Source organism: Patiria miniata, unplaced genomic scaffold (assembly GCF_015706575.1).
Source record: "Patiria miniata isolate m_02_andy unplaced genomic scaffold, ASM1570657v1 HiC_scaffold_20, whole genome shotgun sequence".
NCBI lineage: Eukaryota > Metazoa > Echinodermata > Asteroidea > Valvatida > Asterinidae > Patiria > Patiria miniata.
Genome location: NW_024037059.1, coordinates 2,302,242 through 2,839,504, shown reverse-complemented (window position 1 = coordinate 2,839,504; position 537,263 = coordinate 2,302,242). Strand labels below are relative to the sequence as shown.

The following is a 537,263-nucleotide window of genomic DNA, read 5'->3' as shown; positions in this document are numbered from 1 at the left end:
CAAACAATGGGGATAGTATCTCCTATAAAAATGATGCAAAAAAGTCTTAGTATGTATATGAATGTTACATCTTTTTATATATGACTTTAAGCTTTGCATGGCGGATGAGATAAAGTAGAAAGATTGCGGGTAACACCATGTGGAAAATAATCTCTTCCTGGAAGAAGTGTGGTTCTGAAAAGAACCGGTTGGTCGAGTGTAGAACTCGGTGTAGAACTCATACATTGGGTGTAGAGTTCTACACTCAACCAACCGGTTCTTTTCAGAACCACACTTCTTCCAAGAAGAGATTACTTTCCACATGGTGTTACCCGCAATCTACTTTATGACATCTTTTTGTTGTTAATTTGTTTTTTCCGCCTCTTTTTTGTTGGGGGGGGGGGCGGGGGCTCATACCTTCCATTCAGCAGTGCAGAGTTTTAACTTGCATAGGTTCTGCTCACAGTTTTCCTGAGCCTCCATTTAAATCAAATTCAGATTATCTTGCCCTTCCTACACCTGCTGAAAGATCAGAAATTCCAAGTCCTAACATAATCATTTAATATCAATCTTTAAAAAAAAGAAAAAAAGAAAAGAAACTAAACAAAAGGTGATTCTTCACTTTTTCCACTTTCCATTATTATAGCACAGTTTATTTTGTGTTGTCTCTGTTAATACAATCTTAACATTATACATTGATGATTCCATTATATTGCATTTAATCAGAGCAAATTACAAATAATTAACATAACGTGATAGGTTACAATTTATCACCGTACTATAAGCCTGTCTCGAGAATAAATAAAACACCAAATGAAATACATAGTTGTTTATTTAATTAGTTTCACTGAAACTTTTAACAATACATCAAGACTGTATATATACACCCGAGATACAAGTTGTCAAAACAAAACAAAACAAAAACAAAATTGAACAGCTACTGTTTTTCGGTTTCATTCTCAAATGCCTGTGTGACACTGACACAAATGTGGAGGTAGTCAATTTTTCTTTTTAGGATGCTGAGCAAGAAAGGAAAAAAGGAAGAAAAAAAAAAAAAGAAAGACAAATTTGAAAGACAGAATTTCATTTATCAGTTGTGAGAGGACTGCTTATTTTTCCATAGAGGTTACCCTGTTAAACAATACACATTTCATATCTTATATTCATTTAGTCTATCCCAGAAGTTAGCGAGGTAGACTCCAGCCTAAAATGGTTCAATTGACTTGGAAAAGCACACGCTATTCCAATTAAACCTGACGTTTCTAATATGCGGATTTATTCTTAACACAATTTGGCGTTCTTAATCTATTGATCAGCTTTGTCAAAACTTCTCCCATGTCTGGTTTGGTTTTCATAAACGATTTCAGGGTAAATGCAAATGGTGATTTTGTGGCAATCTCTTCAAGAAAGAACTGTGTTGCTGAAGACTGTGCACAAACTAAATACCCCCCCCCCCCCCCATCCGTAAGAAATTATGCATTTTAAAAATATTTTTAAGTGGGGCATTACCAATGAATGATTCACTAACTGATTTTTTTTTTCAACTTGAGATCCATGAGTGAATTCTGAAAGTGCTGACATTTAAACTACAGGTAAATCAGCTGCAATCTTAAATGGTTTTGTCTCACGAGTACACACGGGCTGACAATAAATTGACATAAGTTTCACGGAACGAAAATGTCATATAGATGTACTAGCACCTTTGAAGAAGACATGTTCGCTTTTTCATATCCTCGATATCAGTTATAAGAAATGTCCTTGTTTTTTGTAAAATAATTACTCTCAAAAGCCGTGGCTACATACAACCCTAAAAGCTTACTGCTCTGTTTCACAAACAGAGGTAACTTGCAGGTATCATGTTTTGTTAACGCTGTTAAGTTTTTCCTGCTATGAGTTCCTTTTTATTTAAAAATAAAAAAAATAAAGACACTTCTGACAGAAATCATATGTCATTATGTTAACTAAAACTACTGGTCCATTGCCTCCAGTTTACTGTGATGTGTTCATGCAACCAGAAAAAAAGTCACTTGATTGCAATAAAAGACTTTTTTTTTCCGAACCAATATCCCACCCACGTACAAATAATTCACGACTACTGGTAAAACACTCATACTATTTTAAATACAAGGTGAATTAGTGATAAACATGTGTTCCAAAAGTCAGAATGACTCGGAAACATTTATCCAATAAATACTGCACCATGACACCAACACCTCTGCGACGACATCTGACCACATTGTACACTTGTGCATGTCACATACTTAAGCGTGTTGTTTTATGCCAGCAATTTTACAGGCTTATTTTTTGTTTTTAATGAGCACAGTATATATCATCACAAGAAAGTGCAAGCTTACGTTAGATATAGAGATACACACTCTTGTGCATGTAAGTACGTTACAACCAGTGGTATAGCGACATATTTGGAGCAAGGAAAAGGGTGGTGCCGGGTAAAGTTTTGCACCACTAACGGAACAGCAACATCAAGACATCCAGTGCCTACTAATGCATTTCAACCAGATGCTGAATGGGTTTAGAGAATACTTGGGTTTTTTTTGAGGTCCGAAAATAAGACAGTGAAGAATACAAAATGAATATAATTCCAGGGGACAGTCTGAAAACTGTGATGGGTCTAAATGTACACGCGACGCATGTACGTTTTAAAGTGTTCTTCATTCTTCCTTTGAGACTAGGTCACGTGATACCTAGTCATGTGACAAAGTGAGTCACATGATACCTAATCATGTGACAAAGTGAACCATGGCAGTGCTTATATTTTAGGTAGAATTCAAGATATATTCTGGAAGGGGAAAAATGAACTTTTTGGAACAAAAGTTTGAAAATGTAAAGTGCTCAAAGTTGAAGGAAAAAAAGGCTGCATGTATGATTGTATGGCATGTCTTCTGTTAAAAATTGGGTAACGTTCCAGCACAATGCATCAATTTTTGTTGACAAGAAAAAACATCGGAGTCAAAAAGCAACAAAAGAAGAAAACCAAGACACATCTAAATACCAAAGATAGACCCAGAATATGAATACGTCAAAGGTCAGTTCCCCCCCCAAAAAATCACTAAATATGTTTTTTTTTTTTACCAAACTGATGACTAAAACAAATGTTGACAACAATAACTATTCTCAAAAATTATAATCCATGCTGTTATTGTGCAGGAACTGCCATGTAGCACAAATATATTACTCAGAAACCATTTTTTGATAGACAGTTCTATGGATTTCTTCACATTAAGAATCCCATGATAATTGTGCAGTTTTATGTACAAATTGAACCATGGAACACGGGGTACTAGACGGCAAGGATTGGCGGCAATACACTACTAAAATATGTGGAAATGGGAGAGAAAAAGTCTAGCATTAAAGAAAAGGAACTAACTTAAAAGTGAAACATGAGTTCTTATATCATTTGAAAATCATGTTCTTTATGTATCTTTTCAACATGTCAAGTTACCGGTAGATTTGATTTTTCACATCATTCTTGCAAATGTTGGTATGATGTGAAAAAAAAGTACATTCAACAAAATTGGTTTGGTTTCTGTATTGAAATTGCTGATTTAATCTTCCAGGACAATTTTGAATGCCATTGCATGTAGAATTCAAATACATGTATACCCCTCAATAAAAAAAGTCTTCTGTGATGAACATTTCATAATTTTATAATTTGGGATGTTAAAAAAATACGATAAAAACAGATGAATGAGTTGATTACAGAAAGGATTTGTTTTCTTTTAAGAATGACAAAAATATTAAAAAATAGCATTTCTAACCATAAAATGGTGTGTGTTAGTTTCTTCTATCGGGATTATAGGTTCTCTGTTTTTATGTACATAATTTAGACTGTACAATGGTTATATAATATAAATACTATACACATATATTTAGGTTCACTGTGGCGAACAATTATGCATCACAATAAAATATACCTGAGTACATACATCAACATTTTTTCGTTTCTACATAAATACACCTTTGTTTACTTGTTCAGATTGTCACTTCTAATAAATGCACATGAGAAGCGAGAGCACAAGTTGAAAACAATTCATTGAAGTACAATTTATTGAACAAAGTAAATTTTTTTTAAACTTCTTTTCTCCAAAAGAAGCTTCATGATTGATTACACTGCTGTGTGCAGTTGTAAGATATTTGTTTGCCAAAGGCAAATTATTGGTAATTTTTTTAGTTAATTTCGTGCTTTGTTACTTGCACTGATGATCTCTCACTGTTGTTTCGGGAAACACTCATAAACTTAACCAGTTCACGCTGGGATTATTTTGACAAGAACGGAACGAGGCGTGGGATTACTTCTCACTCGACCTCAGGCCAGGCGGGTTGAAGCCATCACCCTCGGGCAGCACACTCATATTTCCGGCCTCGCTCGCTACGAGTGGGTTGCTGACAGATGTTTCTGGCCCCGCTCATTGCGTGTTTATCCATCATCCGTTCCGAATACCGCAAAACCTTTGCGTGTATACAGGCCTCCGGCGTGAACTGGTTAAAACTCAATTTCACAGTTTTTGATTGGAAGTCAATTTTGAGTGTTGCTTGAACATCTAACTAACTGCGTAAAACCACATTTCGATTATTTTTTTACTGGGTGATCAAAGATATTTTGCTCAATAATTTCATTGACTTCGAGCAAACACTTGATTTTGTCTCCTGAGCACAGTGTGGTAACAGATATACATTTAAACACCTCTGTGTGACAAATGTGGAATGAACAAACACGACATATCCACACCATAGACGGGTACTGCACCAAGCAACCAGTAGCACAATAACGTAAGTAGATATGGATTGAAAACATGTTATCGCTTTAAGCGTGTTGTCACTTATAGCCTACGATTTCACTTTATCACTGTGACATCAAGCAAGACCCATAGATCTAAAGGGCCAGTCACATTACAGGAATTTTTGACAGGATTTGTGAATTTGGGCCGGAGTACACTTCAGACTTTAGTCTCGGGCCCCTCTGCCTCGTGGACGTACAGGTCCCGTATCTTGCCCACTAGCCTGGCCATGATGTGGCCGAAGGCCTTGTTGTACCAGTCCACCGTCCGCCCCTTGGTGTCGGCCCGGCAGATGTGCGTCAGGCGGGACTTGCCCGAGCCGCAGGGCTCGATCAGGAAACGGGAGGCCAGGACGGTGCCGCGCACCCCTCCCATGAGCGGGCCGTCCGGATGCTCGATGGAAGTGGAGACCAGGGCGCAGGTTCCCCGGGGAAGGTCATTTCTCCAGGACCTGAAAACGGGAAAGGATGGTTTGACCAATTAGCACCTGTGCTACATTGTATCACATTGTATTACATTGTCTTACATTGTATTAATCCTACAAGCAGTTATCAATTCACAACTGACTACCTGACTTCAACAAGTTTACTGGTCAAGTGGTAAGACCTCTGCACGAGTAAACAGAAGGTCAGGGGTTCGAGTCCCTCCTGAGTAAGCTTGTGAGTTCTTCCTCTCAAGCTCACAAACAACTCACTGGACCAAATGATACATGTATTTTAGGCTTAATGGACAGTTTCTGGTTGAAAATCATTGAAAACCCAAATCCAGCACGCAACGACATTTCAGGCACCAGAAGTGTCTACATGTCAACTTGTACATGTAGAATGTAAACAAAAGAGTTATGGAGCTTGGGAGTATCTGGTCATTTGTTTAACAACTCTGCAAATATTATGTTGGATGTTTGTTTTTAATCTGTTTGTGTTATAAGCTCAACCACTGATTTTCATCGTTCCTGCAGATTATAGAGCGCTAAACATAAATTCCAAGTTTTTGTATGCACCGCAATTTAGGAAGATGCATTTACACCTCGGAAGGGGTCAGTAAAATGTCAAGTCAGGAGTTAACGTGCTGATAGTCTGGTCCAGGTATCAGAACTCCCAGCTGTTGCCAGGTACTGGCCGTTTCCCCTTATCTCTCCTTAATGAGGCTATGGCGCCAGATTAGGCCGGCCACAGACAGTTTGATTGATGAGTTATCTCTCCAAGTTGCAATTCACAGATAGCAAATCTGAGATGATTGAACTTCATTGATGTACATGTGCATCACCGCTATCAAAGAGTTACTAGACTCCACAGATAGGGTGTCTTCAATGAAACTGAATTGAAGTTAAATTTTCAAACAGCAACTTTTTAATACTCTACTGGTTGCTGTTAACTGGGAAGTTCTCATATATATTGGCTGGTTAACGTAAACATCCATACGTTGTTCACAGAATTGTATATCTGGTCTTGTCTTCTTCTTTTTTTTTTACCTCAATCGGAAGATGGGTTACAAAGGTAATCGAACTGTCCAATTTCGGAATGATTTAGGAATTCTATGTTTCTTAGGAAGTATTTTGTCAACATTTTGTCTACAGATGATCTATATTGAGTTTTGCTGGTAACGTACCTCAAGACACAGTAGTCCCTGGATGGATGGGGAGCCATTGAGTTGACTACATACTGAAACACCTCGGTGGTCTTATCCAGGGTGTCAATTGTCCGCCACTTGACCAAATCCTCATCCCAAAGATGTCTAGGGACAAACAAAATGAATACAATGAATAAGTAAAGCAGTAAAGTCTGTCCCGAGCCAATGTGGCTCATCAGGCCGGCGTTTATCTCCTGTTTCAGTAGCATGAAACCTCTGAGAATATTTCTATTCCCCCTGGACGGGATGCTAGTCCATAGCAGGTAACTCCCCAGTTAATGCCGGTACCCATTTATACTCCTGGGTGGAGAGAGGCAAGTGGGGATGAAGTGGCTTGCCAAAGGACACAACATATGACCAGCGGCTGGATTTGAACCCATGACCCTCTGATCATGAGTCACAAACCCTTACCACTAGGCCACACTCCCCAAAATGCAACGATGAATCTACACAAAAATGATGCAACACTGGACATGTTTTGCCAGTAAGTGCAAGTTTACTGGTGCACCGTGTGAACAAATTCCTAGGTTTTTCATGCCCTCGAGATGTACAGGGTACCATTTACCCCTGCAGCTCTTCAAAATGCCACTGGCCACTTCACAGCAGAACAAAATGAGCAACTGGATGCGCTGGTACCCACCTCTCTCTTAGGACTCTCTGTAGGATATCAGCTGGCGGGGCACCAATGTCTACCGTGCATTTCCACAGTCTGAGTGGGTGGCCGTCGCCAACCTTCTTGTAGGCAACGTCCACATTGTCTACCGCTGGGCATGTGACCCAACCCTTGAACTTGTCTCTGGACTCCTGTTAAAGGATGACAACACGAGGATTAGTACAAGTGAAAAAAGAAGAAGATATTTTACTGTTGTTGTAATCATTTTAATCAAAGTCGAGTTTAAGTCAATCACGAGGCTCACATAGCATCGTACACTTGGAATCTGACAGCCGGAGAAATGACCACGATGAGCAATTACTACATCTTACAGTTGCGCAAATTGATTAAATCTGGGTTCAAGTGCAAAAAAAAAACGCCCCAAAAGAAGAAAAAGGGCAAAACATCCGACCATGTGGTTAAGGTAGAAGGGGAAGAAGCTGAGGATATCGAGTGGGGATATGTCTACTTGCACACGCGGATCGTCGAAATCACCCAGGCAACTGATCTTCAAGCATTTGTTGAAAGGCGACAATTGAAATTCTTTGCTCATGTCTGTCAAATGCCGAACTCTGCGACGCCAAAAAATCCTCACTTTCGCTGCACTGAAAAAGTGCAAAGGGAAACTAGGTAGAGACGTTGAAACCCTGCGCACAGTTGTGACAAAAACGCAGTGTAAATACAAATCCGAGCAACAGTTCCTGCGCGAATGTTTCGACCATGGTTACTAATCTTTGAACAATTCATGGAGTAATGACTCGAGTCTATGCCAACTTAAGAACGAAGTTTCCCGGTGGAATTGTTTGTATGTAAATCAATCTGAAGTCAATCGCATATCAGGTCACAAATCACAAGGAGTGAAGTTTCAAGAAAGCAATGCATTTGTCACAGTTCATTTGACCAGCTTGTCACCTCAGACCGGATGGCTCTAGATTGACCACTGATTGGCTCGTGACAAGTTGATTACAAGTCTGGATTTTGATGACAGCTACTGAGTCCAGTGTTTGTGTATCCACATTTGATATCCACCACTGCTTCGATCAAACAACGAGACGACTGCGCGCCACTCCCAGCAGCGACTGCATCCCGCATCACACCAATGCATTGACAGTATTTAGTACAAAGCACAATTTATAACTTGACAGAATAATACATAGAAGACAGTTAGAAAGGGCAAAGACTTTTTTAGAAACCTATTTATTTACACCCCACAGCAATCCAACCCTTGGACTCGCTCACCTTGAGCAGTCCTTGCAGGCAGCTCTCCATGTGACTCATGTAGTCGCCTGGCTCTTCGCAGCTTTTCCGCCCCAGCTCCTCCAACTCCACCGGCTCGCCCAGATCAATGTAGGAGAAGTGGCACTTGGTCATCAGGTCTTCCGGCACCTGTGGAACAACACGGGTAACACACGATGAGTATCAATATTCAGGCAATAAGTCAGTGATGAAAACGTACTGAAGAAATGCCGATTACCTACTGGGTGGTGCCCATGGGGCCGGGCCCCTCCTGACGAGCAACTGCCCCCCATTGTCAAAAACCATAAGCGTAAAAATTATTTATAAGTGTGTTTTTTCTTGTAGTGTGCCCCCTAGTTTATTCTGTGCCCCCCTAATGCCTGGAGCTAGCAACGGTGCTTGAAACTTGCAAAACCTACATAATATTTCCTTAGCCAAAACAGGTGAGAAATTAAACCAAAATTTCTTGAGTTGTGTAACTGCATGTGGCATGGTTTCAAGCTAATTTCTGCAAATCAAGAAAATTGACTAGTTTACATTTTCTGGTGAGTTGCATCACAAATTTGGGACCATGTTTTAACACTTGGTGCACCTATAGCCCTCTTCCAACACAAAACGAATGAGATTTAGTATGAAGACGAATGTATTAAATTAAACAAAATCATGTGTGCGTATGCTGGGGTTGCATGGCTCACTTTAACATGAAAATAATCCTTAGACAAGTTGGTAAACAACAGTTTGTTTACATTTCTGAGGCAATATAGTGTAAACAAATACAGTTTAAACAAATAAAGTATAAACAAATCAATGCTTTGCAAAATTTAAAAGGTACTGAATTGATTATTAACCTACTATTTATAACCCTTTTTTGTAGCCAGTATACTTACTATTTCGGGACAACAATATCATTAAATGTATTTTTGGCGCAAGATCGCAGTCGCAGTTTTAAAAAAAGTAGTTTAAGTGCACTGTGGCAAACACTCAGCATTTCCAATTTCATGGAAGCTAATGCCAAGAAACCCACAGGTTTTCGGTCGCAAAAACCAATTTTGAAGAGAAATGGCATCGAATCTGAAGAGAGATTTAGCCTTCGGTGAAACGAGATCGTGCCAAGTAAACATTACGCACTAAAAATATACTACCCTCGCCTACGTGAACAAGAAATCCTACAAGCCCACACCTGCGTGTACACGAACCTAGGTAAATGTCAGCGAGATCAGTGGCAGGGCAGCTTGCGTACGTGCCTCGCATGTTGACGAAGCCAGAATGCATAAATATAGACTGTGCTTCTAAAAATAACAGTCGCCAAACGTACGAGTGTTCGAAAACGTGACTTATATCCAGTGACCAATTTGGAAAGTACGCAACGGGATGGCAACAATCTTTTTACAGCACCTCTTTCAGACGAATTAATTTTGAAATGAAAAAAAACCAAAAAAAACACATTCCTGCTTTTCAGCAATAACTTAATGAAATGGACACATTGTCTCCTCACCCCCCTTTACTTTTCTGTGAGAATTGTAGAGACTGACCATGAATAGTTTCTTGACTTCTCGGATCATGAGCGCCAGGCACTCGTTGGCCGCCACATTCTCAATCAGCTCCTTCTGGTCGGGCCGGGAGGTGGCCATCTTGCGGGTGCGCCGAGGGCTGCTGATGTTGCGGTTGGGTGGGGTGGGGCTCTTGCCCAGCTGGAACAACGAGGGGGCGAAGCAGACAGCCAGGTTGTAGGCCGTCATCTTGTGGGGAAAAAAGGAAAGAAGACTCAAATGTTAATCACGGCATTTGGAATAGGATTGCCGCATGTAATTACAATTTGAATTGCATTGCCATATTTACCTGGTTCTCGTTTGAGTGATCGGCGATGTCGCTCAGGAACAGCAGCAGGGATTGCAGGACCTCTCGGTTCTCGTCTGGCAGAAGCATGATGGCTGCTTGGACGGCTGATAAACGCAGGTCCTTGGGCATTCCAGCTGATCAATGGATAAGGTACAGGAGGAGAGTTATTAATAGGCCAATGAGGATCAATGGTGCTTTGTGTCCTTCAGCAATATACTTTACACAAATAACTGGGAAAAAGTCTGTTTGTCAAACTCTGTTTTTAATGATACAAGGTTTATTCATAAGAATGAAGTTCTCATTGTTTACTTTAAAAAAAACACCCAAAACCGAGCAGCATGTGATTTGTCCTGATAGTCTGTTAAAAAATGTATCAACACGGCCTAACAATTTTGTACATGTAGGGTGTACAAGAATCTTATTCAAAGATTCACAGGAGGGTAGAGTTGCGTATTTCCTTTGCGCTCAATCCGGAAAATAAACAATGGTGTGGATTGATGTATTAATTTTAGAACTTGGATTTCTCATTCTCTTGTCTACTTAGCAAAATCAGTCCCGTGACTCTTCACTTCGTTTGTGTACTCTGTCAACAGACTGTGTTTCTGCCGCCGCGGGATACCGACTAATATTTGCCTTCCTCTGATTCAGGGCACCAGCAGATAAATCCCAAGTCTTGCATTACCATGGCAACCAGATTGACTTATAGACAGAGAGGATTTGGTAACTGATTGGATGAGCCAGTGTGCCCAAATGTAGACGTCAGGGCTATGCATTGCCCTAGCGTTGCTAGGAGATGCTAATATGCCAGGTATAATTAGGCAAACGGTAACTCTAACGAGTCCTACGAATCCACGAGAGTTTTTTTTTAGGATTTCACAGGATTGAGGAGAGTAGAGCCTGGCTCCTAATTAGTAGCATAGGGTTTGACGCGCCTTGAAAGTTAAACTGCCACTGGTGTCCCACACAGTTGGGGATTTTAGTAAATCAAGGGAAATTTTATCAACATGAACTGACAACCAGAAGTTACAGAAATGGCAACAAGGAATTGTTTTTTTTTTCTGCGAAAGGACTGCTCCTGATGGCTTCACACAAAATGACCTGATGCAAATTCAGTGCATGTAATCCATAGGGAAACTTGTTAAATGCCAACTTGTGATATGTGCACTTTCCGTGGATTCACTTCAGTTGGGCACAATAAAAGTAGATTCACACAGTGAAGCAATTTGTTTTGTCATTTGTAAGCATGCCTAAATTATTTTGTCCTTGTGCCCCGGTTATTGAGGCCAGCATTATGTAATACATGCATCCGGCTGAGTAATAAACAAATACAAGGCAAGTTTGGATTTATGGATACAATGAAATCTCACAAAGCTAAGCAACTGGCCTGGGACAGAAAACGCAAGTGCGCAAGTATAATCATTATCGTCAAAAGACTACTATTTCTCTCTTGCTTGAAGGATATTATTTGTGTTGGGTTAAAAAGGGATGTTTTGCAAATGGTCAGTGATGCAGATATTGTGATATGGAGCATTTAGACTCACAAATAATTTAATGGATGTTATACAACAGTAACCAATAAGTACTTTTCTACAAGGCAAAATTTAATTCGGAGCTTTATTTTTTTTTAATTTATGTTGTGACTTACATGTGAAGATGCTAATGAATGTGTCAGACAGCTTGGTAGTAACAACAGGTTCAGGCAAATCCCGGAAGTACTGTTTCAACATGTCGGCCACGTCATATGATGTTGTGTCTTCATAACTCATGTTATCTGCAAAGTCAAAAAGGAGATCAAATATTACTGGGTACTTTCTTCTGATAGCTCAAAGAGCAATGGGAAGTTATACCAAAAAAAAGGAATTTATTTACAGAATTTATAATCCCATGTGTTTCTTCTGTATATTCAGCAATAGCATTAAAAACACACTCACAACATTTTGGTGAAAACACGTTGTTTAAATTTTGACTTTTTTGTTGAAAAAGCCTACATCCATTTCAGATTGCATTCTTACGTCGCGACAGACAAAATAAGCATTATGAGTGTCTCTAGTTGACAGACATATATTTTGATTTCAGACAGATGAACTGTATTAATTTTCCATTGACTACACCTTGGAGTTCTCCCAAATATTTGGTGCGACTCGGGGAAAGCCAGTCCGAAAACAGATGTACTTATAACAGCTAATGTGAAACCAACAATTTCAAGATGCGACAGAGAAATGGGAGAAGAAGGTTCGGAGAACTTGGGCGGGAAAACGATGATCTGGCCTACTAGCACCGCGTCTTGATTTGATATCCTGGCTCAGTGCCAGTGAGGGACCTGATCCCTTGGCAAAAAAAAAATAAACAGAAAAGACAGTTTGACCGATAATTTGGCAACTCAAACTGACAAGTCAATCCTACTACTGGAAGGCAACCGATCCTTAAACAGTTGCTTGATATGAGTAGGAAAACAACTGTTTTTTTAACGGTGCTTTTAGGAGAATTTTTTTTCTAACGACAAGGGATATAACAAGCTTGACTGGCAATAAGGAAATGAAAAGTGAGCACCTCGGGAAATTAAGCTTGGTGTGACAGGGGTTCCTGGCAGTAAGTCTCCAACAAATTTTTAACCTTTTTACCAGACAGAATTTTAGACGCTAGCTTTTTTTGACATTTGCTGGCGGAGTAACTGTCTGGAAAAGTGCCAAGGGGGAGGATTAGGAAGACACTTTCGATGCATGGGAAAGGAGCGAAATCACTCGTGGGAGGGGAAACTATTGAATTACACCTGTAGTCATGAATTGCTTTGGCAGACAAATTAATCCCGGCCGTGGGATTGACTTTTTGTGATGCATTAATGTCCCTCGATCATGAAAGGATATCACCGTCGGGAAACTGCACCAGGAAATCATTTGCTGTTTAAAAGTGGTGAGTGAACTTCGCAAGTGTTTCTGTCCTATGTTGGATGGACAATCTGCTTTGAGAATTTTTTTCTCACTATTAAAGACTGGTGCACAGTTGTAAAATATTGAATGTTGTTTAGTGTTGTATCTGATCATTCAGGCCCTTGAATATCACAAGTGGTGTTGCAATTAAGAGAAAGTGTAAGTTGGAACATACTTCATGTCCTATCTTTTACACCAACGGTGGAAACTTATGCACAGATTCTTTTGGCTTACGAATTACTCCAAGGAATTTGAAAGATTTGGTTTTTGAAGAGTCAATAGACACGATCGAGTCATATGCTCAAATGAGCTGTAAATACATTAAGGTGTTGATGCTTAGGGTTTGGATGTACAAGGTATCGATGAGCATTTATATACCTGGATTGCTCTCATTCAGTCTCTTCAGCTGCTGGATGCGGGACCGGACCCCAGGCTTGCGGAAGATGCCCACCGCATCGCCGGAGGTCCGGCGGAGGAATCGCATCGCGTACAGGATGCTCTGGGGCAGCGGCAGGCCCGTGGTCTGGAGGATGTGCAGCAGGGGAACGCCGAAGATGTTGCGATCCTTGAAGTCAGGGCTCTTGATTCGCTTCATGAAGCGGGGCATCATCCTAAAAAGAGATGCAAGATTGCAGGTTTCAAGGATCAAATTTCAGGTCGACTGGGAGTATGCTGAAAGGCAGGTACCATAACAAACAAGACTAGTTTGCCGAGTTGAGCTCGACTCAAAAGTTCGACAGCAGTTTAGGACATTATTTACACTCTTTGACTCTTTGTCAAAGGGAAGGTTAAACGTCTGGTGAAATATAACAAAATTCACGTTACATTCCCTTACCAGCTCCATCCACTTCTGTGTGTGACTGAATGCCTCTCCATCAACGACGTTAGCTTGAGGAGCGACAACTTGCGTAGGATCAGCAACTGGCTTACCGAAAGACCCGAGATTTGAAATGGCCTGGAAACAATACACAGAAAAGAGAATAAATGTTATTCTGCTTTGTAAAGGTGGTACAGAAATTGTCCTGATGATGACATGGACCCCATTTAAAAAAACAATCTGGCAATCTTAGACATACTGCAAGGTAGTGATGTTGGATTGTCTACCTTTATTTTCATGACAAACTCTGAATGCGGTTGGTTTATGTACATGCCAAAACCTACATGTATCCATGCGAAAGTAATTTACAGCAGTAAAACGCAACCTTCATTTAATAGACCTTTTTGTGCCAAGGAAACCTTATTTCTTTTTGAGCTCAGTAGACTAGGTGGTCATGGGCACCAAGGCATGGTCGTAAATAATTGAAACTGTTTCTGAGAGAGGTCTGACAACTATGGACCAACATGTAGCTCAGTGTTTGAGCTTGCAAAGAGTCAGCAAACACAGCGCTTAAATGAAATAAAATTCAATTCCAAATAAAAGTTTCACTCAGAACAAGTTGAAAGTCCCAGGGTAGACAATATAAACAAAATGACCCTTGCGATTACTACATGCTGACTGTTTGTAAATTGTTGATGTATTCCTGGTCCCAAGTGCAAATTCCCTTATTCCCCGATCGACAATAAAAAAAAAATAAAAAAAACGCTTGGTGGAGAAAGATTTTTCCCTGCACTGAGTCAGACAGGTTTGAATGAGTCAGTCCATTTGCTTCAATAATTGTTCCCCATTGGGTATAAAATACAATTTTGTCACAAATACAGCGCTCCAAAAGCCGCGAGGTTAAGAGTCCCATGTGAGAATCGCTGCACAGAAACTTTGAGAGCCAGAATATGGAGCTACCCATTTCACTTGCCAGGTTTTTGAGCTGCAATTAAAAGTCTGCAAACTAATGAAAAAGGCCTGCATTATCTGACATGTACTTCTGTATGGCTCTGTGTTTCTTGAGAAAACAAAAAAATATCTACTTGTATACAGACTTGTTAGCAATATTTGATTTCAACCTCCCCCCCCCAATAAACTTCCAATCCAAGGGGTCTGAAGTCAAACATTTCCAACTATACTATAAATATTGGCTCAAAGAACACTAATTCATGTGAAAGAGTACCGGCTGTATCAACCTTTGTACTTTTCTTAAAAACCATGGACCTGCTAGTAGTAAAAGCTCTATGAATATAAAACAGTGTATTTTCATGCCCCGAGACCTTCACTGTCAGTCCAAGCGTATTGCTTTGGATCTATTACAACATAAATTACAGAAGCGAGCAAAAGTGTAACACTTTGAGAAATGGGAGTGTGTGTGTTGGAAAAAGGAGACTTTAGACCTATCTGAAAAAGAAAACTCATATTTGGGAACTAAGCCATCAAATTACGGGGAAGGCAGCTTCGTAATGGTGCACAGCAATCAATGCTGTTTGAGAAGCTTTAAGTGCATCTTCTCACACAATCCTGGATGATGAGAGTCCACGTCTTCTAGTCTGGCTTAGGGACTTACCTCGAGTTCAGACTCGGCCTGTGAGACTTCTGGAAACTGTGCCATCTGATTCTTGGCCTCTTACCACTGTAAAAACAGACGGAAAAATAAGAAAGATATACACGGTAAGCCATCAGAGTCGTTAAAAAAAAATCGATCCAGCGTTGACCTTTCACTAGCCGTAAAAGAAGCGCATCGTTGAAACGGCACAATTGGTATCCATTAGTAAATATCACAAAGGATTTTTCCCGTAATGAAAAGTACCAATTTTAGCTTGATTTATTTTCCTGTTTTCAACCGTTTTATCGGTCCTGATGCCCAAACATGGCACTGTCGTAGGCACGTGCACTTAAGAATCGCCCACGGAACATTTGCACATGTCAGACGTATTAAGATTGATGGCATTCTTTGTCACTGTTCAAAATGCCGCGGATGAGTCACGCTTAATGTGATATTCTCTAAATGTGAACCGAACAGTCGGCTCTGATGATACCGTCTGACAATTTATGTCCCGGCTTGGTAATAACATAAAGTATGTATCTTCACACCAATTCTGACAACAACCTCTAAAATTGCTAAGTTGTACAGCACGTGTCGGATGCTGACAAATTTAGAAGGCAAAGTTGGTGTTAGGACAGTCTGGCCTGGTAAAAAAAATCGAATTAATATTTTTTTTAAAATCCTGGCTTAAAAAACCTCAAATTAAAAGGATATCAGACTGAAGAAAAGAATGCATAATGGCCAAGTCCTGATATTTAAGTTGTCAAACACATGCTTGCTGCCCCCAAAAAATCCATTTAATGCTTGTGTATTGTGGCAGGAAATGGTATTTTTTATATAAATTTATTTTGTTTGTTCATTTCGTCTTTTAATAATAGTATTTTTATTTTTGTATCAAAATTCATTAAAACTATGTAGTGTCTCATTGGAAAGATCATAAATTTATATCACGCACAGAAAATTTGTGTTTAAAACCTGCCGCAGTAAAGAGAAAGTATCAATTGCAAAAATAGGGCATACATTGTACAAAAAAATTGAGTTACTGCAAAAGGCATCACTGATCATGCTTAACATAATGAAGTTGGTGCCTCTTATTCTGGCGCAAGGCACGGTTGGCAATGCCAAATCCGCCTGACTGTAATGACTGTAATGACTCAGGCGACAAAATGACCAAGCACTGACAGAGTGGCTTTTCTCTATCCTAAAGAACAGCAAGGAACGGACTGTATCCACGCAACCCCACTGGCTGAGAATTTATCTTGGTTACTGATTGATGCGTCGGGCTTGCTGACAAGATGAAGGATGTGCACGAATGGCACGTGCTATTATTTATTACACACACTAAAAAGCCCCGCCAATGCATGCCGCGATAATGAATGCATCCATTAAGACATTACAGACTAATGAAGATATAATCTGACACTGCATCACGTAATGGGAGACATCTGATATTTCACAGTACAAGGGAATCTTCAAAACTGCTGTTAGTGCAATTGGTGCGTGGATTTGCAAGTTTTATAAAATATGGACATTTTTTCAGCACACTTCCTTTAGCGCAACACCCAAAACTTTCCCAATCAGTGAGAACATATGTGTAACTAGAAAGTCCGTTGAACTAACCAAATCTCTTGTAAGATCGCAAAGTAATAACACCGACCAAAAGACAAATCTGTACAACCTTGAATCCTGGATCCGGATGAGATCCTGGGAATAGTGACGCATGGTTTGCGCCTGGCAAAATCCCAACTCAAATGGACAAGTCTTGACCTCCCCAAGCACTAGCGTCTCTTCTAACACACACAACAAACTGTTAGCTTATTTGTTTAATTTTTCATGTCCATTATCACTGACTTAACATCTCTCTTCCTTCTGTGTACTTCTGAAGTCAACAACCTCACTCTGTTGTTTTTCCTTCCAGTGATGCAAGGTGTACCCTCGCACAAACCCGGACGTGCCTTCTACAAATCATCCTACTGTGCTCATAAGTGAACCGAAAGTGACTTTATTGTTATTTTTCCCACATCCATTATCGGATTTGAAGTGTTTCTTCCTTCGCCAGTCAATGACCATCTACCACTGCTGTAGGTCCACACTGAACAGACCAGAGGGAATCCGCAATTGAAGACATAAAACCAACACACCGGTGGTTGTTTTTGTTTGTTCTAAACCTCCATTAGTGGATTTTACTAGTGACTGTCCACAGTCAATGACCAGCTCCGATGTTTTGTCCAGGAAAGCAAAGAGGTTATTGACGGTCAGTTAAATTTTTCCCTCAAAAGAAAGGACATTTCTGTACTGAGTCATTCGTGTGGACCTTGGGAATGTCACCTGGCCAGACCACCTTGAATTAATGAGTGGACATCAAAAATGACCACAGATGACTGGAAAGAACATGAAGTGTGATGCAAGCAAGTCATTCTGCAGATATTTGAGGGAACCCCTATCAAAACTGTCAAAACAATGACTAATGGGCTACCAGAGTGGACTGAGAAACATGAATACCCAGTATTAAAGGATTCCCTGATACTGTGATAAGATACAATAGAAGAGTACACACTCAACAGGAAACGCTTGACAGAGTCAAACCTGTCACTTCCTGTGTTTTTGGTACTGACAAGTGACAACAGTTTATGCATCCACTAGGAAAACCTGTTTTGACAGCTCTTCATCCTGAGAAAAAAAACTTCCACTGCCTTTCCACTGATTCAACAAAAGTAGGAACAAACTGAGCATCAATATGTACTTTTGACAAAAAGGACTGATATGTAGGAAGTTTTTAAAAAGTGGCTAGACATTTACTAAAATAGTTTAAGTAATATAGTTTTACAAAAATAGAAGGAAAAAGGAAGAAACAAACAACGTCATCTGACAAAACATCTTTAATCAACCTTATTGTTTTCTTTCTTTCAAAATAAAGCAAGTGGATTTGTTTACACTATCAGTCTCCTTAAAAAGAACCAGAACACACACGATAATACCCACAATCTGGCTGTATTTTGCACAACTTTCTTTTCTTAATTTAGTCTATTGTTTATTATGGTCTCTCGATGAGAAAGTCTCCAAATAGCGCCGTTGTTTGTGCAATTTGCGCCTTAGTTTCATTTTGTTTACAGTCTTTCTTGCCTTGCTCGTTAGAGCAGTGACTGCTGAAAATAAACAGCCTTGGAGATGGCTGGATTTTTTTGGAGTGGAGGGGGGATTTCCTGTGGTTTAGGCCTTGCTGAGAAATGAGCTGGAATTGATGTGCTTGTCATAATATACACAATGAGTGGGCCTGTGTGTGGTTGTTATGCAATTGTGTGGCACATGATGACTCATTGGATTGTAAAAAGTAAACATGTGGGATGTTCCAAGGATATGAACAAAGCAGGGGGGTGTTGGTGGTTATTGACAGAGGAAATCTGTCCCCTCCACTCCTGAATGGTGGATTGCCTCCCTTATGAGATGGTACATTCCATCACTTGTTTCATTCAGGAAAAATGTCAAAATAAATTGCATCTTCACAAAACTGCTCACTTTTTCCTTTTTTTGTTTTGTTTAAATACATCTCTGTTTAATGTCAAGAGATATACATGAAATATTTGGAACTATTTTGTGCATATTTTGTAATAACTATTGATTATTTTGAGTTTCCTTAATATTGCAATTCTTCAATGCTTTACAATGTGTATATTAAGGGCTATTTCTATTTGCATATTGGGATTGAATTGTTAACTGCACTGAAATAACTGAATTGAATTCAAGTTGATGCCTTTATTTACATGAATATTACATTTTTTTTTCAATTAAAAGTACAATTTCTGCAACACGTAAGTGAAGGAGTTTTACAGATAAGTTGACGCAAAAGGAAACGAAAACGTTCATTTATTGTAAACAAGAAAAGAAAAAAATATACACAGAGGAGTAGGTTTCATAACTTTGTTTCTGCTTTTTACATCACAGGTCAGTTCAGGGCACAGACCTCAGTGTGGTCAAGGGAGATTCATTCTACAGACCCGGTGCTCTTGGCAATGATTAATAGCATCATCGGACAGTGAGGTTAGCTTCACTAAAAAACAAAAAGAACTGAGGAGGATACAAATCACAAAAAGCCAAAACCGTGGGGCAGGCCGGCTGCATTTTTCAGGTCATCGACCTTGATGGCTCCTAATAAATTGTGCACTCAGACTCGGAAGATTTCACAAAAAAATACAATTCCCTATTAAGCTTAAGATCTAGTATTCAAGCCAAAATGCAAATATTTGTAATTGCTGGATAAATCCCTTCGATAAATAGCTTCATTGAAAACTCCCCTGGTGACTGGAATACACGTTGGTTTTCACTGTATGAAGAATGGATTAGGATCATGCATGTGTATACTGCAGTATCTATGGGGGATGTACACAAAGTGTTGGAAACATAAATACAATTATTGCCATAAGAAACCAGTTCTGATGAAAGGCTTTTCTAAGAATATTCAGTGATGTATGTGTACAAACATTTAGATGCATTACGTGTACACATCAAGTGTGCGTAACCGATGACCTGCTTTATGCTGCCCTATATTGAATCGTTAAACTCTTTAACTTGAAAGACATTTTTCCTGAGAACCGAAATTCAATAAAATTCACTACCGTGTAGAAAATCAATGGCATGTTATGCAATGTTCCTCAACTTACAGAGAATCAAGAGAGAATCAAGCCTATGATGAGTACTATTGACTGCCATGACTGGCACTACCTTCTTTAATCCTTCAACATCCACCAGAACTCCTTGGTGGATTTGAAGGCAGCCTCCCACTCACAGATCTTTCAAAATCCGCCCGAGGGTTTCGGAGGATATTTAACGATTGAGAAAGGTATAATCCATCCACTTTATATTTAAAACCTTGAAAGTTAACCGTGTACGAAGAATGTGCCATTAGTTTCTTGCAAATTGAAGTATTTTGGAGAGAATTCAGGAAGGCTCCAAGCAAGGGAGTTAGGTTTCATGGTTTTTGGTTTATGACTTGGCGGCTTACCTGCTACTAGGACGAGTGAGCGAGTTGCCCACGCCAGAATCCCTCCTTTCCCTCATGCCGGTAGCCATATTGGTCATATCCAAACTGTCCTCAGTGGATCCCGTCGTGGTATCGCCCTCGCTTGTCGACGTCACGGCAATGCTGGTAGGGGTGGGTGCAGGCTGATCTGGTCTGGTCTCCTGACTGCCGGATAGCGCACCAAACACGAGGTCCTTTTGGGAGCCAGACTGGGTCAGTAGGGGTGAGGGTAGAGGCGAGGGGAGCGGGGAGGTAAAGTTGGACGAGACGGGAGAGTAGACCGGTGACGAGACTTGGGAGTGGGAAGAGGCTGAAGACAGACTGCCCTCATCTGAACACGAAGAAGAAAAAGGACCACATCAATTCAAAAACGAATTTCAAGACACTATTTGGATTAAGAATCTACGTGATTTACCTAATTATACATATCAAGAGGTTTGAAGTTCAACACTTGTCTTGTACTCAAAGGAAACAAACAAAGGTACTGATCAATCACCCTCCTTTGTAGTTCATAAAAAAGCTGGTACATTTATTTTTCCAATGTACGTGATTTGGTCAGCAAGTTAAGAGATATTTTTTACAATTGTGGTGGGAAAACTATTTTCACTTCACTTTTCAAACCACAGGAAAGACCAAAGACAAGTGGGAAAGGCCACTGTAAATTCAATGACCGGTAGTTTAAAAGGCCACAGGATGTGCTATTCAGCAAAGACTGGAAATGTGTAACCACAACTCCCACTATGGATCCTGATCAATACAGCCCTGATGGTTTCTTTGTAACAGCACGGATTAAAATGCTTCAATGAATTGAAAATGGCTGGCATTGAACTCTTCTTCGTCTGGAAAAAAAAGTTTGGCGGGAACCCAGCATTTTCCAAATACGCGGCAAGTGAGGTTGGAGCCAAATATAAATGCGCTGGACATATGAAACTGTGGGTAGAAGGTTAAAGCTTGATGGATTTTCAGTCTGGTTGGCATCTGAACAGCAAGTAATCTGGTCTGAAAATCCAACCCACTGACAAAGTCAGTACACACAGCGCGAATGCTTACATGCAAATGTTACAAACTTTCCCTTGCAGAAGAATTTTGTGGAAGATAAACCACAATATATAAACAAATGCATACCTTTGTAATATTTTTAAAGTGATTTCTAACATCAATTGTTCCGATATTGAAGGGCACCAATCCGCCTCAACAATGCAATTCAAATCCAAGATAATTGCAATTCCTAAGGTAATTTGTGACTCTAGCTTTTAATTAGTACTGGCCAAAAAGTTGCCCTTGTTCTCAACCATTATACAAAGGCCAAATCCGACACCTCGAGAAGTTCCAGTTATCCCTCTTTGTTGAGGAACAGCAGGATGTCAAATATTTTCACAAAAGCAACTATTGTCAAAACAGGTTCCCTGCCTTAGGCATCTAAAAGATTTCATGCATTTTTTTTTTATCACATGGTCAACTAACAGTCCTGGCATACATGTACTGACCTCTATTTCATGGGTCAAGGTGGCGTCCATATATCATGGGCATTTTGGGGCAAGCTTGGTGGGCATAACTATTGAGAAAGTCCATGCATTGACCAGAGCAGTTCAAGATCATGCACAGTATTACTTGTATTGTAATGTGAAGAATTGACATATTTATGTGCAACTTACACTTTTCAGGCAAGTGCCAACTGTGCTTCATCTACTACCACAAAAAATGGATCAAAAGTTTGAAGACCTAATAGACAAAATTAGACTCAAACCCTGACAAACAAACAACTCAGGGGCTACTGCAATTCAACTTTGATGAGAACATTTTCATTTAAGATCAACGATTATATAGCTTCACTCACCCCTTCTTAAGTTTTCTTGCATCTCATGCAAACTCTGGTTGATCCCGTTGAGCAGTTTCTCCAACTCGGTGTTGATGCCGTCAAGTTCCGGGTCGGCACCTTCAAACCTGGTCACATTCTGCACCTGCATGCTGCACGGTCGCGTGTCCGGCAGACTGTTGCTGCGCGTCCTCTTGCGCATGACTGGAACCGTCAGGTGGTCGTCGTCCAGGTTCTTCTCGGCGATGAGCAGCTGCGTGATGTTGGTAAGGATGTCCTGCTTCTCGGTCTCAAAGTGAGTCCTGGAGACGGAGGACTGGCTGCGGTGGTGCGGGCGGGATGTCCCATCGGTGGCAGGGGTCAACATTGAGGCAAACGGTTGCGGTTGGTTTGACGCTACCGCCGATGGCTCCGTTCCAATGTTCTTCAGATTGTAGATCTGCCTTAGGAATTCGCACTCTGCAATTGCGATCTGGGTGCTGGAGCCACTATGCTCTCCACTGGAATGCATTGTCCTGGGGATGTTATCGTAGACGCTATTGGTCCAAGGAGAAGCCGTCTGTGCCTGTTTAGGCAATAGCAGCTCCTCGCTGGAGCTCCAAGGAGCACCTTTGTCCTGGCAAGATTGGCACTGGCAGCTGACCGTTCCGCAACAACTCAACTTCCTCTCAAGTGTTCCTGGCGAGGAGGCGGGCGAAATGTCCAACTCTGAAGACTTATCAGGGCTGAGAACAAACTCCCTGTCCCCCTCGTCGTTGTTATTTCGGACATCCGATAGGGTCAGTTTCTTAGTGATCATGGTCATGTGGGCTTCTTCCAGTTCCCTATAGAAATGCCTGTCAATCTTCCTGCTCAACATGGGAGAGCTGGGTTCGGAGAACACTCGCCCTTTTCTCTTCTCAGAGTTTTTCTTTTCCGCTGTGGTTGCCCTCCTGCGCATCGGGGGTGGCGTGAGAGGCGTGAAGCGCGGTGAGGTTGACTTGGCTCGCCTTGCCTCGTCCAAGTCTACACAGTTGAAGAGCTCTATCTTCCGCTTCATTGCTCCCTGGTCATTCGCGATGGGTTCACTGATTACAAGTGCCTCCTTGGGTTCCTTCCCTCGTTTGCTTCCCCGCAGGCTAGATCCACGCTTCAGCTTCAAGCTGTCTAACCGCTTTAAGAAGTTCTTGGCTCCTTTCATCCGGTCCTTGGAGCCTTGTTCTTCCTCGGGTGTCTTTCTCTTCACCGTTACCGGTGAGGAGATCTCAATGATGGCATTTCGTGGTCCATCCTCCCCCAAGGACAGCATGGCTGGTGGAGACTGGGGTGGAGTCCTTCGAGTCGGGCTCAAGCTTCGGTTGCCCAACGAGGTTGAGCAGGTGATCTCGTTAGGGCTCTGCCGCTTACCCCTGCTGCGGTAGCTCTTGTGGATGACGGCAGGACTGTCAAAGCTGCTGGCGCTGGTGTAACCCTCGTTGTCGGTGGTCACCAGACTGTCCCGGCTGCTACTGTCTAGCCTTGTGGCCGGCGTGTGGGTGAGGGTCGGGGAACCCTCAGCAGAATTTGATCCTACGGTGTCAGGGGAAAGTGGTGGATATTCGTCGTCGGTCATGCGGCGGGACCACCGCCGGCTGCTACGAGTATATTTCCACTTGTTGCTGATTGCACATTGATCCTCTTCATCCGAATCATCACCCTTGAGAGAAAAGAATATAAATGAGGGGAATTTGAATATTAATCTGCATTGATTCCATAAACAAAGTTTGAAATTCATAATACACGGTTCTAGTTCAAGGGAAGTTTGTTCAAGGAAAGTCACTGTTTATGTTTCACATTATGTCCACATCAACATTTTTTACAACCTGCAAACCTAAGTAAATAACAGAATACAAAGTCAGCAAGATCAATCCATCCTTAGATTCAAGAAATGCTTTACATCATGAAATATGAGAAAGCATGAGAACTCATTCCTCTAAAGGTCAAGTCTTAAGATAAACAGAAAAAACACCTCAAGAATTTATTTCAGAAAAACATACTGATATCGATAGCAGGAGGACAACTTGAAATAGCATACGTCACAAAGTACGACTAAACCGCAAAATCTACACAGTCAAGGGTGGGACAAAAGCCATTCCACCCTAGCATACGTGGATCATATCAAGCTAACCTCAGAAAACAAACATGATAAAACCAACATGTAAAGCACTCCACGAACTTGCGAAAAAATATTCCGCCTCTATTGTACAGAGGCCGGGTAACCTCACAATTCAGGAGTGTTTTGAACCGCAAAGTTTACCGAGAGATAATCCGGGAATGTCCAGAGCCTAGACCTGGAAACCGTTTATAACTGCAAAGCGATAAACAAGGGACCTTGGAAGAACTGAAGTGTTGTTATCGATATACCAATGGCCTCAACAATTTATTGGCACAATATAAAATGAACCCTGGTTATCATTTTACTCTCGTGAAATTTTAGCCATGTCCGTTCTTCTCAGAAGACTTCAACTAGCCTTCCACATTTTTCAAGAAAAGAATTAACAGTTGAAGAATGCTGTAGATGATTAAGTGACATGCAACCTTGCGCATTGATGCTGTTTTCCTTTACCTGGTGTAAAAATTTAATAGGCAATAAACAAGCCTCCAACGAGATTCATGTCTTGTTTCTTAGAACGAAACTAGCAATTGACATGTTATTACTGACATGTCCGGAATACGGATGCCCTGCATACATAACCTAGGCCTGACTCACTGTGTGTTGGCTGGACACACATCTATCTGTAGATGGTTAGTAAGTTAATAAAAAAAAATAAGAGATAGCTCACTTACAAAATAAACATCATATTTCTCATTTCTACCTTAGATTTCTAATGCTCGCCCAAAGCATTTAAATATAAATTTGGCCAAGATCTACCACGATATCAATTTTTTAAATGCCAACCAAAAACAGCTGCGAGGAAATCCAGTACTAATATCATCAGGGGGAAATGTTTAGATTAAAGGTTGAAAATTGTTTATCCAACAGCATCCCGTATCTCAGAGTAAAATATGCTCAGAGTAAAATATGTTGAAAAAAAGTATCAAGGGCACGCTGTTGATGAAAGTATTCCAAGCAATAACAAACACTGGTCGGTTATCGCATTCCTCTCAGGCTGCGTATCTTTTTGGTTTTTCTAGCAGGCTTGGAAACCCAAACACAGGGGGCAGATAATCTCTTGTGCTTGGACCTTGCTCCGAGGCAATTAGGAAAAATGAAATGATCGGTTTGCCGACAGCGAAGTGAATGATTTACAGTGGAGGCAGGCACATCCTGCGTTCGGGTTCATTTTCTCATCATTGGATGGTGCTCGAGTTGTTTTTAATTTTTGACAGATTTATATTTGAGGCTAAATATAGAATTTCAACCAAATAACAATATTGATTTGTAATTTCAAAACAACAGAGTAAGCATTCATAAATAATTTGGGATGATGTAATTTTCACCTTGGCATGAAAAACAAAATTCCTTTGATTAATATTTTTAAAAGCTGTGAGCGGTGTTTTTTTTCGCATATTAGAGTAAACCAATTTTTTCCCCTTCAAAATGCATATTCAGGATGCAGAAAGATTTCTATATTAAGGCCTTATAAATTAATATAAAAATAAAAAGTAAAGCTGCATCTTTTCCTGTGGCTTGCAATTTTGTGTTAATCACACAACTTCAACACAACCCCCACCGACAGAGAGAAGCTTTGTGTTTCATCTGTCAATATGCTCTGGTCACAAGTGTTACAAAGTATTTACAATTACGACAGTTACACAAATGTTGTTGGCTTCAATTGCTTTTCTGACAGATGTCCTAAAACTGGCATGAAAACCGAGAATGAAGAGCACACCAGATAGGCCTTATCTTGTCGACTATTTGCTAGAATTGTAAAAAACCCTGGATAATGTGTCAGTGACACTCTACAAACCCTCCATAAAACTTTAGGTGGCAGAACAAGAGTTATTATACCTGAACCAGAAATGAAAATGAGGACAGTAGGGCAAGGGTTAGCTGAGTTTATTATGGATGGGTGGTATATTAGGTTTGGACACCTCAGCAGGGGAAGCAGTAATGACTTCCTGTTATATCAGTCAAGGTTTATATGGTGGTGTTGTGTTTTGTGGTTGATGAAGTCATGCTATCCAGGGGGTAGGAAAAGTTCTGTGAGGTGGTGGGTTGGGGAGATGGGACCCATGACCAATTTCATGGCTCTGCTAACCACAGGACTTCGCATGGAGCTGTAAAACGGTTACCATTCTGAGCCAACAGCTCAAACACAGAAATTCTCTGCAACGCCCGGGGGCATGAACCCTTTGCTACAGGGTTTTATGAGCGCAAGCTTAAATGACTCGCTATTCCTACCTTGATAATTATCAAAGATTCTGTACTTAAGAAGCTTAAGACCATGTACATGTAAACCAGTAGCCAAGACAACCTCTGTACGTATTCAATATGCGGCTTGGTCAAATTAACAGTACAACAAAATGTAACGTGAGATTATTAGTGATTAACTTCCAGATTAACATAAATTTCTGTACATGTCAGTTGTGAGCTGTGAGTTGACCTCACATACAATGTATACATGATGTATCAGTCAACAGCAAGGTTGTAACATGGTTGAACAAGTGGACATATTTCTTCTCCTTGTGTGGTAACTCAATCCATTTTCAATTTTTTTGTCTGCTTGCTCTGTAAGTGGAAGCCTTCACTACAACTCTCCCGACCACCGTCAGCTCCCATGCCTGGTCGCCATAGGTGGCAAGAGGCCCTTTTGGTTCCCGTTGGTTAGATCATAACGGGACACCCTCACACAAATGATTACCAGGGATAATGGGGAGTGTTTGACTCCCGCCGATGGCCCAACCGGGCCACAGCGTGGTGCACAGTTCACCAGGGTCAAAGTCATAATTTTTGCCTCCTCCGGGCTGGCTCGAGCATGGTGAGGACACACTGTATTGCAGAGTGCCGATCGCACCAAATCAGGTTCTTAAGGGGCTTTAAAGTTCATCGGCCGTATAAGCCCAATGAACGGTCCCAATAATGCACAATGACATATTTTTTTGACTGCGAGAACCTTTGTGTTTGGAAGTTGTACAAAAAAAAGCAATACACTGGCTTCAGTGGTTATTCTGGGGGAGTGATTTTGTGGGGTTTTTTTTGGATCTGCATATGAACGAAGTCAGAGAATTCCAAATTAATGTCAAGGGGCACTGCTTGTTTCAAATTCTGATGGCAAATTCCAATTATCTCAAAATTCAATGCTGTTTTTTTTCTGTAATTGGATACTTTTTCAACGTATTTAATAGAAGTCTTGAGAGGCTTCATACGCAATGCCATGAAAGTGCAATCAGCCTAATTGATCTGACGTCTGTAATAATGTGACTTCTGGATGTTAAATTCAACTATTTGTAGTGTACTCCCAAGGTTTAAATGCACAGTACTCATACTTGCAAATCTGCGAGTACGCTGTTCACCTCTGGCACTGACTAAATGACTTCGAGCGGTCTACTGAAAGAGTTGGTTTCACGAACCATGCCGCACAAGAGTCACTTCAATTGAAGCCCAGGATCTCAAGTTCTGCACCCTTTCTCCATTCTAATCGAGGGGACTGTACTCCACACGGCCCCCATTGCCTAACAATTCAGTAAACAGAACACAATGTAATATTGCACTGGCAGCCCGTATTTTATCACTGCTAATGGCGTTGGGAATCTGCGTTGAATTGGAGTAAAGGTGTGCGCTGTGCTAGACATTGTGTCTAGCTTGCCTTTCAGAGTTTCATGAGTTGGGGAGTCAAGAGCCTGATAATGCTATGGCCATTGGCACTGTAATGTCTCCCACTGTTTGCTAGTCCACAGTGTTTGCCCATGCCAAGGGTCCTTGACTATTCCTCAGCAAATGCAGCTGCATACATTGTACATATTAAGCCCAGCCTGTGCTCAAACTACATGTATCCCTTGGCCACTGTATACATATATTACAAACATATAAGGTAGATGACTAAAAACATCAAATACACTGCCGGATGAACGCTGTACCTAAAATATCCTCAAGTTTCAAAAGCACATCTCATCTGTATTACAGAATGCAAAAAAAGTATACCTTCATTTACATTTAAAACATAATTGTCCCAAATGCAAAATCTGTACACAATTTAACTTTGCCCTGATGAAAGTTGAGAGTTTTAAATACATGTATTTCACTGTCCCAATGATTTTTGCAAGAAGTGAAATATCATCTTCAAGTTAAAACTATTACATTTGAAGTTTTCAATTGGAAGCTTTTAATTTTGAAGGACTCAAAAAGGGCATGAATGTCTTAAGAAAGGCAACGACAGCCAATGTAACATACCTGACACTTCATCACCAACATGAACATTCATCAATAGATGCACATTCACAAGAACATTTAATTGGACATAATTACAGACAGCATCCAGCACGCCAATGTATTTAGTTATTTTGGTTCAATCTCACTTAATAATAAGCCAGTAAACCTACGCTCTTCTAATCTGTCAGGAGTCAGAACCACAGATTTGGTCTAATGACTACAGTAGCGATACCAGACTACAGACACTTCACATTTTTTGAATTCTCCCAGAAGGCAGGAAGCCTGTAGTTTCAGTTTCCAAGGAAGTTACGCATTACACAACACTGAATGTACACAGACACAAGGCCAACCTACATCGTGTACATGTACACTCACATCATCACCAGCCAATATTCTCCATGCTGTCTGCTCTATGTTTATACCACATGGAGGATTCAAAAGAAAATTTATACACCCAGTAAACTACTTTTCATCCATCACAACTTTTTTTTTTTTAGAGCATCAAGGCAAAACCCTACAAGTCAAAAGTAATTAAAAGCTCATTTAAAAAGAAAAATCAGTTTTGGAAGGCAAAACCTTTTCAAACTGTGTACAACAATTCTGAACAGACAACTTTGAAAATAGGCTTTCCTTGTGAAGTTGTGGAAGTGTGATAAACGATAGTGTGATAAAAATTGCCATTTCTTGATGTGGAACACACAACTTTAAACTTAAATCTGATGAAGACAACAAACACACATTACTATGATTCAAACTACTTCAAATCTTCTTCTTCAACCGTGTCAACTGAGCAAAAATAATTCAGACAAAATGGTGATCGATTTTGTGCGTGATTTTTTGTTACTTACAGATCTGTGCAGAGGAGCCTCAATCTTCATGCTGGAACATTTGTTGAGAATATGAAGCCTCCTGCAATCACAACCAGCAAAAAAAGTATATCCACAAGTTTAGAAAGCAGATCAGGCAAGATTAACTTAAAAACACTGAGCACTGATCACAAGAAGAATGTGAAGGATTTTTCTTCAGCAGATGAATCTCGTCTTCTTCAACTCTACGATGACTCCCACAGCACCTCTATACCACTACTATGGGCACTGGCACTACTCCGGCAATATCCCTGCTGTGTATTTTCTCCCCATCGTTGGACGTATAATGTGCACGGTGGTTGTGATTATGGTAATGAGCCACGCTAAGCCCCGCCTTCCTGCCGGCATCCTGTTTGCGGATTGGCCGGCTCTGCAAATCACCTACTGAGTTTATTTGCCCCCCAGGATTAAGCTCACAATAAACTGTGTGTAGAAGGTCCTGCCTTTGCAATGGTCACTCTGCATGAGGAATGGAATAGGGGAACCATACAGTGCCCTGGCCTGATGCATGAACTTTTGTTGATGATAAATACATGCACATAGCATGGAGAAATATCCTACAGATACAAGTTGAGGGTGCAGATACATACATGTACAGGTACATGCATGTACTTGTTTTTCCACACATTTATAGTTCTTAACATTGTGCATTGGTTTGCCAGGATTATTCTAATGACTTCCCGTGACTGGCTTGATAATTTTTAATGTCTCATCAACAATGAAGAAACCATCTTGGAAGAGCACTGCTTTTAAATTAAAACTTGCGGGACTTGATGATTTGAAAGAAGTTGTATTTCTAACAGCATCTGAGAAGAGCTTTTAGCTGATCAGGAACAGACAATGAGACACGTTAAATTGTAGATTTCTTTCTCCTGAAAATTGTCCTCTAAGTGAACACATGCATGATTGGGGATAAAGAGCACTCTAAAAATATCCTCAAGTTGTTCAATATTATCAACTGAGAAAGGGCAGAGGTAAACAACAGGGAGATAATGGATGGCAGCAGATAGGGAAGGACTGAGTGGGGTTTAAACATGGAGCTATAAAAAGGATTAAATAACCTTTTAAACCGTCTGTCTCTGCTCCCTGACATTTTAGTTGTCAGCAGAGTGAGTTTTCATCAACAACATTTGAAAGAGAAAACACCATGCTTACATGTACAGCCATTAATCTAATGCTCTTTGAACATCAAGGCCGTTTCAGTTTTAATAAGGGAATAAATGTGTGCTTGGCCAGTTTTAAACACTTTGTTTAAGACCGGTTTGGATTCTGGATGCTAATATTCCGCTCGGGTCATCATCAGTATCCAGACTCCAAACCCGTCTCAAATGTAGTGTTTAATACCAGCCAAGCACATATTTATTCCCATTCATAAATACCTTTTCGGTCAAACAGTCAAAACAAGTCAAAAATGACAAAATTTCCAACGATTTTGTTCAACATGGTTTACTTAATATTTTTTAAACAACCCTTTACTTATGGTATGTGCCTCTTGTGAGTAGTCGCAAACAACTCCTTATATGGAGATTGGTGTGCACATTGCACGTACTGCGCGATGTGGCGCAGAACGCAGCTGTGCGGTGTAGTATGAATTTAGGACTATGAAATACGGACCCGCGTGCCTAACCGAGGATTGTGAATGTGCAACCAATAATAAAGGGGTAAAAGGGAGCAAATTTCATAGGAGTCGAAATTTCATGTGACACTCAAGTGTTTAAGACCAGCCAGCCGGTGTTTTATCAACCATTTAAGACCAATAGGAATGGGTAAACTGTCTTAGGTATTTATGAATGTTCATTTACATACATGTATGTATTAATGGTAAGGGTTCCAACAAAGCGAGAAAATGCGATATCTCAACATGGCTGCGTCACATGACTGGCCGGTATCCAAGCCAGCCAGCAAGCCACAAAAGTGTCTGCCATTTCAAATGCATGGACCCAGACTGAGCCCTGGTAAAACGATTAGGCGTAATCTGATTGATTTCGATGATGAGCCCGCTCTTTGGAAATGATCTTCTTAGCCACGGATGACTAGGCATTGAATGTAGGGCAGGAGCCAGGGGTATATAATGAAAGTCAAAAAACGTACGTCACTGGCTTCTATATTTTTGCTGCTGATGATACCCAAGGCGGTTTGCGGTTTTGTTTTAAAACGCACATGTGTTTTCATACTCATTTTGATGACACATGATATTTTTGCCGGCGGTTTCTTTACACCAAATGAAAGACAAATTTCTGTGGGATATAATTTCCTTACATTTTTTACCTCAAGCCAGTAGTCTCTATTTTCAAATGCCAGCTAAATTTTTGAAATTCATATTAGGTGTCTGTCACAAATTTTATTTTAAGAAAGTGTGATTGTCCCCAAGGTATAGTTATTAAGATATGATGGTGTCGATCCGCAACTGATAAATGCATGGAAAATATCTAGCATCATTTATTAAGAAGATTAAAACTTGTTTTATAATTAATCAGGTTTAAAGAATAAACCCATGTACCAAAAAGGAAATTTACAAACAAACAAAAGTGGTGGATTTTTTGAAGGATTAAGAAGGTCCAACATCACTTAGGCGAGGAAAAGTTCCTGGCAAAACCAAATTTAAAGTTAATGTTTCATATCATATAAAAAAAGGCTTAGAATAGGAACTTCATAGCGTTCCAATAATCTGTCCGCTCTGAACTGATCCTTCCGTGGCTCAATTTTCCAGCAATCTTACCCTGCCGTCCGTAGTCCAGAGAGAATAAGGTGGGTGGGATGATTTAATAGAGATTTTTTTTACTAGAGCAAAAATAACTACATTTGAGGTATTCCTTACACCTTTTTCTGTCAGAAATTTTAATGTAACATTCTGGATTTTTTTTCCAGTTCGTGTGGTGAGAGGCATATCCTCGGGAAACCTCACTGAATCAAAACAATTCATTGGAATTTCAGAATCGTGGAAAATTGCGTCTTTAGGGATGGTACAAACGAGATTATGGCGGATTACTTCAAATGTCAGCCGGAAAACCTCGCTATAAAATACAGTTAGGTGTTGCTTCAAACAAGTTTCCTGTTGAGAAAATGTGCAGCGGAAGTAAGGACGGTAGCAACTTTTCCAACTATTTTATTTCTTGCACAGTGTTATTTGAGATCCTCTTAACTTTTCATTTTCAAAGGAGTGTTCCTGCTTGATCTCTCTGATCAGATTTCATCTTCCTCTGCACGTGTTTCAATATCCTTTAATTAATGCATGTTTTATATGAAAGTATGACTCAGTCTTCTATTTTTGATTTATCGTAAAAACAAAATTGAAGAATGAAAGGAAAACTTTCAAAGTAAATTGATTGATAGCTTTGGCTGAAAAGTTAATGGCCAACACGCATGAGTGGGTGGTAGCTACATGTAGTACACATTTCCTGTGTATCAAAACAGATGATACGACGATAACGATAAAAAAACCAAAAAAAACCCCGTAAAATTATGCAAATTGCGTGGACAGCAGATGGTTATTGTGACACCTAATCAATTAGAGCTTGTAGTTGATGATGAAATCATGAATGAAAACAGGAGAGGTCATATCAACGGGTGTAAAAAATCGACAAATGTGGGCGTAGCCAGCGGCTGGTGTTGACGCCAAGTATGATGACATCACAGGCTCCGTCCGAAAATTGTGAATGAGATTTTGCTCACAATTCAAATTATTTTGCCAATCTGTTGAATATTGGCTACACCTTCCTCTATGGTATTACGTATGCTTCCGGTCTATAATAATCTATTTGGGCACATCCTTCTACGTGTAATTATCCACAGATATTGTCTATAAATACCCTGTAGTTAACAATTTTATATACAACATATGGGGGCAGTTAATATTTGACAAAACCAACAGGAAACAGAGTGAAAATATTAATGCCTAGGATGTAATAAAAATTGGTCTTCAATAAATCACAATAATGTGACAGAACACACGCAGCAAACCACTCGGCATAAAACAAATGGAGAGCATGGCGTGGGCGTTTTAATATCCGGTGCTTTGTGTACAGATGGATCTTCCACGCGATTGGAAGTGATGAGTTTGAAAAAGTGATGTAAAATGTCTTCTTAAATTAGATCTCTTCACGTCACATGACTTTGTGTCGATTCTATTTTGGTTTTTCATCAGCGTTTCACTGGGGGAGGCAGGCGGAGGTTGTGTAGGGAGCCCTATAGGGGCTCAATGCGGCATATTGGGGGGGGGGGGGTTTGGGGGGGAGCAGTGCAGTTTTCATTTTCTTACAGGAAAACGTGAAAATCACTTAGGTTTCACTGGTCTCCAAACATTTTTTGTAAACAAGGAACAATTTAGGATGCTAGATAAATAATCTAACAATCTGCATGTATGAATCAACAAATGTCATCACCTTACTTACATGCATACGCTTACAGTATAAGTATGTTAAATTCGACAAAAATAATGTTAAGTATGAAACTTCATTGCTAGTTTCTGAGGTTTTGGAAAATAAAGACGACAATGAATACAGCCATATTTTTTTTTAAATGTAAGGGCTTTTCATTAAAAAGCTGGTGCTCTTTCATGATCTGAAAACCGATTATACTGATATTTTTCTTTTTTCTAAAATGAGGCAGGGAAAAGAAAATGTTTCCAAAGAAGCCACATGCGGATTTCTATACTTCCGACCCTGGTCTAGTTTCATTATTAAACATGTGAGAAAAATAACAATTGTCAATGCACCACACACAAACATCATTGCTGTCTTTTTTCCAAGTTCAACAATCATGTGCCTTCCCAGCAGGTCCATACAACACACGAGAAAAGAAAAAAAAAACGCTGTATGATTTCAACAAATTCAACACATTGTTAAACTGGGGTTTTGTCTGTTTAGTATGAATGGAGTTTATTTAGCAGACCCAGTTGGGTTCCCACTTCCCACAGAACAAACAGAGTGGAAAAGTGCTGCAAATGTAAACATTATAACATGAACATGTGTGCATGTGCAGACAATAGGGGCAGCACATTCACGTGTACATTTTCCCATATGAGCAATTTTGTGCATACACTTGGAATATAAAATGCGTAATGTGATCGCAATAAAACAGGAATGCAATACATGTTCTAATGTTGAAGTGCACTTCTTGCATGCGGAAACTAAAAAGGTTCTTGTGCGTCACTTTTTCAGGCTGAAGAATAAAATGCGCTAATTGACCTATCACGGTAGATTTGCGTTAGAATCGCATCAACACATCTTGTGAATATTGTCCAATTACACGATATACAAATGGACGCGGAACGCACAACATCTGAGACAAACAAAAACACTGTGGTGTCGGTGACGATATGGTAAAGATTTTTTTTCTAAATTGGAAGATTTTTACCTTGTGACCGCATCTAGCAGATCCTGATCCAGGAAATCGTGATCCCGCTCCACTGAAGAAATGTCTATCGGAAACATACATTCTGAGGAAATAAAAGAAACATTTGTCATAATCTCTTTCAAAATTCACAATTGCAAGAAAAGAGTCTTCATGTCTCAGTACGTTTTAATATAATGAGTAGAAAACTGAAATTGGAATATACCAAAGAAATATGCCATTTAGGAATGCCAAGTTGAATGCAGAAATATCAAAGACAAGTGCGTTGCACTTTTGCCAAACTGATATGCTACAGAAGACAGGAGTGGCAGGAAAATAATTACAGACACAGTCATATTAAGCAGAGTGTTGTAAACACGATACTACAACAGGATACACGTCATGCATGGCTGGTAGACGTTGAAGGCAACTGGATCCAGTTTAGTCGTAAACACCCAACCAAGTACCTTACAATTCCACTTGTTCAAAACAACTTACAGGTACAATAAAATGCCCTTGTATGACTCAAAGCCTGAGAGCAATTAGCATAAATTATAAAAACTAAAATTCAACGTGGACTTTGCGCACAATACCCCCTCAATGGTTGAAAGTGAGAGAGGCAAGCGGAACTCTCAGACGCGCGCACTGCCGCCGCATGCCTGGCGCTCATGTTAATGAGCTATTCCGGTTTGCACATGTTTAGAATGAAAGAAAATAGAAATGCGATATGTAGTATTAGTAATTATGAATCAGAAAAAAAAAACAAGAGTGCCTGTTACTCTCTGTACCGCCCAAAACTGTCCCAGCACTGTGTGGTCTAATGGATTCATCGGGATTATATAAAATGCAATACAATTGTCCTCCCAAATCGTACAGGTTGATGCTTTTAATATCATCAGGTATACCTACAGAATCATTCAAAATATATGAAAAAAAATTTTTTTAAAAGTAATTGTGTTCTACTTGTGAAAATGATAAACACTGCAAAAAAGAAAGTCCACACTCATTGGAGGGGTCATAATTTTGAATCTGATCATCTTATGATAATGTCATTTATATATACCTAGGGAATTTCGATAGCCCGTTTGCTAACCAAGACTGTAAATCGTCCAATATTGACAAGGTTTACGAAATATGATGCAGTTTGAAAAGTTGCAAAATGCAAATTTAAAGAGTTTGCGAGTGCAAATTGCTGTGTGACAATGTCACATTTCCCAAAACGAACGGCAGGGAATACCGATCGCATGCATGGAAGCAGGCGTATTGAATTACCTGCACTTTGTTCGGGCACTGTGAAGTCGATAGGGGTCAATTATGGGCATGCGTGGCTACACTTAGCAATTTTTCCTCACGTAATCTTAACATTTTCAACTTTTCAAACTGCATCATTTTTCATAAACCATTGTCAATCTTGGGACGATTTACAGTCTTTGGTAGCAAACAGTAACCAGTATCAAAATGTAGCTACCAAAATTCCCCAAAGGTCTATATAAATCATGCGACGATCAGATTCAAACTTGTGACCCCTCCAATGAGTAAGAACTTTTTTTTGCGGTATTTATAAACATATTTACTGGTCATTCAAACTAAATTGAGCACCTGACTCATCGACAAACTGGACCTAAAAATGATAATCTCCACAAAGCCACCGACAATCGTTTTTAATTTGTTTCTTCCACACTTGTTTGGCACACTTCACAAACTAATCTCTCTGAATTTTAACCAGGTGTAGTAAGTGAAGGCTCAATTGAGGTTTTATTGTATTGATACAAAATGTAGAAAGTAACTAAAATTGTCTGACCTCGATTTAGGACCGACACAATTGGGTTTCACAGGTAACTTTCCGTATCCACTCAGTTTTTTTGTAATCTCAACTATCGTATAATCCTGGCAGTTGACTTTCCATTGTTGAGGCTAACGCTGCAATCCCCATAACAATCTTTCCATAAATTAAACCACTTGAAAAATTCAATTTGACCCATTTCGGCTTTTTTTGTCGAGGGGCCGCAAAGACCATCACTGATCCAGCGTGTTAACACTGAAATTGGTGTATTATTCCCCAGTAATGAAACTGAGCCCCCTTCTCTCTTTTTTAGCAGAAATTATTTTCAAACAGGTGGATTTTTTTCTCTTTTATGGGGTAATTCAATCAGATCAGATGGGTGCTTAGTGTGTTACTGAATCGCCTAGAGGTAAGGTCAGTAGGGGTTACATTGTTGTCGGCATTTACTTTTGTTGTGCTAAACTTGTCACCTTCACCTGTTGGGGCACAGGTTGGCCGGAGTTCAGAGCTGGACTGCTTCTACAACTCTCTCATGAAACTAATAGACAGCAATATTAGGATCAGCAATATCTAGGCCAAATTACTGGGACCATTAACTACCCACACATAATTATGTGGTTGGATAAAATACACAAAATAAGATTCTTATTCCAACTTAATATAAATGTCAGTTGAAAGGGTTAATAATTATTAAGAAAACACTTGCTTGAGAATGATCCTTCAATTTTTAACAAAACTGAATGATGGGGGTTAAATTTTAAGGAAGCAAGGGAAAAAAAGGATTAAGAACAAAAAGGTCAACGTGGGAAAGCAAAATGTTTAGGAAAAACATGAAATGGACCAAGACATTAAAACCTTGACTCCCTTTCAATATTTCGCTGAGAGGAATGAGGGAAGGATGAAATTAATCATTGTTAAAAAAATGCACAATTCATTTCAGAAGGCCTCTTTTAAATTTACTCGATGATCAGTTATAAACTGTTTTATGGTAAGCAATCATTTCATATAGTTAACCTATGTTCTGAAACATCTGGCTAGCTAATGTTCTTCGAACCACCACTTCAAAATCAAACTGCATTTCACTACTCAAAACTAAGTTTTGAAATACATGTAATATAATATACATACATGTTCTCCATCAATTTGCAAAGTCAACAGAAATGTGTCCACATGGGCTTTGATCAGGAAACCTTGGTCTTGCCTCCTATGGTTACCTTGGGTTACCGGAGGCAATATAAAGCTCTCTGTCAAGGCCCATGCTTTTGTCATTGACCCCCATGCCTGTTTAAATAAATGCGGGACTGTCTGATACAGTATCCAGCAGGGCCAAACGTGAAGAAATGTTACAGTGTTTAATGTCAAACTTTGGTATTTCATCATTATCGGCCATATTCTGAGTTCAGCTTTTGTTCTAAAAATATGCATGCTGTACAGTTCTCTATGCTACACAAAGTAACACAGTGATGAGTGCCTATAACCCCTCAATAATAGCGCCCTCTTGGGTTGGAGAACACATTTACTCGATGTGTATAAAATGTATAACTTGTATTTCAAGCATCTGGATTCATATGTATATTGATACAATCAAGAAGCAAGCTGACTGTCAAAATTGTGAGGAATCACAAATAAAACTTACTATCCAGATCCAGAATACATTTGCCATTTTAAATAAGAAGATGGTACATCATCACCAATGCATTGTCATTTTTATCAAGGATTCTTCACATAATACCTTTTTAGAAGCAATATTTGCAAACTTTACCCAAGTTCTGGCACGCCTGACACGCACGTATAAGTTTTTACTCTTACAATCTGTATGACCTTCAGTTTGGTCAAAGCCACAGTGGCATTGAGTTCTACCTTAAAAAAAATACGTAGGCACACATAGTCCATGCTATTGTAACTCTGACAAACAGGCCTACATCATAATCATAGTACACAATGCCAAGGGTAAATGAATAACAGATTGATTCAGTGCAAGAGAATCAACAGCGGCATTAGGACTAATTAGGTCTTATCAATGACATGATAATATAAATATAAATATTTATGGGGGGCATTATTTAGGGGGTATTTCAAGATAAAAGCATTGGAATGAGTTTACTGTGAATGATTGAAAAAGATCCGACGATCGTTTTAACAGCAGCTGCTGAAGTGTTTACTGGTATTCGTATGCATAATGTGTTTGCTGAACGAGGACCAAAGTATACACAAATATAATTATCATGAGTTCAAGATCACGTGCTGGAAAAATATGTGAAACAGCTAATGTAGGTAAATAAAAGGTGGACATTTAGGCAGCTTGTAATGAGTGGAAAGTAAAAAGAATCAGGTTGTACAATGCCTTGGATTTTAACAGCACTCCAATTGTACCAGAGTTTAAGTCCGCATAACTTGTCACCAGTGATGTGGAAACCAAGTCCTTTCATCCATTTTAAAACTATTTTCTCTTTCCTCTTTTCAAACAAGTAAACATGTATTGTAAAATTTGAAGAAGAAAAAAAAGAATTCGAGCAAGAATGCGGAAAAATTAAGTCTGCGTGACTGGGGATAAACGTGTCAAATGCCTGCAATATTTCACCAGATTTTGGAGTACAAGTACGCAGTATTAGGTGGCACTGATGATTGGTGACTGCTCTATGTTCCGACACTACGCCCGGTTAGGGTTAGGGTTTGGGATAGGAATATGTGCAGTCGGTGTCGGAACATAGGTGTGTAACCTTGATGATTGAGGAGAAACATACTGCTACTCTGAAACATCTTTCAAACTTTCAACAACAAAAAAGTGAATAAAAACACAACCAATAACTGCCAGCAGGTTGATTGGCTTGTGTACAATGTGCCTCACTACCTGCATCTCTGTGACGAACAGGAAATCGTAATTGTAATAATGATCATACAGGATGTAGCTGAATGATAATTACTTATTATGGCCAGCCTTGATGCCTTTTATCCTAAAAGATCTCCCATTTTTTTTTTCTCCACACGTTTCCTGCGTTTCTTTGATCAATTCTGGGTGCCGTCCTTGGGTATTTTTCTGCTTTCAATAAGTGGGTAATGGTACTAATTGGAGTCGAAAAGGTCCCCTTTCAGCGGGTGACAATCTGAGGCTAAATTGACCCCGTGTGAGCCACCTAATTGGGCCTGGCTTTGGTTAGCCAAGGAAAAAATAATGAAAAGAAAATCTCTCTTTTTTTTCTCCTGCTGGACACTGCATTTAATCCAGCCCCAGAAACATTTTGTGAAAGACTATACCAAGGCTTCAAACACAACCCCCAGGTAAAAAAAGGGGGGGGAACAGTGACGTAAAATGTTCAAAGGAATTCAGGGAAAAGAAAAACTTTTTTGAAAAGTAACAAAATGTGACGTATTGATTCAAGAAAAAAGGGGGAAAACTAGGAAATCAACAACCAAAAAATGGGCTTAGTTTAGACACTGACCTATTTAGAACTTTGACAAGCAACCTTTGATGAGGATCAGTCAGATTCAGAAGAAAATAAGTGAGACGAATGGGAATGAAAATGGTAATTAAATCCTTGAAAAAAAGGGTTGGCTGGGACATATTTTGCAAGATTAATGTCTGAAGCTGAATTTAAAATAACAAAATAGCAAAATAACTGTCAAACATACAGGGAGTGGAGAACATTCACTACGCATTCCAACATATGAGAAGTTGGAAAATTGGCCCAACAATATTTTCATCACTAGATAGCTTTATTTACAAACATGGCATTCATAGTTTCCACGCAGTCATAACACTGACAGGAACTCAGAAAGGTAATATTTACACGCATTCTGTGAAGAATTCAGGATTCATGAGATTTGAGGCATTTTAAAGTATTATAAAGTACAACTTGGAAGTTTGCGAATACACCATGTGGGTTTACTAATGCAAGCGCAAAGCGTGAAGCCCTAATGGCGTGGGTTCGGGGTTCCGGGCCCACTTAAGGGTCACGCTCTGTGGTGCGATCTGAGGCAATTTCAGACCATTTTAAACCTTTTACCTTTGTTTTAAGCAAAATATCATCATTTAAACATCAGTTTTATGAGTTTTACAAGGTATTTATTATTTTTTTTAGCGTGAGAAATCATGTATGCGCGCGAGAGCATGAGAACAACCTGAAATGCATGAGTCTCACGCTCAATGCGTGAGAGTCGGCAGGCCTGTGAGCATAACTTGCAACTGAACCACACTCTACCATCAAGCAAAACATTTTTAAAAAGGGCACTTTGCACAACTGCATTAAAATAGAGGCTTAAATGACAAGCTTGGACTGTTACCATCTAATAACCCAGCAATGGTAATGGCACGAAAATAGGTCTAGATTTTGAGGGTGCAGCTAAACTTTTATTCCAGGGTTGCAATTGCGTGCCAACAGCGATACAGTTCAAACCACTTCAAAAGAGGACATTCAAAAGCATTTTCAGATTTTTTTTTTTCTTTTTCGAACCAGAAACTAATAAAAAGCTGGAAAGATATTTATCATTTATCTGTACTGTGATACAATAAGCCTGCCGCAGTGTCTCGGGCCGATGGCGCCTGTATGAGGCACATGACAAGATAATACAGTGCCGAAGACTAGAAATAGACCTAAACAGACATTCCAATACCCTCAATGAACCAATTCTGTTCCAACAAAAAAGTACTTGAGTGGTCGATTTTTCTTTTGTTGACAATGCTGATATGATTTGTGTCAGGTGTCCGGGTAAATATTATCAGTTTGTTTCCCCGAGGGACGAAGTCCACATAGTTCAGTTTCTAGGGATTCGCGCGTGACGTCATCAGTAGGAACAAACCTGGCTGAATCAAAAGTATAAGGTTTTTCAAACCTCTCTTAGAGTTTGAGTAACTATTGTTCAAAGAAATACCAGTTATATTTAGCTGCGGGATAGCAGCTCAACAAATCATGGTGTCTCAGTCCGTTAGTAGTTTGTTAGTAACAAACGTTGACATTGCTTATTGCTCCTACATATTTTGACGATTTCAACCAACTTTGTCAAAAGCATCAGTCACATGTCAGATGACCAAATTGGGGTCAAAGGTCATCATGGGGTCACCGGGGTCAAAATTCTGATTTTTTTTTTAACTCACAACACTACTCCTTCAAGAAATTTCATGGCACAATCACGTGACTGATGCATGAACATAATTCGTTAGCCCACAGCTTCTGAGATCCGATCAAGCTTGTTTTATTACAAATAACAGAGTTATGATTTGCTTACCTTCAAACATCTGTGCGTACTGCGGGAAGCCGGCTGCCCTCAACCACTGACAAGTCTCTGCAGCTTCAATCTCTGTAAAAACAAAACAAAAATAAACCAAATTCTAATTAATTATTCAGTTTCACTCAAATGTAGAAATGAATGGTCAAGAATGGTCATTTATCAATTTTGACTTTTGGTAGTCTGGGGTGGTTTTTTTTTTTGGGGGGGGGGTTGCCTCGGATGGCAGAAATTGCTTGCAACGATGACAATCGCAAGTGTGCAAGCAACCTCTTTCAATAAAGCATCCCATGTTTTGCTCTCATTTTTGCATTTTACCAACAAATGAAGAAGTTTTCATGTCACCAAGGAGTTTTAGTTGCTTAGCAAAAAGAATGAAGCACTTCCATGGAAGTGCTCGTGAACTTGGCGGGAAAAGACTTCCAACTTCATCGGCACCTCTTCTACTATGAATCGGGTTTGATGTCATCCAGTGCGAGCGAAAACGATTTCTTGCGAAACCGATCTGGATTCTAATTCTTATCTTTTATCAAGTCTGTGGAGGAACTGAAAAAAATGCAACATCGAGGGGAGATGCCACTACGCACGTACTGCACATTCCAGGGTGAACTTCGGACGGCGCAGGTCGTAAATTCTACACTTTGGGAGACAAAGCGACATCTTCAGATGAACTGTAAGACGTTTCATCTCAGCAGGAATCTGTCCGTGGAGTCCAGCTGCACTCTCTTGCATCATCAGAAGTGATCAGCTGATGAAGAAATTCACTGCAGTGCCCAAGATCTGGGCTTTATCGTCCAAGTAGAGCGTGGGAAAATATTCCGTCTCTGCCAAGATGCCCACGTGAGCCATCTGCGCGAATGCGTCATGCCGAGGTGATAAAATCAAGACGCTATAGGCCTCTCCTTGTTACTTCACATTGAACCGTGATTTATCTGCTGATTGCACTTCAGTCAATTATTATGGAAGGAATGGGGTAGTTTGCACAGTAACCTGAATCAGTTGTGCCAGGGTTGTATGGTGTTTATACAGCAGGCCAGCGGGCTGGCAGTGATATGACCATAAACTAGTCATCGCTGACCATCTCAAATTTACTATATCATCCGTAATTCTGATTCTCTCCTTTAAAACCAGTCTGCTGGTGGCTACACCAAGTTAAAAGATGATTTGAATTGTTCTCGCGTACTCGTTACAACTTCCCAAAATTAAACGTTCAAGAAGGAACGGGGTCTGGGTGTCCTACAATGTTCTTGAACTTACAATCAACTTACCGCTTACACATTCTGTTTGCAAAAAGTGATTTATGGTTGGCAATGGCAAAAGACTGCCAGTATAGGGTCAATGCCATGGACAGGGCCTTAACAAACGGATTACATTTCTGGGTAAAATGCACACTAGGGAAGGCTAACTCCAAACTTAACAACTAAACAACGAAGGCCATTACAAGTTAAACAGCTGATATTTTACACTGGCTCCTGTCACAATTCTGTAGCTTGCTCTAATCAGGATGAGAACCAGGCTACCAACATTAGGAGTCATAAATCATGTTGTCTTGGGGGATCGGTTTGGTTTCATGTTCAAGGGAAAAGGCCAAAAATTGGGCCCAATAATATACATGTACACCACTCCAGTGTCAAGGTTATGATACAAATTGCAGGAATGTTGAACATTGATACATGATCCATCAAGTCTATGATGTGTTTGCCTCAGAACATATCACATTTCCAAGTTAACTTACAACCTGAAGGGTAAGAGTTCAGTTCATTTCAACTCACTGACATAAGACAGGTCATCGTCCCTGCGTACTCAAACGATCAAGTTAATTATTATAGTTTACCAAATGATAAAAATGGGTGGAATTCAAGAGAATTGTATAAATCCATTAGAAAAGAATAGCTATAAATAGGATACATTAATTACAATGAAACACTTAGTTTGCTCTTTTTGACAAAACTTACCATGACCTCAATGGGCAGGAACGAATTGTGTCATTTTTTTTTTTTGGCGCCCACTAACACGTGGGTGTGTTATTTCCAAATAGCCTTCACATTACTAAGTTCTGCTTGAGCATTTCAGTACATAGCACACTATTTCACAATAGTACGCAATCTTGAATAAAAAGTATTAACTTTGACGATTAATTTCTCGGGAGATTTGAGGGTAGCTGATGTTAAAATGCAACACAAACTGATTCATAAAAGCTTACTCGACAGCCGCAAGGGTTCCATGTTTATCAGCAATTAAAATCCTTGAATCAGTTATACACAATGCATCAATTTATCCATGGAGTATTTAAGACTCAATTACACCAACCTTGCTGAACACCTTAAAGACACTTGATACAATGCCTACTCATTGACTCGATCGTTATTGGTTTCCTTGCAAGCCTTGCAAGCCGCGAGGCAGGGTGTGCATAATTAATGAGGCGGGGTCATTTACCGCATACCGCAGGCATCCATCGATCAGACCTTTCCAAGACTTCACACCAAAAGATGTCATTAAGAAAAGAGGCTTAATGATTTATTTACTTTGTAAAGATTGATTTTCTCTTCTCTGGTTCAATTGAAAAGCAAGTACGTGTATAAAGACCAAGGGATCAACAGACAATGATGGGTTGTCGCCAAATGAAATTTGCCAGGGTTAAGCCAGTAATACAGTACGTAAAACGGAAAAAGAAGTACTTTTTGAATCTTTTTTCCCAGTACACATTTTGAGGAAATTTACTATTTTGAAAGAAGTCACTTGAATGGGCTGCCTTTTACTGAACCCGGGGAATGATTTAATACCAAATCTTACTTTGTCAAAAGAACATGACGAAAAGGATTTGAAAGGTTTCATTCAGGTTACTTCTAACGGAGCGAAAAGAAAAAGAAAAAAATGAAAGTGGCAAAAACAAAAGTTTTCAAGAAGTTACCGCATCGTATGCACTGCAAGAGTAGGCTCTCCCTGCGCTTCCAAGCCTGCTCCCGCATATCTTCACTGCTTTTCGATCGTAACATGCAGAAATAGTCCTCCGATATCACACTCCGAACGCGGACCAACTATGATAATGTTCACTGAAACAGGGTTTGGTGAGAAAGGAACGATGTCCTGATGACAATTAAGCTATTAATGGTTGGCTCCCTGAAGCATAGCTGGCAGAAGTATAAAACGTGTCGTGGCCAAATCCAGAGAGAGTGCAGGTTCATCAATACGGTTTGTTTGATTGTAAATAGCCCTGAACACCTTCCGGAAGTGTGTGTGCGTGAGTTCCCTACGCGCTAACCACAATAATGACAGGTAACTGCCCCACCGAAAAACCACAGAGTGGTCCAAAGGCTATAATACAATAAATCTGTATAGGAGGTGCATTCAAGGCATTGCTCATACTTTATGCAGCTACTGAGAGTGGTTCTACCTGTGCCTGTGTGGGTTTGTATAGTGGCAACGGGAACGCAGAGATACACCTGAAGCACTTATCTGGTTTTTATCATGCAAATGATCCGAGGACAACAAAACCTAGGCAGTAAGGGAAGTAATGTCTAAAGAATGCAAGGGGTGCAGTCCAAAGTGCGTTGGGTTTGGATGAAAGGAACTGGTGTAGCGTGACGGAGGGGGTTCAAGTGCAATGCAACGCAACAAGGCCAATACCCGAGGGTTCCATACACGTTAGGAGATAGCGTGATATTTTTGGAAAATTGTGAACAGGAAATTTTTTTTGCTTGTTCATGGAATTCCAGAAAAACAGCTATCTGTAGGCGGGTTGTACTTTTTTTTGATCTGCATGGTTAACCATTGGGTTGTTTTTCTCGGGGACAAAATGTTACACTGTTGGCGTTGAAATTGATTGATGTACCAGCCCAGTCATCAATCTAAGTTGACAATTCAATGGTTGGTCTCATTTGCTTACAAATGCACAAAGGATGCCATCTTTTATGAGAATCTTTTTTATGTGATTGCTTTCAAAAACCTTTCAGCGAGAAAAAAAACTTTGTTGATCTTTATAATACTGAATTTTGAAAGATTTTGCCAACTTGCTTGCTTACTATTCAGCCGCTTTTAGATGTAAATGAGTATGATTTTGACAGATTTTGGTGGAGGAAAAAGAAACTCTTTTTTGGTTCCGGGGTATTGTTGTAAGTTACAATGACTACAGGGCTTCCAACTTTTAGTAAGAGCTGAGACTGAGAATTTGGCAATGGAGCTTGATCAGTAGTAATCCTGCTAATGCGAGCGCAAAATGCGAGCGCAAAAAGGCCCCGAAAAAATGTGCATTCTAGAAGCTCTGTGGTGTGATCTGAAGCAATGTCTGACCACTTTTACCAACTTTTTTGAGCAAATAATCATTTAAACATCATTTTCAAGTTTTATTATTTATTTTTTTTTAGTGTGAGAAATCCTGAGTGTACATGAGAGCGTGAGAACAACCTGAAATGCGTGAGTCTCACGCTCAATGCGCGAGAGTTGGCAGCCCTGTGACTATCTACAGCAAAAATTGAATTTCCAGTAAGATTTCTGGCAGCATGTTTAACTGTTGAATATTCATTGGCAGCAAAGTTTCGTTTCAAATTTCAAGGAATGCAATTTAAACTTCATTTCAAATTCCTGTTTTTCGTTTCCAGTTTATGGTACAACCTCAGGGTATTTCTGCGAAATTCATTCGATTGTGATATTTCACTATTAAACGGTTCAGCAGCAAAACATCCTGTCCTTCAGGAAAAAAGCAGGGTATTGTACTTTTTTTGGGGGGAGGTTATTTCTGTGAACAAGTCAGTTGCATCATTCATCAAATACAGTTAAGTATCGTATTCACAGTCCAGATGCGTTTCTGAGGATGTGCACTTGACCTATGAATGTTAGCATTGAAAAAATACCACAAAATTCACCAGAATAGGCAACTGAAAAAGATGGCATTGCCGTTTACCATTCTTTGACAAACTGTTCACCATCTGCTATACAGTCAGCATGATATCTGCAACGATAATGTAGTGACGGTAATCATCTACTATCCACAACCAATTTCCTCAAGCAACTAAGTACAATAATTGGCCAAGCGCCGAACAATGTTTACTAAGCAAACATAGGTTACCAGCCAAATTCGTGCAATTTTGCTTCATTGTAACTGGTTCTCAGTCACTTCTCAGCTGATTTTAGCTGAGCACATGCCCTTGCTCAGTACCATTTTCTCTTCACATCTATATGAAATTGTTATCAGAACTCTTTATAAAGACTAATTTACATAGAACCTTTCTGGATCCTCCAGTATCCACCACTGTGCAGAAGCCCAATAGAACCTCCTTTTTTAAAGGGAATAAATATGTACTTGGCCGGTTTTAAACAAGTTATGTTTTAAACTGGACGCTGATAATGGCCCAAACTGAAGGGAAGGGCTACCAAGCCCCAAGCTGGTTTTAAACGTAATTGTTTAGTACCAGCCAAGCACATATTTATTCCCATTCATAAATACCTTTCGGTCAAAAAGTCAAAATAAGTCAAAAAGTATAAACTGCCAACGATTTTGTTCAACAGTTTAACTTCATGTTTTTTTTAAACACCCCTCTATATACAATGTAGCTAAGTTTATGGTATGTGCCTCTTACGTTTAGTAATAAAAAATATCCTTATATAGAGATTGGGACGCGTGGTACATACTGCGTGATGCGGTGCAGAACACGGCAGTATACCGGTGCAGTACCGGTGCAGTGTGAAATTAGGACCCTATGAAATATGGACTCATTGGTTGTATTGTGCATGCCTAAGTGAAGATTGTGAATGTTCCACCAATAAAAGTGTAAAGGGGCCAGATCCGAGTCCAAATTTCATATGACACCGGAAAAGTGTTTAAAACCAGCCAGTCGGTATTTTATCAACCGTTTAAAACCACCCACGTGATACGCTCTCGACCAATAGGAATCGGCAAACTGTCTCAGGTATTTGTGAATGTTCTTTTTCAGGTCCTACTTGAGAAAAAAAGTGGCCTGGCTCTTCAATCACCCCAAAATCTTCCACAACCTTCAGTGATGACCATCAATTTGTTACTTTTACATCAAGCTCAAAGCAAACCAAACTTAGAAAATGGGAAACACTGGATCAACGTCCAATTACCAGGAGTCTAATCTAAATCCAAGAGGCAGTTGAAGATGTCCCCCTTTTCATCCCACTGTTTCCTACCGGTCATCCACACAGGGGTAAAAGGGGATCAGGAGCCTTGACAAACCTGTCAAGGGAGTGGGTAGAAAGGTATTAAGGTCTTTCGCTTTTCCAGCAATCCTATTTAAGTGACGATCACTAGGGTGCTGTCCTACAGCCACCCCTGGCATTTCACTAAATCCTCCAAACCACGCCAAGTCAGGAAAAGTGGGTTTAACCATGCCTATAATGTTGTGGATAGAATTTGTATAGACATTCCAACTTCCAAGTCTAAGGGATTACAACTTCCAAGTCTAATAAGGGGATCAGGTTGGCGTAGCGGTACTTTCCTCGCCTTCCACCACTGTGACCTGGGTTCGATTCCTGTCTGGGCCAATATGTGGATTGGGTTTTCAGTTCCTACCTGATTCTGTAGGTTTTCCCCAGAATATTCTTCTGGGGTTTTCTTCCAACATCTAAAACTGTAACTTCTTCACATTATCTTCTCTTTAGGACCCCACTGGAGACCAGTGTATTTTTGACTGAATGGGCTTTACCCAGTTAAAATAAGATTTATAAACAACTCAAAATGAACCACATCTGGAGCAACTGACTAGGATTCTTTAATGACATTAGGTTTAACAAAGAAGCTGGCATGAGTGGGAATTGAGCCTAGAACTTCCAGAAAGCCCTTCTGGGACTCTTCTAGAGAATGCCAACTTAGGACTCGATCAAGGTAGCTCAGTTGGTACAGTGTTCCAGAGATCTTAATTGTACTCAAGACAAAAACTGACAAAAGTGATAGCCTTGCAACGATCCGCTACAGTCAGTGATACAGAAGCATAAGTCTGCAAGTCTGGTGGGTTTTTTTTCTTCAAAACTATTCCATTTAAGTGCTGAATGATCAAAACAAATCAATAACACTATTAGAAAGACACTGTGGTCTCAACTGGAATTAAGGAGAGTAATGGGAGCTCATGGGTGGCTGTGGGTTTCATTCGAACGCCAAAGGAAGTGACTGGGTAGACCTCAAGTTGAATTACAGAAAGTCGCTGGCCCGAAACCCCAACTGACAAGAAAATCCTGGATCTGCAGAAAGACAAGTTGTGATGCATCGTTGGGTGACCACAATGCAACCCCAACTGCAGGGCTCTCTGGTAAGCTGCCTGATGACGGATGAGGATCTAGGATCTTAATTTCCTCGCTCCATCAAAGTCCCCAAAAGATTGGGGTTCCTTTTTCTTCAACCAAAGAAACAGACAGGGTCACCGACCGACTGGCGCTAGGTTACTGTCTAGGTCACCAAGCACTGATGACATTTGAGGCGTTTTCCCAAAGCCACGTTTTGCCTCAAGTTCTGGCTTTGGGAGATTTTTAGGCACCTGATGACTTTGGGTCTTTTGGGTTAGAATGGGGTCCATGTTCTGCATCAAATCCCATATTTCTAAGGCCAAAATTTGCAGCGTTCTGATTCTATTTTGGCACAATTATGCATCTGTGTGATTCTGGATCCACAGATAAAGCCAACATCAAAGACAAAGCCAGGAATTGGGAAGTGACTCCAGAGGGGCAAAGATCCCAGACAAAAGCAAGTGATGGGGAAAAAATGCCAATCCTTCAACTTCTGGGAGGGGCTCACCCTGTGGGCTCTGAGTCGCTGACAAAAATGGGGCATAAAGTCAGCAGACTTGAAAGTGCATGGCTGAAGAATTAATTAAACTGTTGATACTTGCGGTAAATGTCTATGATAGAGTTAGCTGTGGCACTAAGAGAAAGGAAAAGACAATGCTTGTATGTTTTTATAAGGAGGGGCCTATGGGCCAGCTCAGATTGATTTCTCAATAAGTATAACTCTTTAGTTGATAGTTCTTGTTGTGTTTTTTAGTCATCAACCAATGACAACAGCGGCTGCAAAGTAAAGGAAAAGATTACATTATGAATCATAGTTCTATAATTTCATTGCCACTTTTCATAGCACTACAAGTCTCCCAGTACTGTGGCTACAGCTTGCAACCATGCACCTGTGTGATTGGAAGCTAGTGGCTGAAGTCACTTTCTATCTATGAGGAATGTGTCGGCCGTAGCTATCAAGTAATTTGGGACACAGCCTAACTCTTTTCTGCTTTCTACCTCTTCCAATCATCTCAGCAGTCTTTGGTCATCCCACACATAAACACCAGAGTGTTTTTATCACAAAAGCAATGAATATCTGCTGTTCAGCTCACAGTGCATGGGCCTCATCTAATGAGCACTTTGCCTGACTGTGTCGTGTACTGGGATGCAGGCTTCGTCAACACTAAGATTCCAGATTACCCATTCTCCTGCAGATTTAACCATTTTCGCCCTCATTCTCCTTTTCCCAATGGAATAGCTGGGCTATTATTAGAGACTCTGCAAGACCCTATTACAGCCACAAACACCTTTTGGCCAATTAGTGCATGGGGATCTTATTGGTACCAGCCCGGGCATTTGGCCAGCCGATTCACCTGAACAACAAATGCTGCCATTTCAGTGATTAGAGGAAGAAAAGAGTACCCAAAAAATACTCCGCTGTGTGTTCCATCCAGGTAAATGTGGAAGAAAGAAAGGAGACAAGATAATTGCTGGCAAGTGGAAAGGATGCAAGTTACTCCACTGAGGACTTAAATACTTGCACCATCTTACAGTTTCAATACCAAGCTACGTACACGTACGTCAGTATACGTCATTTCCCTGGGTTAAGCTCATTAGTGAGCCGTGAATTAATGAAATCGGATCAAACTCCATCCTGCGGAAGATCAGCAAATGGACTATAAATTATGCTTGGTTACCTCCGCTCATTCCTTCATTATCATAATTATTCTATTTCTTTGTTCCAGCCTGTTTTGTCCTTGTTCATATGTTTTGTGAGTTCATTTTTTTTTGTCTACATACTTGTACATATAAGATGTTCTTCCACGTACCTATATGCTTATCCAAACAACCCAATGAATACAACTTAAATTATTCCATGAACATTTTTCAACATTACATATACGTTGCTTTGTGCGTTTGTACGTACATCCATGTATTTCATCTACTTGAGGGTATATGAAATAACAATTGCAGTTTAAGTGAATTCAAAACAATAAACCACGTCGTCAGTGCAACAAGGTCGCAACTCGATTCTGCAACAAAGTCGTATCTCGACGTCCATTGACTTTGCGTGTACATCCTGGTTATTTTAAGCGAGATGGGACCTTTTGCGTTTTATGCCATTTTAGGAGTTGCGACCCTGTTACACTGACGCCACGATATATACTCATGTGCACATGTGTAAGGTAATTGGCATATTCTTTTAAAAAACTTGATTTAACCTAGAAGTGTATATTACGCTATGACATTGAAGGAAAATTCCATCACAATTTCTCCTCACGGGTCAAAAGGCCAGGCAAGTTCACAACCCCTCACTACCCTGTGTTTATTTGACTTTGCAATAAATAACGACCAAAAATGACCCACGTTGGGGGGGGGGGGACTGGGTGGGTTGACTTGGACAGAAGCAATCTGCTATTAAGGAGTTGATTTTGTGTTTAACTGGTGGCAAAGTGGGACAACTTACCCTGAGGGTTTTTAACCCAAATAATCCTATGAGGTGGAGAGATCATTAAGGTACATAGAGATGCCAGGTCTTGTTGAACTCTGTACGTATGCCAGGAACCAGGCCATTAAGAATTTGAGGTGGATTTAAAGTGAGGTTAAGAGAGGAGAGAAGGCCCATGGTGCTTGGGTGGGCCCAAAAGAGGCGTCTTACAACTAATGATTATATTCATATTCATATTGACTACCCGAAGTCACAAAGATCTTGAAATGCTCACAAAACAGAACTGACTGAAACACTGATACTTCAGTATTTGTGTCAATCAATTGGGCCCTGGACATGTCTATGGTGTAAGTGGATCTTTAATATAAAAAAATATATAAAATAAAATAATTTATAAATTACAATATACTTAATCTTGCTCCGTGTTTATCTTGGTGAAAGATGACAGGGAGGTTTATCAATTGGGAAAGACGCAAACAGGAAGAGAGTCTTCCGACAAACACTTTGACTTCTGCCAACACAACTCAAAACCTCAATATGTTAAATTGTCACACCTTAAGTCTTGTTGATAAAAATAAATAAGGCTTGGATTGTGAAATTGTCTGACCATCCCACACGAAACGTGGCAGTTGACCAAACCACATGAAACTCTGATGAAAACAACTGTGGTATCACACAGTGATAAATACTGAGTGTCCTGACTGTCAATTTATGGTCAGGTAAAAAAAAAATTAAAAGTGTACCTAAAGAGTTGGGGTAAATGGTTGTTGAGTGATGTCATCATATTATGGACAGACACAGCATCCATTGGTCAGGGTCACTGGAGGTCACACTTCAAAACAATCTGGTCAAACAGTTTTTAACAGTAAGTGTAGAGTATTGTTTACAGAATCCAGATAGTATGAAAGCAAGTTTACATTCCAGCAAAAAGCAAAAAAGAAAAGCAAAAAATAATTTGGGTACCTAGTATATTTTCATGTACTCTAAGCTGAAAACACTTGTCATCTGGCTCATCTGTGAGTACTTTTTGCAGAATGACATGCCTGATTAACCAAAACTTGTTTTCCCAATTAGCTAAAATTGGAATATGCTAATCAGGCTTGAACTCTGATCCAGCTATGTACCTTGGCTCTTAGACTATGGTTGCAATATGCTAGGGTTGAAATTAAAAAAGCACTATGTGAACAGCATCATATCATTTTGACCTACAGAACATGAATTAACAAAGGTTTGATTCAGCAAGAGATAGTCTAATACACATTCTCCAACCCCAAAAAATAGCAAACTCTTTACAGGGGTACCAGTAGTAATTTCCTAAATAGGAACTAAATGTAGTAAAACTGGTGCAGCCAATACTCCACATGCCAAAAAAGCATGTGAACTTCAGGTCAGTTGTTTGAATACTCAAGTCTACATGAAAGATACAGTGATATACATTTTTCTCCATGTTTAATACACTCCCTCACATACGCCCCACGCGGGTTCATGTACATTTAACAAAACATGGGCAATCAGAACAACTGACCAAGGCCTGTTGATGAAACTGACCAACAGAGGGCAGCATTGCACATTCACACTGGTCAAGTTTCTTTTGTCAGGTAGAATACCGACAGTGCATGCACACATCATGAACGTTTATAAGCGTATTTTCTTACATTGTCCAGGACTGGCTTTGAACATCAAATTCCTGTAAAGCATTACAAATAACATTCTTTCCACAATCATACATGTACATGTACCAACATCTTCACTATATCGACTTTACTCAAAAGAGCCTGGTAAATTTTCTCCCCAAATCCCAATTTTAGAGAATAGCCTGCGGACAGGACCACAAGGTCACTGGGTTTGGCACTGATGATGACTCCAGTGAGAGTCCTGGGTGCAGGTGACTGGTGGGCCTGATGGCTAACAGGTGGCCTAGGCTGTAACACAGTCGCTGGCCTGGGACCACAGAGCTAGGGAAAAAAATATGGAGCAAAATCCATGGAGATTTGAAAGGAGCTGCGGTTGAGGAATTGTAAATATTGAAGTCGTCAGAATGTGGGTTGTTGAAATGCAGCTGAACCTTTTTAGCTCCGTCAGTTATAAACCATTCCTTCGTTCTAAAATTGAACATACATTTTGCTGCTGTGCTGAACTTACGAAACACACTGTTTAACTACGAAACTTCTCTTGATTTTCTTTTGTCTGTAACCATCCTCTATCTTCCAGAATCCCCCTCAGAACCTAAAATCCAATACCAATATTTTTATTCTTAATCATTTCAAGGAGCATCCAGCCCCATGTAATGAAATGGCGGCTGGGCCTGCTCTAGTGCTACCTTCCTCAATCTTGTAAAATCCTCAACTCGACCCTAACATTCCTGTAACGTCCAATTATGATTTTTCACAAGCCTAGGGGGTTAGGCAGGCTGACCACTGGGGACTTTATGGTCAAGTATCTGATCTGACTGTTGATTGATAGAACAGTGTTTCACAGTGTTGGGTCTGCTGTGTGTCCTTATCCAGCTAATGCCTCTGACTGCATTAGAAACCAAACCAGCTCTACGAGAGACTCCCTTTAAGGTTAATTAATCAGAGATACAGGCTGTATCATTATGGTCCACATTACATTACATACAAGTTTAATCATTCTTTACAATTCAGCAACAAAATAATATGCAAGCTCAGTGACTTCAAGAAGACATTTTGGATCTCAAAATTCAAGTCATATTTCAAAAGGGTCTGGAGGCTTTTAATGTCTTGTTAGCCTATATCTTTACACTGACTGACCTAGTTCTGTCCAGATTATCGCCGCACAAAAGGTCAAGGGAGCCCATTTTTCAACAACAAGGTTTTCAATTGAACCGCTCACTCTGAAGTAATGGTTTTAACAATTTCCCGACTCTGCAATGTTTTGGTGTGGAACAGTTTGAATTAATCACAATGCACGCTGATTACTACTTTAAAAGCCTTTAAGTAATCAGGTTTGACTGCAAAATTGTTGGGAGAACCTCCAAAGCCACACACGTGCGTAATTTAAAGTGCATTAATGGTCATCAGTCAGCCCTAAGAGCTTTTTTCCCCCCAAAATTTATGCTTCTCAGAAATTACATTACAAGTCACTACTTCGATAGCCAGTTTGCGCCAAGATTATTTTGACATGGACTGGACCCAGGCATGGGATTGTTTTTCACGAACCGCGATGCCAGATGGGTTCAGGCCGTCATCTGCTGGTAGCACACCCTGATATTTCCAGCCTCGCTCGCCGTGAGCGGGTCGCGGACAGATATTTCCAGCCTCGCTCATTGCGTGTTTACCCGTCATCCGTTCCAAATACCGGAAAACATTTGCATGTATATACGTCACTCGACGTGAACTGGTTAAGCCAAAGTCTCATCGTAAACAAATTTGGCATCTCCTTCCTTGAAACGGTTTTGAGTCCTCTATTGATAAACGGGCCAAAAGATAACTACATTCCTTTATGTAAGTCTTGCCACCCCAAATAGAAATCTACACCATGTCTGAAGATGAATTCAGCCACAGTGATCCACCAGCTATGTTTTCTACATAATCTCCAAGGCTTCTTCAATTCTGGGAAGCCTTGCATTTCTACAGTGATAAAAATAAATGTGCCTCATGCACCGAACAAGATTATTAATCTAAGCCTCCGCCAAATATGAAATCCCCTCAGGGGCAGTTAGAATTACTGCACTGATCCTTGAAACATCATAAACCTTCCAGACTGAAGACCTGAGATAATGCTCTGTATTGCTGAGAGTGAGCTGAGAGTAACTCTTTATTAGATGGGAGGCCTACTGATTTTGTATATCTCAGTGACTGACAAGTGAGGAGTATTAGAGCCCAGACCAAATGAATATCACACTGATTCGACTGTAAATAATTCAAGACATGCCAGACCAGAGCCGTGAAAAAAGTGCAGTTGCATTTTCATTTTATTTATTTTTTTTGCTTGGGAGGACTTTCCACAGAGGGTAGACGCACTAAACCAAAAGCCAAGTAATTGGCATGCAGATCCCATTACTTGGAAAAAAGAGATGTACCTCGGAGGGCTAAAACTGGTGACTCACTGGCATACTGTATACATACCCGGTCCATTAGGCCTTGAGGGTCGTTAGCATTACCTGTAATTCCACCCAGATCCCAATACGCCAAATATCTAGCCCCGGCTAATTTCCAACATAATGGGTTGCCATGGGAACAGAGTATGAAATTCCCACAGCCGGTGGCAAATGCACTTCTCATGTTCAAGTTCCGGGTTTCTTTTCTTATTTTGTTCTTTTCTTTTTTCTTCCTTGATCAGTTAAACACACAAAGTTGCAAATCGATTGCTTACGAGAATCATCAATAGGTGTCGGGGTCGCGGTGGGTCAAGTAGCAAAGCCGGTGGACATATGATTTCTTTTCTTTCTCTGACAGAATTTTGTTATTGTGGAAAGAGGCCACAGTAATTGGAACTGGAGATTTGAGGGATAAGCCGAGCATTTTCGGGAACCGATACAAAAAGGTCTTTGATCAAAATATGTTGACTTCTGAGGGGAATGACCATGCCTTGAGGAACTCTCTACTCTCATTTCACAATTTTTTTTAACCTGTCATTTTTATGTGTTATTTGTGACTTTGATACAATTTACTTTCCTCAACTGCTGTGATAGCTGTAGATTTTGCCAGCAACTAATGGGTATGCCAAATCATGTGGAATTTAAGGCCTTTTCAAGGGACCTGTGGCAATGTTATCTTGGTGGTAATTTACAAACACCACTCATGTCAAAATATTGTAAACAAAATTATTCTCAATCTGAAAATTGGATATTAGTCAATGTTGTTTTCTTTCAAAACTATTCAGTACACTGTTTCCATACATGCCACATTTTCTAATGTTTGTCATAAAAAATCCAGCGTCGGTCATCTCGATTTCTAATGGAACACGCTACTGACCCACATGTATTATACCAAAGAAAAAGGTACCGGTAATAGCTAGAACTTGGCCCATTTTTTATGAACACAAAGCAGGCCTTACTTTTCAATGAATCAGTGACCTGGAAATGGTACCCACTATTTCCAGTAAATACAGGCAACAAAAACTGAAAACACCAGCGACATTGATCCCTATCCCCCACAGAAGGGAGCGAAGGTCTCAGGGGCTTTTAGGTTGAAGATAATCAAACTTCCTCGAACTATTAAAACTCCTGTTCGCTCTTCAAAATCACCTGTCAGATTTGGCTCAAAGAACTAGTGGCTTTAGAAATAGTTCATGACAATGGTGGGCATGGGAGTGAAGTTGTGTGTGGATCTGATCCCATGGCCTTCTCCTCCCTGACAACAGAAATTTGGTCTCAGTAATTCCCAGGGCTTTGATTTCAGGTTTCATCTGACTAAATAAAGCATGCCAGTTCCCATCCACACACGTCTCAGTTTCAGAAAAACGAAATACCAACATTGCTTTAAATGTACATGCACCAATTTTTGATTGGGTTTGGGGCCCACTTAAGGGCCCCGAAAAATGTTGGATTATAGACGCTCTGTGGTGCGATCTGAGGCAATTTCTTACCACTTTAACCAATTTTTTTGAGCAAAAGATCATCATCTAAACATCACTTTCAAGTTTTATCTATTTCCTTTAGCGTGAGAAATCCCATGTGGGAATGAAAGCTTGAGAATAACCTGAAATGCGTGGGTCTCATGCTCAATGTGTGAGAGTTGGCAGTCCTGAGTTTCAGAGAAGAATTTGCTGTGGTAATGACTGGATTCTCGTCAGACTGGCGGTATGAGCCAGAGAAACCTTTCCAGTTTTATTTGAACTGGAATGTCCAGACTTTTGCAAGGTGTGTCTGTTGGCGTCTCCACGGGGAGAGGGGTTAGGTATAAGGGTCAACAATTGCTGGGTATTTTGATACATGGTGTGACAGCAACTATACAGTCGTTTGTATTCTGGGAAAAAATTCTACAAAATATTTATTGTTTTGTGAAACTTTACTGGCCTGGAAATTTAGCCTGGATCTGACCTCTTTCGCTGGTGGTGATCCGTGAAAAAATACCTCACCCTGGGCTGAAACCTTTCTGGAACTAAATTACCGTGACACAACAATCTGCAATACAACAGTTTTATCAAGCTTTTTTTCACACGGTCAGGGCTAGCCTGGGCTAAACTCCACCTGGACCATCCCGGTTGACTTTCAACTTTTTAACCCTGACTTCAACGCCGCATTGTTCCACACATTCTGGTGAGAGTCATCAGTGGGCTTGGCTCAGGGCACAAGGCACTCAACATAAAGAATAGCTTTAAGACAACTGATCAAATCCTTACACAGCTGAACTCAATCAACTTCTTGGCCGGACAGACAAAATGATAAATATATTCATCAGAGTCAAAAAATAGGCCTATCTTTGACAATCTATGTAATTCGCCAATGTAGTCCAGTATATTTTCTTAGGCCTGCTAAAAATGTTATGAATTAAATTTTTTGAGCAGATGCCCCCAAACTATATATATATTTTTTTAACTGCTTTAACCAAAATAAAATATTCTTCGACTAATGAAAACATAATGAAGCAAGTCATTGTACAGGCACTTGCTTCCTACAATTAAAATAACTCCGTCCCTAAAATTTACCAGCAAATGTCTTCACTTACCTATCAGAATAATAAGTGTCCATATTCAAAAATTTTCTTCCAGAAAAGGATTGAGATATTAGTCATTCCCCCTCCCCCCCCCCAAAAAAAATACAGATTTGCATGTGTGAAAAATACATTTCCCTTATTTTGTTTTGAACCAGTAGTATTAGTCACGTTGAAAATTTGATCAAACAGCCAATTTTTCCCGGGAGAGCACAAAAGAGTCCCCCCAACTGCTCAAGCAAAACCAACGGGCCCAATGAGCTGCATAAATCAGAAATTAAATTTGAGGGGCCAGTTAGCGGGGCAAGGGTTTAGAAGTGAAGGTCATTTGGGCTTATGACTCATGCTGGGTGACCAAATTAATATTCTCTGATGTAATTGGATCGTAATTGGGAGAACAAAGAGAAACCCGCTGCATTCCGTTTGCATGCTTTGTTGAGAATGAGCTGGTAATACTGAATACATTTACTAGTTATGGTTGATTTATTTACATGTATTCAGTTTTAAACATTTTCTTCTTTTTTTAGCCAAGGACTTTTAATTCATGGAAACGTGGACTGCAAGCATGTAAAATAACAATTTTGGAACATTACTGAACATTACTGAAAGAAAGACAATTTTGCAAGGAAGATTTTATTGTTGTGATACATGTACAGTATGTATTTAGGGGAAAAATTAATGTAATGATCAAGAAGACATGACTGCTGTGATGTGACCAAGTATTTTGCTACATGTACAAGTTCAGTTAATCGGATATCAGGTACGGTGAAGAAATATCTTGAGTATGAGCATGATGAGTACTACATGTATTAAGTAAGAGATTCCAAAAAGCAGGAATGCAAGTTGCAGAACATGCACATGTTATAAAATATTGTGGTAAAACAAAGGAAAGGTGAAACACAGCTGGAATTTCTTGAAAACAAAAGCTCTAAGCAGTTTCCACAATATTGGAAATAGACTAAACCGTACCAAGAGTCACAGATATCCAATTTCTGACAACGACATTGCTATCAGACTTAAATCAAAAATGACTACAATCTTACCTGATTCAGGATCCAAGGACGACATGATTCATTCATCATAAAATTAAAAAATAACACCAGTGCTCTAGGCTCCACGGTGCATCCAACCAGGGACCATTTACACACACAGAAGCATTTTCACAATTCAAAAATGCTGGACCTTGATGTTTATCACTTATCAACATTGTTTCTGGAGAACCACCACAATGGAGAGATGGCTGGCATCCCAACAGCATTATGTAAACACGGTCAGGATAATTAGAAGGTGTTGACTGAGAACAAGGATATTACACTACATGGTATTTATTGCACTTGGGTGTTTCAATAAGCACAGCTGTCGGTGCAAGGACCCCGTTTGATTGATTGGAAAGAAAGTTTCTCTGTACAGACCGACATGCCGGTATTTTCTTTAATTAAAATTTTCTGATGTTGTCAGGTACTTAGAACTTTGATCTTTGCCCATTCATAGCTGTAATATATACATGTATGTAGATGGAAATTACCTGATTTTTTTTCCATAAACTAATATCCACAAATAACGGTACTGATTAAATGCAATGAATTCACATCAGTTTGCCTTAAAAACAAAGTGGCGTGATTTTCAGCCACTTAACTGGTTAAAGGTAGAGCATATCATTTGTCATTTGTGCATTTTTTTTTTCATTTGAAGCAACACAAGTGCTCAAAATCTAAAGACGGGTGCTTAACAACTAACCTGATGAAGTTTTAGCTCAGTGAATGCTGTATATTCCGAGAAAACAAAGCAGATTGCAGCTACGCGATGTCAGGCACTGAACCGATGAATTATAGCAACTGCACGCGCGTGTGTCATGCCAACGTTGGCACGCACCCATTCACGACTTCGCTGAATTAGAAACGAACTACTAACGGAAATTTCCAAAAATGCTTAGCAAAATTTTTGGAAATGACCTTCTTTTATTGTTTTCATAAAAAATGACAGCATGCCAGAAAGTATAATTTCACAGGGAGTTAAGTGCCGTTACTATCTTTAAACCAAGTACGCTTTTCAACAATAATTTTGTCAGTTACTTTTTGGATAGCTGCAACTCTACGTTTAACAAGAATGGTTGCCAAGCAATGCAGTGAGTAATCAAAATCACAACAGGAAGTTAGCGAGGTGAAAAAAGCCAAAATTTTTGGAATATTTTCCTTCAGCTTTCTGAAGATCGTTTTCATGCTATTGTAATGAAGACATTATTTTGAGGAGTGTAGAAACAGGAAATAGCTGAATCAATTCATATGCCAGGAAGAAAAAAAAACATGAAAGGGCTCATTAGTACAAGATGGAGGCTATATATATATGATGAAACTCAAGTAGACGACAAAGCACCTGAAAAGCTGTGACAGGTAATTAAGATAATGCACACATGTAGGTTGGTAATGAATACTTCAGTTTCCTGAGACCACATGAAACATTCTATCTACAATTTGGTTTTGAGGAACAAAAATTGTACCTGCAAGTAAACTGTGTTGTACTTATTGGCAATGTATAAATGTAAATGCGAGGTTCTTAATTCTTCCATTTAAAAAGATGGTCTTTTATTTAAATAGACCTTTACCTGAGCACTCCAGATTCATCATCTAGATATTATTATCCAGCTATCAGGAGCAACTCGACTTCAACATACATGTAAAACCTTCCAATGATGGAATGATTATAAGGTTTCAGATGGGTCTATCAGTGTGGTTTTTCAGGGTGACAATTCCCTTTGTTACAGAATTTGGAAGGTCAATCAGGGAACAATGGTTGGATTAATTCTCAGTTCCTTCCCTCCACCCCCTTCCCACACCCCTCCTAAGTTGCAAAGAGTTTTTGACAGGACCACATAAACTATACACTCTAGCCACTAATGCGTTGTGCAGGGAGGCGCGACCAGCTCAACCACGGAGGTGCTATGTAAGGAAGGGTAGGGAGAAAGACATAACATTATTATCGCTGCACTGAATGGAATCTTTTCATTAGCTTTTTGATTGACATGGCCTTTTGATATTTGTAGCTTGTGCATCATGAGGGGTTTTTTTTGGCACGCTCCAAATCATGCGGTGAAAGTAATCAGTGAATGGTAATGAGATTGCCACCTCCATGTCACAGCCACCAATCACACAAAGTCTGCGTTACTTCGATATTACTAAGCTTGAGAACATATTTTAGGCTATAAAGTCCTGGTAAGAAATGACAGAATTCTACACGATCTCAAAGCTAGAAATCCTAAAATGGAATGAAAGATTTTCTGGAGATACTTGCATGTCAATGTAAAGCATGTCAATTGAAACATCTGGGATTTATCCAAGGACTTGAACACCCCTCCAGGACAGACAACTGAAAAAATTACAAAATTACTGAGATGGGCCCTTACATTTTTTTCACTTTCTGTAAACAAATACACCGTATTGTACTTTCCTGTGGTGTTACATTATATTGTTTATACAGTACTTATTATTTTCCCTGAGAGTGAGAGAATTCACTTGTGATGTACACAGGCTTTGTATTTGTGTACTCAAGTTTAAGCCAAGCGGGATCTTTTCTTTTGCCCCAGAAGCATGAGAATTCAGAATTAAGAAAATGCCACTGGAGAAAGGGGGATATTTTGATTGTCAACAAGACAACTCACCAAGGGATAGGGTTTGCAGTCTCATCTTATGCAGCATCCATCGTCTGGTGTTGCCATTCTCTGAACTGATTTGTATCTCTGGAGGGGTGATCCTCCTCTTCCTCAGAAAAACTCCATCTGGGGAAGTCGGGCTGGGACTGGGACTCGGTGATGAACTCATGGCGAGACCACGCTGCTGCTGATGAGCCCCATAACTGCAGTCCCGCCTTTGGATCTCACTGTATGGTGTGGATGATGCCGCAGCCATCACTGCCACAGATCAGCAAGAAGACACCGCCAGGTTACAGATGGCCATTTGCCGCAGAAATTTTCCTTTTGTCAGGCTGAGTGAAGCATGCGCCCCGGGATTTAAACCGAATGACCTCCTATTGTTGCGGGGGAAATTGTTATTAATGAGGTAGAGTGGATCTCCGTTCAGGCTGAACCTTTAGTCCCATATCCAAAGAGATGCAAGGTCGGTGCAGCTTCTGTGGAGAAGCTGTGAAGTCATACTGCGGAGACTTAATAAGCCAGGCATGCACAGTACGGCAATATATTCAAAACATTAAGGCGATCGTTCCTGCCTTACGCTTGACCGGTGATAGCGAGCTTCGTCTCTTGGTGGATGGCAGTAATGGATGACGTTATTGGACATCATTACCCGTAGCATGAAATTGTTTAAATAGTTGATGCATGGGAGAGGCGAGACCTTTTTGTGCTGCACATCTAATCTTTACAATGTCTTACACCAAGTGGAGAACATGAACCGAAGGTTACATTCAGTTCAGATACCAGTGATAAGCAGCATCTAGAAAACCTGCTCCTTGTCAGACTCATCACAGTCGATTTTCCATTTATAGTTCCCGAGTATGAATGGAATGCTGTTACATAATGATAATAAAGGTGCAATGTGACTGCTGCTGTCTTGAGTTACACATGTTATATCGCCATGCACTCTTTCAAAGAAGTTGAATAGTTTCAAACTCCACCAGCAAGTACTATATATGGTCCAATGCGGCCTCCTTTTTTGTCCTATGGGATATATATGGATCCTTGGTACAATAATGGCCTAATGGGCTGGAAGGAGCAAATGTGATTTATGTCATCATTCAAGACCGCATCACTGAATCCTTACATAGTCCAAGGGAAGCAAATCTAACCAACCCTTACAATTGCAGTGCAACTTCGGGCAGAAATCCATCACATCAGTTTTACTGCTGATGTTATTCCAAGCAGTTTCTTCTCAAAAAAGAAAAAGCCCTACAAGACACCAGGCACTCTCTCAACACAATGGAATGACAAATCTCAGTGGTACTGAGTGGTAAGCAGTTAGTAGCACTTTAGTTTGGAGCACTTAGTAGTCTGGTTCCGTGATGGGAATCAGCTGTGGATAAATACAGTAATGCTGTAAATTATGATTATAATACACATGTATCCTGTCTGGGAGTTGCTCAAGTTTCTCTTTCAGTGGTAATAAGTTGGGAACAAATCACTTCTCCTTGAGGGCATGGAGGTTTCCTTCAGCTTGACAGCATCACGCATACCAAAGTTCCAAATTACGTTTCCATCAGGTTTTCACTGCTCACACTTTTTCAAGTGAGTCTCTGCAAATATAGTCGGCACACCATAGTCGCAATGCAGTAAAGCAAGATTACACATTAAAAACTGAAGGTATCCTCAACTATTTCTGTTACTATTTCCATGTATTAAAGCCACTTCATGTATGCAGGTCTGGCACCGTGTACAAAAGCTGTTGTGGAACATGGAGACACCTTCATCCCTACCTTAATCCGTATTTGATAACAACACGCAGGTCTGAATTTGTAAATAATCACAGTGGCCATGCAGTGGAGCTTCAGCCCCGAAAGCAGTGCACACATACCAAGAGATATATTCCAGCGTACAGGCACTCATCCCACACTTTGACATGCAAATGCTGGCAGAAGCCTGGAGGGGGTTTGAAGTTGCCAAGGGCTTCTGAAGAAGTGAGAGCCAGGGCATTGTGGTGCAGTTCCCCTCCTCCGCTTCATCTGCATCTCACAATGGTCTCAAGAGATTGGCCCATGCCCAAATCCCTGTTGAGGGTATTTTCACACAAGGATGAACAAATTGTAAAGGGACTGGGGCACGCACACATACTGACAGGCCACTGGGGTCTTTCGTTGCAACCAAAGGGGATTTATTCACATGGATTTTTTTTTTAAAGCGGGGGATCAAGAGGGTCTGCATACAATCATTGATGGTGGTGCTTTTTGTTGTACATGTACAGCAGTTGGTTTTTATCAGTCCAGGAAAACTTCTGCTCATAAGATGGAATTCGGAGGGATGGTAGAGTCTAGATGAAACCTAAGTTGTTCTGATATGCACTGAAGGCTGGCTGGGTCATTTGTTATGATGCCGAAAGTGAACATCAATATAAATGCCCACAAATTGTTGAGTGATAGCATATCATGTTTGATGTTCTTCTTTCACTCTAGTTATCTTGACTTGTGCATGGTGTCTACATACCTTGCAGGTCACAAGACATGTTTGGCAAGAAAGATTGATGAAGCTCGGTTTAAATTACATACACATGTTCTTACTTAGAACAAAATCTATGAAACAGAAAAGCAGTGAGGTTTAATGGGTAAATATTACAGGCGGCGGTGGGAACACAGAGGCATTACTCCAATGTCTGCCCTCCTTTTTCAAATATGATGTCTTTTGCCGCTTACTTTTGAATCTCTAGTTTTTGGAGAAAAAAAATATGGAACACAACTTTCAGAAATGTTTCACCATCACTGGTTAAGTCACAGTTATCTGTGGACACATCTTTATTACATGTATTTGTAAACTACCGTATTTTAAGTATTAATTTTGAAGATTCCTTCTTTTTTTTCATTTCTTGTTTTCCCCAGATATGGCAGAATAAATAGGACAGAAAAATACACCTCAAAATCCCAATAAAAACATCTTTCATGGCCCCTTTAAAATGCACTTGCACTCTGAGCAACCCCACAGGGGCAAAAAAAAAAAGCGGAAAGTTGCAAGTGGCAATGTGCCGCGCAATGTCAGCGCTAATCCCCGTACATAATACGCCGCCATTCAACGGGCCCAATGAAGCAATTGACCGCCCATAAAAACCCATTAATAATTGACGACTTATGGATTTGCTGGGTATTAGGGTTTTATATACACCTAAAAGGTTGAATGAACCCATAAAGGATGTGTGTGTGTGGGATGCTGAGCCACGGGAACTATTTAAGAGAGGATATGAATGGATTGATGCAAGTTCTAGGTCAACACCAACTGTGGTCGATAAAGTAGTCAATAATTTACTACAATAAAAAGTCAGCAACAGGCTACAGTGTGGACTATGATGCAAGAATCCTAGTGTAAATCCTGGTATATAATCCTGAACCAACCCATGAGCCTTTACTTAGGTCTCTGGAAAATACAACAACAAAAATTTACACCAGGCAAACACCTTTATTCATTCCACTCAAACCTCGAGTCAACCTGGATTTACAATAAAAAGCAATGAGACAACAGTTTGGAATCCAAACCCAAATCGCTCAAGGATTCTTAAAAATCCAGCAGGTTTTGGTGCAAATTCTTGTAGACCTAGACAATTTTAAGGCGCCAGGCCCTTCAGTTTCAGAAAAATTTAACCTAAAACTCAATCCCTGAGGTAAACAAAAGGACCATATCCTTTCTGTTCTTTTTTTTTGTCTCGTTAAATGAACCTTCCTGTACATGTTGGAAAGAATATGTACATGTTGGGGAAAAATGATCATGTGACAAGGCCACATCTTACAAGATGGATCTAACACACACACGACCGACCCATTACCTTGCCGACAGGCCCACCTTGTATTTTTTTCTCTGAACAATATGAGAGCAATGTGCCATAATCCTCTGCCTGTATTAACAGCTATACAGTAAATGTGACACCGGGGTGCGATGTTGGTACTGCACGTCTGCTGCTAATTAAAATCGAGACTTTGCAAAGACCAAGCATGCCTGTCCATAAATAAGGCATTTTCTTTTAGGGGAAAGTTCAATGGCTGTAGGCACACTGTTAAACTTGTAGGACAGCTGACCAAGTACGTGAAAACTCAGCTTGTAGGCTACAATTTCACCCACAGAGCATAAAGGATCTTGCAGGTGTGGCTTTATACAAATAAATAAAGATGAACCATGCAATATCTTTGAATTCCTTGACAAATTCTGATATACTGCTAGTACAACGGCTTCTCTTACAGATCTTTCATAACTTAGGCCTAATGCTTTGCTGAATTTTTTTTTAAAAGAACATTGAAACCAGAATCTAACTTTGGTTCAGGATTTACATCACACATCAACCCCACCATCCAAGCCATACAATGCAAATATATACATCAAAATATTAACCAACATTCAAATTACCAATTAACTGATATTTTACAGCTATAATGCATTGTAATTAGGCCCCCAAAACCCCAAATTGTTCTACTTCTGGTTAACCTACCTTCCCTATTTTGACAGCCCCTACCCTAATTTTCTTGGGGGGAAAATGAGGGGGAAAAAGCCTGAAAACCATTGATTACTACCCTTTACTATACGCAGACACCTCAATATGATCGTACACAAAAAAAATCGCCAAAAGAAATTCCCTACCTACCCTATTTTCAAATGCCATGTAATTGGAAGCGGAGATCTTTTTTTTTTGGCCCTATAAGGGCCAACTATATGACATATTTAAAATCTTACATTACGTACAGATTCTATATACATGTATCTTAAGACAATTTTTTACTTCTTTCCAATACCTATTCAAGGACTATAGTCCTTGGGAGAGAATTTTCAATAATCCCTACTTACACCCAAAGCAAACTTTCTAAATCTGGCAAAAGGTTTTCTCAGAGACTTCAAACTTCTGAGTACACACAGAGGGATAACTACCAGTCACAATGCACACTCGAGTGGCTTATAATCTGTTTCTAAAAATGAAACCGGTGATGGTATTAAAAGCATCCACTGTTGGGTTGGGGGATTAATAGTGACTAAAGACAGCCGACTGAATAAATATGTTCCTGGCCCTATCTTAGCCTATGCAGACAACTATTGGTCCACCCACTTCACGGCCGTTTTAACAAACAGAGAATGGATCGGGGAGTGATGGACAGCAATGATCCAGCATTGATTAAATAGATTAAGTTTTGGGATTAAGTGAGGAAGAATTGGTTCTCTGGACACCAAAAACCTTGGAATATACATCTGTATTTTTGCTTGTGTACAAAAGGAGGTAGATACTATGGGCAGATATTCTCAAGAAATGTTATATTTGCATTCGTCTCCAATTACCTTTGAGCTACGACAATGTAAGAATACAGAAACATTATATTTGGGATGAAAGTATATACAGAAAAGTTTTGGAATGTTTTTAAGGGAATAAATGTGTGCTTGTGAGGTGTTAAACACTATTATGTTTAAGACTGGTTGAAGTCTGGAATGGTAATAATTACCCGAGGCAAAACTGTGGGTAATTATCTATGCTTAAACATAGTGTTTAAGACCACCAGCCAGCCATGTTTTTATCATCCGTTTAAGACGTGCCATGTGACGGGCTCTTAACCAATGGGAATGGGTAAACTGTCAAGAATATGAAGATGACAATGGATCTCCATAAAAATCTTGCAGTCAAGGTGTGCATGATTAATATGATATTTGCATATATAGTTTAATATCGAAGATTAATCCCAATACTCCCATATACTTCAAAATCAACCATCAAGAAGTTTTTGAAGGTATTTGGAGGGAGCATCCAAACATTACGCCCCTTGGGACTGAGCTGAAGTAAAGAATGTGTGGTCGGGGACCTGTAGCCGTGTAGCGGTGGATTTTGAGAAGGGAATCCTACCAAAACTGCACGGGTAGGTTGATGTGGTTATGGCATTCTACCTGGTCCGGGTCTCTACTTACTTGGCGGAAGTGGTTGATGGGTATCTTGAGGTTGTGGCACTTGTAGAGGTGTTTGGTATCGCCAGTATGGGGAGTACCTCCTGACCGGATAAGTGGCAGCCCTGGCAGGTGGACATCGCTCCTTCTTTAGATGGATGTATTTCTTTATAAGATCCTTCATGCTGACAACTCTTTCATTCCAAAGTTATCGTTGTAAAGTACTTGAAACCACAGTCTGGGTATTCTTTCCAGAGGTACTTGGTATTTCCTGAGAATGATGACACTTTTTCCTTCACAATATACATGTAGTACTTCCTGATCAGTGATGGCTTAGTAGAGCAGCTTCCAAGCCTAACTATGTATCTTGGAACTGTAGATCCTAAAACGGTAGCCAGGAATGACCATGTGTAGATGTAGTTTTGATTATAGTTTTGCTGGACATCCCTCTACCAAGCCCAAACAGCTAGTTATAGTGGTACCTAACACCTAACACATGTCCGTCCACATGTGCCCACAAGTACTAGTTGTAGTTAGTACTAACACCAATTCGGCATTCACAAATTCAGCAAATTCCCCAAATTGCTGGGCCTCCTGTCACAACCCAGCAGGTCCCTTGTGAATGACAATAAAGCTTTCCCCGCTGTGAATTCAGGGCTGATTTGGCCACGCCACTTTGCTAACTCAGTCCCCGTACATTGTTGTGTACAGAAGAGGGGCCCCCTGGTTTTGTAAGTGGAATCTATAATAAGGGGAGGGGTACCTGTATACAGGGAGAGTGTGGCAAATCACTGGCGCTGAACACGCCAAGTTTCTGGACACACGTACACCACCACTGACTCTCTGTACACACTGCTTTGGGATACTTGCATACCAGGCTGCAGGCGCCACTGTATTAAAAAGGAATTTGCTGTGCGGATGAGCGAGGGAATACAAATGCTTGACTGTGCAGCTGAAGATTACATGTATTACTGCCAACGGATCGTACTAGGTTCTTTGACCAGAGGAGAGATTCTCTGAAGTGCAGGGTTGCATAATAATTGCTTCATGACCAGTGTATTTAAGACACATGTACCCTAAATATTTACATTCAAGGTGGTAACAAGAAAATGTATACCGGTGTGCCAATTTAAATCTGAGATCCAAAAACACATCTTCATATGTGAACTTTTACACAAAACTAGTACGGCTTGTCAAATTCAACAGGAACAAGGGAGTTATAAAGTGCTGTATTCCTACTGCATGTTAATACGGGTAAATTTTGTACAAATACAAAAAGGCTAAGAAAAAAACTCACATAAAAAAAACCTCTCTTTGTTGGACTTCAAATCAGATAAAAGTTAAGTTAGCTTTAAAAAGGTGAATTATTTCTGCCAATGTTTGAATTTTGCATATTCTTTATACATGCTCTCTTATTTTCTCTAGTATAACTTGGCTGCTATAAGTGTTGGCACACATACTGCAGGATGCAAAGCTTCATCTGCACATGTACCTGTAGGCAAGCTGTCAACGTTTAAAATGTCTAGACCACCGCACCACTTGCAACTCTGTGGTCTGTTAGCATTAGTGGATGGCGGCAAGGCAAGGTAGTGCCTTTGGGTTGATGTCTGTTGTCTTAGACTAGCAGGGGGCCTTCTTTTCCTTCTCTCAGCAACTGTGCACTCGTTTCTAAAACTTCAGTTGAAACCAGAGTCAACCCCAAAAATGATTTTGTCTTCTTATTTACTGGTCTTTCAAACTTTTGCTATTGTTAAAGCCACTTTGAACTCTTTCTGAAATACTTCAACATGCCCATTACAATTGTATTACACGTATGTACTTGGCTGTAGATGTGACCTAAACTCTAATGGTCTTACAAGTAGATGAAAAGGGATATTGTTTTCAGTGCCATGTTACTGCAATACCTTCTTCATCGGTAAATGAGAAGATAATTTTCAAGTCAGTTTTAGCCAAGAATCACGACTGCAATTACAGACAGGAAATTGCGGCACAGGAGGACAGGTGGATAAGTGTAGCTCTAGACCTGAAGACTACTACTCCCGACTCCGCATCTCCAATCAGAGTGACGAGTGTTCCCAGTGCAAGATCCTACAATGTAAGGTACACTTAAAAGTCAAAGATCTGCGCCAGCACACTTTTATTCATTTCCATTCTCAAGTGTACTCCTTGACAGCTATAAAGCATACCCAAATGCATCATCCACCGGCAAAAAAGTAAAATGATAAATGCAATTAACTCAAAGTGGGGCAGTTGTAAGAAGGTTTGTGGTAAAAAAAAAAGTACACAGACAATCTTTGCACCATGTGAACATCCCTATTCATTATTTGATTTACAGCATCAAGCATTTGACCTCTCATACCAAGTCAAAGTCCGACATAAATTTGGTAAAAGTGTGTAAAGAAGACAAGCCTACGTGCAGCGAGACACATAAGCACCGGGACTCGGGGACTGACACAAAGCTTTGATAAGAAGAAATAAAGAGATTGATGTTAACCACGGGGAAAAACCTTGGATGCAGAATTCTATGTTAATACCTTCAATTTGGAAAAAAAAGGTGCTAAAATGCATCCCTTAATAATAAGGCACACAAGATGTTTGTACTTTTCATGATGGCACACTGTTCAATAATATGAACACCCCTCAGCAAAATAATAGGGCGGTCTGCACTGCTCTAAGAGATGGGGTATTTACTACTGTACCACAAGAGGGCTCACTTCACTTTATTGTAAACTTGGGAAATGTTGTACACTTTAGAAATTAAAAATGCACTGTGTAACGTTTTCCTTTCAAGAGCACACAAGTACACACATTCCAATAAGTCCTGTGTTATTGTGTTTGCAAAACAAACTTATTATCGCAAGCAAGGAAAACAAACTAACTAGTGCACGAAAATACAAAATACATGTAGTACACCCAAAAGTACACTCGAGTTCAAGTTGCTACAAAGACACAAACAACAATGTACAAAGAGAACTGCAATAAAATGAAATGAAGCTTATAGTTCAAAATAATTTCTCTTTGTTCCACACCAGTGACAACCGACAACAGAAAAGCGTGAATTCAAATTCTTGCAATTTTTCCCCCAAATGCAATTACAGTACTTGCCCTGAGGCTGGTTATAAAAAAGAAGAGTTTGTTTATATGCGGTATTGCTGCCAAAGTATGTACATGTATGTACTTTGTGAGAAAGTTCACCTACATGCATTTCCTTTTCTTTTTTTTACAAGAAACTTTCAACTCAAGATTTTTTCACTGTCTCGAATTCTCATAACTCAGTACAAGCTTCAATATTAATCAACATTTTGCTCAGTGATGGATCTCCAACTTCACAATTTCTCATGGGGTGAGTGACCTCACCTCCATATGAACGTATATATACAAACAGTACCGTGAGCAATACCTCTGGCATATAATGGACATGGACTTGGGTTTGACTTTTGCAGGACACATGTGCAGATCAATGTGGCGACCGCAGAATTGTCAGCATTCGCGACTGTCAGGATCTGCGGCACAAGATTCATTGCGCCACCCTTTCGAGGAATTCTCCATGTCTTGGGGAATTGGCCCTGTTTTCCTAACATCTGTGGCCGATGCATCTACATGTGCGCCAAGAAGAAATCCAGGGTCCTAGTGGAATGGATTAATGGAGGGCATTGCATGTCACTGTTGACTCGCACAGCATTGGGTATAATCCTTAATTTATAACAAAGAGAAGTTAGCTGAGAATCAACTTGGGGAAACAAAAACGAACCAAGAGTTAAAGTTGTTCAGGTTCACTTTCATTTTCCTTGAAACACTGGTATGTCACTTGTCTGAAGAAATTCTTTTTAATGGGTTTTCCCTGCTGACGATGTGAACTATAATGCACATGAGGCAACCAATATTATAGATGACATAAAAGAAACACATTTATAAATTCAGTGTACCCTCGACAGTCTACACTCTATTTAGTGTTCTGAAAATATTGCTCCACTTTTTGCTTCATAAAATACATAGACTGTTGGACAATGCCATTGGATCTGAGCATAACTGTATGTAACATCACATTGGGATCAATCATCATGGAATTAATGGCCCACTTGCTCCAAATGACAGCACAGGTTACTTTCCACTTCGTCCAGTTTTGTTTAATAACCCGAGCTGTTGAAAGACCCCTTACCATGAACGGCCTTTCTCTTGAGTTCTCCTACTGAGTTCAATCACATATAAGATTATGAAAAAGAATGACTAGAGCGCACTAAGGTGATACCAAGCTAAAAGCATTTTAAAGTGGTTTATGTTACTCGGAAGACAATGGCTCACTGTTAGCTTGAATTGTTAATGATGTGACCTTATCTGGAAATTAGCAGCAAATTTTTATTTTCAGCCAAGAGAAAAATACAACCAACAGTTTACAGAATCCCCAAGAGAGGTGGACCGTGGAAATATATCCTGGTTGTTCATCCAAGGTTCTCAAAGGGGGGAAAATGACATCCCTGTTCTATTTTCCTTGTAGCTCTACCACTTTAATAAAAGACAATGTGAAACATGTGTTAGCGCTTTATTCTGTTATTTGAGGATAAACGATAAGACCTTGCATAAGGGCAAACTTGAAGATACAAATGAGGCATATTAAGAAGGATATACACAGAACGCACTCCAATGGCTGGAATGTTCATAGTTTCAGGGCAGGTCATATGCAAGGCATATGAGCAAAGAGCCCTGGCCAAGCAAATTAGAGTAAAGAGCACAGAGGTTTGTTTTTGAGGGAAGAGTAAAAAATATCATACCTCGAAAAAAAATCTTGATGAATCATATTTCTGGAGGTATAAGACACAGTTGGCAGTTAACCTAAAAATGTTCAGACATGTTTTGACAATTAAGTGTAGTTATTTACATATGCCGACGATGAAGTAGTCTCAATTTTAATCAATCTCTTGGGGATTTTACCTTCTCATCAATTCTTTCCCATCTCCTTCTTTTTTTCTTCTTTTTTTAAGAGAACTTTTTCAGGGATTCCTTGGAATACAAACCGCAACATGCACCATGGTATCGCATTAGGAAATACACTCATCCCCTACAACCATGATATAGATTGCATCTTGACCTTTATGCTGTTTGCGTACGCGTATCACAAAATCAACAAAACATTGGATCTCATCATGTTATCTTTTCTATTTGTGTTGCTGTTTTATCCCAGGCGTACTTATTGACTTCAAAGGCTCCCATTCATGAAATAACAAGGCAGGGGGCGGGATTTTTGGCATCATTATTCAATTATTTCCCCTGGACGACTGGACGTGGACTCCCGTCAATCTGCTGATCAAGTTCGGACTGCCAGCCTTTGCCAGGACCATTGACTTGTTGACTGATGCATTAGGAACTTGCATGCGCTATATGAAGACTGATCAAATGGAAAAGTTTATGGACTTACATTTACATGTAGCATTTACACTGGAATATATATTTACTATATAACAAGTAGTTTGTTTTCAAAAGTTACAAAGGTTATCGACCAATTTGAGAGCTTGAATGCACGGGAACACAAAAGTGCACATACCATGTCTCTTCAATTTGCTTCAGTTCAACTCATATTCCAGGCATACAACTGTAAAACCACCAAAAACAGGAACTTCCAAGAATTCACAAGACTTTGTATATATGTTTTTGGTTTTTAAGGGCAGACATGGGAATTAAAACAAAAGAGGAACTCCGCTGATCTTAGGAAAAGTTACATGATAATCCTATTCAGACCTACTGTACACATAGGGTGGGAGGGGAATTCGAAATGTCAGGAAGTTAAAAAAAAATATTCTGACCCAATTATCAAAACTTTGTCTTCTGGGAAAAATTATAAATGTGAATCCAAGTATAAAATCCACAGGTTGTTCCATCGTCTTGCAATCTACCATGCATGTTACATTAATCCATAGAGTTGGGATTATAAAACTTTAAAAAATACAAGTTTTTAGATGTCCTACGTCCATGATACAGTATCAGTTGGTTCCAACTTTGTACTATAAATAAAAAAAAACCTGCCAGTTAACTTAAAAGTGGGTGTGTAATCCTTTAATTCCTGCTTACCATTATCAATAATCAAGGTGATTTGGCTGCAGATAATGCCGCTTATTGAGGTGTTTCTACGTCAATATTGTCAATGGTGAAACTCTAATCTGTTTTCTTTGCTACTGGTATCAATAATTATCCCAACATCATAAATTTCAAATGTCAAAGCATGGGCTAACATCGGTTTGTATCTCTTAAATTACAAAATGTAAATTTTGCTCTCATGGAAGCAGGCCATGGAAGCAATTTATCCAAGATAATTTTGCCAATTATATAAAATGTGAATGCGGATTTTCTGTATAAATGATTTTCAAAAGTAAAAGTAAAATATTTCATCCAGGCACTTTGTGATAATATCGGAGTCTTATATAGCGCACGTATCTACCAACAATTAGGTACTCAAGGCGCTGGAAATTATGTCTATTATTAAAGAAAGGTGATGAGATGCATTCAACATAGATAGTTCATGTAGTACAGCTTGAGAGTTTGTTTAAAAAAATCGTGTAGAGAATCTGAGTAATTTTACCAAAAGCATAGATGTATTTTAATAACCAAACTCTGGGGCCATTTTTTTTTTACTGGGGGAAAAAGCTTTAAAAGACAGAAAATGTATAAATTGAACATTTAAGCTGGTAATAACAACTGCACCCAGATTTTTTAATGGCTTTTGGTCCTCCTAAAGCTAAACACACTTGTGTTAGAAAACTTACTTGTCACCTTTGACCTTGTTGGTGGCAGGCTCTGGCCCTATGGTGTCAAAGGTCATGTCAAGCCTGTCATTGACTGGGGGGTAGTAGGGACCTAGCACAGATTTTTATGGCACAGCTGACCTGGTAGGGTCAACATTTCACTTTACAGCTCAGTGCATATAAATTATAGTGATGCAACAGGCTTTAATTCACACAGGGCAGCTTGTGTACATGAACAATTGAACATCATACTTCACAGGCCTATATCTCTAAATTGCTTTAATTTAGTTTAAGATAGCGATTGTATTAAAATATTACCTATATGTTTCTGTCCGGTGGAAACTGGTCAATTTGAAGCGACATTGTTTGATGATATTTGCTTGAAGTTGAACAAGTCTATACTATTCAATTCTTAAAATAAGATTCTTAAAATCTTAACCTCAGCCGTGTTTGTCACCTGTTAAAAAGTGTGTTGAAATAAAAAAATATTCAAAGTGCTTGTTTTGTCCTATATTTTTCCAAGCTAATTCTTGAACACATTATGTACTCATGACCTAGAAATTGTACTGAAAGTGAAACAAATATGTAGCAAAAATGTGTATACTGAGTAAAACTTGAATTCCTAACTGAGCCTGCTGTCATGGTCCCTAGATTAGTCAGTTTTATGACCGTACCTGCCACACTGGTAGCACTAGCATGTACATCTGCTTTTAATTTAACCACTCATAAAAAAAGATTGAATTCTACTTCCCAAATCCAAGGCAAGCCTGTGGCTCATGCGTGTGGGTATCCACAGTAAACTTACTAAGCCTTTCATCTTGGCAACTCGACTACATTGGCACATCCTTTCTTCATGTCATTATCACTGTGTGTATAAAGGCTATCGGCAATAATCCCTAAGCTTCCCCAAACCTCAACGATAAACCTGTTTGAGCAGATTTTGAAATCCTGCATATAACTGAGCAGCACAGCATGAGTTTAATTGGGTTGCATGCAGTGTTCGTCATGGGTTACAAACATTAAAATTTAGAAAACAACCACCACTCAATTACGCAAAAACAACAGCATCAAACCAACATGCAACATTTAGAATCATACGTCTCTCCGTCTTTTTCTCTGAAATAGATGAGAAATTATCTTGTTCTATTAAATGAGCAAAAAATATATAAATTCACTTAAATAGTTTGGAACATGAAATAAAACAAGTCAGTTATGAGGAAGAGGTATAGGAAAAGAATTTTTTCAAAATTTCTCCAAATTCATGCATTTCATTTGTCCAACAAGTTAATAAGTCGCATTTGAAAAGGAAGGGACAACCTATTTTTGCAGCAATGACAGGAAAGAAGGAAAGGAAAGTGAAAATTGTGCCAAGGACTGTGAAAATATCCGATTGCATTTAAGAGTAATTCATTCTTTTCAATAAGGAGGAGGACAGTAAAACCAGCCCCTCAGGGTGCAAAGACCGGACTGTATTGGTGCATAGCACCACCCATTGTCAGGACGAGCCCTCGCCTTGAAAAGCTCCCAAATTCCTCCTTTCTTGTTAGGGGAGAAAGAAAGGGGATTGATTTAGGCCTACTCAGACTCTTGAACAAACCCTCACGGTTTACGGATACTTGAGAGAGTTGTGCTTACGTTGTTGGGAAGGCTGACAGGGGGTTCAAAAGGAGCCAGTGTGTTTGCCACACACAGATTATTACGTTGTGGTCTTGGCGAAAGTTGTGACTCTTTTGTCCGTACCTCTGTGGGGTCAACCTTCTATGAGATTAGACAGACAAGAAATCAGGGCTTAAATCCTTTCAGTTTGATCACAAAAGACAGAAAATCTGTGCTCCTTCCTCTTTTTTTGATCACCAAGATGATGCTTTGCACCTTTAATCAGAAGTTACCACTGGGCTTTTTTTAAAGTCAATTCACAGATTCGCGGTTTTTGTTTATTGATAAAAACAAACAAGTCTGTACATGCCATCAATATGACCAAATTTGGGTCACTGTACTTCAAACTGTCAAGTTCGCCATTCCTAAAATTTTGAAAAGTCAGCCCTTTGCAGTTCACCTTCAGCAACAGAGAAAATCTGACAACAATGTTAGAAACGGACAAGAGAAATGAAACACATCAGTATTTAGGAGGACGCTGCCTACATTACTGCACACCTGCAGGACAACTCACTGTCCCAATGGAACCAACTTCAATCTCCATTACCAGTAAAATATATGTCCTTATTACATACAGAACAAAGTTTTCATTAGGGGAAATTGAAAATGTGTTATCAGTTACTGAGCCTAGCCAAAGGCAAGGTTTGGTACGTGATGTACATGTGTATGTACCCAATGCCACAAACGAAGGTCTGTCCTCAAAACACAATGCTGAAGGAGTTTTAAACTTCCCACACAATTTATCTTGGACTCAAATTTCAGTTTTTCATGCTTTGTTGTGTTTGTTAAAATAACATGTGGTCATTCAGGGTTTTTTTCCCCTCTTCTTCAACTATACAGTTTAGACGGTTCATCTGTGGAATTTGGTCAGGCACCTTCTTGAAAAGGTGCGTAAATGCCGTTGAGGAGGTCATTAAAATGCAAGCACAAAATAAACAGAGGAATGTGACATGGAGTCAAGGATCCCATGGAGGGTCCCAAGTGGGGGTCCGGGGACAAGACCTCAGTATGAGAGCCTTTAAATTCAGATATTTAGTATAATGTAACTTAGCCTATGATTTACGTAGAAAATGCATGAATGAATTTAGAGTCGATGTGTAAGGTCTTCCATGTACTGTCCTCTGACAGTAATATGGGTGTGATCTACATCCATTAGTGGAATGCAGAAAATAAAACAATATGAACATTTCTCCTGATTGGAAATCCTTTCCCTAGCACTAATGTTTTGGTACCATGACTTTAGACTTGAATTGAGACTTGATCCCAAGGATTTGGGACTTCAATTGAGACTTTCATCCAATTGCTAGGTCTTGAGACTCGAACAAGAAACTTGAGACTTGAGACTTGTTTCCAAGACTTGTTATGACTTTGACTTGATACTTGACTCAAATAATGTGATGACAACTCTGGATCAATGTTCAACCAATCAGATTTTAACTATGTATTAAGCAATAGTTGATGTACAGGGTTGCTCATAAATCACTGTATTATGTGCTGGCCTCCACTCAAGTCTCTGGCTGCAATTAATGTTCCTTTAGTGCCTAATGTTTTCACACCTAGACTAGTGGGTGTGTGGTCATCAAACATGTCAGGTGTACAAAGGCCTACCTGCCCCTGGCCCTCTAGAGGTCATCGCTGCTATTGTGGGCTGGGCCTTGCTTCACGTTTACCTTCTCTGCAATCTCTTTGTGGTCTAGGAAACATGGTAATGTGCCGAGAGCAGAGGGGAGGGATATTTTGGCACACTTGCATCACACATTTTTGCCACTGTACAGTCTAACAATTAAGTTGTTAAACAGATAAATTATAGTCGTGCTTACAGAAATGTCACCTTTCACTAAAGGTTCACAATTTTAAGGGCTGACATCATCATAAGTCTGCCTCTACAATTTATATTTTTTTTTACTTTTTCTTTTTGGCCACGGAGTAGATAAAGGAGGTGGGAGAATCACCGAGGTGCAGTGTCTTAAGATTAGAGCGTCTTCTTCTGGCACAACCTAGATACTTTTCAAGACTTCTCAAAGTGCACTTGCAGGAAACTTGACAATAGTTGACAAAACCACGGTGCCTTCAAAACTACAACACGCTTTCAAAGCTGATAGATACATGTGCATCAATGTTTAAGCATAGCTCTATGGTTAAGTAGTAAAGGAAATGCAAGCACGCTTCCCGCCTGCTCAAGTTATACACCATCTCTCGACAACAAAAGGAGACTTGGAAAACCGAAGCCCACACCTATAAAAAGGAAACCAACACAACACTGCCCTGATGGGTAATAGCTTAAAAATGACCCAATCTAATCAAAGGGCAGGACTTGGTAAATACGAAGCCCAGGAAGCCCCATTGGTAGGTGTTTAGATAACTGTCCCAATGGCTTTCTTGTTGTCCCTGTAACACTATGGACTGTAACAAAAACTTGTAAGGCTGAAGAGTCAACGGCCTGTTGATTGTACACTTTATACATCCAAGCTTATCGGCTGCTTGTATGAGGAAACCAGACAAGAATACCACAAATCTGCTTGCCCGCCATTAATTTATGTATGTTTTTACATTAAAAAAAAATTTGAATACAAAAATGATTAAATGTAAAAAAAAAAAAAAGTTTAAACACGCAACGAACTCAACTAATAAAAGAAATTCCCTTATAATCCAGTACTTTGGTCCAAACAAAAATCCTTAGCGAAACAAATTATTTGTCATTCAAGACATAATTTAAGCGGTTTTGAGCCTGCGACCTCCAAAACCAGTGCTCTTTAACTCGAATAATGCATGAGGTCACTGGTCAGATTTTTGAAAAGCCAACACTTTCCACAGAATAACATCTTTGAAAGCAAGTTCACGTCTGATTTTAGGGTTACTACATTAAAATAGTGATTAGATTTTAATGTGTTAAGCAACTGAATTTCTTTCTAACTTGTAGTACATGTAGTTTAATAAATGGGCTTCCAAGTCATAATAAAATTTGGTGCTACCCATGTTTTTTTTTATATGAAATTTATTTCTTTGTTTTTGGGTTCCGCTTTTTTACTTGCCCTGAACGATCAATGTTCAGGTGAGTTCAATTTATGTATTCCCGTGCCTGGCATACAAACGACTTTAGCCCAACCCAGCAATCCAGAGACCAACTTTGCTTAGCCTGTCACTAATGCTTCTGCACTTGCAGCAGCAAAGCAAATAACCTGCAGGAATAAGGTCACAACTCATGCTGAAGGTGGAGCAAGGGATGTCAGAAACATGATTCACCATTATTATGTGTAAGAACGCCTCCACGTTTTATAAAAGCCTCATCAGAGAGCATAACAAATTACGGAGAACTTGCGCTCCTTGTTGCACTCTTATAAAGTCATTGATAGTTTTGGGCTACCATTCGTTGTTCTGTAAATACATTATTTTCTATAATGTCAATTGTTCAATGTATGCATTTTATTAAAAATTGAATCTATATTAATTCACGTGCATGTAGTCTTCTTGATTCTATAATCAGCGTAGCACAACTTCACACTTGGTAGGCCAAACGAAATCAGATATCGACACACTATTGTGTGCAATTCCCGAAGGTATGCCAAAAATGACTTTTTAAACTCTCAGGTTAATCACAACAACTTTTGACAATAAAAAAGTAGCAGTATTAGTATCCCGCGGGGCATAACAGAAAGGAGATACGGTCACGTTAAGCTCTATAGAAAGCACTCATATGGCACTGCAGACAATTGGGCAACAACAAAAGAATTGATATCAGTTTTCAACAGTGTACAATATCACTTGAGGAAGTATTGAGTTTTCATGATTGGATACAAGAGTTGACCTGAGAAGCGTGACACTAGACTAGACTGCAGACTGCCGCACAACGTTGGCCAAAAATAGTTAAAGGTAGAGTACATCATCTGTCATTGGTGCATTTTTACTTTTTTTGAAGCAACAAAAGTGCTCGAAATGTAAAGAAGGGTGCTTAACAACTAACCCGATAAAGTTTCAGCTCAGTGAATGCTGTATATTCGGAGAAAACAATATTCTAGGATCTCAATTTCAAATCAAAAGTTGCCAAGTCAAGTTTTGATTTGCGCCCGAAATCAGCATCCGGGACACGTTCTCATTCAGTCAATTGCAGCTACGCGATATCACACACTGAAATGACGAATAATAGCAACCGCACACGCGTGTGCGTCATGTCAATGCTTGCACGCACTCATTCACTGCTTTGCCGAATTAAAAACGAACTACATGTACTAACCAAAACTTTCCAAAAATGCGTCTTTAGACGCACCATTGGAAAAGGCCTTCTTTTCCTGTTTTCTTCAAAGGCAGCATGCCAGAAAGAATAATTTCACAGCAAATTTAGTGCCATTACTATCTTTAAACAGTATGCTTTTCAACAATAATTTTGTCACTTAATTTTTTGGATAACTGCAAATGATGTACAGTACCTTTAAAAAGGACTTGGCCTGACACAAGTAAAGTAACAAAGCCTTTCAACCTCTAAACTGTATGAGAGTTTTATTGTCACATCATTCATCCCCTGTTATTAAACTCATGCACATAGCCTATCTTAATCTTAATGCCAGATAATTTATTACCTGCCAAAATAAAATATTGTTAGAGCCAACAAAAAAAGTGCACAGGTGGTAACACATAAATACCATCTCCCAAAGGTATGTTACAAAAGGTACAATATCCATGGATCAGCTAAGATTAATCTTCAAGTGTTAGTATTGCAAAACATAGTATGGTTTCAGCTGGTATGGAAAATTATTTCATTTAAAAAAATGAAGAAAAGTGACTTTAAGCTACAAACTACCTTTGTGGAAAGAAAAATGTATAGAAAATCTGCAAATCTTGCATGCACACACGACCCAATTCCAGATCCTTCTAATCAAGGGGGGGGGGTGTGTACATCATATCTTTAGGCATTCGCAACGGCCATAATAATGTCCAAAGTCTAACACTGAAAGCTCATTTTGGGAGACCTGTTGGACATAATTCACTTGACCCACTTTCAATAAAGTAACCCTGGTAGGGCTCAGGTGTGCCTCGTTCATCATCTAATATTGTACACACTAGAGTACCCAAAGAAAGCACCAACCTTGGGCATTTAATACCTAAATCAAGTTGCAAGTGCAGTGCCAATGTGCAAATATACCACACCTCAATATAGTTGATACAGGATTGTACTTTTTTTGGTCAATGTCCATGGCATTGAGATTTACAGGATTCGGTGATGATGTGTTTAGGTTGGACCTGTAACTGATTGCATTCGTTTCCAAAGCACAAAATTCTTCACGTAAAATTGATGTGCAACGCAAGACAGCTCCATAAAACTGGTCCAGGTTGTACACAAACTAATCATTTGCCTCGTTGCATACATTCACTCAGCTCCATATTACCGTAATTACAAACAAATATACTACATAGTATACCTCGCATACGACGTTTTAATAGGAAATCAATTATGTTTGTGAGTGCATTTGTGATGAACCATACTTTCATACTTTCATGTCTGTTTATTCACTGGCCCATCAGGCAACTTACAAAGTTTAGGTTTAACTAGCGTACATTTGTTATTACAAGTGTTCGAAATGCTGGGCTATTAAATGAAATCAAGTCCTGACTATTATTGGCTGTCCAGCCCATGGGCATAAATGCCATGCTTACGTCCAAAGGTTTGTGGATTCTAGACATTGTACAGAGAGCATGCATCAATTCAATTTCAGGTGATATATTTGCCACACATGTAGCTCAAGGGATTACATACATTTGGGTCATTTATTTTTCCTGTCAGCCAATAAATTTTTTTCATGAATTGGAAGCTTTCATTATAATTATCGGCAAATTGGGGTTGGGGAAATCAATTTACACAATAATCTAGTGCAAGAATGAAACATCTTTGATAACATTCAGAAAAAAAAAGACAAGTAAAACATGGGAAAAATACAATACAGTGGAAGTTGAAAAAGACAGTACACGATTGTAAAAACTTCAACCATAGGCTGATAAATATGCACAAATAAATATGATACCGGGAGACAAATTTGACCTGCATTTCATTAATTAACTCCATGGTCATAATTCACTCATATGAAAAAAATAAAGGCGATAGTTTTTAAAGGGAAACTTATCCTGTCACTTCCTACCAAGATATATGTGCTCTTTTTATTCCAATAGCAACTGAAAGCTTAAAACTATGCACTGAATACACGATATTCTGTTTATAAATGTACATGTATGATGTACTGATGTAGTTGTACAGTAAAGAAAAACAAACGGCCTAAGTTCAGTGCAAACAATGCACGTTTGACAAATCATTGAAGTTGACACTTCAACCATGTCAACTTAAGTTTGACAGCGGCAAAATTGGTGTCCCTGTACATCCTCAAAAGCACCTTGATATTATAATCACGACGTCCATGACAACATACTCACCTAGCAGCCTCTTGTTACGGTTCCTATTGACCAGCTTATCCCAGGTGTTCGACTTGAATCGCCCGCCCGGGTCCCGCAAGCTCACCGAACGGGAGAGAATTTTGGACATGGTGCCGGTGATTCGTCGAGCTCCAGTCCGTTCAAAATCACGCTGCAAAGCCCGGCAAGTTCTTCTTTCTATCTCAACCTTTTCTCACTGATACTGAATTCCGTTGAATAGAGATACCCGTACATGATTCCAGAACTTCAAAAAGACGTGGCTTCAGTTATTTATTTGGAAGAGATTCCACGACAACTTACCAACCGGTCCTTCGTACAAATATAAACAACTACCTACGTGCAATACGTACACACACGTACACGTGACGATAAATGCATACAGTGCACGAACGTATTGTGCACTCAGCACCTGTACGCTACTGATACAACGCCTTACATGATTGGCACATCCTTCACGGTTGAACTCCATAACAAAATCCGTGATTGGTTACTAGTTAATTGGACGTCGTTCATTTCTTCGCGGGGGAGTTTTCTTGAAACTTTTGCTTATCTAGTGCTAGTAGAAGACGATTGTTCAAGGATACCAAGTACGTCGACCCTTCAAATACATTTATTGGAAAAGCAATTTGACACGATTTCAAATACACCTGTCAGAGAATTATGCAACGCGAAACATTTAATAAAGCAAATCACGGCACAATGAGGCATCTTGTGAGGACTGAGGAGGCAGTTGTGATATCAACGATGTGCTCAAAAATTAGTTTTGTGAACAAGTACAAAACGCCAGGTAAGTGAGATGGAACTAATATGAACAATCAATGGAAGCAAAACATCGAGATGGCCAGAAGATCATTCTGCAGATCCATCCCTGTTAACAGCAGCCAATCCATTAGAGTAAACCCAGTTTTGACACGCGTTCCAGGGAGGTATGGTGGCAGTTGTAAGACAACAAATCCATGGCTGTCAAATCTTCAATCATCGTGGATTGGAATCCCATTCAAAAATAATCAGAACCGTCTGTGTTTGAGGTAGCGGCTCAACTAACGAATTGTCGGGGGGGGGGCTGCTCATCAAACTTCTTGTCAGTGGCTGGATTTTTTTTTTAGCTTGGGACTAAATTTAAAATTGGGGTGAGGGTTAGGTTGTCGCCGGGAAGGGGAGTGGGAGGGGATTCGCCAAAGCGTCTGATGCCATAACCAGGCACTGTGCAAAAATCCATCTGATTGTGAACCAATGTTTTCGTTTTTGTTTGCCTCAACATAATCGGAAAAGACAGGGGGTCATACCGTCAAGAACATACAGCTTGAAAAATGAACACATTGATGCAAACTGTATACCGGTGTGGATTTATACCTGAACTATACAAATCACAAAATGTAGTAGGCCTGACGTTTCGATCCGACACCATCTTTCTTAGAAATCTTTTGGGTAGACTTTACTTATAGGCCTATGGGATTTAGGTCTAGGTAAAATGGAAAATGATTCAGCTGGATTGATGATGTATCAAATGATCTATATGACATTTTCTATCTCAGTGTCAGCTCAGCAACTTCTTTGAATTGTATTGAACGCAGACCATACCAGGGGAATACGCTGACCCCAATTTTGAAGATCATCATGGCTGTCTTCAGGGGAAAACGCAATACTTCATCACGTCTCCCAGTCATCCTCAGTGAGTCACGCGCGCATCTTTTGAAAGATTCTTTCGCGCCTGAAACTAAAATTCCACACCTGTCGTGAATCTCAAAATGAACTTGGACGGAGTGCGACGAAATGCGGACCGCGTGCATCAATATTCCTGGATAATATTAATAGAGAATGGCACGGGCCCGCCGCGGTGGCACGTTCCGTGATATGATTTGATTAGTTCGTCGGTGATCAAATACCGATTCGGAAAAAAGGCGAAGCAGTGGAAGTGCCCTGCTGCAGGAAAATTGGTCATAATTTGCAAACATGACACCCTTCATTCTGTCTTCAAAGTTTGCGCATTCAGAGCACGATACAAATTTAATTATCTAATTTGAATGTTTTTTTCCCTTAACACTTGCTTATGGGTAAAAAGGAGTCAGCGTTTGAAGGCATAACTTTGGTATCATACTCTTGCGAATATAAACGAAACTTGCAGTTGTCAGCAACCAAAATACAATATTTAAACAAAGAGGGATTTACAGAAGATCAATTTTCCTTCTTTTCCAGAACATCCTCGGATAACATGACAAACATACCAACATACCTGTCGGCATTATAGTTTGGCACAGACTTCATGAAATAATGCCAGAGGGAAAGCTCATTGACATTGCTCAGGAGTCAAAGCTTACGTTTTGAAAATGTTCGTGAAAGCTGTCGTGTAAAACATCTGATGCAGATTAAGACAACTTTGTGGTATGTCAAATTTAAAGAGACAAATAGGGGAAAAGATACAAAACAATTTATTTAAAATATACATTTATGCATTTCTTTCGTAATGACACCACTTCATTATGGTTATGTGCAAGAAATTTCACACGAGGGCATTGATATATATGCGACGGTGACAGTTATAATGTAAAATGTCAGAAAGCTGCTTGGATTTTGGATGGTGAATGCTCCCCCCTCCCCCCCCCCCCAAAAAAAAAACAGTTTTACTATAACTGGAAGATGCAAGACATACTTGTTCGGACATCTGCAATGCATACACTTCTGCAGACTGACATTTTCTTTACCAACACTTATATGAGGTGTTCAAAGAAATGAGCTGAAAAGGCCCACTGTACTATTTTTTTCGGAATAAAAGGAATTGGAAACTTCTATGAATTGGCCACCCTGGACCATTTTATAAACAACCTCTTAGGCCTACTTCAGGCTTCTCCCTCCAAATAATCTATAGATTCAGCTGAATCACTGCCCTCCTGTCAAAGTTATTTTGACAGATTTTACACTTTCATGCATCAAGAAAAAAAAACCCGAAGGACTGTCCTTGTACTCAAATGTCCATGTGGTATAGCTGCTTGTCACAGCGGCAATCATCTTATTACTTGCTCCCTCCACTTCTTGGAAAAAAATCATTGCGGCACAATTCATCTGACAATTCGTTTTGGGAAAAGCTGAGGTAACTGCGTTTGCATCTTGTTGAGTCTAGAAAGCCAGTTTCAATGGCAATGGACTAGCGGTTCAGAATGTGCTTTATTTATGGAGAGATCAATGAACTTAGTCTGTTAATTTACTGGGTTCCTTGTTTGCCTGTTTGTTTGTTGGGGTGTTTGTTTGTTTGTTTCCTCCCTCCATTTCTGTACTGCATGGTACAGACAAAATGTAATCAACACTTTCCGAGAATCAAAATTCCACTTCTTATGATTATCTTAAGTCTCGCAAACCTCTGGCAAATAAGCAAGACCCAGATTCTAATAATTTCAACTACCTTTCCCATAAAACAGCCGAATTATGGAATTCTTTCCAATGCAGCTCTTGTCCAGCCTGCTCTCTTGAGACCAATCAACGCACAGCCGGCCTGGCTCCGGCCTCTCCAACAATCTCCATATCAATTTATGCTTTTATGACAGACGAGTCTCGTTCTCACATGATTAATTGTGTCAGCTTTGCCGGCTGAAATACCTTGGCATCCACGGAGCTGAACAGACCAGATGGTCTTGAATATGACGCAGTAGCCACATCCATAAGGATAGCATTTCTCAAGTTTCATATCACCCTGAGAGAATATTTTTCCAGCCAATTTCTAACATAACATTTTTGTTATGATTTCAGATGCATAGGCCTGAGAATTTTGACACCGGTATCTGTTAAGACTTGTACATGAGAAACTTTGTCCTCCATGCACAGGTTTTTTTTTTCCAACTGAGTCTTGGTTGGCTGTGTAAAATGTCAAATAATTCTCAAATCTTCAACCATTAGTACCTACCTGCCTTCTCTCTTGAACTTTTCAGCCGGCACTGTAGATACTACATAGAAAGGAAAACAGAAAATAATAAATTGTTATCAACTCAATTATTTTACAAAAATCATACATTTCAGAGATACTTAACTGCAGTTGAAATAACTACAAAATACTTCCCCAAAAAAGAGAAAGGATGTCAATCCCCTCCAATATTTAAGCCAGGGATGAATCTGAATTATCATTTGAAAGCCGAATAACTGAAGAACTAAAAAGATGAACTCAACACTGATTCTTTTAGTTTCTTGTTGCTGATGCTTACGAGGTGCTGAGTAAATGCTCCTGCTGTATTTGTGAGGTGTATCTCAGTGTTAAATGAGTGTTATGCATTTTCCATCAATTACTGCAGCTCAACAGAGCTACTTTCAGTAATGCCAGTGTGGTTTTTTTTTCAACCCATGTTTAAACCTTTCTCTTTTGTTATACAGGGTGAGTAAAAAAGAAAGTAACCTGGATTAATGATTTGTTTTGGTTAAAAAGCAATCAAATTTGATACACCAATGAAGTATGTCTTAAAAAGAGCATTTTCTTCTGCTCATCTGGGAAAAAAAAGAATAACTGAAATTGATCTATGCTATCAGAAAATATGCATGTGTTACTAACAGAACCTATAGCTGCCCATGGAATGCCATTGGAAGCTGTTGAGCTGAGTGAGAATTACAGATTACGCACAGGCATTCAAATGAGATCTTAGTAGTTTGAGTCAAGTTTAAAACAATATTTTTACTGTCAGTTTTTGTGTTTTGTATAATTATGAGGAACAAGTCAACACTTCTTTCTGAAATATTAATGACGATTTTTGTCTGTTTTCCTTTTATTTGCAAGTTTTCGTTCATTCATGGAGGTGACCGACATCCATGTTTCACTGTATTTAATAAGTATTCATCAATTCGTAGAACAGTAAATGATCAGTGGTGGACAGCTGAATTTTGTGATATTTTTATTAAAATAGACATAAATTGGGAATAGAGTGCGCAAATTAAGTGAAATGTTCACAGTTACTTCTACTAGTCAATAACATGTACTCTATCCCTATGTAATTTTTTTTTTATGAAATGGAGCAAGGCGCATATTTTTATAATATTTTTGTTTCTAATTCAGTCAGCTTTTTTTACTCGACCTGTAGACCTGATTTTAACAACGGCTTCTCTTTTCTAATTGTTGCCAAAGTAACTCGAGACTGACCCTCTCACTATATTTTGCATTCTGAATTTTTGCCCACTTGAATCTTTGCACACACAATTTTTTTTCAAAGGATACAATTTGGACATGATGTTCAGTTGTACACCTGTACTTCCACTGCTCTATTGCCAGCCATGTTAACTAAAACACAGGTGGATTGCATCTCCCCAATTTCTTGACATGACTCATAACACACCAAACACACTCCAAAGTGGGTCAACCCATCCAGTGCTAATTGGAAATTTCCCTCCTAAACTACAGAAACAATGTCTGGCGCCTTCCTGGAACCCAACCCAGCGTTTTTTATTGGCAGGAATCTTGATTGGATATAGTTGCTGTTGACAATTTTTTTTTTTTTTTACTTTGGTAGCTGAGTTGCTCTTAAATATCTAGAAGTCAGTTACTATCATGACAGCACTGTTATGATTTATCAATCATCAATGTTGTAAAAACGTGATATTTCTCATTCTCATTCTCCACAGACAGACTCCAGCAGACTGTATGAGCACATGAACATGTACTTGCAATAAAATAAAGTGTTGCTGCCCTTCAGGATGTTTGTTGCAGTATTTGCTAAGTTTAAATAAATACAAACTCCCACGTGTGTTTTCAACTGTCACTATTTGTCTATACAAAAATCTGGGTGACTACATTTGGTGATTATAAAATGTGTAGAGTATTGGTACAGCTTATAAGTTAAATGTGTGACAGTGAAAGAAGATGTTAATAATCAAAAGTCTTCGAAATATGTCACAAAAACCAGGGAGAGCTAGAGGGATCAAGCCACGACAGACGTCTAACAGATATTTCAAAAGGGCAATTTGTTTTCTTTAGTACTCCTTTCTGAGTGATGTGGATTACTGTTTCAGAGCATACTTTGATTAAACTTTGAAATGTGATGTTACTCTCAAAATATCAGTAAACAGGTCAATCACAATTCACAAGCCGCATCACAAGTTTGGCCGAATGCAACATGTGGATGAGCAGTGACAAAAGAATGCCCAAATTGTCAAGGTTAACAGATTAGCTTGTCACTTGAGACTGCACTTGGAATGTGATTGACTTGTGAAGATTAAACAACTCAACTCTGCAAAATAGGGCTCAACCCCTCCTTCAGACATTTAAAAATATATATCTTGTTTGTAACAAAAACTAAACTGTTTCATTATTTAAAAAAACAGCACTAATTTATGGCTCAGTTTAAACTCCATATTTCTTCCCTTCTATCACCAGCTTTTTACAAAAGACATAAATAAAATCCCACTTTCTTTGGCTCATTTAAAGCCAGAAATAAACAACCCTGTTGCAAGAAATAGACAACAGAGGGCGCTATGCAAGAACAACCTGGCACAAAATTCTGCCTTGCTTATTGAAACTGGTATTATGGGAAAATGGACATTCATCGCCACCACAATGACTTTCAAACAAGACAGGACAAAATAAATCCATACATGTGACAATGCCTGTCAGATTTATATTGTGTGGTCATTACCCTCATCATCTAAATATCTCCATACCTGTTGGTCAGAATTCAAAAACAAAATCTGAGGAATGTGTTTTCATGGCATTTTTCCCCCTTTCTTCCAAATCAAAGATAAACAACGTTTGAAAAGTGTGAAAAAATGAATGCCAGAAAAAGCAAGAATGGAACAAAAGCTAACCTAGCCACAATCCAGACGGGGGAAATAACACTCCCATATTTTGACCAAATAAGCGACTATAAAAGGCCGTGTTTGGATTAAGCCATGTTTATGCTAACAACTTCTTGGGGGACAAAAACCCAAGACTGGACAAACAAATTTGGCTAAAGCCCCTTTCATCCGATGACAGGCTGGGGCCGGGCTTATTTTGCCCGATGGGTAGATGTCAGGAATGGGGAAGTTTTCGTTTTGGTTAGGTCTGCCCACAGCTCGGTGTTTGGCTAAATAAGCCAAAGATGTGGTCATCCCAATACAGGACTGGGAACTTTAGTTGTCAATCTTTCAGTGGCCGGATTGGGGTCTGTAGCCAAATGGATTTGTGAAAGGAGGAGGGGGTCTATAATGTCCTTAAAATGGGCAAACAAGGACACTTAAAAACAGAAAAAGGAAGATAGAAATTCAAAAAAAAAGAGGGAGGGGAGGCAGGACACTAACTATGGGGGGTCCTGTTCACTGTACATAAATAGTGAACAAAATGGACCAACAAACAAACATATAAACAAACTCAAAACAGACTGCAGCAGAACAAAAAGGATGTCCAACTTGAGTTTCTTTGCTCTTTTTAAGAAACCTCAGATTTGCAAGTCTAAAAAATTACCATCAAAGGAAGAAGAGTGAGTGGCTATCAAACATAGTTTATTTTTTTAATTCAATTATAATATTGGGCATCCTTATTGTGATATCCATTGTCAGACTGGAATTTTTGTTGCTGAGTAACACAATATAATGAGGAGGGACTAATCAGTTGTAAGGCCAGGCTGTCTTTCAAATACCCCCATTAAAAGAATATCCAGTTCTTGGAAACTTACAAGAAAATGTTTTCGCCACCCTTACAATAGCAATTTGGCTCAGGAGCTGTCATTCAATGTCAAATCAATCACAAGTGTGTTTATATAGCAATTTAGCCAGAAAGATGTAAAAAGGGCCATTAGGTGAGGCCTTAGCCAGTCTTGATGGACAAACTATATCTACAGGTTCTAAGAAATCCAAGGTCTTCTGCCTTTAGGCATATGGAGAAAGTACTTGAAAGATTTTGCTTTCTTATTGATTGTTATCAGATATGTTTCAGTATGACATACCTACCCTGCCGTTGGCTGCATTGTGGGAATTCAAAGTAGTAGGAAAATGTGGACAGAGTTGTTAGGACTTTCGGCTGTCCCCATAAAGATTTTGGTCCCGCAAAACTTATCACAACCAATGTGTGGTCCTCACAATTTCTGAACAAGTATGTATTTGCATGTCTGCTGGGCGACTCGTTTGATCTATTTTAAAGTACATGTATTTTACTCCCAAAACACACTTGATGAATGAACCATTTTCTGAGCTGAAAAAAAAACCTAAAATGATTGTGACTAGTGTCAAATTACTCCCCATAAAGTGGAAAAAAACAATTAACAGAATTTTTTTTAACAGTCTCAAGACAGCGGGCAGTTGAGTTAAAATATATTCGTACAAGAGCATCAAAGTTTAAAAATGATGAATATAAACATTAATGACCCACTGAACTCAACCATTGCTATGTCGTAACTGACCTACAGGAAACTTTTATACAAGCATGGGGTCTGCTATTCAACATCATAACAAATCACTGCAAGGCGACAAACAAACAGAATGTTTCCTTGTTTGACATATGTACCTTTTAAGTTTTAACCTGGTACAACAGCTTTTCAGGAGGTCTCTGTGGGTCATCCTTGTGGAATTTTTGGCAGGACATAAATCTGTCCTCTGAGCATTCAAGATTTTTTTCTTTCTAGTTTTTGGTAACCACATTGGTTTGGTATCACTTCAGATTGACACCATACCTGTGGTTGTGGGTCAGTGATGAATTGTTTAAATTTGGAAAGGCAAATTGGGGTCACGACACTCATGTGACCCCCTTGACCCCATTTTCACTTAACAGACCAACATCAATCAGTAAGCAGTATTTGTCGTCCTCCCAGAGATTCAAGCCCAAACTATTGAGAAGAAACCATAAATTAAGATGAAAAAGTAACCCCCCCAAAAAAACATACACAGGAATAAATTGACAGCAAGGATTGAGACTCTGAGTTTTTTTTGGATTGTGGTTAAGAAAAGCCCAACATAATTCATCCACAAAAAAAAAAATTTTGTAGGTTGAAAGAAGATCGAGGGAAAATGCCAGGATTTCATAAAGATTGCTCCTTTTTAAGTTAAGAACAGTCTCAACAGATTTAAAGATCAAGGCAATTTAATGGAAAGCTTCCCGGAGTCAACTGTCAATGTAAAAAATTTAAGAATGGGAATTCCGGAAAAAGAGTCAAGTTATATCACTACAAACTCCTTCAAGACAGTGCAGAGCACCAGGTGCATTTTGTTGCTGAAATGAAACAACAGAGGGCGCTATACACTTTTCACGGTGGGAAGAGATTGGTTATATATAACTGTGGAGCAGAGTGAACACTCACTGCATATGTTTTGCTAAAATATGATCAGAACTTGACAGCGGAAAATTAACACTCACAAGTCACACAGAACAGAAATGGCGAAAACAAACAAAACTCGTTTAAACATTGTGTGAACCCGAAACTGTGTGAATCATAATTGCATGATATTACTGATACATTTAATTAGAAAATTCTAAGAACTTTAGTTTTTGATTTTTACTGCATCAAGCTTAAAACAAAGGAGAAGAATAAACTCTGAATCAAATAATCCAAAGCAGTATCAGATCCAGGGAGTGCTAGTATAATTACTATGGAATGTCAGGGCTGACATGCAGGCATGCAAATTGTATAGAATAAAAAAGGGACACTTAAAAGAAGAAGAGTTTATCAAACTCCCACTGCATCCACAAATGCAATTCATCACCGAATCTATTTATCAAGATTGTTTCCTTACAAATGCATCAGACCCGTTTGTTCAACCTATTTACAACAATCTTGTGTGGCTATAGATCTAATACACTGTCTTGAATGCGGTATAGCTGCAAATTGAGGTGACCCTAAAAGAGGAAGATACAAAAACTGTGGCAACGACAGTGTTGGGGATGGATTACAATTTTGTTTGGACAGTGTCTACTCTGTCAAAACAGAACAATTGATTGCACTCATTTCATCACCTACAGGAAAGCAGCTTTCAACTTCACCAGTTTTTTTTACCACCTCCCTGAATATATGATGGACCAGGTTTGCACAGCGATATATATTTACAACACTGATCTTTTTTTTTAAAACAGAAGAGTTCTTCAGTTATTCTCTTCTTGTTATCTTCTTCACTCAGTGCCTGTTCTCTTTTGAGAAAGCCTTGGTTTCATTACCAGGAAGAATTAAAATGACATGAAAAGTTTGTCCTTTTGTAAAGGTAAGTTTCGGGCATTGCCTCCTGTACTGGCCTAAATCATGCCTTTTATTGTGATCCACTTATTTTCAAGAGGAAACAAATGTTTTCAAAATAAAATTCTATTCTTAAAAATATATATATGTATGAGTCCCAGGTCACATATCCTAAGGCTTACATAGCCAAATTTCAAACTCATCAATGATCCCCCCCCCCCACAAAAAAAACATAAATCAGTAAATAACAGTTTAAAAATAACAAAAAACACTTAACCTGAAAACATGTAATAACAAAAGTAACAAAATTCTGTTAAGCAAAAGAACTTACAAACCCACTCTTTCTTAAAGGGAATATACATCATTTGCTTTTGCTGTAATTTTCAGAAATGGATGGAATTGGGGGGTTGGAAATATATAGCAAATATAGTTACACTGACTTTTTTGAGGTTTTGGGTTCGAAAATGCTATAAAAACCAAGAAAAACAATCATTTTCCTGTAGTCTGATTCCCTGACTCCATTTAAGAAGAAACAGAGCAGTTTACATACATTGGGGAATTGTAAGGTCAGGGAACCAGTCTAGCTGGCTTGTACCCGTCCATAGGTGTGTAATCGATTACAAACAAGTGCGATGGTCAACTGGGGCCAGTATATGGAAAAAAAGCCAGTTTTTTCCAACGCTGATCGGCCGATCAGCGTTGGAAATTGATACAAAAATACCACTTTTCTTGAAAATGACAGTATACCAGGTGCCATGATTTTACAGGATGCTTTACACTGTCATTCACTAACAGACCAGCAAGGTATTTCAAAATGATTTGGTAGTTTTATTTTTTGATGTTTGCAAATGTTGTATTTTCCCTTTAAGCTCACATTCAAAAACAAGTCACACCCAGCCTAATACTGAGATGTCGTCCATTAAGATCTCTTTTGCAAATTTTCATATTTTGTTTATACTAAAAGCAGATGTGCCACTTATCAACTTGAACTTTGACCCCAAGACAGACACAGATCATAAAAATCTCTGCGGAATACAACGCAAAATCGATCACTGCAGACCGTGGTAAACATCCTGGCAAGTGGTTTCACTCCCAAATTCTAATGGTTTATGGGTACATGTATTTTTAGGCTCCCCCCCCCCCCCCAAAGGGCTTGTAAGGTTCAAGGCAAGATCTTGTCAGAGGGTGAGGGGTACAGAGGAGGGGCATATCCAGGGGGACATGAGGGCGTGCGAAGACATTTTAGAAAAAAAAAGAAATGGAGAGAATGTTAAATCAGGGTACGGAGATGGGTATAAATCACAACCAGAAAGTAATACCACAAAACAAAAAACACCAGCAGAGCACATTATTTGTGCTCTGAGTCTGGTTAAAGTATAAGACCTTTAGATCCAATTTTAGTCAATAATGCTTACAATTTTAGATGTTCTGCCCAAATTATACTCATATTCACATATATTGCATATGCATGAAGAAATATATTAAATGAATTCTTTGAATAAAACATATCAAAAGTTTCAAAGAATCCTCCAAATTATAAAATAAATTATTATAAAAACAGTTAAAGCTAAATATGGCCAAAATTATATTGCAAATCACTGATAATACTAAAAAGGATGTGTGCTAACTTACACACAAAAAATATGGTATAGACTACCGAAATAACAAAAAGAAAACAGCCAAAAAAAACCTGTTAAAAATGATCAATGAAAAAAGAGTGTACATCCTGATTAAAAATCTGTTAAAAAATAACATCTCAAAAAATTACTACATGAAAGGGAGCTATTTTTGACATTTGCAAAATGGAGGGCTAATGCATTATAAAATGGCACGACATTTAAAGGATGGTTTATGTGGGCAGACGTACTCAGAGCAAGAACCCACTAAAAGTCCCAATGGCATTGGTGTTTACAGCAGTTCTAGGGAGGGGGAGGGAGGGGGATGACGTTGAAAATTGGATAAATGGCAACCTTTCTCATCGAAATAGGGACTTTTCTCAACAAAAAACTGCATGTTTTTCACTTGTGGGAAAAAAGTACCTATTTTGTGTGATGTGCCATCTGGGATTTCTAGTTGGAGACTGTACACATAAACATAAGAGAGCTTTGATTCAAATATTGTTTTTTTAGTCAACTTAAAATGTTTGCTCAACTTTTTGTAATCCTGGTTTTTTTTAATGAAGTAGGTGAACATAAAATTAATGTTAAGGAAAAGATAGCATTTGCTGTGATACCCAAGTTTTATGTTTAATTTTACAATGCTGAATAAACTTGAAAAAGTCAATCCTGGTTTGTATCTTGAGACTGTAAGCATAAACATTATGAGAACTTTGATTCAAAACAAACGCTTTTTTAAATATTTTTTTTGACAACTTTACAATAGGTTTGCACAACCTTTTGTACTTCTTGATTTCAAAATGGAGTAGGTAAACATAAAATTGACATTTAAGGAATAAATGAAATTTGCTGTGATACCCAAGCTTTATGTTTCTTTTTACAATGCTGAATAATCTTGAAAAGTCATTTTTTTTCTCTAACAAGAACTTGCTTATTTCATGAGAGATGAAAATTGAGTCCAATGGAAGGGCCTTGATGTTCAGAGTGAAATTTAATTTCAATCGAATAGATTGGTTTCCACCTAAACAATCTCTCTGTTTTTTAAACTCTGTCCACTTTGTCTAAATTGTCTTGTCAGAACTTCCATTGTGTGACACGGTGAAATCTGTTGGATGTGAGAGATTTAGCTATCTGCAAAACTGTGAGTTACACGTGAATGCAATGCATAATAAAATGGCATGACATTTGAAGTCGGGATGAACCGATACACCTGAAAGAAATCCTGGATGGACCGACACTCATTGACTTTCTAATGTACCCCCGCAACCTTTTCCAATATCCCTCTCTTGTCAAGCACCCACTTGGTTCCCGCTTTTTTTTTTTCTATTTTTTTTTCCTTTTATGTGATTACTTTTGTATCAATTGTGACATTACTGACAGTTTCAGTTGCTGTTGATGTTACTGCTGCAGGGAAAAACTTTGAAAACCTTCAACGAAAATTCTTTCCGAATGCAAATTAAAAGACGCAGAAATCCTCCAAGATATGTCTCATTAATTTGGCTTCCGCAGTGGCCACACGGGTACGAACTGTTTACAAAATCGCCAGTAATCAGAAACCTCAAAAGAATATGTCCTTGTTAGAATTAATTGCGGATGTACCATATACTGCTCATATTTGTTGATCTCACCCCACACAGAGTCTCTAGATACCATGGCAAAAAGTACAGTTTTGACAGCTTGGATTCTGAACAACAAAGAACTGGAACAATCATACCTGGGGGAAAATAGATGCATCTTTGAATGCGCTGAAACTAAAAAAAAAAAAGAAAAAAAAGAACAGCTTTCCTTCTTAAGATTTGCTTCTTAAGACGTGGCTGGGGGCTAGGTGCGCCCAGGTACTCAAAAAAAGGTGTATTCTTTAGGGGGGATTGTGAGTACTTACTGCAAGATGCCCCAGATTGATGGTGTATTATAGAAGGGTTTGTTCACCCCCTTATACATTTTTGGTCAGCTTTCAAATTTCTAGACAGCTTTCAAGATGACCACTCAAGCAGCGTTGACATTTTTCAATGCCTGGATTTTTTTAAGGGGTTTTCAGTTTCACAAAACGTGGCTGGATTTTATGTCACTTGATACTTTTCTTCACTTGCCCACTCATTTGGATAAATTCAATTTACTTTCAAGTCCTTTAAGAGTCACTTTTTTTTTTACAGAAGCAGGATGTTTTTCAGACGAATGAGACGATGCTGTCTGAAACTTTTTGAGAGCTTCAGAATAGCCAAAGGAAAAGAACAGCATCAGAAATATTTACAATTTATCTTTATGTCCATTGTCAAGCAGTGTTCAAACTTTTTCTAAAAATGCCTTGACAGAAAAAAAGTGACTGTTTGAAAAGAGGGTAGCTGAATATTTTCCGCAAACATTTGTTTAAGGGGTTACTTCATATCAAAGATACTTTCCCATAATTATAAGGAAGGAGAAACACACACTGTTTCAAATTGGCTTACGAGTCGGAAGGTGTTAGCTACAATTTTGATCTGATGGAGTTGGGCCCTCCTGGTTTTCATTTTTTTTTCATGTGTTTTATTACATTTTAGTAATCTGAAAGAAATTACTAACTGAGTCTATGTTTGCATTAAAGGGAGGCTTACCTTGTACTTTTTGGGTTTTGTCCCAATGCTCCATGCTTTACTCCGTTCAGTGTCAGGAGAGCTAAGCGGCGAAGACCGTGGGCTTTTCCCCTCCGTAGGGGAGTTCTCTCCGGACCGCGTTACCTGTATTCTGGGCACGTGGCCAGACCAGGCAGAGGCTGGAGACGAGGCAGCTCTGGGTCTCATGTCTGGGGAGAGGTCACCTGTGCCGTCCATGGATACTCCAAGATGGTGATGGCTACTCCGCGGGGTGACCATCGCAAGCATGCGACGGAAGAGAGGCCGCGGGGAGGGCGAGCTTGGGGAGCTCGGACTCTCGTCAGCAGCGGAGTCTCTGCTCTCCGCCATCTTCAGAGTAGCTTGCCGCCTCTTCCTCCTGGATGAAGGGGAAAACAGACAGATACATTTCTGCTTGATGTAACTCATTCTAGATATCCGAATCAAAAAGTCAATACCAAACAAATGTCATAACTCAGACTGGACTTGGTAATGTTATGCCAGCAAGGTGGATATGCTTGGACAAAGAAAGCCTGTATGAAGCGTGTTGTTAGTATCGACTTGGCTGACTGAAATGATTACATTCGCAGGGCGACTGGGTCCTATTTTTTTTTTTTGCAAGGTGAGGTAAGAGAAGCAGCCATGTGGAAACCTCGTCAGCCGTCTTCATGAGGGAATCATCATCTCTTCATGCTCCGTCGGCGCCTCTGGGTTTGACCCACAACAACACCATCCCTCTACGCACAACTGTTAACCCCTGCTGTTTTCAAATTTCACAATTGATTTTTTTTGGCTTCCTGTGCGCCTCCATAACTCAGACACAGACTGATTGAAATTACAGGTTGCAAATTTTCATAATATATAAAACATTTCTTTGCATAATGCATGGTACTATTCTGTGCAATTAAAAATATTATGTATTATGACTGTACTCTTCTCAGAACAATTGCTTACTGTTTAAGCACCTGATTTGTGACCATTTTCCCATAACTTAGTTATTGCAAAACCATACTTATGGTGGAGTGCCTTGCCAAGAAAAGAGACCTTTGTGGCAATGTTGGGAAAATCATCTAGCAACATAAAGTGATGGGTAAAACAGACATTTTGTTTCGAAGCTGCAAATGATATGTCTTCAAAGGTAACTTGATCTAGGCCAAGAACGTGATGCTCTCGAGTGAAGAGAGCTTAACATGCATGTAAGCACACCGCTGGAAATTCGGGCAAAGCTGTTTAGGTTTTCAAGATTTATCTAAGAGGTTTCTGAGACACAATGCAGCAGTGAACTCCTTGCATTTGCTAAGTGCGACCTTTTCTCTTTGTCCTAAAATCTACCCTTCAATAAGAATAATTATATAAGTTTATAAATATTAGAAGTATTAAGATGAGTCCCTCCGGTTCTTTTCAGAACCACACATACTCACAAAAGAGATTTATTCACATGGTGCTACCACAAACTTATCTTGCCTTAAGAAGTATTAAGTTAATGGGTTCTTAATTAACTAATGTCAATAGTATTGTATGTATTTTATGTAATCAACAAAGAATGAAATTTTGTTTCTAAAACATAAATATTTGAGATCCAAATTTAGCAAACGTTTTATCCAAGAAACAAAAAGGGTACCTTTGTACTCAAACAACAATTATTTTAAAAACTGCAATTTGTTCGTAATGACAACAACCTATACATGCACCGATGTTCAAAATATTTGTACCGCAAACGCAACAACTATTTTTGAAAATGTGACGTACTCTCACAGTTCGTCCTTTGCAAACGGAATAAATTACATATGTACTTTAGGATCCCGCGGGTAATTACGTATTCACCGCTTGTTACGTGGATTGTTATTCAAGTTGAAGGCCTGTAAGACATCAGCACACAGCAACAAGAATCAAGACCCGTGTAAATTCACCTCAAGTGTGACAGTGAAACATCCGTTCTACTTCTAAAAATATCTTCCTTTTTTTTTATCACAATCGAATAGAACTCAGGCAAATTTTTTACCCTTTTTGAAGTAGTAAACATGACCAAAATCAAATTGGAAGCCTGTCAGTTTTTATGAAAGTGGCTCTTTTTTTTCTTGACACTTTGAAAATAACTTGTTATACTATACAGTGCTGTCTTGCTTTTACTATTAGTGGAATTAAACAATTTTGTATGAGATACAGAAATGTTTACCAACAGTTTGTTGGACAATTTCTAAATTTGGTCTAAAAGTTCCCGAAATTTCTCAACTTTTAAGCGATGACTATAGAAATTACCAAAATTTCAAAGATATCTTGGAATACTGTACTGATTAAAAATTATGAAGTTTTACAAAGTAAATTACATCCTCTAAGATGGGCAATACTCGTTTTAACTTATTGTGAAAATCTGCTGCTTTGTTGCTCAAAAACTTAAGCTGGAAAAATCCAATGATGCTCTTAACGTGAAAATTATGTTTCATCATCTTTCTAATTATGTTTCATCTTTCTCACTGCCTCCCACATGATAAACAAAAGATGATTTTGATATTTTATTCACTGTATTTGTAAACAACACTGTATCTTGATGCTCCTAACACGTTTTGGTCATGTGCAGACTCTTAAACCAGACTGATCATTTCTCTATCGACTATGCACTAAGACAAACAAGTCAACCGATCCTCCAGCAAAACATCACCACCCAACTTCACACTGCAACTCCTGTATCAAAACACCTCCTAAGAGCAAAACCCCGTACAGGATATAAATTGTACAGGATATAAATTACACAAATATGCGGTAACTCTAACATTATGGTCGGATCAGATGACCAAACACTAGCCCCTGGGAAAGTGTACTTTAGGCAAACTGGAGTGATTTAAAATAAAAAAGCTGAGGTTTTGCATTTCTTGAGCAGCCCTACGAATTTCCCACTCCTTCCTCCCTGGAGGACTCGCATCAAAAATTGCCTCTCCCACAAAATCTGATTGTGAACTTTGATAAGACAAACCAAACAAGAAGAAAAAAATAAATTGAAAACAAACTCAAACAAATTTGGAAAACCTACGCTGCAAGCAATCAGTTATGAATCAATATTTGATTAGGTAATCTAAAAGTTGTTTTTGTCTGTCGAGGCTCAAATTTTTTGTTTACACATAATTGTTGAAAATCATGTTGTTTTTATGTATTTTTCTCTGCCCACTGGGACTGTTTTGAAGGGACAGTAGGCGATGGTTAGTTCTTTTAGAGATAAATAGGCTCCCTTTTGTTTTGATTATATTTGGTTATAGAAGCAAATTCCGATATCTTTTTTCCCACCTCTCCTGGGAGTTAAAAGTCATATAGTATTCTCCAAACTATTAAATTTGACCAAATTGGCATGCGTATCAAAATCCTCTAAGCTTATGAATACATAGCTGTTTACATGCATTTAAATCATTCAAACCACTTTTCCTCACGTTTGTTTTGAATAGACTATTTCCTTTAATACTCAAAATAACAGTTCACCATGCAGTGACGCATCGTGTGCACAAAGTCCATAGATGATCTGTCACTTCGTGGTGCACCCAATGAGTTAATTACAGTTCAAAAAAAATAGACAAACTGTAGAAAGAGAACATTTCATTTTTTTTAAATGCCAACTGAGTAAGGGACAAGGACAAGGCTCTTGACCTCTTTTAACATCACCAAAACATTAAGGGTGGGGCATTTCCTAGAATTCATAAAAAAATCATTTCAGAGACTCTGAAAATTACCAGCCGCCAGGATTGCAAAATCTATAATATAATATTCCATTAATTAATTAATACATTGTTGTACACAACCACAAGAAAAAGATGATTTTGTTGTTTAATTCACTGTAAACAGCACTGCATCTTGAAATGCTCTTTCAAGGAAATCTATATGCCTGTCTCTCTGGTAACTTCTGGGTTTTTTCTCCATATGCCTATTGGTTGTAAATGAAATCGTCAGGAAATTAAAAACTGATAATTTGATGAGCATGTGTGGTGTGTGCATGTTTGGGTTTTTTTGGAGTGCTGTGGCCTCGTATGGTCTGGAGCATGGAACTCAAGATATTGTGGGTAATTCTGCAAATGGTGGGTTTGAGTCCCGCCTGTGGGAAAGCAGTGCTTGTGTCTTTTGGCAAGACACTTTATCCCTACTTGCTTCTGTCCTGCCCAGGATGGGTTCCCGTGATGAGGGTAGAGGTGGCGGTTCTTTTTGAAGTGGTCTCTGAAAGTGCAGCATCTAGTTGTGTGCTTCACGATAAGGAGCTTGGATTATAAATATTGGACAGTTTACGGGCCTGGTGAACAGTGGTTATAATTATCATTACACATAAGTGCTATGACATAAGTTAATCTGTACTATCATAAATTATACCATTTTGGACACAATTTAGCATTAGAATTTAACTATAACTTTGGGAGACATGTGGATTTAGGGAGGCATTTCAATGTCTCCCTAATGCCTCAGCCCCTATTTAAAAGTAAAAGTTTACTGTCACAAACAGGCTAGATCAATTGCTCGCGGTCCAGTTAAAGGAAAGTCAGAAAAGAATGTTGTGCTTAAGTCTATGGGTATGTCTCCCTGATGGTATATTTTTTGGTTATATTTTTCGGTTATGTTACAAATTATTATTATGAATTGCAATAGGCATATCCGAAAGGGAAAAATGGATTATGGCATTGATAGGTGGTGATGTCCATGTGGCATTAACAAAGAGTGATTTTTAAAATAATCATGTCTTCTTCTGTTTAATAAAGACATGCATTTTGAACATGAGCCTCTCGCACTGCGTTGACCCCCGGTTACTGGTCAAAGCAAAATTTCTCCAGCGAGAGCTCAAGAAATGAGCCGTCTCCGAGAAATGAGCCATCTCCAAGAAATGAGCCGTCACCGGTGTCCTTGAACAGGGCAGCGGGTACCAGTGAACCTGATACAATTGCCCATGGTTGGTCAATACTTACGATGAAGCCAAGGGGCAGGACTTAGTGCATCACTGGCTGATCTTGTTATGAAAAGAAAACATGTCTCCTGGCGGACAGGAAAAAGGTTTCTTCCTTACTTGACAGGTCTTGTCAGGCAGGTGTTTCTAATCTGTTTTGCAAATAACTGGGATGCGATTATATTTCAGAAAAAAAGTTTTAACCAGCTGATGTTAAGATTGTCTTTGCCAACTGTCTTTTTTAAATCATTGTTTGGGGCAAAAATATTATACTGTTAAATTGGTGGCTCGTTTACACTAAAATTCCTAACAATTGCTAACAACTGTCCTATCTTTGGCAACAAGACAAACACTGCTCAAAAAGTTGCTTAAAGTTGGTCTACTGTCTAACAAAGGTAGGTAAGAGATAAAGATGTATTATCTTGACGATCCAGCACAACAAAAAGATCCTCCCCCCCCCCCAAAAAAAAAAGGGAAACAAAGCCCAGCCATGAATTTAATTTCTTTATGTTTTAAATGAAAAGTATGAATAGTATGAGCATAAAAAAATGCATACTCAAACAAGTTTCTAAAAGTAAAACCCCACCTTCTGTTTGCCTCCCCCCCCCCCCCCCCTCCTCAACCAACCAACAAATAAATACTTGTTCTGTAGTTGTTGGGACTACACACGAGTTGTCCCATGGTACTATGGGGACCGAAGACACTGTGGGGACAGCAGAAAGTCCCCATAACTCAGTCCTAATTTGCCTAACAATAAAAAACCTCCCCATGACGCGGTGACAGCCCGCCCACACAAAAATACCTTGGGAGAAACACGACTGCCTTTTTAACATTAGCATGTCATCCATCTACTGAGGAAAAAAAATCTTATTTTCTTAAGGCATCAACTTGGTTTCAAATTTCAGAAACACTATGCTACAGTGGAGAACACTTGAAATGTTTATCTGCACTAAGTCGTAAAACACACATCCGAATCCAATGATGTTGCACCGTGTATCTCATATCTTGCAAACACAAAGAACTTTGCTAAAAAAAAGTCACTAACATCAACAAAGTTTGTATGACTTCACTGTGAAAGTGAAAATCTCAGAGATTCAAATGGACTGTTTGGCATTGCCAGATTGTATATCCTTTTAATATTATCATACCCTTTCCTTAATCAAAGGGACTAAAAAAACAGGGTGAGTTTAACCATGGTCCACCACTCCCGTTACAACCACTGCTTTCAGGAAAATATTCTATTTTTTATTAATAAACAAAACTGTCTTTTAAAACATCTCACTGGCAAAACTAAGCAAACTGAGGTACAAACAATTTAAAAACACAATTCAAATTCATATCTTTTTCCTTGGCTGCTGACTATAATGAGGCTTGCAGATAGAAAACAAGTGATGAAAATTTGAATATCTTTTCTGCTGCTTTATCCGTTTGTTTGTTTGTTTGTTAGTTCCTTTCTGTCTGTTGTTTTCCTTTCTGTCTGTTTGTGTTTTTTGTTTTTGTTTTTGTTTTCTTCATCTAAAGATTGACATATGCAAACCTTACTCTCGCTCATTCACCATGTAAGCTATTTTTTTTAAATCAGACTACAGGTGCTTCTTTGATACTTTAATTTCTCAACCTGCTGAAAAATATCAATAAAAAAATTGAAATTTAATCTTGAACAAGGCCAATGCTTTGTGCCCGTGAGTGCAGAAAAGCCGCAATCACAAAAAGCACAGACGAGGTTCTACCATATATGCATACAAATATTTAATTTGCAGGTGGCGAGGTGGACAGTGATTGCAAAATGAATGAATGTGCATAGGACTAGCCGGCCACGCAGAGACACAACCTCCGGCAAAATAATCATCAATTTCTCCCCGATGCCCCAAGTGTTGCCAAATAAACCTCGTAAATCGGAACAGCTTTTCCCTTTTTTTTCATTTAGCTTAATGGGTATTTCGCGAGACAGCATGTCTGCAAATCCCGTTTGTAGATGGATAGATAGATACATTTTTATTTTTAATTTTTAAATAATAATAATAATAATGACGCTTATATAGCGCTTTACACGAAATATCTCAAAGCGCTTCACAAATCATAAAAGATCTATAAAAGACAGAGGTATTTGACATTTAAGACATGTGTTTTGCCAAAATCAAAATATTTTGAAATTCATAATTGATGTTCACTCAAAGTAAGATACATGATGCACACTTTTACTTTGTATTTAGGTATTTATTTGTTGGGGTCGGTGATTTTCCAATTATTTTTTAAGACAAATAACAATTGGAAATCAGATATTATAACTGACCATAGCAGCTTGATTTTACCAGCAACAAACTAATGACTTCATCAGGTAAGTATTTATTTGTTTATATCATCAAGAGGAGAAGTCATTAAAACAGACCTCTGTTTTTCTACATCAATGCCCAACCATAAGTATCCCCCTTAACAAATTCAGCAAAACATGAGAAATGTAAAAAATTAAGTTTCAATTCCCTTCAGTGATCTAACAAAGATTAGAGCACTGTATCAGTGCTACAGACTGGAAGGACTTGTAAATAATTTCCACCTTTTTTATCAATTACAGAAAGTTTGTTACAACCAATGGTTCAGATTCCATACTGCACAGATGATAGGCATTTACTTTATTATTCTTACAAGTTCCTTCTTTAATATCTGATGGTATAAAAACAATCATGAAGTTCCTTGTTTTTATACAAGTTCCTTGTTTTTATATCTGATGGTATATAAACAATCAAGAAGGCTCATTCCAAATACTGCAATTGAAAGAAAGATTAAGTTTTTGGCTGAAATCCTAACTATTAAAGTGAGCCTGTGAATTTGTGTTTGTAAAAAGAAATTGGCAAATGTTGAAACCAATATTAGAACAGAAAGCAGTATAAATGAGCACACTGCTTAATACAGGTCCAACCGGGGTCAACCCGATGTTTCCCAATACCTATGTTCCTCAATACCGATGTTCCCCAAAATCCTTAGGATAAGGGTTAGGGTTTAGGGTATGGATTTCGGGGAGCATCTGTATTGAGGAACATAGGTATTGGGGAACATAGGTATATGCACCCATCCAACCTCTAGAAAAAAAACAAGTGACCAATGATAGAATGACACACGATGATACAATACATGGTAAATGTCCCAAGTCAAATGGTTTTCATCAGCTTACCTTTGTAGTCTGTATCAACTGTAAACAGCTTGACTCAGAACTGGGCAAAATACAGAAGAGTGCATTAACTTATGCACTGATTCATTGCATCTCTTGCTACATACATCATTGCTGGTTCAATCACTGCTTATCACTAAACGCTGTGCATGATCCCCGGGATGAAATGCTTTTTGAAGCCAACAAAACTGCCGAACATCAAAACAAACTCATTCAGTTACATCCGAAGCTTGGGTGGCTTTCTGCAAGAACCATTAGACCATTCCTCCCGAGTCCTTTGGTGCGGTAGAGCATTTTGACAGTCACTTACACCAGGTAACCTGTTATGACCCTTAGTGCTTTAGGCCACTGATGATGTGTACTGTATGTACTCTGTTCATATAGTGCACCATCTCGCGAGTCTGGCATATTCAGCAGATGTACTGATGATATCCAATCTTGAGAGCTTAAATTTGGATAAAGTCTCGGTGCGTTCTGATGTACACAGGGGAAAACTGGGATACATCCATGCCTGGCCGTGCCATTTCTCCGAATGTGCAGAATACCACTGGGTCAACAACCCACACTGAAGGCTGCTAATGCAAGGAGGAGAAAAGATGCGGTGAAACACTCGGTGATGCGGGAGCTATGGTAACACCATCATTATCATCAGCAGCATCAGCTGTGAGCTTGTACACGTATATTCGTGTGGGGCCAAAACGTGACTACTCAATCCAAACGGTCCGGCGCTAACAAGATTTTACACTTTTTCCTAATCAGCTCAGCTGTGCTCATTACTTCTACGAAGGATTTCAATCTCTGTTTCCCAAGTCGGGAAGGGTATTTTCAAGCGACGGTGATTGCTCGAATGGCATTTCAGCTATGAAGGCCTCTCTGTTTTACCAACTTGTGCAGGAAACAAGACGACGTGTACTCAAGGACGATGAGGATTTGATTTGAAGTCACCACTGGCAAAAAACTCGGCAAGGCTTTACAATATTAGCCAGCTCAAGCAATCAGGAACGAAGATAATGTTACCGTTTCCTCATGTTTCCCAAGCCACTCTAAACACTGTGTGCACACACACAGCCTGTGCGAATACTACACAAGAAATCAATGCAATAAAACGTTGATACTTCAAACAATGGCTTGCATAATCACCCACAGGCTTAATGGTATGTTCCTAACCTTACCTCTGTTTTATGGCTTGCTGCAAACAGAATTACATAATGTAATTTCGTTTGGTTGACCAAAAAAAATGTACAAAACTTTTCATTTACATTGTAGTAAAACTAGAATGCTGAGCTTACAATTTAACAAATTTTAACTTGATATGCAATGTTACAATATGCATTAGAAATTGAAATGTCTTGTTCCAACATGATCACATTGTAGGCCTACATTATTTTTCAGTTTTATTGCAAATTTGATTGACTTTCTTCCCCTTTCTCAGAGTCTTTGAATAAAAAAACACCTGTATTAATGCATAAATTCAGGACAAAGATGTACATATCGGCAGGTTCCATTGACAACTTGGGGGAAGTGGATCAAATCCAAAAACTGTAACCATGGCAACAAGGAAGTGGAGGAAATGAAAGCTTATCTTTGGATCGAAAAAGTGCCAGCTTGGTCTTCCAGGACAAATGAACTGTAGAAAGATTGACCTGAGCAAGGTCAATTGAAATATTTCTTGCATAATAATACCCCCAAATTACCATCCTGTATTAGTGCTTTTTCATCTGTTAGTTGATTATTTCTCTGATTTTTGTAAAGAGTCTTGCCATTTCATGTGTTCTTCCCTCAATGTGCAGTGCTGCCTTTAGCTAAAATTAATAACGAAAAGCATTAATTTCAATCATTGAGGTTTTGAACATCTTTTATTATTATGATAAATAATTATACTTCCTTATTTTTCTTAGGCACCGTGAACAACAGGGAAATGTTGTATCACAAACAACTGTGATAAATCTACCGTTGTAATCTTATAAGCCTCTGTACTAATGACGTCACACTTTGTTTACGTGTGTGCTTTTTTATGGGGCTACGAAACCGCGGTCCCCACCGGGCTCCCATAAGGAAGCACATGTGTCATCACTACAGGCTTATTTAATACACGTGTAATTTCATTCATCGTTCCTTGTGTTATTTTAGCAGTAATGCAAGGCCCTCTCTGAAAAATCTGCATGGAGGAAAAAATCAATCTTTTCACATAAAACTACTGATGGCCACACATTTCCTACTGTAGATTTTGCAGAACACAATAATGGAAATAATTCCAATAACTGACGATTAGGTTGGCAATTCTAATTTGGCAAAGCATAAAAAATTGTTTTGAGGTAATTCTCCATGGTAGTATGCTACTAAAATACTTGTGAAAAAAATTATTGCGTACAATTTAATTACCGGTTCTCTTACAATGCACTGAAAACATTATTATCAGTTAATAATTCTATTTTATTTTTATTTATTTCATTTTGTATTTGTTTATATATTTATCTATTTATTTTGTTTTACCAACAGATGAGTATTATTAAAATAAGTTTTATTAAAGCTTGCCAGAAAAAGAAATAATGCTGTCTAAAATAAGATGTACTATCAAAGGTACTTAAATATTCTGTTTTATTCTTGACACACTTTGTTTCTTGGCCCATCTGTATCTTTAAGATGGAGACAGAAATAATGTTGTTGTCAGGTGACACATTGAAGGTATCACACGTCCATGTGAGTGGGCAGTTGAACGGAGTGCCTACGTGCTGTCCTGCAGGTAGACGTGCCTTCAGTCAGTGCCTCATTAGGTTGTTCCTCATTGAACTTGTTTCAAATTATTACTCAAAATAAGCAACACAAAAAGGTCTGTACTTTGATTGAGCACAATTTTTTTCTGGTATAATGGTCTGTCATTCAAATCTTTTTGTAATGACCATTAGACTTTTGGTTTGTCATGAAGAGCCATCTTACTGTCCGCTGACTGACTGACAGACTGACTCCCCGACTGACCAATTGACTGAGTCACATGAGCATATGCAAGCCAAGTTTGTTCTGGTGCTGACATAATCTGTCACTTCAGTGTCTTCTTCTGCTTTGACTGTTTCCCATTTTTTTCTGGGGAAAAACTCCACATCCAAAAAAATCAAATAATTTCTGTCCCCAAGACTTGGTGATTATAGATTCTCCATCTCTTCACCGCATCTCTGGAAATCCTTGCTAGACAAGTAGAGACACCTCAGGACTTATCACTTTTCAAACGACGTCTTCAGTTTCATCTTTTTAATCTATCTTTCAATCACATACAGTCTCTGTTCATAACAATGACCGGCGCCGTTGAATGGTTTAGTGTAATTAGATTCTCTGTATGTCCTGGTAAGTGCTTTGTGTTATTACTGCTGTCAAATTAATCTTGCCAACATGTACAATTTTACACCTTTGGAGAAGCATGTGCAAATATGAACTCAAGGTCATTCTGCAATATGAGAAAAGAAACTGCTGAGAAAAAAAGTTAACAATCAAAGGCAAATCCTATATTATATAAAATGTCTCACAAAACAAAAGACTTATCTAACAACCACAATAACAGTGATGCAGTGCTTAAATATGAGGTACTTTTCCGAGTTTTAGGTACCCATCACAGGTACCCATATTACACCAGATGACCAAATACGGTTTCAAAATTCAGGGGCGGATCCAGGAAATTTTGAAGGGGGAGGTCAAGCCTATCAGGGTGTTTTTATGTCTGACTGTCGCGGACAGGCGGACATATAGGTAATGCAGCACATTGTTACTGATGCACTTGTTTTAAAAATTGTTTGCTTTTTTGGGTGTCAGAGCAGGGAGGGAGGGGGTGTTTCTAACCCCCCCCCCCCCCTTTTGGATCCACGCCTGCAAAGCAGACCAAGAGGCCATGGCACTCGAACAGATATGCCAAATGTTCGGAATATTTCAGTCCCACATTTGCAAAATCCCATTATCATACAGGCTCAAGATTCCAAGCTTTGATTCAAATTATTTAAAAAAAAAGAACACTGATACCCTTTAGTTCTCTACTAATGAATTCAATAACCTTAAACATTTCAAAAAGCAAGACCATAATTATGAAACCATGTCTACCAATTGTGCATCATATGCCTTCCTTTCCCCCACAAACATTTGCATGTGTGGGCGTAGGATTCGAAAAAATTCTATAATTGGAGCGGCGGAAGGGAAAAAAATTGATCGACTGGGGTCATGATCGAAGCATCACGTTGCACATTATTAACTGCAGGTTGGATGGATGAGCTTGTGTAACATGTACATGTACATGTAGTGCAAGGCACAAGTACAGAATTTTGTAAGGAATATAATGAGATGACTATAACATTTTCTTTTTCAAAAGAGCAAAAAAGCACTTATAAAGCGCACTAGAATCTGAAAATAAATATTACTCAAAGAGCCGCACTGCTCAACGTTGAAGATCAGTAGAATTGTCTTGCTGTGTTGCGAGTCCTCTCCAAATTTGTTGGATTTGAGGAGTGTTTCTCCTGTATCTGTAGTGTCTTAGATGATTGATCCGGTCGGCTGCATATGGCTGCACAGTGCCAATAAAGCACATCTTTCCCTGCGCTGCAGCCCCGGGGAAAGACTGAATGACATTTGACAAATATCATCTGATCGTGACTCCCATCGCTTGATGCATTAGCACCCGCGCTACATACACACATAAAGCAGACGTTGTGAAACGGTGAGTTGGCTTGTCATCAAAATTCGTGACGATCATTGAGACGATGCTGATCTTTTTGTTACCTGTCGAGATCCTCATGAGACCATGGCATGATATACAAATACATGTAGGCACCTTGGGACAATCTGATAACATGGATGAGAAGAGAGTCCATGGAGATGTGTAGACGAAGATTACTCACTTATAAAATACCGAGTTCAAACACCCCATTAGTCAAAAACTTTCAATTTTGGAAAGGATAACATCTACATGTCGGTCGCAAGCCACTTTAATTGACCTATCGCGGCAGAATCGCGTTAGAATCGCGTCAACGCAGCTTGTGAAATATTGTCCAATTTATGATATACAAATGGACACGGAACGTGCAAAATCTGAGACAAACAAAACTTAAGTGTACAAAAACTCCATAGGGTTGTCTAAGGGGCGTGGCTAACTCGCAAATGGCGGTAGGTCAATTCCAAGAAGACAAACAGTTTTTTGTGTTTTTTTTTGGTTGCCTTTACATTGTGCAAGGTACTTTGAACCTATTAGAGATAGTGCATTTGAATTTATAGCAGGTTAAGAAGCAAAACTGAGACCAAACTTAAAAAAAAATAATAATAAACTGCATGCAATATTCAAAGCCAACTGAGCTGATTAAATCTACAACACACGTTATTTTAGAATAAGCCATCACTTGAAGTGGATCATTTTTTTTACACTTTAGGTTGTACATATTTAACAAGCACATCTGCTCATTATACTTACAACAGCAATTTTTCATTGAACAGAGAAAAACATTAAATAAGATTAAAAACTACATCATTTTGGCTATGAGCTGTATGTAAATTCCACTGTAAACATTGCATGTGAATAATTATTCTTAAAACATTGTATAACTAGAGGCAAAACATGAAAAAAGAAGCACAAACCATTTTGTATTGCCAACTTTATGCAGGCATTATATTCAACAAGTGCTTCATTTCTTCAACTCCAATGCACTGCATTTGCATTTTTCTCATTAAACTACGTTGTTTTTCAAATGCAAAGGGTTTCCACATGGATTCATTAAAGCTTTATAGGGCCTACACAGGCCAGCGCACTATAATATGCACAACAACAAAAAGCTTTCGATTTATATGCTAGGAGAGAAACGGGAGGAGCGAAGAGCAAGCCGAGCAAGCCGTACAAGCTGTGGCATCAGTCTGCTCGCAAGCCGGCCAGCCTACACAAACAAGACGTCCAAGACAGACAAACTTAATTTCCCAAGAGAGTAACTAAACTACACGCGGTAGCATTTGTCTCAGTTGAAGCGTCCGCTGCAGGAACATGGATGGAAATGGGTCAAATTATCCCAACAACCTGAGAGATGTTTAATTTAATTTTGGAAAGGAGGTTGTTGTATGTTTCACTCGAGGCAATTTTTTTTTTACATTTTGTTTCCCACAGGGAATGGGAAAATTGGCACTTTGTCCCGCTACAGTTTGTTGATTTACTACTTGTATATAAACTACATGAAACAGTCAGCAATTATCCGGGGTCTGTGGTATGTGTTTACAAGCAGACTGCATGAGAAACAACATTTTCTCCGACTCGGTAAGCTGGCAGAGGCACATGATTAAATAACTGGAACTTTTATTTGTTGAAAAAAAGATAAAATTCAAGCATGAGCAGGTATCTACGCTTCTGTAAATAAGGGTGACTGCTCTATGTTCCGACACCCCTATGTTCCGACAACCTAGATTGTGTTACTCCCGGTTAGGGTTAGGGTGAGGGTTAGGAATAGGAATATGTGTAGTCGGAACATAGGGGTGTCGGAACATAGAGGTGTAACCTAAATAAGATGATGCACAATATTAAAGTTGAAATCATAACTGTATTATTTTTATATGCACAAATACAACTTTCGAAACAGCATTTGCCAGGTACTTAAATACAAACCCTTTAAAATGACCGAAACAGGTCTTTCCTCAGATTTGTTTGTTTCATTTCAATGAAGGGTTGATAACAAAAACAATGTAATCCTTTGTTGAAACGCCCTAAATTTACTGTAGCTGTTGCGCTCATAAATATAGAAAAATTGTTTTAGCATAAGATCTTTTAACTGCTGAAAGCTTGAGTTAGGATACTCTACTGCAATAGCCTATCTCCACTCGGGAGTTTTTTTAAATGGGTACCGGTGAGGGTAGAGAAAAGTCGCTCTAATTTTGAACTAGTGCTTAATACTGATCACATCATGCCTGATGAAGAGCGGTTAGAATTTTGAACTGTTTCCGAGGGACATCATCACATTATCATTACAAGCACAGGGAGTTCGGTTACAGTAACTACAGGTTCCAAAGTAGCAGTCTTTATGTAAAAATATCAGTTGTCCCTTCAATGTGTTACTCTTTTATTTCTTCTTCTTTTTCTCTTTTATGCTATACGTCAAAAGAACCCACACGTACTGATGGATCGACGACACACGATAATAGACACAGTTCTATACTCATAAATTCGATACCCGTGTTAACAACGCAGATGCTTTTTACGGAAGCACATTTCTTAAGTATCACACCACTAAAGGACAAACAATAGTCAGCGCGACGTTAAGTGCCGCGCAGAGACAAAATTCACACGACAGTCCGGGAAGAATTGAATTTGACATGTTTTCCTTTGGAATGCTAATGATTTTTGCGGAGCGGGCAGGATATACTGAGTATACATGCACACAGGTTGTGTAAGTATGAGAACTGTCAGTTTGACTGAGTACTGGTAATAAAGACATTGGGGGATCCGGCACGGGATTGTGTGCTCATTTCTCACGTGCATGGAGTTTTGACGAGAGTACAACTTTGCAGCGAGGCAAAACTGTGAGGAAAAGAAAGCTATGACAGGATTGCAAATGGCATCAACCTTTCATAATACTTCAATCCCAACCCTCACTGAATCTAGCAGGTGTTTTTTTGGAGATGAGACAGGATTTTGGAAGGTCGACCCTAGCCACCTTGAGGGAAAGAATCTGCGATAGAAAAAGCAGACATTTGCAAGGCATCATCCTTGTTAATACTTAAACCTTAACCCTCACACAGATCATTCAAAATCTACCATGCAGGAGGTTTTCAAGGATTTGGCAGGATTGAGGATTGTAAAACCAAGCCACCCTGAGAGTTAAAATGAACTACAATCGTGTCTTTTCGTGTGGTGCACCCCCCCCCCCCCCCCAGCCGGCACTTTGGCCCCCCTAATACCCAGAGCTGGCGATGGTGCTGGTTAGAAATTGAATCTTTCAAAATCCACCTTGCTAGTGATCAAGGAAAGGAGAACCCACTGTTACATGTACTTTACATGGCTTGATGCCCAATGACAGTTGAAGTACAGAGATAAGGAATGGGTTTTCTGCATAATAGCCTTCTAAACCTCAGTGACACAATTCTACAAACACTATACACCGTGACAGCCCACTTTTACAGCAAAATATTTGTACATTTTGAAGTCCACTGGTTTTGGATTTTGCATGAGCACTAACCCAGGACTGTAGCTGGTCCTGGGTTAGGGTTTACATCCCCAGAAAGAATTGCTGGGACAGATGTGAGAAGCCCATTGTAATCTTGATAGAATGAGACCTCTAACTGCATGGTGGCAAGCATTAAGATCTATGAATTGTCTGATTTTGGAAATATTGCGACGATGAAACCCGACAACATTGCAAGAGAGTGAGATGAGATGTCATGGACATTGTAAGATCGAAAAATACACAGAAGATGATCAAGATATATAGGCCTATATCCTTTTCAACATTAACAAATTTATTGCAGTACTTGTGGTCATCAATTAATTCATTTTCATTACTTGTTGATTATTTTGTAAGTGCTGTGATTTAGTTTCCTGAGTGGAGCGTCTTTAAATACTGATTAATCTTATTATTATAATTACTATTGTTAGGATCTCTGAATACAAATGAAAACAAACATGAAATTGTAACATAGTACAATTAGGCTTTAATGCCACATCCTTCAAAATTGAATGCCATTCAAATGCCAACCAAGAGATCTTGCTCTCAAACTAGTCCAACCACACAATAAACAATTTAAAAGTTTGGCTATAGAGACAGTAGGGTGTGAAAACCCTTGTGGCGATAGTCCATCCAAAAAAATGACAGGAGATCATCAAAATTCAACACAATCCAATAAAGGGTGACAAAAAAACTGTACATGCACTTCCATGCCAATTTGTACAACGATGTCTTCTCCTTCGGAAATGCCCAGCAAGAATAAATGTGGGCAAAAGCAGGCCGCGCCGCAGCCAAGAGAGACTTGACAAGAAATCGATGTTGCTGCTAACATGACAGCTCATTCATTTGCCCTGCACGGGGGTCCATGAAAAATTGGCGCTATTTTATTACCTCTCCGAGGATGGCTCGAAATACACGTTGGCAGACAGGTAAATCAACCCGAGACTGGAGACTGCCTACGCTAATGAAATCCCAACTTGCATGGCTTCAAGTTATCTTTTGAATATAGAAATCGAGATCTGAGAATTTTCTTGGAATATACATCACTCACTAAGCTAAAACTTCATCAGGTTAGTTAAGCACCCATCTCAGACAGCGAGCTAGCGCATCTAGAATCCAAAATGTTCCCATCCTTTTTTGGCAAAGCGCTTCACACTCATATTAGTTCTGATCAAGGTTCGTCCCCTCTCCCCACCCCTCCCAACTTTTGGGAAGTGACTGATGCTCTTGGTACTTCTTAGAAGCTCCTAAAATTGGCCCTGATACATACTTAACAAAACAATTGTTCAGGGTACTGCCCCCATGAACGATTAATTTTACTATTCATATAAAGCACAATTCAACAGTAGAAAACAGGAAAAAAAATTGAACAAAAAAATAAAAGAAGAAGCAAAAAAGAAGGCAAACAGACATGAACAGGTTCAGCATATAAGGTCTGGCTTTTAAAACATCATTCCACTGATGAATCACTGATAAATATTTGTAAATTTTAACTCTCAATCAGTTTAATGGACCGTGCTTCCATCTATTACGCTGCACACTTATTTTCATCTGTCGCAGGGAGCACATCAAACAAATCAATGCGCAATTTTTTTTCTTCCAATCTTGAAGTGCTCTAAGATCAACTGGCACCGTGCCTGGAATCACAAATTAGGGAGAAAGGAAGTGTGCGACATTCAAAACAAACCCAAGCTGTTGACACAAGCAGGAAGTACGCTCTTCACCGACGAGTCTTCAAAAAATTCTTACGGCTGATGTGTGGGCAACATGAGTTATCAACTTCCACAAAGCCAAAAATATGTACAAGCAGGACACGTACTAATGGCGACTAGCTAGAGAGGTGTTAAAAATATCCCCTATTTCGCTACTTTCTGGGAAAATAGAGTGTGAATGGAAAGCTTAATAAGTTGAGGGGGTGTGTCATCATCGAGAATAACTGTTAAAGTGCTTTCTCAGGACTGGTAAAACAAATTACAGGCCGTTAAAAATACGGTTGTGTCAGTCATCAAGATGTTAATTGTACTCACTGCTTGAGGTCACTGGTATATATTACTCAAGGACTAAAATACAGCAACGAACATGATTCTCGGCCAACAATATGCTCTTAATTCTGTAACCAATGACTATTTTGACTTGTCAATTTTCTTTTTAAAAAGGACCACTCACTTTTTCAGACTTCTTTAGGAGGATTTTAAATGTACTGATTCTAGCACACTTCACATGTACATACTATATGTATCATTTAAAATAAAACTTCCAAAGGTTGTGACCTAACAGAGGACATATGCACAGCACACAAACCTTCGGACCTACGTAGGTGTAAGTCTGATCAATTTCATGTCTGGACTACTGTACTTTCAGCACACCGAAAACAAATGTGAATTCACAAGTCAAGTAGTATGAAAGGTTTTCATGCATAGAAAAATAACCCACGCAAAAGACTTGGAGATAGACAAACACTTGGAGACACACATTTAGGGTTTTATGAAGCATCAAATTGCAATGTTCTTCAGCTAGAGTGCAGATTCTTCATTGGTTTACCACCATCACCACAATCTGCTGCAACCATTCATTTCGGGAGTAAACAGGTTCGCTAACGAGTCTACCAAATGCTTGCCCACTAGTCCATTTTCAATCCATTTTCAAACAAGCAAGGTACAGTTGGGAATCTCTCTTTGTCCCTCTCTGGTAGTTGAGGGGGACAGGGGTCAAGTGAGATTTTGGGGTTTCAGACCAAGCGTTGACAACCACCTGTAGATTGCAATCCATGACTTTCCCATCATTTCAACCATGACTTGTACTGGGCTACAAGCCCCAATTTCAGGAATGATTAGAATAGCAGATGAGTCAGAGCATTTCAGTACAGCATCTCTGATCAAGCAATCAAATTACTCTTTACAAAAGTAAATGTCTTGACATTTAACACATTAACAACAACCAATTTTGTCCTACAAAATATTACATGTGTCAACATTCTTCCACAAATTTATAGACAAAGGTTGCAACAATCACTTCTTTGTGCAAAAGGAGGAAAAAGAATATTCAAAATATATATACAAACAACCTGCAAATGAAACCATTAGGCATATTCACATGTAAATAACACCATTCAGTGAATAGAGCAGTTCTCAAATGCAAGTGAAATTTGATCAAAATTGAAGTGAAATTTGATCAAAATTGCATGTTCTGTAATATGCGCACAGGCAATCTCGCTCATTACAAAGCAACGACAAGTTCACACAAAAAAACACACTCGTTTAGCATCAATTTGACTTACCTCAACACGAAGCCCACCGTATCAACTTCCCTGCTGGGTGAAACCAAAGCAGCTGCTCCGTAGGTAAGCTTAGAGCGAACTGAAGAAACGACTCGGAAGATCCAGTCATTGCAGTAGGCAGATACTAGCTGGGGAAGAGGAGCGTTGGGAATGCCTCACCTACCTCCTCCCGCACTCAAGTTCCAGGAACACTTGCATTTTTATTATCCACCCCCTTTTTCTTTTTGTCTGCTTGTTTTTCTTTATGTCTTCAGGAGAACAGTGTTTCGTCTGTTTAGCTTGGAAACCTACACTCCCCGGAGAACTCGAATCTCGGCCACTTCAGCTAAATCTCTAGACATATTGTGGGTTGTTTTTTTTTACGTTTGTTGAGAATATAAGCAGACAGAAAGCAGGTTTATGCAAATATGCTCACACCCTCGCACGTCAGTGTTGTAATACCTGTATAGCCTCAAGGTTCCTTCAAAGGTAAAAATCAAGCTTTTTTTAACCCAAACTGCATTTGTAATTCCGCCTACTGGCTCAAGTCACCGCAGAATTTACAAAAACAGAAAACAGATTTCTTCCCTTCTTCTATCTCTTTTTCTTTCTCTCTCCTTTTTTTTTTAGATGATGGGTTAGGGTACTCTAGCAAAGAACACATTATCTTTCTACCGTTTTCAGTGACAGCCCAACTGTGTATCAGGCCCTGGTGTTTTTGTAGCGCTTGTCAATTATTAAATTAGGAAAATTTCATTAGTGTGAGGGAACAAGGTCAGAATCCGTCCAGACAATACAAAACAAATCTTACATCTCCCATGGGTGTTTGTACAGTGTCCCTTATCTTGCTCACAGCACTAGATTTTACTTCTTTATTAATTTACTAATTCAATCGCTTCTTGGAACATGTATCAATGACCCTTAAATGAACAACAGCTGACTTAATTACATTAGTATAAATGAATATAAACATGCAAGCTGTACTTGTGTTAGAACGAGCATTTAAATAAAACCCAATTTACAGTACCAAAAATACTTTTTGATGGAAATTTATTAAAATTAATTATGCATACAGTACAAACATTACAGGTATACATTATGAGTGGAAAACATGCAATGAAAAACACAACAAATTAACTTAAAATTAAGTAGTACAGCCTACAAAATAAATCAAAATAACAATCATAAAAACTACAACCCAAATAACTGGCAATAAAATATAAGATCAAACATGTGTTACTTATATATTTTACCTTTACTTAAGTATTCTTTCAAGTATTTGATGCAAAAGTGTTTTTCACTTTCTGCAATTCAACACTATGAAGTAAAACCACAGGCACGGGTAAACAAAATGGAGGTCATGCAAGTCCCTAGTAACAGTGCCTGGGCAGCACTGTCCCCAATCCATAATAAATGCCCTGCGAGAAGCGAGTGCCGGATTTAGGAAGATTTAAGGCATTTAAGGGTAAATGCCGAGCAGAATTAAGTTGCAAGTAAAATGCAAAAAGCTTCCACCTTGGGTTCTCATGAAAATTTCCGTTGCCACGGCATGGGCTCTTTCGTCCCAATCAGAATAATGGATGAAATGCCCAGTTCAGAATGGATGAGAAGGGGCCCATTTGTTTCCGTAACGTGCCAATTTTGCCGTCCAATTTTTCCCCTTGATCAACGTTGGGACAACGAATGACTTTTTTCTTTTTGGTCAACGGTATTGACTACGCAATTCTGTATCTCCATGGTAACTCCTACTTAATCTCAACTCTGCTGCTCTCTAGACAGTCGACAATTCACAGTTCTCCAATTTCTTAACAGCTAACTCGTGAGATATACTTGCACACATTTTATGGTTGTCAATGTGATGACCAATTTGTATTCATTTAAAATCAAAAAAAAAATTGGGGGATATAAATACTTGCACTCCAACCTATTGAGGTACATATACCAAGTTAACTAGTAAGTGCTGGTTTAGTGCGTTCTATGACAAAACTATACTGTAGACCAGTGGTAGTTATAAAAAAAAAATTAAAAAAGGTTGACACAAACTGACATTTGTCTGGATAGCAATTTTTCTTCCCCTTTTCCAAGTTGAAATAACGAGAGAGAATGTTCCTTTTGACTGAATGTTTGAAAAAAAGACACGTTTTTTTTTTTGTCCTTCCTCATTTTGTCATCCACTTTGGTTTGGTATCTATTTAAGCCACCTATTCAACTAATGTAGACTTTCAGACTTTCCCTACAGTTATATCAAAAGTTGTGTGCCCTAACGCATTGCCCACACTTTAATACTGAAAAAAGACACACAAAAACATATTACGAAAGTTGCCCCTTAACCACTAATTTGAAACTTCTCTTATAATTTTACAAATGGCCATGTTTCCATGGGGTTTGTGCTGACCATCTGCTTTTGTTGCCACAAAGAAAAGCTTGCCCACGAGAGGCTCTTTCCGTCTGACAATTCACACAAAGTGCTCCAATAAGAAACCATCTTCCGAACAATGAGTGGACAATGTTTTTCTCCACGGCTGTTAATGTTCACAGCTCTACCTGTACTCTGTCCAACTGAAGAAAATGCTTGCAAACACAACGGTTCACGGTACTTGCCGTTTTCCCAACGGGGGAACCTTCCAATGTGACATCGTTTCACCACAATCTGATAAACTTTCTACAGAAGAAAGCCTCTGGGAAAAAGTCGCAAAACTGTCTTTCACGGTTCTAATAATGAAGTGCAAGTCTTTTGACAATAGAAGAAAAAAATTATTTGCCCATCGACTGTCTATTTTTGACGCAGATGTCCTTCAGTTCACGGATACTTCACATGACTCGCTCGACTGAATACTCTTGCAAAAATATTTTCACAGTTTTAAAAATAGCTGGATATACATGTATAGGAATAAGACAAAATACAGAATTTACAATAAAACATTTACTGATGTATTATTGTGCAGCAGAAGAGAATTGCATCTACAATTTGCATCTAAAATAAATTCTAGCTTGCAACATCAAAACAATAACTTTATGAAAATCTCATCATAGAAATAATTAAAGGTAGAGTCCATCATTTGCAGCCATCCGAAAAGTAACTGGCGTACTTATTGTTGAAAAACTAACTTGGTTGAAAGATAGTAAGGAGACTAAACTCCCTGTGAAATTATTCTTTCTGGGAAGCTGTCATTTTGAAGTAATCAATGAAAGAAGGCATTTCCAACGGTGATTCTTAAGAAGCACCGTAGGAAAATTTAAATTAGTAGTTCGTTTTGTCATTCAGCGAAGCGCGCACAAGTATTCGAACGACGCACACGCGCGCGCGGTTGTTATAATTCGTCGGATCAGTGCGCGACGTCGCGTATAGTTGCAATTCAAAACAATTCAAAACATGATTCAGCAACTTTTGATTTGAAATTGAGATCTTAGAATGCTGTTTTTCTCGGAATGTACAGCTGAAGCTTAGCTGAAACTTCATCAGGTTAGTTGCTCAGTATCCTTCCTTAGATTTTGAACTCTTTTGTTGCTTCAAACGAACAAAATGCACAAATTACAAATGATGGACTCTACCTTTAAATACAACAAATCTTAAAGTATCAGAATATTTAGAATTAATTGATAAAGATATGTATTTCATGCTGTATTAACAGTGTGTACACAATGTGTACACACCATGTTTATAAAATCTAATGATAAAATATGATTCTGAATCTAAAATATGTGAAATTTCAGTCAACATATATACATGTACATCTCAAAATATGTACACAAAAATGATCACATACCTGAATTTGTCGATCAATTTCAGGAGGGAAAAAACATGCTTAACCACGTTTCAATTTATCTGAAATTGGACCATGATGGTTGAACTAGTTCAAACAAAGTAATTTCAATGAAATGTTTTGCCATATAAGTATTGTACATTACTGAGCTATACTACTTCTAAACCATTGCTGTCTTGTGAAAAAAATTGCATCTTAGTAAAATCATGCATACGATTTATCTGCAGTTGCATATAAGTCGGAGTATAGGTCATGATGAATACCGTTTACAAAATCTCTAGTCCAGATAATATGGATTGAAGTTTTTGAAAGTGCTCCATTATTGCAACATGTCATACTCTGGCCACGGAAACTAATATTTTCGAGTCAATCATTTACCGCGTTATAATGAAGTAAAACTGAAAATGGGGGTATAGTTGGATTGTCTCAGAATCTGAGGTATCTATTTCCGGTATTTGAAAGAGTTCATCAAAGCTGAAATATTGAGCAGTGTCTGTCACTGAATCATACAGGATACAAATAGACCCAAAATAAATTGACAAATCGGGAAAAGTGGGCCAACTTTCAAGACTAGTGTCAATGCAAACTGCAATAGGCTTGACTATCTTATAATTTATCCCTAAAAGTTTTCACAGCCCAACTTTAGCTCCTCCAAAATCGATATACCGTAGGCCATCAATTGAATTCTCAGATAAACATTTGACAAAACACGAGCCGGTTTAATCAAGAACTATGGTTAACCCTTTCCTTACTTTGTACAAGGGTGACCCCCCGATCGAACTATACGACCGTTATCCAACATGCATATTGAATAGTGTACTTTTTTCCAACAAGGACTGCTAAAGTAATTTGCTGCCCTCTGTTGGTGACTATTACAGTGAAACAATGTATCTGTATATAGGTACTTTGCAGAAACCTATCCAGGCATTAACGCAACCGTTGTTCATTACTTTTGTTCTATCAATGAGAGGATCTATGCCAACAACCTTGGAGAAATACGTGAAGACAGTAGTTCAGATAATACTCAGCGTTACAAGTACATGAATACTAAGGAGGATATGAACAGAAATGACTTAATTTCGGAAAGAAGAAAAGTTGCTTCTTTTGCCAAGCAGAGATTCAAGATGTCCAGGGATTTTTCCTTCACCCTATATGCTCTACCAAATATCAGTCAATTTAATGCAGCATAACAGATTCACAAAGAGATACACAAAGAGATAGCTGCAGGCAAATTGGCAGTACCTTTGTAAAATTTCTGCAAGAGGCTATCAAACACAAACTTTGCAGCATCCGTGTCATTCAACTGCAACAAAGCCCTTGCAGAAAAGCACGTCTTGCTTGATCTGTCATGTCACAACCTCATTCAAGATGGCTGGACAAGATGAAAACTCTACGTTAAGTGATCTATAGGTTGCATATTTTAACATGAACCTTCGTACAATTACTCTAGTGAACTAGATTACTTGATTCATCTGATGAAGTAGTTGTTGCCACCACTTTTTGTTTCACATATTAAGAATACATGTCCAACTTTTCCACAGTAGAGGTAGCAAAGTTGCATCTTTCCAGGATTTTTTTCCTATCCTCAAATCTTTGTCTACAGCGTGAGCCAGTCACAACACTTCGTTGTTGGTTCCTTCTTCCTTCCCAATTCTATACACAGTACCACAGCGTTGTCGTCGAGTCAATCACAACTCCTCATAAGGCCTAACCATTCTATTACAAGTCCATCACGAGTCCTTCACAAGCCAATCATAAGTGCAAGTAATCATCTATTCAGTGACAAAGGCATTCCCTAAATTTGTCAATTTCTATCCCTTGTTACTTGTGACCTGGACTTGTGAATGGACTTGTGATTTACTTGTGACCTGGGCCCAATTTCAGGGCGCTGCTTAACAGTTAGCAGAAAAGTTGTGCTTAGCATAGCAGAAACATTTGCTAACCTTGACGTGCGTGGACGTGCTAACGGTCGCGTGTGCATGGAGATTTCTATTGTTACGTCACTAAGTTAAGCACATTTTTCCTCCGAAGTAAGCATGCCTTTTGCTGTGCTTATGCTTACGGTCTCCATGAAATAGACAGAGGCTCTGTTAGCAGAAAATCATGTGCTTAACAGCGCTGTGAAATTGGGCTCAGATTGTTGATGGATTCCACTACGACACGGCATATCAACCGACATCAGTTACGTAATCTTGTGTCGGTATTCTGTTAAAACTGTGATCTTACTTAGATTACATTGTGCTACATAACCCTACCTCCACCATTCTCTGCACATCCACAGTTGCTCATCATGGTCTGGTCCGGACTAGATGCTAGAAGGTGCTGCTCTGTTTAGAACGCCAGGTGCGAGCTTTCTCAAAGCCGTTGACGCCGTTGCGGTAGTCTGAGATGGCCTGTTGAATCTCCTCTTGTGTGTTCATGACAAAAGGACCTGCAGTGGATAAAGGGATATATGCCAATGAAGCCATCAAACAAAACACCAGGGGCTTGATAAGACGCCTCCTTGGATTTGTCTTAACTTGTGACTCGTCCTAGGATCCATTTCACCAAACTTAAGATGCGAAATTTGCTTCAGTAAGAGCGAAGAATATGTGAAAAAAATTGAGAAATAAACAGTGTCTTGAAATTTATTTCTTGCGGATCAAGTCAGTGTGATGTAAATAATAATAACATTGGATGAATTTTTTTCGGGGGATAGAATATATTGCACTCGCCATGACAATATTGCACGAGTCGATATTTGCAGCTCGTGCTGCAAGGAGTCAGATGCAAAATGTTGAGCTAAATGTACCAAAAACTAGTTTGCACCGACTCCTTGCATTGCGCTAACTGTACGGGATAGCCACACCAGGCGTTTGTACAGAAGCTTACAGATGCAGATATATTCCTGTACCCCCCTCAAAGCCATCCAATATATAAACTTATATAAATAAGTATGCTTAGCAACATTTTTTTTCTGTACTTGGCAAATTTTTGTGCTCAGTTAATCTATGAAATTGGCCCAAAGGTTCACATTTCATGGCTCTGCAAACCATGGAGATCTGCATTTATGACCATCGTGGAAAGCATGCATTCTGTAAGTTCAGTGATTCCTACTGTGATAATAATCAGGTTTTTTTCCCCTTCTGGTAAAAATAAGAAAATTGAAATCATCAAGGAAGGAGACAACTCACCATGTTGAACAATGGGTTCTCCTATTGGCTTGCCAGATATAAGCACAAAGTGACAGGCTTCTGTCTCCTAAAAGCGAATAAAAAAAAAACGACTCATGCAGGAACCATAGAGAGCATTGTATTACCAACAAACAAGAACTATTCATTAGACAGTGGGTTTTGCCCTTTAAAAGACTAAGGCTGAAACGATACATCGATGCATCGCGATACATTCGTTCACGATCGGTACGAATGCTTGATATCGATATTATTAATAATTGAAACCGCTGCGGTCGGTGCGGCTTATACACTGGTGCGGCTTATACACTGGTGCGGCTTATACGCCGACTTCAAATCTTAATTTGCAGATTTTTGCGTGCTGCGGCTTATACGCCGCGCGGCTTATATTCCGAAAATTACGGTAGTACCTTACTGTATTTGTGTATTATCAGAAACGAGTAGAGACAGATTAAAGAGGACTTAGACCCTGATTAAGTTCATCTGTTATGATTTTATTTATTTTTTTATACCAAGATATATCGCGATATATATCGTATCGTTTGATATGTATCGTGATACGAATCGTATCGTGACACAGGCGTATCGTTTCAGCCTTACAAAAGACGTTGGTGAAGGACAAAACCCAATATTGAAAAAACAAGAACTAGGGATAATTAGGTTGCAAGTTCTGGTTTACGCTGCAGTCTCAATGCAAGTATCTAAGCAAGCAAGAAACTTAGTTTGAGAGTATCAACAGAGCAGAAATGGCACTAAGGTGTAGTTTAACAATAGTATAAATGTACAGTTATTGCTGTGGTAGATAACCACATAACCCAAAACAGAATCTGGCTTCCTCAATAAATGGTTTCTTCAGAGACTCTCTCAGGCTAACATGGAGCAAACTAATCAACAAGTACCTTGTTTTCAACATGAATGTGGTCACCGTCACTTAGCACCAGTGTGTGATGTGGTTCGCCTTGCTTCTGCTGGTCACCAGTTCCTTTACATAAAACAACAACATCTAAAGAATTAGTGCCTCGACTTTACAAAATTTCTGTTCTGATTAGATTTTTGGCAACATATATAATAATCATCTATAATCATGATACATTTGGGTTATGTCATTTTCAAAAAGAAACAAAATATTTTTAGATGTCAATTTTCAGATGCAACATTTGGAAAAGAGTTTGCAAAATGCTACAAATGCACTTGTCATGTTGTAGCAACACATAACAGCCCTACAACATGTCACAAGTTAAGACGTGTTTTGTGAAATCAGGTGTATGACTTACCAAATAAAGCCTTGCCAGCCAGCACATAGACAAAGGCTGTCCAGCCTTGAGGGATTGGTTGATCCAAGACAGCTCCCTTACGTAAGGTGAAATCCAGGTAGGATGTTGGGGTCCTAGTCCGAACCTTGGACTAAAAGGAGCAAGTATAAACTGAGTGTCTGCTTGACATTAATAAATGAACTTCCCAATGTGACAATTTTCTCTAGCATCTAGGCTGAGCAAAATGTTTACCCCCAGTTATACAAGACATGATGTTCTGGCAATTTCTAAATATTCCTGTTAATAAATCTAATCTTTACCAACATATTGCACTTTGAAGTGCATTTTTAAAATGCCCACACAAAAAAAGAAAAACTTACAGTTAGATGTGTGAGTGGAGATAACAATAACACTTAATCATGCATGTAACTTTTCAACTTGAAAAAAAAATTCTTTCAATTCAATTCAATACTACATTTATTTATATCCAACCATAAACAACATACAATTCATATAGCATGTACATTAAAGGCTCACTTTAGAATTTCTGGGATTTGTCCAAGTCAAAAATGTCGACAACCCCTCCACCCAATGTTTTTCCAATTTCTGATCATCACATTTTTTGACTTTCAGACCAAGTTGTATTAAGGTTCTAGCACAATCATTTAACTGAATGAATTGGAGCTCAGCAAAAAGAGAGGGTTTCTTGACAATACTGGAAAGTCAAGGGAAAAGTTGAAGAGTGCCATCTTAGAAGACTCCACTATGCCGTCTTTACCTTCTTGCCCAGTGCCTCACCAGCGATGACCCGCACTTTGACCCCATCTTTCTCCGCCTCAGGGATGTTTTTGCTCTTTAGCTCCTGGTACTCCGGCTCCACCATCTTGAACTCCCTAGCAAGGTTGACCCAGAGTTGCAGGCCGTGGCACATGTCCTCGGTAGCCGGCATCTCCGAGTGGACGATACCCCGTCCTGCTGTCATCCACTAGGGTTGAAGATAAGATGATATTTAACCCTTACTCTTTTGAAACTGAACCACAGGGGGGACCTGACTAGATTTAATACAATTGACTTGTAATAAAAAAAAAGCTGTATCCTCTCTGAGTGATATCTGTTTGCTATTTCCTAGGTCTGCATCGTGTCTTTGGGTGTGATCCCTGGCTGCATGGCTTATATGGGTTAATGGCTTCTGACTAGCGCCCTTTGAAAAAAGATATTGACAGATTGGGGAACCGCCAACATAGGGCTGGATGGCTGAGTTAGTAGAGCACCAGAATGGTAATCCGGAGATCGCAGGTTCAAGCCCAGCTCCAGTCAATTTCTTTGTTCAACTTTTTAAAACAGTTTGTAAATTAGACACGAATTGATACAGGTTTACTTTCTGACTTTAATGATTTATTTCTTCCTGTCCTTTCATCTTTGCCATAGCCCTTAACTCAATATTTTTTGACTCGCCAGCCGGACTACGTAAGGAATAGTTTGACTAGCCCGTCGCTGTTTTGACTAGCGTTTGGCTAGCGGGCAACCGCTGAAGTCAAACCCTGGTTAGATATAACACTACTGACCTGAAGATCACCTGGCCCGATGATTCCTGAATGGCCAGTGAAGTCTTCATGGGCAGATTTCCCAGACAGTATGTATGACACCTGTCAAAGCAATCAATCAGAAGCAAGTCTGTATTTATTTTTTGCACAGATATGGGATTTGCATTCCACATACAAATCTAAAAAATATACGATTCAGTCCAATGTTGCTTTTTAGAAGAATAATTCTCATGTTGGTCTTCAACTCTAAACAATCAACAAATTCATCATATATGAAGTATGTAGAGTGACATGTATGGCACAAAAGGTTTAAGCTGTGAAAAAAAACCATGAAATTACACAAACAGTGACTGCTTATCTGCCATAAATGGGGTTAGAAAGTCGACAAAACACAGAAATAAGTTGCTGTGAGGTAAGAAATTGTTGGGGGGGGGGGGCAATGGCCCCCTGGATCCGCCAATGATACAAGTACACATATGCCTCTCAAATAATTCAAGTGTGTGATATTGTAAACATCATTTTCTCCAAGTTGTTGAAGTTGATCTTTCCAAGAAACCAATACATTCACTTACAGTTTCAAATCCTCTATGCGGGTGATCTGGAAAACCACCGGGTTTCTTTCCTTTGAACTCATCTAACATTAGAAAGGGATCCAGGTTTTTGAGCTGAGGGAGAGAAAAGAAAGTTTTGATAAGAGTGGGTGAGTTCAGTTGCCAAAATCTTCTATTTCATGTTTTTTTCCGATCTCAGTGGCATTTATACAAACAAGGGGAAGGAGAGGTCAATTTGTGTTGAACCTCAATGTTTTATTTTTTCATTCAGCCAGTCGGCAAACTGTCATATTAACCTCTTTGGGATGGGGGCGATGGGAGTTACACAAATTACTGACAAATGAATAGTACCACCTCAGATGTGGACTAATGTCACATAATTGAAGATTGCCCCTGTGAGTCACATGATGTCTAGCCTCAGCCCCCCCCCCCCCCCTCCATCTTCTATGCGAAGTTGCAAATAGGTCTCGTTCAAGTGACGTCTTTTCCTACCGATGGCCGCGTGCATCGGCATTTTGAGCGTCAACTTGCATAACGCGCATCGTCTGCGTCGTATTTCGAACACATTTCGAGCAACAAGCGCGCGTGTTTGGAACATTTTCAACACTGCGCATTGCGTGCTTGATTGCGTAAAATACGTAGTTGCAGTTTTCCTACAGAGATGGCCGTCATTGAACGAGCCCTATTGGCTCAGATAACTCCCAAACAAAATATCTCTGCTACGCCTCTGGTCAAGATCTAATTTTGCTCCTTCTTCCATCCACTAGTACATTAACCACACCCCTGCCTTCTGTCACATATGATATTAAAGCAACATAGTGCATTTATTTTTTTCATTTGAAGGAACAAAATTGCTCTAATTGTCAGAATGGTCCATGAAAATGATGCTCAGTGCATACTATACATTTTGAGAAAACAGAGAAAAGTATGCACAATTTTTGGGGTCTCATAACTGGATTCCATTGATAACGCATGTAATAAAAAACTCAAGCCGCCTTTAATGATTGTTTTCTTCCAAATGATACCAATTCAGGCGGAACATTTCAAAGGGTATTTGGTACCAGACATATCTTCACTTTGCACAAGGATTTTCTCGTAATATTGATAGGCACGTTTCCGGATAATTGCAAACGTTTGTTTGTGCCTTTCATTTATGCCCAGACTCGTACCTCAGGTCTACCCACGCTGCGTCTTACGCGTGCTCCTACTCCCTCCGCTTGCTCCTTGCTCAAGACGGACTGTGTGATGTGCCTTGACATGGTGAAATTGGCCAGCCTGATGCGCACACTGTTGGGACTTTCCGACGCGATGACGTTCACTACGGGCTGAGTGTCGGCAGATGATGAAATTGTTGACAGGCTGGCTATCACCAGGAGGGTTGTGACGATGTTGAATAGGCCTCGGGTCAACATAGGATACAATCACTGTGAAAGAATGAAAACAAAGCCTTATATATACAGGGAGCTTATGTTGCTGTCAACCAAATTTAGAACACAACTAACCAAAACAGATTATCACTGTTAGAAAAGTGCTGACTCAGCATGACAAATCCATTTAAGCCCTTTGGCAACGTTTGGGTTAAACAAGGAGCTTATGTTGCAGTAAAGTTTATTTTACATTTATGAGTTCAACCAAATTTAGAACACAACTAATCAAAACAGATTATAGCCGTTAAAAAAGTGCTGACTCAGCATGACAAATCCATTTTAGCCCTTTGGCAACGTTTGTGTTAAAGTTTTACCCATGTTTAAAAGGTCTTCCAGTTAAGTTTCAGATGAATTTTGCCTTAGAAGCTGGCCCTAGGGTTAGACGTATTTCAAGTTTGTACTTTTGACATTACTCATCATTTAATATTTTTTAAAGCATTAAAACTCTAACAACATGAAGTATGACTGACATGTTTGCAACTATTTTCTATTCCATTTGAAGTAGCTTTTGTGTGATACTGTATGACATATGTTATCGTAAAATAACATTTTTAAAATAGGCCTATGCTATAACAGTAAATGACTTAATTTTCCACTTTTTTAGACGTGGTTGACTAGTTCAATATTCACTTTTAATATAGGCCTAATCCCTATCAGTAAAAAAAAAAATCACCTGTCAAATTCAATAAATCTTCATTCTCATGCCTGATGGCCTAACAATGGGTCTATACATTTGATTTAGTGTCTACTACCTTACTAAACACTGCGAAATCCTAAGAAATTCAAAACTTTAAGTATTAATTCTGAACACTCGCTAGTTTTTACCCGAAAAAAAAAGGTTTCTTCTCGCGTCTTTTCGAGGAGTACATCCCACCATCAACAAAAACACAAGATTATTCAAAGAGCGCCCTCATTTGTTGATAGTGATGTTTGCAAACTTTCGGCTCAACCATAGAGCTGTAAGCTCTCGGGGGGATAAACTTACAAGAATAAACATTTATCTCGTTATCTTGAAGGAAAATGTCGTGAGGAACTGAATTAGTCACAACTGTTAGTTTCACACAAAATGGCACAAAATATATTTTGTTTCGCTGGTTTATAGACCATGCAAAAATTAAGAAACCTTGTTCCTTAATTCGGCTATCATGTGAAAGTTACGCTTACGCTGTGAGAAGGCGCTTTGGCCAGAAGAGTGAAAGATTAAAAATCTTTAGTTATGAAACTCATACCCGTTGATTTATAGTCATTTTAAAACTTACCTCAGGACTCAGAAATGGCACTGCCCAGAAATCAGGGTCATTGGTTCACCTGTCGATCCTCCTCCCTGGCTTCCGGTTCCTAAGTTTCATCAGCTGCGATGATGGTCTAATAAGCCTAAGGTGGCAACGCAACGAAACAGCCTCCTCAAGTCCCCCCCCCCCCCCATTTTCCCAGGGCAACAAAAGTGCCCCTCTCGCGGTTATAAACGTGCCCCCTCGAGATGAAAACAAAACTCAAACGCACACGTATATGGAAGCATTATAGATCGCGCTACAAACTTTGAATAAAATTGTCCCCTCCTTAATGCAAAACTGCCCCTCACAAAAAAAGTACCCCTCTCGCATTAACAAGATTGTGCACCTTCTCGAGATGGACAACTACCCCTCGAAAGCACGATTTAAAGCCTAGCTGTAACCACGCCTACTATACTTTGTTATCATGTGCCAACATAATATCATCGCACGTGGAAGATTTGCAGAATTCTAACTAATGATCTATTTTGGGGATAAACAAAGCCTGTAACCACGCCTTCTATTGTATTCACACATGCCAAACAACACAATGTCCTCGCACGTGTAAAACTTGTTCAATGAAACTAATATTATCTTCAGAATTCATAAAAAAAAACTGAGCCACATCTACTATGTACTTACAGAATTCTATCTAATGCTCTATCTTTGGGATTAAAGGGAAAATACAACATTTGCAAACATCAAAAAATAAAACTACCAAATCATTTTGAAATACCTTGCTGGACTGTTAGTGAATGACAGTGTAAAGCATCCTGTAAAATCATGGCACCTGGTATACTGTCATTTTCAAGAAAAGTGGTATTTTTGTATCAATTTCCAACGCTGATCGGCCGATCAGCGTTGGAAAAAAACTGGCTTTTTTTTCAAATACTGGCCCCAGTTGACCATCGCACTTGTTTGCAATCGATTACACACCTATGAACGGGTACAAGCCAGCTAGACTGGTTCCCTGACCTTACAATTCCCCAATATATGTAAACTGCTCTGTTTCTTCTTAAATGGAGTCAGGGAACCAGACTACATGAAAATGATTGTTTTTCTTGGTTTTGATAGCATTTTCGAACCAAATCCTCAAAAAAGTCAGTTTAACTATATTTGCTATATATTTCCAACCCCCCAATTCCATCCATTTCTGAAAATTACAGCAAAAGCAAATGATGTATATTCCCTTTAACTATAAGCCTATTTATAGTTGTAACCACGCCTACTATTTCATTCCACGTGCCAACACAATGTCATCGCACGTGAGAGATTTATCATAATGAAAATGATTTGCAGCTTTCAAACTAATGATCTATCTTTAGGATAAGCTAAGCCTAGTTGTAACCACGCCCACTATTTAATTCGACGTGCCAACACAATGTCATCGCACGTGAAGATTTATTATAATGAAAATTATTTGCAGAATTCAAACTACTGATTCTCTATCTTTGGGATTAACCATGGAGGAAGGAACATCCTCCATGGATTAACTAAGCCTATAGTTGTAACCACGCCTACTATTTTATTTACACGTGCCAACACAATGTCATCATGCCTTTTGTGGCAGAATTCAAACTAATGATATATCTTTGGGAATAACTACGTCTAGTTGTAACCACGCCCACTATTTTACTCGTCTTGCCAACACTATGTCACCGCAAGTGGAAGATTTATCATATTTATTAACATTATTTGAAACTAATAATGATCTATCTTTGGGATAAACTAAGCCTAGTTGTAACCACGCCCACTATTTCATTCGACGTGACAACACAATTCATCACACGTGGAAGATTTATTATAATGAAAATAATTTACAGATATCAAACTAATGATCTATCTTTGGGATAAGCCTATTTGTAACCACGCCCACTATTTCATTCGACGTGCCAACACAATCGCACATGCAAGATTTATTACAATGATTTTTTTGTTGTTGCAGAATTCAAACTAATGATAGGCCCTATATCTTTGGGATTAACTAAGTCTAGTTGTAACCACGCCTACTATGTCATTCCACGTGCCAACACAATGTCATCGCACGTGAAAGATTTTTCATAATGAAAATAATTTACAGATATCAAACTAATGATCTATCTTTGGGATAAGCCTATTTGTAACCACGCCCACTATTTCATTCGACGTGCCAACACAATCGCACATGCAAGATTTATTACAATGATTTTTTTGTTGTTGCAGAATTCAAACTAATGATAGGCCCTATATCTTTGGGATTAACTAAGTCTAGTTGTAACCACGCCTACTATGTCATTCCACGTGCCAACACAATGTCATCGCACGTGAAAGATTTTTCATAATGAAAATCATTTACAGATATCAAACTAATGATCTATCTTTGGGATAAGCCTATTTGTAACCACGCCCACTATTTTATTCGACGTGCCAACACACTGTCATCGCACATGCAAGATTTATTACAATGATTTTTTGTTCAAACTAACTAATTCAAACTAATGATATCTTTTTGGGATTAACTAAGTCTAGTTGTAACCACGCCTACTTTTTCATTTGCACGTGCCAACACAATATATGTCATCGCACGTGGAGGATTTTTTTTTTTCAGAATTGAAACTAATGATATATCTTTGGGATTAATTACCGGTACGTCTTGTTGTAACCACGCCTACTATTTCACGGGCCAATACAATATCGCACTTGAAATACTTATTATAGACCTAATTAAATTTATTTGCAGAATTCAAACTAAGATATATCGTATAAGCCTAGTTGTATCCAGGCCTACTATTTTATTCGCACGTGCCAAGGTTATGTCATTGCACGTCGTGGAAGAATCATTATTTGCAGAATTCAAACTAAAGTTCTAATTTTTTTTTTCGGGATTAATTAGGCCTGGAACCACGCTTCCTGTTTTATTCGACAAGCCAACATCATCGTTCATGATTGTAAGACCCATGAACATCATTTTACAGAACTCAAAGTATGTAGTCTGGCTTTCGGATAAACTACGCCTGAACCACGCCTACTATTTTGTTCGACACGCTCACATATAAATGTCATCGCACTTGTAAGACTCAGAGTAATATGACCATTTAGGCCTGCATAATTCAAACTAATTCTCTATCTTTTTGATAACACTAAGCCTGGAACCACGTCTACTATTTTGCTGGACGTGCCAAATGTCATTGCACGTAATGAAACTATTTAAAGAATTAAAACTAAATCTTTGTGATTAACTGAGCCTGAAACGTTGACCATGCCTACTAATTTAATTTCCACCAAATGAAAAATGTAAAGTTTACTAGGCCAGCCTATTAACAGCACCTGGCCAGTGGCCGTGTTCCAAGGTCTTTTAACAATTTCATAAACTTTCTGGGATAACGTGCCTGTAGCGACGCCTAAACTATTATATTCGCACGTGCCAACACAATGTCATCGCACGTTGACGATTTTTTTTTATAATGATTTTTTTTTTGCAGAATTCAAACTAATGATCTATCTTTGGGAGTAACTAAGCCTAGTTGTAATCACGCCTACTATTCCATTCGACGTGTAAACACAATGTCATCGCACGTGGAAGACTTATTATAAGGAAACTAATTTGCAGAATTCAAAGTAATGATCTGTCTTTTAAGATTAACTAAGCCTAGTTTTAACCACGCCTACTAGTTTATTCGCACGTGCCAACACAATGTCATCGCACGTGGAAGAATTATTATGATGAAAATGATTTGCAGAACTCAAACTAATGCTCTATCTATGGGATTAACTAAGCCTATAGTTGTAACCACGCCTACTATTTCATTCGACGTGCCAACACAATGTCATCGCACATGGAAGATTTATTACAGTGAAAATTATATGCAGAAATTGCAGAATTCAAACTAATTCTCTGCCTTTGGGATTAACTAAGCCTATAGTTGTAACCACGCCTACTCTATTATTTGCACGTGCCAACAAAATGCCACCGCACGTGGAAGACTGATTGTAATGCAAATTATTTGCAGAATTCAAACTAATGTTCTATTGAGATTAAATAAGCCTAGTTGTAACCAGCCTACTATTTCATTCGACATGCCAACACAATGTCATCGCACGTGGAAGATTTATTATAATGAAAATAATTTGCAGAATTCAAAATAATGATCTATCTTTGGGATTCACTAAGCCTATATAGTTTTAACCACGCCTACTCTTTTATTTGCAGTGCCAACACAATGTCATCATGCCTATTTTCCACCCAAGGAAAACCATGTTTACTACTCAGCCTAATATAAACAGCCAGTGGCCGTGTTCTAAAGTCTTTTATCAACTTCATAAACTTTCTGGGATAACGTGCATGTAGCCACGCCTACTATTATATTCACACGCGCCATGCGCCAACACAATGTCATCGCACGCGCCAGACTGATTCAAATGCAAATTAACTTGAAGACTGCTCCAGAGCTGGCTTTTGTTACTCTACACAATGGCCTCAACTTTTCAGTTCAATAGAGTGTGGAATTTGATTTGTGTAATGCTATTAAAGTAGGTCTGTACGACAACTTAAAAAGAATGAAGGTTTATGGGAACAGTCTGGGACACAACACAAAATAAGGGGCATTTGTTTTGATAAGTTGAAGGTACTTGTATTCACACTGAACCAAATTTTATACAGTATAAATGAAATTGTTGCCTAAGTTCAAGTTGTATTTCGCAAACAACGACAACAACAAACCGAGGTTTCACTCACCTTATGTCTGTATGTGTGTTTCACAGACTTACCCATGGCGGCCTCTCCGGTTATCGTTAGTTGGATTTTGTTGGATGAAACTTATCATCCTCAAATGGTGGCAGGACGAGTTCACAAAGTTCCACAGTAATGCCTACATTACCAAGTTTTTGACGGTTCAGTGAGTTTATAAGTTCAAGTTCAGTAGGCCAAGATTGTTTCAAGTTCCATTCAAGTTCATTTCAAGTTCAGGTTTGCGAAATTTCTGACAATTGGTCAACCTGGTGGATGGTCACTCCGGACACCGAGTTGAAGTTTTCAAACATGCCGACGCGACCCTGTAAACGACTCACCAGGCCCAAGCATGCAGGAGTCTTCGCTGGCCGGGGAGAAATTAGTGTTGATGCGGTGGCTTGCAAGTTGGTCACGGTCTTTCAGGGAAATGATGGTTTGAAATTGGTGAGTTGAAATTGGCGGAGAAAAGCAGTCCAACCCCTCCAATGGAGGAGGCCAGGGAGAAGTTACTGACCAACAATTTTTGCACCATTTACAGATGATGCAAAAAGTCGCGCGAGATACGAGGAGCAAACTTTCGGAGCTCCTCTTTCGTTGAAATTCATCTGCGGAGTGAGATAGCAGTGAAAAAGCGGGCAGCTTTATTTTGCACCCGCACGTCGTAGCTTGCGCTTCTCGCTTGATGACCAAGGGTGTATTTATCCGCTTATGCTATCATTTAGTTTCACATTATTTATTTATTTGGTCTTTTAAGTGTACATTTTAGAGGAATAAAAAACATAAATAAATACAGTCATGAATACGTTCACAAAATAAAGAGGAGAAAAGTGGAATTTCTGGCTAAAAATAGTTATTTGATCAAACTAGAGGGCCTACTTTTTTGCGAATGAGAATCAGACGATAGGAATCCGGTGACGTCATGCGAACGGGCAATTGCAATTGGTCAGAAGTGTGAAGAGCGACCACGGCTTGTTAATCTGATGAATCTGATTGGATTAAGAACAATTGCTCAAAAATGCAGCAGACGAAAACTGGTGAAAAGTTCACAGATTTCAATTTGGCGGGCAGAAAAATTTGACTCGGAACCGGTTCCAGCCGGTTCCAACCGGTTCCATAGACTTGAAAAGTCGCAGTATTATAAAAACAAAATACAAAGGACGGTTGTGGAATGATACGTAATGGGAATGGAATGATTTTTTCGATGTCAAAAATTAATTACAGTGTTCTGCAGAAAAAAAAGAAGCCGAGACTAGATACATACACTTTAATTCAGTGGCATAATTAGGATCCAATTTTCAACCTAGGGGAGTCAAATTATGCATCAATTTTGGGATATCATTGCGAGACCTTATAAAAACGCACTGTAAACTCACTGAAAATATTGTGGCTGCTGACTATAGGAGGGAGGGACTTTTTCACTGAGAAGCACATTTAAACCTGAAATTAAAAAGAGTAAAATTAAGACGATATCTGTTGAATAGTTGTGTAATTTATTGGTTTTTCATGATTTTTCATGTAGCACAACAAAATATTCTGTCCACCCTTTTCATACAGGTTTTATGCAGAAATAAACAATGTTACATTATTCTTTGATTTAATTATTATACCTAAGTTAGTGGGAACACTGTGATTAATTAAATGGGAGGGAATCAAATACTGGGCCAAACACAGACGATGGATATGCATCCATGCTTTACCTTTCTATATATATGAGACTTTTCCGAAACCTCGGATTCATTTCTGGGCTTCATGATATTTTAGCACCGACTTGGGTGACGTACTCTCAGTATGGCTAAGTCTATGTTCTCCTGCAGAAAGAAAACAGAATTAAGTCGTATTACATGAGACCAAAGATAAAAGATATTTTGTTCGGACATGCCTCCAAATAACTCTGGAGCTTAGGAATAAAGTCAAAGCCGGAAATTCAGTCGAGGTTTCGAAAACCTCACAGTACCATTTTTGTTGGTAGAGGGCGCTGTGTTCAGTTTGTTATTGTTTGAGGTGAACCATCGTAAAACCAAAACTAGGTCCAGAAAAGCGTACGTTTTCGCTAAATACCATCATAGTCATCAGGATCATACGGTTTGTGAATAACAATTGTTATTAAAACATGTCAAACATTTCTAAATGGTTTATGATTACTTAAGACCCAGATTTAGATCGTGGAGGAAGGATCCATGTTTAGAGTTAGATTGAGATGAGGCAAAAAGACGGAGGGGGGGGGGGGGGCTGGGGGGGGGGGCTGGGGGGCTGGGGGGCTGAGGGAAGGGGAGGGGTTACCAAGGTTTGTTTACAGCATGGAGCTATAAAAAGTATTGGTTGTTTTATTTTGTGACCATGTGGAGTTTCATGTGCGCTTAGAATTAATAAATTTATCAGTCAGTTTCATTAATGTTTGGTGCAATCGGTCGATTCATTTAACATTTATTGATTTAACGATTAAGCTAGGCCTCACTGCAAAAGAAATGAATGAAGCTCCATCACTAGAGGCCCAGTCCAACACTATTCCAATTTTTTTTGTCTTTTCAGTCCGTCCAGTGTGATGTCCGAACTACAGAGAAAAGCTCAGAAGAGAGGGATTTCTAGTATGCTCCCTCCTATGCCACCCAAGGGGACTTCCTCGGGCTCCAGGTCAGGAATATAATAATAAATGTTGACTGCTTCAAATAAATCTGACTTCATGTTTTGAGTGGTTTAATTAAACCTAGCCTTCCAAGGTGGTCAGTGGCATTACCTTTTTTGTGAGGGTTTTAAAATTATATCTGACACATCTTAGGTCACTTTTTTCCAAAAAGTTATCTTTGTATATGTTTAGCAGGTATTTGTGCATTTTTTTTGGTCGTTGTATATAACTGACAAATATCAGACTTCCGTCTTGTTTATTTCCAGAGGTTTATCGCTGGGACAGCCGAGGAAACGGGACTTCTCACAACTCCCATGGAGCGACTACTTCCACACAAGTCAAGACGTGGAAGTTGACAAAGACAATATATCCTTTTCCAAACCCTGGCAGTGAACACAGTCAGTGCAATTAGGGTGAAGTAGCTTGCTTCGGGACACAAGGGATGAGGTGTGGAATCAGAGCTTGAAATCACAACAACCCCTCCTAATTTCACTATCCCTTCCCCAAACCAGGCAGGAAAAGCCAGTGTAGTGGGTCACTTTTGGAATCTTTTGTAATTCGTTCTGTAAAGGAGTTCCAAGATTGGTAAACTGTGTGCCCATTATAACAATGGTTATTCTTCTTAATAAATGACTATCTACGTCTTCCGAGTGTATAAGCGAGGCACAGAGGGTCCTGTGGTATTGTTCCTGCATGGTGGAGGACTGTCATCTCTCTCCTGGGCCGTGCTCTCAGTAAGTACCCAAAGTCCCATGTTCAGGGCTGGATTAGTTCAGCTTAGCATAGCTTAGCATCCACGTGAAATGCGAGGCTCCAACGCTTACCAGGCTGTGACATTGGTGTCGGTGCCTAGGGCAGAGGAGGGCCTACAGAACACTTAATCTGGCCCTGCCCTGCCCATGTTGATAAGGTTATCGGTATAGTTTCACTCTTTGCTTTCATAGACCTATCGCCGTTTGAGAGTTAGCCACGCCCCTTAGACAACCCTATGGAACTTTTTTACGTTGAGTTTTGTTTGTCTCAGATTTTGCACGTTCCGCATCCATTTGTATATCATGTAATTGGACAATATTTCACAAGCTGCGTTGATGGGATTCTACCGCGATAGGTCAATTCCAAAATATACTTCCAGTTTTTCAATTTTTGACATTCTTTGGTTTTGTATTTTTGTCGCCAGTCTCTGGTCACAAAGTCTGTCAGGTGCCAGTGTCTTGCGATGGACTTCAGGGGACACGGTGACACGATGACAGCCAATGAAGAAGACCTTTCTGTAGACACATTAGCAAGGTAAGTAGATACTGTAGTTGGTCTGAACCACAAAATCTCTCACGGTAGATTTTGAGTCTGAGACCGGTCACGAATTGTTGGGTCATTGACCTATGACATTCGGGTCAAATTCATTTAAATATGCACATCCTTCGGAATAGGGCACCTAACAGAGTTATGCTCTTTTTGTTTATTAAAGTGTCTGTACAGCCTGCCTAAGGCTTAATTAAGAAAGGTACAATGAAATTCCAAACTTTAAACTCTGGAATTTGCAGGGATATTGGTAACGTCATTACAGCCCTGTACGGTGACGAGACCATTCCACCAATCATCATGGTCGGTCACAGTATGGGCGGGGCTATAGCCATCCACGCAGCAATCAAGTATCTGGTGCCGTCTTTAGCAGGGCTCATCGTCATCGATGTCGTCGAAGGTACGTGTCAAAAAGTGTGCAAAATGTTTGTGCAAAGCAGTGACCTTAGAAAAACTCATAGCTTATTTAGTACTAACAACAGCAGTATGGATTTTTCACCGAGGGATAAACACCGCATGCAAGGTTTAAATTCTTCATATATCTCTCTCATAAAACAGGTACTGCAATGGAAGCTCTTCAGGGCATGCAGGGTTTTCTACGGGGAAGGCCGAAACAGTTCAAATCCTTAGAATATGCCATCGAATGGGCGTAAGTAGACAATGATCTCATATTGAATGTGTTTTTACTATGAACACTGGCATGCAATGATGCAGGGAAACTTTAAGGTAGAATAACAAAGTATTTACAAAGTTGACATGTTTGGAAAGCTTTGTATCTGAACTGTATGATTCAATGTCAGAAAACGTTTATATGTTAAAGGCACAGAGAGTTGAAACAACTGGCCATCTTTTCCCAACTAGGCTTTTGTTTTCTAAAGGGTTAATATTTGTTCAGATCATCTCATTGGAGTGTTTAATAGTTCATCAATGATACAACTTGGATCATTTAAAATCTGTGAACAGTGCACTGAATGTGTTGGCAAACAAATGGCGTCCGCTAGATATAACAAGCCGGTGTAATTAATTAAGGCAATGAATTCTGTACTAAAACAGTTTAAAAAAATACTGAAATGTCAAAATCGGGTGTTTTTTTTTGCAGAGTCAAAAGCGGCCAAATAAAGAATCTAGAGTCAGCCAGAGTCTCAATGGTTGGACAACTGAAAAGGTACGGAATATTGTAAAGCTTAATTAATAGTTTGAATTCACTCATTTAAGCAAACCAGTTGAACCTTTTTCCAGCCACACAATTTACAATTATTGGCACATTATGAAATGTAGAACACTTTTGCATACCGTTGTAATGACAAAAAAAACCCTTATAATCTTAATTATTAGAAATCATATCAGTGACTTTCAAACTGGCCAAATTCTCACGCAGATGCAGCGCAGAACACCAGGAAGCATCTGACCAGGTGCCCTGCTTCTCATCAAGTGAAGCAATTGCAGAAGAAGACGAGGAACAAGACAAGCCTAAAGAGGACAGCTCAGCCCAACAGGTAGCTATACTAGCTGTTTGCCTTGATGAACTCTAATGTAGGGTAAACTAAACAGGTATAGGTGGAACTGTGTGCCCATCTTTACCACAATTAAGGTAAAGGTCATTTGAATGTTACTGCGGCGTTGCACCAATGTTCATGTTCATTCCAAGGAGAGATCATGGGTTGTGCACATAGGTTGTTCTTCTTTTTATGACCTAGTAACAATGAATGCACAACCAGGTTGTCTCGTGCATGTGCCATTTTTTCACACACCAGCTCTTGTGTAAGCCACATTTTGCCATCCACTGTTCCAGCAGCGTAGTCATAACGGTCATTTAATGGCATTGAATGTGTCATTTTTCCCCTCTATTTTCAGAGTGCGTCAGTCTCCAGTTCAGTACCCTACACATGGAGGGTGGATCTATCCAAATCTGAAGCTTACTGGAAAGGTACCACTGGGGTGTAGACAAGTCCAACACAATAATAATAATAATAATAATAATAATAATAATAATAATTACTCTTTTGGCTGCAATAGGGTGACTTTCCCATAGACTTGTGCACAAACCTAAACTGTCACCTAACCCAAGTTTACCTTATGTTTTTTCCACAAAATTTAGTATTTATACTAATTGGACCATGAGGAATCGATCTAGATGGTTTTCGACGGCAAAATTCCTTGTCCTTAGGGTCGTTTTCATAAAAGGGCGACAGTTATTTTGTCGCCTCAATAAGGTGTATCGCCCTATTGTGGACAGAGTTCGCAAAACCTGTCGCCCTATTACAGTAATAGTAGTAATACAGGTTCTTATATAGCACTTTTAACAAGATCAAAGCGCTTTACAATGAAAACAACTTAGATCAGACACCTGGAAATGTACACAAGCCCCTGCAAGTCCATCACAAGTCCTCCAGTCGCAAGTTACGGACTTACGAACTATGAAACTTTTGTGAAATTTTATTATCTCAAATGTTGCGCAACGTGAAAAAGTTGCAAAAGTTACGTAATAAATTGTGGCACAAGTGGACATATGCCATTGGGTAAAGTTTCGTGAAATTTGAGTAATGATAATCTATGGTTTGCTTTTACCGGTACATTTTTGCAGGGTGGTTTGAAGGCATGTCCAACCTATTCCTGTCATGCACTGTCCCTAAGATGCTGATCATAGCGGGTAAGTAACAATCCAACTGTTTTAACTATCGGAATTCCATATCTGTACCTATATCTGTATCTTTATAGTCGGTAAAGCATTCCATGGGAAACATTACACCAACTTAGAGAGAAGACAATGAGAAGAAATTACAGTTTTAGAGGTGGGAGGAAAAGCCCAGAAGATATTCTGGGGAAACCCAAGGAATCAGGTAGGGACTGAAAACCAAATCCACATGTTGGGATTCGAACCCGGGTCACAGCGGTGGAAGGTGAGGAAAGTACCGCTACGCCAACCTGACGCCCCATATAATGCCAGAAGTTGATTTTCCCTTTTATTTGTGAACTTTTGTCCTTTTCGCGAAGGTGTGAACAGACTAGATCGGGAGTTAACCGTGGGTCAAATGCAGGGCAAATTCTGGATGCATGTACTACCACAATGCGGTCACTGCGTACATGAAGACCAACCACAAAAGGTGAGTACTGGGCCCAATTTCATGGCAGAAATGTATACAGAATTGCCTTAAATTGAGAATCCTTTTATACATTCACTGTATACATGTATTTTATAATTATGAACTAACAGTACCACATATTCCACAATTGCTGCTAAATTTGTATTTTTTTTCCCAGGTAGCGGATGCTTTAGCATCTTTTTTGGTGAGGCACAAACTTTCTGAGTCGCTGGACGACTTTGATCGGTGAGTTCTTGAAAACAACCTGATCGTCCTCATTTTAATCTTAAAAATCTACAGAAATCTTGAGTCATTTTTAAGTGACCATAACTCATTGTTTCTACTTCAGGCCTTCTCCTGCGTGCTGATGAAACGACTTGGAACAACCAGACAGTAGCAGAGGTGTTTGAACTCTGATGGACACTTGATTGACCACCGGACAGCAGTGGAGGAGTTTCAACTCTATGGATATTTTGAACAATTGCCTGAGTTATTGATTGCCAAGTGTGGAGACCTGTAAAAGATGAAGTTTTTGTGCACTTGTAGAAACCATCCATGTGGTGATGTCTCGCAATGGACCCTTCCTGCCTGTCAATCAGTGCACATTGACCAATTAGATTGCAACATTTGGTCAGGTGACCACGATACCTTTGTCTAACTTGGTCACAAGCACTGTGAGAAATGTGCATGAACCAAAGATGGGGGGGGGGGCTTATGGTCGAATCCAGAACAGTGGGGCAGGGCTTATGGTCGAAACCGGAACAGTAGGGCGTAGCTTATGGTCGAAACCGGAACAGTAGGGCGTGGCTTATGGTCGAATCCAGAACAGTGGGGCAGGGCTTATGGTCGAAACCGGAACAGTAGGGCAGGGCTTATGGTTGAAACCGGAACAGTAGGGCGTGGCTTATGGTCGAATCCAGAACAGTGGGGCGGGGCTTATGGCTGAAACCGGAACAGTAGGGCGTGGCTAATGGTTGAATCCGGAACGGTCTATCGTAAAGGCTTTTACATAGTGTGGTATAGTACATTAACAAGTCAAGGTGTCTGAAGACTTAAGTCTAAGAGATTGTCTACTGAAGGATTGGGGCGGTGTTACCAGGTACACTGGTACATGTTCTGAGACTCCCAAGAAGTAATTATACTGCCGTGTGTTTTAAAAGATTCCTCTTGTTCTTTATTCTTTTACATTTCTCAAAATTGAAATTTTACTTCAGAGGCAAATTGGCAAAACTGAAACTCATTTTTTTCTTCCGCACCTGACTCTTGTTCACTTGAGACAACATCCTTGGCGGGAAATTGTCGCTTTACTCTCTTGCTGGGCAATATATCTATCTCAATAAAGGAATATAATCTATAAATCTGTTATGTTTGAAACATGGCTGGAAATTTTGTTTTCAACTAACTACTTTAAATGATACTTTAGCTCGAAATTCAAAATTTTCATTTGGAATTAATATCTGGATGTTTTACTACGTTTGTGAATTAAATAATAAAATATATCTCTGAATTTTATAATTGTCAAGGTCAATTACCTTTACCCAACACATTTCAGTGCTTAAGTGATCACAATTATAAAAATCACACCATGAAAGCAAGAAGACAACGAGGTTCTGCAAAAAATCCTGAATTAATTTTTATGTCGTTCAATTTTTTCTTCAATGAGTGGTTTGAAGGTTAAGTAAATTGTTTTTACTTAGGTTTTTGGAATTTTATTAGAATATATTATACACGGCTACTTAGCTAAAGAAAAGCAAATTATTTAAGTTTCTTTTATTGTTGATTTTTATGTTTTGATCACTACAAAATTCTCAACAACAAAAAAGAAAAGGATTTTTTTTGGGGGGGGGGTGGGGATATGAAAATGACATCAAATAAAGATAGCTCAATTTGTTTTAAATATAACACAGTGTGCTCGCTCTACTGACAAACGCCAACCGTAACCAAAATAAACAAAATGTAGAAATGTGTTTGAAATAAATTTCTCAGTGATTGATTTTATAAATTAATTTATGAGAGTTTGACAAAATTAAAACTTTTGTACTTGATTTAAATCTGTTTCCTCTGCTTCAATGTTGTAATTTTTGAACAATGTAACTTGCACCTTATGTGCAAACTTATTGTTTTACTTGTCATATTAAGTATGAAAAGTGACAAGTTGATTGTTCAACTTAAAAATATTTCTATTAATTTTCCTCACTTCTTTATCAAGAAGTTGTAATGTGTGAAATGCCAATCCATATTTTTTTTTTGCCGAGATCTCATTCCAGATATTGCAACAAAATGACAAGGACATTTTGAGAGTGAATTTGTCATTGAATTTCATGAGCAAAACCGAAGCTTATCAGGATTCTTATCCACACATTTATCCTGAATTTGGTATAAAAATCTGATTTTTTTTCATAAATTTCGAATTTGAATATCTTTCCTATGCTGGAGTCTTTGTTCACTCGGGCACTTCATGAATGTTGAATAGTTTCGCTAAGTCGCTCAGGTCGCTGTATTCTTTCCCCTCCTTGATTACCTGCAGGAAAAATAAAACAAAGAAAAAGTGAACACGGACTACTGGCTTAATTTCACGAAGCCCTCAAAAGTGGGGAAAAAAAACCCTCTTTTGTTGGCACACGGAGCCCATAACAGAGCCCTCACGAATGCCAACAAAGGCAGGGTTTCCAACATTTCATTAAAAAACAAACAAAATTCCCAGAGTTTTCCCCTGATATTTCCCCGAGAAATTTCTGAAATTCCATGAGAAATACTTTGATGAGGTTGCTGGGAATTCAAGAGCAAATGTTTCGTCAAAAGTAAAAGTCTGAATCGTTTGGTCAGGGAACTAGACTATGGTCTCCCCCACATCTCCCCATCTTGCCGGTGAGGGGGTACTTGTGAACGGAGAAATCTTGAAATTGCATTTCAAGCAACCATAACCAGTCCATCAATGGACACAGCTTGGACACATATGGCACACGACGCACATGCACCAAACTAGCAAAAGCCTTCCCCTTCTGGGCCACTGTCAGCTTCCTTCACTTGTCCCCGATTTTCAGTGTTTCTCCAAATTCCCCGAGTTTTCCCTGACTTTAAAAATGGAAACTCATTTTCCATTTCCCCCCCCCCCCCTGATTTCCAGCGTGGCTGGGAACCCTGAAAGAGCCATCCACTGTACATGCAGGGAGTCCTTCAGCCACCGATCTTACCTTTCTAGCAATGGACATCTTGTTGAAAACGTTCCAGAGCACCACCCCCACCACCATATTGTTCTTGAGGTAGAAGACGACGCCCTTCCCATAATCCTCGGCTGCCACGGGAGCAACCGGTGCTTTGGTGGTTGCCGCGGGCGGAGTCGCGGTTGCCACCTGCAACACAAAAATCACAATCAATTAAAGTTTTGACTCGGAACATTCCCCCCTAATTCAGCGGGCACCTTTACTGGGAACTTTTTTCCATGAAAGATTGGAAGAGTTGATTTTCCTACTAAATACGCTTACACTCTCTGATTCCGATCTGATGCTCTCCCCCGTTGCCTCGACCACAGCCTTGGGCGTGTCCTTGGGCGTGGCCTTAGCAAACACGCCCACTGTGGGTAGACTGGCGTCGACGATCCCTATCGCTTCATAGCCAACCTCGGGACCAAGGTCACTCCTACATTTTGAACAGAAATTCAAGGATATTGACATACTCAAGTGAAAAAGTAACGACTAGATTTGTTGGAAGGAATGTACAGAAAAATTCTCTTTGAACTTGTTAACGTCTCTATCATCAAATTATTGACATATTTAGCCATTTTTTACCTCAGCTAAGATCAAGTCACACTAAATATAACATTCATAACACTTTGTGCTGGCTGGTAACCCATTTTTGCTAAGCATATATTTTCTGTGCTTAAGTAATGTGCATTGTAATGTATGTAATTGAATGAAGTTTCAAAAAATATTGCCAGAATATACACAAAATACCTTGAGAAATATTAATAAATGTGTGAGCAAGAACTGACCAGAACATAGACTGGTGCCAGTAGGGTTTCTTGGCCCCCGTCATGTTCTCCCCTGCTAGTCTACCACTGACAACAGCGTGGTCGTGATGCTCTACCCTCCGCCTGCCAAGCTTGATGTCGTAGAAACAGGCAGCGTCCCCAGCCTATGAGAAATATCACGACACGCTTTGTGATATATGATAACTCTATCCTTTCACTGCTACAAAAAAACTTGTTCTGGGCTTGGGTGACACAGGTACTTTAGGAATGGAGTAGAATTCATGTCAGTCAAGAGTCAATCACAAGTCAATCACAAGTCAGTCACAAGTCAGTTACGAGTCAATCACAAGCCAATCACAAGTCAATCGCAAGTCAATCACAAGTCAGTCACAAGTCCATCACAAGCCAACAATCACAAGTCAAGTCTCAAAACAAGACGAAGTGAAATTATCAGTTTGAAATTCGGCAAGGCGGCGATTCCAAATACCATGTATCTATGAGTAAAACAATCCTAAAATGAATTGGCCAATACTTGAAGGAGACACAACTCACCACAAAGACACTGCTCCTTGCCTCCAGCTCAGCGTTGACCCTGTAGCCCCCCAGATCATCGTCAATCTCGAGGCCCGATGTCTTGGCTAACTCTACGTTAGGTTTGAGTCCCACAGCTACTACCACGTGGTCTGCCAGCAACTGCAAAGTAAAAGGCGTAAACCTAAGTGACCACAAAATGAGCCTAGAATCATACAATTGTGGGTTTTTAAAAAATTTTGTTTTAGGTGTACCTCAACCTAGTCTGGTGCCTGATTGCCATACAAACACATGTGATCTGCACATTATTTTTGATATCAACTTTCCAACCTTGTTACCTTTTAAGTCAAGGAACCAGACCTATCACAAGTAATTTACGACTGGCATATTATAAACAAGGCTTTCAAACATTCTTCAATAATTCTAAGAATGTACAATGATGTTACACACAAGACAAACAAAAAACAAAACAATACAAAATAAATAATTCAACCAGAAAATGGTCTAGTTACCTGTCTCCCGTCATTCAGTCTGACCACAACTTTCTCCTCTGACTTGTCATAGCCAGCCGACTTCAGGAAAACATTAGATATGACATCAACACCCTCTGAAAATAAATAAAAGAAAATAAAGTAATGGTTCACCACTTAATTAATATTCACAAAAGGTTACGCTGCATTATTTTCAAAAATGCATGTGATAAATTAAACTATATTAGACACAATAATTGTTATTTTAATTATTTGTAATTATCAGTATTTAGGCTTCTTACCGTGCTTTACTTTTTTCATTGTCCACTTGCTGAGATATTCAGGAAGCACTCTTGCCATGTTGCCTATGTCAAGAAGAATCAACAATAATGAAGAAAGCAGTATGAACAACTGATTAAAAAAAAACAATTTTAAAAATGTACATAATATATAAAACAAGAGTCCCTAGAGAAAACTGTTCTATAATAGCCAATGCAGCTGGCCTGGTTAAACAGAAATGATAAAGAAAAATAAAAAAAAATAAAAAAATCTATTTCATCCTTCAGATCTATATTATCAGATGAAAAATTAGATAATAGATGAAAAATAAAATAAAAAACACTTAATTGTTTAAAAAATTGTTTCTTCAAATGAAGAAATTAAATTAAACAGACAAGAAAAACGTACCTTTTTCTGGGAAGACTTGAGTAACCTTCATTCCAGTTTCTTTGCCTTGTGTGACAAAAACAAATAGACGGTTATTTGACAAGAAGAGTGCATAAATTGGAATAAATCTCTAACTGTGCTTTGAGAATCTGACTTTAATTGCACATGTGCCATCATGCATCTTATCCCTGTCAAAGCTGAAAATGCGGATGGCAAATATGGAACACCATACTTTTGGTCAATTTTCGGGAACAGCGAGACAGACAGACAGGCCGACCGACAGACAGACCATCCGACCGATTGACTATCAAGTGACAAGTAGAAGCTAAGAATACCTCGAGGCAGAGGCATGATGGGTAACTCACCCCTTCTTCCCAGGGCACAAGCCAACTCGCTCCCAAGGAATCCACCCCCAATGATGACGATGCTCTTTGCCGTCTGAGTGATGTCATCTAGCGCCAGGAAATCTTTAATCTACAAACCAAACAGAACTACTTTGACAAAAACCATAGTAAAAGGAATCCAGTAAGTTTGCTTCACGTAAACGGTGTTTCTACCACGATTAAAACTTGCCGCTGAACGAACGTTCCAAAACAAATGTTCCACACAACAAAAACTTCTTGCTCCACAGAAGAATCAGGATACAAATGTAGTTAAACCAAAGAGCAATGTCAGGGGTTTTAATTTAAAAAAAATTAAGTGGAAAATTAAGACAGCTTTCAAGCCATCACTGCATTGACAGTGGCAAACTAGATTACAATATCATTACAGTGGAACGCCGCTATAGCGAACACTGCAGGATCCACAGAAATTGTTTGTAATAGCGATCGTTCAGTACAGCAATTTTAAGTTGCCGGTGCTCTGGTACTCACTTTTCAATAAATAGCGCCCTTCACAACTTTACCCTGCACGCCCTGGTAGTTACTGAAAGATGACTTTGAACACGTGCCGACTATTGAATAATGTAATTACACAGTTTTTGAGCTTACTACCTACAGCAGTGGGTCGCTTTCTCCTTCTATTCCTTGGGGAAATAATAGTCACTTGTCGCTCTTCTGTTGACATTTTCCAACAACAATATTTGGTATGTTTTGTACACAAAATCAGGAGCCAATGACAATGTTCAGAATAGCCAAATGTTCAGTATAGTCAAATGTTCGGTCTAGCGGTGTTCTGTATAGCGACGTTCCACTCTACCAGGACTTACATTTCTGAAGAGCGTGATTCTCTTCTTAACCTCTTCTCCAGCTTTTCTAAAAGCAGGCAGATTCCGCGGGGTCCCACCTACAAAGAAATAATTTAAACACCCCAAGTAAATTTCAGAAACTGCGTACAACCATAAAGTCATTCAAAATATGGATCATTTGGGTGTGATACTTTTAAGTTTATGTTCAACTTTTTTTCTCCACCAATCAAAGACCAGATGCTATTTTAAACAGCGGTCTTCAACCAATCACGTTGTAGTTTACTTACCTGTGGCTAGAAGGCACTTGTCATATTTCACCTCTTTCCCGTCGTCTAGGGTGACAGTCTTACTATGCACGTCTAACGAAACCACCTGTTTAAATTTAAAAAAGATAAATCTTCTAGTAACGGCTGCCTCATGAGATGGAGCTAGTGGCTTTTAATTGCTTCCAGTCCGCGCTAACAAAATGATAACCTTGGCAAACTTTGGCAAATAATCGGAATAATCACTAACCTTGTGTCCCTTCATGATGGCCACTCCACCATTTTCTCTCTCAGATAGTTCTGTCGGGTCACAGTAGAAGGAATCAGGCTCAAACAGGATGCTGTCAGAGAGAGAGAGAGGGATGGAGAGAAACCGATCAGGATAAAGTGGCTTGCCCAAGGACACTCCAATGGAGCATTAACACACAGAGTTTTCTTTTTTAATACCAACATATATATAATAACTTTTTTTGGGGCTAATCATCCTTAATCGCAGCTGAGAAGCTGAAATGCAAAGGACATGGCTACAACGTGGTAGAGCCGAAGGCATGAACAGGCACCTCAAGCTGCTGCACACGACCCATGTCTGCCCATGGAGCACAGCCAGAGATCAAAAGTGTTGATTTTTTTGCGGAGGAAAGACGAAAAGCGGAGAGCCCGGAGAAAAACCCTCGTGGCACAGGACAGAATCACAGACAACTCCACTCACACATGGTCTGAGCCGGGAATCGAACCCGGGCCACAATGGTGAGAGGCAAGCATGTTACGCACAAGCCATGCATGCCACCCTATATGCATTTGGGTTGAAGCGAGTGTGTTTACCTTCTCTCCTTGCCATTCCATTGGGTGAATCTCAGGTTGGCTATGGCCTCCTTCTCCTTGCTGAACCAGAACTCCTTGGATAGCGGCGGTCTCATGTAAGGATTGTACTCCTCCTGTCCTATCACTAACACCTAGAATCAAACACGGTCAAAACACCTTGATCATTTTCAATTCTTTTTTTTATTAACAAACTAGAGTTTTTTGGGTTTTTTTTTGCAAAACAAACATATTTACAGGTGACATGTATCGCAGCTCCTCGACTGCAAAGCATTGTAGTTTAAAGCAGTTTTATGTTTTACCTTTGCTTTGGGATCGTTGGATCGTATCGCCCTGAATGCCGCGAACGCAGCGGTGCCTGCACCGACTATGACATAGGGAACATGCTCTGGAAAGACAGCAGTTACTGCAGCTGCACCTGAGGAAACAACATGCACATGAAATCAAGAAATCAAATGAATACCAATAAGCAACAGGGATTTTGTCATTTATTTTTTTTAAATGGACTTTTTTTGACTTGGCCATAAGCCCTGCCGACCGTTTGGTTTGTGTATATTTCTCACAAATATTTCTGCCCAAGCGAAATGTGGCCACCTTTTTAGACAAAACCTTGATTATCACGTATGAAATTTAAATGAATCATAAGGAGGGTCAGGTGGGAGTTGCAGTACTTTCCTTGCCTTCCATTAAAGTGACCCGGGTTCTAATTCCGACTGAGATCGACAAGTGGATTGATTTCTCAGTCCATGCCTTATCCTGTGGGTTTCCCCTAGGATGCCATTCGAGGGCTTTCCTCCCACCTCTAAAGCAAGTAATTTCCTTCCTTATCTTTTATCAACAAACCCCACTGGAAATAAGTCAAAAGCCTTCGTTGGCTATCCCGGCTGAAAGCCATGTAATAATTGAACTTTTTGCAGACAAATAGTCCTGAATCTTCCAAACAGACCATTATCATGTTGCAGCCATCTTGATTTTTTCCCATTCAAATTAACGTAACCGAAGCGAGGCTGGAAGGAAAAATAGTCTGTTTCCTTTTTGCACAAAAAGCATTAACATTCAGTTCTGATAATGGATACAGGGAACATGACTGAAATTGTGGCAGCATGATCAAGGTCTATTGGTGGACTGACTGAAGAACTACCTGAATCTGTCTGATCCGCTGCCTGTGTGGTGGCTGAAGCAGCCTCTTTCTGCTCCGCTGTAGCAGCTGCAGTGGTTTTAGCCTCTGCATCTTCTGCCGTGCTTGGTGTGTCGTTGGTTAAGGGCTTTGCTACAGAGTTTTTATCAGGTGAAAGGCCAAGTGTGATCAAATCGTTCTTGTATAGCTGCGGGGAAAAAAGGATACCCGAAAACGAGTGGCAAGAAGTAGTTATGAGATGCAAGGATGGTGTTTGCAAAATCACAAGTCATATGACTTGTCAGGTGACAAGTAACAGGGGATGAACATAACAAATGGATGCCCCGTCACACAGTTCACACATCGTCAATGTTTACACGAACTGACAAGTATGCGCTGTGTGCTTTCAGTTCCTGAAAACCGTGTAATCAATCATTTTGGTTTTCACAAACTGACACGCAGGTGTGCACGTGTACTTTATACACCTACGCGTAATAGAATAATTTTAGTTTCACAAGATGAAGCGCAAGCATATTGCGGAAATACAATTATGAGAAAAAAACTTTGGAAAGCTTTTGACACGACTTAACTCCATCCGCATTTCGTATACTTGTGGGGTTACAAAAACATTTGATTAAACACATTTTAACTGGTGAAATTTAGACAGGTTTCAGTTCGTGATAACAAAATGAACGGAGTGCGCGCATGTTGTACTTGGGTGTCAGTTCATGAAAACCAAAAGTAAGTGGTTCTGTAAAGTACACTTGTGCAACTCACACAATACCAGAATGCTTTGTTGATTAGATAAATTTAGACAGGTTTCAGTTCGTGATAACAAAATGAACGGAGTGCGCGCATGTTGTACTTGGGTGTCAGTTCATGAAAACCAAAAGTAAGTGGCTCTGTAAAGTACACTTGTGCAACTCACACAATACCAGAATGCTTTGTTGATTAGATAAATTCACTGGTACAAATTTGTGTAAATGATTAACTTACATAAGCTGAGATTCCCACAAATCCTAGGATGCCACCAATCACCAGCACGTTGCCGTATTTCCCAATTCCTCCCACATACTCAGTGGCCATCAACCTCCTCGGTGTGAGTCTGGAAGGTTTTCTGGGCACCACAAGCAAGACTAAAATCGAGAAAGGAAAAAAAGAAAAAAAAGTTACAAACGACTGACATTGAAAGGCACCAATGTTCGAGATGTCTGAAAACTGACAGTGATGAATTAAAAGCTAAGATTTTTGAGTGCATTTCGATGATACTGAGTCGGGAACTAGCTTGAACTGGTTTCTGCTGATAGCTGCCCTAGTTCCTGACTCTGTATCATAGTTCGAAAGTTTGTGTGTACAAACGAGATCCAGTCTACTCATTATCATAATCGGTGCACAGCGTTTGGTAATGGAATCGCGCTGGGACCATCACTGAATGCTGGGCACGTACATCCACATCGCGTTGTTCAAACACAAGTCGGGCATTTAACGTGTTCACGATTAACCCTTACCCTACTTGACCCTCCAACGCATGCCAATATGTGCCTCAAGAAAATCTCCTATGTTTTTTGCATGGCCCTCCAATATCTGCCATGTCATTTCAAGGGTAACTGGACAGGCACTCCAATACATGCCACAGAGAACAATGAGAGTCCTCTGATAACAAAGTGAGTGCCCCCAGCTGGTCACTATCAGGCACCCTCCAGGGCCTCCAACTCCTGCCAATTGGAGCCTTCACTGTTTAATCTAACTATCTGCCAATAAACTTCAGCTGGAGGGCATTGGCATAACCAACTGACATGCAGTAAACTACCCTCAGAGAGTAAGGGTTAATCACGAGGGGAGCTCTCGGAATTGAACGGGAAATTTCACTTTTCATCCGACTCGTAAGCAAACTTTAGTACAGGTCTCCATTTTAATCATCGATCTCTCCTTGTACCTCAGGAGGCGTATCTAGTAATTTGGAGGCCGTTTTGAGGTAAATCTGATGTTTTTGTTGGCCAATGTTTTTTTGGTCAACGGCAGTCAGCAGAATAGTGTTGCACGACGTTTCCTCATGGTTTCTGGAGAATCACCACCAAAATCATCGAAATATTTCATATTTTAGTCTTCGTTGTTCTGTTTGAAGTCGATTATTAGCTTCATGAATGTCTGCTGCATTGTATGTATGAATTATGGAATCTGGGTTGGGATAATATAGGGAAAATGGACCGTTTTTGCAATGCACTGGGGATGTACAGTCCGGGATTTCGGGATTCTTACGACCCGGTGATTGTAACGTAGACTAGTTGTGACTCCAGTTACCAATCAGAAGACAATGGAATATGGAAAGCGGATGTCGTTTGGGAAAAAAAGATTCGCACTCGCAGCCAAGTGCATGATGGGTATGATCTTGCTGCGCTATGTTGTTTCCCATCATGCCTTGCACGATCGTAACCCCTGGAATTGTCTTATTTTATGCGAGTGGCACATTTAGGATGCTCAACACAGTCGGACCATCGGACATTGTCCGGAAAATGGACAAGGGAATTTTTATGTTTTCCATAAACTTACCATTACTAAACTCCGTTTTCTTCGCCACTGTCACAAAATTTCTTCTCAGTGGCACACATCCCTGAAGAAGTGACTTGTACTTGTACATAATTTTCGCACAAATAGTACGATAAACTTCAAAAACAGTTTACTTCTATAAAAGTTCTAATTCTCGTCACCGGTCCGCCGCCGACAAATCCCGAAAATGTCCGGTAGCCTGGTTACCGGTAGTCTGCAACTCTTAATCTTCGTAAGTACGCGCACTTGAGGGTAATGGAAACTAGACGGACATGTTGCGCACGTGATTTAGCGCCCTCTGTGGATCAAACTTGGTAATGAATTAGGCGCCTTTTTTAACTTGAAACAGGGAGTGGGCGACCGAGTGATAAAAAAGGACTCCAAAAAACAACTTCAAACTGTATTTACTAGTTGTTCCATTATTACTGCAGAGATTAGACCAAAGTAAACAGATCAACTTTGGAGTTTGAAAACTTCAGGGAAATTTCATGTTCTACATCCTGCCAACCAAAAGGTCCGAATAATTTCAAGAAACTGGTACCGGTACTCAAAACACCCGTCCCACTTGCAAGGACCCCCCCCCCCCCGAAAAAAAATCCAACCCAAGAAACAGACAACCCAACAAACAAAAAATGTACAATCATCACAATTATATTATATTTACAGCGATAGGGAAAAGTTTTATTGCTTCACAAACCATTGTTATGGTCACCAATCAACATTAAATTGGAAAATGAGCACTTCTGAGTCTGCTGATCAAACTGTAATTAATAGATAAGATGGCCTGCTTGAAAACCTTTGGCACAGCTGAATGAGCCAAAAACATTTGATTTTTGTTAAAAAAACCTTATTATAAGCACTCTCATAGCAGAATAACCTGCAGATTAATCACTCAAATACGTTTTTGGTAGTATCGCTAAAATACCATCAATAGATTTGTTCGTTGATTCACTACACTTCAATTGATTTTTGTGTGGGTTGATTTACAATTTTTTTTGTTTTTTTTAAATTGTCTTAGATCAATAAAGTACTTTGTTTTGAGCATATCAAAAAAAGAGGTGTTTTTTGGGGGGTCCTTACTTATTCAAACATTTCGCGTTTCCATCCTCCTGAAACAGTGTGAAATTATTTATTTTTTTTGCTCTCCCAACTATACATATGTATTTTCTTTGAAGTGATCTGGTGAACTATTTTTCCAGGTTACACATACAACAGGTGTTTTATTTTGAAAAAAAATATATAAGAAGGGTTCAGATACAAAAAGAAGTTATATATATCAGCTTGGGTAATTTTTAACAGCTTTAATATTTTTATCTGCCGGTATCTAATATATACATATCAACCTCGTTATCATTTACATTTTCATTTCATAAAATAAATTACTTTTTTGACCTGGCATGGTCATTGATTCTAATATATACATATCAACCTCGTTATCATTTACATTTACATTTTCATTTCATAAAATAAATTTCTTTTTTGACCTGGCATGGTCATTGATTCTAATATATACATATCAACCTCGTTATCATTTACATTTACATTTTCATTTCATAAACTAAATTACTTTTGTGACCTGGCATGGTCATTGATTTTGTACACACACAGAATGGCAGTTTTGAACAATGCTCATGAATCCATTTGAAGCACTTACCAAATCGGCAGAAAGGTAATGTAATGAATCCACATGCCAAATTAATGGAGTAGAACGATTATTAAAAATGCCCTGTGCATAATTGCACATAGGAGCACATCCAACAATAAACTGTTTTAAAGCAAATACTTAATTGCAATTTTCTACGTACTTCTAACTACAGCTCATGGCATTAACATGGGAATCATACCAAGTATTGTGCTTTGAAAATACCCGTGTAAATAGCCATAAAGAGAGTTTCAAGCAATGCACCTCACCAACTAAAATGATACCACATCCGGTGTATATACAATATTAACACTATACACCCAAACAATATCAACACTAAACAACTTGGAGAGATGTTTCAATTAAAATGAGTATGTTAATAATTTTTTTTCTACAAGACCTAAGCTGGAATTCAGTTGCCTAAGCCCCACTCCCTAGATACATGTAAGGATAGTTGTGATGTAAGACGTAAGCACCAGTAATGGGCACAACAAACTGAGCAGACATATCTTGTACAGATACATCACTATCAAGCAAAATTTGGCCCTTCGGAGTTTTAGGAATGTACCCTAGAAAATATTACAGACAAATACTGGAATGATGGAACATTCCCAGTGTATTACAAGCAATACAAAAATACAAAAGTGTCACATTTCTGGAAAGCATATTTCAAAAATGTGGGGGGGGGGGGGAAATGCATATAACTTGGTTTAAACATCGAGAATCTCTATGATTTTAATCTTGTTTTAAAAAAACAATCAGAAGGGAAATTAAGTAATTTGCCATGAGTTGATTTTTTTTATCAACTCGACCCAGTCACAACTCACAAACAGGTTCAAATTTAACCTGAAAAACAAGGCTGTCCTAACTGGAAAAAAAAGGATTAATATCTAGACAGGTATCACACTGAAACTCAATATAGTTGTAGCATATCTCAAAATGGACGGGAAATATCTTAAGTAGTCTTTTTAAAGTCCAGTATTACCCCAGTTTTTCAACTCAATGAAATAAACTAGTTATCCAAGTGACGCTAGGTATAGGCAAGGAACAAAAGGCAATGCAAAGGTACCTCAGAATAGAAAGCAAGTTCTGTAACCAGATAGTTACAGAGATTTCAGCAACTTGATAACATTCACATCCTTTTTATATGTACTATCTTACAACTTTAAATTTGAGTATTTCATTAATAAACAAATTTTTTATCTCCAGTTGTTAACTTGTTTACAAATCATTTTCATAAAGCTGAACAAAAATCCAAACTTTGCCAGCCTCTCTTTTCTTTTATTTTGGCTAGGCAACTTTTTTTCCCCCTTGACTGGTATCTTTTTCTAAAATAAAGGCAAATAAGTAACTAAAATCCACTGCAGCTTTGTAGAACTTTTTTGGCAAGGACATACAGGCCAATGCTGTAATTTCAGTGTTTGCAATAGACCATTATCGTGCTTCCACCATTTCAGTCATGTTCCCTGTCTCCAATAACAGTACTGAATGATAATGTTTTTGTGTAAAAAGGAACCAGACTATCTTTCCTTCGTACCTCGCTTTGGTTAATACATTGATTTGAATGGGAAAAATCCAAATGCCCGCAACATGATAATGGTCTTTTGTATTGCTATTAAAAATTGGAAGAGGGTCATTTTTCAACATTCATAAAATATCATTAGAAACAAATTTTCTACAAGATATATGTAGTTAACTAAAAATTTGAACAAGAAAATTTCATATTTAAAAATTAATTGAGAATACACGTACATGAAAGCATTCCAAGTTTCAATTGCTTCATAAATCGATCATATAATCCCTTATGTAAATCAAATTCAACTAGATGACTTTTTTTAATGGTCATCCTCTCTTTTTCCCAATGAAATTTTCTTAATTTTCATTACTTTGCTGAAAACTTGCATCAAAATCAGCCAAGCAATTAAGACAGGTCATTTCAACATTCTTTCTCTCCAAAAATTAAATAAAAAACATAATCCACACAAAAAAATTCCTATACCCTAACCCTCATAGATCTTTTAAACAAACATGGAAAGTTTGAGGGATTTTGTAGGAATAAAAAGGGTATAGATCCTTCCCACTACCACTTCTTTTAACCCTAACCCTGCAGGGTATGTTTGCTAGAACCCTGCCAAACGTAGCAACATGCAACACTTGACTAAGTGACAAGCCTGCCCAGTGTAGCAAGATCCATCAGGGGAAAAGTCTCAAGGCCACACTGCCTCAGAGTCTGTGGTCACCACACGCAGCAGGATACAACTGTGCCATTGTTTAATGGGACTTAGCTCTCTTTGTTTCAGAATTGGCCATTCATGCACTTGTGTTGGCAGCTGAACGCATCAAAGTGCACCAGTTCTTTTCCACCTGATGCACTGTGCTGCGTCTGGCAGGGTTAGGGTTTTAAGGCCTGATCCCCCTTATAAGTTTCAACCAAAGAAATGTGCCGCAGGATTTAGGAGGATGCAGGATCTAACCTAACAAACATATCCTGGAGTTTAAGTTCCAGCAGCAGATTAAGGTTTTTGCGACAGAATGTCGTCTACAATTTTCCTCACTACATCAAACCTTTTGATCTGTTTCAATTTCTGGAGGACCACTTCCATCGTGGGAGGCACTGGCCTTGTGGCAAGTATTTCAAACACATCGTCAGCATCCTTGCATGACTTCACTTCGGTATAACGGTCAAGCCCCAATTCTTCACCCAGATCTTTGTAGCAAGTTGTCACTTTTGAGGCTTTGTCAGCAACTAACATTTGATTGACCTTTGTCCTGACTGGGTTGCTAAGGTCGTCCCACGACATGTCTAATTCAAGTAAAACACAAAACAAATTGGTTTAATAGAAAAAGCCTTGCAGGTTGTTCCTCAGGTACATGGCAAGGTGGACAATGTGTATTTCTAGGCACCACACACTGAGGCTTCAACAGTGTCATAAGTTTGCTTGCAATGTTGAATTTTCTTAAAGTTTAGTGTGACAAAAACTAGACAACATAAGTAATGTAAGGAACAGGTTTCAATTCATGGAACAATAGTTAATGCATAGACAGGATTTCAGTGCTTTTCGTCTCTAAACAAGATACTTACATTATGGATTTTGTCTCAATTTTTCAAGGACACTAAAAACACATATCACACCATGGAAATTCAGTAGAATAATGACATCTTGTTCATTTATTTTTGTACAGTGCTGTGTTTTAGTCAAGTCCATTACAAGTCCTTTCATAAGTCCAGTCACGAGTATCGGGATGAAAAATGAATGCTTTTGTTACAGTTCCCTTGGATACCTTCTGACTTGAATTGAAACTACAGGACTTGTGATACAGTGGGATTTGTGGAGAAGTGGGATTTGTGAAAAATATAAAAGTTTGTCAGCTTCGCTTGAATTCTTGTAACAGCTTCAGGGTTGACTGTTTAAAACATTCATAAATCAACTTGCAATTGGATCTTACCTCTTCCCAAACTGCAAGCTTTGTCAAACTTCTCAGCAAATGCCTTCTCCTTCTTCTTTGCATCATTCTTCAAACAAAATGAACAAAATAAACAAAACAATCGTTTGAATATTCTTGTCTGCACAAATATTGCTTTAACAATCAGCTGATCCTGTATGTTTCCACCTTTTCCAGGCAAATTTGAACTGTCCAATGAAGCCACTGCTGTCGAGACGTTGGCTGTAAAACTAGTTTACATCACAGGAGACAGGTTGCTGCAGCCTATGATCTCTTCAGTCAATAAATGACGTGTCTATTACAGAACTTTGCATATCTGGTTTATTAATGTGACATCAGTGTATTTTAAACCATGCCCACTGGCCATTAAGTACCATTGGAATGTTGGAACCGGAAGCTAATGCAACTTTGAGCATTTATCCAATGGGCGCTAGTAATCAGGCTTTAAAACGCGCGTGTATGACGTTTTTACTAACGCACCGGATATATTCAAAAGAGTAAACTCTAAAACCCACAAACAGGTCCATCACAGTCCATAATTAAGCTACAGTTCACGATTGATCGCGAGGGGAGCTCTCGGAATTGAACGGGAAATTTCACTTTTCATCCGACTGGTAAGCAAACTTTAGTACAGGTCTCCATTTTAATCATCGATCTCTCCTTGTACCTCAGGAGGCGTATCTAGTAATTTGGAGGCCGTTTTGAGGTAAATCTGATGTTTTTGTTGGCCAAAGTTGTTGTTTTTTGGTCAACGGCAGTCAGCAGAATAGTGTCGTGTGACGTTTTCTCATGGTTTCTGGAGAATCGCCACCAAAATAATCGAAAAATTATAGTCTTTGTTGTTCGATTATTAGCTTCATGAATGTCTGCTGCATTGTATGAGGTATGAATTATGGAATCTGGGTCGGGATTAGCTAGGATGATCCTTAGCATTATGTTTATGCATAACGCTAGGAAACTCACAATAACAAAACTGGCAATTTTTTCAGATACGAAAAGGTTTATAATATATTCAATATTGAAGTATTATACTAATACAGTATGAAGTACAGACCTATAATGCACCAAATGATGAAAAGATGAATAGTAAAATACTGACAACTCACGTTTTTCCAGATAATTTTAGGTCTGTTTTTGTCAACTCACACTGAAGCATACTCAAAATGACAGTTTCGAGTGTAAACACATGTCACAGGTCAATGCAAGGTACTTTGCATTAAGTAGCACGCATTGTTTACCAGCGCTAAGCAATGATTGGGTGCGCGTCCACCACCATTATTTTCAATGTTGAATATGTATACCAGACGACTGTTACACGATTATGAGTAGAGATAAGTATCACAACACATGGCAGGGGACCACATTAAATATATCAAAATATGACATGAAACAGTCAAATACAATCTGGATGCATTGCGGGGTTGGGAACACGATCCAAATATCTTGAAGTGACTGCATGGTGGCGATGTTTAAGCCAGGAAGAAAATGTGTATGCATGAGGCAATGAAAAGACAGTCGTATTTGTTGACATGGTAACAAAGGTGTGCTCAGTTTCTGCCAAAATATACGTAAGTAAGGAACATCTCTGGTTTTATTTATCATTTAAGTTAAAGTACTGGAAAAAGTTCAGCAACTATTATTATCCAGGTCTTTTAAGACAGTTCTCGCCGTTATGAGGAATATATTGCAAATGACATGGTTCTGAAAGAGATGTGCAATAGCTAGGTTGGGATAATATAGGGAAAATGGACCGTTTTTGTAATGCACTGGGGATGTACAGTCCGGGATTTCGAGATTCTTACGACCAAGTGATTGTAACATAGTTGTGACTCAGTGGTGGACAAATAAGAAGATGGAAAGCGGATGTCGTTTGGGAAAAAAAGATTCGCAGCCAAGTGCATGATGGGTATGATCTTGCTGCGCTATGTTGTTTCACATTCATGCCTTGCACGATCTTAACCCCTGGAATTGTCTTATTTAAATGTGTCAAATAGTGCGAGTGGCACATTTAAATTAGGACTGCAGTCGACGCTCAACACAGTCGGACATTGTCTGGAAAATGGACAAGGGAATTTTTATGTTTTCCATAAACTTACCGGAGTAACTGTAGAATAACCCGCCACGCGAAAATTACCCCCTAAAAATAAATGGCTACGCAGTGCAGAAATGTCCAAAGTACATCATGTACATCGGGAAGTGGATACGCAGATACAATATACAGTGCTGGAGGCTTTAAAGAGGGTGCTATTTCCCTGTAATAAGAAATGAGGCCAGCAGGTACTCCTAGAACTTAGCCCTGGTGGATTGCAATGAAGACTTCGTCCAACCTGGGCTATCCTAGAACTATGAGTATGAGGCTCCACGTAGTGGAGCCTCAAAGATTTAGAACCCCGCAAAATTGTTTTCAGCACAAAACACTAATTAAGTACAAAAACGTCCACCAAAATGCAGCAATTTCCCACAGAACCGCTGCACAGTTTGCCCCCAAACTCCGTACTACACCTCATGACATACTCACAAAATATGCGCAGAACAAACATCGCTGGATTTTGTCTTTTTTTTGCTAAAAATGATGAAAAATATGCCCTTTCCGCACTGAGCCAACCCGACACTTGAAACGTGCACGCATATGATCGAGCGATGATTTTTGGTTCGCTCGGCGCGCGCCGCGGGGGGGGGTACGGTACAAGCGAAATGATAGTATGCGCATGCGTACAAGTGCAAGTAGGCCCGGCCCGGTCCTCGCGGCCGGGCGAGCCGGGGCGCACCGGCCCGACGCGCCGGCCACCGGATCGGAGCGCCCTCTGTACATCGAGTATGCCCGCGCCGCGCCTGTGATCGGTCTTACCACAGATTTGTGAAACTTTTCCTGATCCACATGTATTCATTTCCATTAAGTCGAGCAGTCTCAACGGTCGAGTTGTCCCGAGACGAGTTGTCTCAACGGTCGACCTGTCTCAACGGTCGAGTTGTCTCAACGGTCGACTTGTCCCGAGTCGAGTTGTCTCAACGGTCGACTTGTCTGACATTCCGGGCAACGACCTGATGACGGGGTGGAGGAAGGAACACAAACAGGCGTGCGTGCACGCGTGTGGTTTGGTTGAGCACCAAGGGTGACTCCGTACTGCCGTATCCGCGTATCCGGATACGAGGTGGGATAGGTGAGTGGTGGGGTATTCTGCAATTGTGTCAACTTACCATTACTAAACTCCGTTTTCGCACAAATAGTACGATAAACTTCAAATTCAATTAACTTCTAATTCTCGTCACCGGTCCGCCGCCGACAAACCCGAAAATGTCCGGTAGCCTGGTTACCGGTAGTCTGCAACTCTTAATCTTCATTATAGTACGCGCACTTGAGGGTAATGGAAACTAGACGACATGCTGCCCACGTGATTTAGCGCCCTCTAGCTCTCTGTGGATCAAAATTGGCGGTGAAACTTGAAACGGAATGGGCGACTGAGTGATAAAAAAGGACCAAAAAACTTCAAACTGTATTTACTAATTGTTCCATTATTACTGCAGAGATTGGACCAAAGTAAACAGATCAACTTTGGAGTTTTGAAAACTTCAGGGAAATTTCATTTTCTACATCCTGCCAACCAAAAGGTCCGAATAATTTCAAGAAACTGGTACCGGTACTCAAAACACCCGTCCCACTTGCAAGGACCCCCCCCCCCCCGAAAAAAATCCAACCAAACAAACAGACAACCCAACAAACAAACAATGTGCAATCATCACAAGGATATAATATTTACAGCGATATGGAATATTTTATTGCTTCACAAACCATTGCTTATGGTCACCAATCAACATTAAATTGAAAAATGAGCATGGCATTCTCGAGGACCTCGGTCTGTTGATCAAACTGTAATTAATTAAAGATAAGATGGCCTGCTTGAAAACCTTTGGCTTGCTCAGCTGAATGAGCCGAAAATATTTGATTTTTGTTAAAAACCTTATAAGCACTCTCAAAGCAGAATAACCTGCAGATTAATCACTCAAAATCAAATACATTTTTGGTAGTATCGCTAAAATACCATCAATAGATTTGTTCGTTGATTCACTACACTTCAATTGATTTTTATGTGGGTTGATTTACAATTTTTTTTTTTTTTTTAATTGTCTTAGATCAATAAAGTACTTTGTTTTGAGCATATCAAAAAAAGAGGTTTTTGTTTTTTTGGTCCTTACTTATTCAACCATTTCGCGTTTCAATCCTCCTGAAACAGTGTGAAGTTATTATTTTTTTTGCTCTCCCATCTATACATATGTATTTTCTTTGAAGTGATCTGATGAACTATTTTTCCAGGTTACACATACAACAGGTGTTTTATTTTGAAAAAAAAAATATAAGAAGGGTTCAAATACAAAAGAAGTTATATATATATCAGCTTGGGTAATTTGTATTCATTTTTAACACACACAGAGTATTAGGCCCCCCCAAAAATAGTTCTGCTTCTGGTTTCCCTACCACCCTATTCTGACAGCCCCTACCCTAATTTTTCTATTGGAAAAATGAGGAAAAGAACACCCGAAACCATCAATTTATACCTTTTACCCTTGACTACACGCAGACGCTTCCATATGGTTGTACACAAAAGAAATTGCCCCCCCCCCAAAAAAATTCCCTACCTACCTGCCCCTATTTTCGAATGCCACGTAATCGGAAGCAGAACTATTTTTTTTTTGGCCTTAGGTTTATTTACACCATGAATAAAAATAGAATTCAACGACTCCAAAAAATAGACCTATAAAAGCCAAGACTTATTGCATAACACTTTTGCATCTGAACCCTGTACATTGTATGTACAATATTTCAAGCTTATTTATGTCAATACTGCAGATCAAAGGAGTGTCATCTACCTTGTTCAGTTTGAGGTCAAGCGAAACGATTGGGCCTTGACCTGCACCGTTACAAGGCATCTCTCCATATTGCTGTCCATGTATTAACAATAACAGCTTTAATATTTTTATCTGCCAGTATCCAATATATACATATCAACCTCGTTATCATTTACATTTTCATTTCATAAACTAAATTACTTTTGTGACCTGGCATGGTCATTGATTTTGTACACACACAGAATGGCAGTTTTGAACAATGCTCATGAATCCATTTGAAGCACTTACCAAATCGGCAGAAAGGTAATGTAATGAATCCACATGCCAAATTAATGGAGTAGAACGATTATTAAAAATGCCCTGTGCATAATTGCACATAGGAGCACATCCAACAATAAACTGTTTTAAAGCAAATACTTAATTGCAATTTTCTACGTACTTCTAACTACAGCTCATGGCATTAACATGGGAATCATACCAAGTATTGTGCTTTGAAAATACCCGTGTAAATAGCCATAAAGAGAGTTTCAAGCAATGCACCTCACCAACTATAATGATACCACATCCGGTGTATATACAATATTAACACTATACAACCTAACAATATCAACACTAAACAACTTGGAGAGATGTTTCAATTGAAATGAGTATGTTAATACATTTTTTTCTACAAGACCTAAGCTGGAATCCAGTTGCCTAAGCCCCACTCCCTAGATACATGTAAGGATAGTTGTGATGCAAGACGTAAGCACCAGTAATGGGCACAACAAACTGAGCAGACATATCTTGTACAGATACCTCACTGTCAAGCAAAATTTGGCCCTTCGAAGTTTTAGGAATGTACCCTAGAAAATATTACAGACAAATACTGGAATGATGGAACATTCCCAGTGTATTACAAGCAATACAAAAATACAAAAGTGTCACATTTCTGGAAAGCATATTTCAAAGACGTGGGGGGAAAAATGCATATAACTTGGTTTAAACATCGAGAATCTCTATGGTTTTAATCTTGTTTAAAAAAACGATCAGAAGGGAAATTAAGTAATTTGCCATGAGTTGATTTTTTTTTATCAACTCGACCCAGTCACAACTCACAAACAGGTTCAAATTTAATCTGAAAAACAAGGCTGTCCTAACTGGAAAAAAAATGATTAATATCTAGCCAGGTATCACACTGAAACTCAATATAGTTGTAGCACATCTCAAAATGGACGGGAAATATCTTAAGTAGTCTTTTTAAAGTCAAGTATTACCCCAGTTTTTCAACTAAATGAAATAAACTATCTAAGTGATACTAAGTATAGGCAAAGAACAAAAGGCAATGCAAAGGCACCTCACTGAGAATTCAGAAAGCAAGTTCTGTAACCAGATAGTTACAGAGATTTCAGCAACTTGATAACATTCACATCCTTTTTATACGTACTATCTTACAACTTTAAATTTGAGTATTTCAGTAATGACACATTTTTTATCTCCAGCTGTTAACTTATTTACAAATCATTTTCATAAAGCTGCACAAAAATCCAAACTTTGCCAGCCTCTCTTTTCTTTTATTTTGGCTAGGCAACTTTTTTCCCCCTTGACTGGTATCTTTTTCTAAAATAAAGGCAAATAAGTAACTAAAATCCACTGCAGCTTTGTAGAACTTTTTTTGGCAAGGACATACAGGCCAATGCTGTAATTTCAGTGTTTGCAATAGACCATTATCGTGCTTCAACCATTTCAGTCATGTTCCCTGTCTCCAATAACAGTACTGAATGATACTGTTTTTGTGTAAAAAGGAACCAGACTATTTTTCCTTCATATCTCGCTTTGGTTACATTGATTTGAATGGGAAAAATCCAAATGCCCGCAACATGATAATGGTCTATTGTATTGCTATTAAAAATTGGAAGCGGGTCATTTTTCAACATTCATACAATGTCATTAGAAACAAATTTTCTACAAGATACATGTAGTTAACTAAAAATTTGAACAAGAACAATTTAATATTTAAAACTGATTACTATTTTAGTGAAGAAACTCTCAATCATTAACTGAGAATACATGTAGGCAATGGCAGCATGTACATGAAAGCATTCCAAGTTTCAATTGCTTCATAAATCGATCATATAATCCCTTATGTAAATCAAACTCAACTAGATGACTTTTTTTTATGGTCATCCTCTCTTTTTCCCAATGAAATTTTCTTAATTTTCATTACTTTGCTGAAAACTTGCATCAAAATCAGCCAAGCAATTAAGACAAGTCATTTCAACATTCTTTCTCTCCAAATATTACATAAAAAAACATAATCCACAAAAAAATTGTCCTTTACCCTAACCCTCAATGATCTTTTAAACAAACATGGAAAGTTTGAGGGATTTTGTAGGAATAAAAAGGGTATAGATCCTTCCCACTACCACTTCCTTTTAAGGCCTGATTCCCCTTTGCGACAGAATGTCGTCTATAATTTTCCTTGCTACATCAAACCTTTTGATCTCTTTCAATTTCTGGAGCACCTCTTCCATCGTAGGAGGCACTTCCTTTGTGGCCAGTGCTTCAAACACATCCTCAGCATCCTTGCATGACTTCAGTTCGTCATTACGATTAAGCCCCAATTCTTCACCCAGATCTTTGTAGCAAGTTGTCACTTTTGAGGCTTTGTCAGCAACTAACAACATCCGATTGACCTTTGTCCTGACCGGGTTGCTAAGGTCGTCCCATGACATGTCTAATTCAAGTAAAACACAAAACAAATTGGTTAAATAGAAAAAGCCTTGCAAGTTGTCCCTCAGGTACATGGCAAGGTGGACAATGTGTGAAGTTTCAATTCATGGAACAATAGTAAATGCATAGACAGGATTTCAGTGCTTTTCGTCTCTAAACACGATACGTACATTATGGATTTTGTCTCAATTTTTCAAGGACACTAATAAACATATCACACCATGGAAATTCAGTAGAATAATGACATCTTGTTCATTTATTTTTTTACAGTGCTGTGTTTTAGTCAAGTCCATTACAAGTCCTTTCATAAGTCCAGTCACGAGTATCGGGATGAAAAATGAATGCTTTTGTTACAGTTCCCTTGGATACCTTCTGACTTGAATTGAGACTACAGGACTTGTGATACAGTGGGATTTGTGGAGAAGTGGGATTTGTGAAAAATGTAAAAGTTTGTCAGCTTCATTTGAATTTTTGTAACCGCTTCGGGTTGACTGTTTAAAACCTTCAAAAATCAACTTGCAATTGGATCTTACCTCTTCCCAAACTGCAAGCTTTGTCAAATTTCTCAGCAAATGCCTTCTCCTTCTTCTTTGCATCATTCTTCAAACAAAATGAACAAAATAAACAAAACAATCGTTTGAATATTCTTGTCTGCACAATATTGCTTTAATAATCTACTGATCCTGTATGTTTCCACCTTTTCCAGGCAAATTTGAACTGTCCAATGAAGCCACTGCTCTCGAGACGTTGGCTGTAAAACTTGTTTACATCACAGGAGACAGGTTGCTGCAGCCTGTGATCTCTTCAGTCAATAAATGACGTGTCTATTACAGAACTTTGCATATCTGGTTTATTAATGTGACATCAGTTTATTTTAAACCATGCCCACTGGCCATTAAGTACCATTGGAATGTTGGAACCGGAAGCTAATGCAACTTTGAGCATTTATCCAATGGGCGCTAGTTATCAGGCTTTAAGGCGCGCGTGTATGACGTTTTTACTAACGAACCGGATATATACAAATGAGTAAACTCTAAAACCCACAAACAGGTCCATCACAGTCCATAATTAAAGCTATAGTCCATCATTTGCAGCCATCCGAAAAGTAACTGACGTAATTATTGTTTTGAAAGATAGCAAGGGAACTAAACTCCCTGTGAAATTATTCCTTCTGGGAAGCTGTCATTTTGAAGTTATCAATGAAAGAAGGCATTTCCAACGGTGATTCTTAAGAAGCACCGTAGGAAAATTTAAATTAGTAGTTCGTTTTGTTATTCAGCGCAGCGCAGCGCGCACAAGTATTGGAAGGACGCACACGCGCGTGCGGTTGTTATAATTCGTCGGATCAGTGCGCTACGTTGCGTATGGCTGCAATTCAAAACAATTCAAAACATAATTCAGTAACTTTTGATTTGAAATTGAGATCTTAGAATGCTGTTTTTCTCGATATGTACAGCTGAAGCTTAGCTGAACTGCATCAGGTTAGCCTGTTCAGTATCCTTCATTAGATTTTGAACCCTTTTGTTGCTTCAAACGAACAAAATGCACAAATTACAAATGATGGACTATAGCTTTAAGCTTCAGTTTATTCTAATTTATAATTAAGCTTTTATTGATTCTACACACCTTAAAAGACTGCACATACATAAGACGACAGTGAAAGATTGTAAACTTGAATATCAACAGACAATCCAACCAAATACCTCATATTGTCTAAACTGAAAGATGGTATCTGTCGCATCCGAATACAATATAATTTAATTTTAGTTGCTGGATAGGATTGCTTATCCTAAGATAGCAGGCAGTGGGTACATTAAAGGGGAGTAGGGTTGGGGTTACAGTGTTTGCTTGAAATATTGGGGGGATATTTAAAGAAATTCCACAATCAAACAAACTGTATCAAGAAACGAGAGAAAACAACACTGTAAAATATTCGATCAATTTCTTATGTAAAAAAAAAGGTGAAATATAGTCAGACATAACAGAAACACACATGTACGTGTAATACGGAAAAGATATGTGTACACCCACCTTAATGCATTTATCCCGTACTTTGGAAGGCAGTGCCAGTATTACAGGCCTACCGGTATTTCTCTGTTTTTCAATTATTTTTTGGCTTTCCTTCTCATCTGCTGGTTGAGAAATACTGCGTCGAAATGACGGGCCAGTTTTCACCGTTGATGAAATCTTGTCCATTCTCTGCTGTAACTTTTTACTGTCTTGTCTGGCGAAGGGGGGTCTGTTTGGCACACTGGGTTAAATACAAAACAGATCCAAAGAACGATGAGTAACACTGCCGAAAAAAAAAAAACCATTTTGGGATATAGAGTATTTATCACGTACTGGTTTAAATATCTGGAAATGCAACACCCACCCCTGGTGGTATGTAAATATAAAGTTACCAGGACAATAAAATATTTTTGGGTAACCAATGCACCGTCCTAGTTAATTTTCAATGATAACTTGCTCAGATGTATTGGACATTTTAACTTTGAATTCTCTAGACCAACGACAGTGTTGCTGTATCACAGTATTGTGGGTAGGCCCTTAGTGATACCCAGCACCAATTATTCACAGCGGGTCAATGTTATTATTTATGGTTATTTTTGAGTTGGAGTATGCATTCAGTAAGAGGGATTTGATTTGTAAATGCCAAACTGTCAGTCGCGTGCTTGTTTTTGGTAAACGATTTTGAACATTTCCTATTTCTTTGCTTACAATTCTAATGCTTTGCCCTAACGCAGTTCAGTCCAGTGGGCACGTGTGGTCTAGCAGCAGAACACAGGCCTCATGATCTTGAGATTGTGGGTTTGAGCCCCACCGTGGCCATGCGTGTTGTGCCCTTGAGTAAGGCGCTTCACCTCTATTAGTCTGATCAACCCAGGTGTTAAATGGGTACCGGCATTGTAAAAAGCGGATGGGTACAAAGTCTATGGAGAGTCAAGAAAATTTTCTAATTATTTCCTAACAATATTGGAAATGTTTACCAGTCCCAGATTCATGTCTTAGTTATCATCATTTTTGCAATGACTGACCTTCATTGAGACAATAATGCTGGGAAGGTAACAGACTCGCTGTGGAGGAGGTGTGGTGATCCCCCCACAGCAGCATTTCATGGACTCAAGTCTGGCCCAATCGCTTCAAAAGGTTCGTCCCCCTTTACTCTGGATATTTTCTTAATTAAAAAATCTTCTCAACTTACGCACCTCAGGCTTTCCTCTTCTATGGTAGTCATGATGCGAGGAGAGACATTTCCATCCGTAGAATCACTCTCAATGACTGTACCCTGCACGGCATCTCCATTCTCACCAGCGTCCTGTGCATTATCGGTGCTCTCCCTGTGTACCACTGCAGAAGTCATTGCATTCTCCTCAGGACCTGGTGGTGTAACCCCGTTGGCAAGGTTCTTCACGAGGGGACTTGGATCATCACCGCCAGCCAGTGCTCGTTGTTTTGGAGCAGAATACTGCACAACCCCATTGGCAATGTCAAGTACTTCTGGAGTGGGTGCCTCATTTGCCAGACGGGGTTCACCATTGCCTGTGGTATCTGCAGCGATGTCTCCTCCACCATGTGCTAGTGTTTGTTTCTCCTCCGGAGTTCCAGTCTCAGTTATGTTGGATACTCCTAGATTGCCAAAAGGAAACTCCAGGTGACAAGTGACAGATTACAGCCACTGTTGAAGTCTACACAAGCCTATATGCCACTATATAATATGTTGTCTAACTGTAGTTTAACTGGTATGTTTATCACTCATGAGTGCAAATGAAAAAAAAAAAGTCTCTTACAGCAAACTGGGGGAGTGTGGTTCAAGTCCTTGGGCATGCCACTTTATCCCACTTACCTCTCTCCACCCAGGAGTATAAATGGGTACCAGCATTAGCTGGGGAGTAACCTGCGATGGACTAGCATCCTGCCCAGGGGGAATAGAAATATTCTCAGTCGTTTCATGCCACTGAAACCGGAGACAATAGCTGGCCTGATGAGCCTCTGCAGGCCTTCTCAAATTCTAAACAATTCTCTGAGTGAACATCAAGACTTCAAAATGGACAACTCTTACCTGGTGGCTTTTGGCGCTGTTCACATTTTTTTCTATACAAGAATACTGCCAGCGATATCACACACAAGAGCAAGGCACAGGCAACTACTATTGCCGCAATCCCTCCAGCCGATAAAGATAAAATTCCTGTAAAAAAGAGAAAAATCACAACATGATATAAACCGTGTTCCAAAAGGAATTCAGCAAATTTTAATAGAACTTAACGACAAGTGCCTTTCACTACATTCCAAAGGCAGTCAGTGGATTGCAGGATTACTGTTTTACATGGCATGCAAAAACATATCTGTATTTTCACTGGCAGGTTGGGAAATAAAATGTCTCTTTTAAAAAAAAAAAACTCAGATGCTGGTTGAGTTTTCAATTTCTAAGATTTGAACTGTACTTTGGGAGACTTTTGGTGGCAGCAAACACACCGGTCCTTTTCTATTGTTGACGTCATTTGAAACATTCGCACATAAAACATGATGTAAACAACTGAAAAGGACTGATGTGTTTGCTGCTACCATGTGGCGCCTCAAATGTCTCCTATTGTTTACACTTTGATTACCTTGTGATTTTTGTGGCTGAAGACTTGCTAGACCCTAACACTAATCCCCTAAGCCCCTTTTTGCTAGGAACCATCCTTTATCCTCCAAAATCCTCCCAAATGTTTGCACTTATGTTCAAATGAAGGATACCCACTGCCTCGTAGCTAGTCCTTCAAAATCATGTACTGCCCTGACTCTTCTTCAAACACTTTCAGCCTCAATCTTTCAAAATCAATCGATACCGAATGTCCACGTGCCCTCAAACCGCCACAATCTTCCAAATTTGTAAGTTGCATTCATCCTCAATTCTCCAATATCCTCCAAAACCACCTGGAGGACTATGGAGGATTGAGGATAGGAAGAACACAGGACTTACCAGGTTCAACAGTGGTACTGTTTAGTGATGTAGTCCCGGAATCCGCAATAGTAGTGTCTACATGTACGTCTGTCACCAGGTCTGTTACATGTGGTGTACTATTTCCATCTTCACTAAATGTGGAGGAAGGCTGTGTCGGTGTGGGTGGGGAGGTTTCTGTGATGGGTTGTGGGGTGGTAGGACATTCCGCGGGCTTTTCGGCATCGCTCAGGTCTTCACATCGACTGCACAGCTGTTTGGAACCAGGATGGCGGCCATACCTGTATATCATTAAGAATGGAAGACAGAAACAGCAAATAAATTTACCGTCAAGCTTCTTTTCTGGATGCTATTGGATTGGGGCTGCAGATTCCCATATTATGTGCTTTTTGTTTGTTGCCGTCTCTAAAATATTTTCTGTCGTTGCATCATTAGCGTTTTTCAAGGAAACGGACATTTTTGTTCCCCTGATGAACTTGAAAAAGGTTTATGACTTTTCCTGGTTTGGCTTTGCCATGCCATGCCATTGCCACACAGGTTAGGCACCAACAGTGAGATCATATCTCAAGAAAGCACTGTGCCTATAAATTCAGTCAACAGACGAAAGCAGACGAGTTGTAGGCACAGCTGGCTTAACAATCACCTACAGTGAATGCATAGCTGTATCAAGTTACATAAACAGTCTCAGCCAGTCAATCCTGCTTTATGTAGGCTGGGAGCTCTTAACTGTTGAAAACAGTCACTTGATTGATTTTGACTGCAAGGACAACTTGGCACATAATGTATGTTTGCATAGGAGGGATAAGCTCCGCACGTCCCCGACTGGAGACAATGAATTGAAGTCTGCTTGAATCAATTATTTAGTGACCTGATGACGATGTTTGTGCTTGAAACAGATAGTTCTGTGTTGGTGCCAGCAAATGTATACGTCTTAGGAGCTGTGTTAAGCAAAGATGTTCTAAAAAGCAAACAAAATCTAAATACAATTTGTCCCTGGACTGCTGAGATTAGGCGAACCATACCCAGATTTGCAGGCACCACAAATAGCGTTGTGGGTCTTGTTGCAGTTGGCAATCACTACGGCGTTGTCATCACACAGTTGGCAGGGCTTGCATGGGCCTGTGGCTGATTCTTCATCCTGGAAGGTTATACCTTCCAGGCAGATCACACATGCTGCCCTCTCTCCCAGTCCGTACCCACATTGCCCCTGTAACAAACAAAGGAACAAGTAGGTAACCCTAAAATGGCCAGGACTGTCTTTGTCAATTTTGTTTCTGTTTGAAAAAGTGTTAGTATTGCATGTATAGGAAAAAGCAATCATTCATGGTCAAAAGTGTGGAACATTAATCATCATAACTGCACAACTCCTAGTCTGATTGAGCTAATACTTTCCAAATTTACTTAGCATGATAGTCTCTACTAGCACAACAGATTTCATAGAAATCGGTCCTTGCATTTTCGATAATCAAATGGGGGTCCGCATATTGCAACAGTTGATTGTGTAATCACAGCTGTGATTGGTCAAAACATCCTGGGGAGGAGCTTAGTTGGCTAGTCAATAGAAACGAGAAGTCCATTGGCGTGATACTCACGTGATCTGACCCATACCCTAGAGGGCACTTGATGCACGTGTTGCACCTTTCTCCATCCCAGTATGCGTCAGGTTCTTGGCAATCCGGTGGATAGGAATTACTTGCTTGCCCTGCCAGCTGGGTCGGCCGCCCATCAACCACAGCCTGGGCGACAAAAAAAAAGAGGAAAAAAAGGAAGAACTCGGGTCTTTGTGGAATTAAAAAAGGTTTGACATTTGTGTGTGTGATGAATTACGAGCAAAGAGGCACAATCCTTTTCCGAACGTTTCTCATTATTGGATAGGTTTTGTTCAAATTACATCAGCGAAGGAGAAAAATCTCTCCTAATATAAAACACTTCCTAACATAAAATTTCATCATATACTTTTAAAATTTACATCTCCTGTACTGAGACAAAATTCCATTACAGATGAAAATATCGGTATGTCGTATACAATACACTGTAAGGCAAAGTCTCCATCCTTACCAGCAGGCCTACTGCTACTATTACACATCTCTCGGCCACAGAGCTCATCTTCAAGGCAACAATCTTTCCTGTGGGTCAACAGCGTGAACAGACAAAAGAAGAAATAGTTGTTTTTAAAAGTCAGTATGGATTTATGACCTTCACTTTTTGTTCTCACTCTCTGTGTGTACATTTCATTAATTAATTAAGGCGATGCCCTTTATTTAAAAAAAAATACAAAATACAACTCTTTTTTTTTCGTGCTCCATTTTTACACATGTACACAGAACCAAACACTCCCATGGAAATAAAGTAAAATTTACAAAAACTCTTTTACTCTTTTTTTGTTGTGATTTTTTGACTGATTGTTCGACTGATTTTTTGTGATTTTGAGGCATTTTAAAGAAGTGACTTGAGTCGAGTCATTAGGTCAAAAAGGTCCAGTCGAGCCAGGTCACAGTGTGTAGTCGATGCGAGTCGAGTGCATCAAATATTTGGCTTGAGTGGAGACAAATATTTAGTTTGAGTCAATTGGAGTCAGGAATATTTGAACTCTATATCACAAATAAAGACAAGAGAAACAGTCATAACAGTTTACAAGAGGAGAAACTTCAGTCTTATCTGGTAGGGCTTCGGGTCTAGCATTTTTTTGCTGATCGCTGACAACATCAAAACCAAATTGTATTCTATACAAAACTGTTTCTGATCAATTATTGAAAAGTGGGTATGTATCTATTTAATTTTTAATTTTTAATTTTTAATTAAATGGAGGGCATAAATTTAGCCTGCATTTAAATCCACGAGCTTAATTAGAATTCTGCCCCTCCCCCCAAGATCTCGGCCATAGAGTGACCAAAAATGTGGAAACTCGATACATGCATAGAGTAACTCATCATGAACATACCCAAGAAATTTCATGACTATAGGTCAAAGGGTTTGGGAATTATGGCTAATTAATTATTCCTATGTACGAATGGCAATTCTGCTCTGTGTACACGACGTATATGAAAAAAATTCAGTTTTCACAGTGCAAAGCGCTGGGAAATTTGTATGTTTTTGATATCAAAAGATGCACAAGGCTCGAGGCTAAAAAGTCATAACAGCTTTGATCGCGAAAAAGATTTTTTTTAAAGGCTATTGCGGAAAAATTTGAGGGGGGGGGGGGCGGATTCCATCCCCCAGAGAGAAGCCTTCTAATTCTAGAACTAGCTAGAGCCTAGTCCTAGAGGGAGGAAAGGGAGTCCACCTGGGCTAGCTAGACCCTAAACTAGAAGTTAGAACTTCTTTTTTGACATTTTGGATTTGGTCTGTCGCATAGTAGTAGTACGACAGACCAATAAAACAGATAAATATGGATGAGCTGGTCAAAAAGCTCATTACAAAATCTAATCACCACCGCCACACTGAACTATGCGTTTAAAACCATCACACAAGAAGGGACACTGCACACATAGACTAGTCATGACTAGTATAAATGACACACGTGGTGTTGTTTTTTATTCCCGCATACATTTATGAACTAGGCCTAGGCCTTCTCGTGGTTTGTTTGGGAATAAAAACATGACATCAAATACACAACCCACACATATATTGTGTAACAATTCAAAGTTATAAAAAAGGAAAAATGACTCACTTTCGCACCTTCCTTCAGCAGCGGCGCACACAGAGAAAAAAGAAGCTTCTAGATTTTATTTCTGTCATGTCATTATACATGTTGTCATACTTATTGCGCAATACTACTACTTACTACTTCCAACGTTCGCGAACTTCCAACGTGGAAGCATAGATATAGAATAAAAAGACGTGGAAGTGCAATTTTGTAGCCTTGACCAAGGCTATCAGTTTGCCTATACGAGCTCGTTCCCGCTACCGCACACCGCGCGCGCCGCGCCGCGACACATCACAAGTTGTACTATACCGTTAGCCCCAACGACCCTTGCGTGTGCTTTGTGTGCATGCACTTACGCCCCCCACACACTTCCGCGAACAGCCGTACAGTAAGTCGAGGCGAACCACTGATGCCAACCTCGTGCCCCGTGGGTACGATCTTGCAGCGCCATGTTGTTTCCCATCATGCGTTGCGCGATCGTAACCCCTGGAATTGTGTAATTTAAATATACCAAAATACGGTATATTATAATTAGGGCTGCAGTTTATCCGTTTTACGTGCCGACGCCATCTTTAAAATGTTAAAAGTTGTGATTTTGAAGAATCAATCCTTTCAAACACAACATTTGGACGTTGTGTTAATTAGCAAAGATTTGTATTAAATGTACGTACCCCTTTCGTGCCTTTACAACCACAGATACAGGGGTTTTTTTTAGCGAAAAACGCGGCTGACATAATCCATATCGTACAGGCATCGCGACTTTTGTATCATAATTTTTTTTTCGTACGTGACGTTACGTGCAAAACTAAGCACGCGAGCGCGAGCGCATTATGTACGGAAGCTTGAATTGCCTTCCGAGATACCGCGTTACCGCGATAATTTATCACAGAAATCAGGAAATCAAAGATAATTCCTTCCGCGATACCGCGTTACCGCGATAATTTATCACAAAAATCCAGAAATCAAAGATAAATCATTCAACGATGCCGCGTTACTGCGATAATTTATCACAGAAATCCAGAAATCAAAGATACCTATTCCGCGATACCGCGTTACCGCGATAATTTATCACAGAAATCCTGAATTCAGAGATAATTCCTTCCGCGATACCGCGTTACTGTGATAATTTATCACAGAAATCCAGAAATCAGAGATAATTCCTTCCGCGATACCGCGTTACTGTGATAATTTATCACAGAAATCCGGAATTCAAAGATAATTCCTTCCTTGATACCGCGTTACCGCGATAATCATCACAGAAATCCGGAATTCAAAGACAAATCGGTAACGAGGAAGGAATTATCTTTGAATTCCGGATTTCTGTGCTAAATTATCGCAGTAACGCGGTATCGCGGACGGAATTATCTCTGATTTCTGGATTTCTGTGATAAATTATCACAGTAACGCGGTATCGCGGACGGAATTATCTCTGATTTCTGGATTGCTGTGATAAATTATCGCAGTAACGCGGTATCGTTGAATGATTTATCTTTGATTTCTGGATTTCTGTGCTAAATTATCACAGTAACGCGGTATCGAGGAAAAGGTATCTCTGATTTCTGGATTTCTGTGATAAATTATCACAGTAACGCGGTATCGCGGAAGAAATTATCTCTGATTTCTGGATTTCTGTGATAAATTATCACAGTAACGCGGTATCGTTGAATGATTTATCTTTGATTTCACGATTTCTGTGATAAATTATCGCAGTAACGCGGTATCGCGGAAGGAATTATCTCTGATTTCCTGATTTCTGCGATAAATTATCGCGGTAAAGCCCGGTTCATACTTCACGCGAAAGCGAAAGCGAAGCGAAAATCGAGACGTCAACAATACATTCGAAGCGCGTCCACCATTGTTGACGACAAGAATTTCGCTTCGCACAAGCTTTCGCGTGAAGTATGAACCGGGCTTTATAACGCGGTATCTCGGAAGGCAATTCAAGCTTCCGTAATTATGGGCGCGCCCGGCGTGCAATCTTCGAAATGCCCGCGCATCATCATCTCTCATCTAGGCGCTTGCGTCAAGTTGATCTGACATCGCGCACTCTGTAAGTGTTCTCCACTGTTCTCTGTCTGATGCCACGTGCCACGTGCATCGATCCTTGATGTTGACCCCCGTGGTTGTCAGGTCCTTGTTTACTCTCTTCAGCCACGTGGTTCGTTGTCCCCCTATTGGTAGCTTGTTCTTGCGGATTGCGTCTAGAAGTGCTTGCTTGGCAGGAGCTTCCTCGGGTAGTCTCAGGAGATGGCCTGTCCACCTAAGACGTCTTCGGGTGATGGCAGTACTCCAAGGGATCTCGTTGGTTCTCCTGTACAGTTCTTTATTGGTGATCTTCTTGGGCCATTTTATATTAAGGATTGAACGCAAGAGTCTTCTGTGAAATGCATCAAATGTTCTCTTCTAGTGACTTAGTAAATGTCCATAGTTCGCTGTTGTATAGGAATACAGATGCTATGAAGGCGCGGAATGTTTTGAGTTTCGTGTTGTTTGAGATTGCATCACTGTTGAAGACATTCCTGAAAAGTATTTTCCTCCTGGTAATATCTTGCTCAGTGTCGAGAAAAGAACCCAAGTATTTGCATTTCTTCCAACTGGTGTTGCTTCCGTTTCTACTGATGTGGTGTTTCTCTGTCTTAGACGTGTTTACTGTGAGGTTTCCCCCCTTTAGTACCTCAGGTGCCTTCCTCAGTTGCTATCGGGTGGATATTGTTACTTGCCCAAGTGATGTCATCAGCATACTGTAATCCCATCTCAAAGTATGCTGGCGGGCAAATGGCGTAGCTGTGGTTCTCGAGTTCCACAGGAAGGGATTGGGACTGTGTCTGCTTGCAGTATAATTGTGATCCTGAAGAGTGAATGGTGTCTCGGGTGTTTCCGGGTCAAGTTGTCTCAGTGCTTTTGCCAGGTATAGAGTGAAGAGAATGGGACTGAGGCAGTCTCCTTGAGGCACGCCGATGTTGGTTTTGTAGGGCTTACCCAAGATAGTTCCCACCAGGCGCGGTTCTACGGGGGGGCTGGGGGGGGGGGGCTGTAGCCCCCCAAAAATTTTGTCTAGCCCCCCAAAATAAATTCCTTAAAAAAAAAAAATTGCATTAGCAAAAAGAAGGATTGTGATGTACATGCGAACGGTCTCCCCCTGAAGAAGAAATAGCCGTGACAAGGGTGCATTAGTTAATATAGTGTGAATGATTTTAGGATCTTATTGGCGCTCCCCATTGAAAATATGGCAGGAGCCCCCCCCCCCCCCCCCCCCCCCCCCAACCTATTGATTTTCGGAGGCCTAAGTGTCTGGAAAAAATAACCGGTCAACATTTCAGCACGCCTCCCTGAAAAAAATGCTGGATCCACCGTGCTAGCCCCCCCAAAATATTGGTTCTAGAACCGCGCCTGGTTCCCACTCTGACTTGCAATCGAACGTCTCTAAGCAAGATTGCCAGTAAGTGGAGTTCGTCTTGCTCTAGTATCTCTTTAAGATCCTCAAAGAGAACCACTCTCCTCACCGAGTCAAAAGCCTTTGACATGTCGAGCAGCAGTAGGTGAAGTTCATAGCTATCGTCATTTACGTCATCATCACAGCCAGGGGTTAGTGTAAGGAACGAGCACGCGCCCCTGGAGTCGAGGCTGCACTGATGCGAACGCCTCGACTTACTCTGTACGGCTGTTCGCGGAAGTGTGTGTGGGGCGTAAGTACATGCACACAAAGCACACGCAAGGGTCGTTGGGGCTAACGGTATAGTACAACTTGCGGTTGCGTCGCGGCGCGCGGTAGCGGGAACAAGCTCGTATGGGAACAAGTGATAGCCTTGGTCAAGGCTAACTTGGAAGGTATCATTTTTACTTTAGGTATATCAGGACCAAACCAAGATATATTAACCACTCAAAATCCCAAGATGTTGAGGGGTTTGTTAAATCCAATCATTTTAAAAAATATTTTGATCGACTTAAGCCGGATGAGTTTGGATATGTTTTCTTTTTGCGTGATAATTTTAATAATTTTGTTGAACACCCTTTTTCCAAAATGGACGTAACTTAAGTAAAAGATACAGAAAATGGCGATACTGCCATGCGCGCGCTGGGCCGAATCAGCTGGGGTTTTTTTGACAGACGGACCTGCGCTTATAGTGTACGTATAGCTCCATGGTACAATGTACATTGTATATTGTACAACTTTGTAGCACATCATGCATGTACCAAAAATATTTAAATGAATTAGTGCAAAACTAAAGGAGTTGAAATAGTCCATTCCCATGCAGTTTGTCCACAGATTAGCACACGGTCACCTCATGATACTCTATCGAGAAACCTAAGACACCTAATAAATTGATAAATACATATGTTAACGTATAGAATAAATTATCCGAAAATATCCCTTGCCTCAAATGGGGGATTGAAATATGGAAATTTGATCAGTTTTCCTCTCCCTCCTTTTTCCACGGGCGGAGCAAGGTGCATTTGTATGGGGCAGGGTAAATATTTATTGAAAGGGCACTAGCATATCCGTGCTGACTTGGCCTCTATGAAATCAAATGGGGGGGGGGGGGGGGGGTGTACCATCTGTCAATGAGGACGCTGTATGTTCAAAGTGGACGATCATACACACTATCGGACAATATATGAGTTTTTCAGGGAGGTACACGGGCGAAATTCCTCCAAAAGGCACTTGTTACAGCCGCTAGCTAAACAAGGGCACTTGTGTAAAGAAAAAAGGCACTCTTTCAAAATATGGGGGGGGGGGGGGGGGGGGGGTTAACACTTTCGAAAAAAGACACTTGAAAGGAAAAGGGCAGTCTTTACACAATATTGGGGGGGGGGGGAGTAAAAACCTGACCCCACCCCGCTGGCTACGCTACCGTTTTCGTGTCTTTTTTGTCCCCTCCCCCTCAGTTTACTTCCAGGCAACAGTAAATTAGTTTGACTTTTGTTGTCCCTGACTCGCCTAGTATTGATTTTTTTAAAAACCATTTTAAACATGAGGGTTTTTTGTGTCCTCCTGCTGATTGAATTCTCATACTTGCATGCTCCCCTCAATTACTCATACACTCATTATTCAGGCATGTTTTTTACCAAATCGTAATTCGGCCTTGTCTATAGTTGCCCTGCTGTCATATCGTCTTTATTGTATAATAGCTTTTTTTCTTTATTTTGTCTGGTTATTTTTGTATTTGTAGTTTTTGGAGTTGTCTTGTACCTGTAATTTATAGTGTTCTTGTTTTTGTTTTGTGCTGTTGAGGTCCAAAAAATAATAATACTGATAATAATAATAAAACTTCCGGTCTACTATACGCCCCCCCCCCCCCATCAGAATATTATCGGAAGACTAAAGCAGGATGGACACACATCAACCTTTATATGAAAAGCCAAGCTGTTGAACATGGGGTTCTTTTTTCGGAACAAATTTCACTGTAACTACTTTACTGCAAAACAAAAAGGATAGAAGATACTATTTTTTCCACAGAAAAATCTCAGAACTCTTAAAGCGATGCATGACAGGTCAAGTTGTATGGGCGGAGTCGAATATATGCATATTAATATGCGCATACTATTTGCGCACTGACGTGAATCAGACAAGGCGGTGAAAATGGAAAGGATTTCCCGGCATCTTTTTGTGTTTGTGTGCGGTACGTCCTCGTACAGCGGGCCGGTGTGATTAGGTTTGTCGTTTAATTAGACATTTTCTGCATATGTGATGCCGTAATTGAAGAGAGTAAACATGTAATGCCAAGGTGAGCGGATCAATTTCAAGTTTTAACGATCTTTTGGTCGTAATCAGGAAATCGGATCATGTTTACGCGCGACGACATGACGAGCTAGCATGACAAGTTGTGCATGACGTGAAAAAAAACCCCACGTAAACACGTGTGTGACTTTGCCCGTGTTGGAGGAATAATTATGCCACGGGCCAAGGCCTAAAACAATACTGCTCTTTAGTTCTTAAACTATCCGTACTACTAGTTGGGTATTCTACGACCAGACTAACTGATTTGATCTAAGTAAAAAAGCACAATTTGTGGATAAAACAATAGCGAATGAAGCAATGACAGAATTAGCCCGACTGCGTCTGGCCGTACAGTACTATCGCAAGCTCTGTAGTACGGCCAGACGCCCGATGCTTCCACAGAGACTGAATTTTGTTGGCCGCCGATGTAGCGATTTTGCTACATCTTTCGATCGCGATTATCTTTTCATCCAGGACACAAATTTCCAAAGTTAAGGTTTTTAGTCGTAGAGCATCTCATACCTTTTCGAAAAAAACGTTATTTGGTCTCAATATTTTCATCCATCTGGCCACAAGACGAATTTCAGTCATCAGATTCCACAAATATCGTCCCCCATGCGATCCCCCATGCGATTTCAAAATGGCGGCCGCGCTGTAATGTATGCAATATGCAGGCGCGCCCGCGCAAACTCATGAATATGCATAAACAGTCTGTGACGTATGACCTCGTGTTTTTGGACGTGCGTGCGGCGGGGCCGTACTTCCAAAAACACGAGGTCATACGTCACAGACTGTTTATGCATATTCATGAGTTTGCGCGGGCGCGCCTGCATATTGCATACATTACAGCGCGGCCGCCATTTTGAAATCGCATGGGGGATCGCATGGGGGACGATATTTGTGAAATCTGATGACTGAAATTCGTCTTGTGGCCAGATGGATGAAAATATTGAGACCAAACAATGTTTTTTCGAAAAGGTATGAGTTGCTCTACGACTACGAACCTTAACTTTGGAAATTTGTGTCCTGGATGAAAAGATAATCGCGATCGAAAGATGTAGCAAAATCGCTACATCGGCGGCCAACAAAATTCAGTCTCTGTGGAAGCATCGGGCGTCTGGCCGTACTACAGAGCTTGCGATAGTACTGTACGGCCAGACGCAGTCGGGCTATGACAGAATCTGAAAGCGAAACATAGGCCTGCAAACTGTTCAAATGTCAAAACCTACTCCCCCTGGAAACTCATCATCATGTACATTTTCAATCTGGCTTTCATACACCATTTTTCATGGTCATTCATGTACATTACACTAGTAAACAGCCTGTTTGAATCAATCAGGTCAGGCTATTTATTTTTATTTAAATGAAAGTCTGACATCAATTTGGGAGAAATTTGCTAAATGAATGCCATTACAAATCGAAAAATACTGTACAAAGTCTTGTGTACGTGCTTTGGAGTTTCCTCGTTTTTTCCTTCTATATTCCCAGTTGCATGCCTGTACATTTGGTATGGGGAAGCAAGTTGGTTGGGGTGGGACCTTTCAATTGCCCCGCCTCCTTCCCTGTGGAAGATTTCCCCCTAAACAATGTAAAGCATGTGTTGTGCAAGTCCAAACATTTGGGACTATGATTAGTGAATGACACTATCTTACAGCATGGAGGAAAAAATAGATCTTTTTTTCTAAAAAAATAAAAATCCTCCAAGTTACAGCACAGATAGAAATATTAATGATGTAGGCCCATAACCTCTTGCCTTAAAACCCCAACGTCCTAGTACTAAAAGTTCCCCAGGACTACCTTGCTAAATCCAACAGAGTATGACGGTTACTCATATGAGTTTCCTGCTCAATCCAACACAGTCCCACACAATCTAACTTGCTAAATTATTGGGTACTTGAACATATAAAATGACTGGCCTGCTCAATCCAACAGAATCCAACTGTACCTTATTTTTCCGTTTCCTGCCAGATCCAACAGAGTAACTTGCTGTTGTTTGCCAGCACCCAACAGAATCTGACTCTGAATGTTTTCAGTTGCCTGCTGAATCCAACAGATTTCAACAGGATTATATACAAATTACAAGGGATTTACTGCTCAATCCAACAGTACCCAGGGGGTATATCTTTATCTGGATCCTGTTGGATTGAGCAGGGTTTGGGTTAAATTATCTTCTGATACCTGAAAACACCTAAACCATGAACCGTTTCACAGATAACGCCATCTTTGTGGTCATGTGGTGAAGCCAGGATATATCATCGAATAAGATGGTGGTATCTGTTAAACCTTGCTCTATGGTGAAACTGTGTATTGAGGGTGCAAGGTCAGCAGTTCAAATTGGATAACGCATAGAGCTAAGAATACAAGTAACATCATAAACGACACAAATTAATGACATTGTGCAAATGCATCGTGAAGCAAATTCAAGGCTTTATTCCCCCATAATGACACCCTTATTATGGCCCTCAACGTTAGATCTTAGATTTTACAGACATTTGGTGCACACAGCATATTGCCCCAAACTGTGTGGTACACGCTAGTATGCCATGTGCATTGTGCACACTTTGCTTCAGTGCACAGAAACAGGTGGCTAACACATCTAGGGCCTTGTAAAATTATGTCAATGTTTTCTCTGTTGCGGTTTAGTGGTTTGTCTCAAAGTGAGTCTGAATTGAGTGTTATGAAAACAAACAAAAAAGCTTATTCACATTCAGCCTAATTACTTAAGTTTGTTCATGAGCTAATTATAAGGGAATCATGTGACAAAAATTGAAGAGGGAGTAACACCAGCAAATGTAATAGCAACCTTTGATTGTAAACATGAAGATACTGGTACAGGACTTAAATAATATCTTGGTTTTTGTCAAAACATTCTTCCCATTGATTCCATTTTTATGTTTTGACTTGATTTGGGGTTATTAAAAATCTCCAGAGGTAAAGAAAACTGCAAGCAGCCATTTTGTGCAATGCATTGTGGGTGTCTGCGGAATATGCAAATTGCTCATGAATATTAATTTTTGTCTCATAAATATTCATAATATTAATCACATGTATATGAATAATTAATAAGCTAATAAATATGCACTTAATTGTTACAAACTTAAAGTTTGCCTTCTGTCACAATTAATTAATGTGGATGATAAGTATGATTATGAAGTATATATAAAATGTTCACTGGTATAATTCCCAAAAATTCCCTTTAAAAATCTTCGAATCTGTTTTGCCCTCAAAATTTGAGGAAATACACCAGAAAGAACTTCAGTGTGTAGCGTCGACATATTTTCCTGTTGTATGCTTAAACATTAGGGGATGCTGGTCGTTAGCTGTTTGTCAAGTTCAACAGTATACAGTGTACATGCACGTAGAGTGTATGCTGTGTGTGTGCATGATTCAGTATTAAGTAAACCAAGGTTTAAACGCCGCCTTTCGAGTTACTTCGAGTGTATAGCAAGGTCCTGTTTCTTCCCACAATGTTGACTTGAACAAACAAAAATATCAACTCACTGGTCATAAATGCAGTTACATTCCCATAATTAAGACACTTTTTCTTCCATTGTGACATGTACAGTACATGTACATGGCTCATTAAGGGTTAGAAAACAAAAGAACAATAGACCCACAAGGAAGTCTTTAGAAATCTATCTTCCTCGTTAGGGAAATGCTGTGGAGTTTGAGATTTCAATAAGAACAAAGGAAAACAAAACAAGGAAAACAGAGGTCTTCCCCACAAGTATCATGTAAAGCTGGGGGACTGTACGTGTGTACAGTGCATTCCAACATTTTACCAATCCACATTTCAAGTGATGAGTTTACGTTGTTTTGAACTGGTACAGCTGTTGACATTGCATAATTTTGGTCCGCAGAAGTTAAATCATTGCTGAATGTATCATTTGATTGACATTTGTATCTTCAGATTCAGTGAGCTTGGATAATCACCTTGGATCCTGCATCACTCGCCTGGCGGCAGGTTTCCATCTTGTCCTGTCAAGTAGATCATGAGCGCAGTGGCTGGTAGCCAATCCGCAAGAAAGGTATGTTAGGCCCCGCCTCTGTTGAATAATTCAGCGACCCCAATTAGAAGCACCACAAAGTTGAAACCATGCTCTCGCATGCAGGTCGTATGCACAAGCTCAATGCTCCAATAGTAGGTAAAGTTAAGTCTGTCATGAGCCAATATAGCCCATCAGGCCGGTGTTAATCTCCAGTTTCCTTGGCATGAAACAACTGAGGATGGATGAGGTTGCTGTCAATGTAGGTGAATTTTTAGTCTTTATTTTGGACGAGATGTTACTCATTTACCCGTTGCTCTTGTGCTGAGAGAAGAAATTCATGACAAACTATCTTGCTCAGGGACATAGAAACTGAGTCCGTGCACCAGACTAGAGGCCGGCCGAGACAATCGTATTGAATGTCTGGCTACATTTCCTGTCTTTCTTTACTGCATTGAACACAAGCGTTTGCTTTATGTTTGTTTCTTACAACGAAAGTCAGATTTAACAGTAAAGTTATTTCTCTTTTTGGCAGATGCCGACAGGTTCATCAAGAAGGTGAGTTAATTATGATCTTGACATCAAAACTTATTTTTGGATGAATGAACTAAACTGATTCCCTGGAAGAGATTACATCTTGATGAAGATCTTAAAATTGACTTCTGATGTAATTTTGGCGTTGGGGCAGTGTAAATGCTAACATCCGGGTGTAATGGTAGAGTAGATCATTTGCAGCTATCCAAAAGGTAAATGACCATATTATTGTTAAAAAGCTTAGGTGGTTTAAAGATAGTAATGGCACTAAAGTCCCTGGGAAATTCTTCCTTCTGGCATGCTGTCATTTTGAAGAAAACATTAAACAAAAGGTCATTTCCAATTTCTTAACCCCCCTCCCCCTGTACTGTATTTACAGGAAGGCTAGGGTGCCTCTGCACATCACCAGGCAAGCCATCATTGAAGATGGCCCAGCCATGGACAATGAAGACGAAGAGGATACGGGATTCCTGGATCCAGATATCCCAAGTACGAGCAGCAAGGCCATGTGCAACGGAATGGGCGTCGGTGAAGATAGTCCCAAGGTGGAGACCACCAAAGAGGAACCGGAACTTCCTGAGGGTAAGACCAAAACAATTTATTGATGAAATAGGGTGCCTCTGCACCATTGTTGACTTGCTGAAAAGCCTACTAATGACTTTTGTATGCACTCCAGAAATCTGCCAGATTCTACCATGTGGGCTCCGTGCACATGTACCCCCTCAATGATAAGGAAGGGAGAGGGGGAGACCACTTCGAGTGACTTTTGAAGGCAAACCCGACGACGCCTGACACTCACGCGAAAACGCTATGGCTTTGTGCACATTCGGATTTCAGAATATCATTAGTCCAGAGATGCCAACCATTACTCTTTTGGAGTAATTATTAGGATTTTGAGGCATGTTACTACTCTTGAAATTTCCAGCTGTCCTATACGCCAACATTGTGGTTACTCTGAAAAGTACTGTGGTTACTCTTAAACTTGACTGTTGTCCTATGTATTTACATTAGAATTACTCTTTGCAGGAAGAATCATTACTATTTTGTAGTCTGTAAAGTTCTCTGTTAATCCTGCGTGCTTTGCATCTGTAGTGTGCGCACGCGGTGTTATCTGGCCAAGGGGCTCTCGAATTGCACAAAAGAGCCCTCTCTTGTTCGCGCATGGAGCCCATGTGTCATGCTCGTTTGACTAAAACATGGACTTGACAACAACACTTGATGCCGTCATTTCATTAGTGTGGTTGGTTAACATTTTGTTATGGTATTACCCTGGCAGGTACGATTGTCGTCCAGCCTGAAGCCGTGCCCGATAACGAGAATGATTTTGAAGGGCCAGAGTTTAAAGCGAAAGGCAGAACCAGACGTAGTATACACAAAGGTAATGGACACGTTTGTTTCCAAAAACTCGACTAATTACTTTTCCTAATTTTTCTTAGTTTTTTTTACCTTGATCCTACTTTTCCTACTTTTTTCTTGAAATTCCTGCTTTTTCTTACTTATTTTTTTGTCCCACAACCGTGAAAAATAAAACCTCATGGAATATTTTTCATAACTTTGTTAACACTGTCATATGTAAATCACACAATGAAGGGCTTGGGTTCAGAGTTACTGTGGTAGCTTACAAGAGCTTAGTTGAGGATGGAACACAAGTGTTGTGAGTACAGAACATGCCAAATGTGGCTTATGATGCTGCGGACATGGGTGAATATCAATGAAAACTACTTCTGAAAGCCCGCAAAAGTCCTACTTTTATCCTTATTTTGTCCTCCAAAGTCCTACCTTTGTCCATTTTTTTAAAAAAGTTTTGATCCTACTGTTCTTACACTTTCATCTACCTTTTTCACCTGAAAGCCTGCTTTTGTCAATCTTGGGAGATGGAAAGAATGAGTTGGATTGTTATTTAGAATGTACTCCTTTAGCTTTTATAATAGGCCTCAATTTCTTACGGGTACGACATGAAGATCATAATAAATTAACGTGTCGAAGCTAAAATTTGTCTGAATGTTTATGTTTCCAGATGTCATCAGTGACATTAATCGAGTTCACTGCACGTCCTGTAATAACCAGGTCAACCATCTAGATACCAGGTCGTTCAAGTCGCACCCTGCCTTGAAGGTCGTCCTCTGTCGGGTAAGGTCATTGAACCCTTGTGACCCCTCCCCCTAGGATTGGACCCATTCTACTTGTCAATCAAACAGTGCGCATTGACCAGTTATATGGTGGAGTCCCCCAAACATGGCACACTTCAACGTTTCCCTGGACTTTCCTCATGCAGTGTTGCCACACCTCTTTGTTGACCAACTTCAAACGCATTCAGTGAAATACTGGTGCTTTTACGTAGAAACTCTTACTGTTGAACCTTTGTGAGCAATTTCAGTGTCGAGACATTTAGGCTGAAAATCAGAACTAGCGACGTCCGGAAATTGGGCACAAAATCAGCCAAGTGTTCCCAAACGTGGCGCACTTAACAAGTGTTAATAAGTGTTGGTGACCAAGGCAGCCGGTCACAAACACTGTGAGAAATGTACACAAACAAAATATGGCTGGGGTTTCTTGCCAAATTGGGAGTGACCCATACTTAACATTGTTCTTATGATTGAAATGGAATCAGTGATTATCTCTATCAAAAAAAACATTTTTGAAATGGAATTCATTGGCTACAAATTCAAATGTAAAGGTTAAGTATATGTTTTGACCGAGGAGAGGAAGAAGGTCCGAACACCACCAAATTTTTTTTTTAGGACTTTTTTCCATGCCTACGATGGTTGGATACGCGAAAAAAGACTATTTGACAACTTGAGCGCAAGATTCACACTGTTTGATTGTTATCACGTTTCTTCAACAGAAATGTTTTGACTACTACAGCAGCGGCAAGTTCACGCAGGATGACGATGGCATTGATGAGCAGTGCCGCTGGTGCGCCGAGGGCGGCAGCCTCATCTGCTGTGACTTCTGCTGCAACGCCTTCTGCAAGAAGTGCATCAAGCGCAACCTGGGCCGCAGCACCCTGTCGGCCTTGCTCAGTGGCGAGGGCACCAAGTGGCACTGCTATGTCTGCGACTCCTCACCGCTAAAGCAACTGCAGCAGACGTGCAAAGATGTCACGCACGGCATCAAGAGGTTGGAAGAGGCGGCCAAAGCCCGACGCGCCCACCTGAGTCACAGTGCTGCATCCACAGAGACCTCTGATGTTGAGGAGACTCAAGGGCTTCTGCATCCCAGTATCAGCAGCCTGAGCGTCAGCCTCCGAATTAAACCCAAAGCCCCAAGCTTGGAGATCACACAGGAAGGTCTGAGGGTCCTCAGGCCGCAGGGAGGGGATCGGCACGGACTCAAGATGGCCCTCTGGATGATGCGCAGCCTCATACAGACCTCTGAGAAAGCAGAGAAGGCCATTAAGAAACAGCTAGCTGCCAAACAGGGCACCAGCAAGACAGAAAAACCCTCAGGAGATGAAGTGCAATCCGACGACAAGAAGTGGGTTATGATGAAGATCGGCAACGGGAACTTAAAAAAATCCACTACGAAACAGAATGGACAAACCTCTCTGAGCTCTAAGACCCAAGATCATCCGTCAGCAAAACCTCAGAGTGACCAAAAAAGCATTAAAAAGGAGACCTCTCCATCACCTGCTGATGTCAATGGAAAAATTGCTTCAGATTCTTCTACATCGGAGGTAGAAAACAAACCGAAAGTAGAAAAAGACAATTCTGGGATAACCACACCAGATGAGCAGAGTGAAGAAAAAGAACAAGCTGAGATTGAGAAAGCTGATGCAGGATTGTCTGGACAAAAAGAGAGCAGCAAGAAATCGTTGAGGACAAGGAGTAGTAAAGAGAAAGACATTGAAGAAAATGAAGAAACAGAAATGGACCTTGATCAGGAGGAGAAAGAAATAGAGGACATGGAAACAGAAAATAATGAAGAGACCAAAGAAGAAGCACTTGAGGTTGATAAGCCTGAAGGCAAGGAAGATGCACAGCAGAGAAATGATGCTGATGAGGATGAAAAAAAGGAACAGGAAGAAGAAGAAGAGGCGAATGCTGAGGAACGTAGTGATCAAGATGTTGAGTGCGAGAAGGCACTTATGGAGGAAATCAGCGGCATGGCGTCAGATCACTCAGTAGAGGAACCCTCCACTCCGAAGATGGAGAGACCAGACAGAAAGCATCTCACAAGCATCACACCCCTCCGCATCAAACTGGAGAAGATCCCTCCGTCCAAATTGGAGCAGTCCTACACAAAAGAGCGTAGCAAATCTCCACGGCGACAGAAGACTACACCAAGAAGTTCAAGGAGCAGCTCCTTGAAACAAGAATCGGATTTGTCAGAGAACGATGTGGAGGAGACTGACACAGGTACGAGCACACCAAGGGATAAACAAGTCTCCAAGGAATTGTTGGATAAAAAGGAAGATGACTCATCAGATGACTCTGAATCCTCTGAGAGCAATGAGAGCGATCTGGAAGATATAGATTGGAAGAGTACACCAAGGAGGTCCTCCAGAAGGCAGCAGAAAGAAAGTGATGATGGCAAAGAAAAGGAGCATAAAAAGCTCAAGAAAAAGAAGGTTAACAAAAAGGAAAAGAGCACGGAAAAAGGTGGTTCTAAGGATTCTGACTCTGAAATAGACTTTCCAAAGTCTCCTATAAAGAAGAACGTACTGAAGAGTCCCAAGGGTCCTGGAAAGGACTCTAGCAACATGGAGGATGATGACTCTGAGGAAATTGAACGTCTCCTCACTCCAAGGAAGTCCAAGACCAGGCAGTCATCCAGGCTGAAGCAGACACCAAAGTCAGCTTCCAAGTCCAAGGCCAAATCCAAGAGTAAAGTCCGGGATTCAGATTCCTCCAACTTTGATTCCGACCTTGAGAGGCAGATTAACAATTTGACCAAGGCACCCAAGATGAACCAGAAAGACCGGGAAAATCAAGAAGACAGTGAAGAGGAAGATTCGGGTCCAGAGGTGAAGAAGGCTGAAGAGGAAAGTGATGCGGAGTCTAACAAGGAAAAGGAAGGTAAAGGTACCTCATCCAAGAAGCCTAAGAAATCCAAGAAAGACTCCGATTCAGAAGATGAAACAAACAACAAGAAGCCAAAATCAAAGAAATCCAAAAAAGGAAATGACAGCTCTGACTCCAGCTCTGATTCTGAAGATGAGGCTTTGGAAAATGATGAGAGTCAAGTTGGGGACGATGTCCAGCGAATGGAGAATGTCGGGCAACAAGACGGTGGTGACAGCGATCTGGAAAACAAACTTGCAGAGCAACAGCTGATGGAAGAAATAGAGGCTGAATTGGACAAGGAAGATGCAGACGACGACGAAGATGATGAGGACAGTAGTGATGAAGATTCGGACTCCGACCAGCCAAAAAAGAAGAGCAGAGGAAAGAAGAAAAATAAGACGGCTGAAGATAGTGATGATGAAGATGAATTCAAAGCTGCATCGGGTGAGGAAGAAGAGGATGAGGATGACGATGAGGAGGATGATGAAGATGAAGAATTTTCAGACTCAGATGATGAGAAGTCTTCTAAAAAGAAGCCTGGCAGGCGTCATCGTCTCATGAGAATCAAGCTTGGGGAATCCAGCAGTAGCGGTGATGACGCAGACGCCTCAGACTCGGGCTCCCGGAAGAAAAAGAAATCCAAACGGGGCCGGAAACGGGATCAGGGCAGCCGCAGCTCCTCCTCTGACTCTGACTCTGTCTCGGAAAAGCCCAAGAAAGGAAGCAAGCAAGGGCGCCGTAGGAAGAGGTCATCCACTGGGAGCGACAGTTCCAGCAGGGACTTTCAAAAGGACAGGAGCTACAAGCGGGGCAAGGGAAAAGGCAAGAAGAGACGGCGAATCAAGGTGGCTACTGACTCGGACTCGGACGTCCAGAAGAAAAAAGGATCTGGAAGTGTGAGTATCCAAATCCCATTGCTTGATTAAACGTTTGCAACAGTTGTAAAGCTTCACACGTTAAAGTCCTGTCAAGTTATCAAAGGGCCCATCCAATGGAATTTTTTTTTATGTTATCCCTGAAAATGCACATTTGTGTCCAATTCAACTTTTATTTTCAATTATTGATTTGCCATTCTATTTTTCCTCGGCTTCACCTCGGGAAAAATAGAATGTTTCATGGATCACCTCGGGAGGCTAGTTTTACCACACCACTCCAAGCAGTCAGTATTTGTATGCTATGTGCTCGACCAGTATAAAAGAACTACATTGAAAACCGGACAAGGGGCCTGGTTGCTGATATTAAAAATGGCTCTCTAGGAATGGTGTCCAGGCTTGTAGTCCGGTTTTAAACATACTTGTATAAAATCAGCCAAGCACATATTTACTCCCCTTACTAATATACATGTAGTTCTAAATTACCAACCTGAAAAAAAGTCTTGAAACAAATGTAGAATGGTTCCATTGTCGAAAAATAACACGGCGTTAAGCCCTGAAGGCAATCAGTTGTAATCACAAACAGTTTCAGGAAAGAAAAAAAAATGTCAGAATCAGATTCTGAACAGGAAAAATACTTACATTGAACAAAAAAAATGTGTTTTGAACTGCTTGACCTGACTTCCTGACCTCAAAAGGAAGAACTATTCAATCAGCTTTTGGTGAAAGTCTTTCACTGAGTCACAGATATATAAATCCTCATTTATTTCATCATAATTTAATAATACGTTCTATGTTTCCATATTTAGCTAGTGTTGGGAATTTCCCAAGAGTTGTTACGAAACACACTGTTTTTAGCAATAGGGGATTATTTATGACAAATAGAAATATCTGTTGATATCATGCACATTAAAAAAATAGGTCACTTGGGCATTATTGGTGTCAGTTATTCACTTTGCTGACAACTTTCTCATTTTCATATTTTAATACAAAAGAAACCTGTAAACACAGAACTGGACCTGTGCAGTTATTTTCACTTTTCGACTAAGAGATATTTGTTCTAATTACAAGGTGAGTAAAAAAACCCCGAAATCCTTATGTCGGGACTATTGTTTTAGTGAAGTTTTGCATTTAGCACTTTGAAAATCTAGTATATGAAAGCCCAATTCATAAGCTTTCTTTTAGTACAAGTATCACTCAAATCACTCATGTACTTGTCAAGTTACAGAATTTTAAACACTTGCCTTCTTGTGATCCGTGGACAGAACTTTAAAACGGTGGTTGTGTTTAAAATTCCGAAACTCAAAAAGCACATGAATGATTTGAATGATTCTTGTACTAAAAGAAAGCCTATGAATTGAGCTTTTGTATTCTAGATTTTAAAAGGGCTACATGCAGAACTTCACTAAAACAATAGTCCCGACATTTGGGTTTCGCTTTTTTTTTTACTCGCCCTGTAGTTCTCACACTCCACATTCATAAGTCTTTAATACTTCCCAAGTTTCTAATATGTTTCAAAAAATTAACACATAATGTAATGCCCTACCCAGCATGTATCACAGTGTATGTCTCCTGTTCGTCTTTTGTCAAAGTGTATTAGATGTATGTGTTTAAAATAGATGAATTTTGTTGTGTGTTTAGTCTGAGGAGGAAAAAGACACACCCAGTAAGCACGGCCGTAAGAAGATCCGCAAGCTGATCTCCAAGAACAGACTGCAGGAGGAGACGGTACGTGCAGCCAAGGAGGAGCGAGAACGCCGGAAACGCATCACGGAGAAACGTAAACAGGTAACTCTTACTCAGTTCCTCAAACTTCTCAGAATTCATGGGTTTTTAATTTTGACACTGCACTTGGCCACTTTCATCCTTTCAATGAAACAGTTCGCCTCAACCAATTAGATCAGGACTTCTGGTCAGGTGACCGTGAAAGCTCAGTCTAATTGGTCACAAACACTCTGAGGAATTTTTTGTGGATTCAGCAGGGTTTCTGTGTTTAATTCCGTCTGTTTTCAGTGTGATTGTGCTTCACCCTTAGAACTGTCCTCAATCCTCCAAAAATCCCCAAAAAGTATTGAGACTGAATGGCAAAAAGTGTTCTTGCAGGATACATTGTGAAAAGTTCACAGCATTGTTTATGTTCAGTCATGCATAAGTGAGCCCTGCATTATGCTTGATATCATCCGCACTGCTTCTGAATGTCATCGGCACTGCCTCAACCCATTAACAGTGATTGTTGGAGGATTTTGAAGGAGTGAGGATGGCTTTGAACTAAAATGGCCTAGGGGTTAGGGGTAACGTTGTCTGAAACAGGAACAGATTTGTACCAAGCATGTACGTGTAACATCAGTGAAATGTTGACTTTGACCTTATTTTTTAATTTTTAGGTGACTGAGATATCGGAGGAGGCAGCCGAAACCATGGGAACCGTGGACGAAATCATTTTAGAGTCGGACACTAAGACCAAGAAGGTCTTACTGTCTGTTGAGGATTCCCTGGCGAAGCAGCTTAAACCTCATCAGGTAAACGTCACTGTGAAAGTTATGTAGTTGCACATGTCAGTCAACAGTAAATCACAAGTGTGGTCACAAGTAAATCACAAGTCTAGTTTCAAGTAAATCACAAATCCACAAGTAAATCACAAGTCTAGTCAAAAGTAAATCACAAGGCCAGACACAAGTAAATCACAAGTATAGTCACAAGTAAATCACAAGGCCAGACACAAGTAAATCACAAGTATAGTCACAAGTAAATCACAAGTCCAGTCACAAATAAATCACAAGTCCAGTCACAAGTAAATCACAAGTCTAGTCACAAGTAAATCACAAGTCCAGTCATAAGTAAATCACAAGTCTAGTCACAAGTAAATCACAAGTCCAAGAGTAAATCACAAGTCGAGGTGCAAGTACATCACAATTCCTTACAGCAATGAAAACTGTAAGACTTGTGAAAAGATTGGCACAGAAGAAGACTGTTGACGACACATTGCATAAGTCGTATTGAAACCAGAAATACAATGAATTTGGAAAACAACCTTCTTTATTTTGGTTGTTGTCAGGTTGAAGGAGTGCAGTTCATGTGGGACTGTACTTTTGAATCCATGGAGAAACTGAAGGAGAAGGGGTCCGGCTGCATCCTGGCTCACTGCATGGGACTAGGCAAGACACTCCAGGTACCAGACCATTCATATTTTGCCTGGGTGCAATTACTTTTTTCTGCAACCAGGTATAGTCAATGCGCATTCGTCAGTTGGTAACGGAATGGTTCTCGGACTTAACTTCCCTTTTAAAACAAATCCTCCAGAGCCACGAATGAGGGGAAAAGAGTGAAAGTTAGTTTATCGATCAGGACTTGATTAAACACAATTTCGGGAAGAAATTTCACTTTGGGGGAAAAAAATGAAAATTTAAAATTCCTCCACGATTCGAACCCGGAACCTGCAGTATTCCGACCACTGATTTAGAGCAGCATGCTATAGTGAAACCACGCTGACTACCGTGGAATATAAGCTGTAAGAACTTATTCTGAATCAAGTGACCTATTTATTCGTTCACCTGATAGAATTACGGTCAATGACTTTACCAAGATGCAAAACAAATTTTTGCTGTCTTGGCATATTTTCTTTGGCAGCCATCTTGAAAAAGAAATTATTTAGAATTAGTGGAATCTAATTGTTCTTTTGTACTGCATTTACCACATGTTTGTGGTCCTTTCTTGTAAAATGTGACCTTTTTTGGGTCTGTGTTATGCATGTATTTCTAATTATTGGCTGGTTGTTGCGGAGATAATAGGGGGGAAAACACCAAAACAATGCCTTTAAATTGTTTTCTTCACTTTATGACATCTGTAGTTTCAGATAAAATATAGGCCTACATTGGTGATGATTTTGATTAAGAATACAGTTTGATGACGAAATCAAGGATATTGAGCAACCAATGAGGGGTTATTTCCTTAAAGGAAATGAGAAATTGGTATTTACCGGACCTTTCAGTGACGCAAACATTTTTGGAGGTAATATTTGCAAAGGATCCTTGTGTTCTAATACTATAATAATATTACCTCTGGAACATGACCACTGTATCATCAGATTTATTATGGACAAAAACACTTTAAAGTACCATAGGTCTCATACATGAGCACAACCCAATTGTCCGTATTAAGCAAAATCTTTGAAACAGGATGTAAAGAAAAACTGACATTTCAGCTCAGTGGATGCCATACATTTAAAGAAAACAGTCAATTTTCAATTTCACAAACATATATTTCCATCAAAAGCAAAGTAAAAAGCATCATGAGAACGAAAAGTAGTAATATTAAGATAAAGTTACGATTTAAAAAAAGCCGAAGCTTATAGGGGCATGCCTTATACTAAAATGCACAACTGTAACAAAGAATTTAAAGAAAAACAGACAAACCAATAGACAAGTACAAATGAAGCACAAACAATAATCAAGGAAGGACTGACGAACATACAGACAACGGGTCAAAGATTTACATAATAATAAGACTAAGTAAACACTAGGAGGAAAAGGGGAGTGTATAAATGTCTTGGTGTAAGTCCCCCTCCTTACTAATAGACTGATCCATTAAGCCCCTCCCCATGATGTGTTGACCAATCACAGCTGTGATTGCATGTGTTGTTGCCATGTGCTGGGCTTAACAGATCGGTCTATTCCAAACTGCAGGTGATCACGTACCTACACACCATCATGATGAATGAGAAGATCAGCATCAAAAACTGCCTGGTCGTGGCCCCGCTCAACACCGTTCTAAACTGGGTGTCCGAGTTTGAGAAATGGCTCGGAGAGGACAGCGCCATCGAAGTCTTCGAGATTACCAGCTACAAGAACAACTGGCAGCGCGCTGACGCGCTGAAATACTGGCACGACAACGGCGGTGTGATGGTCATGGGTTACTCCATGTACCGACAGCTGGCCATGCACAAGTTTGTCAAGAACAAGAAACAACGGGCCATCTTCACGCAGGCTCTGGTTGATCCAGGTAAAAAATGACGGTCGAACAATTTGAGCACCAGAACACGCACAAAAAATGGCCCAAAAACATTTCGGACAGTTTGAGTAAGAACCTAGGCATTATTCCTTGTGTGTAAGAGAAGGGCTCAATTCCCTATTTCTAAAAGTCTGTTTTCAACTCTAGGCACTCCAGACTTTCCTCAGCACTTACACAAAAAATAGTATACACAGACCAATTTTAAACAGTTATGTGGACAATGATTAAAGAAACTTACAAGGTTCTCACAAACTTTCAAGGAAGGCATTTTCACGCATGCAACTTCTCCTCAGATGCGCTGATTTCCTTGTTTTTTTACATCTCATAAATGCCATTACAAATTGAAGAATACTGTACAAAGTCTTTTGTAGTTTGGAGTTTCCTCGTTTTTCCTAAATTCCCAGTTGCATGCCTGAATTTTGCTTAGTTACTTTGGGTAACATTCCCGCATGGTATCAATTTATCATTCAGATATAAACATCAAACTAACAAGTTACATCATAAAAACTAACAAAAAATCAATCATTACAGAAAGAATTTAAAAGTCCCTGTCACTCACAGGTCCAGACATTGTCGTTTGTGACGAGGGTCATATGTTGAAGAATGACGCCTCGGCCATCTCCAAAGCTCTGAATTCCATCGGCACGCGACGACGCATCTGTCTGACGGGAACGCCACTACAGAACAATCTCATCGAATGTAAGGAAGTTAAAACTGACAACGACAAATTATTATTCCCTTGTGTTAAAGAGTTTAAGACACATGTGAATGTTTGAATGAAGAAATGTCCGTGTTGTCTTGAGTTTGAAAAAATCCTGAATGTCAGTTGAATAGACGAAAATCAAGTTAGCATGTACTCTGATAGCCTTGGTGCTCTTTTTTGTGGGGAGGGCTGAAGAAACGTATTTTGTTTAGAAATGTTTTGGGATCGGTGTCAATAATGGAGTGGAATTATAAGTTAATTTAAGTTTTCCGAAATCAGAGTTTATGAACAACTGTCCTGCCCTTTAACTGCCGTATACAGATCATTGTATGGTGGACTTTGTCAAGCCCAATCTGCTGGGTACGCGCAGGGAGTTCCTGAACCGGTTTGTCAATCCGATCACAAACGGGCAGTGTGCCGACTCCACACCGAGAGACGTCAAGATTATGAAGCGGCGGGCTCACGTTCTGCACGACCTGCTCAATGGCTGTGTACAGGTATGTGCAAGTTAAACAAGAAATGCATTGGTTCAAATTAGGTTTTGCCCTTCACCGACGTTTTTTTAAACACTGTATACTCAGTGTGTTACCTCCCGAGTGAAAGTTGGAAAAAAGTTTATGCGGTACCCGCTGCTATGTACATCAGATTCGAACCAGCCAACCAATCCCGTTAGCTCGGTGGTCGAGTGGTAAGACATCTGCACTAGAAAGCAGGAGGTCGTGGGTTCGAGTCCCACCCGAGTGATTTTTTCCAACTTTCACTCGGGAGGTAACACACTGAGTATACAGTGTTTAAAAAAACGTCGGTGAAGGGCAAAACCTAATTTGATTTATATCACCCCGACACAAAATTCCATCTCATAATAGTATGAAAGTTGTTCAGACAAACATTTATCAAGAGTGAATAAAAGTCCAATTTCTGACCACAATTTTTAAGCTTGGCAAGGTTTGTATAATAAATATAAAATTGACAATTCTTAAGATGTGTTAATTCAGATTTTGTGCATGTATAAAGTGAACAATAAGTGTGCTGCTTTTTATTGTTACAGAGAAAAGACTATAGCGCTCTCACCAAATTTTTGCCGCCGAAACACGAGTACGTCATCTCGGTGCGCCTCACCGACGTTCAGATCAAGCTCTATGAGCTCTACCTTGGGTCGCAGTCCCGCAACGACACCGGCCAGCTTATAGATGGATCCAGCAAAGGGTCGGGCACCGGCTTGTTTGCCGACTACCAGCAACTGATGCAGATATGGACCCATCCCCACGTGTTGAAGCTCAGCGAGATTCGTCAAGAAAAAATTGTGAGATATTTTCCCCTATTTTAACAAACTTTTAAAAAAAAATGCCCTTTCTTTACCCAACCAATTTTATTATGCTTGGTGTTTCAGTACCCTCAATACAATCCCACATGTGGTACAAACCCTATTTGAAACACATGTGGTTTGTGCAAAAAGTTTTGACAAGTTTCCTAGATGTATGAGGTTATTACAAAAAACTGCTTCGCATATATGCGAGGCGTTCTGGCAAAATGAGACCGAACTGGGCGAAGGCCGCAGTGGAGAAATTTTTTTTTAAAACTTGTATGGGGGTGAATTTTTTTTTTTTTTTTTAAATTGTTGGCATTTGTCATTTTGTTATGCAGGCATGCAACTTTTCCTCGGATCCGCTGATTTCCTCGTTTTTTAACTTCTCATGAATGTCATTACAAATTGAAAAATATTGTACAAAGTCTTGAGTATTTTGGAAATTCCTTGTTTTTTCTAAATTCCAAGTTGCATGCCTGGTTATGTCTACGACACATTTTAAAGAAATAGTATTAAAATCGTGGAATAAAAGTGTTGTTAGGAAAAACCAATTTGGCATATTTTATTTTCACAACTACAAATCTTAAAACTTCAAAGGCCTTTTTCCAAGTATTTTGCTTTTTTTTTGATAGGTCAATAAATGTGAAATTTAAACAGCCGTAAATTGTCAATGGAATGTCCAATTGAATTGTAACAAACAGTATTGTAAAAAGAATTGTATTCTCTTTCCTAATACATGCAAGGAAGATTGATAAAATGATTAGGAAGTAATTTCATGAAGATAGAAATTCATATTGCAAGCAAAAAATCAGCTGGGTACCAGTTACAAGCTATGTACATTGCATGACGTTTTGGCTGGTAACCCACCATTTGAAGCCTATAACTCCAAGCAAATAGCTCCGTGAAATTTGCCCAATTTCTCTCCGTCGTTTTCCCAGAGTCATTTTCCCCCACTTTTCTTTTAACCCCCAGCAAGCCCGCAACTACATGTCGGACTTTGTCACGTCAAACTCGGAGTCCGAGGTCTGCGACAGCAGTGACAGCATCCAGCAGTTTATGGTTGACGGCAGCGACCCGGAGGAGATTGTCATCGACGACGGTGACGACGATGACAAACCGTCAACGTCAGCAGGCATCAGAGGCACGCGAAGGACCAGGGGAATGGCTCAGCAGCAAGCCATGATGCAGGAGAAAGACATGTGAGTTTTCAAAACACTGAAAGCCCTGGCTCCAATTTTACGGAACAAGCTTGTCTAGTCGAGTTGGACTCAGTCAGTCAGAGGACAACAGGCTGGCTATATTCTTGAGTGGTGCTCTTTACCCTCTTAGCCAGTAGGTCTCTATCTCTAACAAGTTTCAATTACTTTCTAGGTTAAAGCACACAATTTGTAAAAAATATTTAACATCCGACGTCTGTGTATGTTTTCAGGGACCAGCAGCCAGTGAGGAAAAAGGCAAAAGGTTCAGGCGACTCGGACAGCAGCATGGAGATCATCAAGACTTGGAAGACTCGAAGTCGATGCAGAGACCCCGATGGGGGTAAGATAGCATTGTATTGACTGCTTCGAGGGGTGCAGTAAACTATCACTTAGTTAACCTTCATTCCTTAGGTATTTTTTCTAGGATTCAAACTCAATCCTGCAAAAGCCTCCAACTGCCTCCATGTAAAAATTGCATACAGCCTCAATCCTCCAAAATCACCTGTTAATTCTTGAATGTGGTCCTTGGAAGGGTGATATCCACTGCCTCAATCCTGCAAATGCTGCAATCATTGTCGGTATGTTGAGGTAGAGCCAGTGACATCCTGAAGCAGTGCGGAGGATTCCAAGCATAATCTAGGCCTAATTGTATGCATTGCTGAGCATAAACAACACAAGGTCTGGCCCAAGACTTTGACACAGCACATCCTCCAAAATCGCTTGTTTTTGCCATACCTCAATCCTACAATATCCTATGTTTTGCAAGAGGATTTTGGAGGATTTGGGAAGGTTTGGGTTAAAATGGTATGGTAAAATTATAACCTGTTTTGAATGGTATAGTAAAAGTATCACTTAAATTGAAGGGGCATAGTAAGACTACTTTCAAGGGTGATCGTTGAGCATTCTGTTTTCCCAAATGGAAAAAGTTTATCGAGTTCCGAGGGAGGCTAGTTTAGCTGTTCCTTTGAGTTGAAGTACTCATTATGTTTCTATAATTTGCCCATAAATTCTCCTTTTCCTGGGCTTAGCTGGGTTCTTTAGTTTTAAACATAATCCATATTATATTCAGTGATTCATCCATTTTTCATTACCAGAGTACATCACTCGATCTCCATCTCCGAACCTGCCCACCTCCAAGCCCAAGTGGTACGACGAGTACCTTCAGGAAGGAGACGACACCAAGATTGAACTGAGTGGCAAACTGGTGCTTCTCTTTGAGGTCCTCAAGTACGCTGAGAGCATCGGAGAGAAATTGTAAGACGTTTGTTCCAGCTGAAGGCCAAATCATACTCTTAATGTAGAATAAAAAAAGCAATTTGTAAAGGCAACAGTGAACATCAAAGTAAAACTCCATGTCATGAAATTCGTAAAATGCTTTTGTTTCCACTTCGAGAATGAACCAGTCTTAACAGTAGACGGTTTACTTGAAAGCAGACGGCCAAATATTATTTGAGGGTGAACTCTGACCACAGTGCTAATGTAAGTTGGAATTCCCAAAAACTGAGGGTGAAATTTCAGTCAGGCGTCAGACATTTACCAAGAATTGAACATGCTTGTCAGACCAATATTTTTTACTGAAAGGTAATTTCTTAGTGAGCGAGACAGCTCAGAATTCGTCGGGTGCACCACGAAGAGACGGATCGTCTATTGACTTTAAACACACGATACGTCTCTTCGTGGTGCGACCGACGAATGGATTGTTGCTAGGCCCTAGGGCAGTTTTGTCCTGTATTAGCTGAAACAATACGGCAAGCATTTTGCCTCAACAAACCTCTGCCAAACTTGAACAAAAAGTGTGACAATGAACAGAGGCAAAACGGATTTCGTCAGTTGAATTCGCGCCTTGGCTTGCAAACAGTTTTACCTGCTGGATTATTTGTCATTTTGATTGGTACTGTTTTGATTTTTTCCCCCTTCAGATTGGTGTTTAGTCAAAGTCTACTGTCCCTAGATCTGATTGAGGACATGTTGCACAGCCTGGAGGAAAAGGCTCAGGTTGAGAGGGAGGAGGGCAGCCAGGATCTATCTGAACAGGTAAGGTTCTATCTCGTTAAACATCCGGGATAAGTTACTGACAAAATGTGAGGCGTTCTGGCAAAATTAGACGGAACTAACTGGGCAGAGGTCAAAATGAGGGTTTGCGAATAACAGGAAAGAGAATAAAATCCTCCTTACAATACTGCTTGTTGCACTTCAATCAGACATTCCGTTGACAAGTTATGGCTGTTTAAAATTCACATTTATCGACATGTCAAAAAGTAAAATACTGATAAAGAAACCTGAACAATTTCTAGATTTTTGCAGTTGTGGGAGTGAAAGATGCCAATCGTTTTTTCCTTAAAAACACTTTTGTTCTACGATTTTTAAACAATTTCTTTAAAATATGTGTAGTAGACATATCAAAGCTAACAAATATCAATAAATACGAAAATATAAAAAACAAATCCTTTTCCTTTTTGGGGGATTTTTCTCCACTTAGGCCTGTGCCCAGTTCCGTCTCATTTTGCCAGATATCAGAAAATATTTGCAGGATTCTTGACATGTTGCTTAGCACAAAAATATTAATTAAGAAAAAAAACCCAACTTGTTAGCGTCCAAAATGTCATACAATGTGCTCTTTTTTGGACAGGTTCTGAGCTGATGTTTGCTCAAACCAAAATCTGCTGAGCAAACATTTCCTGCTTAACAACTCCATGAAATTGGGCCCAATTTATTTTGCAAAACGGCACATAAATGGTTTCATTTTTGCTTTGTTTGTGTGTGGTTAGGTTGGAGGCATCGGTTCGTGGGTCAAAGGGGAAGATTATTTCCGCATGGACGGCTCCACCAGTGCGGCATTCCGCAAGGCTTGGGCCCAGACCTTCAACGATATGAACAACTACAGGTAGGACTATGTTTACGCAACTCATGATTTCAGATACACATGATCACAGTGGGATCAAAAGATTCAGTGTTGTTCAGTTGCACCCTTTAGTCTAAATGGTGCTTCGCAACACAAAACATCATCCTTTTAGAGGAAGATTTCCAATTTAGTATCTTCACATCAGTTAAAACAAACTTAATTTGCAGCGCGAAAACTTGCCCTGGCGTCACAAATTCGCGTTCACGTTTGCTTCGCGCCGAGTATGAACCAGCCTGTACAGTGCCCTCACATGGTAACAAATGTAATCTATTCTTATTCGATGTTCTGTTCTGTCTGTAGGGCTCGTCTATTCCTGATCTCGACCAAGGCGGGCTCCCTGGGTACCAATCTCATCGGAGCCAATCGCGTCATCATCTTTGACGCGTCTTGGAACCCCAGTCATGACATCCAGTCCATCTTCAGAGTCTACCGCTTCGGCCAGACCCGGGCCGTTTACATCTACAGATTTGTCGCACAGGTAGAGTCTAGATCTAACCAGATCTCGGGGGAAAACATTTTGTTGTGAAAATACAGTGTCATGGAGCGCTGTGGTCCAAATGGTTACAGTGTTCAAATCACATGCCATGGTTCATGGGTGCAAACCCTGACGAGGAACATGGTGCTTGTATTCTTGGGCAAGACACTTTACTACAATTGCCTGTCTTTAGCCATGAGTCTAAATGTGAGGGTGGAGACCAGAATGCACTGATCCCAAGCTGCTGCAAAAACTGGACTCATGGCCTGATAATCAGGGGTAATAATTGTGAGGCACTTTTAGACATTTGGTATAAAGCGTTATATAAGGCCAAAAAAAAAAAGTCTCCGGTTTCTGGTATGGAGCTTGCCCAAAAAGTGGTGCGGCGACGCGGCTTTTTTTTTTTTTACCTGTTTTTTTTTGCTTCATATGTCGGCTGATGACTGCAAATGGTGCCCGACTAAACTTAGTGCAAATTATGGGAGTCCAGAGAGGCCACATAAAGCTTATTCTTGATCATAACCCCATCTAAAAACACGTAAAATTGTGCAGCAGCAGGATTCCAGTCAAACCAGTGAGTTTGGCGGTTTTGAGACATATCTTTTATTGAAAAAAAAAAAACGTTTTCATTTTGCTGACGCGCATGGCTACGGCGACGCGTGCGCATACCAGAAACCGGAGACTTTTTTGGGGGCCTAAGCACCACAGTATTGTTTTTTTTTGCTCAAAGTTTTCCAGACTTGTCAACGATGTTTCTGTGAAGCACTGGCAGTTTTTCCACCAGGTCCATTTGCTGGAGCTGTTTTCAGTCAGCCAATCTGATAAATGTTATCACCTGTTGCACTTATTTCAATCTATCACCACTCGTATTAAAATGTAAATAAAGTCATTTTTTGGTTTGCCTGATTTGTTGCAGGGTACCATGGAAGAAAAGATCTACGAGCGACAGGTAAAAAGGAAAGAAGATTCTTTAATGTTTTCATAAAAGGTTAAAAGTGCTAACTCTCTGTGGTTATTTCATATTGCTTTAGCCACATATATCACTGAATAATATTCACTGTGGAAGCAACCAATGAGTTGAGTGTTGTTTGACTTTTTGACATTTAAAAAACACTTATTCTCTCCCCCACCCCCACCACCACCAAGGTCACTAAGCAATCCCTGTCTTGTCGCGTTGTCGACGAGCATCAGATTGAACGTCACTTCACATCCCAAGACCTGTCGGAACTCTACACCTTCAACCCAGAACGGCTTGATGACCCCAACGTGCCGGAGAGGGAGACGCCGGTTCTGCCGAAGGTGGGCCATGGTTTAGCCTTCATTTAACTGGACATTATGCTACTCATTTTAACTCCACATCAACTCAAATGCGCCAAATCAAAGAGCCTTTTTAATAAAGTTTGTGCCTGTTTAATTTCTGCTTAGGATTATGTCCTAGCCGAGATACTGAAGCGCAAAGACAAGTGGATTGTCAAGTACCACGAGCACGACTCTCTCCTGGAGAACATTGAATCGGAGGAGCTGAATGAGGAGGAACGCAAGAACGCCTGGAAGGAGTATGAAGACGAGAAGGAAGGCAGGATGCGTATGGGCTTTGACCCACGCATGCTGGCCAACCAAGGCATGAACCAACAGGACCTGGCACAACTACAGGTAAGCTGAGGGATAGGGAGGAGAGGTGATTGAGTGGGGTAGGCAAGGTGTTGGCTAGGGGTGGAGTAGGGTAGGGCTGGGTAGGGTAGGGCTTCGACCCACGCCTGCTGGCCAACCAAGGCATGAATCAACAGGACCTGGCACAACTACAGGTAAGATGAGGAGGAGGGGAGGGGAGGGAAAGGTGATTGATTGGGGTAGGCTAGGTGTTTGGTAGGGTTGGGTAGGGCTGGGTAGGGTAGGGCTTCGACCCACGCCTGCTGGCCAACCAAGGCATGAACCAACAGGACCTGGCACAGCTGCAGGTAAGATGAGGAGGAGGGGAGAGGAGGTTATTGAGTGGGGTAGGCTAGGTGTTGGGAAGGGGTAGGGTAGGGCAGGGCTTTGGCCTGCGCTCCTGGCCAACCAAGGCATGGACCAACAGGACCTGGCTCAGCTGCAGGTAAGATGAGAGGTTGGGGAGGGTAAAAACGGAATGGACGGGACTGAAAATGTTGGAAAGATGGGTTATTTGGGTTGGAAAGGGTAGAGTAGGGAGGATGGTCTACAGTTCAGCTTTGTTCTGTGAGATCAAAGTGACTGAAGTTCTGGTTGCACGCTCAAGATTGACAATACTTTCAAAGAAGACGCATTCCTTAAATACGTTTCAGTTTTTAAGTTCAAATGAAGGAGGTGCGGCTACTGTGTTACTAATCACAGGTGCGACATCGTTGACTACGCTAACAATTTTACTGAATGTTGGACAAGTTGCAGATTTCAGATTAGGAAAAAAGTCAAGATATTGATAACTTCAGGTTTTTTTGTGTTTTGCTCTGCCTCTTTTAACCATGCAGCAAATGTGGTACGCTGGGCTGAATCCGGTAGGAATAATCAAACCAACTCTTGAAAGAAAAACTGATTTGCATGAGTTGAAGAGGAGTTTATGCATGCAAACAAAAGTTGATTTGGCTTAAAAAATATCATCAGCAAAAACATTTTAAAAAGGGGGAAAATGCTTTCAAATTGCATTGTTTTGTGACAGTGAAGGACAACGCAAATTTTTTGTTGCAATGCACCCGAATCTCGGCACACAAAATTTGTGTTTCAAAATGTGTTTATTCCATAATTTTTCCTTTCAAATCCTGATTTTTTTTCCCTTCAAACATTTGATTTTTGTTCCTTACCCGGCTTCTCACTGCACTCATTCACCACTAAAAAAAAATGTGTGCAACTCTTTGTAAGCGCTTCCAAAAACCACCAACGTAGCTAAAAAAAAAAGTTGCATTTCGTCACCGACACCACGAAGTAACACCCAAGTCCACTCCAGTGTTACTTTGTGAAAACCACTACATGACAAATTTTGGTTTCACGAACTGGCGCAAACAATTTTCGTTTTCACAACTTATAACACTGTTACGGAAATACAGTTTGGATAAAAACATTTTGAAACCTTTGACAGGAATGTAATTAATCCATGTTCTTGTTGGATTAAGGAAAAATGTAATGAAAACCTTTAAACTGGTGCAATAAAGATGGGTGGTACTTCTTGAAAACGAAAATGCACAGAGTGAGCGCACAGTGTAATTGTGTGTTACTTCATGAAAATGAAAATCACACGGTTTTGTGAAATACGGGTGCGTAGCGTGCACTGAAGTCCAATCGGGTGTTACTTCGTGGTGTCGTTGACGATTTGTTGAAATGTCATTTTGGGTGTCATGCTTTTTCACCTAATAGTGTTTTCTTCAAATTTCACAAACTTTTCTTTGAATCATAAGCTTGAAATAAAGGAAATGTCATATTTTCATTATTTGGTGTTTCAACAAGATAATGTGAGTCCTAAGTTTTAAACATTGATGTGCTTCGCAGATTTGTTGGTTACCAGCCAAAAATGCATGTATGATTGGAGTATGACAAGTAGTAACGACTGGTATCCTGTCAGATTGTTGACTTGTTTTTGACTGTTGATTCACAGGAACACTGAATATTGATATCAATAGTTCTTGAATTACACTAAATCACTCTTACATTAGTTATTATAGTGCTAAGCAGAGCTGAAAGGGCCCATGCAATATAATTTTTTTAACGCTTACTCCCTAGCATGATTTACTAGGAACCATACCCATCTTGGCAAATTCCAACACCATATGGGAAACTGCACACACTTATTTCTGACTTTGTTTCTGGATGTGTGCAAACCCAATGTAAAAGACTGTCAGTTTAGGGGTACTGTACCCATCCTGACAAATTCCAACAAAACATGCCGTTGGGGTTTGATGGGTTGAGTTCTGTTAGGGTTAATGCAACCCTTGAAAATGTACCTTTGTGTCCCATTTAATGGGTTTTTTTTTTTCAATTTTCATTTCGCCATTTTCAAGGGGATTTTGGTGCTTTTTTTTGTTTTTATGCTTGTGCGAATTTCCATATTCATGAGCAAAAGTGTGATGACATTTCAGGCAGAAACTTCAATGTTACAGCTATTTCAGTACCAACAGTTGCCAGAACTTTTAGACTTTTTGCTGTCGTAAGTTTTCTTTCTTTGGTGGTTCGTTATTGTGTCAGTACATGGCAGTAAGCCAGTGAGCAAACTTTTGGGTCCACAAATGTTTTCAATGACCACATTTTGGGGTTCACAATTTGAACAGAAAACCCCTAAAACTGAACAGTGTCTTCCTGAAATGACATCGCAGCAACAACGCCCTCAGTTGTCCGGAAAAGCATGGCATTTTTTTTTAATGTTGAAAGGAGTGCACTTTTCAAGAAAATTAACTAAAAAAGAGATGTCAAGCAGTTTCCATGCATTTAAGAGGAGTAGAAATTTACACAAAAAGTGTTCCTCGGAACAATTCATCTGTAATTGTGCAATGTATCATTGTAATTGTGCAATGTATGCCACAGACTCGGGCAAATGTCACAGCTTCACGTACGTAAGTACCCGTTAATTTTCTATTTGTCTTTTTCAGAACCAGGGTATATATGGTGCTCAGGCAGCTGCTCAATTGATGGCTAACCCCCAGCAACGTTACGTAATGGTAAGCCAAAAAAACAAGTATACTAAATATGAGTAAGTAGTAGAAAAATATCAACAAATCAGAGTGATGTCCAATGAAATTGCTGTATCAAAGACACGATATTAACTTTTGAATTCTCCCTCGGCCTTCCATGTTTTTCATGACATTCAAGTTAAGAATAGTCAGTGTTTCAAACTTTAGATATTTTTTCTCGAAATTGTTTTGACCCACCCACAAATTTTGATTTTCAAATGCTGAAAGACCATTCAATATATCCTATCCGCTCCGTTCACAAGTACCCCCTCACCGGCAAAGAAAGTACAGTTGGGGGTGACTGAACGACGCCATCTTGCCCGACTGCAACATTTTGCTGCGAAGCGCGGCCACTGTGTGTACATAGTACACATCCCCTGGTGTACGTGCGTCAACCAGCGAAATGTATGTGTCCCGCCCATGGGACGTCTTTACTAGGTAAAAGGGTGCCCTCTTTTGTTGTCACTCAGAGCACGTACACTGAAGAACGAAGTTATGCTTCAAATGAAGCAGATATTTTAGGTCAATGCTCTCCCAGCTCAGGAGTTTTCAATGGCTTTTCCGGGCTTCCAGCATGCGACTTAGTAGTTGAAACAGACGGAAATTGCCAAGCACGCAAAATTGCATACAATTTTTTTGGTTTTCTAAGACACTGCATTTAAATTTTAAAAAAAGGGTTATTTCGGCTGGAAGAGGCTGCTGGGTATTTTTTTTTCCTTCTTGAATTATTTTTTTCTACTACTTTCATTGAAAACTGAAGTTCGACTTTCAGTTATTTCCTTTGACCCACCCACCCACAATTTTTTTAACATTGACTACTCTGAATGGCCCCTAATGCCAGACTTTGGTTATTTCTTGGGTGGCTATCATTTATATCATGTTTTGTTTTGCTTTGTTTTTGTGTTTTTCCCCTAGATGCCGGGTGGCAACATGAACCCATCCTTTATGATGGAACAGCAAGCCTTATCAGCAGCATCCAGCAACGACTATCAGGTTAGTTTTTAATTTCTCTCCCCCCCCCCAAAAAAAAAGTATTAAAAGTGCAATTTTGTGTATTGGTTTTCAGTTACTAGGGTTGTACGCTTTCTAATTAGCCGCCAAAAAACCCAAATTAACCAGCGATAATTAACAGATGAAGTAAGTTTCACATTTTGAAATAGGAGTGCATGATTCCAAATTCCCAGATCAAGATGTATCGGTCTTGGAGTATGAAAATGGTATTTTTTAGAAGATCAAATAGAGTCCATTTTTTTTTGTTCAAAATAATTTAGTTTTCTGCAATAAATTCATTGGCATGTAAAAATGCATATAATTAGACAAATTTGCCTTTAACAAAACAAAACAATACATTTTTTTTCATTTCCTACATCAGCAATTCCAGAACATGATTAGGTATCAACGGCAACTGCAGCAGATGCAGCAGCTGCAGCAACAACAAAAGCAGCAACAACAGCAGCAGCAGCAACAACAGCAGGAGCTTGCCCGGATGCGCTCGGCGTCAACCATGAACGAGATCATCGCCCAGCAGCTAATGGCCAGCAGTAAGCCGGCTACGGCGCCCTCTTCTTCTGCCACCTCCAAGTTCGTCACGAGCGCCCAGATGCAGCAGATCCTGCAGAAAATCGGCGCTGCAAAGAGCGCAGACAAGCTAAACCAGTCACCCTTCGGAACGGGCGGGCCCTGGAGCGGAATCGGCGGCGGGAAAGGCGGTCCTCCCGGGACTTCCTCCGGAGGTACCAAGTAATTCACAAGTATATCACAAGTCAATTCACAAGCATAAAAGGACATGAGCCATTAGCAAATATGCACTTGAATAGCTTAACCATCCTATGAAAACATACATTCTCTGCCAAGTTGTTCTTTCAGTCCAAATCAAGTGACTGTTTTCATCAGTTAAGAGCTCCCAGCCTACATGAAGCAGGATTGACTGGCTGTGACTGTTTATGTAACTTGATACAGCTATGCTTTGCCTGTAGGCGATCGATAAGACAGCTGTACCTACCAGTCACTTGCTTTTTTGTCTGTTGACTGAATTTGACTAGTCGCGGTGATGCTGGAATTTTGATCTGACTGCTGGTGACTGCTCTGTGTAAAGGCATGGCAGGGGAAGGGGATGAAGTTTTTGACTGTCTGTGACTGTTGAAACAGTAGGAGGTTAAAGAATAGCTTGTCACAGTTCATTGAAATAGCTTTTGAGTTGTACTTGGGACTAGATTGCTTGTGATGGACTTGTGATGGACTTGTGATAGCTTGTGATGGTTTGTGAGTGATGACAAGCACTCCAACTACAACACCGAGTAATCATGTCTTTAGGCCTCACTGTGTACTGTATGTAGCACGGCTATTTATTCTTCACTTTAAAATGCATTTGAAAACAGCTTGGACTTCAAAACCTTTTTGCACATTGTATTACATTGTATAACATTGTATTACATTGTATTAACTCAGTCATGAATCCATAAAAAGCACACAATGCTGGGCAGCTCGGGGGCCATGTAATGAGTAACATGCAGGGTTGCTTTCGGTAAATTAGCTAACGGGTTTAGATAATTTATTCTTCCTTGCATTGCACAAACAAATGAATGGAAAAAACGTCAAGAATATCTTTAGGTTGTGTATCCACCGAGATCGGTTGAAAGACTTTAATAGAAATAAGTTTCTAAGATCATAACTGGAGCAATGTACAGCAAACAAACGAACTTGTAAGAGCTGCTACAATTGTCGCAGTGTTACGAACTGCTGCGTCAGAACAAGAAAAAAATACCCCCCCCCCAAAAAAAATAAAAAATAAAGGGGTTGGTATTTATTAACGTTATACATTGTATTCTCCATCATTGTATTAACAGAAGAATGATCCGCCTGCTAATTAAATGTAATTTATTTGATTCAAATTTATTAGAAAATTGAAATTAAGAAGAAAAAAAGAAGGGAAAAAAATTATGTTAACAACTTAAATGACAACTTTCCCAATTTTGCGGTCGTGTGACTTCGTTTGCGTTTTACATTTGGTAAATTGCATAAGTTAAATAAAAGTTGTGATGAAGTTCAGACATGTCCTTTGTTAGGAGGAAATGTTGACTTTTAGACAAAAACAACTCTGTAATAATTTGACAAGTTGTAATTAGCACAGCTGCACATGTTGCCGGTTGAAACGTTTGCTAAACAGTCAAGTATATGCATGCTTGTAGAGTAGATGGCACATTTCTCACAAAATAGAAGTAAAATCCTTGTTATTAAGAAGTCTTGAAACTTTGGACTATTTTTAAACAGCGTTTTTTATATTTATTTATTGCTGAACATACAATTCCAGAATGGCATCGATACTCAAGATTTTTTAAAATTCTTTGATTGAGCAAAGTGAAGAATTGACTAAAATTAGCGCTCGATATTTGCTGTGAATATTCGGAAAGAATTCCAAAGATTTAGACTATTTGCTTGGACCAAATGTCGATGTAAAATAGTTTCGGATCTGAAAAGTGTCTCAGTATTGCTTGCGTGTTTAAATCAGATTCATGTGTGCTCATTATGTGTGCACTTGTTTGAACATTGTTATTCTTTACTAAATTCACTCGTTATCTCAATATTTTGGATGTAAAGACTTTATCAAAGTCTTTTACATCTTTATTCATTCAGAAATTAGGTAAACGTACATTTTTTGTTATTGTGTCACACATTTTTTTGTTTTTTTCTTAAAGTCCATAAGCCATTTGCAAATTGATTTCGAGTAACATCTGGAACCCTGACTTGTTCAAATGTTTGGCACATTTTAACACTGAATTCTCCAGACTTATGAGACTGTTGCTGTATCATGCGATTCGGGGCAAGCCTTATGCTAGCAACCCCCAACTCCGGAATGGTCTGGTGTCTTTGTGCCATTCTCCGCAATTGTGAGCAGTGTATTGGTGTTGAGCGTCTCTTACGTAACTATGCAAGAGTTTGCCCCGAATCATGTGATATAGCAACAGTGTCTTTGGTCTGGAGAATTCAAAGTTAAAACGTGCCAAGCATTATGAGCAAGTCGTTGTACCAGATGTTATTGAAATTGAACTTTTAAAGGGTATAGGTTATTCGCAAATGGCTTATTGAACAAGAAAGTCCATGTGATACTTAAAGCTACATGTATATGTACATGTATTTAGCCTGAACACTGCACAGCTAATCAGTAATCATTATGTATTAAATTGTAATAAAACCACATTGTATGTGACATTGTGTGCTGTAACAAGACTTTCACTTTAGCTTTGCAGCACCAGTAATAACACAAAATTATTGAAGTATGTATCTCGCGTAATTAATTATAAACGAAGTAATCATAAATGTCGCTTGAAATAATCACTGGTCCAGAGGTTGTGGCACAGAAATCTACTAGAAAATGATCTAAACTTGTTAAGTTTATCATTTCCTTCAAATCTGCAAAAAAAAATCGGACAGAATTTCGGATTTCGTAGTGCACCTCTGTTGAGGCATGCTCTCACACTTTGTTCGTGCACAAGGAATGTTCCACTTGGTTTTCTGAACTAATTGTACGATATCGGGAGAACTTTCTCGCGTAGAAAAGGTTATAATTTTGCAGAGTTGTCATTTACTTGTACGTGTTGTGGCAATATTTAATCTCACAGAGGCTTAACAGGTGATCAGCGATTGTACCAACAAATCTTAGCCATTAAGCATGACGTGAAGGTGCGATAAAATTTACAGAATCTTTTGCTTTCAAAATTTTTAGTATCTATTTTGTTTTATAAAACCTGAAGTCATATATGAAGGGGGGGGGGGAAGTACATGTAATGCCCATTCTTCTAAATCTGTTAGAAACAACAAACGTATTTTAAACAACAGTGAATGTATATTAAAGTTCATTTATTATTCTGGAAAGATGCCCCTGTTCGAGTTTAACATTATCCAAATTGTGCATCGTATTCCAAGTGTTGTGAATATACAGAAAGGTTGCATCTATTCTTGTTCCTTAAAACATATTAGTTCCTTAACCAGTTTACGCCGGGATTATTTTGACAAGAACGGAACGAGGCGCAGGATTACTTTTCACTCGACCTCCGAAGCAGGCGGGTCGAAGCCATCACGCTCGGGCAGCACACTCATATTTCCGGCCTCGCCCCTGCGTGTATATCCATCATCCGTTCCGAATACCGCAAAACTTTGCGTGTATACACTTTGTACATGGCTTCCGGCACGAACTGGTTAAGAGGTATTAAATGTTAGGGGTAATTCTTTGATAATTTGATGAAAAAGAACAAATGATGTAGACGTGCAGAACCAGAGAATAAGTAACTTTTCCCAACTTTATAGTTGTATCAACAAATACAGCAGACTATTTGCGCTGGGCAAGTGTATGAAAAAAACAAAAGAGTTAAAATAGCCTAAAGTAACATTGAAGGCGAGATTTTAAAAAAAGTGAAACCTTCTTGTGTTTTTTGTTTTTTGTTTTATCAATAAGCTTGATTTTCCACGGTGGTAAAGTTCAACGGAAGAATTCGTTAGTCGTTACCAACTACTGACTTAATTCCACTAGTGAATTCTAGAACTGTACTTACACATTCTTCCATAGTGGAAAATCAATCATTATATGTAGTTTAAAAAAAAAGAGTTTTGTGTTACAATATTGCCAAGCTGTATCGTGTTAAAAAGTTTAATCTAGATAGCATTGTCGTAAATAAACACATACGATTATTAAAAATTCTCTATTTGAGTGTTAAAGAAATTGCTTCTTTTGGCCGTCTTGCACAATTATAAACACAGAAATGAGTATCAATGAGAAACCAAACTAACAGAAACAAATCTTTCACCAATAATTTATTTTTTCTATCAACTTGAACAAAGGTGACAAAAGGCTTAAATTTATACACAAATTATCGAATAAATTAAAACCAATGGTACATACTAAATAAAAGTACATTCACTTGAAAATAAGTATCCCAAATTTGTACTCCTACATTGCTAACACGCTCAATTTATGTGCCTTTAAACACCAACCCACCCACCCCAATGTGATTTAATGTTTTTCCAAAATAACAACTACTGTAAACAAATATACTTTTAGATGCAATTTGATTCAGCATTTCCATGTGTATAAAACATTTTGCCTCAATATGGTACAATTCTTCTCCACAACACAATTTCTCCAGTCTTCACAAAACTTTCATTTTTAGCTAATGAATAAAGTATCTAAACAAATAAGATTGGGAAAAAATGTTGCAACCTGACGCCACTTTTTTTAGTCATATATCATCTCAATGAAGGTCAGTCATTACAAAATTGATAAGACATTAATCTGGGACTCAGAAAAAATTCCAATTTTGTTAGGAAATACTTAGAAATCGTCTTGACTCTCCATAGTCTTTGTACACAACCGCTGAAGTGGGGTCAGGTTGTAACATTTTTTCCTAAGATTAAATCCAAAGCAATAGATTTAAAGTGGCAGGCAAAGAGTCAGGTATAAAATTTATGCTGACAAACGATTCCAATGAATTATAAAAACAATACTTTCCCAAGGCTTTTAAAAAATAATGCATACAGTGTCACCGACCACACCCATGGCATTTATTCTTCAACCTTTTTCATGAGTTATTTCAGTTTTATTTTAATTTCTTGAGTTTGGCCGGCTTCTCCTTCTTTTTGGGCGGGGCCGAGCCTCCTCCGAACATCCTGGCTGCCATCTCGGAGAGATCCGGCATCTCCGTCTTGGGGTTCATCAGGTTCATGTTCCGCATCTCCTGAAAATTCATAACAGAGAAGAAGAAATCAAAGAAAACAAAAAACAGTTCTTAGAAAGCAGTGTTGCCAGTTTGCCTTTCCCCATTAGGGACCTTTCCTGATTGTCAATCAAAGACGGATTATAACCAATCAGAACATGACTTCTGGTCAGGTGACCATAGGTGGGGCGGGGCTTATGGCCAAAACGATTCATTTTTGTACGTTACCTTTTGGACCTCTGGATCTTGTGTGTTGATTAATTTGGGTAGAACCACGATGAAGATGAGAGGGAGAACCATCATCAACACCTGTAAGAAAAAGTTCTTAAACTTTATTTATTTTTTTTACCCTACATATTGAGGTCTTGAGAAAAAGTTGGTGAGATAAAAATCAAGGAAATTTAGTCAGCATGTGAACAATTTGCTCAAGATTTATGGAGTTTCTTTTGGGCATAAAAAAGTGGCATCCAAAATAGCGGCGATCGGGTAGTGTAGGGACCTTCTTTAGTTTTTATCAAATTTGAATCAAGGATGTATTTTTATCATTCAAAAATGACCTTTTCAACCTAGAGCAAACTTCTCTCAATTCTAATGACACCTTTTTTTGTAATTTTGAACAGTTTCTTGGGGTAGAAATTGCGATAATTTTGTACGCCATTTATGGTTGGTGTTGTGCGATTCAGAGCGGTATTGCATATTCATTTTAAGGTATATTGCAGTGATCGCCATCTTTATTTCGTGTTGCATTTTGTCGTCCTCATCGTTATTTTACCCCCAAATTTCCCTCAAAAATTCAAAACTCTGCCCTCTATCTGTAAGTTTGGTAAGTTTATAAATAAATTAAAAGTGGATTTTAATCTCTTATATGGGACCAGGGCCCTACACTACAAGATCGCCAAAATCGGTGTTTGAAAGGCACCAAGACACTCCTCTGGCTACAACCTGGTCTCTGAAGTTTTCATCAGGGTTTGGACTTCTCCAACTCACCATGGGGTTTTTGAGCATGTCCGTTACCCGGAATTCCTCCCGTTTCTGGAAGTAACTAAAGTGCTGCTTGGACTTGAAGCGCAACGGGTAAGGAACCGTGACCACAGCGTTGCCCTGGATGTGATTGACCCGACGCGCCCGCATCTTGCCCTTGGCTGTGATGTCTACTCTAGCCGGCTCAAATATGTAGGTCGGGTTGGCCACTTCCACCACGTAGGAACCGGACGGCACTCCGGTTACTTTGAAGGCACCGTCGGCTCTGGGGGAAAAACAATTCGAAATTTGAGCAATAAAATAGAAAGCTTGTGACAAAATTGGAAGTCATGAACAAAAAGTAGGTCTACAAAATAATAGTATGGAAAAATATGTGTGGCCAAATGTTTGACTACTTTTTCATAATGACAATGTTAACTCAATTTGACTGCTCTCCATGGTAACTGCTTTAGAATAGAAAAATTGTGGGGGCGCTGTTCATTTGGTAACCCTTTTTCTGAATAGGAATTGTGATTCAAATTGTGATTTGTTTTGCACAAAAATACTGTTCAATTTATAATCAAATATCAGAATTTTTGCAATCAAGATTGCATTGCCGTATGCCATGTATTTTTTGAAATAAGCAATGATTAAAAAAAAAAGGATGAATATTTTGCCAAAATGTGAGTTTTGAGTATTTTAATCATGTTTCTGCATTCCTGTATGTATGCAAAATAATCCCATGTTACTCTGCATTATCAAGCGTACACATTTCATAGTCACAAAAAATCCCTGGTTTAAATCTAATTTTCTTTGGTTTGACGATCCCGACGGAATCCAAACTTGCATTGTTAAAATATTTCTGATAGTTTTTTTCTACAAAACTACATCGAAAACAACTGCAGAAAATCATTTGAGTAGGCCAATACAAACATAAACAAACAAACGAATGAAATAATAAATAACTCATCACGCAATATGTTTTACTAAGTAAGATTTCAAAATTATTCCCCAAAAAGTGGCACTTGGATGCTACATTCTTTTAAAATTATGAATCTAGCTCTACCTCAAGAACCCAACATATTGTCCACCATCAACCAGTACGCGCGTGTGAGGTATCCATTCCGACGCTTTCACACCGGTCACCAACACTTTGCCTTCAATCACAAATGTATCGTTTACTTTGCTGTCCTCGGCTTCCTCCATCAAACATGGCGACACCCACAGCACAAGCACAAATAAAAACGTCCGTAACATGTTCAGAGGTAAGGAATTTGCTTCTAGTTTTAGGTGAAAAAAATGAAGAGATTTACTTCTCACGTTAATTTTCCCCCATTATGCCGTAAAGGTGTGCACGAAACGATACCTGGACTCTTTCCGAATAAAACTCTGCGATCTTTATTTACTCACACTGGGCATCTGACTATATTACAGTGCATTTTGTTTCAATTTCAAGAGAGGGCGCTATATAGATCCCATGAACATGTTAAGTTTAATTTTGTTTATTTGGTCCAGTTTCAATCACTGTGTGGCGAATAGGATTATTAATTTATAAAAATAAAAGAATATGTCTGGGTTGTTAATTTCAACATAAATCTATAAATGGCAATCAGGCACTTAGTAGGGGTAGACTTTACAGCAGAATCGATGAGTAAATTGCTCCAAAAAATTGTAACTTTCAAACAGATTAAAGTAAATTTAAAGCAAAATTTAATTTTGGGCACAAGTTGAAGTACAGTCTTGACTTCAAATTCAATAGCTACTTGGTGTTCTATCGGATAAGCCCTCGTTTTCAAATTCGTAGTTTCATAAGAAGATTGTCAGTTTTGAAAACTGTACTTGTCTTTATAATAACAATAATAAAAGTACAAATGTAGGGAAAAAGATGTAGATTGATTTTATTATTTTATTCCAGAAGTTTTTTCATTGAGGAATGTCACAAGAGGGCGCACTTCAGTGAGACCATTAAATTCTCCAATTCTCAGATCTCATCGATACACTCAGCTCAGCCACTTCATGTCATGAGCAAGGCAGTGACTTTTCATAATTTATTGAAAGTATTACGAAATCCTTAACTATTTTCTTTTCTTACAACACCGGTCGCGCTGTTAACCACCATTACATCTTTTTATTCGATTTCTTCAAAACGACAGACAGTCACTCCCATATTATCCCCACCCCAAACAAATAAGTAAATAAATAAATAAAATTGGGATTAAGGGACTTAAATTACTTGGATTTTTGTGACACTGATATTTATTCATCTGTGAGATAAAATCAAGAAAACAAGGAGGGGAAAAGAGACAAAAGGTGACAAATATGGGGCGGGGCTAGGCAACCACTGATCAAAATTAATTTCGATCCTTAATTTTCCGACTTGGCAGTCGAATATTTAGGAATCGATTACTGCCTAAGTTCCTGCCCTGAAATATTCAAGATGGCGTCGTCTGTAGACATGGTGAAAAACTACGCAGCGATGACGCTCGTCTGGTGGAGTTAGACGGCGTATTCCCGCATATCATGGGCTTATTCCGGCGGCAGCCATGTCAAGAATTCTAAATGGACAATTGCCACTGCCGGCAGGTTGGGAAGAGGCACGGGATTACGACGGCAAGATATACTTCATCGACCACAACACGCGAAAGACGTCGTGGATTGACCCCCGTGACAGGTTGGTGCATTTTGTCCGATTGATGTCCGGTCCGTCTGTCATGTCTGTTATTTTGTGAACTGCCTGTCGTCGTGCCTGCCCTGTGTGCCCAAGCTTTTTCCTAATAACATATTCACAGTTTTCTCTGTAGGAAAAGAATGTGTTTTCTGGAACTTTTTACTTGAGCAGAGTAGGGGGGGGGATATCTTTCATTGTGGTTACCTGTCACTGCATGTGCCTGAATAATAACGTTTTTGGCATAGGCCCTATTTAAAACATGTGGGCACAGTGAACACGGAGTAAAAGTGGTGATTTGTAATTGTTTACTTTAGTAAAGCAGGTCCATTGCATAATAAAATTCATTCACTTAAATAGTTACTAGGCCTATCCTATGTTAAATTAACGTTCATATTCTTACTGACTTGTAAAAAGGTCTTTTGCCGTATTCAAGGTATTTTTTGTATGTGTGGAAATGTAGCTAATAGCCGCAGCTCCAATTACACTTACACTTACACTTACGATTTAATGGGAATAAGTATTAGGCTTCATAAGCCTTTATTGACCCCATATCTCTTCCAGTACTCGTCGAGCTCATGTTTGAAAGAATTTGTGGTCTTGGCATTCACAACATAACTTGGTAAATCGTTCCAGGTGTTGACTACTCTCTGGGAGAAAAAATCTTGCCTGCATCTGTTGGTGAATGAAAATCCGTTTTCATGGTATTTCTTCTATTTGACTTACGTACCTAAATAGCTGGCAATATCATGAATTATGGAAAACAAAACATGCAAATGAAGATGGCAATAAAGCGGATTATTGGAAAGCTTATCGTAGGCTGTTGAATACGTGTATAACATTTTGCTGAAACGCAATCTCTGATTGGTTTATAAAAAAAACTTACGACACTTGCGGGGAATTGTCAGGACTGGAAACCAGACTAGCTGGGTTGCACCCATTCACATATATCCGATTGCAAACAAAATTTGGACTAACAAAATGTGGTAAATTGGGGGTGGTATTTGAAAAAAAAGTCAGTTTAGTTTTTCAATGATGGTCGAACAACCATCGTTGGAAATTCATAAAAATTCCACTTTTCTTTAAAATGACAGCACACCAGGTGCCATGATTTCACCGGATGCCTGAGACTATTATTCACTTACAGTCCAGTAAGGTATTTCATAATAATTTGGTAGTTTTGTTTTTGATGTTTGCAAATGTTGTATATTACCTTGAAGATTTTCTTTTTTGGTACTTGAATACATGCAGAGGTTAGAAATATGGATTTGGATATTGTTTAACTTTTAGTGGCCTTTTTTGAACAATTATAAAACTGACAAGGATTTTTCCTCATTTTTTGAAAAACAAAAAATAGAAGTTTACTTTTAACCTTTTGATTTGAAACCTTAAGAGATTTGTATCTGTATGGATCTACATGTAAGAATAAACTCCCAGTAAGCAAGTTACATGACTAAATGTAGTGTGTAAAAAACAAAATACATACATGTACATCTGGAATGGAACATAGTGCCTACATGTACATACAGTGTAGGGAATCTGTGCAAATTGTTTACAACACTTGTCCCAGATGGACCCAGTGTTTTGGAAACAACAGGGATGCATTATTTATAAACATGAGGTACAGATAGACTAGCTTTAATTTAAAGGAACATATACTATCCCTGTCAGGGTGTATGGGTGATTTTTTTCACAGAGATACATGATTTATAAACATGAGGTAAAGATAGATTTGCTTTAAGGGAACATATTATCCCTGTATGGATGATTTTTTTTTCTTCACATGACTAACATAATCACAGTCAAATGTGCATTTACATTGCATACGCAATGATCTAGATAATATTGAGCTTCCAATATATTCAGATCTCTGTGGAATTATCAGGAGAGGGAATGAAGTACTGAGGACAGGAAGTTGGGCAATTAAAAAAGCATCATACTTAAAAAAGAAAAAAAGAAATAGTGGTTTAAGCTTTGTGGCTTGTGTTCAGAAGGTCAGGGATTCCAATGTAGCTGCCAACCATATGTTGTGTCCTTGGGCAATCCACTTCACCCCACTTGCGTCTCTCCGCTCAGGAGTATAATTGGGCATGGTCATTACTTTTGGAAATCTGTGATAGACTGGAATCCATATTCATATTCAAACAATAATTCATGTAACAGAAATTCCTATCATAATAACCAGTGCATTTCCTGTCTTCTAATTGTGTGATTGATATGTATAGGCACATCATGCCTGCTCCAGCTACATCATGTAGCCCCAGAGCTGTAAAGCATATACCTTAAAAGTGTCCATGAAATTAATTTTTCTACTCTTTTAAATGTATGAAAATTATTTAACATCCCTTTTTGGTAAATTATATTCAAAAGTGCACTTCTTTTCTGGACAACTGAGGGCGCTGTTGTTGTGATGTCATTCAGGAAGACACTGTTCAGTTTTAGGGGTTTTCTGTTCAAATGTGAACCCAAAAATCTGCTCGTTGAAAACATTTGTGAGAAAAGTTTGCTCATTGTCTTACTGCCACGTACTGACACAACAACGAATCACCAAAGAGAAGACAATTTACGACAGCAAAATATCCAAAATTCTGGTAACTTGTGTGCTGAAATAGCTGTAACATTGACATTTCTGCCTGAAATGACATCTACACTTTTGCTCATGAATATGGAAATTTGCATTAGCATAAAAACCAAAAAAGGCACTAAAATACCCTTGAAAAATGGCAAAACGAAAATTGAAAATAAGATTAAATGGGACACAAGTTGCATTTTCAAGGGTTGCATTTATAAAATGACATCACATGGCCCTTTAATAGTGGCTGCACAAACTTGCAGGAATTGCTGAATCAAATTCTGAATATTAAGATATTTAACTGATTGAAACTTTGAATTTAAGATTATGAAATTATATAAATTGACTCAATGTGACTAAAAAAATGGATTTAATTTGGACCACAAGCGTCTAAATCTCAAAACCAAAATTATATTTTACTTTGCATGTACATCATATGTACACTACACGGTACATGGAGTTCTACAGTCTGAGAGTTGCGAGCCCTTTAATACATGCAGGAATGCCACAAGCAAGTTTTGGAAGATATTCTAACCACCATAACTGGCATTCCTCAAATGTCTTGGGGGTTGGCCGTTACAGATGATCAGTGGCCAAGGAATATGGAATTGAAACTATGATGTAGTATTAGACTATGCTGAGCATATCCACACCAGGGATTAAGAAGCTAGCCATGTCTTCTCGTGGTCAAAGCCCCTGGTTTGTAATAGGAGACTCCTGCACAAGTTTCACTAGACAATCCGTTAAAGGGGTCTTGAAGAAAAAATTACTGTAAAATATTCTGTGTTAATAGTCATGCCTCTGAATTTGAATCTCTTTTTGATAAAAAAAAAATTTTTTAAGGCACTGTATGATCATTTACATGTAGGATCATTTACTTTTCATGCGTTTTGTTCGTTTCCAATAAATAAACCACTCAAAATCCAAAGAAGAATGTTCAAAACCCTACTTGTTGAAGTTGCAGCAATAACACTTTTTGAGAAAGCCGTGAAAAACCATGCACAACCTTTTGATCACGAAACACCATTTCGTCGATAGCGCTGTTTATTTCTAAAAATCAGTCAATTGACTGATTGTTGGAGATCACCTACATTCCAGACGGAATAATTTCATGGGGTGTTTAGTAGCAGCACTATCTTTAATCCAAGTAAGCTTTTTGATAATGATTCGGTAGGTTACTTGTGGGGTTTGATCCTGGATAGATGCTGGAATAACCAAGAAAAACAATCATGTTCCTGTAGTCTGGTTCCAAAGAATAACACTTTTCTTGAAAATGACAGCGCACCAGGTGCCACGATTTTACAGGATTCTTAAGACTGTCATTCACTAACAGTCCAGTAAGGTATTTCATAATAATTTGGTAGTTTTGAATTTTGATGTTTGCAAATGTTGTATATTTCCTCTAAATCCTAATCATTAATCTAATATCGCTGATCTCCATAGTCTTACCATCCAGCCAACATGCAGACCCACATCAAATCCAGGCCCCCTCAAATATGCCCCCACCTAGTCATCATTTTCTTCTCTTTGTTTGTCCAATTCCCACCATTCAAATGCTTCTCAAAATAAGTAGAGTCTTAAAGAAGTGGCTTGATGGTCTGACCTTGGTGAGTTTGTCTCAGCTTTCTTTCATCTCTCTCTTTGCCTTTTGAGAAGGTGACCCTGAGATCTCCTACATTTTCGCCTCTCTCTGTTAATGGGCTGATTTTCACCAGCGTTGACAGCACATATTTAGCAAGTGGCTGCCAGATAGCTTTGTTGGAGGACACTCTCTTACGTACCTCCTGCTAGGCGACTTAAAAATTCACCAGTCCCACAATCAGAACTTCCGATTGCAAGACAGTTGGATGAAATGAGAACATAAATCTGAACAGATCTGGACAGAAGAAGATCCCCGTTGACTAAAACTTGTGAAGGTTTAGTCACAAAGATTTGTAATTGTAAGAGCCTGCAAAGTTCATTGTGAACAACTGCTTTATATGAATCCGTGAACTGGCATTAGATGGGGGGAAAAAGTTATCCGTTTGTGTTTTCAAGAAATCCTCGCCTGTGGGAAAAATCTCTGGCGTATGTTCACATAATAATACACCCAGTGACTATAAAGGGTTTTATTCACTTGTCGTTTGCTCGCCGTGATGGAGTACAAGAGACACGTGCCCGCAGGCTGAATTCCAGTGGGTTCCAAGCACAAGTAACTAATCAGTCAAGCATTGAAACCTGCCTTCCACACTCACACATGAAAAAAAAATAACCCTCCATCCCTGAAATCGCTAGGGTTATTGTCCATGGGGGGGGGGGTGTTGCATTCTTCTGCGCTCCCTAATGTGGGTTGAGCGAGGAGCGCGTGCACAGTGAAGGGGGGTGGTGTGTGGGTTCGCAAACCTTGTAGATCCCCCTTCCCTATTTTGACTGACAAAAGAAAGGGAGAGGTTCTTGAAGAGGGCCTCTGAAGAAACAACTCCAGAATACTGACAATAGAATCGGATTTGCAGAGGAGGCTGATTGACTATAACTGTCCCTGCTTGCAGTTTTAATGCCTTAGCCACGCACAAGGGATAAAACCAGGCCCCACATACCAAGCATTGTCCGTGCGCATAATTGTATACACAACAAGTCGTACTGAATTTATAAACTACATCAGCAGCCTGTGGTAGAAAAAGGCAACGTTCGTTGTTCGCTGAAAAAAATCAGATTGTTTTTTTTTCCGGCACTCATGTTGTTGTAAACTTTGGGATTGTTATGAAATAACTTGCGCTTGGTATTCAACGACAGAACTGAAGGGGACCGCACTGCCCTAGATACAGTGGTATGTACATATGTATGCTTTGTTGATGATTACCTATCAGTTGTGCTTATCTCCTTCAAACATGCCAAAGTCATGGCGGAATTTCTTTCGTTTCTTCTCTTTTTGGGGGGGGGGGGGTGGTGATCTGAGTAACCGGACTGGTTTAAAGTGTACAGCATTGGGAGAATGGAAGTCCGTAATCTCTAGTGGAGATCTCGTTCAGTAACGCTTGTGCATTGTTTGGTTTTTGATTTTTGGCCACACATTTTGGGGTTTCTGGGAAGGATGGTAAAAAAAAAATACACACACAAAAAAAGGATAAAAAAGAACAGAAGAAAGAGGCAGGAAATGGATTTAACGTTGACATTTCACAAGAAAATGAAACAGCATTGTTATACCCTTTCTGTAAATTTGCTCAATCCATTAACTGAAATTGTTATGTCAAGGTTTATAAAAAAAATAGGGGGAAAGTCACCCCAAAATTTCCCTTTTCAATAAAATTTCTTAGAAACTCAACTATATTTTCATTTTTCAAAACTGGCCTCATTGCCACTTTGCCAGCTACACAAAAAAAATACCGAGCTCATCCCCCGTGGCGGCAAAAAATTGCGGGATATTTTCCCTTCATGCTGGGTAACACATGACAAGTTTGGCGACATCAAAAGAAAAGAATGATTCAGAATTCTTTTGAAAGGATTCTATTCATCGAAAATATGGCAAGTATTTCGGAAGGCCGGCGGGATTTGGCACCGGTGACAAAAGAGCTTATGAATAGCGTGGAAGAAATTGTAAAGGAAACTAATTTATAGATTTCTTTTTGTATTGAAAGTCTGGTTGGTTTTCTTTTTTCTTTGGTGAAATGTTGAATACAGCGTAACAAACAACCATGCGGATTGTCAAGTCTGTGCTTTTGTGCAAGGATTGCCCATATTTGGTTGATGTAAAGGACTGTTTTTCCACTTTTCCCCTCCTTTAAGAACTGTAGAATCTATTTAAAACTCTCAAATAATATTGAAAAATAAGGTGTTTCCCCTTAACCTTGGGTGTCATATTAGCTGACATTGCCTAGAAGTTGGTAGTAAACAATTTTACAGTGAAGCATTTTCCAGACACTTTTACCAGACACAGAAAAAAAACTATTTTTAGAAATAAGGAAAAAAAAAATGGTCGGTCTCTGATCAGCGTGCGCGTCAATTTTGATCATGCGCGTCAAAGTTTTTTTTTCAAATTTTCCGCTGTAGCTATAACAGTGCCCTCTATTGCCATATTGCCTTAAAGTTTTGTAGGCAACTTGACTCCAGATGATGGAGGGCACCAAGGTAAATGATGGCGGGCACAAGGTATATGAGGACACAAAAAAGCAAGATAGTACCCACCTTGTCTGTACCATCCATGCTTGCAAAAAACAAAAATGCCAAAACAACCAAAAAACCCCGTCTGACCAGAGACCGACTATTTAAAAAAAAACTTGGCCTGAAGCTGCAATTTTTTTAATGAAGGGCTGTCCATTTTCGAGTAATTTAGTATTCAGTTATTCGGAATGGCTTTTCACTGAATATTCGATTATTCGAAACTCTCTGATCAAGTTTACACACGCCACCTGCAACTGGGTGCTACCACGTCGGTCAAAACTTGCCGACCAAATTAGCATGAGTTTAGGGGATCGATATTATGGAAGGCTGGAGTGTTTTACAGTCAGTATTCAGTAAAAGTCAAGGTCTTTAAAGCTATAGTCCATCATTTGTAATTAGTGCATTTTGTTCGTTTGAAGCAACAAAAGTGTTCAAAATCTAATGAAGGATACTAAGCAACTAACCTGATGAAGTTTCAGCTCAGCTTCAGCTGTACATTCTGAGAAAAGCAGCATTCTAAGATCTCAATTTCAAATCAAAAGTTACTGAATCATGTTTTGAATTGTTTTGAATTGCAGCTATACGCGGCGTCGCGCACTGATCCGACGAATTATAACAACCGCGCGTGTGTGTGCGTCGTTCCAATACTTGTGTGCGCTGCGCTGAATAACAAAACGAACTACTAATTTAAATTTTCCTACGGTGCTTCTTAAGAATCACCGTTGGAAATGCCTTCTTTTGTTGATTACTTCAAAATGACAGCTTCCCAGAAAGAATAATTTCACAGGGAGTTTAGTTCCCTTACTATCTTTCAACCAAGTTTGTTTTTCAACAGTAATTATGCCAGTTACTTTTCGGATGGCTGCAAATGATGGACTATAGCTTTAACCTGCTTAAAAGATGGGAAACAATGAACCGCCATCTGACAATAAAGCGCTGCAACTTTACGATTACAACAACATCAAAGCCGTGTACAATTTATTGTTTTTTTCCCCCGAATATTCAAAGTGGCAAAAGGCTATTCCAATATTCAGCAAAAATCGAAAGCTCAAATATTAAGTATATTCGGGACAGCTCTATGTGATGGCCACCTCAAAGATGTATACATTTTTCCTGTCGTTTTCGTTCAATGAGCGACACACTTGTGTGTGTCACATAAATTATTCACAGCACCAATACACAAATATTGTTTCCTGCACGTCCGCAGAAGGCAACCACTGAACAGCTCCATTTTTCGGGACAGAATAGTGACACCCGAAAGTTTTTCTCGCATGGTTCTTGCAAGAATTACTCAAAATACACGGTTTTTACAGGATAGTTGTTTGGACGTTTATAGTCTACTTTTAAATGCTCTTGACATTTAATATCATTTCATTTGAAACATGGAAATTGGGCGTATTTCAGGACGTAATGCCCCTACAAACAGATTAAAAATTTAAAAAGGCGAAGATCATACAATTGGTTTTCACACTTTGTAAAAGGTAAAGGATTCTGATGGCTTTTGAAAAAAAAACTTTTTTCCCCCTTGTCTCTTGACAATTCTCAGAACCTTTTTAGACTCGGTTGCTAGGAATTGTCTGAATGCGACCACAGTGTGTATATTTTCAACTATGACATACATTTTGTTCTCTCTTTCAAACCACCAGATTAACCAAGCCACAGACGTTTGCTGACTGCTCTGGAGATGGTAACTATATCTCTGTTTTTCAACCCTCTAGTAATTTTTAACTTTGTAATTTCTTCTGAAATTGGTGCTTTTAAGAAGGAGTATTTATCTGCTTGCGACCAGTTTGAATAAAAAAACGCCTGTCAAAAATTGTACTATAGGTCTCTCTCAAAGACAGCCATCTCTGTAGGTGAACTGCAACTGCATATTTTACTCAATCAAGCACGCATTGCGCAGTGTTGAAAATGTTCCAAACGTGTGCGCTTGTTGCTTTGAATGTTTTCGAAATACAACGCAGCCGATAAGTGTTATGCAAGTTGACGCTCAAAATATGCACGTGGCTGGTCTGTAGGAAATGACGTCATTTGAGAGAGACCTATTGCAGTAGAAGGAGGCAAACAATTCTAACTTTTGATCAGTCTTTCATTCTTAAAAGTTTGGGTATTAAATGCTTTGATTGTGTGAGATTTTTTATTGCCTTTTTTTGCTCGATTTCAATTTCATGGATGGATTCCCACTCAGTCCACATGGGGAAGTTGAAACGCTTACCAAAGAGGAAAAAAAAAGGGATGAAGTTTTGTTTTTCTTCAAAACTCCTTAGAGTTTTCAGGGAACTTCAGTGGACTGCACTTTCATATTTTGTCAATTGGATGCTCTATTAAAGCTAAATTATACATTGGTTTGAGAATAAAAACATTTGTGAAATTTTGCTCATCAATGAAGTCAAAGCTGCTGATTCAAAATAATATATTATTTATCTTAATTGTTTATTATTTGGCATATAACCAACTTATATACCATAATACCCTACTTGCTGTGCTATTTGATGTTGATTTTCATGGTCTTTCTTGTTCTTTTTTTTTTTGCCCATTCTTGTCTGGATTAGAGTTACCGTTTGGATGGGAAGAGGCATATGATCCTGTTTTGGGTGTTTACTACATAGACCATCTAAACCGTAAGTTGACTCTTTAACCTAACTCCCTAGGCATTTTTGCTAGGATGCAACCTCAATCCTGCAAATTCCTCCAACTGCCTCCATGTAATAATTGCGTACTGCCTCAATTGCCCAAAATCCTTCCATTTTTTTTCTTGAATGTGGTCCTTGGAGAACAGCAATCGCTGGCAATATGTTGAGGAAGAGGCAGTGACATCCTTGAGCAGTGCGGAGGATTTCAAGCATAATCTAGGCCTAAATTTATCCACGGCTGAGCATAAGCAACACAGGGTCCGGCCCAAGACCTTGACACAGTGCATCCAAAATCAGCTTCAATAATAGCCTCAATCCTGCAAAATCCTCCATTCAGCAAAGAGGGTTTTGGAGGATTTGGGAAGGTTAGGGTAAATGTGGCTGTGGTTTGTAGAGAATCAATACAGTAATAACTTATCAAAATTATTTGCATTTGCTTGTCGGAGCTTTAGATAATGCAATACTCTGTGAAGAATTCCAAGGTTGACAAAGCCATGAAAATTGACGTTGGCCGAACCATTATTAAAGCATCTTTGAAAACTGTAACAGAAAATTCTTAGCAAAGGAATAATGGACATCCAGTAGACACTGCTTCTGCAGTTACATGATGCACAGGGCTCCATGGTTGGCAGAGCCTCGAAATGCAAACCTTTTTTTGCCTCTCAAACCAATTCATCATTTTTTTGTGGTTGTTTTTTGGTGTTTTCTTTTAGAGGGCAACCAGATAGAAGATCCTCGCGTGCAATGGCGGCGAGAGAAAGAGATGATGTTGCGTGAGTACCTGACCACCCAGACGGACGAGGAGGACTCGCAGGCCAAGCAGGAGATCTGCAACGTCAAGCAGCAGCGACTGCAGCTGGCTGAGAATGAGGTTGGTCTTAAGGAAGCCCTCCCCCCCCAAAAAGAAAACCAGTTAACTCTGCGATGAACAGTAGATGGGACTAGGCCTGGGCGAGTAGTGGATTTTCCTGCTCGAGTACTCGCAGAGAAATTACTCGCCAGTAGTCGAGTACTTGAGAGTAGTTTACTAAATTCCCATAAAAACAGAATGGCCAAAACAAAATGGCCAAGACATTACTAAGACGTGAAGCTACTACGAATAAACAGCGTGGAAGACTCACCACAGTCTTCAACTCTGAGATATCCTTACTGCAGTTAGGCGGTCCAGGCCTCCTTAAAAGTTTGTTGTACTGGATAATGTAACAGTTCCCAGTAGCAGCTGCATAACAAGACCCAGACAAAAGACAAGTTTGGTGCAGAAACCACAAAGTGGTTACTTTGTTCTAAGTCAAAAGTTGTAAAAAAAAACTGCTGCTGCGAGTACCTACTTCTACTCATGCCAGGACGAGTTCTCGCGTAGATGAAAACCACAAGTTGAACAACGATTAGCAAACACTACTCACGAGTACTTGGTGTACTCGGCCAGCACTAGATGGGACATTGTGACCACTCGCTGGAGCTCCATGTGAAGGACACACCACGTGCGCCTTCTGGTGTGAGCGCAGATGGAGCTAAGCATGCCCAGCTAATTTTAAAACCCTTAGCATCTTCGCGTAAGTGCCAGGCGTGGTCATTATTTTGAAGACTCTGCCTTACTCGCTTTGTCACTGTGCAGCGTTTGCTTGTGAACAAGTAGCAACCAAACGAGCAATCAGTATTCATGTGCAAAACTGTGTCTTGTGCGTTGTGTGCATTTTTCTGATTACTTTAAGAGTCGGGCAATTTTTCATTAGGGAGCAGTCTGGAAAGTGCCTGTGAATTTTCATGTAATTTCAAAGTGTGTTGGCATTATGTTATGGTTTAATCAATCAGATGTCTTAAAAATTTTCAAGAGCACATGACTTAAACATTACAATTAAAATATTGTGACCTTTGCTTTGTCTTACCTCAGGTTCAACATTTGAATGATGCGTTGAGTGGCTGGCAATCCAAAACAAGCCGTAAGTGTGGCAGCTTTTTTCCATATTTTTAAAAGCAGGTAGCAACATCAATGTTTTTTTTGTCTGTTTCTATTGCTTGGGCTGTATCTATTGATAATTTACTTACGGACCAGTAACTTTGCACTGCTCACCACGAAATGAGGATTTATTGCTGCTCCAGATAAATTTAGTCCCATTTTCAATGTGAGAAATGCACTTACAGACTTCACTTCAATCCCAACTCCTTCAAAACCCTTCAAAATCCACCTGAAGTTTTTGAAATATTTTGGAGGATTGACAAAGGAAGAGCCCAGCCACAGCCAGTAAGTTACACTGAGCGCGTCTCTTTGAAAATTAAAGTACCAGTTTTCTTTTTAAAAACGTTGAAGTGGAATTCTTTATAACCTCAATGTTAATATCCGTGTCTGTGATGTTCAGTCAACTCCAACAGCTCGACCGGCAGCACCCGCTATGACCCAGACCTCTTGAAGGTAGAAGTGGCTAATGCCAAGGCGCGTGTGGCTCAGATCCGCAATGAGCTGCAGCACATGAAGGCCCAGGTCTACCTGCAGAACCAGGAATACAGGTGAGTCGAGTCGACAACAAGCTCAACAGACTGGTGTTCCAAAGTCACGCCATGGGGAGCAACTTGGGTCGCCCCAAAATAAGGTGGTTTAGACAGGTGGATTCGTGAATTAACCCTAACTATCCCAAATCCTCCCAAATCCTCCTTTCATAAGTGGAGAATTTTGAAGGGTTGAAGCTGTGTGACAAAAATGTGCGGCTGATTTTGGAGGATGCATTGTGTCAAGGTCTTGGGCTGGACCTTGTGTTGTTTATGCTCAGCCGTGCATAAATTTGGGCCTAGATTATTACTTGAAATCCTCCGTACTGCTCCAGGATGTCACTGGCTCTGCCTCATCCTATTGACAGTCATAGCCAGAGGATTTTGCAGGATTCAGGCTGTATCCAATTTTTACAAGGAGGCAACTGGAGGATTTTGCAGGATTGAGGTTGCATCCTGGCAAAAATGCCTAGGGAGTTAGGTTTAAGTTTATATTCACTAATGTCTAAAGTCATTTCGATCAAAAGTTATCACAGTGAGGTCACACATACTTGTTCCCCTCCGTAGTTGTGGGGACTACACCCGAGTTGCCCCATGGTACTATGGGGACCTTGATGCTGTGGGGACAGCAGAAAGTCCCCATAACTCGCTCCTAATTTGCCTAACAATAAAAAATGACGCGGTGACTGCCTGCCCACAGAAACAGGGTGTGAACAATGGGGGCTTGTGTTTCTTGATTTACATATTTTTTATAATTTTATATTATTTTGGCACTTGCAGAGGTAATGAAAAGGCTTGCAGCAGCCCCGAGATCCGGTTCCATTCAGATGAGGGCGGACACTATTCTGAGGTAATCCTAATCATACTTCCTTACATTTGCTTTATTTTCCTCATTGTTCCCTTTCCCATTCCTCCCCCTTTTCATTTGCTTATGGAATATTCCAATCAGTTTTTCTGATCTTGTACCCAGAACCCCTCCCAGATGCCGTCTATGGTCTACCACCAGCACCGGCTGAACACCACGCTGCAGAGTGACCTACCGGGCCACTTCCATTACATGGGCGGGGGGAGGCTTGCCGAGAAGGAGCGAATCCGGATGAAATACGAGGATGCCCAGAGGAGGTGCGTCATTATATAAATAGATAACTAAAAATGACCTATGACTTACGATGATGGGACTTGTGATGACCTATGGTGAATTTCAATGACTCTATCTTTCTCTGATCTGTACTATTATTTTTTGGTGGTGTGGTAGGTTGTGTCTGTTGCAGATCCAAATAGCGGAGCTGGACGACCAGAATCCTTTGGGACAGAACGAGGCTGACAAAGACAGGCTGCTGCTTATATCGGTAGGAACATAAAAAAAAATCCAGGCAAAATTCCTGAAAAATATCTTCAAATGTGCATTATGTTGTTGCCGTCCAGTCTTTGTGGCAATGACAGACTGTGAAGCACACTTCATTGTTTCATGCATGCTACTTACTGTTATTATACAGGGTGGTGCAAAAAGAAGGAAACCAACTTTTGACAGGAATTTTAACCTACTTACTTATTTGAACTTTTTTTTTATAATGTAGTGAACTATAGCTCTTCAACCATATGTGTGAAAAAAATCTTTAAAAAAATCGCAAGAATAGTGTTGTTATCCTAATTCGAATACAAGTCACCAAAATCACTGTTGTCCGCATGTAATTCTAGTGTAGTGTTTTTGTCTTCAGATCAAGCTCCGGAGCTCAGTCAAGCCGATGGAATTAAGCCGTCCGTGGACAAACAGATTTGACACATGAAATTTTTAGACTACCATATCTCAGAGACAAAATAGGCAGTTACAATCATTTTTTCGTCACTTATGTTTAAAGATCAATATTTTAATACCATTCAATTGAATTTTTGAAATATGATCAACAAGTAGGTGAAAATTGCTGTCAAAAGTGAGTTTCCTTCTTTTTGCCCTTTATAATCTTATGTGTATCAGCATGGGTAGAGATGGCACCAAGTTTTCCTTCAATATTTGCACTCTTTTTCGTTTTCACTGATGAGGGGTATATTTAGTAATTTTTTTGTTACATTTTTTCTCTCAAAGGAAAAGGAGGAATTACTAAGGGAATTGAGGAGTGCTTACCAGCACAAACGCAGCGCTGAGGAGAGGCGGAAGCTAGAGGCTGAGAAGCAAGCCGTGATTCAACAAATCAACGAGGCCAAAGAAGAAGTTACAAGGGTGCTACATAACAGGTCAGTAATAACCCCCACCCAATAAGTCTACTGACTCCGCCCAAACACATACCTCTAGCCAAGAGTCAGCGAAAACAAAGAAACATGTTAAGAATCAACAAATTAATTAGGGCCAAAATGCACTGAAGGTGCGATGTAGCACCTCTAGCCAAGAGTCAGCAAAAACAAAGAAACACGTTAAGATTCAACAACTTAATGAGGCCAAAATGTACTGAAGGTGCGATGTAGCACTTAACCAGTTCTCGGGGATGGCATGTATACACGCATAGGTTTTGCGGTATTAGGAATGGATGATGGATAAACACGCAACGAGCGAGGCTGGAAATATCTGTCGGTGACCCGCTCGTAGCGAGTGAGGCCGAAATATCAGGGTGTGCTACCCGCAGATGACGGCCTGAACCCGTCTGGCATCGAGGTTCGTGAAAAACAATCCCGCGCCTGGGTCTGGTCAATGTCAAAATAATCCCGGCACAAACTCATTAAGTAAAACACCCCTAAATCGTTACTTCATCTGACTCGTCCTGTTCTTTTGTCCCAACAGAGAGATATCCACTGTTCTGAGAAACTGACCCAATTATGTTTTCCCCCTGTTTTCCTGGTTTTTGATTTGTAGGATAAAACTGCAGGAGAGGAAAGACCAGTTGAACCAGCAGTTAGCAGAGGTCACGAGGGAAGCTATGCAACTGGAGTCACAGCTGAAAAGGTGGGGCTCACAATTTTTGTTGTTGTTATGTTAGCATGCATGTGATTATTTCTAACCATAGAGCCAATTTAAATAACCTTGAGCGCTAACTCCTCATTCTTACGTGCAGAGATTCTTTGAATCCTTCCTGGGCGCAGACATTTTTGAATTCATGTGCGTGTTTGTAGAACAAAGTGAAATTAGAGTGAATTTTGAAAGTGTACTCTAAGTGCAATGTGCAAGTGCAACATACGCAAACAACTTAAACGCGTCGTGACAGTTGAAAAATGTCACGGCAAAAATATCTGCTGCAGATACACGCATGCGTTTGCGTTGTTTACACAGAGCAAAATGAAATGCTCATTTACTGATTATACGTTTCAGTTCTGGGCGTATCGGCCAGCAGGCATCACTTTGCACATCAAGTCAACACTAGTAATTTTAAAAAGCTCTATATTTCTAACACACTGACGAATACTGCACAATTTTGCTGTAATATATGATCAGGGAATGCAGAGTATGTATTAGAAATAAGATGCAGAGAAATAAGGTCAGAGATCTTAGTAACAGAATCAATCAGTCAGTATTTCATTACGCATGTTTCGTTTGAATGTTAGGAAGATTGAGAAACCATCTCTCTTTCAAGAGTGTATGAAATTGTGTAAAGCCGTAGTCTAAAAACTGGGATGTTTATCCTCTGCAGTGTGTCCGTCAGTACATTATCCTCCAGCTCAAGCAGGGGATCCTTAAGTGCTTCCAGCCGAGGTTCCTTGGCGTCCAGTAAAGGCTCCCTGAACAGCGCCCTCAGCTACCCCGATATCTACATGCCGCCGTCACAGTATTCTATGGATCTCAATATGAAAGACATTAAGCAAAAGGTAAACAAATAAAAATGGAGTCCATATTTTCTGTTTTATAAGCCATGCGCTGTATTCATCTTGACTCCAATAAATGCAGTTAGCACGATGGCTTTCCTGTAATATAGCATTGGTTGTAGCAACAAGGGGCTATGGGCCTTCTTCATGAGTCGGCCATATTGGATTGAGAGAGAGGTACAATCTTCATTTTTGGAACTTGTGTAGAGAAATGAAAGCAATGACGTTACAAATTAATACCAGTCTGCTCAGATGAATCATTCAAAATTTGTGTAACATTTAAAAAATATGCGAGTGAGGCTATAGTGAATAAATAGTCTGGCACCATCCCATTCAACAGTTCACAAGTTATAAAATACTTTCAGGGAACAAGACAAAAATGGCCAACTCGTGCATAAGGGCCATTGGATACAGTCAACATTGGCTTCTCATACACTGTTCCATAAATCTAGCAATTCAGTTATTCGTTGCACTTTTTTCTATGACAAGTTTCACGAAGGAACGCATTGCTAACAAAGGCGTCGTTGATCCCCATTTGCAGGTGGACGCTCTGTTCCACGGGAGCATGGAGGGCCCTGGAGCCCTGGCCCCAACCTCCCCCCACCACCTCCAGCCCGGCCCAGCCCCCGTTGCCATCTCAGTTCCCGGTGCCGTGGACACCAACCACAAGTCCATGACATCGCTGTCCTCTCGCTCCTCCCTCTCCTCCATGTCCCCGCCCTCCTCCCCGGGCAACGCCCACCTGAACGGCGGCGACGTCCGATACGAAGGCCCCCCGCCGGCCTACTTGGACCACCTAAGCAGCGTGCAGCAGCGGCAAAAGCAGAACATCGCGGGCTACCTGCGCACCCAGGGACTTGAGGAGGAGCACGTTGTGGGCTCGCTGTCCCAGCTTACTCTCAACGGGGGCGACTCGCTGACGCAGGTGCCTCCCTCGGGTCCAGGGGTTGCTCCAGAGGGCGCCCTCATGGCCGGCGGTGCCGGAGTGGGCGTGGCAATGGGCGGTAGGGGGCTGTCGCGGCTCAGCATGGACCCCAAGATGCCCGTCTCTGAGTACAACATGGAGATGCTTGGTAACACGCCGCTGAGTCCCATCAGTGAAGGCATTGCAGGTCAGTCCATCAATAGCAAAATCCATCGTCAATTTGTGAGTTTGATAATCGGTGATCAGCAAATATATACATCAGCATTTCTAGAATACAAATGATTCGCAAATTATCAAAGAAATTCTGGCTGATTGTGTAACCGATTGTCCGAATTGAATGTTGTAAATCCATGATTGAATTTTTTGAACAGTTTATTGGTAGCGTACTTAGTTGATTTAAGGATTAACGTTATTGATTGGTAATAGTTGATTGAGTTATCACTTGACTGATTAATAAATATAGTTTTATCCGTTAATAATCGATTGATAATTATTGATCAGTTGATTGAGATATATTGATTGACTATGAACTGATCAATGTTAACTAATAGACCAATTACTTCATTGTCTTTATATTTCAGGTGTCAATCTGCAGCGCCTTCAGGGCCAATCCACAGCAGCAGCCAGGAGCGTATCGGCAGCAGTGTCTGATGAGTCTGTGGCAGGGGACAGCGGGGTGTACGAAGCATCCAATAAAAGGTACTGCTCAGTGTTGATTCAAATCCGTGTTATCTTCATACTATTGATTGTTCTGGTTCACTCTGGTTCGTGCGCTGATGTCTTCACACACTAAGCTGTGTGCATGGAACCGAATACATTGTGCACTTTGGTACTCTATTCAGGGATTGGATCAAGTTACAAGAATTCACTCACTAGTCATCTAGTCACAAGCCAATCGACAAGTTGCTCAAATTAACGGTGACAAAATTTGTTTGTCCCTTGTTACTTGTGTCCTGACGTGTGAATGGACTTGTGATGGCCTCAACCTTGCATTCAACAGGGATGCCAAGTTTCAAGCTTTAAGCCCAGTTCATGCGAAAGCGAAAGTGAACGCGAATTTGTGACATTATGACAGGTATTGTGGATTTGGCCGTCTTTCACATGTCCATTTTTTTTTCAGGCCATGAAGCAAAGGCCCAAAGGCATCCCTGATGTAAGCTTATCTTGAAATGCTCTGTAACCGTGTTATTTTCCCTGTACCTCTCAGATCAGCGGAGTCGGATGGTGACCACTTCCTGAGCAGCATATCCAGCCTGAATTGTGGCCAGATCCTGCTGACTCTCCAGTACCTGTTAAGCGAGGGCGTCCTAGTGGTGGCACTAGAGCAGCTGCGACACATTCGGGAGATGCTGCCTGAGGACTGCACCAAGTTGTGAGTGCAAGTTACGCTTCTAAAGTGGATTGTAGACTATCAAGAGTTAAAGACAGTTCTTACGTATCTCTTAAAAAAAAAAAAATTGGCATTGTCTATGAAACCCAGCAAATTCCAAGTGTTAGTCCCGTGCAGATTTCAAATGATAGTTGAATATTTCGGGGGGAAGCTCATTGAATCAGGTGGGGACTGAGAATCCAATCTACATGGACCTGGTCGGGAATCAAACCCGGGCTTTTGAGGTGAAAGGCATGTAAAGGACCGCTGCGCTGACCTGACTCCCCTTTCCTGTTCATTCTTGCAGCTACATTAAGGGAGACGTCCTACCCTGCCCGCCCAACGCCAACCTGAGCTTCAAGACAGATGACATCGAGGACACAAGTCTCAGGGTACTAGGCCAAACGGTCAGCTTGCCTATCATGGAGAACAAGATTGGCACCAAGACGTTGCAGCTGTTTGTGTGGAGCGTGGGCGCCACGCAGCGGGAGGAGTGCGTGGTAAGCATAAAAAAAAAGACGCCAAAACCTCCGGCTAGATTTTTAAAAGATCTGGGCGGTCGAGGTTAAATTTGCTGGACCTGCCACACATAAACTTCCAAGCATGTAGAAGTTTTGCTCAGAACAAAAAGGTCACCAACCCTATAATCCCACCCCCCAACAAAAGGAAAGTTAAGTGACAAAGGAGTTGCTTGTGATTAGTTTTTCCGCAGATTTGGACTTAAATTGATTCTTTTTTCCCCGTGTCATTCTAAGGGAGGGACAAGGATAAGCCTTGCTGACCTGAACCCTCGGCACGTAGCCAAGTCCCAGTGGCACAACATCGTCAACTTCAAGATCCTCCAGATGGAGACTCAACGCTATACTGCCTCCAACACACCCTCCGAAACAAGCCACCAGGTAATGTGATGAATGCGCATGCCACGCCCATGCCACACCCTAGTCACACCCAAGCTACACCCAATTTGAATATACACTTCCTTCAAAACACCCTGTGAACCATTTTATTAGTTGTGTTGTGCCTCCTCCCAGCCCCCTCTGATCATGCGGCCATTCCCCACCCAACTTGTGAACTTTCTGTCTCATTTTGGATCAGCAGTCTGGGGAGCTATTTGCATCCCGAACGCGACGAGCGTCAGTTGGTGACCAGCCCTCCACCGAAAACAACCCCCCACCACCGGCGCCCGACAGCACCGCGAGCACCACAGATACTAGGTAGGGTACTAGTTTGTAATTGCATAGTACTTTTCATATTTACTATCCTCTTATGGATATTTAGTACCACTTTGATCAAATCCCTTCAATTTCCACCCAGGCCGACAGTCTCTGCCGGTTTGCTAGGGTTTCCCCAGAATATTTATCATCGTCCTCTACCACAAGCTTTTTCATTTATTCTGGACAGATTTCGATCCTCCTCATTTGACAACTCGTTCATCAACCGGCACCGTAACCTGACCACCATCGCCGTCAGCATCGGCGACGACCGGTCCGGCCACGCCCACTCCTCCTCCTTCCCCAACTCCGCCCCCCAGCCCCAACCTCAGCCGACCCGCCCCTTGCCCCTGCTAAGTCCCGCCCAGTTCCCGGCGGACCGGGAGGCCCGGTTGGAGATGCTGAGGAACAGTCTGCGGGGGACGGAGTCCCAGAATTCCAACCCCCACCACGCGAGGGCGCCCTCGCTCTCCCGGTCCAAGACGTTCAACGCGGGTCAGCCACCACAGAAACAGTACATATGCAAAGTGAGTCAACCCTTCCAAGTTTTACACAAGAAAGAAAGAAACGGAAAAACAATCCGTCATTTAAGCCTGAGTGAGGTTGAACTGTCGATGTCGCAAGTTTTATTTGCGGTTCCTAATGAGGCCCATGGTGACACCAGAGATGCATTTCACGGTCTTTTTCTGCTTATAGAACCTTTTCATAAGTATTGACGCCTTCAAAGACTTCAGAGGCAGAATGAGTTTTAAGTACTAATATGAATGTAAATGTTTTCCTATTTTGTGCTGCAGCTTAATCGTAGCGATAGCGACAGTGCCATGGCTCTCCAGCGGAGGGCGCCCTTCATGAGAAACTCACTAGAGAGACGCAGTCTCAGATGGAAACCGGTAGGACAGTTGTTTACAAGTCTCTTTTAAATGGCTTTGTTCCCTTCTTATTGTTTTTCTAATTGTGTACATCATTAACTTACCCTTTTTTTATGACGCTACATTCCTGTTCATAAAACCCATCTCTGTGTGTTCCCTTCCTATGTCCAATCTTACCGGTGCAGCCAACCAGTCTATCCAGCAAGAGGTCATTCCACCAGAGGTCACCCAGTGACCTGGAGGTCAGTCTGCAGGCCTCCAAGGAGCGGCAGGTCCAGATACGGGAGGAGATTCAAAGACTGAAGGAGATCAAGCGATGCGTGGAGCAGGCCAGCACCAAAGGTAGGATTGTCAGTACAAAAAGATTGAATTACAGAATATTGAACATGTCCTTCCTGAATCAGCATAAGCTAGCAAGATTCCCAAGTCTTCCACAATCCACCGTTTTACAGGCACATTCTTTGTACTTAAAGGCAATATACAACATTTGCAAACATCAAAAAACAAAACTATCAAATTATTATGAAATACCTTACTTGACTGTAAGTGAATAATAGTCTCAAGCATCCTGTGAAATCATGGCACCTGGTGTGCTGTCAATTTCAAGAGAAGTGGGGTTTTTGTATCAATTCCAACACCAGTGCATAAACTGCCAATGCTGTGACCATGAGAGCTAGTCCCAATAGTTTGTGGCACTGTAGGGTATTCCATAGACTAGGTGGGTAAAGGATAATTCAGTGAACTCAGAAGTGCGTCATTACCACAGCATTATCGTGATGTAGTTCCCCTCATTCCGCTTTTTTTGACAGACGAACACAATGCACAGCTTTCCTCAACATCCAACAACAGCGACATTCTGCACCGACTCATCAAGAGTGCAGAGAAAAGCACGCACAATCAGCAACGCAACGCCACCGGGTTTACCAACAATGCATCCACAAAACAATCGTCCCACATGTCTACTCCTGTACAAAGGTCGGCCACATTCAGCTAAGCAACCAAGAATCATTTTATAATCCAAAAAGTAATAAACAATTCCTCTCGCATTTTCAACAATAAGAATATTTATATATAAATATATATATATCAAAACCTTTTTATTTCCAGACCAGAAAACTGGGTTTTGTTTTTTTTGTAGTTCACAGTCGCACATGTATCCACAGCTCTCAACGTTTTTCTATTGTATAACTTTCAGAAAATAACGCTTTAGTTCTAATGATTTGTAAGGTGTACCTTTTTTCCAGTGTTGAATATTCATACATGCAAATTGTATTTTAACGAAATGGAATGACCGAGGGGTTGTTTACTTAAAGACATGTTTTTATGCAGTTTTTAAAATTAAGCTGATTCACTAAAGATGTGCCCTCACAATATGTCTTTCGTAAAATCTGGCCGTTAACTGGGTCAGATCGTATGCAGCTTTTTTGTCTTGAAGAGTTCAGAATAAAGGTTCCGTGCTCAAAAAAAAGTCATTGAGATGTATTTGCATAATCAAAGATGATGTAATTTGAATATGTAGTCTGAAAATGAGTTTTGAGAAACCACAGATAGTACTATCAAATTCCTTTTGTCCTAACTTGGCTTTCCCATTTTAGAAAGAATTTAGTATCCTGACGCCACTTCTTTGGTTGTGCACAAAGTCTATGGAAAGTTGAGTGCATTTTCAAAGTACTTTCTAACAAAATTGGAAATGTTTCTCAGTCCCAGATTCATGTCTGTTCAACATGTTTGCAATGACTGACCTTCATTGAGATTAAACAGCGCGTCCCGAAATACCCACACCTTTTTTTTGCGAGGCGGAAACACGTACCGCCATTATTTTTATACCATTTTAAAGCTTGGAATCTGAACTTTATCCCTGGTGAGTATTTGTTTGATATTTAAAAGAGTTTTACAATTTTTCATGCTCAAATAAAGGCATGTCGAAAACAAACTCAACCAATTTCAAGGAAAATCGAGGAGTCACACTTTGAGCGCGCTTTTTGAGTAGGTACATACTTGCACGTGAATTTCAAAATTGAACTTGAAACAAAGAACAATATTGTGAATTCATTGAAGGTGTAGTCTACGTGGATCAAAAAGAATAGGAAACGCAGAAAATAAAAGGCAACGAGATCGTCACATCATGAACATTATGAACCATTTCCACGTTAGAAAAAATGCGCATGATTGATTTTCCTTGAAATCGGTTGAGTTTGCCTTTATTTGAAAACGAATAATCAAACTAATACTTACCATGGATAAAGTTAAGATTCCAAGCTTTCAAATGATATAAAAATAATGGCGGTACGTGTTTCTGCGGCGACGCTAGAGCCTCGCAAAAAAAATGTCGCGGGTATTTTGGGACGCGCTGTATGAAGAAAAAAAAGTGGCGTCAGGATGCAACATTCGTTCCCAGTTTCTTCCACAACTGCCCTCCCCCTAAAAATTGTATTAATGACTGTGTTTTTACTGCCCTTTCAAACCACAATTGGTGTGCAACATGATTTCAACATCTTTGTAATTTTGTAAAAATTCTGACAATGCAACCTTGAGCCCACTGAAAACCAAATACCAGTTCTCTATGCAAACAGTTGAGTGCCTATCTATTCACCAAATACTGACAAGAAGAAATCGTAATGGTTTTTTATTTCAAATCTGTTTTAAATGTTATAAACAATTCAATGATGAAATTCTTAAAAAGAATTAAATGCAAGTACAGCCTGTCTCCAAAAAAAATGGTACAATCAGAAATTTTTTTTGTTAAATATGAAATTTCAAAATAAGTCATTCTTACTTAGCATAATATTAAAGAACAAAGACTGGGCTTTCCAATAGTGTTTGTTTGATCTTTTTTGCTTTTGTCAATTCAGAGATATAATCAATTTAGTGCGATACACCAAAATCGATTTTGTGCCACTTTTATGCATGGGCAGAGTTGTTTCGAGTACTGTGCCATGCTGTCTTGAAGCTCACACCCAGAGAGTGGCACAAACTCAATGTTTGTGTTCCGCAGTAAACTGGAGTTATCTCTGGATTGACAAAAGCAAATGAGATGAAACAAAAAGTATTGGAAAGCCTGGTCTTTTTTCTTTAATGTGATGCTCAAAACGACTTACTTATGTTGAGATTTAATATTGAAAAAAAAAATCGTTTTCGATTGTACCATTTTTTTTGAGACAGGCTGTATAACATCCACAGAAATCTTCCCAGCCTTTTAGAAGCTAAAAAGCCTTGTAGAGTGTGTATGATTTCTTTTGTTTGGAGCAGGATATGTCATTGCTGTTGATGCTTTCTGTATATCTGTGAATTAATGTTGTGTTCCTTTAATAGCTTGAAAGGCACATCTACTGCCAGTGAAGCATGTTATGCCTTTTCTGTCATATTCTGTTATTATGTTATGTACTTGTGAATTTGACTCATTTTCACATGAAAACAATTTGTGGGCCCTTTCTGATAACAGTGACCATTTGAAGTTTTTAAACAAAATCCTCATTTCTGTAATTGCAGTTGTTTTTTTGTTTGTTAATTTAATTGTTTTGTGTCTAATGAACTGTATGTATCTTGGCATCAAGGGAACAGCTTTGTTGCAGGATTGGCAAAAGCTTTGCATCGGATCAGAATCTTTGAAACGAAGAATCCAGAAAGAGCAAATGCTGGTGCCCTGTGTCCTTGAGCAGGATACTTTGCTTTGATTGCTTTTCTTCGGCAAGAATTAAATAGGCTTTCTCGAAAGCCTTATTTACTCATTCATCATTGTTGCCGATTGACATACGTCCTTCGTATACTCTAAGCCAAATTTTACATTGTGAAACTGAAGCAGCAAGTACATAAACGACATGTTGTTTGCTTGAATTTTTTTTTTTTTATAAATAAATGTATAAAAAAATAAAGAAATTCGTTGAAATTGCAAGTGACGGCAAAATTGAACAGTATTATCGTAATTCTCAGTATGCTGCTATTTATCGCTCGTCATGCTTTTTTAATAGGCTTTGTAAAGAATAATATTTTAAATAATGTGCAAAACGCTATTTTCCAATACACTAAATTGTTAGCTAGTGTATTATATAATTATACCAAAATGCCGTTTCTGTCGAGCTATTATATATGAAACTATGAAAGGATCGGAGTATTCGACATCAGCCCTCTCTCCCGTTTTTTTTTCTTTTTTCAATTTGTTTTCAGAACCGTATTCTGAGTACTTGTCAGCAAATTCTTCATGGGGGAAAAAAGACTCTTTGCTCTTTTCAAATATTTCTTTAAACAAAAAAGGAATACAAATGATCTTTCGTGTAACTTCAGATTTTTAAGTCAACATGTTAATGTCAAATAAAGCTATTTTTTTGAGTTATTGTATGAATTAAAACAATGCTATTATTTTATATATATATAAAATTAATTTTGTGTTATTTTGCTTTCTGTTGGTTTAACACACTGCAGCCATTTGGGTCACGTTTCTTGACTAATTTGGCAGCACTCAAACTAAAATGGATTTCTGCATAATATTACCAGCCTATTTTTTTTTCAGGTGGATAGGTTTTAAATTTCGACACCCAAAGTTGTTCACGCTGCAAAGAGAGCCAACCAACTAATCAATAATGCATTTCTGGGATCACACATGAAATTAGATTTATAAACTGTTTATTACTTTTCTGATATAAAAAATACACACAAAAACAATAATGATAATGTGAAAAAAGCATACACAACAAAATTCATATTTTTTTTTACATGTATGTACACAAAAATCAAAGGTTGCCGTAAAATAACATTTTCTTGGGTGACTTCTTGGAAAAAGGGCTTCAAATTACAAGTGCTTTTAAATTATGCGTGAGCTGTTCGAAAAACACTGCTTGATTCTGCATTGAATAGTTATCCAATAGAATCAAGTAAAAGATTTGAAACGCATAAAGGCACAGTTCTAGACCCAATTTGGGAAGGCTAGTTTCTATATTGTCAAGCTCTAGATCCTATTGTGCTCGAAATTGCTAGGTTGGTATTTTTTGGGCAGTTTCTTTGCAATGCAGAAAAAAAATCCACATTTTAATCGGGTTAAATGAATATACTCAAGTCTGTAGTTCTTTTATCTTTCTTTTTTTCATAAATGATACGGTGAACAGATTCAGTCTGCCAATAACTTGGATGCATGTGTTTGGGAACGTTTAGCTCACAATGAGTACCATGAATACCAGAAAAGACCATCAGAGTACATATGTTGGTTTGGAGGCATCGAACGACTGGTTGGGTAGCTTGTTGTCAGAGCTGTGTCCGCCAATATGGACGCCGGGCTGGCAGCTCGAAGTGCCTCAGTCGTGGAGCTACTCCAAGCACCCCCGACTGGGTCTAGGACTCCCCCGTTGATGGAATGGCTCTGTCCTAACAATGTCAACTGGGGTGGTGTAGGATCGCCGCATTCGCCCAAGGAGGGCGATCCTAATTCCTCCAGTTGAGGGGCTTCCAGATGGGAACTTGACAGCGAGTGGTCGGGGCTGGTCGTCCATGGTTTGAAAAATGTCTCGGTGGCTGGAATCGGTGAATTGGGAATGGCTGTATAGTTGCCAGTACTCGGCACGTCAATGGCAGGATGTGATTGGGTGAGCGCCACTGGATATGGTTGCCATGGATACGGATGGTTATAGATTTCTGCACAAAAAAATTGGAAGACTAGCAAAACATTTGAAATCAATGACTAACTGAGAAAACAAGATCCAGTATGGTCAGAAAATGGAGAATGTTTGTTATTAATCCCCCAAATTCAAGCACTGTGCAGGTAACCAGTGGTGGTACATTTTCTGTACCCAAATGGAAGCTAGTCCCACGTTAACTAATTCTGGCTGGGCTTTACTTTTCTCCTCATCCTGCAAAACCCTCCCCAAAAAAACCCCCCAAAAAAACAAGTGGTGGATTTTTAAGGATTTTGGAGGGACGGGGTTCAAAATATAAAGAGGACATTACCTAAGCTTGACATATTGGTACCGGTAGAATCCACAGAGCTGGGCCTGGCTGGGTTGTCGGCCCTTGTGTTCGAGCTGGACTTCTTTCTGATTGGTCGGAACTTCTTACTTGATCCCCCCTGGACGACCAAGCCAATATCGCACAGCTCCCACAATGCACTGCCTCGCTTGTATGGTTTACCTAGAGAAAATGGTGGTGATGGAAAATGTGTTCACTGTAAGGGTTTGGTATGGAATGCTTGGGTCAAACATCCACAAAGTCGCCTCATTTTGAAGATGATTTTTTCTATTTTTGTCAAGATTTTCATTTAATTTTTTTATGATGGTATTACCACTAACTTCCTACTTTCTTTTAGTAAGTGCTGGAGCAAGTCTGCCAAAATCCATCAATCACACTGCTTCCAATGCATGCTTTGCTTAAGGCCTCCAGGCCCAAGTCCATCATACTCCATCAGTTTTTAGTCAAACCAGGCCTGCAGGACCAATTCCCATACAATCCACCATAAAGGAGGGGGGATGGAATTTGATGGGAGGTCAGGGTGAATGTAAAACCTGCTGGTCCTACTTTCTTTGAGCTTGTCGGCAGAAAACACTGCTAATTTATCAGCTAAACAAAAAATCCACTGAGAATTAAACCAGTCCGATACGCACTGCACGATAGTCGTGGCTGGTATTCGGCTTTAGTTTTAGTGCACTTTAGTCTCAGTGGTATCCGGCAAATAGTGCCTAGCACATGATATTTTACCACTTTCCTCCAGATTAGCTTCCTTGATTTTCCGGAACTGTCGACTCTTGCACAGGTTGTGCCGGATGGAGTTCTTCCAGAACCGACACTCCGTGGCCTCCTTGTAGTATGGGTAGGACTGCTCGATGAAGTCGTAGATCTGACCCAAGGTGGCTTGACCCTCCGGCTGGGACAGGAGAGCCAATCGGATCAGGTCGTTGAAAGTAAGGTTGGGCCGCTGGTCCATGCTGACTTGAATAAGACAACACGGATGAAATGTCAAGTGCAAATAATACAAAACAGGGGGAAAAAGTTAAATTGAAAAGACATCACTTGAAAAAAAGTCGAGTAGAATAAAACATGGGAAAGTCTAATAAGATCATTTTGCATGTGCAGCACAGTCTATTATTATGTGCTACTTTTTTTACTTAAAACACTTCCATTTCAAGTACAATACCCTTTAACTTTACCATACAGCTTGAAAACAGATCATCTTAACAGATGTCCTATGTCGTACTGAAAATCTTTCCATCGATCATATTCATATAGTTCAAAATTAAAGACAAATCCTGGTTGATATTGCAGACATCCTATGAGCTTCAAAAAATCGGAATTATGTGCCCCTGTCATTTCAACCCAATGAATATGCCGAAAGATTCCCATATCTGGCCATCACTGATTTTTCCCTTCAATGACCGATCAGCCATCAGAAAGTGATATGTCCTAAAAAGTCAAAATTAGCAGGGAAAATATTGAAGTATTTACTGAGAAAACACTTAGAATTTTTCAGACCAGTCTCATATGGTTTGTGCGCAGGGTGAAAAGTGATGGTCAGACATGGGAATCTTTCCGAATATGCCACCTTGTCAAATTTCTCGCCCTATTTTACCTGCAAACGTCGTCTTTTTCGGTGCAGTACTGTGTCAGAATGCTACTTCTCTGAGCTTTGCAACTGCAAGGTAAATCGTCAGCGATCCTGCTGGTCTTGTTTCTGCTCGTCTGTACCCAGCATATATGTACATCAGAATACAGAACCAGACGATGTGCAGTTTGCACGTGCTGAATTGCTGGTTTTAAAAACGTCCCGCGATTTGTTGCCGTAAAAGTCGCAATTGCCAGTTAGTATTTAAACTTTGTAATAAGGAGCAGGTGGCAAGTTGCCTTTTTTACCAATTTCTCTATATATTTCACTTGGGCTGGCGCCTGGAACTTTTTTTTAACTTTTTTTTATCTCAACTAAAAAGAACTGTCTGTATCATGCCGAAATCAGACGCCCCTCGACATCGCAGTGAAAGACAGTACCGCCTTTTTTAAGACCAGGAGTGCTTAACAACAGAACACAGTGTTTTAGTGGTAAATTTGAATTGATTTCTCATTTTAGAAAAGACTTTTTAAAAATATTTTCATTTCGAGACTAACTGGTGTAGCTCGGTGCTGATTCGGCGGCCCGTACGTAAGACCGCGAGACAATGCCGGTTGTGGGCCTAACGCTAAACTATGTGGTGACCGAATTGACAGCGTTTTTACTCCATCTGACATTCGGTATCAAATTATCTAAAACCTGTTCCTGGTGAATACCTATATTGTTTTACCAACTTTTTGAAAGAAGTTAATTACCGAACGCTTGGATTATCACCAAAAAATAGGGCAACTGAATGTTACCTAAAAGAAGAACTCCATTGAAAATCATTACTTGGCACATAGCAGCCACCGTACCTGTTGACAGCTAAAAGTCTGTTACCGTGTCAGCGAACGGTGGTGCATTTGGTACGTGTGAAGGAAGTGCAGTTACCAGACAGATTACGTTGCGCGCGCTCCCTTTAATTTTCCCGGGAAAACTGACGAAATGTCTGAAAACGGAGTTAAAAGTACGGCTGGATGTGTCACGCCGACGAAGAAAAGCCGATATAGTGATACAAATGGAGATCACAAAGAGTGAGTAGTATAAAAGATGTGTAGAAAAATTAAGATCCTATACATAGTTAAAAGGAGTGTTTTCAACGCATCGAAATATTACCAGGCATTACCAGACCCCACTTCACTCTTCAGCGCGCAGCGCGGCGGTTGTGTATCTTTGTGATACAAAGTACTATAAGCGTGATAAGGAGAGTCAAGAACATTTTCTAACAACATTGGGGAAAGATTCCCACATAGGGCCTATGGCCATCAGTAATTTTTCCCCTTAAATGACCTATCAGCCATCAGAAAGTGATAATATGTCCTAAAAAAGTCAAAATTAGCAGGGACAAATTTTGAATTTTTAGCACTGAGAAAATGTAAAAACACTTAGGCCTAGGGGGCCTAGACATTTTCAGACCAGTCTCGGTTTGTGCACAGGGTAACAAGTGATGGCCAGATATGGGAATCTTTCCATCATGCTTTTTCGTTTTCCATCAAAGACTGGAATGATTCTTCCTCAGATGCCGTAAGCAAGCTTCTCAAAATATTTGAATCCCTCTTTACAATCCACTCAAAGTGCAGGTGTTAGGTGTCTAGATGGATGGTACTTTACAAAAAATAACGGGGTTAAATTTTGTTAACCTCTGATTGCAGTGTTGCCAAGAAGCGAGACAATTACTTAGACTGGGATGAGTATTTCATGGCAGTGGCTTTCCTCTCCGCACAACGCAGCAAAGACCCAAGCTCACAGGTAGGTAGTCACAGGCCTTGACTCTTCCGAAATTCTCTTTCAGTCTTTGCCAACATTTTTCATCGTAGAGTATCCTTCCATTTTTTGTTTGATTCTATGTGAACGCATACCTGTAAAACTGTTCAGTTGTTCAGAGGTAATCTTTCCCATAATGTTGTTCGCCCCCACAGGTTGGTGCGTGCATTGTAAACCAGGAAAAGAAAATTGTCGGTATCGGCTACAACGGCATGCCCAACAAGTGTGATGACGACGAGCTTCCCTGGGGGAAAGATGGGGAATGGCTGGACCAGAAATACCCATATGGTGAGACTTGCTTGAGTCCTGAGCTTACCAAATCCTCTAAAATCCCGTTGCAAAGTGGAGGATTTTGCAGGATTGAGGCTATTTGGCAAAATGTGTGGTTGATTTCGGGCCGGACCTTGTGTTGTTTATGCGCAGCCGTGCATAAATTAAGGCCTAGATTATACTTGAAATCCTCCGCACTGCTCTAGGATGTCACTGGCTCTGCCTCAACATATTGATAGTGATTGCCGGAGGATTTTGCAGGATTGAGGCAGTGGTCACCCCTCCAAGGACCACATTCAAGAAATAATTATTTTGGAGGATTGAGGCTGTATGCTATTTTTACATGGAGGCAGTTGGAGGATTTTGCAGGATTGAGGTTGCATCCTAGCAAAAATGCCTATGGAGTTTAAGTGAGTTACCGATAACCGCATTATGCTTACATTTGTGGATTACTTTACAGCTTATTATGTTCTTTACAAATTTGGCAATTTTTTTTTGTCCTTCAGTCTGTCATGCCGAAATGAATGCCATCATGAACAAGAACTCCTCTGATGTCAAGGACTGCACGATCTATGTTGCTTTGTTCCCGTGCAACGAGTGCGCCAAGCTCATCATCCAATCGGGCATCAGGAAGATTGTCTTCCTCTCTGACAAACATCACGAGAAACCGGCCACCATTGCCTCCAAGAAAATGCTGGACATGGCCAAAGTGGAATATGTGTAAGTTTGAATTGAACTATGCCACCCCCTTTTTTTCTATCATGGCTTCATTGCTGGCCGTCCTTCCTTTCCCTTCAATAACCGTAAAATTCTGCGCCATCATCACATCAGGGAGTGATATGAATCAGTTGTTGATTTGAATCATCAATTTTTGTTCAGTTGAGAACTTCAAGTTAAAGAGGGATGGAATATTTTGTTTGCAATCTTTTATAACCATTTTTTGTGTGTGGGGGGGGGGGGGGGGGGGGGCTGGGGCTCGGGAATTTTGGCCAATGAGAGATGTGACACTTGTTTACATTTTGGTAATGAAATCAGGTGCACATGATTAAAGGTATTTTAAGTTAATCTTAGCTTAGAGGTTTGCAAAACCTCTAGAGAAAACAATAGACCTTTATCATGCTGCCACCATTTCAGTCATGTTCCCTGTATCCAATTTCAGTACTGAATGATATTTTTGTTGTGCAAAAAGGTACCAGACTATTTTTCCTTCCAGCCTCGCTTTGGTTCCGTGGGAATGGGAAAAATGAAGATGGCCACAACATGATAATGGTCTATTGTTCAGTTTATAGAGGAAGAAAACCCTGGAACGATATACTCAAAATATTGGTGTATTTTAAAAACTTAAATATATTTTTAATTGGGTAATTAAAAAAACTTGGTATTTTTTCTTCTTTTGTAATGAATACGATGACTGTAGAAGCACAATATTTTTATTCCGCGTACGTTTTGGACAATGTTGTAAGTAAAAAGGTTAAATGATCAAATTGGCATAATTTTTTTCGAATCCGTTTATCGTCACTGACTTTGTTGCTCTTTCAATTCACAGGAAATACATACCGAAACAGCATAAGATTGAGATTGACTTCTTCGAGATTGATCCAGACTGCCGTCCGGGACCAATGAGCTCCATCACGTCACCGTAAGGAGAGATCACATGAGGAGAAAGCCGGATAGGTCAGAGTTCAGTTCTAGGTCATGTCAAAGGTCAGATTGTCAAGGGCAGGAAGGAATAATTTAAATTGTGTATCTTAGTGGTGTTTTCGGATGATTGACAGAACGAGACAAGCTGAATTTTGAGGTCTTCCAATACAGGCTCATAATTTTTGTTCCCAAAAAGTCTTTGGGTAATTTTTTTTTCTTCAATATTGATATTTTTGGAAATGAATAACGTTTGACTGCCAATTTATTACAAAGTAAATTACCTGAAACTCTTTGCGAGAAAATTTGGTTACCAGCATTTAAAAACCGCCACTATAACAAACAATGGCTATAACGAACACTTTTTTGACTAACAATGGCTATAACGAACACTTTTTTGACTCCCGGAGTATTAAATTCTATTGTAATGTACAATCACTTTTATGAACATTATCATGGAACCCATCATGTTTGTTATAGTGGCATTTATATACAGGTGAGTCAAAATACACAAAGCCCAAATGTCAGGACTATTATTTTAAAGAAGTTCTGCATGTAGCACTTTCAATATCTAGGATATGAAGGCTCAATTCATAAGCTTCTTTTAGTCTAAGAATCAATCAAATCACTCATGTACTTTTCAAGCTACAGAATTTTTAACACAACCACCGTTTTAATGTTCTGTCCACGGATCACACAGAAGGCGTGCGTTCTTTCAGCACAACGAAAACAATTCACACACATCCCTATGTGATATATTTTTTGTGATCCGTGGACAGAACTTTAAAACGGTGGTTGTGTTTAAAAGTCTGTAACTTGAAAAGTACAGAATTGATTTGAATGATTCTTGTACTAAAAGAAAGCTTATGAATTGGGCTTTCATATCCTAGATTTTGAAAGTGCTACATGCAGAACTTCACTAAAACAATGGTCCCGACATTTGGGTTTTGTTTTTTTGTACTCGCCTTGTATGATGTTGCACTGTAGTGAATTCTTTGCAGAGCAAAGGGTAATCACTAACACAAATACTAGCCAAGAGAGTTTGAACTGGCATTAATTTGAGCGAAATGTTAAACATATCTATATTTTCTTATATTTTGCTATGTGCTAGTTAGGTATTTAATTGTAACACTTTTTGTACATTTTCATGTAAATATTTATTACAAAAAGAGGGTGGCTGACTAAAAATTGAGTTTCTTCCAAATGGCAACGTGTCAAATGCACAGATTTCACAAGGTGCGTTATTCCCGTCCAACTGATGTTTTCAATACAGAGCAGATAATCTCATCTGATTCTGTTAACTGGCAGTGTGTGAAGATTTTAGGGCTGTTCTGAATGTACCAAATATGTTATCATCAACCAAATATTCGAATACCTTTTTGAACATTCAAAAAGAAACAAAAAAATAAGCACAGTGCACATACAACTGTAGTTTAGGGGCTAGACATTGTTATGGCTTGATGATACGCGATAACTCGCCGCGAGAGGGCGTTATCACAACCAACTATTGGTTGTGTAATGCGCGCACCTGTTTGAACCTAATATATGCAGCGTGCATTCAAAACATTTCATTGTAGTTTCGAACCAAACTCTTAAATTTCTTCCAGTAATATAAATGATGCCGCTGCAACTTCACTGGTCAGCTCTTTTGTGGTGTATAGTGTGCGTGGGACTGAAAATGGACCGTTATTGCCTGCAGAAGAAGCGCATGCGTAATAGTTTCCCTAGTTTTTCGTTGGGGTGGGGGAGATTTAACGAATTTCCCTTGACGTGCCAACGGGTTCGTGGGTGATATTGGTTGGTCGTGATAATCTCGGCGGGTTATCGTGGCGGCAGGTTATTATAAAAAAAAAAATCAGCATACCCATAGTTTTTCTAGGATGTCCACGAGGGTCCTCCCCCCCCCCCCAGTCGGGTTTCGAGATGCCAGTGACGAGATGACAGCCCCTATAATGGAAGAAGTTTGTGTCGTCCCACCTCCCCTTGAATTCCAGGATGTGGAAGGGTCCTACCTGTATGGTTGATTGCCGGCTAGTTCATTGTCATTATTTATTTATTGAAGTGTTTTGTGGTTTTTTTCGTGTGTTTGTTGAAATCATTTTAATGGTATATAAAGTCTTTTGTTTGCCATTGCTGGGGACAGCAATGATTTTAAGATGGCGTGAATGTGGCAGGGCCCAGTTCTAGTTGTATGTTTTCATAATGTATAGTGTATTAAATAGGAGTAGCTCCCCTTAGAAAACAAAAAAAGAAATCATTTTAGTTACTCAAGATTCCCCCCCCCCCTTTTCTAGTAGTGTGACCCCCTGTTTGTTTACTTAAGCCCACATGTCCCCCCCCCCCCTATATAAGCTGCCACAATTGCAAAGTACTTCACAATACTTGGGCGCTTAGTAAATCGGCGCATCTCGGTACTAAAAAAAAAGGGGGGGGGCACGGGGATCCAATGGCCCATCGCCCTGGCCGGGTGGGGTGGGGTGGGGTGTGTATCCCCCGCCATCTACGCCCCTGTATTGTCTCGGTCGCTGACAGTGTAGGAGTGGGCATACACCAATTTTCATTGTTATTTCCGGGGGTCTTTGGCGTAGGAAAATACCCGGATGGCCAGAACAAAAACAGAAAAATGGGGAAGCGAATATAAGAGATTACACACGAGCATTCAGATCATCAGATGGGATTTTTAATAATTGTTGTGGTCATTGTTCTTGGCACCTGATTGGAATACATGTATTTACAACAAAACAAAATGTAAATTAAACCATGTTTTTGACTAAATTGTCATAAAACAAATATAAGTTAACCTTATAGTTCTACTCTACCAATGCGCTGATTAAAACTTTATTCATAATCATTCAATTTTATTTTGTTTTCAATTTCAAGAACATTTATTTCCATCTTTTGACAACACAAACAAACAATTAGAGAAAAGGACAAACAAATGTGATAAACATTACAAAAGTGCAATAATAATAATGGAAGCGTATTGAACAATAGAGGAGCAGCGGCAGAGATGACAAGATAAATAAAAAGCAAAGTAAGAGGTAAAACGCAGGCAAATTAAACTGAGAGAAATGAAGAAGCGGAGAAGCTATGTAATATAATGGGCGAGCAGATGCGTCTTATAATAATTTTTAAATCAATTCATCAAGATGTATTGATAATGTACGTCTATACCATTCATTGACTAAAGGTCGTGCCTTGATGCATTTCTTGAATCGATTGGCCGTTGGTGACGTTGAAAGATCTTATCACAGGTCTACTAAGGAATTTTAGCCTGTTATCATTTTCAGGATATATCATGTCGGATCGACCTTTTATATACGGAAGTTTAAGTCGTTACAGCCTAGTTGACGGCTGTATTTGTACAGCTTGATTCGCGCCCGGTAGTCGCCACCCACGAGCCAAGAGGGAATCCAAGTGGACGGGATGTCGATCACCCCCTGTACATTGTACGTGCTCTGGTATTGATAAAAAATATATAAAATAAATTGTAATTGAAACGAATGAAATATTAGTTGAACTTCTTCGTCTTCTCCATATCTAGATTCATCATTCCTATCTTTTAATGCCTTGAAATGGAACATTTTTTTTCTATCCCTGTACTCTTCTTGGGTTCACTTCAGAGAAAATACTTAATGATTGTTACAGTAAACAACTCCAAGAGAGTAATAAGTAATACAGATAAAAAACAACAACACAAATGTCTGATAGCACCTCTATATGTCTTTTAGACGAAACACAAATTTATTTTAGACAGCGGGATCAAATAATGAATCGGAGTGACTATTTTCCTATTAATAGACCTTTATCAGGGTACGCCATTTTGAAACCAAAGCGAGGCAAATAATGCAGACAAACAAACATGGCTCTACTGAGACGGGTGTTTCGAAGGCTCGTACAACATATTTCTTATAAATTCAATGAAAAGTTGGCCTGGTAAAAACCTTTACCAAACCCAGCAGTGTATGTCAGACGCGCGCCTTTTCCAGTTAACAGATGAGTTGTTAATAAGCCAGTTCGGTAGTTCCAACTGCGCATTTGCACATCAAGTTTTGCCGATCATTGTTTTTGGGATATCATCGTATGCCTGCAAAAGCATAGTACCAGCAAATTGAAGAGATCATCGTGTTCTGAAGTACAACTTTGCAAACGAAAGTGGACAGCGAAGTGTTTTTAGGTGTCTCGTTTGTCAAAACTTTTGTGCGAACTAAAGTTCATGCTTTTTTTTCTCTATTGCGCAAAAAATTGCACAGAATGCAGATTTAGTTACCACGTCCCCCATAGCCTTGTGTGCATTTATCTGCCGCGGTTATCTAAAAAAATCATTGAATCTTGCTGTGCACCAGACAATTTTGGAATTCAGAACTGCCTCATTAAATAGAGAAGGCAGCACCCATGTAATATGATAACTCACGCTTGGTATCGGACAGTCAGGCCATAGGTCAGACGGAGCCACGAACTGTTCGCATACGTCATTATAAGTACAGCTTCCATAGCCGTACGCACAGGGCACTGTGGCCCACCACCAAAGCACCTAAATGACCAGGGGTGAACAAATAAATAAAGACAAAATTTACTAGACAAAAACATTCACTGCATAAGGGGATCACCTATCTCTCCTTCCCCCTTAAAAAAAAACTTCTGAAAAAGAAGAAGAAGTAGTAGTAGAAGTCCGTAGGATTTTGTCCAGGCTAGAGCATTCGTGATTGTATAACTCAAGTCAATAAGTGGTCGTGAACCGCCAACTGAAGACTAGTGTTTGGCAAGATTATTGGTTGGGCCGGTATACGTGAACCATTTTACAATTAAAAATGCAGGGTGAATCAGCAACTTACCAAAATTCGCATGTGTGAAAAATTTTCATAAAAGGATGGTTACAAAATTACAAAGTATAGGGGGCCTATATAGTTTAAAACCATCCCATGCAAACATTGTATTCTGTGCCAAGTAATCCTTTCAGTCAAAATCAATCAAGTGAACGGTTTTCAACAGTTAAGAATTTCCGGCTATAGGCCCTACGATAAGGCCAAAAAAAAATACTCTGGTCTCTGGTCAGCGCGCGCGTCGATTTTAATCATGCGCGTCAACCTTTTTTCCGTCAAATTAATACTGAAGCTACAACAGCGCCCTCTATTGCCGCACCTCCTCAAATTTTTGTACCAAAGAGCACCAAGGAATGGGGAAATTGCACCAAGGCAAATTATGGAGGACACCAATGTATAATGAGGACACAAAAAAAGCAAAATACACATAGTACCCTAGTCTGTACAATTCAAGCACCAAAAAAAAAAAAAGCCACCAAAAAAAAAAAAAACCCGCGTCGCTGCATCTTCGGTCTGACCAGAGACCGATTATTATTTTATTTTTTTGGCCTAAAGCAGGATTGACTGGCTGGGACTGTTAATGCACATGCAGCTTGATTCAGCTACACAAAATGTACTTTGACTCCGGGTGATTGATAAACCAGTTGCGTAGTGACCACAACTTGCCTGCTTTGTCTGTTGACTGAGTTTGACTAGTAACAGTACTTGCATAACCATGATCTGACTGCTGGTGACTAGCCTGTGTTAAAGAATATAACTTGTGCATATAATGGAAGTTTGGTCACCTTTTTCTCGATCTCAACAACGGCTTTCAGGGGGTAATCCAGGTCCTCGTCGACATGTATGCCGCTGGCAGACAATGAGACGCTGTTCGAGCCGACCGGGTCCACGCTGAACGTCCCCCTGACTGTGGCCGAACTGCCGCCGCAGTCAGTAGACCGAGCGTAGCTAGCTATGGTGAGCGCACTCTGTGTCAATAGGAGTGAATACCGAAATTAAAGAACCTGGAAAAAAGAAACACTCGGATTGGTAATGGTAGGAAAGACAATCTCTGTATGCAAATCAAAAATGCTGTAATTCGATTGGTAGAAACAGTTTGCAGAATCTGACTTGTCATAGAATTATATAAGACATTATATAGGGGTACTTGAATTATTTTAAGATGCTGGGGTTATTTTACAAAATCGATGCAGATGCTAAACCCTATCCGATTTTGGAATGCAGAACAATCCCGTCTTTTTATTATCAAAGTTTCATAGAATGAGGCGAGAAAAAAAAGAAAGAATGCTCCATGGATCACCTCGGGAGTCTATAGTTTTACTACACCACACTCGAAGCAGTCAATTATAAATTATATAATACTGATTGTGCTTACCGTTTTCTCGTGCACAAGAGCCGCAGCAATCAAACACAGCATACTGATGTAGATGGAAAAATTCATTTCGAAGTTCGCTGTTTACGGACACTGCTTGGATGACTTCAGAACGCGCCAAAAGAGTGAAGGCTGCGGGTGAAGGCTAACTCCAACGCAACGAATGAAACTTAATTCGCAGAGTATGGGGTATTTATGCACATTTTTATTGATGCAGATACCCGGATGCTTATACCTGCACATCCTGGTGTTCTCCTGCCATACACCAGTTCATCCTGGTTCTTGACATTCGACTCTGTGTTTGTTGGCTCAAGGCCAAAATCTGTGCTTGCAATCGCAGCTTGCTTTTTTTTTTTTGGTACAAGCTTGGAAATAATCACTGTGATAACGATGAGAAAATCGCTTTTTCGACAGAAATGAACTAATGATGAACTCCCGGATCTTGCAATCTTGTGATATAAGGAACATGTCGGGGACAGCGCCCCAAAAATTCCCTCGATACTGCCAACAGGTATAAAATAAGGAATATCTCGGGCGGTGACAGGCCCCCTAAAAATTCCCTCGATCCTTCATCTGGTAAACTCCTGTCATCTGGTAAAAATAAGGGATTTGTCGGGGGACTAACCCCCGAGAACCCCCTCGGTCCTGCCAAACAGGACTTTCTCAGGGTCGCACCAAGGGAAATTATCAGATGACACAAGAAGCCTGATCCCGTTAGAGATAGTTGACAATATTCATTAGCCATTTTACATGCGCATTGCAAGCTTCAAGTTGAATCGAGAGTAAAATGAACGCTGATACATTATTGCTTAATAAGAAGTTACTGGTTTCGTTTCGGTGTGCGGTAACACCATGTGGTAATAACTACTGCTTAGAAGATATTAGTTCTGAAAAGAACTTGTCCTGCTTGTTATCAACTTTGCTAAGTAGTTTTTTGTTCTGTTAAGAACAGTCCTGCTGTAAGTTCTAAACGAACTTGTCTTTAAAACGGACCCAGTCGTTTAGAACTTACAGCAGGACTAGTCTTAACAGAACAAAAAACTACTAAAGTTGATAACAAGCAGGACAAGTTCTTTTCAGAACTAATATCTTCTAAGCAGTAGTTATTACCACATGGTGTTACCGCAAACCGAAACGATACCGATACCCCACCATGCAAAGCCTCAAGTTACTGGTTAACCCCCGCTCAAATTAAATAAGAAACAAATTTAATTTGTGTATACATGTATTATCATCCTTTATTATCCTAATATTATACCCAGACTTTCATCTGGATTTAAATCCCTGAAATCTTATTTTGAAAAAAAAATAAAATGATTCTTACTTCGAAAACCACTTTAACTATAATAGTGGATACATTGTTATCAAAGAAACTACATCGGAAAACTGGCTTTTGGAACCCCGTGATTGGACGCTGCAATGGGGGACCACGGACCCAGTCGTTCCCACTGGAAATGTGTTAAATGCACGGTTAACGGGTTTAACAGAAATTGGGGAAATTTCAGGGAAAGACCCGGCTTTTTTAGGGGATGGTATTTTCTTGAACTCAACTTCCTTTCGGCTCTCTGAGGGGCCCTACTTTATACCAAAGATTGCAAAGCACTTCACAATGTGGGGGTGGGGGGGGGGGGGGGGGGGCACGATGATCCATGGCCCATCTCCCTGGTCAAAAAGTGGGGGTGGGGTGGGGAGGGGGAGATAGTGTATCCCCCGCCATTTGCGCCCCTGTATTCTCGGTCGTTGACAGTAGTGTGAGCAGCGGCGGCGGGGTTTGAAACTTGGGGGGGGGGGGGGGGGGTCACCAAAAAGGGGCACTTGCAAACCCGTGCTGAAATGGCGACAGGTTTTTTTCACCAGACACTTGGCCTCCGTAAAATCAAATAGTGGGGGTGGGGGGGGGGGGGCTGGGCTGGTACCATCTTCCAACATAGGGTGCGCTCTTCAAAACCAATTATTATATGCTAAATATGCATTATGTGCCCATTTTCAGGCGGTATTCTATGGGTTTTGGGACTTGGTTTCCATATTCTTCGTTTATATCAAAAATATCTAAACCATTATTGGGATATGGTTACTTCTAAGAAATAGTAAGATACTTTAAGGGCATTTTTGTTGTATCTTGAGGGGCCACTTTACTGTTCGAGGGGGCACATTTATGGCCGCAAAAAAGGGGCACTTGCCCCCCCCCCCCCCCCCCCCCCCCAGGTTCCGCCGCCCCTGAGTGTGAGAGTAGGCATACGCCAGGCTTTCATTATCATTTGAGGACTTCGGCGTAGGAAAATACCCGGATGGCCAGAACAAAAACAGAAAAAAAGGGGAAGGGAATATCCTTCCAAACTGTTAGTTTGTTTTGCCGGGAAGCCGCCCTTAGTTTGATAAAAAATCTGCGTTTTAAAAAAATGTTTTTATTCAAGTATAATTTGCTACTTTGTTTCACTGTCAGGCGTTCTCCTTAGTAACGGGAAGTCTTTCAGTAATGATGCGCGCGCAGTATAGACTGCGGTTTGAACTGCACGTGTTTCGATGGTATTCATCAACTCCATAGAATATCATATGTTTACTGCTGCTACCAGTGAAAATTGAAGTCGGCCATCTTTTTTCGGCGAGGCGCGGGAGGGTTTGACATTTTTGGTGCTCGTATTTGAGATAAAATGTTCATTCCCCAAATGGCTGTACAAGGCTTTAAATAGTGATATTTTGATGAATTAATGGTTTGTCTGCCAAAGTCCCACGGAGGTGAGCGTCATATACTTGTAGTGAACCTAATTTGAGACAAACTTGTGTTTCCTGCGGGCCGCACCGCCTTTGGATTATCGTTGGGGGCGGGGTTTGTGACATGAGAAGGGGGACGACAATGTGGCGAGCGTGTATTTTCGAGCCCTATAAGACTAAGACAAAAACAATTTAAATTTTTTTGATTTACCAAATTAATTGGCGACATTATGCATGCAAATATAGATCTATGGTGGGGTTTTGAATTCTTTTAGGGAAGCTTGGGGGAAAAATGACGATGACGACAAAACAAAACATAAAGATAGCAAAAATAAAGATGGCGATCATTAAATGCGCAAGGCCATGGGCGTCGCGAGGGGGGGGGGGCACTTGACCCCCCTGGAAAAGCAAGCCAAAAAAAAAAAAAAAGGAAGAAAAAAAAAGAGAACAAAGAAAAAAAAAAGAGGCACAAAGTCATTGTGTAAATTTAATGGGGGGGGGGGGAAATGTCCCTGCCCCCCCCCCCCTAAAACTGATAAACCGAGAATGTGTTGAGAAATACAGGCTTCTTTTTGGCAAAAATATGTTTTGCCCCCTCTAGAAAAAATCCTGGCGACGCCCATGCGCAAGGCGTGTTGAATCGCACGGCACCAAACGTAAACTGCGTTAAAAAATATTTGCGTATGCCCAAGAAACTATTCAAAAGAAGGCAGAGTATATTTAGCTGGTGCCGGCTAAATTAAAACGATATTTTGCCAGCTAAACACTGAAGATGCGCAGTGACATTTTGGGGAACTTAAAAGAAATTTTACCTTGACAAATTTAGTCTGGATCCGGGTCAACATTGTCGTGACTTCGTATTCACGAGATGGGAATCAGAGTTCAGACCATTTTACGATTTAGGACTTTATTTCCCCCTAATAAAATAAATCCGCCAGAGCCAAAAATCACAATAAGATAATGTAATACATCTATCATCAATTGTCCCCCCCCCCCATCCCCGGGATGCCCCACTGAAGATTAGGGGATTGTCACTTTTAAGTGACAAAATCCCCATCCCTCGGGCAAAATTTAAGTGACAATCCCCAACATGCATAAATGGGGTGCACTAGTGATTGCCTTTCCATGTAGTACGCCAATGTTAACAAAGTAATTTGAGTGACCAAAATCCCCACCCTGGGGCATGAAACACGTGACCAAATCCCGACATCGGACCTGGGGCTGCGCAGGGGGAGGGGGGAACATTTGATAGGCGCCTAATACTCGGTAAAATGTTGGAGTCAATTTAAAATGAGAAAAGAACAGCATTCTTAAATTTTTAGAAAATATTGCCTGCAGGGCCAGGATTTGAACCAAGGATCTCTCAATTTCAAACTATGGTTACGTGCCCTTATCCACTAGGCCATCAGGTGCTGCACAAAGATAGAGATAATTAAATACCTTTTATAATACGCCGTACAATCTAGCAGGCAAAATATCGTTTACTGAAAGAAAGCGGGCTAAACTAGAGGGCTAATTATACACTTCCTCAAAATTAAAAAAATAGGTGTTATGACAATTGACATTAGAATTGAGAGAAGTCCGCTCATAAAGGAGAATCTGTACCGAAATTGAAAATTTGTCTGAGAGTCTTAATAAAAAAGTTTATTTAGAGAGAAAATAATCAGATCTGAAAGAAAAAAACATCGATTTATTTTGGAAAGAAGAAATGAGATAATTGTGTGCTTGCATGGTATATCCATATTTGAGATTGTTACAGTAAAAGTGTCCCTAGTACAGTTCTCAGTGAAATATTTCAGATTTTTAACATCTGAAAGTGATAAAGATGACTTATTGATTTTGATTATTGGAAATCTTTCTCATTTCTCAGATGAGACTGACCTTTGCAAAACAATGTTGAGGCTGGATTGGACCAGACCAGTGCTATAGACTAGGTAAGGCAGGCTGGATGACCATCACCATGGTAACTGGGATGACCTTAAGGGTGAGTCAAACTTAGAATCCAACCTGCTCCATCAAAACTCATCACAATGGAACCTCAAATTGTCATAGTTAAGGAAAACAGTTCTGGCATAAGAAACCTGGGTTTTTTTCTAGATTGATTCTCATCAATTAGTAGCGTTTTGATAAGAAGACGAAGCAGAACCGACAGTGATATATTTTTTTCTGACAGTAGTTCCATAGTAAATTCTGAAGTAAACAGAGGAATGGAAACGTCACCTAAAAAAAGTACCACCGTCTGACTTCACTCGTGTCCAAAATCAGTCAAGAAAAACACTGCAGTGCAACAGAAATGCTCATTAGATGTTTACAAGCAGATAAAAAGTGATATCCTAAACTTATGAATTGCTCTTTTTTTGTGGCCAACTTAATTATGGTGCACCTGTAATTTGATGGAGCAAGTTTCATAGGGATGATAGAGCAAGAATAACTTGGTGTTATGAATACTTTTGTAATTTGTTTAACAATTAGACCATTAACATTCAGAATGGTGTTGATAGAATGTAAGAATGTATCTAATAGTACACACATATGCCAAATCTTTCGTTGTGACACATTATACTGATTAACATCTTGAAAGAGGTTTCATATTTAGTTTTTTACAATGCAAAAATGGACTGAACTTATGTTCACTTGATGCTGAAATATACTCAGTGATATTTTATCATGAAAGAAACCATGGAAATTTGTTTTGTGGTGGGTCGCAGTGGGAAGCCAGTTGCATTTTTTTATGTCATTGTTGATATTTTTTTAAACAAAAAAGTTGTAAAAATTACTGAAATGTTGAGAAGAAAGTGAACATTTATATATTTTACTAGTTTAATCACACCTTTCAGTCTCTGAGCTGCCTATTTGGTGATGAAAGAAGTGTTGTCTGAAGGAAAGAAAAATATGTTTTTCCCCTATAAAATTACACATCAATAATCATTTGACAATTGACATAATATGGAATAGCAGTTTTCCTTTCTTCAACATATAAATTATTTGGAAACAGAAGTGAGTCAGTTAGGTAAACACTTCAAGAGTTCTTTACAGTTATGTTTGTAAATCATGCCAGCCTGGGTCAGGATTCCCTATTTACACCTGTTTTCCCTTTGAAGTGCTTTATGGCAATCAATAATATTTCCATTGGAGAGATCCCTAATTAAAGATAAACATTTAAAAACTTTTTCCCTGCAATATTTATCACACAAGCTCATTTCTTCCTTCTTTAAGGCTAAGAAAACTTTACAAAGCTATGTGCTCTGTACAATTTTGCACTCAAAATATGCCTTACTCAAACCTAATTGCTATTCCCATTTTTTTTAGTCTTCATTAATTCTCACCGTAACCCAGCACCCTACTGAGTTTTACTATAAGAACCGTGCAGCCAAAATCCAACACTGGCCCTGCTTCATATAACTCCACCAAATCCACCAAAAAAAACGTCACTACTAAAGGTGGATTTTGATGGACTTGGTACTCATGGCTTGTCTGCGAAAATCCCCCCAAAGGTGGATGGATTTTAATGGAGTTAGGAAGGTTAGGGTCAAGTTGGCTTCATATTACATGGAGCTATATTCCTATGTCTTTTAAATTACTTGACTATCTTTTCTTGCCTTTAATTCTTTTCTCACCTTACCATCAAGTCTTTACAACATTTCAATGTAAAAATCTTGCCACACCTATATTTTCACGATTTCTAATCTAAAATTCTGTCTCATCTCAACATCCTTTCCTTATCTTTAATTATTTTCTCACCTTGCTGTTATCTCTTTATAAAACCAAAGCTCAGCCTCACTCAGTCCCATTTTTTTGTGTATAGCTGTACTGATAATATCATAAAAATCCTGCACCTATATTTTCAAAATTTGTAATCTGAAATTCTTTGTCATCTCAACATCAACAACTCAACTAGCCGAAATCAAATGACCTTATATTACATATTGCTGAACCTTTATCTACAGAAACTTTCTTTCAGATATTTTCTCTGCTTGTTCTTTTTTGACATTTTGCTCATCAATAGTTCCTTCTCATATCTGGCATCATGACAAAAATCCACAGGAGATATAAGCCCAACTCGTTGGCCTTTATTGCATATAACTATACTGCAATACTTCTTTGCCTATTTCTTTCTCGGCAAAACTTCTTGCTTGAAGTGTCTTGAATAATTGATGGGTGTCACGGGGAACTCCGAAAAGAAAACGTGTACATTAATTAAAAAGAGCATTTTAAGAGTAGCCATTGTGGTTTCTTAAGTCAAAGGTTGGTCTTAATTAAAAATCTTATAGCACTTCTCTAGACGCAAAGGGACTTTGTTCGCGTGGATCACAAAAATGTGGATTGAAAGCTTTAAAGACTTTGGAATCATCATAAAAAAAGTTATAGAAGTGATTACCTCAATATGTGATGTACAGTAATTAGTGTGCATTGCTACATCAGTCCACAGACTTGGTCAACCCAATATGGAGCGTTCCGTTGATTGCAAAGTCCCTTCAACTCGGGCCATTCGACCATAGGGGCGATCGCGTAATTTGTCGGTCTTGTGCACACAACGTTATTTCTGCATATTAATAGTCGGTCATTTACAGGCGGTCGTAAATGTTAGCTCCTTGGGTAGTCACTCAAGTCAGCCATTCCTAAGAGTCACCCCCTTCCCTTTGGACACCCTCCTCCTAGGCCCTTCATCCCTCTCATTTTCATCCTTGTCAGACTATTCAACCTCTCATCAGCATCCCTTCTGCTCTTCTTTATCTTTATGATACTTTGTATTTCCAGTGAGAATTTCAGCTCTTCTCACAATCCCTCTTCTGATGAGGCTCAATATTCTCATACATCCTTTGTCTTCTTTTTTTCCTTTCCTCAGCATACATCAAGTGAAAGTTGAGCAATATACAACTTTTTCTATTGCACTAATAAAGGACCTCCTTTCATGGCTATAAGCTACAATGTACTAGCATTTGCTCATTATATTTCATTTATATCAGAATGCATAATTTCTTGTGCACTTTTTTTCTGCCATTGTTTCTCTTATCGTGGTTATCATTGAAGCCATTTAATAGCTCTACTCTTACTCTGAGAGACTTCCTTCCTTACTATATGCGTGTATGTTTCTCAAGACATACACCTGAATGTATTCCAATATTCAACCAATTATTCATTAAAATTTCATCGTTGGCAGCAATTCATTTTAGAATAGAGAACTTTCTATCTTAGGCAAGTAATTCAGCCCAGATCATTCATGCCACAATTACTCCAATAAAACATACACATTCAGCTACCTTATTGCTCAAGTTTAAATTTTCTCTGGACAGCCTTGGCCTCAGCCAAGCTCCGGGTTTTTTATTACCTGTTATGTCAGCCCCCCCCCCCAAAAAAAAATGTGTGATGAAATTTCATGCCTCGAACTTCTTTAAATAAAGAAAACATGCATGAAATTGACTGGTACAAATAAACCATGTCATAATTCAGTGTTTTTTCCACACCCGACCTCTTTTCTTTCCTGTTTTAGACTGTTTCATCAATCTGTAGTCTTATGCAGCTTCATACTCGTCATCTTCTTTGACCCTTTTACCTTCACCTTTACCCCCAAGGATGTCGCAGTGGCTGACCAGCCCCCTTCTTTATGTTCGGCCAGTGTTGGTTATCTACTCATACCAGAAATATTGCCCTTTTTTCTGGGGAAAATCTTTTCTTTCCTTATCAAGTTATCACATGACATGACTCAGACCTCAGATTGTTGCTGAAGGCTTAATAAATTTGGTTTGTGTGTATCGACTTCACATTGACCAGTGAAAGCCAACTTGCCCCCCCCCCCCCACACACCCCTTGAACTTTGAATGCATCGGCCACCCCTTTTGCCTGCCACATTTGGCCTAAACTGAAGGCAAGTTCTACATGTATACCTTGTAAAACTCTACTATCAACTTCCTTTTCTCATCCTACATGTATATTCCACACCCACCCCTACCCCACCCCCCACCCCCCCCCCACATATGTTAATGTATTTTGCTTTGAACTTTGAACACAGATGGGAGCAGCAGGTATGAGGTTGACTGGCAATTCAGAAAAACATATCAGTCCTTGTGGTTTCCAAAGTTAAAGGCATCTTGAATTTATCTAACATGTGTCTTGATAGTTTCTGTCTGATGTGTGCTTGATTTCAAATGAAGTGATCAAAATAATGTGGATTAATCAAAGCTTTGAAGTTATGCCAGTTAATGATTCTGATTTGAAACTCTTTATAATGGACATGCATCAAAATGTATTAGTTTAGTGATAAGGCCTAATAGTGATACTTGTAAATTTAGATAATTTGGTTAATCATTCATCAAATTCGGTGGAACAGTAAGTTTGCTGTGTTCATTCCCGGATGGAGATCCATGAATCTAAACTCCAGAAAAACTTTTTTTAAAATTCTTTATTCATTCAGAAAACGTTTGAGGGCCTCATGAGGTTTTGACCCTGGCAGGATTCTGAAGAAAAATTCTGCCAGGGTCAAAACCTCAGGCTCAAAACCTCAGGCTCAAGACCTCAGGCTCAAAACCTCAGGCTCAAAACCTCAGGCTCAAAACCTCAGGCTCAAAACCTCAGGCTCAAAACCTCAGACTCAAAACCTCAGGCTCAAAACCTCACACTCACTACATTTCTTCATTGGTATTTCAAGTGAATCCAGTCAGGAAGCACTTTGCAGCCACTTTTCTCTATTCATTGATAAAAATCTGTTCATCAGTTAAAATCCAGACATCAGTTACCTAGCATTAATGCGAGGACTAAAAACATGCAGTATTGTACGTTGTTGTCACAGATTGGTTATAATAAGGAAGGCCAGATATTCACGTCCAATTTGAATCTAAGTTTTGCTTTGAACATGCAAAGCAGATCTTGGTGAGATTGAATGCTGACTCATATTCTTTTAACAAATAATGACAATTGATGGGATCTTTATTGCTTTCAGTTTATCTCTGAAAATGTGAAATAAAAATCATTTATTTGAAAGATCTTTGGACTGACAGACTGCAGGTTTTATTACTTCCATTTCTGTATTGTGCTTTTTTTTAATTTGTAATTTTATTTAAACCACAATAATGGGAATCCCTGTAGCTGTTTTCTAAAAATTTAACATTTATTCTTTACCCATGTACAACACACACAAATTTGCACAATTTGGTGGCATATGTAGCTCTAAAAGCCCGATTTAAAAATTGCAAACAAAATGTGAAAAATGCAACCCAATCTTACAAAACTTTTGCAATGGGTTACCCCAATGTTAAGTAATGTGGAAAGCCAATTTGTTTCCCCCAATGAAACATTGGATGTATGAGCTGCAGGGATACAAAAAATGGGAAATTACATTAACTCTGCAAACTCAGTTACGACAGCTGTTATGAAGTGAACAACTTTAATATAGTGTTTACCCATCTTCCCCCATCTTTCATCCCTTTCCACCTCCATACTGTCCCCCCCCCCCCGCATCATCCCTTCACTGTCACATTCTTTTGTCCGTCCCCACTCCCTGTGACCTTTGATCCTTCCCTTTCTGGTCCCTCCCCTGTTTACACAAGCCCCCTTGTGGTTTGCCATCTCCCTTTGTTTCTTTGTTCTCTCATCCACCCTCCCCTGCATCTTTCTACACCTTTCCCACTTAATCCTCCTTTTGTGTTTCTTCTTTCAGCCCTGCATGTTTGTGTGCATCCCCATGTTAATGTATATACCTCTGTCATTTCTGTTCTAGCCTCTGAAGAAGAACTTGCTAAGTTCGCAACGTCAGGCCACATTAATTCTAAGAACTTTAATATAGATACAGCTGTGTATAGTCAATTACCTTTCATAAACGTGTAACTTTTCCTCTTTTTTATTGAATACATCACATTTTGAAAATCTTCAAATAGTCAACTTGATTTCTGATTTCCAAACTTAGTCACTGTTGAGAAGGATGATCAATCTGGGGAAAAGTTTACAGTGCAGGTTGATGACAAAGTATCTAATCTGTCAATTCCTGATGGAATATAATTATGTTCAAGTAAGTGTGCAACTGGCAAAGTACATTTACATGTACGGTATGTGGGAATAATTAAGGTTAGTCATTGATGGAAAGTGTTGATACTTTCTGAAGGGCTAAGTACTTAAAAAAGTTTATATTGAGATATTTATTTGTGATAAATAATTGCTGATGTTGCACAGTGGTCACCGGAGAAAGAATTTTTGTCGTGGATGGAGATATGTTTGAGTGATAAAAAAGTCAGTTTTGAAATTGTTTATCACTGACTGTGGTAGCTAAGAAACAAGTTCATGTATGACTTTTGAATCCTTAACAGTTGATCACCGATGAAAACGTTGATCAACTGTGGAGATGGCTGCTAGAATGAAAGTTGTTTTGAAACTTAACTGATATAAAGTCAGTGCAGCAAGTTTGTCGTACATGTGTGGTGACACATTGCTCGTTATGAACTGAATGACTTAAATGGAGTTAAGTCAATGTTTGGTTGCAGTATTGCAGATCAGTGCGACAAAGATGGTGACAGTTAAGACATGCTGACCAAAAAATGTCAAGTTTTATCTCTGGTTTTTCTCAGAACCACTCTCCTCTTTTCAAATTGCTCACTTAACTTTGCATATCTGCAAATTTCTCTCAACTTCCTACAAAGATGGTTGTTTATATTACTTACCAAGAAGTTGAAGAACACTGCTTGAAACATAATTGGTGATGGATATTTATGTTTAGAAAGTCTGTCATTTGCAGTGTCATAATTGCTCGAGGCAACTGGTCTGACAAATTAATGGAGAAGTTGATTATAAATCACAAACATGTATGGAGAATATTATCTATACATTGTATTGAAACATCAACGACGAATGTAGGTTGACATCATGTTGGATCAAAATTTGTTGAAGTCTAAGAAAGTGGCAGGCTGATTTGAGTCATCTACAAGTAGATAATATTTGGCAGCTGAAAGTTATAAATGAATTCCGACATTAAAGTGAACGTTGAATATCAAACACTGATGTCTTGAATGGAGGAGGTTGAAATCCAAAGGCAGAAATCCAGAATTCACAGTTCCTCCTTTTCTGCTGAAATGACACATATACATTCAAATTGCTGAGGCTGTTACCGAGTGTCATTTGATCTTTTTGTGTTGCATGATACTTGTTGTATTCCTCATGATTCATGCTAGAGGAAGATGCTTCTTGGTTCTAGTTGTCATGGTAGGAGGCGCCTGATCCTCGGAATAGCCCCACTTCAGGGTGTTACCTAGGTAACTATTGCCTAGGTAACGGAGATGGCGTAACCCCATGCTGCTGTGTGGGAGCCCAGGCATGGTACATGTATGTGTTTCAGTATTGTACTTGAAATGCTTAGAAGAAGTTTGGAAGATGTACATGTAAACAGTTTGAGATCAAGTAGGCAAACATGTACCATTTCCTGCATTTTGACTCTTTGCCTACATAAGTTTATTTAATACAAGAAGGTTTAATATACTTGCGAATATGTATCAACATATTTTTAGGAGGTAAAGGTTCCCATTGTTTGAAAATTTGCAATTAAAATTTGAAAAAAAGTTCAGTAAGTCTGTAGAGATTATGCAGAAAGATTAAACAAGTTTCTGTAACTAACTCTGCCTTAACCCTAACTCCCTAGCGTCTTTTACCGGTTCTAGAAACTGGACCAAGTCCATCAAAATCCATCAATCACTGTGCGTCCAATACAAAATTGTACATGACAGAATGGAATCCACCACTGATCATGCACTGGTTGATATTCATGGACTTGCTACACATGGCTTTTAACACAATAGCAGTACAGGAAGCTAGGCAAAATCAATCGGATACCCCTAGCACTGCTTCAGGCCATTAGGCCCAAGTCCATCATACTCCATTGATATTTAATCATTCCAGGCCTTATTCTGGACCAAGTCCCCAAAAATCCACCAAAATGGGGGATGGATTTTGATGGAGTTAGGGTGGTTAGGGTTAACTTCTCTTTGCCTACATAACTTTTTTTATACAAGAAGGTCTAATACGTACTTACACATAAGTATCAACATATTTTTAGGAGGTTTGTTCCCACTGTTTGAAAATTTTATATTAAAATTTGAAAAAAAGTTCAGTAAGTCTGTAGAGATTATGCAGAAAGATTAAACAAGTTTCTGTAACTAACGCTGCTTCAATTTTAATACAATAAATTTAATTTTTAAGTGAACAAAATGTTGCTTAAAAATTAAAATTTTATTTAAATGCATAGATAATTGGTAGAGGTTTTCAAGGTTTTCATTGTGGGATACAGTTAACAAAGATACTGGATTAAATGTTTCTAGTACTACTAGAGTTGTTAAGCATTGAAGATGTCAGGGTTTAAGCTAATTTTGGAGAGAGTTTTTACATTATTAAAAGAAAAAGATGTCTGGATTTTTAGAGGCAAAATTGTTCATTCTGTGATATTTCGATCACCAGGGGCAACTCGACCTTGTGAAAAAAATTTGAACAGAACTGTGTTGAAAGGGAATGTGAAACGTTGGCTTTTGCTGCCAGTTTCAAAAATAAATGGATTGGAGGATAAGTATGTTACATAAAATATTGTTAAACTGACTTGTTTCATGTTTTGGGCTTGAAGATGCTGGAAAAACCAAGAAAACCTATCATGTTCTTGTAGTCTGGTTCCCTGACCCCACTTAAGATGAAACGAAGCAATTAATAATACACTTTGGGGAATTGTAAGGTCAGAGAATCAGTCTAGCAGGCTTGTACCCCTTCACAGGTGTGTGATCAATTGCAAAGGAAAGTCAGAATAACTAAATATGAAAAATTAAGAACAGTTTTTGAAAAAAGCCAGTTTTCTCCAACGCTGGTCGGCCGACCAGCGTTGGAAAAAATACAGTTTTTCTTGAAAATGTCAGCCCACCAGGAGCCATGATTTTAAAGGATGTTTTAGACTGTCATTCCCTAACAATTTAGTAAGGTATTTCGTGATAATTTGACCATTTCGTTTTTTTGATGTTTGCAAATGTTGTATTTTCCCTTTAACTTTCAAGCAAATTTAACTGAAGTAACATTTTGGTGCAGTCCTGAACCTTGTTCATTACATGTGCAGTATTTCAAGTGAATTACAAGAATTGTACTGTATGAGTTACAGCAGTCAGTCTTTACTGCAACTGATCAATCCACTAGGCTTCATAACCAAAACAAGAAGATGCACACTCAGTTGACGATGAAGTCCCCTAAATTTGCCTTCATGTACATTGAGGGCCGATCAAACAGTCTGTACACATGTGTGTGTTTCTCGTCATTCATATGTTAATTGATATGCAAAGACTAATGATGATTTCATCGGTTTGGTTGTTTTAAGGATGGTCAGTAACATGTCTTGGTCAGGACAGTGGTATGGTTTAGAGTAAAGTACTTGGAGTCTTGCTTCCTAATTGACCCTACAGCCTCTTCAATCCTGGATTGTTTTTAGTGAGCTTTCTTCCCTATACCGTTAGAATTCTCAAGCTTTGTCTCCTTTAGCTTTTCCCGCAAAAATGGATCTTATTGTCACACTTGATACTGTAGCGTTCTCTAAAGTGGACTTACGAACACTTCAGCAAATAAAACTGTTTGCACTGATTTTCTTGTGTAATACACTTTTGTAAATATTTAGTTATTTTTCCCCCATTTTTCAGTTATTTTCCCCATGTCTCAATAACAGTCCATAATCATGATTCCAGATGTTAAGCCTCTGAGATTCAGCAAACTATTCATTCATCACTTTCCTTTGCACCAAGGTCCAACCTATATATACTTGAGTTGATTTAATTATACCAGACCAGCCCTTTTGTCCTTCCAATTTCAGTTAATGGTTTTTGCTCAACCTTAATGATGAGGTTACCAAGTCCAGGGGGGCCTTTTCCCTTGGTGACATGTCTAGACAGTTGTTATTCTTTGTTCATATTTTAACCACTCTATTTTCAGTCCTCATGCAAGCAACATCTCAAATTTACTCTTTCCAGTTGTACTTAATTCTTGCCCGATACTGTGAATTCTCGGTTCCTTGCTGAATAAAAATAAAACTACTTCAACGCATATATCTAAATCTTAGTGTGTCCAGTTTTAATTATCTATACACTAAAATACTCTCAATCTTGTTTCTACCCCCAATTCCCACCGTACCCCCGTCCTCCTTCCCAAAGCTACATTCCTGATGAGATCCCTGCCTAGCACATACACAACAACCTGGGCAGAATATCATGCCTTGGATACAAGGAAATATTGAATGGTTTACATATTTTTAAAATCTGACTTGATATTAAAGTTCCACACACTGGTTTCTGTAATTTTAATCATACACTGTTCTGCTGAGTGGTTGGCATATTATCAGAGTTACTTGAAGGGCAGCCTATTAAATGCATGTCTTACTTGCCAGGGATGTGTGTCAATTTTCTTTTCTTCTTCAAACAAAAAGACAACTGTAAAAGTTCTGCAAAGTAGTAGGCCTAAAAGGACAATTCCACCATCACTGACATAACATTTTTGTCATGAGGCTACTTTGACCTCTCCCTGGTTTGAAAGTATTTGATCAAGCTGAATCAAACCAGCCATTCAACAATCTTGGGGTTGATGGTACTGGTACTTTAAATGGACAGAAACATTCAACCCATTCATTCACTTTTTGAAAGCAAGTGTTTTGTTGGTCGTCACTCATGTTACCAAAAAAAAAAGATCTTGAAAAGGTTGCTGCAGTTTTGTTGTTGAAGGCTCCTCAAACTGTAGTCTGAAACACAGAAGTAACATTGTTTTGCCTTTCATTCAACCAACCAGTAGATTAAAAGCCCATATTTAATACAATCGGTGTGAATTTTACATGCAAGGGACATTAGATTACAGGAAGGAACCGTCACTCACATTACGTCACTCACATTACATCGCTTCTTCTTCATGGTTTCTAACTTGGCATAAATCTGAATTTAACAAACTCCAACATAAGTAACTCTTTTCTCACAAAATATGGACCTTTCCTTCTGCCTTAAAGACAAAACCCGACTTAAGCTCACATTTTGCCAAAAATCCATTATTTTTGCACAAAAAACAGGGAGGTTTGTACCAAAAATCACACTTAACTACATTGCATCTCATTGGCACCCCGCTCAAATTAAAGATCTTGTCCCCTTTAATTTCACACTACTGTTGTTGTTGTGCATGGTGCATGTAATTTAGAAAGTTTCCACTTTTCCACCTTAAAGTGGAATTCATTTGCCCAAATGTGCATAAAGGAATTCTTACAAGTGAACCAGAGTGAGCTATGTGTGTACTGTTAGTTGGATTAAACTGGAAATACATCTTTAAAATGGCTGGTTTTACCATTTTTTTCTGCTTTGTTACTTCTGGCTGGAAAACATTTGTCTCATCAGCCATTCAGAATTGAATTCCCAACTTATTAATTTACAACATCTATTACTCAACATTTGCTGCAAGAAATCTATAGTTTTGTAATGTAGTATATAAAAAATCAGGAATTGTGATTTTCAGAATAAATTACACTCTCAAATCTAAGAACAAATGTCAAAAACCTTGTTATCTTTGACATTTCTGTAAAAAAAAAACCCCAAAATAAACCCAAGAAACAAACAAAAATATCATGATATGAAACAGATGGTAAAACCAGCCGTTCAACATATTGTTTTTTTGTGATGTACAATGAATTCATTTTGAGTACACTTTGATGACTATTTGTTTTTTCCCCTGTCAGGTGACTGATCACATGACTAGAGATGCTGGTTACTGGTGGACGATTCATCAGGCTCATCTTGAAGACTGCTGAAGGGACTTGGCTGGACTGGAGTGGCCTGTGATAGACAAAAGCAAATCCATGGCAATGACAGCTCCCTATCCATCATGCAAGATGTGCATGCATCTTCAATGGCCAAAATGTCAGGCTCTTATGAGAAGGTATTTACATTACAAAACAAAACAGATGTCTGGTTTTGTTTGTGGCAAAACTTCTGTGATAGTTCACCAGGGGCAACTGCAAAGATATCATGAAATTAAACAAATGTTAAAACCAGCCATTCAACGTATTTATATTTCTGATGCACAATGAATTCATTTTTAGTACACTTTGATGACTGTTTTTTTTTTTCCCTGTCAGGTGACTGATCACATGACTAGAGACGCTGGTTACTGATAGACATTTCTTCAGGCTCATCTTGAAGACTGCTGAAGGGACTTGGGTGGACTGGAGTGGCCTGTGATAGACAAAAGCAAATCCATGGCAATGACAGCTCCCTATCCATCATGCTAGATGTGCATGCATCATCAAAGTCCAAAATAAAAGACTTTTTTATAAGTTTGGAGAAAATGTTAAAAGTGAATAAAATATTATTTTCCAACTTTGCTATTTTGAGTTTTGTGAGGTGACACTTTCATTGCCATGGATTTCAACAAAAGTCAACAAAAGTAAAAGTTGACATTAGTTGCATTCCCCATGCTCTTCAACTAACTAATTTTTTTTTCTCACAAATGTTCTACTTTTATGTTGTGTATCCAACCCCAAAACTCAACTTGGCACAAACAGATCCACTTTTTTGATCAGACTAACTCCTGGCATTATTATTATCGATTGTGAAGTGGGAACCAGCCCATACCCTGCAAGAACAAATTATTGTCGAGACGCAAGTAATTCAAACTTCGCATGTCTTATACAAAGTGAATAACTTTTGTTTTGCAAGAAAAAAAATTGCAATTTTAGAATACAAATCTATTTTTCAGGATGAAACTTGAAAATAGCACAGGGAATGCAGCTTTAAACTTTAAAGAAATGTACATGAAAATTGAAATGGAAAATAAATTATATATAACAGTTGTTCCAGGCAAATGTCAAAAATTCTGAATTTGTGTTGTAAACCTAAGACGATGACTACACATTGCAAAAATTGTACAAAAAGGAAACAATTGTTAAAATTTTGGCAAGAGGCCTGATTACAGACCTAACTTTTCAGACTTGTTAGTCTTAACACGAATACACTCTATATCCAAATATTTACACCGATAATTCCCTGACTCTTCATTTTGTATTAAAAGTGTTTGCACTTCAGGTCCTTATGGAACAAAACTTGAACCTATAATAGTATTTCCTTTACTTTTTAACGACCTTCACAAACATTACTTGACAAGAACGTCTCCAAGGTGATAAAATTGTAGAATGTTTTGCAAAAAGGACTGCTTTTTTTGATTGGTTGGTTATTCCTTAAAAGAAATTCAGAATTTGTTTGACATGTGCTTGGTTCACAACGTTCAACTTATGATAAATTGTACAATAAAAAAAAGATTTTAAATTTGTAATCTTAATATTTACCATGCTTTTAATTGTATGGATCTACATGTAGAATGGCACATCATTATTTAGTAGGTGTGTGAATGTCTTTGATGTCTGTTACTGGTAATATTACAGCAAAATAATTAAAGTTGGTGTATGTGTGTTTTTTTTCCCCAAAATTTCAATTTTCTTTTTCTGAAAATAATGCCCTGCAACAAATAAATTTGTTTTTTATTTTTGCAGGCCTTGATTCAGTTTTAAAAAGTGGTTTTAAATGGCGCGCTCTAGTTCAGAAATTGCGCACACTATTCAGAACACAAAGGAGCTTAACTCGAAATTAACTAATTGATTGCTTGTCATGGGCCTATTTTTTGTGTGCGATGTCTCATTGGAAAGCTCATAACTAATAATGCTAGAACATTATCAATTCAATCTGAAAATCTATTTTGCAAGGTGCCACATCGAAAAAGCACATAAACACCAACTTTGAGGTATTCCATTTATAATAAAGTAAAAATTAATTAATCAAATTGGAAAAGTTGTTTTTACACTGAGAATCCAGATTTTTGAAACTTGCGATATAAAGCACACTCATACGGTGGCAACCTAGCTTAGTTGAAATACTGGTCTTATTAAAAAGTCGTATGTGACTTGATCGATGTCCGCTACTAAAATTAAATAAACTACAGAACCTTAAATTGTGTGGTTCAAAAAGTGATTGTATTCACTGTTAATTTAGAGGAAGAAGTATTACACAAATTGTTTTCTTGTGAGGAAAAAGAGTGCCAAACTTTAGCTGACTTTACTGAACATTTGAATGTACATGTACATCTAACGCTTTTGTTCCATCACAAATTGAATAGATTTGACAAAGTTTTTATTTATGAAAAGGGTCTGTATTATGATGTGCCATTGTAGATCCATTTGTGACTTTGGTGTGAGTGTCTTTTGTTCTTGACATATCTGCTGTCTATTGCGCCTTGCGTGCATCTTTGTCATTGCGCATCAAAACTAACTTCAGGGGCGTAGTAAGGTTATTCTTTTAAAGAGCACTCACACATCCATGCTGAAATATAGGCTGGTATCATCTGCAGATGGAGGCGCTGTTCAAAACAGAAAATTGTACACACTAACGGACGACATATGCGCTTTAAAGGGTGACACATGCGCGAAAAATTAAAAAAACACTCGTAATGGCTGCTGCAACAAAAATGGCGCAACTATTTCTCTTTTTTTAAAGCACTTGCTCAAAAAAAGGGGCACTTGTAAAAAAAGAGTGCCCCCCTTTTTCTTAAATTGCTTTGAACAAGTCTACCCACTAGTACTTGCGTTTAATAAAAAAACTGCGCAACAGCGTCAAAATACTTTGTGAAAATTTGCTTCAAATTCGGTTAAAAAGTAGACAGCAGATGTGTTGACTTAATTTGAATCATGTTGGTGCAAGAGGGCGCACAATTGAAATGTGATGAGTTAAACACCCCAAATTATGTGTTTCATTTGAAAAAGTTACCCTCTGACTTCGTCAGAGAACAACAAAAAATCGTCTTTTTTTTAAGATGTTGAGCTTTTCGATCGTGATGCATGCAATTCTGTCCTTTTTTAAAAGACCCATTAGTTAAAGTTGCTCCCTGTACTCTTGAAGCAAATCTCTTTTTCTCGCAACAAACTTTGTTTTATTTTGATGACATTATTTTCTAGGGCATCTGCAACCAGTTGGGAAAAAAAGGTTGTTTTTGCACCTCTAATTAGCGCGCAAAAAGATCTGCCTGAATTATTGTCGCGCCGCTTGCAATTCTAATATTTTCAGTATTGCTGATTAAAACATTATGGTCAATGCATGTCTTATTCCAAAGTAAAACATAAATGAAGTGAGCCCTCTTGTGCCAACTTGATTATTTTTAAGTCAATTTATTTAATAATAGAGGGCGTCCCCTATAGTTTGAACTTCTAATTTAATTTTTTTTTAATAGTTAAGCAGGACACAAGAGGGCGCCCTCTTGTGTGTCCTGCTTTACTTTAAAAAAATTCAAGTTGGAAGTTCAAACTATAGAGGGCGCCCTTTTAATTTTTAAGTATAGAGGGCGCTATTTGATATAATAAAATACAAGAGAGGAGACAGCACTTTGTTTCATTATTTATTGAAAAGACTGGCCAAAAAAAAAGCCCAACACATGCAAGTCCCCCCGAGGCGTGCACGCGCGGTGTTCCCCGCCCACAGACACCGACAAGCCCAGCGAGTCGCCCGCTATCTACATCAACTCATGATCAGTTGATCTTAGTGCGCACTAACTCCCCAAACTTGCAAGTCCAAATAATCGCAAATGACTAAGTTAACTCCAACATGATAAGGATCCTTATGAACTTCAACAATCCGTTTACTTTTCTGACAAAGTCGATGCCTTATTAACCGTTTTAATTACTAAGTATTGCCATGGAAATTATATACCAACTATCACTCCGAAAATTGCCCAAGTAGAGATCTCTCTCACATCTACCCATGATTGCCTCACTCAACATTTCCGTCGTTCGCTGTTGCATCATGTTTCTGATCCATTTAAATGAAATGCAATACAAACAGGCTACAATTTGCCAGCTTTCTCCGATATTTCCAATGCAATAAGATTTTAGGACATTTATCTCAGCTACCATTTACGTAAATAACTTCCGCGATATAACTCTGAAATCTCCCTGCCATTTAATCACATCAACATGTACATTGATCAGTTCATCTCATGAGTGTGTCATTTCAAAATACGTATCATTCGTAAGATTTTCACAAGTAATTGTAAGTACAGTTTTGGTTTTGACGGACATGCACGTTTAACTTGAATTGGCAAGGACCAAAAAACCAATTCAGCAAATGTTTTACAGGAGGCAGACGTAACCTTTTAAGAGAAGGTAACAGTATTATCGTCAAATTTGATCTTCAAGCTCAAAAGCCTTGCCAATTTTGGAGAGCTTCTTTGTACTTGGGTAGTACATGTACATGCTGTACATGTACATGCTATGTACATGTACATGTACATGCTATGTACATGCTGTACATGTACATTGCATTTTCCATCAGATATATACGACCACATTAAAGTGTCAATTTGTTTATGTTTTCTGGCAGCACCGTTACTAGTTTTAAGAACGTCAGATTTTGCAGACAAGATATACTTGTGCCAAGTAAATTTAGGCAATTATTTGGACTTAAATTTAATGCAATATTTCAATTTGCACATTCGAATTTACCAAAGTTTTCTTGGTAGGATTTACAGGTTTTATGAAGTGAGATTTTCTGCCAAAACTTCAACCAACATTTTGGTTGGACAAGTCCAATTTCAAAGCAACTGTTTTCTTTATCTACCTTGTACTCGGAAAGATAGAATTTTCGTTATTCTTTTAGTAAATATTGCGCTTATTTTTGTCTCCTTTTTTTGGACAAAGTTTACTTACGTACATTTTGTACAGTAAAGAGTCAACATGTGACATTTCTCAAACAGTCCTGATTTATATGGGCAAATACACCCAAACGGTTCGTTCAGTGGAGGAAAGTGATCGCAATATTTTCTTTGTGCCATCATAAATATCTTCAAGACAGCTGTTGAATTGTGCACTCAATGTACATGTACATTATTCAATTAGTGCACTCAATGTACATGATGTACATGTTACAATCTAAAACAACCCACACATTTTGATTGGGAGTTTTACGAGAGAGAAATTGGTTGCACTGAAACACATTCGCAGTTTTTCTTTTGGATTCTCTTGATTTCACACAGTGTTTCAATACTGAGTGATCTCGGTTCTTTTCTACGGACATCTGGCCAAACTCTTCACGAATGTTTTATTTTTAACTGACATTAGGCAAACCAAATCTACACACATTTTGTGCACTGAATGATTGCTAGCCTATAATGTCACACATTAGACTTTTGTCAAAGAACATTTTGGGGTTTTTCTTTCTTCGAGGAGTATTTCTGTTTTTGTTTTACTCCCCATTTTCAACCTGATGTGCCCTTCTGAAGAACCATGCTATTTCCTGGTTAATGTGCAGTGGCGTAGCTCATGGGGATGGGAGGGGCCTTCTAACATGTGGAGGGGGCTGTCTGTCCAATTGGACAAAATGGGATCTATCAAAATCCCATGCTCGGCCCATATTTTGGCCAACCCAGATGGGCCCATATATGTACATGTATCAAAAGTAGCCGCCAACTTGTGTGGCAAATGGTCAATTTAAACCATCAATTTAAATTTGATGTAGGGCCCACATGGACGTATCAAGGGCTTCAATTGGTCCCCTCCCGTTTTCTTGTGGCCCCTCCTTCATTCTAGCTACGCCACTGTTGATGTGGTGGCAATCTGCCCCTCAGCATCCTCAGAAGCTGTGGCATCATCATGACACAGGGACAGCCTTGTCCCGCCATGGCCATCCATGGTCAAGTTTAATTGAAGTTTTCATTAATTCATGCACTGTACAATGACAACATACATCCTCATCTGTTTTGCTTGCTAAACCCACATGTGTATCATGGCATTCAGAGTAAACATACAGGGCGAGTCAAAAAGAAAGTGACCTAAATTAACAAATGTATTTTCTTAAAAAGTAATCAAAGTTGATACATCAATGAAATACGTCTGAATTACTGAACTTGATCCAGGCTATCAGAAGAACCTATTTTGATAGCTGTCCATTAATGCCATTGGAAGCTTTTGAACCGAGTGAGAATTACAGATTACGCACAGGCATTCAAATACAAATGAGATTTCGATCATTTTAGTCAAGACTGAAACATTATGTTTTTCTGTCAGATTTTGTGTTTTGAATCTGAGAAACAATTTAATTCTTTTATTTTCCAAAATAGTGCTGAGTGAGTTTTGCCCTTTTTTGGGGCAAATTTTTGTTATTCATGGAAGTGGGAAAACGTCCATGTTTCATTGTATTAAATGCATATTCATCAGTTCGTAGAATAGTAAATGATCAGTGGTGGACAGCTGATTTTTATGATCTTTTTGTTAAAAATAGACGTAACTTGGGAGTAGAGTTCGCAAATTGCGTGAAACTTTCAGTTACTAGTCAATACCATTTTTGTTTTTCGAAAATGGAGCGAGTGACGTATTTTAAAAGCATTTTTTTTTCCAATTTGGTCACATTCTTTTTGACTCGCCCTGTACTGCTATAAGTCCACATTACAACAGATATTGCACATTTATGCTCACATGCAAACCTAGGCAGGCCCCAGGACAAATTAATGGCAGTTTCTGAGACACTTGCTACATGACTCAGAAGGAATTTCAGTGATGTTTATTCATGCAGCATGCAAAACTGGGCCAAATATTTTCTTGGTTTCTCGACTGACCAAAACGGATTGGATTGAAAATTACACTCACTTTATCTGCACTTTGTTTAGCAATTGAACTAGACCAACCATTTTGTTTCGCAAACAAAATTGAGCATTCCTGCAGGATTTGAACATGGAACACCTACTGCCAAGCTTTAGAATCAAGATGACTGCGTATCAGAAGGATTGACACGGTTGTTTTTTGCCAAGTGAGTTGCAAGTTAAGTTAGTCAACAAAAGAGCAGAATTTCAAAATAAGGCTCTTTCAAAGTATGCATTTTGTCATCAGCGAAACTGCCATTCGTGTTAAGATTTATCCTGGGACCCGCCCCTTACAACCTATAAGACAAGACCGACCTTTCACTTTTGAAACGCTTTAAAAAGTACTAATTTTACAGGCTAAACATGTCTTTCTTGGGACAATGTTATAAATGTTTCCCTCTTGCAGTTGCACAGAGCCTGGTGTACCTACAACTGAGTTCCAAAGCAAGGGATGTCAACAAAATCGCCAAGTCCTAGTTATTTCAGATCTCCTGTTACCTCAGCAAATTTAGGCATGAAGTTAGGAACATTGTAATAATGCCTCCTTGCAAAAAAATATTCGGGAAAAAATTAATGTGCCTGTCCAAGTTGGCTATCCAGTTCATTTATTTTGAATCACTTTGTTTTTTCCTAGTGGGCTGACTATTTTCCTTTAAATTATTCCACTGACTTGAACCGTAATGTTATTTAGTTGGCTAAGAAAATGTACAAGTTTTCCAATTTCATTTTATTATACTGAGCTGTCCTGACTTGATTGTTTAAGAGTTTATTTACTCCTTAATTCAGTCATGTCAAAGGCATCTACTAAACATTATGTGAAGGGTTCAACATTTTAATTTGTTTTGTAATTAGGCACCTACATTTATCATTTGGTTATCTATTTTATTTGCCAGATTTTGACCCTATGTACAATTTTGTTTAATTATCCCGTCACGTTTAATTCACTTCATTAAAATAATTTTCTCAGAGATGGTCTTTACAGTATTGACAGGAAATGCAATGAATTATTATATGTGACAGTAAAAAATGTTTTTCAGATGCTACACTCTAGGCTCAATTCTTTTAAATGCATTCAAACTCTGTGACGTATTAATTCACTACAATTTTGAATTAAAGAGCTTCGATGAAGTTTACCTTTAACAGAATTTTTTATATTGTCTTTTAGCTTTTTCATACCAAATGAAAATACTAAGAGTACTTTGATCAATATTAAAGAGACTTGAAGAGATTGCATATTTGCTTAGAAAACTGCCCTACATTTGTATGCTCGTGCAGCCCTCTTAGTACTCAACGGAATCTAAACTTGACCCGAATAATGACTCATAAACCTTTGACTTTTCTTTTTAACCCTTTAGTGACCTTAGCCGCCAGAGGCAGCGAGAACTGAATTGCCCATAGTGGCAAAGGAGGACCAACGTTTTTTGTTTGTTTATTTCGCTGGTTAGCTATTTTGGTATGTGAAAAAAAAATCCCAGCTCGCAAAATTTGCCTGGAATAAGAACTGCATTTTCAACAGGTTTTTTTTTTTCAGTTGGTTTAGCATTCAAATAAGTCCCAATTCACAAAACCACTGTCTTCAGTCTGGAAAATGCACTTGGCAAACATAGTACACTGAGAGAAGTGTGGTCACTAAAGGGTTAAAGCATGGAGCATAGCTAGTCTTCAGTCTGTGGCAATACCAACATGTGTCCTGAAAGATCTTCACCTTATTTAACAAATGGCACCCTACCGTTAGGCCCCAAAAGCCGTATTACTAGAATTTCAGTTTTGGTCGAGTTAAAATTAGATTCAAGTGTGTCAGTTTGATGCAAAGTGCGATATCATTTTGCACTTTTTATTTTGACAAAGTCATGAGTCAAACCAGATAGTGAGAAATAAATTGAAGTCCTCTGCTGGTGTGACAAGATAAATTAATTTCAATGTCAGATTGGTTTCAGCAACCTCTCAAAGATGCACAAAACAGTTCAGGATTTGTTTCTTGGCAGGTGGTCCAACTCAGACCAGATTGAGTTTTTTGCAAAATCTACTCAGTGATTTGACTTCTTTGCAGGAAGTTTTACAATCATACTAAGATTCAATTGCTGCTCTTTGACGAGACATTGTACGAACAATGTACATTTACAGGTACAATCTTAAGTGCATTTATGATAACTTTCTTCCGAAAGGTAGTGTACAATGACAAATTTTCTTCTCCAAGGTAGTGCACTATAGTACAAGCTGGTCAATAAGAATAAATTCAATTGAAAATCTCAAAGATGTGACAGGCCAGACTTAAGGTGAAGATCTTCCAGGACCCTGAAGACATTCAAAGTTAAATGTCTTCTTCTTTTAACAAATGCTTTGCATACAGAAAAACATGTCGATACAAGGCATGACATTTATTTTAGCTTTTCATGAGCTTTGCTTTAGTAGTTTTTTTCAGTTGAATCTGTGTCAATCATGAAGATGGAATTGCTTTTGTTGCAAGCGTAGATTTCCAAGGCTTTTTTAAAAGTGCATCTTAATTTCAAATTGCTCAAGAGCACACTTTGATATGGTTTTCACTGCAGACAAGTGAGCAGATCAGATCACACAGTTGTGATCACAAAAGGTCCTTTTAAACAGACCTGGTAGGGGATTCCCCCATGCAACCACCTATCAGGTAGGTGATGAATCTATGGGAGGCTGCAGTGATTGCTCAAGCCCAAGGTTTTATCCAATCATAGGATTGGAGTGCAGAGGTCAGAACATTTGACCATGAGTTGAGTAGCAGCACGTTGAGTGCTTGCAGTGAGTGTCGAGTCCAAAAAGTTTGCCGAGATTGAGTGAGATGTTTGCGCACCAATGAAATGGCTGCATCTCTGTACAATTGTAGAACTTAATGGACACTCATAAGAAAAATATTGACATCTCTTCAGCAATATCACAATTGTATGAGGACTGACCAGTGCCTAGATTTGTGACGTCAATGCCTTGATCCAATTTTGATTGCAGATGACAAATAGCAGACTTTTTGTTTCTCTTACTTTATTTTCACAAGTGCCAGATTGAGGCTAATTGGTATTGCCACAGACTGAAGACTATAATGCACAATACTGTTTTCCTGTAATGCAGACAGATAGCGTTTACTCCTAGCCATGAGATACACATTTTACCGTTGGGTTTAGCAAGCAATGAGGATGTACACAGTGCATGAATTCATTCTAGAAAACTTCAATTAAACTTACCATGGATCCATCTGGCAGGACTGGCTCCCTGTGTCTGACACCACAGCTTCTATATGTTAGGATGCAGGGGGCCTTGTTGTCCACCACATCTTCCATCTGGCCAGGAAGCAGCATGGTTCTCCCCCTCTGCACACCAGGACTTCTCCCCTACAATTTGAAGAGTTTGGCCTTCTCTCCTTTTTCTCAACATTTCTTAAAATTTTCACTCCATTGTTTTGTTTTGTAGTGCAGTTTTGAGGATAAATATGATGGCAATAGCCCATTCATTGCTTTTTGAATTTTATAATGAGATTTGTTTCCTTTGGGTTTTTATAAGAGCGTTTGAATTTTTAAAGTCTCTTTAAAAGTTGCTTTGAAGTGAGGATTTTTTTCTTCTTCAGTTTTTTTTTTTTTTTTTTTTAAGACACAAACATTTCACATTTTGAATATTTCAGGCAGGGAAGCTGCCTTTTTTTGAATTTGGGAATTTTGTAAATCACTTGCTTATGTTTATCAAGTTAAGATTCGTATGCTGCCAAAAACACATATATTATTTGCAAACTCATTTTTTTAAGTGATACATCAGATGCTGAATTTAGAGCAGATTTGACATTTGATTCAGTTCATTTTAACGGATTTCCTTTGATATTTCCTTATTTTTATCCGTGCATGTCTTAGATTTGAACACACTCTATGAGAGAACTGATTGTACATGATGACACAATAAAAGGCAATGAGATTTCAGAGTTATACCATGGAAGTTATTCACATAAATAGCGGCTGAAACACCTGTCCGAAAATCAAACCGCATTGAAGAACATCAGATATACCAGCAACAGTACCCATTTGTTAGCAGATCATTTGGATCAACATGATGCCATGGAACTATTGAAATGCAAGCAGGACATCAAGAGTAGATGCTCGATTGATCTCTAGATTTGCAATCTCCAGATTGATAGATGGTACATAATTTCCACAGCAACACTCGGTAAAGAAACAGCCAAAAAGACATCTCTTTGCAGAAAGGCAAACTGATTGTCAAAGTTCAAAAGGATCCTTACCATGTTGAAGTCAACCAAGTCATCCACGATTATCCAGACCACAAGCTCAGGAAGTTAGCACACACCTTGAACAACTGACCACTCGCCAATGCAGATAGGGACGACCCACCAGACAAGCCGGCATCTGCGGGCGGGGAACACCGCACATGCACGCCCCGGGGGGACTTGCATGCGTTGGGCTCGAGCATATCATTACATTGCCTGTTGGTTAAACGTCAAGTATATTGGTTGGTTACTCAACAAATTATCATAACAGATTTTGCATGTACATTTGTAAATGTATAGCCAGCACTAGAAGCATCATTTGTTCTGTACTTTGTAGGATGAAGATAAAGTTTTGATCATTGGCACTCAGTAAGTAATGAACAGTGGTTAGCATTTGTTTTGTATTGCTTGACAAATGAACAAGTCAAAACTGCTTTCTTGAAGTAATCAACATGCGCGCACATGAAAAAACAACTTCGTGTAGTAAGCTGTCAAGTTTGTAAAATGCAGTTATTTTTGTGAGTGTTTTCGCTTTGAAATGCGCAGTTTGCAACTTTTTAGTAAATGTGTGATTAACGCCAATATTTTTCATTCACTGCCAAACTTTGTCTTAATACATTGGACCAGTGCTGACTATACTTGATAAACAAAAGCTGGGTACAAGATTGGCATGGCTGCTGATAGTAGGTAGCTAAGTTATGATGTACTGGAAAATGCATCAAGGATTTTGAAAACTCATTTCTGGAGACAAATTTGAAGATATAAAAACAAAACGTTAATTTGTTGTACTTTTTAGCCACATTGGATTTTTGACAGAGTATTTCCAGTTGGTAGTTTTAATGCAAAGCTATTTAGGTTTGTTGGAATCTAAAGAAATAGTTTTTGATTTAAATTTGAACCAAAATGTGAGTCTAGATGAGAGATTTTGGGTTCAATATGGTAAATTTGGAAAGTTTGGTTCAAAGAAGTGGGTTCAAATTGCGCGCAAAGATACTTTGTTGTTAAAGAATTTTGTTCAAGAGAAACCAATCTTGCACCCAGCTATTACCAATCAGGCAATGCCATGAAGAAATAATTTAGATTAAAATATCAATTAAACGTAACCAGCTCTCTCTGTTATAAACATTGCCTCATAAACATTTCTCTGTGAGAAGATTTCTGCATTTTGAGCAGTCCTTGGTTTTAGCAAATCTTGTCCAAGAAATTGATTGATTGATTCTTTAAAAAATGCACCAAAAAAGAGTGCATCATTAGGAAATTGAAATGCAGCGCTTAAACTGTCTATTTTTTTGTTTTTTGCAATAAGTGACTGTTTTAGCTAATGAATAGAACTGAATTTGGTTAATGAAACCATTGCCTAATCACTTTTATGAACTGCGCCTGAACAAATGATTGCTGTGAGAGGCTGGTTACGTGTCATTTGTAGAGGCCTCTCCTCCATTTTTATGAATTGTGGTTTGATCTGATCTCGGCTATGAATGCCATCAATTGTGGATCCACCAAACAATATTACGTTTTGAAGGTTTTCAGCCAACAAGTTCCTTTGCAGAAAGAATTTTAGAGGACCATGTCCCCATGTTTTTAACTACATGAATTGTGGTTTGATGAGTTCTTAGCTATGGTGCCATCAATTGTAGATCACCAAACAGTATTACGTTTTGAAGGCTTTTGGCTGACAATTGTCTTTGCAAAAAGAATTTAAGAGGATCATATCTCAAGCGTATACTGTTAAAGGACATTTTGCATTTTTTGCAAGAGGCCTTGATGTTTCTAGACATTATTTTTTTCACAATGTGGTCACCCTAGGCAACCCATTTTGCATAAAGGGTCTCAAGATCTTCAGTGACCTTAAGGAGAGAGAGAGAGACCTCTACTAAAATATAAGACGTCCTTTCAAAAGAGTTCCGTTTCAAAAGAGTTCCGTTTCAAAAGAGTTTCGTTTCCGAAAAGTTATGTCCCATAAGAGTTCTGTTTCAACAGAGTTCCGTTTCAAAAGAGTTCTGTTTCACAAGAGTTCCATTTCAAAAGAGTTCGATTTTAAAAGAGTTCCGTTTCACAAGAGTTCCGTTTCACAAGAGTTCCATTTCAAAAGAGTTCCGTTCAATAGAGTTCCGTTTCAAAAAAGTTCTGTTTCATAAGAGTTGCGTTTCAACAAAGGTCCATTTCAAAAGAGTTCCGTTGCAATAGAGTTCCATTTCAGAAGAGTTGCTTTTCACAAGAGATCCATTTCAAACAAGTTCCATTTCAAAAAGTTTTCTGTTTCATAAGAGTTCCGTTTCAACAGAGTTCCGTTTCTAAAGAGTTCCATTTCTAAAGAGTTCCGTTGCAAAAGAGTTCCATTCCAAAAGAGTTCGTTTTAATAGAGGTTTCAAAAGTCTCTGCCAGATTGCAACAGTCAATGTGAATCATCCAGTGTTTTTGCAGCTGGCAGAAGACAGCTCTTGATGGAACTCCTCAGGCAGTCAGTTCAAAGCTGATGTACATCTCCCATGATTGGTTCAATGGTGACCTCACGTCCTCTGGTGCACAACAGGTATCTCTCAATCATTTCTCGGCAGTTCTCTGAACATTTGTTGAGACTGGTGAAGGTACACAGGATCCCGAGTGTAGTATCATAAGTCAGTCCTTCTCAGATTGGAGTAAAACACAGCTTTTCAAGACGTTTCTGAGGAATTTTGTGCGTCGAGCAAAATGAAAATTCAATTCTCATGGCACACTGATATTGAGAGTGGAAGTACTCCAGGAAATTATGTTGGAGGAAGTCAATTTGGTCTTGTGCAAGTCCTGCTGGTCGTGTCGTAGCTCGTGAAGTCCATGTAGTCAATATGCAAATCCAATGGAGATGTACAGGGGAGTATCTTTGAAGAGATATTTGTGTTGCTGAATGGCATCTCACAACATCCAGGCAAGAGAGATCTCCAGATCATCTCAGACTGTTTCATGTTGGCTTTCAGGAATCAGTGGAATCGACTGAAACTTGGCAGCTCATCCGGTCAAATGTTGATTGCTTGCAATTCGACAGACGGCTTACTGAAGCGACATCCAGCAGTTTGAGAAAGACAAACTTCTGCCGACTTGAGGTGTTTGTTGATGTCATCTTGTAAGTTTTTTTGGGCAATCAATCATGCTGCGTTGAGCATCACACCCATCTGAGCCGCCAGGGTGGTGCTGGGTCGAAGAAAAATCTGTACATAAAAACAAATTGAAAGAGGATGTTTACAACACTGCCAGGATACTACACCACACCTTTATGGATTCAATCAAAAAGGCATTGGAAGCTAATATTGAAAACAGTTTATTTAGTCCAAAACAACATCAATTTTGAAAGACCAAATTTGAAAAGTCTGTTTCTCAATTTTCATCTAGCGAGGGAATCTTTGAACAAACACAGCCAATCAGTTTCCGGTAGTTTCCACATTTTCACAGACATTGCATGAAGCCTGTGTACATGTACGTATGACTAAAAAAAATTTGGATGTATGACTGAAAAGATTTCAAAGTTGACAAACTTTCAAAACGAAAAACTTTTAATCAGTTGAATAGATGAATAAAGGTTTCGACCTTAGAATCACTTGTAATACACAGCAATATCTACTGCTCGTAAATACAATCCATAAATCTACTGAGATCTACAAGATAAACAGTCCCATTCGTTTAACAATTTGTTTCTTCAATTACCTATTTTTTCCCCCTTTTTTTATATACAGTGTTCACAGTGGTTTAACAGAAGTAAACTGACCCCCAGCGCTAATAATGTTAGAATTGTAAGTACTCACCATGCCTGTGTAGTTCCTGTGCTTGGCATGATAACCAATGACAGTTGTGGAAGGTTAGACCAGGCTGGATACGTCTACCATCCATGTGTACGTTCAAGATGGTCTTCATGGTCATCTATAATCCAACAAAGAAGTTTCCAAACATACATTTTATTCAGATGTATCAACTTTTAAAATATTTTTTCACGTCTCGTCACTACAATGTACATAGTCTGTAGACTTTTTAATGCATACTCTTCCTACAAAATTATTTGAATTTTGTTTTTGTTTTTTTGTTGTTAGATAAACTTGAAAGATTGAGCTTAATAGCACACAAAGTCAGAGCCAAAACATAGCCATGGTTTTCTGTGCAGCCAAAATTGAGGGCATTTAAGTTGTGCATTTGCAAGCAACTTTCAGAACCATATGGCCAACATGCATCAACTATAATTCTAACAGCCACATTCCTTGAGCAGATATTACCAAACTGATGCAAAACACAAAGCTAACATTATTTTCAAACGAGACCACAAGGATAACAACTCTAGACACGATCCGCAGTATGATTCATGTGGTTACATACCTATGGACTTTCAAAGCAAGCCATTCTTTGTGCTGATGTGAAGATGCGTGCAGTTTTGTATAGCATCACATTGAAGCAGCTAGGCGACGAGTTTGACAGACCTGCAAGACGTTCAGCAGGTTCCTAGTATAAGGGAACAAAATCCACTTTTCAATTATTTAACCTACCAAACTAGTTGACGACATACAGAGATAAAGGGCAGGGTTTTGAAAATTCAAGGGCAGTTTGGGGGTAAAATTACAATGACGACAAAACACAACACGAAAATAAAGATGGCGATCCTTGCGCGATGTACATGATGTATTGTGAATGCACATGTCGCGTTGCACGGCACCAACCCACCCATAAACTGCATAGGAAAATCGTACTAATTTCTACCTCAAGAAACTGTTCAAAAAGTACAATAAAGTATGTGTCATTACATTGAGTGAAGTATGCGTTAGGTTGACAATGACAATTTTTAGTAATAAAATGTAAAAAAAAAATTGGATTCTTATTTGATCGAAACAAAACAGTTTTTAGTAGGCCTAATAAAACAAATCTTGATTTTAATTTATACTTTTTATAGTTTGATCGAAACAAAACTGGGAAACAAAACAGGGGCCCTCATAGCCCCATAAATGTGGCCTATTTACTGGACTGCCTCCGTAAACATAGGCCACACATCCACATGTACAAAAATCGTGTCGACGGAGCCAAATTTTGATTTTCACATTTAGGCTTAGTTTGTAGGGTTTTTTTGCTTTAGAAGCATACTCACCCTCTTTACAGGCTAATCAGAAAGTGCTGCCTTTTTCAGATGTCTAATTTTTGTGAAATTTCATGTTGAAATTTTGATACGCAAACGTGTAAAAATGAATCTGGAAATTTCACGAAAAATATACATCTGAAAAAGGCAGCACTTTCTGATTAGCCTGTAAAGAGGGTGAGTATGCTTCTAAAGCAAAAAAACCCTACAAACTAAGCCTAAATGTGAAAATCAAAATTTGGCTCCGTCGACACGATTTTTGTACATGTGGATGTGTGGCCTATGTTTACGGAGGCAGTCCAGTAAATAGGCCACATTTATGGGGCTAGGGCCCTCACAATCGCCTATATTTCAAGTAAGAAACTCAAGACTGTATTTGGTCAAACGAGAAAAACATTCCCGTAAACAGCGCCCTCTAGCATTTTTTTTTGCTGGCCCAAAGTTAAAACTTGAGTTACACAGCACACCAAAAAACATAATTACTCGACCCACCATAGATAGAAAATGCGTATTTTTTCGTATCAAACTGTACTCACCTTTTATGAATTATGTAAAAAATGTTTACACTTGGAGAATATGTCCATACAATTGAAAAACGCGTTGGGAAATTCATTCAAATCTGCCGCTAATTTGTAACAAAATGGCGACCGACAAAATTTCGGCGTTTGTTAGTTCGAGAACCTGACACGCACATTTTCCTATAGCAGTTTATTTCACTTCTCCACTAATTGCTAGTGCGGCGCCATGAAAAAAAATAGACTGGTTTGCGGTCCTCCCATTTACGATCTGAGTAGTGCTATGATGGCGCCCTCTGTTGAATATTTCATAAACTTATTGCAAAATTGGGTTGGTGAAAATTAACAGGACGAAAATTCTATATTGCAACAGCAAACAAAGCCTACCTACCCTGGTAAAATAAAACGATAAATAAAAAATCCTGATTTCGAGACTGGGTGTTGGACATTGTGTTCCCAAAAGCTCAGGATTTGTTGTTGCTGGGGGATGTGTTAGGTCATAGGTCCAGACTGTGCAAAGGGAAACTGGGGGGGGGGGGGGGGGGGGGGGGGGGGGGGGGCCTTTTGTTTCAAATCGTTGGGGGTGTTAAACCCCAATGTCTCAAATTGTGAACAGTATATCAGTTTTGGCAAACTTGCAACAAGTGGACAGACCTCATAGAAAAATGCATGGCCTGACAGACGTGCCATCTTAGATATGAGGTTTAAAACCTCCCTACAGGAGTTGTGATTTGAATAATTAATTTACTGCCAGACAAACACTCCAACAGAAAACAACAAAAAAACAAACTTGGTTCGTATATATCAACCTAGCTCTTTTAGTTCTTTATTTGTAAACTCAAAAATCATTACTAGGCGTAAAACTGCACAAAGGGTAATAAGCACTGCGTCCAGAACCGGCTGCCTTTTTAACTGGTGCCCGGCTCAGCCCAACACTGGATCTATCCCATAATAAAAGCACAACGCTTCAACAAAAACAAATTCCAAAGTGTTTTGTTATATATACTACACGCTATTTATGTAATAACAGGTAGCAATAAACAGCAAAGTTTCCCTCAAAAACTGCCCCAAATCTATCAAAGTTACCATTTCTGTGATTTACGTTTTTCCTCTTCAAAACTACTTCATGTATTTAATAATTAAAAAATTGTTATTATGACACTTCATAAGTGTTTTTTTCGTTTTGCTTTGTTTTCCTATTCACAAAAATATACAATTTTGGGAAATGATATTTACAGTACTTGTACCGGAAAATTCAGTACAGTGATATTATTTCAAAGTCTTTCCCTAAGTTTAAACTTACCCCCTTTTTCCTTACAAAAAGCTTTCTGAATTTTGGATAGCTCTCACATTTTCTAATTATCTTAAATACTAAAACTGAGCTACATCAGTGTCAGCAAGCTTTAATAAATATAAAGCCAGCTATGAAATTACAATCTTTTAAAACATTGAGACTTTTGCGTTAAAAAATCCACGTCAATGAAAAGAAGAAAATCCTAGGTTTTATCTCAAAAAGCAAAGGGTATCTGACGAAGTTTACGGCATCCAGACTCGACACACAGCCTCAATACCATACACTGATTGTGTTGTATAACTGTTTTATATCTATTTTCTAATGACAACTACTAGTCAAGTGTGTGCAGTTTACTCATATATCTTTCAATCCCTCAAAAAAAAAATTTAACATTTTTTTTGTCTATTGCACCATATCAAGAAAGTTACATTGTTCATGGTGGCATTCAACTTGAAACTAATAACTTAGGGGGAAAAAAGATCAATTAATCGCCAATCTAGAGAACAAAAGTAGTTGCATGTACACGTAAAGCCATTTTATGTTGTCAACGTGATTAAAGAAACTTTTTTTTAATGAAAAGACTCTTTAACAAGCCACGGTTTTGTCTCTGGCTCTGCTATTATCTGGCTCCAGAATCATTTAGAAAATTTTAATAAATCAAGCCAAATGTTACTTTGATAACATTTCACGGCCTAAAACTATTGGATTTGACATTTCAAATGCAGAAATATTGACATATACACAGATTGATCCAGAGTCTTCAAATTCGGGGGATGATTAAATATCGTAAACCCAGAGCCTGGATTAAACAAAAGCCAGAGGCAAACCCGTTGGTGTAAAGTAACCTCAATCTTAAAATCGTCATTAATTAGATGGAAATTGGATTGCAAGTTTAGAATCTTAAGAAAAATGAAATAGATATTTGGCACTTAAAAGTTCATTCCAATACATGAAACTGGTACATGTTGGGTAAACAAGGTACCAGTGAACATGAGTACCAACATGAGTACCAGTGAACAGCTTTCAAAAACCTTTCAATTTTCCCTTTTTGTCCCCACTGAAAGGTATCTTCCCACATTTGTTCCCGATTTTCACATATTATCACAGATCAGGTTTTCAGTTCCAATCGGAAAGATACAGTACTGCTTAAAATAATTGTAAAACAAAAAGTAACGTCGAACAAAAAGTAACGTATATTCACAGTCAACACTGTATTGACAAGGATGTCACATTTATCTCGTACTACGGCCGTTTTATGTGGCAAGAGCACCTATATTTGAATTGTTTTAAAAATGCAGGGAAAAAACTCCCCAAGTTTGTCTGTTCTACTGATTCAAACCGAAAAAAAATCACTTATATTTTAAATATAAACACTAGTTATATACATCCATATGTGATTTTAATCCAAAGCATCATTATGTCATTGATCTTTTTTTTTCCTTCAAAGTTTAGGTCTTATATAAAAAAAAAACATTAAAAGTTTTAGCAATTGCAAGATAAGTAATCTTTGGTTGTGATTTCTATACTTAATGTTGAGAATAAATTACTCATTAAAATACATTTACGATTCTTATTTGCAAACCTCTAGTGTAAAAAAGTTTCAATTTAATTTTTTTTTTACGAATTTTAGTTTAAAAAGAGTGAGAAAGCAAATGTGTTGGGTCAGCCTCTTAAAAAAGAAGAAGGAATTTTGGTGCATAGCCTATTATAGGAATAAATACAAAATTTCCTTAAAGTAAACGTGCAGAATCTTGTATACTAACAATCATTCAGGGATTTAGGGAACATTTAACTCTCTTAAAATGTACCATTCCTTTTTTTAGTATGGTGAACATGCTTTTGAAAAACATTCATGAAAGCAATGATTTGAAACTTTTGTATTAACATCATAGAAATGTATTTTACAACTTAGCACATTATTCATGCTAAGCCTCCTTGAACCTGTAAGCAGATAATGGTGACTGCGACAGTGGTGCTGAGGGAAAAAAAAATTTAAAACCTGCTTATCTCAAATTCCCCAAGCACAAAAAGCTTTTACTTACTATGTAACTTGAATGGATTACCAAGCCAAAATTTGTTTTATGAGTTTATTAATGATTTAGTAAAACAGTTATATTGTGTATAAGCAGATTTCCATCCCTACTGACTCTGTAAAAAAATTAACCCAGGAGAAATCAAAATTGCTTAACAAATGCATGTCAGCCGAGACCGTTTTGGCTGGTATGTGGGTTTTTTTTTGGTGCCAGCAAATTTGTCTTAGCAACCTTAAAGTTAAGCTAACAGAAAAGAGGATATGCATGCCCATATACACGAAGCGAGGAATGATTATCACATAATGCACACACACACAGACACACCCTGTTCACAAAATTCCTGTAAAATGGCCAAAGGGATATGATTACGGACGACGCACGGAACACGTTAACGCAGATATACATGCTAATATACATACCGAAAGGCGAGCGATACCTTCATCAATAATATACAGTCCAAAAAAGTGAAATTTTATCTACAAGCGTTTCAGGCAACAACACAAAATCAAATTAACCGCATATCCAATGCGGTCTGCTAGTATTTCACATAAATATGATTCTTGATGAACGTTTGCAACATCGAAATTTACAGTGATTTAGAATGAAATATGACAGCGGTAAGAAGCATCAACAAAACTAGTGATAATCTACAAATTAGGTATCTATCCGTGGTACTTTCTGATGTTGCATTAGAAGTGCAGTGCTTGGCACAAGAGCTGAACAGACAAACTTGTACAAAATTGCTTCTTAGCAACATGCAACACAGAGTGAAAAAAAAAAAAAAAAAAAAAAAAGCCACCCAAAATCACACAATGCCCGGAACAGCATGAGAGCAGTTAAGCAACAGAGAAACACGACGTTAAGAGAAACACGACGGTCTTCAGGCACCAGATAAGTAGAACCTAAAAAAAGCGATTTTTTTTTTTGTGCAAAAGTTTGAGAAAAAAAAAATTGGCAAGGCTTTGACACACTTTGCACACACTTACAAAATACAATCATCATCTAAAGCGCCTCTAGAGCAATGGGGGAATTTTACCCATTTTTTTTTAATCACACCTTATCAACTTTGTTTTTTTTATATCAACATTTATAAAGTTTTACTGTAAAAGCTACATATGCCACTCACGCTAATTGTCAAGCAGAAAGTAGTTTAGGTGTTCGCCTTGCAGTCAAGTGCCACCAGAGGGCGCTTTACTTAATTACGGTCAATCACATTAAGTAACAAAGAGCAGCATTGTAATATTTGTTCAGTACTGCCTCCGAGCACCGCACATTTTTGGAATGATAAATGTTCACAGCAATATTTTGTCTGACGCCCGCAATGGAATATCTACAATGCCAAAAAAAGTATGCATCCAGGCGGCTCAGTTGATGCTTTGCTAGCGTTTGTTTTGCCACGACAGAATCTCATCATTCGAGAGGCCAGTCCGCAAACGGCAGACCCACTGATAACCATTCCACACCACACAGTGACTCCGCATGTGCATTTCTGTCTGCCTCGTATCGTGACATTCAGACCAAGGTATATTTCAACAGCAAAGTGCCGCCTGTCACAGTAGTCTTGCAAATGTAACTCAAAGTGTCAGGTTTTCGCAGAATCATCTCAGATGCACAATCAGTTTCTCTAGCAAGTCACAAGGGCAGCCGATCCCAACCGGGCAAGCGTAACCGCCGAAACCACCATCAGTGTGATCAGCTAGCCTGGGCAGCACCACACAGCGAGCCCTCGGCCTGGCAAGCCTCCCCCTTCAGACTGTCCTTGAGCGCCTGCAGCTGCTCATCGCCCAATGATATCCGGTCGTCCAGCTCCTGGGCCATGATGCGGAGCTTGGGTCGATGGAGCATAAAGTAGCAGAAGTCCTCGTACTCCTCGGCACTGAGGTGGTCCTGCAGCATGCTGCTGATCTGGACGTGCCGGGCGTCGATGCTCTTCTTCAGCCCCTCGGCGTCCGCGTACTTGCTGGTCAAATCTTTGTGCATCTTCTGAAGATCGGGCTACAAGAAATAGAATATACATGCAAAGAGTTGTAACATAATTTAACTTCAACTAAAAGATGGAGAAGTAACGGTTCAAAACAAAGTGGATAACTGGCATTAACCCTAACCTCACCTAAAGCTACAAAATACTACTAGTAGTAAACTGCAGTATGCAGTACTTCAGCATGTAAGTGGCACTTCATGCATGGCACTCATAGTATTTTCTAGTATTTGGTACCAGCATACATAATTTTTGTAGTACTTTGAAGTATGTGATACTTTACCCCAAATGAACTCTTTGGGATTAGGGTTAAAGACCATTACCCTAAAAATGTGCCTTCTTATTCAGTATCTCTTTGTAGTAAAAAAGTTCACTCATTCCATTTACATCACCAGTCCCAAGACTTGGGTACCCTACTTTCATTTTGAGAGACGATTCATTCTTCTCACCTTTTGTTCTTCCTCGTCAATGCCTTCCAGGCTGTTCAACACGCTGTTCACCTTGGCCAGACGGCGGGACAGCGAGAGAAGCAGCTTAGTGACCCGGTCCGCGTCGCCCACGTACATCAGGTACTTGTCCAAGGAGCTGGGCTTGCAGGATTTCCTCACATTCTCTGTGACTTGCCTGGAGAGATCAGAGACAGAGAGTCATAGTTACAACACTGTCACCAATATCTGTAATGAATGCACTACATCCATTGCCTCTTGCTCATATTAAAACCATTGAGGATGTGACTTTGCATTTAATTTTGTTAATGTGTAGCAAATATTTTAAGAACCGTTTAAACCTCTAAAAGTTTATCAATTCACAAAGGCTGACGCATGCTCATTACGTTTAAACGCTTGTGGAAAATATGTAAACGGATCTAGAATGTTTTAGTTTCAACGTTGAAACGTGTTAACGTCACATTCTTAAAACCAATTGATTTTTATTTCTGTACTTCAGTGCCAGCAGAGAGTAAAGTAACTTGCTTGAGGACACAGACACCACCGCTTGACAACACAATCATGCTACCAATTGCTTCTAAAATTCAACCCGCCATCTGCACTTACCTGCCAAGGTCTTCGATGATGCTGATCTCCTTCAGGAGTTCTTCTTTCTCCTTTCTCAGATCGAGACTTTCTGGGCCAATCGGCTGATAAGCTCCTCCTGAAAAAAAACCCAACAAATTAACATCCAAAATCTATAGACTGCAACTCAACAGTGTGTCTAAATAAATCTGGTATCGCTAGACTGGAGCAAAGGGTTCACAAAAACTGTGAGTACAAGTGTTGACCAAACTGTATTTCAGGATCACTTTTGGGCACTGATGCGGAACAAAAAGAATCCTGATTTGGACTCAGCTTTTCATCAGTTGTTGGTCAGGTTTGTCCAAATGTTAAGTGATTTCTGTCTTAAATAAAGCTGAAAACAACGGCAAAAACACAAACAATTTGACTCATCATGAACGCTACCTTAAGAGTTTGAATCATTGTGACTAATCCTTTTCTCACACACAGCGGCTAAACACCAGCTCAAACTATGCCTACTCAACAGTGTATCCGCAGTGACAGTCCAATAAAGTATGCTGACCAGTTTTGGACAATCTGGACTATTTATTCTCAGGCAAAACCGACAAACCGGAAGGACTGTGGTTGACAGTCTGACACGCACAGTCGACTCCCAATGACCGTGACACTAACAAAGCGAGTGGCACCATTGTCAAGACTGGGTCTCGCTGATTAGTCAACAACAGGAAGAAGGATGTCTGATACCGTCACTGGAAAGTTGAAAACACGTAATCACAACACGGGCAAAGGGGTCAAAGGTCGCCTGTTTTACTTTCGTTTTTTTTTCAACAGCCTTGTAGGAAAAGGCACATTTCAGGTCACTGTTCTTTCTGTGTCAAACTTTCTGCCTTAACTTTCTACCAGGATAACGGATGACAGTAAAGTTCTAGTACAAGGCCAGCTATACACCTTGACTGCAGTCAGCTTCCTGACACACAAACAAAGACAGGCTGTTGCCAGGATTCTGTTTCTTCCGTCATAAAACCAACCAAATTCAGAAAGTTCCTGAAATTGATGTTAGCAAAACATTTCAGTGCAGATGTACAATAAACCGACACCAACAGAGTCGTATACTTTTGGGAACCTCTTTTCAATGATTGTAAAGTCTAAGAAGTTGATTTAAGTATCCTTGCCCTCATCTTTTTCTGGAATCAAGTTGCTCTTCTAGTGACAACAACGCTTACCTTAGTTTTCTGAAGCTCTTTGCTGTCTCCCCGGAGCAGGTCGCTACTACTGATGCTCTTGGCTCGTGTCAGTAGCAAGGCCTTGGCTGGCGATATCTGGAGATACATGGAGCTGGACAGGGCGTGAGTCAGCGACTTGACATCGCACTCAGATCTGAAGACAAGACAAGTAGAGAGTTTTGTCAGTGTTGGGTAACATTTTAAGATTCCATATAATCGTTTTACAAATTTTCTGACTTTAGCATATTCAGGTTTGGGTTTTGACTTGTACCTCTTAGGCGTCTGTGCCTCTTCCTTCTTCTCCTGTGGCATCCTCCTGTCAGCCAGTGAGCCCAGCATGAGGGGCTCTTCGGGGAACTTGTACAACTCTCTGAGAGCAGAGTCCTGGGGGTTGACCGAGTTCAGGACCCAGTCAACTAGTGGATCCTCGGAGTGTTCCTGGGCATCCCCTGGCGGGTCACGCTGGCCGCGCTTTGGCGAGAGGGTTGGGGTGTGGACGATCTCAATAACCTCGATGGGCTTGGCTTCATCGTCCAGGCCCAGGTCAAGTGCGGGCCGCCGGTTGACGGGGCTGAATCGTGATTGTGGCGATGGCGTTCCACTCCTGTCTACTCTGCTATCAGGGACGTCGACGCTGCTATCAGGTGCCGTTTCCTCAGCACGCGAGTCGATGATCGGGGACAGTGTGACCTCACTCTTGGGTGTCTCCGACCTCGGCCTGACCTCTGGGTCGATGGGAGGTTCAGTGAATGCTTGCAGCCTTGCCTCAGCCGATACCGGCGAGTCAGGGCTGGATGTGCGAGGTGAGGCAGAGGGAGAGGCGTGGCCTGGTTGCGACTGTGGAAGGCTTACTGCAGCATGGGTTGAGAACTCATTCCTGAAATAAAATTCAGACAATTTTGGTTAAATATTGAATTAGTCCACCTGTTGAACAAAATATTCATCCAACCAGTTTAATCTTTAGCCAAACCGATGGCCTTCTGTCCTTCCATTCTAATTAAGAATCATCATTAAAATATCGAAAGCGAAACCGAACATGACTGTTGTGATTGGCAAAGGATCATGCATCCCACAAAACAATAAAACCTGCTGCCATGCCTACGGGACTCGGCTGAATCAATACACTCAAACACATTGCAGAAAGTTTTCATCCACATATCAAAAATGAAAGGACAACAAAGAGTGAATAGAGGTTCAAACAACTCACACTTGTCCTGTAACGGTAACACAGTACATTATGGATGCTCGCACCAAGGTTCAATTGTACTTAATGTAATTCACATCCTTAGCCTAGATATATATGGGACAAATGCCAACAAAACCACAACAAATCTCTCAAGCCCCAAAACCAGGAAGTACATGTAAGAAAGAAAGTATGCAAAGAATGAAGAGTGTACAAATCCTCAATTCATACGATGGCATTATAATGGCCAATTCAACAAATTTATGGATAGCCAAGTTAATATCCAACAAGCAAGTTTTAGGTTTATTACTCTACTGAAGCTTAGTGTGATATTGCTGAGTAGATATACATGTATGCAGGTCAAAATATTTTGAACTTTCAATCAGCCACGGTTACCTTATTTTGAACTTTTTCTTTTCAAAATCTCTGCAACTGTTGTCTGAGTGTCCTTGAGACAGGATCAGTGCAAGTGCAGCCCAATAAACAAACAAACAAACAAACAAACAAAATAAACGAAAACAGGGAAGTGAAACCACGAACACAACAGGAAATGTGTCACATTCTTAACAATAGCCGTCAATAAATAAAAGACACGATGCATGACAACATGATTGAGACCGTCGCAGAGTCGTGTTTATTCAACAATCTTGTGGGAAAATGTCACAAGCTGACTCTGATGGCAAATTGCCAAAAAATTTTAAGTCTTTCAAAGTGGGACATTACAGTTGAAAATATGCATTAACCCTCCTTCTATCTGAACAGTCACAAACAGTCAAAAAATCCATCCTCTTCCTTGCCATGCCTTTTACACAGGCTAGTCACCAACAGTCAGATCATATTTCAAGCAAACACTGTGACTAGCCAAATTCAGTCAACAGAAAAAAAGCAGACAAGTGGTAGACACAGCTGGCTTATCAATCACGTACAGTCAAAGCATAGCTGTATCAAGTTACATAAACAGTCACAGCCAGTCAGTCCTGCTTTATGTAGGCTGGGATCTCTTGAGTGTTTTCTGGGCATTTTTGAGTCCCACAACTACGCAGAAAACTAAAGGCACTAATAGAGCTGAGTACAAGTGTATAACCCAACACCAACAGCAAAACTGTTGCAATATTCACATCAAATACTGAACATCTTGTCTCCTGTAATGACCAAATAACCCCCATGACACATGGCCAGAGTTGAGATCCTCTGATGTCATACCACGTGATGAATATTGTGATTTGTCATCGAATCATAACAATAACAAACAGACTTCCCAGGCAGGAAGGACTATATTTTACATTCCCATCTTGAGGCATCAACCCACACAAAGTAACAATTGCTGACACTTCATGTCAGTTCACAAATAAAACCCAACCACTTCCTTCTCCTCAAGAGACATGTAAATGTACATGTTTGCAAAAATAATAACTCTGACGTCGCGTGATGTGGCTAGCCATTTTGAATCAGAAACAAATAAGGGATCACAATGTGTTTCCGGCAAAATAAACGACAAAATGTAGTGTGAACAATTCACAGATCCCTCAAGCGTGAAATGAGCAGGAAATTATTTCTATTCACCACAGTAACTTGAGCGGTGAAAGAAATTGGAAAAACAAAATATTCATTTTTCTTGCATAATTGACCTGCCATTTTGGTTTCAGGTGCTTCCGTTCCCTAACTTGGTTTCATGCTCCCATTCCCTAATTCCACTTCAACGTCTTCTTAGCCCAGAATTGCATTGAAAAAAAATTACAGGATCTCAATTTTTTTTTTAAACCAAATTTGTCACCAGACAAGTTTACAAAATTGAGTCCTGGTGTTGTGCAATGGGTGCCAGGCAAGGGTCAGCAAACCCAGCCTTGGCCTTGTACTAGCTGGGATCCCCAACCAACTATTTGATGCTCAGGGCAAAAGATTCCATCAATCAACCGATCAACAGGTGTGTTCTAAATTCTCCCCATTTAACTGAGGAAGAAATTGGAGAGACCCTTTGGATGAAGTATTCGAGTCTAAAAATGTTGGATATGTGTGATGTGAGCAGTATTCAGTTTTGCTCAGCCCAGAAAAGATTTTCTTGATGGACACAGGTAACCAAGAAAATGCCATGTGATGTAAAATCATGTAAAACTGAAAATGGTACCTGGCCTATTTTTTTGCTTAGACTGTAAAAAGTGTTAAGCAAAGTGCATTTTCTACTTGAGGGAATCTGGCTCAAGGGATGCTTGATTGGGAATCGTGCCAGCAAAGAAATGAGGTTACCAGTGAAAAAAGGCATAGGATGTACATGTACAATGCTTTTAACTGATTCCCATCTAAGCAAGAAAATACACTTTCTGGTTAGCACTTTAGTGGAAATCAGCCCACATGAGGTTCCACGGTGGACACCAGGGTAGGGTCAGGTTAAGGGATAGATTGGGGGATGGAAGAGGAACGTAGGAGTAGTACCCAGAATCTCTCTATGGGGGCTTTACTGGTCAACAACCTGCTGTGCACTGAATGCCTGCTGCACAGGGCATACAGGGATAATGGCCTATTTTATCGCATCCCTTATTTTATCGGGGTTTAGGAATTTCATACTTTGAAGGGAAAAAAAAAACCAAGCACTACGCACAGGGGAAACAAAGTGGCTGAGAAATGATTGGTAGTTTCCATAATGACCACTGGATAGTATATGGGTACCAAATACCTGCAATACTGCTTTTTGTTTATGAGGCATGCATTTATTTAGTAGCTTACACATTAAAGTAACCCTTTTTTATTACATTTACATGAAATTGTAAGATATAGTGTAAATTGTAGACTAAAAAGGAAATAGTTTGCCGAATTAGGATTATTTAGGATTACGATTATTTAGTGGCAACAAAATTTACATACTAAAGTAATTCATGGATTTCTAATATTGACACTTCTCATGAACAAAAAAAAAGGTGTCGGGTGACCCTTGTGCTATATGTAACAATCTAAGCACTTTCAATTCTTTCCTCAATAACACTACTCGCCAGCACCGATTCTATTCCGATCACGTTCGGCGCGCAAACACGCCGCGCCCCGTGCAAAATATTGATTGCCCCTGCATCTCACATTCCTGCGCAAGCAGTCAGTGTTTTGCCCCTGTACCCAAAGATAACCTTTTTTTGGCACGTCTGATTGCCAGCTGCCCAAGCAGTGCCATTGTGTGAACGCCAAAATTAAAATAAATACCGTTGCAGCAACAAGTTGGGTTGGTTTACATGTACCAACATCGACTGTATGCTTCTCAAATTTCATTTGAAGATAAATGTATACATATTCAAGGACAAGTGTGTAGATGCTGAAATGAACTTTAAAGGGAATGTACAACATTTGCAAACACCAAAAAACAAAACTACCAAATTATCACGAAATACCTTACTGCACTATTAGTGAATGGCAGTCTAAACTAAAATCATGACACCTGGTGTGCTGACATTTTCAAGAAAACTGGTGTTTTTGTATCAATTTCCAATGCGGCCGACCAGCATTGGAAAAAACTGGGTTTTTTTCAAATACTGCTCCAAATTTATCATATTTAGTTGGTTCGCATTTTCTTTGCAATCGATTACACGCCTGTGAACGGGTACAAGCCAGCTAGACTGATTCCTTGACCTAACAATTCCCCAATGTCTATAAATTGCTCCGTTTCATCTTAAGTAGGGTCAGGGAACCAGACTACAGGAACATGATTGTTTTCCTTTGGTTTTTCCAGCATCCATGAACCCAAAACGTCAAAAACAAGTCAGTGTAACAATATTTGCTATAAAATACTAACCCCCCAAATCCATCCATTTCTGAAATTATGGTAGAGCAAAAGCAAATGTTGTATATTCCCTTGAAAAGCATCATTGTCATCTGTTTTGAAACAAAAATTCGGTTATCATGCCTCTTCAGTATACAGAAAGTATCCACATGTACTTGAAACCACAGCAGGGCAAGGAAATAGGTCAGATTTTGTCAAAACAGATCAATGTCGGTCCCTGCAACCTGACAAAATTATGACGTCAAAATCAAACCTGTCATACTCCAGATGGTTTATGCATGAGCCTGCTTGACAACTACTTCCTGCGGTTTAGATCACAGAGGATTGTCTGGAGACTCCCCCCACACATTGCATAGTGGCTACAGATGAATCACACAAAGCAGGCAAATAACCCTTATTATGGACTTTACCACAACAATTGGGGAACATGATGAGAAAAACAGAAACGGCCATGTCAATGTTAAGAAACCTATCTTTTGCAAAAAATGGGGAACATGATGAGAAAAACAGGAACGGCCACGTCAATGTTAATAAACCTATCTTTTGTAAAAATTGGGGAACATGATGAGAAAAACAGGAACGGCCAAGTCAATGTTAAGAAACCTATCTTTTGTAAAAATTGGGGAACATGATGAGAAAAACAGGAACGGCCACGTCAATGTTAAGAAACCTATCTTTTGCAAAAAATGGGGAACATGATGAGAAAAACAGAAATGGCCAAGTCAATGTTAATAAACCTATCTTTTGCAAAAAATGGGGAACATGATGAGAAAAACAGGAACGGCCAAGTCAATGTTAATAAACCTATCTTTTGTAGAGTTCTGATGTGTGACAGCCTCAAAGAATGGGGATATTTTGTCACCACATTCCATTCAACGACTGGATTTAGGTCTGCTAATGCTTTTAGGCCTGTAAACATGTACAGTACCCGAAGAAGGGTTGGGGGACATCACGTTAATGTTTTTTGTAATGGTATTGTAAAAATTCCTTCATGACATCAAACTCTTTTTGTTCTACATGAACATCATTTGAAATTCCTTGCACATTTTTTCCCCACTAAAAATAGCAAAGCGCCCTCCGTCGAGTTTTCAGTGGTACATGTGTGAACTGTTTTAATGAAAACGATTCTGACGTTTTGGGTATTTTCAGTCTGTGATTTGGTCAAGTACATACATGTACATGTAGGAGTATGACGTAGATAAAGTATTCGACAGAGATTGGTGATGGCACATGATGGCCAGTTTTCCTCTGTATTGCTACAGGGCAATTTAATAACATGCACAGTATTGCAAAACATATTAGTAAACAAATACACATGTGCACACTTATACATACAACAATAAGGCATCAAGTAATAGCCCTGAGTTTTGTAGGCGCGCCACAAGCAAATTTCATTTACTTAACGGGACAAGAAATTTGCCGCTACAAACTGCAGGTTCCGGCCAGAGATGATTCCGTCCGATAAAAGCAGAAGAGAATATCTTGACACGGAATCTGGAGCGACAGGAATTATCAGCGGCCGTAATTGAGTCCGGGGGGGGGGGGGGGGGGGGGGGGGGATGGATGTTATAGTCTGCCAAAATTACGATGAGATCCGCGGGAGCAAGGAGGAATGTAATGGAGCAGATTGCAAGAATGCGGCTGCCATTGTGTGTGTGGGTGGGGGAGGTAGAGTAGAGAAATGAATGTTTACTTTTTTTTAATTTGATTCAAACTCTTTAGTTCATATGTATGAACATGTTAGTACATGTACATGTACATGGGGGAAATTGCAATCAGCACTTTAATATGAACAAATATATTTTCCTTATTGGCCACCTTGGTCACTTTACTGTACATTTCTTACAATTTTGCAGTTTTGGATTTGTATTGACCTAAATGTAAGACACATACCGGTACGTTGCATAATTTGCTTCTTACTTTTACCAAATATAAAGTTAGGAGGTAATTTAACTCTCAACTTCAATGGAATTTTTCATCAGTACCTTTCTGGATAATCTAAATTGATCAATAACCAATTTTTCATTGTTCTTATCTCCAAAGTCTTACTGTAATGTAACAGCTCTGAAACATGTTTAAGATTTTAACAGCTGTGGGAATGGGAGGATTTAAGAAATTTAAAAATTGACAAAGAAATCAATTCAGAGAAAGGTTTACCTGACAAAGCAAAGCATAGTTCCCAAATTGTCTGGCATCCACACACAATCGGACCAAAAAATGTGTACTCAATCCAACAGGACTTGCGGAGTTGTGAGATAAATATTGATGAGTGACCCACAGCCACCTACCTATCCTATCTCCTACCAGGCAATAGAATGTTTATCACCCTCCAGGCTATAGTAAGCCATCTAGCCCACTGCCTTGACCTCACCCGGTTGCCCTGTCTGACCAGAGGTTAAGATATTTGACCTTGCTAAAAATACTTCCTGGAATGACAAGCAGTGGTACATGACCAGAGGCATTCCCACCACTGAGTTCTGGAAAACAAAAATAACTCTGGTGGCCGCAAAATCGGCTGAATTTCAGTTGCTACACACACAAAACAATTTCGTTTTGCAAGATGTATGTAATTTGGAAAGCAAGTTTTTTTTCCCACTGTATCATTGCATTCTCTCCTTTTAAATCTGTCAGGCAAATGCTGCCCTTACCAATTACGTACCCTGGGTCACAATAATCCCATTTCTTTGCATTTTTAGCATTCTTGAACAAGGACCGAGTAGCATTGCTTTACAATTTCCAGGGTAAAGTAAGTACATGTACATGTAAATGTACATGTAGGTAGGAAAATACCAGTTCACAACAGTGTGCAGTATAAAGGCACACAATAAACATGCACTGTCTGTTGCAGACCTCCATCGGGGTGACGGTTTGCAATTAATTAAAAGCCCCAAATAAATCCTTAGCTTGGAGCTCTGCTGACACAGGACACAAAATCAATTCAGCAGGTAGCTGTCTACTCCAACAGCTACTGAACCAAATTACACAGACAGTCAATAAGTTTCAAAATGGAAAAAAAAAATACAGTAAAATCCATAACAGAAAACATGTACAACAGCATTCACGTCGAAGAATAGAAATTTCAACACCTACGCCAATGCAACACTCGTTAAACACTCGTTAACAATTGGACAAGTTCTCTGAAATTTTTCAGAGAAATTGAATTCAGCATTTTCCAAACCCTCTTGGCTGGCCTCAATGCCCGCCTAAAGGCCATGTCATGCAAGACCTCACGAAACGCAAGACCTCAATAATCCTAGAAATCCATTCAGCAACAGGAGAAGAGAGAGAGGAAATCTTGAGAAGATGAAGAAGAAAAAAAGGGCACTGCAGTGATAGCGTGCAATCTTATCGCTCAGCGTCGAGGCTTTCCATAAGGAGGAAACTTGGCTAGCCTGCATATCGTGCATGAATTACACAAACAGTAAAGCATGGGGGGGGATGATGAAAAGGTGACAGAAATCATCAAGGTAGCAGAGTGGTCAATTTATTCCAGCGTGCACTGAGGGGATGAAATTGGCTATCTAGGATATCCAGGGGCCAGATAGAGATGCTTGAAAAAATATGCGCATATGACAAGAGACCCAATAAAGGGGGCCACTTTGCATCTGCCATGTTAGCAGTTTTTCCAATGGTTGTCATTTTTTTTTTACAGTACCTGAAACCACCCAAAAAGTTTTTGAAATGTGAATGGACATGTAGGCTTATAATACATGCAATATGTGTTGAATCATTTCTTTTTTAATTTTTAAAATCACCCTCAAATTTCCTTCAAAAATGGACAGAAAAAAATTGTACTAAGTTTTCCGTCCACTTTTCAATGGAAATTTGAGGATTATGACAAAAGGCGATATAATCAACTCAAGTCATCTTTAGCGAAAGGCTGCATGTCCATTCATGTGTTAAAATGTACATGTACACAAATTATGAAAAAAAATTATATTCAATGACACATAAATTATGATTACAACGTGTTCATGTCTTGATCCCGGACTACATAATTGGCCAGGCTTTGCATTGTTCCAGCAAAAGGTGAGGGTACCAGTTGAATCGTCAAGGCCGCATGACATCATCCCACATTCCACACTGGTGACCTGGCATGCTTCCTAATAGTGTATTTCCACTTTTATTTCAGGAAGAGTGCCAAGAGATTGTTTCCTGAGCTGAGAAAGACAGCGTGAAATGTGGTTGGCGGAGGGGTGATTCCAAAACAGTACAGTAGGGGTGCAAGAATGTCGGGTTTTCCTTGGAAGTGAAATATTGTTGATGCATCCGTGGTAACAGTGTGTGGTAATTGAGGTGAGAAGAGGGGTCAACTCGCTTGCGCAATGCAAGAAAGAGTTCCTTTGGAGTCCATGGCCCGATAAGGAATGATCTTTTTGGATGTCTGCCAATGCCAACTTGGTTTCAGGAAGAAAAGTAGTTAAAAGCATGCAACAGATTTTGCCTCTTATCGCCATTTTCATAAATATTGGTACAAATCGATAAAAAGGAGGGGCATCATACCCAAAGGCAAATGTTTTTGAGTTGTTGAATAGCAGAAAAGTAAAGATTACGTTCTTGAGCAATTTTTTTTCTCGTTGCATATTGAGAGAATGGAGTAAGGTACGAGTGTTTGGATTTTGCCCACAAAACTGTGTTTTTGATCGACAGAATGACATTCAGTGCTCTTTAATCTTCATGTTTGAAGTGCAACAACATCATATACCAACCAGGGGAAGAAAGGCAAAAATAACCCTAAGATTCTTCTTAATCTGAGAAATAAATCTACAAATATCAAACAAATTTATACAGATTTAACTCCTGCGAATCATCTACCTCAGCTGAAAATTAAGCTTCAAATTGACCAACTTTATAAATACACAAAAAACTAACCTCAAACAGGGATGATAATGCTTGTGCTGCCAGCTCCTAACCGATCACTCCAAATTCACACAAGCACAAATGTAACCTCGCAGTTTAAGAAGAACAGTGATCGCAACAACTCCAGAATTCGATCTGCCGCTACTCAACATGACAGTACATGACTAGTGCTTCTTCTCAGAGATGGTTCATGTCAGGGCATTCGCGGGTGATGAAATGTTACAATATCATTCGTCGTGATTCACAACGTAGAGTTCACTACCCGATGACAATGATATCTGGGGCTAGCCCGTCTCTGACAGTCTCCCACCGGAAGTCTCAAAAATACTTCTCCGATTACTAGGAAAACATTCCTGGGTATCCGCAAGCTCTTTTGCAGGTTGACCCACCCTGTAAATGGAACTTCCTCTGCCCACAGGACTCACTACAATCTGACAGTTTTTTTGTCTGATAGCTGGCACTCCGTTCTCATTCCCACAGCAGGGTGTTCTAGAGTATCTTGTCTCCCCAGCATGTGTTTCCCAGCAGGCAGCTATCTCCCATTACTGCAGTGTTGACACCTCCCAGAGGTAAATTTTAAACACTTCAATCCTGAAGGATTTATGGTCTAACCCCCTGACGAGTTAGGGGGATGTTGAAAGTGGTGACATGGCAGTGGGGTTTATCGAGATGGTCATTACAACATCATAAAATGTTATCAGCTGTGAAGAGCACTCCGCAGTGCCAATCTTGTTGGATGGAGAAATGACTTCGAACTCAGCGATGCAGTCCAGAATGGCTGTTACATGTATCTCTCCACTCAGTGTCCCATATTCCTGTCACTGCATATATCATCTTATCTGTCCTCCTGATAAGACAGTGTTATTTTAGTCACAACATCCAACGCCTTCTGCCTGCGTTGTATAAACACACCTGAATATGGCATCTCCTTCTGCCTGTCATTCCAACGCTGCAATGCACAGACAGCCCCAACAACAAACTCTGAATATCATTCCATCCAGTCCTTGGCACCAATACCGAAGCGTCTTCTGGAAAGCTGAAACACTCGCATCGATACTTGAACCATAGAGCAAGCAAGGCCTCGACGATATCCAAAAATTCCGAAGCAATGATGATAAATAAAGTCAGTTTTTCTTCCTGTTCTTGTACCTTAAATATTTTAGAAAGAGACCGAGATCTGCCCACCTTAACCATATATGTCCACGTAGATGTCTTTCTACAAGTTGTTTTTCCTGCTACATCTAGCCCGCATCTGAGGCACCACCGAGTTCAACACAATAAGTCCCGCCTCTTCCGATTACATTACTTTCAGGATAACACTAAGCATACAATCTGTCTTCCCAACCATAAAAAGAAGAGATCTTGAAAGACTTCAGCCCACGGGCAGTCAACCGGCTGTAACACTTGTTAAGCAGCAAAGAACTGGAACTCCCTATACGGACACAGCCAGCCCGACAGAAGCGACATTTCTACTGAGAACCATTGATCAAAAAAGGAAAAAGAAAACGAAGAAAGAGAAAACACGGTCCTGAGAGGCTGTACCATTCGGTCTGAGGGGAGGAGGTGGGAAGCAACTCCTGACGAGGGTGAGATTTACCGCTTGCTTGGATGCCCAAGTGCTATTTATAGTTCACCAAGTGAAAATTGTCACAGAATGGAAGATTGGATTTCAGAGCTTTCGCTTCCTTCAGTTAAAAACAACATTTGACGGGCAGGAACACGCACTTAACACGAGGCGAATTGTAATGTACACATCCACCCCTCTATTCAATTTGTGTGTCCTTGCCTTATTTACAGTTTCTTGAATAAATAACTTCCTTGTCATTTGTTTCTTTTTTGTTCTGTCTTTAAGAAAGTACGTCATTGCAAGGTTTCCCCTTTTCAAATGTAATAAGCAAGACAACAATGGAGATTGATTCTCGGAACCAGAGTGTTTACATCATGTTTCCTCCCTCTACGATGTGATCAGTGAAACGAAGACACTGAATTGTCAGTTTCTTCGGAACGTGAATTGAAATATAAGAAAGAAAGAACTGACTCACTATATTCGGATATTTAAGACTAAGAGTAAGAGAAATCTTTTCATCATTTCTTTTTGAGGAATCTAGCATGATTCACCATCGACAGGACAGAGAATACTTGTTTCTGATGTTTCTGCTAAATTTGTTTCCAACAGTTCGTTGAAATTACTAAAAGGATACAAGAGAAATGAATGTGAGTTTCAAGACCCCAAAAATGTCAAAAACAACAAAAGAAGAAGAAATTTAGATTGCTTAACTGGTAATTCAGCAGTGCTAGGGTAAAGTAGTGCGTTTTCACAATATTTTTCAAGAATTTGGTCCAATATTTGTTTCCACAGTCATAAATCACCATGTAAAATAACCTTAAAAGCGGCTTGTTAATGATTAACGGCTGACCCACTTAAGTGCTTAGCCTGCTAACAAGAGAGACCCAATTGACATTTATTGACTGTCCAGTCAGTACAATAATGATAATGAACTGCGCAGCGATGTAGCGAGTTCATCAAACTGTAGATGGCAAATATTCAGAAGCTGATAACAATAGCCAGGAATTCAGAGCTTGGCCTGCATTCCAACGGGAGACAACTGCTATTAATAACACAAACTATTTTTGGAAGCAAACATGGCTCCGCCCACATGATTAACGCTTCATAAAAAAGAGTATATGCCAGTTATGCAAAGTACCTAAAAATTATTGATTTGGGAATTTCCTGCTATTTACAGCCAATGATCAGCACTTCAAACTGATCCTTTTTGCATGTGCGCAGAAGTTGTACATAACTCTATGTTCAACATGCAGTTTTATGAATGTAAATTGAAAATGCAAGACAACATGACACTAGAGGAACTTTGTCACTTGATTTCCTACAGCACTCTTGTATCTGGGTAAATGTTTAACAATTGTTGACTGATTTGATGTGGGATATGCGTTTTTTTAGCACCCGAGGGGGGCACAACATCCGAGGCGATACGGTTGTAACTTCCAACGCACAAAATACATGAAACCAGTGCATCGCTACCCTTGATAACTGCAGGCTTTTCTGCCGGACACGAGACTGATCTGAGCGGTTGCGTGTTCATTGCATGCAGCTCGGTTGCAAGGTTCTACACGCGCGCGTGCAACACGCATTGTATATGATGAGGTTAGCCATTGTACATGTACATGCGTTTTTACAGACTAGAGACGTGGCCCCTCTCGACCAATAAAATTACAGTATCCTAGCACACGATATAACAAATCTAAGTAACATTATCAAGTACCCAGGATGGTTGGATATTTAGATTTTTTAATTTTATCAAAGCTATTATAAATGTATGTAACGCTTCCGAAAGTGAATTTCCCTTTCAGAATTTATTCTAGCCATTTTCTGGTTTTTTTTTTCGTTTAAACTCAACAAATTTCAGTGTAAACGTGTACGTAATGTAATACACCGTGCACACTAAATGCCGCATAATATTAGCTTTGTGAAAAGTACATGTGTGCATACATGTACATTGCATGTGAATATGTGCTCATTTTCGGTCTGTGTTTGTTTAAACCCACAGATAAAAGTGGTCCAGTTTTATATCCAAACAAACATTCCAACCATAACAATAAACAGTGCAGCAATCATTCTCATGAAGGCTTTACAAGGAAACAGGATATCAAAAATGTGAGAAAAAATGCACAGTCTCCTTAATCCTCAAAAGAATGTCACCCTCTAATCCATCTTCCTAGAAAATTCTGAGCATTTCTCAAGGTGCAAATCTTGTGTACATTTAATTAGCTGGAAATAGAACAAGGGAAAGAATGTTGCCACTTTTTGCATCGTATTTTATCTCAATGAAGGTCACTCATTGCAAAAAATGTTGAAATAGACTGGAATTTGGGACAGACAACATTACAAATTTGTTAAAAAAGTGCTTCAAAATGTACTCAACTCTCCATAGACATTATACAACCAAAGAAGTGGCGTCTGGATACTACATTCTTTCCGACCATGGAGTTACACGTACATTGTGCAATTGGACATGTTTCTGTTTTACATGTGCATTTACTGTGTTTACATTTTTCTATAACCTTCCAATCTTTGACTTGTTTCCCCCCCACTTTTTTTTTTAATCACCATATAAGCCAGCGTAAATTTTAACACAGACATCTGAACCACTCCACATAGAAACTTCCACTTTTTTTTTGGCCATATCTACAACCAAATAGCACACTTGAGATTTCGCTGACCAACCTAGGAGAGTAGCTGATGGATTTACGGAGGATTGTGAGGACCCTAAGGTTAATACGGAAACTGAACATTGCAGAGCATCAAACGCAGCCGGGGTACTTGGCCGGTAACATAACGAGGCACAGGTCATGGGTGGGGGAAAGTACTATACACTCCCCGAGGCACACGGATAATGTCCATGCACGGGTAGCTGGGTGGGCCAAATTGGGGTGGTGTTTGGGTTGGGAAGGGGAAAAAAGTACATGGTACCAAAGCAGACCAAGTGATTCGATGCAAGCCTCTGATCAAGACATCAGACCACATACTTTTAAACCATTATTCTTTGATTGAGGCGGTTTGCAGGTTGTTTTTTTCCAAAGCAAGACTTTAATTTGCTGGGTGCTTCTTCCATATAATGTTAGTTTTAATCCTGTTCAGGCAGCATTGGGATTTCATTTCAGTAAAGTGATCCAACTCAATACATCTTTAAATCTCAATTACACATTATTGCACACAGAAATTACTTTGAAACCTACCTCCTGGGAACTTGCTCTTCAAACACTGGCTTGTCCTCCTGCTGGGTGATGGGGTAGTCTAGAAGTACCTCTGGAGGGGGTGACGGTAGCTCCACGTCCTCCGGAACAGGCACAGCAGGAGGGGTTGGAGGAGGGGGCAAGACAAAGCTGTCGGTCCTCGGCCGCAGTGCGGGTGGGGATTGATAGGTAGGAGGTGAATCCTTTCTGGTAAGCGGGGGAGGGGAGGTCCTTGCTCTCGGTGTAGATGACTGAGTCGAGGATGTGGTAGACGGAGTCGGTGAGATCCTAGTTCTGGATTCCGCCGGGTGGGTCGGGGATGCTTCCTTGCTGGGCGGCAAGGGAGGGGACCTGTTCCTCCGTTCTGCTGTGTGAGTTGGGGACCTCTCCTTGCCGGACGACGGGGGAGGAGAGGACCTGTTCTTCTGTACCGCTTGGCGAGTCACGGACGTCTCCTTGCTGACAGGCAAGGGAGAAGTCTTCGTTCTTGGTCTTGTGGTCACTTGATGGGTCGGCGAAGCCTCCTTGTGGCCTAGGGTAGGCGAGGACCTTGCCTTGGCCAGTTGGGCTGGCGATGTGTCGTGAACAGTCGTGGAGATGCTGGGAGAAGTCCTCGTTCTTGGTCTCGTTGGGGCTTGAGTGGTTGGCGACGAGTCCTTGCTTGATAAGGTAGGGGATGTCTTCGGAGATGGGTACCTGGTGATAGAGATTGCCATTCAATGATCAAAACTAAATCAAATATGACTTCACTGCTTACAGTTTTGATCACCACAAACAGCCAGTAAATGTCATTCACTGAACTGCTATAATGGGCTGTAAAATGATCGATCATAATTCAGAAGTTAACTTGCTAATAAAAACAGTCCAGACAATAAAAATATCAGGCTGAGCCAATCGACAACAAAACTTTTGATCCAAACATTTTTGCCTCACACAGGCAGCAATAAAGGCAGCAGCACATATCAAAGTACAAGCTGACAATAAATTTGAACAGATTTTTTAACATTTTGAAAAAAACCCTGATTGAGCCATGAAACACACAAGTAAAAAAAACCAACATGTCACAAAGCCAACATTGCATCTTACCTCAACCACTCTACGGTTCGCATTCAAAAATAACACACTTCAAGTATCTATCGCACCCTTGCACAAAACACAGATCTCAATTACTTCAGGACCCATAAGCCATCCAGTTGTGGCACGTAGTGACGGGATGCAACAGTACGAAGCGTCCAATGCATAAATGCACATCTGCAACGCTTGACTCTCCCCTGACCCCAAGTTCAATTAATGCCCCAGCCAATCACTGCTAAGCTTCCGAGAAAACAGACGACACAAGTGCATGTCTTGGTTGGCAGGCATGATGAATAAAGCTAATTGCCTGCGCGCTTTAGAGAGCAGAATGACATGTATACATGGATGTGTATGAATTGTGCATGTACTACAGGCAGCTACGTGTTGCCTATGAGTCACTCGGCTATGCATATTCATAACACTGTGTCACTGATGCATGTATTCAAAAGTCACTCATGCATAACAATAAACAACGATACATTTGTAAAGTATGAAAAAATACTGGTAAGACTTATTAAAATCGTGTTTGTTTTCACATTTTTGTATGATTTTTGTTTTGTTTACAATTGTCCTCCCTTTTCTGAGCCTTATACGATTTAAACAGTTATCTGTAAATTTCTATAGATTCTATAGTATTTTGCAAAATAATGTTCTTTATTATACACTGAATATAACTTAGGTGGTCATCATACATGTAATTCTCTTAGGTTTCCATAAAATTGATTTGGATACATTAACAATTAAAGCGCTCAACATTTGAATTCCCTGCTCACGCAATAGAGAAAACTTAAAAACTCATTTTGTATGGCTTCATATGCACCATGAGTCATACGCAACACAGTTCAAGACGCATTCACAAAATTGCTATTGGACTGCGAGAAGTGAACCATGACAGTGCGACCACGCCTATGAATCATGATCAGTCTAATGCTGCTGCTGGCAAAACAGGTATTGTGATTAGGCTAAATAGGATGTCCACTGTCAGTAGCAGGTGTCTCATTTGCATAATTAATTGGGGCCTAGGGTAGACTGGGGAATCCCCAATGAGTCATCATTTGAACTGAGACTGGTCTTAATCCTATTACAGTGCTGGAGGGTTGATCTAGAGGGGCTTAGGGGTGTGGTGGGATAATGGGGTCAGGCTGTATGCAGGTTTTTTTTTTTCAAAGGATGTATCACAGTGTACTGGTATAATTTTGATCAAGTGTTGCAAATGATTATCAGACTAACTAATTGACGATATAAGCCACTGGACATGGTTTTTCTCAATATTTAAAGATTTGTCAATGAATTCAATCAACTCAGGCTGTTGCTTTCTGTATCTTGTACATTAAACTCAAATCACCGCATTCTGCTGCACCAAATACATATAAAACCTTTGGCCTTTCTAATACCAATGCACATGTGTACATGTACATGTACATGATGTAGAATGTGACAGATTTCAATAGAGGGCGCTATTGCAACTCCATTGGTACAGAAACTTCCTTTTTTAATAAAGCACTGCAATGCATGTATTTTCTCGATGCAGGGCAATCTAGGGGAATCAGGGCACGGACATGTGACCCTAAATTGTTTGTAGGTTGTAAACAAATGAGTCACGTACACATGATTTATTTGAAGTACAGGTATAGTGGTGTTCTCTAACGTGGCGCACTTAGACGTTTCCCTCGATTTTCTTCATGTAGTGTTGCCAAACTTCTTTTGTTGCAAAACTTCAAGTTTGTTCAGTTAAATACTGTACTATTACCTTAATAATGCTTGCTGTTGAACCTTCGTGAACAATTTCAGTGTCTTGAAATTTAGTCCGGAATTCAAAAACGGTGGCATCCGGAAACTGCACAGAAAATCGGCTGAGTTTTCCCTAACGTGGCGCATTTGAACAACTCTTGGAAAATTCCAAGTTGACACTTCAGAATTTCTTTTGATAGTTGATAAATTCTGATAAACCATTATTATCTTTACTTACATAGGCCTACCCAACTAGAAGTTTGTCAAAAATTATGTTCTTATTTTTGGACGCATTTGCAAAGGGTTGACCGTGCACTCTTAAAAATAAAATCGGAAAATCGCGCCAAAATAAATTTCTCTGCTAACTTTGTTACGGGTAGGTAAACCTAGGATTTATGAACAGAGGAATGTTATGAACTTGATGAAATTTCACTGACTATGAAATTTTAGGTAAAAATTTTTGCTCTAGCGATGCCCTAGAGGCGAAAAACCACAGTGCGCCACTTTTAGGGGCCGCGCCACATTTGGGTACATTAACAATATTTTCTCTGCTGCTAACAGGAAGTGACTTCAGCCAAAAGGATTCCAAGTTAAAAAAGATATGATTCAAATTGTAACTTGCAAAAAAAAGAGTTTTTTATCTTACCTGTGCTGTTCCATGTGGGTAGGCGAGAAGCTGAAGACGGACCGAGCCGGTGCTGAGTTCTTCCTCTCCCGTTCACTGTCACGAGTCCGGCTCCCTGTCTCTTCCTCCTGCAGGTGTCTGGAATCCACCTTGGCTATCGTCTTCAGGTGAGCTTCCTTGATCTGATGGAAAGGAGGGGGACAGACCACACAGAATATGTCAAAATCTTGGATTATTTTACTAGTTATTTCTGTGGGTAGTGGTGGCCCACATGTGGTCAATAACGGATGAGTAAAAAAAAACCGAAACCCAAATTGCAGGACCAATTTTTGAATGAAGTTTTGCCTGTAGCACTTTCAAACTCTACGATAAGAAAGTCCAATCAATCAGCTTTCTTTTAGTACAAGAATCATTCAAATCACTAATGTACTTTTCAAGTTACGGAATTTTGAACACAAACCCCTGTTTTAAAGTTCTGTCCAAGGATCACAAAAGTATGTGTTCTTTCAGCAAAACAAAAACAATTCACATGCATTTGCTATGAGAATTGTTTTCGTTTTGCTGAAGGAACACTTGCTTTTCTTGTGATCCATGGACAGAACTTTAAAACAGTGTTTGTGTTCAAATTCCGTAAAGTCCAAGTGGTCTGAATGATTCTTGTACTAAATGAAAGCTTAATGACTGGGCTTTCTTATCCTAGATTTTGCAAGTGCTACAGGTAAAACTTCATTCACAAAATGGTCCTGCCATTTGGGATGAGTTTTTTTTTACTCACTCTGTACATTGCAATAAGAGGAACATTACTGAGTGTTGAGACTTGCTATTAAGTTTATACACCCACAGTGATTTGAGAGCGCCCTCAGTTGGTGAGTGTGGACCATGAACTTTCTACTGTGCTTTTCACGCACATTTGTGACAAAACTCAACTTCAACAAGATGGCAACTTTTTTTAGACATTACACTGAAAAAAATAAAGGGCAGTTCTGGCAACACATCAAGGGGATACTGCACTACCGATTGACATCGTATGATCCTACTTTAGAAAAGTCCTACTTTTTTTCAATGGGGTAATGTAATCAGCTTTTATGCCAGGAAATGCAATAACCCATTCAAGTTTAGAATTTCCAAACAATCCTGGGAAAAGGTAAGCAGGGTTCCACAAAAGAAAAAAAAAAAAGAAGTGGGAAACGTAAATAAACATTGCATCCTTCACAGCAAGCAGCAGAAAGGACTTGAAATTCTGGTAATTTTTTTTTTTGGAGAGAAATTTACAGGAAGCTTAAGGAGTTTGGGGATCAATTTCCATGGAACATCCAAGTGCAGCCATTTTCAACAAAACCGGCCTACGGGACAAATGGCACGTAATTGCTTGTAATAAGCCAGTTTGGTATTTCAACTGCGCATGCGCACAATGATATGGGTCACGGGTCATTAGGGATAATCAAACGCTCACAGAAGGCACATGAATGCGCAGAGAGACGGGCGCATGACGCTCACGTGTTAATATACAAGCAGAATGGGCGTCCGCGTAACGTCGCGTATCATCACGCCAGCGATTTTCTCCCGAATGACTTTTGACATGGACTATCTCATCGAGATACCAAACTGGCTTATTGGCTGGTTGATTGATTTAATGTGCCAAATTTGCTGAGTAATATTTTTTTGCAAAACATTGATGTTAAGGAATGATGTTAAAATAGGGTTGATGTTTAAATAGAGGTGATGTTAAGGTAAGCTACAAAATAACATTAATAAAAAAACTGCAAACCAAGGACACCTTGTAAGATTTGTGTGTCACCTGCTTAGGGGGTAGCTCAGGAGGCATGTCATCAACGTTCTCAGTCTCTGGCGACCTCTGGCTTTTGGCACTAGGAGACCCTGCTTTGATGGGTTGGGACTGATAGTATGGTCTAACACCATTGCTGTGATAGCCCCCAGCTGGCAAAGTTGCTGAAGAACTGGGGGCGTGTCTGGCGGGAGTCCCACTGCGTCCCTGGCCCAAGGAGAACGTCTCAGTCCGGCTCAAGCCCCTCCCAGGGCCATCTCGGCTTTTGAATTCTTCGTGGTAGCTCTGGGGCCGTGGCCTGCTGGGATGGTTCATGGAGGGCGAGCGGCCCAAATTCTTTGCTGGCCGGTTTTCGTCAGACATGGAGCGAGAGCTTCTTCCGAGGCTATTTGTGTCGCGGCCTCTTCCAGTACGCTGGACGCTATCACTGGCAGCACGTTGGTGGTTGTAGTCTTGTCCCAAGGTCCTGTGCTGAGTTCGCAGTCTGTGGTCCATTGCGCCAGGTGGAGATGTGTTGGGGGAAGGTGGGCACCATGAGGACTCAGATGGAGACACAATCCCGGAGTCTCTGTGGCCATGTGAGATCTGGCTGGAGAATGATGACTCCTGTGAGTGTCCACCGGTGTCCATACCCCAGCCCTGCCTCCCGTGCAGTGAGGACAATGAGGAATACAGAGATGATTGATCCAGAGACACCATGGATTCGTAACCAGAGATTGTGCCCTGATTGGACCCAAAGTCACTCCCCTCTGAACGCATGGGACCTCTCTTACTCACATAAAATCCAGCCAAAGCTTCTTTGATATGTGATTTGCTGTAAGCACCACCAGGATCTGAATTCTTATGCGACTGGTCAGTTGCTGACCTCCTACGATGCCGCTCAGAGTCTGATTTAGATTTACTGTGCCAATAGTCAGTGTCTCCTTGTGGGTACTTTCCCCTTGATTCAAGTGATGCCTGTCGGGTTGGAGGATCACCACTATTTGGATCAGAAGTGCCATGTCTGTGACCTTTGGTGTCACCTCCATAGCTTCCTTGTGATCTGAAAGAACCACTGACTGATCTCTGTTCAGGTCTGATAGTCGGGTGCGAACTGGAAGCTGACTCGGATGACTCTCCACCTTGCTCTTCATCGATTCGGCTGAATCGCGGCTCAGATGGTCCTGAATAGCTTGGGTAGCCCCCTCCACTGTAGGAATGACTCCTTGTGTGTGACACATTGGATACGGAATCGTCACTTGCTTCTGGTGGCCTCCAAGGAGGGAAGCTGGATTGGGTGAGGAGCTGAGCACCAGTTGCTTTAGTGTCTAGATCCAGAGAGCTGCTGTGGTAGTGACGGCTGGATTTGTCACTACCTGATGGTCTGCTCAGCTGTGGCTGGCTCCCAAAGAAGGTACTCCTTTCATCGTTAGAGGCCTGACTGGTTGGACTCTTCATGTCCTTCATGAAGTCATCTCTGCTCTTTGGTGGACAGAAAGGCTGGGGTCTCGAGTTCCTGGCCTGGGTAGTACTTGTATCTGATCTGGTTGGCGACTTCCTGCTCCTTTCATTAGTGGGACTGCCATAAGGTCTGTCAATCTTGATTTCCACCTTGGTCTCATGGTTGACTGTTGACTTCATTATTGGCTCACCATTTGTGTACCGCTGATTATAGGGAGTCTCCTTTTGCAGCTGAGAGAGTATCGAGGTGCCCCCTGTCGATTCCGCAGCGTGCATCTTCATCCAGTCATCTGTTGAAAAAGGCTCAGTTATAGTTTGGACAGGAGATTCCTGCTGGGACCGGATGGGGTTTTCAGAATCTACCTCATATCCGCTATCTCGTCCTTCAGTCTTCAGGAATTTGAAGTCCTTCTGCTGGGCTTCGGTCATTGTTTCAGTCTTTGGAGGTTCGATTGATGTGACAGCCTCCATCATAAGTGGGCTTATAGGAGAGCGTATCCCAGGAGCATTTCCGTGGATGAGCTTCTCATCAATCTGACTGGCAGTTCTCACGTGCCCTTCGCTTTTCGGGTCGGTTGATACCTCAGAGTTTGGATACTTATCGTACAACTTGGGCTCAACAGATAACACTATCTTGTGCCATTGCTTCTCAGAATCACTCACTGCTTTCTTGCTGGAGAAGTCATTGGGATTCTTCCAACTGCGGTGGCTTACACTCCCGAGTTGGCTGTTCTTTCTGTTGTTCTCTTCTTCGTCTGAAGACAAGCGATTCGTGGGAGACCGCACCCGGTGGCTGTTACTGGAGTGGGAATCCATGGAGGAAACTGAAGTTCTGCTCTCAGGCTCTTCGTTCCTTGCTACATACGTGGGCAGAGTCTGACTGTGCTGCCTGTCATTATCACTGTAAAGTGTAGAGCGTGGATGGTGGACAGGGGATTCCGACCCTGTTGATGAATCTTCTGGATTAATTCCCTGCAGCTGTTCCTCTTGGTCAACCACTGTCCGCATATACATCTCCAATGCTGAAACAAGAGGATCAGAATCCTTAGTGATGCTGTCCACAACGTCTCTGGTGGGGGGAGAACTCTGTGGCCGATACTCGGAGCTTTGCTGCTTCTCTGGTATATTCTGGGGACTTGATCTGGGAAAGAAATCCGCATCAGGATCATCAGATCCAGGATCCACATACAAAGGCACTGCGGTGTACAGGCAATCAACATTCTTGGCCTTTCCTGGGAATGTCCTTGCTCCAACAGTTTCTCCATGTCCTGGTGACACTGTGGAGGAGGAAAAGTTGGATGGAAGGAGTCCTCCACCATAGGTGTACGATTCTGGCTCTCCGGTCATTGAATGACTTTTCCTGTGGTTGGGTCTTGATTGTTCTTGCTTAGGGCCGAGCTGAGGAATGTCTGTGGGTGACACTACAGACCTTGGAAGGCCATTGTTATTGCTGCGCCTATGATCATTCATCTGCTGAGTTCTATTTCTTGAATCACCACGTTGGGGTGGTGTTGGAGGTTCCCGTTTTTCACTCGGCGTAGGCGACGGGGACATTCTGGTGGTGGCTCGGTACACGGGATGTCCTGAAGTGGGAGATATTAGTGAATCTGGCCTCCACTGCTGCGAGTTGGTCACCTCAACTGTCCTTGCTAACTGGCGTTGCGGCATATGTACTACGACTTGGGAAGAGCTGTAAGTCTGGGGCGGTGATTCAGGAGTCGTAATGGTATCTGGCACGCGGCCAATGAAAGCTTTTTGTTGAGCTGATTTCAACTGTGATTTCAACTGTGTTGCAATAGCAACTTGGGGGTATGTCTCAGCTGGCTGCAATTTGACATCCCTCAAATTGGGATTGACAGACGTGAGCGGTCCTCTCTTATCACCGCTGACAAAGTAAAAGTCTTTGTCTTTTCCCATGCTATTGAGCTCGCAATTGCTGGAGGTGATGTAATCGTACTCTGAGGCCCGCCTCTTGACATATCCAGAATCCCGCTCTGTCGGATTCTTGAAATCACCCAGGTTACTCATGGAGTGGGTGCTGACATGAGTCAGCGGCCTCTTGTGCATTCCTGTTAGGCTATCCATTGAAGGTGAGGGGCCCAGTCGGGATCCAGTCTGTTGGTGAGGGGGTAGTTGAGGGGCTGTCCGGGGCAGGGTCTGGGCTACAGGATTTTGGGAAGGTTTGAAGCCAGGATCTTTCGACGTCTGACTGCCGTCAGGGTTGTGCCATGATTGGGGTCTTGTCTGCCTGGCTCTGCATTGTAGGGGAAAAAAGAAAGAAAAACAATTCTCTGGTGAGTTTTCGCACCTTCACTTATAACTTTTCTGATTGTCAATATAATGCAAAAACTAGTTTGGAAAATTACATGTATGGTATGTACATCTTTCGATCATCAAATACATAACTTAAGAAAATCACAATGTTTATGCTACAGATACGGTACCCATGTGTTGTTTGTTGGTTTGTTTTTGGTTGAGTGTTTCATGTTTTTCAAGTTGCTCATGTATCGCCCATGAAAACAGCCTCTCGCGAGAAGAGCCAACTTCAAAAATGCCCTTATTAGATGTTGCACTTCTCACAAACTCATGGGTAAATTCCTAATGTCAATGTCAAATTGGGAGGATGGGAAAACGTTCAGTAATGGGAGACGCTCAGTGGCAGCAAAGTAAATGGTCCTTTTCTATTGTTTGCGTCATTCTGGATATGCGCACATTAGCTTAAACATGACGCAAACAATTGAAAAGGACTGGCCTGTTTGCTGCCACCATACATCTCAAAGGTCTCCCAATCTGGTTTCTATGAACCCTCACTATGCAAACACACATTCTGCGCCAAGTTGTCCTTTCAGTCAAAATCAATCAAGTGACTGGTTTTCAACAGTTTAAGAGCTCCCAGCCTACATAAAGCAGGATTGACTCTCTGTGACTGTTTATGTATGCTTTGACTGTAGGTGATTGATAAGCCAGCCGCGGCATGCCCACTTTTCGTTCTGCTTTCGTCTGTTACCTGAATTTGACTAGTCAATGCTTGCTTGAAATATGATCGGACTGTTGGTGACCAGCCTGTGACTCTTTAAACAGCAGGAGAGTGTACAAATACATGAATGTGATTTTATATTTCACAAACTGTTAATTAATGATTGAAAAAGATGTGCGAGTTAGCAAGTTTAAAAAAGTGTTTAAAATTAAATAATTAACAGCAATTGACATATATGTACCTGCATCTGAAACCTAACTGTACTGGTAATCTCATGTTGTCCTTTGCTTTGTTCATGACCAAGGAGCACAGTGATTCCACATTCAGTATATTTCAGAGTTGCCCCAATTCTTCAAATATTTTTCACTTCTGCTGGTACCGTACATGCACTTGATAAAACTCCAACCAGCAATACCACCGAACATAAAAATGAGGTTTACTGCGGTTCACGGCTGTTCCTTGCTCTATGCAACTAGTTTTTCTGACCAAAGAATTCTGCAAGACCCAAGCTCCACAGCTCACAGGAAGCATCCCATAGACACCAACTGCTCAGGCCGTAACCCCACAATTCCGCCGCGCAACAGGCTCCTAAATACAAAATCTTCTCAGAGAGACAACAAATGCCAGGCATTCTTGACATGGGCAGTCACAGGATCAGGGCCTGAACCAGCTGAGATGATAAAAATAGCGCAGAGGTAGAGAGAGAAAGGGTGTCGATTTCAAACAACAGAGGAGAGGAAACCAAAGAAACTTCACAAGGCTAGCTCCATGGGAACTAGGAATTGTCAAGTGGGGGTTTGTGGTTTTGGGTGCCTGCGCTCCGTTTGTGGCATCACTGTGGTGGCACCAGAAGTCTTATTTCAAGGTTCAATAATTATGCATGATAAAAAGAAAAACCGAATACACACACTCTTCAAACACGCACACAAAATTAAGTACAAGGTTATGGCAGCATTGTGTTATGCTGTGGGACTTAATCCTCAGCGCTACTATTTAGGGCTTCAGATCAGATTAAACTCTTACAAAAGATTTTGAGGTTTGTTTAAGTACACACAGACCCATGCTGAAATAATAGCCCTGCGAAAATGTGATCCCTCTTTTGTTACTTTCTGTAATAACAACATTCCTGACCAGACGACAGCGATATGGGCACCCAGGGGGACCAGTGCCACTTTCAAGACAAAGTTCAGATCCACCGCAGGAATAAATCCTCTGGGGCTTTTCAGACAAAAATATAAAAAAAAACAAGACCGACCACATAATGTACCGTACATACCACAAGTGAAAACATAGCAATGCTATGTTTTTTTCTACTGGACAATTCCATAATAATATCCAATGCAAAGCTAACAACACTCATGGTCGAAGGGAACAAATGTGATGCGATCAAGCTAAATGAGTCGCTCGTCGATCCTGGTCAAATTGTTTTTGTTGTTGTTTTTTTACAGTTTTGAAAACAGCACAATCTCAGCATTACTGATGTGAAAACCCTATGCTGACACCATCTTTAGTTCCAAAGTTATGAAGTCAGAACACCAAGCAATGTGATGTGATGAAGTGGTCCTATGTATGTTAGCCTGAATCTCCAAATGAAAGTTCTCGACAAACGACTCATTTAGCTTGATCGCATCACAAATGATGTACATGCACGGGAGTAGATAAAGAACATAAGACAAAGAAAATTTATTATCGGAGGAAAAACCTTTAAAAATGTGGTTTTTAAAAGACTGAATTCCAACCAATGGACTATGTATGTACATGTACATTATGTACATGCCCAAGCCAGAAAACCACAATTACCAACTGAATCTTCAATAGGAACGTGCTTCACACAAGTCAATTTCCTGTGATCAATATGGCGCACACATGTGCCCCCGCATATTAGTAGCCAGTGTATTCTATCATAAAACCGCCATTACACGTAATCCTATTGAGTTTTCTGTCCGCATCCTGTCGTTTTCAGGATGTTCCTCTCCATTCATGGGTTATGTAATCGGGAAAGTATGCGGACCTAGAGTGGACCACTTGTAATGAAACTGATTCAATGTACATGTATAATGACCCCCCACCAAGGTTATAATTTAAATTTAACAACTCGTGCCGTTGCAATTAACAAAGACATGAAGTTAGACCATTCATCTCTTTTCAATAACAGTGACGCAGATAAATTGTAAATTTTGGCTTGAACAAAAAAGAAAAACTGAAACAGGACCCACGTATAGCCTTTCTTTGTCCTGCAAGAAACCATGAATGGAATAACTGGACAATTTTTCACTGAAATTACAGCAAAGCATATTTCAAATAACTCTCTGAATTTGAAAAACCACAAAGAATGATGGGGAAGGGTATACATGGACATGTACAAAATCTCTCTTTTTTGTTGGGGGGGGGGGGGAGAGACACAAATTCATCTGTACAGTCGACTCTCGTTATAACAAGGTTGGAACTAGCCAAATTACCTCTTTATAACAGGAATGTTGTTATAAAAGGACAGCGAAACAAAGTAACACAAAGAGAACTTGAGATTGGGACCTCAGAATTTGCTCTTTATAAGCAGAACCTCTTTATAACGTGCTTTTATAATGAGAGTCGACTGTACTCTGACAAGCAAAAAAAATGCACATTGCACAGTGCTAAAACAAAAACAGGAAATCAGCAAGGCTAACCAATGAACAATAAGCACTTGTTAATGCATAAACCAGGCACTGTTTCACATGGCAACTGGTAGTATTATGGTACACTGTTCCATTCTACAGGAATACACATAGGGCCAAGTCGTTGTATGAAGCATCCTTTTTTGTCCAGTGCCATAGTCAAATGTGAGAGGGTGTACAGAATGCATCTCTTGCCCTGCAGTCAATTCCAACATCTGACTCACTCCAGATCGCAACTGGAGTGGTATGCACATTTCTGCAGGCAAATTCATGATACAGGTCACCCTGTCACAAAAGCAACAAAGAACCACACACACACGTTGCACCTTAACTACCAACGTACTGACAGGAACAAACCGCATTATCGACATTCCGTTTGCCAAGATGCCCATTTTGAAATTTTTCAAATATGACATACTCTACATGTATTTTTGGAATGAGTTGAAGATTTAAGGACGAGTGAGTTTTACACCTTGAATGCTGCCCCGGCAGGACACAAATTTAACCTCGACTCTGTCAAGCTTAGACTTTGAAGAACAAAGTAGAATAGTGACATCAACTTAGGCATCTGGCAAACTGCATATTTGATTAAACGCTGCGAAGATCTCATTTACACTTGCTCACAAGTGTTGTTATTTGCTAATGTTTGGAAGCAGACATGCTGGCTGACGTGTGGTTTAAATCTACTACAAGCAATCATCACCAAAAGCACTACTTTAGGATTATTTAATGCAAGCATTGAAAAAATGAAGATGAAAATGGATAAACACCAACAGCGAAAACACAGTCATGTGGAAAACGGGCCCTATTTTATCAGGGATTTTAGATATTTTTCCAAGCTGCAAATCCAACTGGATTCAGGGACATTTGTTACAATTTTTAATGGCAAAAAAGTCAGTCCGAGCCCAACATCATAGCAATACTGTTAGCAAAATACCATCTAGGTTTGGGCCTACAATACATAACTGACGCACATTAATCAATAAAAGTAACTCACCACTGACTTACTGTACATCATGCATCCATGTAGTTCCATATAGAGTTCTAGACAAATGACTTCTTGCAAAGTCCATCCACAGAATAAACGATTTGGAAGAAACCCTCAAACAGTGAATATCCAATGGACTAGCAACTTCAGAGAATAGTCAGATCCAACATGCATATATCCTCTCACCGTTCTAAACTCATTAAAGCCGACAGCTCGAAAGCAAGGCCTACTACATGTGCATGGTTGACATTACTGGTGTCCGTATGTACCGGTACTGTGTGCTCTCACACACAGCCAGTGGAGCAGTGACTGGCAGTAAACATGTATTTCATGCCACATTGCTTTTGTTACACGGTGGCTCCAGTCTAATGATAATTGTACAGGAGTGATACAGCCATGTGCACACAGTGTGGGAAGATATATCGCATATTTGAGTGATGACGTACAGTTGGTGATGCCACAGACATTTATGTACACTACAGGTCGTTGCCATAGGGCAATACAGCACGCAGGTCACCCAAGTCATTGTGTGCTGCAGTGGGCACTCAACCGGTTTCCAACAAACTGCCAACTCAGTTTTAGGCACGAGAGGCTCCATATTTCTGAGAACGGCTTTATTTGAAAATCTGTTAATTTGAGTACAATCCTTGTTGGTTTATTCCTTTCTTCGGAGATTACAAAAAAAAATAACACCTCTCTTTGTAGTAAACACTTCAGGGAAAAGATTGCAGGGTTGAATGGCACGAGAAGCCTGGCCAGACAATTCCATTATCTGTCAGGCTTGCATTTATTGTTCAGAAGAGCGCTGCTTATCCAATGTACAGAACAGTGTAGTCTCATGGTAGACTTATCACAAAAATCTCTCTTCCATTTTCAGTATGAGTGTAAATTTAGTGGTATGACATGATCTGCCTTGGTTGGGTTGTGAATGAACATGATAATTATATGAGACTCCTTTGTGGAATTTCTGTAAATAAATGTGGAAATGTTCGTCTGAAAGCATACATTGTACTTGCATGATATTAAGTTAACAAACAGTTATGTATGCAGTTATGTATCTGTGCCTCAGATACCATGCACAGTGTAATTTTTTGTTATTAAAGTCGCTGAAGTGAAAAAATACTGCTGGGAAAAATTGAACAAATGTTATTCAAGTGAATACCTGAAATATTAATATAAAAAAAAAACCTCTACTGGTCACCAACTACATGCTCCAAATATATTTCCACGCCCTGACCATCTGACCAATGACAGCACCATTTATCTAGGCCTAAATTTCTGCATTTTTTTATGCATACACAATTTGAAGAATTGTTTTCAATAAACGTGTTAATCTGTTTTCATTGTATTAAATACACATGCTTATGTTTTTTTTACATGTACATTTGTATGTGTATTTGAAAGGCAGTGTTCTTTGAAGGGTCGATGTGTTACGAATGTAACAACTATTTTCAAAGATGTATCATCAGAATAATATTCAATGCTTACGATTCTGTCTTTTTGACTCTCCTATTAACTCCACCAACGGCCGCTTTTGAGCTGGGATGGACTTCGTAGTCTGGAGCCTTCTTGATGTCGTGTATATATCCTGATTTCTCGTACGTCTGCGGGGGTGGCGAGGGTGCGGCGTCGTAGATGCGCGGCGATTTCACCTCATGCGGATTGAAGTCCGACAACGGAGGCTTGTAGTAGTCTGTCTGCTTCATGGTTTGGCTGAGACGGAGGTCTGATCCACTTCTGAAATGACAGAATTAAGATGGAGAAAAAATACTAAACATTAGTCAAAGCCAATCACAAAAAAATGATCGCAAGGAGTTACTGAGATTTGCTCGAGATTTTAAGAGAAATGTGTGTATGCAAAGCCCAGTTGTAAAACAGCAGCTGACATGTCTTTTTTTGTAATTGTAGTATTTTCTTACAATTAATTTATGAAACTGGAACATTCAGTAACACGTCGCACATAGTACCTTCCAAACACAATAAGCTTAACACAATAAAAACATCCACAATACAAAAACAAAATTATTTTTTGCCAAATTGATGCTGCATTGTTCCCCAATGAGAGCAATTTCATTTCTGTACTCATGCGTGGCCTACATTTACTTGATATCGACCAAAAAGAAGACGATGCTAATTTACAGAGAACGGCGCACAATTAACATTTCAAAAGAAGGATCCATAATGAACAGACAGCGCGGCATTGTGCTGGAGAATCCAAGGTTCTTCTAGACAAACAGCCGCATCATGACGACACGCAACTCCGTTTGTCTATAGGTCCTCGTCATGCTGTGGTTTTGCGATGATGCGCCAGCTGAATCGATTCCTGTCTGTGTGTTACCCATTTATATGCTGAAGGATACCAAGGGCAGAGGGATTAGCATGGGGATTAAGCGGATTGATACCTTCCTTTATTCCACACAGGATTAGATCAACCACAAAAGATTAACCAGATTATTGGGCCACAAAAGCAGAAGCAGGCACCATGTGGCGTGTGTCCCTGCACCCAGGATGCCCGACAAAAATATTCCAAACTTGAAAAGACACTGCTATTCAAGAAGATAAAACAATCCCTAACCCTGAACTCAACCAACTCTGTGAAGTCACGACAGAAGAATCTTTTGAGAAAACAATCCAAGACATCACCATTGTCTAGTTCAAGGGTGCAATCGTGCCAAAGCACTTCTGGTAGCGTTCTTTCTGGAAGCCAGTCAGACCGCAAAATATTGTAAAAATGCATGGAGAATCCAGACACTATAAACTATTTAGAAATCAAAAGATTTACAATCCAGTCTCCGGGTTGAATTATATTCCTGAAATAGAAATTGCGACAAGCAAAGTTATACATTACAATCATCAGTGATGTCAATAAACCGAATGATGGACTACACAAGAGGTTCATAATTCAACAAGCGTGCTACAAAAAGTGCACACGCAACTGCCACATGTGCATGTAATACATGCAACAGCATCTTGAGAATATTTAGATCTTAAATAACATGGTCATTTCAGTTAAATTACTCTAGGACTTCCAGCCATTATTTTCTCATCACAACATTATTTAATAATTTATACACGTTTAAAGTAAAAAGCCAAACGGCAACTATTAGTCATTTTTTTAAAAGATGCCTCTAGTGCCTTCAGACATCATGACTTTTATTTCATGAGTCAATGAATCCAAGCGCAGTTGACGCCTCACGTTTAATATATTTTCTTAAAAAATGACCACAATTTAATCCATCATTTTCAAATCAAGCAAAGCTGACAGAACCCATTGACAGTTTTCCCCCCTAACAAGTTCGGAATCAGTCATAAAAAAGAATCGACTGAAGAAAAAAAAAATCAGTGTTTCCCCGGAGGCCCATTTGTCACCCCGTGGGAGTTAACCTGAAGAAAAATTACAGGGCTGTGTTTTTTTACTAATTGTCTGATCTCTTCCGATGTTTGTATTGGCCAGATAAGTCTGGTGGAGTTAAGAGGGCAGGGGTAGGTACTAAACAGCTGGGGGTAGGCCCCGTGAGCAAGGTAGGCGGGCAATATCAAAGGCATCATGCAAGCATGAATTATCACCGTGAAAAAGAACGAGGAAAAGAGGGAAAAAGGAAAAAAACGCAGAGGTGTTCCAGTCTGAAGTCATGGCAAGATTATTCCAACGTGTGTTGAAAAGTTCAGTTTCTATGGATGAATAGTTTTTTTGTGATAGAAATTTGGAGGGACCAAATGTGTTGAGGGTTGCAAAAAGAATCACTAAAGTATCTTGCTTGGTAGGGATTAAATCATAATGGTAAAATGAGCAACAAATGAAAAGTTACATGCAACATGGGGTTTGACTTCGGGAGTAAAACCTTGATAGAAGTTTGCCAATGCACCATGCGGAGTCGCTGACTCTAGAACTGTGAGGTCAAGCTTCACAGGTTTTTCTGACAAAAGTCTGAAAGTCAAAGCATACTGACTAACACATTGAGGTAACACTTCTGGTTCTCTCAGAAAACCCAAGTCTCTTTGACTTGAGAGATATTCACTTCAAGTGCTGTTTCCCTAAACTTCTCCCAAGTGGAGAATTCCTCTGGTTTTAGACATGACCTGTCTGGGAATGACAAGAATGCATTGGTAATGGCCAAGTAGCTAGACAAAAGTACACGCGTGCACATACATCATGTGTATGGCCCGCCAACTTGACCGGTCAACAGTGGCCACAAGAGACAAGAAAGTAAGATAGCCAAATCATTGTATACTTCAAACTTAATTTGTATTTCACCACTCATGCTTTCAAAAGTCTATAGGCCTCCTAGTGGGAAGTCAATATTCAGATCAATGTGTAAAACCCTTTATAAAAAAAAAACACTGCAGAATACACAGTGCAAGACCCAAAACCACCTGAAGTTACATGTATTGACAGCAGAGAAGTATACTGAACTTCACACAGCAATTTGCCTCGCCACAATTTCAACAAAGACCATGCTGTAGAAAAATAAACCTACAAGTACTCACATACAAAGTTACAACAGCAAAATTGCCGCTGTTTAGTACTGAGTGGATACACTGGAAAAATACTCACCATTTGCAGCTAGTGCTGTATTTATTCCAAGATTTGCTCCTCAAAACACTGGAAGTGGGCCTCAATAATCAATGAAACTACGTGTACATCACTCACTCCATCATATCAACAAACTCTAGCCAAGAGTTACATAAAGATGGGCACCGTGTGTAACAATGCTAAAACACATCCACTTTCCAAGTATCAGTCCAATAACTTGAATAAGCCACCTGATCGAACAGCCACTCAAGAAAGCACATCCACAGCGCAGTCCATGACAAAGCAACCTCCAGATGATGGCTAGAGAACAACATCTTACCTGGGCTGCATGTAATTCCTCAATAGCCAAACACTGTGTTTTTATTGATTAGTGCTGGGTTAGAAAAGGACCTGGTCCTGTAGTAAACACCTCGGCATAAACAAGCGGTGATACTTGGGACAGTTAAGAACACCCCTAATCCTCCGGATTAGCACCTATGCTAGTGGCTTCTTTTTATCATTGTCCCTTGGGCCTTTCTTAGAAGACATACAAGAACTCTGAGGAAGTGAACAAGTGCATCATGGCCACAGAACAACATCTTATACATCAATGTGTACCTGCGGATGTTAGGGCAAACAATATAAACAAGTCATGGTCCATAGCCAAACAGGCTGCCACTAACCAAAGTATCAAAAATGTCCACAGATTTTGAGTCCTATGTTGTTTTCATGAGACTAGCACCTTTCTGAAAGTCATTTTCGACTTCAACTTGTTTTCAAGCAGAACCTGGTTTTTGGGGAGGCTCTAAATTGCCTGTGACATGGATCGAATGCGGCTCGGTGGACAGTTCATCAAGTGCTTTTGTTTGGTTTGAAATCTAGAATTTTGGCCGGTGTCTCTATTATTTCTTTTCTCAAAAAAGTTCTCTTCAAATTAAGATCCTGACTTTAGATAAGTTAGGTTAGTTAGTTTTAGTTACGAGTTCCCCATAGTGTGTCATTTTTCCAAGTACTACTGACAAATCCTGGTACTTTAGAACTGAGTGATTCAGCAGAAAAAATCCCACATTCTTTCGTTTTTTTCGTTAACTAGTTTGCAATCAATGCGGCAATACACCAATTGCAACAGGGAAGTCCTGTCATCTCACCTATTACAACATCTCCCTGTAAAAATTTCCCACCAGTTTTTCAAAAAAATTCGATCAAAAAAATCCCCTCCCCACCCAGATCCTATTGTGAGCATGTCGTGAGTAATTCATCAAGATCGTTTGAGCCCACAACACCCATTCATTACAGACGGCCAATTCATAGGACCAGCATTTTAGCTTTACGCACGCCATTCATAATGAACTCAACAGAACAACTCAACCTTAGCAAACTACACCAACCACCAACAAAAGTCAGCAGCCACGTTTATAAGGATGTCTCAAAACAAAACAATTTTTTCCGGAGGCCGAAGATCCAAACATGAACAATTCCCTACGAGGACAAAGCCAAACTTGAGAATGCCCGAGTAGATATCGTTTGTGCCAAGCTGTGTGCGGCGGGTATTGTTAGATAAGCCCAACCCACACATTTCAAAGTCTGGCCCACGTCATTCAAAAATGGGTAACAAAGGTTCCCAAAATAAAAAAAAAAAATTAAAAAACCCTGAAGACAGACGCTGGGTAACCATAACGTCCTGTCTAAATTTAGCCGGCATTGTTTGATGGAGGGTGTAACCCCACATAGAGGGTTGTGCCATGCGTGATCATGACACAGACGAGAAGACAATGGTAAGGTTGTGCACAAACATGAAAAGGTCAAACTATTAAGTTTACAGAACAGATAGGCCCACCAAACGATCTTAAACTTGCAAATCTATGTCAAAGTAACTTTCTATTTTTTTATTTTTTTTTACAAAAATTGCAATTTAATTGTCAAACTTTTGGCAACCATGAATTTAGCATCTTCTTTTGTTTCTACATTTATACTGGAACAGAAATTGCAAATATATGTCAATTCTTAATACTACCAATAATAATTTATTCTTGTAAAAAAAATTGACAATTCATTTCTATGATATTTGTTGAATCAATTAGTTTAAGTTATGTATTTCCGAAAAAGAAAAAAAGAATGTCAGTTTCCTCTGAAGAATGTTAGGGTAACTCTGTAGAATCTAGTTAAGATTTTTAACTATGGTTAATGGTCTTGACCTTTTGGTTTTAAAAAAATAATTTTTCATCAGCTGGAGAAACAGTATTACTGCAAGCAACACCAGGCCGGAAACAGTTTTATTGATTAACTCATTTGCTTTGTATCAGTGCATAAAAAAACTGAAACAACATTAAACATCTGTTGTCTGCGACAGAATAAATTTTGTACATTCAGTTTTTCGGTTTTGGTTTTCTTTTTGCTTTTTTATTTTTACTTGATTTGGTCAGTCTAGAAATTATTCATAGCAATATTTGGCTACTCTTGATGTGAATAAAAATGATATATTCTAATAATCTAATGACACTAAACTGGATTTAAAAAAATAAAAATTGTTACTGATTATTTGCAGGATGGTTTTCTGTTTATAATATTGTAATATTCATTTAGTCATCTCTCATCTTTAACACGGATGTAATTCTGGAATGAACATCTGTTTCAACATTAAAACTGTAAACCAAAAAAAAAAAAAAACCAGGCCTTCCGGCATTACTTCTCCAATTCCAAATGTGCCAACATTTAACATTCTGGTCTGCAAAGCCAAGCCAGTATAAGCTTCAATTGTCTGAACAGACACAATGTGCCATCATTTTTATATTTTGGGTATCAGATTAAAGCTGAGAGCTTTCTCTTTCAAATACTGAAAAAAAATCATGAAAATAGAACTTTGGGTTGCTGGAAAAAATGCCAATTACATGTATGTAAAAGTAGTCATTTTTCATCCTTTTAAATTTTAAATTTAAATTACATTTTAAATTTTTGCAGATTCAGAAAGCTCCCAGGCAAACATGATTCGGGGATAGGGTTACACATGTATTTTAAAAGCGAGTTTTACAAAGACAATCTTTACACATCGGCATTTCAAAATCAGTATTGAACAGCCTGCCGCTATGTGAACATAAACTAGGTTTCCAGAGAAACATGTAGTAATTAATAAGCAACATCATGTAATTAAACATCTACTGCCACTAACCTTTGAAATGCAATTCTCTGTACCGGTATATTACAATTACACAATCCAGTAGACATCATGAGAATAACAACGTGCAAGTATTATCCACGTTAGAAGAGAGAATGATGCAAACGCTCTTCCCCATTGCTATTTGCTTAATCATCCAAATCAGGTCAGCTGCCGGTTCGCGTTCCCACGGTTGCAACACACTAGTGATTGTAATCCTGGAGTAATAAACTACAAAACGTCTGTGTGGGTATGCGCCGATGAGAGTTTCAATTTTGAATGCTGACTAGTTCCGTGATTGGGTTTATAAGGCACTCGTGGGCTACCAAGACCGGTGGTTCAATGGGTGAAGGGGCGCACAATGGAACACGTCAGACGGATTGTATTTATACAATGCACTGGCGGATCCGATGACTGTGCTCATGTGTACACCTGATTATGCGTAGCTGGGGATGGGAGGGGTCATGGTACGGTACCCATTCACGTCGCACACTAACCCTAAACCCCGCCTGCACGCTTGACGGCACAACAACAAACGTGGCCGCTTGCCTGCCATTGTCCGCCCGCATTAGCCAATCAAAACATGCCTTTTAGGGACCTGTGGATCGACAACAAATGTGGTCAGGGAGAATAGCTTGGAGCCAATTGGTGGGGGGGGGGGGACTTAAGAGAGAAAAAAGGATCAAGATGGGAGGTTGGGGGGGATTTTTTGAGTATTGATCTGTGAAAAGGATTAAATAATCTACGGGTCTGAAAGAATGTTGCTGCATTGAAACAACCTGGTTGGTAAAAAGAATCGAAGAGCAAGGGGAAGAATAAATACTGGCAGACCCGCAGCATAACCAATTGTTCCTTTTGTGCGGCTGGCCTTGCTCAATACAGGATGTAGAGCGCGCCATAATAAAATACCAATATGCAAATGAGGCAGCCCGAACATATCGCGAAATGTTGGCCAACAGATCGATACAAAAATATATAGATCCCTCCGTTCTTTTATGCAGACAATATACTGGGTTCTTCCATGCTTTCTTGTGCTGTACAATGTCTATTGAAAACTGTCTGACCTTATTGAAGTGCACTTTTCTTAATACTCGATCACCACGAAGGCACGAAAATATACTGAGCACGTTCACATTCAAAAGAGGAAAAAAAATGAAGGGCTAGAAGAAAAAGAAGCCAAAAAGAAAGGAAAACAATTCACACCTAACAAATGTAGCTGAAATTGTTCTGAATTTTAAAATATTGGACATGAAAACAATTATTTTCCCTTGTAGTCTTGGGGCTAAAAACATGAGTTTTTTTCACTGAGTGATAGAACATTTCTTTGTTATTTAGTAACACACACTCACGAGGTCTTTCTAACTACAAGTAGCCCGGGGAAAAGAAAAAGCCTACTTAACTAACATTTCATGACAAATTCTTGCATGACCAGGACCAAGTTTTTCCAATCTACTCAATGAAGGAGGGGAAGGGCTGTGTGACAAGCTCATTTCCTGGACAGCAAAATGGGGGATCTAGGGAGAAACCCATGGATCGTTCCAGACCCCGAAAAAAATCTGATTTACTGACTAGACCGGTTACATCAATGTTACATCGTGCTGCATCCATCAAAAGCCCTTGTGAGGGACATACATTACTCATTTCCGTGCCTGGCTTGGCAAAATGTTGTTAGGTAAAAAAATGTGATTGTTTATTAAAGAGCAAGCAGGGTAGTCTGGATACAGTTGGAATGCTTATCGATGCGCTATGACAATATCTACTCAATGTTTGTATTCAGTATCAGAACTCACATTTCATGAGAGTTTTTGGTCAATGCCAGTGTTGTACAGTCAAGCCTGGCCCCAGGTAAATGTAGTAAAAAGTCCTGAGCCAGACGAGCAGGCTCAAATCTAAGTCATGAGTAAAGTTTATGCTGTACCTAAAAATAAGTAACAAATTATACACACCTAATCTTACCTAATCCGTACACTTTCCAGGAGGCAAAACCAACGCATTACTGACCAAGTTTACTACTTAAACTAACCTTCAGGACAACATGAAACTGGACCACCTGAGCATATTTGGCTTTCTAATCTGACAGCTAATGATCGCTGATCCCATTTAAGCCTTATTAGCCTTAAGTTTTATCACATATGTAGTTCAGTTAGTCTGTGAACCAACATACCTGTTTCTAAACTTGAGCCGAGGTACCGAGCATACGACACCCATTATTGTGTTGTCCCACGTCTTGTCTCTTCCAACGCTACAATGCAACTGTCAGGGGGTCTCTCAAACAATCTGACGTCCAGCAGGTCAGCCGGCCTTGCTTTGGACCCCACTTGACCGTTGCTAACGCGCAACAGTTCTAGTGACCCGTACCTAACCCCTGTGAAGTTTTATAACTCTGAGAAGTCGATTGACAACATTTCTTGTTAGGAGTTGTAAAAAATAAAGTATCACAATTCCCGAGCCATTACCGGGAAAAGAGCAAACAGATAAAAAAAAACAGGTTCATAACCTACTGTTTGTTGGACCAAGGGTACCCAACAGTACACACTGGGCTAGGTTGATGTTGCTCCGTGGTGGCGTGCATTGGGTTGCGGGGTGTTTGCAATCGGTCCACTGAATTAAACTGTCATTCAAACTTGTTTTCGCATAACTCAGCCTTTTTGCGCGTACATGTGTAATTCCTAATCAGAGTAAACACATCTGACCGTGCCTCCATTCCCCCCTGAAAGTTTGAATAGCGGAGGCGTCAGGGTTACTCAGAGTGGGCAAACATTGATCGAAGTCATTAAACACCAGAGAATGCATTTTGAGTTGATTAACTTTAATGAGATCAGTAATTGGCCTTGTCCAACTGGAATTCTACTTCCTTGACCTCTGGGAAAAATAAAGACATACCACTAAGATTAAGACAGTTAACCGCGAGCGGAAGTTCCAAGTCAAAAACTGCTGAATGTTATTACTTTCAAGGAAAACTGTCACTAGTATTGCCAGCATCTTTTTTTTTGTGGCCCTCTTCTTCTTTTCCACTCAGCTGTCCTGCACACACAAACTTGAGCAAATTTGACATGCTTTTTAAGCTCACTTAAAGACGGGACAATGGGCCGGTCATTGGCTCAAGGCACGACAACAAAAGAGCTGGGAGCGAGAGGGATACTGACCGCCAAGGGAAGATGACCGATTGACCCAAGTGCTGTACATACATGCACACATGTCTTGAGTTCTTTTTGAAGTTGCCTCGATGTGCTTGCTTTGTGAAGAGGGCCAAGTGAAAACACCGACACCTCTCGAGGTATTAGGCTTTGTGTGCATGCTAACTTTAGAGTAACGGGGAGGGCAAGACCAGTTTGTATGAGCGTACATAGCAGTTGATACAATGTCGTGGTATTTTTTGGAGGGGGGCTTGCGTGAAGTAGGTGAGGAATTATGTTAAGGACCTCCAATTTGGCTAAGCAGCCTGGGTACCCCAGAGGACCGCTTATATGTTTCACAGGAAGAAACGGAGCCGCTTCTGTAAGATGCTCTTTGATATAATTGAGGGGTTCCTCAAGTGTGCACCCCCAATAAAATGCCGATCTCCTTGCACTACAAAGCATCATGAGGTGGTCCTTTTTGTACAAGTACCACTGACGGGTCTGCATTTGAGAACAACCTCTTGAGGAGAGAGTACATTCATAAAATAATCTTCCACAATGTCCACGATCGGGGCACTGTGATAAAGTCCAATGCACTTTTTGTGTCAAAATTTCCTACTCCGGTGCAAATAGTTCCAGGGACCAAAAAAGTGAAAACATGAACTGCTCCTATTTTCAAGGAGAATCTCACAAAACCCTTTCTTTTTCTCCACGTCATTTTTACACTGTGTGCTAACAACTCGTAAATATGCTACTATTTATGTTCTAAATTTCTGTTCCCTTTTCAGAGGCGAACAAAACCTCCCCGCCGTGCGATGCCTAGCACCTATTGTCGGGGACAAGTCGTGAGAATTCACAGCGAGCCGTGTTCACATTAAACACGGCACTTCAGTGCACACGGTGCAGGAACAGGACACAATAAAAAAAACTGTGTGGATGTACCGGTATCTGTGGTGTTTGTTAAATCGCTGCAAGAAATCTGGGACAAGGGGCATGAAAAGTAGTTTTACTAGTACATGTACAAAAGCCCAAAAAGCCGGAAAGGAAAAACTTGAAAACTTGGAACACGGTACAGTTTTTTTTATTGATTGTGTAATTGACTGTATGTCTTTTGTGTATAATCGTGTGAAGCGCTCTCGGAAGAGGAAACACTAAAGTATAATCGTCTACTTGGGTTACTGTACATGCAATATGGCTGCCCAGCCTACGTGTACCTGTTTGCAGTACTGTACATGTACATACATATCAAATTATGTACATAATGTATTATTTATTAACCACATCCAACAGCGGAAGACTGCCAATTTAATACAGGAATGGGATTTGAAAATATGCCCTTACTTCGATGAGAAGATGTGTTGAAATTGCAAAAATCAGGTACATTATAATGTACAGATGGGAATGAAGTCTGATATTTTCCAATGAATTTTAACCGGTAGCCCTATGACTTGCAGAGAATACACTGGTCAACATTTGTTTTGGAAAAATGCTTTCTTCATTTTCCTACTAACCCCAATATTTATTTTATTTCTATTGTTTGGGGATGAGTAGGCAAAGACACTGGAACAACAACTCCAAGAAATTCTGAATTGCAAGCAGAACGTTCCAATGTCGGCTAGGAAAACAAAAACTCCCCTGAACAAACAAAAACACTTGATGTTCGAGAAAAATTATAATGCACATTCCACGGCCTAGGTGAATAGACTGGCAGACAAGATAACACGCGATGGAATGCTGCGGCTTACCAGTCAGGGAAAGCTATGGTAAACACACACACAGTCCCAACACTGGTAACCAGGTCAATATTTGCGGTAATAGATTGATTAGAAGTTCACACAAACACACACCACATGTATGCAAATGATAGCCTTGACTGGTAGTCGTACATATTAACTGGTAATCCACCTCCACTACGCAACACAACACAGCCCGTGCATATCACAATTATACAAACATTTCAGCAATGGTTGACGATACATGGACAGAGTGCACATATTTTCAATATCATTGCATGTTTATTTAACGGTACTTTATCCCTATAGTTTTCAAACCATAATTTCATTTTAATCAGACATTATAGTTAGATTAGAACCTCATCGCAATACATTGTATGTGCAGTTTCTAAGTATTGTTTTGTTTTTCACATTTTCTCAGAACAAACTCACAATCACACACAGGACGTGTACATTTTATTTTCTGGGGTTAATTTGAATACAGGACTAAATTATGCATATGATATGGCTATTTACCACTGAAAACCCCTCTCTAGCATTGGCCTAGAAAAAAAAATTAACTGTAATACAGTTGTTTTTTTTCATCGACTTTTCATCGCCTTTTTTTTTAAAATTATAGTTAATATAAAAATCACATTTTGTGGAAAATCGTTACAAAAAAATGTGGGACACATTGTAAGAAAATTTCGTTGGAAAAGTCAAAAAGTCTGTTTGCCGATTAAAATCGGAAACGTTTCATCTCTGCTGTATATTACTACAAAATGTAGTGTATCAATACACAATTTAAGTACACTAACCGTCATCTGCACTTCAGGACAGTACGTGCCGTTTGTCAGGTAATTCAGCAACTCATTCCTCATTTTGACAGAGCAAGGAAGGGGATACTTCACTTAATTTGAAGCCATTCACGCTTGACTTGCTCTGAAGTCCAGCCATCCAACCCCTTGGAGTAAGAAGACACCATTTCGCCCACGTTCCCAGACCCCATGCAAGGCCCGAACCAGGTGCTGGGGGGTCGGGCCGAGGTGTTTGATCTTTGCTAATGGAGCATTCGCCTGGTTGCTATTTCCAGTTACCTGAACGCAACCCGATATACACAGTGGCTATTTTAAAAAACAAGTGTTCCGAAACAGATTCCCACCAAAGACTGGAAAAAAATATATTTGGTTTCCACATTTCTACACTAACGTTTGGATAGTCACGCAGGCTATACATGTACATTTCAGGGACACAGTTCTGTTTATGATTTCAATGGAAACTGACTTTACAATTTTCTGTAAGATTTTTTAGACTCCTTTTTTTTTTAGAAAAGGGAGTCTGGGCTTTTGAATAATATTTATATAATTCTGAGAAAAAAAGTAATACTGTTTGCAGATTATCCCTGCAGATTTTATCCTTTTTGAAACATTTTTCGCTGGACTGACAAAACGCACCCGTGAGAAACATCACGATGTTTGCTCATGTGCATGTGTACCTAACCTTCTATAACCTTGGACAAATACAGGCTTTTCAAGTCTTAGACTTGGTACCTGCTGGTTGACATGCACACACCTATCCATAGTCCATGAACAAAGCTTTTCCATCGTTTGGTATACCGTATAGCACATCACAGTATGTACATTGCAATTGCGAAATGCAATTTATTACATGCCCAACTCAAGTCTGTTAACTTTATTTCTTTGAACCCAAGTCGGTTCCAAATGTTACCCTCCAAAAAATAAACAAATAAGATTAAGAGCCTTTTTTCCCCCTGGAGAGTTGCTAACCAATATATACCTAACTATCTCAGATTCAACTCTGGCCTACTTCAAGTATTCAAGTATTCAATGCCCACTAGTCCCACACTCATCAGACTGAGTCCAGACAAACACGTTAAGGTCATGACCCAGAGAGGCTTTGTCTGTCACCAGCCAATTAACACCAAATCCCACTCCATCCTGTACTTGAGCGCTCAGTCTGGTACCCAGACCACTATTGTGCTTTACGATAACTGCAATAGACGGACCTAAATGTACGTGTATGGTTCAACTTTAAGAGTAGCCACACCTATTCAAATGGCGGGAAGGAATTGTTTGCTGTGCTCTTACATTTTTTTCAAATGATGACCGGGTTGAAATTCTGAAAACAATGTGCAAATAAACCTCAATGTAACTTTAAAAAAATAATGAAATTATAAAAAAGTGTCAGCAAACTATGGCAACGATGTGACTCAATCTGCCAACGACGGAAGAGCTAGGGGTTTCACTTAGTATGCTTTATGAATCGTTGCAGCCTGTGTTGATTCTTTCGTTCACAAATACACGCACAAAGGTCGCAACATTAAAACGGCGCCAATTTGTTGACAGTTTATTGCTCAATATGAATAAGTAATAGCCAGAGGCATAACCTGCAGTCTGGCAGAAAAAGACATGAAAAAATTTAGCAAACAGTAAACAATTTTATTTGCAAACGACATGTTCTGAGTGCACGCATCCTGGGTGAAACAGCACTTTTTGGTCAAAATTGCAAATACCATGTTGACAAAAGACTGAACAGCAAAACCTGTCACTTCACTATGCCTTTAACCTGAGGCATTTTAACAATTTCATTTTATGAAACATATGACATAAAAACTATGGCACAGAGGATGACATGCAACCAGGCGTGCACAACACTGTACATCACATGATAGATTGTCCTTCATGTTTTTTCTCTGCTTGGTTTCATTTCAAAAAATGGTATGATTGATTATGCAATTTCACAACCGACCATTTGTAATTGTTTGAATGTCTTTGTCAAAGGAAGTATTAAAAAGAGGTTTAGGACAAAACTATTCTGACTGGTAGTAAACACTCTTTGATGTGTCACATTTTTGGACATGCATGTGTGATCTTATTCAGTATTACTGGTACTAAAATGTATACTGGGGGAAGTTGGGGTGAAACTTGGAAAAATCCTAGCAAAGAATTTTTCTTTTGCACATAAATAAGGCCAAGTTTTCTAACTTCCCAATAACTTTTGTTCTACACGTACCACACATACCAAGCATTACAAATGGTTCTGGCTAAATTAGGAATGTACCTTTTGTTAGTGTAGAGGAAGTAAAAATTAATTTTCCAAAACCCAGGCCGCCCCAAAGAAAGAAATGGCTTTTTCCATGCGATTGTTGATCCAGAGATGGGGAAGAGGTTTTGTAAATTGGCCTTACATTCTTTTCCATTGAAATCATAAGCCGCAAAGCCGTACAAGAGCATTTAAAAGTGCGCATAACTTATTTTAACTTGACCACATTAGATAGTGAAAACGCTGAGAAGATATTTTTAACACAAAAGCAATTCTGAGTCAGTGGGCGGTCTCGTGAGGTGGGGACAATGTGGCAAAAGTTGCAGCAGGACAATCGCACTGGCGAGGGCTTCCGACTTTCTGCAAGGTACCGGGCGCGGTAAGCAGGGGGCTCGAAAGGCCTGGTTTTACACCTGACCTGGGTTACAGACAAAAGCTACACGCCCACTTCATCATGCTGAATCACCGAGCCGCCTGAAAAGCCGCGAAGTTAAGGGTGTCGAGTAGGATGCAAACAATCATAATCTGAAATGATTGACCCATTACCTCAGGAATGCCTTTCTCGCTCATTAGACCACGAAGTTCACGAATAAACTAAATGAATCAATGGCTATACCGATAGGTTCGGACCTTTCTAGCCCCACAGTTTGATAGAATTATTGCTGCGTAATTACAGATGCTGATTTGACAAAGAAATTGACTGGAGCGGGGTTTGAGCCTGCGACCTCCGGATTACCATTCCGGTGCTCTACCAACTGAGCTATCCAGCCATATGTTGGTGGCTCCCCATATAGTCAATGTCTTTGTTCAAGGGGTGCTAGTCAGAAGCCATAAATCCGTATAATGCCATGTAGCCAGGGACCACGCCCAAAGTTACGATGCAAGCAACATAAGCAAAATGCAAACCCTGGAAATAGCAAACGGGGAAAACTTTATACATGTTAACATGATGCAGTTGACTAGGTTTGACCACTGTTTTCATGTATTAGAGGAAGTCAGATATGGTCAACACTTCAAATGGGCAGCTTTCTGCTTCGATGACCTTTGACACGGGATCCGATCAAGATAATAAATCATTTAGTCTCCTACACATAGTCTAAGCATTGTCGAGCCCCGTCTGCCCCTACTTATGAGTGTGACCAATCAAACTGCAGGGAAGGAAGTGTTGTGACAGTTTCTTCTTTGACAAATCATCACAAATCAAGGAACAAATCATCACGACACTAAGCCACTATTTGCTTAACATTTTGAGAGTTTTGAGTATTACGATGACTTTATTCACATTTACAGGTGTCCTGATCTTCATGCAAATTTCGGAAGCCAGTGGCAACTGCACCCATTTCCTTGCCTTTACTTTGTCCTTCCTAAATGGATTAGGTTTTAGGATCCCCGCAGTGATGCACCAAGTTTCCTGTATCCTGGGACTTTTATTAAACATTGCCTGAGAAAATTGTCAGAGAAGGTTTAGACGTGACGGTGACTCCACGTTCGTCGCCGGGAGTCTCATAAAAAGTCCCCTTAACGTCCTGGCCACAATCCAGGATGCAGGTATTAGTCATGGCCCTATAATGCGCCTCCCTAAACCCCCTTGTACCCCACCTTTTACCCCCCTTTACTCCCCCCTCTCCCTCCTCAGAGCACCAACAGCTGGGCAACATTTTCTGACTGACTGCCTCTCTAAGAATTGTTCTTTAGGACACATGAAATGGCAGCTTATTCATTTCCTCAATCCTTGAGGTAGTCTACGGGGACAAAAAAATATGGCTAAGAAATACCAACTCTTGACTCAACCCTTATTCCCCAGGTGCATGTAACTTTTTTTTTTTGCGGAAGAAGTCAAGAGTAAAATGAATTCTCCAAAATGCTCCCCTGTGAAGGAGTTCAGAAGGATCTGATGGTTGAGCAGCACCTTCTTCCAATCCCGCAGTTTAGAGAGTGTCTGAATTCTGTGTTTTAAGACATAGATGGGGAATGTGCAGCTAACTTTGTTTATCTGCTGTCAAGACATCTGCAAAATTGCATCCATTTCACAATCTGTGTACAACTTCCAAAGAAATTTATAAGGAGAATGCCAATCTACAAGCAGGGAGTGTGGTCTAGAGGTGAGGGTTCGTAACTCATGATCAGAGGGTCAGGGGTTCAAATCCAGCTGCTGGTCATATGTTGTGTCCTTGGGCAAGCCACTTCACCCCCACTTGCCTCTCTCTGCCCATGAGTACAAATGGGTACCGGCATTAGCTGGGGAGTAACCTGCGATGGACTGGCATCCCATCCAGGGGGAGTGGAAATATTCTCAGCCGTTTCATGCTACTGAAACTGGAGATAAACGCCAGCCTGATGAGCCACATTGGCTCATGACGGACTTTACTTTTTTTACTTTTACAATCAACAGGTTTAGTACAAAGCCAATTACAAACCTTGCCGTGAGCGTATTGTATGCATAATTACCTGCACATGTACCTGTCACTGCCAGAGCAACCAGAGTCTCCTGTGAAAGATATGTCCATTCATCACACAATGCAAATCCTGTACAATACAAATCCCAGGTTGACCAGACGCTCAAATTGCACAACCACGGACATCTGTCAAATTATACTTCGCTTGCCATCCAATAAATTATTCAGTATTTAATCGGGCAGAAAAATGGAATATGTCTGGCCTTGAGTCTTTTGACTGGCAAAACACAAACATCCCCCTCTGGGGGAAAGGGGGGGGGGATTAAACCCATTGTGAATTGTCACAATGCAATGGAGTATCATTGACCGAGCCCAGCCCTTTTGTCAGACAGTTACGTAGTTTACCCCACACTGAGCTCACATCAATTTTTTTTTCAAGGAAAAATTAAGATGACAAGTTCTGTTCCTACGATCCCCTTGTGGGTATAAATAAACAACCTTGGAGCTATTTGTTTCTATGGTTTCTCACAGCCAACCACGAGGGATGTTTCTCAACATTTTGGTGGGTCAGGTTGCAAAACATGAGACAAAAAGTATGTGAACATTAAAATTATATATGATAAATGATGTAGACTGTTTGAAGCTCATGAAAAGTTCAAATGACAGCTGTGGTGTAAAACATGTTATGTCAGATGCATCAACATTCTTGAAATGCTGTTAAAATAAAAAAATAAAATCCTGGGGCTGGACTTTACCAAATCTAGTTTTGATGACGAGCATTTATTGGCGTTCTCTGAAACTGAAACACAATAGCCAAAACAAAGCTATAAATCTGAGAAAATTTGTTTACACAAAACAATAACAGATCTGGCCCCATGGGTTCGTGACGCATATTTACTACAGTCGGACATATGAAAGTTTGGTTTTGTTTGACTGAAAACAGCATATTTGCTACTAAAGGGCACCATTAATTTAGAGACGAAATGGCAAAAAGTACGAGAAACCTGACAGAATGTGTGGTTTCCAGACCAAGATGTCAGTTGGTCTTGTGGTTTTCCCTTATAAGTCACACTTATGCAGAAAATACCACATTGCAAATTTAAGAGTCCCATTGCAAAGAGTGCATGCCGGTATTAACTCACAAAAAAATCCGTCTCAAGTCTCAAGCCACTACCAGCTCCAGGTACTGTTTTGCTTACCACTTGGGTCTGTAGGAAGTACAAAGTGATCAACATCTTCTTTAGGAAAGAGTTCCATACATGGACATCCATTGACACCCTGTGCACAAACCCTACGACTGAGACTGGTCTGAAAAATTCTGTATTTTCTCAGTAAAAGCTTCAATATGTTCCCTGCTAAATTTGACTTTTTCGGACATGTTATCGCTTTCTGATGGCTGATAGGTCACTGCAGGGAAAATCAGTGATGCCTATCTGTGGAATTCTTCCACTTCTGTTTAATTATTTTATTTGTGAAATTAATCATGAAGGAATATCTAACCTAATGCATTTTACTTACAAATCAAAATATTAGAGTGGCCCGATATTTCGAACTTAGCAAGGACTTCTTCAGTTCAGAGGCAAATGCCTCCAAAGAAGTCCTTGCTAAGCCTCTGAAGAAGTCCTTGCTAAAGATTGAATAACAGGCCACTCTAATTTTTTGATTCGCATGTTTCCAGTTAGTGACTAGTGAGCAGCCTGCAGTTGCAGTAGTTAAATTCATATTCAAATTTTACTTACAGTTACCGTACTCATGAGTCAGTGGTGACAATCGGAACAGAAAATCCCAGTCCGCACCAACAAACTGCTCGTTCCACAAATGTGGCCCAAGAATGCTCCAAAATCCAAAGCCAACCTCACTGTCCGCTTTCAACTCCGCCAGAACTAGAGTACATCTGTCAACCTAATTTTCTGCAAGAAACTCTGAGACAAGCATTTGGAGTTCCAACATGTCTCAGACACCCAAACATGAAAGTTGAGCGCATTTATGAATGATGTACTTCACTTCGCAGACCTCCCCACCGGCAGCCACTTGCGCTGCTACTAAAACAAAGACGGCTCCCTAAGACCAGACTAAAGGCACAGACCAACCTTGACCCTAAACCCAAGGGGCCGAGCAGTGTATACATGTTCTTAAGGTCAGACTGGTCCCTCTTAAGTGGCTTCTTATCCAGGCTGATTTGATGGGTCTCTCATGCTCATGGCCGGTGATAGCCCCAGTCTTGCACCTGTTGATTAGCACTCAAATGTTCCCTGCCAATTCCTGATAATAAATAGTGTGGAAAGAAGGGACCACATTGATAGTGTGCTTGTGCATGGGGCTGTACTGGTGTACAACAGCAGGCTGCTCTTGGAATCAAGGGTGCTTTACTTCAAGATATCTTGGATCTTCATGGTTTTATCGATGTGTAATTTGAACAGCTGTTCCTACAAAGTTAAAGAAAAACTGACTTCTGAAGCAAAAAACCAAGTTGAGCTCACGCATAATTTTCACTATTTGCTATTTTCTGTTCATGTGAATTACAGAAAAATGGAGTTTATAGCACCCCTAAAATATATACTACTACTACTAGTTGAGGCTACTCGAGCCATACTCAACTCAAGATTTTGTGACCAATGGTTTTTCCAATGCTTGAAATTTGTCTTTGCCATTCAGCCCGATCCTGCCCAGGATGCATACTAGGAGACTAATCTTAAAACCAGGCACCCAGACAAGCTGGGTCATGCTAGCTAAGCTATGGGGATCAAAAGTACACCACCAATAAGGGTGGAGGGAGTGTTACCTACATGTAAAGATTGACCTTACTCTGTTACAGTGTTGACCGCATAATGCCACCTGTATTATGTGGTCATTAGACTTGAGCACATGTTTCCTGGACCAATTTAGGTACTTTAAAGGGGTACCTATCTGCAATTATAACACCAAGACTTCATTTATTCAAACTTTATTTTCATTTTGTGCTTTCAGGTACAGCAACGCACGTAGTCAGCATCCAGAATGCCCCAATAAAGTGGAGTTAGTACTAATTATAAAGTTCCGGCCCACTTCCTTAGTTTTAAAGACATCACTTTATACTGGCCACTTGAACCCTATAAAACACCAGCGGGGAAACCACGGCCGACCCACCAGCTAACTTAAGACCCTAAATCCTGCCCTCGGGCACCTAATGACAACCAAATGGGTACTAAAAGTCCCAAGTGTACCTCCTCAAAGTCCGATAAATAAAAATCCATAAATGCCAGACTTTGAAACCAATAAAAGCCAAATTATATCTGGACTTTTTTTTTAATCCGTCCGGTCAACCGAGCACAGGGGTTACACAAATAGCCCTCTAAGATTTTCACAGATTATGGAATTGGAATATCCTGCAATACAGGAAACGTTTGTCAGGGAGATACTTTTTTCAAGACCAAGTTGTTTTGACCTTTTTATAAGGCAGCAATGGGAAGTCACTTTGTTCAATGTTTCCGATCGATATTAGACCTTTTCTGGGGGGCAGTTGGGAGGAATTAGAGGCTTGGGAGTTTCAAGTGATTTGAAACGTACTTGGCAGGGAACCGGCAGTGAACCGTGCAGCCAGACATTATTATAAACATTGGCAGACCAACAAGTTGTAAATTTAACTTTGAGATCCGGAATAACGATAAGGGAAATCACTCCAAAATTAACAGCAAATGCAGGCCTTGAATGCCACGTTTTGCCCGTTGGGACAAAATAAATTAGATTTCCGTAGTGAAAAGGGCATTTCTAAATAGTGGACAACTACAATCAATCAATTACGTTGAATTCTGCTCCCCAACCAGCTATGGTGGATGGATGGATTTGGGGGTTAGTATTTTATAGAAAATATTGTTACACTAATAACTTGTTTGAAATTTTGTGTTCGCAGATGCTGGATAAATAAGAAAAACAAACTAGTTCCTGAAGTCTGGTTCCATGACCCCACTTATGGTGAAACAGAGCAATGTATAGACGTCTGGGAATTGTAAGGTCAGGGAACCACTCTAGCTGACTTGTACCCGTCCATAGGTGTGTGTAAATCGACGGGCAGTATTTTCCCAACGCTGGTCAGCCGACCAGCATTTTAAATTCATTCAAAAATACCACTTTTTCTTGAAAAGGACAGCACACCAGGTGCTATGATTTTACAGAATGCTTTAGAATGCTAACAGTCCAGTAAGGTATTTCATAATAATTTGGTAGTTTTGTTTTCTGATGTTTGCAAATGTTGCACATTCCCTTTAACTTGAACTTGTCAATTGTGGAGATTTGAATTTCAGACAACAGGAAATTTGAAGCAGAATTTTGCTTGGAGCTACATGTAAGTAAACAGAAATAAGTTCAGTTCGATCCTAGTTGGACCAAACAAAAACATTTGAACATGAATCGACACGTAGAAAAACAACAGAACAATTCTCAACTTTTGTGTAAATACCACAAGAATCAAAGACACATTGTTGCTTAGAATCAAGACACATTGCATTCACAATAAACTTTTGCTCAAAGTACAGAACTGAATAGAACCCCAACATTGCAGATGAATGGAGGAAAAAAAACACTGCGCATAGCAACATTTTTTTACCACCAGCGGATTGTATTCTGGGCCAAGAAAAACATTAAGTGGGCTACCGCAAATAAACAAAATTGCATGTTCAATGTGTGAAGGTTGTCTGAGAGTAGAAATTGTGTTTTTGTTGCCTGTGTACGTGATTTTTCGAAAGAAAAATAAGGACTGGTTGACAACTGTCACAATTTCTGTTGAGTCTGAGTTCTACAAGACCTTCAAAATCAAGGTGAGAAATGATTCCTTGGAACAAGCATCAAAGTTACTACATGAATTTCTTTCCAAAAATGTGTTTACTCTTTATAGAAAACACCTGCACACAGGAATTTCAGCAGTTGAGCAAACATGTACGTAACAGATGCATTCATATGCATTTGTCATTGATCAGCTCCTGAAACATTTATACCAGTAAGTTTTTCTGAGGAAACAAAAGCTACCTTGTTCCTTCTGCAAAAGCAATTAGACCTGATTTACGGCCCACCTTGACTTTTACCAGGAGAAATTATTAAAATCTTCCTGTTCTGTAATGTCCCCCAGACTGGCAGCTGTTCCAAACGACATACATATCCCATTGCAACATTTTTTTTTCACAAAAAAATAACGATGGTTGGCCTTGAAAATGGCAACATTTTGTGTTTGTACCTGGGCTGCTCACATGGCTGGTTTTGGGAATTCGAGGGACCGGCTCTTCAAAGGTGTTTTTATAATGGAATAGTTTTGTGCAGGGTACCGACTGCCATCTCTCTTTTGTTTGCAATCCAGACAATGAATGGTCCTTGCTTGAAAAGACCTTGCAGTTCTGGAAAATTAAATTTGTCCGACTCTTAGGGGGGTGGTATTATGTAACACACTTTTGAGAGGGAAACTGTTCAATCATGGAGCTCGGTGGTTCAATGCTACAGAAATGGTATAGCGGTAAGTTCTAGTCAATACTACAGAATTGATGGGGGAAACAACAATGTACCGGTATTCAGCGAGGTGGAAACAATTTTAAAAAATGGAGGGCAAATATTTGGTCTGGTAGGGGAGCTGTATCATGAAGGCAGGAAAAGAACGACAAAAAGTAAAAAAGAAAAACAAAAATAGAACAAACAACAGTCATAAAAACCAACAGTATTCTAAGTGAAATACCAGTACTTCTACATACATGTAAGCAACCACACTCGGAAACTTGTAAATAACTCTGAAGGTCCCAAGAGGAAATACTTTAATTATGTCCATGTCCATGTACAATGTACATGTACATGTGCTCCCTCCCTTTTTTTCATTTCTCCGCCCATCCCATTCTGCATTCCTTCATGCCCGTGGCCAACTTGCGAAATTCCTCAATAAAACAAAATTAATTGCAATCAGGACTTCAGAGGAAGGGGGTAGTCACAACGAATCATCAGATAATAATTTATGTATATCCCCAGGAAGGATTCTAAACTACCTCCAGATGCGTTATCGCTCGTCACCTGGTAAACACATAAATTGTACATGCAAGTAACATAATTTGCCACATGAGGAATGTAACAAATTGCCCCCAAACATGTAGAAGTTCTATAGAACCACATTAGTGCTAGCAGAAAGCTATACAGAAGCGGATGTAGAGTTAGCCACTGACTAATATGTTAAGAAACTAATTGGGCCAAAAATAATAAATAAAATGCTAAGTTCCTAAACAGATTCCTGAATTGCCTTTGAATGCAGGAATAAAATCGTCATAGATTTCAACATTTTCCGAAGGGGCATGCCCCCAGACCCCCCTAGCAGGCCGTGCCTTTGGAACCCCCCTCCCATTTCCTGAAGACTAGATCCGCCCATGCTATGTAGATTCTGTACATGTATGCACACTATGCAGGCATGCACAATTGGATTTTACAAGCACTTGCCAGACACTAAATATTGTACCTTAATTCATCTGTAAATATTTTGTCAGTGCAAGGCAGAAGCCATTACAGCTTTTTATTACATAACAAATATTGATGAGTGACCAACCCAATGGAATTTACATGCACATGTGCGGGATCGGCAAATCAATGCATTGTAAAACAGTGGACAGCTCGCCTGCCACACTCAAGTCTAATGGCCTAACAAACACACCGCACAGCCAGCCTGGTAACCAGAGCAGCTGAATGGAATGACCATTAACTTTGTGAGGAAAGGATTGAGGATAGGGGGGGGGGGGGGCGGTTACCAGACCTGGCAACTACATACAAATTATTATTGGATGTTGTGTACTGAGTAATTTCCCATTGTTAGGGGCTTGACTGGCTTGATAAGGGGGTGTTGAACAAACCATTAATTTCAGGCAGGGGGCAGCCCCGCAAATAAACAAGTGACCCCCTGGTTTGGGATTTCATATAATGATCAGTTTGAAATTAACTAAAAAATGTTGGTTTATTACTTAGTCAGCTATGCAAATTTACAGTGGAATTTGTTAACAAGTTGTTAAAGGGAATATACAACATTTGCAAACATCGAAAAATAAAACTACCAAGTTTTTGCGAAATACCTTAATAGGATGTTGGTAAATGACAGTCTGAAGCATCCTGTAAAATTATGGCACCTGGTATACTGTCATTTTCAAGAAAAGTGGTATTTTTGTATCAATTTCCAACGCTGATCGGCCGATCAGCGTTGGAAACAACTGGCTTTTTTTCAAATAGTGGCCCCAATTGACCATTGCACTTGTTTGCAATCAATTACAAACCTATAAACGGGTACGAGCCAGCTAGACTGGTTCCCTGACCTTACTATTCCCCAATGTATGTAAACTGCTCTGTTTCTTCTTATATGGAGTCAGGGAACCAGACTACAGGAAAATGATCGTTTTTCTTGGTTTTTATAGCATTTTCGAACCCAAAACCTCCAAAAAGTCAGTGTAACTATATTTGCTTTATATTTCCAACCCCCAATTCCATCCATTTCTGAAAATTACAGCAAAAGCAAATGATGTATATTCCCTTTAAACATGATACATGATGACCCCCTGGTTTGGCATTACGATCAGTTTCAAAAAGTGTGAAAAAAAATGTGGGCTTAGGTATTAGTTATCAATGTACAACTCTAGGAATTTGGTAAGAAGTTGTTAAGCACGGCACTATTTGCAATTATGCAGCAAGGTAGTGTATGTTGTGAGGGAATTCCAACCACTACAATTTCAAAAGCTTTTTTGAGGGTGTTTGCCTGCCCCCACACATCTACGGATGCAGGCCGGTAAATACTAAAATAGGCCCGAAATTGCCTACGCCGGCCAAATCAAGCCTTGCATGCCCTCAAATTACTTATTAGAGCATATTGAGGGCCGTGAACTTGAGGATTCGTAAAAAAAAGAAGGGTGGAAGCTGTGCAGAGGCTTGTGAGCTCGTACCTCTGGATGAGTTTGGATGAAATTAGGCCTTTCAATAGCTCTATTTTGCAATAGAGTGTAGGTGTCCTTTTCAAAATGGCGATGGGCTTCAGGCCTGCTTTAGGAGGTTATCATCTTTGGATGGAATTTTCTCCCCAAATCCATTGGTTAACCTCCAAGAATTGAACAGAGAATGAAAGATGATGAAATAAGCTTTAATTTGATGTGTGTCTCAAACACCTTGGAGAGTTGTATGTAAGTATTTTTGTATTAAATAATGAAAGGTTTGCGGAAACACCATGTGCGAATAATTTCTCAACTAAGAGAATGGTTCTGAAAAGAACCAGAGGTATAAACTCGAAATTCCGGTCAGTATGCTCTGACCGTCTTCAGGAGAGTGCCTAAACTCCAAGAAAGTAAACACTTAAGTAGTAAGAGCGAAATCGATGAAGTGTGAAGTTGCATCCTGTGTGGATGCCAAGTAGCTGGAGTCTCCAGTCTCCAGTCTAGTCTGGTCAAGCCCCAGGGGAGTTCAAACTTGCAAGAACAGTGACCCTGACCTTGCCTGGGGTTTCAATGTGCCTGGAAAGGGGTCCACGGAGCAGGATTCCTGACCTTCGCTATGTTAGCTGGATTAAAAGACTACATTGCATGTTGGGACATTAATCATAAACCGAAAGTGACGGGCAAATACATTCACAGACCAGGACTGCCAAAAATGCTGCTTATTCTATCAATCATTCTTGAGTGACAGGAACACATGTTCATGGTTCTGACTACCGGTAGGTCTGAATCAGTTTTTACCAGGACGTCTATGGCCCAGCAAAAATCCCCCTGGATTCTAAAGTTCTTTTGCTCATTTCTCATTTTTGTCTCCAGTTTTACGCATTACATACTCAACAAAAAAGTGCAATGTAAGACCGTAAGACGTACAGTATTGTGCCATGTCCAATGTTATTGTATTATTATCTTGGACAATAAGCCAGTTCAGCATCTCGATGAAGTAGTCCAGGCCAAAGGTCATTCGGGATGAAATCGCTGACGTGATGTTACGTAATGTTACCTGAACACCCAGTCTGCTCGCAATTAACACGCGAGCATCGTGCGCCCGTCTCCCTGAGCGTTCATGTGCCTATGATGAGCGTTCGTTTAAATCCCATATCATTGTGCGAATGTGCAGTCGAAATACCATGAACTAGCTTATTACAGCAATGCCTGTTTCTATCTGATGTTACATTCAGGGAAAGAAAGGCTGACATTTCAAAATGTCAATAAACCAATCAATCGAAATCGAGTTGACATTTTTACAATCTGTCTTAATCTTGAGTTGTTTTTTCCTCAAATCTGCTCCCAGGCAAAGGTTGTGGCTCTTTTCTTCAGGTGATAAGAGAAAGTTAAATACTTTGTAAACAGACATCCCACCCCAAGAGAAAACAGATGAGGACAGTTGAAAGGCCGCTTCCTGGATGCAACACCACTCTGTCATTGCACTTGGAAATAAGGATGTTGTACTGTGTATTTAATTTCATGGAAGCTTAGAAATGGGAAGCAGCACCCCAAGAGACTTCGACTGAAGACAGAGGCAAGAGCATTTCCTGGATGAACTTTGAGTCTGTAACTGACCTTCAAAATACTTGTTGGGGGGGGGGTTGGTTCACCTACAGGTGCTCAGAGACAAGCAGAATCATAGACTGATCTGACGAACAAATTTAGTAGCCATATTTCAGGTGGAACCATGTCTGCGTAACCATAGTGGAAACCATGTACGCAATCTTAAAGACATGGCATGCACCCCTTTGGTCCCTATTGGTTGAAGGAGCCCAGAGTGCATGGTACTACCTGAGCGCGACTCGCACGAGCCCAGTGCCACCACAGAAAATGGCTGTCGCCGAATTAGTCTATACAGTGGACTCTATGAACAAACAATAGAGTGCGATGTTTAGATTTCTCATAAGAATCAACTGGGGGCACTTCCACGACAGTGATGGTACACACTTAATCTGTTAACTTTGCCAAAATGGTATTCAATTTGCACGGAGTAACAAGGACTGGCCAGTATTTTTCATATTTTGGACAGGAATTCTTTTTGCGAATAACAATAAGTTTTTATATCTGAGGCGTCTGGATGCATTCGCGGTATGTATGGTATTCTAATCAACGGAAAGATGGACTGCTGGATTAATGGAGGACAGTATATTTGTAGGAAGTCACCCGTGACTTGGTAAATGGGTCGCTTCCACGCAAACAAACTCGGCCGCACACAATTTCGTGAGGCTCATATTTTTTCAAAGCCAGAAAAGTTATGACTGAATATGCCCAAATGACAGACCGCTAATTAGTCCTTTCCTTTGCGGTGATTCGCCCCAAAAATAAGCCTTTCCAAAATACGACTCCATCTGGGTTTTAGGAGGGTCCGGTTGCTCGTTAATGTAGATTGAGGTAGATGTCATCCTAAGAGAATATTTTGTAAGACAGAGAGAATTGCCCCTTTCCTGTAGATGATTCCCATGTTGTCATGAATCATGCAATGAAATAATAATGCAGGCTGTCATGGACTGTCATGAATTACAAAGGTGTGCAATGTCTATTTTTGTACTAAGCACTATGCAATGACACACTCACTGTGGCTACAAGTGACAAACTAAAACTCCATTTCCGATCTGATTTTTTGAAAAACAAAAACCCCAAATTCCTTCAGAAACACATACATTAATCCATGGCAACCTGTAAATCAACAGTCAGACAGCCCATTAAAGTCAGAACCAAACGACTTTGTTGAAAACACCCAAGAGAAATTCATAAAGTGCAGTGCCCAACGTCGCCGGCCCGAAGCAACATGTTTGAAGACATCAGCTCTTGAACATCTCCAACAAGTGACCTCCTTGACCTACCAACACATTAAATAAATACATCTTGACTCTCCAAGGATGCCTAACATTCCTTGAAGACAGGAGGGAGAATATAAAAAAATGAGGGAAAAACTATCCAGGACTGCCAAGTCCCAAAGTCACGTCTGCCCACTCTTGTTTATTTTTCCAAACATACCGGGCGGTTATTATTTTTTTGGACTGCAATGCAATTACACGTAAGACTGCACATGTTGTTCAGTTTTTTTTTTTGTTCAAACCGTTTCATATAAACGATCAATTTGCGGCTTTTGAACTGCAGTTGAACTCTTCCACCGGTAATTATTTTGGCAACTACCGAGACGGGGAATTGGTTGATTGTTTGGCACGTGAAACCGGAGGTTCAAGCTGATCGGATTTGTTTAATTGATGTTGCGCAGTTCGGCAACTGGCATTCCTATTTTAAAGTGTTGTTGATGGGGGGAAAGGCAAGTTTGTGACACCAGTAATGCCGGCAATTTGTGATATCCCCTGTAAGTTTCGATAACTGATTAAATTACATGTAATCGCACATGTACATTGGACTGATCATAACCAAGATTGACGTTCAAGTTGACTTCACAGTTGACTATAAAAAGCGTACAAATCCCACTTAAACAAAAATCTCCCTCAATAAAATTATGGAATGAATAATTACACCTGTTCTTTTTCGCTCATGTTAGTGGAAATGGGTTCAGTGGCAATGTAGAGCCACAAACATTTCTTCGACACTTTCCACAGAGCTTCAGCTTTGCTTAGTCACACATTAATCACGACATTCGGGTACCGGAAGGTACTTCGCATAGCAAAATGTGTCAGGTTTGAACAATTTCAAAAAACATCTTCCTGGTTTTTGCTGCATATTTTAACAGAGGAGTCACAGGATGAAATGAGAACGTCAACATTCCTTTTACTTAGAGAACGTTTCGAGCAGGGAGCTCAATGTAAGGTAATTTGTACTTGTCGGACATGTACGCGTCTCTTGGACTTAGACTAAACCAGGAGTTTGAGATAAGTTAACTATTAAACTAAAACTCAAATTTGACTCTCAATTAAGAAAAAGAAAACTTGAGTATTTAACGATTAGGGACTGAGACTTAGACTGAAGACTACTAGGACTCAACCTACAATGTGTACATGGCTCAGACCTGAGGCTGGACTCGAATGCAAATCAGATGCTTGGAGCCCATCTTGGTTTCCCAGGGTTGTAAAAAATACCAAAAATTACCAGAAGTTACGACCAAAAAAAACCCTGACGCCACTTTTACAGTTTGTCCGCTGGCCCGCAGACCCTCCGTCTGATAAACCAGGACCATTGGACCTTGCGGTCACTCATGGCCCTATCATCTCTAGCCAATAATAAGAGCCCACCCGAAATAAATGACTGCACAGCAAACAAGGAAAAGAAAAGGCACTGTCATTGATGAATTTGCCATGCAATTAAAAAAAAATGGACCAAGCGGCATTCTTTTGGCCAATATTTGGTATACTGATACCTCTGGCTTGGTACACACTGGCACATGCGAACTTCTGAACCGGTGCATTGTTACAACACAAAAACAAGGACGTGCTTTCTGGGCCTCCAAATGCTCAATGACAGAGTAATATAGACCCAATTTCCGTCATCTGAAGCGTTTCAAGTCAACTGATTAAAGAGATTTTCATGAATTTTTTCTACACAATGCCTTTTTTCTCTGATTTTTGTGTTCAGTCAAAATATATAGGTGGACATGGACATCCGGGAATTATTTTCATTGGCTGATCTAGCTCCCAGACCCAGTTTTTTTGAGCTCAATGGTTCTGGAGTCTGGAGTGCCGAATGGTAACACATAGCAACCAATGAAAATGCACGTGATATTTTCATTGGCTCGTACGATCGTGACGTAATGCCGTGCCGTCCTAGTCGCACACAAAAACAAACTATACACACATCATAACATGTGAAATTTCTTCTCCAATGTACTAGCCTCACAAAAATCCATCCTATGGTGTTGCCATCAACATGAAACTCTCTCACCAAAAACTTTATATTTATACAAAGTGACCAACCTTTTCTTGTAAGTGTCCTGACACGCACAGGACTCAATCTTGAGCTGCATGTCCAGGACCAGGCGTTTGACGTAGCCCGGCGAAACAGGCATGTGTCCCTCCTCCTCCTCGGATTCCATGACGGAGCTCGTTACGATGGCTGACGACCGCATCCCCACACGGGCAGGAGAACCGAACATGGGCGAGGCCGTGGGAAAGTCACTGGAGATAACTTTCCGGCCAGTCAATATTTTAAAAACCGAGTGTCAGTAGTCCTGTTTTCATCTGCATTCAGTTTTGTGGAGACCGGTCAAGAAAAGTTTCACATGTCCAGAGAGTGGTCCAGTGCCACGGCACAACCACGGAAGTGAAGAGTTTCACACCCAGTAAAAACTACTCCAAATGCACTGACATGTCAAGAGCAAAGACCTTAGTGAGAAACTGTGGGAATAAAACTGCACACACTGTTTCAACTGCTTCGCCCAATGTGTAGGCGTTACACTCTGCATGTAAGTACATGTACACTGCTGACGGGAGGTCAGAATCCAGACCTTCAGGGTCACGCTTCTATCCCCTAAATGAATCCCAGGTCATGGAAGAGTTGCAGCCTTAAACAGCAGGACAGTATCTCTCACGTGGACTGTGTGTGTGTGTGTTAAACTAGCATCCGTGGGTCCGCATTCCAACTGCTTCCCCAGGCCTGAAGTTGACAAACACAAAACTGAAACTGTGCAACGCAACAATACGGGACTGTGCCCACAACAATGCATGGCTATCCATTTGCCCGTGTCATTTCTTTTTGTCTGCCCAAACATGGGAAGAGCTCAACCTGGTTTTCCCAGCGTCACCCAAACTCAGAGTCCTGAAAAGGTTTTCTTTTTTTGTGTGTGTGTGTGTCCAACAGCCGCTCACTGCGCAATATAAATGAGAGTGTTTCATTGAGGCTTGTTCAGTAATCCATCAAAATCTTCCCCATGCACTGATCAACAGCACTCAGGAGAAGAGGGAGAAAAAAAAGGTTCAATTCAGCTCATCCGTGTGACAACCTGGACGTCCACGCAGCAGTTCATCCATTCAGAGGAAATCCCCTTCCTGAATTCAGGACTACAGAAGCCCATCAAAGGCCGACCCTGGGAAATCTCAGAAACTGAGTTTGGGGAAGGACAAGTGTTGACAGGATTAGGCGATGGCATGGATAGTTACCTCCATTAAAAAAAAATCAGGCTTGCCAGTAGGCAAATGTTTAGAGTATCCAAACCGGAGTTGAAATAATCACTGAGACACTATATTCCTCACGAGGTGCAATTTCTCAAACCTGTAGCCATTGACAGTTGTTACTCCTGCTCTGGTTTTGTTGGCACTGCATGACCATGGACATCATAAAATCTTGCTGGGTGTAATGGTGGGTGGCCTGGGCTGATTTCCCTTGGGGTCTTGCCCAAACAAGACCACTGACTTGCAGAAGGAGAATCAATCTTGTCTATGTTGTCACACTGGGTGACACAAGAACATGCCTTTTTGGTTAAGCAAGGGTGTCCATCTCAATCTTTGTCTCCAGAAATAAAGTCCAATGACTGTTCCATGGCAGACGAAAACTTTAGACGTTGGTGCAGCCCAGAATTCCTCCACGATAACTTCCAAGAAATCCTCCCAACGTTTTACGTATTTCTGTATTACAGGTGAATACATGTACAAGTCTTTCTGTCTGCTTAGATGTCCTGTGCGCGTTTCAATCTTTGTCAGCGTCCAAACAAAAACAGACTCAAAGCTTTAATTGTGAGACTCAAACTTTGGGACGTCCACATAACCCGCAATCCTCGCACAACATCCTCAAAGAACAGCACAACCTGTTACCTGTACCTTCAGGCTGAAAATGCTGCCCCTTCCCCGAAAGCTAACACACATCAGTGACTTCCACATGGATCACTGCAGTTTCCAAGATGACTGATATCCCCTCGCCAACTCTCAATAACCGATCCCCTTCCCAAGCCAATCAGCTCAGGCCCCGACGTCAACCCGCAAACATCCTTTCTGTTAGTCACTAAACTCTGCCTCACCCCAGAGGTTACTGTTGACCTAGACAATCCCCAGTCCTTTCCTTTGAACTCAAGTCTCCTCGAGGGAGAAAAAGGACTTTCTGTGGGGGAGGAAGCCACTTTCCCCGTTAAGTCAAAACTGCAAAGTTTATCAGCTCGTGGAACCAGGGCCAACTGCATCCGGTTCTGCACGCTGGCTGACACTCGCTGACACACGCGCATGTGGAACATGTTATTATGTGTGTCTTTTAAGGAATCCAGTGTGTATTTTTTTGTAAAGTTTGGTTCCCTGGGGTTCGAAAAAGAAGGAGGAACTTCCTTCCAACCGCAGAGCTAATCCAAGCACTTAGTTTCAATGGGGTTCGGGATCAACTTCAGAGAATACAATTTCATTTGATGCAGAAAGGTCCACCTTTTGGGGGGGGGGTGGAAACAGAAATACTGATCTAAAGAAATTCTGTTAGTATGTATGTAAATGTTCTCTGTTGCAGAATATGCCCTTCCTTGAAAAAAAAATGATGATACTTTTGAGGTGGAGGTAAATAAAACTGTTTCCCTAAAACGTCTCTTGATTTGCATGCCCCAAAACCCGCTGCAACACTTGATATCACATGAAGTGGTCACAGACAGAAAGGATCACATACCCCATTGTATTTTCAACAAAACAAATTTCCAGGGAATAATGTAGTAACACTGCAGCCAGACACACGTAGTCTACAAATGTTCCTGCAAGCAAGAGTTTTGTTTGGCGCCAAACGATTGGCTCCCTCTTTTGTCCAAAGCAAAACTGAAAAGCTGGCATGCAAAGCGGCTGGCTGTCGATAACGCCATAGACTTTGGATTATTAATTACGATGTTTTTCCAAAACGCACACGGTCGCAGTGATCTCGCGACATGGGAGTTCTGTACCGAAGTTCATGTAACACAAGCAGTGCTAAGTAAAGGTTCAAATGTTAATGTCGCTCCGATCAAATAATCAGGAATCTCACTGGGAGTTTCCTAAATTAGCTATGAATATAAATTTAAACGATTACTTCTTATCAATCAAACACTTGACATTTTTCTGGGTACAAGTTCATAAACTGAAAATCCCCACATATGCACACACAAAAAACAAAAAGCAAAGATAAAACGCATAAATTTTACAGAAATGGAAATATTACAGAGCTCCAAAATGAGAGGGTAGGTTACAGATTGAGGAAATATAGTTTCCCTGTTCAGTCTGCTCTCTGGCCATTATTTATCAAAACTTTCCAAATTATCATCTTTACTTAGTGGCTTCCTTAACTCTCCAAAAGTTTAACACTGCAGTAAATGAATGGCAAATTTGGTACCTGAACAACAAAGGACATCAAGTCCTTTTTGAGCACACGAGATAGTACAAAGTAGCTAGACTAAAGCTCAAGGCCTAGAAGGTAATAATTATACCACATTTTCAAAACATCAAAAAACAAAACTACCGAATTCTTTTGAAATACCTTATATGTACGTGACTGTAAGTGAATAATAGTTTCAAGCACCCTGTGAAATCATGGCACCTGGTGTGCTGTCAGTTTCAAGAAAAGTGGAATTTTTGTATAAATTTCCAACGATGGTCGACCGACCACAGTTAAAAACAAAATTGACTTTGTCAAATACTGTCCCAAATTTTCAAAATTTAGTTATAGTCCACATTTTGTTTGCAATCGGTTACACATCCGCGAATGGGTGCAAACCAGCTAGTGTGGTTCCATGACCTGACAATTCCCTGACGTCTATAAAGTGTCTGAAGTTGGGGCAGGGAACCAGACTACAAGAACGGCATTTTCCTTCTTAGTTTTTCCAGCATTTATGAACACAAAACTTTAAACAGGTCAGTGTAACAACATTTGCTATGCAATACTAACCAAAAAAATCCACCAATTTCTGAAAATTACAGCAAGAGCAAATATTGTGCATTACCTTTAATCCAAAAATACTTTAAAATCCTGAGAGTGGGTTCCTGATGGATGAAGCAATGATGGTCTAAGATGTTGTAGTCAGTATAAGGTCACATAATATAACAAGATATACCTAGCATGTTGAATTATTTTACAATTATTTTCAAATGTACACTGACACTCAGAAACTAGTGGTTAAAACTAACTTTGGTTGTTCCAGATATAAACAGGTTTTATTAGTGTTTGTCCACTGGGTTTACCGGTAAAACATTACTTTGATGTGAATGATAAATGTTAATTCCAAATTTCCAACTTCATACATGTACATACCCGTCGGATAGATCGCCCTCGTCCTTTTCCCACATCGCCATTTTAAATGTGATGCAATCACGACTGTTAAATCCGGCGGCAAAGTACAGAAACGCTTATATTACTCGCATTTTTGCGTGTCCAAAACAAGGGCAAGTGCCGGTTGCTGAGAGTTCCAAAGACTGAAGCTGCTTTTAAATTCCCAATGTTCCAGCACAGAATCCGATAACCGTCTGACGATTTGGGGTGATTCTAATGTCGCACTTAATCCTTTATTCGAAACTCGCAGCAACGTTGAAGTGAGGTGTCCGTGTCTCACAATAGCAAACAAACAACGATGTTGCACCCTCCAAAAATATGAAAAACCGCACACTTCAAAGCCGGCACATTATTTGTCGCGGGGTAAAAAAGAAAATAAATAAAAATTGGAAGTGCTCATTGTGTCCTGTAAATAATTTCTGAAATGGTTAACCTTTGGCCAGCCCATTACCAGACGGAGCGGGCCGCACTGCAAACAAACACATTGGGCAATGTCTGTGTGTGTTCCTAATATTAAATAATAACCATATCTAATAAGCTGATATTGCAGGAATGAAGGGGATAAATATCTGTGCACTTTTTTTTTTAAGAAGCATCGGAAGAGTTGAAACATTGGTTTAAACCACTTGCTCAGTGTCAAACTTTGGAATTTTGGGTTTATTTTTTGTGATCAAATGATGAAGTTGATATTGACTGCTTTTTTTTCCCTTTTCTTTTATATAAAAAAAACCCAGTAGCAATTTATGCATGTAACAAGTAGAGGAATAAAGTATAAATCCTGGCTATATCTTTTTTGTCTTATTCTCTGAGTGAGATTTCTGTTTAGACTGAAAAGTCAGGACCACTGAACTTTTATTATTCGTGAATTAAATTCAAGTTACTCCAGTGGGTAATGAGTATGCAGCAGCTCATGTTTCTAACAAAACATTTGAATCTTTACTTTGGGCGAACTTGAAGGGAATCAAACTAACGTAAACCAAAGGGAAAGATGAACAAAAGAAGTATACTATCTAAACTTGACTAGCGACAAAATTTTGTCTTAAGTATTGAGCTCAGATGTAATTTTTTTTGAAAAACAGAAGTTTGTGGGTTTTGCTATAAAACCAACCAATTTGCTCACACAAAACTTTACCTTCAAGGTTGAAGTAAAATTCATTTGCTCCAAAAATGCTAAAGTCAAATGCTACCCAACCCTACCCTGTGCGTGACTTCACATCATAAAATATTTCAAAAGCATTTAGCAACTCATCTGTTAGACATGTTTATTCCCCAAAGTCCTATTTAATTTTTTTTTTACCGGGCACAAAAAAAACCTGTTAACCTTTGCCAAGTCTGACGTCAGATTTCGTATCACTGTCAGGAACATTTCTGGACGCAATCAATTATGACAAACCCAGGCTCTGCTCATGACAGGTGCATTGTTAATCATTTCTGTAGTAACCACATTTTTTTCCCCCTTTCTCACACAATCCATTTTCAGATCGACACTTCAGCATTCTCAAATATTATTTAAAAGCCGCAAATGGAGAGCTTGTTCACTTTAACTGTTTCAATCGTCCGAAAAAAAACCCCGAAATAAATTGGCAGCTGAAATGTTGACACAGGCTCAAAGGCATGAATTATGTGTAAATAACGGAGACCGTACCTAAGATTGATAGCCAGAATAGAGGACAGAGAGGAAGGCGAGACTTTTGACAATTTGTGACAAGTCCTATTTGTTCTCGTCTAATCCCCTATTTAGCAGCATCTTTGCGGGAACAATATTAGCAAAGCCACTGACTGATTTTTTTATTTTTTACAAAACGGTGGAAATCGTGTGTGTTCCCAGACAAAGTGCAAACTGAGAAATAACAAAGTTCCAAAGGTTTACTGAACAATGGTGGCGCTGTTGCAAATCTCCAATACTTGGGTTAGTTTTTTTTTAAGTCTGTCTTACCTTATAACACAGATTAGAAACGTTTTCCTGATCTACCATTTGACAAAAAAGCATTCAAAATTTATAAGCCAATTCCATGTAGGCTCTGAAACTGCCATGGATTTTGCTGCTGAATTTCCAAAACTATTCAGCCATTTTTGTTTTCTGCTAAGACCTAAGTTACAGCACTCTTTCTTAACCCCACCAGGGACCTAGACGCACGCAACAATGTGCAGGGGACAATGCATTCTGCAACCAAATCTGCAGGGACCCAAGCTGGGTTTACAAACTTCGGTTTCAGTTTTCAGAGCTTTTCTAAAGAGGGGCAGGGAGGGAGGGGTGTAACCCAAAGAATTGCACTCCTCAAATTTGTATACTATAGGCACAAACAACATAGGGCTTGAATACTTTTGCTTTTTTTTTGGAGACCAGGGCTTTTCAAATCTGAGAATCAATCCAAAAAGGGATTACTTTGATGAAAAGACCAAACATGTTACAATATTACGTGTACAGTGCCTGATGTCGGAGCGAAAACTTTGTTGTTGTTGTTGTCGAAGCCTCTTTACATCAAAATAAAGCTTCATCTGTGGACTACTCTGAAACCATAAAAGTTCACACCAACATTTTGCGGTATTTCAGTGGATTCGGGACTATACAGCACAGAAATGTCATGTGGGAGTTTTCGTCTTGTTTATGGAAGTATACAGATATTTATTGCAAAGTGATGGATGTGGGTAATTTTAGGGGTTGCACTCAGATGTTGGACTCAAATGAAGGACTCTTCTAAATTACGGTTTCATGCAAACAGCATTTGTGCTTACAAGTTACAATTGGTCCTGAACTCAGCTATAGTGCGTGGCTTAAAATCAAACTCAAAGTGTGTGAAGCCAAGCATGAAATATGGCAAGTTTTAAAATCTAATATATATATCCAAGATGCAAGATATATCCAAGATGCTTGCTATGCCAGTGTGTGGTACAGTTGATTCTCAATACTTTGAAGGAGTAAAACTTAACAACAGAGACCCTTGTGTGACTTAATGAAATGAAGTGGCCTCTTTAGAAACTGTGGGCAAAGGACAGAGAGTGAGATAAATTTTTATTTTTTATTTAAATAGTCGAGAAAACCATTTCCTGTATTGTTTCTGATCTCCCTAGGTGTCAGTTTTAAGAGTTCCAATTTTGATAACTTTAATAAATTGATCATCACCCGTTGTTCGTGTTCGTTAATCATTGCTTACGGCTTTGGATAACACCTTAAGTAAGCTCCACAAATGAAGTATCAAAAAGATGGTTGTTTTTGCGAGCGCGCATTTATGTCCAATGTTCACCCATGATGGGCTTTTCAGACATTGTGAATTGTAACTATGTGATTAATGACCCCATCCAATGTGTACTTTACACTCCTGTGAAATAGAAACACATTACTGCGATTATATTCCCATTTTTAACACCGTGGAAAATTTGTATTCAGATAACAAAAGCTTGCGTGCCAAAGTCTTCTGAAGAGGTTTTGACTCCTAATTTGGCCAAGATAATAGTTTAGATTTTTCCGAACAATAGGTTGTTTGCCGGTGAGAATCCAGTTGTTCTTTTGGTATTTTAAGTTTGCTCAGAGTTAACTTTTGCATTTTTTCACGTCAGAAATTTTTAGACTGTGATAAAGAGCTTGTGCACGACCCATGATCCCCCAGGGTCGTGGGCACTGAGCATGTGCAGTCGAGCCGACAGCGCCACGTCCGCACAACGCTCCGCTGGGGATGCTGAAAACCATCAGTTGTTACGACAACCATGAGAACAAAAGCTACAAATTTGTTTTTTCTTCGGTAATTTGTTCACTGAATATGAAGCTCCCAAATTGAACAAGCACACGTCAATAGTTCTACTTGATTTTTAAAAGCAGAAATAATCACTTCTGTAAATCTTGCATAAATTTGCAAATTTAAAAATATGTTCACAAAAAGGGATCCTCGCTTTGAAATTAATTCTACATTGATGGGAAAGCCTGGTCATCCGATACGCTGACAGCACATGTACCCTACCTGAACCCTGACACTTTTGACAAGAAAACATGCAAAACGTGCAAAAAAGTTGATTTTTTTTAAAAACAGGTCCCCTGCCTTAACGGAATCAAACTCCGTACAATTCTTTGTTGGAGAAGAAATGCAAAACCTTGGGAATATTCGTTCTTAGTTTCACGGTAGGAAAATTCCCAATCAGTTGCGAGCGGTGTGCCATTACACGATACACATGAACCCACACGCGACCAAGAAAAAGTGCAAAATACTCGATACAATAAAGCAAAATTGAAAAAAACCCACCAAGCTTCACTAATCAAGCCTTATAAGTTAAACGGTCCGTTGGCGTCTCACGATACAGTCAAATAACGTATTGTGTTTGATTAGTGACTGGGTTTTACAGGTTTTTCCCCCCAGGTTGCTTCACTCTGCTGAATTCACATCCTGCTTCTTGTTCCCCTTGAAACTACGATATGCCCTACTTTGAGAAGATTGTACATCATTGTTGCGGATCTCTTACAAATCTAAGATAATTGTCAGATCAGCACCCAATTTCACGAAGCACTGCGACGCGTCGCAACCCGAGTTACGGCGTGTAACACTTCGCAACTCGCGAAGCTTCAAATGGTCCATTTCATGAAACTTGCGATGTGTTGAACACATGGTAAGTTCCTTGACAACGGCTTAAAACACAGGGCGTGTCTAGTGGTCATTGCAAAATAAGAAGCATCCTGCTCTTAGCCAGTTTTATGCCATACAAAAAAAAATCATAAATGAGACTATAAAACCAGGACAATATGTGAAGTTGGAAACAGAAAATGCATTAGAAAAATTATGAAGTACCCAGTAGTGTGGAATATTGCAGTTGAAATTTCAAAGTAGCTATACAGTCCACTGAGAGTTTGTTTTCCTTCAAAATTGCATCACACGTCCGCCATTTTGTTTTGTTGGAGAGCTAGAGGAGATCAGATGACCTACCTCCAGCTTTCCTGATTTTTTTCGTCTTATTTTTTTTCTTTCTAGCCCTTTGCCAAGAGTGTTTTTTAAAGCCTTGCTTGGGGCGATTTTACATAAAAAAACACCCTCTCCCCAAAAAAAATTTAAAGAAAGATTTTGGGATTGAGGCACATTTCCAATTTGTTAGAAGATAGGACTCCCTATGAACTTTGTACACAACCACTAAAATGGTGTCAGGTCTGGATTCTACAATCCTTCCCAAGTTCCTTTCAAGCCCCACTGAAGATGATACGGTACTTCGCTAATCCAAAGTGGGATTATAAACGCATGATGTACATTTACAATGAGCATTCAAGGTTACCACTGCCGGGTATTATCAAGCCCAACAAAAACCTACCTGTAGGTACCCCACCGTTGCCCGGGCAGTGGGCGATGGTTCCCCAGCGAGTACGACATGGACCTGGTGACGGGCCGGCGTCGCTTCTCCTTCCAAGCTCTCTCTCCGTCCTCAAAGTACATCCTCGTGTAAGATACAGAAACTTCCCTTTCGGTTGATTCCCTGCTCTTCCTGAAGGAACGACTTCCCAACAAAGTTTCATACAATGCTCAGCAAGTTCTTTTATTTAACTGTCGTTAACGGGCACCTAACTAAGCCGTGTGGTATGTGATTATCAGGCATGCTAGACACACTACACCAGGTATATAAGCCTGAGTGCACTAGTCATTGGATACTTGAGCGGGCCGACAATAATAGCGCCAAACCGGTGGACAGTCAATATGCTAATGACGTGATATTGAGCGATGGAAGGCTTTTTTGCTGGAGAACAATGGCCGACATTCTTTGGCACTTTCCAGCCGTGACTATCGCATCCGGACCCTCTAGGAGTCCATGCATTAAACACCTCTCTCTATCTGGGGCTGTACACAAGGTGGTTTCTAAGCCACAGAGGCAACAAATGGATTGCAAGACCTCCCTGACGCAATGTTGTGGATTGTCCATTATGATCCATTTCATAAAAGATAAAGGGAAAAAAAACCTGAAAGATAGACCAGGCACACAATTTACTCAAGTAAGAGCAAGACAAAGATGCATTTTTAATGGCACAGCACAGCAGGCAAATATCATTAAGCTTTGATGGTACTAGCAGAGAAACACATATGAGCACCCACACATACATAACTTGCGTTTGATTCAAATGACCGATAAAGTGAATCTACGAAATAAAAAAAAAATTGGCATCTAGAAACTTTTTGAAACTTTGTTGCCAATTTGAGAGACTGAAAGAGACAACCATGTCCATTGTTGCTTAGGACAAGTACGGGTACCACTACCTTGAAACTATCTCTTGAGACTACAGATCGCAATATACATTTTATGAAAGGTCCATCTACATGTACCGGTATCTTCACAGTTTCATGTACATGTATGTTCAAAGTTTCAACACAAATTTTACGCTGTATGTATAACGCATACGTGTACTTTTACATTTTAACCACATACTCTCATTAGATACATGTGGATGAATTGTGAACAAGTATGTACATCATGTGCACGTACAAAAAGCAATGAAAGTGTTCTTGTACATGTACATGTACAGTTCTTTGTACATGAATCTGTAATTTTAAATAGACATGTATGAGCATGTAACTTTTAAACTCTGACGTAACGCCACCAAGTGGCAATTTGCAAATTCCATCAGGATTACAAGCAGCCTCCCTAATCCAACACAGCAAATCCAATGTTTTCAGACAGTGGGGGCAAATCCCCCCAACAGCACAAAAGGAAGGAATAAGGAAGCTCATCTTTCTGTCATTGTTGCTGAGATGTCAATACACAGACAATACTCGGACCTCAATAAATTAGCACCCAACTGTCACGGGGAGGGGGATTTGCCACGGGTCTTGCGCAAGCTGGAACAGCACGCCAAAACTTTCTAAATATTTGTGAGGATTACCGGTAGGATTATGACAATTAGAGAGTGATGGTGTCTAAGTTTGTGGCGTTATTAATGAACTCTAACGCCCTAGGCATTTTTGCTTGGAGCCTTCCGGTATCCTTCCTAATCCACTACTGTGCAGGTATTCCAAAATAGACACTTGTCTGATGATTACATGTACTGTTGCAGGTACATGTATGTATAACAACTTTTTTCTTTTTTGGAAGTAGTTCAGGCATTTTTTTAATCCACTTGCATGTTAATAGTTTCAAGTTTTCATCCTTCTTTGGAGTGGACAAGCTCTTACTCCTGGATGGGTAGTCTTTCTTGTTGGCCAAATTAACCCTAACTGCCTACGTGTAATTGCACTTGTACTTAGCCCTCCTGGTATCTGAACAGTCACAGACAGTCAAGAAATCAATCCTCTTCCCCTGCCATGCCTTTTAGTTAGACATGCTAGTCACCAACAGTCAGATCATATTTAAAGTACTGTGACCAGTCAAATTCAGTCAACAGACAAAAGCAGGCAAGTGCTAGCCAGGCACAGCCGGCTTATCAATCACCTACAGTCAAAGCATAGCTGCATCAAGTTACATAAACAGTCACAGCCAGTCAATCCTGCTTAAATATGTAGGCTGGCAGCTCTAAACCGTTGAAAAAGTCACTTGTTTGATTTTGACTAAAAGGACAACTTGACACAGAATGTATGTTTGCATCTACATGTAGGAGGGTTAAAGTGGCAATTGCTGGGCTCTGTCTCCCTCAATCTTTCAAAATCTTTCCACAACCTCCTGGCAAATTTTTGAAGGATCTTGGGAAAGCTAAAAGCTTCTACCAGAAATAGACAATATTTATCAGGACAAATATTTATCTTTGGGAGTGAACAGGCACTTTTCAGTCTTCCTTTGTTTCTTCATAGACAAAGCCTCTCCCAGCCTGACTCGCTGCAGACAGAGCAGAACAATCAAAGAACTATTCTCTCCCCCCCCCCCCCCTCAGATTTCCACTGCCCCTTTCTCCCTCGGGCAAGGATATTAATTTAGCAGAATTTGTCACCAAGGTAATAATATCAGACTGAGTTGATTAGTGCCTGGGCTGGCAGGAATACGGTTACGCCTCGGGCAATTTGTGTCACTCGGTGGTTCTCAAAACAATACAGTCCAAACAAATCTTTCTTGGAAAAACACAAATATTTATGTTTTGATACTGTTCAGATGTACATGTACAACAAAGTACACAAAAATGTGATGTTAATTAACCAGGCTGAAATGCATACGTACAAGTGAAAGAATGTATCTGTTTAGGTACATTTGTAAACGTAAAAGTACATGCACATGTAGTTAGTATACATGTAATGTACCGGTATATTGCTACAAGCTGTAGCCACAAATTAACCAATGCGAATGAAGCCTGTAACTTCTTGCAATGTTGTCTGGTACCTTGACTCTGACAAACCAATGATTGGGTAGATAGAAGGGTTGATTGTGTTATTGCAATTAGCACCGTGCTGTTTGACAAGGTGGATATCCAGTCAATCCACGCAGGGGACGTGTTGACATGACCTCCATTACACCGCTTGTAATGATAAATCGGCTCCAATTATTCTTTTTCCACCCAAATTTTGTTCTTACCCAGAGGCAAAATTTTGGCTCAAAAGATTACTGTAGTTTACCCTGAATATTTGCGTTAATTAATGATACAATTAAAATCCTGGAACCTTGTTCTCTCAAAATTATGTGATTTGTGTGTTGAAGTTAGAGGTAAGGATCCTGCTAAAATAATGTTTAAAACAAAATCAACTTAAAAACTCCAAAAACTCAACAACTTGTTTGGAATCTTGGCTGGATTTCAGACTGTACAACCATTGCTCTATGGTACAACCAGGCAACTATCACTTCCAGACGAGGCTTGATGTTCATACTAAGTTTAAGGAAAGTGTACCTCATCTGCTGCAGGCACAGTGTCTGATTTTGAAAGCTCCAGGAAACATCGAAACAAACTTGTGCAGTTTTAAGCTAACCGTGAGTATTCTTCAGTCTGTTGTTGATGTTTCAACCACACCCCTCTGACACCGATTATTAATTCCTTGTGAAGTCAGCGATCCACGTGCGCAAGGCCGGCGCACCATGGGTGTTTAATTGTAAACAAACAAACCAAACCCATCAGGGTCATGATATTTTTCACAATTTTTTTAACAAACACTTTTAGGAAGGAAATATTTTCCTGCAACGCCTGGGTTAAATTATTAAACCTTGCAAAAAGCAGATAAATTTCCCCCCCCAGCTCAGACGGCAAATGAGGAAGTCAGCAGCATTTTTAATTTCAAAATTTGACAACTGGGATAAAAAAATCAATCATATTTTTTGCTTATTTGCATTTTTCTAAAGGTTGGGATAAAGATGAAAAAAGACAATTATTTTTTTGGAGGGTGGGGTTAAACAGAGGCAGGATTATTTTGATGGAAATGGGGAAGATATACTTTGTGTTTAAAAATCTACAACCTACCTCCCTACAAAAATATAAAACTACTTTTATTGACCCCAAAAACCCACAACAAAGTTATGCAGTAAAGAGACAAACGAATGAGCAAAGTAACAAAAACATGCAATTAAACAGACTTTATGCCCCAGTGGCTAAGGAATTCCAACAAGCCCACGCTCACATGTATCTAACTCCTCGTTAACCAAAATGTCAAGAGTTGATCAGCTGTGCCACTAATTACTGTCATGCAGGAAATGAGCACTTCGGGCTAAGCCCAAAGCAAACGCTGGCCCAATTAAAAAATGGAAATACATGTACACGTGCATATGGATAAACTGAAAACGTGTGGTGCTGGTACTTGTAGCACGAACGTGTACATTGCACGGATCACCTGTGTACAAGTTTTGAGAAATTGTCTGGAAAAATACATGTATTTCTATCATCTTTGGGAATGCCTACAGAGGGCGCTATTTAACTGTTGAAGTTAATAATTCACTATAGTCTTCTGGAAAGGGACGACATAAATGTCTATCGGCAAAAGCCAAACTGTGCTAGCATCTGATCAAATTAACCTCAATAAATGGCCTCTCAACTTCAGCCGTTTGACTGGTTGCTAACCGTTGAGATTATTTCCATCTTCTTGATGGACTCGCAAAACCCTCAAACATAGACACTACCGCTTTGTGCATCTCCAGATGAAAACTATAATCTGCTTTCTTCGTGCCATGACGCATGTGCGCACCTGTACACGTACGCAGTGGGTCTCCTCACATGGAGCTCTCAAGAGTGGACACAAAGGCACCCTCTAGTGTTTATGCTGATCTCAGAGGTTAAATACATTTAAAGGACCCATGCAATGTAATTTTTTTAAATGTAATCCTTGAAAAAAACACCTTTGTGTCCCATTTAACGTTATTTTCAATTTTTGTTTTGCCATTTTCAAGGGTATTTTGGTGCCTTTTTGTTCTTTTTGCTGATGCGAATTTCCATATTTCATGAGTAAACGTGTGATGTCATTTCAGGCAGAAACCTCAATGTTACAGCTATTTCAGCACCAAAATATTCCAGCATTGTAGATATTTTTACGTAAGTTTCTTTTCTTTGGTGATTCGTTGTTGTGTCGGTACCTGCCAGTGATCCAAGGAGCAAACTTTTCTCACAAATTTTGTTCAATGAGCAAACTTTTCTCACAAATTTTGTTCAATGAGCAAACTTTTGGGTTCACAATTTGAGCACAAAACCCCTAAACTGAACAGTGTCTTCCTGAAATGACATCGCAGCAACAGCACCCTCCGTTGTCCGGAAAAAGCATGGAAAAATTTGAATGATTAAACAAGTGCACTTTTCAATAAAAAAATAACCAAAAAGGGATGTCAAGTAGTTTTCATACATTTAAGAGGAGGAGAATGATGCACAGAATATGTTCCTAAAAACAATTCAATGCTTGGGCCCTTTAGGTTAACTTGACCCCAAACTGGAGGTCAGTAAGATGAGATGCTAACACTGATGCAGAAGTCCATCTGTGACTTCCAAACCTGAGGATGAAGGCATACATTCAGCATAATAAGTAGTACTGTCTGTCGGTGAAGGGCAAAACCTAATTTGATTTATATCACCCCGGCGCAAAAAAATTCCATCTTATAATAGTACTGTCTGCTTCTTCAAGATACTCAGGACAAACTAACAACCAGACAAATGGACCGACGGTCCGACAAACCTTTGGATGATGAGCTGCAGTGTGTCCGGGGAGCCCTTGACCAATTGGATTGCCTCGGTGTGGGCCTCACACTCCACGCTGTTGATGCTCAGGATGATGTCATCAACCTGCAAGGCTCCTGATTGGCTGGCCTTACCTCCGGGCTCAATCTGAAAACAAGAGACGAAATGACAAAACAATGAATGTCTGAAATGCAATAGCCGAAGAAATGAATTTTCTCCATAGTGGAACTTTTGACAGGAACATTTGCATTCATCTTGAATTCAAAACTAAACTAAAACAGTGACTTTAAGTATTCATGATTTGTTAATCAGGAAGGAAAGAATCACAAACCATTTTACGTGTTGTTGACTGATAGAAAAGAGATGTAGATTTAAAAACTTCAAGCCTTTTGGAAGTTTGTGAAGTTCTAAAGATTGCAACTTGTGGTGTGGCTTGGTTTCTCTCTTGGTACCAAACTAAAACCGTCTTAATCCTTTAAAATCCAACAGATGTGCCTCATTGATTTTGAAGGAAGCAGCAATGCAGGGCTCAGATACTTTACACATAATACACGGAGCCCTGGTGCCACTGAATTGCAAATATTGTGCGAGTGGCTGACTGCAAAGTCTTGGGTTTTGGCAAATTCCGTAAGTTAAAACAGTGCAAAGAAAACCCAGTTATGACTCAGCAAATTTACTCCCTTGGCCATGGTTACTGTCTCACGACCCCAAAGTAAGAGTTGCTAAGAGTGAGCAACAAGTGACATGATGAATACAGATGAGCAAACACTACATGTGTCCAGTATCCCTAATATAGCTGTCTTAATTAAACATGCAGTGTGTACATCATTACAGGAATCAACCAATTATTGCAATTCTTTCGAAATACAGCAGGGGCAAATTAATCAATCTCCAAAATATACATTTGCAAGGGGAAAAAAGTCACTTGAAACAAACTACAGTTGGAAATTTGTTTTCTGCAACAGGTCAAGATAGGAGCTGGGATACATATTTGGTATCTAAGGAAGATCAAACAGTACCAATGAATGCATGGAGTATCAATGTTCCTGAACTATCAGTATCAGTCGCTGAGTGGGTTTTGTGGGTGTTTGGGCTTAGTTGTTATTTGTCCAGACTCCCTAATATTCACCCTCTTCTTCACACCTGGTGTGCTGGCTATTATGGTAAACTTGTTGACACAGACATTATTACGGAAGTACTGTCCCAAATTGGTGTCGCAATACTGTACGCCTGAGGCTATAGATGGTCTATAGCATAGAGGGACACAATAGTTGTGCGATGTCATCGGGACCACTTTACACGGATTACTACAAAGGGGGACAGGCACATATTGATACAGTAATGAAGTCATCTCGCTATTAAGAACTTAATCCCTTGGGCCCGCCTTGTTTCCTTTTCTTCCCTGTGGTTGCATGGTTTCGCCCTGTGGGAGCCAATTGGAGAACCACCCATTGCAACCGACATGTTCGGTAATAAGACTGTACCCAGTGAATGTTCCTGGTTCCCAAATAAAATAAGTAATACACTTAGCCAAAGGAAACCAACATGAGATCATGTTGGTTATACATATTTCCTTCTTATTTCAAAACACAAATTTAGGCACTAGAGTTTAGGCACTCTCCTGAAGTTAAGGCACTCTCCTGAAGACGGTCAGAGCATACTGACCGGAATGTCGAGTTTAAACCTCTGGTTCTTTTCAGAACCATTCTCTTAGTTTGAGAAATTATTTTCAAATGGTGATTCCACAAAGTTTTCATTCATTAGTATCTCCACCATGCAAAGCCTCAAATCTTACTTAAAATACAACTTCATGACCATTAAAGGGCAATGAAATGAATGTTTTTCTGAGGAACACATTTTGTGCAACTTTCTACTCCTCTTAAATGTATGAACACTTTTCAGTTGTTTACGTCATGTTTAAGCCCAAGCTAACAAAGGAAAAAGGACCGGTGTGTTTGCTGCCACCAACGTCTCAAAAGTCTCCCACTTAACTGTTTACTTTTTCAATATTGAACAGCTGGAGCCGTAGTGGATTCCAAAAATTAGTACGTACACTAACTCAACCTGAGCTTTTATTTCATCATTTACCCAAAATCTAGCACTGTTTGGCAACCCAATTTTAGAAATGAAAACATCCTTGTTGTATTCAAAAAGAAAGACCTTGATTTGGTTAATTGGGCATGCGTGCATTTGACGCTGGTTGTTGCACCATATCTGCGTCCATCATTTGTTGCCTATTGTCCTCAGGAATGTCAAATCTTTTGTTCCTACTGTGCCCCTGAGACAACAAGACAACTATTCACGGTTGTTTTCACAACAGAAAACAACTCCCCTTGTTTGTATTCCATCTGTAATAATAAAAACAGGCTATTGTCGTAACCTCGTGCTCGTACCGAAACACATATTTCAGAGAGCCTCATTCACGTTTGCCTGTTGAGTATTGTGTTCTGTAATAAATTATATTGTATTTAACTGTGGTACAGAGCCTGAATATTCTTGCTCCCCAGATGTCCTTGTAATAAAGATTGTAACAATGAGTAATATGATCACATGATAATCATCAATAAAAATTGAACATCATACAGTTCTGTATTGAATCACAGGGAAAATAACACACAGAGTTCAATTCACTGTGGATACATGAAGCAAGTTGTTTGGAAGAAATATTTCAACAGAGGGCGCTATTCGTGAATTTTGGTTTTCATGAAACAGACAGCTGCTGTATGCTGGGAAAGTTGTAGAATTTGAATTTGAATGTTTGTTCATCTTCTGAGTGGTTTTCCTTATTCTTTGAAATTCCATTTGCTTATGACACCCCAAAATTGTAACTTTATAAAATTGACATTTTTAGGAGTAAGTAAAGTCTGTCCCAAGCCAATGTGGCTCATCAGGCCGGCGTTTATCTCCGGTTTCAGTAGCATGAAACGGCTGAGAATATTTCTACTCCCCCTGGATGGGATGCCAGTCCATCGCAGGTTACTCCCCAGCTAATGCCAGTACCCATTTATACTCCTGGGTGGAGAGGGGCAAGTGGGGGTGAAGTGCCTTGCCCAAGGACACAATATATGACCAGCGGCTGGATTCGAACCCCGGACCCTCTGATCATGAGTCACGAACCCTAACCACTAGGCCACACACTCCCCCTTCACTGGCAACCCAGTAAAATAAATATTTTCAAATACACCACAACGGGAAACTGACTAGCTGCAATCCGTTGGTCACAGGTTCAAACCCCGCTACAGCCAATTTCTTTGTTCTACTTTAAAAAATAAAAATAAAGACACAGTTACTACCATCTTCATTGACTGTGTGATGAGCCCGGGGCAGATTTTCTCAGTAGTGCAAGATAAAACACCGAGACTTGAATTCATGTAAATTTGAATGGAATTGGCATAACAATAGAAATTGTGAACGACGCAAAAGATATTCAGATTTATATATACTGGTATGTACGTATCCGATTTTGAAATTACAGTGTCGGTTCTGTTAGCCATTAGGCCTACTGGGACGATTCAATGCCTGAATGCTCATCACACCTCACTAAAGGGGAGTGCATTGTGTGAAGTACCGGTACCTAACCGAGCTTTGGAGCGTCCCGGTACTTTTGGACTAGCCCAGTAACCACAAAAAGTAGGCAAATTGGATTGATCTAGACATACAAGTTCAATTGTACGTTCAATCATTTTCTTTATGGACCTCTAATTTCATAACAGCGCTCACTTCGAATTACAGGTACATGTACTGATGTTCAGAATCTTGAATACAGGCAGTTTTCCTTTGATCCGGACACAAAAGGTTATGTGTACAAAGTAAACACACCGGATGAATGTTATCATACTTCAAACTATAACCGTTCAACACTAAATGCCGCCATTACCGAGATGTACCTTGACATTTTGAGTGTCGGGTGTTGCTTTTTATTGCATGATTTCCACGCTTCGTCAATCAATAATTTCTTTGCGAAATGTACGTTCACCTCAAATTTAAGAAGGCATGCAAGTAAATTCACATAAGTTTCTCTTTTCAATATGGCCACCAAATTAGTTCATAGACTTCCTATTTAGCAGGCAATTGACAACGTCGAGTTTGTTTTGTTGCAATTTGGTTTTGACTATGGACACTTGACATACTGCAGCAGCTGAAAAGATTCTGAAACTAAAACTTGAATTAGCAATTATCGAGGGACTGAGCAGACGCTGAATATAACATTCACAATAAACGATCGCATTCCATCATGTACCGAAACTAGGACATTTGCTCTGTTTTAAGTATCGATGATTGAATTGAGCAGAAAGTTTCTAAATTCCATAAATTGTTTAACGATTTAAGAGAGTTTCTGTACATGTTTACATTGACTCCATGGATCCGGATCGTGGACTTTGAAAGGAGGATACTCAAAAAATTGTTTTTAGAAATTCATTATTTACTCTAAAGGGGCGTTACATCCTGGAATGCGCCTAACTGGGCAACAAAACGCATTTTAAAAGAAATTATGTCAATTGAAAAGAGCATTTAAAGTAGGATATAAACGTCCACACAACCATCCTTTAAAAATTGGGTGTTTTTTGGTGTTACTCTTGCGAGAACCATGCAAGAATGAATTTTGGGGGTCAATATTTTGACTTTCAAAAATTGAGCTGTTGAGCATCGCATTCTGTCCGCCGCGTCCGATGCAAACAGCCGATTTTTCGTCTTTTCTTGGGAATAGTGAGACATTAGGTAAGTTTCCTTTCAAATTCAACCAGACCTTTGAAATGGGATAAGTAAACAATCCAAAACAATTTTTTTTTGAGGATTTTAGGCCGTAATACCCCTTTAACTGTTCCATTTTTTCCCCAAGCTTACATGATGATGAGAAAACAAAATATTGGGGTGGCTTCACAGCATTCGTAACTAAACCTTGAGAATCCCTTTTACTGATGAACAAAAATACAATGGGTGTGCTGGGAGTTGTAACCAGGGGTGCAAGACATGTTGAGACTTGCCCAAATTGGACCACATACTGCAAAGGTGACAGGGTCACTTACAAGTTTCAGCTTGAGTTTCATCGTGAAGAAATACATGGGATGTAAAGGATAACGATACTTTGTATTAGGATCTTGGGAGAAACTGGTTTATTTTTGTACTTGGTCTAACAGCATGTTTGAGATACCGGTACATCATCATACATCCATTATGAAATAGGCCTATATAACATGTAAAAGAAAATGTGCACAAAATACATATTTGATTGCAACGATCCCATCAGTAACAAAAGCAAACATTTCCATTCAGACCGACATAAATGTCTGTCCTGTCAACCAGGAGCTGAAAAGATCCCTCAGGAAAAGAAAAATAAAGGCCACACACGCATTCTTTTCAACATCTCATTTTCTGTCACTGTCGCACAATTCCCAGTCTCACAATGCCCGGGGTTCAACATTGCCGCGACCTACGACCCTTGCCGAACAAATGTCCACATCGGATCATGTTAATAAAATGCCAACTGCATGCTGCATGTGATGATAATGCTCGGGCGATATTCCCGTCACTAGGTTTCTGAACGGGAGGCCCGCGGGAGGCCTTGTTCTACTTTAAGGCTGTTTGAATTTCTGGGATTTAGCTCGGGCCCGTAAATCTGTCTTTCTTCGAGCGTGTGCAGGTGGGCGATTGTTGGTAATGAGGGGTGGCGAAGAAAAGGAAAAACCTGTAACCGTATACCAATGTATACAGCAAATGGTGTAAAACACATCATGAAATGTTGGTATGTCAAATGCGCAAAGGGCAAAGTCGGGGAATTTCTGCGACATGGATAACATGATGACAGCTGGTGAACAGTTGGTTGCGGGTTGAGAACGGAGATAAATTGGGAAAATACAAGTGGTTGGATCTAAATCCGGATTTTTTTAAAATTTGGTTTGAATTACACTATTCGGTTTCGATGTTGAAAAATGGATATTCAAAACCAACCTTAACCCTAATCCCTTGAGCACTTTTACTAGAAAGTATCCTGAATCTGCTGAAATCCACCTATTGTGTCATGCACAAAAATGTTGGTGTTGGTGACTGCTCAGTATGGAGGTATCCTGAATCCATCAAAATCCTGCAGTACCGCTAGGCTTACAATCCTGATTCCATCAAAATCCCCGTTTTCAATATGGAGGTATCCTGAATCCGCCGAAATACTCCAAAACAGGGGTATGGATTTTGATGGATTCAGGGTGGTTTAAAGTTTTTTAAAAATTGTACCCAGTTGTACACAGTGAAATTGAAAAAAAATCTCAATTTCAAACCCTAAATAATCATACAAAGATTCATGAACAGAAAGTTCAAACAAATTCTCTACAGAATCATATGTAAATTTGGGAACCTGCTGTTTTGATCCTAGCAGAATCTTGTAGGATTGAACCGTTTGTAAATTTCAGGTCAATCCAGTCTGTGAGCAGTTTACTAAAAAAGAACCAAAAAGCCTGGGGTGTTTGGTTCCAGTTAATAGCTAAATGGGAAAAAGGATAATTTAGAATGGAAAAATAGACATTTTTGAAATGGAAAAATCACAGGGTGTATCAACTAGCCCCAAGTTCATTACACAGGAAGTTGTATACAAAAAAAGGCACAATAAAAACCTTTTGTGATATACAGCAGACTTCGTGCAGACGAAGTTTATAATTTGGATGCCACTGGCTCCAACTTGGCTTGTTTGTCTTCATCTTCAAGGCCTGCTGCGCACTGAGGCAGAAACTAGCGGTTTATGTGATGAATTGGCATTAAAAAAAAGACATGTTTACATGCACGAGCTCACTTTCAAAAGGGAAAAACCTTGCTTTTGTTCAGCACAGGGAGTACTCAAGGTTGTTGCTGCGGCTAAACTGTTCTTTTGTGAGTGAGAAAACGGCAGTGAAATGCCGGGACGTTTATTTGAAAATGGAATTTAGCGATGCGGGTATTCGGGCCCATCCCAAACTTGGACAGAAGGAATTCAAACACTCGACTTGGTGATTATAAATTTGTAGCATGGACGGCCTTGTTCATTCCAAGGGTCAGATGAAAAAATTGGCAAGGGGTGCACTGCGTGCAAAATCAATCATTATCACATTATTCTGTGATCATTACATTAGGTGGCCTATCTCAATAATGATTACCCCTATTTTAATGCTCAGGACACTGATTAAACTTTGCAAAATCTCAATGTGGACAGTGATACATGCGCATGAATGAGGATTGAAAACATAGGAACTGATGTAAATGGGTCATTCCATGTCAGACCAACGCACTTTTTTACCTCATGTCTTCCGATTTTGATAAAAATTGCTGTGCTTGTAGGTCCTAATGAGCAATGAATACACACCAATTTTTAGCCCGATCCGACCTACCATGTGGTCAGGGCAGAAGCCACAAAAAAATGGCATTTTTAGAGTAAAATACCACCTTTTTGGTATAAATATGTCAAAACTATGGTAATTTTCATCGAATATATGTGAATTTGGTATTAAAATAATGAGGATTGCATGCTCAAATCACTTCTTTTGTCAAAATTAAATTTTGTGAAAAGTAGGTCACGTGACCTTTAATATGCCATCGTGACCTTTGACCCAATTTTTGTAATAATGTATCATTCCGAAAATCAACGAAATAAAAATAACTTGCTAGAGCATGTCTTCCTCTATTAGAATCTACTAAAAATCAGTTGGGGTCTTCAAAATTTACAACTTTATGACTATTTTTGTACAGTTGGTAGGTTACAAATGAGTCAATTTATAGACTTTACATAAGAAATACACCAACACGACTTACTATTCTGTTTCTTAAGTTACTAAAATTAATCTAGATTTGTATGTATAAAGTACAAAGTCAGGAAAAAGAAAATTCTACCTTCTGATTCCAAAGAAACTGTCTAATCAGAATATCTGGACTCGGAAGTGTGCTAACCACTAACAGTAACCAGGCCAGCACTGATCTTTGTTATTTACTGGACAAAACATGACACTTGAGGGCGCTAGAATTCTTGCATCAGTCAACACACATGACACATGGCATGGGTCAGTGTATGCAATTTAGCATCGTGCACAACAGTTGGGGATTTTTTGCTCATTGATTGGCAGTCTTGTCTTTGGACAGTGTGAAAACAATGTCTCAATCTCAGCATGCTCAGTGTTCAGTAGGACTGTGCCTAAAAGAAGAATGTTGTGATGACGCTGAACATTTACAACCGAAAGATGAGGAATTACAGTGTCTGCGTCTCAGATCAGGTTGTGAAACAGTAAGCACAGTGTGCAAGTTACACTCCATGCGATTTGGAAGGCTGTATTGCAGTAATCAGCGGAGTTGCTGTGATCCTCTCAACCTTCATACTGGTAAGGTGCATGCCCAAGGGCTGCGAGAAATTACATTGGAACAATCGCAAAAACATCACTATGGTCTCATACCTGGAAAGAAACTCTGCCGCAGCTGTCGTTCATCAATTTTCAAGGTGTCTGTACCACCACAACCTGAACTGTCTTCGATAAGATCAAGTACTGAACCTGTACTATCTTCAAGTACTGAATCATCTGATGAACCATCAACAAGTCAAGCTTACCCATCTCAGACCCCCATTCAGGAAGTGGCTGCCACTGCATCACTCTCATCGGTAAATCAGGCTCTTCATACAATTGGGGTTACTCCAATTATGCGTAGAAAACTTGGTCATAAAAAGTACCAACAAAAGAAATTCAAGGCAATTGAAACCAGATTGACATCACAGCTTGGAATTCAACAAGTTCCCCAACCTTCAACTTCTGAGGAAATTTTGGAACAATTGAAAGAAAAATTTGTCACTGCTACAAACAGCGAGAAGCTTCAGATTCTCACAATTGTACCGAAGAGTTGGAGTATTCGCAAAATTATGCAGGAATTCCAAACCAGTGACTGGATGGCCAGGAAGGCAAAACGACTGGTGAGATTGATTTTCTTTTTCTCTTTGTTTTTGCCTTTCTTTATCCAGATAAAGCAAAAAAATAGTTCTGCTTCTGGTTTCCCTGCCTACCCTATTATGGCAGCCCCTACCCTATTTTTTTTATGGGAAAAATGAGGAAAAAACACCAAAAATCATCAATTTCTACCTTTTACCGTTGACTACATGCAGACGCCTCTATATGATGGTACACAAAAGAAATTGGCAAAATAAAAAATTTCCCTCCCTACCCTATTTTCGAAAGCCATGTAATCGGAAACAAAAATTTTTTTTGGCATAAAGTAACAGTACTGCGTTTACATTTGTAATGTATTTTGCTGATAATTTTGTTGTAAGCAACATTGTATCAGTTTATTTTTAATTTAATCTCCATGGCGGTTTTGGCCAAACAATCACTTCATAACAATAGTTAATTGACAATAATGCATGCATAGTCATGATTTTTTTTTTTTATACGGAACCATGTTACAAAAAGCCCTCATCACACAAAAAATGCTCCCCCAATAGTCGGATAGTTAGACTTCTATCATTTTTTGTTCAATCATGTCTCCTTCAGGTTGCTGAAAAAGGAATTTTGTCCTCACCCAATCCTCGCTCTGGGAAAACTCTCAGCGAAGATGTCGTCAACCACGTGAAAAGTTTTTATGACAGTGATGATATCAGTAGACTGATGCCGGGGAAGAAGGACTGTGTGTCCATCCGAGAAGGTAACCAACGGATTATCTGCCAGAAGCGTCTGCTTTTGTGCAACTTAGATGAAGCATACAGGGCATTCAAGGACAAGTATCCAGAACTGAAGGTGGGTTTTTCGAAATTTGCCGAATTAAGGCCCAAGTATTGCGTTGTAGCTGGAAGTACTGGTACACATTCCGTGTGTGTCTGTACCCATCATCAAAATGTAAAGCTGATGATCCATGCCGTTGACATTCCTCGTTTTCGTGGATCCTACAAAAACCTGCTTGCTGAAATCACCTGTAATCCTGGCACAACGGACTGTTTCCTGGGAAATTGTTCTATGTGTCCCAAGGTTGCTGACCTGAAGCAGCATATCATGGAGGAGATAGAAGATGAGGCTATCGATGAAATATGTTACAAGCAGTGGGTAACAACAGACAGATCAACATTAGAAACCATGACAGCAGAGGTTGATTCATTCTGCGATCGGTTTTCGGAGAAGCTTCTTCAGCTGAAACGGCATGAATTCATTGCTGATCAGCAAGCAAAGTATCTGAATCACCTGAAGTCAGAGTTGCAGCATGGTGAAATAATTGTTCTTGGGGATTTCTCAGAAAATTATGCATTTGTTGTTCAAGATTCATCTCAGGGATTTCACTGGACAAATGACCAAGCAACACTGCATCCGTTTGTGATCTACTTCAAAAAAGACAACCAGCTTCTCCATCTCAACTTTGTTGTTATCTCTAACAGCCTCACCCATGACACCATCGCAGTTTACTGTTTCCAACGAAGGCTACACAAATACCTTGCGCAGACAATGCAGGTGCGCAAAGTATTCTACTTCACAGATGGATCTTCTGCACAATATAAGAACAGAAAGAACTTTGCAAACTTGACCTGTCACAAGGATGACTTTTCATCTGATGCTGAGTGGCATTTCTTTGCCACATCACATGGGAAAGGACCGTGTGATGGATTGGGTGGAACTGTAAAGCGTTTGGCCGCAAAAGCCAGTCTTCAGAGACCGTATGAAGACCAAATCTTGAATGCTCAGCAGCTGTATTCGTGGGCCAAGGTGAATATTCCAGGAATACAGTTTGATTTTGTGGACAAGAGTGAAGTGCAACAGTGCGGGGAATTCCTTGAGAGTCGATTCTCATCAACAGTGACTGTTCAGGGCACACAACAGCTCCATGCTTTCTACCCACACCCAGTACAGCGGACTCACGTCCAGGTGAAATTCATCTCAAAGGAACAAAATGCCAAGTCTGTGAGAGTCATTAAAGTTCAAGAAGCACAGTAATGAATGAGTAAAGGTAACTTTGATTGTAATATTAAGTATTATCTTCAAGCAAACTTGAATCCTAGACCCTGATTAGTCCATCTCTAGCAACAACTGTGTGATTTTATATAATATTGCACAGCTATATTGCACCCCAGATATTAAAAATGTACGTGTACATATGTTGTGTTATTTCCTCCTGGACGGACCAATACACTACATGTACCGTATGCACGTACATCTTCACCGCATGTACGCATTTGATATCAAGTTTGCTTGAAGATAAATTGGTTATAAATCCCACTTGCGCTGGTTGGAACACGGAATTATGTAGTGCATCGAGTGGCATATGGGTCATGGCAGCATTGCATTATTTCATATTCCAAGCACGCTCGTGGGATAACTAATTATCAGTGGCACCCAGGAGGGGGGGGGGGGGGGCTTGAACCCACCCCCAACATTGTCAATTTGTTTGTTTGATTTTAGGCTAGTTTTTGTTGGTCCAATCTTCTACAGAAATTTGAACAAAAACGATTTATGACCCCCCCCCGCCCCGCCCCCCTCCCCCCCCCCCCCACCAAAAGCCAAATCCTGGGTGCGCCACTGCTGATAATTTACACTATGAGTCTGGTTAGACCTCATCAGCCCTCAGAATGAGAAATTCACAAACCAAGATATATTTTAGTAACTTTAGAAACAGAATAGTAAGTCGTGTTGGTATATTTCTTATGTAAAGTCTATAAATTGACTCATTTGTAACCTACCAACTGTACAAAAATAGTCATAAAGTTGTAAATTTTGAAGACCCCAACTGATTTTTAGTAGATTCTGATAGAGGAAGACATGCTCTAGCAAGTTATTTTCATTTCGTTGATTTTCGGAATGATACATTATTACAAAAATTGGGTCAAAGGTCACGATAGCATATTAAAGGTCACGTGACCTACTTGTCACAAAATTTAATTTTGACAAAAGAAGTGATTTGAGCATGCAATCCTCATTATTTTAATACCAAATTCACATATATTCGATGAAAATTGCCATAGTTTTGACATATTTATACCAAAAGGGTGGTATTTTACTCTAAAAATGCCATTTTTTTGTGGCTTCTGCCCTGACCACATGGTAGGTCGGATCGGGCTAAAAATTGGTGTGTATTCATTGCTCATTAGGACCTACAAGCACAGCAATTTTTATCAAAATCAGAAGACATGAGGTAAAAAAGTGCGTTGGTCTGACATGGAATGACCCAAATACAGGGTGGTCCCCCCCCCAAAAAAAAACCCTCAAAGCCCCCTCTTTTTCACAGCTTTTAAAAGAAATACATCGCAAATATCATTACATATTTAGAGAGTGTATTTCATTAGCTTTTCAACACCAAAATTTGTTTTCTGATCAGTTAAATATTTATTGAAGATATGGCTTTAATTGAAAACAAGTACCGTTTTTTCATTTTGTCCACCACGACTAATATTTTGACTGCTACAATAAGAACATGGGCTGAAATTACCATTGTTGCAAAAAAAATTAAAGAACCCAATAAAGAAAGACTTAAAACACTGAAGAAAGCAAAAATCCAACCGAGAAATAATTCACTTATTTTGAAGTACATTGTAAACAAACTCTAAAAGACACCATGTGTTTGAATAAAGATTCAAAGAAAAAGGCGGTAAGTTATTGCCAAATCTGAAGATTGAAAACATGACATATTTTTCAAATTACAAATTTTACTGTCATATTACACTAAAAGAGGATCGATATCATCTAACACCTTCAGACGTTCAGCATTAATTGTGTTTAAATTTTTTTGGTTTTTTTTTTACGTGAAGGATGATTCAGCTTAACACAAGGGTGCCAGATGAACTGACTTGTGTGTTTAAGCCTGAGGCATTCAGACAGTCTCATTCATGATATCAGAGAAGTCATTCAGGAAATGTCTTTGAGAAGGAAACGGCCAATACAGGATGTAAAGGATTGTTGACTAATGAAATGCTGTGCTGACAATCATCTATAGGTTAAGCTTTGAACTACTGACATTTTCAGAATGGATTCTGATCCCTTTGGTAAATGTTGATGTGACGAGCCTACGTGGCCAAGGGCACTTATACAAATAACTTTTGTTACAAAACAAGAGTAACTTGAACTTTGTTTTAAATTCAAAAAGCCAAACAAAAGCCTGTCTCCCTAAATAAAAATGCAACATTCATGACATTGAACATGCTGCCATCACATCAGTTGCTTTAACTAAAATTATTTCATTTTCCGAGTAGAATATGAGAATCTGAAATAGTCCTTAATTGCAAGGGGGTGGGGTGAAGACTAAAAAAGCAAAAACAAAATACACATTTCAAATGCATGCATATGTGATAATGCCATGTTTACATCTTTTGTTCAATTGTTTGCTTGTTTGTTTGGTTTTAATTAAAATGTTTGACCATCATCAACATCTTACAACAACACACATTTATGAGTAAAAAACAAGTTAATTATACCATGGAGCTGTATGTCAATGATACAAATTTATAGACCTAACTTTAGTTAAGTATAAAAAAAAACACCTGAGCAGGCTAGGTTCTGACATACTGTGACAGGCATTGTCGAACAAGGACAGCAAAAAAAATACAAAACAAAAACAGAACAAAACAGAAACAAAAACAAAACAGGACCTTACCAGTAATTATAACCACAAAAATGGAAAGAATGTTGCAACCTGACCCTGCTTTTTTTTTCATACAGTCACTGACAGTGTATATCATTTCAATGAAGGTCAAAAAATGATAAGACATGAATCTGGGACTGAGAAACATTTCTTATCATTTTGTTAGTAAATACTTGGAAATTTTCTTGACTCTCCATAGAATTTGTACACAACCGCTGAAGAAGTGGCTTCAGGATACTATATTCTTTCCGTTTTAATTGCAAGTTCAACTTCCACCCTCTTCCCCGAATTGCACAGCCATGCATAACGTACGTGGGAACCAATGCACCGACGGTGTACTTACCCGGGCGATGGTGAGCGGACACCGGTGCTCCGACCCGCCTTTCACGGAAAAGCCCCAGGGCGCGCCGCCCTGCAGTGTCACGTCCAACGTCCGAGTTCTCGGGTCATTTTCGCATTCCTCCATTCCAAAAAAACTTCAGATTTCGCTTCGTTCAGATGATGTCTAAAGCCATATGCCGGTACGGCGCTGCACAAATAAACAAACGTCTGGAAATGGTAGAAAAAGGACTAAATCTCGGTGGCTATCCGATAACTGTGTGTGCATATTCCGCAGGCATTAATTTGCCTCATAATGGGTCTGGTACCCATACTGCACAGGGAACCTGACTAATTTTCCGAAGGCAATAAGTTTCGCTGGTGCCATTCTTTCTCTTTGTAAAGACAACGGCGCAATAGGTAACCAGCTTAAATTTGCGGCGACAAAAACTGCGGTGATCAATAAAAGACAAAATTATTGATAACCAAAACGTTTACCTTGTCAACAGAGGGCGGGCTATCAAAAATGTGGGCTTCTTTTTTTTAATCACCGTGGGTGGGGCTGGGGGGGGGGGTGTTAATGGTACTTTTATAGCGGACAAATTAACAGATTAAGGTATTTGAGTATTCAGAGAGTAAAGAAGGTGAAATAGGCAGGAGGCTCCAATACATTGGTATGAAAATTTTGAAATAGACAAATTCGGGGCAAGATGATTGAAGTCCCTTCAAAGTTTGGAATTTACAATGGCTTTGTAATCAAAAAGCTTTCTTTTGAAATTGTTTAACGACACTAAACATACTCAGTAACAGCAAACCACAAATATACACTTGGCTTGTGCGCATACTTTATTCTCATTAGAAACATTCCATGCAACATTGCACACCTCAGACACTTTGCACGTATTAGCACGCAGCAAAAATAACAATACATCATGTATACCATGATTACCAACCAATTATGATATACATAATCATAAAATGTACAATATAAAACAAAGGATGTAAAACGAAACCCCCCAAAACAAAGGTGCAATATTTTGTGTCTTATTTCACTTTTCACAATAACTTGAACACTGTGAATACCCATTGAGTAATATATCAGATAATTGACATTGTCAATTAGTTGTACTTAAAAAAGGTCTAAATTTGCCTTGCCTTTTTGTCCTACGTCATGTGCAGCATGTAAATTACAGCCATTTCTCTGAAAATGTATTAGATTTTTTTTTTTTCACAAAAAAAGTTGCTGAAAAGGCACTGCATAGCATATAGGAACTTAAAAATATGTATCTTCTTTCTGTCACGAAACCGACAGTGAAGCCTTTTGCAAAACTACTAATCTTTATACACTTCAATTCCACTTGAAGTACCCTGAACATTAAGCCAAATGAAAAAAAAAACTCTTTAGAGAACAATTATGTATTAATAATATTTATACAAAACTAAAAAGAAAGTATCAGCCAAAATATTGTAAAAAAGTTCCTGCTGATAAAATTCTTTTTGAAACCATTTTCATTTATAACAAGTTGAGGAGTTAATTTCCAAAACGCAACATACGCTGTTTTGTTCCCTATTAGAATCCTGCTTTCTCCTGGCTGCCCAAAACGCAACTTTTACGGCTGTTAAATACTTTTTTCAAATGGATATGTCATGTTTTGAAAATAAAGTCTTCACTTCCAAGTCACTGTGCTTACAGCCTCAATACAATTTGTAGCAATACATTTCATTGTTTAAGTGCTTGACACGACATGGGGATTCGCCAATTAATACTACGAAGGGAAAGAATGTTGCATCCTGACACCACTTCAGCAGTTGTGTACAAAGTCTATGGAGAGTCAAGAAAATTTGTTAAGTATTTCCTAACAAAATTGGAAATGTTTCTCAGTCCCAAATTCATGTCTTATCATCATTTTTGCAATGACTGACCTTCATTGAGATGATATATGAACAAAAAAGTGGAGTCAGGTTGCAACATTCTTTCCCTAGGAAGAATTCAAAATTAGAGTGTGAACGTAAGCGTCATGTGACCACTGCACAAGGAGTACCTTTTTTAATGTCAGATACAAGGTTTTGCTTCTACCAATGACTGCAGGCCACAGCAAAAGGCAACCGGGTCAAAACCCGGCAGTTTCTTGTCCTCAACTTCTGCCAGTTTTCAAAGACCCTACTATACTTTCTTTTGGCAAAAAAGGCAGCTTGAGTTTTGATAATTGAACTTTTCACTTAGGAACATCGTTACTTGGGTATGTGCTGGGGTTGGGGTCATAGGTCAGCCACATGAACTATTTGTTTGCCAATGTTTCCTCCAGTCATCATGGACACAAATGCAAAAGGGGCGTTCTCTAGTCCTTCGGCCACAGTCTCCTTGTACTGCAAATAAAAAATCAACAGATAAATTTAACAGAATAAATGTGGATAACCACAGCTGAACTGAGTACCGGTAGTTAAAGTGGTTGATATTTTATTCAGGGTTAGAACTTAGATAGCAAAGAGAATTGGAGAATTAACTGACGAAATGAGCCAAGTCGGTGTGCTGTGGCCTCGTGGTCTGGAGCATTGAATTTGTGGTCTTTGAAATTTGAAATTTATGGGTTCAAATGCGTGTACGAACTGGCGCCTGCAATCAATGTGTACCACACATGACGCTCCTGCGTAAGATGGAATCGTCATCTGCTGTTCACGAATGAAAGTCCACAGTTATAAGCTACTGAAAGCATGAAGGCTTATACCTTGATTTCTCCTTTGTTGTACCAGACGCAGAGTTGTTCTATAGCATCAGGGAATTGGTCAATGTAGTTGAGGACCAGGAATCGCTCTCGGGTGATATTGTGCTCCGTCAGGGCTTGCTGTGTCTCCTCGGGTATGGGCGGTGGGTAGGGCAGGTCGGTGTTGTAGACTGAGATCTGGCCGCACAGGATAACATGTGAGTCGGGGGTCATCTGTTTAAGCATTGAATAAATTGTCAAAAATACTGCACGTAGAACTTGCACGAACACCCTGGCATCCTGCCAGTTTGTATACATGTACATGTACAGGCAGTTAGTAAGGACAATTTTCAGTGACGGCCTTGATTGTCCACCCAACAGGTACCAGTTCTCAGTTGAATGGGGAGTTTGGGTTGAATGGAGAGTTTCGATGAGACACTGGACTTACATATGCTAAAGTCATTAGTATCTCTCTAGAGACCTCGTAAATATCCATATTGGAAAAGATTTTTTTGACTTTGGCCTTCTCTCCACAGACCACCTTTCAAGTTTGGTTGAGGTTGATGACTGAACTTACAGTGAACTGAAACACACACACACGGACACACAGAAGGAATACGCGATCGCAATATATCACCCTGTCTGGCTTGAATGCCAGGGGGATGATGATGTGTTTTTCAGAAGTGGAATTGAAAAGAATTCTTTTTTTCATCAACTTCGCCTCACCTGCTGAATGACTGCATCACTGACGGAGCCTCCGACATTGTCAAAGTACACCTGCACTCCTTTGGGGCAGCATTCTCGTAGTCGCTCCCCGACGTCTTCCGTCTTGTAGTTGATGGCGTGGTTAAAGCCCAGCTCCTCTGTGAGATAGCGGCATTTCTCCTCACTGCCACAGATGCCGACTACGTTGGTGCAGCCCTCTAACCTGGCTATCTATGAGTGCAGACAAAGAGGTGGATCATGCCTTTAACCTAATGGTGAACTCAAATGCAGATTAATCATACCTTACAATACTGTTGCTGAAAAACTTCCGGAAACCAGCAAAATCATTTTGCAGGAATGCTACAACAGATTCTTTGTACTTCAAGCTTCAAAGGAATATCACATGTGCATCTAATGTAACCGTAACTTGCCAAAAATCACACTCTCTTAAAAAAAGTCAATTATAGGCTAGTGCACTGCTGCAACTAGGCACTGATCGCCGCCAAGTAAGAAATAATGACCCTAGCCCTATCCCTAAATAATAGGGATTTCTAACTAGTAACAGGTGTTAATCAATCAATTAAGAAAGATTTTAAGCCGACCTGTCCTGCTAATGATCCGCATGACCCTGCTGCCGCACTCGCGACAAACGTCTGGTCGCCGTCTGGCACCACATGTCCCTTCTCTTTGATGCCCAGGTAAGCGCTGATGCCAGAAACGCCGTACAGGCCGAGCATGAGGGACCAGTGCTTTTTCACCAAAGCCACGTCGACCTGTTGTTTTGGAAAGGTTAACAATTAAAGAAGTCCCACCAGAAAATAAGCTTCTTCAAGATGTGAATTCAGCTGTTTACATTCAAACATATGTTACTTTCAATTCATCTCTTTTGCAAAGAACTCGTCACAGTTTACTTACATACACTGTTACTTGAATTGAGACTGGATAACTTTGATCGACTTGTTACGACTTCTGGCGAAATCATTATGATTCTGTTTTCCAAGCAATCACAAGGAATCACAAGCAATCACAATTAAACACAGAATCACAACGAACCACAAAGAATCACAACGAACCATAAAGAATCACAACGAACCACACGGAATCACAAGTAATCACAAGTAATCACAAGCAATCACAAGGAATCGCAACGAACCACAAAAGAATCACAAGGAATCATAAGTAATCACTAGCAATCACAAGCAATAACAGATAAAAATTCCGGCCCTGACCTTGTTGACAATGAGACAGTTGAATCCCTGCACATCCAGCGCTACATAGAGTTGCCACGGTAGATGGAAGCCCTCAATGACGTCACCCTTGGAGTGGCCCATGCTCCGACTCTTGACGACCACGCCCACCCCTCCCCCATCAATGGTGGTGTCTAGTTTCCATGGTGACATGTAGTCCGTGCCAGTGTCCATGTTCATCCTACATCTCTGGAGGGTAGAAACAAAATTTTACCACCTCATTAGTATGGTAACACAAGAACATTTGTATAATCCAAAAGTGATTGAACTCGCAGTCAGGCTTGGCAGTCATGCTTATGCCTAAAACTGTTACGCCCAAAATATGACATCATCCCAACGGTTGGGACCATCTCAACTGTAGTTGGGGCAATTGCTATAGTTGAACCCGGCGACCAGATCAAGAAGCATTTTCTGCAGTGGTGTCACGCTCACCCGCATGCTGCACGCGTTCTTATAGACGAGTCGCACGCTCATTTTTGTATTCCTGTTGGTCGAAGGAGCCCGGACTGCGTATGTACTACCTGAGCGCGACTCGCACGAGCCTGGTGCCACCACAGAAAATGACTGCCGCCGGTTTGTCTATAGATTAGAAAGTAGCGTTCAAGTATTTCATTGGCACTCAATTTACCATGTACGGATCGACAGACAGGCACAGGAGTTTGACGAGAATCTGACCGTCCTCAAGCTCCGGCATAGGGCAGTCCTCCATACGGAAGTTCTCGACAGAAGGTATCCCATTGGCACCTGGAATAAAAACAATAAATAAGTAAATTTGAAAAAGCTGGGGTGAAAGTTGGAATGAGTGTTAAAGAAATGGACAAAAATATCTGAAAAGTTCATGACATGACCCCCCTTGGCAGACCCAAACTTAAGGCATAATCTTCCAATAAAAAAAAATGCAAGATGACAACCGATTACACTTTCACGAATTGTTCCTAGAGTAGGGCTTTAGCTTGGAAAACCAAGCAAAATTGAGGCTCATGACTGTAACATGAGAAATCAGCCATGGTGAATTTCCCATGTCATGAGTGCTGGGTTTTCCGAGTTGAGAGTGGGGTAAATTAAATAAATACAACAAACTTCGAAATACATGTAGGTAAATATGAAAACAGGTCACTTATAGTAACTGTTCTTAATTACGAGGTAGGTCTGTACTCAATTACCTGGCCTGCTTGCAAGACACACACGCTTGTTGGAAGACGTTGCCATTTCAATTTCACACAAGAATCTTTCTAAAATTCTTGCAAGACCAAACTTTGCACTTGAAGTTTTTGGACCGTCAAGACGAGAAAATGAAAATCAGTTTTACTTCTGTCATGCTTTGCCTACGTTCATGGTCGATTAATTATGACATATTCCAACCCTGAACTAACCAAAGGTAGGAAAGATATCTGTCAATATGTAAAACAAAGGATATTTCAGATTGTTTTCTTGAAACTGTCGAACCAGATACATGTACTGTAGATGACTTCTGCCGTTCTCTTGTTATTCCTGAAGCGCGCCACCAAGTGGTCAAGAAGTCGCCAAGAAAATAGACAGGTAACTTATCATCTGTATTAGAAGAACGTTCGCAATACACATTGGACGTCTAGGATTCAATTTTCTACTCGGAATTGCAAAATGGCGACCACGAGAGAGATGGAAGAATTTCTGGAGGAACATCGTCACAAATATGAGCCCTCGCAGCATTGGCGGGCACGAAAACAGTTCATGATCAACAACTGGGAGCGCTACTCTGGAAACCAGTTGGTTTCCTTGTCCATGGTGTGGTCAAATGTGGAGTTTGATGGAGCAACGTAAGTCCAATTAATTTACATCATTGCCCATGCAATTTGAATGGCGTTCATCATCTGGCATGTCTGGTGAATGCGCTTGCGCCTACAAACAAAGCACTTAGGCTACACCAGAGTACCACTTTAAAATCAGTGGCTTATTATTTAAAATATTATGAATAAAATATGATAACATTATTTGTATTTGTGCAAAAACCCCGATGGATCAATATGTAATTTCAATAAATAACATTAAAATCAGTGAAAATTGTTTTTTTCAATATCATTTTTCTTAAAATAACAGTAGGCCTACTAACCAACTAAATTTCTTGGAAGAATATTTTCTGATATATACGGTAGCATAAAGTAAAAAAGAGATGAAATTGGTTATTTCTGTATCTGTATCATATACTATAGTCAGCAAAGCATCCCGGGGGAAACATCACACCAACTTAGAGAAAAAACAATGAGAAGAAATTACAGTTTTAGAGGTGGGAGGAAAAGCCCAGAAGAATATTCTGGGAAAAACCCACGGAATCAGGTAGGGACTGAAAACCCAACCCACATGTTGGCCCAGGTGGGAATCGAACCCAGGTCACAGAGGTGGAAGGCGAGGAAAGTACCGCTACTCCAACCTGACTCCCTGGGTATTTAAAGTCTCTTCAAAACTTTTTCGTCAAAACCTATCACTCATGAATTTAAATAATTTGACTTGCAGGTATCCCTCAGAGTTGATGATCAGAGTCAAGATGATGGCTGAAGGAATCACAGTGGATGAATAGCCATGACAGCATATTAAATTGCGAAACATGATAGTGACTTAAAGTGACATCAGCAAGACGTCGTACGACATGACCTCATATTTCCCTGTTTTGAAAATGGCAAAGTTACACTCGGAAAAGCAGTCCCTTTTTAGCTGTCACCCCTTCACAAAGATGAAAAAACGATAGAACAGTCAATGCCATTAAAACTCTTTGTCTGGTGTTCTTTTTGTTGAAGATATCCACCCGAATTGATGGCCAGAGTGCAGGAAATGGGCCAAGGGATAACGTTAGATGAGCCAGCAGCCCCAGTTGTACGTGAACCGCCCAAAGTCACTGTGAGCAAACCCAAAGATGAACCCCAGAGCAAACCCGAATCCCTGCTCCAGTTGAATCCACTAACCAAGAGAAGCTACGAAGAGGATAGTGCTCTGAATAACAAGGCTCAGAAGACACAGAGTGGACAGAGTGCAAAGGAGCGAGCAATCTCTGGATATGATGCCCGGCTTGGACAGAGAGGTGGCGCTAGCCAATCAGCAGCATGGAGCCAGCCTTCCCAACGGGGGGCGGGGCCTGCCGGGTACGATAAGGTCATAGCCGACTTGGCATACAACCTGAAGAAACAAACCAGCACCAGCAACCGTGGTGGGTCAGCACTAAACAAGCTTCACAACGCCGGCCTGCGGCTGTCTCTGAGACCGGAGGTGGAGTACATTGAAATCCCACCCCCTCACCTGCCTCATGCCAGAAGGGGACGGGGAAAGAGTCCCCTGGACAACCCGACGTGGCTGTGCAACCTGTACATGGGAGACACACTCCTGGCCAGTGTTGAGGCCAAGAACAAGCCCGATTCCAAAACAGCTGCTGCAGAGAAAGCCGTGCTCCTCTTGGAGGGTTCAGGGTTCGCCGTCCAGAACGTCAACAAGCAGAGCAAACATGGCAGGAGCTACTATAAAGAGGTCGTCCCGCATGATCGGCAACTCAACTCCCAGACCTTTCCGGTGAACAAGCAGAATAAGTGCGGCGCACCACCGCCGACGTGGACATTGGAAAACTTTGTCTTGATGGAGCCTTCTAAAGCGGTGCCTGCCACGAGCATCCTGATCAACTCTGCGCAGAGTAACCATGTCCCGATCCTGTTTGAAACATCTGAAGATATCCGGACTGTTGGCGGCAAATCTGGATTCGAGTGTACAACCATCATTAATGGCGTGACGGTCTGTGGTGGTCTGCACATGAACAAGCGTGAGGCAAGAAATGTGTCGGCCGAGAATGCTCTGACGTTGCTACGCAAGACCTGCCCTGTCCTCAGGAAGAACCTCCACATGGCCCAAGGCAGTGCCATCAAACGGAATGAGCTTGCTAAAGGTCAGGTGTCCCTGCCCCCCAAGAAAGCCAGTGCCATCGAAGACACCAACCTGGGTCACAAGATGCTGAAGATGATGGGCTGGAGCGGAGGAGCCCTGGGCAAGGATGGTATCGTGGAGCCCATCCAAGCCAGCGAGAAGTTCACCCGGGAGGGCCTGGGTTACACCGTGGCAGTCCCCAAGAACAGCACCAACGAGATCGACATGAAGGCAGTCCGCAGGATCCTGGAAGACTATGTGCATTCGGGAAGACGGGACGACCTCATCTTCACTTCGGAACTGTCCTCCGAGGAGCGGAAGGCCATCCATCAGATCTGCAACCGCTTCAACCTGAAGAGCAAGTCACACGGCTCAGGGAAAAAGCGCTACTTGGTTGTCAATCAGAAAAGGAAATTGAACGAGCTGGTGCAGGAAATAGCTGAAAGTGGGGGAACCTGTGGGCAATATGAGCTTCTTACTCCTGGCAAGAGTAAAATGTGACATGGTATGTCCAAATCAGGCACATCTAGATAAATTTAAGTTTCATTTTTGCAGTGTTAAACGACAACATCCATCACTTTTTGACATTATTGTTCTGCCTGATTTGGATGTACAATGTAACACATTTTAAATGTAATCTTCAACATATTTTTACAAATGTACTCAAATGTTGGGAGTTTGTTTTATTGGCAAAGACGATTAATTAAGCAAATTAGAGAAATCAAAATTTTTCAATTCATAAATTTTTTTTCGACACTTCTCATGTGCAAAATGTACATGTATGTATGTATTCATGTTGTATCATATCCTACAAATGTCTGCTGCTAAGGCCAAAAAAAATAATAGTTCTGCTTCCGATTAACCTACCTACCCTATTTTGACAGCCCCTACCCTAATTTTATTTTTGGGAAAATGAGGAAAAAAACCTGAAAATCATCAATTTCTACCTTTTACCCTCGACTACACGCAGACACCACCATATGATCGTACACAAAAAACTTACAAACAAAAAAACATTACCTACCTACCTACCTATTTTCAAATGCCATGTATTTGGAAGCAGAACAATTTGTTTGTGACCTAAAGATGTAAAGGCATAACAAATGGCAAATAATATGGTTTTCACATGCATTCTTTGAGGCAACTTAATCACATATAAAGGAGGAACATGCGTACAAGCACAGTGTCAAGTCCGTAAATAATGTGAAGTACATGTAGTTCAAACCCTTCCTTTCAGAGATAATATCAGTACGGCTTGCAAATAAATTGTTGCAGAAGACATCTATGAGTGAAGATTTTTTTTATACAAATTGTTGCTGTTTTAGGAAAGACTGTTCCCTTTGACACAATGCATCTACGGAAACATAGTCGTGAATTTCTATATGCCCGAGGACAATGCTTTGTGTTTCCCCTTGTCCCTGTAATATAACACTCGCCTATAGACTAAGCACATAACCATACGATCAGTTTCATGAACTGACACCCAGAAGTGTGCGCACATCAGACACTGAGGCAAAATAGGAAGATTTCTGTTGTCACGAACTGACACCCAAGCATGATGCGGCAATACAGAACGAAGAAATAATCCATCCATATGTCACTAAAAAACGTTTTAATTGGTGAAATTAAGTGTCCATGTCAGTTTGTGAAACCAAAAATGTAGGGGGTGTGCTCTAAAAGTGCTGCACTGTGGAGGATGTCAGTTCGTGAAACCCAAAATATCCCGATTCTGTAAAATACGTGCTCGTGCAGCGCACTCACGTGCAACTGAGTTTTAGCTCGTGGTGCCGATGACGACATAAACAGTATATTCAGACAGCAGAAACAACAAATTTATTAAATTTTGTTGTAAGTTTTCAAAATTTATTACAAAATCCAAAATATAAACACCAAAACTTTGGGCGCAAAGAATTTTACATACTACAACAACAAAAAATTGTAAAAATTTAAATTTAAAATCTCTGGACATGTCTCATAAATGGGAAATATCAGGTCCATGTAAAAGTATCTTTTTCAAAAACATGTAATTCGTGACAAATGCAAAGCTGCTGTTGTGCCCTTGGGCGAAGTGAAGACATTTATTTAAAAATGGCGATATTCCTAAAGTCCAAAAGCTTCTGAAACGATGATACTCCTGATTTACAAAATTAATGTTGAAAAATAATATCAATTTTGAAAATTTGAAAATCCTAAAGAGGAAATCTGCCGATGTCAGAAATTAAGCACAATAGATTTCACTTTTATACAAATATAATTAAAATTGAAGAATGTTTTACTTTTACTATAAAATCACATTAAATGTGGAAAGGACAAAAAAATAAGGCAAACAGAAAAGAAAATCACATTTATATACACAATACCATAAATAAAAAATTATTTCTACAGAAGACGGCAAGATTGACACAAAATATACACTAATGAACTGAAATCGATGGCCAACTCGATGCCTGAATTGAACAAAATCAATTTGAAACTAAAATCAGATCCCTGTGATTTCAGCACTCTTGGATTTGATTCCAGACACTTCAAAACAATAAAATGATCACATTCTAAAGTGGGATTTTAATCTGGCTTTTGTAATTGACAACCATACATCATTACTGATATGGAAGTTTACCGGTTTCTTTCTTAATTTTTTGCCAGGGTAAATCTCGTCTATGTAACAGACCCTGGCCCTGGCAAAGCCGACCATGTCTATTTTACGTAAACAGATTTGGCGATTAATTATGCAACTAGACTACGTATGACCTCGAGAAACTGACCAATCAGCAGGCGCCTACTATATGCACGTAATTTAAGCTCCCTGCGTGCGTAAACATCATGCTCACGATGAGAAGCATTTTTGTACAGGTTACAAAAATGTGGCATCAAAATTGACCAATCACAATCTTAGTCTTGATTTCGTAATAAATGACGTCACACTTGCCAGGTGGTTCGAGTAAAATTGAACGCAGTCGCGCTTGCACAGGTAAGCGCAGGGGAAGTAATCGAACACGGGGTTGAATAGCTTGTAACTGACTTGAGACTGAAGGTCTTGTGATTGTCTGGTGATTGACTTGTGATCGACTTGTGATAGACTTGTGATTGACTGGTGATTGACTTGTGATTGACTTGTGATTGTCTGGTGATCGACTTGTGATAGACTTGTGAATGACTTGTGATTGACTGGTGATTAACTTGTGATTGACTTGTGAATGACTTGTGATCGACTTATGATTGATTTATGATTGACCTGTGAGGACCCAGACTACAACTCAGCTGCTTAGAATCTTGTTGCCAAGGTTTGACTGAGGATGGGTTGAGCTACGATGGAACCACTACATCTTTGAGGTACGGGTACATCTCAAGGGTAGCTGCCATCCGGTGCTTCAGCGCCCTTGTAGTAATCGCTGGCCCGGGCTGGCAAGTTCTTGGGGACCATGGCCATCTCCTCTCTAGAAGGAAAGTCGTACTGCTGGACCCGGAAACTTCTGTTTTGAAGCTCCTGCATTTAGAGAGAAAGAAGGGGGAATGAAAAGTGAGGAGTCATTAACTTTTTGAGGTGCAGTAAACTGGTGCCATTCAAAAACTTGTGTGAGATTGATCAGAACAAATGTCATGGGTTGGGATGCTCACGGGTATGTTGGTCAGCCGACTCCAACAAGCTCCATGGATGACTGGTTGAGGTATCAACCACTGGGAGCGCAAGGCAGGAATTTAATTAAAATAAGCCTTAGCAATGCAAAAAGTGATCCACTGCATTTGACGCTGTTCAGAAAACAAGGAGGCCACAACAGTCTTTGGAAACAAAAAATGGGACGACAAAAGGAAGAAGTGTGTATCAATACATACCACTGGTCTGCGTATGCTCCGTAACATGTCCTCGCTTTGCGCCAATACTCTAGCTCTCCCGCGTCCAATGCTTGGTCTGATTGGTCTTTCTTCTGACAGCTGCATGGCGCTTCCCATATTGTCCACTCCCACAGATTGGGACCGGTCTGCGTTTTCCTCCGGGTAAGTGGCATACATTGACCTCGCCTTTGGAACAGCACCTGGGTTCCTCTGTGTTATCTTGGTGCTTCCAGGAACCTCGTCCTGAGTGAGTTCCCCAGTTTTGGTCACTGGTGCTTTACCGGAATCCCCCGGTTCCCAACCGGAGGATGGCTGGTCCCAACCGTGCCTGCAAAGATGCTTCTTGGGTTTCTCCTGGCTCTCCTGATCCAGTTCAGGGAACTGTGTTGGGGACTGCACGTTCAGGACGTCACTACGTCTGTTATCAGTTTTCAGCAGCCCAGCATCCTTCAAAACGGAGCTGTACAGGCGACCCGTGCCAGAGTCCACTGTACTCCGTGGGTCAGAACTTGATGGTTTCCCCATGGAGCTGCCGGCCAAGGTGCTGCCTTTGTTCCGAGTGGTAACCTTACGACTGGTTGATTCCAGAGTGGGAAGTGTGTGTTTCCGAGTAGGGGAGAGGCTTAAGAGACGTTGGATGGTTTCGGTGTGACTACTTGGGCTGGGAAGGGGTTCTCTGGAAGTGTTCGCATTCTCCTTATTAAGCTCTGTCCATTTGTCATGACCACTATTCTTGTCATCATTGTCATCATCATCAGAATCACTGTCATCATCAGAATCATCGTCTCCAGAATCATCACCATCACTGTCGTTATCATCCTCACCGCTGCAAACTCTTCCACTGTGACTCTCTTGCTCTATCTCAGATCTACTCAGCAAGGGCGATGCTGCATCCTGCTCAGGCAATTTCGCCGCTGCCGTGACTGAAGATGGCACTTCTGACGTCTGATTGGTCGCCGGGTTAGGGTCGTCACTCTGCAAGTCCCAGAATCCGTCTCCGTTTCCCTCTTTCTCCGTTGAGACAACGTTCTTTCCTTTGTCTACATCCACTTTCGTCACCGTTTCTGTGTCACAGCTCGTCGGCGAGAACACAGGAGCACATTGCCTTTTGCCAGCAGCTTTTCGTGGGTGACTGCGCTTACTTTGCACGCCGTCACCTGTGGACGGCGCAAAGCCGTTTGTGAGCCTCTCCGGAGGGGATGCCACTTTGCTTGTGGTTGTTTTGGGCACGCAGAAGTTCTCCGCGTTAGAGGTCATGGGCTGGGAAGGGGTTGTGGTGATGCGGGTAGGCTCGGTGGGTGGCGTCTTTGAAGCTGAGGTATCTGAGGATGATAGGTGATGCACTGGATTCTGCTTCTTCTCTTGTGGATGAGTCAGTGTTTCTGTTGAAGAAATGACAAGATCACATTTCAGCTTTTCATTGTTTTGTCACAGAAATCATGAGCAATTTTGTTCAGGTTTTCAATTGAATTAAATTTCATATTGCAATGACACACAAAAACACACGGACAAACAGAATCATAAATTACGCACCTTTCTGCAATGGATCATATCCAATGGGTGTTGTACTGTGATTGGACACCGGGGGATTGGTACTTGGTAGGTGACCGTACACTAACCTCTCCAACTGTCTGGGAACCACTGAAGAACTGACCTGAATAGAGAATACCAGACAGATTCTCAAAGGCGTTGATCATGACATTGAGCCAAATACACAGAATACCCAGATTCCAAACGCTGCAAAAACCAAAGGCCGCGATGTCTAATATGTATGGTTCGATTCTGACTACAATAAGTAATGTTTCACTTCCTTCAGTGAACTGAGAAAAAGGATTTGACTATAGAAACGACAAGAAAAATCCTTGCCCCATCTTACGTTGGCCTTGCTGCGGTTCATATCCGGCAGGTCTCGGATGCAGCCCAGGAACACCTCAACGGATGCCGTGAACTCTGCCAGGAGGTGATGGAGCGTCACGACACGTAGCTCCGGCAGGTGGCTGGCCTTACCGGCCGCTAACAAGAGCAGCTTGGGTGGTAGAGGGCGCTTCACCCAGCAGGAATCCGCTTCGTTCTGGAAAGGTACAGAACGAAAAGCAATGTCATGGAGTTGATATAAGGTTATAAGATGGACTCAGGGACCCCTGGAAATGGTGTAACACAGAGGGGTACGTCACGTTATGATTTGAAATGTCAACCAGTTTATAAGGTGCATCACTGTTTCGGTAGGTGTATGTCGATCTGTAAATGGTTGGTTCAAAAACTGTTGCCCAATAGTGTCCCTTTGTGCGTCATTTCTCAGATGCAGAGGATGAGTAGATTCCATGAAAGGATGACTTACTATTGGACAATGATGCACCTGGCTCTCAAACAGATCATGGGTTTAATGAATAACAGGTGCATAACTAATATAGCCACAATGACCTTAAGAATACCTGAATAAATGCTATTTTGATACAGCATATTCCGTGACTGTAGATAACACGAATCATAGTCTGGTGTCCTACCTCCCTGGCTTGCTCGTTCATCCACTGCGGGTAGACCTCTCCCATGGACATGTGCAGATATTCCAGCAGGCACTCTGGGAGACTGCACAGCTTGTGGGGCAGCTCGCCGTTCAGTTGTCGCATCCGTATCAGCACATCAGCAGCCTAACACAAACAGCAAAAAAAAAAGTCCAGTCATGCGTCGTCATGCCGTCAAAAATCAACACAAGTGGGTGGAAAGTCACAAGTTAACCAGTCTCAAGTCAATTGACAAGCTATTCAAATGAACAACGACAACTCCTTTGGCATTCTTCATTTTCAATTTGGGCGTTTCCCAATGCAGTGCGCCATCAAGAGTTTGCCACAGAGAGACAATTTCTCAAGTTTACGGTCGACAAAACACAGCCCATTTGAACGAGTACCAGAAGACAACTTGAGCTTATTTGTTATAGATTGGGGCATAGTGTTCTGCCACCTTACAAAAACACCATATTGATAAAAGAAAAAGAAAAGGGCAAACAGATACTCGAATCATCAGCTTACGAAACTACTGACAGGAAAAACTAACAATTTCAAATGTCCCGCGCTGCAAATTTGTCGAACATCTCCCACAATGCACTGGGAAAATGACCTCTCCGTGGCAAACTCTTGGTGGCGCACGGCTTTGTGAAATTCCTGAATAACATGTGAACTGCGTTGTGATTTCACTTATGATTGAATCATTTACAACTGTTGTTCAGGGGGCCCTAATGCACGACAGATTAGCTTAGATAAAATGTATCATCTGTGAAGCAGATATTTACCTGTGTGTCATAGACGTTGGTGAGTTTGACTGAATACTGATGATACAGCTGATCAGAGGTCCACCTACTGTCATGCATCACCTAAAATAAAACGATCAAATTAGAGAATGGAATTTTTTTACTTGCAAAACTTACGTAGAAAAGCCATTGAAATTATAAATGTTATATTTTTTACTCATTAATTTAATAATCAAAATAACATAGCACATTCCTCAATCCTTCAAAATTATTTAAACCTCTTGATAGATTTTTGAAGGCTTTGTGAAGGTTAGGCTAAAGCTTCTCAACTGGGCCAAATTGGCTTTGCTTACCGTTAGCGAAAACTCCCCGCTTACTGGAGCAGAAAATTCTGTGCTTACGGTAAGCGTATTTCACAGGTTAGCGAGGAATTTCGCCTTTTGCGCATGTGTACAAGGATTCTGTGCTTACAGGGTTAGCACAGAATTTCTCTGCTAGCACTGTTGGCAAAGAATGGTGATCATAAGCGCGGAATTCCGTGGCTAGCAGAGCCATGAAGTTGGCCCTGGAGATACCACACAATGCAAAACTTGTGTAATTGTTAGTCGTGTTACCTTGACAACAGCGGGAGACTCCAAGACTTCGGCCAGGCCCTGGGTGAAGACGGATGGCCCAAGAGACAAGACGTCAAAGATGAAGACTTGATTGACGCAACAAATCTGCCAAATGGAAAACAAGGGTATTATTAACGAACTAACACATGAGAATACACATGACAAGTGGAAAAAATGCCAGAAATTTCTTGGAATAGAAAGCAGAATGAAGTGAGTCCGATCCAAATCTGACCTGTAAGAGGGACACCTTGGCTCTACGGCCCAGCTTCTCTGCTTCCATAGCAACACCAATCAACTGCTGCGTTTTGATCAGATCCACCTGAATGGGGGAAAAAAGGTTAATAACATTTTAAATTTTCAAAATTTGAATTTGAAACTTTGAATGATAATTTTTAAACATCGAAATAGTCTTGGAAGCAGAGACAGATTTTTATTTGTACCCAAGACTTACAGCTTGCCTGAACTTGGCCCCCGGGCGCTTAAGGTAGATATAACCATGTGATGTCTGAAGGTTCAAATCGCTGTCGTCTTCCGTGTCGGACAGATCATCTTCTTCCTATAGAAACAAATCACGCACCTTGTCATAAATAAACATTCTTGCCGGTTTCTTGACTCTAGCAGTGCCCTGTTCTATGCACGAGGTGTCATAAAATTAATGGGGCCTTGAAATGACTTTTCTTAGGAACATATTTTGTGCAACTTTTTACTCCTCTTAACTGTGTGAAAACTATTTGCCTTCGCTTTGGTTAATTTTATTGGCAAGAGGACTTCCTCAAATAGTTAAAAACAAATCCATGCTTTTGCAGACAACTGAGGTGCTGTCACCGTGATGTCATTTCAAAAAGACACTGTTCAGTTTAGGGGTTTTCTGTTCAAATTGTGCACCCCAAAATCTGCTCATAGAAAACATATGTTAGAAAACTTTGCGCACTGACTTACTGCCATGTACTGACAAAACAGCGAAACACCAAAGAACAGAAAATTTACAACAGCAAAATATTCAAAATTCTGGTGCTGAAATAACTGTAACATTGAGGTTTCTGCCTGAATTGACATCACACTTTTGCTTATAAATATGGAAATCGGCATTAGCATAAAAACCAAAAAGGCACCAAAATACCCCTGAAAATGGCAAAACGAAAATCAATAATCAGGTTAAATAAGATACAAAGGTTCCATTTTCAAGGACTGCATTAACAAAATTACAAAGCATGGGTAATAAAGGTAAAATTACAATTTTCCTTTGAAAGGTGTTAGTACAAACATCATACACAATATTGTGTTTTCTCTGGTCAAATTTTACCTTTTTGGGCTCACTCTGTGGTCTATTCTTCTCCTTTGTCTTGCTCCCGGGCTCGTCAACCACCTCAACCACTGACAGAATAAATACCAAAAAGACAATGCAATCGTAAAGGAGCGAAAAAATGCAACACATCTGAAAATCACTCTGGGTTTGAACCTTGAATCCTCCTTAAAGGGAAGATACAACATTTGCAAACATTACAAAACGAAATGATCAAATTATCACAAAATACCTTGCTGGATTGTTAGGGATTGACAGTCTAAAACATCCTGTAAAATCGTGGCTCCTGGAATGCTGACATTTTCAAGAAAAATGGTATTTTTCCAACGCTGGTCGCGTTGGAGAAAACTGGCTTTTTTCAAAACTGCTCTTAATTTTTCATAATTAGTTATTCCGTGTTTTCTTTGCAATTGATCACACACCTGTGAAGGGGTACAAGCCTACTAGACTGACTCTCTGATTTTACAATTCCCCAAAGTCTATAAATTCAGGGAACCAGACTACAAGAACATGTCTGGTTTTCTTGGTTTTTCCAACATCTACAAGCCCAAAACGCGAAACAAGTCATTTTAACAATATTTGCTATAACATACTAATCCTACAAATCCATTTATTTCTGAAAATTGCAGCAAAAGCAAATGATGTACATTCCCTTTAATCCTCAACTGTACACAACACCAATGACACACTTTAGATTTTCAATTAGATTGTAAACTTTCGAGAGACATCAAGAAGTGGATGAGCTCTGTCCCATTAACCCTAACCCCCTGGAGTGATTTACTAGGAACCTTCCTCACTCTTGCAAAATCCAACACCATAATGGTAAACGCTACACCCAAACTGTTGGACTCTGATTATGGTGGTATGCCTGACCCCATGTGAAGCATAATCAGTTTACTAGTGCAGTACTCACTCCAACAGATTCCAACAAATCCTGGTGTTGGATTTTGACTGGATGGACATTGTTAGGTAACTTAGGTTTAATCACGCAAAAATCATCCTGAGACCTCTTGGGCCCAATTTCATGGCGCTGCTTAGCAACCGATGTTGTGCTTACCAAGCCTCCGTCTTTCATAGAAACCGTTAAGCAGTAAGCGCAGCAAAACACGCTTAACCCCTGAGGGAAAATTACCTACATCAGTGATGTAATAACAGAAATACCTGCATTGCACGCAATCTACACCAAGAAATAGTGCTTAACCAGCAGCATAATTTTCTGCTATAGTAAGCACAACTTATCTGCTTAGTGTTAAGCAGCGCTATGAAATTGGGCCCTGCAGGCGCTGGTGAAATTCAAAGGATCTGTGAGTTACAGAATGCTTTAATGTGCCACACAAGTGATTTATCACGTAGGTACTTACAGTCTCTTATTTCTTGTCCATAGAAGTGAAGTAATCCAGTCAGCTTTTTCCCAGAAGGCACGATGCTCACTTTAAAATTAAACAAAGAAAAACATATTTAGTAATGCGCCCATAAACTGTCTTCATATCAGGTAAAAAGTTAAGCATATGGAAGAATCCAGTCAACAGAAGTTGTCTTTCACGTTTCGGGGTTGGACTGCGACACGGGTCCGTGCGACACTAATCGGAAACTTGTAGCAATGTCTTTATTAATATTAGTTTATTGTTTCGTTGCCAAAAAATTAGGAATAGGCCTAGGCCTACTTTTGGTTCATCATCTGCTAAAACATTTCACACTACTGTGATAACAGTGGTAATAGGGTTTTCAGGTGAAATTTTATAGTGCTCCCTACTGCATCAAAAATAACATCATTGGAAAGGTCACTCCAAATGGAGGACTTCAGACTTTGTTTGAAGAAAATCGGACTTTCTGTTCTAAAGATATGAATGTTTTAAAGTTTTAAAAATGTGGGTTTTTTCGGACGACCAATTGCATTATGATATAGGGAAGGAAGTGGCCCCATTTTGCAGTAAATTAAGTAGAAAAAACTAAGAAAATGCTGAATATCTTCAAAACAATTTATCCGATTCCCACCAAATTTTCAACATTTGATAAACATACAAATGCCCACAATTTCATATTTTTTTAACTTCTGGATTCTAACCGTTGCCATGGAAACCCAACATTTATGTATTATTCGCAATATATTATTATTGGTACAAGTCAATACAATTTGTGAATACTTCGTCAATACAGTGAAAGGTGGACATACCACAATCACAAATGATCAGCTAAAATTCATAAAGCTAATTTGAAGGTACATGTGCATAGCATTTGAAATTAATGTCCAACCTTCCCCAAGAAAAGTTGTTGCCATGGAAACAAGCCCAATTTGTTATATAACTGAGGCAAGGCCAAGGTGCAGTTTGTTCAAGTAGGCTATTTCAATTCACAGATTTTCAGATCAAGTTCCAAAGCAGACCAGTAATCATTAACAAACACTAGCTATCCAATTGCCTGTTGCCATGGAAATGGAGTAGTTTTGGTTTTATTGGGGGGGGGGGGCTAGATTGTTTATTTGACAATGTTTGAAACTGGAATTGGAAGACAATTTTGAGATTTTTATTTGAGAATCTGTGATTAACATCGACACACCGGCACGGCAGATCATTCTCAATCAGCTAATCACTTCATTGACAATTAGCAACAAATCTCGAAAATATTATTTCAAACCACATTATCAAAAGTAACTCTTCAAATAAACTGCAAAGTATTGGACAGAAAAGTTACTAAATCCTATTCTAACCTGTCATATCTGACTACGATTGATGACAAAGTAGCCCGGCTCCGTTTTCGACTTTGCGATCAACACATTTTTTTGAGCAGCGCGCGATCACGTCCATAGGATCCAGTGCCCGGCGTACAGTCAGTTCCCTAGTACGACGTGTATTCCTTCAGCGCGCATTGGTACTGGGAACTTGACCAAGAATTGGCGTAAAGTTCCCGGATGGCAGAATTTGACGATGTCGCTTGGAACAAACTATTTTAAAAGGGGTGTACGCACGACTTTCGTTTAAAAAATTGCCTTAAATCAAAGATAAAATGGAAGAATAAATATCACTTTTCAATATCAAAACCCAAACGAGTAGAAAATACAAGACAGATGTGATCAAATATGTCACTTAAATGTACTTTTTGTCGCCATTTTCGCAATCCTTGGCCGATTTTTTCGTTTGACCCCTCAAAATGTAGCCCATTAACCCCCCTTTCATACCCTGTATTTTTCGCAATGGTACGACCTTCGCAACCCGTGCGCCCGCTTCGGCAAAGGCGAGTCATGCGGAACTCGCCTCGGTAAAAACCGGGGCCGTTCGCCCGCGTGTGTGGAGACCCAGAATTTCGTGACTTTTTCGCTCTTTCTTACTCCGTAACTTTGTTAATATTGATTGTATTGAATTGAAACTTTCACAGACAAGAGATGAGACATTCAGTAAAAATATGTGAGGTATATATTGTATGTTAGTGATCAAGTTTTGTAAATAATTATTTTTGTATATTGTTGAGAAGTGCCGAACACGAGTCGTCCGAACAAATTCGTGACGTCACTGAACAGCCTAGTGGTAATGTATCACAGTAGTGACTAGTGTGAAATGTTTTACTCAGTCATGTCAGTCACTGATGTCATGACATTAATAAATAATGATAAGAATAATGTTGTTTTACTAGCCGCGCCATGTTGTACATGAGCGAAACAACACGGTTAGCGGATTTACAAATGCGATAACGAAATTGAGATTCCTAGTTTCGGCGCACCGAATTTACAAATCCGTATGATTCCTAGTTTCGGTGCAACACGCAACCTACACAATTCACAAACATGACATTTGACAAACGCCAAAACAGGCTCGCCGATCTTCAGAAACTGATTTCATTACAACTAAAAGCAAAGTTTCCAAACAAAAGTTTCAAATATTTGCCTCACCTTTCATAAGAGATATTTTCTTGCTATTGGCATCAAAGGAGTGCAAAATGCCTTCGAATTCATCGCCTCCAATCGTGGACACACGAAGTTTCCTTCCCACGTACGCCGCCATCTTAATTTTCGACGTACACAACAAACTGAACTTGCGCCCTCACTCGTCCATCGTTCCCAAATTAATTGGTGTCAGTGAACTTTTATGTTTACAAAACCCACTGGTGTACTGCGTTGCATCTTTAAAACATGTAACACTCTGGGTACCAGCCACCACCTGTTCATCATCACAGGATTAATCAGGTGACTTGCGAAGATGATGTTGCCGATTTTCCGTGATGTAATCCTTGATCGTTTCTCATAAGACTCCATCGCCTCGTCTGACTAGACTCTAGTGTTTATATACTTTGTTGGTAATGTAATAAATGCCCGTTTCAGGATGGAGCTGCCTACTGAAGTGAGTTTCATCAGTATTTAGATTGGTCTAATCTGGTAATCTGGCATTTAAACACTTAAAGAACATAATTTATGATTGATACAGCCGTTTTGTCCTCAGTGAGGTCATGTTGTGCATCTCTCTAGGAGTGATATGACGTCATAAAGGAATGCTGTGCATGTGCTTTTTTTCTTCATTCATATTAGTTTACACGTTGATATCAATTCTGTCAAATAGTAAGGCAAAAACATTTAAAACCAAAGTGATTCAGAAGTTTCATATCACACAGTACTCAGTAGAGTTTATTGCATGTCAATTTTCAATGAGCCAAAGCAGAGTCATGTTGGTCATCAGTCAGTAAATGTTTGTGATAAAAAACTAACGAGGTTCATTTTTTGTTCCAGTTAATCTCATATATCTTGAGATTCTTGACATCTGCTGAACGCCACGAAGCCTCACTGGTCTGTAAGAAATGGTACTACGCATCTCTGGACCCTGCCCTGCACCAGAGCTCTGTCATCACCCTCCGTGCCAGCTCCTCGTCCGGCGAGAAGTTCAACCACCTGGGCCAACGCAAGAGTCCTAGCCTGGTGGTGAGCCACATCGATGGGTCCGCCAACTGCAGCCAGGTCCTGGAGGAGATTGGCCACCACTTAGGGCCGCACCTGACCAACCTGAGCCTCCGGGGATCAGATGTCACCGAGACTGTCTTCGTCGGGATTATGGGCCACTGTTCCGGGCTACAGAAGCTTGACCTGAGTTGCTGCAACAGCCTCTTCATGTCTGGGAACCTGCTGCAGAAGGAGAAGGAGCGGGAGAAGGTTAGGAAGCCCCTCGATAATGTGAAATCCCTCAATCTTGCAACCAACCGTTACCTGTCAGATGTCCTGTTTGACAGACTTGCAGATGTGATGCCAAATGTGGCTAGGCTCTCCCTGGCATCCTGCAACATCGTCCACCAGAGCGATGCCTACCTCAGCACGCAGCAGAAGTCTGCCTCCTTCATGTCCCTGTCCAACTTCCTGATGTACCTGCAGGCTCATGCAGATAAGATTGTCACCCTTGACCTGAGCTGCACAGGGATTGGCAGCGAGGCGCTTACCCTGATCAGCCACGTCAAGGGACTGGCACTAGAAGAACTGACCCTGAAAAAGTGCAGCGGAATCAGCAATGAAGGTGTCGCACGTCTTGTCAAGAAGCAGACCTCACTGAAGTCTCTGGATCTCAGCGGCATAGCCTCCTTGCACAGCCCTTCCCTGATAGCCATCGCCAATCATCTACCTCACTTGGAGCACCTGAATGCCAGTGAGTGGTCCCAGTTGGAGCCCCAAGCATCCGAGTACCTGTCCTCCCTGTCGCACCTGAAGTCCGTCAACTTGTCTAACTGCTACCACATCGGCCAGCACTACCTGAGCAAGGGACTTGGAAGCAGCAACTCCGCCAACCTGATCTCTCTGAGTCTTGGGGGATGCGGGTCAGTCCGTGATGACGTTGTCCTGAGCCTTGTGAAGAGCTTGCCACAGCTGGAGCAACTGGATCTAAACTCATGCTTTGGTGTGGGAGATTCCAGTGTTCATGCCATTTCAAGGTAGAGAGCAAATTTAAACTTACTAAATACCGTGTTTTATGACAAGGGGCCGCACTTCTGTACCTCAGTCTCATTTTGATCTAGCTTCATAAGCTTGTTGCCTAAGTCCTCTTGTGTTTGAGAGCATTATGTACTTCAAGTAAAGGGTTAACTGCAGATGCATACAAATCCAGAAATAAAATAATGAAATTGCTTGACACATTAGGTACATTTGTTCTGAGATGGCAGAATGAGCACAAGTTGAATACCAACTCTCATCTGAGGGTGTTGGTTCACTTCAGTTAATTGTGACTCATGCAGATGAAAGTATCATGTTTATGTTTTGTAAAACAAACGTTAGCAACTCTAAGAAGCCTCATGAGTATTTTTTTTCTCTCCTGGATTCTAGGTTCCTGCCCAACCTGAAGAAGCTTCGACTAGCCTGGTGCAAGAAGATCACCGACTTTGGAATTTTGGGCTTAGACCAGAATGCTCCCGTCTTCATCACCGACAACGAGACTACAAAGCACTATAGCGACCGCTTCACCAAGAGCCACAGCAACATGGGCTTCTTCAAGCTGCCTTCCTTCAACGAGAAGATCCACGACATCCCAGAGAAGGAGATCCTGAAGCTGATGGATGCCCCGGACCAGGTCAACCTGACGGCATTGACCAAGCTGGAGTCGCTGGATCTGATGGCTTGCAACCACCTCACGGATGTCTGCATCTCTCATGCCATCCACTTCCCCAAGTTACGCTCCCTCAACCTCAGCCTCTGCTCCAACATCACGGATCAAAGCCTCGCTGCCGTGGCGACCAACAATCCGAAACTGGTGGAGCTGCTGATTGGCCAGTGCCACCAGGTCTCGGATGCTGGGCTGAAGATCCTCGTAGAGAGGCGCAAGGGTCTTCAGTCGCTGGACGTCTGCGGTTGTGGGAAGGTTACAGATGCTGCTCTGCTAGAACTGGGCCGGCACACCAAGCATCTAAAGCATCTTAACATCTCACAGTGCGGCAGCGTTACCATGGCGATGGCTGAAAAGCTGCAACAGCAGGTGCCCAGTCTGAGGTCAATACAGATGGCGCACATATCCAGCGGAGGCTCCGCCTTCTATCACTACCAACCAATCAACATTTGAACCAATCATTATCTTATGCTCATTGAAATCTGGCCAGTTGCGAGTTCCTAAATATGTGAGATTTTTTTAAAATCTAGTTTTGAGTTGAGGTATGTAAGCGTTATTGTCTCAGTAGCTTACAAAAAAAACCATTTTATCAGGCGATACAATTTTATTGGGCAGCTTGTGTACACTAAGGTAGTAAGGCTTTATCAGATTGAACATAATTTTTAAGAGAGACGTGTATTTCGCATTTGAGGGACTAAGTACTATTATTTTGCTTATAGATAAATATCAATGGGACATGTTGCAGGTAATCAATGAGCTAGTCATGGCAGAAATGGAAGATTTCAAAATCCGGTTATCCTAATTTTTTCAAACCGAATAACGGTTATCCGATTTCACCGGAAGTTCCTATTCAGATCACAGCCATGTCAACAAAAAGTGGGATTTAAATCCCACCACTACAAAGAATGCGTATCACTTTGATTCCACGACTTGTAAAACACGTGTTAACAGTAAATAAATTATATGTACATAAAATGTAAAGCAAATTGACATTTTACAGATAACTTCAAGAATGAGTGTAAATATTGAAATTCGATGTTTTATACTTGATCTGTTAAATTGTTAAATATAAGATTATAGATTGGTTACATTCATTGTAAATAAGAATTGAGAGATAAAATTTATTTTGTTTTTTAGTAATTAGGACGTTGGACGATAAGAAATTGGATGCGAAAACATTTATGAGAAAGAATGCTATGACTTTTGGAAAGAATTGTATATCTTTTAATAGTAAAGTGACCTGCCATATTGGAATTGTTCAAGGCCACTTTGTAAATTATTGGCCAAATTGTATTTCGAAATTCATCAGCACGCGTTACTTCGAAGATTTACACGTATGTGTCAAGCCAAACTACACATTCAGTACATGTATGTTTCAACAGTGATAAAGTAAATTTCTACATTTCAATAAGTTTTGTATTAAAATAATTTCAGGTCAATATAATGTAAGGTTGGCGTTTTTATGGCCGAAACCATGCCATAGCGAGAGTCCATGTAAATTGGTTTTGTTCTGTTGATGGGTGTAATGGAAATTCTCCAATAATCAGTACTATTGTAATGGACAGATGGAATTTGTTATTTAAGATAAATAATGACGTTATCAGTGTTTTTTTCAATCTCTAATCAAAGTGCTAAAAATACCAACTGCAGTATTTCAGCACATGTACATTACCCGGTGATCTCCATTGACTCATCTACATGTAATTATTTGGGATGTGTTTATAGTCCTTTTGATCCAATGCGATAACACCGTGTAATGGGGATATTTTGGATCATGACAGCCGTTGTAACATCTACATTGGGCAAGGTAGAGTAACAATACAGCTTGTTTCAAATCAATATTTGTAATGCGATCAAGCTAAGTGAGTCGTTTGTCGAGAATTTAAATTTAACTTCATCGTATCACTTCATCACATCGCTTGGTGTTCCGACTTCCATAATTTTTGAACTAAAGATGGCATCAGCATGCGGTTTTCGCAGCAGTAATGCCGAGGTCGTACTCTTTTCAAATCTGTAATAAAAAAATTTTGACCAGGGTCGACAAAAGACTCATGTAGCTTGATCGCATCACATTTGTTTGATAGTTGATACTGCTGATAATAACAATCTAATTACAGTTGACTCTCTTTAATAACAAACTCAGTCGGACGTAACCAAAGTATCAGTTGTATCAGGATCATGTATGAAAGGTAGTAATTTGCAGCTTTCCAAATTTATTGTCGAAAAGCTTAATTGTTTAAAGTAGTAATGACACTGAACTCCGTGTGAAATTCTTCTTTCTGGCATGCTGTCATTTTGAAGAAATCAATAAAAGGTCATTTTCCAAAGATGTATTTTTGGAAATTTCCGTTAGTAATTTGCATTTAATTCGGTGATTGGTGCGCACAAGGGTTGGTATGACACACACGCTCTTGGTTGCTATGATTAATTTTTTATACTCAGAATTTGTACTAACAGAGTTTGTATTAAGTTAATGAGAGTTGATTGTACTATGAATTTACCGGTATGTTGCGTGTCAGATTTAACAAACAAAAATAGGAAATTGCTCATTTTACAGGTTTGTATAATTTCCTCTTTAAGGGGTAGTTTATAGCAAAAATTGTCCTTGGGGACAAAAATAAGTTGTGTGCATTGGCACCATTTCAATTGAGTATTGCAATGTCATGTTATTCTCTGTCTTTTAATTAGGATCACAATCAAATCATGAAAATCTTTTTGTCATAATAATAAAACCCAATACAGAATGAAACACAGACTAAAATACATCAGTTATATCTGGTACATAGATACCATGTGTTTAATTAAACGTACCCCAAAACAATGATTTGAAGAATTCTTGGCATTCCGAATTTCTCTAATTAAGCCTTTCTGAGAGAACAAAAAAGAAAACTAAAACTACATTTTGCACATCTTTCAGATGGTAACCTTTTCAGCAAGCCTCTGTACTGATGACACCAGGCTCTGTTTACATGTGTGCATTCTTATGGAAGCCTGGTGGGAACGACGGTTTCGTAGCCCCATAAAAAAAGCGCACACGTAAACAAAGTGTGACGTCATCAGTACAGAGACTTACTCAAGCATGCAACTCGGAATTTAGACAAAAACGAGGAAATTCCAAACCACACATCAAGACTTTGTACAGTATTTTTCAATTTGTAATGGCATTCATGAGAAGTAAAAAAAACGAGGAAATCAGCGGATCCGAGGAAAGGTTGCATGCCTGCTTACTGTATTACGAATATTTCAGTAATTTTTGAAAATTTGAATAAAACCGGGACGCAAGTGGAAAGATGAATCCAGACTCGCTATGGTATCCTGGCATCCAAAACATTGTCCACAATATTGAGGAGAAAAACGCGCTTTTACTCTCAATAGGAAATAATATCCAAAGCCTGGGCAAAAAACATACCCAATATTTAAAAAAAAAAATAATTGTGGACTTTTGAAAGAACCTATGTGCTGTATTCCTCCACTAGCTTTTCGTGAGTTGACCATCTACCGTTCCTTCACATCATAACTGAGCTGCTCACAGTCAAGAGTGGTCTTGAATGTTTCCTTGGCCTCAAATCTCAGCAGATTAAGAGCTTCTTCTCAGAGAAGTTACAGTTTTGGCAGCCGTTTGTTTTTCTACCTTCAAGACTCTAGACTCATGTAAGCAGCGTAGCCAGCCTCCTGATAAGCCTTGGCAGCTGCTACTGGGTCTGCAGCCTGCAAAGAAACACAGCAAATATTGTTACACCGACCTGTTTAAAGTTTTGTGTTCATAAATGCTGGAAAAACCAAGAAAACAAATTCTGTTCGGAGCAATTTATAGACGTTGGGGATTTGTCGGGTCAGGGAACCAGACTAGCTGGCTTGTACCCATTCACGGATGTGTAACCCATTGCAAAGAAAATGTGGACTGACTAGGTTTGGTAAATTGGGGGCAGTATTTGAAAACAGTCAGATTTATTCCAGCGATGGTCGGCCGACCATTGTTGGAAATTGATGCAAAAATTCCACTCTTCTTGAAAATGACAGCACACCAGGTGCTGTTATTTCATAGGATGCAAGATACATTTATTCACCAAGAGTCAAGAAAAGTATTTGATAATAATTTGTTGTACATGTATATTACCTCTAAGTTAGTATATTACATTGTTCTTATTCGCTGATGAATTCAGAAAATTGTACAGGGCCGGGTCGGTAAGGTACTTCTGACATATAGTGCTTGGGATGATACGTGGAGTAACAGGCAGGGCAGTATGGGGTGGTACTGGGGCATGAAAAGAATAGTGGTTGGGTGCATGAGAAGAACAGCGGTCATTGCTGCTCACCTGGTAAATTCCCCTGCCCACAATGATGATGTCACTGCCTTGCTTAGCGATGACCTTTTCAGGGGTCAAATACTGCTGGCCCAAGGCATCAGTTCCCTCGGCAAGTTTCACACCTGGATCACAAAGAATTAAAATGCAACCATTAACCCTCCTGCTGTCTGAACAGTCAAAGACAGTCAAATAATCAATCCACTTCCCCTGCCATGTCTTTTTCACAGGTCTTTCACCATATTTCAAGCAAGCACTGTGACGAGTCAACTTCAGTCAACAGACAAAAGCAGGCAACTGGTAGGCACAGCTGGCTTATCAAACACCTACAGTCAAAGCATAGCTGTATCAAGTTACATAAACAGTCACAGCCAGTCAATCCTGCATTATGTAGGCTGGGAGCTCGTAACAGTTAAAAAACAGTCACTGGCTGATTTTGACTAAAAGAACAAGTTCCCACAGAGTGTCTGTTTGCACTGGAGGGTCGTGTGTTTGTCGGGAAGTTTCTTATTCTTAGACTGTACACAAATGGCACAATCTGTTTTATTTAACCAAAATTGGAACAGGCCTCATGTCAATCTTAAAAGGGAAGGTCAGTCTTAAAATCCTTTAATTAAAATAATGAAAAAGTTGGCAAAATTCAGGGTTAGGGTTTATTGTTTGCTTTTTTTTGAAAAAAAAGGGGAGAAACACCCTGGGCCATTAACGGAAAAAAACAACAAACAATACAGTATACATGAGAACAAAGTCTCTCAAATATAAAGAAGAAATATGGGGAAAATATTAGTTTATTTTACCGGGAGTCATGTGAATGAATTTTGGATCCGATGACAGTGCCGACGTGCATATAAACCCAATCACAAAGTCTGCATTATCCTCCGCCATCTTTACGGTTGCTGTGGGGAAAAATGGATACAATTGTCTGGATGAGTCAATATTACAATAAATCCAGTTAGACTTAATTCAATTTATTCGAATCACACCTGTTCATTTATTGTGCATATGTAACCCGCTCTACAAAAAAAATGTATTTTATGTCGCAATTAAATGAAATTGAGTTATATAAATGGTTGGAAAGCCCACAACGTAAGCTTTCATTTGGTAAATAATATAGCTCAATATCCTCTCCTGTTCTGGTGATATGACAAATTTGCATATTTATTACTTTCTTGGCGTTTTAATTGCACAAGTCAGTGAGAAAACAGGCTTTGAAACAGCTGACTCTGTTGTAGATTTTGAGTTTTTTCCCCACTTTATTAATCAAAATCAATATTGCTGTGAACGAGCCCTGAAACTTTAGGTAATACAGATGCCATTCATGACAAAAATGAAAATCACATTTGTTCATTTAAATCAGTAATAAAAATATCTTTTATCAACAAATAAAATTATATTTAATTTAACTCTGCGTAATTTCAATACTATACGCAGTCAGACAAGTATACATTCTAACAATTGAAGAGGTATATATACAAATATGTAAAAAATCGTACATTGTGTGTATTCTCCAGTTGCTAGGTTTCCTGCCGAGCTCATCTGGCCGATGAGGAGACACGCCCTCCCTTTTGCCCCGCCCACTTCTTTCAATCCCTGTACCACCCCGGCACCGGGCACAGCGTGGGCATTGGTGATGTGTGCCCAGTCGGCGATCTTGTAGAGTCCGGAACCATACTGGTGCTTGACGGTGTTACCGATGTCTGCAAATTTCCTGAGAAACGAATGGGCAAGTCGGCACAAGACTTCGGTCAATAAAAGTTGAACCAACTTATGAAGAATTGTAAAACTAAGCGTTATATCTTCCCTGGTTTTATGAGAGGCCTTGAAATATTTGAATGGATTCTCGTACTCACCTATCCTCAAATATCAGGAAGTTATGTTTACTGGCGAGGGCCGTCAACAATGTCACAAACTCGGCAGAGAAATCCTCCAGGATATCAATGTGCGTCTTGAGGAGGCAGATGTAGGGACCGACTTTGTCTGCAAGCTGAAAAAAGATCAGCACGAAAACTTGTAAAAGAAAGTCTGTCTTGAGTTAGTATGGATCCTAGGCCTCTGTATCCGCTCCGTTCACAAGTACCCCCTCACCGGCAAAGAAGGTACAGTTGGGGGTAACCGAAAGACGCCATCTTGCCCAACTGCAATATTTTGCCGCGCGGCCACTGCGTGTACATAGTACAAATCCTCTGGTGTACGTGAGTCACACACAAGGAACGGTGCGTGCGCGTCAACCAGCAAAATGTATGTGTCCCGCCCATGGGATGTTGTTGCTAGGTAAAAGGGCGCCCTCTTTTGTTGGCGCACAGAGCCCATATCTTCAGTTTTCTTGGCATAAAATGATTCAGATTATTTCACTTTGCCTTGGATGGAATGCCAGTGTACTGCATGTTACTTAAACTAGTACAGGTACGTACTCATTTATACTGGAGACGAAGAACAGAAATTGGCGTTAAGTGGATTGCCCAAGGACACGTAGCTGAATTCAAACTCATAACCCTCTCATGATGGGCCACATTAACCAAACCCTCCTCAATCCTCCTGCCGGTTTTGGATGATTTTAGAGGATTGAGGATGAATGGCAAAGATGTATCGCATATTTGTGGAGGATGCATTATGTCAAGCCAGTAGGCCATATCCTGCATTGGTTATGTTCAGCCATGCATAAACGAGCCCTGTGTTTTTCTTGTATTTCATCTGCACTGCTTCTAAATGCCATTCGCACTGCCTCAACCATAGCAGTAATTGGCAGAAGATTTTGGAGGATTGAGGTAGTGGTCACCCTCCACAGACTAAATTCACGAAATAACAGATGGTTTGGAGGATGGAGGCTGAATCGAATTTTTTTCTTGGAGGCAGTTGCAGGATTGAGGTTGCATCCTAGCCAGAGGGCCTAGGGGGTTAGGGTTAAAGTTTCCAGTGAAATATATTAGAAAATAGGGATTTAAGGATTTACTTATTCTTCTAACCTCAAGAACTTGCTGACAAGATGCGAGGTCAGCAGAGACGGCAAGGTTGGTCTGCTTGGCGGCCATGATGGTAAACAGTTGCTTGGCAACCGGATGCTGGCACAACTCGGCCCGCTGTTCATAGCGAGACTAATGATACAAAATCAGGACAAGTGTACATATGGTTGAAAACAGCAAAGTAGGGTTGGAGGTTGAAAAACGTAAATATATCAGATGGAACAAAAAGAAGAGAACATAAATTGTACCAGTCGAGGCCTCTTTGCATCGGATGGCTTCTCAGGGGACGCGACCTTTGCTTCGTCAGGGAAGGTGTTGTCGACGATAAACTGCTTCACAGCAGCAACCACCTCGGCTTCCAATTTCCCATGATCCTCTAGGACTTGGAGAACCTTGGGTAAGGTTACGACGCTGACAAAATAAAGAGAAACAGAAGAGAACACTTATAGGTTTGCTAGAAATGGTCACAGTATTATTTTAGGCATTGTTTACAACGGATGTTTCACATTTTCCCATTTTCCCACAATTTTTTTCTCCAGTTTTGAAGATTGTCGAGAACATGTCATACTCTTTTCGCAGGTATCCAATTCCTATCATACCTTTGTAAGTGTATGCCTCGCTGTTCCAATCTGTTCTTTCCTCCTTGCCCTCGATCCAACAAAACCACAGCATTCTTCACTTTCATGCCAACAGCACTGAGAGACTGGGAAGAAGAATGAGAATCAATGATTAATGAAACTATAGTATAATTGAAACAAATCTGTGTATAGATTTTAATGGAATCGAGATAGTTACAGCTTTGTGTTCGTTATCCCTCCTATGCAAACATACACTCTGCGCAAAGTTGTCCTTTCAGTCAAAATCAATCAAGTGACTGCTTCCAACAGTTAAGAGCGGGGCCCAGTCTACATAAAGCAGAATTGACTGGCTGTGACTGTTTATGTAACTTGACTGTAGGTGGTTGATAAGCCAGCTGTGCCAACTTAATGCCTGCTTTTGTCTGTTGACTGAATTGGACTAGTCAGAGAGCCTGCTTGAAACATGATCTGACTGTTGGTGACTAGCCTGTGTAAAAGACATGGCAGGGGAAGAGGATTGTTTTTGACTGTCTGTGATTGTTCAGACAGCAGTCCTAAGTCCAATATCTTGTACTGTAACAATTGGGAGGTTTTGGGATTTTGGGATAGTTGCTACAATGCCTGTGCTAATTACTAAGGTGTCCTTTAGGAGGTAGAGCTATTGTCTTAAAGTATTTGTTAATGGAGGACTACCATACCTGTGCTGTTTCCATAACACTGCCGCCACTAGTGACGACGTCCTCCACAATCAGGCAGTGGTCCCCAGGCTGGAAAGCGCCCTCTATCATTTTCCTAGTCCCATAATCCTTTGCTTCTTTGCGTCGTATTACCATCGGTTTATTGTGGTTCACTGCCATCAACTGTAAAGTTTGCCGCCCAAAAAATTAAATTAGACAAAATGACAGATAAAATAAATATTCCCAAATTTTTTTCAATACATTTCCCAAATGATTCCTGAATCCTGTAACGGTGACTTACCGTTGCCAATGGCAAGGCCGTGTAAGGCACACCACACACGACACTGAAGTCAGCTTTGCTCTCAACCGATGCCTCCCACAGTAACTCAGACACCTCAGCCTACCAAAATACGACAAGAATATAAATTAGAACAATCTCTCTTAGTCTTAACAGTAAAACATACATATGAATGTAACCTTGCTCCTAAGCCAGGAAAAATTATTACAATTAAATATTAATTGTTACACAAATTTACAGGCATTACAAATTCATAGATAGTTTAAATGAGGTATTCAAAAAGTATTCATAAAAAAGTAATCAGATCTTGTAACAATTATATTCCTGTTTTTGGTAATCCTGTAAGTTTTGGACCCCAATCCTGTAGTTTAGGAAAGAATGTTGCAACCTGACGCTACTTCAGCAGTTGTGTACAAAGTCTATGGAGAGTCAAGAACATTTTCTTAGTATTTCCTAACAAAATTGGAAAAGTTTCTCAGTCCCAGATTCATGTCTTATCATTTTTGCAATGACTGACCTTCATTGAGAAGATATATGAAGAAAAAAGCAGCGTCAGGTTGCAACATTCTTTCCCTAGATTCACTTCAAAAATCTGCTAAATCACCTATTCTTACGCAAAATACATTATACACTAGCCCAGGTTGGACGACGTCTTCATTGCAATACGATAGTACACAACGGAGTCCAACCTGGGCTAATTATAAACACTTATGCTTATACTCATATACAGACATGACAGATGGGAAAGAATGTTGCAACCTGACGCTACCTCGGCCTCAGCGATTGTGTACAAAGTCTATGGAGAGTCAAGAAATTTTTTAAAGTATTTCTTAACAAAATTGGAAATATTTCTCAGTCCCAGATTCATGTATCATCATTTTTGCACTTACTGACCTTCATTGAGATGATATATGAAGAAAAAAGCAGCGTCAGAAACAGAATTTTGCCTTTAGTCCTTACGGTCGCCCTGCTCGGAAAAAAAGTATTCGACTACAACAGTCAACACTGTCAATCATGTCAATGTCACTGTCAGTGTCAGTGAGTGATACACTGTCACTGAGTGTCATGTCACCAGGTCACTGCCCTTGCTTTACTTACCATTATTTCAGGATAGGAAACCATGACTCTCAGGTCGAAATAGACAGGCGACTGAATGCCACTTTTCAGCGTGAAGGAGCCAAATTTGACAGCCTCCACATCGTACAGTTTCAGAATTAAATCGTCCAACCTTGCTCCATCCATTCTGACTTGATTATCGATTTCTCTGGACATAGAAGGGGCCACAAGAACAACCAACATGTCATGCTTGTGTGCAGGCTTTTGTATTCAAGGCGCGCCGGCGCGAATCTCCTTTGACGCTTGGTGGCGCTATCACACATTCCACAGGAAATTTTCTGTCAAGCTGATCGCGAAAAGCGTCCGTAACAACCGAGTAAAAGGGAGGTAATTATATCAATTGGGACTTTTTTTCTAATTGTGTAGCTGAAATATCGTGCACCTGAAATAAACGATAATGAAATATTGCTAGTATATTGATTGATGATGAGAAATTAACAAGTGGTTTCGGGGCTTTTAGTTTAGTTTTCCTTCATCATGAAATGCCACTGCATCTGTTTCGTGAAAATTGCGATTATTTTGAGATCATATTTATTCGGGACAACATTTTGCTTTAAAGGTTTTTAGATAAGAACAGACATGACACTAGCCATTAACAGCCAGGGAAAATGTAGTATCCTGATGCCACTTTGGTGAGTTGGTCTCGTAGCCTACAATTTTTTACAAAGTCTATGGCATGCCGGGACTCGATTCCTAAGTTAAAGTTAAACAATGAAAAAAATTGTACAAAAACTACAATATTATGTTTATGGTCCTAGATTCAGGTTTTTGTGATAACGGATTGTCTATGAGAATACATACCCTTTTAGTTTTACTTGAACCTTAATATAAACTTTTGATTACATAAATTATTTGCCCAAATTGTACAGGTGGTTGTTTTGCTTTTTCAAAGCAAACTAAACTCCTTGGCATGCTTGGGAAGTAGACTGTGGTTTCTTATGCTGTAGTCTGCTGGATAACGTGCTGCCAAGATGATGGAATTAAATCTACACCGGGCTGACTATATCCAGGTTGGTACAGAAATCAAGATTGTTCATTTCAAACAAATAGTAGGCCTATTACATATCAATCAAACTATAAATTAAATAATGAAGGCCTCTGAATTCAACAATATGAATGAAACAATAAGCTCCATAAGGCCCTTCATGGTATGAATCGAGTATGGAGAGCTGGTCTCATCGACGACATCAAGAGACGTCTGTTCGTGGCTACAGTTGAGTCTGTACTTCAATATGGAGCTGAGACGTGGACAATGACAGCCAAGCACAAGAGAGCGCTAGACGGCATCTACACGCGAATTCTACAGATGGCTCCAAACGGCAGTTGGAAAGACCATGTGCCAACATCAAGGTTTACGACGCCTTGCCCAGAGCTTCTGCTAAGGTCAGGGAGCTGAGGATGAGGCTGGCAGGCCACTGTGTGCATCCTCTAGAGCTAGCTGCAAGCCCGCTAGTACTGTGGGAACCTGTCGATGCAGCTAGGAGCAGGGGCAGGGGGAGACTATTTTTTGTCGACCAGTTGAAGAGGGACACAGCACAACAAGATACCACTGAGCTGAGGATGCTGATGCTGGACCAGGATGCATGGAATGCAACCATTAGAGTCTTTCGAGAAGGCGTCGGTTGACGTTGATGACAACCTCTCGTATGATGATGATGATGATAATGAACATTATATTATAATGTATGCAGTTTTGCAGCAGCTAATTTGTGTTCATATCTCATTTTGCCAGGTTGGGGTCACCTCCCCTCGCAGCATGCGGCTGCTGCCGGAGAAGAAAGCCAAGGCAGCCCAGCGTGTAGCCGTAGCCGATCAGACCGGTGTCCTGCAGTGCTTCAACATGAAGAAACGGGAACCAGTGGTTAGTCCAAAAGCAAAAAAAGCCTCAGCCATGTCTGAAATGGCTATTGCTTTTCAATGACACAGATGGGTATGGAAGTGGCTTAAAACCATCTTTATCCATCTTTTTATTCTCTCACCAGAGTGCGTTCAAGACTCTCCCTGGCCCTAAGATCAACCGGTTGGAGCTGGGCGGGGCCCTGGGCATGATCCCGGACAAGATCTTCATCACCTCCGGGTCAGAGGTCAAAGGCTTCACCAAGAAGGGCAAACAGTTCTTGGGCTTCGACACCAACCTGACCGAGAGCATCAAGACAATGTAAGATGGAAATTTGGCCTGGCTGTTTTGATGTTATATCCGACAGCCTGTGGTTTTAATTTGAGACAGTTTTGAGCACCATTTTCTATTTTATTATTAGCACGTGAAAGTTACGGTTGAGTAAAAGTGTGCACCTTATTTTTGTTTAAAACAAAAAGAAGGTGCCAACAAAAATAAGGAGTTTTTTCACCCTGTCTAAAATAACCTATAATTTATCTATAACTGGAAGAAACCTTTATAAGAACAGTCTCTTGTTGCACTTTCCAATGATATTTAAATGTCATTTTTTAATTCTGTGATCTCACTCTCTATACATTTTCAGTATCTTTTTTTGTGTCGCCTAAACAAAGTTTTGGGGACACTTACCACAATACTGGTCCTAAATTCTGTATGACCATATCCCTGTATGTATGTTAAAGTTAAGGTTAAGTTTGTGAAAAAAAAAGGTACAACTTCTACATGCTTTCGTGGATTTTGATGAAACTTAGATGCAGTGACCCTTGGGTGGGAATACGTAATTCTTCATCGGATTACTGAGGTCAAAGGTCATGTAGGGGTCATTAGAGGTCATTGTTTGAAAATGCACAAAATTTGACTTTTTTTTTTAAGAACACAAAACATAGAGGGATTGACTGCGAAAAAAAGGCAACGCGTGCGATCTGCGGATCACCTTGTCTTTTAAGCATTCATTTTGATTTGGTCCTTTACCGTGATCGTAGGTGGGTCAGCGGCAGCCATCTCTTCCTTGGAGGCAACTACATCTTCAACCATTATGTGGACTGCAAGGACGAGAACTACTACCTCTGCAGCGACCGCATCAACGACATCGTCTGCCTGCCGCTGGGCAGGGTCAAAGAGGTCACGCCCGTCCTGGCCTGCCAGGACCGGGTCCTGAGGGTGCTGGATGCATCCAACCTACTGTATGAAGTGGAGGTGGCTGGCCCCCCGCAGACACTGTGCCTGTTTGCTGATGAAGGGGGTAGGTACCATTTTTCGTAAAGGGGTTTTCATTTGCCTGAACTTTAGATCTGTGTACATTTTTCCTTTTAATATTTAAGTACGATAACTTTGAAGACATTAGCCCTAACCCCCTAAAGGCTCTTTTGGGGTCAAGTACCAAATACCACAGAATACTACATGTGTTGTGCACACTTGTATGGAAAGAAATGCATACTACAGGTTTCTACTCGGTAGTATTTTGTAGCTTTAGGGTTCAGAAGCCACAGTATTATTTTGCTACTTTTTGGGGGCAAAATGTTTCTGTAAATGTGATAATTTGTGTCTGTGTCTCTTGTCATATAGGTGAGGATGGTGAGGAAGTTCTGTATGGCACATCAGATGGCAAGATAGGATTGGTTCAACTTGGCAGGTAAAAAGGCTGTGAAAATCAGGGCAAATGCTTGTGTTCATAGGCAAGCTACTTTACAGCAATCGCTTTCCTCCTTTCAGAGGAGTACTGAAATCTAGGGTACTGAATTTTCTGTTAGGAAATTTGGCTGACTTCAATGTACAATAAGCGGAGAAGTTTCAAGGAGTATTGTTGTTAGTAGTCAATTCAATAAAATCTTGACCTTTGAGACTATTTTGTTATAACATCTCTTCTTGGTCTTTTCACAGATCTGCCCCAAATCACAAGTGGGAGATTCCAAATGAGAAGCGCAGTGGGGGCGTCCTGTGCCTGGACAACTATGACATCACGGCGGACGGAATTGCCGATTTGTTGGTGGGGAGGGACGATGGTCTGGTTGAGGTGTACGGCTATGACGAATCCGATGAACCTGTCCTGAGATTCAGTCAGGTACTTGCCTTGAAATGTTTACAATGTATAATAAACCTGTGTAAGACTCTGAATTACCCAAGACAATTGTGTATAAACAAAATTGCATTGTTGTAGTTGAGCCTATCTCAAGTCCATCACAGGTCCGGTGACTAGTCAAAATTCTAAATCAAAAGGCAATATACAGGTAGGGTCACAAGTAAAAGGGACGAAAAATACCAGAAGGTTTCATAAGATGGAATTTGCGTCGGGATGATGTACATTCAATATTAGGTTTTGCCCATCAGAGTAAGCAGGAGGTCGTGGGTGCGAGTCCCACCCGAGTGATTTTTTCCAACTTTCACTCGGGAGGTAACACACTGAGTATACAAGTGTTTATACGTCGATGAAGGGCAAAACCTAATATTGAATTTCAGAAGAATCATTTTATAACATTTCATTTGAAGGGCTTGTGAGTTGACTGGAGGACCTGCTTTTGACTTGTGAGGACTTGTGATTGACTCAACTAAAACGCTACAAAATTGTAATGTAATCTTACAAGCGTGCAAACTGTAGGTAAAAAATAATAATATCAATATTGGGTTTTGCTATTGACATTGGCGAAGGCCAAGCCTAATATTAGTTTCAGTTAAGGCCTATTTTACATTTCGTCCCATACCTGTGATAACTCTACTTTGGTCACATCTCCACACATCTAGTCAGTGTATATTTTCAGGGGAAGACAATACCCCCAAAAATGAATATATTCTTCGTCATTTAGTACAGCTGTCAAGATTCAACATTCTACCTGTTTTCCATCAAATTTCCCCTTTTTTTGGCAGACGCTAAGTGAAAGCATCAGTTCCATCCAGGGAGGTACGGTGGCCACCCCAGGCTATGATGAGGTGGTGGCTTGCACATATGCAGGTCAGTTATCCCCCGTCACTCCTCAAATCTTTGAAGTCGCCAAACGATCTTCAGTAAACTAAAAATTTGCTTTCAGTGAACTGATGGATGGACTGTGATGGCAGTTTGTCTGTTTTTTTTTTCCCCTCCATTATTGGACTTGTAATGTAAGGTACATTTTTGCTTGTTTTGCCACATTTTGTTTACAGGTTGGATCCAGGGTCTAAGCACAGAACCGCCCCTTAAAGAGGCGGGGCCTGGAGACAAGGTCAAGGTCAGCCAGGATACGCAGAATAAGATCTCCAGCCTCAAGTAAGACTCGCCAGAAATCTTTTAAGATTCATGTTAAAGGACTACTTCATACTTTGACGCGAAAGTGAACATGAATACACATTTTGTTACGTCACAGCAAGTATTCGCACAGTGTATTTGCAAAAAATTGCCAACATATTGATAGCGGCAAGTTTGCTGTGAATGTTTTTGCGATGAGCAGTTAAACAGATGCTTGGCCATGGTGTGTCATGCATCCACGCAAAGACGCTTAAGGTTTGTGGGCAGTCAGATAAAAAATGACACAACTAGAACACTGGCAACAGCTAACGCTTTACCCTGGTAAGTTTATCTGGTCTGGTTTCTCTCATTTCTAGAGCTGAGCTGGAGGGTCTCCAACGCCGTGTGATCCAGGAGCGAGAGAAGTACCACTACTCTGCCATGAACACCAAAGCCATCTCGGCCGTGCCGTACTTCAACATCAACGACCGCTTCTCGCTGAACCGTGACGATGCCAGCTACACGCTCAGTATTGAGGTGCAGGTGGCCATAGACAACGTGCTGCTGCAGAGCGACGTGCCCATTGACCTGCTGGACGTGGATAAGAACTCGGCTGTGGTTAGCTACAGCGCATGCGATACTGAGGTAGGTAAACGCCTGTGTTGTAGCCGTTGAGACTAGTCTTGGTCTTGAGACCAGTCTCGAGACAAGTTTGAACGTGTTCTCGGTCTCGACCACGCATGGTCTTGGAAGAAAAGGCTGGTCTTGGTCTCACGCCTACTGTTCTCGGAATTTTGGGCAGAGACCAGCACGAGACCAGTATAGAAATGCACTTGCAGTTGTTGCCTTGAAACTACTGGACCGTTCGGGAGTTCTTGGTATCATTTCCCTTCCAACAAAATTTCCTATCCATTTATATCAACAGTGTAGGTCTCTGAATAGTTGAAGTATGAGGTTGCGTTTGTTTGTTACCACCCTGTATAACCGAGTGTTACATCAAAACGAAATGCCAAGTGTGCTCTTTCTCATGCAATGAAAAACTGGAAAAAACGGATGCTTTTGAATCTTACTTCATTAGATTCGGTCTCATTGTTTGAAAAGTTATGTTCTAAGCGTGCTCTTTATAAGTGCCACCTAACTGTGCCAAAAATCTTCACTTTTGAGATTTGTAGTTTTGCCAAACTCCATATGTCACTTTGACAATTTTTCCCATTGTTTAGAATGGCAACTTTCTGTTGGCCACGTATCGCTGCCAAGCCAACACCACCCGCCTGGAGCTTAAGGTGCGGTCCATCGAGGGCCAGTACGGGACCCTTCAGGCCTACATCACCCCACGACTGCAGCCCAAGACCTGCCAAGTCAGACAGTACAAGATCAAACCGCTGTCCTTACACCAGAGAACACATGTGCTGGATGACACAAGGTGAGTGAGAAGTCTTAGTATGAAATTGCTGAATTCAATACATCGTAATAGTGGTTACTATTAAATCCAGCAACCGTACTATGAAGAGCCCAATTTTTTAAATCATAATCTCTCCACTAAAAAGTTTCAACTGAAGCTATTGTCTTTCCTTTTTTTGGACACAGGCCCATGAACACCCTGAAGTTGAGCGGTCAGTTCAGTCTGGCCGAGATCCACTCCTGGGTCTGTTTTTGCCTACCAGAGATCCCCGAACGCACCCCGCCGGGGGATTCCATCAACTTTCACTTCCTGTCCACGTTTCTGGACACTCAGCTGGACTGCCTGTACAGGTGAGTGGCTCTGCGTTTTTGTGTTATTCTTGCGAGAACGAATTTCGGGGGTCAACATTTTGACTCTGTTGGGTGCTAGTTGTGAATCCTGCCGCACGTGTTCCACCAGTGCATCATATTATGCGAACGTGTGAGAAACAACATTTGTGTATTAGTGCTGTTAGTATTATGTGTCACACACACATCGTGTACATACATTGAATTGACACTGCTGCAAATATGTATGTGTATGCCACAAAATGTCCGCCGCATCTCGGAAACGGTAGGACATTAGGTTAGTTCCCTTTCAACCAGACCTTTGAAACAGGATAAGTAAACAATCCAAAACATAAAATTTTCGGGGATTTCAGGTCGTAATGTCCCTTTAAAGTAAATGTACAAAAACAAAGTATGCAATTTTTTTTCCCTCCAGGAAAGGGGAGGGCATCTTCCGCTCGGACAACATCTCCACCGTCTCCATCCTGAAAGACGTCTTGACCAAAGAGGCAACCAAACGCAAGATCAATCTGAACATCAGCTATGAGCTCCAGGATGATTCTATCCCTGATACGCTGAGGCGGCTACACCCCAAGCTAGAGTATCAGCTCTTGCTTGCTAAGAAGGTCCAACTCATAGATGCACTGAAGGTAGATTTAACAAAAATCATTCGTGCTAATGTTCAGGGCATTATTTACCCTCAACTTAATAGTCATGGTTTCTTTGGAGCCTTCCTGAATATTAAAAAAAAATCTCAGCCATGTGTAGCAACAACACCATAAGAAGTTATTCATAAATACCTAAGACAGTTTACCCATTCCTATTGGTTGAGAGCCCGTCACGTGGGTGGTTTTAAACGGTTGATAAAACACCAACTGCTTTTAAACACTTTTTCCAGGTGTCACTTGAAATTTGGACTCCTATGAAATCTGGTCCCTTTTACTGTTTTATTGGTCTTTTACTGTTCTATATATTCTTCACACGTGACCTGTCCACACTCTCCTAATTATCTTCACTTAGACATGCACAATACTACCAGTGAGTCTGTATTTCATAGAGCCCTAAATGCACACTACACTGCACTGCTGCATTCTGTGACACATCACGCAGTACGTGCCACATCACGCAGTACGTGCCACAGTCGCACCAATCTCCATATAAGGAGATTTTAGTACTACTCGCACGAGATTTTAGTACTACTCGCACAGAGCTGCACCCGATTTCATCAAACTCTTCGTAACTTACGATGCATCGCAGCGCTGCGACGCGTCGCATCTCTACGATGCATCGCAGCTGTGACGCGTCCTGCGATCCATTTCACTAAACACGTCGTAAGTGCGACGCGTCGTAGGTGTATTTATAGCACAACTCGGTGACTGTTTTATGTCTTTAGTCAGCGTACAGTAAATAGTCGTCTGATATTCAACAAAGAGTCGTTGGATCTCGGCTCGAAATTTGTTAAAACGTAAAACAAAATGGCAGCCGTGTGATGCAATTTTGAAGGAAAACAAGCTCTCATTGGACTGTATAGCTACTTTGAAATTTCAACTCTAATATTCCGGTCTAATTCATAATTATTCAATGAATTTTCTATTTACAACTTTACACACATTGCCTCGGTATTATAATCTCGTTAATGTAATGTTTGTGGCATAAAACTGGCTTAGAAATGACTCTTCTTATTTTGCGATGACCACTAGACACGTCGTAACTTGCGACGTGTTTTAAGCCGTTGTCAAGGAACTTACGACGCGTTCAACACATCGCAACTTTAGTGAAATGGAAGATACGACGCGTCGCGAGTTGCGACGTGTTACACGTCGTTACTCGAGTTGCGACGCGTCGCTTCGTGAAATCGGGTGCTGGAGGGTTTTTTCGCAACACATGAAGTGAATTTGTTGAAAAAATAATTGGAAATTTATAATTGTTGACCTGTTTGACTGTTTGACCAAAAGGTAGTAATGAATGGCAACAAATATGTGCTTTGCCGGTATTAAACAAATATGTTTAAAACCAGCTCAGTGCCTGGACGCGGAAAATGCCCTGAGCCGGTTTTAAATGTACTTGTTTAAAACTGGCCAAGCACATATTTATTCCCTAATTATAAAAAGTTGCAATACATGACCTTGAACTAGCTCAATTAAACTATTTGACACTAGATGCAAACTGTTTGACACGAGACAATGGTTTGTTTTCTCCACACAGGAGTTACAGATCCACGAGGGTGATCTAGAGTTCATGTCCCCCGAGTATCGGCAGATACTGAGCGATGCGGGCACACTACAGGCTGAGTACAAGAAACAACCGTGCCACCTAGAAAGATTGTATGGTAAGGAATACATGTATAAACTTATCTTTGGCCCACTTTGGTTGAAGGTGACTCAATTGTCAATTTCTCAAAATGAGATCGGACACATACTGGGAAAGCCACAACTTAATTTCTTGCCTACGGCTTGCAATGACACATGCGCCTATGTTAGCGGCTGAAGCCAGTTGCACTATACTCCAGTGCTAATGTTAGCCGTAGTCAAGAAATTCAGACATGGCCACGCATGGGCTCTTGTTTTGGCACATGGGTGGCATGGGTGGCTAGTGCATTAAGTGCTTGCCTCTCACCTCTGTGGCTTGGGTTCGATTCCCAGCACGGGCCATAGGTGAGTGGGGTTGTTTGTCAATTCTCTCCTGTGCCACAGAGGTTTTTCTCTGGGTTCTCCCGTTTTCCTCCCTCTGCCAAAAATCAACACTTTTGATCTCTGGCTGTGCTCCATGGTCATACATGGGTCGTATGGCGGCTGCCACAGGCGCCTTTACATGCCTGCGGCTCGACCACGTTGTAGCCGCGTCCTTCGCAATTCAGCTTCTCAGCTTTGAGTAAGGACGTTTATCTCCCCCCCCCCCATATTGGACCTCAAAATTCTGGACTGTTTGTGGGGTATGATTTGCATGTTCATAAGTTCTAGGAGAAAACATTTGACAGAAACTATACTGCAGCAAGCAACTGCGACCAAACTCGTTGATTATTTGTATTTTTTTCTCCTTTTTTTCTTCTCCAGGAATGATCACAGATCTTTTCATTGACAAGTTCAAGTTCAAGGGATCCAACGTCAAGACCAAAGTGCCTCAGCTCCTAGAGGTCCTGGATAACTACGAGCTGCAGAACCTCATCGACTTCTTCAACTCGGCTGGATCTTAGAAACAAAACAAGTCTGGAATCTGTCTGCCTCTCTCAAAAACAAACCTACAGTTAGTTTTGCTGGACCTGAAGGACCAGTCTTACTCCCCTCTGGCTGCCTGAGTCACTGACTGACTAACTGACTGATTTTCTCTCGTAAATAATGTCCTACACTGACACTTTCAGGTCCAGCTCGACTGGGCAAACCCAGTTTTGCTATTCTCATTTTGAGACCAGGACTGTAACTGTTTAACATCCGAGCTCGTCTTAAAGGGAATATAGTAGTAAAGTCTGTTATGAGCCAATGTGGCCCATCAGGCTGGCCCAACCGTTTATCTCCAGTTTCAGTAGCATGAAACAACTGAGAATTTCCCCTGTACGGGATGCTAGTCCATTGCAGGTTATTCCCCAGCTAATGCCGGTACCCATTTATACTCCTGGGTGGAGAGAGCAAGTGGGGATGAAGTGGCTTGCCCAAGGACACAATATATGGCCAGCGGCTGGATTTGAATCCCCGACCCTGTGATCATGAGTCCTGAACCCTAACCACTAGTCCACACTCCCCCACTATAAAGGGAATATACAACGTTTGCCTTTGCTGTAATTTTTTAGAAATGGATGGATTTGGGGTTAGTATTTTTTTAGCAAACATTGTTACACTGACCTGTTAAAAGGTTTGTGTTCATAGGTGCTGGAAAAACCCAAGAAAACAATGCTGTTCCTGTAGTCTGGTTCCTGACCCTACTGCAGACGAAACGGAGCAATTAATAGACGTCTGGGAATTGTCAGGTCAGGGAACCAGCCTAGCTGGCTTGCACCCATTCACGGATGTGTGACTGATTGCAAACAAAATGTGGACTAACTAAATTTGGTACATTTGGGGCACTGTTTTGAAAAAAAGTCAGTTTTTTCCATTGATGGTCAGCCGACAATCTTTAGAAATTGATACAAAAATTAAATTCAACTTTTCTTGAAAATGGCTGCACTGCATGTGCCATTATTTCACAGGATGCTAGAGACTGTTATTCACTTTAAGGCAAGTAAGGTTTTCATAATATTTTGGAAGCTTTTTGTTTTGTTGATGTTTGCAAATGTTGTATATTACCTTTAAATCTGAGATTACTTCAAAGGGGAAAACTTGCATTTTTTTGCTGAACTCCATTTAGTACAGAATTTCTTCTTTTGGAAACATTTCCGATTATGAATCTCTAATCACAAATAAAATCAACATTGGTCCAAATGTTGGACCGACATTTTTTTGACAATTTTTTGTCAAAAAAACTGTCATTGTAGAATTGTAATAACAAAATAAAGCTCAGAGTTCATTGTAGAAATATACTTAGTTCAAAATCCCAGAAAGCACTTTTTGTGTAAAACTTATTTTTGTGATGTATGTATGTACATGTGGTCTCAACAGAAAATGTACAGAGCAGTGATATTGATGTACACATTGTAAATAAATAAAATATGAGTATTGCTGTGAAAATGAATTTATGTTTTAAATGTTTGTGTGTAATTTTATTTTGAACATATACTGCATGTTCCCCCTACTGTTTACAAATATATCTCAGGTATTCTTAAAAATTCAATCTGGACAGGAACTAGGAACATTTCAGAGCAAAATGTAAGTGTTTCATTTTGCAAGCAACTGAACACCTAATTAATTGGGTTAGGAGCAATATATCCAATTATGGGGGTGGGGGGGGGGGGTAAGGCACTTGAAAATCACTTAGTGGTTACTACTGTTTGAAGAGAACACATGTCTGGGTCCAAATTCCTTGGGGAAACTATAAACAGTTATACAAAGAAATCTGTAACTTTTTAAGTATTCCACATTTTCAGCCTTAATTTTTACTTTTTTTATTTTAAGATGTTCCCCTCTTTAAGATTTTTTATTATTGAAAAAAATCCCTGCCCCCTAAATTCTAGTCTAAATCCACAATATTCTTTTGTGTTAGTGTACATGTATGGTGCAAGTAACGTCCCTGGAACTGATGCACAATCTGTCTCCCCCAGCCCTGAAAATTGGACCCTAATTACGCCATCTAACCTCTGCTTTTTTTCACAAACCTTCGATTAATTTGTTAGGATTTCTGACATTGAAAAAAATTCGTATGCAGCTTTCCTTCCATTTGCATTACTTCATCCCATCACCTTTTGCACATTTTTTCTGGATAATTATGTGACTTGGCAAGTCTATGGAACCGGTTGGAACCGGTTGGGACAACTTTCGAGTCAAATTTCCCTTCCCGCCCACGCAGTAAACTTCTCACCTGTTTTAGTCCGTCTTAACCTATCAAAATGCCCAGATTAACAAAGCGCGGTCATTCTTCACACTTCTGACCAATCGCAATTACCCGTTAGCATTACGTCATCGGCCTTCTATCGTCTGACTCTGATTTCGAAAAAAATAGGGCCTAAAGTTTTATGAAATGATGTTATTCATTATAAATTTTACACTTATTCTTATTTTCTTATCGACCGCATTCATGGCTTCACTTTTTCATATATTTTATTAAAAAATGCACTTTACAGACAAAAAAATCATAAAAAATGGCATAAGCGGAGTGATATACTCTGGACCATTTGCCTTTGGTGCGCGTAAAAAAACAGCTCGTCTTTTCACTTTTATCTCACTCCGCAGATGAATTTCAACAGGAGAGGACCTCAGAAAGTTTGCTCCTCGTAACAAGCGCGACTTTTTCGCATCATCTCAATTAATGTGCACACAAAGTTGTAAATTCATCCTGGCATCCTCCATTTGGTCTTTTCTGAACTGGCTGCTCTTCTCAGCCAGCTCAGCGCACCAATTTCAAACCATCTTCTCTTCAAGGCATTGTACAAGCCACCGCATCATCACAGGCTTCGCACGGCGGAGAATCCCGCCCGGCCTGGAGAGTCGGCACAAGCTCGGAGCGGAGTCCGGAGTACCGAGCGTCACAGATTGCGTTAAACTGAACTTGAATGGAACTGAACATGAAACAAAGTAGTAGGCCTACTGAACGCGTTGAACTCGAACTGAACCTCGACTTGGAGGATGCTCTAGCTTCACGCAAGAATACAGATATCTGAGGTGAGTGAAAGCTATTTTCATGCGATGAATTTTATAAGAAACACATTTTTTGCTACTTTCTATTCCTCTTACATGTATGAAAACTGTTTGACATCTCTTTTGGTTAAATGTCTGCAAAACCCCCCCCAAAAAAACCACTTCTTTAATCACTAGGGAAAATCTTGCTTTTCCGGTCAATTGCGGGCGCTATTGCTGTAATGTCCTTTCACTAAATATCCAACTTGTGTCTGAGCCGTAACGTTGTGGTTTGACATTCACAGTTTTGCTTATACTGAATATGGAAATTTGCATCAGCATAACAACCAAAAAGGCACGAAAACTAGCCTCAAAATGGAAAAACGGAAATTGAAAGTAAGTTTAAAATGGGACTCAAGGATAGCATTACAAAAAGTACATTGCCTGCCCTTTCATTTACAAACTTAGACAACAGCTTTACTTAATGTACTGTATAAGATTTTCATTTTAGTGTAAAGATTCCCCTTATTTTTTGTTTGCAGTCAAAGGTCATGGACCTATATTTTCTATAAGCTTCACCTAGGGCATTAAAATTAAATTCCACTCTGTTCATTCTAAACTGTAAACTAAGTCTAGCCCATTGTGTAGAGTATCAAAAGACATCTCTGGAGCCCTTTTCAAGTTAATTTGCATATTGATCAATCTGGTGCTGTGATGAAATTGTATTACATTTTGGCACCTGTGAACAAAATAGTAGGCGTGGCTACAGGCTCAGCTGATCCCAAAAAGTTTTTGAAGTTGTGCCAAGACCTTGGAATGTGGCCACTCTCTGGATGGCCAGGTGATGTTTATGGCTGACAAAGCATGTTTTTCCTGGGTGGAAAAATAATTGACAGACTGTTCAAACACTGAAAATAATCATTTGGTTATCAAAGACATCCACAATGTTTTGAATTAGTGTGTAATTAAGAGAGTATAGCATTCCAGTGGTATGGAGGATTTCAGACTGTTGCCTTTGAAATTATAGTGCATAAAAATCAGTAATTTTTATGCTAGTTATTTCAGATAACTAACCAAAATGTAGAGTAGAAAATCAGTGCTAAGTGCAAAAAATGGCATTAACTTTAGTTCAAATATGGATAATTTGTGGTAGGACATAAGGCAGGACAGTCAGGGAAACTCAACAAAATATTTTGAAATTAGTGGAAAATACTGAAAAGAACAGAACATAGCACTCATTTGCATTGTTACTTTTGCAAGTGTGGTAAATATCATGCAGCCACATGACCATTTTAAAACGTACCATTAAAGGGAAATTGCAACATTTGCAAGCATCGAAAAATAAAACTACCAAGTTTTTACGAAATACCTTACAGGATGTTGGTAAATGACAGTCTAAAGCATCCTGTAAAATTATGGCACCTGGTGTGAAGTCATTTTCAAGTAAATGGTATTTTTGTATACATTTCCAACGGTTGGTCGGCCGACCACCGTTGGAAAAACCTAACTATTTTTTAACTGCTGCTCCAAATTTACCATTTTTTCTTCAGTCCAAATTTTGTTTCCTATTGGTTGCATGTTCATGAATGGGGGGGGGGGGGGGCAGGCCAACTAGACTGGTTCCCTTACCGTACAATTTTCCGGCATCTATAAATTGATCCATTTAATTTTCAGTGGAGTCAGGGAACCAGACTACTTGAACATTTTTGTTTTTCTTGGTTTTTCTCAGCATTTCCGAACACAATCATCTTCAAACATGTTAGTGCAACTATAATTTGATCTAATATACTAACCCCTCAAATAGTTCATTTCTGAAAATTAAAGCAAAAGCCAATGATGTACATTCCGTTTAAAAATATCTTGAAACCATAATGACAAATATCAATGAATCATGCATTTTTTGACAGAAGAACTCACCTTTTTTTCAATTTAGTACCAGACTTGTTTTTCAACTTACATAAATATTGTCCTTCCCCTTTAATGTCAACACATTCTCACTAAAATCTAGTGGCAATGTGGAACTACTTGCTAAATCAAACCTTCTGTTATATACTTCTCGACTGACAGTTTGTCATCGTTGTCTGGAGTCTTAACTTTTGCTCATTACATTCATGTAAGCTTTATAATGATTGGTCAGTGGTAGTAAGGCCCCCCCCCCCAAAAAAAAATACTCGGTCTCTGGTCAGACCAAAGTTCCTGACTTTTTATCCTAGAGTCTTGCGTATCTTTTGTGACTTAGTGATTATGTATCTGCATAACAAACAAAAGAAATTCTGACAATAGGTTGCTGCACAGCCAATAACTTTTTAGGTTAAATTTGACTTCCGACTTATATATACACAAAGCAGAATTAATACCATAGCCTATGTACATATTAAGAATTAATTAGCCATACTTGTAAAACCATTTACCTATAGTCAGGAAATTTCTTGGGTATGTTTATATTAGGTTGTTCTCTGCATTTCACCAAGTTTCATAATTGTGTGGCATTCGATGGCTGAGATCTGGGGGGGGGGGAATGGGCACAACCTTTTTCTTTTAGTTTTGCCATTTTCAAGGGTATTTAGCTTGATGCTTATGGTAATTTCCATATTCATTAGCAAAAGTGTGATGTCATTTCAGGCAGAAACCTCAATGCAACAGCTATTTCAGCACCAAAAAATGCCAGAATTGTGGATATTTTACTGTTGTAAATGTTCTTTTCTTTGGTAGATATTTGTTGAGTCAGTACATGGCAGTTAGCCAAGATGAGCATTTTTTGTCACAAAATGGTTTCAATGAGCAAATGTTTTGGTTCACACTTTGAACAGAAAACCCCTGAACTTTACAGTGTCTTCCTGAAATGAAATCAGAGCAACAGTGCCCTCGGGTATTTAGAAAATCGTGGAATTTCAAACAATGTTTAGTGAAGTGCACTTTTCAATAAAATTCACCAAAAAGGGATGTCAAGTTGTGTTATATACATGCATGTATTTAGGAAGAGCATAAAGTTGTAGAAAATGTGTTCTTAAGGAAAATTCATCTCACTGACAATTTAAGGGAGCCTCTTAACTTTAGGAGTTGTCTTGTAGTATAAACCCTCAATTATAAAAAAATGTGCATAATCATAATATTAGTTTCTGTAACATTTGACTAACTTGTGACAATGCCATCAGCAGCATTGTCAACACTCCTTCAAAATCAGTATACTGGTGTATGAACTGGTGTTCTGGACCTTTTTTATTTTTTTTGGTTAAACATTAAAAACCACTGTCCTCTGTTGGCAGAGTGGATCTAAGAGAAAATTTCCAAGTGCGATCAGTGAGCAAAATGTATTATTTTTAGTTCATGTAGGCCCCTATCCATACTTGAAATAGGTGGTACAGCCTAAGTTAGCTTGAATAAAAATTCATTCAAAGGAAAAGATGATTCTATGTGGAAGGGATCCACTTTAAACTAAAATACGACAGTGTTTGGAACACTGCTGCATGCATGGAGAGAAAACCCAAACTAAGAACCCAAGAATTGTATAAAATATTTTCATATCAAGACTAGTTTTCTCTCTTCTTGTCAGATTCCTTCTCGCAGACTGAAGTGCGTCTGTTGCCAATCCTGATTCTGAACTGTTTTCTTCTCTCTTTGTTTTTGACATAATAGAAATGGCAGCCTGTCATATCTGGATGAGAGTGGTCAGATGAAGAGGCTTCTGGTTGAGGCTTCTGATGGAGGCCCCGTTGCTGCTAGGAGGAAAACGCAGGGAGGAGAACCTACGGAACTCGGAACTGTGGACTGTGCTTGCTGAGCTTGCCAGGAATTCCTACAAACTTCGGACATGATTCTTTATGGAGAGAAAACCCCACCGGATAATTGGGCAAGTAATTACTAAATAAAAAGATATTTCAAGAGATGAAATGAAAAGACTTGGTATTTGCATATAATGGGGTCTTGTGGTAGCACCATGTGAATGGTGTCTCTTAGCTAAGTGAATTATGTGGTTCTGAAAAGAACCAGTTGAAAACACATAAAATGGACTTCAGCGGCATGCGTCTGGAACAAGGTCAGACGCCTTGAACACTGTCAGAATGAAAAGGCTTTATGCCTTCTATATCTTATTATTGAATCATCAATGACATTTCAAGTTGGACAATTCAGTGAAGAGGAACTGCAATGAACAGTCACACTGCTTGGACTATGATCCAACAGCCTTATAATAAGGTTTATCATAAGTTGAAAAAGGACTGCTTATATGACTTATTCCATGAGGAATACAAAGGAGAACTGATAAAATGGACTTCAGCGGCATGCGTCTGGAACAAGGTCAGACGCCTTGAACACTGTCAGAATGCAAAGGCTTTATGCCTTATAAATCTTATTATTGAATCATCAATGACATTTCAAGTTAGACAATTCAGTGAAGATGAACTGCAACGAGCATTAGTCGCACTACTTGGAATATGATCCATCAGCCTTATAATTAAAAAACGACTTCTTATGCGACTCATTATTCGATGAGGAAGACAAAGAAGAACTGAGATGTCACAGCGTCTGGGGCGCTGTCCTTAATAGGCATTTTAAACGAAATATATAACCTTCCAAAGCAAACAATTTTCAAAAACTCTGAGTCATCAATTCGGGCATTGACTGGTACTAATTCGTTTCTATAAATATAAAGAAAGAAACGAATTCCATCCTGCCCGATAATCAACATAAAAACCATTAGAGAGTTAAATTATAATTTGTGAACTGAAGAAAATCAGTTTGCTGTTTGAAAAAGTGATGATTGAAAGTAAGAAGGAAAAAAACAATCATCACTTTGCCAACAGTAATGACTGTGTTTATGAATTGCTCTCAGTTTACCACGTGATTATTTCTTGTGTATGGTGTGATTATTTTTTGTGAACGGTGTGCTTATTTCTTGTGTACCGTGTGATTATTTCTTGTGTACGGTGTGATTATTTCTTGTGTACGTTGTGATTATTTCTTGCGTACAGTGTGATTATTTCTTGTGTGTGGTGTGCTTTCTTTTAGTGATTTTTAAAGTTTCTAGTCTCTGACTGTGTACATATCTGCAATACTCTAATGAAAAAAATCACAACTGTAGAGTTAGAAATAATTTTTGAAATCAGTGTTATTTATTTCTCCAAGGTACAATATGACACGATACGATACGACGCGATACGATACGATACGATACGATACAATAGTGGTGGTACAAAAAATAATTGTTTGAAAAAGTGTTATTGTTCTCACCCCCCAAAAAAAGTAGGGAAAGAAATAATACTTGAAAATCAGTGTTATTTATTTCTCAAAGGTACAATATGCGAGGGTACGATACGACAAGATACAATACGATACGATATGATACGACACGATACGATACGATACGACACGATACGCTACGATATGCTACAATAGCGGTGGTATAAAAAAATAACTGTTTGAAAAAGTGTTGTTGTTCTCACCCCTAAAAAAAAAGTAGGGAAAGAAATAATACTTGAAAATCAGTGTTATTTATTTCTCAAAGGTACAATACGCGAGGGTACGATACGACACGATACGATACGATACGATATGATACGACACGACACAATACAATACGATACGACACGATAGGATACGATACGATACGATACGATACGATTCGACACGACACGATATGATATGATACGACACGATACGATACGACGCGATACGATACGATACGATACGATACAATAGTGGTGGTACAAAAAATAATTGTTTGAAAAAGTGTTATTGTTCTCACCCCCAAAAAAAAAGTAGGGAAAGAAATAATACTTGAAAATCAGTGTTATTTATTTCTTAAAGGTACAATACGCGAGGGTACGATACGACACGAAACGATACGATATGATACGACACGATACGATACGACATGATACGATACGACACGATACGATACGATATGCTACAATAGCGGTGGTATAAAAAAATAACTGTTTGAAAAAGTGTTATTGTTCTCACCCCCAAAAAAAAGTAGGGAAAGAAATAATACTTGAAAATCAGTGTTATTTAGTTTTTAAAGGTACAATACGCGAGGGTACGATACGACACGATACGATACGATATGATACGACACGATACGATACGATACGATACGACACGATACGATACGACACGATATGATACGACACGATACGATACGATGCGATACGATACGATACGATACGATACAATAGTGGTGGTACAAAAAATAATTGTTTGAAAAAGTGTTATTGTTCTCACCCCAACAAAAAAAAGTAGGGAAAGAAATAATACTTGAAAATCAGTGTTATTTATTTCTCAAAGGTACAATACGCGAGGGTACGATACGACACGATACGATACGATATGATACGACACGATACGATACGACACGATACGATACGACACGATACGCTACGATATGCTACAATAGCGGTGGTATAAAAAAATAACTGTTTGAAAAAGTGTTATTGTTCTCACCCCCCAAAAAAAAGTAGGGAAAGAAATAATACTTGAAAATCAGTATTATTTATTTCTCAAAGGTACAATACGCGAGGGTACGATACGACACGATACGATACGATATGATACGACACGATACAATACGATACAATACGATACGATACGACACGATACGATACGATACGATACGATACGACACGATACGATATGATACGACACGATACGACACGATATGATACGACACGATACGATACGACGCGATACGATACGATACAATACGATACGATACAATAGTGGTGGTACAAAAAATAATTGTTTGAAAAAGTGTTATTGTTCTCACCCCCCAAAAAAAAATAGGGAAAGAAATAATACTTGAAAATCAGTGTTATTTATTTCTCAAAGGTACAATACGCGAGGGCACGATACGACACGATACGATACGATATGATACGACACGATACGATACGATACGATACGATACGACACGATATGATACGATACGATACGATACGATACGATACGATACGATACGATACGATACGATTCGATACGACACAACACGATACGACACGATACGCTACGATATGCTACAATAGTGGTGGTATAAAAAAATAACTGTTTGAAAAAGTGTTATTGTTCTCACCCCCCCAAAAAAGTAGGGAAAGAAATAATACTTGAAAATCAGTGTTATTTTTTCTCAAAGGTACAATACGCGAGGGTACGATACGACACGATTCGATACGATATGATACGACACGATACGATACGATACAATACGATATGATACGACACGATACGATACGATACGACACGATACGATACGATACGATACGATACAACCCGATACGATCCGATACGATACGATACGACATGATATGATACGACACGATACGATATGACACGATACGCTACGATATGCTACAATAGCGGTGGTATAAAAAAATAACTGTTTGAAAAAGTGTAATTGTTCTCACCCCCCAAAAAAAAAGTAGGGAAAGAAATAATACTTGAAAATCAGTGTTATTTATTTCTCAAAGGTACAATACGCGAGGGTACGATACGACACGATACGATACGATATGATACGACACGATACGATACGATACAATACGATACGATACGACACGATACGATACGATACGACACGATATGATACAACACGATACGATACGACGCGATACGATACGATACGATACGATACGATACGATACGATACGATACGACACGATATGATACAACACGATACGATACGACGCGATACGATACGATACGATACGATACGATACAATAGTGGTGGTACAAAAAATAATTGTTTGAAAAAGTGTTGTTGTTCTCACCCCCCCAAAAAAAGTAGGGAAAGAAATAATACTTGAAAATCAGTGTTATTTATTTCTCAAAGGTACAATACGCGAGGGTACGATACGACACGATTCGATACGATATGATACGACACGATACGATACGATACAATACGATATGATACGACACGATACGATACGATACGACACGATACGATACGATACGATACGATACAACCCGATACGATCCGATACGATACGATACGACATGATATGATACGACACGATACGATACGACACGATACGCTACGATATGCTACAATAGCGGTGGTATAAAAAAATAACTGTTTGAAAAAGTGTAATTGTTCTCACCCCCCAAAAAAAAAGTAGGGAAAGAAATAATACTTGAAAATCAGTGTTATTTATTTCTCAAAGGTACAATACGCGAGGGTACGATACGACACGATACGATACGATATGATACGACACGATACGATACGATACAATACGATACGATACGACACGATACGATACGATACGACACGATATGATACAACACGATACGATACGACGCGATACGATACGATACGATACGATACGATACGATACGATACGATACGACACGATATGATACAACACGATACGATACGACGCGATACGATACGATACGATACGATACGATACAATAGTGGTGGTACAAAAAATAATTGTTTGAAAAAGTGTTGTTGTTCTCACCCCCCCAAAAAAAGTAGGGAAAGAAATAATACTTGAAAATCAGTGTTATTTATTTCTCAAAGGTACAATACGCGAGGGTACGATACGACACGATACGATATGATACGACACGATACGATACGACACGATACGCTACGATATGCTACAATAGCGGTGGTATAAAAAAATAACTGTTTGAAAAAGTGTTATTGTTCTCACGCCCCAAAAAAAAGTAGGGAAAGAAATAATACTTGAAAATCAGTGTTATTTATTTCTTAAAGGTACAATACGCGAGGGTAAGACACGATAAAATACGATACGATATGATACGATACGATACAATACGATACGATACGACACGATACGATACGATAAGATACGACATGATATGATACGACACGAAACGATACGACGCGATACGATACGATACGATACGATACGATACAATAGTGGTGGTACAAAAAATATATAATAATATTTATTTCTCAAAGGTACAATACGCGAGGGTACGATACGACACGATACGATATGATACGACACGATACGATACGACACGATACGCTACGATATGCTACAATAGCGGTGGTATAAAAAAATAACTGTTTGAAAAAGTGTTATTGTTCTCACCCCCAAAAAAATAGTAGGGAAAGAAATAATACTTGAAAATCAGTGTTATTTATTTCTCAAAGGTACAATACGCTAGGGTACGATACGACACGATACGATACGATACGATATGATACGACACGATACGATACGATACGATACGACACGATACGATACGATACGATACGACACGATATGATACGATACGATACGATACGATACGACACGACACGATACGATTCGATACGACACGACACGATACGACACGATACGCTACGATATGCTGCAATAGCGGTGGTATAAAAAAATAAGTGTTTGAAAAAGTGTTATTGTTCTCACCCCTAAAAAAAAAGTAGGGAAAGAAATAATACTTGAAAATCAGTGTTATTTATTTCTCAAAGGTACAATACGCGAGGGTACGATACGACACGATACGATACGATATGATACGACACGATACGATACGATACGATACGACACGATACGATACGATACGATACGATACGAAACGACACAATATGATACGATACGATACGATACGACACGATATGATACGATACGATATGATACGACATGATATGATACGACACGATACGATACGACGCGATACGATATGACACGATACGATACACTACAATAGCGGTGGTATAAAAAAATAACTGTTTGAAAAATTGTTATTGTTCTCAATCACAAAAAACGTAGGGAAAGAAATAATAATTGAAAATCAGTGTTATTTTTTGTCAAAGGTGCAATATGACATGACACGCGATGATACGATAGCGGCATACGATACGATACGACATAATACAGTACATCACGATACGACAAGACACGATACGACACGATACGATACGACATGATACGATATGATACGATACGATACAATAGTGGTGGTAAGAAAAGTAATTGTTTGAAAAAGTGTTATTGTTCTCCCCCCCCCCCAAAAAAAAATGTAGGGAAAGAAATAGTACTTGAAAATCAGTGTTATTTGTTTCTCAAAGGTACAATACGCGAGGGTACGATATGACACGATACAATACGATGGTGAGAAAATTATAATTGAAAAAAGTGTTACTTTTCTCTCCCACAAAAAAGTAACAAAATGATACCGAACGAAACTTAAAAACAACTTAAAATGATTTACGATACAATACGACTTAATACGAAATGAGAGAATTCCGAAGTTTCTTTCCTCGAACTAGGCAACGAAATGATTCGTTTGAAAAACATAATGTTAGAAATCTGGTAGCCAACAAAAGAAAAAAATGGGAAAAACTTGAAATTATTGTAAAATAAAGAAATATGCGGTTTTGCATGAGACAAATAATACTGGTTAAATTTGTTAAATTGTGTATTTTTCTCACCCACAAAAATACAACACAAAATGAAAAACAATACAAAACGATGCGAAGAAAGTCAACCGCGATACCTTCTTGCAAAAACAAAAAAAATTGGCCCCAAAAATAACTATGATTCCAGCTTGAAATTCAATAGAGAGAACATATCTTTTTAAATTAGTAATATTTTTACTGCAAATATTTTTTTTAAAAAGGACAGATAAAGAAAATCGTCAACAAATATATTTTATGGGAAAAGTAAGTGGTAGTGACAAAAAAACAAATGCAATGCCACAGGTTTATTGTCAAGTGTATGCCAAGCCATCACTCTTTGAAAGTTGTTTCTTTGTTGAAATGTTAAGCTTTTTTCCTCCATTCTTGATCTGCATCTCGGGACATGTCATGTGTCACCTTTACAACATTTAGTTCAGCCGTGTCTAATAATGTTTAATTAAATAGTAAGTCCGATCTATAAATGCATCGGCAGGGATTCTGGTGGCTTTATGTCATCTTCAAAAGTTTTTTTTTCCAGCCGTGTCTTGAATTTTAAACAGTAAGTCCGATATTCAACGATCGGCAGTTACACTTCTGATATTTGTGAAGAAGAATTTTTAAAAGTCTAATAGAACCACCAACAGTGACTATATGTATGGCACTATGCCATCTCGAAAAGTAATTCTTAGTCTTGTTTTGCATTAGAAAAAAAGTAAGTCCGATCTTCAACGATTGGCAGGGATACATTATGTCAGCATGTACTTATACTCTTAACTTGTCTTTGATTTAAAGTGAGACCAGTCTGCAACGATTGGCAGAACGTGTATGATATTATATTGCCTTCAGTAGTCATGCATGTATGTATTTGTAAATAGCTTATAGATTTCTGTAGCTTTTTTACCTTCTCTCTTAATACACTTTTGCTTTCATCTTTCCTTTCCTCGTAACTATTTTGTTGGGTGGGATTTCAATAAAATTAAGCCTTTTCTTACCATCTGTGGAGATACGGTGTGACCTAGCCAGGCTGGGTCGAGTTTTCTTTCTCCCTGTAGCTCATTCAGCCAAGAATACACATCTACAAGCGTAAGACTGACTGGATGAGGAGAGGCTGCTTTGTTGGGATGGAAACGAATACCTCCGAGGAACCAGAAGCAGGAAGGAGGACCGACAGATGAACTGAAGACTCTGCTTACAGGGCTACCCAGTTCTGATTTTAAAGGTTGGTTTCCCAACGACGTATAAAAAAGAGAAAAGGATAGTGATGTCAATGTCAAAATACTAAACTGTAAATCATCTACTGGTGTTTTGCTGCTGAATAATTACCTTGCAAGACATTGGAGTTCAGATGTTTAAAAAATACTTTTAATTTTTATTTCAATTTTTATTTTAACAGATGAAACTTATGAACCGGAAGAAGGGAAGAAGAACTACACAAGAACTGACGACCCTACTTGCTGGGATTCCAATTCTGATTTCAAAGGTAAGCTTTTAAAAAGGTTCTCCTCACAAAATGCAGTCATCAAGTCTATTTCTGTAGTTTTCTGCCCACTTTGTTTTGGAGACAAGCCTACCTGGATGAAATGGCAAGATGAAGAAGCTTCTGGTTGAATGTAAAACTAAGGAGTCCAAGGCAGAGAGGATACCTGCTTGCCGGGCTATAACATCTCTGATTTTGGAGGTTTCACTTGTCTGATTAAGTTTCCCCCGTGCAGAATGACTTGATTTTCTCGTCAAAACTGATGCTGAAATGTCTTATTTTGTCTTCATGATTAATATTTTAATAGAAAGCGAAGCTTGGTATACATGGATGACAGTGGCTGTATGAGGATGACCTTGCCCTCCTGACACCACTTCAGCTGAAACTAAGGAGCCGGAAGCAGGGAGGAGGACCAACAGATGAACGGATGACCTGCTTGTAGGGCTTCCCATTTCTGATTTTTAAAGTAAGTTTCAAAAAGGAAAACAGATGAACAATGGTAAATCGTCATAAAAAGATTAGTTTTCACTTGTCTGATTGTTCCCCCCTTACAGATTGAATTACATATCTCATTAATCCAGATTCTTAAATCCTTTCTCTTTGTTTTTGATCTGTTAATAGAAAATGGAACCTAGTATACATGGATGAGAGTGGCTGGATGCAGAAGCTTCTGGTTGAGTATGACCTTGTTCTTCCCATCCCACTTCAGCTGAAAGTAAGGAGCCGGAAGCAGGGAGGAGGACCAACAGATGAACGGATGACCTGCTTGTAGGGCTTCCCATTTCTGATTTTTGAAGTGAGTTTCAAAAAGGAAAACAAATAAAAAATTTAAATTGTCATAAAAAGACTATTTTTCACTTGTCTGGTTAAGTTCCCCCTCGCAGGATGAATTACACATCTTGTCAATCCTGATTCTGAAATGTTTTCTTTTCTCTTTGTTTTTGATCTGTTAATAGAAAATGGAGCCTGTTATTCATGGACAACAGTGGCTTGATGAAGAAGCTTCTGGTTGAGGATGACCTTGCCCGCCTGACACCACTTCAGCTGGAACTAAGTAGCCGGAAGTAGGGAGGAGGACCAAGAGATGAGTGTAGACTCTACTTATTTATACTAGCCGATTGAGAATTTGTGAGGTGGATTTACTAAAAGTAATGATTTAGCACATTGATGTAAAAAGGAGGACAATGCCTGGAGCATTGCCTTAACAGCTACAATCCTGAAACAAAGTCTAAGATTTTCAAAAGGACTCTTCTCATGGAAAAGGAAACACAACTTAGGCCTACGCAAGAAAATATCAAAATAAATGAATGTATCTTTTACTTTGTTGGACAGCCAAACAGGAATTGTTACTAATGTGACCTAGTTTGCCTAGGCCGAGAAGTTTTTTTTTTATTTTACAGGATGGAGATTGTCATAGGGTACATCTCAAGCCTTTAATTGAGGAGAGTGAAAGATGTCAGACAACCGGAAGCAGGGAATGACTGCTGAGCCTACTTGCTCAACATGACATCTGTGATACATGAGGCAAGTGTAACCCCCCCCCCCCAAAAAAAAAAGAAAAATTGAATGTTGAATTTTGAATCTTGAAAAGTTCAACAGTATGACAAACCAGTTAAAATTGTCAATTTTAATACTGTGCTTTTGGTCTTTTTACTTTTTACAGATTCACCAAGATGCCAACCGTCAAACAGCAGCCTATACGGAGATGGCTTGCCAGCTAACGCTAACACCCCCCCCCCATCAGAACAAAAAATCAATTAAAATTTACTCCCACAAATGAAATTGGAACTTTAACTCTGACTTTGGACTAAGCAAAATGTTAAGAGGCTATATGGGACACCCTACCTTGCCTAATTGATGAGCCTGCCTCATGCACTTAAAAAAACGGTGGTCACTTTAAATAAAATTCAAACCTTTTCAGTAAAACAACATCAAGACATGGAAATTACACTGTGCTTATGTTTTTGTTTGCATGTTCGCATGATTTCACTGTTCCCTTTTGGCATGTGTTGTTCCTGCACGTTTTTTCATATCGCACCTTTTTGTTTTTAAGAAGCAAAAAGATAACCACAGTGTATGGCCATAGTCTGACAATTATTACATTAAAAAACTCAAAACATGTTAAGCTATTAATTGAAAACTAATCATTGAAAATAACTAAAATGAAATCAACAGCATTTCATTGCATAATGTATTTTGAGGGGGGGGGGGGGGGTTCATCCCATAGCCTTCGACATAAAAAAATCTGGAAAAAAGCAGAACTTTGTTGGTCAAGTTGGTGGTATTGATATTTTTTCAGGGAGGTGGCTTTTTAATCAGAAAGCCTCCCTTTCAACAATGAAAAACACTGACTTATTGAAATATTCAAATAATTGTTTGCAGTGAGATTCCTTCTATCATTTTCCTTAACTTACTATTGACCATCCTAAATCAAACGAGGATGACAACGGATACCTCTGATGAGGAAGAAGCCACTGGTTGAGGATGACCTCGCACTCCCCGTCCCAGGAGCCAGAAGCAGGGAGGAGGACCAACAGATGAACTGATGATTCTGCAGTGAGCTAGCCATTTCTGATTCTTAAGGTTAGTTTCCTCTATAAGAAGAGAAAAGAAAAGAAGATGATGCCACAAATGAAAAGGCTAGTTTATCTCCTTTTCAGCTTAATTGCCTTATATGATAATGACACGAGTGCAGATTATTTTGAAATTAAACTAAACTTTGTTTCGCTATTTTTTTCTATCATGTTTAGAAGCGTGGATGAGTCTTGGATTGATGGAGACTTGGAGATGCCGAATTTGGAGACACACCAAACTACCATCACAGATGTACCTTTAGGAATCGAAAGCAGTGAGGAGGACCGACACATGAACTGAAGACCCAGCTTACTGAGCTAGCCATTTCTGATTTTCAAGGTTAGTTCCTCCAAAGAAAAGGAAGATGGTGTTATAAAGTAAAAAGAACCATCGGTAACTCATCCGTCGGTATTTTGCTGCTGTATTGCCTTGCAAGATAAAATGTCTTGAGTTACCCGAGTATAACATTAAACTGTTTTGGCCTTTTGTTCTCCAAATAATTTATTCTATTTAGAAACCTGGCCGAGTATTGATGAGGACCTGGATGGAGAGTCTGTTTGTTGACTTGATGCCTGAAACCATCATCACATATGACCGAGGAACCGGAAGCAGGGAGGAAGAACGACAGAAGAACGGAAGACCCTGCTTGCTGGGCTCTCCATTTCCGATTTTTACAGTAAGTTGAAATAAGAGCTACAAATAGATAATAGAATAATGTCCTATCAAGACTAGTTTTTCACTTTTCTGGTCAGGTTCTCTCTTGCAGAATGAAGTGCGTCTCTTGCAAAATCCTGATTCTGAACTGTTTTCTTCTGTCTTTGTTTTTGACATTTTAATAGAAAATGGAGCCTGTCATACCTGGATGAGAGTGGTCAGATGAAGGGGCTTCTGTGTTTACGGCTGACTTTGCCCTCCTCACCCCACTTCTGCTGACACGAAGGAGGAGGAAGCAGAGAGGAGAACCTTTAGAGGACTGAACATTAGCCACACTACTTGGGATATTATCCAAAAGTTTATCATAGGTTTATAGCTTGAAAAAAAACTACTTATGTGACTTATTATTCAACGAGGAGGACAAGGAAGAACTGAGATGTCACAGCGTCACAACTCAGTGATGACGAACTGCAACATTAGCCACACTACTTGGAATATTATCAAAAAGTTTATCATAGGTTTATAGTTAAAAAAAGACTACTTACATGACTTATTATTCGACGAGGAAGACAAGGAAGAACTGAGATGCCACAGTTTCACAATTCAGTGATGTCGAACTGCAATGGACATTAGTCACGCTACTTGGAATAAATCTAAAAGCCTTATAATTTGGTTGATCATAAGTTTTAAGTTTAAAAAAAAGACTGCTCATGTAATTTATTATTCGATGAGGAAGACACAGAAGAACTGGGATGTCACAGCATCTGGGGCGCTGTCCTTATCCACATTTAAAAAAACAAGTAAAACCTTCCAAAGAAAACAAGATTCAAAAACTCTTGAGTCATCAAAAGGGACATTGGCTGATACTTGTTTGTATGAACATTAAGAAAGAAACAGATACCATCCTGCCCGATAATCAACATAAAAATCATTAGAGAGTCAAACTATAATTTGTGACCTGAAGAAAAAGAGGTTGCTCTTTGAAAAGGTCAATCATCACTTTATAGCCCAGAGTAATGACATTGTTTCTGAATTGCTCCCTGTGTATGATGTGATTTTCCCTGTGTACGGTGTGATTATTTCTTGTGTTCAGTGTGATTATTCCTTGTGTGCCGTGTGATTATTTCTGTGTATGGTGTGATCATTTCTGTGTATGGTGTGATTATTCCCTGCGTAGTGTATTTTCTTCTAGTATTTTTTGATAAACTCCAACGAAAATAGCGCAAAATCAAAACTAGAGAGAAATAAATAATACTTGAAATCAGTGTTATTTATTTTCTCAAAGTTACAATACGATACGATACGATACGATACGATTGGGTACGAAACGATACGAACGATACAATACGATACGATAATGTTGGCGAGACAAAAATATTTCGAAAAGTGTTATTTTTCTCACAAAAAAGACGGTCCAAAAAAAAAAGATTTACGGTACGATACGATTATACGAGAGCGGTGAACTTCGAATTTTTTTGTCCAAAAATTCAGCCGTGAAAGTTAAAGAAATTAAACTGGAAATCATGCGAACAACAAAAGAAAGAAATGCGAAGAAAAATTAAATTCCGGTATATTAAAACAAAGCGGAGGTGAGACGAAATGCATGAAAGAAAGAAATGATACTTGAAAATCATTGTTATATTTTTTTTCTCGAGAGGCTATATGACACGCCACGCCACGATACGACACGATACGATAGCGGTGGTGAGCAAAAATAATGTTTGGAAAAAGTGTTATTGTTCTCACCCATAAAAAAAGTAGAGAAAGAAATATTACTTGAAAATCAGTGTTATTTATTTCTCAAAGGTACGATACGATCCGACATGATCCGACACGATACAATAGCGGTGGTGTGAAAAATAATACATGTATTAGGAAAAAGTGTTATTTTCTCACCCATAAAAAATGTAGGGAAAGAAATAATACTTGAAAATCAGTGTTATTTATTTCTCAAAGGTACAATACGCGAGGGTACGATACGACACGATACGATACGACACAATACGATACGACACGATACCGGTCGTGAGGAAAATAATATTTGGAAAATTGATACTCGCCCAAAAAAATGTAGGGAAAGAAATAATACTTGAAAATCGGTGTTATTTATTTCTCGAAGTGAGGGATGACTCGCCACGCCATGATAAGACACGCCATGATACGACACGGTACGATACGACACGATGCGATACGACACGATACGTGTTATAAAAAGTGTTATAATTCGGCAAAAAAAATTCAGCCTGAAAAAATCATGCAACCAACAAAATAAAATAAATGGGACGAAAATTGAAGTTATGGTAGAATAAAAAAGCGGCTGAGCACGAGACAAATAACATTTGTTAAAACAGTGTTATTTTTCTCACCCACAATAATGCAACACAGCATGTAAAACAATACAAAATGATACGAAATAAGTCAATCGCGATACCTTCTTGCAAAACCAATGGCCACGAAAATAACTGATTCCAGCTTGCAACTCGAGAAAAAAACAGAAATTTTTAAATCAGTAAGATTTCTACTGCAAAAAAGTGAAACAAAATAAATAAGGACAGACTAAAGTAAAGAAATCGGCTACGAATTTATTTGATTGGGAAAAAAAGCGGTAGTGACAAGAAAAACCAGTCATGCCGCATGTTTATTGTCAAGTGTATTGCCAAGCCATCTCTCCTCGCGATTTGTTTTTTCGTCGAAATGTTCAGATTTCTTCCTTCATTCTTGATCTGCATCTCATGACATGTCACGTGTCACCTTCAAAAGATTTAGTTTAGCTGTGTCTTTTAGTTTTTAATTAATTAGTAAGTCCGATCTATAAATGCATCGGCAGGGATTCCTGTGGCTTATAGTCACCTTCAAAAGTTTTCTTTCCAGCCGTGTCTTGATTGTAAACCAGTAAGTCCGATGTTCAACGATCGGCAGTAAAACTTCTGATATTTGTCTCCTTCAGAATGTTTATTTTTGTTGATAGGTATTGTAGCACTATGCCGTCTCCAAAAGTAACTTTTAGCCCCATTTTGAATTAGAGAAATATTGTAAGTCCGATCTTCAACAATCGGCAGGGAAACACTTGTGGCATTATGTCGCCTTCGATTGAGAGTAAGTCCAGTGTGCAACGGTTGGCAAAAGCGTTAGACATTATTGTCTTCAGTATTCATACATGTATATTCATGTATTAATAGCATTAATGGATTTGTCAAAGTGAGCCCCATCGATTTGCAGCTTTTTATTTCTTTTTTCTCCCTCATAATAATTATGACTATTGTGTTGGCCGGGTTTAAAATAAGTACCGGGAGTCTTTTCTAACCATGGTAGGCTAGGTAGGCTGGGTCGAGTTTTCTTTCTCCCTGTAGCTCATTCAGCCAAGAGATGAACATGCAAGCGCGAGACTGAACGGATGAGGAGATGCTGCTTTGTCAGGATGGAAACGAATCCTTCCGAGGAACCGGAAGCAGGGAGGAAGACCGACGGACGAACGGATGACTCTGCTTGCAGGGCTACCCATTTCTGATTCCTAAGGTAAGTTTAAAAAGAAGTTCCTCTCACATAATTATTGCATCTGTCATCAATTCTTTTTGTTAAATCTCCTTTCCCCTTTCTTTTTGATTTTCTTAATAGAGGAAGGAAACTAGAATACATGGATGAAAATGGACAGATGAAGAAGCTTCTGGTTGAGGATGACCTTCCCTCCACATCCCACTTCAGCTGGAACTAAGGAGCCGGAAGCAGGGAGGAGGACCAACAGATGAACGGATGATCTGCTTGTCGGGCTGCCCATTTTTTATATTTTAAAAGTAAGTTTCAAACAGGAAAACAGATGAATGGTAATCTGTCATAAAAAGACGATTTTTCACTAGTCTGGTGAAGTTACCGCTCACAGGATGAATTACATATCCCGTCAATCCTGATTCTGAAATGTTTTCCTTTCTCTTTGGTTTTGATCTTTTAATAGAAAATGGAGTCTGGTAGACATGGATGAGAGTGGCTGGATGAAGAAGCTGCAGGTTGAGGATGCCCTTGCCCTCCCCACCCCACTTCAGCTGGACCTAAGGAGCCGGAGGCAGGGAGGAGGACCAACAGATGAACGGATGACCTGCTTGTCGGGCTTCCCATTACTTATTTTAAAAGTAAGTTTCAAACAGGAAAACAATGAATGGTAATCTGTCATAAAAAGACTATTTTTCACTAGTCTGGAGAAGTTACCGCTCACAGGATGAATTACATATCCTGTCAATCCTGATTCTGAAATGTTTTCTTTTCTCTTTGGTTTTGATATTTTAATAGAAAACGGAGTCTGGATGACTCCGGAACAAAGGAGCCGGAAGCAGGAAGGAGGACCAACAGATGAACGGATGACCTGCTTGTCGGGCTTCCCATTCCTGAGTTTGAAGTACGTTTAGAAAAGGAAAGCAAATGAACAATCATATGGTAAACTGTCATAAAAAGACTAATTTTTACTTGTCTGGTCAAGCTCCCCCTCAGAATGAATTACATATCTCGTCAATCCTGATCCTGAAATGTTTTCTTTTCCCTGTTTTTGATCTTTAAATAGATAATGAAGCCTGGATGATAGTAGCTAGGTGAAGAAGCTTCTGGTTGAGGATGACCTTGCCCTCCCCATCCCACTTCAGCTGGATCTAAGGAGCCGGAAGAAGGAAGGACCAACAGATGAGCGTTGACTCTGCTTATTGAACTGCCGTTTGAGAATTTGTGAGGTAGATTTACTAAACCAAAATTAGAGGTCACACATTGATGTAAAAAGGAGGACAATGCCTGGAGCATTGCCTTCACAGCTACAATCCTGAAACAAAGTGCAAGAGTTTGTAAAGGACATGGATAAGGAAGCACATTTTACACAAGAACATATAAAAATAAATGAAAGTCTCTTTTACTTTGTTCCTAGCCAAATAGGAATTGTTACTTATGTGACCTAGTTTGCCTAGGCCGAGAAGCTTTTTTTATTTTACAGGGTGGAGATTGTCATAGGAAACATCTCAAGCCATTACTTCAGGAGAATGAAAGATGTCTGGCAACCGGAAGCAGGAAACTACTGATGAGTCTACTTGCTCAACATGACATCTGTGATACATGAGGTAAGTGTACCCCCCCCCACCCCAACAAAAATTGAATGTTGAATTTTGAATCTGGAAAAGTTTGACAGTGTGACAAGCCTGCTTAAATTGTCAATTTAATGCTGTGCCTTTTGGTTTTTATACTTATTTGCAGATTCGCCAAGATGTTAGCCATCAACGACATAGGAAGATGGCTTGCCGGCTACCGCTGCCAAGCCCACTACTTACCAGAACAAGAAATTAATTAAAACCACCAGCCCCCACCCCTTACCAGAACAAGAAATTGATAAAAATTCACTGCAACAAATGAAATTAGAATATAATCCCTGACTTTGGACTAAGTACATTTTTTAAGGCTATGGGACACCCCCATCCTGCCTAGTTGAATCAGCCTGCCTCATGCACTAACAAAACGGTGCTCAAACCTTTGAGAATTCTTTTCAGACAAAAATCATCAAGACATGGAAATGACACTGTGCTTATGTTGTTGCTTTTGTTTGCATGTTCGCATGATTTCACTGTTCCATTTTGGCATGTGTTGTTCCTGCATGTTTTAATATCATATCGCACCTTTTTGATTTCAAGAAGCAAAAAGATAACCACAGTGTATGGCCATAGTCTGACAATTATTACATTCAAAAATTCTAACATATTAATCTAAATTTAAATAATTCAAAATAGTTAAAATGCCATCAACATCACTTCAATGCGTCATTATTTTGATGGGGGGGGGGGGGGGTCATCCCGTAGCCTTTGTCTCCCTTTCGCACCTTATTCTTTGATGTCACCAAAAAAAATCTGACAAAAAAATTAAAAGAAATGGCCCCCTCCTCATTCTTGAAACATTTTTTTCAGGGGATTGGCTTTTTAGTTGGAAAGCCTCCCTTTTAAAAATGAAAAACACTTATTTGTTAAAGCATTTGAATAATTGTCTGCAGTAAGGTTTCTACTATCGTTTTCCTTAACTTACTATTGTCTTTCGTAAATCAAATGACGATGTTAACGAATACATCTGAGGAAGAAGCCACTGGTTGAGGACGACATTGCACTCCCCGTCCCAGGAAACCGGAAGCAGGGAGGAGGACCAACAGATGAACTGATGATTCTGCAGTGAGCTAGCCATTTCTGATTTTCAAGGTTAGTTTTCTCCAAAAGAAAATAACAGAAAAAGAAGATAATGCCACAAATGAAACGGCTTGTTTGTATCTCCTGTGCAGCTTAATTACCTTGCAAGATAATGACACGAATGCAGATTATCTTGAATTTAAACTTGACATTGTTTCCACATTTGTTTTTATCATGTTTAGAAGCGAGGATGAGTCTTGGATTGATGAAGACTTGGAGATGTTGTTTGTTGATTTGACACACCCCAACCATCACAGACGTACCTTAGGACCCAGAAGCAGGGAGGAGTGAGGACCGACAGATGAACTGAAGACCCTACTTACTGAGCTAGTCATATCTGATTTTCAAGGTTAGTTTCCTCTGAAAGGAAATAAAAAAGGAAGACAGTGCCATAAATTGAAGGAACCATCAGTAACTTATCTGGTGGTGTTTTGCTGCATAATTGCCTCGCAAGATAACGTCCAGAGTGCAGAGTTCTTTTGTGTGTATTATATTGAACTGTTTTGGCCTTTTGTTTTCATATGATGAAGACCTGGAAAGTCTGTCTGTTAACTTGACACCTGAAACCATCATCACGGATGACCGAGGAACCGGAAGCAGGGAGGAAGAACGACAGAAGAACGGAAGACCCTGCTTACTGGGCTCTCCATTTCTAATATTTTAGGTAAGTTTGAAAAGGTCAACTAATGGATAATAGAATAACCAGAAGAGTAAGAAATAGTCTACATGTGACATTATTAATGTCACATTTAGACTATTTTTTACTCTTCTGGTTAAGTTCCCTCCCGCAGAATGGTGTATCTCTTGTCAACAAGGATTCTGAATTGTTTTCTTCTGTCTTTGTTTTTGATATTGTAATAGAAAATGGAGCCAGTCATACCTGCATGAAAGTGGCTAGATGAAGACGCTTCTGGTTGAGGCTGACTTTGCCCTCCTCATTCCACTTCTGCTGACGCTAAGGAGGAGGAAGCAGGGAAGAGAACCAACAGAGGACTATGGACTCTGCTTGCTGAGCTTGCTAGGAATCCACTACAAACTTAGAAACTTTGACAGTGTCTGACACACTTCTTTATGGAGTGAAACCCCCATCGAAGAATTGGGCAAGAAACTTCATTATAATTGAAAGAAATATTTGAACAGTCAATGACATTCCTAGAGATGAGATGAACATAAATGGCAACATCTGGAACGAACGAAGTCGGAAGGCTGAAAAGGCTTTATGCCTGATATATTTTATCGTTGAATCGTCAATGACATTCCAAGAAAATATCATTCAGTAAAGACGAACTGCAACGAACAAAAGTCACACTACTTGGAATATTATCCTGAAGCCTTAAATTAGGTTTATCATAAGTCTACGGTAAAAATTAAAACACGACTGCTGATAAAATGTTAAATTCCAGGAGGAAGACGAGGAAGAACTGAGATGTAACAGTGCCTGGTGCGCTGTCATTGTACAATTGGTATTGGATTTCATAAATTTTTCTTGAGCAAACACGATTTACAAGAAACAAAACTTGAGCAATAACACTATGGACAATGTTGGCCATGACCATTGAGAAAGAAACGGAATCCATCCTGTCCAAGAAACCCCCCCCCCCCCCCGGCAAATATAATAAAGAAATAATTGTACAGTCGGTTTTATTAGAACTGTCTGTTAACCAAAGAAAGTGAATTTCCTCTTTGAAAAAGTGATGATTGAAAGTAAGAAGAAAAAAAATCTTCAGTCATTATTTTAGCCACGATTTGCATGCCCTCTGTGTATGGTGTGATTATTCCATGTGTATGGTGTGATTATTTCATGTGTACTGTGTGATTATTTCATGTGTACGGTGTGATTATTTCATGGGTACGGTGTGATTATTTCCGGTGTTATGCGTTTCTTCCAGTGATTTTTGAAAATCCTAGTCATACTTTTCACAGATCTCTGACAAAAACAGAATAAAATCAAAGTTGTAGAGAAAGAAATAATACTTAAAATCAGTGTTACTTATTTCTCAAAGGTACGATATGATAGCGGTATTGAGAGAAGTTATATTTTAAAAAGTGATCTTTTTCTCACTCAGAAAACGAAAGAAATTAAATGATGTACCGGTACAATGCGATGCGAAATGACACATCCAGGGAATTTGGATTCTTCCTTGTAAAATTCGGCCACGAAAATGAGTTAATCGGACACGTTTGAAAAAAAAATATCACGCAACGAAAATAATTATTAAGGTTAACACAAAGCGGCGGTGAAATAAAAGTATTTGAAAAATGGTATTTGTTTCCCATCCCCAAAAAAAGAAAAAAAGAAGTGATACTGGAAAAATCGGAGTTATTTATTTCTTAAAGGTGGATACGACATTGCACGATACTACAAAATACGATACGATACAACACGATGCGATACACCACGATACGTTACGATACGTTACGATACGATGCAATGCGATTAGCGGTGGTGAGAAAAATAACAATTAACAAAATGATACTAAAGGAAACAAGATAACAACAAAATGATTTACGACATGATACGAAATAGGTTAATTTCCGGTCTTTTTTTTTCATCGAAAAACTCGGGCCATAGTGTACTTGCCACCATCTCTCCTCGCGAATTGTTATTTCAAAATGTTCAGCTTTCCTCCACTCTTGATCTGCATCTCAGGAAATGTCATGTGTCATTTTCAGAAGATTTAACTCGGCTGTGTATTATAATTAATCAGTAAGTCCGATCTGTAAATGTATCGGCAGTGATACCTGTGGCTTATATGTCAACTTTCAAAAATAATTCCCAGGCATGTCTTGTATTTTAAACAGTAAGACCGATTTTCAATGATCGGCAGTAACAACTTTGTTATTTTGTCTCCTTCAGAACCGGCGGTGACACACCACTATGCCGTCTTCAAAAGTGTTTTTTAGTCCCCTTTTTTATTAGAAAAGAAATGTAAGTCCGATCTTCAATGATCGGCAGGGATGCACTTTGGCATTAAGTCGCCTGATTGTCGCCTTAACTGTCTTCAATTTAGAGTAAGTCCAGTCAGCAGGGATTGGCAGCTAGAACTCATTCGACATTATTGCCTTCAGTAGTCATACATATGTGCCCTTGTATTTGTACCTTTTTGGATTTATCAAAGTAAACGTGAACAATATGCAGCTTTTTTTAAAAACAATTTTGCTTCTTTCTTTTTTTCTCATAATAAATATTTTGTTGGCCCAGATTGTCATCAAATAAGCTCTTTTCTAACCATCTGTAGAGATACAGTGTGACCTAGCTAGGCTGGGTCGAGTTTTCTTTCTCCCTGTAGCTCATTCAGCAAAGAATGAACATCTACAAGCCTAAGACTGACTGGATGAGGAGAGGCTGCTTTGTCAGGATGGAAACAAATCCCTCCAAGGAACCGGAAGCAGGGAGTAGGACCAAAGGATGAATTGATGACGCTGCTTTCAGGGCTACCCATTTCTAAATTTCAAGGTTGGTTTCCTCTAGAAGCAAAAAGGACAATGATGTTAATGTTAAAAGACTAAGTGTAAAACTTGTGGTGGTATTTTGCTGTTTAATTGCCTTGCCAGAGGTTGGAGTTCAGATTTTTAAATGTTTTCAGTAAACTTTCTTTCAACAGATGAAAATAGGAACCGGAAGCAGGGAGGACAATCGACAGAAGAACTGACGACTCTGCTTGTCGGGCTTCCCATTTCTGATTTTTGAAGTAAGTTTCAAAAAGGAAAATTAATGAACAATGGTAAACTGTCATAAAAAGACTTTTTTCACTTGTCTGGTTAATTTCCCCATCACAGAATGAATTACATATCTCATCAATCTCAATTCTAAAATGTCTTCTTTTCTCTTTGTTTTTGATCTGGTTATAGAAAATGGAGCCTGGTATACATGGATGAGAGTGGCTGGATGAAGAATCATCTGGTTGAGGATGACCTTGCCATCCCCACCCCACTTCAGCTGGAACTAAGGAGCCGGAAGCAGGGAGGAGGACCAACAGATGAACGGATGACCTGCTTGTTGGGCTTCCCATTTTATATTTTTCAAGTAAGTTTCAAAAAGGAAAAATGAACAATGGTAAACTGTCATAAAAAAGACTATTTTTCACTTGTCTGGTTAAGTTTGCCCTCGCAGGATGAATTACATATCTCATCAATCCTGATTCTGAAATGTCTTCTTTTCTCTTCATTTTTGATCTGTTAGTAGAAAATGGAGCCTGTTATACATGGACGAGAGTGGCTGGATGAAGAATCATCTGGTTGAGGATGACCTTGCCCTCCCCACCCCACTTCAGCTGGATCTAAGGAGCCGGAAGCAGGGAGGAGGACCAACAGATGAACGGATGACCTGCTTGTCGGGCTTCCCATTTTTTTTTTTTGAAGTAAGTTTCAAAAAGGAAAACAAATGAACAATGATAAACTGTGTTAAAAAAGACTATTTTTCACTTGTCTGGTTAAATTCCCCCTCGCAGGATGAATTACATATCTCATCAATCCTGATTCTGAAATTTCTTCTTTTCTCTTCATTTTTGATCTGTTAATAGAAAATGGAGCCTGTTATACATGGATGACAGTGGCTAGATGAAGAAGTTTATGGTTAAGGATGACCTTGCTATTCCTGCCCCACTTCAGCTGGAACTAAGGAGCAGGAAGCAGGGAGGAGGACCAACAGATGAGTGTTGTCTCTGCTTATTGAACCTGCAGTTTGAGGTTTTGTGAGGTGGATTTACTAAAAAATAATGATTTAACACATTGATGTAAAAAGGAGGGCAATGCCTGGAGCATTGCCTTAACAGCTACAATCCTGAAACAAAGTACAAGACTTTTTAAAAGACTCTTCTCGTGGATAAGGAAGCACAACTTACACAAGAAAATATAAAATAAATGAAACTCTCTTTTACTTTGTTGCCAGCCAAGCAGGAATTCTTACTAATGTGACCTAGTTGGCCCAGGCCGAGAAGTGTTTTTTTTTTTATTTTACAGGATGGAGATTGTCATCAGAAACATCTCAAGCCATTACTTGAGGAGAATGAAAGATGTTTGGGAACCGGAAGCAGGGACCAACAGATGACTGACAAGCCTGCTTGCTGATTATGTCATTTCTGATTCATGAGGTAAGTTTATCAGCAAATTAAACAAATAGAAAGAACCCCCAAACAAAATTAAAACAATGACAACAACCCCAAGAACAAAAATAAAGTGAACACATTTCTGATCATGTACCATGTAGATGCTTATAGACTAATCTGTTGAATCCTAACATGTTCCTCTGCAGGCGCGGTTCTACGGGGGGCTAGGGGGGGGGGGGGCTGTAGCCCCCCAAATTTTGTCTAGCCCCCCCAAAATAAATTCCGTTAAAAAAAAAAATTGCATTAGCAAAAAGAAGGATTGTGATGTACTAGCGAACGGTCTCCCACTAAAGAAGAAATAGCCGTGACAAGGGTGCATTAGTTAATATAGTATGAATGATTTTAGGATTTTATTGGCGCTCCCCATTGAAAATATGGCATGAGCCCCCCCCCCCCCCCCCCCCCCCATTGATTTTCGGAGGCCTAAGTGTCTGGAAAAAATAACCGGTCAACATTTCAGCACGCCTCCCTGAAAAAATTCTGGATCCACCGTGGTAGCCCCCCAAAATATTGGTTCTAGAACCGCGCATGTTCCTCTGGTACTTGTTTAACTCTTTCAGAAGATGATGACCACCAAGCCCAGATGAGACTGACTAGATGAGCAAGAGGATGTTCCATCCTGACGAGGATACCCCTACCCATAGTGATGAAACAGAAGATCTGGAGGTAAGGAAGATAACCATGCAGGCGATCCGCTCTGTTTGCTCAGCTTGCAGTTTCTGATTTTTGAGGTTAATTCTCCCTGAGAGGTAAGAAAGATGGCTAGAATGATAAAAAACAAAAAATGTAATCTTTAATTGAGACTTTTTCTACTTAAATAATTTTGGGTCCCAATCAAAAAAAAGATACATGTATTTCATAAAAATACATAGATTGCTTTTCTGGTGGACGTGAAGGATCCATAATTATTGTAATTGATTTCACTTTTGTTTCATATTTTCTGATGTATTCAGTTCTCTCTTTTAAATGTTTTAGAAGATGACGACCATGCATTGATACAGTTGATGAGTGAGAGGCTGATGTAGCTGTATCAACGCCTGTCTCTGATGAACCTGAGGAACTGGAGACAGGGAGAACACCTATTTCTGAGGTAAACTGACCCATGAAAATGAACCAATCAGTAACCCGTGTTTGGTTCAGTCTCATCAATCAGCTACAGGTTGGAACAAAAAGAAGGAAACTCACTTTTGACAGGAATGGTAACCTACTTATACTTAACTTATTTGAACTTTTTGATAAAGTAGTGAAGTATAGGTCTTCAACCATACATGGTGAAAAAATCTTTAAAAAAAAATATATTGTTATTGTGATTGTTTGAATACAAGTCACCAAAAACACTGTTGTCCACATGTAAGTCAAGTGTATTGTTTTTTTTTCTTCAAATCAAGCTCCGGAGCTCAATCAAATGGATGGATTAAAGCCATCTTTGGCACTTGAATTTTTTAAACTACCACATCTCAGAGACAAACGTGCATTTGTAATCATTTTTTTCGTCACTTACGTTGAAGAAAAATGTTTTAACACCTTTAAATTGAATTTTTGAACTATGCTGAACAAGCAGGTTAAACTTGCTGTCAAAAGTGGGTTTCCTTCTTTTTGTACCACTTTGTATAATGTTTTTACTTAGGTGATAATTTGCTATTTCCAGAAAACAAAAAGTACATGTAATAGTTAACTGCTTTGTGAGTCACATGGTTTGGCCTTCTGCTGCTGCAAGAGTGTTATGCTTCCACAAATGTGACTGTGTGACTGACCTATTAAAATTATTTATTTAATGCCATGTTTTTGATCTTCATACTTTTTGTAGATTCGCCAAGCTTAGCCACCAACGACAGCAGATACAGAGATGGATTGCCAGCTGCCGCTTGTGTACCCCCTTCCCTTTGACCACAGAATAAATAACAAATTAAATGTCCCCTCAAAAATTGAAAGAAGATTGTAATCTGTGAACTTTGGAATTTGCTGATAAACTTTTGAATTGAGCTAAAATGCTTTCAAAAATATATTGAAATATGCAAAAAGCAAGTTTTGGACCTTTTACGAAACCAATAAAACCTGAAAACTCATCTACATAACAATTTAGCATAAGTATTCTAAATGGTTGAAATATGTAGCACAATTATTTATTTGTTAAAATGATTTGAATTATTCATGATAAATGCACCCCAATGAAAGTTATATAGCAGTACCGCTCTCAACCCAATTTAAAAATATAGATATTATAATTTACAAGAATTTTGCACTTTTCCCATAAAAAAATGTTTTTGTGCCCAATAGAGGAGGCAGTTTAAAAATTCATGGAATTTTGAATTACTGAGCAATGTTCAGATACATGTAGCTATATAAAATATGCTGTTTAAAATGTCAGAGCTATACAAATGTTTAGGGTTAGAGGACCCCCCCCCCCAAAAAAAGAAATTAAACAGACCAACTCATGCACTTACAAAAAGGTACTCACAAGTTCACAAATTCAAATAGAATTTTTAACCATTGGAGCCTTTTTTTTAATCAAAACGCATCTAGACATTGAAATTACACTGTGCTTTTCTGTTTGTAATGTTTGTTTGCATGAATTCGAGTTGAGTTTAGTTTGATTGTTTTTTTGTTACTCCCTGCATGTTTAATCAAATTGCATGGTTCATATGAAGCAAAAAGATAAGCACAGTGTTAATTTGCCCAATGTCATGATTTTGACTTACAAAAAATAAGAAAATACTGAATTTTGATTGAGGGGAGGGGGGGGGGGGAGGGGACCCGAAGCCTTTGCCTCCCTTTCACACCCAACTCTTTTGATTTTAACAAAATATTGATGTAAACAATTGATAAAAGCTGAACCTATCTTAATAAATAGGCCCCTACTTTATCCTTTAAGTATAATTAAACTGTTTTTCTTCAAAGAAGGGGCTTTTTGAGTTCGAAATCCTCAGTTTCAACACTCAAAAAGATATATTTGCGATATTTATTAACTTTGGAAAGCAGGTTCATTCTATCTGGTTCGTTAGTGTGACGTCACCTCCAGCACTTTCTGCACGATTGGAACCGGAAGTTAACGCAGCTCGAGTGTTTGTAGCCAATGGGCGCTAGTAATCAGTGGTGCACGTGCGTGTATGACGTTTTTACTAACGAACCGGATTGTTTTCCAAAACTGACACTTGTAAGTCCTAAATCAAAGGCGGTGCTTTAATGTCCTTCGTTCTGTATTAAAATACTTGAATCAACAGAGGGTGCTTTCGAATCCACATTTAAACCTCAATGGGCCAAGTTATGCACGAGTGAGGTAAAATCTTAATTTTTGGAACTTGCGAAGAGAAATGAAAGCAAGTTAATTACTAATTAACTCCAGTCTGCTTCAATGAATATTTTAATATTTGTAATTAAACATTCCCTAATGAGTCAGATTAAAAAAAAAAAAGGACATTAAAATAAGTCTGCATTATGTCTGCATAAATAGCCTGGCGCCATCCCATTCAACAGTTAATATCAATTAATGAAATACATTCAGGCAACTCGACAAAAATGGCCAACTAGTATGAATAAGCCATTATGAATGAAAGCACAAAGTCAACTAAATCCCAACAGAGGGCGCTGCCATTTTAATTACACCTGGAGCATTGTGCTTGATCGCTAAACAAAGAGGGTCGGAAAGGAATTTTTAACATTTTTTTCCCCATAAAGGGTTTTAGGTTTTTTTTGCCTTTCCCAGGTTCCAAGAATTATTGAAAAGGGTAAAAATGCATCAGAGACACAAGTTATTTGGGGCACAAGTCTTTAGTACAATATTTAGCCTTCATTTTAAAATTTTAATTTCATAAGATTGTCACAAATTTGTGATCTGTACTGATCTTTTTGTAATTACACAGTACCAATGTACAAGTTTTTCGAAAAGTACGCAATAAAATTAAAAAAAGAGAGAAAGATTGATTTTATTCTATTATTCTGTCTTGGCATTGTTAATTTTTGTTTTCAAGAGAAGTCTTCATGGGCGGCGCGGGGGGGGGGGAGGAGCGAAGTCAATTTAATGGGTGGCGGTGGGCCAATGGTCCTGCCCACCCTCGAACAAATTTATAAATCAGGAAAATGTGATTTGCCCACTAGAAAAAAAATATCCTGGCGACGCCCATGGAAGTGGGATCAGATAATTTGTATGCGATAGGAAACTTGCGCGCGCAGGTTTAAACTTGCGCGTGGGACTCGGAGTGCGCTCGACATATGGTGAGGCTGGTGCCGCGCTAGACCCGTGAACGTGGCGTTAAAGCCACGTTCACGGGTCTAGTGTGCCGCGCGTACGTGTGTGTACCGGTCATACTAAACAGCGTCAACACAGCGTCAACACACTCCAAAGCGTCAACACAGCGTCAACACAGCGTCAACACATCCAAAATGCATTAAAATTGACAAAAGCAGTATGTAACCCATACAGTATGGACCGAAACAAGATTTGTGCTTAAAATCAATAGGTTAAACGTCTGAAAATCGCGATTTTTAGTTCAAGAAAATTGGCTCCGTGCCGCTCCGAAATCGGCTACCGAACACCCGCCATGTTGCCTCAATGGCAGCGCGGACCATACCATTATTCTAAAGGGTGATAGCGTTGTACAATAAACCAACAGAGAGGGACGCGGCCGGGGTCGCCAGTGTTAAAAATATCTGCAAAGACTAACAATTTAATGCTGTGTTTACGCTGCAATTGCCTTTGTTGTTTAATTTTCTTTACTTGTTCGTTGGTATTTACATTATTGTATAATATTGCAAGGCGCCCTCTGTTGTTTATGACAAGATAATGTCATTACCTACACACCCCTACTTGAAATGGTGTAGTCCAAGCTTTGTGCGAAGTCAAGATGGCGGACAACGGCCGTGCAAGTTAAGGTCATTTTTTTCGCGTGAAAATACGATATTTTTAACAACGAAATGGAAACTCAATCCAATGGAAATTCTCCTTTATTGTATGTTTCACAATTATATGCCCTTTTTGTCAATTCAGAATGTGTTTTGGATGTGTTGACGGTGTGTTGACGCTTCTGTCATGTGTTGACGCTGTGTTGACGCTGTGTTGACGCTGTTTAGTGCGACCCGTGTGTACCATTGATCTCCATACAGACTGTGTATAATTATATACGTACACATACGTCCTGTTCCTATCCTGTTGACGAGTGATACCGCGACGGATGTCGTGTCCGTGAACATTTTCCACAGATATGGGGGTTTTAAGAGCTGTTGCGAAAGGTAAACAAAGGCCAACGTCAGATTTGTTTTGGAGACAATTTACTCTACTCGAGAACTAGAGCCATACTTTTTAAAAGTGTTTACGTAATGGAGGAATAAAAATTAAAATGTCTGTTTACCAACCATGTTGTTTACAATTTGGCTAACTGCATGACGTGCATTAGCTTGAGTAACTCCAGCTGACATGCTCATATTCATTCACATGTGAATGAATATGAGCATGTCACGCCCCAACTATCGCATCGGTCCCAACTATAGTTGGGACTGTCCCAACTATAGTGCGGCAGTTGGGTCGGCCCAACTATAGTTAGGACTGGAGTTGCGCCGGATGCTTCATGCTTGATAGATCTTGTTGGATTAAATGTTCCGCGGCGCTGGCACCGTGTATTCGTCGTGCATGCATGCCGCAAGGCTGGCCGGTCACGTGGTACTGCCTAGTTGGATGAGTTGTCCAGCTGCTGGGTTGATTGTCCAGCAACATTTTGCAAAATTCAAAGATTGCCATGGCCGGCCAACTATAGATGGGCCCCACCCATAGCTAATGTCAAAGGTCCCAAGTAAAGTCGGACAGTATGTAACAGAGCTGTAGGGAATGTTTTATAGTCGTCGTACATCAATGTAAACTATAGTTGGGACCGCCAAATAAAAATATTGCGGTGGCCCAACTACAGATGGTCCCCACCCATAGATAATTTCATTAGTCCCAAGTAAAGTCAGATGTGTATTAGAGTTGTAGGGAATGTTTTATAATCGTACAACAATGTACACTATAGTTGGGACCGCAAAATAAAAAGATTGGAGTGGCCCAACTATAGATTCGCCCCATCAATAACTAATTTCAGTGGTCCCCAGTAAAGTCAGACGTGTATCAGAGCTGTAGGGAACGTTTTACAGTTGTACATCAATGTAAACTATAGTTGGGACACCGCAAAATAAAAAGATCGGAGTGGCCCAACTATAGATGGGCCAGCCCAACAGTGGAACTTACAGTTGGGACCGTCCCAACTATAGTTGGGACAGGCCCAACTATAGTTGGGCTAGCCCAACTGTGGAACTATAGTTGGGACAGGCCCAACTATAGTTGGGACCGATGCGATAGTTGGGGCGTGACAAGCATGTCAGCTGGAGTTACTCAAGCTAGACGTGCATGATGAGTGCAAACACTCAACTTTAGTTTTGTCTGCGACTGCGGGAGGGGGGGGGGTGGAGGTTGGGGGGGGGGAAGGATTCAAAATTCTAATGAGTCTAATCTTCATAGTAAACTAGGAAGTGCTGTACATGTACTTGTTACAGACACATTAAGTTAACTAGCCCGACTGCGTCTGGCCGTACAGTACTATCGCAAGCTCTGTAGTACGGCCAGACGCCCGATGCTTCCACAGAGACTGAATTTTTTTGGCCGCCGATGTAGCGATTTTGCTACATCTTTCGATCGCAATTATCTTTTCATCCAGGACACAAATTTCCAAAGTTAAGGTTCGTAGTCGTAGAGCAACTCATACCTTTTCTAAAAAACGTTCTTTGGTTTCAATAATTTCATCCATCTGGCCACAAGACGAATTTCAGTCATCAGATTCCACAAATATCGTCCCCCATGCGATCCCCCATGCGATTTCAAAATGGCAGCCGCGCTGTAATGTATGCATTATGCGAGCGCGCTTGGGCAAGATAATGAATATGCATTATTTAGTTCATGACCTCGTGTTTGTATGGCCAGCCGCGCTGAGTGTCCGACAAACGTCATAAACTATGATGCATATTCATTATCTTGCCCAAGTGCGCTCGCATAATGCATACATTACAGCGCGGCCGCCATTTTGAAATCGCATGGGGGATCGCATGGGGGACGATATTTGTGGAATCTGATGACTGAAATTCGTCTTGTGGCCAGATGGATGAAAATATTGAGACCAAAGAACGTTTTTTCGAAAAGGTATGAGTTGCTCTACGACTACGAACCTTAACTTTGGAAATTCGTGTCCTGGATGAAAAGATAAACGCGATCGAAAGATGTAGCAAAATCGCTACATCGGCGGCCAAAAAAATTCAGTCTCTGTGGAAGCATCGGGCGTCTGGCCGTACTACAGAGCTTGCGATAGTACTGTACGGCCAGACGCAGTCGGGCTATAAGTTAACATGATCATCATTGAAGAAAGTAACAAAATATTATGTGATGTGAATGTGATGTCAAACCAGGTAAGGATCATAGACGGGGTAGTAGTACTACACTGTACACTACAATGTGTTTCATATTTAAATTTGGTGTTTTTTCCCCCTTCCTTTATAAAGGTTTTGGTGCAGTTGCCCTGGTATCCACAATAATGGTCGCCAATGACATCTACCACCAGCGACGATCCAAACTGCACACCATCGACAGCCTTGTGAGGCAGTATGTCATCAACAAACTGATCAGTCTCATCGGTAACAGGATGCGGAACAGACTGGAGAACGACACCAAGAACTGCCGGGCAGTCCAAGATGAAATCCTATTAGCAAGGATCAAGGAGGCCTCTGGTCTTGTGTACGGACAGGACTTCAATTTTGCGGATGTCACCGATAGAGAAGAGTTCCGTAGGAAGCATCCACTGATGAGGTACAATGACGTCAAGCCATACATTGAGCGCGTCGCGGCGGGGGAGCATGGGATCTTGACCCCAGACCGACCAATCATACTCGGCGTTACTTCGGGAACTTCCGGCAAGAGTAGCATCATCCCGATGACCAAAGGCCAATCCTTGGCATTCTTCACGCAGGGAGTCTCGGTCCTGTACAACGCCATGTACAATGCATACCCACAGACGAACAACCTACAAAAGATCCTCAAGTTCTTTTACACGCCCAAGTCTCGCCTTTCCGCTGGGGGCATACCTGTCGGACCGAATTCCTCCTCCCCTAAATCCACCAAGGGGCTCCTCCCACTTTATACCACCCCTCTGGCTGGTTACGACATAATGACCGAGCCTGAGGCCTTGTACATTCACCTCCTGTTCGGTCTGATGGACAGAAACCTGGGCATGATCGAGGCAAATTTTGCGTCGCTGGTCCACACTGCGTTCGTTGAACTGGAACGTAAGTGGCCGAGCCTGGTGAAAGACATCGAGTGCGGTCGCATCTCGCCAAGCCTCCAAATCGACGACGACGTGCGCAAGTGCCTAGACCAGATGATCAAGCCAGACCCTGCGAGGGCAGCAGAGCTGCGCGAGGAGTTTGAGAAAGGCTTCGAGGGAATCGCCAAGAGAATCTGGCCACATCTGAACGTTGTCGCTGCGGTTGATTCTGGTCCGTTTCAGATGTATGGAAAGTTGCTAGATGAATGTTACACAAAAGGTACGCCATCGACAAATTTCACTAATTAAAACAACCAAATGTCACTTCTAACTTTGAAAAGTAAAAAAACAAAACAACAACTTGGAAAAAAAAAATTGCCATACCCTCTCCCCAAAGTAAGCAACCTATTTATTTTCATTTTTTTCCTGTGTCTCCTCTAGATATTCCCACATACTCTGCTCTATATGCTGCAACAGAGGGTCTTATCGGAGTCAACATCTGGCCCAAGAGTGAAAAGAGACGATACCTTCTGGCCCCGCGGAGCATGTTCTACGAGTTCATCCCAGTGGACAAAATGTAAGCAGACCCCCACACACCCTCATGGATCACTCCAGCTACATTGCCTAAAGTACCAGTCAAATGTGGGAATTAGATGTAATAGAGGTGAAATGTTGTCTACCTACCAGGGGCCAAATTCACAGAGAAGCTGCTAAACCCCAAAATTTTGCTTAACACACAGAACAATTTGCTTAACTCACAAAATTGTTTACCATAAACAGGTATCTAGTTAGAAGAAAAACAGCTTGCTTACTGATAACGGTCATACTTGTTCACATTATTTTTGAGAATGTAATTTGTGCGATCTGTACTCATTTCAATTCAATGGAAATTCATCAACTTAAAAAAGGCCATGGTAGTCTTTAAGTATTACTGTCACAAGATTTAAGACCAGCTTAAAAAAAAAGGAATTTGAACAGTCCCAAAGAATTTTTTTTTCTTTTCCATGTAGCTTTGAGGACCAACCCCAGACGCTGTTCATAGACCAAGTCACCAAAGGTTCATCTTATGAGTTGGTGATTACCAACGCCGGCGGGCTGTACAGGTTCCGCTTTGGCGATGTGGTCAAAGTCGTCGACTTCTACAATCAGTGTCCAGTCATTGAGCTGAAATACAGGTAACGTCTCAAATGCACGGAAAAAAAATCCCCAAAAGTGAATAAAATGAAAAATCATGGCCCAACTCATTCAGTGTCCTATTGAGCAGAAAACAGGGAACACCAAAAAAAAAAAAAACAGTGAGTTCAAACCCAACAGGGTTCATGGTGCTTGTGTTCTTGGGCAAGACACTTTACTGTAATTGCCAGTCTCTCCACCAAGGAGTATGAACAGGTACTTGTGAGAGTAGGGAACAAATTAAACCGATCTTGAGCATTTGCATTGTCACAATCGTCTTTTTTTTCCTCTTCTTTTCCGTTACCTATTTGTATTTATTATGTGCGTTACGAATATTGCGCCACCCCTCTCACGTGACAGGTATTTATGAATATTGGTTTAATCCTTCTTGCAGATCACTTAAGCTTGAATAGGACCTGGTTAATATAAGATGACTTGTTTGAAGAAATGACGACATGTATTTTGATGTTATTCCTGCAACCAGGAAAGGCCAGTATCTGAATGTGAGAGGGGAGAAGACGTCAGAGGACATCTTGTACAAGGCTCTGACAGAGACCGTGGATGGCTGGGAGGGAGTGTCGCTGGTAGACTACTCGTGTGCTGAGAGCCCCCTGCTGGAAAAACAGGACACTGGTCAGTTGAGCTTGAGTTGCGTCCAAATGACATGGCTATGGCTAGCGGTAACACAAGAGTCTGTGGGATAGTGGCTACAGCCGCTACCATAGGGGCGTGTGCATGTGCAAGCCGTAGGGAAGTATTTCGAACGCGGCCTAACCCTAACTCTCAAGGTGTTATTTCTTCCTACATCACAACAGACATTCAGTCATTGAACCTTGGTGATCAAATATCTAGTCAAGAAACTAACTCGTTTTTTTTTCTCGAAAGGTAGACTTATGGAAAATGAGCTCAATTTGGTATTTCTCGTTCAATTTTTTGGTAACAGATGATAATTCGTTCCCACGCTATATTGTCTTTGTGGAGTTGGCCAATGAGAGAGATGTTAAAGCACCGGTTCACTTAGACGACAAACAGAAGCTGCAGGTATGAATTTGTTTGAACAGTTCGTCAGCTACTGCACTCAGATAGAATATTGGTCTTGGGCCTATTCAAATGAACTTTGGCAAGAACATTCATTTGTTATTGTCCAATTTACTGGACTTTTGATTGTCATTCCTACACAGGTAACCTTGGGTTTTCAAGCTTAAGCCCTTACAAAACATTCTTGGTTTCATTGGAAAATTGGAATTTCGCATAGGAAATATAAATTTGAAGATGTCATAACTGCTCTATTACAGCATTAAACTGACCAGCTGACCCTAGATGGTCAAGAAGTTCAGATGTCTGCACTAGTAAGCAGGAGGTTTTGGGTTCGAGTCCCACAAGAGAAAATCCTAAGAACTTGAAAACAACTTTTCTTGTCTTTTGGCCCAGCTGGATGAGAATCTACGCCAGCAGTCCTTCGTCTACAACTCCTTCAGGGAGAAAGGCAGCATCGCTCCCGCAGTGGTCCACATCGTCAGGAGAGGTTCCTTCAAACGCCTCAAGCGATTCTCGCTGAAGACGCGGAGCGTGTCCGTCAACCAGTTCAAAGTGCCACGGGTCATGAGGCGGCCAGAGGCAGCAAAATTCTTGTTCAATAACATTGAGTTATAGACCTTTATCATGCTGCCGCCATTTCAGTCATGTTCCCTGTGTCCAATAACAGGACTGAATGATGATTTTTGTGCAGAAAGGAACCAGATTATTTTTCCTTCAAGCCTCACTTTGGTTATGTTGATTTGAATGGGAAAAGATCAAGATGGTCGCAACATGATAATGGTCTATACACACTGTCTTTTGTATTAACCCTCCTATGCAAACATGCATTCATTGCAAAGGCGTCCTTTCAGTCAAAATCAATCAAGTGACTGTTTTTAAGTGCCCACAGCCTACATAAATATAAAGCAGGATCGACTGGCTGTGACTCTTCATGTAACTTGATACAGCTATGCTTTGCCTGTGGGCGATTGATAAGACAGCTGTGCCTACCACTTGCCTGCTTTTGTCTGTTGACTGAATTTGTCTAGTCACAGTGCTTCCTTGAAATATGATCTGACTGTTGGTAACTAACATGTGTAAAAGGCATGGCAGGGAAGATGATTGATTGTCTGTGACTGTTCAGATAGTAGGATAAACATGCTGCCACATCAATGAATATTATTACACTGCCTTGCATACAAGAAGTTTATTGTGCACCTCAACATTTGAACATCATACAATTATTTCTAATGGTCAGTTTATCAAAATATCTAAATTGTATTTTCTTGTAACCATTATTCGATATGGTGCATTCAGTTATATATTACTGACCTTAGAAGATGCATGTCGCATGTACATATTCACACGATATATTGATACTGCCAGAGTATGCATATAGTGTGTGAAGACTTGTACTATAATATTGAAGTATTTGATAAAATATATTTTGATACTCTTTAGTCAAGTATTATTATTACTTTTTTACTAGAATGTGATAGGTGAAATGTGTGTGATGCCTGGGGTTAGATAACAAATAATTCTAATAGAATATGTAGAAGTTTGACGCCCGAAATTCCCCACATGAATAGTTTTCAGTTTTGCTGGCAATGGAGGCACATGAACAGAAACATGATCACGTGATGTACATTGTATAAGACAAGAATTACTCATTTATTGTCAGTTTGCATTGAACATGATACAAATTTAACCCACTAGCACTTGTATTACATTGTATTACATTGTATTTTCATCACACCATAAGAATACTGGGGTGGCTTGGGTGGATAAGGAGTAACAGGCATGGCGCTTTGGGGCAGTACAGGAACCAAAGGGTGAGACAGGGCTAGCATCTCAGAGAATTCAACACTTTTAAAGAATTTGATTCTTGACCTTAACTCCCAAGGCATTTTTGCTAAGATGCAACCTAAATCCTGCAAAATCCTCCAACTGCCTCCATGTAAAAATCCTCCGTTATTTCTTGAATGTGGTCCTTGGAGGGGTGACCACCGCCTCAATCCTGCAAAATCCTCCGGCAATCACTGTCAGTATGTTAAGGCAGAGCCAGCAACATCCTGGAGCAGTGCGGAGGATTTCAAGTTTAATCTATAAGGCTAAATTATGCACGGCTGAGCATAAACAACACAAGGTCCAGCCCAAGACCTTGACACCGTGCATCCTCCCAAATCAGCCACACATTTTTGCCATAACAGCCTCAATCCTGCAAAATCCTCCATTTTGCAAAGAGGATTTTGGAGGATTTGGGAAGGTTAGGGTTAATATTTTACTGGCTCACACTGCCATATAGTGTTCACCATTATTTAAACTGTAAAGCAATACATGCTGTGTGCTTATATACACATCTTTTATTTGTTTTGAACCAGGGGAGGTATAATTCAGTTTCCCAGTTTTGAAGATGACATGCTGCTGTTTATATTCTGTCAATTTAAAGGTCATGGTTACTATGGTAAAAGTGCATTTAGTGAACAGCATCCTTGATAGTCAACTGCTCAATCATGTTTGAGAAAATAAAGAACCCAAGTATTTACAAGCTTCTCCAACAGAATAAACTTTTTACAAATGTAACTGAACTCGTAATAACAGTAACTGAATTAAAGATAAAAGAAAATATTCAAGTTTTTTTTATAGTGGGACTTCAACAGACTGACAGATAAAGTCATTCTTAAAAAAAAAAAAAAACGGAAGTACTATCGCAGTTGCTATCTTATTTTGAAACTATCTTAATGTGAGCAAAATGGAAAAAGGTTGCCACAAATGTACTACTACGGGGTGGTACAAAAAGAAGGAAACCCACTTTTGCAGAAATTTTTACTAATTTCAGCTCAGTCAAGCGGATGGCATAAAGCTGTCCGTGGACAAACAGGTTTGGCACATGACATATTTAAACAACCATATCTCAGAGACAAAATGTGCATTTGCAATCGAATTTTCGTCGCGTATGTTTAAAGATCACTATTTTAGTACCAGTACATTGAATTTTTGAAATATGCTCAACAAGTAGCTGAAAATTGCTGTCAAATGTGGGTTTCCTTTTTGCACCAGCTTGTAGTTGCATAACTCCCATAAAACACTGAGCCTCTGCCATTTTCCAAACCACGGCTGTAACACCAACTTCAGCACATTCGGCTCTAGCATCTAATCAAACCCACTTGAAACTACTTTGGCTTCAAATTTTTAAACTTGTCAAATGTTCGGACTCTCTAAGAGTTTACCTTTTACATTTTCTACTGTACATGTATCTACTTTCAATGTTCTAGAACACATCCCTTAAAAAGAGCCTTAACCAGTTCACGCCAGGATTATTTTGACAAGACAAGGCGCGGGATTATTTTGACTGGACCTCAATGCCAGGCGGGTTAAAGCCATCACCATCGGGCAGCTCACTCATATTTCTGGCCTCGCTCGCTGCGAGCGGGTCACTGACAGATATTTCCGGCCCTGCGTGTTTATCTGTCATCCGTTCTGGTTACTGCAAAACCTTTGCGGGTGTACATGTCCTCTGGCGCGAACTAGTTAATCCATTCAAATATCCATACAAGATCATCCATCTCGGAGGACAGTGCAGGGCATTTAGGCATCCCGAAGGATCCTGTACTGGCATGAATTAGAACTTTTTTTCAAGTTTTCTTGTTAGGGATTTATTTTATCGCCATTGTACATCACAGCTGCTTTTAACTGTATAAGAGAAGAAAAAAATGGATAAATCAGCTGCATTGAATAACTTTTCTGGTCACTGGCGTGGTCAATCAAGCATTGTTCCAACACCGTCATACTGGGCAGGAGTTGACATTTTCCCCTCCTGTAGAGCGTGTTGCTGTTCACGAAGCCTGTAGTCATAGATACACTTTGGTCCTTCTCCACAGCATCTGCAAAGTATCTATGCGTGGACGTAGAGGGCGCTATTGGCACACGTAACGACGCCGAGAGGGGAATTTCCCATATCACAAATGGATGTGTGCCTCAAAAGTCTTTCCAAATGGATGTCCAAAAATCCACAATCCTTTTCAACGATGCTCACCAGAGCAGTAGGGCATGCCGGAAATACGACCACAAAATGCTGTCATCAAAAAAGTAACTTTCACCTTTTCAACACTAGAGGGCGTACTTGTTCGTACCCACACAACGAATGACATAGCACACTTTACATACATCTAACAGCATGTTCATTCTTTGAACGTATCACACGCTAACATATCCACTGTTTCAGTCTAACAAATTCACAATAGTTTACATCTTATTGAATTGATTATATGTACACATTTTGAATGCTAACCGCTTGATGAACCCTCATGCATAATTTCATAATGTTAAAGTCCCATTGATTCAGTATAACTCGATAGTTTAACAGTTTTCCCAACATAGTTAATAACTGTAAGCATTCAAACCAAAGGTTAAATTTCCACAACGCAACCAAATGTGAGTAAATAGGTAAAACTAATATCAAACAATATTTTGATACAACATAAACAAATTTGACCACACTATGTGTATAATATTGGCCATAATTTGTCAAAAACCCATAAGTTGTAAATTGAAAAAAAGTGTCGTATTCAGACGCCACTTCTTTAGCTCTGTACAAAGTCTACGCATCAAAGTATTTTCTAACAAAATTGGAAATGTTTCTCAGTTCCAAATTCATGTTTTTTCAACATTTTTGCAATGACTGACCTTCATTGAGATAACATAATGATAAAAAAGTGGCGTCAGGATGCAACATTCTTTCCGTAAATTGGATGAAAGTTTTGTAACTACTGCAGAGTAAGACATCTCAGTCTTACGTGGGGCAAGACAGAGATGTATTCCACGTTTGAATTCCATCAAATTACGCACTCTTGTATAAGTTTTTTTCTTCTACTCTTTACATATACAGACTTTGCATGGTTTCAACGGCAGTCTAAAATATCCACAGATGATCCACACGCACAACATAATCACAAGAAGCTGCCCACTGCATCGCTGGAATGTTGATTATGCTGCCACCAAAGGGTAGTGCGCAAACCCAATAGAAGATTCTCACTATATAGATGTGTCGACACGGCATGCTCTTGCGCTCTGAGCTTTCCAACGTTGCAAATAGCACATGCTGATGTAGATACACTCATGTAATCTCCACGGTTATCCATACTAACGTACTAAAGAGTCCACATGTCAACGGATTGGCTACTAATATTACGACTGAAAGTTCCGACATCTGTTGCCATGGTGACCAAGCCCCGTCTGGTACCCCGACCCAGAGCAGTAGCTATCTTGCTGGGGTTCGTTCAATCACCTCGAGTCCATCTGCAGGCTCATGGAAAGCTCCTCCATCTTATATTTCCTGATGCAAGACAAAAGATAAAATACTGCAAGTAAACCATTGGAAAGAGGACACATTGGTGTTTCATATGATCTTTATTTTATTTGAAAATATTTATTAGATTCTTTAAAATTTACATTTATATCTGGGTTTTATTTTGTGGATACTGTATTACCTTGCAATGTCCAGGGCTCCCATCTGCTTCAACTGGGCTCCTACTTCGGTCTTTGCGACTGACCCCAAGAGGGCGCTATACACAATGATAGTCTCCTCCTCAACCGTTCCAGCTGAAATACAAGATGGGGGACACAAGTAAGTTGTTTATGGAATTCATACACTATTACAACAATAATTTTAACAATACAAGCCCTCAAAAGGTTTCATCTTATTAAATACTGTGAAGTTTGTCTTGTCTTGAAGGTAAAAAAGCATTGAACTCTTTTATACAACGCCTGAATAAATCCCCATCAAGGCGTCATCTGATTGGTGGTTCGTTGATCACGTGCCATTGAATGATTCTTCCCAATGCACGGCACGGCCGCACAACACTTTTGGCAGCCCTGACCAATCAGATGACGAGGATTTATTCAGGTGTTGTATAAAACAAATAATGAATGTTTCACATTCGTGCAATGGAAAGAATAATTTCATCGTGTGACAGATGGAATGTTCCATTCCACTCGGCAAAGAAAATTCCATCTTTCACCTCATGAAATTATTCTTACCACTGCACTCACAAACATTCATTATTCGTATAATATTGAGCTCTTTTCACCGAACGCAGTCTGTACACTGCCTTTCATGTTGTGTATCTCATGTTCATGAGATAATGAACTTGTTTTTTCCAACTAATCTTTGGACTTGAGCAAAAAATCGCACCTCAAAACACAAAAGCATGGGACTGGCCGTATATTCTAGGTAATTTTGTGCACTCTATTGCCCTACAGTTTTGCATTTGCCGTAGCCTGGCTGCCTTACCAACAACAATCTTGAGCAGCCCAATGATGTGCTGGAGATAGCCACTCTGCAAACACATGGATGGAAGCCAGGGTATGCACATCAGACACTCTGAAAGCACTGTAAAAAAAAAATCAAATTTTTCTTCAAATAATTTTTCACAATATTGGGTCAATTTAACGCTCTGTGATACATTCCAGGGTTAAGATCGCGCAAGGCATGATTGGAACTAACATGGCGCAGCAAGATCGTACCCATAGGGAACGAGGTTGCCCTTAAATCTCTTAACAACGTCTAACATGAAACATGTTCATGATTCTGTTTATGTTCTTGACTAACCTTGTATGCCAAGAAGCCACAGTTCATTCACGTCAGCCCAATATGGCTGGTATGCCTCACATACTTCGTGTACATTATCACTGGCAACCCGGAAGGAGGCCCTGAACAGGTCCAGCGTTCGGCCCACAAATTTCTTGATGGCCGATAAATTTTGAGTATCTATGGAAAAAAATAATGCAAACATTGGCACCTATAAAGCATGTACATAGATGCTGAATGCATTTTCGTACAGCGTTACAGAAAATAAATCCGAGCCAAGTACCAGTGACCCACTTTCATAATATAAAGCATATGTATGTTGGCTGGTCCCCTAATGTGCTCAAACGATGCAGACAATATTATCAGGTATTGTTCCAATCGCCATTCATGAACAGGAGCCAATCACGACGTCCATCCAGTATCATGTGACAATATAACCCAAGACAAACTAAAGGCATTCTAAAAGTGCTTAATCGAAGATTAAATCCTGTCAAATCGAGTTTAGTCCCATACATACCTGCATGGTGTGCCAACGTTCTGAGGAGGGTCAACCCAAGAACCGCAAAGTTGAACGACAGAATGAGATGCTCTGTATTAGTCACTGAAAAAAATCAAAAGAATAATTTACCGACTGATACAAATCACCAGTTTGCACTAGTTCATGCAACCCATATAGTCTATGCATACTACTGCCCCGGAGAAGTAAATGTGTGATTGTTAAGCATCATTATATAACTGACATACAGATCCTTGTCATTTGATTGGTGGAACTCACATCACATGACTTTCATTATTGCTCCCATTCACGCTGGGCTTCCATTGACACGGTATTTGTGTGCAAATGCATGCTGGTGTGCACGTTCAGCGTTGCGCGCAGCGCGTATTGTTCCAAAAAGCCAGCGCTACAGAGTTGGGTTCAAACATTTCCGTGAAAGGGTGATTTGGAAGAGAGAAATACATTTTCCACCGATTTTGTATTGAAATAAAAGTTCAAATATATCAAATGACAAGGATCTATATGTCAGTTATATAAAACAAAAATTGGGTGGCTTTAAATTGTGAGATGGGAGGAATATTATTGCTCGGTAAAATCTGGACTTTTCCAGTTCACTCGGCTTCGCCTTGTGAAATGGAGAAGTCCAAACTTTACCTTGCGATAATATTCCTCCCATTTCACTCTGAGCCACTCAATATTTGTATACTTTTCATGGAGTATGCCTTATTGTACCTGTGTGTGCTAAGGCAGCAGCCAGAAGACACAGTAACTCCTTGAAGACTGTGGAGTGACTCTGGACAGCCTCTGCATCCTGTAAGGTCACGTTCAGGAAGACACTGCACAGCGTTGTCAAGGCAATCTGCATATAAGGTAAGAGAAGGATAAAACTTTAAAATGTTATTTCACAAAATACGAAACTTAGTGTGTACTTAGTGTGTACTTAGTGGTAGTTTCAAAGCAGGTAACGGAGAATATGTTGGATCCTGATGCCACTTTTTTGTCATCATATATTATCTCCATGAAGGGATTGCAAAAATGTTCAAAAGACATGAATCTGGAACTGAGAAACATTTCCAATTTTGTTAGAAAATACTTTGAAAATGCACTCAAGTCTCCATAGACTTTGTACACAACCAAAGAAGTGGCATATGGATACTACATGTTTTCCCAGGAAGCTTTTCTTGCAAAAATTCAACCAACCGACAAACCAACAAACACAACAAACAGAATTCACCTCTTAAGTCTCAATCCTCGTCTCCATCCACAAATAGCTTACAGTGGTGAATGAAGCACTCCTTAAGAAGCTCTTCAACCCCCCCCCCTCCCTCACCCCCGAACTCACAAACCAACAACCGATAAACCAACCAATCGATCGCCCAGCCAACCAACCAACCAACCATCGACAAACAAACAGACTCACCTCTGAATCTCCATCCTCGTCGCCATCCACGAATCTCTTCCAGTGATAGCTGAAGCATTCCCCAAGCAGCTCGATCCCTCCTTCCTCCACGAGCCTGGCTCTCGGCTCGTCCTCGGCCGTGAGGTGACACAGCGCGGGCAACAGAAGACGCAGGAGGTCCGTGGAAGCAAAACTCCTCAGGCTCTGCTGCGGGGTAGAGGCGGCGGCCGCAGCGTTGGCATGGCTTCTAGAGTTTGTCACCTCCTTGAAGGATTTGTCACTATTTAAAAAAAAAAAAGGAAGAACAACGTGGGATAATTAAAAGATATCAGATCACAAAATGCACATATCCACCAACATGGTGCTCAGGACTTTACGTCGTTATTCCCCCTTCTCATGTCCCTACGACATTCCAGAGACCATCCCATCTCCTTTAAGAGGTCATGCTGATTTGTCCTTGCTTATTTGTGTCATGATGTTACCTCAAACATAAAGAATTGTGTCTTGCAAAAGTATCCAGCATCTTCAACTTACACAACTTTGATGAGGAACGGTAAGAGCTGATAGACCTGCTCCTTGAGCGCTGTGGTCTCTTCAGCCAACCACACGCATAGGACTCTGACGGCCGCTACGACTAACGGCTGATCAGGCTGATAAGAAGAAAAACATATCAGAGAATTATTGACCCTCCAAATGAAGTCAACAGTGAGAATTTAAAAGAAAAATGCTATCTGTTCTCTGCAGCAATATCTGGTCTCTTCCCTTACAGGTACCCATTTACACTCCTGGACCGAGAGAGGCAGTTGTGGTAAAGTGTCTTGCCCAAGAACACAAGCTGAATGAAACTCAGGTCTTACATACCACTGCGCATGAGTCAGATATTACAATCATTCTAAATCACTCTAAACCAATACACTTCACATCACATCATGGTGTGTCACTATTTACACTCCTGGATCGAGAGAGGCAATTGTGGTAAAGCGTCTTGCCCAAGAACACAAGCACAATGAAACTCAGTTGGAGTTCTTACATACCAATGCGTATGAGTCAGATATTACAATTATTCTAAATCACTCTGAACCAGCCTGCCTACTCACCCAGGACTCTTGATACTGAGCTCCTTGCAGATAGAACATGACGGCACCGAATGCACCTGTCATGGCCGTGTGGAGCTGAACCACCTGTCTGTCATCCAGGGCTAAGGGTGGACCACATGTCAGGTACTCGATACACTGCTCCAAAAGACTGAAGCAGGAGACGAGGACCGACTCCTTGGAAGTTCTCTGGGAGGCGAGTAGAAGAATTAACATATTTAAATAAGGGAATAAAGGTGTGCTTTGGAGGTTTTAAACACTATGTTTAAGACTGGTTGGAGTCTGGAATGCTGATAATCATCATTTTGCTCATTGGCTTACTGTAATGTACTGACACACCAAATTACCAGAGAAAAGAACATTTAAGACAGCAAAATATCCAAAATTCTGGCAAAGTTTGGCACTGAAATAGCCGTAACATTGAGGTTTCTGCCTGAAATGACATCACACTTTTGTCATAAATATGGAAATTTACATTAGCATAAAAACCAAAAAGGCACCAAACTCCCCTTAAAAATGGACGGATGCAACTTGAAAATAAACTTAAATTGGACACAAAGATGCATTTCAAGGATAGCTTAAAAAAATTACATTTCAGGGGCCCCTTAAGAAATAACTCAACAAAACTCACATATTGGTGGTCAGGGCTTTCCAGTGCCATTCTAGTTTCCACGCAAGCCAGGTGGATGAGCAAGAGAAGGAATTTCTTGTCCAGGCGATTGGGTCCGAGAGCCCAGCTCATGCCGTAGTGGCTGACCATGAGAGACGCCAGGCACAGGGCTGGGTCTCGTTGCTTCTCAGCTGTGGAAATATAAAAGTATCAAATTACTCCTCTTCTCACGCCCTGTTCATCCTTGAATCACATTTCACAAATTAACTTTAACCTTCAAATGGCTCATTCCGTTGCTCGGCTAATGCGCAGAACTGATCGACAACTACTTACAAACTTTGCTCATGAGAATATCGCTGACTCCTCGGAATACGAGTGGGCTCCATTCTGACTGCTCCATAGGGACCTGCAGTGAAAACAGGGTACCAGTATTTGGGGGTGAGGCAACTTGCGAAACAGCTGTGCAACTGACAAGAGCATAACAGAATAATGGCGTAAACTTTTTGACAAAGCTTTTCGATATTCGAGACTTACTGAAGGGTAGGCAGACAGCAGCCGTGACAGAGTCTCACACACTTGGAACTTTGCCTCATCCTGTAGAACAAATACAGATATTTTAGTCAAATTATTAAAATATCACTGAAAGGTTAACAATGTTGGTCTAATGGACAATTCTGCTGTGATCCGAGTGTGCCAATTTCTCACAATTTGCAGATGCTTGTAAGTTTTCATCTTGTACTTGTGCTTATGAATTTTTTTAACTGGCTTCAACTTGTGGTCACCAGATTATAGTCTGTGTCTTGACCACAAAGACTTGTTTACCCACCTGGCATTCTTTGAACTTGCTAGCCAGCTTGTAGAGTAACGCATCCATGTGTGGCTTATTGAGTCTCCAGACATGCTGGCCGCAGTGGTGGAGTAATAACAACAAAACTTGCTCAGCTCTATCACAACCTAATGAAACAGAAATACAAAATCATAAAAAAAAAATATTTTCGCAATATTCAAAATTCATTCACTTTTTTTCCCTTACTTGCGGAAGTTGAAAAATTGCTCAATTAAAGACCAAATACCAATTTTTTTTTATCTTGATCAACTTAAAAAAAATAATAACAATAAGAAAAAATATTCGAATCTAACTTAGTCCTAATGACTTGGGAATATTTTATAGGCTTATTTGATTGAGAAATATTGACCATTTCACAAGTTCTCTTTCTAATTAAATACTCCATGTTTAAAGTTGGTACATGTTCTAAAACTATGGTAGGCAGAAAAAATTGATAAGAATGATAGTGGACATACCATAGAATGAGCCCTGCATCATCCCGCACAATGCAGAGATGACCTCCGGCGAGCACAGAACCTTCCTTGGAGATTCCTCCATCGCCATGGTAACCAGTATCTGATAGGCATCGTCGATTGTCTGTTTCTCGTTGTCCTCAACCGATGTCCTGATCAAAAAGTCAAATCAAAATATTCTGTAATTACATTTTGATCAGTAAAAGCGTATTAACAGCTGTACAAAAATGCACCCGTTAATTTCAAATCACTCAAATCAACTCAAATAACCAACAACAAAAAATGCTTTGATGAGGTCAATCAATGACCTTGAAAGGGCTCATTCCTTTAAGGAATGTCTGAAAAATTCCATTGTCCACAAAGCTTAAAAGTTTTTCTGGTGCAATTTTTTTTTTACCTCAACAAAACTTAAAATGATAAATGAACGTGCTAATAATATTTATTTATTTATTTTGTCAAATAGGGTTGCTCTGCACTCTCATTGTCAACTCACCTAGCTTCCTGAATCACTTCAATCAAAACTGGTACTTTGTTGACCATCTGGGGATGACTGACTAACTCTGGTGATGTACTGAAGCAGCCAAGCAGCGTCACGGCCAGGCTGCGGTACGTGCTACTCTCCTTTTTATCTGGTTTTGCAGCTGGGGGGACAAATTAAAAGAAAGTGTGGTTTAAGACCATGAACCATGTAGAGAACAAAAAAGACAGGCCTGCTGAAATTGAAATTGGAGTCAGAAAAAAGGGTCTACCTGCTTTGAGTAGCCTGTTGATAAACCTAAATCCCACGGCATCGAAGATTCGCTTTCTGGTTGCAGCGTCTGTATTCTCTGCCTGTACAATTTTTGCCACCTTTTGAATCAATGAAAATAAATAACATGAATGAAATACAGTGATTTAAAACCTGTAAATTGCAGTGAGAGTTCAATATATATTATTGCAAAAGGTCGGTGCGTTAACTATGGGTTTCCATAGGATCCCACAAAATGGAATATACATGTATTCTACTTTTACTCAGGTTTAGTAGTGTGTATTTATAATGTGTGTATTTATAAAGAGCACGTATCCACCAGTTTTGGTGCTCAAGGCGCTACATCATTATTACCCTGGTCATTGGGCCAATGAAACATTCCAAATACCATCTCAGCTCGATGCTGCCATTTCGGCACAAAGCAGCTAAAATCAACCACAATAACCATCTCTGCCCTAACAGGTACCCATCTACTCCTGGGTGGGGAGAAGCAATGAGTGACAAAGTGCCTTGCCCAAGGGCACGGGCACCATAGCCCCAGGCTGGACTCGAACCCACAACCTGCAGCTTTACCCGCAGACCACGAATTCAATGCTCCAGACCACGAGGCCACAGCAGTCCACAGTAGTATTTGCCATTTAGTGCTTTGTGTTAATCATTTGGATCATAAAAAAAGATCAACTTACAAGAAAAAAGGCAGTACTTTTGCAACAAAAAATGCTTTGAATAGAAATTTCAATGCATGTCCTGCCAAAACTTAGTCAATGGAATAGCTGCTTGCACACAAGCGTCTATGAATATTCGCGCTGATTCGGCGATCAATTATGCAAAACAAGACTGCATCTTGACATCCAGATTCTGACCATTCAGCGGGCGCCTTCTCTCAGGTCTTCCGTAACCCGTTTCGTAACCCAACCAACAGCTAAGTCCACATTTCAGATCGAAACGCTGTCACAGTTTCTAAAGTGGACTCTGATTAACTGGCGCGCTGGGTCGCATACAATTTGCATGTTAGTATCAGACGTTCATGGTGTGGCTTTGCACCCGTAAATGTCTGATCCTTCGACTGGTTAAAACTGAGGTGGGCACAGTAAGGGAAAAGGAACCTAATTGTTGGTCTCCCTGGATTTGGAACAGCTTCCCCTCAACCTATGTACAGGGATCCTAGCATCTCACCAGCAGCAGAGCAGCGAAGACCTCCGTGTCGGAGCTGGCCCTCTCCAGCGCTTGCAGACAAGTATCCACCCTCTCCGTGGGCTGTGGCAGGCCGTCTGAGCTGGCTGAACAGGATTCCATATCTACATCATTTGTTTGAACTCCTTGTTGATCCATTCTAAAAATCAGTCTTGTCCCTTGAAATGAAAAAGAAGACAAAGTTAATAATGTGTTGACACTCAGAGAAAGAAAGCTCTGCTGAGTGTCATTAGGGCTAGTCTGTACATATATCTCAATATCCTTGGCTTGAGTTTATTTTGCCTATAAAATGAGATATATTCTGCGGATCTGGAACATGTATTCAGGCCTGACCAAACACACGTTTTAATCTCAACACATTCACCCCACAATTTAATGTTTTGCCAATTTTTAAGCCTGCTTGCAACACTGAGCGACACTCAGTACAGTTTCTGCTGCAGATAACGTAGCAAATTGAAATTATAATAGAATAAATGAAATAAGAAGAAAGGAATGCACAGACCTGCACAAAATGTTTCTTTTATATACAAGTGTGAAGTTGCCTTCTTTTGAAAATCTATATTTTCACAATATTATAAATAATGTACAAAAAAACGGGAAAATATCCTTAAGTAAAATCTGAATAGGCCTAAATATTATTTAAAATTACAAAAAGTATACAATGTCAGTATTCGCACAGCTAGAATAATACGTGAACTGGCTTTTACTATTGACGTTACGGAGTAATTGCAGAATACCCCGCAACTCGGAAATATGCCCCTAAAATCTCTGGCTACAAGGTTGGAATCAGCAACACAAAAGGATTGGGAGTTGCTGAAAAATGTTAAGTCCAAACCAACCACCCTGTTGGCGGCTTCGCGGATACGGAGTGGGAGTGCAGTGGAGCATGACGCATAGTACATAAAGTAGCGCTGAGAAGGTTTATTGACTAGGCAATCAACCGTGACTCTGTAGCCGGCTACGAGGTGGATAGATTGAGTGGCGGGGTATTCTGCAATTGTGCCGGGGCAATAGGCCGAAGTGACAATTGAAATTGAACATGAACACGATTAATGGAGACATGTAGGGCCACACGCACAAAGAGGCGAAGGAATGGCATTGATCGCGTTAACTGATTCAGTGATCGAGTCATTGACAATCAGCGATCTGGCAGTGGCAATGTCTGTTGCAGTGGCAGGTGCCGGGGTGGTTGTCATTTATTTACATGAGATCGTTGAGAACTCCGAATATCTGTCTGTTGAGAAAAGACATCACGATCCACGCAAACACAGCAGCAAAAAACAGGAATATCATCGCAGAAGATAAACGATAGCAATCCATGGTTCACTGAAAATGACAGAACCCGGCAACTCTTCGATCAACCTAACATTAAACAAAGATCCTATCATGTCTTATTTAATGTGTTCTCAACCAGGCCAAGTACGGTACGGTATGGTACATAGACCCACTGCTACTGGAACACACTCAAATTTACGACTTGGCACCATGCTCTATTTTCCAGACTGGGCATGACCTTTGACTTGTTGAGACGATACCACTTTAACTATAGGTAAAAGTGTAATAAAAAGGAGTAAATTGTATATAAAACCAAAGCTCAAACGATCATCAATCTCGAGAATATTACTTTGCATTGCAAAAATATATTATTTATCTACAATAATAATGTTTGCAGTAAAAAAAATGACGCATAATCTGTATTATTAATGCAAAATAATGTTATTTCTAACCTTCTAAAAATCGTAGAATCGTGTCTAGACGCCGCTTGACATGTACTATTTAAGGCGCGCGCTTTTCGTGCGCCAGTGTTGTGTGTGTACAGTCATGACAGCAGTGTACATGTACATTTATCATTTGGGTTCATTTTCCTTCCAACATGATGTGTACGTACCTTTGACATGTATCATGTATGAAAGATCAGTTAAAAAGTAATTTCCTGTTTTTAGTTGGTTTTAACAAACTTAGTTACTTACGCTTTGCCTTTTTCAAGGGCGTTCTGCTGGATTTATAACCGATTCAACTTTCAAGATGCAAGATGTGCACTGTCAGTGACTGTGCTGCATTTTACCCCGCCACTCGATCATCTATCCCACCTTGACCTTGTCTTGAGTAACTCCAACTCCATCGCTCATGCCGAATTCCAGATGAGCATTGCATTGGAGCTGGAATTATTCAAGCTACATTTGGGATGTTGGAAGTCCCACTAACTGGGGCGCTAGAACTCCTTTTTTGACATTTGGGATGTTGGTCTGTCGTGCGCGACAGACCATGACAGACCAACATCCCAAATGTCAAAAAAGGAGTTCTAGCATGTCTAGCGCCCCAGTCAGTGGGACTAACTAAGGCCTATCGTAAAAAAAAAATCCCCCAGAGCCGTGAATTAGAAAGAACAGGTGTTCGACTGGTGGCAGCGCTATCGACCGATAGCGTCATGATCGACCGATATTGATGGTGCAGCGCGATTGACTGATCTTGTAGATCGACCAATCTTGCAGATTGTCCAATCGCGCCTTACAACTTGTTGATTTATGATCCATCAATCAATTGTCCATCAATGTTGACAATTTTTTTCATTATTCTTCCAAAAGCTTCATGTCTTGACTATGCAATGAGTAGTAGTCATGCGTGAACAGTACGTCAAAATGTTAACCCACCCCTCCCACAAAAAAAACGCGCCAGATTTCTAGTAGTAGAAAAGTTTCAGAAAATATTTTCAAAACTCCAATAGATTTTGTACAAATGATTGACAAAGTAGCTTCCGACTATAAATTCATAATTTTGATTTTGCTTTTTACACGCAGGCTACAAACTTATATGACACCATGGCAACCACTGAACCACGCAGTACACCTGTAAACGCGAACCCCGATGTGTCCATGTCTTCGTGCTGCGATGACATGGATGTCGGCTACGACGCCAAACCACAACAGAGCTTCCCGTTTCCGTTCACCCCTTACCCCATACAAGAGGACTTCATGAAGGGACTGTATTCAACCATCGAGGAAGGCAAGATTGGGATATTTGAAAGCCCAACTGGAACTGTAAGTTTCTTGACATGTAACACGGACCAAATTCTTGCACATTTCTGAATTGATAATTTCTGACCGTGGAAATTATATAGGACACCCTTTTCCAATATTCACTGTTTGGTATTGTTGATGTCTCCTAACGTGATGCGGCCCCTAACGTGGCGCACTTTGATTTTTCACCTTTGTAGTCTAGTGCCTTGCTAGAGCAAAGGTTTTACCTCAAATTTCACAGTAAGTGAAATTTCATCAAGCTCTAAACATTCCCGTTTATAAATCTTGAGTTTGCCCACCCGTTACAAAGTTAACAGAGAAGTTTATTTTGGAGTGATTTTCCGATTTTATTTTGAAGTGCACAATGACCCCCATTAAATATGTGCCCAAAAATAAGAAAACAATTTTCTGACAAACTTCCAGTTGGGTATGTGAGTGGAGATAATAATGGTTTATCAGAATTTGTCAACTTAAAAGAAATTCTTAAATGTTAACAAGGGATGTTCAAGTGCGCCACGTTAGGAAACACTCGGCCGATTTTGTTCCGAATTTGCGGACGCCACAGTTTTTTGAATTTGGGACCAACTTTCATGACACTGAAATTGTTCATGAAGGTTCAACAGCACGCATTATTAACATAAAAGTACCAGTATTTAACTGAATGAATTTGAAGTTTGTCAACAATGAGGTTTGGCAACACTGCATGAGGAAAGTCAAGGGAAACGTTGAAGTGTGCCACGTTAGGGGACTCTACTATATTTACAATGCTATTTTATGAAAGAAACAACAACGGGGAATTGAGAGCATGTAAGTTCTGTTTCAAACAGAACTTACGTGCAAATTCAATCAAGGTTTTGTTGAAAGGAGGAATTTACAGGAATGGGACTCAAATTAGCTTGGACCTTTGTATCAATACGTTGATGCTCCATGAACTAAACAGTCATTTCCCGATTTGTCAAAATCTCCTTGTTTTGCTTCCAATGCTAGTTATTATAAAACTTCTTCTGCGTAACATGTAGCCTTTTTTCAATGTTGCTTTGTATTTTGTCCATCATCAGGGCAAGTCCCTCAGCCTAATTTGTGGTGCTCTGAAGTGGCTGAATGACCACCAAGACAAACAGCGGCTGGAAGTGGAGGCTATACTTAAAGGGGAAACAGAAACAACAGGGTAGGTGCAACCGACACTAGGTCTCTCTCAATTAAGACGGCCATCTCTGTAGGAGATTTGCAACTGCGTATTTTACGCAGTCAAGCATGCATTGTGCAGTGTTGAAAATGTTCCAAACACGCGCTCTTGTTGATTGAAATGTGTTCCAAGTACGACGCAGCCGATGCGCGTTCTGCAAGTTGATGCTCAAAATGCTGATGCACGTGGCTGGTCTGTAGGAAATGACGTCATTTGAGAGAGACCTAATTAATTAAATTGCTGGACTTGCATTTATTATTCAGAAGGGTTTTGGGGAGCAAAGCATTGCTTAGAATTATAATGCGACTCACAATAAAGAATCTTCTGTTTTTAAATCCATGGCTGTGGGTTTCTGCCCATATTTGCGGTATTTGTCATGACATTATGCTGTGCTTGTGTACCGTACTTTTGTGACAAAATCCCACAGAAAAACCTTGTTTTGCAATGTAACTTATGGTTGTGACTCGCGGTTGCCAGAACGCATAACCCATATGGAAAATTAATCATAGGTGCTTCATTTCCGACACAGAAATTCCAGCTCGGGCAAGAGCGATGCACCCAAGCCATCATCTAGCACCGAGCCCGACTGGGTACTGGAGTTTGACAACAAACGGGCTCAGATGGAAAAGGCTAACTTGCTTAGGGTAAGTACAGTTTCTAGGTTTTTTTGAAAACGCTAAAAACACCCTCGAAAATGATGTTTAAATGATGATCTTTTGTTCCAAAAAATTGGTTAAACAGATCACATACCACAGAGCATCTAGAATCCAAAAAATTTCGGGGCCCTTCAGCGGGCCCCGAACCCTATGCCATTAGGGCTTTGCGCTTTGCGCTCGCATTAGTTATGAACAAGCTCCATCGCCAAATTCTCACTATCAGCTCTTACTCAAAATTGGCAGGCCTGGTATAATTGTAGCTAAGTATAGCTAGATATATGGATACTGGAATGCCAAACATTGTTATAATTTTTTTATTTGTAGGAGGAACAGCAGCAGTTGTTGAAGAGAGAGTCTAAGCTACAGCAGATGAGACAAGACCTGAAACACAAGGGCATGGTCAAACGCAAGGTATCCTCCTTTCCTGGTGTTATCTTTCTAATTGGTTACATAGTTTCGTTAAGATTTGGAGGATAAAATTGCCATTCACTTTCTTAAGTTCGCAACGAGTCTATGGTAATTATTGAAAAAGTTTAAATATCTTATTTTGTGACATTTGTTTCTATTTTCATTAGCGACTTGCTCCAACAGATGATTTTGACCCGCCCTGTCCCTCAGACGAGAACGAAAACATCCTCAAACCACCAGACTCTGACGAGGAGAGCATCCTTGTGGCCGATTACCATAGCGACGAGGAGACGAGATTGTCAGGCGACTCGGATGAGGAGGAAGAGGGAGAGCCTCACGTTACCAAGGTAACAAGAAACTGTGAGGGTGTAGAGAAACTGTTGAGAATTGTTGAATTTAACATCAGTATTACGAAACTTTATTTTGAAATGGGCAACTTTATATTGACCGTAATATGTAATATGAAATATGTAAATAAAGTTGATCTTGTGTCGTAGGTCATAGGGACTGACTATATCTGAATGGGATACATTTGATGTGTTTGGACAATCGTAGCAAAGTGTCTTGCTCAAGGACAAAAAAACATTCCCTGCAGGAACGCGTCGCAGCTGTGATGCATCGTTGGGATACGACGCGTCCTGCTCTGGGATGTTACTATGAGTTTCTTGAAATCGAGTGTAGACTTGCTCCAAAATCACACCTTAATGAAACATACAAAAAATCTGACCACTCTCAAACAAAACCCTTTATTCAAGGTTGAAGGTCAGCAATTACAGCGAAGTGGCTTGCTCATGGACATACATCATTTGCATGTTATTCTCTCTCTGTTATTCATTTCTTTGTAGATATTCTACTGCAGCCGTACCCATTCCCAGCTGAGTCAGTTTGTGCATGAGGTTCAGAAGAGCCCTTACGGCGAAACAACCAAAGTGGTGACTCTAGGATCTAGACAGGTTAGTAAATAGAAAACTGTTGAAATGATATCATTGATTTTTTGACATCGAACTGTGATTATTTGGAAAATAACATTTACATGTTTTTCTCATACAGAACTTGTGCATCAACGAAGCTGTGAAGAAACTAAAGTCATTGAGTCTGATCAACGATCGATGCTTAGAAATGCAAAAGAAGAAGAAAGGTGATTACATTTATTGTAGTTAGTGACTTTTCCCACTTTTAGTTAGTGACTTTTCCCACATCTTTGGAAATTACCTTCTTTTATTTTCTTCAAAATGACAGCATGCCAGAAAGAATAATTTCACAGGGAGTTTAGTGCCATTACTATCTTTAAACTAAGTAAGCTTTTCAACAATAATTTCGTCAATTTCTTTTTGGATAGCTGCAAATGATCTACTCTTCCTTTAATTGCTGACAAATGTTCCCAGGCAAAATACAATGCTAAAGCACTCCAAAATAAAGAGGTTTATTCAGAGTTTAAAGACGCTCCTTTACATCGATCTTCTAATAACGCTTTTTAAAAACTGTATTGTGAATCTCATTCCACCAGAGAAAAGTAGAGACAAAGATGTTGACCTGGGCAAGTCCAAGAGAAAGAAGGGCGCCACCTCAGGCTGCCCATTCTACGCGGCAAATCAGATGGACGCCTTCAAGGACAGGGCGGTGGTGGAAGTGCTCGATGTAGAGCAGCTACTGACCGTCGGGAGAGAGCTGAAGGCTTGCCCGTACTACGGCACGCGGTACGCCGTCCCAGGGGCCGAGGTTGGTCAGTTTTTGATACTTTGTCTGTTTTGCTTTCAAGGTATTTCTTGACCATTTGTGCATGTTTGTGTTGTGCTGTCAAACCTTAACCCCTTATTAGTGATTTACTAGGAACCTTCCTCACTCTTGCAAAATCCAACACCATATGGTAAACTCAACACCCAAACTGTGGACTCTGATTATGGTGGTATGCCTGTTAACCCCATGTAAAGCATAATCGGTTTACTAGTGCAGTACCCACTCCAACAGTTTCCAACAAAACATGCAGTTGGGTTATGATTAAGGACACTGAACAAACAGTTTGTAGAACAGGGCAAAAGGTCCTCCCTTGGCAACTTGTCCTCAGGTGGAACTTGTGTACAAATCAAATGAGAGACATTGCAAAGAAAAAGTTAGTCCTAACAAGAGAAATAAATGAAAATGGAAAGTATTCGTTTTACAAAGTAGGAATTTTCATGTAACAAAAGATATTCCATTTTCGAAAATATTCCAGCATGGAACCAATTTATTATTCCATTGGAAACAAGCCGGAAACTGACACGTCTCTTGCGTCTTTTTTTTCTCCTAGCTTGTTGTTCTGCCGTATAATACGCTTCTCCATGCATCCACTCGCAAGGCCTGCGGCATCCGCTTAGACGGAAACATTGTCATCATAGACGAAGCACACAATCTTATAGAAACCATCTCCAATGTTTACAGTGTGGAGGTAACCGGAGGCCAGGTAAGGAAATATTTTCAAATTTTTAAGTCTTCAACAACCATTACTTGGTTCTCATAAAAGTTGTATTACTGGTAACCATCTTAGGCAAATAATACTGTTTGGTGAAACAGGGGAAGAATTTTTTTTTAAAACTTGTGTATCATATGTTTGCTTCATTTCAGCTTTGTCGTGCACACTCACAGCTCAGTCAGTACATGACAAAATACAGGTTGGTGACATTCATATTTTATAAACGTATAAATATTTCTAACTGAAGGCTGCAGCATGAGTTCTTGTGGCTGAAGCTTGAGTCCCTAAAAAAAAATGTTATTTTTTGGTGGCAACTAGAGTATATTGAGAAAAAAATCTGAGTGTTTCATATGAATGGTTATTACCTTGTCTTCCATAGGAATTTTGAATTTTTCAAATAAGTGGCTATGGTGAGGAGGTATGCCATTTTCATTGAAGTGGCTCATTTTCCAGTCTGCACACGGAATTGGTTTTGCCTTTTTTAAATGTGTCGATAACTTCAAGTGAGTCAGTCACCATGACTAGGTTTTTATTTGTTATTACACTGCTTCACATCAGTACGCGATTTCAATAAATTTGTTGAACCATGGAACCGTGGTCAGTTTTTTTAGCGTGCGTTCTTTGCTAGCGCTTTTCTTCAAAATGGTACATGGATATACATGAAACTTTCACCAAACATGTCCAAAACACCAGCCTATAACATTTCCCATTTGCACTTGTTTTGATAATTGCTACATGTTTTTAATATTTTCTTTAATTTGGGTCCAGATCATTCTGACTCGGCCTGTACAACAAATTCCAGGTGTACGCAACTAAACAATTGTCCAATCTTGGAACTTGCACAAATTTTAAGTAATGGTACTTGGGCTCTGTCCATCAAATGACCAAAATTATAAGAAAAAAACAGGGTTTGGGAGTACTACATTGGTTATATGAGCAACATTCAGGAAGTAATTCTTCCCATTCTACATTCGTAGGAGTCGTCTAAAGGCAAAGAACCTGATGTACATCAAGCAGATCCTTCAGGTTCTATCTGGCTGGATCCGGTGCCTCGGAGGCAAAGCCGACTGCCCGCCTGACACTCAGAAGACAGGCCCAGAGACCAGCAAGCTGTTTACAATCAACGACTTCCTGTTTGCTACACAGATTGACAACATCAATCTCTTCAAGGTATCATCTGTAATTCCTGTGTAGTATTTCGGTTGTACTGTTCCGGGTAGTTTGGGAATCGGTTATTCAAAAATTGTTCTTGGTGCGCTTGCCTCTCACTGTGGCCTGGCATCGATTCCCGGCTCGGACCATATGTGAGTAGAGTTGTGCGTTGGTTCTCTCCTGTGCCATGAGAGGTTTTTGCCTAGCCCTCCGGTTTTCTTCCCTTTGCAAAAATCAAACACTTTTGATCTCTGGCTGTGCTCCGTGGTTATACATGGGTCGTATTGCAGCTGCCTGAGGCGCCTTGACGTCCCTTCGGCTCGACCACGTTGTAGCTGTGTCCTTCGCAATTCCTTAGGCCCCCCCCCAAAAAAAATTATTATTATTATTAATTTATTATTATTTGGATAAAGGCAAGAGAGGCTAGTTTTATTCAACATTTCTTGATGAAAAAAAAATATAAAAACAGCACAGCCACAACAAAGCCATAAATCAACATTTCTGAAGGATGTCCACAAGGATATTAACCGTTCAAAGTTAATTAAGTTGTCAAACCTACCTGTGAATACCCATGTCAACACTGTTTGCCTTTTTGTTTCACAGCTACAGAGATATTGTGAAGTGAGCAAGATCTCCAGAAAGGTAATGAATTAGATTCCTGTGGAACTTGTGCAGTAATTTCTAGTCCCAAAGATTCTTCAGCTTTCTAAATTTCTCTTGTACATTCTTCATGGTTCCTCATACGAAATATTTACTATTGTGCTCAGTCAGACTAATAAAATGGCACCTTGGCTAGGGTTTTCAACACATTTTTAGAACCGACTGATCAAAATGTGTACATGTAAAAAAAAGCTTGTATTTTTGAAAGCAACTCAAATTAGTATTGGGTGGTTCCGGCGGGTACCCGGTTCTAGCCGGTCCGATATGAGAACCGGAACCGCAAGACCAATCTTATCAAGAACTTGGTACCCGCTATGCTCGGTTCCGACTCCTAAAGAATTGGTTACAGAGTAAATCACCCATTTTCTGTGCACAAAGCACAGAGCTGTAACTAGGAATTCAATCGCGTGAAGGCCCGGGACATTCACTGAAGATTCAATCATAGTAGAACAAAGACACTTCTGTTTTAATTCCAAGTTTTAATCCCTTCACTTCAGCTTAAACCTACATCATATCCCCCTTGTTTTTCAGCTGAATGGTTTTGTTGAGCGTTACCAACCTTCAGTGAAGATAGCAGAGGCTAACTCCACCCCACAACAGTCTGCCATGACTAGATTCCTGCAAGAACTCAGCCAGAAACCCAAAGACAAGCCAGCAGCGCCCTCTACAGGTGATGAATATTCAGATTAGAAAAAAAATGTAAAATTGTTGCTGCGAATATTGATTAACCTGAAACTATTTTTTAATCACAAATCTTTGAGAGACTACTGACAGATGTTGGTTTTTGGGGAATTAAAATGAGATTTGTCTTGAGTTTCAGAAACAAACGAGAGAAGAGAAGATGAATGGCAGACCTTCTCGTCTCCGCTCCTGCACATTGAGGGATTTCTGCTGTCGCTCACCAATGCTGACAAGGATGGACGTGTAGTCATTCATAAACAAGGTAGGCCAGATAAGAACGTTGACTTAATCACTGCTATAATATAAAGTGCATGGGTATGTATGTCTGTGTGTTCACGAGTTGTTCACAAGTTGTCTTGCCCACGAAGCAATCTACAGGCAGCAAAGCCACCTCCTCCATGAAGTGTGCGAGGCAAAGCCTCATTTTTCATAATGAATGATATAATCTACGGTGTGCCCTCCCCAAAAAAAGTTTCAAGGAAGGCTCGTTTGATAATTATTGACATTCAAAATTGTGAAATGTCTTTCTATTTCTGTACGTTAGTGAATAATTCAGTGAGGATCAAAAGGTCTGAAAAGTAAGCCCTTATTCAACAGGGACAATCACTGCAAACTATCTTGCTAGAGGACACAAAGCCACAGGATACAGTAAGATTTTTACATGGACAGGAAAGTTCCCTTGAGAACCAAATTTCAACCAAAGCCGAATTCAACATTGCTCTCAAGCACACCATGTACAGTAATTTTCAGTTTACAGCACTTGGGCCTTTCCCTTTTACTCGGTCCTTTACAGAAATTCTCAGCAAGTCCAGCATCAAGTTCCTCTTGCTCAACCCTGCCGTGCATTTCACCGAGGTGCTGCAGAAGGCCAGGGCAGTGATCGTCGCTGGCGGCACCATGCAGCCAGTGGATGAGTTCAAGCAGCAGTTGCTGTACTGCGGGGGTGTCGATGAAGGCAAAATCGTGGAGTTCTCGTGTGGTAAGGCTTTGGATTTATGGGGGTTATCCTGTATAGTCATTTTGAAGGTGGCACCTAATTTGAAGTATTTTTATTTTTTATTGTGGACTCGTACTGATTTCCTTTTCGGTTTTTTTTGTATATTAACTTTTTTTCTATTGGTCATTTCAGGTCATGTGATCCCACCTGAGCAGCTGCTGCCCATAGCGTTGGCCAAAGGCCCCTCCGGTATCGAGCTGGATTTCACCTACCAGTCACGTGACCTGCCGAAAATGGTGAGCACGCAGATTTTTCTAAATTTCGGTTAAATTCTGTTTTAACCCCGTTATTACGGACATGTTACTGTGTTTTAACATTTCATTTAAGAATTTATTATTTATTATCATTAAAAAGTGGCCATGTCCCTCTTAGGGGTGTCAGAAAGTAACGGCTGTTGCGAGCCAATATGGCTCTTGGCTAATTTTGATCTCCAGCTAGCTTGGCAAGCAATGTCTGAGAATAAGTCGAGATGCCAGTCCATCGAAGGTTACACCTCAGTAAATGCCGATAATGTGGATTGCCCAAGGACACAATGTGACAAGCAGCTGGATTGGAACCTCTGACCTTATGATTGATGAGTTACAGACCAAAACAAGTATACCACATTCCCTTTCTTCAGTCTTCATTCACGTAGTTCAAAAGAATAATTAATTTCTCTTCACAGATGGATGAGGTGGGGCGTGTTCTTGCCAACGTCTCCAACGTCGTTCCTGGCGGTGTCGTCTGCTTCCTGCCATCCTACGACTACGAGAAGCGTCTGTATAACCACTGGGAAGGCACCGGTCTGATCAAGCGCATTGAATTGCGCAAGCGCGTCTTCAGGGAACCACGCAAGGCCGGCCAGGCTGACTTTGTGCTCGGACAGTACGCAAGCTTCATCGAGGTGAATAAAATTTAATAGTAATAAGAATTGTACTGTTTTGTAATAGGATGGAAGTTCAGTTTATGTGTAATGTATCGTTACCCCTGATCAATGGGCTTATAGTCATTTTCTGGATCGCATTTAGCCATCAACAGGTTCTAACCCGAGAATGGCATGAAATCTGTATTGACTATTTGGTCTACACTCAAAAGTACATTTATGTAAAGATTATGCTTGTAGCAATACCCAAAGAAGTTGCTTTAGATTCGTTAACTCTTCCTGCTACTGTTAAAACAGTCACAGGCAGTCAAAAATCCATCCTCTGCCTGCTATGCCTTTTACACAGGCTAGTCATAAACAGTCAGATCATATTTCAAGCAAGCACTCTGACTAGTCAAATTCAATCAACAGATAATAGCAGGAAACTGGTGGGCACAGCTGGCTTATCAATCACCTGCAGTCAAAGCACAAGCCAATCAATCCTGCTTTATGTAGGCTGGGAGCTCTTAACTGTTGAAAAATAGTCACCTGATTGATTTGGACTAAAAGGACAACTTGGTACAGAATGTATGGTTTGCATAGGAGAGTTAAATTCTTGTAAAATGTAAAAGAAAATTCAATGGCGTAATATCTGACACCTATCGTTTCTTTGTAATATTCTTGATCAGAGATGCAGCTCAGGGGGTATCCCTGGATCCATGAATGGAGCCATCTTGATGTGTGTGGTAGGAGCCAAGATGAGCGAGGGGATCAACTTCTCTGATGACCTCGGCAGGTGAGCATGGTTAGGACCTCAACATTAAGCTCATTGGCAGAGGCAGTTTTCAATGTTAGGATTGATGGTTGTAAGTAAAAAATGCTCTAAAGCTTTCTGGACACGTTCCAAAAAAAGATCAGCCCTGATGAATGCTGCAAATGGCATTGATCTGTTTATTTCTACTCCTTAAAACTCTAACTCCCTCGGGTGATTTACTAGGAATCTTCCTCATCCTTGCAAATCCCAACACCATATGGTCAACTGTGCACATAAAACAGTTGGACTGTTTATTAGTGGGATGCCTAATACCACCCAAAGCATGGTCAGTTTACTAGTGCAGTACTCATCCTAACAGATTCCAACAAACCCTGGTGTTGGAGTTTGGCTGGTTGCGGATCGTTAGGGATAAAGTGCTCAAACTGCCCTGTATTTTCAGCACCTGTGGAATGCTGTTTTATGTAATTTACAGAATTCATCAAATTCATACGTAGAGTTAAGGGATGTCTTCCTACAATACAAGTAGTTGTGTCTGCTGAAGGCGAATATTGTTTTAAAAGAAGGAAAGGCATTTAGTGACAGTTAAACTTGTTGGACTCTATCTGACTCGCAAACCACCGGCATTGAAAGTTTTGTTTCTTGTGACGAAGAAATGAAATTTTTATGCAAGGACAAAAACAAATCTAAGGTGTTTTCAACAAGTAACCTGGTTTTGAAATATCATGGCTTTAAATTAGTTGGTTTGTTTTTCATTGTATTTGTAGGTGCGTCATAATGGTCGGGCTTCCCTATGCCAATATCAAGTCTCCTGAACTCAAGGAGAAGATGGACTACCTCAACGCTACTATGGTAAGTGTCTGAAACGGCCCTGGATTATCCAGTAGGCTCAGTAGGCACTGGGCTTAGGGCCTACTAAGTATTTGGGGCATACGAAAAATTTGAGGGCCTACAAAAATACCAGTGTGCCACAAAACACAAACATGTACACACAGTCGTGTTTTACTATACGCCTGAGGACAACCTATTGTGTTTCCCTTTGTCCCTGTACTTTAACACTTTCCCATAGACTAAGCACGGAAACGTACGATCCAGGACAGTTTCGAACAAAAGCACCGTCGTTTGAGGAATTGAAAGGATCTTTTGTTATCCTTTTGTGGGTCTGTCCTCAATCGTAATGCCATACAAGAGAACACCCACACAAATCCACACAGACACAAGAAACGTTCTAGTGTCTCTCTCTGAGTTTTCGATTTTGGGAAAGCTTCAAACTAGCTAGTACATAGATGACTGCGAACCTCAATACGTGTAATACGTTGTAATAATTGGAAGCAATACATGTAATACACTGTAATAACTGGTAGCTAACCCAATACATGGAATACATTGTACAGACTTTTATAGCTGTCACTTTGGCCTGGCTTGCTTAATTAGTACAGCTTAGCATAGCTCAGCATCAACATGAAATGCAAGGCTCCAGCGCTTACCAGAGCTGTGACATTGGTGGCGGTGCGTAGGGCGGAGTAGTGCCTACGGAACACTGGTGCCTAGGGCCTATGGAACACTCCATCTGGCCCTGGCTTGAAAAAGGCTCAAATCCCGTTGTAGCCTTTGCCTTGCAAGTTTTGCTTCACACAATTAAACGTCGAAAACTTTTGTCTCCATTTCAGCCTCCGATTGACGGCAAGTCAGCTGGGCAGCAGCACTATGACAACACCTGCATGAAAGCCGTCAATCAATCCATCGGTAAGCTACCCCTTCCTCAACCGAAGAGCAAATCATTTACCTTCTCAATTACACACAAACAGACTGACCATATAAATTACAAATATTTGCCGAGGGTCTGTGAAAAAAATTCAACATTGTTTTAGAGCAAATGACTGCTGTTAATTGATGTCAACAGTAAAATGAAAAAAAAAAAATCTGGGTGATTCCACGATAACTCACGTTTCATTTAAGGGGTGTCTTCCTCAACTCTGTGCTGTTATTCTATAAAGTGAAAGCCTTTAGGTGGATTGTTCTCACAGAAGATGCCTGGAAGTTACGTTACTAAACTACAAAAAAGGGGCTGAACAAAGTGAATTTCTGTTGGTTTGTGAACATTCAACCAATGAAACGGTAACTAAAAGGCACTGGATTTCACAGGAGTCAAAATTTCATGTGACACTGGAAAAATGTTTAAGACCAGCCAGCCGGTCTTTATCAACCGTTTAAAAACTGGCCACGTGACCTATAGGAATGAATAAACTGTTTTAGGTATTTATGAATGCACAATTATAAGAATAAAACAACCTGAAGATAGACAGAGTTACAGTACAAGACCTGTGACATAATGGAGAAAGAGACAAGAACATTTTGGCAACAACACTGAATCAATTGCTGGATATCTTGTCTTAATCTCAGGGAGGGCGATCCGCCACAAGGGAGACTACGCCACAATCCTCTTGCTAGACCAGCGGTACGCCCGGCCGTCGGTGCAGGGCAAGTTGCCGGGATGGATCAGGAATCGCATGCAGATCATGCCCAGATTCGGCCCAGCCTTTGCCATGATGAGCAAGGTGAGTGTCAAGCATCTCATATCTTTGTCTTACAAAAAACATGGTTGCGTGATTCTAGTCTTTGCAGACTTGTTATGCAGTAGTAAGGTTTATGTCCAGAGTTTAGTTAGTTAAATTAGGGAGTAAAGTTTACCCAGTGGTGGTTGGACTAGTTTAGTTCCCTTTCGAGTATTATAACGCCTCACCCACAAATTCTGTATCTTGATTAGCCGAGAGCGAGTCACATGGTATTCACTATTTTTGCTATCTTGCTTTGCATGGCCAAAAAGACTATACGCATAGCAACCAAAGTATAATACGCATAGCAACGAAGGTACTATACGCATTGCAACCGGTATTGTGTGCAAAAGCATACGGATATGCCCATTGCGCTCTGCGCGTTACAGGTATTGTTTCCAAGTACTAGCGCTGCAGAGCTGGGTTCAAACTTTTCGTGGAGGGGTGCTTTGGAAAAGTTCAAGTAAATTTTCAACTAATTTCGTATTGAAATAGAAATGTGCTTTAATTGCATTTAGATTACATTGATCAGTTATCTTTTAAAAGCAAGCAGAATCTGTGGGAGAGGTGTTACAAAACAAATATTGACTGCTTCGAGTTTTATATTAAAACTAGCCTCCCTCGGTGATCCATGGAGCATTCTATTTTCCCTCGGCTTTGCCTCAAGAAAATAGAATGCTCCATGGATCACCTCGGGAGGCTAGTTTTACTACACCACTCGAAGCAGTCAATAAACCTATCGCGGTAGAATTACGTCATCGCAGCTTGTGAAATATTGTCCAATTACATGAGATGCAAATGGACGCGGAATGCGCAAACAAAACTTTACGCACAAAAGTTCCATAGGGTTGTCTAAGTGGTGTTGCTGACTCGCAAACGGCGATAGGTCAATTCTTGTAGACCACTGGACCAGCCCACATTAAAGTTGATAATATCACCGGTTACCAATAAAGCTGCATCTATCAAATGCAAAGCAGGGAGCCAGTTCACAATGCGTTAAGCGGAGTGAGTTCTTGAAGTCACAGGCTCCGATAGCGTTCAATCTTAAAAACTGAAAAAAAAAGACTTTGACAAAGAAATGATGAAATCTTACCTCCGCTTTCTTTAGCCGCGATTAATTGTCTTTCCCCCAAAAAGCTGTGGTTTGGTTTGGTTTAGTGTATCTCAAGCCTGATGTCAAACTCGTTTCAGTCGTTATTGACGTCTTCAAACAAGAAGCATCAAAATCAGAATCATAACTTCTAACACAATAGACTCTTTGGAAGCGAATGCTGATGCCGTTCCGCTAGATCATCAGACTGTGTGTGTCTATAGTTTGCCAAAGCACAAGGATTTATGATACCGAGATTTCGCTGTTACATTGCTAAGCCTGTCTTCCAATGAATAAACATTATGTCTCCAGTATATACAGTCATGCATTTCATGAAAAACACGAACGCCCCCCTATCAAACCCCATTTAGAATTTCTAATTATGCAAATATGGCAGATTCTTAAGGCACCAGCCATTGAATATTCTCAAGGTTGTAGATTGTGCATTTATGTAATGATTATGCGTTTCAATTGTTCACTTACATGTACACGCAATGTTTACGTGTGTGTAGTTTGTAGTTATTTTTAAAGATGAGGGTACCCTGAAAACTGAAAAATACCTGTGAATTGAAAACCACTAAAATTCCAACTCTGCAAAGATTGGGCTATGTTAAAGGAGCAACAAACGAACTGATGCTCTCTGTAAATAAAGTCATATTAGAAAGAAACAGCGGCGAATTGTATTAGAATATTATAAAAAAAACAACATCTGTTTCGCTTCATGAATAAACTGATATGAAGAAGATAATGCTTCAATATATTAACAGTAATGTATACAGCTCATAAAAAGTGATGTCCTTGTGCTGAACAATTTAACCACATGTTGTGTTTAATCATGCGCGATGATTTTTTTTTTTTACGACCGAAAAGTCCTTTTGGAGTACTTCCAATTTCTAGCTTGCGATATCGCGATTGGCGATGAATTTGTACCCACACATATTTGCTTGATTTGCAAGGGGATTTATTGTTAGATAATGCCATAGACTGTGCTTGTGTTTGTGTATTTATATATATACAACAGGGTGAGTAAAAAAAAACTGCAATAAGGCCAAAAAAAGGCTCTGGTTTCTGGTATGGAGCTTTCCCCAAAAGTGGTGCGGCGACGCAGGTTTTTTTTTTTTTCTGCCCTAACTTTTTTTTCTTCAAATATCGGCTGATGTTGCAGATGATGCTTCAATCCCCTTAAAACTCACATAAATGGAGTGGAGCTTGAGGTGACCTCAGCTCAGTAAGACCACTTACGATCTCGACGGACATGAACATGCTTCAGGAAATTTGGATAGTCAAGACTAAAATCAGAGAAAACGGTATCATCAGACCATACAGCGACATCGACATCATGCATGAGCTGCCAGGCTGGTCATTAGTCTGCTCCGTTACATATTGTGCGAATTTTTAAAAAATTCAAAAGTGTTTACAGGTTTCAGATACACGACCATCGCTCCCTTAGATTTAAAACTGACTGAATTTTAGCTCAAGCTTTATTGTTCTGTTTCACTATGAACTTAATGTTAATGCAAAGTTTCTATGGGCTATACTATAGTGACTGTGTCCTTCATTGTTCACACAATTGCAGCTCTGCCATCTACTTGGCAACCCTGCAAAGCAATGCATGTCTCAGCTCTAGACCTCATGGAAAGAACGGCTCTGGGGGACACATTTTGTGCTCTTATGCAATTGTTAGACGTTTCTTAGACAACAATGTAAATCGGTCACTGCTCCTTTGCATTATTGCAGGTTTTTTTTACTCACCCTGTATATGACGTGCGGATTTAAACCATGGACTAAACGGCATGTCATAAAAACAAGGATGCATCTGATTGTATTTCTTATGAGTGATTATGAATGATTATGTGCATCATTCCCCAACTGAGCTCAGAAATCTTTAGTAAAACATAAATGCCTACATGCCAGAATTCTGGGAGAAATTTGAAAGTTGATTTTTGTTTTTCTCTGTTCTTTTACAGTTCTTTGTAAATAAGCGGCCAGGCGCAACTCCAACTTCTGAGAGCCACCCGAGTCCAGTATAGTACAAGTGATGCCCAGCACGTCCCAAAATATCGTTGTCCTTTTTGTCACGTGCCTTAAAAATAATTGCTCGAAAACTTATTTAATAAAGTTTTGCTGAAGAATTTTATACACATTTTTCAATGAAAACTGTCAGTTTTGAATTTATTGTGTTGTTTTGTAGTTAACTGTCTTCCCTTGTGTAACATCCTTAGCTCTAAAGGGGCTTTACTTTGTATCTCGTTGAAATAACATTTACCTGGCTTATCTATGAACAGCATTAAAGAATTGAATTTAAAGAATTGCTCTTGGGGATACAGAGTGTCTAAAAAAAAATCTGAACCATCAAATCCCCCTCTTTTTCACAGCTTTTAAAAAAATACATTGCAGATATCAATACACATTTAGAGAGTATATGTCATCAGCTTTTCAACAACGAAAAATGCTTTCCAATTGGGTAAATATTTATTGAGTTATGACCAACGATGGTCAGCTGACCATCATTGGAAATTGATATAAAAATTCCACTTTTCTTGAAAACGACAGCACACCAGGTGCCATGATTTCACAGGATGCTAAAGACTATTATTCACTTGCAGTCCAGTAAGGTATTTCATTTTTGCAAATATTGCATATTACCTTTAAAGGCAAATGTTTTCTTTGATTTGAAACTTTGACATGTTGCAGTTGGAAAAAGTTGGCCATATTTGTCACTCTATCTCATTTAGTTGAAAATCACTATTTGTATATCAGCTATATTGTAAATGCTTTCGTTGTAATAATATTTATTACTTGCTTTCGAAGCAAATTATGATTGTGTTACAGATTTATTGAAAAGCTTTGTGTATAATTGTCAGTTTGTTTGTATTATGATGATCAAATGCTCAGGAAATCCTTTGAAAATTGTCTCTTTGTCATTTATTTATTTATACTTGCCCAAATTGTCACCAAAAATGCAATAAGGATTCATTTATAATGTCTCATATGCACTAAATATTCCAGTTTGAAGTATAAAAAGCAATTGAGACCATTACTTTTTTTAAAGTAAAGTTCTCCCTTTGTCATGTGTTGAAAAACAAACTTAAAAAAATTACAAGTTGCATTTCGGTTCCTAAAACGCTTTTTTTCAAGATCTGTAGCTCAAAATTTTGTCCACTTTTGTCTATAAAAAGTGGGAATCTCCCTGAACGTCCCACTCAGAAAATTCCATTTCAGTCATGTTCAAGTCTGTTGCCCTATAGAGAAATATCCCAAGTTATTTATAATTGTGTTTAATTGTTACAACTTTTTTTGTATCTCTGTCTTCTGATAATATCTGTGGTGGTATATGAAGATTAAACCCATGTAATCCTAATTGATCAGTGGATTTTGCAGTTTCTGTGTGAATTTTTTTTAAAAACAAATTGTTTCCTGTGACACCTTGACCCTTTCAAAGAAATAAGTTCATTAGATTGCTCAAAATTTTAAGTTACACCTTTAACATAATTAGGCCTATGCAAAGAACTTGAAATTAAGGCAGAAAATAAAGTTGAATACAACTTCCTTGGTTCCAATCTCAAAGTCTCGGTACTTAAATACAGGTTGCATGTGTGATTAGTTTTGATAATTATTTTTGTGGAATAAAATAAGTAAATTCAAAACTTTTGCCAAACCAAACCCTGCCAATTTCTATACCCACTAAAAGGAAGTAGCCTACCCACTTTTTGACTTGATAAGTTATCCTTCTAAAAGAAAATTCAATAATTTACCAATTATCCCACCCAAGATAATTAAGTGCAACTGTAAAAATACTAAGGCATATTGAAAGGTAAAAGAGACAATAAAATAATACTGAACAAGTTTAAGAAACTCAACAGAGGGCGTTATCATATGTGTACTCGGATTACGAATGGAAGGACCGCAAACCAGTCTAATCAGACCGTCTACAATTAGTGGAGAAATGAAATCAACTGCTATCGGATTTTCTGCGTATCAAGTTCTCGAACCAACGCACGCCGGAATTTCGTCGACGCCATTTTGTGAAAAAAAAAATGATTAGCGGCACATTTGACTGGAGATTTCCCAACGTGTTTTCAACTCGAACGGACATATTCTTCAATAGTAAACATTTCAACTTAAAACTCATAAAGGTAAGTACAGTTTGATACGACAAATATGCATTTTAATTTATGTAGGGGGCCTACAGTGTGTCGAGTAAAAATTATTTTGACAGTCCCAACCCTTATTTTTTTCGAAGTGGCTATCGTTACGGCACTCGTTGTTTAGCGCCCTCTACGATATTTTTTTGATACGCACGCAGGTATATAATTATTTGTTTCCACACGTTTTATCGAGCAGTGCGCCAGCTCAGCCGATAGAGGGTAGGATTTTGCACCGCGAGGTTGCGGGTTCAAATCTCAGTTTTGCACTTGAATTTTTTTCCTTTTCTAACCTGAGGCTTTGGAGGATTTTTTTTAAAAGGGAAATAAAGTCCGAATTTCATAAAGTTCAAATTCACTTTTTTCCTTCTAATTTTATATTTTCTTGTCATGTTTTTTTATAAAAGTTGCCAGGTTGCAGTCTACCGTAACGATAGAAAATGGGAAATGCGTTACGGCTGCCGTAACAATAGCCACTGCGTATTTTTTTTTGGGGGGGGGGGGGTCCGGGGGGGGGGGGGGGGCCTGAAAACCATCAATTGTTACATAGCTACACGCAGACACCTCCATAGTCCATATGATTATAATACATAAAAAAAAATGACTCCCCCCCCCCCCCAAAAAAAAAAATTCCCACCTTCCCTATTTTCAAATGCCATAATCAGAAGCAGAATTATTATTTTTTTTGGCCTTATAATTGGGAATATTGGGCAGGACATCAAGGTTTCAATTTCTCTGCACTACACAATCCAAGTAGCAACTTTTACTTGCTTAAAATGTTACTTCAGATGTTCTCTATGAATGGTCTGATTTTGTGCGAAATTATTTAATTTGCCCAAATTAACAAGTCAAACTCTAAATTCTTCACTGAATGAGTTAATTTATTCAATCTTTGGTCCATTTCTTTTTGTGACTCCCTTGCAGGTCTGTGAGACTTTGTGTCAACTTGTCATCTAGCCGCTTCAATGTGATGCAATAGCTGCAAGCTAGCAACGTTCTGCACATCTGCACTATTTAATAATGACTTGCAGTGAGAGTGCTGTAGGTACGCCTACAGGTATGTAACCACGTGAATCAATTTATCGGCAGATCATGTCTAGAGTAGATATCCTTAAGTTCTTGTCAGAAAATAATTTTAAGCTCCGGATGAGTTGTAAGCTGTTTGACAAAATATTTGACGAAAATGGCTAAAATCGTTACCCCTTGCAGTTAGAATAGAGCACATGAACAATTTCACACATAATTTTGAAGTTGGACCATGCATTTAATAGAGATTCTGCAGACCACACAATGAAAAGACAAGAAAAATTAAGTAAGATTTGAGGCTTTGCATGGTGGAGATACTAAATAATGAAAGGTTTGCGGAAACACCACATTGTGTACGAATAATTTTTCAACTAAGAGAATTTCTCTTAGTTGAGAAATTATTCGCACATGGTGTTTCCGCAAACCTTTCATTATTTATTAACAAGAAAAATTGTTTTCTAAAATTGATTTTCAAACTTGATAAACATTTGTATCAAATTATAGTTTTAATTTTTTGGTTACATTATAGATTGCCATGAAGACCATCATGAACCCACGCATGGATGGCAGAGGTATCCGCCCTGGCCTAAACATCTTCAACTGTCATTGATTATCATGCCAAGAACAGGAACTACACAGGCATGGTAAGTGCTTGCAACTCAACTTTAGTAGTGCTTGTGGTCAATTTACTTCTGTGAACATTGGTGTGAATACTGTATAAAACCAGTTTTTAAAGTACAGATTATATTTATAAGCAGTACTGCGATTGCTTTGTAATCTTCAAGTAAAAGTATAAAAGTTGACATGTGGAAATTACTATCTACTAACTGCTTATGGGCCACAAAGCCCCCTCAATTTTTAACAAATGATATTTGAGAAACAGATTTCAAATTTGGTTTTTGAAAATTGACTTCTCTTTAGCATCCAATGACTTATTGTTTGAATCCATAAAGGTGTGTTGTAGTCTTCTAGCAGATTTTGTAAACATCCTCTTTCCTTTTTTTTTTACACACAGATTCTTCGACCCAGCACCACCCTGGCAGCTCCGATTGGAATGATTTCCAAACCAGCATGGTTGTTTGCCCCCAAAGCCTACACGTGTACATCAAGACACTCCTCCAGCCATCACTACTTTCGTCAATCCTGTGGGAAGTCACTAAAAGCAAGCTGCACGGTTAACTGAAGCTACTACAAACTGACATTGGATCGGATGAGCTGCCTAGTTTCAGTCGCAGGAAATCTTACTATTATGACCCTCACAACCACTGATTCCTGAAAGCCAACATGAAACAGTCTGAGGTGATCAGATCTCTCTTAGTCTTGCCTGGATGTTGTAAGATGCCATTCAGCAACACAGATATCACATCAAAGATGCTCCCCTGTACATCTCAATTGGATTTGCATTTTGACTGCATGGACTTCACAAGCTACAACACGACCAGCAGGACTTGCACAAGACCAAATTGACTTCCTCCAACATAATTACCTGGAGTACTTCCACTCTCAATATCAGTGTGCCGTGAGAATTGAATTTTCATTTTGCTCGACGCACGAAAGTCCTCAGAAACGTCTTGAAAAGCTGTCTTTTACTCCAATCTGAGAAGGACTGACTTATGATACTGCACTCTTGAACCTGTGTACCCGCACCAGTCACACCAAAATGTTTGGGAAACTACCGAGAAATGATCGGAGAGATACCTGTCGTGCACCAGATGACGTGAGGTCACCATTGAACCAATCATGGGAGATGTACATCAGCTTTGAACTGACTGCCTGAGAATTTCCTTAAGAGCTGTCCTCTGCCAGCTGCAAAAACACTGGATGATTCACATTGACTTTTGCAATCTGGCAGAGACTTTTGAAAACCTCTATTAAAACGAACTTTTTTGAAATGGGATACTTTTGAACTCTTTTGCAACGGAACTCTTTTGACACGGAACTCTATTAAAACGGAACTCTGTTGAAACAGAAAACTTTTTTGAAACGGAACTCATTTGAAACGGAACTCTTGTGAAATGCAACTCTTCTGAAATGGAACTCTTTTGAAATGGAACTTGTTTGAAACGGAACTCTTGTGAAACAGACATCTTTTGAAACGGAACTCTGTTGAAACAGAACTCTTATGAGACACAACTTTTGGAAACGGAACTCTTTGAAATGGAACTCTTTTGAAACGGAACTCTTTTGAAACGGAACTCTGTTGAAACAGAACTCTTATGAGACACAACTTTTGGAAACGGAACTCTTTTGAAATGGAACTCTTTTGAAACGGAACTCTGTTGAAACAGAACTCTTATGAGACACAACTTTTGGAAACGGAACTCTTTTGAAATGGAACTCTTTTGAAACGGAACTCTTTTGAAACGGAACTCTTTTGAAGCAGAACTTTTTTTGAAACGGAACTCCGTTGAAAGGACGTCTTATGTTTAAGAAGTAGAGGTCTCTCTCTCTCCTTAAGGTCAAAAGAGGTGTTCAGAAATCACCTCTATAGCCTTTATGCAAAATGGGCTGCCTAGGGTAACCACGTTGTGAAAAAAAAACCGTCTAGAAACATGAAAGGCTGTTCCAAAAATTGCAAAAATGTCCTTTAACAGTATTTGATGATGGATAAGCACAAAAGTCATCATGTGGTTAAAAATGTTTGAGATATGATCCTCTAAATTTCTTTCTGCAAAGGAAATTGTCGGCCAAAAGCCTTCAAAAAGTAATATTGTTTGGTGGATCTACAATTGATGGCACTCATAGCTGAGATCAGATCAAACCACAATTCATGAACATGGAGGAGAGGCCTCTACAAATGCCACGTAACCAGCCTCTCACAGCAATCATTTGTTCAGGCGCAGTTCATAAAAGTGATTAGGCAATGGTTTTATTGACCATATTCAGTTCTATTCATTAGCTAAAACAGTCACTTATTGCCAAAAAAAAATAAAATAGACAGTTTAAGCGCTGCATTTCAATTTCCTAATGATGCACTCTTTTTTGGTGCATTTTTGAATGAGTCAATCAATTTCTTGGACAAGATGTGCTAAAACCAAGGACTGCTCAAAATGCAGAAATCTTCTCACAGAGAAATGTTTATGATACAATGTTTATAACAGAGAGAGCTGGTTACGTTTAATTGATATTTTAATCTGAAATATTTCTTAATGGCATTGCCTGATTGGTAATAGCTGGGTGCAAGATTGGTTTCTCTTGAACAAAATTCTTTAACAACAAAGTATGTTTGCGCGCAATTTGAACCCACTTCTTTGAACCAAACTTTCCAAATTTACCATATTGAACCCAAAATCTCTCATCTAGACTCACATTTTAATTCAAATTTAAATCAAAAACTATTTGTTTAGATTCCCAAAAATCCAAATTTCCTTGCATTAAAACTATGAGCTGGAAATAGTCTGTCAAAAATCCAATGTCGCCAACAGATACACAAAAATTTACTTATTGTTTTAAATCTCCAAATTTGTCTACAGAAATGAGTTTTCGAAATCCTTGATGCATTTTCCAGTACATCATAACTTAGCTACCACTATCAGCAGCCATGCCAATCTTGTACCCAGCTTTTGTTTATCAAGTATAGCCAGCACTGGTCCGATGTATAAAGACAAAATTTGGCTGCGAATGAAAAATATTGGCTTTAATCGCACATTTTCCAAAAAGCTGCAAACTGCGTTTTTCAATTTCAAAGCGAAAACACTCACAAAATGGCAAAAAAAATAACTGTTATTTGACAGCTTACTTCATGAAGTTGTTTTTGCGTGTGCGCGCATGTTGACTACCTCAAAAAAGCAGTTTTTACTTGTTCATTTGTCAAGCAATACAGAAACAAATGCTAACCACTGTTCATTACTTACTGAGTGCCACTGATCAAAAGTTTATCCTCGCCCTACCAAGTACTGAACAAATGATGCTTCTAGTGCTGGCTATACATTTACAAATGTACATGCAAAATCTGTTATGATAATTTGTTGAGTAACCAACCAATATACTTGACGTTTTACCAACAGGCAATGTAATGATATGCTCGAGCCCAACGCATGCAAGTCCCCCCGGGGCGTGCATGTGCGGTGTTCCCCGCCCGCAGATGCCGGCTTGTCTGGTGGGTCGTCCCTATCTGCATTGGCGAGTGGTCAGTTGTTCAAGGTGTGTGCTAACTTCCTGAGCTTGTGGTCTGGATAATCGTGGATGACTTGGTTGACTTCAACATGGTAAGGATCCTTTTGAACTTTGACAATCAGTTTGCCTTTCTGCGAAGGAGATGTCTTTTTGGCTGTTTCTTTACCGAGTGTTGCTGTGGAAATTATGTACCATCTATCAATCTGGAGATTGCAAATCTAGAGATTAATCGAGCATCTACTCTTGATGTCCTGCTTGCATTTCAATAGTTCCATGGCATCATGTTGATCCAAATGATCTGCTAACAAATGGGTACTGTTGCTGGTATATCTGATGTTCTTCAATGCGGTTTGATTTTCGGACAGGTGTTTCAGCCGCTATTTATGTGAATAACTTCCATGGTATAACTCTGAAATCTCATTGCCTTTTATTGTGTCATCATGTACAATCAGTTCTCTCATAGAGTGTGTTCAAATCTTAGACATGCACGGATAAAAATAAGGAAATATCAAAAGGAAATCTGTTAAAATTAATTGAATCAAACGTCAAATCTGCTCTAAATTCAGCATCTGATTATCACTTTAAAAAATGAGTTTGCAAATAATATATGTTTTTGGCAGCATACGAATCTTAAATTGATAAACATAAGTAAGTGATATACAAAATTCCCAAATTAAAAAAAGGCAGCTTCCCTGCCTGAAATATTCAAAATGTGAAATTTTGGTGTAAAAAAAAGGAAAAAAAATGAAGAAGAAAAAAAATCCTCACTTCAAAGCAACTTTAAAAGAGACTTTTAAAAATTCAAACGCTCTTATAAAAACCCAAAGGAAACAAATTCTCATAATAAAATTCAAAAAGCAAAGAATGGGCTATTGCCATCATATTTATCCTCAAAACTGTACTACAAAAAAAAAAACAATGGAGAGAAAATTGTAAGAAATGTTGAGAAAAAGGAGAGAAGGCCAAACTCTTCAGATTGTAGGGGAGAAGTCCTGGTGTGCAGAGGGGGAGAACCATGCTGTTTCCTGGCCAGATGGAAGATGTGGTGGACAAAAAGGCCCCCTGCATCCTAACAAATAGAAGCTGTGGTGTCAGACACAGGGAGCCAGTCCTGCCAGATGGATCCATGGTAAGTTTAATTGAAGTTTGTAGAATGAATTCATGCACTGTGTACATCCTCATTGCTTGCTAAACCCAACAGTAAAATGTGTATCTCATGGCTAGGAGTAAACGCTATCTGTCTGCATTACAGGAAAACAGTATTGTACATTATAGTCTTCAGTCTGTGGCAATACCAATTAGCCTTAATCTGGCACTTAAGACAATAAATGATGAGAAACAAAATGTCTGCTGTTTGTCACAATGTAATCAAAATTGGATCAAGGCATTGACGTGACAAATCTAGGAACTAGTCAGTCCTCGTACAATTGTGATATTGCTGAAGAGATATCAATACTCTTCTTATGAGTGTCCATTGAGTCCTACAATCATACAGAGATGCAACCAGTGTATTGGTGTGCAAACATCTCACTCAATCTCGGCGATCTTTCTGGACTCGACACTCACTGCAAGCACTCAAAGTGCTGCTACTCAACTCATGGTCAAATGTTGTGACCTCTGCACTCCAATCCTATGATTGGATGAAACCTTGGGCTTGAGCAATCACTGCAGCCTCCCATAGATTCATCACCTACCTGATAGGTGGTTGCATGGGGAAATCCCCTACCAGGTCTGTTTAAGAGGACCTTTTCTGATCACAACTGTGTGATCTGATCTGCGCACTTGTCTGCAGTGAAAACCATATCAAAGTGTGCTCTTGAGCAATTTGAAATTAAGATGCGCTTTTAAAAAAGCCTTGGAAATCTATGCTTGCAACAAAAGCAATTCCATCTTCATGATTGACACAGATTCAACTAAAAATCTATTAAAGCAAAGCTCATGAAAAGCTAAAATAAATGTCATGTCTTGTATTGACATGTTATTCTGTATGCAAAGCATTTGTTAAAAAAGAAGACATTTAACTTTGAATGTCTTCAGGGTCCTGGAAGATCTTCACCTTAAGTCTAAACTGTCACATCTTTGAGATTTCCAATTGAAATTATTCTTATTGACCAGCTTGTACTATAGTGCACTACCTTGGAGAAGAAAATTTGTCATTGTACACTACCTTTCGGAAGAAAGTTATCATAAATGCACTTAAAATTGTACCTGTAAATGTACATTGTTCGTACAATTTCTCGTCAAAGAGCAGTTATTGAATCTTAGTATGATTGTAAAACTTCCTGCAAAGAAGTCAAATCTGTGAGTAGATTTTGCAAAAAAAGCTCAATCTGGTCTGAGTTGGACCACCTGCCAAGAAACATATCCTCAACTATTTCATGAATCTTTGAGAGGTTGCTGAAACCAATCTGACATTGAAATTAATTTATCTTGTCACACCAGCAGAGGACTTCAATTTATTTCTCATTATCTGGTTTGAATCATGACTTTGCCAAAATAAAAAGTGCAAAATGATATCGCACTTGAATCCATTTTTAACTCAACCAAAACTGAAATTCTAGTAATATGGTTGTTGGGGCGTAACGGTAGGGTGCCATTTGGCAAATAAGGTGAAGATCTTTCAGGACACATGTTGGTATTGCCACAGACTGAAGACTAGCTATGCTCCATGCTTTAACCCTTTAGTGACCACACTTCTCTCGGTGTACAACACTAGTTTGCCAAGTGCATTTTCTAGACTGAAGACTGGGCTGGTATTGTGAGTTTGGACTTATTCGAATGCTAAACCAACTGAATAAAACCTGTTGAAAATGCAGTTCTTATTCGAGGCAAATTTTGTGAGCTGGCATTTTTTTTTCAAATACCAAAATAGCTAACCAGCAAAATAAACAAACAAAAAACAAACAAAAAATGTTGGTCCCTCTTTGACACTACAGGCAATTCAGTTCTCGCTGCCTCTGGCGGCTAAGGTCACTAAAGGGTTAAAAAGAAAAGTCAAAGGTTTTTTTAGTCATTATTCGGGTCAACTTTAGATTCAGTTTAGTACTTATAGGGTTGCAAGAACATACAAATGTAGGGCAGGTTTCTAAGAAAATGTGCAATCTCTTCAAGTCTCTTTAAAATTGATCAAACTACTCTTAGCATTTTCATTTGTTACTAAAAAGCTAAAAGGTAATATAAACAACTTTGTTAAAAGTAAACTTCAGCAAACCTCTTTAATTCAATATTGCTGTGAATAAATACTTAGAGTTTGAAGGCAAATATTTTCAAATTAGCCTAGCGTGTAGCATCTAAAATAATTTGTTTTCCCCGTCACATATAATGATTCATTGCATTTCATGTAAAGATCACTAAAGACCATCTCTGAGAACATTACTGAGCAGTTTAATGCAATGAACAGTGAATTAAACTTGATGTGATAAATTAAACCGAATTGTACGGATGGTCAAAATCTGGCAAATAAAAGATAAACAAATAATAAATGTAGGAACCTATAATTTCAAAAGAAAATAAAAATGATGAACCCTTCACATAATGTTCAGTAGACGCCTTTGACATGGCTGAATTAAGGAGTAAATAAACTCTTAAACAATCAAGTCAAGACAGCTCATTATAATATAATGTAATTGGAAAACTTGTACATTTTCTTAGCCAAAAAATAACGTTAAGGTTTCAAGTCAGTGGAATAATTTCTAGAAATATAATCAGCCCACTAGAAAAAAAAACAAGCTGTTTTTTGCCTCTATAGGGTTTGTTCTTTAAATTACATGTACAAGTGATTAAAAATACATTAACTTGACAGCCAACTTGGACAGGCACATTTCATTTTTCAGCAGCAACATTTTTGCAAGTTGGCATTAGCATTACAGCGTTCCTAACTTGATGCCTAACTTTGTTGGGGTCGACTCAGAGAGATCTGAAATATCTAGGACTTAGCGATTGTGTTGACATCACTTGGTTTGAATCTCAGCTCATGTAGGTACACCAGGCTCTATGCAACTGCAAGAGGGATACATTTTATAACATTGTCCCAAGAAATCTGTTAAAATTAATTGCAATGAACAGTGAATTAAACTTGATGTGATAAATTAAACCGAATTGTACGGATGGTCAAAATCTGGCAAATAAAAGATAAACAAATAATAAATGTAGGAACCTATAATTTCAAAATAAAATAAAAATGATGAACCCTTCACATAATGTTCAGTAGACGCCTTTGACATGGCTGAATTAAGGAGTAAGGATTAAGTTGATTTGGTTTGAATCTCAGCTCATGTAGGTACACCAGGCTCTATGCAACTGCAAGAGGGATACATTTTATAACATTGTCCCAAGAAAGACAGGTTTAGCCTGTAAAATTAGTACTTTTTTAAGCATTTTCAAAGTGAAAGGTCGGTCTTGTCTTATAGGTTGTAAGGGGCGGGTCCCAGGAGAAATCTTAAAATGGATGGCAGTTTCACTGATTGAAAAATATCTGACAAAATGCATAGTTTAAAAGAGCCTTATTTTGAAATTCTGCTCTTCTGTTTGACTAACTTAACTTGCAATTCACTTAGTCCAAAACGACCGTGTCAATCCTTCTGATACGCAGTCATCTTGATTCTAAATTATGGCAGTGTTCCATTTTCAAATCCTGCAGGAGCACTCAATATTGTTTGCGAGACAAAACGGTTGGTCTAGTTTAAATGCAAACCAAAGTGCAGATCAAGTTAGTGTTTTCAATCCAATGTTTTGGGTCAGTCTAGAAACCAAGAAAATGTTTCGCCCAGTTTTGCATGGTGTGTGCCTAAACATCACTGAAATTTGGTTTGAGTAGCACATGTCTCGTTGCAGAATCAATCTCAGAAACTGCCATAAATTTTCCTGGGGCCTGCCTAGGTTTGCATGTGAGCATAAATGTGCAATATCTGTTGTAATGTAGACATGTGGCAATACAGGGCGAGTCAAAAAGAACGTGACCAAATTAGATAAAAAATGCTTTAGAATACGTCTCCTGCTTCGAAAAACAAAATTGGTATAAAGTACATGTCATTGACTTGTAAATGAAAATGTCACGCAATTTGCGAACTCTACTCCCAAGTTATGTCTATTTTAATAAAAAGATCATAAAAATCAGCTGTCCACCACTGATCATTTACTGTTCTATGAACTGATGTATACGCATTAAATACAATAAAACATGGACGTTTTCCCACCTCCATGAATAACCCAAATTTGCCCAAAAAAGGGCAAAACTCACTCAGCACTATTTCAGAAAAAATATGAGTTAAATTGTTTCTCAGATTCAAAACACAAAATCTGACAGAAGAAAATGATGTTTCAGTCTTGACTCAAATGATCCAAATCTCATTTGTATTTGAATGCAGGTGTGTAATCTATTATAATCACTCAGCTCAATAGCTTCCAATGGCATTCGTGGACAGCTATAGAAATAGGTTCCGCTGGTAGCCTGGATCAAGTTCAGTAATTAAGACGTATTTCATTGATGTTGTCAACTTTGATTATTACTTTTTAAGAAAAGCATTGTTAATCCAGGTCACTTTCTTTTTGACTCGCCCTGTATGTTTACTCCGAATGCCATGATACACAAGGGTTTAGCAAGCAAAACAGATGAGGATGTATGTTGTCATTGTACAGTGCATGAATTAATGAAAACTTCAATTAAACTTGACCATGGATGGCCATGGCGGGACAAGGCTGTCCCTGTGTCATGATGATGCCACAGCTTCTGAGGATGCTGAGGGGCAGATTGCCACCACATCAGCAGTGGCGTAGCTAGAATGAAGGAGGGGCCACAAGAAAACGGGAGGGGACAAATTGAAGCCCTTGATACGTCCATGTGGGCCCTACATCAAATTTAAATTGATGGTTTAAATTGACCATTTGCCGCACAGGTTGGCGGCTACTTTTGATACATGTACATATATGGGCCCATCTGGGTTGGCCAAAATATGGGCCGAGCATGGGATTTTGATAGATCCCATTTTGTCCAATTGGACAGACAGCCCCCTCCACATGTTAGAAGGCCCCTCCCATCCCCATGAGCTACGCCACTGCACATTAACCAGGAAATAGCATGGTTCTTCAGAAGGGCACATCAGGTTGAAAATGGGGAGTAAAACAAAAATAGAAATACTCCTCGAAGAAAGAAAACCCCCAAAATGTTCTTTGACAAAAGTCTAATGTGTGACATTATAGGCTAGCAATCATTCAGTGCACAAAATGTGTGTAGATTTGGTTTGCCTAATGTCAGTTTGAAAAAAAAAAACGATTCGTGAAGAGTTTGGCCAGATGTTCGTAGAAAAGAAAAGAGATCACTCAGTATTGAAATACTGTGTGAAATCAAGATATATCCAAAAGAAAAACTGCGAATGTGTTTCAGTCCAACCAATTTCTCTCTCATAAAACACCCAATCAAAATGTGTGGGTTGTTTTAGATTGTAACATGTACATCATGTACATCATGTACATCGAGTGCACAAATTGAATAATGTACATGTACATGTACATGTACATTGAGTGCACAATGCAACAGCTGTCTTGAAGATATTTATGATGGCATAAAGAAAATATTGCGATCACTTTCCTCCACTGAACGAACCGTTTCGGTGTATTTGCCCATATAAATCAGGACTGTTTGAGACATGTCACATGTTGACTCTTTACTGTACAAAATGTACGTAAGTAAACTTTGTCCAAAAAAGGAGACAAAAATAAGCGCAACATTTACTAAAAGAATAACGAAAATTCTATCTTTCCGAGTACAAGGTAGATAAAGAAAACAGTTGCTTTGAAGTTGGACTTGTCCAACCAAAATGTTGGTTGAAGTTTTGGCAGAAAATCTCACTTCATAAAACCTGTAAATCCTACCAAGAAAACCTTGGTAAATTCGAATGTGCAAATTGAAATATTGCATTAAATTGAAGTCCAAATAATAGCCTAAATTTACTCGGCACAAGTATATCTTGTCTGCAAAATCTGACGTTCTTAAAACTAGTAACGGTGCTGCCAGAAAACATAAACAAATTGACACTTTAATGTGGTCGTATATATCTGATGGAAAATGCAATGTACATGTACAGCATGTACATAGCATGTACATGTACATAGCATGTACATGTACAGCATGTACATGTACTACCCAAGTACAAAGAAGCTTTCCAAACTTGACAAGGCTTTAGAACTTGAAGATCAAATTTGACGATAATACTGTTGCCTTCTCTTAAAAGGTTATGTCTGCCTCCTGTAAAACATTTGCTGAATTGGTTTTTTGGTCCTTGCCAATTCAAGTTAAACGTGCATGTCTGTCAAAACCAAAACTGTACTTACAATTACTTGTGAAAATCTTACGAATAATACGTATTTTGAAATGACACACTCATGAGATGAACTGATCAATGTACATGTTGATGTGATTAAATGGCAGGGAGATTTCCGAGTTATATCGCGGAAGTTATTTACGTAAATGGTAGCTGAGATAAATGTCCTAAAATCTTATTGCATTGGAAATATCGGAGAAAGCTGGCAAATTGTAGCCTGTTTGTATTGCATTTCATTTAAACGGATCAGAAACATGATGCAACAGTGAACAACGGAAATGTTGAGTGAGACGATCATGGGTAGATGTGAGAGAGATCTCTACTTGGGCAATTTTCGGAGTGATAGTTGGTATATAATTTCCATGGCAATACTTAGTAATTGAAACGGTTAATAAGGCATCGACTTTGTCAGAAAAGTAAACGGATTGTCGAAGTTCATAAGGATCCTTATCATGTTGGAGTTAACTTAGTCATTTGCGATTATTTGGACTTGCAAGTTTGGGGAGTTAGTGCGCACTAAGATCAACTGATCATGAGTCGATGTAGATAGCGGGCGACTCGCTGGGCTTGTCGGTGTCTGTGGGCGGGGAACACCGCGCGTGCACGCCTCGGGGGGACTTGCATGTGTTGGGCTTTTTTTTTGGCCAGTCTTTTCAATAAATAATGAAACAAAGTGCTGTCTCCTCTCTAGTATTTTATTATATCGAATAGCGCCCTCTATACTTAAAATATAAAAGGGCGCCCTCTATAGTTTGAACTTCCAACTTGAATTTTTTTTAAAGTAAAGCAGGGCACACAAGAGGGCACCCTCTTGTGTCCTGCTTATTTATTAAAAAAATTAAATTGGAAGTTCAAACTATAGAGGACGCCCTCTATTATTAAATAAATTGACTTAAAAATAATCAAGTTGGCACAAGAGGGCTCACTTCATTTATTTTTTTACTTTGGAATAAGACATGCATTGACCATCAAGTTTTAATCAGCAATACTGAAAGTATTAGAATTGCAAGCGGAGCGACAATAATTCAGGCAGATCTTTTTGCGCGCTAAATTAGAGGTGCAAAAGCAACCTTTTTTTCCCAACTGGTTGCAGATGCCCTAGAAAAAAATGTCATCAAAATAAAACAAAATTTGTTGCAAGAAAAAGAGGTTTGCTTCAAGAGTACAGCGAGCAGCTTTAACTAATGGGTCTTTTAAAAAAGGACAGAATTGCATGCATCACGATCGAAAAGCTCAACATCTTAAAAAAAAAGATTTTTCGTTGTTCTCTAACGAAGTCAGAGGGTAACTTTTTCAAATGAAACACATAATTTGGGGTGTTTAACTCATCACATTTCAATTTGTGCGCCCTCTTGCACCAACATGATTCAAATTAAGTCAACACATCTGCTGTCTACTTTTTAACGAAATTTGAAGCAAATTTTCACAAAGTATTTTGACGCTGTTGCGCAGTTTTTTTTATTAAGCGCTAGTACTAGTGGGTAGACTTGTTCAAAGCAATTTAAGAAAAAGGGGGACACTCTTTTTTTACAAGTGCCCCTTTTTTGAGCAAGTGCTTTAAAAAAAGAAAGAAATAGTTGTGCCATTTTTGTTGCAGCAGCCATTATTAGTGGTTTTTAAAAAAATTTTGCGCATGTATCACCCTTTAAAGCGCATATGTTGTCCGTTAGTGTGTACAATTTTCTGTTTTGAACAGCGCCTCCATCTGCAGATGATACCAGCCTTTATTTTAGCATGGATGTGTGAGTGCTCTTTAAAGAATAACCTTGCTACGCCCCTGAAGTTAGTTTTGATGCACAATGACAATGATGCACGCAAAGCGCAATAGACAGCAGATATGTCAAGAATAAAAGACACTCACACCAAAGTCACAAATGGATCTACAATGGCACATCATAATACAGACCCTTTTCACTAATAAAAACTTTGTCAAATCTATTCAATTTGTGATGGAACAAAAGCGGTAGATGTACATGTACATTCAAATGTTCAGTAAAGTCAGCTTAAGTTTGGCATTGTTTTTCCTCACAAGAAAACAATGTGTAATATTTCTTCCTCTAAATTTACAGCGAATACAATCACTTTTTGAACCACACAATTTAAGGTTCTGTAGTTTAGGCCAAAAAAAAAAAAATATTCGGTCTCTGGTCAGACCAAAGTTCCGGAATTGACGCGGCCACGCGGCTTTTTTTTTTATTTGCTTTTTTTTTTTCCTTCAAGCTTGGATTGCACAGACAAGGTGGGTACTATTTTGCTTTTTTGGTGTACATTGGTGTCCTCCATAATTTGCCTTGGTGCTTACGATCATTTGCCTTGGTGTAATTTCCCATTCCTTGGTGCTCTTTGGTAAAAAAAGTTGAGGTGCGGAAATAGATGGCGCTGTTGGAGCTACCGCGGAACATTTTGAAAAAAAAAAAAAATTGACCGCATGATTAAAATCGACGCGCGCGCTGACCAGACCGACTTATCTTTTTTTTGGCCTTATCTAATTTTAGTAGCGGACATCGATCAAGTCACAAACGACTTTTTTAATAAGACCAATTTCTCAACTAAGCTAGGTTGCCACCGTATGAGTGTGTTTTATACCGCAAGTTGCAAAAATCTGGATTCTCAGTGTAAAAACAACTTTTCCAATTTTATTAATAAATGGAATACCTTAAAGTTGGTGTTTATGTGCTTTTTCGATGTGGCACCTTGCAAAATAGATTTTCAGATTGAATTGATTAATTATGAGTTTCCCAATGAGACATCGCACGAACAAATATATAGGCCTACGACAAGCAATCAATTAGTTAATTTCAACTTTTTGAATTAATTAAGAGCGAATGCTCCTAATTCGTTCTGAATAGTGTGCGCAATTTTTGACCTGGAGCACGCCATAAAAAAGCAAATTTATTTGTTGCAGGGCATTATTTTCAGGGAAAAGAAAATCGAAATTTGGGAAAAAAACACGCATACACCAACTTTAATTAAATTGCTGTAATATTACCAGTAACAGACATCAAAGACATTCACACAACTACTAAATAATGATGTGCCATTCTACATGTAGATCCATATAATTAAAAGCATGGTAAATATTAAGATTAAAAATGTAAAGTTTTTTTCATTGTACAATTTATCACAAGCTGAACATTATGAACCAGGCACATGTCAAACAAATTCTGAATTTCTTTTAATTAGGCTAAAGAATAAACCAATAAAAAAAACAGTCCTTATTGCAAAACATTCCACAATTTCCTTACTTTTGAGACATTCTTGTCAAGTAATGTTTGTGCAGGTCGTTAACAAGTACAGAAAATAATATTATAGGTTCAAGTTTTGTTCCATAAGGACCTGAAGTGCATACCCTTTTAATACAAAATGAAGAGTCAGGGAATTATCAGTGTAAATATTTGGATACAGAGTGTATTCTTGTTAAGACTGACAAGTCTGAAAAAGTTAGGTCTGTAATCAGGCCTCTTGCCAAAATTTAAACAATTGTTTCCTTTTTGTAAAATTTTTGCAATGTGTAGTTATCTTCTTTAAGTTTATAACACAAATTCAGAATTTTTGACATGTGCCTGGAACAACTGTTATATATAATTTATTTTCCATTTCAATTTTCATGTACGTTTCTTTAAAGTTTAAAGCTGCATTCCCTGTGCTATTTTCAAGTTTCATCTTGAAAAATGGATTTGAATTCTAATATTGCTATTTTTTTTTGCAAAACAAGAGTTATTCGCTTTGAATAAAACATGTGAAAAGAAAAGCGGCCTAAATTTTGAAGTAACTGCGTCTCAACAATAAATTTGTTCTTGTACGGTATAGGCTGGTTCCCACTTCACAATCGTAAATAATAATGTACGGACCGGGAGTTAGTCTGCTCAGAAAGTGGATCTGTTTGTGCCCAGTTGAGTTTTGGGGTTGGATATAAAACATAAAAGTTGAACATTTACGAGAAAAAAAAATTAATTCGCTGAAGAGCACGGGGAATGCAACTTTGATTGTTTTGATCTTTCGTTAAGGTTGTGCAAATCCAAGGCAATGACATCCAAAGTGTCACCTCACAAAACTCAAAATAGCAAAGTTGGAAAATAATATTTCATTCACTTCTAACATTCTGTCAAATGTATAAAGTCTTTTAATTTGGACTTTGATGATGCATGCACATCTAGCATGATGGATAGGGAGCTGTCATTGCCATGGATTTGCTTTTGTCTAACACAGGCCACTCCAGTCCAGCCAAGTCCCTTCAGCAGTCTTCAAGATGAGCCTGATGAATCGTCCACCAGTAACCAGCGTCTCTAGTCATGTGATCAGTCAGCTGACAGGGGGAAAACAAATAGTCATCAAAGTGTACTCAAAATGAATTTACTGTGTATCAAAAATATAAATACGTTGAATGGCTGGTTTTAATATTTGTTTAATTTCATGATATCTTTGCAGTTGCCCCTGGTGAACTATCACAGAAGTTTTGCCACAAACAATTAAAACCAGACATCTGTTTTGTTTTGTAATGTAAATACCTTCTCATAAGAGCCTGACATTTTGGCCTTTGAAGATGCATGCACATCTTGCATGATGGATAGGGAGCTGTCATTGCCATGGATTTGCTTTTGTCTATCACAGGCCACTCCATTCCAGCCAAGTCCCTTCAGCAGTCTTCAAGATGAGCCTGATGAATCGTCCATCAGTAACCAGCGTCTCTAGTCATGTGATCAGTCACCTGACAGGGGAAAAAAACAAATAGTTATCAAAGTGTACTCAACACAAAATAATTGTACATCACAGAAACAATACGCTGAACGGCTGGTTTAAACATTTGTTTGATGTCTGGGGTTTTTTTTAAAACTGCTTTAGCACAATGCAATAAATTCTCTAAATTCTGCAGCGATTTGATCTGGCTTTTGTTCATGATAATGCCAGGCAGTGTACAAAAATGTTCAAGATATTTTTAACAGAGTTTGTTGCATTTTGTTTTATCTAAGATTTGTGAGGGTAATTTATTCTGAAAATCACAATTCCTGGTGTTTTTTTATAGTACACATACAATTATAGATTTCCAGCAGCTATCGTTGAGTAATAGAAATTGTAAATAAAATGTATTACACATACAGTTGGGAAATCAATTCTGATTGGCTGATAAGATTAAAGTTTTTCGGCCAGAAGTTACAAGGCAGAAACAAATGATAAAACCAGCCGTTAATGCCAACAAAAAAAAGTCACCGGTTTCTGGTATGGAGCATGCCCAAAAAGTGGTGCAGCGACGCGGTTTTTTTTTTTTTACCTGTTTTTTCTTCTTCGATTGTCGGTTGATGACTGCAATGGTGCCCGACTAAGCTTAGTGCAAATATATGGGAGTCCAGAGAGGCCACATAAAGCTTATACTCGATCGTAATCCCATCTAAAAACACGCTAAAATTGTGCAGCAGCAGGATTCCAGTCAATCACTTTGGCGGTTTTGAGACATCATCTTTCATTGAAAACAAAAACCTTTTTCATTTGCCGACACGCATGGCTGCGGCGACGCGCGCGCATACCAGAAACTGGAGACTTTTTGGGGGGGGGGGGGCCTAATAATCAAACTAACAGTACACACATAGCTCACTCTGTTTCACTGGTAAGAATATAATTTATAAGCATATACTACTTTGCAGTTCACAGAAACTTTGTATTTTTGTTCCCTAAAATTGGGAAAACGTTGCCACACATTTGGCACAGGTAAATGTAAGACCTAATCCCCCCCCCCCCCGCCCCCCTCAATTATCTAAGAAAGATAACATATGCCAACCACATGAGCAGTACTCATGATTACAATTACAGAAAAACCAGTGTGGAATTATATTTTCCAAGCAGATTTTAAAATATGTAAACAATTCAATATTTCCAGTTATTCAAGACGTATATTCTGCCCAGGTTGTTGTGTATGTGCCAGGCAGTTCAGGACTGTATCAAAATGCTACTTCAAATTTCCTTAAATATAGGTTTTCCCGGCGAATTTCCGAATTTTTCCAATCAGTTTCATTATCAGCCATTCAATTTCCTGTGAGTTTTGCACATGTGGTCAAATTGGGGTTTCTTTTTCGTTTTGGGTTCGTTCAATTTCATTTTTAGGCAGCCAAGATTTTGCTCTGAATGTTCGTTTTCATTTTCGGGCATCCTATTTCATTTTAGTGCATTCGAGACTTAACTTGTAGCAGTCTTAAATTAAGTCTTTGAAACCTTTTGACGGTTGACGCATTCAAATAAGCGAACATCCGTGCGCTTGTAAAGTATAACCATGCTTTTCGTTTCTTATTCGTTTATGGGCAATCGCTTTCTTCGTTTGGTCATTTAAATTTGTAAAAAATTGTAATCGATACATTTCCTATTTTTCTCCGAGGTTCATTTTCTTCCAAAACTTGATAACTGTAAAACTTACAATGTTACAAATTAACTGATAGGCCCTATGAGGGAAACAAGATTTAATTACAAATTAATTAATTGAAGTGACTAAGATAATTTGTTTGTCACTGTTTATCTTTTCTACTTGTTTAAACGTATGAGCAAGGGGCATCTTAACGTTGACGATTTCTTGACGTGCAAGACATTGGAACACCTATGTTTGGCAATGGATGTACCATCGGGAACATTTCTCTTGAGTTATTTCTTAAAGGTTTTCTTGCGCATGTCTGACCGAACACTTACTGTATAAACAGGGCCCATGCAAAGTAAGTTTGCAATGCAAAACTTGAAAATTCAACTTTGTGTCACATTTAACCTTATTTAATGCACATTTCATTTTTCATTTTTGAAGGATGTTTTTGGTGCCTTCTCCGTTTTTATGCTAATGCAAAGTTTCATATTCATTAGAATACCTGCGATGGCATTCCGGGCTTGATTAATGTCACATGGCTATTTAAGCACGAAAAAGTTGTTAGAATTTTGGATATTTTGCTGTTATAAATTTCTTTCATATGGTGATTCTTTGATGTGTCAGTATGCATGGCAGTAAGCCAGTGAGCAACCCTTTCCCACAAATGTTTTCAATTAGCAAATTTAGGTGAATAATTTGAAAGAAAACCCCCAAAACTGAACAGTTCCTTCCTGAAATGACATGACAGTAACAGGGCGTTCATACGTAGTCTGGAAAAGCATAGAAACTTGAAGTGTTTAACCTTGAAAAGATTGTTTTGACCATTCCGCCTCGTTTAAGGGTTAAAGAAGTGCACTTTTGAGATAAGATTAACCCAAAAATGTTGTCAAATGTGTAGTTTTCTTACATTTCACAGTGGTAAAGAGTTCCACGAAAAAGGATTCCTGAGAAAAACTCATGATTTACGCTAAGGAATACGGACACGTATGAAGTCTTAAAAGATGTTTGACAAAATGTGAAATATGTTTGCCCATTAATGAAAACGAATGCCCGATCAACCCTTTACTGCTGGTTTAGACGAAATAGAATGAACAACGCAATACTTTTAATATGAATGCATCTTTGATAGGGACGAGTGAAGCTAAAAGGCGATTAGTTTGCTCGGACAGTGAAATTGAATGATTCTTTTTGATTGTCGAATGCTGATCTGCGTGTTCTTTCAATTTCAATCTAAATCGAATGAGCCAGGCGTTAAATTGAATGAAAACTTGGTGAAATTGGCCGGCAAAACCTATACTAAAATCTTTTACTTTTTTTTTTTACTTTCATTACTTATTCACATTCTTTTCCAAAAAAGGTGTTGCAGTTGCCCCTGGTGAACTATCCGTTTTTTTGCCCCTAAAAAATCCAGACATCTGTTTTGTTTAGTAATGTAAATACCTTCTCATAAGAGCCTGACATTTTGGACTTTGAAGATGCCAAGTCCCTTCAGCAGTCTTCAAGATGAGCCTGATGAATCGTCCACCAGTAACCAGCGTCTCTAGTCATGTGATCAGTCACCTGACAGGGGAAAAAACAAATAGTCATCAAAGTGTCCTCAACATGAATTAATTGTACATCATAAAAAAAACAATATGTTGAACGGCTGGTTTTAACATCTGTTTTACATCATGAAATTTATGTTTGTTTTTGGGTTGTCTTTTGTTTTTCAAAACTGTTTGAGCAATAAAATGTCTAAATTCTGCAGACATTTGATCTGAAGTTTCGTCATGATAATGTCAGGCAGATCTTCACAAAAATCTCCAAGATGTAACAGACTGACCATTTTTTGCTTAGATTTGTGAGTGTAATTTATTCTGAAAATCACAATTCCTGGTTTGCTATAGTACAAAAAAAATTATAGATTTCCTGCAGCGAAGGTGCAGTAATAGATATGGAAATGCATTAAAAATGGGAATTCAATTCTGATTGGCTGATGAGACAAATGTTTTTCAGCCAGAACTTGATTACACGGCAGAAACATAATGGTAAAACCAGCCATTTTAAAGATGTAATTGAAATTTAATCAACCTAATAGTACACACACACATAGCTAACTCTGGTTCACTGGTAAGCATTCCTTTATGCACATCTGGGCAATTCCACACTAAAGTGGACAAGTTTGAAAAGTGGAAATTTAAGAAAGTACAAGCATCACAACAAAAAATGTACTGTGAAATTAAAGGGGACAACAAGATCTTTCATTTGAGTGGTGTTCCAATTAGAAATGAGATGGGATGTAGGTTAGTGTGATTTTTGGTTAAAAAAACCCCCTGTATGTGTGTGTGCTAAAATCATGGATTTTTGGTAGTCACTTTTCGCACCTTGTTTTAACATGCAAAATGCGAGAGATACCGTACTGTGAGTTTTTGTCTTGAAGGCTGAGAGAGAAAGGTTAATATTTTATGAGAAAATAGTTTTGTGCTTGAGTTCATCAAATTCAGATTTTATGCCGTGTTAGAAACCATGAAGAGGAAGAACACGTAATGTGAGTGACGTAATGTGAGTGACGTAATGTGAGTGACGTAATGTGAGTGATGGTTCCTCCCTGTAACCTAATGTCCCTTGCATGTAAAGTGCACACTGATTTGATTCAATTTTTTTATATCTAGCAATGGGTTGGATAAAAGAAAATGTGTTGCAGAGTACAGTTTGAGGAGACTTCAACAGCAAAATTGCAAGAAATTCACCACGTCTTTTTTTTTTTGGTATGGTGAGTGATGACCAACAGAAAGAGAATGAATGGGTTGAATGTTTCTTTCCATTTTGGGTCCCCCTTATTGTATACCCAAAGGTTGTTGTATGGCTGCATGGTTTGATTCAGCTTGATCAAATACTTCTTTTTTAAGCAGTGAGAGGTCAAAGTAGCCTTTAATTATGGCATATAACGTGAGTGACACTGTGACAGTAGAATTGCCAATTTAGGCCTACTACTTTGAAGTTTAAAGTTGTCTTTTTGTTTTCTAAAATTTGAAAGAAGAAAATGTTTCCACACAGCAAGATGTACATTAATTACGTTGCCCTTCAAGTATAGACCAAGGACAATGCCAACCACTGAACAGAACTGTTTGGTTAAAATTACAGATATCAGTGTGAAACTTTAATTTCAAATCAGATAAATATGTATACCATAAATATGTCCATTTATCTAAGACCAGTTCATTATTCTGCCCAGGTTGATGTGTTCGTGCCAGGCAGGGGTCTCAGGAATATAGCTTTGGCTAGGATAGAGGCGGGGGAAGGGTGGGGATATTTGGGGGCAGAAAAAATATTGGGAGTTTGAAGTGTGACAATAAGATGTTTTTGTAACAAGGGAGGCACAAATGAAAATAGTAACAGTAGAGGACAGAAAGCTATGTATGTACATGTATGTATGCATGTTTTTAATAACAATCCAGGATTGAAGAGATTGTATAGGGTCAAGTAGGAGGCAATATTCCAAGTGCTTATACTCTAAACCATGGCATTGTCCTGACCAAGACATACATGTACTGACCATACTTTAACCAACCAAACTGATAGATTAAACACTCCTTTTTGCAAATCATAGTAGGAAAGACGAGAAACACACATGTGTACAGACAGACTGCGCGTCATGCGATCCCTAGATGTACATGTTTTAGCATGTATATTAGAGGCAAATTTCAGGGACTTCATCATCCCCAACAGTGTGCATCCTATGTTCAGGATTTAGCAATGAAGCCAAGTGGATTGATCAGTCGCAGACTGACTGCTGTAACTCATATAATCAAATTCTTTGTAATTTACTTGAAATACTGTACATGTAATAAAACTGAGTTCATCAAGGCTGCATCAAAATGTTACTTCAGTGAAATTTGCTAAAAAGTAAACTAAAAAAAATAAGTTTTGTTGCTTATTCACAAGACAAGGTCTTGTATTTGTCCCTGGTGAAGTATCACAGAATGAACAATTTCGCCTCTAAATATCCAGACATCATTTTTGTTTGGGTATTGTAAAGACTGTCTCAAAAACTTAGCACAAGGCCCCCCCAAAAAAGGCTTCGGTTTCTGGTATGCGAGTGCGTCCCATAGCCATGCGCATCGACAAAATTAAAAAGGTTTTTTTTTTAATGTAAGATGATGTCTCAAAACTGCCAAACTCACTGGTTTGACTGGAATCCTGCTGCTGCACAATTTTAACATGTTTTTAGATGGGGTTACAATCAAGTATAAGCTTTATGTGGCCTCTCTGGGCTCCCATATATTTTGCACTAAATTTAGTTGGGCACCATTTGCAGTCATCAGCCGACATTTGAAGGGAAAAAAGGGCAAAAAAACCCCCCAAAACGCGTAGCCGCACCACTTTCGGGGCAAGCTCCATACCAAAAACCGAAGACTTTTTTTGGGGCCTAAACCCTGACATTTTCAATGCTTAAAAATACTACAATTACATTTACTAACAAGAAATATCAAAGAAACCCCCTTTAAAGTCTCATACGTATTTAAAAACGTTTTTAAAAGAGCAGTTTTTCACTTTACAAATTAAATTTATTGTATTCAAATTAATTTACGGCAGAGTTAGTTACAGAAATGTTTTAATCTTTCTACATAATATCTACAGACTTACTGCACTTTTGCAAACAGTGGGAACTTTAACCTCCTAAACATATGTTGATACTTATGTGCAAGCCTTCTTGTATAAATAAACTGTGTAGGCAAAGAGAAGTTAAGGCAAGATGTAGCTGTGATTATGCAGGAAATGGTTGACTTAACTTCTATTTGCTACTTGATCTCCAACCTTTTTGCTTCTTCCAAACTTCTTTTAAACATTTCGCTATACTGACCCACACCAAGCCTACTGGACTCCCACACAGCAGCATGGGGTTACGCCATCTCTGTTACCTAGGCAATAGTTACCTAAGCAACACCCTGAAGTGGGGCTATTCCGAGGATCAGGCGCCTCCTACCATAACAACAACTACAATAACCAAGAACCATCTTCCTCCAGCATGAATCATGAGGAACACAACAGGTACATGTATTACGCAACAAAAAAAGATCAAATGACACTCAGTAACAGCCTCAGCAAGTTTTTCAAAAGGAGTACCGAAGTGTACCTAAGTGTGCCGCGTATTCTGTTCCACGCGCACAGCTGAAGTGGGTGACGGCATCAGCGCGCAAACCAGAGTGGACTAGAACAACGACAGCTGACGTCACACTTTGGTACTCTATTGTAAATTCTGTCATTAGGAATGGACTCCTGACTTTGGATTCAACCTCCTCCATTAAAGCCATCAGTTTGTGACATTCATCTCTCATCTGCAAATCAGTTATAAGTTTCAGATGCCAAACATTATCTACCATATATGACTCAAATCAGCAATCGCCTCTCTAGACAAGTGATAAACTCTAATCCAACAATATATGGCGTCAACCTTCACATCGATGACATAGGTTGCATTCCCCATTGCCAGTAGGATGTTCCTAACTTCAATCATCAGCATGCGTTCAGTGTTTTTCCAGTGTATACGTTACACAATCAGTTGCCATTCTTGTCAAATGATAGCCACAAAACTGTGATCAGTGATGTTTTAATACTGATGAGGTCATATCTCCATACATGTTTGTGATGAATATTAAATCAACTTCTCCATCAACTTCTCAATAAATTTCTCAATCAAGATTCCTCCAGCCATGAAATGACACTGCATATGATTGACTCTCTAAACATAAATATCAATCATCAGTTACGTTTTAAGCAGTGTTCCTCAGCTTTTTGGTAATTAAGTGATGAACCATCTTTGTAGGAAGTTGAGAGAAATTTGTGGATAGTGACAACGTGCAGTGACCAACTCCAGAAGAGAAACATGGTTCTGAGACGAACAGGAGATAATTCAGCATTTTTGCTCTGCATATTCTGACTGTCAACACCTGCTTCGCACTGATCTGCAATTCTACAACCAAAAATTGACTTCATTTGGTTGAACTCATGCGATCAATAGCAAGCCAAAAATGTCACCACCACAGCTTGCATTCTATTTATCAGTACCATTTGATTAACCTATTACAGCTGATCAACATTTTTATCAATTAACTTTTAAGAATAACAAATCCAAACAAGCAGTAATCACACTTCAAAAGTGTGTGTAGACTTTCTTTATCCATGACAAAATCCTTTCTCCAGTGACCACTGTGTAGTATCAACAACTATCAATGAATGGTCACAAATAATGACAAACTTTCTCAATATCAACTTTAATTAATAAGTAACACTTAAAAAAATAACACTTTTCCATCAATGACTATAACCTTATTCTCATAGGTAATAATTTGCCAGTTACAAGCACGTTGAACATAATCACCCTTCTCAAAAGTGACTAAGTTTGGTAATCAGAAACCAACTTTCATTGACTATTTGTGATGCGATCAAGCTAAGTGAGTCGTTGTCGACCCTGGTCAATTTTTTTTTTTTTACATTTTTTAAAAGAGCACAATCTCAGCATTACTGATGTGAAAACCGCATGCGGATACCATCTTTAGTTCAAAAATTATGGAAGTCGGAACACCAAGAGATGTGATGAAGTGATGTGATAAAGTGGTCCTATTTTGGCCGAATCTCTGAATGAAAGTTCCCGACAAACAACGGCTCATTTAGCTTGACTGCATCACATTTGATGAGTTTGTTTCCAACATGTGATATCCATTTTAAGAAAGGTGAAAAGTTCCACTTTCAAAGGATGTACATCATGTATACAGGTACTATACATAGTATATCAGCAGTTTCTTAACTATATTTTCACTTTATTGTATTCTTAAACTGTGTATAACTATAAACAGCTGTCATAACTGACTTTGAGCAGCCATGAGAGGGCAGGATTCTAAATGGGAACAAAATGGCAGTTATCGCATTTTGGAAACAATCTCTTCACAAATTAAAAGATATATCATCCAAACCCCCCCCCCCCCCACCTCCTCAAAAAAAAGTTTCAATTAATAAATTTTAGTTTGTCTATAAAGTAATTAACTCCACCTATCATTTGGGATTCCCATTATTTTGAAATTTACTGATTCAATAAAATTACAATTCTTAGTTGGATTTCGATTCGTCTTAAAAAGTACCACAAAATGGGAGTAATTTAAGATTTACAGTAAATTACAGAATGCTTTAGAATGTCATTCACTAACAATCCAGTAAGATATTTCGTTATAATTTGATGATGTAGTTTTTTGAGTTTGCAAGTGTTGTATTTTCCCTTTAAAAATTCTACAAGTACATTTACTAACAAAAAATATTTAAAAAAAACCCTTTAGAGTCTCATACGCATTTAAACACTTTTTTTAAAGAGCAGTTTTTCACTTTACAAATTAAATTTTTTGTATTCAAATTAATTTATGACAGAGTTAGTGACAGAAACTTTTTAATCTTTCTGCATAATATCTACAGACTTACTGCACTTTTGCTTCAAATTTAAATTGAAAATCTTCAAACAGTGGGAACTTTAACCTCCTATACATATGTTGATACTTATGTGCAAGCCTTCTTGTATAAATAAACTTTGTAGGCAAAGAGAAGTTAAGGCAAGATGTAGCTGTGATTATGCAGGTTGGCTGACTTAAGTTCTATTTGCTACTTGATCTCCAACCTTTTTGCATCTTACAAACTTCTTTTAAACATTTCGCTATACTGACCCACACCAAGCCTACTGGGCTCCCACACAGCAGCATGGGGTTACGCCATCTCCGTTACCTAGGCAATAGTTACCTAGGCAACACCCTGAAGTGGGGCTATTCCGAGGATCAGGCGCCTCCTACCATGACAACTAGAACCAAGAACCATCTTCCTCTAGCATGAATCATGAGGAATACAACAAGTATCATGCAACACAAAAAGATCAAATGACACTCGGTAACAGTCTCAGAAGGTGTTTCAATTCAACAGAAAAGGAGTAATTAAATATAGCACCAAATTGCGGCGCGTATTCTATTCTATGCACACAGCTTAAGTGTGTGAAGACATCCGAGTGCGAACCAGAGTGAACCAGAACAATGACAGCTGACGTCACACTTTGGTACTCTATTGTAAATTCTGTCATTAGGAATGGACTCCTGACTTTGGATTCAACCTCCTCCATTAAAGCCATCAGTCTGTAACATTCATCATTCATTTGAAATCAGTTACAGGTTTCAGATGCCAAACATTATCTACCATAGATGACTCAAATCAGCAATCGCCTCTCTAGACAAGTGATAATTCTAATCCAACAATATATGGTGTCAACCTTCACATCGATGACATAGGTTGCATTCACCATTGTCAGTAGGATGTTCCTAACGTCAGTGTGTTTCCAGCAATTAAGTTAGACAATCAGTTGCCATTCTTGTCAAATATTTGCAACACGATTCTCATCCGTAATGTTTCAATACAGATCAAGACATTTCTCCATACGTGTTTGCGATGAATGATCAACCTCTCAATCAATTTGGCTGACCAGATTCCTCCAGCAATTAAACGACACTGCAAATGAAGTGACTGACTTTCTGAACAAAGATATCGACAGTTTATGTTTCAAGCAGCGTTTTTAGACTTCTTAGTAAGTGATGAGCCATATCTTTGTAGGAAGTTGAGAGAAATTTGCAGATATGTGAAGCGACCAAAAGAGAAACATGGTTCTGGGAACACAGAACCGGAGATAAAACTCAGCATTTTTTGGTCAGCATAGCCTGACTGTCATCAGCTTCTTCTCACTGATCTGCAATTCTTCATTCAAAAACTGACTTCACTCTGTTTAACTCAAGCCGTCAATAAAAAGCCAAAAATGTCACAACACATGACAAACTTGCTGCACTGACTTTGATCAGTAAGTCTCAAAACAGCCTTCATTCTATTTATCAGTAATCATGTGATTGAGTTGATCAACCTTTTCATCATGAACTTTTAAGAATGAAAAATCCTTGCATGCAGTAATCACATTTCAAGTCTGTGATTAGACTTTCTTTATCCATGACAAAATCCTTTTTTTTCAGTGACCACTACTTAAAGGGGCACTAGGTCCTGGAATCCCTGAAAATTTCATGTTTTGGATTGTTTACTTATCCTATTTCAAACATGTGGTTGAAAGGAAACCAACCTAATGTCTTACCGTTCCCGAGAAAAGAGGAAAAATCCCCGGTTGTTTACATCGTACGAATACATGTATGTTTTTCGTGTCGTTCTCATACAGTGTACGATATACACGTTGTGTGTCTCGGGAACGGCGGTGACCAATCACCAATGCAAAAAATGTGGTTTCTTCAACGTCCGCAAAAGGCGAACACTTTACGAATGAAATCACAACTACATGTAGCATCCAAACAGCTCGAATTTATGGGGTCGCAAAAGTGGACCCCGAAAGTCGTTCTTGCTCGCATAATACAGGAATAACACAGAAAGCCCAGTTATTAAAGGATAGTTGTGTGGATGTTTTATATCCTAGTTTTAAATGTTCTTTCTGATTAACATAATCTTGTTCAAAGCACGTTTTGTAACCCAATTGGGCTGTTCCAGGACCTACATGTAGTGTCCCTTTAACATCAGCAATTATTGGCCCCAAATAATGACAATCTTTCTCAACATAAATTTCAATTAAGTAACACTTCAAAAAGCTATCAACACTATGCATCAATCACTAACCCTACTGTCATTGAGGATCACACTTTGCCAGTTGCAAGCCTTCATTTATACTTGAACACAAAATTAATTGACAGATTAGAGACTTTGTCATCAACTTGCATTATCAGTATTTGTTTTAATAAACTTTTTTCCCCAAATGGATCACCCTTTGCAAGTGTGACTAAGTTTGGAAATCAGAAACCAAATTTCATTGACCATTTGAAGATTTCCAAAATGTGATGTATACATTAAAAAAAGAGGAAAAGTTACAAGTTAATGAAAGGTAATAGACTATACACAGCTGTTTCTGAACTACATTTTGCACTTGATAACAGCTGTCGTAACTGAGGTTGCAGAGTTAATGTAATTTCCCACTTTTTGTATCTCTGCAGCTCATACATCCAATGTTTCATTGGGGAAAACAAATTTGTTTTCCACATTACTTAACATTGGGGTAACCCTTTGTGAAAGTTTTGTAAGATTGGGTTGCGTTTTTCACATTTTGTTTGCAATTTTTAGATCAGGCTTTTACAGCTACATATGCCACCAAATTGTGCAAATTTGTGTGGGTAGAGTTTGTACATGGGTAAAGAATAAATGCTGACGTTTTAGAAATAGCTATGGGGATTCCCAGTATTGTGAAGTTTATCAAATAAAATTACAAATAAAACAAACATGATACAGAAATGGAAGTATTTTAATTGGTAAAACCTGCAGTCTGTCAGTCAAGATCTTTTAAACATATGATTTTTATTTTACATTTTCAGACATAAACTAAAAGCAATAAAGATCCCATCAAATGTCATTATTTGTTAAAATAATATGAGTCACCATTCAATCTCACCAAGATCTGCTTTGCATGTTCAAAGCAAAACTTAGAGTCAAATTGGACGTGAATCAAATCTGACCTTCCTTATAACCAATCTGTGTGAAGGCTTGACTACAATGTACAACACTGCATGTTTTCAGTCCTCACATAAACCATAACTGATGTCTGGACTTTTATAGTGTTTAAAACATTATTCAAGGGTTTATACTCCTTCAAAATTATTAAACTAACATGAACAGATTTTTATTAATGAATAGAGAAAAGTGGCTGCAAAGTGCTTACTGACTGGATTCACTTGAAATATACCAATGAAGAAATGTAGTGAGTGTGAGGTTTTGAGCCTGAGGTTTTGAGCCTGAGGTTTTGAGCCTGAGGTCTTGAGCCTGAGGTCTTGAGCCTGAGGTCTTGAGCCTGAGGTTTTGACCCTGGCAGAATTTTTCTTCAGAATCCTGCCAGGGTCAAAACCTCATGAGGCCCTCAAACGTTTTCTGAATGAATAAAGGTTATAAAAAAAGTTTGTCTGGAGTTTAGATTCATGGATCTCCATCCGGGAATGAACACAGCAAACTTAATGTTCCACCGAATTTGATGAATGATTTTAACCAAATTATCTAAATTGACAAGTATCACTAATAGGCCTTATCACTAAACTAATACATTTTGATGCTTGTCCATTATAAAGAGTTTCAAATCAGAATCAATAACTGGCATAACTTCAAAGCTTTGATTAATCCACATTATTTTGATCACTTCATTTGAAATCAAGCACACATCAGACAGAAACTATCAAGACACATGTTGGATAAATTCAAGATGCCTTTAACTTTGCAAACCACAAGGACTGATATGTTTTTCTGAATTGCCAGTCAACCTGAGCATAATATGTTCCCATCTATGTTCAAAGTTCAAAGCAAAATACATTAACATATGTGGGTTTTTTTTTTTTTTGGGGGGGGGTTGGGTAGGTGGGTGTGGAATATATATATGTACATGTAGGATGAGAAAAGGAAGTTGATAGTATAGTTTTACAAGGTATACATGTAGAACTTGACTTCAATTTAGGCCAAATGTGGCAGGCAAAAGTGGGGGTGACTGGAGCATTCAAAATCCTGAGGGGTGTGTGTGTGTGGGGGGGGTGTTAAGTTGGCTTTCAGTGTTCAATGTAACACACAAACCAAATTTATTAAGCCTCAAGCAACAATCTGAGTTATGAGTCATGTCATGTGATTATAACTTGATAAGGAAAGAAAAGATTTTCCCCAGAAAAAAAGGGCAATATTTCTGGTATGAGTAGATAATCAACACTGGCCGAACATAAAGAAGGGGGCTGGTCAGCCACCGCGACATCCTTGGGGGTAAAGGTGAAGGTAAAAGGGTTGAAGAGTATGAAGCTGCATGAGGCTATAGATTGATGAAACGTTCTAAAACAGGAAAGAAAAGAGGCCGGGTGTGGAAAATGCACTGAATTATGACATGGTTTATTTGTACCAGTCAATTTCATACACATTTTTTTCATTTAACAAGTTCAAGGCATGAAATGTTTTTTTTGGGGGGAGGGGGGGGGGGGTGGAGGAGGCTGGGATGACAGAAAGGATGAGAAAGGAAATTGGAAATTACAGGAAATACAAAGCCCGAGCTTGGCTTAGGCCAAAGATTTCCGGAGAAAATGTAATCCAATTTGGCAATAGAGTTCAAACGAAGCAAAAGAAAGATAGATGAATATGTATAGAATGTTTTATTTTAGCTGAATTATCTGGGCTGAATTACTTGCCTCAGATAGGAAGTTCTCTATTCTAAGTGCATTGCTGCCTACGATGAAATATTTCATTGAATAAATGGTGGAATATTGGAATGCATTCAGGTAAATGTCTCGCGGGAGACATTATAGAGAGAGGAAGGAAGAGCAGAGCTATTCAATGCTTGGCTTCAATAAGGGAAACAAGATTGGCATAAAAAAGTGCACAAGAAATTATGCATTTTGAATGAATGAAATAAAATGAGCCAGGCAAAGCTAGCTACATTGTAGCTTGGATGTGGGTATGTCAGCCATGAAAGGAGCTAGTGCAATAGGGAAAGCCGATTATTGTTCAACTTCCAGAGTAATGTAAAGGTATGTTGAGGAAGGAAAAGAAATGACAAAGGATGTTTGAAATTAGTGACCCTCATCAGAAGAGGGTTCGTGAGAAGAGCTGAGAAGTTCTTAGTGGAAAATACACAGCATCATAAAGATAGAGAAGAGCAGAAGAGATGCTGATGAGAGGTTGAAAAGTCTGACAAGGATGAAAATGAGAGGGATGAAGGGCCTAGGAGGAGGGTGTCCAAAGAGAAGGGGGGTGACTCTCAGGAACGGCTGACTTGAGTGACTATACCCAAGCAGGTTTAAATGTACAACTGACGGTAGTTTTAATGTCAGGCACAGGGTTCAAACCAAGCAAAAGAAAGATAGATAAATGTGTGTAGTGTTTTTCATTAAAGCTTGAGTAAGAGCTGCATGAAGCTGGGCTGAAGTTGCCTCAGAAGTGAGAGAAAAAGTTCTCAGTATGTTTAATTCAAATATTTAAAAGGGCAATGAATAAGGCTGGTTTGAATATCAGAGCGCAGGGAAAAAATATAGAAAAAATAAAGTATGCCATTTAAAATAAGAATAAAGCTGTTGAAAGCTTGGCTAAAGAGGGAACCAAGTTAAAAGAAATGGTAGGCAACAAGTGCCCAAGAAAGACATGAGAGAAACAGTTCTCAGTGCATTTAGTGCAATCAAGGACAAACAATTATATGAATAACTTGTTTGAATATTAGAATGCAATCCAGCATTATGTTTTGGGGAAGAAATATTGAAAAAACGAAGGAAGTCAATCCATTTAGAGCAATAATAATGATATTAAAGGCTTGGTTACAGAGGTAACCAAGTTACAAGAAATGACAGTCAACAAGTGTACAGGAAAGATGAATTTTTAAAGCTACAGTCCATCATTTGTAATTTGTGCATTTTGTTCGTTTGAAGCAACAATAGCGCTCAAAATCTAGAGAAGGATACTGAGCAACTAACCTGATGAAGTTTCAGTTAAGCTTCAGCTGTACATTCCGAGAAAAACAGCATTCTAAGATCTCAATTTCAAATCAAAAGTTACTGAATCATGTTTTGAATTGTTTTGAATTGCAGCTATACGCGACGTCGCGCACTGATCCGACGAATTATAACAACCGCGCGCGCGTGTGCGTCGTTCCAATACTTGTGCGCGCTGCACAAAACAAACTACTAATTTAAATTTTCCTACGGTGCTTCTTAAGAATCACCGTTGGAAATGCCTTCTTTCGTTGATTACTTCAACATGACAGCTTCCCAGAAAGAATAATTTCACAGGGAGTTTAGTTCCCTTACTATCTTTCAACCAAGTTTGTTTTTCAACAATAATTACGCCAGTTACTTTTCGGATGGCTGCAAATGATGGACTCTAGCTTTAAACAGCATTTTGAAACAACTTCAATAAAAGCTACATTGTAGCTTGGATAGGGGATACATAACAAGTGCCATAGAAAAATGCTGAATATTGTTCAACTTTCACAGTAATGTATGTTGAGGAAAGGAAAGGAAAAGAAAAGACAAAGGATGTATGAGAATAGTGAGCCTCATCAGAAGAGGGATTGTGAGAAGCGCTGAAATTCTTAGTGGAAAATACAAAGTATCATAAAGATATAGAAGAGCAGAAGGGATGCTGATGAGAGGTTGAAAAGTCTAACAAGGATGAAAATGATCAAAGAGGATGTTCAAAGGGAGGGGGGGGGGATTGACTCTCAGGAACAGCTGACTTGAGTGACTACCCAAGCAGCTCACATTAACATGACTGCCACAATGTGACCCACCATTAACATTCACAAAAATAGTTATGTGCACAAGACCGACAAATTACGCGATCGCCCCTACTAACGGCCCGAGTTGAAGGGACTTTGCAATCAACGGAATGCTCCATGTACTTGGTTGACCAAGTCTGTGGATGCAGCAATGAAGTCTTATGGCTGTACATCACATATTGAGGTAATCACTTTTGTCATTGTTTTATGTTGATTCCAAAGTCTTTAACCCTAACCCACCTCACTCCTCCAAAATCCTCCTGGCGGTTTTGGAGGATTCTAGAGGATTGAGGATGAATGGTGATTGAATCAAATGAGGATTCTGGAGGATTGAGGATGAATGGTGATTGAAGCACATGAGGATTTTGGAGGATTGAGGATGAATGGTGAATGAAGCACAAGAGGATTTTGGAGGATTGAGGATGAATGCATTTTGAGGCAGGACTGTCTGATGATTTTGAAGGATTTGGCGTTGGTTATCCTTCATTTAAACATGAGTGCAAAGTTTTGGGATGAGGAGGATTTTGGAGGATTGAGGATGCATGCATTTTGAGGCAGGACTGTCTGACAATTTTGAAAAATTTAGGCGGAGTTGAAAAATTTTGGAGGATTTTGGAGGATTGAGGATGGTTGTAAGCAACAAGGGCCTAGGGGGTTAGGGTTAAAGCTTTCAATCCACATTTTTGTGATCCACGCGAACAAAGTCCCTTTGTGTCTAGAGAAGAGCTATAAGATCTTTAATTAAGACCAACCTTTGACTTTAAGAAAACCACACCATTTGGCTGTTCTCCTGTACATGTTTTCTTTTGTGAGAGTTCCCCCGGCCTGATTGAGACACCCTTCGATTCAGACAAGTTCAGCAAAAAGTTTGAAGAGGTAAAATCGGCAGAGAATTTCTGGAACAGTTACATTTGATAAAGGTCAATGGGTTGGGCTTATTATGATGCCAGATATATGCCAGTGAAAGAACTGTATATGTGTACATGTAGATGAACCAGATTTGTAAACTCATGCAGAGAAAATATCAGAAGAGAATTGTTTAGACAAAGGTGCAGCAACAAAAGGTAGTGGGGTTTGGCTCAGCTTTTTGGTGTTGTATGGCCTTGACGGTAAGATGAAGGAAAGACAGTCAGGTAACTTGGAAGACATAGCTTCAACACAAACTTAAATTAAGTTGAGAAAGAAAGAAAGACTAGAAACAATGGAAAGGTAATCAAGTTTGAGTAACTTATAGTTTTGAGTGAAAAATGTCACAGCTACATGCAGCTTTGCAAAGGTTGTGTTAACCATCAAAGGAAGGCAGGAAGAACTGAGCTCATGTGAGAAATATTGCAGGAAATCAACTTATTTTATCTTCAATTAGGGGTCTCTCCAATGAAAAATATTTGGAAAGATTTGACAAGTGATAAATCACTTAAAAGGGAAAAACAGGTGTAACTCGTAAGCCATGTTATGGCAAATCCTGAACCATATTGGCACAATTCACAAACATATATACATATCTGATCCTCCTGGCGGTTTTGGAGGATTGATGAGGATTGAGGATGAATGGTGTTTGAGAAACATAAGGATTTTTGAGGATTGAGGATGAATGGTGTTGAAGCACAAGAGGATTTTTGGAGGATTAAGGATGAATGGTTTTTGAGAAACATAAGGATTTTTGAGGATTGAGGATGAATGGTGTTGAAGCACATGAGGATTTTGGAGGATTGAGGATGAATGGTGTTTGAGAAACATATGAGGATTTTGAGGATTGGGGTTGAATGGTGTTGAAGCACATCAGAATTTTGGAGGATTGAGGATGAATGGTGTTTGAGACACATGAGGATTTTGGAGGATTGAGGATGAATGGTGTTTGAGACACATGAGGATTTTGGAGGATTGAGGATGAATGGTGTTTGAGAAACATGAGGATTTTGGAGGATTGAGGATGAATGGTGTTTGAGAAGAGGATTTTGGAGGATTGAGGATGAATGGTGTTTAAAGAGGAGGAGGATTTTGGAGGATTGAGGATGAATGCATTTTGAGAGACGCGCAGAACTGTCTGACGATTTTGAAGGATTGAGGCGCTGGGTATCCTTCATTTGAATGTAAGTGCAAAATTTTGGAGGATTGAGGAGGATTGAAAATGGTTCCTAGCAAAAAGGGCCTAGGGGTGAGGGTTCAATTGTTCACCACACTTACTTCCCCCCCCCCCCCCAAGAGTATCAAGGTTTCATAAACAAGAACAAATTCCACTCCATTATATGTCAAATGATCAATGTGGAATTTCATAGCAAAAAAAAAAAAAACCCAACAAAAACCCAATCCCGGACAAGTTTCCTATTTCCAATAACAAATTCTTTCTCCACCAACTACAGGGATTGAAATGTGTTGTCAAATATTTGAAGTTTCACTTTTTGCCAACAATTTAACAAATGTTAACTTGCCCCCAATAGTGTTCAAATTGATAATACAAACGTTGCAAATTGTTTACCACTTCAACCAACCACAAGACAAGTTTTCCGTGATTTAAAAAAAAGCATTGAGCATATATTTCACTTTCAAAATGAAAAAGATTTCAGGTCCACATTTACATTGTGCTCAAGTAATAAAACCAATTTAATCACAATCTTCTATTACCACCAAAGAGCAATTATGTGTGTACTATTAGAGACATTTTATCAAAATAAATGGTCTTATTTTAAATAATTTGCAATGGTCTTGTAAAAATTCAACACCAAGTTATCCTTGTTCCATCTTCCCAATGAAACTTTAATCTTGGCCTGCTCCATCAAATTACAGCTGCACCATAAGTTGACTGCAACAACAGAGCAATTCATAATTTAAGGGTGTATAGCTTTTTATCTTCTTGCAAATATTTAATGAGCAATCCTTTCCAATTTAAGCAATTAATGTGTTTTAACAGCATTTCTGTTCCTCTTCAGTGTTTTATTGACTGATTTGGGAATATGTGTAATAATATGACAGTGGTAAATTTCAGTGAAATTACCAATCCTAGCATTTTCTTCCAGAAATCAGTTCTGCATTATCTTCTAATCAGAAATGCTTATGAGACCTGTTTTCATGAAAATAAATTTTTAGAGAAAACCTTGTTTTGTGCCAAAGCTTTTCTTCACTATGACAATTTGAGGTTCCTGGGTGCACATTGTGATGAGTTTTGATGGAGCAGGTTGCATGCTTAGTTTGACTCACCCTTAAGGTCATCCCAGTCACCATGGTGATGGTCATCCAGCCTGCCTTGCCTAGTCTAGGCACTGGTCTGGTCCAATCCAGCCTCAACACAGTTTGCAAAGGTCAATTTTGTCTGCGGAAAACAAGATGTTTAGACTGATACCAATTAGTTATGTTCATCCATTTTTGATTACTATCGATGTCAAAGAGAGATTCATAAAGTTTTCAAAATACCTGGAAGGCCTATGTGAGCATTTTTTGCATACTTCAAGCCATAAAGCGATAAAAAAAAAACTAGCCAAAATTGAAAACAATTCAAAATTTAATCCAACAGTTAAACTTTTGATTTAAAACAGGTAACATTTCCAATATTTTGATAAAAGGGGAAATCAATTCTTGGAACTTAGTATACTCTTGTAATGTACGATGATGTGTTTTCTCATTTTTCTATTTTCAATATTGCATTTCATAAAAGAGGTTTTTAATTTTTTACAGGATTCTGGATTGTGCGTACATGTACAGCCCATCCACTAGCTACGGGCCCGGTTCCTATAAGGGAACAAAATCCACCTTTAAATTATTTGACTTACAAAACTAGTTGGCGACATTAATAACATGCAGATATGTCATAGA

At 39.6% G+C, this 537,263-nt stretch overlaps 24 protein-coding genes, 7 long non-coding RNA genes and 1 other non-coding gene across 48 annotated transcripts; 14 read left to right on the top strand and 18 right to left on the bottom strand.

The window, feature by feature from the left end:
* Positions 1–610: 610 nt before the first annotated feature.
* Positions 611–68,390, bottom strand: LOC119728389 (rho GTPase-activating protein 7-like). 4 transcript variants are annotated; one of them, XM_038200608.1, is made up of 16 exons: positions 67,695–68,390; positions 41,834–41,905; positions 34,852–34,933; positions 29,479–29,539; positions 22,321–23,974; positions 20,466–20,814; positions 15,488–15,553; positions 13,894–14,013; positions 13,437–13,669; positions 11,777–11,902; positions 10,132–10,265; positions 9,825–10,031; positions 8,296–8,442; positions 7,045–7,208; positions 6,384–6,509; positions 611–5,226 (listed from the first exon to the last, which is right to left on the bottom strand). In XM_038200608.1, exons 1-16 carry the CDS (start codon positions 67,852–67,854, stop codon positions 4,935–4,937), a joined length of 3,993 nt encoding a protein of 1,330 aa, XP_038056536.1. In that variant the 5' UTR covers positions 67,855–68,390; the 3' UTR covers positions 611–4,934. The 4 variants fall into 4 exon arrangements, with proteins under 4 accessions (XP_038056536.1, XP_038056535.1, XP_038056537.1 ...); XM_038200607.1 differs by lacking the exon at positions 67,695–68,390 and adding an exon at positions 61,773–63,783; XM_038200609.1 differs by lacking the exon at positions 67,695–68,390 and adding an exon at positions 44,745–45,273.
* A 17,971-nt stretch (positions 68,391–86,361) lies between these two features.
* Positions 86,362–105,954, bottom strand: LOC119727204. The gene is made up of 3 exons (XM_038199065.1): positions 104,863–105,954; positions 96,788–97,163; positions 86,362–86,412 (listed from the first exon to the last, which is right to left on the bottom strand). Exons 2-3 carry the CDS (start codon positions 97,133–97,135, stop codon positions 86,362–86,364), a joined length of 399 nt encoding a protein of 132 aa, XP_038054993.1. The 5' UTR covers positions 97,136–97,163; positions 104,863–105,954.
* A 16,161-nt stretch (positions 105,955–122,115) lies between these two features.
* Positions 122,116–128,897, bottom strand: LOC119728999 (pirin-like). The gene is made up of 9 exons (XM_038201480.1): positions 128,815–128,897; positions 127,732–127,986; positions 126,584–126,676; positions 126,033–126,113; positions 125,246–125,452; positions 124,489–124,618; positions 124,114–124,196; positions 123,218–123,284; positions 122,116–122,475 (listed from the first exon to the last, which is right to left on the bottom strand). Exons 2-9 carry the CDS (start codon positions 127,972–127,974, stop codon positions 122,357–122,359), a joined length of 1,023 nt encoding a protein of 340 aa, XP_038057408.1. The 5' UTR covers positions 127,975–127,986; positions 128,815–128,897; the 3' UTR covers positions 122,116–122,356.
* Positions 128,898–135,930: 7,033 nt separating this feature from the next.
* Positions 135,931–142,788, top strand: LOC119728998 (protein phosphatase methylesterase 1-like). 2 transcript variants are annotated; one of them, XM_038201479.1, is made up of 14 exons: positions 135,931–136,050; positions 136,498–136,599; positions 136,858–136,952; positions 137,231–137,325; positions 137,769–137,878; positions 138,133–138,290; positions 138,449–138,539; positions 138,990–139,055; positions 139,269–139,386; positions 139,745–139,817; positions 140,475–140,540; positions 140,885–140,994; positions 141,152–141,219; positions 141,323–142,788. In XM_038201479.1, exons 2-14 carry the CDS (start codon positions 136,511–136,513, stop codon positions 141,339–141,341), a joined length of 1,158 nt encoding a protein of 385 aa, XP_038057407.1. In that variant the 5' UTR covers positions 135,931–136,050; positions 136,498–136,510; the 3' UTR covers positions 141,342–142,788. The 2 variants fall into 2 exon arrangements, with proteins under 2 accessions (XP_038057407.1, XP_038057406.1); XM_038201478.1 differs by having other exon boundaries at positions 136,858–136,957; positions 137,233–137,325.
* On the bottom strand, positions 142,270–152,731 carry LOC119728996 (apoptosis-inducing factor 1, mitochondrial-like). The gene is made up of 17 exons (XM_038201475.1): positions 152,546–152,731; positions 150,992–151,131; positions 150,020–150,203; positions 149,181–149,296; positions 148,882–149,012; positions 148,310–148,400; positions 148,084–148,168; positions 147,818–147,894; positions 146,976–147,084; positions 146,632–146,676; positions 146,247–146,309; positions 145,987–146,081; positions 145,496–145,636; positions 144,965–145,107; positions 144,459–144,612; positions 144,168–144,326; positions 142,270–143,494 (listed from the first exon to the last, which is right to left on the bottom strand). Exons 1-17 carry the CDS (start codon positions 152,631–152,633, stop codon positions 143,417–143,419), a joined length of 1,899 nt encoding a protein of 632 aa, XP_038057403.1. The 5' UTR covers positions 152,634–152,731; the 3' UTR covers positions 142,270–143,416.
* Positions 152,732–156,332: 3,601 nt separating this feature from the next.
* LOC119728997 lies at positions 156,333–173,959 on the bottom strand. Of its 2 annotated transcripts, none has more exons than XM_038201477.1 (10): positions 173,798–173,959; positions 172,186–172,253; positions 171,720–171,863; positions 171,150–171,334; positions 170,149–170,408; positions 169,246–169,371; positions 168,392–168,812; positions 167,217–167,436; positions 165,719–165,785; positions 156,333–156,987 (listed from the first exon to the last, which is right to left on the bottom strand). In XM_038201477.1, exons 2-10 carry the CDS (start codon positions 172,231–172,233, stop codon positions 156,698–156,700), a joined length of 1,761 nt encoding a protein of 586 aa, XP_038057405.1. In that variant the 5' UTR covers positions 172,234–172,253; positions 173,798–173,959; the 3' UTR covers positions 156,333–156,697. The 2 variants fall into 2 exon arrangements, with proteins under 2 accessions (XP_038057405.1, XP_038057404.1); XM_038201476.1 differs by lacking the exon at positions 156,333–156,987 and adding an exon at positions 161,377–165,189 and having other exon boundaries at positions 173,798–173,955.
* A 1,824-nt stretch (positions 173,960–175,783) lies between these two features.
* Positions 175,784–177,297, bottom strand: LOC119727203. Its single transcript, XM_038199064.1, has 2 exons — positions 177,181–177,297; positions 175,784–176,110 (listed from the first exon to the last, which is right to left on the bottom strand). The coding sequence occupies exons 1-2, from the start codon at positions 177,295–177,297 to the stop codon at positions 175,784–175,786; spliced, it is 444 nt and encodes a 147-aa protein (XP_038054992.1).
* Positions 177,298–179,345: 2,048 nt separating this feature from the next.
* On the top strand, positions 179,346–211,852 carry LOC119728594 (transcriptional regulator ATRX homolog). Of its 2 annotated transcripts, XM_038200890.1 has the most exons (27): positions 179,346–179,499; positions 183,403–183,520; positions 184,014–184,036; positions 184,392–184,594; positions 185,289–185,390; positions 186,030–186,142; positions 186,858–189,914; positions 191,532–191,678; positions 192,275–192,409; positions 192,946–193,059; positions 194,573–194,888; positions 195,459–195,596; positions 195,922–196,097; positions 196,649–196,903; positions 197,879–198,105; positions 198,336–198,445; positions 199,200–199,359; positions 200,025–200,139; positions 200,874–200,989; positions 201,308–201,485; positions 202,399–202,431; positions 202,629–202,781; positions 202,908–203,135; positions 203,969–203,995; positions 206,075–206,143; positions 207,071–207,148; positions 207,528–211,852. In XM_038200890.1, the coding sequence occupies exons 2-27, from the start codon at positions 183,485–183,487 to the stop codon at positions 207,897–207,899; spliced, it is 6,681 nt and encodes a 2,226-aa protein (XP_038056818.1). In that variant the 5' UTR covers positions 179,346–179,499; positions 183,403–183,484; the 3' UTR covers positions 207,900–211,852. The 2 variants fall into 2 exon arrangements, with proteins under 2 accessions (XP_038056818.1, XP_038056819.1); XM_038200891.1 differs by lacking the exon at positions 203,969–203,995.
* A 703-nt stretch (positions 211,853–212,555) lies between these two features.
* Positions 212,556–215,219, bottom strand: LOC119728595 (ER membrane protein complex subunit 7-like). Its single transcript, XM_038200892.1, has 4 exons — positions 214,889–215,219; positions 213,850–214,108; positions 213,091–213,171; positions 212,556–212,883 (listed from the first exon to the last, which is right to left on the bottom strand). The coding sequence occupies exons 1-4, from the start codon at positions 215,077–215,079 to the stop codon at positions 212,746–212,748; spliced, it is 669 nt and encodes a 222-aa protein (XP_038056820.1). The 5' UTR covers positions 215,080–215,219; the 3' UTR covers positions 212,556–212,745.
* A 1,009-nt stretch (positions 215,220–216,228) lies between these two features.
* On the top strand, positions 216,229–237,938 carry LOC119728163 (protein WWC2-like). 3 transcript variants are annotated; one of them, XM_038200246.1, is made up of 22 exons: positions 216,229–216,493; positions 224,843–224,883; positions 225,749–225,817; positions 226,543–226,700; positions 227,721–227,769; positions 228,187–228,334; positions 229,094–229,163; positions 229,284–229,435; positions 229,569–229,662; positions 230,397–230,545; positions 231,159–231,248; positions 231,931–232,105; positions 232,644–233,214; positions 233,609–233,726; positions 234,235–234,399; positions 234,704–234,896; positions 235,152–235,295; positions 235,492–235,610; positions 235,798–236,134; positions 236,402–236,497; positions 236,662–236,818; positions 237,286–237,938. In XM_038200246.1, exons 1-22 carry the CDS (start codon positions 216,366–216,368, stop codon positions 237,468–237,470), a joined length of 3,408 nt encoding a protein of 1,135 aa, XP_038056174.1. In that variant the 5' UTR covers positions 216,229–216,365; the 3' UTR covers positions 237,471–237,938. The 3 variants fall into 3 exon arrangements, with proteins under 3 accessions (XP_038056174.1, XP_038056175.1, XP_038056176.1); XM_038200247.1 differs by having other exon boundaries at positions 216,366–216,493; positions 235,495–235,610; XM_038200248.1 differs by lacking the exon at positions 216,229–216,493 and adding an exon at positions 221,520–221,865.
* Positions 237,939–241,079: 3,141 nt separating this feature from the next.
* Positions 241,080–244,463, bottom strand: LOC119727527 (forkhead box protein O1-like). 2 transcript variants are annotated; one of them, XM_038199431.1, is made up of 4 exons: positions 244,023–244,463; positions 243,155–243,381; positions 242,411–242,590; positions 241,080–242,098 (listed from the first exon to the last, which is right to left on the bottom strand). In XM_038199431.1, the coding sequence occupies exons 2-4, from the start codon at positions 243,378–243,380 to the stop codon at positions 241,623–241,625; spliced, it is 882 nt and encodes a 293-aa protein (XP_038055359.1). In that variant the 5' UTR covers position 243,381; positions 244,023–244,463; the 3' UTR covers positions 241,080–241,622. The 2 variants fall into 2 exon arrangements, with proteins under 2 accessions (XP_038055359.1, XP_038055358.1); XM_038199430.1 differs by having other exon boundaries at positions 243,155–243,385; positions 244,023–244,460.
* A 383-nt stretch (positions 244,464–244,846) lies between these two features.
* LOC119727528 (deoxycytidylate deaminase-like) lies at positions 244,847–247,938 on the top strand. The gene is made up of 5 exons (XM_038199432.1): positions 244,847–245,068; positions 245,687–245,783; positions 245,954–246,086; positions 246,575–246,788; positions 247,615–247,938. Exons 1-5 carry the CDS (start codon positions 244,980–244,982, stop codon positions 247,709–247,711), a joined length of 630 nt encoding a protein of 209 aa, XP_038055360.1. The 5' UTR covers positions 244,847–244,979; the 3' UTR covers positions 247,712–247,938.
* Positions 247,939–250,364: 2,426 nt separating this feature from the next.
* LOC119727529 (ganglioside GM2 activator-like) lies at positions 250,365–254,254 on the bottom strand. The gene is made up of 4 exons (XM_038199433.1): positions 253,905–254,254; positions 253,315–253,497; positions 252,121–252,240; positions 250,365–251,164 (listed from the first exon to the last, which is right to left on the bottom strand). The coding sequence occupies exons 1-4, from the start codon at positions 253,968–253,970 to the stop codon at positions 251,021–251,023; spliced, it is 513 nt and encodes a 170-aa protein (XP_038055361.1). The 5' UTR covers positions 253,971–254,254; the 3' UTR covers positions 250,365–251,020.
* Positions 254,255–256,465: 2,211 nt separating this feature from the next.
* Positions 256,466–271,333, top strand: LOC119728423. Its single transcript, XR_005271055.1, has 4 exons — positions 256,466–256,637; positions 258,484–258,597; positions 270,316–270,515; positions 270,715–271,333. It is a non-coding gene; the product is annotated as an uncharacterized LOC119728423 (long non-coding RNA).
* A 4,845-nt stretch (positions 271,334–276,178) lies between these two features.
* Positions 276,179–287,337, bottom strand: LOC119727460. The gene is made up of 4 exons (XR_005270952.1): positions 287,104–287,337; positions 285,820–285,942; positions 285,258–285,372; positions 276,179–284,666 (listed from the first exon to the last, which is right to left on the bottom strand). It is a non-coding gene; the product is annotated as an uncharacterized LOC119727460 (long non-coding RNA).
* Positions 287,338–287,876: 539 nt separating this feature from the next.
* LOC119728613 (mucin-12-like) lies at positions 287,877–332,466 on the bottom strand. Its single transcript, XM_038200914.1, is given in 11 exon segments — positions 287,877–292,404; positions 292,837–293,011; positions 293,440–293,503; positions 293,506–293,536; positions 294,621–294,774; positions 294,892–295,497; positions 309,179–309,871; positions 312,627–312,787; positions 314,383–318,085; positions 323,939–324,187; positions 332,279–332,466. Coding segments are annotated over 11 exon segments (6,183 nt in total). The 5' UTR covers positions 332,323–332,466; the 3' UTR covers positions 287,877–292,101.
* A 6,239-nt stretch (positions 332,467–338,705) lies between these two features.
* Positions 338,706–338,778, bottom strand: Trnat-ggu. The gene has a single exon. It is a non-coding gene; the product is annotated as a tRNA-Thr (tRNA).
* Positions 338,779–368,500: 29,722 nt separating this feature from the next.
* Positions 368,501–382,727, bottom strand: LOC119729277 (protein Shroom2-like). The gene is made up of 2 exons (XM_038201882.1): positions 382,439–382,727; positions 368,501–368,691 (listed from the first exon to the last, which is right to left on the bottom strand). Exons 1-2 carry the CDS (start codon positions 382,559–382,561, stop codon positions 368,506–368,508), a joined length of 309 nt encoding a protein of 102 aa, XP_038057810.1. The 5' UTR covers positions 382,562–382,727; the 3' UTR covers positions 368,501–368,505.
* Positions 382,728–384,593: 1,866 nt separating this feature from the next.
* LOC119727776 (prostaglandin reductase 2-like) lies at positions 384,594–388,574 on the bottom strand. Its single transcript, XM_038199835.1, has 7 exons — positions 388,231–388,574; positions 387,696–387,811; positions 387,050–387,256; positions 386,423–386,593; positions 385,842–386,051; positions 385,140–385,349; positions 384,594–384,780 (listed from the first exon to the last, which is right to left on the bottom strand). Exons 1-7 carry the CDS (start codon positions 388,274–388,276, stop codon positions 384,673–384,675), a joined length of 1,068 nt encoding a protein of 355 aa, XP_038055763.1. The 5' UTR covers positions 388,277–388,574; the 3' UTR covers positions 384,594–384,672.
* Positions 388,575–388,636: 62 nt separating this feature from the next.
* LOC119727775 (NF-kappa-B-repressing factor-like) lies at positions 388,637–391,610 on the top strand. Of its 2 annotated transcripts, none has more exons than XM_038199833.1 (2): positions 388,637–388,863; positions 389,839–391,610. In XM_038199833.1, the coding sequence occupies exons 1-2, from the start codon at positions 388,688–388,690 to the stop codon at positions 391,445–391,447; spliced, it is 1,785 nt and encodes a 594-aa protein (XP_038055761.1). In that variant the 5' UTR covers positions 388,637–388,687; the 3' UTR covers positions 391,448–391,610. The 2 variants fall into 2 exon arrangements, with proteins under 2 accessions (XP_038055761.1, XP_038055762.1); XM_038199834.1 differs by having other exon boundaries at positions 388,690–388,863; positions 389,558–391,610.
* Positions 391,611–392,778: 1,168 nt separating this feature from the next.
* LOC119727771 lies at positions 392,779–403,988 on the bottom strand. Its single transcript, XM_038199829.1, has 12 exons — positions 403,822–403,988; positions 401,300–401,368; positions 399,939–400,009; positions 399,087–399,191; positions 398,868–398,954; positions 398,636–398,740; positions 398,064–398,144; positions 397,282–397,425; positions 396,654–396,848; positions 396,311–396,431; positions 394,778–396,159; positions 392,779–394,430 (listed from the first exon to the last, which is right to left on the bottom strand). The coding sequence occupies exons 1-12, from the start codon at positions 403,931–403,933 to the stop codon at positions 394,290–394,292; spliced, it is 2,613 nt and encodes an 870-aa protein (XP_038055757.1). The 5' UTR covers positions 403,934–403,988; the 3' UTR covers positions 392,779–394,289.
* Positions 403,989–404,076: 88 nt separating this feature from the next.
* On the top strand, positions 404,077–407,859 carry LOC119727773 (F-box/LRR-repeat protein 14-like). Its single transcript, XM_038199831.1, has 3 exons — positions 404,077–404,269; positions 404,653–405,836; positions 406,225–407,859. The coding sequence occupies exons 1-3, from the start codon at positions 404,252–404,254 to the stop codon at positions 406,952–406,954; spliced, it is 1,932 nt and encodes a 643-aa protein (XP_038055759.1). The 5' UTR covers positions 404,077–404,251; the 3' UTR covers positions 406,955–407,859.
* Positions 407,860–409,162: 1,303 nt separating this feature from the next.
* Positions 409,163–416,656, bottom strand: LOC119727774 (uridine 5'-monophosphate synthase-like). The gene is made up of 11 exons (XM_038199832.1): positions 416,417–416,656; positions 415,322–415,420; positions 415,042–415,203; positions 414,365–414,468; positions 414,014–414,176; positions 413,769–413,897; positions 412,656–412,789; positions 412,299–412,513; positions 411,603–411,701; positions 410,818–410,930; positions 409,163–410,209 (listed from the first exon to the last, which is right to left on the bottom strand). The coding sequence occupies exons 1-11, from the start codon at positions 416,615–416,617 to the stop codon at positions 410,135–410,137; spliced, it is 1,494 nt and encodes a 497-aa protein (XP_038055760.1). The 5' UTR covers positions 416,618–416,656; the 3' UTR covers positions 409,163–410,134.
* LOC119727772 (Bardet-Biedl syndrome 7 protein homolog) lies at positions 416,652–426,781 on the top strand. Its single transcript, XM_038199830.1, has 15 exons — positions 416,652–416,761; positions 417,304–417,444; positions 418,167–418,295; positions 418,417–418,592; positions 419,312–419,571; positions 419,895–419,961; positions 420,210–420,390; positions 421,191–421,275; positions 421,464–421,566; positions 421,902–422,169; positions 422,745–422,947; positions 423,112–423,276; positions 423,689–423,902; positions 425,458–425,581; positions 426,306–426,781. The coding sequence occupies exons 2-15, from the start codon at positions 417,406–417,408 to the stop codon at positions 426,443–426,445; spliced, it is 2,154 nt and encodes a 717-aa protein (XP_038055758.1). The 5' UTR covers positions 416,652–416,761; positions 417,304–417,405; the 3' UTR covers positions 426,446–426,781.
* Positions 426,782–429,074: 2,293 nt separating this feature from the next.
* On the top strand, positions 429,075–433,351 carry LOC119728974. The gene is made up of 2 exons (XR_005271170.1): positions 429,075–429,497; positions 433,089–433,351. It is a non-coding gene; the product is annotated as an uncharacterized LOC119728974 (long non-coding RNA).
* Positions 433,352–439,977: 6,626 nt separating this feature from the next.
* Positions 439,978–455,067, top strand: LOC119728651. Of its 3 annotated transcripts, none has more exons than XR_005271110.1 (6): positions 439,978–441,043; positions 441,218–441,304; positions 441,609–441,767; positions 441,923–442,097; positions 454,576–454,750; positions 454,910–455,067. It is a non-coding gene; the product is annotated as an uncharacterized LOC119728651 (long non-coding RNA). The 3 variants fall into 3 exon arrangements; XR_005271109.1 differs by having other exon boundaries at positions 454,907–455,067; XR_005271108.1 differs by lacking the exons at positions 454,576–454,750; positions 454,910–455,067 and adding an exon at positions 442,258–442,801.
* On the top strand, positions 443,539–448,314 carry LOC119728650. The gene is made up of 5 exons (XR_005271107.1): positions 443,539–443,884; positions 444,052–444,214; positions 444,390–444,551; positions 444,715–448,045; positions 448,145–448,314. It is a non-coding gene; the product is annotated as an uncharacterized LOC119728650 (long non-coding RNA).
* LOC119728649 lies at positions 448,477–452,127 on the top strand. Of its 2 annotated transcripts, XR_005271106.1 has the most exons (8): positions 448,477–448,653; positions 448,811–448,916; positions 449,079–449,241; positions 449,496–449,619; positions 449,753–450,735; positions 450,906–451,072; positions 451,254–451,387; positions 451,585–452,127. It is a non-coding gene; the product is annotated as an uncharacterized LOC119728649 (long non-coding RNA). The 2 variants fall into 2 exon arrangements; XR_005271105.1 differs by having other exon boundaries at positions 449,079–449,619.
* Positions 455,068–460,972: 5,905 nt separating the features above from the next.
* Positions 460,973–468,009, top strand: LOC119728473 (GH3 domain-containing protein-like). The gene is made up of 7 exons (XM_038200726.1): positions 460,973–461,057; positions 463,347–464,384; positions 464,546–464,681; positions 465,115–465,279; positions 465,762–465,910; positions 466,221–466,318; positions 466,709–468,009. The coding sequence occupies exons 1-7, from the start codon at positions 461,030–461,032 to the stop codon at positions 466,928–466,930; spliced, it is 1,836 nt and encodes a 611-aa protein (XP_038056654.1). The 5' UTR covers positions 460,973–461,029; the 3' UTR covers positions 466,931–468,009.
* A 3,133-nt stretch (positions 468,010–471,142) lies between these two features.
* LOC119727443 (neurochondrin-like) lies at positions 471,143–496,553 on the bottom strand. Of its 2 annotated transcripts, none has more exons than XM_038199322.1 (18): positions 496,191–496,553; positions 479,706–479,881; positions 478,531–478,630; positions 478,275–478,422; positions 477,785–477,933; positions 477,309–477,436; positions 477,017–477,076; positions 476,816–476,888; positions 476,504–476,673; positions 475,876–476,061; positions 475,313–475,428; positions 474,800–475,058; positions 474,112–474,238; positions 473,401–473,484; positions 472,905–473,063; positions 472,587–472,685; positions 471,784–471,895; positions 471,143–471,629 (listed from the first exon to the last, which is right to left on the bottom strand). In XM_038199322.1, the coding sequence occupies exons 2-18, from the start codon at positions 479,859–479,861 to the stop codon at positions 471,578–471,580; spliced, it is 2,178 nt and encodes a 725-aa protein (XP_038055250.1). In that variant the 5' UTR covers positions 479,862–479,881; positions 496,191–496,553; the 3' UTR covers positions 471,143–471,577. The 2 variants fall into 2 exon arrangements, with proteins under 2 accessions (XP_038055250.1, XP_038055249.1); XM_038199321.1 differs by lacking the exon at positions 496,191–496,553 and adding an exon at positions 480,928–481,159.
* LOC119727442 (ATP-dependent DNA helicase DDX11-like) lies at positions 481,510–498,694 on the top strand. 2 transcript variants are annotated; one of them, XM_038199319.1, is made up of 23 exons: positions 481,510–481,603; positions 482,522–482,761; positions 483,799–483,908; positions 484,456–484,570; positions 484,907–484,993; positions 485,158–485,337; positions 485,836–485,943; positions 486,041–486,128; positions 486,498–486,709; positions 487,278–487,430; positions 487,592–487,638; positions 488,417–488,609; positions 489,195–489,233; positions 489,783–489,921; positions 490,072–490,194; positions 490,726–490,911; positions 491,062–491,165; positions 491,594–491,812; positions 492,460–492,566; positions 493,310–493,394; positions 494,213–494,288; positions 494,946–495,100; positions 498,155–498,694. In XM_038199319.1, the coding sequence occupies exons 2-23, from the start codon at positions 482,543–482,545 to the stop codon at positions 498,215–498,217; spliced, it is 2,808 nt and encodes a 935-aa protein (XP_038055247.1). In that variant the 5' UTR covers positions 481,510–481,603; positions 482,522–482,542; the 3' UTR covers positions 498,218–498,694. The 2 variants fall into 2 exon arrangements, with proteins under 2 accessions (XP_038055247.1, XP_038055248.1); XM_038199320.1 differs by having other exon boundaries at positions 481,522–481,648.
* Positions 498,695–515,262: 16,568 nt separating this feature from the next.
* On the bottom strand, positions 515,263–536,759 carry LOC119728526. 2 transcript variants are annotated; one of them, XR_005271075.1, is made up of 3 exons: positions 536,652–536,759; positions 517,302–517,501; positions 515,263–517,099 (listed from the first exon to the last, which is right to left on the bottom strand). It is a non-coding gene; the product is annotated as an uncharacterized LOC119728526 (long non-coding RNA). The 2 variants fall into 2 exon arrangements; XR_005271074.1 differs by lacking the exon at positions 536,652–536,759 and adding an exon at positions 520,571–520,610.
* Between the last annotated feature and the right edge of the window lie 504 nt (positions 536,760–537,263).

Excerpts from the sequence above, each read along its gene's own strand:
- LOC119727773 (XM_038199831.1), top strand. Across the intron at positions 405,837-406,224 it reads AGTGTTCATGCCATTTCAAG|GTTCCTGCCCAACCTGAAGA; the intron begins GTAGAGAGCAAA and ends CCTGGATTCTAG.
- LOC119728594 (XM_038200890.1), top strand. The coding sequence starts at position 183,485 with ATGAGCGCAGTGGCTGGTAGCCAATCCGCAAGAAAG. Across the intron at positions 196,098-196,648 it reads TGCTCAATGGCTGTGTACAG|AGAAAAGACTATAGCGCTCT; the intron begins GTATGTGCAAGT and ends TTATTGTTACAG. Across the intron at positions 201,486-202,398 it reads TCTACAGATTTGTCGCACAG|GGTACCATGGAAGAAAAGAT; the intron begins GTAGAGTCTAGA and ends GATTTGTTGCAG.
- LOC119727527 (XM_038199431.1), bottom strand. The coding sequence starts at position 243,380 with ATGGACCAGCGGCCCAACCTTACTTTCAACGACCTGATCCGATTGGCT. Across the intron at positions 242,591-243,154 it reads AGCTAATCTGGAGGAAAGTG|GTAAACCATACAAGCGAGGC; the intron begins GTAAAATATCAT and ends CATTTTCTCTAG. Across the intron at positions 242,099-242,410 it reads TACCAATATGTCAAGCTTAG|AAATCTATAACCATCCGTAT; the intron begins GTAATGTCCTCT and ends TTTTTTGTGCAG.
- LOC119727529 (XM_038199433.1), bottom strand. The coding sequence starts at position 253,970 with ATGAATTTTTCCATCTACATCAGTATGCTGTGTTTGATTGCTGCGGCT. Across the intron at positions 253,498-253,904 it reads CTCTTGTGCACGAGAAAACG|AGTGCGCTCACCATAGCTAG; the intron begins GTAAGCACAATC and ends CTATTGACACAG. Across the intron at positions 251,165-252,120 it reads CTGACTGTCCGATACCAAGC|AGCACGTACAATGTACAGGG; the intron begins GTGAGTTATCAT and ends TATCAATACCAG.
- LOC119728997 (XM_038201476.1), bottom strand. The coding sequence starts at position 172,233 with ATGAGCTCTGTGGCCGAGAGATGTGTAATAGTAGCAGTAGGCCTGCTG. Across the intron at positions 170,409-171,149 it reads TGTGGTGCCTGCAAATCTGG|GTATGGCCGCCATCCTGGTT; the intron begins GTATGGTTCGCC and ends AATGATATACAG. Across the intron at positions 167,437-168,391 it reads ATAGAAGAGGAAAGCCTGAG|TGTGCCAAACAGACCCCCCT; the intron begins GTGCGTAAGTTG and ends TATTTAACCCAG.
- LOC119729277 (XM_038201882.1), bottom strand. The coding sequence starts at position 382,561 with ATGGAGGAATGCGAAAATGACCCGAGAACTCGGACGTTGGACGTGACA. Across the intron at positions 368,692-382,438 it reads GTCCGCTCACCATCGCCCGG|ATTGAGCCCGGAGGTAAGGC; the intron begins GTAAGTACACCG and ends TCTTGTTTTCAG.
- LOC119727771 (XM_038199829.1), bottom strand. The coding sequence starts at position 403,933 with ATGGCGGCGTACGTGGGAAGGAAACTTCGTGTGTCCACGATTGGAGGC. Across the intron at positions 397,426-398,063 it reads CCAACGTCTATGACACACAG|GCTGCTGATGTGCTGATACG; the intron begins GTAAATATCTGC and ends TGTTTGTGTTAG. Across the intron at positions 396,432-396,653 it reads TGAACCGCAGCAAGGCCAAC|GTCAGTTCTTCAGTGGTTCC; the intron begins GTAAGATGGGGC and ends TTCTCTATTCAG.
- LOC119728389 (XM_038200607.1), bottom strand. The coding sequence starts at position 62,019 with ATGGCTGCGGCATCATCCACACCATACAGTGAGATCCAAAGGCGGGAC. Across the intron at positions 29,540-34,851 it reads CTGCTAGATGCGGTCACAAG|GAGGCTTCATATTCTCAACA; the intron begins GTAAAAATCTTC and ends TTGTGATTGCAG. Across the intron at positions 5,227-6,383 it reads AGGGACTACTGTGTCTTGAG|GTCCTGGAGAAATGACCTTC; the intron begins GTACGTTACCAG and ends TCCCGTTTTCAG.
- LOC119727528 (XM_038199432.1), top strand. The coding sequence starts at position 244,980 with ATGTCTGAAAACGGAGTTAAAAGTACGGCTGGATGTGTCACGCCGACG. Across the intron at positions 245,784-245,953 it reads GCAAAGACCCAAGCTCACAG|GTTGGTGCGTGCATTGTAAA; the intron begins GTAGGTAGTCAC and ends TCGCCCCCACAG. Across the intron at positions 246,087-246,574 it reads GGACCAGAAATACCCATATG|TCTGTCATGCCGAAATGAAT; the intron begins GTGAGACTTGCT and ends TTTGTCCTTCAG.
- LOC119727204 (XM_038199065.1), bottom strand. The coding sequence starts at position 97,135 with ATGGCGGAGAGCAGAGACTCCGCTGCTGACGAGAGTCCGAGCTCCCCA. Across the intron at positions 86,413-96,787 it reads CAAAACCCAAAAAGTACAAG|TATCTACAGTGCCGGCTGAA; the intron begins GTAAGCCTCCCT and ends CTTTCTATGTAG.
- LOC119727774 (XM_038199832.1), bottom strand. The coding sequence starts at position 416,617 with ATGTTGGTTGTTCTTGTGGCCCCTTCTATGTCCAGAGAAATCGATAAT. Across the intron at positions 414,469-415,041 it reads GTGTTATGGAAACAGCACAG|TCTCTCAGTGCTGTTGGCAT; the intron begins GTATGGTAGTCC and ends TCTTCTTCCCAG. Across the intron at positions 411,702-412,298 it reads AACTGGAGAATACACACAAT|CAACCGTAAAGATGGCGGAG; the intron begins GTACGATTTTTT and ends TTTTCCCCACAG.
- LOC119728998 (XM_038201478.1), top strand. The coding sequence starts at position 136,511 with ATGTCCGAACTACAGAGAAAAGCTCAGAAGAGAGGGATTTCTAGTATG. Across the intron at positions 139,056-139,268 it reads ATGGTTGGACAACTGAAAAG|ATGCAGCGCAGAACACCAGG; the intron begins GTACGGAATATT and ends ATTCTCACGCAG. Across the intron at positions 139,818-140,474 it reads ATCTGAAGCTTACTGGAAAG|GGTGGTTTGAAGGCATGTCC; the intron begins GTACCACTGGGG and ends ACATTTTTGCAG.
- LOC119728473 (XM_038200726.1), top strand. The coding sequence starts at position 461,030 with ATGGGGGTTTTAAGAGCTGTTGCGAAAG. Across the intron at positions 464,385-464,545 it reads AGATGAATGTTACACAAAAG|ATATTCCCACATACTCTGCT; the intron begins GTACGCCATCGA and ends TGTCTCCTCTAG. Across the intron at positions 466,319-466,708 it reads ACGACAAACAGAAGCTGCAG|CTGGATGAGAATCTACGCCA; the intron begins GTATGAATTTGT and ends CTTTTGGCCCAG.
- LOC119727775 (XM_038199833.1), top strand. The coding sequence starts at position 388,688 with ATGGCGACCACGAGAGAGATGGAAGAATTTCTGGAGGAACATCGTCAC. Across the intron at positions 388,864-389,838 it reads GTGGAGTTTGATGGAGCAAC|ATATCCACCCGAATTGATGG; the intron begins GTAAGTCCAATT and ends TTTTTGTTGAAG.
- LOC119728595 (XM_038200892.1), bottom strand. The coding sequence starts at position 215,079 with ATGTTACGGACGTTTTTATTTGTGCTTGTGCTGTGGGTGTCGCCATGT. Across the intron at positions 214,109-214,888 it reads CAATATGTTGGGTTCTTGAG|AGCCGACGGTGCCTTCAAAG; the intron begins GTAGAGCTAGAT and ends TTTTTCCCCCAG. Across the intron at positions 212,884-213,090 it reads AAGATCCAGAGGTCCAAAAG|GAGATGCGGAACATGAACCT; the intron begins GTAACGTACAAA and ends ATGAATTTTCAG.
- LOC119727772 (XM_038199830.1), top strand. The coding sequence starts at position 417,406 with ATGATGGAATTAAATCTACACCGGGCTGACTATATCCAG. Across the intron at positions 419,962-420,209 it reads GGATTGGTTCAACTTGGCAG|ATCTGCCCCAAATCACAAGT; the intron begins GTAAAAAGGCTG and ends GTCTTTTCACAG. Across the intron at positions 422,948-423,111 it reads CATGTGCTGGATGACACAAG|GCCCATGAACACCCTGAAGT; the intron begins GTGAGTGAGAAG and ends TTTTGGACACAG.
- LOC119728999 (XM_038201480.1), bottom strand. The coding sequence starts at position 127,974 with ATGTTGACCCGAGGCCTATTCAACATCGTCACAACCCTCCTGGTGATA. Across the intron at positions 126,114-126,583 it reads CGCATAGAGGATTTGAAACT|GTGTCATACATACTGTCTGG; the intron begins GTAAGTGAATGT and ends TTGCTTTGACAG. Across the intron at positions 124,619-125,245 it reads GTGAGGCACTGGGCAAGAAG|TCCAAGGTTCGGACTAGGAC; the intron begins GTAAAGACGGCA and ends TGCTCCTTTTAG.
- LOC119727203 (XM_038199064.1), bottom strand. The coding sequence starts at position 177,297 with ATGTCAAAGGCTTTTGACTCGGTGAGGAGAGTGGTTCTCTTTGAGGAT. Across the intron at positions 176,111-177,180 it reads TTAGAGACGTTCGATTGCAA|AAGATCACCAATAAAGAACT; the intron begins GTCAGAGTGGGA and ends AAATGGCCCAAG.
- LOC119728996 (XM_038201475.1), bottom strand. The coding sequence starts at position 152,633 with ATGTACAAGTACAAGTCACTTCTTCAGGGATGTGTGCCACTGAGAAGA. Across the intron at positions 151,132-152,545 it reads GAAAACGGAGTTTAGTAATG|TCTTGCTTGTGGTGCCCAGA; the intron begins GTAAGTTTATGG and ends TCTCGATTTTAG. Across the intron at positions 144,327-144,458 it reads TCAGATCGGAATCAGAGAGT|GTGGCAACCGCGACTCCGCC; the intron begins GTAAGCGTATTT and ends TTTGTGTTGCAG.
- LOC119727776 (XM_038199835.1), bottom strand. The coding sequence starts at position 388,276 with ATGGCAACGTCTTCCAACAAGCGTGTGTGTCTTGCAAGCAGGCCAG. Across the intron at positions 387,257-387,695 it reads TGTCTGTCGATCCGTACATG|AGATGTAGGATGAACATGGA; the intron begins GTAAATTGAGTG and ends TCTACCCTCCAG. Across the intron at positions 384,781-385,139 it reads ACAACAAAGGAGAAATCAAG|TACAAGGAGACTGTGGCCGA; the intron begins GTATAAGCCTTC and ends TTTTATTTGCAG.
- LOC119727443 (XM_038199322.1), bottom strand. The coding sequence starts at position 479,861 with ATGGATCAACAAGGAGTTCAAACAAATGATGTAGATATGGAATCCTGT. Across the intron at positions 477,437-477,784 it reads GATGCAGGGCTCATTCTATG|GTTGTGATAGAGCTGAGCAA; the intron begins GTATGTCCACTA and ends CTGTTTCATTAG. Across the intron at positions 472,686-472,904 it reads GTGGCTTCTTGGCATACAAG|TGCTTTCAGAGTGTCTGATG; the intron begins GTTAGTCAAGAA and ends TTTTTTTTACAG.
- LOC119728163 (XM_038200246.1), top strand. The coding sequence starts at position 216,366 with ATGTCAAGAATTCTAAATGGACAATTGCCACTGCCGGCAGGTTGGGAA. Across the intron at positions 216,494-224,842 it reads TGGATTGACCCCCGTGACAG|ATTAACCAAGCCACAGACGT; the intron begins GTTGGTGCATTT and ends TCAAACCACCAG. Across the intron at positions 226,701-227,720 it reads TGCAGCTGGCTGAGAATGAG|GTTCAACATTTGAATGATGC; the intron begins GTTGGTCTTAAG and ends GTCTTACCTCAG.
- LOC119727442 (XM_038199319.1), top strand. The coding sequence starts at position 482,543 with ATGGCAACCACTGAACCACGCAGTACACCTGTAAACGCGAACCCCGAT. Across the intron at positions 483,909-484,455 it reads GGGGAAACAGAAACAACAGG|AAATTCCAGCTCGGGCAAGA; the intron begins GTAGGTGCAACC and ends TTTCCGACACAG. Across the intron at positions 494,289-494,945 it reads AGCCGTCAATCAATCCATCG|GGAGGGCGATCCGCCACAAG; the intron begins GTAAGCTACCCC and ends TCTTAATCTCAG.